This window comes from Ursus arctos, unplaced genomic scaffold (genome assembly GCF_023065955.2).
Source record: "Ursus arctos isolate Adak ecotype North America unplaced genomic scaffold, UrsArc2.0 scaffold_29, whole genome shotgun sequence".
Taxonomy (NCBI): Eukaryota; Metazoa; Chordata; class Mammalia; order Carnivora; family Ursidae; genus Ursus; species Ursus arctos.
Window position 1 is genome coordinate 24,540,660 of NW_026622974.1, and position 534,058 is coordinate 25,074,717.

The 534,058-nt window shown below is 37.4% G+C and overlaps 3 protein-coding genes across 14 annotated transcripts in view; 2 read left to right on the forward strand and 1 right to left on the reverse strand.

Moving 5' to 3' along the window:
• Positions 1–35,145: 35,145 nt before the first annotated feature.
• On the forward strand, positions 35,146–335,994 carry COL19A1 (collagen type XIX alpha 1 chain). The gene is made up of 51 exons (XM_057303991.1): positions 35,146–35,236; positions 48,253–48,379; positions 55,363–55,437; positions 56,268–56,367; positions 76,463–76,586; positions 77,845–78,120; positions 89,325–89,405; positions 94,018–94,143; positions 95,219–95,281; positions 121,106–121,150; positions 123,591–123,635; positions 166,965–167,018; positions 175,411–175,464; positions 177,057–177,092; positions 204,508–204,561; positions 239,597–239,650; positions 259,927–259,977; positions 266,794–266,838; positions 272,421–272,483; positions 274,291–274,326; positions 275,354–275,389; positions 275,481–275,534; positions 276,207–276,260; positions 277,705–277,758; positions 278,454–278,543; positions 279,537–279,581; positions 279,686–279,763; positions 281,416–281,451; positions 281,559–281,612; positions 281,711–281,764; positions 283,129–283,170; positions 287,020–287,124; positions 287,207–287,260; positions 287,539–287,592; positions 292,556–292,609; positions 294,033–294,086; positions 296,270–296,314; positions 298,323–298,373; positions 298,462–298,506; positions 298,949–298,975; positions 302,060–302,113; positions 306,817–306,861; positions 309,351–309,395; positions 309,488–309,550; positions 313,825–313,860; positions 313,995–314,039; positions 316,692–316,862; positions 318,603–318,669; positions 328,702–328,830; positions 335,401–335,478; positions 335,655–335,994. Exons 2-51 carry the CDS (start codon positions 48,289–48,291, stop codon positions 335,780–335,782), a joined length of 3,420 nt encoding a protein of 1,139 aa, XP_057159974.1. The 5' UTR covers positions 35,146–35,236; positions 48,253–48,288; the 3' UTR covers positions 335,783–335,994.
• Positions 335,995–345,114: 9,120 nt separating this feature from the next.
• COL9A1 (collagen type IX alpha 1 chain) lies at positions 345,115–427,730 on the reverse strand. The gene is made up of 38 exons (XM_026507133.4): positions 427,708–427,730; positions 427,083–427,156; positions 425,816–425,893; positions 425,549–425,681; positions 419,661–420,057; positions 408,117–408,200; positions 407,305–407,325; positions 405,791–405,865; positions 405,419–405,454; positions 405,233–405,295; positions 399,346–399,399; positions 399,050–399,085; positions 397,095–397,118; positions 396,202–396,255; positions 394,866–394,919; positions 393,969–394,001; positions 393,169–393,225; positions 391,660–391,713; positions 387,451–387,504; positions 384,826–384,879; positions 381,870–381,923; positions 380,424–380,477; positions 380,229–380,282; positions 380,040–380,093; positions 379,579–379,632; positions 378,526–378,570; positions 377,377–377,430; positions 377,217–377,270; positions 369,150–369,203; positions 368,457–368,528; positions 367,839–367,874; positions 367,111–367,155; positions 365,731–365,763; positions 362,484–362,630; positions 362,191–362,245; positions 360,150–360,338; positions 353,479–353,556; positions 345,115–345,299 (listed from the first exon to the last, which is right to left on the reverse strand). The coding sequence occupies exons 1-38, from the start codon at positions 427,719–427,721 to the stop codon at positions 345,115–345,117; spliced, it is 2,766 nt and encodes a 921-aa protein (XP_026362918.3). The 5' UTR covers positions 427,722–427,730.
• Positions 427,731–512,032: 84,302 nt separating this feature from the next.
• Positions 512,033–534,058, forward strand: part of FAM135A (family with sequence similarity 135 member A) — a 124,248-nt gene continuing 102,222 nt past the window's right edge. For 5 of the 12 annotated variants that reach the window (XM_026507123.4, XM_048219750.2, XM_048219749.2 and 2 more), the window contains exons 1-3: positions 512,076–512,505; positions 527,925–528,014; positions 529,871–529,986. In XM_026507123.4, coding sequence (XP_026362908.2) covers positions 529,910–529,986 — 77 coding nt within the window. In that variant the 5' untranslated portion in view covers positions 512,076–512,505; positions 527,925–528,014; positions 529,871–529,909. Of the gene's footprint in view, positions 512,506–514,094; positions 514,184–527,924; positions 528,015–529,870; positions 529,987–532,426; positions 532,572–534,058 lie in introns of those variants that run through there. The other 7 variants (XM_026507122.4, XM_048219752.2, XM_026507128.4 and 4 more) reach the window with 4 other exon arrangements.

A 534,058-nucleotide genomic window follows, 5' to 3' on the forward strand; every position in this document is an offset into this window, starting at 1 on the left:
TGACACACCACAGAAATAGTCTGCTGAAACACTATTGTGTACTTAGCTGGGAAACAAGAATATCTCATATTTTCAGCTTTTACAGTGGAAGAAGGATTCGGTCTCACATGGTGGGAATTTCTCAAACATGGAAAAGGAATTCATATGTTGGACAGCCAAAAAGAATAAAAATGTCCACTACACTATCTTCAGCTTACACTGTAATGAACAACAACAACAAAAAAAGTGTAATTAGACTACATTCTTTAATAGTGTATATTAGTACATATACTAATTTTGAATGATTCTTATCTAATAATTAACAGAAAACTCCATCTGATGTATAAATTTATAACAGAACAAAATGAGAAAAAGTGAACTCTAACATAGTTTTAAAAGGAAAGAGGAATAGATAAAAAAATATCACAAAGATAATACGGGAATTTAATCAATCTTTTCGTCACTATTCTGTCGGCCTAAATTCTGGGACCACATCACATTCCAACAGATACAAGGGGACCATAAATGAAAGGAGAATTAAATTTCACTTCATAGATTTGACTTTTTCCATGAACCTCAGTGTTTGGGTTTACTTTTCATGGTCCATTAAATTTATTTTCACGGGAAATATAAATATAATAGGGAAATGTTCGATCAAATACTACAGCTCTGTGCTGTGCTACGTATGCTAGGAGATGGGAGTAAATAGAAACCAATCAGAAGCTGATAGTACAACTATGGGCTGTTGGATTTCTCAAGAGAGGTGAGAAATGCCGCTATGCCAGCATTCCACCCACTCTCTCAGCAATGACTTGCTGGTCTGGCTAGCTGGCACACCTCATAGGGCTCTGTGCGCTAGTTAGTTATTCTTTCCTGTTTTTATCTCATCCGCTTCCCACTGTCTGGTCACGTTCTGATAGCAAATCAACCCTAAATGACAAGACTCCATATAATTCAAGACTTAAATGGTTATATTATTGTAAAATTCACACATTTATCATGGAACATCTTCAGTTTCAAGATACCATTGGCAATTAATTGGCATCTTTACTAATAGAAAGTTGCTGCCCTAGCAGGAATTTAGAATCAGATCAAAACTCCTTCCAGCAATAACCATGAACGTGATCCAGCTTATAAAATACAAGACAAAAGGAAGAAGTTCCATAACATAATGCTAGTTTTAGGATTCTACCTAGTCGGGAGTTATAAGCTTATTCATCATGATCTTAATAATTTCAGATACTTTTTAAAAAAAAGATTTTATTTGTTTATTTATTTATTTATTTGACGGAGAGTAAGAGAGCACGCACACAAGCAGGGGGAACAGGGGAACGGTAGGGGAAGAGGGAGAAGCAGGCTTCTGCTGAGCGGGGAGCCAGACGTGGAGCAAGATCCCAGGACTCTGGGATCATGACCTTAGTGGAAGGCAGACAGTCAGCTGAGCCGAAGGCAGACAATCAACTGATTGAACCACCCAGGTGCCCCAACAATTTTAGATACTTGATCAAAATTCCCTGTTAGTGAATTTTTTCCTTAAGATTTTATTTATTCATTTGTCAGAGAGAGCACGGCCAGGGGGAGCAGCAGACAGAGGGAGAAGTGGGATCCCCACTGAGCAAGGAGCCTGATTTGGGACTCGATTCCAGGACTCTGGGATCGTGACCTGAACCGAGGGCAGACACTTAACTGCTTAACTGACTGAGCCACCCAGGTGTCCCTCTGCATTTGGTTCTCTAATGATGCAGCCTTGTTATCTAATGCCAACTGCTACAGTCATTTCAGAAAGATCAGAGTTCTTTCCCAAATCTCTTATAGAAGATTTTTTTCTTTAACTTTTAAATATTTCTACTGAGGCTGAGAAATACACTCTTTCGGATCACTCATTACATAGGTGAACTATTGTATAGTTCACGTATTATTCTTGAATTTTCTATCTATATGAATAAAAATTTAAAATAATAATTTTTAGGCAGTTACATATTCAAAAACAGTTCCTGAATTATAGTAAAACATAAGATGAGAGCAATTCTGTTTTGGAGAAAAGAATATTTATAAATTAAATTATATTTTCAAAAATAATGGATAATTCTTTGCAAAGTAAGATATATGTTCATATTTACAAATTGGTCAGCAAATGGGTTTTAGTTCTTGACATTTCAAATATTTGCTCTAAGTACCAAAAATCAATTTGAAAATAAAAATATAACTATATCTGCCAATTTCATTCAAATATCCCAAACATTCTAACTTAATTTTGACACATACGGTCATTCCACATTTGTCTCTTACTAAAACTGACAGAGTTTTGTCTTATCCAGGAAGGCAGTGATCTGACCATTTTCCTCTTACTTGCCCCCCTGAATTTGCTTCCCTATTGTCTGATATGTATATTTTATTTTACTCAGAACTGACTCAATGGTACTTCCCTTGCATTAGAATCCTAAGCAACATTCGATAGAAAATTGGAAATATGGTTTCTATGGAAACTAACAATGTGATATGAGCTTGAAGGGTTAGCACCTGAATAAAGCTGATTTTCTTGAAGAGTAACTGCCCAGCATGTTGAATCCTCTTCCGAGCTGTGCATGGTCGGGTCAGGAGGCTTGGAACCAATGCATCAGAATGTTGTAGAAGTGACTACCCAGAAGAATGGTCTATTTTGCTTCTGATCAGGTTCAGTTTTACCTGTTTTCCTCTGCAAAGCTGCATAGCTCGAATACTAGTACTTCACTTCTCCCAGTAGTCACCCCAGAATCAGACGGTTAAATATTTTCCTAGAGTAACAAACACATTTTTAAGTACAATAACAAAAAACGATGTTCCAGAAGTTTAATTAATCATAGCGAGCACAACTGAAGAATAGAAAAGATAAAGGCTAAACTGGTCTCTCATATAAAGCATATCGTTCTGCCAGAGAAATTATCCTCCTTTGCAAATGAGGGATTTATCAAATGGTGTTTTGAGATACCACAATGCTATATAAATTCAAAGTGTCATGATTTTAAAGCACTGATGATTTGTCACAATTTTTTTTCTATGTGAACCTTTGGAAAAAAAATTTTTTTTTGTCAGACTATAGATGATTATCCTCATTGTAGCTAATGGATATTTTAAAACCTTATGTAGAAATATAACATGAGTATCATGGTGAGTTGCCAAGCACAAAGGATATCTTTTATAAATGAAATTCATATTAACTAAATCAATCTGTATTCTCATCCTTTAAAAAATCCTTCTTGTAAAAATTTTATTCTATTTCTTTCAGTTATTTCTAACTAGTTACATATGCACAAAAGCCCAACTGGTAGAGTATTTTAGTTGTGCTAAAGGGGTAGTCTATATTATTAGCTGAAATGTATAATGCAATCTCTAAGCCAAGGAAAAATGAAGACAAGAGCATTCTCTGTTTTAAAATATTTTCAGAGAACCAAATTTAATTTTTATTTTTTTAAAAAAGATTTTGTTTATTTATTTGACAGAGAGAGCACAAGCAAGAGGAGTGGCAGGCAGAGGGAGAAGTATGCTCCCTACTGAGCAAGGAGCCTGATGTGGGACTCAATCCCAGGGTCCTGGGATCATGACCTGAGCTGAAGGCAGGCATTCAACCAACTGAGCCACCCAGGAGTCCCCAAAACATAATTTTTCATTGAAGATTAAAACACACTTTTGAAATCAAAACTGTTGGATTAAGTGAAATCTTGTTCTTTTTATAAAATACTGATTTTGTGAAAGATTTGATTATTCCTAAAATACATTCGAGCTCATTATACACCAAGATTACACTTACTGTAAATTTATGCAGCTGATCCATGAACTCTCGGAAAAAAGTTCATAATGGAAGCGCTGACATTGTCTTAAATATACATTAGTCTTTGATATTATGATCTGTTTTATATCTCATATTTACCTATGGATCATTTATTTTTCATAAGAAACTAATGTATCAAGTGAACAGCAGCTGTTGAAAAAAAAGCATGATTAACCTTTCTGAGGGAAGAAAGAATCAATGGCTGCAATTTAGAATTTTAATAATTTAAAAATTCAAACTACTAAAGAGTAAGTGTCTGTTTCCAGCCCCCGGAGAATTTACATCACACGCCTTAGGGAACCGGAAGACTCAGTTGCAGTTCTAGTGGCCAAAGCTAGATGGTGCTCTACAGTCGCCAGTTCTTCAAGGCTCTTTCCAGCGTTTTGGTGTAGTTGGGATTAAGGGCTTAATTAAGGATGTATTTAATGATTTCATTAAGGATCCGTTTCAGATTTGACCTCCCTCCTTTTCTTCTTCCTTAGACCTTTCTAGGGAGTAGGAGGCATGCTTTCCCCTGTTTACTGCCTTAGTTATTCCTCTTATTCAGCACCTGTAAAATTATTGGAAATATTCAAGTTAGATAAAGAAGTGAAGTCCTGGAGTAATATTTAAGGGAAATATGCAGTGTTTTACAGCTAGACAAACCCTGGGCTGGAATTCACACTCTGGTCTTTGCCCTATCAAGATGAGTCACCTGACTCAACAAGATGAGAAAGGCCAGGCAGGAAGACTACATTCACTTACGGGAAGGAGTTGGAAGAGCCGGGGATTGTTGCTGTTCCTTCCATCACAGTCATTTTGGCTCCCTTTCCAAATAACCTCATTGTCCCATCCTCCACTCTGGAGATCTGCTGATAAAAGAGTAGAAGGAAGAATAGGAAGAGGACTAGAAAAAGCTCACAGAAAAGCATATTCTATGTGCCAGGCACTGCGTTACACACTTGACATGTGTTTCCTTGTTTATTTTTTGAAGCAATCAAAGGAGGTTGTGAATGAATGATCTCTCTTTTACACACGAGGAATCTGGCTATCAAGTGACTAACTCCCCAATGTCAGTAAGGGGCAGATTAAGGATTTGACCTGAACTCTGTCTAATTTCATTACCAATGGATTTTGCTACAACTGTGATTAAGGCATCCAAGAAAACTAGTCATTTTCTCTTTCCTAGTGTCTGTCTACAGTGAGCAACTTATAATTCCAAATTAATATTGTACAACATGCAAGTCTATTATCCCATTTAATATAACAGCCAACTTTACTGTACTATGAATAGAAAATGAAATTTCCATTCTCGAATAGTCAGTCAGCAGCAATAACAGATTAGAATATAAGTCTCTTGATAATAAATTTGTTTTACTGAATCACTTAAAATTATAAAGAAATGGCATTGGCCTTGGGATAAGAATTTCATTTCCCACCTTGTTTATAAGGGTTTATAAGAAACTCTTAAAATGGCCCACTCAGCAGATGCTCCTGCCCTCTTCAACCTTTGACCTGCTCCTGTCTGGGTTGTCACAATTGTCATGTATTTAGAGACATGAAGAAAGTGTTTTTCAACAAAGTGTAATCCATTGTTGATCATGCTGCATAGTTGAATGTCTTTAATTTCTCCACTGATTTCTGAATACTATTCACTCCTTCTTTTTAGAGAGAATGAGAGGGGCAGAGGGAGAGAGAGAATCTCACGACCCTGAGATCATGATCTGAGACGAAATCAAGAGTCTGGTGCTTAACTGACTGAGCCACCCAGGCCCCCCTGAATACTACTCACTTTCTGATTTATGATAATTTAGGGCCTTACTGGGACCTCTATGTGACTTTGGTTACGCTCAGTGAGACCTTTTCAGATGGCTAATTATTAGGATGGTCTTACTCCTAACTGAACTCTCTCTTTTTACTTCTCGAATTTGTCTCACTAAAATTAATTTTACAGTTGACATTTTGTAGTATTTCATTAGCTTTCCCAGCATTTAATTACAGTATTATCACGTAAGTGGGAATGATGCTCATACCGAAATGAAAGGTTATTGTAAATGGGCAACTTTTGTCAGAGACGTAATTATTGGTATTTTCATTCTCCACGGTGGGGGCAGCTTTGTTACCCTGATGGGTTAGGATCAATTTTACATTCATGTAGTACCAGACCAATCTGGAATGTACTCCCAGAGTCGGAGTCAGCAAGCATGGCGTCTAGGTAGGTTAGCGTCTCATACGCGCATTTGATTTCTGATCCCAAAACTTCTCAACCATCCTGACCAATTTTTAGCCCTTTTGGATTACCAAGACCCACGACATATTTTATCCCATTAAGTCTTCACAACACTGCTGTGACATTTGTTTTTGTTTTTGTTTTTAATCTTGAAATTATTCCTGAGGAAATCAAGAATCATTAAGTAAAGATTTTTCCAGAGCACACAGCAAGTAAGTCCCCATGGAACGAGGATGCAAAATTAGGTCCAACTGTAAAATGAGTACAAATAACTTATATTTAATTAGCACTTCTTATGATCCAGACACGGCTCTAAGCGCATTCCATATATTAATAACTTAAATCTCACAACAACCCTTTGAGGCAGGTTCTGTTTTTGTCCTCATTTTACGGATGTGTAAACTGAGGCACACAGAGGGTAAGTGAATACTCAGACTCCCACAGCTGTTAAATGGCAGAACCTGGCTACCAACTTGGGCTGTCACTCTGATCTGCTGACTCTCTGTAAGACATGACGGATGTGATAACCACTTTGTATCTCACAGAGGTATAGTTAGGATGTAATAGGATAATATGTACATGGCTCTTTGAAATCTGTAAGGAATCGAGTCCATCGGGATAGCTGAGGAGAAGTTTGAGGTCAGGAATAAAGTTCACGTATGTTTTACGGGTGAGGCACACTCCAGCAGGTAAAGACATGCATATGGGACTGTGTAATCAGCAGACAGAATCAGAGTATGGGCTGACAGCAGCTTTGCCTTCACTTATCTTCTTCCTCTTCGGAATTTCCTTGAGATGGTTAAGGAATCAAGATCAGAAAAATAAGGGCAGGAAATGCAAATAATTGTAGGTCATGGGGCTGTTCCATGTTAGTATTAATCTACTGTAATTCTGTAATTCTGCTTCTGTCTTTGTTTTTAAATTACCGCTTTCTCATCAAGACTGCCTTTACAAGTTTCCTACATGGAAATTCAAGAAGCTTATAGTGACATTTTTCAAAAACATTTTTTTCCAGAGTCCACAAATCCTAACATTTCACCAAGAGATTCAATTTTCTCTTTATGTTGGATGTTTTTGGCATCACCTCCACTCATGCATCCCCGCATCCCTAACAATACTTTTACATCAACTTTTTTTGATACTTAGTTCTGGTCAACTCCCATTCTGAATTCCTAGGTTTCAGTCCCTCAGTGGAAAACATTTGTTTTTGTAAATAGCTTATGTCCGTTTGTACTTCAAAGCTGTCAATGGAATTGGGTGATTATCCAGGGAATCTGATCAATATAAACCACCAAAGTAGATTATAAAGGCTGAAATACCTTTTAAAAAAATTGCACTTTTATTGCTTGGTCTATCCAGATCACTGTCTTTAGCACCTGTTTTCTCCATGGGTGGAGTTTAAGGCTTCTTAATAAATGGCCTCAGAGAAAGCTTCCCCTTTCCTCATTGTGTCTTGGAACACTGGTAGGCTATGCTCTGTCTCTATCTAACCTGCCTACACAGATGTTAGTTGGCTGTTGTGTTTTATGAACATGGTGTCTCTCAGCAGAGCCCACCAAATCTCACCAGGCTGATGAAACACCTCAATCCACATTCACAGCTAACTGCATTTTCTTCCACTTCCTGCTGCTAGTTGCTCTGAAATACTTAGGATTTGGACTCAAACTTTTTTTCACAAGAAGCTATATTTGGATAATATGTATTAATAAGGAACATTTGCTATTGAGCAATGAACATACATCATGCTCATTCCGCCTATTTCCACTACAGAATGTATCCTCCGAGTGCCAATAGAAAGGTTAGGCAAAGCGGGTATAAAGAGTGAAAAGAAAAGACCCTTAGAAATCTCAGAACTATTAAAAGGATAAATCATAAGTAGATTTTCTTTCTAATCCCAGCAGTATACCCTAAGGGATAAAGATTTATAGTCCCTGTAATTTTATCTTAAGTATGGTAACTGCTAGTTCTATTCTTAGCTAAATCAACGTGTTATCATTTTTTCCCTCTCGCAAAACTAGCCAGGGCATTCCACTTGTGTTTTAAGATTTAAGAGGTGAGAGATTTTTGAAGTTGTTTTTCCTGACTTTTAGGTGGCTTTTTTTTTTGTATCATGGTCATTTAATATTTGTTTTTGTTTATTTGCTTTTTTTTTTGTTTGTTTATTTTGCATTAAAAGTTTTTTCATCCCCACCACAATTCTCAAGTTGCCTTTGGTATTACAATAAACTTAGCTGAAAGCACGTGACCAAAATTGAAAAATTCACATTTGAAAAACTGCCCTTTCTCCTGCGGAAGGTGATTTATAAGTCTATTTGATGTAACTATCAGACTAGTATGATATCTCCTCATTGGAACATAAGGTGAGTTCTCAAGTGGCTCTCAAATCAAAACGTTCTGCCTACCCCGATTACATTGGGTTTCATAACCTTTTGCAGAGAAGGGGAAGAGATTCCTCTTCCTGCGTACTTATAGAGAGACCCCTTACAAGTTGGAGCAAAACTTTAATGCAGTGGCTTTCAGTGTTAGTATCAGAATCACCCAGAGAATTTATTAAACCACCTACTCCTAGACCCACCCTCTGAGTTTCTGATTCACTAAGTCTGGGGTGCAGGCAAGAGAATTTGCATTTCTAATAAGGCCCCTATGGTCTTGCTGCTATTGCTTTAGGGGCCGCACTTCAAGAACCACTGCACTCATGACTGTAAAGAGGGATATTTATTCACTTTCTTGTTCTTGATCAAAATTTATATATACAACTGAATAATATATATTTAATTTCCTGATTTTTTGCTGTTCTTTTCTTGGTAGGAAGTGGGTTTTAAAAAATCAAAATGTTAAACATTTTTTAAAAACTTAGTGAAGATCTCTCATTGTAGTTTTGATTTGCATTTCCCTGATTAGTGATCCTGACCATCTTTTCATGTGTCTGTTGTCCATTTGGATGTCTTCTTTGGAAAAATATCTGTTCAGTTCTTCTACCCAGTTTTTACTAGAATTTTGTTGTTGTTATTGTTCTTACTGAGTTGTATGAGTTCTCTCTATATTTTGGACATTACTTATCATATATATGATTTGCAAATATTTTCTTTCATTCTGTAGGTTGCCTTTTCATTTTGTTGACTATTATTATTATTTTTTTAATGCTGTGAAGAAGTTTTCTTTTTTTTTTTTTTTAAGATTTTATTTATTTATTTGACAGAGAGTGAGACAGCCAGCGAGAGAGGTAACACAAGCAGGGGGAGAGGAAGAGGCAGGCTCCCAGTAGAGCAGGGAGCCTGACGTGGGGCTCGATCCCAGGACTCCGGGATCACGCCCTGAGCTGAAGGCAGAGGCTTAACGACTGAGCCACCCAGGCACCCCGCTGTGAAGAAGTTTTCGCAATTTAATTTAGTCCTACTCGCTGATTTTTGCTTTTGTTGCTTGTGTTTTTGGTGTCATATCCAAAAAAATAATTGTCAAGATCAATGTCGAGGAACTTCTTCACATATTTTATTCTGGGAGTTTCACAGTATCAGGTGTTATGTTTAAGTCTTTACTCATTTAAGATTAATTTTTGTGAGTGGTGTACGTTAGGGCTACAATTCCATTTTTCTCCATGTAGCTGTCCAGTCTTCCCAACACTATTTGTTGAAGAGACTATTCTTTCCCCATTGAGTGTCCTTGGCTTCCTTGTCAACTACTAGCTGACCGTATATGTGGGGGTTTATTTTGGGGCTCTTTACTCTGTCCCATTGTTTTATGTGTCTGTATTTATGCCAGTACCATACAGTTATGATTACTATAGCTTTGTAATATAGTTTGAAATCAGGAAGTGATGCCTTCCGTTTTGTTCTTCTTTCTCAAGACTGCTTTTGGTATTCGGGATCTCTTGTGGTTCTGTATAAATTGTAGGCTTGATTTTTTTATTTCTGTGGAAAAAATGTCATTGGAATTTTAATAAGAATTGCATTGAACCTATAGATGACTCTGGGTAGATGGATGTTTTAGCAACATTAATTCTTCCAATTCATGAGCATAGATTAGCTTTCCATTTGTTTGTGTCTTCCTCAATTTCTTTCATCAAAGTCTTATAGTTTTCATTGTACCTATCTTTTGCTCCCTTGGTTAAATTTATTCCTAAATATTTTTTTAAGATCATTTTTGATGCTATTGTGAATGGGATAGTATCTTTTTTTTACAGATATTTTATGTACAGAAATGCAACTGATTTCTATATGTTGATTTTATATCCTGCAGTTTTACTAAATTCATTAATTAGTTCTAGCAGATTTTTTACTTCACAGGAGCTTCATTTTTCCTTCTGTCTTTCATAATCATTCTGATAGTCATTGCCTTTCCTTTTATATAGCGTACTCTTATGGAATAATTGTTATTGACCATGTGCATGTATTTTGAGAAAATTGAAGCACAGAAGGATCAAGTAACACACCCGAGTCATAGGGCTGGAAAGTGGCAGATACGGGATGTGAACTCAAGTCAGTCTAACTCTAGAGTTTGTACTCAGACAATGTGTTTTATTAACCTTTAGTTTTCAAATGGCATAACGATTATTTAAATGACCTTTGTGATAGCTAGAAATACACATTTGGCTGTTGAAATAGTCAATTTTGAAAAATGCTTTTGAGATTAATGGTTAGATCAGATTATATGTCGCAAAAATTTCTATAGTTGTAGTTTGATGCCAAAAAAAAACCACGTGACATTTCTCGTAAGGCCTGACTTCTAACAATTTTCCGAACTCATCTGCACCACTCGCTATAGTTCATTTCACATCATTTGCTCACTAGCCCCTGAAACAAATGTATACTTTGTTACTTCTCAGTCTTTTCTTATGCACTATTTTAAAACCAATTTGAAACATTTTTCTTCTGCTCCCCAAAGGGAAAACTGTTTCTCTATTCAAGATTCACAGTGTACTAGTTAACATCTGTATGTCTCTACTCTGAACCAGAAAGCTCTTGTCAAATTTGTCCTTCCTTTGAATCTAAGCTCCCTGAGGCAAAGTCAGACCTCACTCGCGCAGTGTCCCCTTTCTCATTCCTCCCACCCCTGATTGTGCCTGGCTCAGAACTGAGGAAATACAGTCTGACATATATATATATATATATATATATATATATATATATATATATATATACACACATACACATTTCTGTATGATTCTAGACAGTAAATAATTTGCCTGTGGTCACTCAGCTATTTTTGTTTTAGGCTGAGACTCTCAAAACCAGGTTTTCTAAAATCCCATCAGATCTGAGATCTTTCTATAGGACAGTTTTGGTGACACTTGTGCTCTAAAGCTCTTCGTTGTGTTGCCACCTATTTTCACTAGGATGAATTCTTTTTTATTTTTTTTAAGATTTTATTTATTTATTTGTCAGAGAGAGAGAGAGAGCAGGCAGAGAGAGAAGAAAGCTCCCCGCTGAGCAGAGAGTCTGATGCAGGACTCTATCCCAAGACTCTGGGATCATGACCTGAGCTGAAGGCAGATGCTTAACTGACTGAGCCACCCATGTGTCCCTCACTAGGATGAATTTTTTCGCATATCTTCTCTGTGTTTGTATCTATTTCCATAAATGTAAGCAGGCTGCTGCATTCAATCTGGTACTCATATGTGGGGTTTCTTCCACTCTCTCTTAACTTCTCTAGCACCAGCCAGGCTCTGGATTACTTATATCTTAACTTGTTATTTACAGAATTACCTCTTTTCCAATCTCAGTTTTTTAATATGTCCAAAGCATTACTGTCCTTCCACACCTTGGACTCTGAATTCATGTGCTTTAAACTTTTCCATAGCCCCTGAAAGTTCATATATCTCTCAGTCTTCTAGCTCACACTTTTCTCAGTCAATAGTTCCATTAAAGGGACATCCTAGTATGTTTTTCCCATTCTAACTAAGGACCAATGTATAAAGGCATTGCAAAATGATTGTCTACCAATGCTTCTAAAATATTTCATTTCCATTTATTGCTTTGATACATGAAAAGAAATATGGGAAAAAAATTGAGCCATAGCAGTCATTTCTTTTTTTTTTTTTAATTGATTTTTATATTATATTATGTTAGTCACCATACAGTACATCCCGGTTTCCGATGTAAGGCTCGATGATTCATTAGTTGTGTATAACACCCAGTGCACCATGCAATACGTGCCCTCCTTACTACCCATCACCGGTCTATCCCATTCCCCCACCCCCCCTCCCCTCTGAAGTTCTCAGTTTGTTTCTCATAGTCCATAGTCTCTTATGTTTCATTCCCCCTTCTGATTACCCCCCCCTTTCTTTATCCCTCTCTTCCCCTACCGATCATCCTAGTTCTTATGTTCCATAGATGAGAGAAATCATATGATAGTTGTCTTTCTCTGCTTGACTTATTTCACTTAGCATTATCTCCTCCAGTGCTGTCCATGTTGTAGCAAATGTTGAGAACTCGTTCTTTCTGATAGCTGAGTAATATTCCATCGTATATATGGACCACAACTTCTTAATCCAGTCATCTGTTGAAGGGCATCTCGGCTCCTTCCACAATTTAGCTATTGTGGACATTGCTGCTATGAACATTGGGGTGCATATGGCCCTTCTCTTCACTACGTCTGTATCTTTGGGGTAAATACCCAGTAGTCATAGCAGTCATTTCTAATAGAAATATTTGTTGAGGTTTCTAAGGTTGGACCAAGAGAGTTTTTGCTTTCATAATCTTTCTCAGAGAGTCAATTTTTTTCCACAGTACCTTTTTTCTCTTCCCTGTGTCTTTCATGCCTTTCAATCTTAAAAGAAAATTGCCAATGTTGTCCTAATTTTCTTGCTTGAATTTCTTCTTAGATTGGTTGTCTCCATTTCTTTACTCTTATTTTCAATCATTTTCTATATTTTCATCCGTGAGTAGCAGATGTGTGTAGGCTCAGTTATGCTAAAATGAGAATTAGGTACCAAAATATAATCATTCACCCTATGCTGGTATGCTTAATTTAGGGAAATAGATGATGATTACTTGCAGGGCTCATGATTCAATAATTATATGCATTTAAATTTTAAAATGTTATGTTACAAATGGAAATACGTATTCAGCATGCAGGACCCTTGTATAGCTGGAATTGACAATGTCAGTTGAAAAAAGGAAAATGGATAGAAGTTAAAACATTATAAAATAGGTAAGAAAAAGATTAAAGATCAACATTCTTTAACCACTTAATAAACAGGCAATGAATCCGTATTATCTATAATCACTAAAGGAGATATTAACAACATGGAAACCTGAGTGAAACCTGCCTTCCCAGAGCTCACAGTCATATTAAATTTATGAATTACTGTCATCACATGGATGTGGAAAAATATTATAGAAGATATTAATAGATTTTAAAAAGGATAGAAAAGAGATATTAAATTCAGGGTGTTATTTTCATACAGCTATGAAACATTAGCATAGGGTATATGTTTTAGAATTGTTTACCCCAAAGGTGTCTGTTTGGCTGTAGCTCTCTGGGGATCAATAGAACATTAGATCTGGAAAAGCTCAGATATTACCTATCACTTTACAGTTTAGGAAACTGGACCCAGAAAGCTTATGTGGTTTTTCCAATGTTGGTAATATATGAGTAAGTGACAGTCCTGAGTGTAAACCTGGACTCTTCATTATTTGTTCACCTTTCAAAGTACCTATGTATGCCTTTAACAAATATTCAAATAGACCTGGGAATACAAAATATTGGTAATGCAAAGTAAATAAATTAGCATTTGCTCTCAAAGTGGTTTTTGTGCAATAAGAATCCTAAAAAGGACAGAATAATATTACAAATGAGATCAAACACCATGTGAACAGAGTACAACAGCAAAGGGGTAATCATATTGGTATAAGGGGAACTCCCAGATCCATGCTCTTTATGCATTGCCAGATAGCTTCCTGTAAGTCAAGGAGGCTTGGGTTACATGAGAAAAATTTCAGTAGACTAAAATAAAATAAAATAAAACTAAAAATAAAATGCTGTCAATAACATTTTAGACAAGCAGATAAAGATTTTCACTTTACACTTAATGCTGAAAGTGTGGGCGAAGACACAAGTTTCACTTGAAATGTTTTGTTTCTCTTAACATTTTGGCTTGGATAAAAAAAAACAATAGGGTGGATTTATTTTTATTAGAAGTTTCAGGATGGTGTTTAACACACACACAGAATCCATAAAAACAAAATGCTGTATTTTCTTATGTTTTTCAATGTTTTTTTTTCTTCTAAAGAAAGTTTAAAATTGGAGGTAGTACTAATCTTGCTGCTTCAAAAGAGTATAACTTGTAAGTCACAAAGGGTTGTTTATATCAATTATTCACAAAAAGGAAGTTCCAACTCTGACAGTCAATTTTTACTAAAGAAAGATATGAAGCTATTGTTTATCATATATTGCCAACTAAATTACATGGAGTAAAAAGAAAGCAGTGTGTTGCTTTCTTAAGGAATTCAGACACTTAGTGTTTAGTCCATATATATATATATTTATATGTATATTTGTACAAGGATATTTATATGTGTGTGTGTATTTCTTGAAATAATAAAAGGCTCAGTTTCAGAGGTGCCTGGGTGGCACAGTTGGTTAAGCACCCGACTCTTGGTTTCAGCTCAGGTTGTGATCTCAGGGTTGTGAGATTAAGCCCTGAGCTCCCAGTTGCCCTCCATGCTCAGTGTGGAGTCTGCTCTCCCTGTCTCCTTCTCCTCTGTCCCTCTGCCTCCTGACCTGCATGCATGCTCTCTCTCTCTAAAATAAATAAATCTTTTTAAAAAGGCTCAATTTTAAACTGAACTGTATTTTTATAATGCTAGCTAGCTTCCACATATTAAAATTTTGGTGATAGCATACTCAGTCTCCATTTTATTAAAATCTTGATTCCTTTTGTTATGTCTTGAAAGCATAAATAGCAATAAGGATCTGTGAAAATTTTCTATTTTTGTTCCTAATGAGACTACTCAGAATTATTATGCACAAAGCAGACTTTGAAAGAGGTCTAGCATATCTGATTTGCAAAACCATGTAGATGGACACATAATGAACAGGTTACACTTACATGATGCATGCATTGAGCCTATCAAAAAATTTTTAGTAATGATATAACTATACTAATACTCACCCCCAAAAATCCCAAAGGTAGAAAACATATTTTTTTTGCCTCTCTCTTCAGAAGCATAGCATATTTTTAAGCTAAATGTAAGTATTTCTGAGACACTCCAGAACCCTAACATTTTGCTAATAGTTTTGTCTATGGTCTGGAAGCCCCACATGTCTTCATGGCTGTATTATTGAAAATAAAAATCTTCACTTTTGCAGAATTTATAGAAACCCCAATCTAGGTATTTTTTATAATGGTTAAAGGTTGATGTTGCTGCTAAAAGTTAGTAAGTGGGCCTGTAAATCTTCTAGGAATATATACAAATATAAATTAAATATATATAAATATAAATATATATTAATTATGTAATACATATAATTTATAAATATATATGTTAGGAATATATAAAAACACTATAGAATAAAATTTTTAGATAATTTTTAAGCAAATACTATTAAAGACTTCCAAGTCATTGATTAGCCTACCATCAAATATTTTAAATGTAATTTACATTTTCTTACCGTATTTAAAATATTACAAGTGACTATGCCTACTAATGTTGGGAATTTCTATTCCTAGACATGCATTTATATTTGAAGTAGCAAAAAATTATTGCCTTTGGCACTTGAAATGAGTTGGCTGGCAGAGGTTAATATGTAATTTCTGGTCAAATTGTTCCTGCTTGCTCTTTTTGGTTTGGTTTGTTTGTTTTTTTAATTGCTATATATGCACAATCTGCAAGCACTATTCTTTACCCAATTACAATAATATCTCTTGAGAGATAGTAAAAAGAAACTTTATTTCTCTTACATGCATCAATGGCATATAAAATATTTCTGAATAAATCTAACTTTAGTCTTCTGGAAAGAACTTAAATAATGTGTAAGGAGACAGATCAAGTCTTGGCAATGGCATGATATAAAGTAGAAATTTTACAGTCTATATTATCCAGCAGTCTTTTTGTTTACAAGTAACAAAAATTTAAATTCACATTAACAAAAACAAAAAGAGAATTCATTGACTAACATCATGGAAAACTCGAGGGTTAGCTCCTTCTCCAGGAATAGCTAAATTCAGATGCTCAAGAGATTTCTCTTTCATTTCCCAGCGCAATTTGCTTTGTGTTGAGTGTACTCATCAAGTAAATTATCTACCTAAGTTGACCTCCAGCAACTGTAGGTACTAGCTATTCCAGTGAAAAGGGGGTTCTCTTCTCAATTGTTCCAATAAAAACCCAACACTAATAAAGTATCATTGGATGACATGGATCACGCACACTTCCTTGGGGCAATGGAGGTGGAATATGTTCATTGTGCAAGGTTGGGTCACATGCTCACTCTTGGATCAGAGAGCTACCGTCCCCTCCAGCCGACCTACATGAACTGAGAGCAGTGAAGGAAAATCATATGATATTATCAAAAGAAAGAAGCTGAATAGGAAAAAGCAATAAATGTCCACCTTACCCTCAACTTCAGGTCATTTTAGTCTACTTACTGCTAGATGACTTCTATTAGTTTATTATCTTTTCCACAAATGATACTTGATTTGAGTTATAAATGACTAGAATTGAGAATGTAAGTTCATCTTGATTTTCATGGTATCAGAATGAAGGACAGATAGAGACTTTGAAAGCAAATTTACAAGGAATTATCTCTTGCCACAGACTGACATGAAACAAAGATTTTAAGAACGTTAATTCATTATTTTAAGGCATACTTTAAGTTCTACTATTCTAGTATTTCTATGATACTCCTTTCCTTATTTTGTCATTGCATGTGATATAAATATACCTTATTTTAAAATGAATTTCTGATTAACCCCCTTATTGGTAAGCTGGTTTTCTCTCCCAATATGAAGTTAACTATTGTAGTTTCAGGCAAAGAGATAGAGGAGGGGAGATGCCTTCTCTGGAAGGAAGAGGTTATGATGGAGTGAAAAGCCTGCCCCTTTGTCCAGACATTTGTGCAGAAAACTGTGGAGTCAAAGGCAGGGCAGGGATTTTCAGTACAAGATTAGAGAGACCTGGTCAGCTGGAAGAAGCCAATGGATCCTAACTAAGCCAAGATGGGCTAGACAAGGGATTTGTTAGCATCAGACATTAGCAGCAGGTGCAGAGCTGTGATTCATCCAACATGCATAGTATGACTGTACTGGTTGTTTATAGCCAGTATGTGTATTCTTAAGTGCCCATGTTGTACCGGTTTTTAAAAAGTTTTTGCTATCACAATCAATAAGTGACAAACAAACTTTAGTGTTTGGTCGATCAGTGCATATCCAAGGACCAGCATGAGGCCAAAGTCCGTCTCTTCCTCAATGCCATGAGGTGGTTTACACTTCTCTTCTTCACATCCAAATGCCATCTTGAAGAGAAACAGAGCAAAGAGAATGAGAAATTGTTGCAGGGTTACTTTAGGATTATGTTCAAAGTTTGTTTAGATAGTTGGATTGACTAATTTTGAGTCCGATTGGGCTAAATTTGGTATTTCAACCGTACTTCCTGGTAAGTGTGGCCATAAAAATTAGATGTGTTATAGAGAAATGAAGAAGTCACATTATATGCACATCCAAATTGTGGTTTATGTAAATGTAAATTTACAACTCTGATGCACTTATAAATGAATTGGTTTAACTACAAATTCATACTATTCATACTAGCAAAGGTCTAGTTAATTTACTCATAGACATTTGCCTGGGATTTCTGTGTGATGTTAAAACTATATAATCGTGAACTTGAACCTCATAAGCTCTACTATGACACAACTGAAGAATGATATCTTCATAATGAAAAGGAACACCCAAAAACACTTTCAGATCATCGTCTAAAATAAGAAAAAGAAGGAAAATCTATTAGTCATAATAGTGATTACTTGCCTTTTCTTCTAGGTAAACTTAGTAAAGATTGTAATTTCTTATAACTAGATTATTTTGTCATGGATGTAGTAGTAGAGACTAAAGCAGAAATAGACAAAAAGTTTACAAATATAACAGATACAGAAATTATATCCTCTTTATAGAAAATAGATCAATTGATCAATAGATAAAAAGAATACATAGGGCAAAAAATCCACTAAAATATATGCCTAGAAAAAGGATCTGAACAGAAAATTTACAAAAGAGTAAAAACAAGAATAAACATGGAAAATACATGCTTTATTTTCAGTAATTAAAGATAAATCACATAATGGATTTATATAAATAAAAATACCCTATGAATTCACACATACATGGAATTTAAGAAATAAAGCAAACAAACAGGAGAAAAGAAGAGAGATAAACCAAAACACAGACTCTGAACTATAGAGAACAAATGGATGGTTACCAGAGGGGAGGTGGGTGAGGATGGGTGAAATAGGTAATGGGGATTAAGAGTACACTTACTGGGGCACAGGTGGCTCAGTCCTTAAGCGGCTGCCTTTGGCTCAGGTCATGATCCCAGCGTTCTGGGATCGAGCCCCGCATCCGGCTCCCTAATCAGTGGGAAGCCTGCTTCTCCCTCTCCCACTCCCCCTGCTTGCGTCCCCTCTCCTGCTGTGTCTCTCTCTGTCAAATAAATAAAATCATAAAAAAAAAAAAGTATACACTTGCCTTCATGAGCACTGGGTAATGAATAGATTTGTTGAATCACTATATTGTACACCTGAAACTAATATGCTGTATGTTAACTTTACTGGAATTGAAAATTTTAAAAAGGACCCTTTCTCATTATTGAAATAGCATGTTTTATATTGTTGATGATATTATAAACTTTTTAGTAATTTAGCAGTATATATCAAGAGTCATAAGAAGGTGGAAATTTGGGGGACCATAACTTAAGCAAGTAATCTCAATTGTGGAAAACTCCAGTTTCACAAATATGTTCATCATGTTTCTAGTAGATGAAAAGAGGAAAAAATCTAAACAGTCTAAAGTAGGAAAATGATTAACTACACCTAATTTTTGGAATATTATGCAGGCATTATAAATATAGATTATTAGAACCAGGACAAAAATGTCTGTTTCTAAGCTTACAGGAAAAAAGTCAATTTAAAGTTTTATATACGCTATTGTTATATTTAATAACAAATTTATATTAAAAATAAGATTATGTCAGAATGAGGGGAGTATCAGGCATTATTATTTTGTTTTATTTATTATTATTTTTTGTTCATATCTACAATGTAGATATGAATTTTTATTAATGGTTGAAATATATAAAGAAAGAAAGCACTATTCTGGGTATAAAAAAATCCTGGCTTCTCTCTTGGCCACAACATTACCATGCTTGTAATTGTGGGGACAGAACTGAACATCTCTAGACTCTAGTTTTCTTCACTGCAGACACCATCCAGTGCAATCTGTTCAAGTCTTCCCAACTCTAAAATTCTGTGATCTATGGTTTATAAATAATGAACATAAAGAGAGATTTAGTTTTAGATTTCTTTCAAAATATTGTTGCAAGGATTATATGGAAATAAAACATTATTATCTAGCTGGTGAACTTATAAACAAGACTATAAATAATGCATTTAAAAATTTTGTTACTTGCTTAAAATATTTTATGAATTATGGAAAAGTTATAGAAAAAAGAAAGGGCCAATGAACAAAAACAAAAGATAAAATAGCCAACACTCAACAAATTTTTAGGATCATGACCTGAGCTGAAGGCAGATGCTTAACCAACTGAGCCATCCAGGCACCCCCCAAGAGATAAAATTTTTAATGAAAAGTTACATTAAATATAAAGCAAAGTTCACTCATTTTTGATTAGTGTATTTTTGTGTGCTCTATTTAATGGTATATAATCTACCTTCATCTATAACATATGTAAATTTAATTATACATATATTAAATTCAATAATACATTACATTTGGTTTTGTCAGTCAAAATCTATTTAGCTCTATTCACTTGTTTAATCTTTTTCATTATATACACAGACACACAGAAGGGGGAGGGAAGTAAATAAAGTGTTCAGAATTTATTGAATTGTGTGGGAGGACTAAATTTTATGAGACTCTAATAAGTATTCATGTTGTAATCTCCAGGATATCCAATAGAAAAACAGCAAAAGAATACATAACAAATGGAATAACAAAGGGGAAATGGGATTTAGGAATACTTGATTAAAGAAGGCAAGAAAGAAAGATTATAAGGAGTAGAGGGAAATAAATAGAACTCTCCTTTTTCATAGATAACATAATTGAATGGTAGAAAATTCAAAAGAATTTTTATATATTTTATATACTGCTGAAATTAATAAGTAAATTTAGCAATGTCACTGATCAGTATATAAACATTATTTACATTTCTCTACTGGCAACATGTAATTATCGAACAAAGTTTTCTTTTTAAAAAAATCATTTATAAATAGCAATAAAGACATGAAATACAAAGGAATAATTTTAATAAGGTTGTGTGACTTCTATACAGAAAATTACAAAACATAAATAGAGGTAATTTTAAATACTTAAATAAATGGAGGTATATACCATGCTTATGACTTATAAATTTGCTAATGTAAAGATACCAGTTTCCCACAAATTAATCCATTTCAATGTTATTTCAATCAAAATCTCAGAAGTTACTTTTTAAATGTGTATCAATCAACAAGCAGGTTCCAAAATGTGTAGAGAAATGAAAAGAACCAAAGCAATCTTAAAGAAGATGATGAAAGTTGGACTTACTTTCAAATATCAAGATTTATTGTAAACCTACAGTAATTAAGATTTATAAATTAAGACTGTGAGGTATGGGGGCAAAGATAGACAAATAGGGGGTGCCTGGGTGGCTCAATTGGTTAAGCGCCTGTCTTCAAGTCAGATCATGATCCTGGAGTTCCCGGATCTAATGGAGCCCATGTTGGGCTCCCAGCTCAGCTGCTCCCTCCCCTCTGCCCATACCCCCCTTCCCCCTTTGCCCCTCTTCCTGCTCATGTTCTCTCTCACTCACTCTCTCTCTCCAATAAATAAATAACATCTTTAAAAAAAAGATAGACAAATAGACCAGAATAGAGGACCTAGAGACAAACCCATGTATGTATGATTTATGTCAAAAATGGCATGCAGGGCAGTGGAGAAGAGAATATCAAAACATGGTTTCAACACATGATGAAGAGGTAGCTCCTACATGACACCATATTTTTTTTAATTCAATTCTGACTTGATTATAGATCTAAATATAAACATAAAAATAAAAATTTTAGAAGATAATGTAGCAAAATATACTCATCACTTGATGATAAGAAAACATTTTTAAAAAGAGCACACAAAAAATATACTAATTAAAAATGGGTGAACTTTGCTTTATATTTAATGTAACTTTTTATTTAAAAAGTTCTCTAATTATAGATTCTCCATTTTTTCACACAGAGTGCTTTTCACAAAATATATATTGTTAAAAATGTGTTGGGAGTTGGTTATTTAATTTACAGCTTTAGTATGATGTTCATAGATGTGGTTTTCTTTGCATTTATCCTTTGGGTTTTATAACACTTCTTGAACCTGTAAGCTTTGTAGCACTACTTGAAATTGTAGTTTTGTACCTTTCATCAGTCTTGGAAAAATATTGATCATTATCTCTACAAATACACTATTGACCTATTCTTTTCTTCAGAGACTCTAATTACATGTATGTTAGATATTTCATTTTGTCCTGATGACTTAATGGCTGTTTTCTATTCATTGGTCTTCATTCTTCCATCTGGTTCTTTCTATTGACTTTTCTTCCAGTTTCACCAATCTTCTCTTCCACTGTGTCTAATTTACTGTTAAACCCATTTATTGAACTAACTTCAATTATTGTGAGGTTTTTTTTCCTCTAGAATTTCCACTTGATTACTTTTCATATAATTAAGTTTCTATTTAAAATTCTCCATCTTTTCATCTATTTCTTGGACATGTATTTGTAATTATTTTAAAGTTCATGTCTGTTAACTACAATATCATCCAGTCCCACCCCTAATTCTAACAACTTTTCTAACACTGAACAATATAAAGTCTTATGTCACTGTTTCTCATCTAGCAAATAAAGGATCTGTTATTGTGATAAACAAAACTACTTTGTTCATACTACTTGAAGCATCACCTTACAATATTGAGCTATGCTTAGCCACAAACTTTTATTTAAAAGTAGGGGGTTTATACAGGATTATCTCTAGGTTCTTTCCTAATTCTACAAGACTAAGTCTATGGCTATTTTGGAATATTCTCAATGTTTGGCCCTGTGCTAGATACTGAGGGGATATCTTATCTAAATTTAGTATTCAAGGCAGTACCATTTAGATTGAAAGCTTAACGGCAATTCTCCATGCTTTTCACTGTTCTCTTTGTCTCCTAGCGTAGTCCCTGTATTGGATGAATGAATAAAAGGGTGATTTAGTTCATTGCATTAGAGACACAGATAAAAGGCAGAACTCATAAGCTTGCTGTCGAAGGGTTAATATAAAATGGTGAATGGCTGAACATAGGAAATGAGAGACTAGGGAGGAGTTAAGAAATCATATTAACTATGCTCCATTGAGCACTGACTACATATTAGATACTGTTCTGAATGTTCCCGTATACATTATATCAGATAACAGTTAATTTCTCTGTGAGGTAGGCATTTAGTTAGTTTCTCTGTGAGGTTATCTACTCCTGAAACCAATATTACACTATATGTTAACTAACTAGAATTTAAATAATAATTTAAAAAATGAGTGAGGTTAGTCTCCCTACCTGAAAGTGGCAAAGGTGGAATTCAAATTCAGGTCTGTCTGACCCCAAGCTTTTAACCATTACTCCATGATGCCTAAGATTTTAAGCTTAAGAACAGAAAAAAAAAAAAATGTCTTTTCAGGGACAATTGAAAATCTATAAGCTCAATTATACAACTATATATAGACAGATCTGGATATATATATATATATATATATATATATATATATATATATAATATATGAGTGAGAAATATTTTTTGCCTTTGGAGGTTTTATTTTTTCCTCTTCTTTGGCACTTTTCTTAATCCTGAAAGAAAATATGCAATATCTCCCCCATCAATCCATAGCCCACCTACCCAAAACTAGAGAATTTTTAAAAATTCTATACAATTTGAGACAGGGTTAGGTTCCTCATGAGCTAAGAATAGACTTTTTAAAAATACAGATATACATATTACATATACACAGTTACACACATATACAGGAGAGAAAGAGAGAATGTTTTTCCTTCACATAGCAGATTGGCCAGAAAATCTTTCACTTGTCTAGCAGCTAAACATATCATGATTTCCAGAAATGGAATAAATGTCCTTGCTTTTTTTTTTTCATAAATTCTCCACTGAAAGATACTTCAGTGAGTGGATGCTGTATTATTTGCCAAAAAGTAAATTAAAAAAAATCTCACCAAAGTGAAGTTATTTCGGAAATCTCATTTTACACACATAGCCTGAAGATGACACATTTTTATCACCAGCATGAGAAATAAAGAGTCTAGAAAGAATTTAATAGGATAAATAGACCAAAATAGAGTAGAGCAGCTTCTTTTAAAATGTCCAATATTCTTCAAATGAACACCTCTTTCTCCTGCCGGCATATCTTCCAGAGTAGACTGCCCTGCAGCAGTTACCCGAGGCAACCCAGCCTCTCCGATGTCGCCGCCTACTTCTCTCCCGCCGTTGCTCCATTTCAGCATCTCTGGCATTTGCGGTGTTTCTTGAATTTGCAAAGCCTATTCCCAACTCAGGACTTTTGTACCGACTTTTCCTTTTGTCTGAAAACTTCTCCCCTCCCCCTCCCCCGGTGTCTCCATCATTCATTCCCTTACTTCTTTCAGGTTTCTGCTCAAATGTTACTTTTCCAGAGAGGCCCCAGGCACTTTTTATAACATAGTAACTTATGCCCGGCCTTCCCCCACCATCCATCCTGGCGCTATCTCCTTCCCTGCTTCATTTTCACCATCTGACGTAGTATGTATTGTTCACTTATTTCTCTAGTTGCTATCCATCTCTTTCCTTGGGAGGGAAGACAATTCATTTTGTTCACCTTTGTATCTCAATGACTACAACAGTTGCCCGCATGTGGTAGCACTCAATATTTGTTGAATGAATGAATGTTGAATGTATCATAAGAAAGCATTTTGAGGAGGTTTTCAACTTTTCCAAGCCTTTAGGTGATAATTGTTTGCTGAATATTATTCACAAATTTTCTCTCACCTGGAATAATCCTTGTACATATCTGCAACTGGTTAAACCACAAGTGTTGGTGGAAATATTTGTAGCTGTTTTAATCTCAATTGACTTTTCCATCACAATTCATGTAAAGAACATAAAATCTTATCTGCCCTGTGAATGATTGTTTTCCAAGAAGTAAAAACAGTTCAAGGAACTCAATATATATTTATTGTATAGAATATATGTTTGTGTGTTTATATACATATATATTTTGTATATATCCTACTGTGTATAAAGTTCTATGTCATTAAACCTCTTGATTATTTGATGAATAAAGATTCTATTTTTTTCTTGCATCTCCAAATAAAACACAAAACCAAATGCTCCAACCTTGTAAATTACCAAGGTATTAACCAAAGCCAGCTGCAACTTATAAATGCTCCTTTTTTACAAGAAGACAATTTGGGCATGTGTTCTCCTTAGTATTATATAGCATTTGATCTCTCTTGTTCATGTCATCCAATTTTTTTATAGTACACAATCTATCTTTATGAGAATTCCTTCAGCCCAATCACACATTCAACATTCTCTGAAGAACACACACGCACACACACACACACACACACATTCATTTTAAAAGTCCATTATATTTACACAGCATGGGTTGACAATATATAGGATTGGGGTTTTAATTTTATTTATAAAAAGATACCTGTTATACTCATTAAGTTATTTTTATGGGTGCCAATATGAAACCATGAAGAAATTGTACAGCAGTACTAGGAACTGTAATCTTACCTTAAATACACAAGGAACAGATGTCAGTGTAGGATAATTCAGTTTTTCTTGAAGCACAAGTCATGCTCTGGTGAAAGGGGCCCGTTATTATTAGTGAGCTTCCAGAGAGTTACTTTAGAACCATAAGATACATAACATAGTAGCACAGATACTAAGGGTGTCTTAGGCCCTACAGGTAAGGTGACAAAGCAACAAAACTTGTACAGAAGCTTAAGATCCTGGAGCAAGTGATTGGGGGCTTTCATGGATCCATAGTTACTTAGGTCCCAATCTGATTTGTGAAAATAAATTCTAAATACAAAGATAACTATACTAGGCCCTTCCCCTCTGTTAACACTTTGTTGGTTTGTTGTGTGCTCTAAGTCGAGGGCTATCACACGGACATTTATACTTGTTGTCCTGTAATACTAGTCATAGAGCCTCCTTTCACTCTTGAAAGTGTGCCCATTTGGAAAGAAGTGATATGATCACTGTACTCAAACCCATCTGTGTACCATCAAGTGAAAAGTTTCTTTGTTTCAGAGGCAGGAGCTATTCCAAATCTTTCTGGGCCCACAGACCAACCCTCAGAGAGTTTCATTAAGAGGAAAGGCACAGAAAGGCTTCGGAATTCATTTTCTTGTCATTTGTTGTTTTTTTTTTTAATTTTTTGAAGATTTTACTAATGTATTTGAGAGAAAGAGAGTGCAGACGAGTGGGGTGAGGGGCAGAGGGAGAAGCAGACTCCTTGCAGAGCAGGGAGCCTGATGCAGCGCTCAATCTGGAGACGCTGGGACTCCGGGATCATGACTTGAGCTGAAGGCAGACACTTAACTGAGCCACCCAGGCACCCCACTTTTGATCATTTAAAGACTACATCTTGCCGTTCGTACATAATTTCAAAATTATGTTTTCATGTGTTTACATAAATTATTTAAAATACGAATAATTTTTACTTCAAATTCACTTTTGCTCATATGAACCTATTCTATGAATACCAGTTTTTCATAACAAGGTTATTATTTCCTCTCTTTTCCCAAAATAGACTCACAGTCTCCAAAATATTGAAGGGTCCTTACCTTTTTCACAGAGCTGATCCTCCTTATGAGGACTGAGGATACTGCCTTGACTAGTGGTACAGGCCTCAGCTAGTCACCTAAGTAACTTCCTTGCTTTTTCAGGGTGTACAAGGTGGGGATGTGCAGGGTCATTTATATCACCTGAAAAACAACAACAAAAACAAAAAAACCAGATTCAAGATTTAAATCTTTGAATTATTAAAATAGCATTTTGCCAAGTCTTAGGCAAGGAGCTTAAGTCTAAGAGAAACCTAAATCCTAGACCAACACAGATCTTTAGAGTTTGATTTATTTCACCAAGTCTATAAAATACTCAATAATATAGTATTTAATTTTCCCTTTCACTTCTGTACAACTGTAGATGTCTCTGTGTTCATAATTATAATTATGATTCGTGAAAAGCAAAGAAATCTGTTACTTAAATTCTCTCTCTGGAATCCCTTTCTCCTTTCCCCACTGTCTCCTTTTCTCAGTTTATCCAAGGTGGCTGGACAGCAGGCATCTAGGGCTATAGCAACTCCAGTTCGGTTTCAAGGACCAAAAAGAGCTGTTAATTATTATACCTTCTGTGGGGAAAAAAAAAGTCTATTTCATTTGCAGCCCTTGCCACTTTAGTCTTCTTGGAGAAGCTCGTGTGATTCTAGGTCACCCCTTCTTTCCCCTGTCCCTCTTGTGCCCACGATGTGATAGTCAATGCCTTGGGAGGGCTAATAGCTTTCCTTAGCACACCCTAATACAAACTGCAACACATGAGCCTGTCTGCAATTTATACAGGAATTTCTCCCCTTTCACTAAAGGATACACATTTGAAAACAAGCAACTTCTATTTCATTTTTATTGATTAAAATGAGCATAGAAACATGATTGGTCCAAGTATTTTTAAAGTCGCTTGTGTCCCTGAAATACAGGCTTGCTTTGTGCCTCTCTGTTTTCTGGGCCCCTACATCCAGCCCTTTAGCAAGTCTTATCAGGTTCACTTCTAAAACACCTCTTGAATTTGTTTACTTCTTCCCTTCTCCAACTACACCCTTAATGTAGCCACACCATCATCTCTTGGCTGGAATACAACAGCCTCAGAACTGGTCTCATTTTTCTACTGTTGCCCTGCTACAGTCCTATTCTCCACAGGGAAGCCAGAGCAATTCTTTAAAAACAAAAAATTGGTTCATTCCATTCCCTGCCTAAACCCTCCAATACTTTCCTGTTTTTTACAATGTAAAATACAAACTTTTTACAAGGGCTTAAAAGGCCCTGTAGTATCCGGCCCCAGACAGCGTCACCCCTTACATGCCCTCTTTTGTTCACCCCCTTCCTGGCCTTTCTATGTTCATTGCACAGTCCCTGCTCTGCCTACCCAGAGCCTCTGCACCAGCTGTCCTCTGATCTTTGCAGAGCTGGCTCCTTCTGGGCATTAAGGTCTCAGTTCTAATATCACTACCTTAGAGAGGTTTACTATGACCATCCCATCTAGAGTTGTCCCTTGCTCCCTTCCCAAGTAACTTCTTAATCATAACACCTATCCATTATTATAGAGACAGCAAACAGGGGGGAAGAAAGATGTTAAATTTCCAAAGGCCAGGTGCAAGAAAAGAAAGATTCTGGTAAGTTAGCTTCCCAGGCCTCTCATGGGTTGAAAAAAATATTCAACTGGCTTGGTTGTCTTTGTCATTAGCAAAGTAGTGGGAGCTACAAAAGAAAGAGTTCTTCTAGAAGAAAGAGAATGAAGAGTTGCTGAAGGGTCTCTTATTAGTCACCCCCAATCTATCTCTCATGAGGTGTGGTGAGACTTTCTAAAAAGACTGAAGACAAGTTTTTTCCTTTGAGATTTCTGAAGTTAGGAAGCTTGCTGGATTCCCTTGCACCAGCAGGACACGTGGAAACCTTCTCTCTAGGCTTTCTAAGAAGGAGAGGGTAGGCTTGCACACATTCCAGTTCTCTATACCTCTGGGGGAGAGTGAAGGGAAGAGTCTCTTCAGTTTCCATGATCCCAAGTGAGAGCAGCTGGAATTAGCTGAGGGATAAGACCTATCAAGCTGCACTGGCTGTTGCTTCTTGGCAGTTCTAGAGACTACAGGTATCTAGAGGAGAATATGGGGCTTAGCACTGGTGGGCTGAATGAAGATGCCCTTTGTGTATTCTCCAAACCAGAGAAAATCACCAGTGGCTCCAGTTCTTCACTCTCTTGTATCTGAGCTCATGACAGTATGATTTTGAAGCTTCTCCCTTCAAGGAATAGAAATTTTAACTCTGACCTGGCCTTGGGACTTCCTTTGGCCCATAGGATGTGGTAGAAGTGACCATGTGCCAGTTCTGAGCCCAGGCTCAAGAGACATTGTGGGCTTCCACTCTGTCTAGAATCCCTATCGTCTCCTGGATTAGGCTAGCCTTTTGGAGGATGAGAGATCATGTAGAGGCTAGGATGACTTGTCCCAGTTGAGCCAACTGATCACCAGCCAATCTTCTGACCTGCCAGCTGATGGCAGACACATAAGAGAACCCAACTGATATCAGCCAAACCCAGCCTAGACTAGAAGAACTTCAGTCAGTAGACTCATGAACAATAATATGTGGTTATTTTTTTTCAGCTATTGTTTTTGGGATAGGTTATTATACAGCAATAAGCTGATGATACATGGAGTAGAGAAGCCAAACTCTGCTTGAAAATACCACTCGTGTCATCTAGTGTGAGAATGTCATTCTAACAGAATCCGTTGACATAAGACTGACCTTGATGGAGAAAGCAGACCCTTCCTCTGCTTCGGATGGCACCTGGCTCCTGTTGTGGCCAGCATCCCCAGGGCTGGGGTCAAAACTGAGCAATGGCACCACCGCAGAACCAGCTGAGCACGGACCACGGTTAGGGATAGGATTAGCCAAAGAGTATCTCTATCTGGCAGCCAGTGCAAACAAGTCTTTAGATAAAAGATAGTGGATTTCAACATAGCTATCAAAAGACAAAAGGTTATTATGAAGTTTTTATTAAAAATAAAGAGCTGCTCTATATAAAAGAGAAGAAAAAAATATTCTGTAGTTTCTGGTTAACACCCAAAGTGCTTAAAAATAAGAGTAGATTTATGAACTATCATTGCTTCCTTCACTAGCTATGTTTTATGACTTCTCATAATTACTTGAAAGGGATTTTTATAAACATAGAAGTTTACATTTAAAATGGATAAAAATGGGTTTATGGCAAAATAATTTGACAGCAAGAATGTCCTTGAGTATTAGAAAACCAGGTAAATCTGTCCCCTTTGAGAGAGAACAGAGTCTAGTCAAATTTATCTTATGTTGCCTTAGTTGAGAAGTCAACTAAGCAAAGTGCTTTCCCTAGTTTTCTTTCTTGGAATTTTTTTTCCTTTTAATTTAGCACAGACTAAAGCATATTGCTGCACATTGTCTGAATAAATAAAATAATTTTAAGTCCAACTAATTCAGTTCATGGTTTTCTCTTACTTAAAATTGGTTCTTTTCTTAAAACAGAGACTTCAAGGTTTATTTCGTCTTTCTTGTATTATAAGGGAAATTGTTGCCACATAACTTTGAGCCCTCTCCTTTGCCCCGAGCACCCATTTAGCCAGTCTGTTGGGTGATGCAGAGTTGCAAAATATTTCTGCTGAAAAGTGATTAAAGACGGTGTGCCAGAATGTAGTGAGTAAAAGCCTAGGCATTGGAATGAGACAGACTTGGGTGCAAATCCTGGCTCCGTCGGATTGGTTCAGGGCCTTAGTCCTGAGCTGTGAAAATAGGACAACACAGTTGTTGAAGGATTTCAAAAAGATGAGATATGTAAAGCACTTAGCACCATGCCTAGCAAATGATTTTTTTAAAATGATTTCATGAGAATCATAGAATAAGCTAAATAAGTTTTAGGTTGAAAATAAATGCTCCAAAAGAGGTTACAATGAAAAGAATCACAATTTTGTAGACATAAACCTGATTCATATACTAGCTGACCAATCATTTATACTGTGCCAATGTTGAAATTTTTTTTAAATGTCTTGTAAAGGTTTTGTTATTTAAAAGCATTCAGGAGTTAGAACAAAGTTTAACTGGGGGTCTTTTTCATGTTCTAAGAATAACAAGAGATTAAATAGTTTTCTCTTTGTCAATAATGAAGATTATCCTTTAGTGTGGAAAAGGAGTGAAGGGGACAGATGATGGGGACATTTTCAACTAATAATGGTCTTGTTGTCTTGATACAATGCTGTCCACACACATACACACACACACTAGAAAAGTCCCTGTTCTGAGAACCCTTTATAGGTGAGAACAAATTATCCTGTGATCACTTTAGCAGTGTAATAATTTAATTCGCTAGACAGCATACAAAAATGAGCCTACTATTTTTCCATATTAACTCTGAGGTTCAGTCTATGCTTTGTAATTAGAAAATTGTATGTCCTTAGTTACTTAACCTCTACAGGCCTCATTTCAACAATATTTGAAGATTATACCAAGAAAAAGCAATTTATTGTACTAGGTGCTCTGGGTATTAGAAAAGTTGAAGACTCCATTCTAGTCCTCAAGGAGTTTACGATCATGTCAGAGGGCCAAATACAGAAATGCGTGTGAAACGAGGTAGCAGAAAGTAGATTGTCATTAAAAAGTGACTGCTCTGCTTTCTAGAGGTGGGGAGAGTTTGGTGACAGGAAGAAGCCGTGTTGTAGAGAACACCTGAAATAAGCCGCAGATGATTGGCAGAATTTCAATCGCCACCTTGAGGTTCGGCTGGAGGCAGCACGAGTAAGAGCACGGAGAAGGCGCTGGGCATGTTCATTCTGTGGTTACCGGCGATTAATCTGATCGTGGCTTCCTGTGCAGCTAAGGGGTCTGACGGGAGCCAACTGAGGTTACACTGTTTCAGGCCTGGAATTCCCAGCAAAGCATTTAGCTCAGTAGGAACGGAACTTCATTTTCCTCATCTGAATAGGGAGAGAAGTGGGTTTATTCTCTGCTGATTCTTAGTTTTTCTTCTCCCCTCTGTTGATTTTTTCAACAAATATTTATTATGGAACCAGTAAACTCATCATTTCACAAATAATTATTTAGTTACAGTGGCCCTTCTAGTACTATGATTCTACGATGACTTTTAAGTAGATTTATTTAGACTGATAAAGCAATAGATATATTTTTGTTCACCGGAAGTTTTTGACCCTCATGCTTCTACATACTAATAGTTTCCCTCTTCCTTTAAAGGTATTTTATATCTACTTTATCACACTTTGTATTTTCACTTCATATTATCATTGTGTACGTGTATACATGTCTTTTCTTTCTTGTTAAATATTAAACTCCAGGAGGTGGGGCCCACATGCAACCTATCTTTGTATACTCTACAGTGCTCAGCTTAAGAGGCATTTAAAACTGTGTTAAATGAATGGTTTAATTAATTTCTGCTTCCTAGAGAAATCACTAGAATAAGTTGAAATGTTTCAAGTTACATACTAATTTTTACCTGGAAGATTCCTGCTGGCAATGATTGAGAAGAGTACTTGAGAGGCAAATTTCTCAGCTCTCTTAACACCATTGCTTTATTAATTTGTTGGAGATATAAAAAATACCACACTAGTTTCTGTTTGTTATATTTTTATTACAACAGTAATACATATGCACTATAGAAACTTTATATTATCATAGATAATCAAGAGGAAGAAATAAAAATCTCCCATAATCATAACTCAGAAATAACCACAGTTAACGGTTTTAGAGTTTTTAGAGCTTTAAATAAATATGGCAAATCTGCCCTTCAGAAAGACAACTACTCTGTGCTCCTCTGTAAGTGTGAGAACGCCCCTCATTTATGCTGACACTGAATAGAATCACTAATATTAATCCTGGCAAAATGGATAGGGGACAAAATCATTCCTTTAGAAATTAATTCCCTTGAATACTAATTTAATTGAACATTTTTTCATGCATTTATTGACCATTTGTATTTCCTTTGTGAATGGCCTTTTCACATTTTTGCCTATTTTTCTATTGGGATATTTATCTGTCTCCATTTTTTTAAAAAAATATTTTTGAGAGCTGGATGTGTATTAATAAACATTTTCCCCAGTCAGGCATTTGTCTATTACCATATTTCCTTTCAGGGTCACCGATCCCTAGGAAGTAAGTCTAATAAACGAAGTGAATGTCAGATCTATGATCACCTCTTCCTCTCATTTCTAAGCTGAGTCAATGTGAGGAGCTAGAATGTCTTCCAGGAATGGAAGCAAACAGAACCACCACCAGCGGAACATTATTTTCTCTGTGAGAATTAGTTTCAGAAACGATGGTAAAAATAGCCTTTAAAAATTTTAAATGCCCTTACTTTTGATGATTCCTAAAAAATTAGAACTGATATGCTGACTTTCTGTTTACCCTTAAGAATATAATGTGTAGTACTGGTCTAAAAAGGAAAGAGTGGGAAGTGCATGCTAGCGATGACAAGTCAGATTTGGTAACTACAGTTAACAGTACCGTCTGTTCAGCCACTCTTGACGCACTGAAGTACTCCTATTGGATACGTATGGGAGTCATGTCTGGCTGTGCCCCCCATCAATTCACTAGAGAATGAACACTCTTATAGTTGGGTAACTAAGAAGTTAGCTGGGGGCAATGCTGAAATTCTTTCTTCTTGGAAAATGGAAACTATGGAGGAGGGGAAAAGTGAAAGAAATTACAAAAGAGAAAAGGCAAAGTAACATGGCTGGGAGTACAGAGGGACAGAAAAAAGAAAAAGAAATAGCCGTGTTACCCCAGATTGAGAAGTGAGGCTCAGGAAAAAAAATACATTCTTCAAATTTATATGGGGCAATTATCAAAATAGGGTGCAATGTTCCTTTTATATCATTTAAATTATATAAGTGGGGCTTCACAAATACGGAACAGTTTTTTAATGTACCAAAAGGAATTTATTCCTCGTATGGCATAAAAATAGTTAAACGTGTCTTCCATGGCACGTAATGTTGAAAGCAGTTTGCTTTTGAAATCTTTTTAATTTTTTAAAGTCACACATGCACACAGCTCAACTGGGCATTAGAAGCCCTGCAAGCTGTTTGCCAGAATTCAAAGTCCTGTCAGCTCTCCTATTATTTTCAGATGTGCATTCACCAGCAGTAGCTTCAGAAGCAAGTGGAAAAACTGATCATTTATAATTGTATTTGGGTTGTATAAATAAAAGGTTCTCAGTTAGGGGCTGTTTCTATTTGAAGTCACTTTAAAATTCAGTGAAAAGAATTGGCTTAAAGGGCCAAACCCTAGGGCTATCATAGTTTGTAATTATGAAACTGGCCCCAATTTGAACACTTTCCTGGAAGAAAAACCAGGAATATTTATTGACCTTGAATTGTTGGTGCAAAGTAAGCAACAGATAATAATAATCTTTACTTTTAATCATTTCTCACTTTCTTCCAAACTCCTGTTTAGTTCAATGCTGTGAGTAGGGAAAGAAGCAATTTGAGATTGAAGCAAAAATCTAACAGTGGTTATTTCAAAAAAAATCTTAAAGATTATAAAATTATTAAAATGTTTGCAAAAATAACACTAAAATAAATTTGATTTACTTGTATTAAAACACGAATTAGAGGCAAAATTTCAGGCTTTCTCTTAAATAGTTTTAAAAACCTTACTTTAAATAGTACCAATTAAATGTAAATAAGATGAATATAATAGTCTATCAGAGAAATAAAGCCTGGATACTCTTATTTCCATTCACTCGCAAGTGAAAGGTAAAGTACAATTGCTTAGAAAGAAAAAGAAAGGTTCAAATAGGGGTAACACTTTTTAAAAAATTAGAGAATGATCACCAAAAGTCTGATGAAGGTTTGTGAATCATGTTTTTCAAATGGCCATTTGAGCAGCGTGACTCATGTGATATCCTCCCTCCTTGGCCTCTTTCCACAGTCAGCCAAAAATTAGTGATGAAAATCACACGAGAAGGAAACACATCAAGAGGTTTTAAATTCTGACATATAAACATGGTTCACATCACTATGGATGCAAGACTAAAATTGTAGGTATTTTGATTACAATGAAAGACAGGTTTAAAAATCAGTAGTTGACTCTTTAATAGTTTCACTTAAATGAAGTGGAAAGGAGCTATCTCCTAAAATTTTTCTTAACATTTTTGGTTTTTGCCAGCCTAATTTTATTTATTACCTGATCTGTGAGCCCTGACACATGAAGCATATTTCTCTGGTTTAAGGTAACTTTTAAGCTTACTGATTTTCACCATTATGGATCCATAACATAATTTATAATATTTCCCCAACTATGGTAATACTGAACTAAAGAACATTAAACCAATTTATCCATTTTCTAATGCCTCATTATTTTTCTGAATTCTATAATGCTTTTTTTTCTTTCAAATATATGTATATATGCGTGGGTGTATATATATATATGTATATATATGCACACAGAATATGTATATATGTATATATGCCTACAAATATACATCTATACCCACTATGTGTGTGTGTGCGCGCACGGGTGTATCACACACACACACACACACAAATACCTGCACAGAGATCTGCAGAAAAATGTTACCTTCCTATGTTCAAAGGGATCCCAAAAAGTTCAAACCCCAGGATTTGTAGTACCAATCCATGGAAAGTCATAATACTTAAAACCACAAAATACTTTTAGGTACTCTGAGACAACTCATGCCACACAAACGTGTACCCATGAACACTGGAAGGCGGGAAGGCTCTCTTGATTAACTTTATATATACTCCTGACATAAAAGTGAAAAATGAAACATAAATGATATCTTTTTTTATTAGCTCAACTGTTAAAAAGCCAATTATCTACCTGTGAATGTATGCCACATGCAATACTTTGAAGACACTTCATAATCAAAGTGAGACGCTCTAGCACCTGCATCCAATAGTCATTCTATCTGTGAAACTGCTAATAAAACATAAACCTGAAAGGCATTATTCCTAGCTCCAAGGCGACATTGTTCTAATTAAGGAGAACCTGTGCACGAGTTGGCGGAGTCCTGTCTTGCGGAGTCCTCCGTCCTCGTCGAGTGGGAGGGTCACACTGGGAGAGACTAATAAGGGCAGAGATGCGTCCCCCTTCCCCACTCGCAGGGAGCTCACTCGGGCCACTCCTCGGCGGTGCGGCAGCCCGGCCCGGACTCCACTGCGCCTCTGAGGGGCTCAAACACACATTCAAGGTAAGCTGCGCAGCTTTGCCACCGGCCCTTTCACTTGATCTCTCGCACACATGCCGGGTCTCTGTCATCTGCTCATGTTTCTGGTCATTTGCGTGCATCTGCTTTTCAAGAAAATGTAAAAACGGTGCCGCACATGTACATGTGTTTGGGTAGATAAATAATGCACACCTGCAATTACGCATTCCCATAGGTAGCTTAATGACGGGACCAAGAACGTTTGGCACGATATGGCCACTTTAATATACTACATAGAACGTAGTTCGTGTTCAGATGTTCACGTAATGCAGGCTTTATAGCTTATACTTTAGTTCTAGGTGGTTTTTCTAGCTACGTGTGTTTGTAAAGGAGAGCTATGAGCACTGCTGATGCGGGTGAGAACAGACATCAAATACAGAAGGAAAAAAAACATCCGTGGGGTTAAATGCACAGAACAAATAAACTCAATATAAATGCATGCCGTTAGGTCCTCTTTTTGGTTTCCGTCTGGAGACGTTACCCACTGGAAGCGAGAAGACAGTTAAGGGGGATAAACTGGAAGACGCGAGGTTCCGGCGCCTGGCTCTCGGGTCGGGGGTTATTTATTCCGACATGCGGGTATTTGTCCCAAGCGCTGCTTCGCAGGACTGCGCGGCCGGGCACCCCAGCACTCCGGCCTCCCCCAGCCCCGGCCAGTCTCGCGGCGTCTGGTGTTGCTCCTTAATTACCCTGCAGCATGCGCAGCGCGGCCCGACCGAGCGCCGCCGCCGTCCCCGCCGTCCCTGCAGCCGCCGCCGCCGCCGCCGCGGGAACGTCCCGGTCCCGGCGCTCGGAGAACGCGGCCCCCGCCTCCGCCGCCTTGGCTGCGAGAGCCCGCCGCCACGGCCGTCAACGCGCCGGCGCCGACGCCACCGCGGCCGTGAGAAGGGAGGCGGCGCCGCGCAGCCCGCTAGGGCACTGCGGGGTCCCGAAGAAGTTTGTTGGCGCGGAACCAAGCGCGCCGCGGCCGCCGGGCACGCTAGCTCATTGTGAGCGGGCGGGCGTGTAAGCGAAACCTGCGCCGTGTAGGGGGAGGGAGGGAGGCAGCCGGCGAGTCGGTGGTGGGCAGGCCAGGTTGCAGGAGCCCCAGAGGCACGGGAGGCTGGGAAACGGAGAGGAACAGGGTACCAGAACTCATTGCCGGCCTCAGGGCGCAGTGGGCTGGGGATCAAAAAGAGGAGAACCCAGCACCCTGAAAATGCGGAGAGTTTTAATCGAACCATCCAGGAATTGCAGCAGTGTGATCATGAGCCCCAGCTTGAGGTTGGGAGGTGCGAGGGTGGAGGAGATACTTGTGCTGCCTCCTTCCAGTCACAATTCCAAGACTGCTTGGTCCCATCTTCCGCTTGGAGAAGTCTGAGAAGCAAGATGGGTGGGGGGAGGCAATGGTCGGGACGCTCGGGAGGTTATCTGCTTGTTAATGGAGGGGCCGAAGGAAAACCACTCCAACGTCTCTCCCTGTTCCCACCCGCAACAAAAAGCGAAAAGAGCAATGGCATTTCTTATTCTCAGTCCAAACCAAGCAGTACTTGTCATTTTTAAAGAGATTTTTAAAAAAGATTACCAAATGTGTGGTTTCCAGCCTCTCCTTGCTGGTGCATGAGGGGAGATCTGTAGGACTTGAGATTTTTGATATGCTCCTGCAAAGGAGCCACTGAGGTGTTCAGATGTTCTGATGGTGTAAAATGTACCTAAAGGGTGGACAGGATTCTTTGAATGGGTGGAAAAGAGAAAGGGGGTTTCCAGGGGTAGAACAATTCATTCTCTCCTTAGGGGATAGAAAATGGAGGAAGTAACTGGCACTTGCTTCCATGAGGTTTTGTCCAGTCTGATCTCTCAAACTGGCGAGGCATCTAAGTGGGGTTTCCTGGAAAAGAGGGAGAAGATATAGTGATAGAGCAGGGGAGTGAGCCTGAACCTGATATGAAAAAGTCAGGGGAAAAACAAAAAGGTGAAAGAAAACCAAATGTGATTATTATCACAGTTAGGACATTATCTCTGTATCTGAATCATTGCCATCCAAGGAAACCATCTAAAACAGATGGAAGCCCATCATATTCTCCAGAAATAGAAAATTTCCATCTACTTTATGGTCCTTCTGTTTAATCTCTCCTCCTGAAATTGTACTTCATTTTTTCCCCGGGAGGCAGTAATGCCCAGTGGGTACACAGAGTGGATGATTTTAGAGGCAAGAGAATATATGGAGATAGAAACCATAGTTGTACATTGACATGGATGGAACTGGAGGGGATTATGCTGAGGGAAATAAGTCAGAGAAAGACAATTATCATATGGTTTCACTCATATGTGGAACATAAGAAAGTGGAGAGGGTCATAGGGGAAGGGAGGAAAAACTGAAGGGGAAGTCATCAGAGAGGGAGAAAAACCCATGAGAGACTCTTAACTACAGGAAACAAACTGAGGGTTGCTGGAGGGGAGGTGGGTGGAGGAATGGGATAACTGGGTGATGGGCATTAAGGAAGGCACGTGATGTGATGAGCACTGGGTATTATATGCATATATATGTTATATGCAACTGATGAATTATTGAACTCTACATCTGAAACTAATGATGTACTATACGTTGGCTAATTGAATTTAAATGAAAACAAAACAAATAGAAACCATAGTTGTATGGCTAAGTGACATCATAAATACAAATTAAAGTGAAAAATGAAAAATTAGCAGGAATACAAACTAACAGGGCTGGAGAGATGCTAATATATAACCTGGAAAACATGCTGGAAAAAATAGAATGAATGGGGTTGGAGTTGGATTATTTGAGGCAGGCTGCATTAAGGTCATATATCTTAAAGAGGCAGAGAATAAAGAGGCTTAGCAGAAGACAGCAAGAGAGGGCATTCCAGCCAGAAGGAATGGCATGTGTGCAGGCTTAGAGGTGGGAGTGAGCAGTCACGTGCCTGGTAAGACAGAGAATCCAAGCTGGGATGAAACCAGAGATGAGGAGAGCAGATAGCACTTGCCAAAGGGAGATCGAAAAGGAGAAATTGAGAGGCAAGGGGCTTTTTACGGTGCTATTTTGTAGGCCTTTAGTGAGATAATCAGGTGAGGAAGTTGCATATTGAGTTTGGAAATTGATGGGTGGTGAATGCAAGAGTGGGAATAATAGGCCTGACCCATGATATCCCATGACATTTGTGAAGCCCACAGGGTCTTGATACCTCTCTTCGAGAGAAATAAAAAAATAATCATGAGATTGTAAGATTAGTAGGTCATAGAGTTAGTAGAGCCCTTCAAATGGGAAAATTAGGAAAACGTGATACATAAGGAAAACATGTCTATGTTAATTTAAAATTTTAAGTGGCATTGGATCACTGATAAAGATATATCTGTGGAAATGGAGCTAGAGAATTGAAATCCGAACAAACGTAGGTCACGCGTAATGATGGAAGTTGAGAATGGTACCCAAAAAAGTTGATGGAGACAACGATAGGTCAGAGAAGTGAATCAATAACACAAGTTGTCGAGGATGAAGAGAATCAGTTAAGCACGTTCAAAGGAAACCTGAGGTTGGAGACTCTCTGGGAAGTAGGCACTAGTTTTGAAGTGACAGGAGAAATAACACAGAAGTTTGGGAAAATGTGATAGAGTTAATCAGTTTTAGGGGACTGTAAACATTAAGAACCAGGGGATATATTTTCTGTGATGGAAGAAAAATTCAGTAGTAGTATCTTTTGTGCATCTCACTAAATAACTGAAATTATGTTCACTGAGCCTTCTTTTAGTAATAATTCTCCACCTATATCTTCTATAAAGGTTAAGTCCATATCTGGATATATGACTTAACAGTTTGAACCTTCATTTGTTTAATTTTGGAAATGTGTTGCCTTAGACTATATTCATCCTACAAATCGATCAAGTGAGCTCCTACTAAATGTCAGTGTTTAAACATTATTTAATGTTTGAACAAATGATAAGATACTTTTTTTCCTGTAAGATGTACAGTATAGAGTGGAGACAGAATGCACCAGGTTATTAAAATGCAGTGTAGACCACGCTGAAGCAGAGGTGGTTACTGAGCTCTGTTGGACTGCAGGGTAGTGAGGAAATGAACTCTGTGATGGTTCTTAAAGACTTCATAAAGGACATGGCATTTGAACTACACGTGGAAGGCATAGTAAATGATCACCAGTTGGAAAGAAAATTGGAAAGACATCCCAATAGCCAAAACCGCATGTGCAGAAGAAGCCTGGCACATCTGGGGAATTGTGAAGAGTTTGATGGTATAAAGTTTGTTTGGAAGGAGGTAGCAGACCATGAGACTGGCCAGATGAGTTGAGGACCCCACTGTGAAAGAGCCTTGAGAGCTTCCCTTAGAAACGGCCAATGAAAAACCACCAGGAGACTTTAATAAAGCAGAACACTAAAGTGATTAGATCTCTGTTATAGAATTCTTGAGCAGTAGGGAGATAGAATCAAGGGGAACCAGGCTGAAGGAAAAGAATGTAGTTGGGAGTCTGCTGTACTTTTACAGATCAGAAATGGTAAGGGGGTGAGGTAAATTAGGTTTTGTAAGGATGAAGAAGTTGGTATGGATTCAAAGGAAATTTTAAAAAGTAGATTTGATAGACTTGGTAGAGGTTTGATATGGGAGGGGTAAAGAATGAATTGAAGAGGATTTTGAAATTTCTAACTTGGATTCTTAAGTTAAATATGATGCCTATAATTAAAATATAAAGGTCAAGAGTTTTCTGTAGATTATAATGAGTGCAGAAACCTTGCCTAAGCTGCAACAGACTTCTGCAAACTTACTTCAATTTCATTGCTGTAGTCAATGATAAAATTATGAAATAATGCTAGATCTAGTCCTAAGCTCTTGGGAATTTTTGTCCTATTATTGGCTTGGAATTTAGCTCTCTAGGCATGGCTTTTCAGCTGGTTTTCTCCAATAGTTTATAGACTCTGCTGTAGCTTCACTAAAGATAGATTCCAAAGATCGGTGAAAGAACAGATGTGTAACACCTGTTGTTTTGCTTATTTACAAGATGTGTGACTTCATAACACTATGGCCACATTTTCTTGAAGTAATGTACAGGCATATTGGAGGGTAGTCAAGAGGTTTGATTTAAGACTTGATCCCCTACCCAGTCACAGCATTTCTCTTTATAATGAATACTCTGAACACATGGGTTTTTTCAGTCCCTTGACAAATGAAATTTACTTTTCTGAAAGTTGAAACATGGTGTTGCTCATTTAAGAGCCTACATAAAGCAAATTAGGACTCTTTTTCTATTTTCTCCCTTTGCCTCTTTCATTTTCTTTCCCATGTTATTTTCTATTTCTGTCTTAACTCTAACATGCTGACCCTTTACCTAATACCAGATTTCAAAGGTGTGGAGTGAGCATTATAAAATGTTAGATGGCATAACAGTAAAACGATTCACGTTCTGTGGGCAGATTTGGTTGGTTTGGTTTACTCAAAAGCTTGTGCTAAGAAGGCCCTGACCATCTTATTTAGCAAGCATGCTGTTCCATCATTCTACTTACCCTGCTTTCCTTTACTTCCTAGTGTCTATCTCGCAAAGATAATGTATGTGTTTGTCTGTTTTTGGTCTTCCTGACCAGAGTGACACCGGGGACTTCCTCTATTTAACTCTCTGCTGTATCCCCAGTGACTATTGTCTCCTGCCATGGTCCATTGTAGGAGTCTCATTGTATGTATGGAATGAAAGATTAAGTTTTCCACTGTTCCTTTCTGTCCTTTTTTGTGCTCTCTGTACATGAATCTAGATTAATAAGGAATTTTTAAAAATCCATGTCCTAGTTAAAATATTTTGATAGTTGCCTCATAGGTTTTCAAGAGCTGAATAAGGGAAACTTAAGAGATAGTGACTTTCCTTTTTAAATTACCTTATCTCAACCAGTATCCAAAACTATTCCAGTTGGCCAAGGATAGTGAGACTAATGGGTTAGAGGTAGAAGTCAATAGACAGACTTTTAGGCAGCCTTTATCTCTTTGTTGTTATGGCAATGAGAAATCAGTTACAGACAGGGGTATCTGGATGATTTTAGAGGGTTCATAGGCTCCAGCACTGTTTTCTGCTCTGGACTGCCAGTACTCACAGTTATGGCTTTGGCCCCTCGTTTTGCTGGGAAGGAACTGCCTGGGTCTGGCTAGCATCTTGATAGAGAATAGCTGAAAATTTAAAGGAAGTATATAGGGATATAATAGGTCTGTCCCACATGCTGATGGTGTAACAGCACTAGCTTCTTAGTCAAGAAGAACTGGACTTAGATCTCAGGCTCTGGGATCTTCTCTATGAGCTTTGCTCCTCCATATCTGTAGAATGGGGACCTGATATTTGTCTTCTGTACCACCCTTAGGCCCAGGAAGGGTTCCTGCTCTGGGCCTTACATTTTGGAAGGCCTTTTTATGGCTTCTCTCTGGATGTGCTCCTACTCTCAGGGTTAGAAAGGAGTCCACAGAGTTAGGGGGACCTGTCCACCCAAACCCAAGCTGCTAGATGAGGCTCTGGGAAGATCCTGAAATTCCCTGACCAAATGACCCTTAGTCTTCTTACAGGACCTGTCAACCTCCTCCTCAGGTGCATCTTCCCAGGGGCAGACCAAGTTACTGGTAGGAACACTCCTGGGCCCAGTGGGTATCAAGGAGTGACTGCTTACAGCTGTTGTGAGCAGAGCTTAGATTTACTGGTATGTTCCCATACATGTGGGTGAGGCTCCTCATGGTGCAGACCAAGCCAGGAATGGGAAAGAATGAGAGAAAAGCTTTGGTCCAGCATAGAAGCTAGTTCATCTTTTGAAGCCTGCTGTGTTCTGTTCTAAACTTGACTTGGGCTTTCAGGTCTTTGTGAAGGTATACTTGTCAAGATAAAAGGATAAAACGTATTTCTTCATAGTTTTATCCCCTTTATTTGTAACCTTCATATATTTAGACATGCGGTATATGGATCTCTTGCCCTATACCCTGCTCGTGTTAGGGGCAGACATGTTTGCCTCTCAATAAATGCCACATATAAAAGAAATTCTGCTTCAGAAAATCAGAACATGTGTAGCTAGTATTCCCCATGTTCTTCTTAAAATGTATCATGAGCCATCTCTGTCAAAAAAAAAAAAAATGATTTGAGGCCTTCAGTAACCTCAGCATCCACATATATTATTGTGAAGTTCTTCATTGGTCAATCCCTTGGGAAAGCGTTGAAGGTCTGTGTTAACAATTAAATCTTACCTGGGAAGAGCAACACATTAAATTGTGACAGTGTTGGCTTGAATTTATCAAACTATCTTGGTGGTCACCTAGCTGGGATCTGAGGGGACAAAATAGAAAATTGGCAAGTTTTGATGATGAAGGCAGTTGTGGACAAAGCCCCCAAATTGAGAATTCCTGGAGGGCATTGGAGGTGGGTCCAGAGCAGCAAGAAGAAGCCTGAAAATAGTGGGTTCTGGGGACAGTGAGAAGGATCTGGAGGAGAGGTCCAGGAAGACCCCAATGGAGGTTTTTCCCAACCCTGCAAATGCCTGAAGTAGAGGTTAAAGATCTGGAAAAGGTATTTTTTTTTTAAAAAGATTTTATTTATTTATTTGACAGAGATAGAGACAGCCAGCGAGAGAGAGAACACAAGCAGGGGGAGTGGGAGAGGAAGAAGCAGGCTCATAGCAGAGGAGCCTGATGTGGGGCTCGATCCCATAACACCAGGATCACGCCCTGAGCTGAACCTTAACCGCTGTGCCACCCAGGCGCCCCTGAAAAAGGTATTTTTAAAAAACATATACAAGGATTTATTTTGAAACCTTTACCAAGTTTACTTTTACCTTTACCAAATGTTCATAGTGGAAAAAAAACGTTCGGAGTGGTGTACATCTGTAGTTAATCAGGATCAAAACAATGGAAACCGCAACTAGTAAACACGTTTTAAAATGTGCAAAGAGATGTACACCTGGAACTAATAATACACTGTATGTTAACTATATTGGAATTAAAATAAAAAACTTAAAAAGAAAAAAAATAAATGTACAGAAAAATGTTCATGATGATTCTTGAAATGGTGTAAGATCTTGAAATGCCTTAAGCATTATAAAAGTCTAAATTATCATCACTGCAGATTCAAAGATAAGTTTATTTTACTGTATCTCAAGATCTGGAAATTGGCAATCTCTTACTTTTTTTAATTCAAAGAGTATTTATTGAGCCCCTGCTTTTCTAGATACTATGCTAGGCACCCAGGATAAGGTGATGGACAAGAAAGACATAGTCTCTGCCTTCAAGGAGTGTAGAGTTGATTGGAGGTAATAAACATATTCTGTGTTTATAAACATATGTCTAGACAAAATAGTCTGATCTGGAGAATAACAGGATGAGGATACTGCTTTGTCAGGTAAGGGCTCTTTCACATAGTAACATTAACATTGAGAGATGTAGGATGAACAGGACCCAGCATTATCCAGGTTGAGGTAATAGCATGCACAAAAGCCCTGAGTTTGGAAAGAGCATGGGAATTTGAAGAATAGGTCATCAGTGAAGAGAACAGTACCAAATGAGGCTGGAGAGCGGGTAGGGGCTAGTTGAGTCAGGGCATCTGGGCCATAGAAAGGCTTTTGGATTACATATGAAGTACAATGGGAAACCTTTACAGGGTTAAATCAGGGGAGTGCCCTGATTCAACTTTTATTTTAAGAAAAGCCCTCTAGGGCACCTGGGTGGCTCAGTTGCTTAAGCATCAGCCTTCAGCTTAGGTCATGATCTCAGAGTCCTGGGATTGAGTCCTGAGTCTGGGCTCCCTGCTCAGCAGGGAGTTTGCTTCTCCCTCTGCTCCTCTCTCCCACTTGTGGTCTCACTCTCTCTCTCTCAAAAATAAATAAATATATATATTTTTTTTTTTTTTAAAGAAAAGCTCTTTAATGCTGTATAGTGAGTGAATTTGGTCAGGAGCCCAGGAGCCCAGTTAGGAAGCTGTTGAGGAGTCTAGACCAGGTAACCTGAACTAAGATAATGGCAGAGGAATGGAGGACAGTGGATGGATTTGAGATGGGTTTGGGATAACACTGATAGGACTTGCTGACTGGATGCGGGAGATGGTGATAAGGAAGACCGAAACAACAGTGTGATGTTTGAGTCCTGGTTTGAGCATTCTGATGGGTGCTAAATGAGCCTGGGAAGAGCATGAGAGAAGTAAGTTATGGCTGGGAATCAAGCATTTAATTTGGACATAATATGTTACAGATGTTTGTGCAACATCTAAGAGGGGATATAGAATAGGCAGCTGGCTACACAGTCTAATGTTCAGAGAAGATTGGACTGGGGATACAAATTTCAGAATTACCTGACAGATACTGTTTAAAGTGAAGAGAATGGTGAGATCACCTAAGGAGATGTTATAGAGTTAGACAAGAAGGGCCCACAGATCCCAGGATTAAGAAATAAGGTAGAAACAAGATTTGAGAAGGGATTTAGAAAGAAATCCCAGAGAGTGTGAGGGTAGGGAGGCCAATGAGAGTGAGGATTTCAAGAAGGAGGAAGTGGTCAGCTATTCGAAATACCACCAAAAGTTGAATTAGATGGGGAGAGAAAAGAATTCTTTTTTTAAAGTTCTTGCTGAACTTGTTGAGAGACATTTCAATGGAGGGAGAAACAGTGATTCATCAGTAACTAGACATTTATTTAGTCAATTATCCATAACATCTTCTTCTTCAAACATTTTGCATAAATGAGATTGAAGGTAAGTGCTGTGTGGCTCAAGGAAACAGTTGGGAGACCTCAAGATTGAGTAAATATGCTTATGGCTGTATAGCTCTCTGGTTCTTTGTTGCTGTAACAGGGACCAAAGCTTCAATGAACATAAAATTCTGGGATGCTTCGGCACTTCCTCATTGTCCAAATATCAATGCCAACCTCAGGCTGAGGAGATAACTATAATTAAATTTTTACTAATTATTATTTGTGAATATGTAGGCAAAACAATTACAATAGCAGGTGATTTTTATAAATATTTAATATGTTTAAGGACCTTTACTATACTTTTCCCAGGTGTTAATTAATTTATTGCTAGTATTATTTTCAGTTTTCAAGTAAATAAATGAAGGTTTAGTGAAATTACATAACTTGTTCATAAGTGACAAAGTCCAGGCATGAAGCCATGATTTCAACCATTGTACTACACTGCTAACTTACCAACGAATGAAAGTCGCTTTGGAAATTGTCTATTCAGGTTCTCTGCCCATTTTTTATCTCTATTTTTTGTTTTCTTCGTTTTGAGCTGTGTGAGTTCTTTATATATTTTGGATATTAACCCTTATCAGCTATATCATTTCAAATATCTTCTCCCATTCTATAGGTTGCCTTTTGTTTTGTTGATGGTTTTCTTTAACGTGTGAAAATTTTGTTGACAGTTTTGCGTCTGTGTTCAAGAGATATTTGCCTGTAATTTTCTTTTCTTATAGTATCATTGTAAAAAAAAAAATCATTGTTGAGTATAGTGTAATAATTTTGTTGACTTAATGATTTACCCTCTTTGCCTATTCTCTGAAAAAAAATTTTAAGTGAAAGTTCAGTGAAAAGTACTGCTTAAATATTTGGTAAAATTTTCTGATTTAGTACATCTGTACCTTAAGATTATTTGCATGGTAATTTTTTATTGAATATTTAATGATGATAATAGTGTAAAACTCTTTTTTTCTTGTCTGTTTTAGTAATTGAAATCCCTTTAAGTAATAAAAATTTCTAGGAAATAAAAAAATCACTGCTTAAAACTGCAAACTATCAAAGGATCTCTTCAATAATTGGATTAATATTTGCAAGTTCATTTATTTGAAATAGAATTTATTGCTTTAATAGTTACTAACTGATTTGAAATAATAGGATAAGTTTGCAAAGTCATATGAGGATTAGGACTATATCTAGATGAAAGAGTTCAAAAGAAATAAAGCATAAAACCAGATGTTTGATATTTAGAACCACACATACAATTTTAGTATGGCAGTTGCTACTTCTAGCTATTCATCCAGAAATATCTAAAATCTTGAATTAATTTTAAAATGCTGATCTTAGGGTATTTGGCACATGCAGAATACCAAAGATGATGGCTTAATATTTTTTCTAGAGTGTGCTGACAACATTTAGACATTGGTATGATGGATTCTTTTATATTTGACTCTTGAGTAAACTTTGAATGATGGTGAATAAATGATTCAATATTATTTGCATATTTAGAAGTCTTAGAATAGCTATTCTAATAATACTGCAATTGTTAAATACACTTAAGGAGCCGTTATATGTTTACTTGCTATTTATTTCCATGTTAGTTATTTCACTATAAAAATTAAAGTAATATTTAAGTTTTTCATTATAGGGATTCTATTTACTAAATCTTTTATTATAATACTTATAAAGTAGTAGTCTATGTTTAGAAAGACAAATGATTATGGAGGGTAACACATTAATGTTAAATATGATGCCAGTGGTAGGCTCAGGTGAGGTAGGCATGGCATATACCCATTTTTCTCTTTGAACAGAAGGAAAGATTGCTTTCACAGGTCTAGTAATCCCTCCAGTAGCAAATGATTATTCAACCCAGTAACAACATAGTTAAATTTATAGAAAATGTAATATCAGTTAAGACAAAATATGTAACACTAATATTCAGAAGAGAAAATAGAATTGTGAATAATAAGATTATATTTAAAAAATATAAATCATTGTATATGCCACCAAAAGAATAGGTGAGAAGAAAAATAGGTAAATTGGATGACATAAAAATAATAATAAAAAAACCCCTGCTTTGCAGCAAAGGACACAATCAGGAGAGTGAAGAGGAAAACCACAACACAAAAGAAAATATTTGCAAATCATGTCTGAAAGGGGGCAAATATCCAGAATATATAAAGAACTCCTACAATTCAACAGCAGAAAACCAGATTAAAAAATGGGGAAAAGATTTAAATAGATATTTCTCCTAAGAAGATATGCACATGAATAATAAACATATGAAAAGATGTTTGACATCACTAATCCTTAGGGAAATGAGAAACAAAAACACAATGAGATACCATCTTGCACCCATTAGGATGGTTGCTATTAAAAATATTACTAATAATGTTGATAAGAATGTGGAGAATTTGGAACTGTTGTGCACTGTTGGTGGGAATATAAAATGATGTAGCTGCTATGGCAAACAGTATGTTGGTTCCTCAGAAAATTCAAAATAGAATTTTCATATGATCCAGCAATTCCATTTCTGGGTATGTGCCCAAAAGAATTAAAAGCAGGGACTTGAACAGTTATTTGTTCATTCATGTTCATAGCAGCATTATTCACAATAATCAAAAGGTGGGAGCAACCCAAGGGTCCATCAATGGATGAATGGATAAACAAAACATAGTATATACATACAGTGCAATATTATCCAGCTTTAAAAAGGAGGGAAATTCTGACACAGGTTACCACATGGATGAACCTTAAGAACATTATGCTAAGTGAAATAAAGTCACAAAAGGGTAAATCCTTTATGATTCCACTCATATGAGGTACCTAGAGTAGTCAAATTCATGGAGACAGAAAGTAAAGTGGTGGTTGCCAGGGGTTGGAGAAAGGAGAAGTGGGAAGTTAGTATTTAATAGTTATAGAGTCTCATTTTTGCAAGGGGAGAAGTTATGGATGGTAGTGATGATCACACAATAATATGAAGGTACTTAATGCCGCTTAAAAAAATCGTAAATTTTATGTGGCCCATTTTAAGGGATATAGCATTAAAAAACACATGTAAAGAAGAGAAAATTTAAGGTCTAAGAGGCTTTGTGGACATTGATGATTAGGAACTAATCAGAAAATATTTTTGGAGCTTTCTCATACACATTAAAGTATATATTGATATGTGCCGTTACATATATAGTCATATATCCAGTCACGTAATTATATATATTGTAAAAATCTGTTGTGTTCTCTTCGGTGATGAGGGTTTTCTAGAGATCATGATGTGAAGAACTGTATACAAGAAGCTCACTTCCAATATTTTGTTTTGTTGCAGATCTGTGGCCACTTGTTCCCATGGTTTCGAGGCACAATGAGGCACGCTGGCTCTTGGAAACTTTGGCTCTGGGTGGCAATACTTCCGCTTCCTGCTTCCATTTCCGTGACGGTCAGGGACAAGTCAGGTATCCAGGCCACCTCTTTTGTCCAGTCAGCGAATGTTATTTATAGTCTTTAAGTTATTTTTAAAAGCCATTAAAATAAATTGTTGGGGTTGTGGAGGCCACAGATTAAATCTACTAGTACAAAATAAACCATTCTATGTTTTTCCCCGTTGACTTTTCATGTTGCGCATTGAGAATTTCTAAAATTACCTCATTTTCCCATGTCTATTATATTATATTAGTCTAAATAGACTTTCTTTTCTCTCATTGATGTTTACAAATATAAATATATATGCATGCTTCTCTGTGTGTATTTTTCTCCTTTTTCCCTTTGTTACAAGTTATTCAATTAGAAGTACATAAGTCTATCACTAATTAGGTTTAACCAGGAGCATACCTAATCTTAATTAGGGAAAAGCGAAAAACAAAATAGGAGATATAAAAAGAAATGTAGTTTAATTATATGTAAGTTTTATAGTATCTCAGATGACATGAACAAAAGATTAACAGTTGTTAGAGCACTTTTTGCATTAAATAGATATTTATTTGCAATTGTTACATTATCAACTTCACAAATGCTTCCAAACGGCTTGAAGACAGTTTGAAACATTTATTCTCACCTCCGATTTTAAAAATGATTATGTGGCTAATTTGGAAAACTTTTCTTCAACTTTGAGTTGTAAACTTATCTAGATGTACTACTACGTCGAACTAGACACACTGGAGATGCCATTTGCTAACAAGCAAAGAGAGACTCCAACTCCCCTATGCAGAGGATCACATAAGAAGTATTCTGATGATGGTCACTTACGATGATGTATTCTGAAACTCTGAGTCTTATTGTGCTTATTCTTTTGAATATATCTTTAATAAGTTTTGCTAAACAGGTGTAAACACACCCTGGTAGAGACTTTTGAGTTTGATGCACACATAAAATTAAAACAGTCTCTTATAAAGATATAACAAGTCTTAGCCTCTCAGCGTTATGTGAGTCTTCATGACTTTTATATTTATTTGGCAGGGGGTGCATTTCCTAATAATGCACTTGAAAGTTTGAGTATTCTACCGCTGTATCAATGATATCCTGAGGCTGTCATATTTGGGGGGGGGGCACTTTCTTTCTTCAGTGAGAAATAAATCAGAAATGACTCATGACAAACGGAAGTCCCTAGGGCAAGGAGAGTTCCTTCTGATAATGTTGCTACTCTTAATTTCTTTGTCTCCTCCTTTTAAGAACACTAGCAAGTAATGCAATTTGCAGCTGAAACGGAGGGGATAGGACTTCTTTGGTTAGAAAGGAAAACGAATCTTTGGTTGAGCAGGACACAGTTTTTAGGGACATGCTAGTGCATAATAAATGTTCTTAGTAATGATTTGAAGGATCTACAATAAATGTATTTCCAATTTTATTTTGAGCAAAAATCATCTGGGGTATTGATTCCTAAATCCCACTCTGAGATTGCCATTATGCAGGATAGGCTGGGGTGAGATTCAGCAATTCATGTCTTTAACAGGCTCCTCAGGCGAATCTAATGCAATGTGTCTGATGAAGACACTGGGAGAAATACTTTTGGAATAATTAGTGGACATTTTTTTTCTTCTTTTTTTCCTTTTCTTTCTTAACTGGTTATCTTGCATCTTATGCTACCAGATTCCTTATTTTATTTTATTTTATTTTATTATTTATTTTGTGTTATTTTTGTCTCTAGTAACTCTTTTTTAAAAAATTGTGGTAGGAACACTTGACATGAGATCTACCCTCTTAAGAAATATCTAAGTGTGTGATTCAGTATTGTTGACTCTAGGCACCATGTTACACAGCAGATCTCTAGAACTTAATCATCTTGTGTGACTGAAACTTCCCCATTTTGGGATTCCCCAGAATGTTTTGCTTCTGCAACTCTGGTATCTCAGTTCTTTAATCAGGTTATATCATAGGTAGGACTCCTGAAATGCATATATTCTGGTCCAATTAACTGTACCAAATTGATCTTTCTGAAAGATTGTCCTAAGAAGTATGAATTCAAAATTAATCTGAACTCTAACAAGATTCACATAACATGAAGCGCTGAGGGAAATTAATACCGACGAAAATGAAGAGTTGATTTTTATCAGGCTGTTTGAGAGAAAGTGTTCCTGAAGCAACACATACTGAACGTGCCTTGGAAATTGCTTAAATTCGGGTATCGTTTGCATTAATTGAAAATGTCAGCACAGCACTGTCACAGGGATTATTGAAGAATATGACACGCTGGGCACGGCCTGACAGGGGCTCTTCTTGTGTCTTGTGTCTCTGATTCACAGTGCAAGGTTCCCTTTTTAGTTTCCTCATGTGCAGACCTGCGCGTGTGGTCACTAACCATTTACCGGAGGGAAGTGATTACATCTAAAAATAAGATATAACAAATCTGAGGGAGAGGCTAGGGTTTCAACTCTGGAGTCTGTGAAGTTGTCAGCAGTCTACTGTTAAACCTAAATGTCTGAAGGATAAATTGAGCCTTCTAATTGCTTCGTTTTAACTCTACGGTATGCTTAATGATACTTGCGATATTGCTCCAGTTGGGACAGAATTCAAGAGTAGTATCGAAAGATTCAGTACAACTTGAGTTTTAAAATCTTGAAGCTATTAATAATTCAGTTATTTCTTAGTCTTACCAGTTTTACTGTTACATTGAGATTATGAGTTAAGGCGTATGTATATATTTTTATATTGCAGATAAACAATTTGAACGTGGCAGTTTCAGCTCAGTTGTCAAAAGAGGGTGGTAAAGAGAATCATATTAAAAATATACATTATGTAGATCTTAAAACTTGTTTTAATCGGTCTCTTAAAACTTTCCGCTAGAAAAGAAGAGTGATGGGACCACCTGAGTGGCTCAGTTGGTTAAGCATCCGACTCTTGGTCTCCTCAGGTCTTGATCTCACAGTCCTGGGTTCGAGCCCCGAGTTGGGCTCCACACCCATAATCCACCCAAATCGGACCTCGCTGCCCTCCTTTCAGTAATCTTCCGACCCAGTGAGCTGCCCAGGTCCTTCAAGGCAGGTCAGGAGGAAAGTGGGTCTGACAATCACCGACAACATCTTAGCATGAATTTGTCAGAAACTTTTGCATTCGCATTTCAAAGCATCTGTCAATTAAGGTCCCCAAAGTAGTACATCATTTGTGGTGAAATTTTAGTAATTACTTTTGAAACAGTCCAGAGAACCTTGGAAGTGTCCCTGTGGCAGTGATTCTCCTCTTTCTACCTGATAGGATATTTGGATCTTATCAGTAGTTCTTCAAGGTACATGCACATTTACTCAAAAAGTGTACTTTATATTAAAATCTATGTGTCAGTAGTTATAGAACTTAACACATCCAGCTTGTGATAGTCGTATCCACTGCCTTGCCATTTGCGTGCAATGGATCCCCTAAGACTCATGCATTCAGATTATTATGGTACCTTAAATCTTACCCCCAAATAATTAACATTCAGTTTTCCTTTGTTTTATTCAGATTTTCACAATAAGCGCATTTTCTATATATATGAAGCTGTATTTGATTTTCATAAATGAAAGACTTTAGTGGAGAATTACTTTCATGAACATTGCTAGAAATTTTGAATTCTGTTCATTTCAAAGTGACAGGGTTATTACTTTGACATCATCATATATTCATTAAGTCTTTAGAAGAATTTAAAAATAAGACATATACTGTTTCCAAATTGGCGGTAAGACAACATACGTTCCCCTCACGATGAAAGCATCGTCATAGAAACTCCCTTTCCACTGTCTTGAGATTTGTTTTGTCAATCATCTGTTGGGCTTTCCCTACAGATGTTGTGGAGAATTTAATTTCATTCATTACCGTCATATAGTCGTTCGATGTCATTATAAAAATTTGATCAGAATTATAGTTGTTTCGTTTCATTTTGCAAAAATCATTTTTAGCTTATTTTCTTATAGATATGCTGTTTTCTTCATGTTGATGGGGTACCGCACACACTGTCAACAAATCTTAGATGCTCAGTGTAATGAATTTTTACATACACATTTATACATCTGTGTAACTACCACTCAGATCACGTTATAGAATATTTCCAGGAGCCCAGAAGGCTTTCCTGGATCTGCTTTCAGTTGACATCCCACCAAGGTAACCTGTACTCTGACGTAAATTAGTTGTACAGTCTTTTGAACTTTATATAAATGAGATTATGCAGTCCGTATTCTTTTGGGAGTGGTATTCTTGCTACTTAATGACGTATCTGTGATATTGAGGTTGTTGCATATGTCAGAAGTTTATCCTTTTCTATTGCTGTACAATTTCTCATTGTATATACCACAGTTTATTCACTTATTCTCTTGTCAGTGAGCATTTGGATTGCTTCCAGTTTTATACTATTATGAGTAATGATACAATGAATATTTTCTTCTAAAAGGGTTATTTACACTCATTTTTTGTGTTCATTTTTCTTGGGCTGTTGAATTTCCAAGCCATAGAGTTCGTGCATATTTAGCTTTAGTAAACACTGTCAGGTTTCTAAAGTCCTTGCGCTGATTTCCACTCCTACAAGCAATGTGGGAGAGTTTCTCTTGCTCCACATTCTCATCAAAACTTGGTGCTGTCAGTTTTTTAAGTTTTAGTCATTTAGCAGTATCTCATTGTGGTTCAACGTTGCATTTCCTTGATTACTACTGATGTTGAGCACCTTTTCACATGCAGGTTGGCAATTTGGATCTTCACTTTTGTGAACTGCTTAAATTTTTGTGCATTTTCAAAATAGAATTTTCAATATTTTTCTTACTAATTTGTGAGAGCTCTTTGTATATTCTGGATATGATACACGATCAGATATATGTATTACAACAGTCTATGGCTCCTTTTCACTCTTTTAATGTCCTTTGATTGATAAGTATTTTAATTTTAATGAAGTCCAGTTTATCAATCTTTTATAATTGGTGCTTTCTGTGTCCCTTTAAGAAATCTTTGCTTCCTCAAGTTCATGAAGATCTTTTGTTTTTCTGTAGTCCTTTATTGTTTTACCTCTCACGGTTAGGTCTGATACCATCTCTAATTTATTTCTCTTCATGGTGTGAGGTAAGAGTGAAGGTTGTGTTTTTCTGTGTAGAGATCCAGTTCACCCAGAAACATTTGCTGGGAAGATCATCCTTTTCCCACTGAATTACAGTGGCTCCTTTGTGGTAAATAAGAGGACCACATGTGCACAGGTCTGTTTTTGGACTCTCTACTCTGTTCCATTGACCTCTTCATATGCACAGCAATCCCACATTATAAAAATTTCTGGTATCTGATAATGTTTGTTCTTCATTTTTTCCTTAATTCTAGTTTTTTTGGAGTTCCATATAAATTTGAGAATCAGTTTGTCATTGTCTCTCTCTCTTTCACATACACACACACCCAATGCACCCCGTTGGGATTTTAATTGAAATTGTACTGAATCTAGAGATAAAATTGTGAATTGACGTCTTAACAATATTGAGTCTCCAGTGTAAATACTTGGTTTATCCCTTCAGTTATTTAGGGCTTTAATCTCCTTCAGCGATGTTCTCTAATTTTCAATACAGTGGTCTTGATGGGGTGCTTGGTTTTTATAAAAATGACTATGATTTTGGATTAAAACAATTGGTAATGTTTACAAAATATCCAAGTTTACTATCATTTCAGACCTGCAGTCCTGTTAAGATCTCTGAAATAGGAATTTCCAAAGTAGCTAAGTAATCTCTAAGATTATTCAGTGTTACAATTTCACATATGTGTATTGCAACTTTTAAATATGATTAAGTGACAGCACTATTTAGAATCTGATTTATTTTACTGGTTAAATATATTTAGATGATGCCCTGTCACCACCTCTGAAGTTCATGATACATTTGTTCTGGAGGCTGGGAAGCGTAGGGTTCCAGCATAGCCAGGTTCTGGTGAGGGCTCTCTTCCTGGTTTCCTTATATGGTGGGAGAGAAGAAGCTCCTGTTTCTGCATCCCCTTATAAGGACACCAGTCTCATCAGGAAGGCTCCACTTGTATGTTCTCATCCAAGCCTAATTATCTCCCAAAGGTCCCATCTCCAAATACCAACACATTGGGGATCAAAGCTTCAACATATGATTTTTGGGGGGACACATTCAGTCCATAGCAGTCCCCTACCAATCTAAAGTTTAGTATCACCAGGCAAGAAAAACTGAATCAAATCTCTGTTCAGGGGCGCCTGGGTGGCTCAGTCGTTAAGCGTCTGCCTTTGGCTCAGGGCGTGATCTCGGAGTTCTGGGATCGAGCCCCACGTCAGGCTCTTGCTGGGAGCCTGCTTCTTCCTCTCCCACTTCCCCTGCTTGTGTTCCCTCTCTCGATGGCTGTCTCTATCTCTGTCAAATAAATAAACAAAATCTTAAAAAAAAAAAAAAAACCTCTGTTCAAATATACTATTAGTTCATTTGTTTTAATATTAGAATATTTTTTTTAAAAGATTTTATTTATTTATTCGACAGAGATAGAGACAGCCAGCAAGAGAGGGAACACAAGCAGGGGGAGTGGGAGAGGAAGAAGCAGGCTCCTAGCAGAGGAGCCTGATGTGGGGCTCGATCCCATAATGCCGGGATCACGCCCTGAGCCGAAGGCAGACGCTTAACCACTGTGCCACCCAGGCGCCCCTAGAATATATTTTGAATATAAAAATTTAATGATGCTAAAGCTAGATGATTTCCTAATGTCAAAAATGTATGGCAACTATTAGAAAGTTAGAGTAATAGTAGTAATAGTAATAGTAATAATAATAATTATAATTATAGCTAACACAAATGTTGACTCTGTACCAGGTATATGTAATCCTCACAAACATACTCAGAGGTAGGTAATATTCTTATCCTCGATCTATAGAAATTTAGTAAAATGGTTTAATATTTTCATTTTATCTTAAGTTTCTAATTGTATCATCTGATTCAAACTTATTTAAATAAATGATTAAAAAAATGCCATGCACATCTTCAATTTTCAATTTTTTTTTTAATAGAAAAACAGTGTCCTTTACTGAGAACAGAAGGACATCAGTTTACCCAGGACAACAGAGATAAACTTGAGGTTTCAGGTAAGCATTATAATCCTTTGCAAAGAAGTGTTTTGTGTGAAATTCTCACCATATGTGTATTATATCACAAGTGATTCTTTGATATTGTAATTTAGGATGATAACATCAATAAGAGAAATTAAAAAGAAAGAAGATAAATGATGTATAAAAAAGTGTTAAGAGCAGAGTACTATATTAACTAAGAACAACTCAGCCTTTTGGAGAAAAAAAAAGTTATTTAAAATTATAGAAGTTGTATCCATTTTAGCAATTTTGAAAAAAGAAAAGGAAATTTATGAGAAAGACCTCACTGCCCAAAGACGGCCAGTGATTCGCATTTTGGTGTGCTGTTCCTCTTTCTTTCCCTGTCTTCCGTTCCCCTCCTCCCTCCCTCTCTCACACACACATATAATCATTAATACGTATATTGAATTTGAAATCAAAGCGTTTCCCCACATCAATATATATTCTTCTATGGTATGATTTTTTTTAAAAAAAACAAGACTGCTTAAATTTCAATTGAATTGCTGTAATATTTTTTACTTAATTTTCTGTCTTTAGACATCAGAAATGCTACAATGAGCTGCTCTGATTATTTTAAGATAATTTCTAGGTCAAAGAAAATTAATATTTGAGTCTTTTGAAATATATTTTATCCTCCTGTATACATAGTAAAAGGAGAAAAATTAAATCAAGAAATTTTGCCGATCCTAAACAACAGGATTTTATTTGAAATAAATCAGTCTATAGATAAGGACAACAAAGAAGTCCTATTTAAAGATAACAGTATCTCTGTGGGTTTCCTAAATTTAACAAAACCACGGGGTTAAATCATTTCTCACATTTTATAGGTTTTGACCTAGGAGAGCGCTTTTCCCTGAGACGAGCATTTTGTGAAGGTGATAAAACCTGTTTCAAATTGGGAGGTGCATTTCTTATTAGAGATACCATGTAAGTAAAGTAATAATTTTTCTTTATATTTTAATAATACTATACAAACTAGTTTCTAAGGAGATTCCAAATAATTTGTTTAAAAGATAAAATTTTTCTTAAGTATGACAATACTTACTTGAATGCTGTGGTAAGTGGGCTGTTTTTATATCTGTTTTTAATAATCTTTGCAATCTGATCTTATTCTACAGTATAAATGCCATTTACTAATACAGATACAGGCGTAATCTTTGCAGAATAGTAATTAAATCCATTTTGAAGAAGTATTATTTATGTTTAAAATAGATATAACCAAAGTAAGATTTTCAAATGTGAACTTTAAAACGTAAGACGCAACGTAGAGTTAGAGACAAAAGACTGATATTTATTGTAATCATTTCTGCATTTACTATGCTTCATGATAAATTAAAACAAAAGAACATAGCCCTTGGGTATTCCTCTTCTATATTGTGTGGAAAAGATAGTAACATAAGATGATAATGGTTTTGATACACATTGCAAAATGGAGTTACCAAAGTTTTCCTTTGTTACCTTTACTATTCATTTTCTACTGATAAGCCTGAGATTAAAAAAAAAAAAAAGTATTGTGTGTCATTAAATACCAACAATTGGTCAGCAACTATGCAGGGCGATAATAGTTGCCCCTCTGGTCCACATGTAATTGGAGGATGGATACACAGTATTTCAGGAAGCCTGAGTCATCCAGAAGGCAGATAGAACATATATGGTCATGATATTTAGTCTTTGAGTCTAAGATGAACATTCCAGTGTATGAATACACTGCAGTGAAAAAGCATTAAGACTCTGGTATAATACCCAACACAGATGTTTTTGTGTGAAAACATATACGGATGTTTTCACTTCTTGATGAGTAGCCTAATAGTTAAGTTACCAGACAGGGTTGTTGAGCATCTTTGCATTTGAATTCTCAAAGGAAAATTGCGTTCATCATCTTGTTGCCTATCCTCAGATGCTCTGTGTAAACAAGCTCCCTCGCTCACTTTTTCCTTGAGAAAACTTTCTTTTAAACCTTCTATCTTGTGATACTTTAGATGCATTTAGTTTAATGATGTGGTTCCTTAAAAGTGAACCACTCATTAATTGGTAAGAAATAAGAGTTACTTTCTCTTAAGGATGAGAGTGATCTGCTCTTGGGGGATGGAATGGGTGACCTTCAGGTGGGGCATGTCAGCAGATAGGACTGTACAGGTCTGTGCTACCGTGGGTAGCTTTTAAGGAGGCTTCATAGGTAGGGATTAAACCCTCAGGATACAGCAGGTCTGTATTTGGGTATTCATATCCAGTAAAGAAGAGTCAATATGTATCTCATATATTTCATGTAGAGAGAGATTTAGATGTTTTTTAAACTAGTAGTAGATAACTTTAATTAAAGTATTTAAGAGAGGCAATAAATTTTGTTCTAAATATTAAGGTGCATTATCTCTCCTGCCTTCTTCCTGACAATTTGAACTCCTGTAATTCTGTCCAGGTGGCTGAAGGATTGGAGGGAAAACTTTTTAAAATTCACTGGAACTAAATATAAGAAGATTTAGCCAATTTTATGGAAATCTTTGGAAACTGAAATCTTGCTGCCACATTTAGGCAATGCTATTCCCCTTTGAACATGCATGATAATAGATATTAGCCATGACCTGACACTTAGTTTCCGACCTTTAGCTCCAAATCATTGCGCGATCCCTGGGCTATCAATGTAAGTAAATTCCCTGGCTCTGCAGAGCAGAACCCTGGTACCTCTACTGCAGGAAACTGGAAGGTATCTGGTTAAGCTGACTAGCCAGTGTCAAGTAGCTTGGCTCATCTCCATTTACATTTCCCTCACGGAGCCAAGTATGCTAGGGTGCTCCTCTTGCATGATGCCATTTTGATTTTTCAATGAGACTGGAGTAAAGTTGCAGCTATTTATGTTTGTAAATAAGCTTCCTTACAGAATCAGTATGGGAAAAGGCACATGCTATTTTATATGGAAAATGAGGATTCTTTCTGTGTCTGAGGTGATTTTTATAGTTCTGTCATCTTCCAGGTGAGATTCATGAGGGGAGAGTTTTAATGCGCATGTTGGTCAGATACTTTTGGGCACCCTCAGTACCTTGAGCCTGGCTTAATGTGAGAATCCCAAGGGCGACTCTTGCAGGGGCCCTTCAGATAAACATTATTGTACACGTAAAGGTGACAGGCTCAGGGAACATCTGAGGGGCTTTATATGTTTGGTTTTATTTTAAATTTGTGTCCATTTCTTCAGTAGTCCTTGGGATAGCAAATGAAAGTATTTGTTAAAAGATTTTGGGTGGCATGCTACCTAGTTTTGTGGAATTATCTTTTAGAGGAGATTTCCTTGGCTTGTATCTCCACATATCCCTGGTTGTGCAAAAGAAATAATTCATTATTTCTATATATATATTGAGAGCTGTATCCCAGATGATCATATTCTGATTATCTTTAAATTGCGTTTTGGCAATTATCAGGGTAACGTGGTAAAGTTTTGAGAGAAAATATACACAAAACATGCCCATACTACAGAGCACCTTATTTTCTTTGTATAGTATGGTTCTTAGGTTTCTTTAGTGCTTCTATAGAAACATGTTTTAAGTAAAAAAATGTCTCAAATAACGAAATAAAAATGTCTTAGTAGTTGAATATTTTAGAAGAGCCGGTAAGTGTTGAATTCCTGTATACTGTTGATTCTGAAGGGGGCAACAGTCCCTTTTTTAACTGGCCAATGGGGAAATTATTTGATTTCAAATATAACAGGGAAGTGAATTTCCTGATTTATTATTGAATTCGAGGATAGTAAAGAGGCTTGTTTCTTGGGTTCTGTGACTGATAGCTAGTGGTTCTCTGAAACACTGTGTTCAGAAGGATTCTGAGGCCATAGTAGGTTCAGCAGATTAGAATACTGTGACCCATTAGCAAAAAAAGGGGAGACAAGAGAGCTTATATGTGTTTCCCATCTGTAGTCTCTCTGATTTAGGATGATTCCTATGAGCTGGTGTCTTTTGCAACTAAAACAGTTCCTAAGAATGAGGGGGAACAAGGCTATGTGTGAAAAGATAATCAACACAGATTAACTTTAATAAGATTTTATGAGCTTGGATAGTATGCTAGACGCAGTGGCATAATTGACAGCTATGGTCCCCTTAGCTTTTGTTACAAATAAATAAATCTCCAGAGAAGAGGAACCTTCTCTCTCTCGCTCTCTCTCTTTCATTAAATTGGTGGTTGCTTTCTGGAAGCAAGGGCTATTTAGTTTCACAGCTTTACACAGGAAAAAAAAGAGCTGGTAGGAGCTATTTTCATTTGCATTTTATGTTTTTTTAAAAAAAACATAATAACCCTCCACAAGTAGGAAATGCCAAATTATGTATTTGTAAGATAGGTAGTGTTTTTTAGGAGTTGCTCAAGTTCTCTGAACCTTAACAGTTCCCTTGGAAATAATCCTAAATATGGGGAAAGCTGCTTTGTATATTGTAGCCCGATCTATACCTTGTCTGTACTAGTGTTGAAAGATTTACCCCATGCTCATGTCTTGTCTACATGGACCTTTACATTACCTCCAGATTTTTATCATTATAAATAATGGCACAATGTCCAGGAAAGCTGTTTTTCTCTGTGTTTAGAATTATTTCCATAAGATTGATTTTTCACAGTGGAATTACTAGTTCATTTTTAGACATCTTGATATATACTTCTAATTATGTTTCATCATTGTTTTATCCTTCTATTCTGTGTAATACCCAATATCTTCAGTAGCGTTAGACATTATCATTTAAAGATTTTGTCATTAAGTTTTGTTTTTTAACTAAAGACTTGTAGAAATTACCAATAAAAGCTGTAGCTTACTATATAAGCATTAGGGGTTCCTGAAATGTTTCTGTTCTGCTAAAGGGTGAATAAGAGGTAACATTCAGGGACGCCTGGGTAGCGCAGTCGTTAAGCGTCTGCCTTCGGCTCAGGGCGTGATCCCGGCGTTCCGGGATCAAGTCCCACATCGGGCTCCTCTGCTGGGAGCCTGCTTCTTCCTCTCCTGCTCCCCCTGCTGTGTTCCCTCTCTCGCTGGCTGTCTCTCTGTCACATAAATAAATAAAATCTTTTAAAAAAAAAAAAGAGGTAACATTCAACAGTCACGGTAGTGAATGCAGGGTGGTATAGAGCTCCCTCTTCTCATTCAGTAAGCATTTAATGACTTCACTATGAACTGGGCACTTTACTAGGCTCTGGGATTACAATGGTGAAAGAATATGGGTCTAGTCTTGCCTTCTGGAACCTGCTGGAGAGACACATGATGTAAGGAAAAACTGCACTTCTCTCTTGGCTTGACCAAGAAGAAACTGAGATGTGTTGCCTTCTATCATCAAGCATCGGCCATGGGACTCAGTGCCACCCCTTCTCCCAGAAAGGCTAAACTTCCTTTAGCATCCACACAAGGCTGATTTTCAATCTTTCCCTCATAAGGGCTGGTTTTCTAACTCATCTTGCATTTTTATTGCTCTTCTTTGGGACCTCTCCAAGTTCTCCAAACCAGTTAGATTCTGTGGCTCAAAATGATGTTTAGAATTCTGATACTGAAGCTTCTGATTTCAGGAGGATTACTTCACAATTCCATTAAACTATAGAGAATGACTATTTATGCATCTCTTGGGTTTTCACAAGGGCCATCCTATCATTTTGTAGAGAAGAAGTTTCCCGTGTAAGGAAAAGTGACTTAATTAAAAAGTTGTCCAGCTGTTTATATGAGATTGAATGACTGTTCCACATAATTCTTATGTCATCACTGCATTTCCTTAATTATAGTTTGCCATACCAAAAATGTGAGGTGAATCATTAAGTCATACTTTCTTTTTATTTAAAATATGATTTAAGAATTTTATTTATTTATTTATTTATTTGAGAAAGAGAGCACACAAGGTTGAGCAATAGGCAGAGGGAGAAGCAGGCTCCCTACTGAACAAGGAGCCCGATGCAAGACTTAATCCCAGGGCCCTGGGATCATGACCTGAGCCGTAGGCAGATGCTTAACCAACTGAGCCATCCAGGCATCCCTAAGTCATACATTCTTAAGATGAAAAGAAAAGCCTGATAGGTTCACAATTACTGAATTCTTTAAATCATACAATATAGCCAAATTACATATATTAGATAGAATAGAATTTTAAGAGAATGATTATACAGATTTTAGGAATGTGGGAAATATTTACATCTCCATCACAAGAACCCATCACGAGAATCTGTTATTTTTTTCTAAAACATTTAGGGATGCAGATATATTCCAGTAACAAATTGCTTTGTATAGAAATGGCTTCTAAAATGTAATATAATATGAAATAATATTAGTTTAGTATTTCCATTTACCAGTTTTGAAAACATTTACTATTATCGTCAAATTTAAATAAATTGTGATTTTTCTCCTTCAGATTTCATATAATTCAATAGGGTTTGGGGAACGGTAAAGATTATCAGTAATTGATCATATATGTAGAGACTTAACAATATTCATATCTATATTATTTTTGTTTTGTTTTATTTCATTTCATTTGTTTTATTTCATGAAGAACATTTAACATGATATCTACCCTCTTAACATACCTTTAAGTGTACAATATGTTATTGTAATTGACTATGGTACAATGTTATACAGGATGTCTTTAGGTCTTATGTCTTATTTTATTATGGCTAATTGCATGAAATTATCTTATCTTAAAATGTCCTTATGCCAGTTACCTTGAGAGTAATGAGGTGCCAGTTATATATACTACTTGGGAGTCATAATAATGCAAATGCCATCATAAAGTAATAAAATTAAGGTGTTCTGTTTTGGTAATTACTTGGCCCAATTTGACAGGCATTGATTAATCTACTACTGTTAGATTATATATTTGATTTTTCTTCCCTCATCTTTTTCTTTTTTTTTCTTCACTCATCTTTTTATCCAATAAATTAAATTTTATGAGAGATAGCAGAGCTTTTGCTTGGGTGGGGGCTGTAAGTATGTATCTGTGGAGTGTGCGCTGCAGGTTTTCAAAGTATAGAAAAGAAAGAAGCATATAGGCCCATACTTCAAGTCATCATTAAGCTTATTTCACCCGTAAAAATGCTGTGAGGATTAATTAGCTATTAACCTTAGGTGGTTGCAAATGTATTGCTTTTATAATGGCTGCAAACCTAAATTTAAGCATGATCTTAAATTTATAAATTAGCCAGAGAATTGACTGTGGTAATGCATGATGTTTTGTTATACTAGTGCTGAAGAATAACTTTATAAGAAGTCGACAGGTTTTTTGTAGATTTATCAGAGTCTGTGTTTCGTAAAATAGCATTGAAGAGTCTAATCTCCATTCTCAGACACAGAATCAGGTAGTGAAATACAATTTTAGTTTCAATGGTAAACTTTGAAATGTATGTCAATCAAGGAAGAATAATTGTGTCAGCTAATATACTATTAATTTATTATCATTTCAATTCCTTCAACTTAACCATGAAGGGTAATCAGAAAATAAGCAGGGTAGCCGAAAGCTGCTTATGTTATTTTATGTGACTCACATAAGCTTGGTATACCTTGTCTGTTGCCTCATTTTAGTTAACACTAACATTCCCTAAAATACATGTGTTCCGGATTAGGTGAAATTTTTATAATTTTAAGTTAAAAGTAATATATTCAAATAATTGACTTTAATAATTCCTCTCACCATGGCTATATCCGTGTAATTTAGAAGCAATCACAAGTTCAGTGAAAATTTCAATTAATATGGACACGCGTCATAGCGCCGTGTAGAATTAACATCTGGTTGGTTGAATACGAGATTGAATTGGCCAGATGTTTTGCACCAAAGGTATTCCTCCTATTTGAACCATCTCAGCTTCTTCTCTCTACTTCAGAATTTCCCTGCTTCAGCTGTCCTCTCTAGAGGCGACCCTTCTGTTTTAACCCCTTCACTTGTGCTCTTAATCTTCTCCCTGCCAGCCTCCTCTAATACCTTGATCCAGCCATGATCCCCTTTGCTCTTCTGTTTTCAGTGTCCCTCTCCACAGTATCCTGGCCTCTTAGTCTACAAATATATACTTAATCCTTTTCTGTTCTAGAAACATTTTCCTTTGACATCCCTCTTACTCCCAAACTTCCCAAAGGAATAATGTTACCGACTACTTTTATTTCCCCATACGTCCCTTAACCCCCTTATATCTCACCAGGGCTTCTTGAACACTATGGAAATTTCTTTCAAAGTTGCTGGTGACCACTGTCCTGTCTCGAATACCCTGACCTAAGTATTTATCTACACTGCCTTTCTGTATTTGTTTCTCTCTACCTGTCATATTTCTGCCTGTCATATTTGCTGATTTGAATCTTATACTTCCTAGAAAGTTTAGTATATACCCTACTTTCTAAACACAGTCCTCACTGATGTCCTCAAGCAAAATTCCTTCCTTTTGTGTGGTTCAATATACTTCTCATGTGATGCTGATCTCATTCTGGCTCAGATAATCTAACTGTTCCCAGGTCTCATTAGTATTAGGTTCACATGATGTCATATTAACATCAGTGCCTAAATTGTGATGATTCCTACTTTCTACCTGCACAACTGTAGAACCTCAGCCCCCTCTTAAAAACAACTCTTGTTATTTGGGGAGCCCCAAGAGTGTTGCACATGTGCTCATTTGTCCCTGTATTCTAATCTCCTTTTTTAGGCGCATCACCCTTGCTTTTATTGGCAGTCCTCTCCATGAAAATGCTGCCTCATGGGCTCTAACCAACCCCTATTCATGACTGTTCATCCTCAGCCCTCAGGTGCCAGAGCTGCTCTGTGGCTTACAGCTGAGTGGGGTGTGTGTGTGTGTTTCGGAGGGTGAAGGCATGAGTTCAGTGATCCTCTCTCTAACTGTCCCCTGGACCTCAAGGCCATGCCCAAAGCACAGGGCCGCACAGTGTATTTCAATCAAATGTAGTTCAATCAACTCTTGGCATTCAAAACCTCATAAATTTGGACTAGGGATTCCTCTCTAGTACTTTTACATTTCTCTCTCTCTTCTAATTTACCCATGATAAGAATATAAAATTCCCTTTGGGAGCGCCTGGGTGGCTCAGTTGGTTAGGTGTCTGCCTGCGGCTCAGGTCATGATCCCAGAGTCCTGGGATGGAGCCCCACGTTGGGCTCCCTGCTCAGCAGGGAGCCTGCTTCTCCCTCTCCCTCTGCCTGCCGCTCCCCCTGCTTGTGCTCTCTCTCTCTCTGTCAGATAAATAAATAAATTTTTTTAAAAAAAATTCCCTTTGTTTGTGAGGTATACAGAATAAATATTTTATAATATACTGTCCCTATTATTTCTCAGTTCAGCTTTGATGGCAGTGAAAGAAGAAATTCTAACAACGTATTTCATTTGATTGCCAAATGATGCAGAAGACTCACCACGTGCCAGGCACTGAGGATTTAAAGATAAATAAAGACATGGTGACTAGCGTTGAGTTATTTCTGTCTGGGAAGATAGGTATGGTGACAATTAGCTGTTATGGAATATAGTAGCAATCTTTAGATGTATCTATACAGATGAAAATGACGAACAAATGAAGAGATGAACAGAGGAAGCCATTTTGAGGGAACTGGGAAAAGCTTCACAGAGGATGTGTAAGGTAGAGGCTTGAAGGATAAGTACAGATTTACCAGGTGAGCCAGGGGCCAATGTGCAGTACTTGGAGTATCATTTAAAGGTCAGGGCAGTTTGAAAAATGGTAAGAAATCCCATGTGGTAGTGAACACAGGTGGCGAGAGTGTCTGCGGGATGGAGGAGGCTGAAAATGGAGGCTGAGGGTTGTTCTGAGCAGACTTACATGCCAGGCTAAGGCATTTGAACTTTATATAAAAAATAAAGTGAAAGGTGAAAGGTTTCGACGATCTAAAGGAAACCACAGTATATCAAATATACCTCAATAAAGTTGTTTAAAATAAAGTGAAGGTGTGAGAGCAATAGCATTACATTCTAGGAAACAAACAAACAAAGGAAAAACAGCTGAATATATGCCCCTGGGAAAATCACAGCTTTCGGTTAGGTCCGAATGATCCTGAGGCAGAAGCCAAGCCCCCAGACTCAGGAAGGACACTTCAGTTCTCAGAGGACCACTTGGCGGTGAGTTTTTTTTTTTTTTTTTTTTTTTTTTAAGATTTTATTTATTTATTTGACAGACAGAGAGCCAGCGAGAGGGAGAACACAGGAAGGGGGAGCAGGAGAGGAAGAAGCAGGCTCCCAGTGGAAGAGCCTGATGTGGGGCTCGATGTGGGGCTCGATCCCAGGACTCTGGGATCACGCCCTGAGCCGAAGGCAGACGCTTAACGACTGAGCCACCCAGGCGCCCCATGGGGGTGGGGTTTGACCCAGGATTTAGGTTCTTTTTTTGGGTGGAGACACCTGAAAAAATTAGCCTTCCACGCGTTTCTGAAGGGTGGCTCCTCTGGTGCCTCCTTGATTTTTGTTATCTGAGTGTCATATAGTAGAAGGGCTTGTTTTCAATGGGAAGTTATTTACAATGTCATGATGAACAACTGCTAATCATAACAGACATATGATTATCAGAGAGTCATCCAAGCTTTGTTTTCCCATTAACAATCTATCTGTCTGAATCCCCTTAGCAAGCAAGCACAAAAGGCTAAGATTTCAGAGTCTGTGGCTGTGGAACTCAAACATCACCACCCAGCTTGGAGGAAAGGCATTTCAGACAAACCTTCCAGGCCCTGCTAGCCAAATTGCTTGTAACGTGACAGGTGATGGTGGGTGTCAGCTGGGAAAGAAATGACTTACTATAAACTCCAAGCATCTCTCACTTCACTCTCAGGAAATGTAACTTGTATCATATTTCTCTTCCTGGAAGATATTCAGCAAGTCAAAGGCCCCATTGATACTTGTAAATACGGAAGTTCTTCATAAACTCTGCCTCATGCTTATTTAGAATGGAAGAATTAATTTGGAAGCCAGTTCTTGATTTTTAAAAATAGATTTTTTTTCCATTTAGCCATTTCATTTTAAAAGTAAAAAAGTAAATAAAGGTTGGTCTTGCTAAATATGATCTGGAAAACTCACTTCATCCCTACGAAAATAGCACTTTTAAAAAAAGGGCTTTGCTTCAAGCCTTGTGCTATGAGCTAGTTGAAGAATTACCTCTGGAACTATTGTAATTAGTAACTAAATTTTTTAAACACTTTGCTATCCAAATATGTACCAAGCTTGATTTTGGGAACACCGTATACAAAATGAAATTTCTCTAGAATGATTATGTTCTCTTTCCAGTTTATGAGCTCTGAAATTATGAAAGCTTGTTACTCTTTGTACTTCCTTTTTTTTTTTTACCTCTCACTTCTTGCCTCACATTCCTTATTATTTAGTTCGGTAAAAGAACAAAAAAGAAACTGGCAGTCGTGATTTTTTCTTCCTAATTCCCTTTTATTCTGCATTTTGGTTTTTGTCCTTTATTTTTTCTATACATGAGACAGAGATGTCACTTGCCATAGTACAAACTATGGTCCTTCTAGGAATGCTGAACAAATACATCATCTTGAATTTGCTGTACAATGAAATTACCAATTACTTAATATACAAAGAAGTAAAGAAATTTATGAGCTTCATTATGGTCTTTATTTTTCTTGACAACAAACCACCAGGGCCCACTCATGGAAAATAAATGAGATCCCCTCCCTGATTCCATTTCCCCATAAAACAACGTTATCAATAAATATTTGCACGCACTTTGAAAGAGTGAATTATTTTTTGTTTTACGATTTTTCATGCTTGCAGTTCTCCCCATCTAGAAGGGAGGATGAAAAAACAAGCGTTTATCCATTTAAGGTAGTTCTTATTAGTTTCTCATTAACTGGACGGCCAAGAATGCCTGTGATTTGTTCGGCTGACATCCTTCTGTCCCTGAGAGACCAGACACTTCAACTTTATTGAGTTAACTTTGTGTATAGCTATGTTTGACATTGATTTCACACCTTAGGGGATGAATGGGATAGAAACTTATACTGATCTCCACGCCAGGAAAGCATTAATGTAGGATCAGTGCTAAGGGTTCTCCTTCCATAATCATTTGAAATAGTCACATTTATGATTATTAGTTTCACATTTTAAGGAATTACTCGTCTTTTTAGTCAGGTTACCATTCCATTGATGTTCTTCCTAATGCATTAAAATCCCAATATATTTTCTCACCAGTAGGATAAATACCAAGGCACTTTATATGAGAACATTTCATGCTTTTCTTCACATTGCATAATTATTTGTATATATGCTATTCTCAAATTTTTATTATTTCCCAAAAATTGTACTCATTTTTAAAGAAATGTTTGGTGATAAATCCCAATTTTTGTAAGAAATGATCTCTAAGGAATATAGAGAAAATACTCATGATTGGTTATCACCTTCAGTAGCACGGATGTCTTTCTTAAAACCCAACAGATCATAGCCCTCTTTTAAATATATTACTGTGTGGTTTCAATACTTCCTTATCTGTGCTCAAAATATGATTAAGGGAAAGAACTATAATAATCTTCCCCTCATGGCTACTGGTTACCTAAGCTATGCAAATGTCATCATGAATGCTTTGCTCTGAGCCCCATGTATGATTTATTGTTGTTTTTAATAGTATCATGATTATAAACATTTTAACATTCATTTCTTGATACTAATATTTGATGTTTATTTATATTCTGCCCATCTCACCTAGTACTCAGAAAAGTAGTTTTTTTCCCTTCCTTATAGTCGCATAACATTATTTTTAAGTCAGGTCAGTAATGATGAGGGAAATTTTATTCTTAACTCAGAGGATGCAAGAAACTTGATATACTGGAAAACACTGACCTTGGAATTAGAAGTCCCGAGTTCAAGTTCCATCCTGACCTCTGTCTGGCAGAGTGATGGGAACAGTTATTCAACTTCTGTGGCTTTAATTTCTCATTTTTGAAATGAGATGGTTGATCTAAATTACTCTAAAGTTTCCCTTCAGCTTTAGGACTGTAGAACTACAGGAAACTATTATGTGTAGCTTCTTACCATTGAAACATTTCCAAACACTGGAAGACTTCTGCCGAAGGACACTTTTGGTGAAATCTTCTTGGGGCAGCTCTTCTATTTTGCTGTAACCCATAGAGATTTAAAATTTCTTTTCGGAAGTAAGAACACTGGCTGTGTTTGTTCGTGAACTCATTTCGTGTCAAACTGTTTGATTAACCTGCTTTAAGTCATATAGAGCTTGATTTTTTTTCCTTCTGTTTTCTGGCTGAGTGTGATGTGGCATAGTTTTAAAGGCCTTAACTTTAAAGCGTTATGCAAATACAGGTGTTTGGCATGCCAGGACTGGTCTCAGGTATCATGATGGATTTTCCATGAGTGGAACAAATTTTTATTTGTGCTTCCTCTATCCCAGATCCTAGTCTAATGGTTGATTTAGAGCAACAAGTCTGGCAGAGCCCCTGTTTTCATGGAAATCGCGTTCTGGTGGTTGCAGACAGGCAATACATGTGTAAACCAATACATTTTTTTTTTTTAAGTTGGGTAGTTATAAGGTAATGTGTTAGGTAGTAACTGAAGTGAGAATAGCTGTCGACCTTCCAGAGAAGTGACATTAGAGCTAAGGCCTGAATAGTGAGGAGAAGCCATCTAAGTGATGACTTCTGGGAATGACCATGCTGTGTTTTGAGAAAACAGGAGGTACAAAGGCCTAACCCCTCAATAAGCTTCGTGTGCTCAAGGAACCAAATTCAGGTCATCGTGCCTGGAGTATGGGTACCACACAGAGACTGGAATAGGAGATGATGTGTCAGAAAAGGCAGGGGTCAGAACAGATAAAGCTTTGTGAGCGATGATCAAGGATGTGCACATTTTATTCTAGGAACCATAGGATATTGTAGGAAAGCTGTAAGTAAGGGAGGAATGATGTACATTTGAAAAGCTCCTCCGAGCTGCTGTGTGAGGGCGAACCTGTAATGGAGGGGAAAGAGGAAGGACAAACCATCACTGGAGTCCTGAGGAGAAATGGTGGCAGCTTAGACTAGTGAGCGACAGTGGAGCTGAAGCAAAGTAGAGTCAGGATCTATTTTGGTGGTAGAAACAGTAAGACTTGCTGATGTTGGGTGTGGTGGAGGAAAATAAAGGAAAGGTAAGATTCAAGAATGATTTTGGGGCTGAAAAATGTGGGTGAATGGCCACGCCTTTTATTGAGATGTGGAATTCTGGTAAAGGGCTGTGTTGAACAAAGTTCAATTTCAGTTATTTAATTAGAGATGCCTTTAATATCCAAGTGGAGATGCCCAGTAGCGATTTAGGCATGTGAGTTGAATGCACAGGCAAGGAAAATAGTCAAGGTTTATCTTGGTTCCATCTCCCCTTTGGCATGACCTTTCTTTTTGGAACTTTCCTCTTATATGCCCAGTGATGTTTGTGTTGCCCAGGGATCAGGACAATGACATTTCAGTCTTCTAACTCAGGGGCATTTCCTGCTCTGGATTTATTGCTACCTGTCTGTGTCTTCTCCATTAACTTCCTTGCTTTCTCACAATCTCATAGATCTCTGTTCTGTGCTTTCCAAGGTGAGAATTAATTATTAGACCATTTGTTAGTATTATGTGACCAGTTTCTAGGGACTATTTTAGTGGTAACAGAGCTTATGTTTTATAAACACGAGCATTTTCCAGGGAGGAAGAAAGCTCTAATAGTAGAGTATTGGGTGTTTTGGCTTGTCAGCAAAAGTACTTCATAGTTAGGGAGAATCTCTGCCGTCATACCATGTATACAAAAGACAGTGGATGTAGAATCCTCTTTAATAACAATTACACATGCACAGAATGATTAAATGTTTCCTCCATCTCATGCCAAGATCTTTCCTGTAATACAGATACGTTTTAGACCTCATCATTTTATTTATATTTCTTAAAAATTTTAAATAAATTCTGACCTGCAAAGGATTATTCATTAATCAAGTGAGAAGGAAGATCTAGAGAATGTGGGCAGTATGCTTTGTAGATAAATACAGCCCATTCTTAAAGTCCTATACAGGACTAATTCCTTCATGTTTAATAAAATGTTCATTTGTATCCAACTTCAGGAGTACAGGTACTAGTACTTTGTAATTAGATATTCTGTTTGAAGTATATGGAGAAAATATTGGGGAAAGTGTATTTTCATTTGAAGTTTCTTTCATCTTGTCCTACTGCTTCAGTGACTGAACCATTCTGAAGGCTTTAGATCGGGAGTTATAGACTTCTATTAATTCTTACCTCCCATAATAGAAAAAATCATATTGTTAATTCTCCCTCATCTCTGACCTTGAAGAATATCAGATTAATTTATATTTCACTTTAAAGAACAGAATTATTTTGTCCTAACCTGAAAATAGTAGTGTTGTTTTACGAATGATCATTAATACAATTTATGCTCATTGTAAAATTTGAAGAAGTAGCAAAAATATAAAGAAGAAAATTTAAAAATCTCTCTTAATTTTAACACTGAGAGGGAAGTACTGTAATGTTAAGATCTTTATGAAATCAGTTTTTTAGTGGGGTCAAATCTCACTAGTTCTCAGATCTGGACATTACCTTCTGCCATAACTGAACACTCTAAGGAGCCCTACTTTTTATTCTCTGCCACTTCCCCTTGAGTTTAATAGTGTTTCTTTCCATTTTATGATTGAACAGAGGGCTTCTATACATAGAGAACATCAGAGAGAAGGTGAAAACTACATTTTAGATTTTTTTCAGCATTGAAATAAATTACAAGTTCAAAGGAGTCTAAAATATGTGAATTATGAGGCTTCAGAGACACTCCAGATTATATCTAGAACTAGCTCTCTCAGGGGCTAGTGTAAAGAGGACTCCACAAGCAGCAAATTTCCTTTGGAACCTTTGGATAATTTGGAATGACTTTAGTTTGGCTCTCAGTGACTTTTACTTAGTCATATTTAAAAAATTGATTTTAGATCGAACACTTTGTTAATTTGGCATATGTCCATTCTCACCTGTCCATGAATTTGTAGGTGACTTTCATTAATGTGAAGAAAAGTAGACAATGGGAAATAAAAGATTAATTACACTTAAATTTTAATAAACTTTGAGCTCTTGAAATATAGGTTAGTATTAATTTATGTGGATGAATTTTCCATTTACAGCATTGAACTACATACAATGTATATGAAATGAAGGGAATGTAGAAAATAGTCCGATGGTAATTTCTATCCAAATATGTACATATATATATATATATATATATATATATATGTGCAGTTTAGCAAGTAAGGATCAACAATATTTTTCTTAATGGGAATATCACTGAATAAGCAATGGATCGAATTTCTTATAGGAAATTACACTCCATTCAAAAATATTCAAGCATGGATATCTTACACATAGCAAGCTGTCATTATATCTCTCTGGTAACAGACCAGTAATCCAATATGGCCTCTTTTATAATAGAAACCTTGGCAAGACCCAGAGAAATTATTCTGTGTCACATTAAGTGTGCTTGTGTGGTATAAACAAGAAACATAGTCTATAAGAACTGATATATTTTGTAATTTGTTGTTTTTAAAATGGAGAAATTTTTCTTCAAAATTTACAATTTTGGCAAGCAAAATCATTTTTGGCTTTGAACATAGAACAAATATTACTAAAAGGAAAATATAGTAACTATAAGGATTTTTATCCATTATAAACTTAGACTAAGAAGAAATCAGTTTTTCTGTAAACATAACTAAATTTATTTCAGTGTATTATTTTAATACTGTATTTATCGCATATTAACATTATTAATATTAATAATATTTTCATTTATTTTTGTCACAGAAGGAACCTTTCATGAGATATATTTTCAATTTTGAGTTAGATTATTGAAAAATTATTGGAAAATAATTATGCTTAGTTTTAGGAAATATTAAAGAATTCTATAAATTATAAGGGTGTCTTCATCTGTTTCATTTGCTAGGTCACTCGTTCATTTAACAAATAGTATGTAACATATAACATATAGCATGTAACAAACAGGTAGATCGTCCCTTGTGGCACTGCACTTGGGGTTTGTGGATGATACAAAGATAGATGAAATGCTTCCTTGCCTTCAAAAAGCTTGAAATCTCATGAAGAGATGTGACAGGAGCTTTTGTGTCTAAAATCCTAACCAATGAGAAAAAAGGTGTTTTCATGATTTTTTGCTTTGTCACACCATCAAGCATGCCAACATAAGTAGTCACTGTTTTCACTTTGTTTGCACAGTGTTGGTCTGGAAAATGTTTATGAAAAATCTGAGTTGATTGCCAAAGTGAAAACTCTAAACTTTCCAGATAAAAATCTAAGTAATTTAGCTTCTCTTGAAAAATGGGATCATCTGGCAACACTGGGCCCACTTCCCATAAGGTAACAATTGGCTGGAGCTAAACAGCAGCTGCCTCCTATAGATGGGTTGGGTTCTTAGTTTCCCCCAATCCATGCCTGTGACCTCTACATAAGGATGGGTGTCAGTTGCTGTTCCTTCCTCTGTTTTCTGTGTGTGTGTGTGTGTGTGTGTGTGTGTGTGTGTGTGTATGCGTGTTTTAAGATTTTATTTATTTATTTGACAGAGCAAGCACAAGCAGGGGGTAGTGGCAGAGGTAGAGGGAGAAGCAGGCTCCCCACTGAGCAGGGAGCCCAATAGGGGCTCAAACCCAGGACCTCAGGATCATGACCTGAGCAGAAGGCAGATGCTTAACTGACTGAGCCACCCAGGTGCACCTGTGGTTTTTGTTTTGTTGTCGTTATTGTTTTATAAAAGTCTTAAGAGGAAAGTGAAATTTTCTTATATGCATATTTCTATCCAAGATGGAAAAACCTAAGCCAAATGGAGAGGGCCATGTGGTTTTTGTTTTGTTTTGTTTAGGTAGCTTATATCTGAATTCAGTCCATTAATTGATTCATTTAATAATATTTATTGAGTACCCACCTTGTGCAGGCACTGCTCTAGATGCTGGGAACAAAAAGGTAAATAGGATACACGAAGAACCTCAGGACACTTACATTCCTGTTTCCTGGCCCCTATAGGGCCTGTGATTGTGACCCCTGGTTTATATTAATGAGGAAAGGATATCTTCAGTGTTAAAACCTTCAGAAGGATTGAGGGGAATGGAGATTGAGAAGAGGCCAGTGGATTAGCTAATTGGAAATGCTTTTAGAATGCAAGAGAGTTAAGGACTAAGTGGGTAGTAACAATGCAGATATTAAGATATTTGTGAAAGAAGGTTGGTGGATAGATGAGAGGATGATATGATGATGTAGCAAGGTTGGAGGACGTTTTGTTTATTTTGTAGCAGGGAGAAGATATGCATATGTTTGTAAACCAAGATTAAAGAGGCATTGGAGAGGGAGAGGTTGAAGATCTGAAAGGACTTTTAACCCTCTAAAATGCAAAATCGACTGTAGAAATGGAGTTGGAACAAAAGAGAAAGAAAGATTACAATATATTCCTTGAAGTCAAAAAGCAGTTAGAAGATGTTAGAACCTGTGTATTGTTGGGCTGGAGTTTCTAGTGAGATGTGGGCCAGTTGACCTCAGTGGACACCCAAGAGACTTATCACTTGGGGGAAACAGCCTCTGCAGAAAGTGGTGAGGGATGGGTGTGTGGGTGTAGTGTACCTCCTTTTTCATCATACAACCAGACAAAAGGTGAGAGGTTTGTTAAACTTATTATTGAGAGAAATTGAGCCAGAGAGCTCAGGATAGTGAAGGCAGGAAAGAGGCATGGCACCAAAAACAGAGGAATGAAGCAAAATTCTGTACCAAACTGTAGGACCCCCACATACCCACTCTGCTTTTAGAATGCCTGCATCCAGATGAATACTCTTTACCAAGTGGGACATAAAAAGATTCTTCTTTGGAGAAACTGAATGTCACTAGAGAACTAATCTTTCTACATTCACGTTTGAGGGACTTTCAGTGAAATCCGCCAGCTGATCAGGCTATGCAGTGAAGTTTTTCACTGACACACTGTGCCAGCATACTGAAGCTTGCAATCAAAGTTCAGTGCTTCATCCTTCATTATATATGGATTATAAAAAAAAATTAGAGTGTAGCTTCCAGCATGGAAGAGAGAGGCCAAACTATCAAAAAGGAAAAATGAACCTATATGAAAGGAAGATGTTCAAGGATGCAGAGAAAAAACATTTAAAAACCCACCTAATTGATTATGTCAGGGATTTAAAATATTGCATTCAGGATATTTTTAAAAAGAGAACAAAAGCGAATCCTGGTAATAAGAAAATAACAAAAATTGGTGTCGAATAGATGGATTGGAAAATAAATCAGGGCAATACCCCAGAAAGTAGAATAGCAGAATAGATCATTGGGATGGGTGTTAAATGGTTGTCTAAAGAACAAGTTCCTGAAAGAGAGGATAAGAGAAGATTGTATAGAAAGAATAATAAAAACTTACAAAACTTTTTTTTTCAGTAATGTGCAACTCATATTCAAAGATATGTTCAATACAATGAATGGGAGGAAAATCTTGAAATAGTATTGTCAAATTCCAGAACACTTGAAATAAAGATAGGATCCCGAAAACATGAAGGTGGAGAGTGGGGTAAAGGAGGCAGGAAATTAGAAGAAAGATGGAGACACAAGTTACCACATGTGGGGGTGGAGTGGGGACCTGCTGTTCTGTTGAGGTTTCCTTTTTAAAAGTTTTGATGCAACTAACTAGTTCAAAATGTTCATTTGGTAGTTTATGTTTTGGTGTCACTTCTCAACTATACCTGTGCTCACCTTCAGGTTTATATGTAGTCCCAAAGAGAAATGGCAGACATCAAAGCCACATTATTTTGTTATCTATCTATCTATCTATTTATCTATTTGGGTACACAGGAGGGTTTTTTGTTTGTTTGTTTATTTTTATTTTTATTTTTTTAATGATTTTTTATTATGTTAGTCACCATACAGTACATCCCCGGTTTCCGATGTAAGGCTCGATGATTCATTAGTTGCGTATAACACCCAGTGCACCATGCAATTGTTTGTTTATTTTTTTAAGTAAGCTCTACACACAATGTGTGACTCAAACTCACAATCCTGAGATCAAGACTCCCATGCTTCCACCAACTGAGCCAGCCAGGTGCCCCCACAGGAGTTTTTATTATACTATTTTTATGTAGTTCAAAGATTACATAAGAAAAATTTTTTGAAATTGTATAGATAATAAAGGGGAACATACAGATAAATTTTAGCACATACAGGGGCTTGAGGCTATTTTATATAGTCATTCACTAAATTGTCTGGTATGGAGAAGGTGGTCAGTTTAATAACAAAACAAAATGGAAAAAACCATCACTCTGAAGTCCCTCTTACTGGTCAAGTATTACTTCCACCCTGGCTTCTTGACTGCCCATCCAGCTCTTTTACACATACATAGTCTTATACTTTTCCAATGAGTATTTATTATTAGCTAAGCCATGATTCAGGATCCCAGTGTGGGGATCACCACGTACCCAGGTCCCCCTTCACCACCCTGGGAGAAGGATGGAAGAAAAAGGAGAGGTGGGTGGAGCCAGTTCCAATCTTTCTAGGAGATGTGCCTTCTGCTCCATGGTTGACATTCGGGCTATGGGACAGAAGACTTGTGCACATGCCAGTACCATTCACATGTGGAGACATCACCTCCTTTAGCAGTGGAAGTCCAGGTAGTTCTGCCAGCAGTTCTTGGTCTGGTTCTGGTTGGGGAAGGAGCCATTGAAAGAGACAGTCTGGTAGCTCTTGATTTTGGATCTGATGTCTTCTGCCATGCTACTGGCCCCTAAAGGCACCCCTGAAGCACTCGCAGCTCATGGTGACTCTCAGCAAAGATGCCAGAATCAGACCAGAAGTGGAATTAGCATTTTATTTGCTTTTTAATGAACAGTGTTACTTAAAGCAGTACAGTAACGGTCATTGTGAAACCTAGTTTAATAATGGTGACTTTACAGAGAAAATTCCATTTTGGAGACTTTGTTTTATTGTGATGGGAAAAAAATATTGTGTTACAAAGAACTTCATACCTAGATTTTCTTTCCTCACCATCCTTAGTGTTCTCACAATAATTCTTTGTTTTCCTTCCCCAGTAAGATATTTCCCAAAGGCCTTCCTGATGAGTATGCAATAGCAGCTATGTTTCGAGTACGAAGAAGCACCAAAAAGGAACGGTGGTTTCTGTGGCAGGTTTTAAACCAGCAGAATATACCACAGGTAAGGAACTGTAGAGTTGTGCTTATTTGTCCTATGTGGTATGCCAGGTGAATCTTGGCACAGTGTGCACAAATTTGGAAGCAGATCTAGTATCTAAATATTCTTTTAGAGTAATCATCAACAGGAAAATGCAAGTATTCTCATTGTTAGGATGAGCTTGCTGAGATCTGTACTATGATTCATATTTTGTCTAAAGACACTCAAATGACCCTCCTTTCACAACTGCTTCATTGACACTAAGTCTACCTTACTAATAACCTCTTTATCTCCTATCATTTCTGATATGTATTATTTTTAAATAATTCATTGATTGTTTCATTTGAAAGTCCATAGTGAGTGAAGAGGTGGGATATAAATATTGATTCCATCAATAGAAAGTTTTTGAACACATGCTAATGCTGGTTAGTAACAAAGAAATTTTTAAAAGTGTAATTCCTTTATCAGGGAGCATAATGTCTTAAGAGGATGGCATCTAAGAGAACAATATACTAGAGCATAATCACAGTATGACAGGTGCATCAGTAGAGGTAAGCTCAGTGCTGAATGGGGACTATGGGAGCATAGAAAGGGTAGCTTCCTAAAATGGAGCACAGGGAGAATGAACCCAAGAATACTTGTGCAAGAGATGACATTTGGGCAGAAGGATGAGTGTGCCAGGACTCCAGGTTGGGGGGGGGATGAACCTCAGTATTACTCATTGGCACCTTACATTTGTGTTTATTTCTATAAATATCCACTGAGTTTTTTTTATTTCACTGGTCTTTTAATCTGTTGATACAGTCATAATTTGATGATGGAAAGAGGAACTGAACTAAAAGAGTATATCCTTTATGAAAAGGTATTTTCTCTGCACCATGCAAATCATCAAAGTTTCAAGAAGTCGATCTCAGTTTTCATGCTAAAAGAAGTGATCCTATTCTTACTCTTTTTAAATTAAGTAACATTTAATTCTTGAATTACTCATACAGAATTATATATATATACTTAAATATACACATACATATAAATATATACTCTCAGATGTTCTGTCAAGAAAGGAACATATTACATTCACCAGAATGCCCATATTTAAAACATTTTTGTAGCTGGATATTTGCTATTCTTTTGTATTAAGAAATCTGGTGGACACAGGTGTCATCTAAAACATCTTACTAAGTGCCTCAATTATACCAACATGCATCTCTAATTTTTAATTTGTGTGCTTTAGTAATTTGAACCCTGGTTTTAAAACATTCAATGCTAATTTACATTTTTGCAGGTTTCTATAGTAGTTGATGGTGGAAAGAAGGTGGTGGAATTTATGTTCCGAGCTCCTGAGGGAGATGTGTTGAACTACATTTTTAAAAATCGAGAACTCCGTCCTTTGTTTGATCGTCAATGGCATAAACTTGGCATTGGTATACAATCCCAGGGCATTTCACTCTATATGGATTGTAATTTAATTGCAAGCCGGCATATAGATGAAAAGGACACTGTGGACCTTCGTGGAAGGACTGTTATTGCTGCACGAGCTTCCGACGGCAAGCCTGTGGATGTGAGTTGTGATGTTGGTTATGAAAGAGAACTAGTAAAGTTTCTAAATTAGATACCTTATTAAAACCTCTTTCTTTAATTACTATGTAATACATTCCCTTCTCAACACTGTTTAAATTAGCCATCAGATGTGTGAAGCATAGCTATGTATTTCCAACTGTATTTTCACATATATTATCTTCTATTTTCACCCATTTTCTTCAGCCTGTGAATTTAAAAGAACTAGGTCATGCCTTAAAAAATAAGATTATTACAATTAAATTCTAGTAAAAATACACCATATGATACAAAAAGTCAACTTGAATAAGCTTATGTTTTGAGTAGAAAAGACTAGAAAAGATGAACTTTAAATTAAATGGTCCCAGATTATCTGATGTTTCCACTCAAGAACAATACGCTGTTTGTTCATCCTCAGAATAGCAATAGTTTCGTATTGCAAACTGTTTCTCATAAGCTTATAATGGTTTTTCAAGGTTCTGCTGGACTGAAATGTAGCTACTAATTGTGTCAGTAGGTCATTTGGATGAGAACAAATGGCTAGCAACACCCTTTCAGATAAAAAGGTCCTTTAAAAATCATTTTGGGTGTTAAAGTGATAATAGATTTATTATTGATTTCCCTAGAGAAGAAGGCCTGTAATCCTAAAAAAATCCTTAAAAAGTGAGATATCTCTAAATTTCATGACTTCAGATTTTCCTATGGGTGGAATGATGAGAAAACCCATAAAAATAACCTGAATTCAGGTCACCAGTAGGAATTGCTAATGTATGTAACAGTTCATTTTTTTTTTCAAAACTATAATTCTGTACAAATACATATTTGGGCAGTGTTTTTTTCTAAATGCCTCTGTGGAAGGAATCATGATAGATGATTAATAGATGGATAAAGATAGTATATGTATAAACATATATTCAATAAAAATATTTTTAAACTGTTTTCTCTTAGAAACAGTGAACAAATCAGTGAGAATGCCATAACTAGAGCTCAGTGATGATCAGCAAAATAGGTCAGAGTAAGAAAAACCAATCATGGAGGCAAGACATCATGACACTGTGGAGAGTGAGCCGGTTTGGGGATCAGACAGATGTGGTTGTAAATCCTAGCTCATCTACTTAACTGTAATGATCTGCTAATTTATCTTGTTAGCTCTTAATTTATCTGAGTCTCAGTATTCTCAGTTAAAAAATAGTGTTGGTAGAGTTACTTAGTTACAATTGTACAGAGTGTGTACTGTAGTGCCTAATATGTGGTTAGTTCCCTTTATATTCACTTATTTATTCAGGGCCAGACACTTCACTCAAACCTGGCCTAAGAGAATGGAAAAAAAAAAACAAAAACAAAAAACAAAACACTGCTTCTCTTTTCTCAGAGATCTTGAAGGCTAATGGAAGGATAAGTCTATATCAGTAAATGGTAGCTGCCAATAATAATAACAGTATTGATTGTAACACAATACTAGACAGACCTTCCAGAAAGGTCTCTCCAAAGGCAAGGGAGGAAGAGGAGACCATCAGTTAGAACATCAGAGATGTAACTTTCAGCAGCATGTGGAGTGTCCGTAGATAGGGAGTTAATTCAGGGAATTCTAGCAACAGTATGAGAGAGTAGCACCTGCTGCAAGTACTAAAGTTTGGGACTGGAGTTTGGGATTGGAACATCTTTTAAGACTAGTGGGAGCAAAGTGGGCTCTGTTTCTAAGACTGAAAGAACTAAGCATATACTGAAATAAATTCAGAACCTTTGTGGGGAGATGGTAATAAGAGAGAAATAAGTTATTGCAAGAGCAGGTTCCAGGCTCAGAGCTCATCCTCTGAAGGTTGAGTGCTGTGTCCTGTGTCTCATTAACTTCTCACCCAAGAAAAGAATTGAGCCCAGAATCTGGAGCTGAAAAATATGAGGCATGTCCTCTAAAAAGACACAGTGTAAAAATTATAGTATTACAATGGTTTCATATTTATTGTGGCATCTTACTTCATTTGAAGATAAAATTAAAGCCATACCCCAAATGAGGAGACAGAGGAATATGTTCCAGATGAAAGAACAGCACAAAATGACAGCAAGAGACCTAAAAGAAATGGAGATAAGTAATATGCCTGATAAAGAATTTGAAGTAATGGTGATAAAGGTAAAATACTCACTAGACTTGAGAAAAGAGTGGAAAACTTCAGTGAGACCCTTAACAAAGAGATAGAAAACATTAAAAAGAGCCAATCAGAGATGAAGAGCTCACTAACTTAAATTAGAAATACATTAGATGAAATAAATTATAGACTAGAGGAAACACAAGAAAAGATCAGTGACCTAGAGGACGGAGTAAAGGAAAGCAATCAAACTGAGCAGGAGAGAGAAAAAATAATAATAATAAAAAATAAAAATAGACTTAGGGAATTCACCAACATCATCAAGCATAATGCTATTCACATTATAGGGAATCCAGAAGGGGGAGAGAGAGAAAAGGGGAAAAGAAATTTATTTGAAGAAATAATAGCTGAAAATTTCCTGAATCTGGGGAAGGAAACAGAAATCCAGATCAAGGAGAAACAGAGAGGTTCCAGCAAAATCAACCCAAGGAGGTCCACACCAAGACACATCATAATTAAAATGACAAAAAGTAGTGATAAAGAAAGAATCTTAAAAGCAGCAAGAGAAAACAGTTGCATACAAGGGAAACCCCACAAGGCTGTCAGCTGATATTTCAGCAGAAATTTTGCAGGCTAGAAGAGAGTGGCATTATATATATATATATATATTCATTCAAAATGTGGAAAGAAAGAAAAAAAACCTGCAGCCAAGAATATGCTATGCAGCAAGTTAACATTCAGAATAGAAGGAGAGATAGAGATTCCTACATGAACACAAGTTAAAGGAATTCATGACCGCAAAACCAGCCCTACAAGAAATGTTGAATGGAAAGGAAAGACCATAAGTAAGATTTGGAAAAGTAGGAAACACAAGAGCAGTAAAATCAATTATATCTATGAAAATCAGTCAAGGGATTCACAAAATAAAAGGATGTAAAGTATAACATCATTTACCTAAAATGTGACAACCATCAACTTAATATAGACTGTATATGCATAATATGTTATATACAAACCTAATAGTAACCACAAATCAAAAACCACTAATAGATATGCAAAAAATAAAAAGAAAGGAATCCATATGTATCACTAAAGAAAGCCAGCAAACTAAGAAAAATAAAGCAAGAGAAGAAAAGAACAGAGAAGAACTACAAAAAAAATCATAAAACAAATAATAAAATGGCAATAAGTACCTACCTATCAATAATTATTTTGAATTTAAGTGGACTAAATGCTCCAATAAAAAAAATAGGGTGATGGAATGGATAAAAAAACAAGATGAATCTATATACTGCCTATAAGAAACTCACTTCAAACCTAAAGACACGTGAAGAATGAAAGTGAGAAGGAATGGAAAAGCATTTACCATGCAAGCAGAAGTGAAAAGAAAGATAACAATATTTATATCAGACAAATTAGACTTTAAAACAAAGACTGTAACAAGAGACGAAGAAGGATACTATATAATTTTAGAAGGAATAATCCAACAAGAAGATATAACAACTGCAAATATTTATGCACCCAATATGGGAGATCCCAAATACATAAAGCAGCTCATCACAAACATAAAGGAAGTAATTGATAGTAATACAATAATAATAGAGAACATTAACACCCCACTTTCTGTTTGGATGAATAGATCATCCAAACAGAAAATTAGCAAGGAAATGGGTTTGAATGACACATTGGACCTGATAGATCTAACAGATATATTCAGAACATTCCATCCTAAAACAGGAGAATACACATTCTTTTCAAGTGCACATGCAACATTCTCCAAAATAGATCACATATTAGGCCACAAAATAAATCTCAACAAATTAAAAAAGATCAGAGTCATACCATACATCTTTTCTGACTACGGTGCTATGAAACTAGAAATCAACCACAAGAAAAAATGTGGAAAAACACGAATACATGACGGTTAAATAACATGCTACTGAAAAATGAATGGGTCAACCAAGAAATCAAAGAGGAAATAAAAAAATACATGGAGACAAATGAAAATGAAAACACAACAGTCCAAAATCTTTGCAATGTAGTAAAGCAGTTCTAAGAGGGAAGTTTATAGCAGTACAGGCCTATCTCAAAAAATGTCAAATAAACAACCTAACCTTACAACTAAAGGAGCTAGAAAAAGAACAAACAAAACCCAAAAGCAGCAGAAGGAAGAAAATAATAAATATTAGAGCAGAAATACATGAAATAGAAACTAAAAAAAAAAACAACAGAATAGATCAATGAAACCAGGAGCTGGTTCTTGGAAAAGATCAACAGAATTGATAACCTCTAGTCAGACTCATAAAGAGAGAGAGAGAGAGAATGGACTCAAACAAAATCAAATGAAAAAGGAGAAATAAAAACTGACACCACAGAAATACAAATGATTGTAAGAGAATATTATGAAGAATCATATGCCACATATTGGACAACTGGAAGAAATCAATAAATTCTTAGAAAATTATAACTCCCAAAACTGAAGTAGGAATAGAAAATTTGAATAGACCAATTACCAGCAATGAAATTGAATCAGTAATCAAGAAACCCACCCCCCAAAAAAGGTCCAGGCCCAGACTACCTCACAGGTGAATTCAGCATTTAAAGAGTTAATACTGTCTCTTCTCTAACTATTGCAAGAAACAGAAGAGGAAAGAAATCTTCCAAATTCATTCTATGAGAGCATTACTGTAAAAACAAAAGCAGATAAAGACACTACAAAAAAAGGGAACAAGGTAATGCTGTCCTCATAGAATGAGTTTGGAAGTTTTCCTTCCATCTCTATTTTTTGAAACAGCTTCAGTAGAATAGGTATTATTTCTTCCTTAAATGTTTGGTAGAATTCCCTGGGAAGTCATCTGGCCCTGGACTCTTGTTTTTTTTGGGAGGGTTTTGATTACTGCTTCAATTTCCTTGCTGATTATTGGTCTTTTCAGATTTTCTACCTCTTCCTGTTTCAGTCTTGGTAGTTTATAAGTTTCCAGAAATGGACCATCAACTCTATGGTCAACTAATCTTCGACAAAGCAGGAAAGAATATCCAATGGAAAAAAGGCAGTCTCTTCAATAAATGGTGCTGAGAAAATTGGACAGCCACATGCAGAAGAATGAAATTGGACCATTCTCTTAGACCATACACAAAGATAAACACTAAATGGATGAAAGACCTAAATCTGAGACAGGAATCCATCAAAATCCTAGAGGAGAACACAGGCAGTAACCTCTTGGACCTCAGCCAAAGCAACTTCTTGCAAGACACGTCTCTAAGGGCAAAGGAAACAAGAGCAAAAATGAAAGAAAAAAAATGGGACTTCATCAAAATAAATAGCTTCTGTACAGCAAAGGAAACAGTCAACAAAACTAAAAGGCAACCTATGAAATGGGAGAGGATATTTGCAAATGACATAGCAGATAAAGGGCCAGTTATCCAAGATCTGTAAAGAACTTCTCAAACTCAACACCCAAAAAACAAGTAATCCAATCAAGAAATGGGCAGGAGAATGAACAGACACTTCTCCAAAGAAGATATACAAATGGTCAACAGACACATGAAAAAAATGCTTCATATCACTTGCCATCAGGGGAATACAAATCACAACCACAATAAGATACCACCTTACACCAGCTAGAATGGCTAAAATTAACAAGACAGGGAACGACAAATATTGGCGAGGATGTGGAGAAAGGGGAACCCAATTACACTTGGTGGGAATGCAAGCTGATATAGCCACTCTGGAAAACAGTATGGAGGTTCCTGAAGAAGTTAAAAATAGAGCTACCCTACAACCCAGTAATTGCACTACTGCATATTTACCCCAAGATACAGATGTAGTGAGAAGAAGGGGCACACCCCAATGTTCATAGCAGCAATGTCCATAATAACCAAACTGTGGAAGGAGCCAAGATGTCCTTCAACAGATGAATGGATAAAGATGTGGTTCATATATACAATGGAATATTACTAAGCCATCAGAAAGGATGAATACCTACCATTTACATCGACATGGCTTGAACTGGAGCCATGTTAAGTGAAGTAAGTCAAACAGAGAAAGACAATTATCATATGGTTTCACTCATATGTGGAACATAAGGAATAGCACAGAGGATCATAGGGTAAGGGAGGGAAAACTGAATGGGAAGAAATCATAGAAGGAGACAAGCCATGAGGGACTCTTGACTCTGGTAAACAAACTGAGGGTTGTGGAAAGGGAGGTGGGTGGAAGGATGGGGTAACTGGGTGATAGGCATTAAGGAGGGCACGTGATGTGATGAGCACTGGGTGTTATATGCAACTAATGATCATTGAACACTACATCAAAAACTAATGATGTACATATGTTGGCTAATTGAATTTAAATTAGAAAAATTTTTTAAAAAGAGCTATAGGCCAATATCTCTGATGAACAAAGGTAGAAAAATCCTCAAAATCATTCACCACGATCAAGTAGGTTTTATTCCTGGGATGCAAGAGTGGTTCGATATTTGCAAGTCAATGAATATGATACATCACATCAACAATAGAAAGGATAAAAATCATAGGATCATTTTAATAGATGCAGAAAAAGTATTTGACAAAGTAAACATCTATTCATGATAAGAAACCCTCAACAAAGTAGGTTTAGAAGGAATAAACCTCAACACAATAAAGGCCACATATGACAAACCCACCTTGTGCATCATACTTAATTGGAAAAACTGAGAGCTGTTCTTCTCTCTCAGGAACAACACAAAGCTGTCTACTCTCACCGCTTTTATCAACATAGTTCTGGAAGTCCTAGTTACAGCAACCAGACAAGGAAAAAGAATAAAAGGCATCCAAATTGGTAAAGAAAAAGTAAAACTTTCACTATTTGCAGATGACATGATACTATATATAGAAAACCCCAAAGACTCCACCAAAAATCTATGAGAACTGATAAATGAATTCAGTATGGTTACAGGATACAAAATCAACATATAGAAATCCATTGCATTTTTGTATGTTAATAATGAAGTAGCTGACAGAGAAATTAAGAAAACATTCCCATTTACAATTGCACCAAAGTAATAAGATTCCTAGGAATCAACTTAAGCAAGGAGGTGAAACACTTGAACTCTGAAAACTATAAAACATTGACGAAAGAAATTGAAGATGTTCCAAACAAATAAAGATATCCATGCTCATGGACTGGAAGAAAACGTATTTTTACAATTTCTGTACTGCCAAAAGCAATCTGCAGATTTAATGCAATCCCTGTCAAAATACCAACAGCACTTTTCACAGAACTAGAACAAATAATCCTAAAATTTGTGCAAAAACAGAAAAGTCCCTGAATACCCAAAGCAATCTTGAAAAAGAACTTGGAGGTTATCAAAATCCCAGATTTCAAGATATACTACAAAGCTATCGTAATCAAAACGGTTTGGTATAGGCAAAAAAATAGACACATAGATCAATAGAATAGAATAAAAAGCCCAGAAATAAACCCACAACTATATGGTCAATTAATCTTCAACAAAGAGGCAAGAGGTTGTAATGGGGAAAAGACAACATCTTCAACAAATGGTGTTGGGAAAACTGGACAGCCACAGGCAAAAGAATGAAATTGAACCACTTTCTTTCTTTTTTTTTTTTTTTAAGATTTTATTTATTTATTCGACAGAGATAGAGACAGCCAGCGAGAGAGGGAACACAAGCAGGGCGAGTGGGAGAGAAAGAAGCAGGCTCACAGCGGAGGAGCCTGATGCGGGGCTCGATCCCATAACGCCGGGATCATGCCCTGAGCCGAAGGCAGACGCTTAACCGCTGTGCCACCCAGGCGCCCTGAAATTGAACCATTTTCTTAAACCATACATAAAAATAAACTGAAAATGGATTAGGACTGAAATGTGAGACCTGAAACAATAAAAATCCTAGAAGAGAGCACAGGCAGTAATTTCTTCTTCCATAACAACTTTTTTTCCAGATAGGTCTTCTGAGGCAAGGGAAACAGAAGCAAAAATAAACTATTGAGATTTCATTTAAAGAAAAGCTTCTGCGCAGCAAAGGAAATCATCAACAAAACTCAAGGACAACCTATTGAATGGGAGTAGATATTTGCAAATGACATATCTGATAAAGAGTTAGTATCCAAAATATGTAAAGAATTTATCAAACTCAACACCCAAAAAACAAATAATCCAATTTAAAAAATGGGCAGAAGACATGAACAGGCATTTCTCCAAAGAAGAAATACAGATGGCCAACAGACATATGAAAACATGCTCAACATCACTCATCATCAGGGAAAAGCAAATCAAAACCACAATGAGATATCACCTCACACCTGTCAGAATCACTAAAATAAAAAACACAAGAAACCACATGTGCTGGTGAGGATGCCAAAAAAAAGGAATCCTTGTACACTGGTGGAAATGCAAACTCATGCAGCCACTGAGGAAAATAGTATGGAAGTTCTTTAAAAAATTAAGACTAGAACTACTTTATATATATGAATATATGTATATATATATGAATATATTAGAATATATATGAATATATTAGCATGCATATATTAATATATTAGAATATATAAATATATATTAGAATACATATATGAATATATATTAGAATATATATATATTAGAATATCTATCCTATTCTCTCTCTCCATATATATATTCCATGAACATATATATTAGAACCATATATATATATATGTGCACACATAAAATGGAATATTAGTCACACAAAAAAATGAAATCTTGGCATTCACTACAACATGGATGGATCTAGAGGGTATAATGCTAAGTGAAATAAGTTAGAGGAAGGCAAATACCATATGATCTCACTCATGTAAAATTTAAGAAACAAAAACAAACAAAGAAAGAAAAAAAGAGGCAAACTAAGAAACAGACTCTTAACTGTAGAGAAGAAACTGATGGTTACCAGAGGGGAGGTGGATGGGTGATAGGTGAAATAGGTGAAGGGCATTAATAGTACATTTACCACGATGAACACTGAGTAATGTATAGAATTGTTGAATCACTATATTCTACATCTAAAACTAATACAACACTATATGTTAACTATACTAGAATTAAAATTTTAAAAAATAAATGAAAAAAAGACAAAAATTAAAAAAAATAAAGCCATATTATTATGCATGCAGCTTATTTATGAGATGGTGTTTGAGTTAAGCAAATAAAATACATATTTTATTCTATAAAGACTCTTAGTCTTACTGAAAGTTTCAGTGGACTAATTTTTCATCATATCCATGTAAGCTCTATGATTCATAAGATCTATTGTAATATGAAAATGTTTTATTTACTCTGGATGTGTGGTATTGAAAAAATTTCTAACAATTGGGTTTTATTTTATGTATACTACCTAGTTACTTTTGTGAGAAAGAAATAGGTGACAAAACTGATACACAGGATTTTTTTTTTTAACAAATTCTGTCTGACAAGAGCCAGTATAGACTTAACCCTAAATATTGTCCTCATAAAGCGCTGTGTCAGTGAAGGATTCCAGAGCAACTAATGAATAAGAAAGCATCATTAACTGGGATTGAAGTTTCAACGTCATGGTACTTGATTAGTTACTAATCTGTCAAAAATTGATCATCTATCTTCAGTTAACTAAAATAATTCATAAAAAGGGCCTAGTACAGTAGGTGGTACATAATCAAATTTTAATATTTATTGGCTATTTTGAAGACAATGATGTTAAATTAGTTTTAGTTAAGAAGAATATTCATTAATTGGAGTCCCCATTCTTAATTCTACATAATGAATATGTTACTAGGTGGTGTTTCATTTGACTATGCAAGACAATGCATTTAAATTTTATAAAAAAAAGTTAACTTCAATACCTTGCAAAAAGTTATAGAAAATAAATAAGTTTCATTTTATCTCAGAATTTTGCATTGGCTGCGAATCTTAGCCTACTCATGAATTCAGAAGATGTCTGGATTTTTTAACACTTTCTATGAGCTGAATTGATTTTGTTCATGTCAGTGCACTGTAGACTAATAGTTAACAGCCATTTTGTTTTGTTTTTTTTTTTTCCTTTTTTGCTTTTTTTTGGTATTGGGTAGAATTTCAGAACTCACTGAAGATATCTGCTTTCCATTATGGTAGGATTAATTATTGTAATGTAACAGTTGGATCTTTCTATAGAACATGTTTATTGACATCAAAGTAATACATAATCTAGCTCTGTAATACTGGGAAGCAGAGGAAGAGGTAGAGAGAGGCAGGGAGAGAAGGGCAGGCAGGAGGAGGAGAGGGGAGAGGAAAGAGGTTGTTCCTGACCTACATGATATGTGACATCATTGTACAATTAATTATTAGTTAAATGATTAAGTTTGCAACCGCAAAGTCACTTAAAATAGCCAATTTACACATCTATCCTATTGAAATTTTTTCAATAGTCTGTAGTATTTATTTCTCACATAGTTGCTTGACCTTGCATTCAAAGGCATGATTGTACTTTTTTGAACTACTTTTTATTTCACATCCAATGCCAAAAAATATGAATCTTCTAAGCAAATAGAAGGAACTGATTATTTTTGTAAATAATTATAAAATTATAAATAAATGTGAGTATTGCTCAGGGTTATCCCAATATAGTATAAAATCTGTAGATATCAGACAGAATCCATAAAATATAGATGAAAACGAAATACTTTTTAAATTTTTACTGAGAAGTGAGCATCTGTTTCAGTGCCTCAGATAAGAACTCTGGAACTACTGAGAAAGCCTTTTCCATTGTGTGTTCATACCTTTGACTTTACTTTTTCTCCAAAATTTTTTACTTTGAAAAATTTCTCATCTTGTAGGCATACATTCTTGTAATCTGTAATAATACCTCTCTTTAATTAAATACTTCTTTGTATGAAATTAGTAGCAAAGATTTGCAGTTGCTTTCATTACCTGATTTCCTTTATCTAGAGATCTATCTCAATAATTGAATCCATGTCTCTTTCTCAAATGGTCCATAAAATCATGAATCCTAAATTAAATAAAAGCATTAAAAGTATCTACCAATAATTTATTTGTATTAGCTTCTTTTATCTTTCCAGTTAAATTACCACAGTTCTTAAGTGCCTACATGTGACTTTCAAGAAAACTAATGATGTGTCTTATTATTACTTTTTTAATAGATTGAACTTCACCAATTTAAAATCTACTGTAACTCAAACTTCATAGCGCAAGAAACATGTTGCGAAATATCGGATACTAAGGTAAGTTAATTTTCTTGGCTTGTGAAGACTATAGAACGCCAGTTGCCTAGTCCATAGAGTGCAAATGTAGGGCAACACTGAATACCATCTGTTGAAGCCAGGTGAGTAATTTGTTCCAAGTAAGAGACCCCTCATTGTGCTCTCACATAATTTCTTTCTACAATTTGAATCCCAGTGTTTTGTGTTGAACTTTGGAAATGATATGTCCTCACTTTGGACTCAACATATATAAGAGAGAATTTATGACTTTCTCCCTAAACTATGTTCTGACAGTAGCATCATGATTTTCCAGTTGCAGAGAGTTTTACATCTGTGATCATACCTTATTCTTACTCATTTTCCTCTTCTAGCCTGTCATCCATCCTGGACAGTTTTCCTTTATGATAGATTTTTTTTTAAGACTTTATTTATTTGAGAGAGAGAGAGTGCATACACAGAGGGGAGGGGCAGAAGAGGGAGAGGGACAAGCAGGCTCCATGATGAACAGGGAGCCCAATGCGGGGCTTGATCCTAGGACCCCGAGATCATTACCTGAGCCAAAGTCAGACTTTAAACTGACTGAGCCACCCAGGCGCCCTGTGATAGATTTTTCATCTTCCTTTTCCTTGTTACTGTCCTAGTCCACCTTTATCTCATGCCTGGATAGTTGCATTATCATGTCAACTGCCTTCCCTGTCTCTAGACCTTTTTCTTTCCAGTGTAACCATAATAAGTCTCTGAATCATTGCTTTATATATGCATTTACTTTCTCTTGCTAAACATTAATTATTCAAAAACATTGATCTTCTAGACATTGTGCCAAAGAACAAGGCAATAACAGACATGAATAAGGCACATTCCCTTCCCTCTATTCATCTCTTTCTCAAAGCTTTTGGTCATTCCTTGTTGGCAACAAAACATAAACTCAGTTACTTAGCCTCCATTCTTTTTTTTTTTTTTAAAGATTTTATTTATTTATTTGACAGAGATAGAGACAGCCAGCGAGAGAGGGAACACAAGCAGGGGGAGTGGGAGAGGAAGAAGCAGGCTCATAGCGGAGGAGCCTGATGTGGGGCTCGATCCCATAACGCCGGGATCACGCCCTGAGCCGAAGGCAGACGCTTAACCGCTGTGCCACCCAGGCGCCCCACTTAGCCTCCATTCTTAATATTCCCAACCTAACTGTACAACTATTTCTTATACCAATCTTCCATTAAAAAAAAATTCAGTACTTTTTCTATCTCCCATTATAATGGTCATGTGTGCTATCTTATATTATTAGATATAGTTGTATTTTTAATTTATTCAATTGCATTTTAAACTCATTGAGGGTAGTTATACTTTCATGCTCTTCTTTTTTATTCCTAGTGCTTTGTGTGTAGAAGATAGTCAAAACATTATTTCTTGACTTGTTGACTTATCAACCATTAAGGGAGGTAGATGGGACAAACAGGTGTTTAAAAGGGACTAATTCAATAAGTCTTACAGAAAACATATGAAAAGTAAAAGAAAAAGGTAAAAATGTTTTTCTTTGTATTTTAGATTTCCCAGAAGTTCTATACTTACATGAAAATTTTATTGACAGTTTAGTAATTCAAAAATATTTTTAACTTCTGTCACTTACTGTGGGTAGTAAAATAATAAAGTGACTGATTCAAAGCATAGCTAAGTTTTTCAAAATTATTTGTTTTGCTTATGTAACTTGGTTTTAGAAAGCATATCTCCAACCCAGTTTATGGCTTTCATTCCAAGTAAAATGAAAGCCAGCCAAATATCTTTCTATAAATATCTAAAAAGATCATTTATGATGCCAGTCTACAGACTTGAAATACCTAGACTTCCTGGAACCACATATTTAAATTTTGAAGATGTTAATTCTCTGAAAGTTTATTTTTTAAATTAACTATTCCTTTAGGATATAAGAGCTCTTAAAATAATAATTTTTCCTGGCTGAAAAGTAACATAACAATGTTTTGATATATCTAAATGCTATATTTTTGACCAGTAGTTTTTACTCTGTATCATCACATAATAGATATTTTCAATTCAAATTATGAGAAAACTGTTTAAGGAAGTATAGGTGATAGATTTAATGGAGTGGTTTGATTATTAAAAGCAATAACATAACCTCACAAATTATGGAAAAAAATTAATCACATCTGAAATGATTATTTAGGAGTTAAAGTGTGGAAAATAAGGTAGGAATTCATCTCTGACTATAGGAAAAAAAAAAAAAAAGCCTGCTTTTTTCCTGCTGATAATTGTTTGAAGGGACATCACCATTCTGTTAATGAGTAGCAGAAAATAGAAACATGCTACATTTTACAAATGGGAGTATATAGTTTGGAAGATAAATAATTGTGTGAAAGCCCTTTAAGTGTATCTGTTATAATTCTGACACCAACTTTTTTTAAAAAATGTGTTGAATTCAGAAAATTTTAATATACTTGCTTAAACATTTAATTTTATCCTGAAATTTCAAATTAGACATTTTTTGTTATTAATATTTTATAACATGGTCAAGGGTGAAATTTATTTAAGATAATCTGTAAATATACTTCTTTTCTTCTATTAATTAGATTTTCTGTTTCTGTAAAGTTCCATGACTACAGACATAGACAGAAGGAGATAATCAGCAACATTTGTTGAAAATAAATGAGAAATGTGATTAAAATTTGTAAGGCCAATTAACTAAATATGCATCAAATCAAAACCAGAGGTTTTATGAAGGGAAGAGCCCTTACTTGTACAATTTTATGTTCCCTTTAGGCACTTTTTGGAGAGTGTGGAAAGTTTTATAGTGAATCCTGAGACATAGTTATAAAGTTATTTAAATCCCCAGTTTAATATAGTAAATTAGTTACCCAGACCAAAATTGTGAACTCAAATTTGGTCTTGGTCATCTAAGTGGTAACTGGTTGGTTAGAACAGGAAGTTGCTGAAAAATCATATCAAATCATAGGAGATAAATGGACTATTCTGGTGATAATCATGTTTCATTCTAATATGACCTTTAGACTTGTGGGCTCGGAAACTTATTAAGATAACAGAATAGCTAATTATTAAATCTGGAGAAAGTAAATGTGATAGATGTAAATGTGGTGGACCAAGGAAACTAGTCCCAGTGTTTCTGGGTGTTATTTTTCTTACAGTTTTTATTGTTTTCACGAGCATTAGAGTGCTACCCATTTTTTTCAAAAGAACTTTTTGTTTTAAAAATTATGTATGTTGGTGTGCCTGGGTGGCTCATTCAGTTGAGTGTCTGCCTTTGGCTCAGGTCATGATCCCAAGGTCCTAGGATTGAGTCCCACATGGGGCTCCTTGCTCAGTGGGGAGCCTGCTTCTCGCCCTCTCTCTGCTGCTCCCCCTACTTGTGCTCTCTCTCTCTCCGTCAAATAAATAAATAAAATCTTTTAAAAAAATTATGTTTGTTTATTATAGAAAATTTGGAAAATACAGCCAAATTCGAAGAAGGAAGTAATTATCAACTGTAGTCTTACCATAATAAATAACCACTGACAATCTTTTTGTTTTGTATCCTGATAATACTTTTCCAAGCATATATGATTCGTAGCATACAAAGTAATGTCTAAACCCTTTCCCCTAAATTGCAAATTCAGAGTTATGAAATTGCAGGTTTGTAAAATTACAAATTCAGAGTTACAAACCGTGGTGAGGAGCCTGTTAAATGATGTGGAGAGGAAGGGATGCATTTATTTATCCTCCCTGTCTGGATTTATTTTTGAGAGGAAAAAAAAGTTCATTGTTTTGTGACTAAGTTTTACTTCATGTTATCCCACATGTTCTGAATCCACTGCTTAAGTATAAAATTCACCACTTGTCTGTTATAGTGGAGACGTTTTAATAACTTTAAAGGACAATGGACTTTAAAGACCAAGACTAGTATATACTTTAAATATATACCATCCTGGAGTATTAAAAGAATATATTTGCTACTTTTACATGCCTTTACAATCGTCTTGTTGGAGTAAATGATGTTCTAAAAGTTCAAGTTGCTTGCTTTTATTTTTTTTTAAACCTCTCTAAGTATTTTATTTTATTTATTTATTTTTAAGATTTAAAAAAAAAATTGACAGAAAGAGAGAGAGAGAGAGCACACAATCAGGGGGAGAAGGAGAGGAGGAAGCAGGCTCCCTGCTGAGCAGGGAGCCTGATGCAGGACTTGATCCCATGAGCATGGGATCATGACCTGAGCCGAAGGCAGACGCTTAACTGACTGAGCCACCCAGGCATCCTGCTTTCTTTGATTTTAAATTTTGTTCCACAAACACATACACAGGTGTAACATGTATAACTATTTTATTGTAACAAAGCAGTTATTGTGAATGTTTGATGTTACTGTACTCATCATGAAGTCATTTATAAAAGCTTTAGAATTCCTCAACAAACCAATATTTTAGTGCATTTCTAGCATGTTGTCAGTGTAATAAAACGCATCGGGGGCCTAGTGAAAGAGCAAAGGCATTATAAACTTTCACATACCAGTGTCAACTTTGGGCTCCTTAGAAGGCAGTTCTTGCAGGCAAGTTGAGTCATCCCGAGTTTGGTGGGAGCCAGTATTTGGGATGTTAGCATGTTTGGAATGGACCCTAATCATTTCTCTGGATTTTAGTGTCCAGAGCAGGATGGCTATGGAAGTACTGCATCATCATTGCTACCCGCTCACACCAGTAAAATGTCTGCCTATCTGCCAGCAAAGCAGGAACTTCAAGACCAGTGCCAGTGCATTCCAAACAAGGTTTGCTTGTGTTAATCTATGCCCACTGAAAAGCCATGACACAGATTGAGCCAGGCCCCTTGGATGTGGCCCCGGTGCACAGACTGTGTCTTGACCTTTAGTGTTAGTTGAATCAAACACATAAGCCACTCTGTCACTGGGGTGGGTTAAGAGAAGGGAATTGGGGATAGGATTTCCTGGATTTTTTTTCTGGATAGTTCTGAAGCCATCAGACTTTCTTTCCAGGCTGTGAATTAGAATGGATAGAAAGGTAAAGGGGGGACCCTCCTGGACAACAGACAAATATTGAGTACTTAACATATGCCTGGAATAGGCTTCTGCTCTGGATGTTCACAGTTGAAGAAAACAGAGCCTGCTCTTTAACACACAGATACTCTGTATAGTATTTCTTTGATGTGTGCTGATACTCTAGGAAATAGGCAAAGAATATTACTTAAAGAATTTGCTTCATTTGTACCAGTATGGTCCCCTGGTCAGGAAGAGTGGTCCTGTGAACCTACATAAACTTCTTCTATGAATGTTAATGGCAGTCAAGAGGCTGTGCTACAAGGAGGCTAAGTGATTTCTTGATGGTGTTCCTCTATGCTCATACCTGAGGAAAGGAAAAGGAAAAGAAAAACTTGCCCTGGTTCCTAGAGCAGAATGTTTCCTAGCATTGTGACTTACTGCATGCCCTTAGAGACTTAACACATCCGGCCGCCACTTCACTCCTGGCTGGACGAATAGATATGGGGGTGAGGTAAAAGTTTAGAGGAACCTTACATTTCTTCTAGCGACCACTACTGTATCATAAGCTCCATGAGAAAGGCAAGTACAAGGTGCAGGGGCCATAGAGGAGCACCACGTGTCCCAGTCCGTGGAAAGTCTCATGGAGGAGATGATGCCAAATGGCATTTGGAAGAGGGAGGGTACTGAGCCTCCTGAGGAAGGGAAGGGCATTCTAGCAGAGGGACCAACATCAGCTCAGGGGAGAGCAAAGCTTTATCCTACTATTGTCACCTTTATATGTATAAACTATTAGTCTTTAGCTCAATGTGACAGACTGTTTGATAACACAGGATTCATTTTTGCTCAGGGAGAAGTGGGATTACCAGGAACTCCAGGCTCACCTGGTCAGAAAGGGGATAAAGGAGAACCGGTAAGATACCTCAAAACACTGTCAGGATGAAAGTGGATTTTTTTCAAAAGCGACTTAAAAATGTATCCATCTCATATCTCTATGTCCCATACAAATGCACATTTCCGTTAAAGGCTATTAAGGACTATATTTAAGTGCTGGTTGCTGAAATAAGGAAGACTACATCAGCATTCAAATCTGCTTTTGAGTTCCTATTAGAACTAAAATTTGAAAAGATGCGGAAACCCACATCTTTGTATTTATAAACTTTAAGCAAAATTGTAAAGTAAGAAAGTTTGTTTTTCTGTCGTGCCCTAGCCTTCTCTAGCATTCTGTTCTCCAAATACTTGAACTCTTGTTTCTCTTGTGTGCCAATGGATCCCCACTAAAGATTATTTTTTAGCTTCCTATCATTTGTTTGTTTATTTATCTATTTATTTTATTTTTTAAAAAATTTTACCCCCTTCACCCATTTCTCCAACCTCCAATCCCTACCTCTGGTAACCGGCAGTCTGTTCTCTGTATCTATGAGCTTGGTTTTCTTTTTTTCTTCTTTTCTTTTTTCTTTCTTCTTTCTTCTCTTCTCTTCTCTTCTCTTCTCTTCTCTTCTCTTCTCTTCTCTTCCTCTCTCCCTCTCCCTCTCCCTCTCCCTCTCCCTCTCCCTCTCCCTCTCCCTCTCCCTCCCTCTCTCTTTCTTTTATTTCCTCCATATATATGAGAGATCATATAGTATTGGTTTTTCACTGTCTGGCTTATTTCACATACTTAATATTAATGCCTTTGAGGTCCATCCATGTTGTCATAAATGGCAAGACTTTATCCTTTTTTATGGCTGAATAATATTCTAGTGTGTGTGTGTGTGTGTGTGTGTGTGTGTGTGTGTGTGTGCATGTATGTGTATCACATCTTCTTTATCCATTCATTCATTGATGGACACTTAAATTGTTCCCATATCTTGGCTACTGTAGATAATACTGCAATGAATGTGGAAGTGCATATATCTTTTCGAGTGAATGTTATTTTCTTCAGATAAATACCCAAAAGTGGAATTCCTGGATCATATTTTATTTTTAATTTTTTGAAGAATGTCCATACTGTTTTCCATAATGGCTGTATAATTTACCTTCCCACCAACAGTGCTGAAGTTTTCTCTCTCTCCACAACCTCACAAACACTTGTTATTGCTTGTATTTTTAATGATAGCTGTTCTAACAGATGTGAGGTGATATCTCATTGTGGTTTTGATTTGTTATTTCCTTGATAATTAATGATGTTGAGTATCTTTTCAGGTACCAGTTAGATATCTATATGTCTTCTTTGAAAAAATGTCTATTCAGGTCTTCTGCCCATTTTTAAATTGGATTTTCAAATTTTTTGCAATTGAATTGTATGAGCTCTTTATATATTTGGATATTAACCCCTTATCAGATATGTGATTTATATATATATTTTTCCATTCAGTATATTGTCTTTTCATTTTTTGATGGTTTCCTTTGCTGTGCAGAAACTTTTTAGTATGGTATAGTTCTACTTATTTATTTTTCCTTTTGGTGTCAGATTTAAAAATGATCACCAAGACCTATGTCAAGGAGTATGGTGCTTATGTTTTCTTCTAGGAGTTTTCTGGTTTCAGATGTTACATTCAGGTCTTTAATCTATTTTGAATTACTTGTGTAACATAGTGTAAGATAGTGGTTAAATTTTATTCTTTTGCATATAGCTGTCCAGTTTTCTCAACATTGTATATTGTTGGCTTCTTTGTCATAAATTAATTGACCATTTATGTGTGGGTTTAATTCTTGTTTTTCTATTCTATTCCATTGATCTATGTATCTGTTTTGTTGCCATTATTCTACTGTTTTAATTACTATAGCTTTGTGATATAGTTTGAAATCAGGAAGCATGATGTCTCCAGCTTTGTTCTTTTTTTTCTTTTTTTTTTTTAAAGATTTTATTTATTTGTTTGACAGAGACAGCCAGTGAGAGAGGGAACACAAGCAGGGGGAGTGGGAGAGGAAGAAGCAGGCTTCCAGCGGAGGAGCCTGATGTGGGGCTCGATCCCATAACGCCGGGATCACGCCCTGAGCCGAAGGCAGACGCTTAACAACTGCGCTACTCAGGCGCCCCTGTTCTTTTTTTTCAAGAACGCTTTGGCTACCTGATTTTTTTATGGTTCCATACAAATTTTAGAATGATTTCTTCTATTTCTTTGAAAAATGCCATTTTGATAGGGATTGTGCTGTATCTATAGATCACTTCGGGTAGTGTGGCTATTTGAACAATATTGATTCTTCTAATACATGACCATAGAATATCTTTCCATTTGTGTCTTCAATTTCTTTTGTTAATGTCTTATAGCTTTCAATATACATGTCTTTCACCTCCTTGGTTAAATTTATTTCTAGGAATTTTATTCTTTTTGATGCAATTATAGTTAAGATTTTTAAATTTCTCTTTCTGATAGTTCATGATTAGTGTATAGAAACACAACAGATTTTTGAGTCTTGATTTTGTACTCTGCAACCTTACTGAGTTTGTTAATTAGTTCTAACAGTTTTTTAATGCAGTCTTTACAGTTTTCTATATATAAAATCATGTCATCTGCAAATAGTGAGTGACAGTTTCACTTATCCCTTTCCAGTCTGGATGTCTTTTCTTTCTTTTTCGTGGCTATTGTTTTGGCTAGGACTTCCAATACTATGTTGAATAGTAGTGATGGGATTGGGAATCCTTGTCTTGTTCCTGATCTTCAAGGAAAGACTTTCAGCTTTTCACCATTGAGTATGGTGTTAGCTGTGGGCGTGTCATATACAGACATTATTATGTTGAGGTAGTTTCCCTCTGTACACACTGTTGAGAGTTTTTATCATATATGAATGTTGAATTTTGTCAAATACTTTTCTTGCATCTATTGAGAAAATCATATGATTTTTATCTTTCATTTCATTAATGTGATGTATCATATTGAACCATCCTTGCATGCCTGTAATAAATCCCACTTGATCATGGTGTATGATACTTTTAATAAATTGTTGAATTATGGGGCACCTGGGTGGCTCAGTCGTTAAGAATCTGCCTTCAGCCCAGGGCATGATCCTAGGGTCCTGGGATCGAGCCCCGCATCAAGCTCCCTGCTCTGCTGGGAGCCTGCTTCTTCCTCTCCCACTCCCCCTGCTTGTGTTCCCTTTCTCACTGGCTGTGTCTCTCTCTGTCAAATAAATAAATAAAATCTTTTTAAAAAATAATAATAAATTGTTGAATTCTTTTTGCTAATATTTTGTGAGAAATTTTTCATATATGTTCATCAGGATATTAGCCTGTAATGTTCTTTATTTGTGGCATGCTTGTCTAATTTTGATATGAGAGTAATGCTGGCCTCATAAAATGGGTTTGGAAGAGTTCTCTATTATTATATTTTTTGGAAGAGTTTGAGAAGGATTGATGTTAATTCTTCTTTGGATGTTTGGTAGAATTCACCAGTGAAGCTCTCTGGTCCTGTAGTTTTGTTTATTGGGATATTTTTGATTAATGATTCAATCTCATTATTATTAATTAGTCTGCTCAGATTTTCTGTTTATTATGATTCAGTCTTGGTAGGAGGTATTTTTCTAGGAATTAATCCATTGCTTCTAGGTTGTCCACTTTGTTGACATATCATTGTTCATAGTAGTCTAATGACCCCTTCTATTTCTGTGGTATCAGTTTAAATTCTTTTTCATTTTTGATTTTGAGTCCTCCCTTTTTTTTTTCTTAATGAGTCTACTTAAGAGTTGTCAAATTTGTTTCTCTTTCAAAGAACCACCTCTTAGTTTCATTGATCTCTATTATGTTTTTAGTCTCCATTTAATTTATTTCTGTGGTACGCTTCGTTATTTCTTTCCTTCTAACTTTGGGCTTTTTTTTTTTTTTTCCCTCTAGTTCCTTGAGGTGTAAAGTTAGGTTGTTTATTTGAGACTTTTCTTGTCAGTTGTGGTAGGCATTTATCATTATGAACTTCCCTTTTAGAATTCCTTTTGCCGTATCCCACAATTTGGTGTGCTATATTTACATTTTCATTTGTCTCAGGTATTTTTTTTATTTCTTTTTTGATTTTTCTTTAACCCATTGATTATTCAATAGCATGTTGTTTAATGTCCACTTATTTGTAAATTTTCCAGTTTTTTTTCATGTAATTGATTTCAAATTTCATACCATTGTGATTGGAAGAGATGTTTGATACAATGTCAGTTTCTTAAGTTTTTTTTCATTTCAAGTTTTTATTTAAATTATAGTTAATTAGCATATAGGGTAATATTGGTTTCAGGAGTAGAATTCAGTGATTCATCACTTATATATAACACCCAGTGTTCATCACAACAAGTGCCCTCTTTAGTACTCATCACCCATGTAGCCCATTTAGTCCATCTAAAGCCTCCCTCCCTCCATAACCCTAAGTTTGTTCTCTATAGTTAAGAGTGTCTTATGGTTTGCTTCTCTCTCTCTTTTTTTCCTTCCCCTATGTTCATCTGTTTCATTTCTTAAATTCTACATATGAATGAAATCATATAATCTTTGTCTTTCTCTGAGTGACTTATTTCACTTAGCATAATACACTCTAGCTCCATCCACATCATTGCAAATGGCAAGGGTTCATTCTTTCTGATGGCTGAGTAATATTCCAGTGTGTGTGTGTGTGTGTGTGTGTGTGCATGTGTGTGCACCACATCTTCTTTATCCATTCATCATTCAGTGGACCTTTGGGCTCTTTCCATAATTTGGCTATTGTTGATAATGCTGCTATAAACATGGGGGTGCATGAGCACCTTTGAATCAGTATTTTTGTATCCTTTTGGTAAATACTCATTATCAGGGAAATACGAAGAGTTTCTTAAATTTATTAAGATTGGTTTTGTAGCCTAACATTTGATCTATCTTTTTTTTTTAAAGATTTTATTTATTTATTTATTTGAGAGACAGAGACAGAGATAGCGACAGAGCTAGCAAGAGAGAGCAGGAACAGGGAGGAGAGGGAGAAGCAGGCTCCCTGCTTAGCAGGGAGCCTAATGCAGGGCTTGATCCCAGGACCCTGGTATCATGACCTGAGCTGAAGACCTAACTGACTGAGCCACCCAGGTGCCCCACATTTGATCTATCTTAAAAAATGTTCCATGTGTACCTGAGAAGAATATATATTTTGTTGCTTTTGAATGAAATGTTCTGATCCTGGTGGATAATGCTTTCACTTTATTCTTGAATTCATTTTACTAGTGTTTGGTTGAGGATTCTTGCATTTATGTTTATCAGGGATATTGGCTTATAATTAACTTTTCTTGTGACTTCTTTTGTCTGCTGATGGATCCCCACTGAAAATTCTTCCTTAGCTCCCAACCCTTTTCCTAAACAGCACACCTTTGTTGAACTAATTTTAGGCAATATCCTATGCTTAGAGATTTGCCTTTCCCTTCTCCCTACCATATCAAAATTTAAGTGTTCCATTTTCCACTTTTTAATGTTGTATCTTTTGTTAGCCAACTTGATAAATTAATTTGTGCTAAGTTTAGGAGTTGATTTTTCACCTTTCCAAGGTGAAACAGATTTGAATTCCATTCATGCCTTAACTTGGAAGTCCATGGTTCTAAATTAGCAACATAATCTAAATGGCCTCCTTATTTTAAAAGGTAGGAGACTGATGTTTGAGAAATGACTGATCCTTTTAAGTTGCAGAGCAAGCTTCAACAAAGGCTTCATAGGTATTTGACTCCCAAAGGAAGGTCTGCCTATTGTGGCTTTCATGGGAACTTTAGGCACTTTAGCAAGTGTTTGAGAGAATTTTGAGGTGTGATGGAGCATTTATTTTTGCCCTTTAAATCAAATTACTTGGGATAAGTTTGCTTAATGCCATTATATGAAAACTTAAAATAGTTCAACAATATCTAGTCCTAAGGACTACTTCAATCAAACTAAACATATAAATCATTACAGCAATAGCTGGTATTTATTGAGTACTTACCATGTGCCAGACTCACTCGGAAGAGTGATTTAGATAAATTATCTTTTTGATTCTTAAAACTTTTCATGTTAAGTATTGGTATTACTATTTCATAGAAGGCAAAACCGAAGTTTAGGGAGGTTAAATTATTGCCTAAGGCCACATGGGGAGTGGTCAAGCTGGGATCAGAACCTAGACAAGTCAAATCCAGTTTGCATTTTGAAGGTTGCTCTATATTTGAAAAGCTCTTCAGTATTATTTGTATTCTTTGATCATGGCACTTCCACTTGAAATATCTTGTTTTATCCTTATAACTTCATAAAGAATTTCAACCCAATATTTTTATCCTCATTTTGCAGCTGAGAGAACTATGCATGGGTAGAATGGTGTGCCCATGTTAACATAATTAAGAGGACTCATAAAATAGAAAAGATCTGGATTAATCCCAACTCTTCTCAGGTTAGCAGTGTGAGCTTGGCCAAGCCACCCAGTCTCTTTATGCTTCATTTCCCTCATCTGTAAATGAGGGCATATCATCTATCAGTTCTACCTATATCGTAAGGCTGACACAAAGTACTTTGAAAACACATTTCTGTCTTACTTGTTGGTGATTGTGAAGTGATACACATTACCATTTTTTAACGTGAATTTCCCATTCTTTCCCTTACCAGTTCTATCAGTTTAAGATTACTGGCAATGGAAGAAATTCCACATGTCACTTTTGGAAGGAGTAAAATACTTTAAAAATATCCCTGTCTCTTTTAAAAAACATTAAGTAAATATTAAGAAAATCATTAAATCGCCTTTAAATGATTTTTTTTTAAAAGATTAGGTATTAAGACTCTCTTGTTAAAGCATATGCCTTTTAAAGACTCATTCTTTCCTCCATACTCTTTAATCATATAGTAGATGCCTCTTTTAACATCTAAATATTTATTTTTCTTTTATTCATTAATACATCAGCAACAATTTATTGAGTTCCTGTTATAATAAAAAGTGTGCTAAGTTCTGGAGCTATAGCAGTAGTGAGAAAACTAGGCTTACTCTCACTGAGTTTATAATCTAGGGATTATTTGTTCAAGGAATCTTCCTTCCCTTTGTAGGAAGAAAACCAAGAGAAAAGGACTAGGAAGGAATTAGTAAAAATTATAATTATTGGCAAATTTATTGTATTCCAAATCTATAAAATATACAAAAATGTACCCTAGAGTTACAGTGTATTATATAACTTACCATTTAAGATATATTTTTAAAATATTAGCATTGGTTTTAATTTCCAGACTATACAAAACTCATAATTGCAAGTGATTTTAGTGGCAAGGTAAAAAGAGCTGGGATAAAATAAATTGATGATCTACAAAACAAGACAAATAATTAATTTGTATATCCTTTTATTTTTTCAATATAAGCACCAGCATTTGATTAAACCAGCATAGCCCTTGCTGTGTAATTATGACTTCAGATGACTGTGGCTATGAATGCGTTCAGCTTTCTGGCACTCTTAATAAACATAGATGTATTGTTTCATTTTAAGGAGTTGGTGATGAGTCTGTTCCTGTTCTTATTGTATTGTGTGATCTGCAACTTTAATGTGCAATAAATAAAGATGACTTTCCTCTGTGTTTAAGTCTGCTATATAATTTTCATTATTAGAGTAGGTGCACAAAATAATGCTTGCATAGCTTGAAGATTGAAAGTCATTTTGCTCTAAGGCATATTGAATAGTTAATTTTGTGAAATGATCAGAAGTGCAGTGTTACTAAGGGAACCAGATGTTCTCAAGGTTTTCCTTTTGGTCTATAAGACTGACAAGGGTTATTTAGGACAGTATATGCAGGGCAGTATATTAGAAGGCTTACCTCTTTGGAGCCTGAACCACTTGAGACTGAATCCCATCCACCTCTTACTTGCTTAGAAAGTGATCCTTAATAATACCTAGTCAATGGTTTATTGTGAAGAAGGAATGCGATAAAATGCATATAAGGTACAGAGTGTCAGAAACTAGCACATAATGGGTACTGAAAAAATATGTTTCCTCTGCTTTCCTATCCATAGTATACTTGTTCACATATTTAGGGAGAGGTGGAAATAATCCTTTTAGTTTGAGTTTAGTTTCTTACGTGACTTGGCCAAAAGCAAATTAATCTTCGTTTGTAAAATAATCCCTTAGAATTTGCAATTGATTAAATATATTAGTACATAAAATCTTGAAGTGTTGTTGTATGCTACTTGTAGTAAATATTAATAAGTTATTGATAGTTAATTTCTTGAAAAGGTCACTTACGGATTTAAGTATTTCATTCAAATCTATGTCTTCTGTTCCCAACATTATTTGACAATGAATAAGCATGTAAGTAAATCCTTTCCCACCTGGGTCAAAACCCATCCTTGGCTTCCTGTCTCTCTCAAGATACACACTGAAGCTCTCTCCATGGCTTCACATAATGTGCAGAGCTCTCCCTATCCCACTCTCCACTCCCTATATTGTGTCCTACCCTATCCCCTTGTTCACTCCTGCTCCAGGGTCTTAACACCGGGTTACATATACCTGGGATTCCTTAGATAGCCACTTGGCTCTCTTCTTCACACCATTTATGTTCTTTCTCAGATATCACTTTAAAAAGGAAAGGCCTATTCTGAAGTCTTTCTATAAAAAACATCCCTTCATTCCACTTCTGTGTTCTTTCTTAGCATTTTTAGTGTCACCTGACTTGTTAGCATTATGCATCTATTTATTTCCCCTACTAGAATAGGAATTTTGTGAGCAGCATACATAGAACAGCACGTAATAGGAACTGAATGAATGAATGAACACCACACTTGACAGAAAGTCTAAATCATCGACTCAGCTGTTTCTAGAACCTATACATTTGATGCCCCAATTGCCCAGGCAACTTTGCCAAGCAGGGCAGAGAGTCAATTTACAGAGAAAGAGCTAGATATGCTAAATCATTAAGGACGGTTACTTACTATTGTTCTGTATTACACTTTTTCTTTTAACAAACAAAGTGACATGATTAGTTTTAGCTTCATTACTATTTAGCAATGAAGAATCAGAAATATTTAGGAAAAAATTGGTTTGGGCTTAATTTAATTTTTATCTTTACTTGCCTATGTTCTCATCCACGCTTCATTAATCTGGTTTACTGCCTTGTTTTTTCTTCTCATAAAAATGATGACCCTCTTCATGGAGTAAGATGGCTTGAAATTCAACCACTGCATGAATTTGAACACCTAGATGTGATCAGTATTCTATAATAGGGCACCTAATCAAATCATCTCATTGTCCAAGAGTAAACTCTAGATGGCATTATTTGAAATAACAATTAATACTTTTCTTTCATTCAGACTTGATTATTGTAATTTTCTAAATCTTTTAATTCTCCCCCTTTTTTTAAGCAAATGTAGTTAGTAACCTAATTACTTAGCAACCACATTACTTTCTCAGTTCTTTAGGACCGTGGCTAATACCCTTACCCACTTCAAAGTTGAAATTCTGTCAGAGTTTTGTAAAATAGCAGCTCAATTTCAGTGTCCCTGAACCTAAGGTCTGAGCTCTGTTTCAGGAATAATTTTCCAGTTTATGTTTGAATTATTACCTTCCACATATGTAGTTAATTTCCCAAAAAGTATAGGCTTTACGAAATGATTGCTTTGCTGACATACTTCTAAAGAAAATCAAAACAATTTAAAATGGAATAAGTTAGCTTACCTGACTCTTTAGTCAGAAAATTTTGTATTGATTCCTTTCCAATACCCCCTCCTTCAGACCTCAGTACATGGAAGTTTCCGTTTTGAATATTCTAATGTGTTAACTCAGGGATTACTGGTGAGTTTCCTTTTATTTTCTTTTCAATCTGACATTACTCATATACTCATTCTGTAGCCACACCACACCAATAAAAAGTAATAGAATCAAAATATGTTCTCAATTTTTTTGAAAGAAGGAATATCTTCCCTTAGTAGTAAACTCTCAGAGGTAGAATTTAATATTGACTTTTGACTTTCTGTCTATGTCAAATAAGAAATAAATAATATTTCTTTATCCTTTCTAATCTAATATTGAATATTTTTTTATTTTGTTTTATATCCATTTTTGTATCAATTTTATTTTTATATCCATTTTACCCAACCTGATATAATCTCGTCTAATCTATAGGAGCTTGAAGTTGAAATTTACTTGTGTACCTTAAATCTGAAATGAACATACAATATCAGTGCAAAAAGGCATTATATATTCATAAAATTCTGATATATTTCTTAATCTCTACCACACATTAGTGATGGAGAAACTCTATTCAAAAAGTTGATATTATTTTCCACCATTTCAAGGATAAATTTATTAGACTGAATTTGTGGTAGAGCCATTAAGGTAGATATAGGTAACACATCAGCTTCATTGAGAATATTTTTTCCCATTTAGATGGAAAAGCAGGGAAGGTAACAATTGAATTCACCCAGCTGTGGGATTTTTCCTAGAGGATATAATGGAAGATCAGGCACACTAAGGAAACAAATATGGGTACCTTGGAGTCTAAAATTTCATGACTTATTTGAATGGAAAGCATCAGGTTAAGATAAAAGCAATGGAATCATTCCTTACCTTTGATAAATATAAAAGAAATGACAAAGCTAAATTACATACATCTGTATGGAGAATGCATAATTTTAGTTTTGATTAGCACTTTGATATTTATTACTTATTAACTTTTTGAATATTTGTTGTCAAAAGTATAGTTTAATGACTTGTTGACAGTATGAGGAAGGGACTCAGGGAACAAAATTTGGAGCAAGCGGAAGCACCTCATCTGTGAAATGGTAGATTCTCTTTGACATTAGCACTTAATACACCTTTGGAAAAAAAACCTCCTAATGAGCATTCCTATATTTTAGGGTTCAGGTGGTATTAAAGGTGAATTTGGTGCTCCTGGAATTCCTGGGGAAAAGTTATGTGGATTTGCTATGTGATTAAGCTTCATGGCTATTGTAAAAGATTGTACCAGGTAGGAAGACAAAATATATAGAACAAGTGTGATACTTCAGAGGTCAGCAAACTGTGACTCTGCAGCAGGGCTGCCAAAATCTCTAACTGGATGATTTTGTGAATAACATCGTGCTGGAGCACAGCCACACTCAATTGTTTCCATATTGTTTTAGGCTGCTTTTGTGCCACGTGGCAGGGTTAGGTAATTGTGGCAGAAATCATATGACCTGCAAAGTCTAAAATATTTACTGTCTGGTCCTCTGCAGAAAAAACTTGCTGACCCCTGTTCTAGAGCCATTATTCTGAGATCCCCAAGGCTTCTGAGTTTCACTATTTTATGTATGCTATAATAGCTTTTAATACATATTTCATTGTAGACAAAATTAAACATTTAAAAATACAGTACCACATGAGATATTATAAATAAATATACAAAATACAAGAGATATATTCAGTCCGTTGATCAAATGCTAAAAATATGGTATTTATCTCATAAAATGGTTAAATTTCACATTGTCTTTTCTAATGCTGTAAAGATAATCCTACGTGATGAATTTACTCACAAGACGTTAGGGTTGCAGTTCAGCATCTTATTTAAGTTGTTTTGTCTTAATTTTTTTTTATTTGAGTATAGTTGATATGCAATTTTTTTTAAAGATTTTATTTATTTATTTATTTGTCAGAAAGAGAGGGAGAGCACGAGCAGGAGGAGAGGCAAGCAGGGGGAAAAGCAGGCTCCCCACTGAGCAAGGAGCATAATACAGGATTCAGTCCCAGGACCGGGGATCATGACCTGAGCCAAATGCAGAGGCTTAACCAGCTGAGCCACCAAAGCTTCCCTAGTTGAGATGCAATGTTACATTTGTTTCAGGTGTACAACTTAGTAGTTCAATTTCTCTATACATTGTGCTGTGCTCACCACAAGTATAGCTACCATCCCTCATCACACAACACTATTACAATATCACTGACTATATTCCCTGTGCTGTGCCTTTTATTCCCATGACTTACTCATTCCTTATATTTAAGTTCAGTTTTTATAGAAACTTTAAAAATTGTTATATTTGTAAATATAAACTGCAATTAGCTTGTCCTGTTTTTCATGATACATGAATGTGTGTATACCTACACACACATAACTTCAACTGCTGAATTATTAAAGTTTCACTTGTTGATGCTAAGAAAATGCTCTTCTTCATTAAAAGAAGTTTAGTATTGGTTTCTGTAGCTGTTTTAGCTGCACTAATTATCAAGTGAATCCATTGTGCCTCATTATCCAGAAGGCCTTGACCCTGTGGTTATTAACCGGCAAGTGTCACAAGAGTAACTGAAGATGAAGTGGTAGGAGGTTCAGAAATTATCAGGCAGAAATTTTTTGAGTCCTTAAATGTGTCTGATTTCTGACTGCTACATTGCTGCTGCTTTTTTTTTTTTCCCTTTTAGGAATTATTCCCCCCTTTTTTTTCTTTTAGGAATTAGTCTGTTAGGAATAATTAAAGAATTATTTAGGAATTAGCAAATTCCTTACTCCTCCTGTAGTAGTGTAAATGTTAGATTCAGTAAAATCTTTGTTGAATGATGATGCTTGCTGCAAGTTAATATTTATTTGGGCTGCTATCCTCTTGCTTAATTAAGCTTGCTGATGACATTAATTGCAGACTCTTCATCATAAGTAAAAGTTCCTTCAAACACTTGTCCAAAGGTCTAATTTCTTCAAAATGCTTTTTCCCCTAGAGAATACTACTCAGTCATCTATCTCCAAGGCAGATTGCCCTATTCCAAATTTGTTTCAAACACTCATTCCACCAACCTCTTCCTAAAATACGTCATAATAATCTGATTGTTTGGATTTCGGATCATTGGGATTTGGGGAATTACTTTGAATATGGGAACTTTTTTTAAAGCCAAATACAGAATTACTGGAGTACTTGGACTATAAAATAGATTATAGATAATTGGACTTCTTTACTATAGGATAGAAAGTAAGATTCATATAATTTTACACAGTAAGTTATGGGAAAGCAGGACAATTAGAGAATTCATGCTGCTTCCAGTGGTGCTGAACATAGTAGTTTCAGGCTACATTGGGCTCTTGGATCCTGGTTTCATGCATCTTCACAGACCCTCCTTAGTGGCAAATACCCTTCCAGTACCTATAGAATCATGAGTCTTTGACCATAGCCTATTCTCAAGGTCACAGTCACTGGTGGTACCAGGTCTGCTTCTAACTGGTCACTTCATTTAGCTGTTAAAGGGATGTAACACTCGTGAGTGCAGAAATGTCACCTGAAGAGTGTTTTTCTCACTCCCATAATCCACAGGTTACCATTTATTTAAAATAACTCTAATGAATATATACAGAATGAAAATAACAAGAAAACTACTATGTTATCGGATGGCCTGGTTAGTAAGTTTTAAATATTTCATTCCAATAAGGATATATCAATTTTTCCTAATTTTTTAAACTTCAAAATTTTGAAATTATAATTGTAAAGATGAGCACTTATATTTGGAGTAAAATACTTAAGTTGTTTTAAGATGAAAATAACTTGATTGATTTTTCTGAATACATTTCCAAAGAAAATTATTAGTTCTTTAAGTATTCCGTATTCTCAGAGCTGGATCTCCCACAGTTGGCTTAATGTGACTTGCACGCATCTCACGAGTACTCAGACAACATCACCAGGCTTAACTTTGAATCTTCTTCTCAGGATTTATAATTCTTTGGGGTTCTTTTTCTTGGAATTACAAATGCTTAATGGCTCTGTTAAAAGATAAAATTAAAAAAGATGAATTGTCTCGCTTGGAACAAGACCATACGCAAAGTGTCATTGAACATAGAGCTCAGGTATAATCTCAAAGTGAAGCTTTCTTAATTTTTTAAGGTTTAATATTTAAAGTAGAAAGCTGATTTATGTTAATGGAGTGAAGTATATTCTGAGCACTGTAGAGTAGAATTTGTATATTAGCTATCTCTTATACTTACATCCAGTGTGATACTGTAATAAATTAAGTGATTTGCATGTTAATCCTATTATTCTAAGGTAAACCTACACGTTGAAGTTTGGCTAGGTGATAGCAGTTAATTTTTTAAGTCGAGGCACTGAACAAAGTATTAGTTTCTTCTGAGGCCCAGGAGAAAAATAGAACACTGAACAACACTCTATTATGAAATCAATTGGTGGGATATGTGAAGTCATGGAGGATGAAGAACTGGGGCATCTGATTATGTTCTTTTGTGATTCCAGTACTCATCACCATATACAGACTTGTACTGGGCATTCTAACCTTGTATGTGCAGCTCTACTGTCAACACACTGCACCCAATAACTTTCCCCTTTACATCTATTCAGCACAGCTAGGATTTTGCCTAAGAGACTTGGTAAATTTTCTGTTCTGAGTTCATGTAAGAAAAGCTATCTTATGTAGCAAGTGCAGCAGGTGTTATAAGTTATTAGTCACTGGTGACTTCTGGTAAGCTTGATTGGACAGAAACCACTGGCAGTCAAGATGAGTAAATTGGATGGTCTAATTTCCATGAGAACTAAATCACTTAATGCATAATATCACACACATGCTTGCACATATACGACATGCATTCACACACATATGCACACATATGCTCACAATATACTTGTGGTATGCAGTGAGAAAATGAGGTGAGGATTTGGACCCTGGGAGCAAATCCTGCCCACCTTGTTACCTTCAGACATAACACTCAAAGCATGCTTGTGTTCATTACTTGAGTATTTCAAACAAAAAAATTATTTCATTCTCTATTTCACTTATGTATGTCATGTATCATATGTTTTTTGAGAAGTGGGGATATTTTTAAAAAACAGGAATAATTATTTTCTAGTTATCTTAATCCTAATAATGTGATAGGGAAAGTTCAGTAAATATGAAGCCTAATTTATGCCAAAACCAAGTTTCTATCTGCTTAATTACCTACAGTTTGTCCCTAAAATGTTTATTTTACTAAGAAAACTTTCACACAAAAAAATTCTGTTTTTCACCAAGTAGGTATGCAGTAAATGATAACCACCATGACTATACCATTCAGATATTAACTACCCAGAGTTTGATTGCCTGTTTGAATCCCAGCTCAAATCCTCAGTCTATAATTTTAGGGCATGTCTCTTGGTTTCTTCCAAGCTTTTTCTTTTTTAAAATGGGCATTATATTGTATCTACTTCTAGTTTTGTCCTAAGGATTCAATGAGATTATTCATAAAAGTGGCAGCTCAGTGCCTGACCTATAAATACAGTAATATCTACTTATCAGCGGTCAACTGCAATCTGGAAGCAGATGGTCCTCCTTCTGACATATGGTCAGAAGGTCAGTAGTATCCTAATGCTACATCACAATGCCTACGTCATTCATCTCACTTCACTTCATCATGTAGGCATTTTATCATCTCACATCATTGCAAGAAGAAGGGTTAATACGTTACAGTAAGATATTTTGAGAGAGAGAGAGACCCCATTCACATAACTTTTGTTATAGGACATTGTTATAATTGTTCTATTTTATTATTAGTTATTCTTGTTAATCTCTTACTGTGGCTAAATTATAAATTAAGCTTTGTCATAGATATGTATGTATAGGAAAAAACACGGTGTATATAGGGTTTGGTACTATCTGTGGTTTTAGGTCTTGGAAGGTATTCCCTGTAGATAAGGGTCGGATTATTGTATTTGGTAAAAAGATATAATTTTAAAAGAAACCAGTTTGATGATTCAATTATTCTAAACTCAGGCTTACTATGAAACTAAATTAGAACTCATTTGAGGAAATTTATATTATTTATTCAAAATATATTTAGTGGAGGGGCGCCTGGGTGGCACAGCAGTTAAGCATCTGCCTTCGGCTCAGAGCGTGATCCCGGCGTTATGGGATCGAGCCCCACATCGGGCTCCTCCGCTGCGAGCCTGCTTCTTCCTCTCCCACTCCCCCTGCTTGTGTTCCCTCTCTCGCTGGCTGTCTCTATCTCTGTCAAATAAATAAATAAAATCTTTAAAAAAAAAAACAAAGTTATATTTGCATGTTAGCAAACCAATTAATTTTCTATTTAATTGAAATATATATGAATATAAACTCACAATATTAATAACCATTTACTCAATCATTATTATGTGTTAATACTGTCAGGAGACTTCTTTACATTATTTTATTTATTTCTCACAGTATCTCTGAGGTAAGATTTATTATCATTAGTATTTCACAGATTAAGAAACCAAGATAGAATAACAACTTCCACAAATTTTCATAGCTAGCAGATGGTAGGGCCAGGATTTGAATCTTACCCATATGAGTTCATAGCTCTTGCACCTTTACTGTATCATCTGGATATATTTCCTCAAGTATCCAAATTTCCTTTGCACAGATAGTTTATTAGATCTTAAATTCATTTGCCTACTGCCTAGAGAGAGAAGTGTACAGAGGGTTTCCTAAATTCTGCTTGGGGGGGGGGGCTGTGTTCCTTCTCTTTAAATCCATGGACCCCCTTTTAAAGTTTCCCCAACTGTAGGGATTCTGACTCTCCCACCCTCAGGAAATTGTGTCCACCAATTAAAAATCATCATATGTTTTTTTCACTGAATGAAAGTATTTTGTTTAGCTTTATCTTCTAAAATAAGTGTTATGAAAACAACATGATTTTGTTTGGTTTCCAAATTCAAAAGTATATTTGGTTTTGTTTTGTTTTTTAAAGATTTTATTTATTTATTTGACAGAGAGAGAGGGACAGTGAGAGAGGGAACACAAGCAGGGGGAGTGGGAGAGGGAGAAGCAGGCTCCCCGCCGACCAGAGAGCCCAATGTGGGGCTCGATCCCAGGGCCTTGGGATCGTGACCTGAGCTGAAGGCAGATGCTTAACGACTGCACTACCCAGGTGCCCCTCAAAAGTATATTTGACATAAGCTTTTAAAATTCCCATACCTGGACTGTCTGGAGATCCTTATCTGTCCACCTCTCAGCAGACCAATCATGGCCACACTCTCCAGATTACCCTATGTCAGCACCTAACAAAGAAAATTCTCTTTATGTTCTCTATGGAATATGCTTTCAATATATAAATATACAATTGTATATATAAGTATACTTATTACATATCTAATGTAAGTATATATATAACTATACATTCTTTTGGTCAAATCTATATATACATACATTTATTATATATTCATTTGGTCAAAAACAAAAATGTTTAACTTAGCGCCATGAGTTTATTAAAAAAATAATCGAACTTCTAGAGGTAAAAAGCCATATCCATTAAAGCATTTAAGAAGTATATCTGATAACGTGATGAGAGAGTTGCCAAGTTGTCTGACTTAAAACCAGCCGGTCTAACTATGCTCACGCCGAGGCGCTTTGTGTGACAGTCCTTTCACCACACACTCTGAAGCCCCCAGTCTCTGCAGCAGGGCAAGACTGAACTGGGCACATCCATTGTTCCCTGTCTGCCTTTGTATTTCTTTTCAGTTGGAAAATGAAATGACTGTGATCTCTGAATCTCGATTTTCCCCTTAAAAAGACATTTTACGAGAAGACTGCAGCTTCAGGAAATAAAGGCAGATGCTGTTACAGTTTCTGAAAGTGCAGACAAGGCCAGTAGCTGTTGTGAATTATAATGAACTCGGAGACAGCCCTGGTCCAGATGTAGCAGGAATGCCTTAGAGACTCAGAAACTTATAGGCGCTTATTGAAAAAGATAGAGAATATTTTAAAGTCATTTGGCTTTCCACCTATATTATCTAGTTTCATCTCATTTTCCATTGAGATTCAGAATTATATTAATTTCAGAGGTCTTCCCAAGTTTAAAAAAGAAAAGTTAAAATACCTATTGGTATGCGACAATTTATTGTAGGAATTGAAACCCTAAATGAGAAGAATAAAAGAAAGGGCAGCTCACCTTTATTCTAACAATGGGCTCTATCCTTCCTATGAACTTGTCAAGGTTTACAAAACAAGTATGAGCTTTATGTTAGAGAAAATATTCTTGAACAGAGAATCATCTGTATACTCCTGTATTCCAGACAATTCTGCAGTGAAAAAAGATAGAGTCAAACCTGGACATAGGATTGAACTTTTTATCATAACCAATGTTCATAGGAAAAATGACCACAAAGAACACAGTTTTGTCAACCTACTGTTGGCTTCACTTACTAAAGTTCCAAGAATGATACTTGAATTATCAGTGAAAAAATTACTGCCTTTACGTGGAGTAAGTCTCATTTAATTGTCTCATTTATGGGCATTATTTTAATACAATATCACTGTAAAATAAGCAGAAACATGAGAAGGACAGAGGCAACAGAAGGACAGGAAAAAGAAAAAGAAACTTGCTTACTCTGCAGTTGATTTTATTTCTTAATGGTTTCTTATTCCCTTCTAATGCCTTCCACGCACAGCCCGAGTAGAGCAGTTGGCAGAGAGCACGACAGATGGATGACAGGCTCAACACATGCAGTGGATCTGGCACCCAGGCACTTGACTTTTATTTGCTAAACAGTTAGCCAGATTTTGAGAACTTAGTCTGCTAATGTTCCTATTTGGTTTAATGCACTGTGAGAATCTAGCACATAAATATTAAAATATTGCCATAAAAAAGATCACACACTCTGTTTCTCTGCATAGTTTAGTGGCTAATTATTTTATTCTTGGTGTAGATTTCTGAGATACTCAGCAGTGAATTTAAAGGTGTAATTGGTATTTGATAAAGACATCTACAATTTCAGATAGAGTTTTCTAAAAGCAGCTCTGTCTAAAGGAGATTTTAGCTTCCAAGTGAGGGACAGACATAGCCAGTGTAGGGTACTGAATGAAGCTGTTAGGTACTGAGTAGAAGATTCGAGAACATGATCGTACATGATTGGTACCTTTCTTCCCTCTCACCATCACTGCATTTTCACAGATTACTAAATTCAAAGCTCAAGAAAAATCTCATCTTTTTCGTCAAGTCTCCTTGGCACCGGACAGATGAATAGCCCCTTCCCTCTGCTCATGTAGTACTTTATTTACATTATCAACATAGTTTGTGTCTTTGTCTCCGCTGTGAGCTCCAGGAGAACAAGGTCTTGTTCCTGTAACCCCAGAACCTGACCCAGCATACGGCACCCGATTGATTCTGGAAAAATGTTTGTCGAGTTATTCAGAGCTCGAGTGGACTTAGCCCCAGGCCAGTAGAGAAAAGAAATTGAAGATAATGGTTTAGAACCATGCTGCTGGGGAATTGGAGAAGGTAGTGGTACTTCAGAGCAAGTCTTCTGTACTTTCTGCAAAAGCGTGCTTCAGGGAAGTAGCAGGGCAGGAGAATCACTTATCTACCTAGCAAAGCTTACAGATACTGCTTCCTAGAGTGAAATCAAACAGAGAGAAGTGTGTGCGGCTCCAGAATTTGCTTCCCATTTTCTCTTGGAGAAACTATGCTCTTTCTTCTCTCTCAAGCATAAATCTTCAGGTTATCATGCTCTCTCTTTTTCCAAATTAGGTTTGAAAAACATCTCCTGACTTTCTTACAATGTTACTAAGGCATACTCTTTCTCCATATCTTCACAACTATTTACCTCAGGGCTAAAGATAAATAACCAATGACTTGAGTGCATTTAAGTTCCAGTAGAAGTAATTGATACGGAGTAGAACTATAAATTACTCATCATGAGGAACACTTTGGACAGGAAATAGTTTGCACTTACTGGTATCTCACTGTCCTTAATTAGGAGCTTACTGATGACACTGTCCTTCTCTTTGTATCTTACATCATCTTTCACTTGTTAGAATACTTGATTCAGATGTCAGTTACTATTCTTCGGATATTTCAGGAGATGATTCACATTAAATGTCTTCTGTTTCCCTAGTACTTTAATGAAGCTTCGAGTTTACTTAAAGACTATCTTAGAGCTAGTCTCACAATATAGTGAAAAGCCAAAACACTTGTTCTTGACAACTCCACTTAAAAAAAATATCCTCACAAGTACGTAGGAGCGCAGATTTTTAATGGGCTCTACAACATTGGCCAAGGCTCAGTCTCCAAACTTTGTTATATATGGAAAGAATTGTTTACCTGTCCAAATAATTTGAAAAGTATTTATTTTCTTGTTTTTAATTTGAATACCTCCATGTAATTTCCATTCAATTAATTTGTAAAAGGATTATAAGATATATTCCTTTGAAGGGAAAACTTAATGGTTGTAGCTGACTACAAGCTCAATGTATACATAAGCTATTTAACCTTAATAAAGCAAGTTGTATTAATAGGAGTACTGGATAGTATCCAGAACAGGGTGTGTGTGTGTGTGTGTGTGTGTGTGTGTGTGTGTGTGTGTCTTTGTGTGTATGACAATTCTGTTCTCTAGTCTGTGTGGTGAGACCATTTCTGGAGTGATGTGCTGAATTCTGAGTGCCACATTTTAAAAGATAGATTGTGTGACCAGTGTGTGCCCAGAAAACAGTGACTAACATATTAAGGGACTCCAAACTATCATTGAAAAATTATTGATTTGTTGAATAGGCTTGATACTGACACAGAGGGATGTCATATACAAGATCCATAAGATATTTTTCCTTTGTGAAATGAGACTAATGGGCAGAAATCTGGGGAAGGTTAATTTGAGTTAAGAAAGCATTGTTGCAGTATCCACATATAGAATTGTTTTGTTCTGCTCTCCACAATACAAATTAAACAGCAAAGTGCCTGACTTTAAGAAGCTTTCAGTAGAGTCAGTACCTCAACAAATTCTTTAATGGAGATGGTGGATATAAATGTATGAATTTATTCTTGTCCCTGTATTTAAGACTACCCATCCTCCTTGTTTTCTAGGTATGTGCACTTGCATATACTTGTGTACCCACACACACATGTATACTCAGGTTGATTGTTTTTGAGACAGTGGATGTTGGTTTCAGCTACTGCTAACTCCCCATATTTATATTATTATGATTAAGACATGTATCAACCACATATTACCTTTGGTGGGTTAGTTTTCCCTTTGAAATGACCCATAAGAATAAGTAATAATAAGTAACAAGCTCATTCATCTTATGGTTAAGAATATTACAAATTTGGGGGCACCTGGGTGGCTCAGTTGTTAAGCGTCTGCCTTCAGCTCAGGTCATGAACCCAGGGTCCTGGGATCGAGCCCCGCATCGGGCTCCCTGCTCAGTGGGAAGTCTGCTTCTCCCTCTCCTACTCTCCCTGCTTGTGTTCCCTCTCTCGCTGTGTCTCTCTCTGTCAAATAAACAAAATCTTTAAAAAAAAAAAAAGAATATTATAAATTTGCCTTATCCTGAACATTAATATGATAATGTATACCCATGTGTTTGCTACAGTAAGGACCCAACAAATACAAAGAATTTGAAAAGTTTGAAGTTTTAAACCCTATGTAGTATATACTTTTTAACATGACAGTTTATTTTGTGGGATGAAGTCCAAGAAAATAAGAGGAAAAAATACTCCTCCCTGAAACCAAAGGACATAGATTGGATGAAATTTCTGAAAAAAAAAAAAAAAAAGGAAGTATCTATTTTATTTCCTGAAATATTTGGTTGAGTGGCAACAATTTGAGAACCATAAAAATTCCATTCCTGAAGATTACATCCTGAGTAAAGCAGACCTGTAGGCAGAAATGTAGAGGTCAAGTTAGCGAGATACAAAATCAAAATCAGATTTACTTTCAGCTGCCTCTTTTGTTGGTTTTCATGCTAGAATTCTGGCATTCCATTTCAGATGTTTTTTTCCAGCTATTTTACACAACATTCGATTTAAGTAAATCTTCTCTTAATAAATATGAGTTAATTTGTGGGAAAACACTGATATATTTCCAAACGTATACTATGTTCGTACAGGAGATTAAGTTCCTGGAAAATGTGCTATAAAATGAAATGATAGGCCAAATTAAATTTTTAAATATGGAAGTAGTGTTATATAGTAGGATTTCAGACTTTTTAATCAGAGAGTGAATGCCTAATTTTTTAAACCAAAAAAAATCACCGTGACATGGTATATCAATTTCTATTATCTGGGCTTAGGTGTAGTGATTAGCAAATTTTCATTTACCTGTTTGATCTCCCTTTCTTTCCTCAATCTTTTTGGGACTAGGTTTGGAAACATAGCCGTGGGGAATGTGATTTCTTATCAAGTGTTCTTCAGACAACGTGTATTTCCTGCATAATAAGAAAAGACATAAATTCCATTGTCAAAGGAATCAGGAAAACTAATAATTTATCTTTTATGCCTAGCTGTGCTTACTTCAGGGAAATGTGCAGTGATAAAAAGGAGGTAAAGTGAAATCCTTTGATCAGTTTTTCTGAAAGCCACCAGCTGGCCCTAAAACACACCTAAGTTTTTTTTCCAAAAGCTTCTCAAAGAGGTTCCTTTGAATTCTGCAAAGGGTGCTTTAGATTGCTCTGTGAAGTCAGAGATGGGTTATGCATTATAGTAATAACATGGCAACAGTGCTATCAGCAGCGATGTTAGCTTTGGCTCCACTTGGTATTACACATATTCATTCACTTGTCCTTCTGTTGCTTGAATTTGTAACAGGAAAAGGACACAGGTCCTTTGATGGAAAAACCTATAATAGAAAGTATATGCCTCAGAAACAAGTTTAGAATGTTATGGTAGCTGTGGGAAACATTGATTGTAATTTTCTCTCAATGATGGGCTAAAATATTGATCAGAAGCCAGAGGAGAAGCTTCTTATTTCATTTTTTGTGCTAGGACTGAGGAAGGAGGAACAGCAAGAGTTCAGAAAAAGCAGCTAATGTCTGCCCATCCTGTAATTTTGGATAGGCCATTTATTTGCGAGGTAGAATTCCATTTGACTTCAAGCTGCATTAGGTTTTGGATAAAGTCCTGATGGGAAATGTCATTATCCATGAATCTTTTAAACGAAATTTGCTCTTTAAGGCTATTTTCTTCTTTGCTACTTAACAATTTTTTTTCTTTTGAGATAGGAACAAAAACAAATATGCTAATTTTTATCCCTTAGGATCTACAAAAATGACAAATTGTTTAAAATTATTAAAAGTTGCTAAGTAGGACATCTCTGATCACTTCAAGAAAATCAGTGGGAAAAAAATAAAAAGGTTTCTGAATACCAGTGTTGCAAACTTTAAGCTTCAGTAGTGTCCACTCAGAATCTTAAAATCTTCTACCTGCTGGGGTGTGAAGCTGACTTTTTCCTGTGAGAGTGATGAGTGGTGTTCATTGGGTTATCTGGGAGTTTAGGATTATGTTTACAAAACCAATTCCTAGTCAGGAAAGAATGGGGACCAATGAACACTGGCCATAGGAAAATATAACATTCTAATTGCAATAATCATGAAACCTGTGCCCATTAAAGAGAGAAAAACAGTCTTAATATCACAGCTTTAGAGATTTTTGGTACACAGTTAGCAGTGTTTCTGGGTGTAACCCTAACCTGACACATGCCAGAAGTGAGGCTTGAGGTGCCAGAACTTATAGCACATAGTACGTGGGAGTGGGCTGTCAGCAAAGAGAAAGAGAAAGAGATACCGTGACTACTTTTTTCCCCCAAAAGTATTTTTGGCAATGTATACTGTATCAGTGTACTTTACTGGATTACATGCCATATCTTGTTATCTTGTGTAACTTGTAATATGATATAAAACATTATATTAGACCAACCGATGAAAATAATTCTGCTCCTTATGGACAAGTGGACATACTTCTGTGATGAGTAACAGAAGCTCAATTTCCACAGAATGTTCCCGGGCATCAAATACTTAATGTGCTTTTACTATCACTTTATCAAATGAAATGGGAAGTTTCTTGTATTTTTGTGTAATACCTGGGGCCTAGAAATTATGATGATTTTTTAAATAATGGAAATATATTTATTATATAGATAAGCATACTGTACTTTATTGATGATTCAACACTTAATTCCACTTAGCAACAAAATTTTGCCTTTAGTGTTTATTATATTCTATGATGATAGCAGTTATATTGTGGAAAAACTTAAATAATTTAATCTAAGAACAAACTTTGTCTTTAAAATAATAAGTGTGTCTGTATATAATGGTATAACTTTAAAATGACTAAATCTTTCCAAAATGTATTAATTAATGAAATAATAATGATCTCTTTAGATTTAGACAGAATATATTATTGCTATTTTAAACTTTGAAGATGTGATTTTTTTCTTCATATATTTGAATTTTACTTAAAAATTCTAAGAATTGGTATCTAACTTCATTCTAGGTGATGCTTAAAAATTGTTCTCTTATAAATTACTTATGCTTTCTAGAAATAAAACAGATCAATGGAATTGTTGATTTATTTTGAGCTGTCTAAACCTAGAAACTCAGGAGCCAAAGTCAGTTCCTATAAGCAGCAAAATTCCTAAGTCTCTGTTGAGAATATGTACATCCTCCCAGGAATATCTAGCTGGTGTGCTGTTTACAAAGCACGCTTGTCAAAGAAATGACCCATGAATTCCAGTAATGGAAACTGATAAGCATCTGCTGAAACCTTTTTACCCAAGACAGGAACCAGATGAATGGAAAGAGCTAAAAATTCTTGTGAGCAGTTGTTTCAAGTAAAATGGCATTGGATATGTCTTCAATTTAAAGGCAATCAACAGATATGAGCAGATATATATATGAGCATGTCTACACACATATCTGTATGTTTATCACTATAATAGATATGATATATATCTCTAATAGATATATTGATATATTCAGTTGTTAGATGAGGTCACTTATGAGCGAGAATTCCATTTCTACGTCCTATTGGCTATGTAATCATCTCTTGTAAGATGATCATAACGGTATCTACCCAATAGGTTTGTTGTGAGAGTAGTGCCTGGCCCATAGAAAGCTTATGCCAGACTTTAATATCATGTCCAGAGATTTGAAAGAGAAAATGAAATAAGGGATACTAAATAGCATGTGGGAAAACATGGGCCGTGGAGTTAGAAAGACCTCAATTCAAATTTTAGGTCATGCCACAAAATGGGTGACCCTGAACATGACTCAGGGACTCTGTTTTCTTTTTCTTTCTTTCTTTCTTTCTTTCTTTCTTTCTTTCTTTCTTTCTTTCTTTCTTTCTTTCTTTCTTTTTCTTCCTTTCTTCCTTTCTTTCTCTTTCTTCCTTTCTTTCTCTTTCTTTCTTTCTTCCTTTCTTTCTCTTTCTTTCTTTCTTTCTTTCTTTCTTTCTTTCTTTCTTTCTTTCTCCCTTTCTTTATCCCTTTCTTTCTTTCCTTCCTTCCTTCCTTCCTTCCTTCCTTCCTTCCTCCTTCTTTCCTTCCTTCCTTTTTCTCTTTCTTTTTAAGATTTATTTATTTGAAAGAGAGAGAGAGAAAGTGTGCACATAAATTGGGGGGGAGGGGCAGACAAAGAGAATCTTCAGACTCCTTGTGGAGCACATTGAGGGGCTGGATCTCATGACCCATGAGGTCACAACCAAAGCTGAAACCAAGAGTCATGTTGACACTTAACCCACTAAGCCACCCGGCACCCCATAGACTCTGTTTTCTTAGTTTGTAAAACTCAAGTACCAATTCTACAATTATAAGATAAGGAAGGATAGATAGAAAACCCCTGAATGTGCTAGACATACCTTTCCCCACAACACTAGAACTAGGGCTTAAAGACTATAAAAATTTCTTTTTTAAAAAAGATTTTATTTATTTGAGAGAGAGAGAAAGAGAGCATGAGCTGGGGGAGGGGCAGAAGGAGAGGGAGAAGCAGACTCCCAATCGAGCAGGGAGCTCAGCCTGGGACTCAATCCCAGGACCCTAGGATCATGACCTGAGCCAAAGACAGCCGCTTAACCAACTGAGCCACCCAGGCGCCCGACTGCAAAAATTTCTTTATTCATTAGTTTTTTATGGTTAATAAAACGTATTCTCTGTACTTCTCTTAGGGTGAAAATGGTTTACATGGAGCTCCAGGCTTACCTGGTCAAAAGGTAAAGAGTTTTTGAATGTTTTATATAAGTTAAGAATTTAACATCTTAAAAAATCGAATTTGCACATAATATAGTAAAGATTCAGGAAATTACTTTGATGAAACTGAATTCCCTGGAAGGCTCTTAGAAAGCCACTAACTGGTCTTTCCAAAGAGAACCCATGGAAACAATCCCTTCTCAACGGCATCACAGTTGGAGAGAGCTTTATCAGAGAGCTTTAGCAACATGCTTCTCCAGAGAATTCAGTGATGCTTTCTGGGGGCCACGGGAGTGTCCAGAGTTGCTCTGGACATGTTTTCACTGTTATGAGAGGCTAAAATGAAGAGTGGAACAATTTTTACTGCCTTTGACTGTATTTGGTTCTTTCTTATTTATCTTCCTTTTTGTATATCCCAGATCGACTAAACATAGTAGTTGCAGTGACATAAAATATTAAATATTACAAAGATGCTACAACTAATCTCTTCAAAAATTCTTTGTCAGAATAACAAATTTGTGATAAATAAAAATGTTTGCATTGACTAGGCTACTTCTTTCTGTGCCTAGTATCTTTCTTTTTACCAAGGTGAACTTCATTTGTACCCGTTTGTTGTCCCAGGGCTGCTTTCTCCTTCTGGGAAGGAGTGTGACCAGCATTGCTGGAAGCACAGAGTCTGGTCTATTCCAGTTTCCTGGAGGGTTTGGGGAGTCACTTCAGGTGGGGCCAGCTGTCATGATACCACCCAGATAATCCCACCACAGGGGAGAGCATTACTGATGCAATATTAGAGGCCCACCCAGGCCAACCATATCATCTCTATGCTCTGGAAGTTTTACAGGTCTTAGCAACAAGATGTCAGAAGTTACTATTACGTCTAGGTTTTTCTCTGTAGCTAAAAATTACCATTAAAAAAGATATGCATTTATTTATAGTTACAGCTTTTGAAAAATCTTCCCTTACTTGGCTCGATAAAGAAAATAAGACTGAACTGGCAGTGATGAAATGGCAAGCTTCTGAATTTCTTCACAGCAGCTCTAGACAAAACCCATTGATACAGCATGTGCTGCATCTGTGAGTTGAGCTGCAAGCCAAGGGATGTGCAGATTTATCTGCTGGGAAATAGTTTTGGACTTTCCAGCAGCTGTTTGTGGTGGCTGTATCATGCTGACATTGTGGCTGATGTCCTGGGCGCATTTAGCAGCTTCGATGTCAGCTTGGATTAACAGATCAAGCTACAGTCCATATTTTAGGAAAAATGGTAGAATAAAGGTAGACCATGCATTCAGTGGCAAATATACCCAAATACTAACCAGTAACCTGTCTTTCCCGGTAACTTTTTTAAGGGCAGATGAAGCAGAAATAATAATTTAATCATGTGTGTATATGTGTGTGTGTACATATACATATATACATATATGTGATTGTATATTATTTCTAATATATACAGAGAGACTATATTTATAGTAAAAAGCTGGTATTCCTTTTCTAACACATGAATTGTAATTATATCAAGTGTCACCTTGTTGCAGCATTACAGAAAAAAATGTAGTTAAGAAACCCTTTCTCCTTTCAGGAAATGTTTACTGAGTTCATCTTATGCATGGAGGGGTGAGGCTGACCATCTCCAGCACTCATTTGCTGGCTATGTTGCCTCGAGTGCCTGACCTATATTTGGTATTCAGTGAATATTTGTTTGAATATATGAATCAAACATCAGTACTATAAATATCTGTGCAGAATTAAGTGGGAAAATAAGCTTGTCAGATCAGAGAGGGTTTTAGTTGAAGAACAGGGGACTTAGACCTTTTGGAATAATGATGGTGGTTGAAAGCCAGAGGTGCTGCAACCACCAATCCCCTTTCTGTGACGAGAGGCAGGAGAGCTAGGTGGTAAAGAGCATGCATGGCTCTGCATCAGAGCCCGAGCCAAGACTCGGGGTTCAAGCCTGAACTCATTTATCACACAGCTCTGACTGGAACGATACTCCACAGAAGTCAGCTTGAGACTGCTGTTTCTACAGGATCTAGTGAAATAAATAGTAACAGTAATAATAATAATAATAATAATAATAATAATAATAATAATAAAGTAATAAAAATATATAAAGAAGAAAAAGTAAGAGTAATAATGGCTAACTTATTTGGTGCCAGGCACAATGCTGATGCATTCAATTCTCAAAACATCTATGAGAAAGGTACTGTGTATGGAGAAATTCAGGTGTATGGAAATCATGTTGCATTGAAAGCACTGTGGTGAAGCTGTAGCTTGTACCCTTTAATATTTAGGAATATTTAAATATCATCTAAGTTAAAATTGGTTTTAAAGTTTAGATATTAGAAATGGGTTTTATTTATAATTGTTGATTTCTTGTTATTGGAAACATTATCATCATTATTGTAATAACTGTGTGCCTTAAAGTAGTGTTCCTATTATTATATATATCATATTCCTTTTCTACAGGGAGAGCAAGGTTTTGAAGGCACCAAAGGAGAAATTGGTGAAAAGGTAAATATCTCTCTTGACATATGCATCTGTAAAAATATATTGTGTTCATGAAAATATTTCGAAGTGGAATATCTAACTTCCCTTGTGCTTTCCATAGAAGCAATTCAGTAATTTTGTAGAAAAAGGCTTTAAATATTGACATCACCTAAGTTAGACTTAATATATTAATGATGGTCAGAAATCTTTCTAAACTTGTTTGGATAGGAGTTCTATCTAGATATTTCTCGCTAAATGCATTCCATCGATATATAAATGATTCAAACATTGACTGAGCATTCTGTTTGTGTGCTAGACCATCCCTGATGCACTAAGTGTCCAACTCTTTAAGTAAATGTTTTGTTTCCATGTATACCTGGTGTATCAGTGGAATTTTTCCTGAGGAAAATAATAAGAACTGTAATAGGGTCAAACAGAAAAGAGAAGTGAACATAGAATAGTTTGAAAGAGTTAAAATAAAGGGATGGCTTAAAAGGGAGTGCGGGCAAGGTGTAGCAAAAACCACAGGATTGTGCAATGTCCCAGATTGAGTTATAGTGAACTCCTTAGACTCCATAAGGTTACCAGACTCAGAGGCAAAGAAAACTGTGGATAGGGATCCGGATTGGTGCTGAGGGAAGCAGTGAACCCAATATTCAAGCAATCTTTGTTTTAAAAATTTATAGCCTTCTGGGGCGCCTGGGTGGCACAGCGGTTAAGCGTCTGCCTTCGGCTCAGGGCGTGATCCCAGCGTTATGGGATCGAGCCCCACATCAGGCTCCTCCGCTATGAGCCTGCTTCTTCCTCTCCCACTCCCCCTGCTTGTGTTCCCTCTCTCGCTGGCTGTCTCTATCTCTGTCGAATAAATAAATAAAATCTTTAAAAAAAAATTTATAGCCTTCTGCTGAAAGTACAGAGAATAGGAGTGCCTTAGTCATCCAGAATTTCCATTCAGACAATCATTTGAGTCCTTCCGCATTTCATAAGTCTATAGTTTTATTTTTAAATAGAACAAAAACAGCACCATTCCTTTGTTTCATAAAACGTCATGTAATTGGACAGCCACAAGAAGGGAAGGGGGAGAAATAATCTCAAATTAGACAGTCTTGCCCGTATTTAGTTTTCTGGGCCGTGATCAGTTATTTGCTTCTTCAATAAGTATTTTAGAGAGAATGAGCATCTATAATAATTATGACAAATTATACATGTTGTAAGCTACTTGCTAATTACTTTCCCTCACAGAACTGTGAGGAAGAAAAAAGGATAGTCATATAGTAATCATATAATTGAGGAGAATTCCATTAAATGATGACTGCATTTTAAAAGACGATCTCTCTTTTTAGGGATCTTTTGAATATTTTTGCTTTAGAATGACAGTCATTGCCTTTAAATAAATGCCTTATTTATACATGTTCCTGTTTTATTAATGGGACTTTACCTGTAGAAATAAGTGAGAATAAGCAGCAAGGAAACAGATAAATTCTCTGTAATTTAAAGTCTCCATCTCACTAAAATCTTAGTAGTTATTTTGATATTTTATATACATAGTTGGTATTGCTCAGTAATAGATTCTCAGAGGCTATGAAGTATAGGAAACATTCCATATATTTGGCTTCAAATATTTCCCTTCTAATTCCTCATACCTATTAATTGCTTTCAAATAGTCAATTTCACCATGAGGTGAAAATATTTATGGAGAATTATGGAGATAACAGGAAGAAATAAAGCATCAAATAGAAAAGACAATACCTTGAATGAGAATTATAGTTCAAATGGTTTATAGCCAAATGTAAAATTCACATAGTAATCCTTACAATAAAAATATATTCTGCTTTGATTCAAATACCAAATATTCGAGTTTTTTCAGTGTTACGTGCTACATATTCTGATCTATGACCACATGTATTTTCCCAAAAGATAAATAATTAATGCCATCTTTTTGTTTCTATTAGAAACTGTGTTTCTAGATTAACGAAATAAGAAAAGTATGTGAAGCACTCATTTCTATGTTTCTTGTACTGCTTACAGCATTATTTGTTTTCTGAACAAAGACTGTCTATTTTTAATTGTTTTATTAAAGTATATGTGGGGCATCCTGACTGGATGGGGGGCAGGCAATGAAAGAATTCACCCAAGACAGAGCAAAAGAGATAAAAGTTTATTGAATACACTGCAAGGGAACAGTGGGCAGACCAGCAAAGGAGAGACTATCTGCCATGGGGTGGTAGGGAGGAGCTACAGTTATAGGTCAGAATAAGGAAGTATAAAGATGTATGGAATTTTCCCTTTTTTGCTAATCTTAGGGACTGTGCCTGGTTGTAAGTAGCCCATTGGTCAGTTAGGGCCTATGGCTTAATGAGCTTGTTTGCATTCAGCCCCGTAATCCCTGTGGGCCCTTTTGCCTTGCTCAAGTTTCCATCACTCAAGCCTGTTGCCTAAAAGTGGCCTCAACAGTATAGTTGGTGCACAATGTTACGTTACCTTTAGGTGTACAACATAGAGGTTCAGCAAGCCTATACACTATGCTGTGCTCACCACAAGTGTAGCTACCATCTGTCGCCGTACAACACTGCTATGATACCACTGACCGTACTCCCCATGCTGTACCTTTCATCCCCATGACATACTCATTCCATAATTGGAAACCTGTACCTCCCACTCCCCTTCACCCATTTTGCCCAGTCCCCCACCCCCTAAAAGGTAATTTAATTTTAATTTCAATTCTTTGTGGAAGACTGAGTATATAATTACAATAAGACCTACCTTTCTTCTTTAATTGCCTTGTTGTGGCCTTTATTGTGTTTAAAATTTGACTGTTTTGAATGATACAATTCACTAGTTGCAAAACAAAAGAATTCAGGGAATTGTTGTTGTTCAGACATGTGGAACCTACCAAAGGCACATGGTTACCAGTCAAACAAGAAAACACATATCAACTGTCAAAGAGAAAACACTGTGGGATGGTCTTTGGATATCTTCATAGTGATGATACCACTGTGTGTGATGATACTACTGTTTTTCTTGATGGCCAGAAAACTACCCTGCAGGCCGTTTAACTCTTAAGCCAGACTGACCAAGTGGTTCCTCAGCATGTCTAATGTGGTGTCCTTAGTCCAGAGAAGAACTCGTGAAACTCAAACAAGTATAGCGGGTCTCATTTGCAAGTATATTCCTGAGTTTGTGGCAACTTATGACAGGGAAGAAACTCATGTATTACCTGGGCAAGCACAATTAAGCCAAATCAGTCCTGAAATGAACATTATTTGAAAGACTGGTTCTTTCTCAAATAACTTATCCTGGCAGGACTCTCCCTGAAGAGAGCCACTCTCAGGTTTGCCTTTTTTTTTTTTTTTTTTTTTTGGTTTATCATTTAGATGGATAGAAAGACCCCATCCCATTGCCCTGTTGTCCCATTGCCTGCTGCCAAAGTCAGGTGAGAATCGCTCAAGGGTCCTTTGACTCTAACAGCATACCTCTTGAAGCAGGAGGGAGGAGGTCTATATTCTGACTGAGGAATAGACCCACAGCTGGGCTCTGTGTTCTGGCTTTTCTGTTTCTATAGGAGTGATCTCAAACATCCCTTCTTTTGGGGACTTTCCTTAGGTCCTTCAGTATACTTGGAAGTGTTATAGGGGCTACTACTAGTGAACAAAATGGAGATTCCACCCTTGAGGTGACAGTTATCCCTATACTGCCAGCCTTCCCAGCAATGCTAGAGCCAAACTCTTTTTTTTTTTTTTAAGATTTTATTTATTTATTTGACAGAGAGAGAGACAGCCAGCGAGAGAGGGAACACAAGCAGGGGGAGTGGGAGAGGAAGAAGCAGGCTCATAGCGGAGGAGCCTGATATGGGGCTCGATCCCATAACGCCGGGATCACGCCCTGAGCCGAAGGCAGACGCTTAACGACTGAGCCACCCAGGCGCCCCTAGAGCCAAACTCTTACTATGTGACCAAATGTAAATGCATGAAGTAAGCTCCGACCATCACATTAGAAAAAGGAGATTTAGCAGGGGTTCATTAAAGTGATCTTCATTCCTAAACCCTGAGTCCAGGTTTTCACTTTAGGTCTTTGTCAAAATAGGAGGAATATTACTTGGTTACATTATGAAAAGAAGAAGCAAATAGAAAAGCAAATGTGGACATCCGCATCATTATAGCAGTCAATATCTTTAAGTAATTGGTTCATGTGATTGGGTTTGCTTTTAACCCAATTCTTTTATGTTGTCATTCAAGCCCTGACTTAGTTTAAAAACTGATTTTATGTTGTCATTCAAGCCCTGACTTAGTTTAAAAACTGATTTCTTACGTGTTAAGCTTGATTCTGCCCAACTTTATTGTTAAATATCATTTGATTGTGAGAGAGAAACATCCAGTGACAACTGCTGCTCATGGCACACTTTTCCTGACATTTTCTCTACATTTTCTAGCTAAAATGTAGTCAATTTTGTTCATTCAAGAGTGACATTTAAGTTAACGTGGGTACATAGGTAACAAATCTTTACTAGGACTAAGACGTTTTAGCTAGTGTGGAACTTTTCCATTTGATGAATTAGAATGATCTTATCCTTGAAGATTTCTTAAGTTCAGTGAAAAGAAAAAAGGACAATCAAAATGTCTTTTCTTCATGAACCATCTGGCTCGGGGAGATGTGGATAGTATCCAACCTTTGACATTCTGTAGCCAAGAGTGTTCATGGTTAAGCAGGTTCTGACTTACTCTTATTTAAACGTATGGCCATTGCCTACTTCAATCGTCTTGATTACTGGTCTTTTCTTCCACTGAGTTAAACTCGTAATAATAAATGTGACGGCAAAACTAACAAATGCATATGGCTCCTGCTTTCATTCATCTCTTAAAACTTTAGAAAACTGGTTGCTGTAAATTTTCAGTGACTTGTGATTTTTATTGTCTTGTTGTTACCAGAATGTTATCTCAGTCCTGAAATGCCATAGGACATAAAATAGTTATTTAAATTGGAAAATTATGTTTAAATATTTATTTCTCTGGTTTTATAGCTGTTGCAAATATTTTACCTGACAAAATCCACTGGAAAAACATCCGACAGATCCCTATTCTTTGTTGGTTTGTTTAGTGAGATATCATCGTAGAATTCTGTACAAAACATGATACTCAAATGAATAAAACTATTGAAATGTCTATTATAATGTAGGACAGAGTACAAGAGTACTTTATTACTCCAAAACTACCTGGGGTGATTTATAAATAAGCCATGTATCCAATCATTTGTATTTCTTCTATCAGCAATTAACATCAGGTAATTTTCAAAGGACATAACTCAAATTTTCATTGGCCAGCCTAAAATAAAATATATATATATATATATATATATATATATATATATATATATATATATATATTTACTTATTTGGGGGAGAGGCAGAAGGAGAGGGAGAGAGACTATTAAGCAGGCTTCACGCCCAGGGCGAAGCCCAACACAGGGCTCAATCTCACAACCCTGAGATCATGACCTGTGCAGAAATCAGGAGTCGGACACTTAACCGACTGAGCCCCTAAAATAAAATATATATTTAGACTTAGTATTGATGTTATGTATGATGTACAGTCTTTTGCTTTTGATGGACTCTTTTGAAGATGTGATAGGAGAAATAGAAAACGCTTACTAGAAAATGTCCTTACTTACCTATTTCATAACTTAATCTATTCATTTTGGTTTCTAGTCAAGTGAGTGTTAAAGAGTAGAGTGTTAAAGAGGAATAATAATTTCCTGTTATTCTGTCGATGTTTGTTTTATTTTTTTTTTAAAGATTTTATTTATTTATTCGACAGAGATAGAGACAGCCAGCGAGAGAGGGAACACAAGCAGGGGGAGTGGGAGAGGAAGAAGCAGGCTCATAGCGGAAGAGCCTGATGTGGGGCTCGATCCCATAACGCCAGGATCATGCCCTGAGCCGAAGGCAGGCGCTTAACCTGCTGTGCCACCCAGGCGCCCCTGTCGATGTTTGTTTTAGTATCAAAAATGTATTAACACCTGTGACATATAATATATAGGCCTGATATGTAAATGCTAGGCCAATGAGAATGATGGACAATCTATTCAGTAGCATTTTATTGATTTATTTCTCATAGATTGATTTAAACTTCATACTCGACTCATAACAACCAAGGTTAGAAGTTGACTATTTTTATATTAGTGCCACAAATAATTTTGCCTAACAGTAAGTAACTAAAATATTGACTTCTAGCATTAAATATCACGAGACCTATAGTCGGTCAGGCAAGTAATAGTCATCATTTGCTACTATATACAAGAATTATGACTTCAAATAAGCCAAGACCTTTAATACCGGAAGATATTTTCTCTTTATATAAGTTAATTTTTCATTCAGTTGTTGTTATGGTAATTGCATATTAAACTTGAATTGAGAATTCAGACGGGTAACTGTGATATTTTAGCCATTTAAAATTTATTGGAGAATGAGAAAAAGCCCAAGTGAGTAAGTCTATGCAATATGCATAAACTATTTTTCAGAACATTCAGGGAGCAGCATCTAGGTGATTCAACAGAAAACGCACATTCCTAGTTTCTGGAGTACCACTCCAAAGAGAGCTTAGACTTGACACTTCATTGTGGAACTGATGGTGACCCATCATAGAATAAATGGATTCACATTCCTTGTGTTCCATGTTTCAGTCCAGCTCTGCCATGACAGCTGTGTGAATCTGGACATGTCCCTTACTTTCTTTACAGTGGTCTCCTTTTCTATAAAATAAAAGTAATTTCTGCTTCATGAGATTGTTGTAGGAGTGAAATGAGTAATTAATAATTAAAAGGTGCTCAGTAAAGGTATCCTCAACAGCCAAAATATGAAAAAAATTAAAATATTGATATTTTGAGAAAAGTAGATTTGATATTATATCTACTTTTTATTTCCCTAATACTACTTTCCAATTTTCCTTCTAAATAATTAAACAAAGACAAGAGGGTATATTAGTTAGCTGGCTAGCAACAAATCACCTTAAAATTTAGTGGTTTAAAACAACATTCACATATTTAGCTCATGACTCTGGTTTAGCAGTTTAGACGGCTTAGCTCAGTGATTCTTTGATGTCAGCTGATCTTGTCTAGGTTTGCTTAAATATGTCTTTTCAGCTGGCTGATTGACTGAAGGTGGCCTGTCTAGGTTGGGCTCTGATAGACAACATGTCTATTCCAAACAGTCTCTCATCCTCCAACAATAATTCAATCTTGTTTTCAAGGTAAAAGCAGGGGTCCAAAGGGAGTGAGCAGAAGCATTTAAGGTTTCTTAAGACCCCCAGCTCAGAACTTGCGGGCCATCACCTCTGCCATATTATGTCGTTGGCCAAAGCAATTCCCAAAATCAGCCCAGATTTAAGGGCTGGGAAAATAGATGCCACTTCTTGATCATATAAGCTGCAAAACCATATCACAAGGGGTATGGATACATGGAGGGGTAAAACTGGCACCATTTTTGTAATAAGTTGAACACAAATGAGATAAGAATTTTCTTATTTTAATATAAGTTATTTACTTCAGAGTAAAAAGGTTGAATAGGTTTAGCAAGTTTACTTCATTCTTCTTCTCCCATGACCTGCAGTATAATCTTAAAGTTATGTTTACACAATGGGTCTTGGAGACTGTGTCAAAAGATAGTCTAATATTTGAAATGGTAGGGATGCTTTATGCATAATAGGAAAATATTATTGAAAAATAAGACTCTTAATTGGAATGGGACTAGAGAAATACAATATGTCAATTATTAAACCAAGGAATTACTTAGTACTTTTACGTAGTCTCAAGTGTTTATTAATTTTAGCTAAAATAAAATTGAGACCAGAACAACTGGAAAAAGCAGGTCAGAGTTGAAATGTATTTTTAGGATTTCACTATTAAAGCCTTCTTGGCAATTATGCTTAGTATTTAAAACTAATGCAAGAATGCTAAATACTGTTATTATAAATATAGCACTTTCCCATCATCACTAAAACAACTGTTGACATGACACCTTACTTCCTGTTAATTCTCTCTTGGTTCACCTTGTAGAATTCCACTGAATATCAGTGTTATGCAATTGTTCTATTTACTCTGGTAACGTGTAAAACTTCTACAACTTTTAGGAAGGACTTATGTGTTCGATTTGACAGCTGACTCAAAAAATGAAGAGAACAGATGGAGTAGAATAACTATAATTTAAAAAATCACAGCAATTTATCTGTGGCCAGTGCCAATTGGTATGGAAGCAACCATGCCAGCTTACAATTAGCCATGGTAGCAGGCAATTGGGAAGTGTAATGGTAATCCCACAGCCAAGCTAGAGGCTTAACGTTAGTCATTGCTGATTGTGTGTCATTTTCTTGTTCTTCACAGTGCTAGTGAAAAACTCTAGATTATCTGGAGTATGTTTAACCCTCTGTTGCTGCATCTTTTAATAGTGGTTATAGAGAAAGTGAAATGCCAAAAAAAAAAAAAAAAAGAGGGACATGAAAAAATGAGACTAACCATCAAAGGGTGCAATATTTCAAGAATATTAGTTTTTTAAAGTATTGTTCTTAATGATTGCATAATATTTCACTGTATGGAGATACAATATTTTATTTGACTACTCCCTTGTTGTTGAAAATTTAAGCCTTTTAATTTATTTGTGTTTCATTTTTTAAAATGTGTTTTAGCTAGTGCATATAATGCAGAATTAGCATACTTTGGCAAGCATCTTTAAACATATCTCTTGTTCTTTCTTTACTAGATTTCTGGAATTAGAATTATTGGGTTGATGTGTATGGACATTTTTAAGATTCTTTTTTTTAAGATTTTATTTATTCATTTGAGAGAGAGAAAGAGTGGGGTGTGCAGACAAAAGAGCATGAATGTGGAGGGGACGGGTAGAGGAGGGGGAAGGGAGGTGGGAGGAGGTTAGAGGCAGAGGTAGAAGCCGACTCCCCAGTAAGGAGGGAGCCCAACGTGGGGCTCAATCCCAAGACACTGGGATCATGACCTGAGCCCAAGGTAGAAGCTTAACTGACTGAGCCACCCAGGTGACCCTGAGATTCTTGATACATATACTCAAATTACTTTCCTGAAAGTTTTTTTTTTTTTTTTAAGATTTATTTATTTAGAGAGAGAGAGAGAGAGCATGCACATGTGCAGGGAGGAGGGGCAGAGGGAAAGGGAGCCTCCCCACTGAGTGCACAGAGCTCAATGCAGGGCCCAATCTCAGGACCCTGAGATCATGACCTGAGCTAAAATCATGAGTCAGATGCTTAACTGACTGAGCCACCCAGAGGTCCCAGAAAATTTGTTTTTTTTAAAGTTAGTTTACACATTCACATGTAGTGGTTGTATCCTCATTCTATCCTCACTAGCTTTAAGTATTACATTTTTTAAATGTTAAAAATTGTTATCATATTATTTCATTTTAACTTTTTATTCCTTGTATTTCTTTAACTATCACATTAAACGTTCACACACACATACACAAGATAACAATCCTATGTTATATATGTTATAAATATTCTCATTTTAAGGTTTGCTTTTAATGTTTATTGTACATTGAGATACAGAAGATGTAAATTTCTTGGGTAATGGTTGGTCTTTCTTTCCCAATTTCCTTAATTACTTCTGTGATTTGAAATCCTATGCTTTCAAGAAATCCATTAAATATACACTCATATTTTCTTCTAGTTTTGCCTTTATACATTGTAACCCTTTCTTCCACCTAAAATTTATATTGGCAACTATTGTTAAGATGAAGATTACACTTGATTAAACAAGTTACAGATGACAAAGTAAAGAGCATTCAGAAAAACTTCTTACACCTGGCTGTGAAGGGGACAACAGCAAGGACAGTAGCTGGAGGGGGTGTAGATTATTGAAGAAGAAAACCTTAATGCACCAATATCCAAAGCAAGCATGAGTTTTTTTTTTTTTTTTTTTTTTTTTTTTTTTAAGATTTTATTTATTTGAGAGAGAGAAAGAGAAATCACAAGTCGGGGGTGGGGGTGGGCAGGGGCAGAGGGAGAGCTAGAGGGAAGAGCGGGCTCCCTGCTGAGCAGGGAGCCCAACCCGGAGCTCAGTCCCAGGACCCTGGGATCATGACCTGAGCCTAAGGTAGATGCTTCACTGACTGAGCTACCCAGGTGCCCCAAGCATGCATTCTTGATAGGAAAATATTGTTGATCAAGGCAAGACCTGAAAGAAAAGTACAGACCCAGCTCACTTACACAGAGAGTTGCAAATGTCTTATACTTCCCAAGGGATATCAAATTTATGCCAATAATGATATAATATTTAAGGAATACTCATTAAAATTAAGAACAAGACAAAGGTACCACCATTATTATTTAATATCCTGAAATTTCTGGCCAATGCCAATTTTCCTTCCAAGTTATAGTTTAAAGCTACCCATTTCTATCTGTATCCCCCAATACTACCAAGCTGTAATCATTTATGAGTCACCTCTCGACTAATCTCCCTGTCTTGACCCTTGCTCTTCTCTCACCCATTCTTTAAGTTAAAGAGATGGAGCTTTACAAAACAAATCATGTGAGTCTAATGTTTAAAACATTTAGTTGTTTTCATTAAGTTAAAATCCAAAATCCCTAGTATGTCCTACAGAGTCCTGCATTGTGGCCTCAATTTGCCTCTTAGAACTCATCTTTCCCTACAACATCCTCCCCCTCCCTTCTCCTGCTCCAGCCAAGTCAGCTTTCATTCAGTTGCTTGAATTCACAAGCTCTTCTCTGCCTCAGAACAGTCCACTGGTGTGCTCACTGCTTGAACTGCTTTTCCCTTCACTTGGGTAGCCTCTATCATTTATCACCACTTGCAAGTCATTTTCTCAGAGGAGCCTTCCTTGATACTCCCATCAAAATCCGTTCCTTTTGTTATAATTTTCATTATACCTTCAACGCTCCACTCCACCTATATAACACTCATCACTATTTAGAATTATACTGACATGAGTGTTTTTTTTGTTTGTTTGTTTCTCCCAGTAGAGTAGAAACTTCAAGAAAGCAGGAACCATATACGATGTCTTTATTTCCAACACCCAGCATAATGCCTAGCACAGAGAATAATTCAGTTAGTTAATTTAATATTACAGGAGATTAGTGTAGACAAGTTTAAGTTGTGTTTCTTTTCAGCTTCCGGAAGTATTTCGTAATTAATATTTTAATTCACTTAATTCAATATCAACCCTTTTTCAAACTCCTGCTATTGAATTCGTGAGTTAGAGTTAAAGATCAAAATTCATTTTACATGTATGACCCTTGGAATTGTGTTTCAAAAAAGACAATATATAAAACATTAATATATTTAATAGTATACTAAAGTGTGCAGGGAAGAAATTGGGTCACATATTTCTATTTTTCAACATTTGTGAAACACATTGCCTTTGGCAAGTACTATTTAGTTCCTTATTCTATTAAATATCATCATACTGTTCTTTTAATACCACATATTACTCTGTCTTTTTAATTCAGTAGTAGTGTTAAAGGTTGTCTATTGATTCTTGTGTCATAATTTTTAGTTGCAATTACAGTGGAATTTTGGAACTATTGACCATAGTGACCTTAGGTTGGTTTTGTTAAGGAAATTTATTCAATAACTATTTTATGTAATTTAAGGACAAAGAAATATGGAAATTCTGGGGCACATAATGAGAGATAAGTAGAAAGGGCATGATCCTCATTTATATAATGATTAAGACAACTTGACTTTAGATAGTTTCTCATTAATCAGTGCTTGAGTATTCTAAAAGGGTGGTTTACAATTTGTCTCAATTTTGCTTTTTGTTTGGCCTTTATTCCAATTATCCTGTTTCTTCACTCCAGGGTCTGGTGTTGTCTCAGATTTCTACTCTTGCGTTTGAACCCCCTTTCCCAGAGACTTAACTTTACTTTCCCCTGTGCTCCCCTTTCCTCAGCATCTTGTGAACCTTGCAGTCCTTTCTTTCCCACCTGTTTCCTTTCATCCCATCTAAACGTGACTTCCTTTTTAGGTTACTCTCTTCCCATTTTTATTTCAGGAAGCTCTGGGAAAGGAAGAGAATTTTTAGTATAAATATATGAATTCATGAACAGGTGACTCTAGAGTATTTTTTGTACTCAAAACCAAGGAAGACATCTATTACCCGTTTTCCCCTCACACCTGAGCATTTCCTAATGAGATTGCATTTTAAATTAGGAGTAAAGGTAAAGGCAACCCTACATTTGGTGACAGAGTGTTTAGCGTATAAAAAATATGTGGTTTTTAAAAAATATTTTTCATGAAATGGATTTAAAAATTAATCTAGCTATTGCTTCTGCTTAACATAATCATCAAATATTCATCATCTCTAACTGTTTTCACTAAATTTCAGTTAATAAATGTACTTTATTAATCAAATCTCTTTGATGGAAATGATTCCAGATGGTGGGAGGATAATTAATTCAATGTCACCAAACATTAGATGACAGGTGCATTATTTTTATTTAGAAGCCACTGGCATGTGAACTTTCACATTCAGTGTAAAAGCAATTCACTGTATAGTAATTGCTGAACAAGTGTGTCCCATTGGACTTAAATAACAGAATTCCCCTGCACAGAAAACAGAGGTGTTAGTGCAGCTGCTGTTCTAAGTGGATGTTGTGCATTAACTGTGTGACACGTTATTGTCTGGGCTTATGAACATCTATTGCTTCTTAGTTTAATATCTTATAGAAATTATTCTTGGTTCTTATTTTTCCTTACTAATCTTCACAATCCCCTTTAAGCCATATAAGTAACTCCCTATCAATGATCTGTTCTAATAGCAGTTGAGGATAAATGAGAGAAGATACAGAAAGCAATTAACATTTGCTTTGTTTTTTCCACATTTTTCCTTGTTCTTCATGTATTGCTGATAAGCATACCATAAGATCAAAAATAAGGACAAAATGCTAACGCATTAATGCTTTGGGCAAGCATTTTGGGGAATGTTATTTTAAGTACCTGCACTTGTCCGGCCCTGGGAAGGAGTGTGGCAATGCAGATGGCTTCACCCTCTGGCTATATTCCAGGGGCTCACTGATAGTGACCCTGCCTGTCACTTAAGGTTTACTTGTATATACAGATGGTTTACAGAGCTGACGTCTTGGTAAAACTCACAGGGCTGAGTCAGCCAATATCACCCAGTAGATAGAGGTCAAATCAAGGGTTCTTCCTTTTGGAACTTCAGAGCTCATCTACATTGACGCTCATCTGTTATCCAGGCTTTGCTCATTAATGCTCATAAGATAATTCCACGTTCTTTATTTTAAGCCAAAATCTAGTCCCTGTTACTTTGACCAATTTATTCCAGTTCTAACCTCCTGGAAAAATGCATTCTCAGATTGTTCCTTCTTCCAAGTTACTGACAACTTTCTGGAGAGTTGAAGATAACTAATGTGTTCTCTTGAACCATGTTGGTATTTCAGGTTTTTCCACTGTGCTTTGTGGATCCTGGTTTCTGGGTCCCTCATGTTCCTCACAACCTTCATCTCATGATGCTGTGGCTTGTCAGTCAACTGTTAGTGTGATGTTCACAAGCAGAGAAGTTCTTCTATCGTGTTTTGAGCAGTGAAGACAGCAGGCAGTGTAGTAGAGTGAAGGAACCTGGGTTTAGTAGAGCTGAGCCCTAATCCTGGCTCTACCTTTAGCTGATTGCATGGCTGTTTCAGAGTCATCCTCTGGTAAAGGAGAGCACTAAGCTAGGTTACCTCTGGGATCACAAATGTTTAGAGGTAGAATGGATATCAAAATGTAACAGGTCTGAACTACTCTCAGGCAGTTTTTTTCTCGAATCAAAATGCAAGCACTTACATATATATGTGCTACCTTTTATTTTGGGGTTTTTAGCCTAGTGTTCTTACTTGTCAACTTTTAATTCTTGATTCTGACATCTATTACAGTAGTCACTTTTTTCAGCTTTGTAACAGCCATGAATTTTGTATACATAGATCATGAGTCTTTGAGTAACTCATATAAATACTGAATAAGACAAGGCCTGGAGTACATCTCTTTTGCACACTATTGGAGTGCTCTTTCTAGGTGACAACTAAACATAAATGAAGATAAAATTCATATATTTAACCACTTACTCGCTTACTTCATTACAATTTAACTCACATTTATCCAACACATCTCTAGAAATTTTGTTAAAATTCTCATTGAGCCAATCTCATAACATTTGCATGATTTTTGTTTTTTGACATGATATACCTTCTTGATCTTCATCTTACTCTTTACTAATAACATAAAACCAATTCATTTAATAATTAATTTTAGAATTTTGTCAGGAATCAATATCCCGCTTACTCATTACTCATGTATATTTTTTAAATGAGGAAACATTATTGAATCTTGACCTTTCTCTCTTCAAGATTCTCACAAATCCATATCAGTGACTAATTCTCATGAACTCTTAGTTATCTGTCCTTTATCTGCCCTCTCCTATCTTAATGTCTGTCTTGGTCTCAAGGGTAGTTAGCTAGAATCAGTGAATGAAAAGATCTTCAATTTGTTTTCAAAGTAGTTTGATGCCAACTATAACCTAATGTGATATTGAAATTTCCTTCAAAACACATGCTAGGTTTTAGAACACATTTGTTTGTTTAGTCATTCGTGTATGTGATCATTTACTAACTACTCTGTACCAGATACTGTGTTCAGTACTAGGATAACAGAGATGAAAGTGACAATACATTCTTTCAAAGAGTATTTATGAAGTGTCTGATGGATCATAAAGGACACTGTGGGAAGGAGGAGGAGGGAAAGCATAACTCTACCTGGCAGAGGGAAATGAGTTAGGTAAGAATTCATTAGTGATGCTTGAAGCATAGGTAGAAGTTCTCCAGAGCAAGGAAAAGGTAAATGGAAGAGTTGATTTAAAGGCACAGAGGGGATAAAGTACAAGATGTCTGGGGAACCACATGGAGTGTATTGTATAATGAAATGAAAAGCAGTGACCTCTAGAGGGATTAAAAAAAGAAAATAACTTTTTAAATACTAACTGAAGCACAGCTTGGGGCCAAGCATTCAATCAAAATGGCCAAAAAATAACATACAGGTTCCCTTCGAGCATTCAGTTGACAACATGTTTAGCTCACTCTCCCCTAGTAGGGGCACCATCTGACACCCAAGCAAGCAATCAGTATGGTAGGGAACCTTGATATTTCTGGAAAAATCTTCACACCAGAAGATCCATCTGAAGTCTCCAGACAAAAGATTAGAGAGGCTAAAATCCCTTTGAAAGACTCAGGCTGGCTTAAATAAGACTTCCGTTAAGCTTTTTGCTTGACATTTCCCAGGAAATTCTGAAGCTCTCTATTTTCTTTGTTCTCATAATTTATAAAAACTGAGACTTTTAGCTAATAGGGAAAATGGATTTGGCCTTTAGTGGATTTGGCCTTTAGTTTAGGTTTTTTTCTTCTAGGTAAAGTCCTAAGACAACTTAATCTAAGTATTTTTTCTTTCTTCAATTAAAGAAAGAAAAGAAAGAGCATGCGATGTAACCACTTCTTTTGAGTCAAGTAAGATTTAGCGTTTGACCTTAAAGTCTAAGGCGTGAATTCCTGGCTCTACCTGCTAATGAATAGTCATAAGCATATTTACAAAGAACCCAAAATTTTACTGATCTAAATTCCAATAATTCACTTAGCCAGATGTCCAGTCTTTTCTTGTGATCGCCCACCTCAAATTGTCACAAGAATCCTCAGGGATTCTATGTGTGTTACTTCTGATCAGCATGAGTGAAAAGTGGGCCTTGATGCTGTCATTCCTTCTTTTGGTTCTTGAGAAGAAGAAGAGATTTCAGGTATAATTTGAGCTGGCTCCTGCAGCTTTTTCTGTATCTCCTTTCATTTAGGTTGATTGCTGATTATCAACAAACAGAAAGAGATTGAGACAGAGATAGAGAAAGAAGGACAGAGAAAGAGAGGGACAGAGACAGAGAGAGAATCATTTATCCAATAGATAATTATTTTATACATTCCTGGAATATTTAGAAAATATTATGATTCCTCAGCAAAAAAAAAAAATCAACTTCAAAAAGCAAACATTTTGCAAGACATATTCCTGGGTATAAGCAATAGCGAAGAAACCTAGAAATTAAAAAAAACACTCCAAGAGGTTGGAGTTAAGATGGCAGAGGAGTAGGGGACCCCTTTTTCAGCCGGTCCCCTGAGTCGAGCTGGATAGGTACCAGACCAGCCTGAACATCCATGGAATCAGCCTGAGATGCAGGAAGACACATCTGGATCTCTACAAATGAACATCTCCAGCGCTGAGTATTGAGGTACTAAGCGGGGAGCTGTGAAACCGCGCACAGATATCGGAAGATAAATGGAAGGGGGAGGGAGCCGCCGCATTCGGGCGCTGGGAAGCGGTAGCCACCTGAAAGGGGGAGCGGGCAGACTCGCGGACCGGCACCTGCAAGAAAACAGACTGAGACCGTGAGCCGGGAGCACGCGTGACCAGACTGAGGGCCAGAGCTTCGGAGCGAATGGGGGAGGCTGGCGGCTGGCGGTATTAGAAACACAAAGGACGGATATAACCGAATTATCAGAAATGGAATTCAGAGTAACAATGGTCAAGATGATGTGTAGACTTGAAAAAAGTGTTAACAAAAATGTTAATGAGAATATAGAATCTCTAAGGGCGGAAATGAGAGCGAATCTGGCAGAAATTAAAAATTCTATGAGCCAAATGCAGTCAAAACTAGAGGCTCTGATGGCCAGGGTGAATGAGGCAGAAGAACGTATCAGCGAATTGGATGGCTTAGTAGAAGAAAAAGCGAAAATAGAATCTGGACTCAAAAAAATCCACGCTCAGGAATGTAGGTTACGGGGAGATTACTGACTCAATGAAACGTTCCAATGTCAGAATCATTGGCATCCCTGAGGGGGGGGAGAAAAACAGAGGTCTAGAAGAGATATTTGAACAAATTGTAGCTGAAAACTTCCCTAATCTAGCAAGGGAAACAAGCATTCGTGTCCAAGAGGCAGAGAGGACCCCTCCCAAGCTCAACCACGACAAACCTACACCACGTCACGTCATAGTGCAATTCGCAAATATTAGATCCAAGGATACAGTATTGAAAGCGGCCAGGGCAAAGAAATTTCTCACGTACCAAGGCAAAGGTATCAGAATTACGTCAGACCTGTCTACACAGACCTGGAATGAGAGAAAGGGTTGGGGGGGCATTTTATAACTCTTTCAGAGAAAAACATGCAGCCAAGGATCCTTTATCCAGCAAGGCTGTCATTCAGAATTGATGGAGAAATAAAGACATTTCAGAATCACCATTCATTGACCAATTTCATAACCATGAAACCAGCCCTACAGGAGATATTAAGGGGGGTTCTATAAAAGTAAAAAGGCCCCAAGAGTGATACAGACAGAAAGTAACAATTGATAGAAACAAAGAGTTTACTGGCAACATGGCATCATTAAAATCATATCTCTCAATAATCAGTCTCAATGTAAATGGCCTAAATGCTCCCATAAACACCACAGGGTTGCAGATTAGATAAAAAGACATGACCCATCCATTTGTTGTCTACAATAGACTCATTTTGAACCTAAAGATACATTCAGACTGAAAGTAAAGGGATGGTATACCATCTTTCACGCCAATGGACCTCAAAAGAAAGCTGGGGTAGCAATTCTCATATCAGATAGATTGGATTTTAAACTAAAGACTATAGTTAGAGACACAGAAGGGCACTATATTATTCTTAAAGGATGTATCCAACAAGTGAATATGACAATTGTAAATATCTATGCCCCCAACAGGGGAGCAGCAAGATACACAAGCCAACTCTTAACCACAATAAAGAGACATATAGATAAAAATACACTAATAGTAGGAGACCTCAACACTCCACTATCAGAAATAGACAGAGCACCCATGCAGAAAATTGACAAAGAAACAAGGGCTTTGAATGCCATACTCGACGAGTTGGACCTCATAGATATATATAGAACACTACACCCCAGAACCAAAGAATACTCATTCTATTCTAATGCCCATGGAACATTCTCAAGAATAGACCATGTTCTGGGTGATAAAACAGGTCTCAACCGATACCAAAAGACTGAAATTATTCCCTGCATATTCTCAGACCACAATGCTTTGAAATTGGAACTCAACCACAAGGAAAAATTTGGAAGAAACTCAAACACTTGGAGACTAAGAACCATCCTGCTCAGGAATGACTCGATAAACCAGGAAATCAAAAATCAATTTAAACAATTTATGGAGACCAACAAGAATGAAAACACAACGGTCCAAAACCTATGGGATACTGCAAAGGCAGTCCTAAGGGGGAAATACATAGCCATCTAAGCCTCACTCAAAAGAATAGAAAAATCTAAAATGCAGTTTTTATATTCTCACCTCAAGAAGCTGGAACAGCAACAGAGGGACAGACCTAATCCATGCATGAGGAAGCAGTTGACCAAAATTAGAGCAGAAATCAATGAATTAGAAACCAGGAGTACAGTAGAGCAGATCAACAAAGCTAGAAGCTGGTTCTTTGAGAGAATCAATAAAATTGACAAACCGCTGGCAAGACTTATCCAAAAGAATAGAGAAAGGACCCAAATTAATAAAATTAGGAATGAAAAAGGAGAGGTCACAACCAACACCAATGAAATTGGAAGGATTATTAGAAACTTTTATCAACAGCTATATGCTAATAAATTAAGCAATCTGGAAGAGATGGAGGCCTTCCTGGAAACCTATAAACTACCAAGACTGAAACAGGAAGAAATTGATTTTTTAAACAGGCCAATTAATTATGAAGAGATTGAGTCAGTGATAAACAACCTTCCAAAACACAAAACTCCAGGCCCGGACAGTTTTCCTGGGGAATTCTACCAAACATTCAAAGAAGAATAATACCTATTCTCCTAAAGCTATTTCAAAAATAGAAACAGAAGGAAAGCTACCAAACTCATTCTATGAGGCCAATATTACCTTGATCCCCAAACCAGGCAAAGACCCCATCAAAAAGGAGAATTACAGACCGATTTCCCTAATGAATATGGATGCCAAAATCCTCAACAAGATCCTGGCTAATAGAATCCAACAGTACATTAAAAGGATTATGCATCATGACCAAGTGGGATTCATCCCTGGGATGCAAGCGTGGTTCAACATTTGCAAGTCGATCAGCGTGATACATCATATCAACAAGAAAAGACTCAGGAACCATATGATCCTCTCAATTGATGCAGAAAAAGCATTTGACAAAATACAGCATCCTTTCCTGATTAAAACCCTTCAGAGTGTAGGGATAGAGGGTACATTCCTCAATCTCATATAAACCGTCTATGAAAAGCCTACAGCAAATATCATTCTCAATGGGGAAAAGCTGGAAGCCGTTCCCTTAAGATCAGGAACACGACAAGGATGCCGACTCTCGCCAGTGTTATTCAACATAGTACTAGAAGTCCTTGCAACAGCAATCAGACAACAAAAAGGGATAAGAGGTATCCAAATCGGCAAAGAAGTCAAAATGTCTCTCTTCGCAGATGACATGATACTCTATATGGAAAACCCAAAAGAATCCACGCCAAACTATTAGAAGTTATAGAGCAATTCAGTAATGTGGCGGGATACAAAATCAATGCTCAGAAATCAGTTCCATTTCTATACACGAATAATGAGACTGAAGAAAGAGAAGTTAGGGAATCCATCCCATTTACAATAGCACCAAAAACCATATGTTGCCTTGGAATTAACTTAACCAGAGATGTAAAGGATCTATATTCTAGAAACTATAAATCACTCTTGAAAGACATTGAGGAAGACACAAAATGATGGAAAAATATTCCATGCTCATGGATCGGAAGAATTAACATAGTTAAAATGTCCATGCTACCCAGAGCAATCTACACTTTCAATGTCATCCCGATCAAAATGCCGATGACGTTTTTCAAAGAACTGGAACAAATACTCCTTAAATTTGTATGGAACCAGAAAAGGCTCCGAATCGCCAAGGAACTGTTGAAAAGGAAAAACAAAGCTGGGGGCATCACAATGCCGGATTTCGAGCTGTACTACAAAGCTGTGATCACAAAGACAGCATGGTACTGGCACAAAAACAGACACATAGACCAATGGACCAGAATAGAGAACCCAGAAATGGACCCTCGGCTCTTTGGGCAACTAATCTTTGATAAAGCAGGAAAAAACATCCGGTGGAAAAAAGTCTCTTCAATAAATGGTGCTGGGAAAATTGGACAGCTGCATGTAAAAGAATGAAACTTGACCACTCTCTCACACCATACACAAAGATAAACTCTAAATGGATGAAAGACCTCAATGTGAGACAGGAATCCATCAAAATCCTGGAGGACAACATAGGCAACAACCTCTATGACATTGGCCAAAGCAACCCTTTTCATGACACATCTCCAAAGGTAAGAGAAACAAAAGATCAAATGAACTTGTGGGACTTCATCAAGATAAAAAGCTTCTGCACAGCCAAGGAAACAGTCAAAAAAACTAAGAGGCAGCCCACGGAATGGGAGAATATATTTGCAAATGATGCTACAGATAAAAGACTGGTATCCAAGATCTACAAAGAACTTCTCAAACTCAATATGCGAGAAACAAATAAACAAATCATAAAATGGGCAGAAGATATGAACAGACACTTTTCCAATGAAGACATACAAATGGCTAACAGACACATGAAAAAATGTTCAAAATCATTAGCCATCAGGGAAATTCAAATCAAAACCACGCTAAGATACCTCCTTACACCAGTTAGAATGGCAAAAATTGACAAGGCAAGAAATAACAATTGCTGGAGAGGATGCGGAGAAAGGGGATCCCTCCTACATTGTTGGTGGGAATGCAAGTTGGTACAGCCACTCTGGAAAACAGTGTGGAGGTCCCTTAAAAAGTTAAAAATTGAGCTACCCTATGACCCAGCCATTGCACTACTGGGTATTTACCCCAAAGAGACAGACGTAGTGAAGAGAAGGGCCATATGCACCCCAATGTTCATAGCAGCATTGTCCACAATAGCCAAATCGTGGAAGGAACCAAGATGCCCTTCAACAGATGACTGGATTAAGAATTTGTGGTCCATATATACAATGGAATATTACTCAGCTATCAGAAAGAATGAGTTCTCAACATTTGCTGCAACATGGACAGCACTGGAGGAGGTAATGTTAAGTGAAATAAGTCAAGCAGAGAAAGACAATTATCATATCGTTTCTCTCATCTATGGAACATAAGAACTAGGAAGATCGGTAGGGGAAGAAAGGCATAAAGAAAGGGGGGGGTAATCAGAAGGGGGAATGAAGCATGAGAGACTATGGACTATGAGAATCAAACTGAGGGCTTCAGAGGGGAGGGGGTGGGGGAATGGGATAGACTGGTGATGGGTAGTAAGGAGGGCACGTATTGCATGGTGCACTGGGTGTTATACGCAACTAATGAATCATCGAACTTTACATCAGATACCAGAGATGTACTGTACGGTAACTAACATAATATAACAAAAAAACATTAAAATAAAAAAAATCAAAAAAAAAAAAAGAAAAGAAAACACTCCTAAATATAACCTTTGAACAGAAGATAAATGAAAAGAGAAATTCACAGAAATGAATGAACAAGAAAACACTTTATATTAAAGCATGTAAAACATAATAAAGCAGTATTGAGGGTCAATATAGTATAAAACATATTTATTATAAAAGAGAAAATATAAAAGTAAAGGAAATGTTTTATCTTATATAATAATAAAAAGAACAATAAATACACCAAAGTAATATAATCACTAAAATTGATGAAACAGAAAATTTTTTAAAAAAGGATTTAAAAAACCCAAAAGCTAGTTTAATAAAATGGCCAAGTGGGACCACAGTAGTGTAAGGATTAGGAGAATTCTGGGATACTACTATGTATAATTCAAAAGAAGAAGCAAATTTTATAAACCAGAAATATGGATAATTTAATCCAAGGGAATATAAATAATTGACGAAGAATAACTGGAAAATATGACTATATTAACTATTGTCTAAGCAATTACTGTGGAGAGGTGATTCAGGATCTACCATTGAATAAAGGATCAGGACTAATTGGGCTTTTCAGCAGGATTTTATCTAGCGAATATTTGAAGATGGGTAATTTTCATGAAGTCAGCATAATTTTAATACCAAACCTAATAAAAAATAAAGCTACAATCAAGCATTACTTATGAATATAGATATATATATTAAAATATAAAATATTAGCTAACAGAAGTCAGTAATTCATCAAAAAATGGATCAAGTAGTCTAATACTAGAAAGTCAAAGGTCATTGAAGTTAAGGAATTATATTAACAGAATACATCACAACAATCAATTGAAATATGGAAGTTTATGGTTTTATCAGTAGATGCCAAACTTTTCATAATGTGCAATAATCATTTTTAATAAAATAGGAATAAATGAAACATTTTTACTAAAACCCAATAGTGGATATTATTTTTTTTAAAGGACAAAACTAGATTAGAAATTAAGGAATATTAGGATCCAATGAGGTAAAATTGCCATCACCTTTGCTTCACAAGAATACTAAGTTGTATGCATTGGAAGACAAGAGATAAATCTATCCCTTTTTCCTAAAGTCTGGATTATATAGATAGAAAACCTAAGAGACTTTGGTAGGAAAAGACATTTAGCTAATAAAAGAATTTGGGCAATTGGTTAGATATGAGATATATTTTGAAAACACAATAGAGTTCCTTTATTTTAGTCTTAAACACCTAGAAATATAAATGGGAAGTATATTAATATAAGTGATAAAAAGCAATAAGAGTTTTGGGAAAATTTGGATAAGAAAGGAACATGATATATACAAAGAAAATCAAAGCATATGAAGCAAGATCTAAATGAATATAAATACCATTTTCTTAAAAGTTACAATATTAAAAAGTTTAGTAATTCAAAGTTAGCATGTAAACTTAATGAAATACGACTGAGAGCGCTGACATGCTTTAAAAATTTGCTTTCAAGTTGGATAAAATTGCTTAAGGCTTATACAGACAAATAAATAACTGGAAATAGTAAAAAAAAAAAATTGAGAAAGAACAATAGTAAAGGTGGATGTGCTTTACCAGATATAACATTCTATAAAGTCACCATAATACCATAAATATTATATCATGTAGTATAATGATAGGTGGGGGAAAACTGAGAATCTAGAAATTGGTCCCTGAATTTATGAGAATTTAGTTTAATAATGTTGTATTTCAATTCAATAGGAAAGGGTGGATTGTTTCTTAGATGTGTTGGCACAACTGACTCTATTCATATGAAATATATCTAACACCCTATATGAAAATGAATTCCTGATAGATGAAGGATTTATGTAAAAATCCAAACAAAACAATAGATATTTTGCATTTGCAGTCTAGGGACAAGGGTATATCTAACCAAATGTATAAGTCCAGGGACTATAAAGCAAAAGACTGATGTATAAAAATTAAACATTTCAATTGTAAAAGACCATAATCAAAACCAATTAGAAAATGATAGTTCTGATAATATTATAATGTAATTAACAGACAAGTAACATTAATACTTTTCAGAGAGTTTTAACAATTGATGAGAAAAGATAAACAAGTGAACTTTTTAAAAGTAAATAAAATGTATGACTAGGTAGTTTTAGTAAAGAGCAAGCCCAAAATATTAACACAGATATAAAAGTCTTAGATGCGCTAGTAGTCGGTGATATGAAATTTAAAGCAATTACGAGCTATGACTTTACACTCATCACCCTGGCACCTGTTGCTGGATGTGATTCAAGGACAAAGGCATTCCCATACATTGCTGGTGGTATGTGTAAAACAACAGCCTCTTTTGGAAAGCAATTTGGCAACATCTATTCAAAAAATTTTTTAAATGCACCACCCTTTTACCTACAATCCCCTTCGTGAGACTCTGATCTATATAAAGTATATCATGTGCATATAATGGTGTTTATTGCAGCATTATCTGTAGTGGCAGAAACTGGAAAGAGTGAATAGTCATTAACAGGAGAGCACTTGAATAAATTATGGCACATCTATCATAGAGTATTAAGGAACTATTGAGAGAATAAATTAGGACCAGAGTGGATAATCTAAATTGATTTATAGAAGGTAATGTTGAGGGAGAAAATAGAAATGCAAAATATATATATAATATAACCTATTTTAAAAGCATAAAAAGCAAAATCCATAGTGCATGTGTGTGTGTGTGTGTGTGTCTTTCTGTCTGTCTCTTTGGCTCTAGTTATGATTATATGAGTTTGGAGAAAAAATTTGGAAGGATAGCTACAAGTTGATAATAAAGGTCTGGCATCTAGAGAAGGGGTGAGAACAAAAAAAGTAAGAGAAGAACAGTATGTTTTATTGTTACACTTCATAGCTTACATTATACATATTTTTATATTTAAATTAGTCATATCTGAAATACTTTATATTTATAAATTTCATGTTTATTTTTTTATTTATAAATTTTATATTCATAAAATATATATATTCATACATTTTGTATTACATACATTCAGAGATACATACATATATTCTGGAATGTGTATCAAATATTTCATAAGAAAACATTTTATTTTATTTATTTATTTATTTTTAAAGATTTTATTTATTTATTTGACAGAGATAGAGGCAGCCATCCAGAGAGGGAACACAAGCAGGGGGAGTGGGAGAGGAAGAAGCAGGCTCATAGCAGAGGAGCCCGATGTGGGGCTCGATCCCATAATTCCGGGATCATGCCCTGAGCCAAAGGCAGACGCTTAACAACTGTGCCACCCATAAGAAAACATTTTAACAACTGTACTAAAGTTTTTTATGTGATCACTTTTAGGAATTTATGTAAAACTGTGTTTTAGGTAATTATTTAATTTTAGAAAACAAGCTCATGATGAGAGATGGATTAAAGAAAAACAGCTAGATAACTTCTACAATAATACACAAATAAAATTTAGCTACGATCATGACAATGATAATGGCAGGATCATGCAGCACAGGAACAATTTAACAAGAATAAAAATAAAAATATACAAAGAAAGAAAGGGAGGAAAGTTTCTGTATTCTGATCCAGTGATTTGTCTATGCTTGCACCTATACAGCACTGCCTAAATTATATTTTCTAATAAGTGTTGTTCTGAGAACACTAGTATGGTAAGTCCTTCAATTTTGCTCATTAAGACTGTCTTGAGTATTCTAGGCCCTTATCATCTCCATATTACTTTTTAAATCACGTCAGTCTCCACACTCAGACACATAAAACCTGCTGAGATTTTGAATGAGTTTTCTTTTAATCTATAGATTGGGAGAAATTTACCTTGTGATATTATTGTCATACAGTCGATAGTATATTTGTTTTGGTCTTTTTTATTGCCTCTTACAAATACAATTTTCAATGTAGAATTCTTACATACTTTTTATTAGATTAATAGGTATTTGATGTTTTTAATGATATTTTGAATAATTTTAGACCTTAATTTCCAATTGTTTGCTGTAGAATATTGAAATACATTGAGTTTTGTTGATTAACCTTGGCTAATTAACTACTTAATTTTAATAGTTTGCAGATTGCCATATCATATGTGAATAAATAGTTCTACTTCTTCCTTTCTGATTCTTTTTCCTGGGTTTTCTTTTTCTTGTCATAATGCACTGGCTAGGATGTTTAGTACAATATTGAATAGAAATAGTATCATGCACATCTTTCTCTTTCTCCTGAATTCAAGGAGAAAGAATTCAATATCTTATTATTAAGTAGGCCCAAGGTTTTTTGTAGAAAACCTTTATCAGAATAAGGATACTAAGAATACAGTTGCCTGAGTTTTCCCTTAAATACCCATTCAGATATTTAATTTTAAAAATGCTTTTCCTAGAAGTGGTGGGATGATAATATGACTTTCCTTCATTTCTATTAATGTGGTGAATTACATTGATTGATTTTTAAATGTTAAACTAGACCTAGATTCCTAGAATAAAACTCATTTATTCATGATGTATTATTTCTTTTTGTATATCATTGTATCTACTTAGCTAATAACTTTTTTTAGGATTTTTTATCCATGTTTATGAAAAACTTGAAATATTCCTTTCTTGTAACTTCCTTGTCAGGTTTTGGCATTAGAGTTATGCTGGCCTCATGAAATGAGTTGAAAACTGTGATTTTTTTTCCCTGTTCTCTGAAGGTATATGAACAATATTTGAATTCTTCCTAAGTATTTCTAAGAATTCACGGAAAAGCAAACAGGATCCGGAGGTTTCTTTGTGGAAAAAAATTAAATTATGGGTTTAATTATTTTATCTTGTTTAATTGCTTTGTTTTTTGTTTCTTCTTAAAATCTGGAAAACTTTTTTCCAGTGCTTATGTTTATAAAATAAACTATATTCTCTGGTTTTCCACTTAATATCTATTGATTTTCTTTTCTGGAATAGCAGAATTAGTAGATTTACACTTTTATCCCTGCCACTATCTGACTTCAATGAATGATGTTATTTTTGTTAGTTTTTACCTTGGTATTACTGATATGCTATCTCTGTTACTTAATCTACTGGTTTTAAGGACAGTTTTATAACACCTCATCACAAAAGGTAAAGGAATTATTATACCCAAACTGCCACTCCTTTTTTCTTTCCCTTCTAATTTTTTTGACATAAATTTCAAAAATTTTCAGTGTGTGTATTTATGTTTTGTTCTTTAACCATAATCCCTATTTTTTTCTAATTTCTTTTCATCATACAGCTAAATGGAATCTGTGTTCATTGTCAGCCCTTTGCCTACAGTTTCTGTGTTCCCTTGGTTGGCTGATGTTTGTCTTCTGGTAGTTTCTTCTCAAAAGGGTCATGAAAAATATATATACATAGAGTGTGGAGATCCTCCCAAATTTTCTTTTACTTACTACTTTAATGACAATTTAGTTGGGTTTTTAGTTCTTGGGACATTCCTTGTTTCCTCAGGGACATTTTAGCCATTGGTCTATTATCATTGAATATTGAAAGTTGCTGTGGAGTTATCTGAGACCAACCTAAAACATTTTCCATAGGAGATTGACAATTTTGTTTTCTTTATAAAAGAAATTAATTAATGTAAATATAATAACCATATGTGCTTCATATAAGAGCTGGTAGCATTTGAGGGAAATTTTTGTTTAGATTCAATTTGGGTAAGTATAAAAAGTCTCCCTACCTAAGGAATGGGGTCAAAACAGAAAATATATCTCAAAACATGTCTTTTAGAAAAATAATTATTTCCTTGGGCATTATAATACTTGAAAATAATTCCTCACTTTAAAAATTGTGATAGTACAAGGTTAAAAGTTGTATTTAACCTCATTTTTGTTGTGTGGGATGGTTTTGGCATCTTTAGCTTATTGAGTCCATCAGTGAGTCTATCAGTGGAAGAGACTAAGTAAATCAATGGAGACTGACAAATGCCAACACAGAGGTATTTTATTCATTTCTTTACTCCTTCTTCTGAATAGGAACAGCCTTCCTGACATTCATGGTTCCATGGTCCAATGTGAGTTCAGCACCATTAGAAAAGGAGACAAAGGAAAAGAGAATACTCAGATTTTGCATTTAGGTCTATTGGAGAGATAGCTTAATCAGAATTGGAAGTGAGTATAGAGAGTGGAAAGTAGAGACATGAAATCTCAGTTCCCTTCATCATTACTGAACATCTCCAAAGTTTCCTTAAACGTTTATTCCTTTTTCTGCAAAATTGTAAAAATTTCCTTTATTTCAAAAACCTCCCCTAAAAAAAGTCTCTTCTGGGAGTCTTTGAAAGTTTAGGCCATTTTAAAATGCATATTATTAATTTTCTTGAGTTAATAGCCATTATGGTCTAGCAGTGTGTATAATATATATCAAGGGACATCTTAAAAAGCATATTATCATAAAATGCATATTTAAGGACTTTCTACCTTCATAAATTGAATTTAATAGAATGTAACAACTCCAGTGGGCCCATTAGGGTCTTTAGAAAACACAGTTCAGGGCCTTGTTAAAACATATATTCTCTTCATGTTGTATCCTACTTAGGGAGTTTGCTCTAGTAGCCTATAGCTTGAATATGTTTGTCTTGCTTAGTTAAGAAAAATAAAAATAGAAAAGTAAATTTTTTTCAGCAACATAGGAAGAAAGCAAATTTTACAATTAATTACATTGTTTTTGGTTTCAAATGACATACATAGAAGGGTGTCGATTAAGAGTAATAGGTGCCAGTAAAAGTTTTTAGTGACGTAGATTACTATGTCTATATATTTTTAAAAACCTCCTTTTATGTGTCAGAAAGAGTGTGTGAAGGTATATGTGTTTCAGTTTAAGATGAGGTTATTAGTTGTTATCAATGGATATACTTTAATGAAAAACATCCAGTGTAAAATATATCCAGTGTTTTTCATATTATCGTCTGCAGATCGCCTACATCAGAATCATCTGGGTGCTCAAAATGCCTGTTTCTGTGTCCCACCATAAATATACTGGATCGGACGTCTAGACATGTACCTTGGGATTTTTCGTGTTAATCAATTCCCTCAGAAATTCTTGCACAATAAGTAAAATTTGAGAGCAGTGGTTATTTTAATCTATAAACCTAGCCACATAAGGTAGTCAACACCTAGAGTCCTATCTAGACTGAATTCCGCATATACCATCTGACTGAAGAGTGGTTGTTAAAATCCCTTAAACATTCTTCAAGGAATACTTATTCTGAAACCAATCCTTATCTGTACTACCCACTTGGGACTTATTAAAAGCCACCAAGTTTTGTGGCTCTAACTCTGAGTCACTGAATTCTAACTTTTGTAGTAGCAGCTGGGAAATTAATAGAGAGGAGAGATTTGAATGCAATTGTCCATTAGAAGTCCTCTCCACTGCTAAGACTTTGGGCATTTTTAAAAAATCATTTTGACAGCTTGAGATCAAAAGGCACCACGCCAGAGGTGTCCACGCAAGGCCTGTGATGTTCAGCAGTCATAACCAACTTTTATCTACAGCACACCACTGGCTACACCAACACAAAGCACAACAAACCAAAACCCTCTATCGTGTTCTTTCATCCTGTATTCTTCCTCAAAACTGAAAGCATAAACAAACTGGAATTATAGTATTTACTAATAACTCTATCTCTTAAAGTAGTTTCCCCCATTTCCCCCCATTTTAGAAGTACAAACAATAGTCTTTGACCCAGGGAAAATTTGAACTTACCTGAGGCCCAGATACAAGGCTTCTATTGAAGGAAAATTCATTTGCCACTGAGAAGCATCAACTCTGATGGCTGAAATAAGTTTAAAACAAACGTCATGCTGATGGCTTAAAGTCCTTGAAAGAATTGCCTGGTTATTGGTTTCATGAACAGAAAAGTGGTCGTAACACAGAATCATCTAGAGGTGCTTTTACGTGCTTGTGGGGTTTTCTCAAAGAGACAGAAGCATCGCCATTTACATCACAGCCCCTCCATTCACTGGCTTTTAAGACTTGGATCTAACAAAACGCCTCCCAGCTGTGCTTAACTGCCTTGTGGGGTTGGTTCCTGATTGCTGATAAGGATCCCCAGCTGTGCTTTCTTAGGAGCCCTCTGGCTAATATTCCACCTTCTCCTGTAGAGAACCCCTACTGGAATAGAGTTGTTAATACCATAAAAGTGCCTATAAAATCTAGTCAAGTAGTGGGCTTTCTCAGCCCAAGGTTGCAGTAAATGGAAAATGTGAAAAGTCTGAAATGAAGTACGAACATCGAGTTCTGACAGGGGAGGAATAAACTGAGTAAGTAAAAAAGATAATTATTTGGATCCTTAAAGCTTTAAACTAAATAATCTGATTCATCTAGGTTCTGAGAAAGACTCGGAAATGGTTTGCTGTTGACCTTGCTGTAGGAGACAGATCTTTATTTTAGTTTTCAGAGTTTTTAAACTTAAATGAGAAATAATTTAAACGTGCAAAAGTGCAACATTCTTGCAGTTTTCTTTCCCCATTCCTGTAGTTTCATTCCCAATTAACTGCAGCCTTACTTATCAGTGGTTTATAACATTAGAGGCAGGTAAAAACCTCCATGTTATTTCCTCTATTTCTCATACCGGCTAGACCTAACAATTCAGTAGTGAATCCTGACCCTATCACTGTGTGAGTAATATAGGCCAGGAGATAAAGATAGCACAGTCTAAAGTAGGATTGTAGGTCTGAATTATCTGAGAAGGGTCTTCCATCCTCCACCCGTCCTCCACTCCGAGTTTGCTTTTGAGGTTTGGCCTTTCCCTGTTAGTTGGTTCCCAGATAAGACAGTAAGAAAACAAACCATTCTCACTGCTGATAAACAAACACTGTACTGGGATCAGTTGGGGAGATCAAAACACTTCTCATGAAAAGATTCCTAGCATTTCTTATATCTCTTCATGAATCAGACAAGAGAGTTTATTGAGTTCTGTGCTAAATGCCCTGGAGGAATTTTTAAAAAATAGGAAACAACATCCATGTATTAAAAGGTCCTAATACTGCTGGAGATTCAAACCAAACTGCTTGCCCCATTTCCCTTAGCAGTCTTGATTTGTCTTAGTGCTGCTATCACCTCTCAGGAGGATGATTCTCGAATCTGCATCCTGCACCTGAGTTCTTTCCTGGTCCACTTTACCCACTACCTCCTGGACCTATCCTCCCAGATGTCTTCTTTATTCCTCTAGTTCAGTATGTCTAAAGCAAAATCCTTCTTTCCCCTCACATCTGCTTCTCCTCCTGCATTTCATGTTTTCTATTTGTGCTGAGGACATCACTGTCCTCCCAAGCTTTGCCCAGACCCCAAACTTGTCATTTTTGTTAACTCATTTCTCTTGTCTCTTGCTTCTGTCCCATCTCATATCTCATAGCTGCCCTTCTTTTGTATTCCCAAGTTCAGCCTTCCTTGCTTTTGCCTAGATGGATGGAGTAGCTCCTAACTGAATTCCTGCCTGTAATCTCTCCTCTCCCAATAACGTGTCCTACATGTCCAGTTCCAGTAATCTCCAAATGTACAGTGCCAGTCTTCTGCTCAAAAATAATCGGTGGCTCCCCGATGGCTATAGGAGGATGTCCTGACACCCCTAACTTGCCCTTCACAGTCTTTCACAAGCTAATCTTGTCTGAGTTTCCAACTGCATTTCTCTTGTTCAGAGTCCTGTGTTTTACCCAAAACCAACTAACGTGCTGGTCCTTTTCATTGTGCCTTTACTTTAACCTTTATCTTGTTTTGAAATAACCTTTTCCATTTCTTTTTTTTTTTAAAGATTTTATTTTTATTTATTTGACAGAGATAGAGACAGCCAGCGAGAGAGGGTACACAAGCAGGGGGAGCGGGAGAGGAAGAAGCAGGCTCAAAGCAGAGGAGCCCGATGTGGGGCTCGATCCCATAACACCGGGATTACGCCCTGAGCCGAAGGCAGACGCTTAACCGCTGTGCCACCCAGGCGCCCCTCTTCCATTTCTTTTGATCTGGATCTTGCCTAAAACATGCCAATAATTAGCTTGCCAATAATTAAGTTCAGAATTAAATATGCACTAAATTTTAAGAACCTGAGCTCTAGAACGGGACCACCTGAGTTCAGACCCTGGCTGTGCCATGTATTAGCTGTGTTGAGGTACTTTACCTTGCTCTACATGAATTTCCTCATCTAGAATGTGGGGAATATAGTAGTACCTGACCCTTAGTGCCGTGGTGAGGTGAATGGGTTAAAGCTCCGAGAAACAGTATCTCATGCACAGAAGACCTTCTGTAAATGCTAGACATCAGTTGTGAATAAGTAACTTTTGTCTTCATTTCCAGGGTTTTACCTATGAAGAAATTCTTACATAGGTATCAAAAAGTTTAACTAGGAATATGTGTAAATGACATATCTCTGTATTTGTGGAGATGAAAAAATATACTTCACTTATCTTTATGTAAAATAAAGAACCTGTACTCAAGCATAATAAAGAAGTCATTAAGGACAATTTCAACAAACACAAAGTCTACAGAATAGGATAAAGAATCCCCATGTACGTACCAGCTGGCTTCAACTCCTGGCCATTCTCGTTTCAGCTAGACCCCTCCTGTGTTATTTTGAGGCAGTCCCAGACAGCAGATGCTTCATCAGTTCAGTGTGCATCTAAATGACAAGAGCTTTTCTTACATAATCATTATACCATTATCACACTTAAAGTTTGAACAGTAATTTCTTAATGTCATTAGTCACTTGGTATTCAGATTTCCAATAAGATCATGAAAGCCGCAACGTTTCTTTAACAGTTTGTGTTAGTCAGGGTCCAAATAAAGCCCACACATTCCAGTCGGTTGCTGTGCTTTTGAGTGTCTAATAATCTGTAATATTCCTCTCTATCTCCTTGTCATTTTGTTGTTTGTTTTCATTACATTATTTGTTATAGAAACCAAGTTGTTTGTCTTGAAGAATTTTCTAGTCTGGATTTGCTGATTATATTTCCATGGGGTAGTTTAATACATTTCTATCTCCTTTGTGTTTGCTTTCAGTGGTAGTTAGATCAGATTTAGGTATAATGTTTTAGGCAAGACTACTTTATAAGTTCTTCTGTCAGAAGCAATAAAATGTCTGGAAATTTCTGTGATATTTGCAGATATTGGTCATTAATAGCTACATCTATTAATTCATTGAGGGTTGTAAAATATTTTAATTTTATCATTTCCTCCACATTAATTAGCTAGAATATTTTTATAAGGAGGAACCTCCCCTCACCTACTCTCTGATTACCCAGTGGTATGGTTCACAAAGAAAGTCCTGATAAATGCTCGATTCTTTCCATTTTTCAAAATAATGAGTTGACTCTCTAGTATCTTACTATGCTTACAGATCATGTTTTATTTTATTTCTTTTTTAGTATTATGAACCTGTTTAAATCCATTGTAGTTTTCCTTATTGATCCTCAAATTGTCCCGTTGTTTGTCAGCCTCTTCCAATTAACCTCTGAGTCCCCTTGACATAAACCAGGAATCTTTGACTGCTCCCTCTATCTGCTAGAATAATACCTTCCAGGTTTCCTACACATTGTTTATGTCCTAACCATACTTCAAGGTCTAACTTAATTTTCACCTCCAACGTGAAGGCTTTCTAACCACACCTTTTCACCATATTTATCTCACCACCGAACCCCTCTGGGTCTCAATGTCGTGGACTCCTTTGGCAATTATCAGAGGCTGGTCTTCCCCAAATAACAATGCTGAGGCTTCATATGTGTTTGGCATAAGGCTTTACATAGAGTTGTCATGTGATTAATTTGTTTGATTACTTAATACCGCTTTAATTAAGTAGACTTATAATTACATGAATTTTCCTTAGTCAAAGTTCAATAAGTAAAATTAAACCACAAACTTTATAAAATATATCAGCAAAATTGTAAAAGCAAAAATAGTACAGAAAATACCCATATATCCCTTATCTCATAAAGTAGATTACTTGTTTCTTCCCGCCACCTCTCTCTCTCTGTCTTTCTCTCCCCACACAAATATATAAATATATATAATTTATGTATTTTTACATTATATATTTATACATAATATGCATATTCATGGGTTATTTATATAATCATATGCATATATATTTCCTATACGACTTGGGAATAAGTTACTTAAATCATAACACTTTAACCCCCATTCATTATGTATTTTCTAATAGGGATATTCTTATATAACCACAGTACAATTATAGGTTTCATAAGCTTACATCAATTCATTACATATTTTTATCTTAATAAAAATAAGTAACATTTATGGGCAGTTTATAAACATCTTTCACAGAGAGCAGCTCAAAATAATGCTGAGAGATAGGTGATATTATTAGGCCAAGTCGATTGATAAGAAAACTGAAGCTCAGAAAGGTTGTGATTTTACTGATGTTAAATTCTTTGCTCTTTATATCTTGCCAACTCTGAGTGAGACCTCCTAGAAAAGTTTATAGAAGATTAAATGCCAAAACAAGCAAAGAAGAAACCTCTCTGGTCCTTGCATCCTAGTCAGAGAAAGAACAAGTCACTGGACCTCGCAGTTGAGATTTGCCTGTGATAATTGTGGAGTTTCCTCCTAGATCTGTAATTCTCCCTGGATCCCAGGCAGCAGCTGCAACAGACTGAATTGTCTCTCCCAGATGAGAATAAAGTTTCATCTCCCCTCCTCATCAGCAAAATGAAATGAAATGGTGGATTTTGAAAGGGGCCTGAAATACCATTGCAAACATTGCTATAATTCGGAAAATTTTACATTAGTACACAGATGATTTGGCAGTTTTGAGAATTCATTCTAGATGTGGCACAGTTCCAAATCAGCCTGAGAAACTGTCATTTAAAATGCGATTATTTTACTCAAAATTCCTCCTGATGATATTTCACAAGACATTTGTGGGAGACCTAGTACTTGCCTCTGCCTGTATGTGTCTGAGAATGGGCAGACCAGTCAAATGATTTTGAGGAATGGGCCTGTATTAGCCTATCTCACATCCTGCCCATTCTTATGCCCTGCCCATGCTTTTTCCACCTCCTCAGATATCACCTTAGGCCTGGCTTCCCCAAAGAGACATCCTCTTGGTATATCACATTACCCGGGATTTATTTCTGCTATGTTGCCTCCTTCCTTTTTTAAAATCAAATGTTCTCTTTCTCTGACTGACTTATTTCACTTAGCATTATACTCTTGGTCCATCTAGCAGCACATGATTTTACTCATATGTGGAATTTAAGAAACCAGAGGAGCAAAGGGGAAAAAATAGAGAGAGAGAGAGAGAGAGAGAGAAAGAAACAGACTAATTATAGAGAACAAACTGATGGTAACCAGGGGAGGGGTATCTGGAGGAGTGATGGGTTGAAATAGGTGATGGGGATTAAGGAGGGCACTTGTAGTGATGTATGGAAGTGTTAAATCACTATATTATTCAATTGAAACTAGTATTACATTATATGTTAATGATACTGGAATTAAAATAAAAACTTAAATATAACAAAATTTAAAAGATGAGAGTGGGGAAGAAGCAAATCAGATATTCTCTTTCCACTTCTTTCTCTCCTCAGCTTATCTGAAAATAACTTATGTCTTATTATTTGTCATTCCTAATGTAGTGACCACAATTTTAAGCAAAGCGGGAATGGTGGGTTGTGTCATACCATCTTGCCAGCATGGTACATTAGAACCATTTCAGTGGATGCTTAGTTTGCTCTCACATGTTAGTATCTATAGTACTCATGAAAACAGTTCTTTGGATGTCTCCTTTGTCCCTGTACCACAAAATCAATTCCTGTGAGGCTTCGAAGTTCTGACACTACATTAGCAAACATGAAAGACTACTGCCTAATAGATTTCCCAAAGGTCTCCCTTTCTACAAAAGAGTCTTGAATTCTAGACTCTGTATGAATGTCAGTTGGGTGGCTTTCCAGCCAGCAATTATCCCAGTTAACTGAGTAGACAAGACTAGGGAAACTTAATAGTGGATGACTTGGACTTACGTATAACCATCTGTTTGTTTAACTAGAATTATGCCATAGGTTAGTTAACAAATCAAAGATAAGATCACTTGGTATTTTGAGCTCTGAAGATCTTCTAAATTCTTTCATTATACTAATGTTTTTATGCTTAAAATTATTCTAAGTAATGGACAGTAACATGATCTTGGAAATTGTTTGTGATACATCAGTGAGAGTATTTCTTAAAAGAGGATCTTCTCTTCATATATGAAATTTGAACCAAATTAAACTTATAATCTGTAATTATTAATCTGCCTGCATTTTTAGTTGCTAAAGGAAATTGATATAAGCTGATTCTGTAGAAGTTATTTTGTTAGATTAAGTTTTTCTCCCCCTTGGAGGGAGAACTTAATTAGGCTTATATCACAAATGCAATTAGGTGAGTATTCTTGACTTTAATCCATTTAGGTAAAAGAATTTTGAGCAATTTGTTACATAAATACATTTATCAAGACAGTCTCTTTGAGACTTTAAAAGCAGGGGCATTGATCTCAACACAAAGTTGTCTCAGCCTTTATCTCTGTTCGTCCTAATGGCCTTATGAAGTGTGACTTTAAAAGAATCTGGGTAAATGCACCTACATATAAATTCTTTTATCTCCAGCAGTGCAATGATACTAATTAGGTCGGTTTAGAAGTTATTTGCTTCTATCAGTTAAAAATTCAAGAGGTCAATATGGCAAAGATTCACACAGCTGTAGAGACAGATGTGTGATTAGACTCAAACCTCCTGTTTCCAAGCACCAGACTCTGTTCACTAGATCACAGTTAGAACCTTAAGCTCTGGCGTGGCAGTTTTTGAAAATCTATCATGTTTCTCAGTCTATATTTAGCTTCCAGAAACATAATCAGTTAGGCGCTTCTGTGTCATTATGGTCATCAATAACAACAACAAAACATTAAATTAATATGTATTATGAGATATATTAAGGTGATAAATCTTAATTACAGATATCCTTTAAGTTAGAAAAGGATTTTTTATTTAGAAATGTTCTGTTTTATAACTTCTTTTCATTAGTTAATCTATATATGTGATTAGTAGTATACTATATATGTATTTTTTTAAATTTTCAAATTTACAACATTTAGGCAAAGGGGATTAGCTTAAAATGTTATTCCTTAATTTATTGATTCTTAATAGTAAATAGAAAACAAGACATTTTAATGGTTTAAAGTACTGAAAAACTATATCATAAATGTATGTGAAACTTTTAAAACTTTATAATTTACAAAAGAAATGTGTTTCAGTTGTTTCTAATCTATATCAAGTAGATATACTTTCATACCAATAGCTCAGAGAATGACACAAATCAGATAGTCTCTAAACTTAAAGTTTGCACTGATTATATATATATATATATATATATATATATATATATATATCACATATATAACATAAAATACATATATCAGATAGAAGGATAACTGGTAAACTATATGCATATATAGGAGAAATCTAAATAATCCCAACAAAAGGAAAAATAAAGAACAAAGAAGATGAGAAAGGCTGTAACAATCAATGCATTCTCCACCCCACCTACTGATTGATCAGGAAAGGATAGAAGCCCTATGCATTTGAGGTGCTAGAATACTTCTATCCAAACCACTGGATGATGACAAGCTATTTAGACATGAGAGTGATCCTAAGGAATCCAGTTAATATCCAGTTTATGTCCACTTTATGTGAGTCCAGTAGGAGGGGAGAGAGATAAACAAGGCAGAAACAAGAGCCAAAAACTTCCCAAGTTTGAAGAAAAATATTAATGTAAGATCCAAAGAGTTCAATAGAACTCAGATAGGATAAACATAAAGAGAACCACATCTAGACACATTGTAGTCAAACTGCTGGAAACCAAAGACAAATAGTAAATTTTGAAACATCAGGAGAAAAACAATTCATCATTGTGCATGGAACCACAATGAGAACAATGGCTAATGTCTCTTCAGAAACAGTGAAGAACAGAAGGCAATTGAATGACATACTCAAAAAGAAATTGTCAAGAACTCTATATCCAGGGAAACTATCTTTCACATATGAAGGCAAAAATAAAGACATTTCCAGATAACAAAAAATGACGTGAGTTCTTTGCTAACAGACATGACCTACATGAGTTTCTAAAAGTGTTTCAGGCTGAAAATCCATAGGAAAGAATGAAAAGCACTGGAAATCGTAAATATATGCGTCAGTGTAAAAAACTCTGATAGATATTCATATATAGATGTATAATATACAGATTATTATTCTCTTAATTTCTTTAAAAGCCTATTTTTAAAGCAAAACTTTAACACTGTACTGTTATGTTTATAATATATGGCTATAATATACATCATATATAATGTGTATGTCAGCAGTAGTACACAGAAAGGGGAAAGAAATGGAGCTAAATTGGAGCAAAGTTGCCATAGTTTACTGAAATTAAGTTGATGTTAACTGGAATAGATTGTGATAAGTTAAAGATGCATATTGTAAATGCTAGGGCAATTACTTCTTAAAAATCTTTAAAAAAAAAAAAAACCCTAAATACTCATAAGAGAAAACTAAAATAGTATGGTAAAAATATCTTTTGAATAAAACAAAGGCAGTAAAGAAAGAATGAAGGAATGAAAAAGATATGAGACATATAGAAATCATATAACAAAGTAGAAACTTCTGTCTAACCTAATGTTACAAAGGATTTCTTCTTTGTTTTACAATTTTTTAGTTTTGCATTTTACATTTGAGTCTAAAATCCACCCAAGTTAATTTTCATGTAGAGTGATGTATGGACCAAAGTTCATTTTTACATCGATATCCATCATACCAAAAATTACGTGAAGTGTGATCTTAAAGTCATATGGAAATTCAAATGACCTGGTATAGCCAAAACAACTCTGAAAAACAAACAGCCAAACAAAACCTGAAGGCTAATATTGCCTGATTTCAACATTTATCACAAGCTATCAAGAAATTCTTAGTGTTCACATAAGGATAGACAGATAGATGCATGGAAAAGAATACAGTCCAGAAATAACTCCCCATATACATGACAACTTATTGTCAAGAGAGGTTCAAAAACAACTCAGCAGATAATGTATACTGTTTTTCAACAAAACTCCTGAAACAATTAGATATTCATGTAAAAAAATAATTTTGATCCATATCTCCCACATTATCCATAACATTTACATTTGTCTACTTATAACTAAATTTATTTGTAAACTCAGATATGACACTGAAAGGAGAATTCATAAAAGAAAAAGTTGATGAATGAGATTATCAAGTCCCTATGAGATCAAAGTAACTGAGCAAATAACTTCAGATAATAGAAAGGGTTCTTTGACCCTACGAAAGTCACCTATATCCTCTGAGTTGGTGATTTATCATCAATAAATGGGGATGAGAATACCCACCTTGTAAGGTTATTGCTAGAATTAAAATGAGCCCTTACTATTATAGCACTTGGCACAGAGTCTGGCATATAGTAAGGTGTATAGAACAGAAGCTAGTATATTACTGATAGTATCTATTGAAGTATTAGTAATGTTAATATCTACCTGCATTGTCGATAATAATGGACTAATTCAAACTCTGTAAAAGGGTTTCATTACTTACCTAATGTAGTATTTTGGATACCAAAGCACTACAGTTCTGTTTGGAAGAACATTAACTTTTAGCATAGTTTTGAAATTAGTTTCACCAAAGAATGGGTATTAGAAAAATCTTAAATGTAATCTAATTTCCATTTATCTTCTTTCCTTTGGTTGGGATTGTATTTAAGTTCGTATCAGACCAGAATGATTTATTGTATTTTTAAAGAAACCTCTAGAGATGTTCTATTGGCTTTGTTTTTTTAATCCTTTTTGCTTTTGAACTTACCCAAACACTGGGAAACAATCTGAATGCATTTACTTTCTAATGTCTCTGATGTCAAATCAATTTTCTTTAATTCTAGCTTAAATCTTTAATGTTGTAGTTTTGTTTTTACTCATATTCTTCTCAATGGAGAAAAAGAGAACAGCTGGTTGCTATTGTCAAATTTCTTTTGTTTGGGATTTATTAAGTATGCGTCTCTTGAATATCTTTCTTTTTCCTGTCTGCATACACAACTCCCAACTGGTTTTTTTGGAGGATGGTAGAATTTGTAATTGTGAGGCCTTAGAACTCACCTAGCACTAACATAAAACCTGATGAATTGATACCAGTTAAAATATTGTCATCTAGCATTTCTTATGCTCAGTTACCAGTTGCATATTATTCTTTTTCTTATAAATGATAAAAACTCTTTGCATAGTAATGATGTTAACTACTAAGCCACCATATGATACTTTTCCCCATCTTGTCATTTGCCTTTTAGGTTAGTTTATGATATTTTTGCCTTACAAGTTTATAATTAATATTTTGTCAAATATATTTTTCCTATTATCAGTTTCTTCTTTCGGTTCTGCACTTAGAGTCACCTTCCTCATCATGAGCTCTGAGCTATGTTCACTTACATTTCTTTCTGTTCCTTTAATATTTTTATTTTTAATTGTAACCCACCCAGAATTAGCTTCAGTGCAGGATTGCACATTTATTCCTAATGAGGTTCATGTTGCTTATTGTAGCATATTGTTTCAGTCTGTTGTAACATTCCATATCATGAATCTGTTGCATATATAATGATAGTGTGTAATATATCAGTTGTTCTCAACCCGAGGCAATTTTACCTTCTATGGATAATTTGACACTATCAAGAGACATTTTTATTTGTCAGGACTGAGGGTAGACAGGATAGGGCAGAGACTGACAACTGGCCCCTAGTGAGTAGAAGCCAGGGATGAGGTTAAGTATCCTACAGTGTACAGGATAGCTTTCATAACTAAGAATTGTCAATAATGTCAAGATGCAGAGACCTAAATAGGTGAGGGAGAGGGAGAAATCCATTGGGTACCATTCTTCTCCCAGTTATATACTCACCAGTAGTAGTGTTGCCTGGGCCGTATTTCTGTTTCCTACTCTGAGGGACACAGGAAGAGACTTTGCCTCCCCCTTTGCAGAAATCCAGATATGCACTGCATTTTTTATTGTCCCTGGACTGTTTCAAAAACAAATGAGCTGAGAAGTTTTAGAGCACAGATCCCGGAGCCGCGCTGCCCGGCTGAAGCAGGTTCTGCCGCTTACTTGTGTGACCTCGAGACTTAGGTAACCTCTCCGTCTTCAGTTTCCTCATCTGTAAAATGAGAGTAATAGTCCTATCCTTGTCCTGGATTGTCACAGAATTACAAGATGCTTAAAGCAATGCTTGCCATGTAGGAAACATTATAGGATTTGGTAACAATGATAGTAAAGTAAATGGCTTGGTTTTTGTGAACCTTGTTTGATCACTGTGACCTGTACTTGCTTTTTATATGATTCTACTTTTTTTTTTTTTAAAGATTTTATTTATTTAACAGAGAGAGAGACAGCCAGAGAGAGGGGGAACACAAGCAAGGGGAGTGGGAGAGGAAGAGGCAGGCTCCCAGCAGAGGAGCCTGATGTGGGGCTCGATCCCAGAATGCTGGAATCACGCCCTGAGCCGAAGGCAGACGCTTAACGACTGAGCCACCCAGGCGCCCCTATTCTACTTTTTAAAATCCGTTGCAGATTTTTGCCAGTGATCAAATTGAAGCAGCATGTTTCTTCTTTAGCCTTCTGCCACATCTCTTTTCCTCTTGCCATGCAGCATAAACTCCATCAGATTATCAACTCTGTTCTCTCTATAGGTATTATTTAACTTTTATAGGTATTATTTAACTTACCGTAGTTGGGCTTGCAGATTTCCTTATAGGCACATATTTCTTTGCTATAAAGTTGTTTACTTTTTCCTCCTGTGAGAACCGTTAATTTTGAATAAAGATTATAGTCATTTTTAGTTATGTTCTGAAAGTTAATGATGATATATCCATGGAATTAGATTTGTCTCCTTGTGCCCAAAATTTCAATTCATTCTGTTAACGTTGCTGAGCACATTTTGTGTCACCACGTAGACACCATGTTGTTTCTTATCCCCCCTACTAGATAGGTATTTTCATCTGTGTATTTCTGAGCCTCTTAATTCTTATTTTGTTTTCTGTCATATATGACATCTTCTGAAACAGCACTGTTCAGTGGAATTTTCTGTAATGATAGAAGTGTTCTAATCTGCACAGTCCAATAGTGTAGGCACCACTGAGCACTTGAAATGTGGCCAGGGCAACTGAAGAACTGAGTTTTATATTTTATTTAATCTTAATTAATTTAAATGTAAAGAGCCACATGTGGTTAGTGCCTACCACATTGAACGGCACAGGCCTAGGGTATTTCCTCATCCTTCCATTTTCAGTTTAAAATTTTCAGCTTTATTCTAACCTGACCCTATTTCACTGAGTGTGTTTATATATACTTTTCTTTATCCTACATATTGTATGTATTTATATTCCAGTAATCAAGTTATTTTTACTTCATATCCTGTGTTTTCAATAGTGTAATAATACACTATAATTACACAATAGTGTAATAATACGATTTCAGTATTGTAATAATACATAGTCTTGGATGAATACATAGTCTTAGATGTAATCATACATAGTCTTCCAGTGTATAATGTATTTTTCTCATAAAGTCAGATGCTTGCTTTTCTTTAAGTATTTTTTTTGCATATAAAAATAAGAGTGTTCATTGTTAGAAAAAAATGAAGGAAGAGGTACAACAGAATAAAGAAGAGGATAAAATCATCCTAGCAGTACAAAGCATAGATTACTATAAATACTACTACATACACACATACACACACACTGGGTTACATGATAGACCTGGCAACTTGGATGAGTTCTTTATATGCATAATATATTCTTTTATTTTTAGACATTTTTACTGATTTTACAGTTAATATATATTTATTGTTTTAAAAAATTGAAAAAGAAGAACATAGTGAAGGGGAAAAAAATCACCCATAATCACAGAACCCATAGATTAACCACTTCTACTGTTCTGGTTTGTTTTCTTCCAGTATTGTTTCTAAGACCCATAGTAGGTGGATACATAAGTTGGTAGGCAGTAGGTAGGTAGATGCATAGGTAAAAAGGTATTCAATTGTTTTTGAATTATGCTACACATGTGCAGCATTTGCCAATAAAAGTATAGATCTTTCAGATGATAATCAAACAAAAATATATGTCACTGTGGGAATGTATCATAAACAATTGGTATAAATGGTCATTTTGAACATTTGTAACTTTAAAGTAATAAAAATAGGTATTTGCTAACATTTATTCATTGAATTTGTCAATCCCTTAATTGTATCTTGCTTTTTACATTGTAAAAATTTTCCTGTAGTATAAAGTAAAATTCATAAACATGATTTTAATGGTTGTATTATATTCCATTGTATCTATATACCATAATTTAATCGGTTCCTGATTATTGGACATTTAGGATGTTTCTCTTTTTTATTGCTATAAATAACATTGTACTCTACAATTTAGTGCCTAAAACTTTTCATCTCTGATAATTTCCCTAGGATACATCCTTAGAAGCAGAATTACTGGGCCAAATTAAATGAACAGATTTAAGACTCTTGATATATATTGCCAAATTGCCCTCCAGAAAGTTCTTTGTTGCTTATAGAAGAAAATAAATAATCCTTGTTCTATTTCTACCCTTAAATCATTTTTATACAGCTTTTCTTTGAACCTTTAAACTTCTCTTTGGTTTTAGGACTCAGAATTGTTTTTAATAAATGTTTCTTTCAAAGGATTAGCAAAGTAATCACATTGTTACAAATGCCCTGACAATGTAACTCTCTTGTTTTTTCTTAGTAAAGGTTCTCAGGCTATAACATTTTTCATTGTATAAATTGTTTCTTTCTAGGGGGAACGAGGAGAAAAAGGAGATCCAGGTCTGGCTGGCATTAATGGACAAAATGTAAGCCTAACTTTTTTTTTCTAATATTCTGTTTATATTTTGCCAGGGAAATATTTTGACTGTCTGAGGGTATTAAGACTTTACTAACCATGATAGAACTAGTCACAATCAAGGCAAATTCAAGAATCAAGGCAGTTTTTTTCATGGCTCCATGTTTTTAATGTCATTATGGGTCATTCCTTGGGTTTACATATTTCATATTGTGTCATCCTTAACAGCACTTTCTTTTTTGTTGTTTCTGGTTTGCATTTTCTCTGGTCTTCCTCTATCTTTTTTCTTCTTACATACATTCTCATGTGGTCTGTTTTCTTACCCAGAGTCGCTCTTCCTCTTATACCAAAGTTCCATCTACTGAAGGGTCTGCATGGGTGGGATTGCAATGATGAGAAGAAGGGGAGAAGGGGAGGGCAGAGTTGTATTTCTGTGTTTGTATAGTCAACCTTTAGGAACTATGTTCCTATAGTTAAACCTATAGTCAACACTGGGTTGAGGTTCTGACCCCTCACAGCTTTACTTTCTTGTTACTTCTGGAGAAGCCCCATTTATATATTTAATATGACCCTCATTCTTATTCCTTTCCCCTTTGAAGTGATTTTTCTCTATGAGAGGACGGGAACTGGTACCTAGGGCTTGTAGCTGGAGGAATCTCTGCATCTTCTCTAGCTTTTCACAATGCATCAAGACATGGGATGTCACAACTGTTGGCACCTTCACTTAAACAGAGCATCTGATTCACCTCCCTTCCCCACCAGTGGAGGTACTTGGTATCATAGTAAAAGTTCTGGAGTGGAAAGCCAGAGGCCACCGTGTCCCAGTTCTGTCACTAGCTAAGAAAATCACTTCTACATATGTAAAGGATGGGCTTAGAGTAGAGTCTAAGGTCCCCATCACTATGATGTCCTGTAATTTTATATGAAGAGATTATTAAGATTACAAACTTAAAAGTATGATGGAAGTTGAAGCATCCATTTGGGTTTTTGGAATTCCTGCTGCATGTGAGAAGATGAAGGAATAACAAAGCAGAATACAGCTGTAGCCAGAGTGTGGAAGGTGCTGTACACACGGATGTTTGCCCTCCTTCCTCGGAACCGAGGGGAGACATCCTCCGAGCTGTGTTTCAATGAAAATTAGTTTGACCGTGTGTTCTATGAAATGGATAAAATTTGGGCCTTTGCCTATGTTTTGTTTTTTCTATTATGCTCTTCATGAGAGCAAAGACCATTTCTTGGAATCCCTAGTACTTAGTAAATATTTTCAGAGTAAGTTCCCAATAATTATTTGCCAAGTTTTAATTTCAAAAATGGAGAAAGTATTATAATAGTCTAAAATATAAATAATTGGAGCCCAAAGTAGGATAATAGAGATGGGAGGGAGTACGTAGACAGTGATATTACAGTGGCAAAATATGTGCAGTTTGGCACTTGATAGTATTAAAAACTCAAAAATAGCTCCAAGATTTTGACCATGCATTATGGGAAGGATGTTATTTCATGAAAAATGGAGGAGGGTTGAAGGAAATTAATGATAGTGTTACAAAAGAAAACCAAGCTGCATGTATGTGGGCTCCCTGAGATAGAGAAACAAAACAGATTTTTAGAAGTTGATTAGGATGACATTGGAGGGGCCCCTGCGTGGCTCAGTCATCTAAGCATCTGCCTTCGCTCAGGTCATAATCCCGGAGTCCTGGGATCGAGCCCTGCTTCATCGTCAGCTCCCTGCTCAGCAGGAGAATCTGCTCCTTCCTCTCTCTGCTCCTCTCCTCCACTCCTGCTCTCTCTCGCTTTCTCTCTCTCTCTCAAATAAATAAATAATCTAAAAAAAAAAAGATAACATTGGAATTGAAATAGAGAGGGGTTTATCCAAACACCTGAATAAAACTGGAAATGTGAGGGGTTGGACTCTGAAATCTATTTACATTAACTTAGAGATTTGGAAATTTTTCTTATGGTGTCCGCAAGTAAGATGGTTTGGCTTTTTAGAAGTAATCAATTGATGAACACATCTATGTGAGTTCCTACTACATGCCCAAATGCTCTGGCAGCCATTGTAGGAGTTCCAAACCTGAGTAAGACCCACCTGCTAAGAGAGCACATAGTGTCGTGGGCAGTGTGACCTTTCCTCTTGGAGAGGATCTTGGAAGAGCTCTTTGCATGCCCCCAGTCGCAGGGCTGTCGTTTCTTTAGCACCATCATTGTTTAATGTAGCTCATTAGGTACGTCGTAAAACAGGACAAAGCACATTAACTTTTCTCGCTTGCTTATTCAATTAATATGTAGATGATATTATTTTCCTTTCCCCAGTTTTGCCAAAGATATTCAGGAGTCATTGACTAAGGAGAAATAAGAAAAAGTAATGAGAATTCTCCTTTTCTCCCCTCTACGAACATTAGAAATAAAGAATCAAATGCTCTGCTATTACATCATTAGTGGTGGTATTGTTAATAATGTGTTATCATTCATAAACTATTTTCACACGGAATTTGAAATTTGATCCTTACTCTAGCTTTAGGGGCTAGCTAGGGCAGGGGGTTATAGCCTCTCTGTTTTCAGAGGCAAGAAATAAAGACTTGGGAAATTAAGCGACTTTTTTTTTTTAAGAAAATGGTAAAATCAGCTTTTAACCCTACATGTTTGACTGAACAGTCTCTTATTTTCCCACTAAATCATGCCACACTTGTCACTGCCTATTTTTCAGTGCTAAAATAAACTGACTGTGCAAATTAAAATCATTCAACATTTATGACAGTTCACTCTGACTTTCAATAAGCACAGGTACACATTCTTAAGGAATGAAGGGCATTATAATAGCGATTTCAATTTGAATTAAAGTCAAGCCATGATGGAGATTCTAACTTCAGAAACACTCTGTTAGAATGCAGGGTGAATAAACTCAATGGGCCAGCTCTCTCCAACTACTTTCCAAGTCAAAGAAAATTGGAAGAATTTAATATTCCTACTAAATGAATTCAAAAGCCCTTTTAAATGATCTTTATTCTTGCATATTACAAATATCTTGATGGAAATGTACCTTTTAATAATTTCTTCTGTGCCAGCCTTTTCAAGAAATGGGCAAGCTCACTTTGGAAAATGTAAACCTGATTTACAGAGAAATATTCAGCAGTTCAGTATTTCTCAGTGGGACACTATTGGCATTTTGGGTAAGACAGTTCTTTGTCATGTGGGACTGTCTTGCAAGAGCAGAATGTTTAGCATCCCTAAGACTCATCAACTAATGTAGCAGCTCTTACATTAGGACCAAAAAAAAAAAAAAAAAAAAAAAAAAAAAAAATTGCTGCTATCTTTCTAAATGCATCCTTGGTAGTGTATGTGTGTGTAAATTTGGATTGATCTCCAAAGTATTAGAGTATTGGACCAAAGTTATTGGTCATGTTCATATTTCCTTTATAGTTTAAATAATACATGCCAAACATATTAAAACTGTCAAAAATTTGAATTGCTAAATTTTAGCCTTTAAAATATAAGACTTCAATTTTACACACATTCAAGTTTATAATTAAATGATTTTGTTGTGACCTACTATGAGATATATTCAACAAATGCATCTTATAACAGACTTGAGAAGGAGTCTTATAAAGTTGTTAATGTAACCTTTAAAGCCAGACTTCCTGGGCTCAGATCCCAGCTCTGCCACTGCCTAACTTGCATACTACTTGGAACATGACTTACTCCCTCTGTGCCTCACTTTTTTCATTTGCACAATGGGATGATAATATTAATAACATTTCAGGGCTTTTTTGTCTGTTTGTGTTTGAGGGTGAACAGGGTTATCATGCATAAAGCATTTAGAACAGTGTCTTGCATACAGTAAGAGCCATATAAACATTTATTATTATTTGAAACTGGGTTACATAAAACACATTTATCTTTAATAAAAAAATTATTTCATTTGTTTGCTTTTTTTATGGGGTTATATAATCTTAGAAAAGTTGATTTCAATCACTGAGTTTGGACTTTTCCTCTGCATTTTTATTATTGTCTTTCAAACATCCCTTATCAGAATTACAGCATCTGATGTTTCTAAAATAATCATGTTAATCTCCTTATACCAATGTAATCTGTATTATTAAATACAAAAATATTGAAATCACAAAGCTGAGCTATCAGCTGACAACAGCTGGCATAATCGCTAGGGAACAAGATACAGTCAATGGGAAGATGAGGTGAAGAATTAATTGATGGGTTAAATTTTGTTAACAAATATTATTTTGTATCTTCTGATTTTTAAAGATGCTACATACCATGAGTAGTAGATCTTCCAGTAAATTGAATTTCATAGTCTGCCTGCTTTTATAGTTCTAGATATAATACTGTCCTTCAGCTTTCATCTTGCCTTTAGATAAGAGTTCCTGTCTCCACATAACATACAGAGTCAACTACTGTGCTTTTGAGAATCTTTATATACATGAATTTTATTGAGAACCTTGATAATAGATTCCCATCTTGTTCAATATTGAATTCATAGTCTGTTCTGTTTGATTCTTTATGCTTTATGGTGAATGCTGCATCTTTTTCTCCCCAGTACTCAATAACCATTGATAGCAGCACCAGTGTGACATGAGGAGAAAAATTGCACTTGAGAAAAGCATTACTGATCTGTTTCTCAGAGCCTATTATGATGCCATGGCCTTAAAAACATTGTACTTTGTCACAAGAGAACATGAGTTACATGGGCCCACTTCAATGGCCATAAAAGTAGAAGCTTGATGAATGCGGTACTTCTCAATTGCATTTTATCCTATGTGAGTTAAAGCACAGTGGTTCCATATCCATCAAACTAAGGACAAACCTGAACAGAATGAACTATTAATTATGCCTAAACTTGGACTTGAAAAGTAAAAGCAACATTTATTAAGTACCTACCATATACTAAGTGTTTTTATAACCTATGATTCTCAGAACAACCCTTCAAGATAACTATTATTTATACCTATTTTATGGGGAAGTTTGAACAACTTAGGATTTTGCATAAAATGCCACTCTTTTCCTGACTCTCCTGAACTCCACATCCCTGCATCTTGAGTACCGCCAGTAGAATTAGGCCACTTGCTATATACGTCCATAATAGTATTCAATATTCACATCAGCTTGTATTTGGTCGCATTATTCCCCCACGGCTTCCTGACCATGGTTGATTGAACCGGGGATGATTAGCTGATTCATTTGCCAGGAAATCCTTCCCAGAAGTTGCAGTTAGGGTTAGTTTGCCAGGCAGGAATATTGAAAAAAAAATTTAATGTATTATTTTGTGCCTAGAAATAATATTTTTATAACACGTAATGTGCGATGATTATGAATCATAGTAATAACTGGAATACCAGTGTACCCAGAACTCCATGTAACCCCATGCCCCACCCCAGAGTTAACCATTTTCCTGAATGTTGTGTTTAATGCTGCCTTTTTAAAAAATAACATTTTCATATGCATATGTTCATAGAATATAGCGTTTAGTCTTATATATTTTGTAGATATTCAATAATATTTGTTGAATAAATGGGTACTTGGTGTCTTTCTCAGCCATTTCTTCTTCATGTATTTTTCTCTGGAGAGTGTTATACCAGGAAGCACAAAGAAAACCTATTTTTTTAATAAACTCAGTCTAGTAAATGGTACAACATCCTATCACTTACTTAAGCCTTGGCACCTCCTTTCTTTTGCCTCCTCTTCCAACATATCTGCACGTCCTGCTTCCCAGTACGTGCAGCCTCTGACCACTGCTCTCCATCTCCAGTGTCACCCCCTACCCTGGCCACCCTGCGCTCTTGCCTGCAAAGCTGTGGTAGCCCCTTTTCTTCTTCCACTCTTGCTGCCTACAATCTATATTCACATCGTGGCCAAACTGATGTTTTTTGAAACAAAGTCACATCATGTCATTTCTGTGCTTGAAACATTTAAGTAGTTTACCATTGCACGTAGAACAAAACCCAACCTCCTTACCATGGTCTGCAGTTCTCTGTGTGTATTGACTTCTGTCTAAACTCGACTCGATCTCCTCTTCCTTGTCCACATGCTCGTGACATTCTGTTCACCCTAGGGGCTTTGATGCTTGCCGTGTCTTCTAACCTCAATACTTTCCCCTTGGATCATTGCATGGCTGGATCCTTTGAAACAACAAATGTCCCCTCCACGCAGAAGCGGTTTCTGATCACCCCAATTGAAATAACAGCTCTCTCCCTCTCCCTCTTATCACATTCAGCCAGTTGTCCTGTTTATCAGCAGTCACCCTCCTCTCATAACACGAGTTCCCTGAGGGCAGGAATCTTGACTCTGGTAGGGAAAAATTATTCTCACGCTTATTAAAATGGTAAGGAGGACTTTTTGTTCACACCTATTGGAATAGGGGTATTGCAGTAGGGGGGAGAAATTGAGCTCGACTCCAAATACAGCAAGGACAGGTGTGGATTTATAGCCAACAGAATGATGGCCTCAGTGAGTGGAAAATTACCAAAAGCAGACTCAAGGGTAGGAGGAGTCTTGATAAACTGACTTAATAGGATTCTTGCTAAAGGCAGGCGAAACACTTACACATCAAAAGTGGGGGATGAGCAACTTGATCTGCTATCAAGGGTGGGGATTTCTTTCTAAACTGACTTAGAAAGATTCTGGCTAAAACTGGGCTAAGCAGGCCAAAGACAGAACAGGACAGAGGCCAAGTTTGAGGCCTAGTTGAGAAGAGACTCAGAAGAGTGTGGCCGAAGTTAGGTCAAGGAGAGAGACTTTGTCAACTTCTTGTTTTTGTACTTCTGAGTAACACTATCCAATAGAAATAGAATCTATTTAATATAATACTTATATAGTATATTTCTAAATATGATATAATTTTAAGACAAATATAAATATATTTTCCAGTAGCTGTATTTAAAAAAGTAAAAAGAGACAGGTGAAACTAATTTTAATAATATATTAAATATATCCAAAATATTATCATTTTAACATAAAATCAGTATAATATTATTAATGAGCTATTTTATATTTTTTGTACTAAATATTGAAAATCTAATATGTTTTACACTCACAGCACATCTCAATTCAGACTAGTCTCATTTTGCTTATTCGGGAAGGAAAGGCTATTTCAAATAATAAGAGAATATCACATCTCAAATATGATTTTCTTTTTCACTCATCCTTTTTCTATAAATACTCTGAGGTAACAGTGAAAGACCCATAGCTATGAGTTTTATCCTGAAAGGTATTTCTACAATTGTGAAGTGTTTTTTTGCCAATCAGACGCTGTGTTCATCCGTTAAATCTTTTTTTCTTAAGGTGTAAGACTACAGTTTTCACATAATCTCTGCAACAAGATTATTTTAGTATCCAGTTTTCCTTCATTTCTTGAAATTCATCATGGCTTCTGTATTAAGTAGTTAAAGCTGATGGCATTTGACATTGTTTATTGACCACAAAATGTCAGTGCAGTGAGAGACGGGTCCCTCAGCCAGGAAAAGCAAGACATCTAGATATACTGTGCCTTGTGTGGCTTCAGAAAATTTCTTTTTTTCCATTATTGTTCCTCCCTCATCCAATGTCTTAAATCAAGGATGAAGGAAGATATTCTTTTCCTATTTACCACACAGTCGGGATGTGCCTATCTAACTTTCTTTCTGTTTACACTGTGAAAACCTTCAACTGTAGAACTGCTTTTTTCCCTCCAGTGAAATATATTGTGGTGTTCCTGCGAGCTGTCATTTCTGAGTCTGATCAACTAAATACCCACTGAAACACCCAAGAGTCCAGAGATCCTTGAACATATATATCTGATCCTCTGCCTATGTCTTATATAGTTTCATTTAATATAGTTATAAATCCAGGTTAAAAAAAAATAGGAATTAGAGAACCAAAACATACTTTAAAACAGGAAAGAGACTACAGTGTAGCTTCAGGCTGTGAGCGATAGGGAAAGAATATGTCCTTCATTTATTTTTTCCCCCACAATTAGATTACTTGATAGAGATATAAAAATGTCTTTTATTTAATTCTTGAATTTTTTTGGCAAGCTTTATAAAGGCCAAATCAATGCTAAATCAAAGGTATTTACAACATCCACAAATTCAATCCAAAGTGGATACTTAAAAGCTCATATAGATCTGAATGATGTTCTCCCAGATGGTGAATTAATGTAATTTTAGCAGGAAGCAAAGTTGCACAAATATGCAGTATTCAGGACTCACGCTGATTTAATGTATCTGTACTCACCACAACGCAGATGTTACTTATCATTTTAGTGCCAGTTGTCTCTCTTTCTCTCTATACTACAAACTGAAGAATGGGATTTGGGATTTCAGTAAATTATGATTTATTTTGTGACTAATGACTTAGAAATTCAAGCTTTCTGTGAATCGTGTACAGAAATCACAATGGTTGTGTTCTTCGTACAGGGTTTGAAAGGTGACTCGGGTCCCCGTGGTCCACCTGGCCCAAAAGGAGAAAAGGTATCGTATTCACCCAGAGAAGTGCCAGTTTTTCTAAAGAAAACTCTGAGAATGTATGGAGTGACTTTTCATTGATACTATTTAACTGCCAAAAGTTAATTTTGTTAAAATTAACCAAAGGCTGTTATGTTAAAAGCATCTGAAGAAAAGCCTTTTGGTTCATTTAATTAGTTTGAAGAGACTAAATGCACAACTGCTAGTTGACATTAATTTGTGTTTATAAGATTTCACTTTCTCTCCCTCACTTAACAGCATTAGCTATTCCATTGCCAAATTAGCAACTGCGCCTTGTATCAGGGAACTTTGCCAATAGCACTGAACTGCTACCATAATGGTGAAGCAGGTGGCCTTTGGGGGGGAAGGAGGTTAACTTTCTAACTCAGCCTTAGTCTGAATGCTTCATTTCCTGCCACTTCTTCTTGCATGCCATTTTATAATGATATATTGGCAGTGACCTTGAAAAGAGATTTAGAAATACTAAAAGCAAGAGTCATTCAGAATACGGTCATTGGATGATCCCAGTTTGATGAGAATTGTATGTGTGGGTGTTTTACACTGTATTTTGTTCTCTATTCTCAGCACATTTGGGAATCCTTGTCTGGCTTCAATATTAACCTCTGTGTTAAAACTGATCTTACAAATTGGTCCTCAGTGACAGAGTTAAGCTATGTCAATATTCCTTAACGAGTATTGGCTATTTTTATTCAGTTGTTCCAAAAAGTAATGATTACTCAATACGAAGTCTTAACTTTTGAGGTGACTATGTTAGATGAGGAAAGAAAAAGTTACAGAGATATTCTCAACATGAGAACATCTCTCAGAGCTTTGTGCCACAAAGTATAAGATCTCCATAGTGTCCACCTAAAAAGCATTATAGCAGTGATGCTTGATCTTAATGATTAAGGGTTCTTATTAAATAAATAGGGGTCCTGATACAATAAAGCATATAGGTGACATATAAATCAGAAAATAGTAAGCTCTTAGATGAGCCATTTTGTAAAGATTTTGAAAACTTTCTCAATATATACACCTGGTAATTTGTATTCATGTAAGTCAGCAAAGCAATTTTGGAATTTTAAAAATATGTAAATATAGGCGAAGCCTCCTGAAATTGATGGCAAGTGCAATGTCAGTTTAGCAGAGCTTTATAAGAGGCAATAGGACTGCTTCTTGCAGCTGGGAGGCATGAAGTGGGGAGATCCACTTATTATTTCTGCTGATCCTCCTACTAACTTTGTCAGAAAAATTATCTGTCGTTGTGACACTTACCAGCTGCTCCATTGGCAAGTAACCATATTTGAAGAGATATTCTTTCTAATTTTGGATTAGTAGACAAAAGAATAGAAAATTAGATTATTTTAGCTTTTCAAAACAAGTTCTGCAGAAAGCAGGGGGGTGCACAGGGTGATATTTATATCATGAGAGCTAAAAGCACGATATATTTTTCATTGTGCAGAGACTCCTATCAAGATGAAATTCTATTTTCCTTCAAAATTTATCTATATATTGCTTCTATCCATTCAGAAAACTTATAAATAAAATGTGTAAGAAAAGATTATTAATAAATGCAACTTCTTAAAAATCTATTTTAGGGAGATACAGGACCTCCAGGACCCCCAGCCTTAACTGTAAGTATTCCTGAAATCAGAATTCAAAATTGAAATACGTTATCCTGTTTATTATTCACACTACATCATGAATAAACCAAAATTTAAGCCATAGGATAGTTTGAGAACTGAAAGTGACTTTACAGTAGATCTACCCAAACCTCCAGATTTTAAAGATGGGGCATCCATATTTGTGAAGTACTTAACCTTAGGTCATACCAGTAGTTACTAGAAAAGTCTGGAGGCAGTACCAATCCTGAACAATTTTCTCTACCCTCCATATGGTTCATAATTGTGCCCCTTGAATGTTTGATTATATATTCTTAACATGACATTTAAAGTTAATGGAAGCAAAGACTGTTCTACTTATTCTAAAAACTGTAAAAGAACAAAATAAACTATAATTGCCTAAAGGGTAAAAACAGCTACCTATTTAAACTGATTGTTACATTCCCCAGAACCTGTCCAAGACCATTGTTTTTTCCTATGTGATTCACTTCTAAGATTTGCAAATGATAAAGTGATACTTCCGTAACAGATTTATGAGAAAAGTTTCTAATGTGCACATAATGGGGTTGTTCTCAATTAAATGGTTCATCATTTATTAAGCATTTAATCATAAATATATAATGACTTTATATTTGGATATAATTTACTGTTATGGATTTTCTTCATAGGCCATTAAGGACTCTCATTTAACTTAAAGATTTGGTCTAACAATGACTCTAAGCCTAATAGAAAAGAGGAAACTTTCTTAAATAAGATCATTTGTAGCCTGAGGTCTCTTGAATTTTATGTTGATATTACCTAATGACATAAATTAAGACTTTAAATCATCAGTTTTCAGACCTGTTCTGATCGTAGAAGGTCAGGTTTAAAAAGAAATCTTCTAGCATCTGTGTTGAGCTCTTCCCAACAAGGCAGCACGGTAATCTCAAAGACTGCAGCTTTGATAACATTTGTACTTATCTTTGTACTTGAAAATGTCATTCTGAACAATATGTTAATAATGTCTTATACAAATAATTTTTGCAATGCTTTCTTAAAGGACAAATATCTCTTCGTAAATGAAAAACGTAAGGAATCACACAGATGACTTAGGAATGACCAAATTCAATTTACAATGGAATTCTGTGCTTGAAGCTTTCAAGATGGAAATAAAAACTATTTGAGAGGTGGTTTTAACTGCATATTATTCAGCTTTTTTATACTTTGTGGAGTTTATTTTTTAAATTATTTGGCAGTGATTTAGACTTAAGCCTGCTTATTTTATTTAAGTCACATGCTTTCTTTTGTTCAACTAAGTTACATGTTCACCCACTCCACTTAGTTATCTGATTTCCTAGTCATTTCTAACTTGTATTTGAAGAGCAAAATGTAGTCTGTGTTTATCATTTCATCTGATAATGCAATTTTGGCCCCTTACCCAGAAAACTGTATTGGAATATATCTATCTTATGGATTTTTTTTTTTTTTGAGAGGGGGAGAGTGCATGGGCATGAGGGCGGGGGGAGGAGGGAAGGGGCAGAGGGAGAGGGAGAGAGAGAATCTTAAACAGGCTCCACATCCAGAGTGGAGCCCGACACCAGGCTTGATCTCATGACTTTGAGATCATGACCTGAGCCAAAAATCAAGAGTTGGACACTTAACCAACTGAGCCACCCTGGCACCCCTATTTTATGGATTTTTAATAACAGCTCTTGTCTTCCTGCCAAGTAGCACCCTGTAGATGTCTCTGTACTATTTAGCTGTCAGGCACTGAGGGAGTACAAGTGAATTTTTATACAAAAATATACAAGACAAAACCACTGTGGAATGAGAGGTTGTATTTCATGAAGTTAAATATTAGTATTATTTGGATGTTACTAATTATATGCTTGTCATTACTTTATTAACCTATTAACTTTATCAACTGTTAAAAAATGGGCAGAGGCATGAATAGACATTTTTCCAAGAAGACATACAGATGGCCAACAGGCACATGAAAAGATTCTCAACATCACTCATCATCAGGGAAATACAAATCAAAACTGTGATGAGATATCACCACACACCAGTCAGAATGGCTAAATTTAACAATATAAGAAAAAATTGTTGGTGAGGATATGGAGAAAGGGGAACACTTTTACACTGTTGGTGGGAATGCAAACTGGAGCAACCACTCTGGAAAACAGTATGGAGCTTCCTCAAAGAGTTAAAAATATAACTATCCTGTGATCCAGCAATTGCACTACTAGGGATTTATCCAAGGGATACAAAAATACTAATTCAAAGGGTACATGCACCCCAATGTTTACAGCAGCATTATCAACAATAATCAAATTATGGAAAGAGCCCAAATGTCCATCAACTGATGAATGGATAAAGAAGATGTGGTATGCACATGCATGTGCACACACACACACACACACACACACACACAGAATATTACTCAGCCATAAAAAAGAATGGAATCTTGCCATTTGCAATGACATGGATGAAGCTAAAGAATATTATACTAAGTGAAATAAATTAGTCCAAGAAAGACAAATACTATACGATTTCACTCATATGTGGAATTTAAGAAACAAAACAAATGAACATAGGGGTAAAAAAAAAGAAAGAGAGAGAGAGGCAAACCAAGAAACAGACTCTTCACTATAGAGAACAAATTGAGGGTTACTGGAGGAGAGGTGGATGGGGAGATGGGTTAAATAGGTGATGGGTATTAAGGAGGGCACTGTGATGAGCACTGGGTATTGTATTTAAGTGATGAATCACTAAATTCTACACCTGAAACTAATAGTACACTGGAATTTAAATAAAAAATCAGGGGGGCGCCTGGGTGGCTTAGTCAGTTAAGCATCCGACTCTTGATTTCAGCTCAGGTCATGATCTCAGGATCATGAGATCAAGTCCTGCGTCAGGCTCCACTCTGGGTGTGGAGCCTGCTTAAGACTCTCTCTCTCTCTCTGTCTGCTCCTCCCTGCCCCCTCCTCCTGTCCCCCAGATCATGCTCACACTCTCTCCGAAAGAAAGAAAGAAAGAAAGAAAGAAAGAAAGAAAGAAAGAAAGAAAGAAAGAAAGAAAGAACGAACGAGCAGGCTTGGAAAGAAAATAAATACTTTAAAAAATTTTTAAAAGACATAATTAACTATTAACTATGAGATAGGGATGAAGTGAAATGCATACTACCTTACCATATACTAAATATTTAATTGATTTTATAATGCAGATTAATACATTTTAATGAACTGATTGATAACAGTTTTCAAGGAAGATAAACTTGAAAGCTATACTGACTCCAGTATATTCAGATTAAAGGAGGCATTGTTATAGAAGAGTCAATAAACTGAGAGTTCATTCATAGTGGTTCTCAAAGCTAATTGCACACTAAATTCACAAGAGAGCTTCAAAACATACCAATCTGTGGCTTCACCCCCAGAAATCATATTTCAGTAGATCTGGTGTGGACCAGTGTATTTTAAAGCTCCCAGGGTCGTTCTAAATATGCAGCTGGAATTGAAAGCCATTGTATATGGGCACTGAAACTGAACAAGCTTTCTTCCTATTCAAAAAATTCTTTTAGACTTTTGAAGAAGTCTGGCTTTCATTTGAAATCCAACTTAATGCATCATAATAAAGAAATGTTTCTTTCCATTAGGGAGGCACACTAGTAAAACTGAATTAAGATTGAAGGCTACTTGGTTAAGTGGAGGAGATTAGGGCTAGGAAGATACCTTTAATTATAGCCTTAACCCAGCTATTCAAGGACTGCACTGAGTTCAGGTGTCTAAATGCTTCTCAGATTTTAATGTGCCCAAGAACATCCAAGGGTCTTGTTCAAATACATATTTATTTCATAAGTCCGAGGTAGGACATGAGAGTCCACATTTCTAACTGTATTTATTGCTTGTTGCTGCTGGTCCTCAGACCACACTTTGAGTCACAAGGCTTAGCATTTGACCCCCAGCTGCACCGCAGACTTGCTGCTTCATTCCATATATTCCCTACCCATACTGTACATTAGATGTACACAGATCACCTGATGTAGGTGTGTTTACCTTTAAATTTTTCCTGCTTTTCCTGAGCTTCTTTGATGTGTAAATGTATGTATTTCATCTAATTTGGGAAATTTTTGTCCATGATATATGATGGACATATGCTGGATTATTTATTTTTTTTACAATGCTGGATTATTTCTAATTTACTTAGAAATTTTACAGCTGTAAACATAAGTGAATTAGCCTTACAAATTATTTATTCTATTTGTCTCACCTTCACTATATATCTGAATCTGACTGATTCTCACATTTCTACTATTACTACCCATTCTAGACACCATCATACATCCCTGGATTATTTCAGTACCCAATTAATGGTGTCCCCACTTCTTCCCTTGATCTCCTTGAGTTTTACAAAACCACAGAAGCCAAGAAGTTTCCTCATCATCCTTCTGTTCAAAATCTCCAATGTTTCTCCATTTGATTCATAGTAAAAGCCAAATTCTATACAATGGCCTGGCCTACAATGTCTTACAGGATTCAACTCTCGTTGCATAGCTGACGTCATCTCTTATTCTTCTCTTCTTGCTAACTTTATTCCACAACAGTGACCTTCTTGCAGCTCTTCAAGCATGCCTGGTGCATATGCGCACCTGAGGAAGCTTGCGTTTGCTGTTTCTTCTGCCTGCTCTGGCAGGTAGCATAGCTACTTCCTTGAAGTTTTAACAATGACCACATTGAACTACCGTTTTTAAAATTACATCCACACACACACAGACACACACACACACACGCACACGCACAGAATTTCTAATCCCCATTAGTGCTTCATTTTTTTTCATTTTCTCCGTAGCACTTATCACTTTCTAACATATCATTTAAAATGCTATTGATTGCATTTATTGCTTGTTGTCAGTATTCCTCTATATTTGACTATTAATCCCATGAAGGGCAAAGGTTCTTCATGACTTTTGTTCATTGTTGAATTCCAAGCATACAGAGTTTAGCACACAGTGGGCTCCGAAGGAAAAAAAAAACGATGTTTAATGAATATTGTCTTTGTAAGTATCTGATCTTTGCTTTTTAGCCTCATTAATTCCACTTATTAACTTTCTTTCTCTAAGATAGTTTGTATAAAAGAAGAATCAGCTCTTATATAATGATTTTGGTGAAATCATTTGAACTGATGTTTTCTTTGTCACAAAATTTTTGTGCTGCTTATTTCATTTTTATTGTTCTAAGGTCATTTGTTTATTGAAGTTTTCTGAAGCCAGTTTTCTATAAAATTTTTTATTATTCGTTTAAAAAAAGAGTGCTAGCCAAATAGAATAAATTTGTGGTTCTTATAACTTGATTCTGACACAAAAGTATAGATTGAAATAAAAGTCTTTGATCTATAGTTTTAGGCTTTACTTTATCCTGCCTGGTTTATTACTCATCTCTCAGCACTTTGTTTAACTCCTAGAAGGTCAAACTTAGCATCTAATCCATAAAAATATTGAATCAATTGCTATCATATGGGACTTTTGCTTTCAATAGCACCAATAGAAGCCAAATAAAGTCAAATTGTACCATGATTCTAGCTGAAATTCCCTAAGCAACCACTTACTAACAAAAAAGAATAATTCCCTTATAAATACATTTTGCATGAACATGTACTTTTTAAAATTCTAGTTTTAAAAATGTCATCAAGTCACATTTTTCTGAAACTTATTTGGTTGCCACCATACCTGGAATGAATGTCACAAGGACACGGAACAAGTGAATTACTGGAAATCATCATCACAGGGGAATAAGAGTTTTCTACCATATTCCTCCTAAAGAACATCAATTTAGACCATCACCCATGGATAAGATAGTTTTGTGGAACTCCAGGAAGAAGTCTAGTAGAGTCTAGTGGAGAAGTTCCAGCATACCGCTGAAGCAAAGAAATCTGAAAAGTGTGAGAGGAATAGTTTCAACTTACATGTATCACCCCTCCCCCAAGGCTGCACAGCTCAGTGCCAAGAGATACCTTTTCAGCCCATGATTTCTCCTGCTGGGGAAAGTGAGAGCTTGTGAATGAGAATTCACCTGTCCCAGCTATGCAGGATACTGCCAAAGAAATCCACTTCCTTCTTGCCTCATCCAGAATACTGAGGTGTGCTGTGTGATAGTGTGGGTAATACTGGGAGAACAGCAGGTAGGGCTCTCAGAGGGTATGAAAAGGGTGTGAATCCTACGGAGTGCATGTACCTTAGACTCCTTAGGAAATTCACCCATAAGCCTCTGGGCATTCCTTACTTTTGATTCTCCCCCTAATGGCCCACAGGCACCTCCAAGGCTCCATGTACCTCATCTCCACACACACAACCCTTCATGGCCAGCTCCATGTGCATGCTCCCAATGGCAGCAAGAATGAGCTTTGCAGAGGACTAGTGAGTGCCTGCAGAAGCTGGCTGCACTCTGTGAGATTCCGAGAAACAATGCAAAATTGAACGTTCATCACTGCCGAAAGAAAAACAAAAGGGAGGCTGTCAACATGTGTCCTGACTATGCAGTATTGAGAGAAGGCATAAAACTTTAAGAATTCCCCACAAGAAGAAACAAGAAGTGTGGAGTAGGCATATTTGAGAAAAGGTCTGAGAAAGCCTTAGAATCCCTAACAGGGTGGATGGAAGGCATTTCTGTCCCTAAGCCAGTCAGTAAAGACTGAAACAGGTAACTGCTTTTTCAAATATGAAGGTAGTTGGGCACCTGGGTGGCTCAGTTGGTTAAGTGTCTGCCTTTGGCTCAGGTCATGATCCCAGGGTCCTGGAATCGAGCCCCACATTGGGCTTCTCCCTCTCCCCTGTGCTTGTGCTTTCTTTCTTGCTCTCTCTCTGACAAATAAATAAAATCTTAAAATAAAAAAAATCAAATATGAAGACAGCAACACAAGACTTCAAGGAACACTAAAAATCAAGGAAACATGACATCACCAAAGAACACAATTATTTTGTAATAACATACCCCAAAGAAATGGAGATATGCAATTTGCCTGATTAAGAATTCAAAATAGTTTTAAGAGGGGCGCCTGGGTGGCTCAGTCGTTAAGCGTCTGCCTTCGGCTCAGGGTGTGATCCTGGAGTTCTGGGATCGAGCCCCACATCAGGCTCCTCTGCTGGGAGCCTGCTTCTTCCTCTCCCACTCCCCCTGCTGTGTTCCCTCTCTCGCTGGCTGTCTCTCTCTGTCAAATAAATAAATAAAAATCTTTAAAAAAAATAGTTTTGAGAAAGCTCAGTGAGCTACAAGAAAGACAGTTCAATGAAGTCAGGAAAAACAATACATGGACAAAATGAGAAGTTTTAGAGAGAAATCATAAAAAAAGAACCAGATAAATTTTGGAGCTGAAGACTACAATAAGTGAGATGAAAAGAAAATGCAGTTGAGAGCATACAACAGACAAGCAGAAGAAAGAATCTGCCAAGTAGAAGGCAGGTCCAGGCAGAACAGAACAGAAAAAAGAATGAGAAAAAGAAAAGAAAGCCGACATGAAGTATGGGATATCATTAATAGAAATGATCTACGCATTATGGAGTACCAAAAAGAGAAGGGAGGAGAAATGGGTAGAAAGCTTATTTAAAGAAGTAATGGTTGAGAAATTCCCAAAGCTGGAGAGAGAGTTGGACGCTTGAATTCATGAAGCTCATAGATTCCCAACAGCCAGGACATGGAAACAACCTAAGTGTCCTTCAACAGATGAATGGATAAAGATCATGTAGCGTGTGCAGTATGCGTGTATAATTATTTAGCCATAAAAAGAAGGAAATCCTGCCATTAGCAACAGCATGGATGGAGCTTGAAGGCATTATGCAAAGTGAAATAAGTCAGACAGAGAAAGACAAATACTCTTTTGTTCTCACTTGTGTGTAGAATCTAACAAAACAGAACTCACAGAAACAGAGAGTAGACTGGTGGTTGCCAGGGGTGGGGGATAGGGGAAAATGGAGAGATGTTGGTCAAAAATTATAAACTTCCAATTATAAGATGGATAAGTTTTGGGCATCAAATGCACAGCATGACAATAGTTAACAAAACTCTGTGATATACTTGAAAGTTGCTAAGAAATTAGATCTTAAATGTTATCAACACGCATATGCAAAAGGTGTTTACGAGAGTTGATGGAGGTAGTTAACTAATCTTATTGTAATTGTTTCGTTACTTATATCAAATCATCAGGTTCTACACCTTAAACTTACACAATGTTATATGTCAATTATATTCCAATAAAACGGGAGTGAAAAAGTGAGTTACCGATAAATTTAACGTATCTCTTCTGTTTGATATTTGTAATTTACAAACAGATGTTTATTTGCATGAGCTAAAACCAACGCTGAATAAAATAAGCATAATACCATTCAAATTTCTTTGATCAAAGTACTGTTTATCTAAGATCATAATGCAAATTTATGTTAAAAGTAGCTTCTGATAAATTATTCTGAAATCGTAAGATTTTGATATTAAAAAATCCTCTATTACAGGTAAATATTTTATGGTTTATTTATGTTATTTTAATTGTGACATTTTACACAAATTTTTACTTTACTTTTTTTTTTTCAAGTTTTTACTTAAATTCCAGAAAACATACAGTGCAATATTGGGTTTCTGGAGCAGAATTCAGTGATTCATCACTTACATACAATACCCAGTGGTCATCACAAATACCCTCCTTAATACCCATCACCTATTTAACCCATCCCCCCATCCACCTCGCCTCCAGTAACCATCAGTTTGTTCTCTGTTGTTAAGAGTCTTTTCCAGCTTGCCTCTCTTTCTTTTTTCCCTCCTATGTTCATTTTTTTGTTTCTTAAATTCCACATGTGAGTGAAATCATATGGTATTTATCATTCTCGGACCAACTTATTTCACTTAGCATAATACTCTTTAGCTCCATCCATGTCATTGCAAATGGCAAGATTTCATTCTTTTGGATGGCTGAGTTAATATTCCAGTGTGTGTGTGTGTGTGTGTGTGTGTGTGTGTGACATTTTCTTTATCCATTCATCAGTTGAGGGACATTTGGGCTCTTTCCACAATTTGGCTATTGTTGATAGGGCTGCTATAAACATCAGGGTGCATGTAACCCTTCAAATAAGTATTTTTGTTTCCTTTGGATAAATACCTAATAGTGCAATTGCTGGGTCATAGGCAGCTCTATTTTTAACTTTTTGAGGAACCTCCATACTGTTTTCCAGAATGGCCGCACCCGTTTGCATTCCCACCAACAGTGCAAGAGGGTGTCCCATTCTCCACATGCTTGCCAGCACTACTTTACATTTAATGTTATAGATAAATCTTTACATTTAATGTGCAAGAAAAATAAGTGTAAATTCTTTGGTTCTTTGTCATTTGTTGTCAGTAACTTTAAATATAACTTATTTATATATAACTTTGTGTCTTTATAAATAACTTCTTAAAATTGTTGTATATGTTCTATGTTCTTACTATTATGTACTATTAACAGATATTCCTCATATAAAAAATATACTGCTATTTTTACAGTAAAGTTTTGCCAAAATCCCTGACTGAAACTTCAGAAGTGAGGCAGGGACTATGATTGAAATAAGGCAGTTGGCTAACACCTCTGCCTCCTGACCTCTTTTCTCTTTTGGCCCTTGCATGTCATGTTAGAAGAGACAGGTGAAGGAAGGTAGAACAGTGCTATTTCATGGAGTAGGTCCACTAATTTTTCTTCCCAGGAAAATGACTCTGTTACTCTGGCCCTGTCCCTTTGAGAAGTTATTAAATACTCATCCAGATGGCACCAAATGTTTATATAGAAGCCAAAGGTTAAGTCAGTCAACAGCAGAAGTGTCTTAGACATGCTTACTAAATGATACTTTAAATGCCAGTCCCTTGGGACCTGGATAAATCTAGCGTAAGTGAAAATTAGGCACAGAAAAGGAACACAGATTTCACCCTATGAAAACTACCTTAAATACCATAAGCAACTGAGAAAAAAATCTCGGCTGGTCATTTATAAATCAAGTGACACACAAATTAACAGTTTGCCTCCATAAACAAGAGATCATATAGTATTCATATAAGGGAAGGCTTGAGATAGGGTTTTGTTTTGTTTTGTTTCAAAATTAATGTGTTGAAAATACAAAAATGATCAGTTCAGTAGATGATATGGCCCATTCCCTCTGTTTCTCCTTTGACCTGCCCACTTACCTGAACGCTGATCAGGTGTTGGGTACTATGCTAGGTGTTGGGAAAACAAAAACAACCCTTGTATTGTTGCCTTCCCAGAACCTGTTTGGTTTATGAAAAAGCAAACAGTTGTTCAAAATTGATCATTTTCAAACTGGTCATTTGCAGTTAGTGTGTAAACAGTCTACAAGTATTTGTACAACTGTAGTTATGTTGGTGTTACACAAAAACATTTACTTATTTAAGAGAAAATCATTTTTTACTAGAATTCATATGCTATAATTTAAACAGTAGTTTAAATACATTTAAATCACAGACTCAACTACTAAATAATGTTTTCTTACTAAAATTTCTAAGAAACCATAACCATCTTCTGTTAGGTGAATGAAATGGAAAAGTTCTTGTTAAATACCCATAGAACATAATTATTTTTAGTTCTGACTTGAATAAATATATGGTCTATAGCATATATGTACTGTATGTATTGATATGTACACATAACTATATGTGCTGTTTCATAGTAATTAATAGGTAATTCAATTAAGATTATTTAAAATTCCTTACATAACAAAATCTGAATTATTTATATTGTCTTTCTATGAGTTGCCTGAATTTGAACAAAGTTTGTCTTAAAAAGTTGTATAATTCATATTTAATTCACCGTTAACTTTCTGAAACTGACGACCCAGCTCAATATTGAGATTTTTAGGATACTCGTGGGTCAGAAGAAAGAAGGGATTTCAAATATTCTTAAAAATCCATAATTTTTTAAATTTATGGGCAAAAGACTTATATAAATGATTTAGTTGATTAAAATAGAAGGAGTTTCTATACTACAAAACTATTTTTATTGACTCTGTGCAGAAATATAGGGGAGTGCAAGCTTAAGGCCCTAGAAAGATTTATGTTCGGCCTCAGAGAAGATTTATGTTTTGGAAAACATACCATCAGCTCATTTGACAGGAGGTGATTTATATATCGTTCATTAGATAAATGATTTGAGAATAGCTCCTTCTGTCCTGTTTATAGTTTGCTTCTGTTTCAAAAGGCATTTCAAATTGTTTTCATCACAATTCTAAGTTATGTATTTTAAAGCTCAACAATAAAACTTGCTTTCCTAAAAGTGCTATACACTAGCAGTTAGGGGATTTTATGAAGGAGCTGTTTTTTCATGATGAGATATTCAGCAATCTAGAAAAATACACTAAAATGTATCTTAAATGTCATTAAAAATTATAAAATGGATAAGCCTTTTGAAAAATTATATGGAGACAAATATGTATTTAAGTCAGATATACACAGAAATGAGTTAAATTCAATTTCACTCTAAGTATATAAAAATTTTTTTGGGTAAGAACCTTATATTGATCTATAAAGTGGAATTTTAGAATTAAAATTATATTTACTCCACTTAACTGTTCCACTGGTTTTAACAAACCAAAAATTCATGCATTAGAGCTTAGGAGTTTTCCAGTCCCTTCATCCAGGGTTTGAACGTGACCATGTTACTTGACTTCTTCCCTGTGCCCTATTTTCAGCGTCTATAAAATGGAATAATAATATTTCTTACTACATAGTGTTGAAGTGATGATTAAATGAATTAGCGTTTGTACAATTTTTTGAATAATGACTGGCTCCTAGTAGGTACTATGTAACTTTCAGCTGGTGTTCTCATTGTTGTTATGTTAATCTTCAATGGCAAAATATCAATAGGAATGACTATCAATAGGAATGAGGCCCCTTTATGAAGTAATTGCAGAGAAATGTTCAGAGAACTTTCGTATAATCACAGCGTCTTTATGGGTAGAATTTTTTCTTCTTTAGAAAATTATTAACTATAAACTGAATTGAAGTATTTTCTTTTTTACCTCTAGTGTAATCTCTATGAGGATAGCAACCTTTTCTGTCATATGCATTCCCAGGGACCAAAAGTAGTTGGTGCAGTGTAGGTACTCAACACAAATTTCTTCTTCATAGGCAGTAGATATTTTTCACCGACAAACATATTATCAATATCACCAAATCCTACAGTTAGAATATTTATAGAAAAATATTAAATCACTGACTTGAACATTATAATGAAGGGCAGATACCCTCCTTCCAACTAAAAGTAATTAATTTAGGGCAGGTAGTCACCTTATCCTATATTGGTTACTTTCAACAATGGCAAGCCTGATGTCACTTACTGTTCCTCATTTACTTTTTGTGTCAGTTTGAGAGACATGTCGTTTGTGGGCAACTGGAATTATCTCTTTACGTGAAGAATCCTACCTTCTGTTTAATATACTGCAGACATGAATAGAACCTTTATATGTTTTAATTCATTATTAAAGTTTCTTTTGATAAATCAAGAAACAATAGACATAAGGGCAAAAAACTCAAGTCTATCCCAAAATGTGCAACTATTTTTATTTATTTTATTTTGGGCATGTCACTGATATTTAGTGGTCAAAGCAGAAGGTTTTAAAGTCATTCAAATTGTGGAATTCTGTTATTTCACCTTTAAATTTCCTAAGGAATTCTAATTCATTTAGCTATGTATGATGCAATATCTATCCCTCTACGAACATTTTAATAAATCCTGTCTTTTGTCACACTGTTTTAAAAGGATAGAGATTAAATGTAAAAAATAGTTAAGTTAGATATATCCACAATATAGAGAAAGGGTTTGACTTACTGGGGTCAAGAACTGTGAAAGGTATGAAATTTTATCCCGCTTGCAAAGTAACAATTTAGCCTGCCACAATTTAATGGATCCTAGAAGTAGACACGAGATCCTGAGTCAGAGGCATAGGTATTACCACTCATGGCAGCAAGCAGCATGACCTTCATGTTTGCATTGGTTGCCCTTGCCACCAAGTCTCAGGGCAAGGTTGCCCTTGCCACCAACCCAGGTAGGTGCTGCACATGCAATGAATTGGTGTCACAGCTGAGGAACTCCAAGTTTTGGGAGCCCAAATCTTTTTTAATGAACTTTTTTAACAGCCCTTTTTCCCAGTGGGAGACATTATCTTTAAAATTCTGAACAGTAAGCAAATCTTCCCTTTGCTTTCCTATATAAGCAGTCTTAAAATGATAATACAGAAGTAGAAAAGAGCAATTAGTACCTCCCTCACAAGACATGCAGAAACATGAAAGACCCATGGAAAGACCCATTGTCTCCCAACAATATCCACCCCTCTTTTCTATAACTGTCTTGGCTCCTGGCCAATTTTCCTATGGGTACGCCACTACATCAACCACTCTTATTAACCTTACCAAAAGAGGCTGAGACCAAAACTGTTCAATTTGTCCCATCTAGCATTTAATGAGGACTACTATTAAGAGGACTACTATTAAAAGAACTCCAAGCAGGTAGATGAGGCCAACCTAGAATATTGATTTCAACCATGTTCCCCTGGATCCCAGACCCAACCAGCTGAACAAATCCCATAAATTACCCAGATCTACCTTAGAAAACCAGATGATTTGCTCCTTAAGTTTCTGAACTTCTCTTTCCCCTTGACTTGAAGCATTAATCCAGTAGATCAACAAGAACAGACACATTTTTAATAAAACTTACAGAAACCCTTTCTGGGCCCCACTTACCCTAGTGTGCGACCAAAAAGGTCCTGAGTGAGCAGTATTCAGTCGAGTAGTCATTATCTTTTTGATCTAGGACCACATCAAGCCAACAAGAACATCTACGTGGCTGAGCCAGAATTAAGTTTGAATTCTCTAGGTTCCCTTTTGGCTAGGCTGGTGGGTGAAAAGATGGTTTAGAACACAACGCAGTTAGTGCCTCACTCATAAGACAAGCAGAAATGCCAAAGATTCATGAAGAATTATCTCCAGCAATGTGCTTGCATCCCTTTTTAAATAAATCCTAGCAAATGGTTGCTCTTTTATTTACCACACCATTTGCTAACAAACCATTTGCTAACTCTTTCAGCCTCTAACCAATTCTAATCCTTGGACACCTTCTGAGACATTGCCATTCTTACTTACCTTTAGTCTATGCTGTTCTATTGATGTGCTTGTTATAGCTTTATATTAGTACACTGACTCTCAAATTATGTTGATTTGTTCACATGATACACTACTCTTTTTTAGAAGCTTAGCGATAACTTTCCGATTGCTCCATTTCATTGAAATATTAAGAAAACATTAATTGTAATTTACTCTCATGCCAACTTTCTAGTGTTTGATTGGTAGTTTCAAAGTTAAGGCATTTGTGTCTGGCTTTGATAACATCACAATCTGGTCCTTTGAAAAACACTTCATATTACCAACCCAGCTGATTGAAAAGTAACATGGGACTAATATCCTGGGGGAGGAGGGTCTATGTGATATATTGTGACTAATCTTATTAATGCTACTTGCACTGAATTGAAGTCACACTGACTCAGCCTTAATTTATTCAGTATATGATTATAGAGGGTAAATGTTTGACCCCATTTCTAAAAGATTGTGTTTAAGGAAATATTTGTATATAGATTGACTTGTCCATTGACCTGCAGTATAATTTCCACAAAAATTGAGTTAGTTCTTGGATGTATTAAACTAAGTCTCAGAATTTTAGTATTTTCAAGGATGTCTTTTTTGTCAATATAAAAACTGCCAGTACACATTATCACACTTAACATCCACAAAAAGCTGGTAAATAGACAATGCAGTTACTTTACCCATTGGTTAGTGTACAAATTACCAAAATGCACGATACAGTTAATTCTTTATTTATAGGGAGGTCTCACTGATTTTGTGAATTAGGAATTAACCATTCAATATTTAAGCAGCCACCTTGGCATTTTCCACGTGTTCTACAGGATTCACATGGCTTGTTCAGTCTTATAAAGGTCATCTCCTTAGTTCTACCACCAATAAGTACAAGTTGAATCTAAAGACAAAGTGATGATAAAAAAATATTTTACATGGGGGTACCTCAGTGGTGTGGTTGGTTATGGCGTCCAACTCTTGGTTTTGGCTCAGGTCATGATCTCAGGGTCCTGAGATCAAGCCCCACATTGGGCTCTGTCCTCTACATGGAGTCTGCATGGGATTTTCTCTTTCTTCCCTCTGCCAGCACCCACCCCCCATGCTCTCTCTCTCACACACACACTCCTCTCTCTCTAAAATAAATCTTAAAAGAAAATATTTTATGTGATAATAATTACCACTGTGTTAACCAAATTAGTGGCAAGTTATTGCAATTTGAGACCACTTACATTAAAAGTAATAATCTGTTGTTTACTTTAGGATAAATCACTGGTATAAAAATTAGAGCAATTCCTTGCAATTTCAAATGCTAACTTTGAAACTGCATGCAATTAGTGAACTTTGCAAATCATTTTATTTGCCTTAGTTTATTCAGTGTTGTAAGTAAAAAATTAATACTTTTCGGGGCGCCTGGGTAGCACAGTTGTTAAGCGTCTGCCTTCGGCTCAGGGCATGATCCCGGCATTCCGGGATCGAGCCCCACATCAGGCTCCTCCGCTGGGAGCCTGCTTCTTCCTCTCCCACTACCCCTACTTGTGTTCCCTCTCTCGCTGGCTGTCTCTCTGTCACATAAATAAAAAAAAAATCTTTAAAAAAAATTAATACTTTTCAAAATAGTATATTTACATAGTTAAAAACAAAACTGAAAGGGTCATAAAAATAAATATCATATTTGAGTAAATAGATTGGGAACAATTACTTAGCATTTGGAAAAACACAAAGTTGAATACATTTATCACTCCCATACCAATAAAAATATTAGATGGATTAAAATTTTAAAGGTGAAAACTAAACGAGAATGGTCCTATGGAAAATATAGAATTTTTTAAAAGATTTTATTTATTTATTTATTTATTTATTTATTTATTTATTTATTTATTTGAGAGAGAGAGAGAGAGTACACGCTTGATTGAGGGAAGGGGCAGAGGAACAAGCAGACTCCCTGCTGTGCATGGAGCCCAGACATGGGGCTCCCTCCTAGGACCCTGAGATCTTGAACCAGGCTGAAATCAGACACTTAACCAACTCAACCACCCAGGTGCCCTGGGAAATACAGAAACTTTAAAAATAATTAGTAAAGATCAACTTTTTAAATATAAAAAAGTCCAGAAAGTAAATATGAAAAAAAATTAGTAAATGTGGCCACATGAACAAATAATTCATGTATTGCAATTCATATATATATATATATATATATATATATATATATATATATATATGAACTGAACTTAGTTTTTAAAAACTGGATAAGGATGTGAACAGAGTTTATACAAAAGAAAGAACAAGATGACTCTTAAACATAAAAAATTCATCTAAATGTACTTATAATAAGAGAAATACAAATTAAAATGTCTCTGAGATACTAATTTTCACGTACAATATTGTCAGTGGTCTCAGTTCTTTTGGATATATACCTAGAAGTGGGACACCTGGATCATATGGTAGTTAATAGTTTTAATTTTTCTAGTAACCTCCATACTGGATTTTATAGCCACTGCACCATTTTACACTCCCACCAACAGTGTTCAGGTGTTCCAGTTTTTCCACATCCTTGCCAACACTTACTTTTTCTTTTAAAGTAGCCATCCTAACAGGTGTGAAGTGATCTTTCATTGTGGTTTTAACTTGCATTTTCCTGATGATTACTGATGTTGAACATCTTTTCATTTGCCTATGACAAAATAGCTAAGATACAGAAACACCCTAAATGTCAATTGACAGATAAATGAACAAAAATGTGATATATATACACAGTGAAATATCATTCAGCCTTTAAAATGGATTGGTGCCTCAGTCAGCATTTGACTCTTGGTTTTGGCTCAGGTCATGATCTCCAGGTGGGGAGATCCGAGCCCTGCATCAGGCTCCCACTCAGTGGGGAGTCTGCTTCCTTTCTCCCTCTCCCTTTGTCCCTCTCCCCTGCTCACTCTCCTTCTCTGAAATTAATGAATAAATCTTAAAAAAAAAGAAAGAAAGAAAGAAAGATATCCTGCCCTATGCAAGAACATGAAAGAACCTGAAGGATATTAGCTAAGTGAAATCAGCCAGTCACAGAAGGACAAATACCATATGATTCCACTAAAGTGAGGTATCTAGCATAGTCAAACTCAATGAAACAGAGTAGAATGATGGCAGTTGCCAGGAGCTAGGAGGAGAAATTACAGAGCTGTTGTTCAATGGGTATAAAGTTTCAGATATAAAAGATTAGTAAGTTCTAGAAATCTACTGTACAACATTGTGCCTGTAGTTAAGAATACTATATTGTGCACTTAAAAATTTGTTAAGAAGGTAGGCCTTATTTTAAATATTCTTACCACAATAAAGAAAGATTGGCAAAGGTCAAAAAGTTTGATAGTATAGCATGTGGGCAAAAATGCAGAGAAACATACTCATACATTCTGCAGAAAGTATATGTGGATATAGACTCTTCGAAAGATAGTTTGATACTGTTTATCGAAATTTCAAATTTTAGCTATGGGTGGTCTCACTTATTTATGAAATTAATGCATGTGCAAGACTATTTGTTTCAGTATTGTTTGAAATAGTAAAATAATAGAAACAATCTAGATGCCCAGCCACAAGTAAATGGTTAATATAGTTATAGTATTACTTTTATTTTAAAAATATAAAATTTTCACAGTTTTATGACTATGTAAATATTGGTATTTGTAAAGCCAGGTGGTATACTTTTATTGAATAGTTTTGTTGTTGTTTGTTTTGTTTTGTTCCCTGGTGTTTCTAATTGTGTGTTTGCCCTGTAATTATCCTCCATATTTTTCAAATTCTCTCAAGGAGTCTTTTATTTTGGGGAGTCCTATTCAGACCTTTTACTCCATTCTTGGCTACTAGCTTTTCAGGCAAACTACAAAATTCTCATTCTCTGACTCCTTTTACTTATTTATTTTTCTCGGTTGATTCCAAATCTTCTTTTACTTGTCATCTTCTTTCTTGGTTTCACTCTTTCGTTTATGTGAATTCATTTCAAGCAAATTATTAGGAGAATGTAAAAGGGAGGTAAATTTTCTAAGATTTTACATGTCTAAAAATATTTTTTTCTACTTGCACACTTGACTGCTCATTTGTCTTGGTACTGAATTCTAGGTTAGAAATTATGTCCATCAGAATTATAGAGGTTTTGCTAATTGTCTGATGAGAAATTATGAATTCTTTTTCTTATGAATTCTTTTTCTTCCTGGTTTCCTAAGTAGAAGGAAAGCAAAAACCGGTGTCTAATTCACCATTCTTCTCCTGAAACTCTTCATTCAAGCTAACACGGGAAGGACATGTTTTCAATTCCCTTTCTGATTGGATAGAAACAGCCTCTATCTGCTCCTTCCTCTGTGCCAGGTGGTTCATGTTCAAATTTATGATCCATGAGAATTATCTCTTGATGTGTGGTGATGAGGTATTTGGTATTTAGAAATACTCTTCTATTAATGGAGCCTAGCTTCCAGATTACTGTCCTATGTGAACTCTTAGACATCAAAAGTTGAACATTGACTCTTTTATTGTCTTTACACTTATGCTATTATGATATTAATCCTTCTGAGGGAAATGTATGCTCCTTGCAGAAAGGGGGAAGGCCAGTGGAAGGAAGATAAAAAGAGAAAAGTCTTTGGGGCACTTGAGTGGCTCAGTCCATTAAGAGTTGGATGCTTGATTTCGGCTCAGGTTACGATCTCAGGGTTGTGAGATCGAGCCCCATGTTGGGCTCCACACTAAGTGCGGTGTCTGCTTGAGATTCTCTCATCTCCCTCTGCCCCTCCCCCTGCTCATGTGTGCACACTCTGTCTAAATAAATAAATAAATAAAATCTTAAAAGAGAAAAGTCTTCAATATATGTTTTTAATATATTTTTAAAATTCCTTTATTACAGTATGCAGCATTTTCCCCTCTTAAAAGTTTGGTTTTTACCACCTAACTCAATGAGTTGCTACTTACTTAGTCTGATATTGTATTAACCATCTTCACAGTTATCTGCATTAAATTCATAGGTCTTTTATGTGGTGTGTGACTATCTCTGTACTGATTTATGTTTTAACCCCAAAATTACTAGATTAAAGTTTCCTTCAGTCTTGTCACTTATGTTGCATAGCCTAAATATAAAAGTTATTCATGATATTAAATTTGGAATTACATTTGTATCATGTTGTCGATTCTCAGAAGTTATCAGAAGACATTTTAAAGCAACCTATGTGTAGATTATTCCCTCTTTCTGCACTGGAACCATGTCTCCATGTGGTCAGTGACCTACGTCAAAACCAGTCGAAAAGCAGACTGTTGTTATGACCAGACTCATCATTAAAACATAAAAAAGGAATCAATCATATTCTTCCTCATATAAATCATTAAGACATATGATATAAATGGATTTGATAGACCATTGGCCTACCAATTTTTTACTTGTCAGCATGGTCTTGAGTTAACTGAAATCAAACCATTTCATTATTGGGTTAGGGCCAAAATAAAGCAAATTTACATAAAGTTTTTCATAGTCAAGAAAACTAAAAATATAAATTAACAAAATAAGAAAATATTTATGAGAAGTCAATTAAAGTGAGTCAAGAATAATTACCAAATATAAAACTGCATGATTTTAAATGATATAAGCATTTTAAATAACTTGATTGGTTCTATTTCTTATTAATTAATGTTGTATAGATACATTAACCTCTTCAGTTCATGTTGTTTTTTCAAAAAGTAAGTACTTAATCCTCATCAATATGAAATAAATTTAATGCAACTTACGTTTCTTTCTCTAATGAAGGGCAACTCCTCCAAATAGAAGTAGAGCATCTATTTTGCAATTTACCACATAAGAATTTAAAATAACTTGGATTATTTTGATATCAAGTGGGATTTGTGGAAGAATATAAATTTTTTAATAGGAATTTTGGTAGCTATGAAAATTAATGTTCTCACTATAGCAGATGTACCAAGAGAAGTGTAAAGAATCAGGATCTAGTGGTCATTCAGCCATTCAGTGCCTACTACATGCAATTCACAGTACTAGGTAATCAGAGTGGAAGATAACTGAGGATACATACAAATTACAAAGTAGAGTATCTCCTAACAGGGGCAAAAATTCTTGTTAGAGGAAAGTTTGTGGGGAGTACAGATGTCCTACAGTTTTCCAGATTCGCAGACTATATGTTCTATTATTTAATTTATATTTCTGGTGTTAATGGCTGAATCAATAGTGATTGAAAACATGCGATTTCAGAATCTATGTATAAAAAGAGATGTGATTTCTGAGTTCAGAAAACAGAAAAAAGATTATTCCTAAATTTATCTTTGTAACCACATGGAACAATCATAATTCATTATATCTCATGTCCAAAATTCTGGCCGGACTTTCAAATGAAACTATTAAATTTTGAAAGCACTATAGATGAACTCTATGTTTTAAATTGCTGAAGACAGGATAAAATTGTCCATCCAATTATGGAACCTGTTTGCTGTAACTGATAATGATTGAAACATTCCTGTGTACACAAATATTTCATAGAATTTTCTTTCTAATGATGCTTCTTCACATTCTTCTCTTGTCAGTGTTCCTGGAAAGATTTGTCAAGGGTTTTTTTGTTGTTGTTGTTATTTGTTTGTTTGTTTTAGTATATGAGAGAGATTCTGTTGTTTTTTTTAATTCCAAAGACGTCTGTTTTCTAGTGTGCAGTGACAACTACTTATGATAAAATGTTAGGCTTTTTATATATAACATAGAATTCCTTTTCTGAATACTTTCACACCCTAAGGGAAATTCTTTCTTGTGTCATGATAATTCTATGAAATGACATAAGACCAGTCACTCCTTTAGTTTATTAACATAAACATTCTTGATTCCACTTCTCAGAACCACTTCCCATGACTGAACTATGTGAGCCACATTTTTACTAATTCACTTTTGTTTTTTTCTGAGGTCTCCAACTTATCAAATTTGTTCCCATTGTTCTCATATTAAAGGCATGAAATTTTCTATAAAAACAGACAAACTCTGTTTTCCATTTTAATTTTGTACACTCTATTTGAAAGACAGAAAATGTCCTAGTGGTATTTTAAGAATCTGTGAAGATCCTGCTTAATCTTATGTTTCAAGTCTATGAAGCATATTCTAAGGCAATAATCGTAACAGTTAAAATACACTTACTTGCATAACATTTTTGTTGAAGTTGGTTTTGGCTATTATATATTCTGCAACATCCCTAGCAAGGGAGTGCAAATAATATTTCAAAATGAAACTTCCCTCTTTTACTTTAGCTTCTTTCTTTGATTAAGTAGTTATGAATCTATCTTGCCTCTTTTCACAAATGAAAATGTGTTTAAATGCAATTAATCTACCCTATTAACTCTACTAAACATCTGCTGTATTTGTTAAACACTTCAAAATTCTGTTCTGAACCAGTTAATTCTAAGTAATTTCTCAGTTAAATATTTACATGGACTTCCATAATGATAAGCTCTAGCCTGTTTTAAGTAATCAGCAGATTGTCCACAGAGAGCTATGTGTCGTGTAACACACTGTAATAGCTGTCCCCTGGAATTTAAAATGGTTTAGCTGCCTTGGACTATTTTTTACACAGTTTTATCCTAGCCAGAAGAGGTAATAGCCTTATGAATTCCTTTCCCTATCAACATTTTTAATGTCCAGAATTCCACTTAAAAAAAAGAAAAAAGAATGAATGCCTGTGTAGACATATGAAGATGTTTACATCACGAATCTCCAAAATACGTTCTTATACTTTGAGAAAAGCAATAAATCCTCATGTTTATGAAATTTTAGGAAAAATCCAGTTTACAGTTATTTTCATTGCACACTAAATACATGAAAAAAGTAGAAAAAATAAATCAGCATTACTCTTCAGCAAACGAAATCAAAGAGGAAAATAATGCACAGATTGTACATAAGATACAATTCTCTAACTTGAAAAGTGGTATACATCTATAAAACATCAAATAGTGGTCAAAGATTTAAATAAGTTTCATAATAGAGGTGATATCATAAGTGGTAAATAATTCTTAAGTGAACTGTAAGACAATTTTACTTTCGGGTATCAGATAATTAAATGAATACTTTAGATGAGAAATACAGACAAGACAGAAAGTTCTCCAATTTGGTATTTAAGTTAAAGTTTTGAAAAAAGTATGATTAGATGTTGACCAGAAATCTGTTTCCTACCACCATGACCCAGTATTATCCCATTCCAGTGTTTTCTTCCTTATGATCCAATTTACTAAGTATCTATTGAATCTCTTCTATAAATGTGGTAGAGATAAAAAAAAAATGATGATCTGTCCTCTAGGACTCCTAGTAAACTAAGAGAATAAATAAAGTACACACATAATGGCATTAAGGCCAGAGTAAGAAAGAATTGTGGGAAGGGTCTGAGACAAATGCTGAGCTCTACCCAAGTTTAGGTAGGCTGGAGCTTAGGTATATGTATAATTTTCAATAGTAAGTGATCAGCAAATTCACTATTTGACTTTGCTAGTTGGAAGTAGTAGTAAACTGGATAATTGTAAATAATGAATCAACCCCAAATTTTAATTTCTTATTTTGGGAAAAAATATGATTTTTCTGTAGTTGGTTGACCTATGTTTTACTAATGGCAATGCTGATACTATTTTTCTTTGTAAATGTTAACTAATATTCCATAAAGACACCTCTAAATATTCTGAACGTTAATGCAACATGGCTAGGATTAAAAATTGGTCATGGATAATTCAAATAATGAATAATCCATTTGAGATTAAAAATAATTCCTAAACTTTTGATTAAAAATCTCCCTGGTTTCTAGACTTAGCAAATATAAGGTAGGGGTGGGACATGGGTTTCAGAATCATGAACATTTAGGAAGCATATTAGTGGGCTTATGTGTGTGTGTACCATTTAGACTCTACACACAAAAGGTTCTCATAAATATTTTTAAGTCCATTGAATCTATTCCAAATCAAGTTTAATATTTTTGCATTTTTGTAGGCTTTTGTATATAATTTCTCCAACTAAGGGAGTGCAATTTTGATTATATGTGGCTCAGAATTAATTGTACTCCCGTCATGAATATTTGGTGTGTGTATATTTTAGTAGCTCATGTTTAAAAACACTGAAAGAGCTGTCAACATTTGGACAGATATCAAAAATGTTATATATAAGTTTGACTATTCATGAAATGATAATAGTTTCCTAAGGGTAAAAGGAAGGATTTTAATCTAGAGCCAAGATTGTGTCAGTCTTTTAAAAAATGACACAACTCCCTGTAATTATATTATAATTAATACTTGGTATATTTGGATTTTAAAAGTTGTTTTTCTTATGTGCATTATAAATGTACCATCCTAAAGTTGGCCTAATTAGCCAAATTTCCTCGGTTATATATCATTTGGCAGGTGTTTTTTGTAAAAAAAAATCAAACAAAACTGATCACTTTTTTCATTCCTTGTTTTTTATTCCTGCCTAAATCAATAAAACATAGGCTTTCTATGCCCCTATAACATTAAATTGTTCCAAGAACAGGGTGCCTGGGTGGCTTCGGTTAGTTAAGGCATCTGCCTTCAGCTCAGGTCATAATCCTGGGATCCTGGGATTGAGTCCTGAATCAGGCTCCCTGCTCAGCGGGGAGTCTACTTCTCCCTCTGCCCTTCCCCCTGCTCATGCTCTCTCTCTCTTGCAAAAATAAATAAATAAAATCTTTAAAAATTAACAAATAAAAATATATAGTTTCAAGAGTAGATAAAAGAATTAAAGTAATAAATACATATATTTTACTAGTGTTTTGTAGTGAAAGAATCAGAAAGATTTGAGGAAACACTGAGGATTTGTGATACATGCAGAATTTTTTGTATTAATGCTTTCTGAAAATGAGTTACAGTAATTTTTATTAAATACTGATAGCTTTAAACAAATGGAAGCTATCTGAATGAAAAATTATGTTTAGAGCTTTTTTCTATTCAAAATAAAATTAGATGTTGAAATTATGCATATTATGACATTTATTAAAGCATTTTCTTCTATAAAAAATGAATATATACATAATAAATAATTATAGGTCATCACAGCACATCTGATTTTTTAGTTTAAAGGTAACCACAACTTTTAAAGAAAAAGGTCAGAATGTATAAATGTATCCTAAATTTTTTAAAATTAGGTAACAAAAGAATGTTTCTTCTGGAATGGAGGTAAATTCAGATTTGTTTGAATCTTTATTGCTAGATTTCTCATTTATTCCAAACCATTTAAGCACTTAATATATGATAGGTTAATCATAAATATTTGTAAAACTCTTCGAAAATTATTGGCTTTACCCAAAAACTTAACTAAAGTGAATTGATTTTCCAGTATGTTTTTTTCACTCAGACATTAATAGGTCCATAGTGTGAATAAGACAGATTCTACCTGTTGTCCTTAGAGCTTGGTGAATCATTATCTGCACAATCATTTAAATGAACTTAAGATAAGTACTTTAAAGGTCAAGTACAAGGCACTTTAAAACTGATGAACTAAGACTCTCATCCCTTCCCGTGGAAAGTCAGGGAAGGTCAGGCTGGGTTTTCTTTTCTTTTTTCTTTTTTCTTTAAATTCAAGTTAGTTAGCATATAGTGTATTATTAGTTTCAGGGGTAAAATTTAGTGATTCATCAGTTGCGTATAATACCCGGTGCTCATTACGTCCTGTGCCCTACTTCATGCCTGTCACCCACCCACCTCCACTTCAGCAACCCTTACTTTGTTCTTTATAGTTAAGACTGTCTTATGGTTTGCCTCCCGCTGTTTTTATCTTATTTTATTTTCCCTTCCCTTCCCCTATGTTTATTTTTTTTCCTTAGATTCCACATATGAGTGAAATCATATGGTATTTGTCTTTCAAGGACTGACTTATTTCCCTTAGCAAAATACACTCTAGTTCCATTTAATCATTACAAATGGCAAGATTTCATTCTTTTTGATGGCTGAGTAATATTCCATTGTATATATATACCACATCTTCTTTATCCATTCATCAGTCAATGGAGATCTGGGCTCTTTCCATATTTTGGCAATTTTGGACATTGCTGCTATAAACATTGGGGTGCATGTGCCCCTTTGAATCACTATGTTTGTATTTTCTGGATAAATACCTTGTAGTGCAATTGCTGGGTCATAGGGTAGTTCTATTTTTAACTTTTTGAGGAACTTCCATACTGTTTTCCAGAGTGGCTGCACCAGCTTGCATTCCCACCAATAGCGTAAGAGAGTTCCCCTTTCTCCACATCCTTGCCAACATCTATTGTTTCCTGAGTTGTTAATTTTAGCCATTCTGACTGGCATGAAGTGGTATCCCGTTGTGGTTTTGATTTGTATTTCCCTGAGGATAAGTGATATTTAGCATTTTCTCATATGTCTCAGCCATTTGTATGTCTTCTTTAGAGAAATGTCCATTCATGTCTTCTGCCCATTTCTTGACTGGATTTTTTGTTTTCTGGGTATTGAGTTTGATAAGCTCCTTATAGATTTTGGATACTAGCCTTTTATCTGATATGTCATTTGCAAATACCTTCTCCCATTCTGTAGGCTTCTTTTTAGTTTTGTTGATTGTTTCCTTTGCTGTGCAGAAGCTTTTTATCTTGATGAAGTCCCAATAGTCCATTTTTGCTTTTGTTTCCCTTGCCTCTGAAGACATGTCTAGTAGGAAGTTGCTATGGCCGAGTTCAAAGAGGTTTCTTCCTGTGTTCTCCTGTAGGATTTTGATGGATTCTTGTCTCACATTGAGGTCTTTCATCAATTTTGAATTTATTTTTGTGTCTGGTATAATAAAGTGGTCTAGTTTCATTCTTCTACATGGCTATCCAATTTTCCCAACATCATTTGTTGAAGAGACTCTTTTTTCCATTGGATATTCTTTCCTGCTTTGTCAAAGATTAGTTGACCAAGTAGTTGTGGGTCCATTTTTGGGGTCTCTATTCTGTTTCATTGACCTAAGTGTCTGTTTTTGTGCCAGTACCATACTGTCTTGATGATTACAGCTTTGTAATACAGCTTGAAGTCCAGAATTGTGACCAGGCTGGGTTTTCTTAAGATCAGTTTGGCATGATGTGGAGAATGGAGGGGTTGGTGTCTGGTTCAAGTAGGAAGCAGAGGAGCAAGCAATAAGTGATGATTAGAGCTATAGGAATGAAAAGAAATAGATGGTTCCAAATATACTTTGGAGATGCACCAACCGAACTTGGTAACTGGATGTGAAAGAGAGATTTGAGAGGGGAAAGTACAGAAGATGAGTTCTAGATTTCTGGCATGAGCACTAACAGGATGTTGTGTGAATTAACTGAGTTGGAGAATGCCAAAAGAGAATCCAGTTAGGGAGAAGACGGTCCTAAGTTCAGTGTTTGATGTGCTAAGTTTCAGATGCCCAAAAGAAGTATCTCAAGCAGGTGGTTGGATACCTACATTGTAAATCTTAGAATCACTGGCTTAAAATATTCAAAGCCCATGGTATATTAGATCATGGCAAGAGAATGCAGACTGAGAAGAAAATGAGCCTAAATTTCCACATTTAAAACATTGAATAGGGAAAGAGGAAGCATCAGGAGAGCTAAGAAGAAACTTTCAGAGAGGCAATAACTACTGACAATTTAAAAAAATATATAGCATCATTTTGAGTTTCATGTTGAGTAAGAATTCCTGTGTAAAAGTAACTGTGACAGTAAGGAGACTTGACTTATAGATTAGCAGCACCTGGGATTTCCTGGGCCTTTTTTATAATCTGAAAAAAAATGCTTTTTTTTTCCTGTCTCCTGATAATGTTGTTGTGAGAAAGTATTAAATAATGTCTATGATATTAAAAATTAAATGTTACGAAAAGACATATATTGAAGCCAACATCATAATCATGTGTTTTCTTAGTGGGTACTTAGAAGAGCTACTCTCAACCAAAAATGTGGCTATATTTATAGAGTTCATATATAGAAAGAACCTTTTTTTTTTCCTGCTTGCAAATATTGTTACTACTTATTTATGTTAGTTTGGTGAAACATAGTTCTGACCACTTGGGAGTCAGAAAGGAAGGAAGTCTGGAGTCTTGAAGTGAACCCTGGCCTCACACCTGGTTTGGAATCGCCTTTTTTTCTTTTCTAGAGTTAGCTCCAAAGACAAACCAGTCACAGAAGGACAATTTACTATTATTACTATATTACAGAGTCTAACTTTGGAAGAGCTCAAATCACTTTAAAAGTTTTGTTTAATGAATAAAATAGGTATTACTTTTCACATCATTCTTTGTGATGCAAGTGTACTTCGAACAGTCTATTAACATGTGTTCTTTCCACCCCCCACAGGGTTCCCTGGGGATACAAGGCCCACAGGGTCCACCTGGAAAAGAAGGTCAGAGGGTAAGTAAACTTGGAACAACTGGCAGGCATTACTATCTCACGGCTTACTTATTTCTGAACATTAATAAAAATAAACCCAAAATACGGCAAGCAGATGGGCATAAGGAGAGTATTAACTATCCAAAGGCTGAAATTTGAGATTTGAGATTTTGACAGAGCTTTTACAATCCAGAAAGTTCTATATACTTTCAAGATTGGCAGCACAAATGTAGAGATATAGTTTAGGTGAAATGAATTAACTGTAATTTGATCTAGGACACATTGGTCATATTTTAGGTTTTGAGTTAAGCTGATCTTTGCAGAGTTAAGTTGATGAGTATCTTTGTGGAGTTCCTGCTTGTTCATGAATTCTGTAAGGATTGTGGATATTAACTACAGTCTTTAGTTGAATTAAATTATTGACATTAGTGATGCTTTGTAATTCTTCTTTCATTATAGTTTACTGCCTTTGAGATAAAATATGTAGTAAGTGAATAAATTATAGTTGCATTAGTTAGTCTTAGCTTCCCCCAGGAAAGGGAACCCCTGCAGTGATAATGGGTAAGCTTCACTTCAACACTTCAGCAGTGGGTCACCCCATTCTTATGGCTTATTGTTATTACTATTTTCAAATCATTTTAAAATCTTGAAACATTTTATGTGCTTACTCATATGATTATTGTTATTAACTTTTGTTACCTTATAGATGAGGATTTATGACTCAGAGTTTAGGTGATTTGCCTAAAGTCAAAGAGCTAATAAAAAGTAGAGTCAGAACTTGAATATGGAGCTTCTGATTCTAAATCCCACATTCTCTTTTACTGTCCTAGGATATTAACCCCAAATCTCTTTTTTAGTCATTTTTGTTTATCATTCCCAGTTTTGTCCTCTGGCAAATAAGTCTTTTGCCTCAAGTATATCAGAATCCTTCAAGTACTGGGGAACCAGTGATATATTTTACCAAGGTTTACCTTTTATCGGGTTAATAAAATCCCATTTCTCTTAACTCCCTCTTATATGGACTTCTGACTCCCAACATGCTGATAGTATTTCTCAGAAAATACTTATGGACTTTCTGGAGGTATCAAGAATGAAACTGAACATGTGTGGTGTTATTTAGTGCAGAGCAAAATGTGGCGAGTATGCCTTACTATAGACAATGTACCTCTACTGGAGCTTAAGATTGAGCTGATACACTTCTGTGTATTTTTTTTAAACTAATTCCTTCTTCTAAAGCAGCTTTGTTTCTTTGTTTTTATTTATTTATTATTTTTTGGTAGTACAATTAAGATTTGATTTGGACAAAAATCAAAATTAGAAACTAAAAAATTTTATGTTTACTTTTTATTACAAATGGCTAATTCAGTGAACACGAAAGGGCTTAATAAATTTTGATGGTTAAGAGAATAAAAGGAAAAGTTTTGTGAATAATGGCTAAGATTTATGAATCACCTATAATGTGCTAAATGTTTCACATTATTATTTCATTTATTTATTTCTCAAAATAGCTCTATGAGATATGTAATATTATCATCCACATAGAGGAACTGAGGTTTTTAAGCAACTTGGAAAGGACACATTACCAATAAGTGGAACTATGCTGATATTTTAAAATTATTTATAAAGCAGTCCTATCTGTGTTCTGCTCCCAATACCTGTATATACAACTGTAGTTTCCCCATTGGTTCTCCAGCCCCTCTCTATTCAAGAGTTCATTAATCCGCTTGATCAAAGTTTAAGTAATGTCAGGGAGAAAAATAGAAAATAACTTATCTAGATTTAGGTTTTTGACTCTGCCTTAAGCAATTAACTCACTGGGGGAGAGGACAAGATGAAATGACCTTATGTAGTTAATTTCCAAGCTGCTGATTCTTTTTTTCTCCAATGATAGCCAAGATGTCTAATTGCATCTAGGACCATATTTCCAAGTTAATTTCTATGTTCTGCATCCAGAGGACATTTTCCTTCTAATAACTCTCCTTTCCTGGAAACTGAGTGATAAATTATACCTCCTAGTTAATACCAAATATATAAGGAACTCATGCAACTCAACAGCAACCCTAGTTACCCATTTAAAAATTGGCAAAAAAGCTGAATAGTTTCTTAAAAGAAGACATACAAATGGCCAACAGGTACATAAAAAGGTGCTAAATATCACTAATCATCAGGAAATGCAAATCAAAACCATGAGGAGATGTCACCTCATACCTGTTAGAATTGCTGTTATCAGAAAGATGGGAGATAACAAGTGCTGGTGAGGACAGGAGGAAAAGGGAACCCTGGTGCACTCTTGGTGAGAATGTAAATTGGTACAACCACTGTGGAAAAGAGTATGGAGGTTTCTCAAAAAATTAAAAATAGAACTTACTTACAACCCAGCAATTTCACTTCTGGGTGTATGTCCAAAGGAAATGAAATGAGCATTTCATGGAATTATCTGCACTCTCATGATATGCAAACAACTTAAATGTGTATTGACAGATGAATGAATAAAAAAAATGTGATTAGACAAACTCACACGCAGATGTACACAGTGAAATATTATTCAGTCTTAAAAAAGAAAATCCTGCATGGAGGACATTGTGCTAAATGAAATAAACCAGACACAGAAAGACAAATACTGTGTGATCTTATTTATATGTCTAAATCCAAAAATGTCAAATTCATAGAAACAGAGAGTAGAATGGTGGTTACCAGGGACTGGGATGAGGAGGATGGGGGAAATATTGGTCAAGGTGTACAAAGTTTTAGTTATGCAAGATAAATAAGTTCTGGAGATGTAATGTACGACAATGAGACTATAATTAATATTGTATTGTATACTTGAAATTTGCTAGAAGGGTAGATCTTAAGTGTTTTCACCATAAAAAAAGAAAAAGGTAATTATGTGTGAGGTGATGGATATGTTGATTAGCTTGATCATGGCAAATAGTTCACATACCAGATCATCAAGTTGTGTACCTTAAATATACACAATTTTAGTCAACTGTATTCTCAAAATAGAAATACGTAATAATAAACAGATTTTTAGTTCCAATTCCCAAAAACTTATACTCTGTTGGTGGTTTGAGATGGAAATTATAGAGCTAGGTGCATGAGGCTAGGTTGAGGTTATTATGTCTGAATTATGCCTCCTATGGCAGAGTTGTTTGTGTGTGCGTGGTAAGAATATTTGACATGAAATCTACCCTCTTAACGAATTTTTAAGTGCATGACGATATCGCACTTTTGACTTGTACATGTGGTCAATTTGATGTTCCCTTCTTTTATTTTAATGAAAACTTCTGCCAAGTCAGATGTTCATCCATCCCATTGTACAGTTGCCTTTTTGAATCACAGAGAAGGAACCGATCCTTGTCATTGTTAAATTTCATCTTCTGGATTTTAATCCCTAATATCATTCTGTTAGTTTTCTTTTCTAGTGAAATAGCACCCAGCTTTATGTCACCTTAAAATTTGATAAGCCTATCCTCTAAGTCTTCATGCAAATCTTTAATAAATTCTGAACAGAATAGAACCTGACAGTTTCACCTAACACCAGCAAAGGCTGCCATCTTGATTACCACTGATGTTCTTGTGGCATGATAATTAAATCATGTACAAATACATTAAACTCTACCTCCTTCCCACCCACATTTCTTAATTTGGCTTGTAAGATAATTATGAGAGTCCTTGTCAGAGACTAGCTGAAATGAAAAAAATATTCAAATGAGGCTTTTTAAAAATAATAATGCTTCAGATTGAAATTGTACCCTCTCGAAGCTTGCATTTCAGAGGAAGGTGGGTTAAAGAATAAATTAAACTTATGTATTCTTCATGATAATTATGGAGGAACGTATTCAAATTATAAAGTTCAACCACTACTTTATGCAAATGTACTCCATTTATAAATATGTATAGTCTCAATAGTTTCATGTTACTTTTATTTTATCCTCTATCAAGAGTAACAGTGTTAGAAACTAAAGAATGTAAAGGAATTTTATAGATGCTGTTAGGCCTGGCTTGTGATTATTACTACCACCTTTCACAAGTGCTGTATTTATTGAGGAAGGAAGCTGGAACAGGTATTATTGACATTATCCACATTTACAAATATTATTTCCAAATACAATCCATGATTTATTCTGCTCTATAAGCTACTTAAAAGGGAAGCAAATTAATTTAAGAAGTGAGCCTTCTTACATATTTACAGTTAGGTCCATCTTTAGTGCCACCATGTCTCCTCCACTCAAGAGTTAGGGAGCACTCAGCTCTTTTAGATATATTAATGTACTTGTATGTATATGTGTGTGTATGTATGCACACACACTGCAAGCTAAGACCAGTAATTTTTCCATTTCACTGAAGCTTGCAATAGAAAACAAAAGAAAAATCTATGAACTAAAAAAAATTTTTTTATTAACACATTGTCAACAAAACTCTTATATTTTGATTACAGGTGTTTGACCAGGAAGGAATTAACTATCATTAAGTTAATTGAAATGACATATAAAATATGTGGCAAGTCTTATACACCTTATTCCTGGGTATAAATGTCTTTAATGAAATAAGAACATTTAATTTTATATAAATCATTGATTTCTTCATTTTCCTCAATGGTTAAATAGACAATAGATTCTGCTCTACCAATATCTCACAGTTATGGTTAGTTTCAAACATAGGTGTCACAAAAACCAAAAAACAAATATAGGTATAACATGTAAAGGTACTTTGAACAATATCAAACATCGTAGAAACATGTTAATATTACTATTGTTATTGTTATTAAGGCATACAGATTTTGATTGATAAATACCTTTTCTTTTTCTCTTTGACCCTTTGTGTACAGTTTTCTATAAGCACAATAAGAAGGGAATAATGAAGGGGGAGTAAACAGAAGTGGAAATGAACCACGAGAGACTATGGACTCTGGGAAACAAACTGAGGGCTTCAGAGGGGAGTGGGGTGGGGGAGTGGGCTAGCCCAGTAATGGGTATTAAGGAGGGCACATATTGCATGGATCACTGGGTGTTATACGCAAACAATGAATCACGGAACACTACATCAAAAACTAATGATGTACTGGGTGGTGACTAACATAACGTAATAAAAATTTTAAATTAAAAAAAAAAGAACACTATTTTTCTCCAAGAACCACACCAAATTTCTGTTTCAAAGTTGTATTAGTTGATTTTATTCTTTTCATTGGCTTTTAAGTAGCTAAATCTTAGATTATAAAGTGTTCATTTAATAAAATATATGGCAGTATTCTTCTCATACTTAGAAGTTTCTCTTAACCTCAGCAATGTTTCATGGCAATATATATCTGAGATTTATAGTTTTTTTTTCTTTACCTCCTGATTTTCTTCTTTGATTCTGTCATATATATAATATATATACATATATATATATACATTTTTTTTTACTTTGTTATCTTTTTAAAGTCCTACAGGTAAAACATTTGGCCGGCATATTTTTAAGTCTCACATCCTTTATAGATTAACACAATTCTTAAAATTCAGCTTATGTTTAGCACTGACCCTAAGACTCAGATGAAAGCATATCAGAGAGAAGTAAGGGAGAAAAACATGGGGGCCAAGAGAATGTTCAGCCCATAATGAGGTCAGAGAAGGGCCAGAATAGGGACCAAGACATTGCAGAACCAAGAAGCCAACAGAAGAGTATTTCAGAATGTACAGAGGTTGAACAGGATTAAAATTTGGAACAAAGTCAGGGGAAAGATATTGGATAAAAGAAGAGGTGTCTGGAATTGATGCCAGCTGAAAGAAGAGTTTTAGTTGAATAATTGAGAGAGCATTAGAAATGAAAATTGCAAGAAAGGTGTAAATTCGGGGGTGAATTGTGAGGAAGCAGAGACAGCAATGGGGAATCCATTGGAGGCATAAGGACAGGAACTGGATGGGAGCCCAGAAAGTATCTTAGTGAAAAGTGGAGTATTTCAGACAGCTGAGTATGTTCATAGAAGTTTATATGAAATATCTCAAAAAAAACCCCGGTATTTATAAAAATTCCCTCTAAGATTTAGATTCCTTGAAGGGTTTCCTAGTATTCTTAATAGAATTTCCCAAAATATAAAAAAAATATATTGTTTTAATGTGACCTCGGATTTTTCCTTTTTTGTCACATTAAGTGCATGTCTGTATAGTCTTGAGATTGGCATAAAACTATCATGGACTTTTTAAAGAAGTCACTCTAGGTCTCTGAAAAGAAAAGCATTTTGCTGGTGAGTCAGCCAGTTACTGCCCCAAATGCAAGTTTGATTGGACCAAGATGACACCTCACTCTTGCATTTTTTTGTTGCTTGATTGTAATTTTGATCTTGAACAGAAATTTTATGGTAAAAAAAAAAATCTTTTTTTTTAGGGTAGCTTATTCCATAGTGCTAATTTCAGAGCCATAGAATGACCTCATCATTTCAACAAAGTGAGTTCAGGGCCTGGTAGAAACCACTAACAATTGTCTCTAGTTGGGATTAAATTATGTTACATTGGCTTGAATTTTAAGGTGGAGCCTTATAGAGAAAAGAAGGAATAATGATAAATTTTTAGCTTCAGGAAGTAATTTGGTTAGTTGCATATGAAGATGAGGGTAATATAAGACTTTTCTTAACTTTATGTATTGAAACTAACACTGACCTTTAAAATGCACAGTGAGTGTATCCATAATTCTGCTCACTCATTAATGCTGTTACTTTTATCCTTGTACCAAGAATCTGTATTGCTAAAAGGAAAAAGTCAACAAATTTTTTTAAATAATAGTTTTAACTCTGGTCCCGGGTAGGACATAAATGTAGGGGAAAAAAGCATCCTCTTTTTTTTTTTTTTTTTTTTTGCTTGAATCCATATATAAATACGTAAATATACATGTTGTAAATAAGATTGTAGAGGTTCTGCATTCTGCAAATAATGGTTCATATTTATTGCATGTTTCTATATAGGTGACACAATTTTTAGTTGTGTAGCAAGGACAAGAATCCTGTACTTTTGCCTCACACTCTAACTCATAGGAAAGGAAAAAGAACAAGAAGACACTGGAGACAAGTTCTAGCTCAGTGTAATTAGGATCAGGTGAAAAAACCCACAGTATGAGATGTAGCCCAGACTTTATGAGCACAGGCTACGGCTCAGATAAATATCACAGCTAGTTAATGACAGTGTGCCTGTGGTCCACTGTGGTAAACTGCACTCTAATTAGTGAGTCTCTGCAGTGCACTTGAAGTAGAAGACACAAAGTGCCCTGGGAAGGCTGTAACGAGAAAAAGAGATTGTAACCAATGGTTTTATTCCAGGAATACTTACATAGATCCTTAAACCACAAGGAGCTCTGAGGTCCTTATGCATTTAAATAAAGGGTCAAATGACACCATTTGTATTGTAACGGAATAGCTTTATCAGCTATCTGTTATTTGGATTAATAAAGAGAAAGGTTTCATATTTTTCAAATAGAATGCTGACTTGGATGGCTTATTTATTTACGTGAATAGACCCAAGATATGGTCTCTGCTGTGGAAGAAGCACACCTTCTTATGCAGCCTCCTTTGGACCAGGGACACACAGTCCCTGAGGCCCAGACAGGCAGGTTGCTGCTTCAGAGGATGGGCCTGGGGGCCCATTTCAGGGACATCTGGTTTAAAGCTGAGAGGGAACAGTAGTGTCCTTCCAGTCCACCAAATAATGCAAGTGAGGTGCAGAAACATTCAACAGTTCTTTCAAGGCTTCAGGCTTTTAATCTCCTTAACTATTGTGTATAGTAAGAAGCCCTTACTGTCTGTTTTGTGGTTCCATTCCCAAACCCAGATTTTTATGTCTTTAAAACGGAGAATATTGAGAATTTGACCAAAGCCCCTCATTTTTCTCACATTATAAGGGACAAATGTTGATTGGTACAGTTGGTCCCTTTGGGGTCTCCACACATTGTGAAGAGTGCACATTCCATGCCCACACTCTGCTTACCCTGCATGTGGGCACCATTGGGAACAAGCATTGGCCGATTGGTGGGGAACAGGGATGGGAGTCAGAGCTGTTCTTTTTCCAGCTGTGTGATTGTATTAATTTGTGACTTCAGGCAAACCATTCAAGATTGTAATCTAAATTTATCTGTTTCATCACAGCTTAGCCCTCAGGTATGTTATGATATTAAGCCAGGATCACTTTGAATGCAGTCTGGTGACAGGTGTTCTATGAAAGACTCTTATAAATATTAACTACTTAGTCATAGAAACACTTAAAGAGAATGGAAAAGGAGAAGGTACTTTCCACCAAAGTGACAGTATGCTAATATTCCTGCCTTAGTATCGTTATTCAGAACATCACACTGAACATGTTAGTAGCTATTTGGTACATTTACCACTGGGAATGTCAAAGACAAAGTTATTTATCCGTTTGGCACACAATGAGTATATATGTAGGTAGCTGCCAAAACCAAGAATGAATTACAAGTTATTAATCAGTTTGGGAAATATAAACACATAAGTTTTCAGAAATGCAAAACATTTGAAACATGAAACATTTTTATGGCCTACTGACTTTGAAAGCCAACATTATGTTCCTAATAAACAATACAAGACCTCAACTTTGTAAAACTCCATAGTATTTTGAGTTACGTTGAGTGGTAGCACCAAATTCTGAAAGCAAGTTTAATTTTATAGCACTTCAGCTTTTCAATATGTTATATTTCAATTTTCAGGGAGAGTAGAGCCATTGCAAAATAAATGTGATGCAACAATTCCAAGAAAAGTTGGAAATTTCTCTTTTATGGAATATAAGTAGATGTTACAGTACTCTTATTTCTAAATTCTCGGAATAATAGTATTCAGAGTAGTTCTTGAATTTTCTAGAAATAGCTTACTTTTCCTAATTTTCTTTAAAAACCAGTGAACTTTTACTTGGATTTTTTTCATGAACAGTTATAGATACCTTTGACATCTATTTGACATTTTTAATATGTTCAGCAAATCATATATGTATGTGTATATATCTGTGTTTTTATTGTACTTTTAAAATTCTTAACAGCATACAACATATGCTGTGACCACAATGCTGTTATTATTTGTAGTTCCAAAATCACTAACTGTGAACACCTGAACACTAGCAAGGATTGTTGTTTGTATTTGCATTGTTGGGGATATTAACAGTGCGTCTATGGGACCGTGAAAAAAGAATATCTAAAAATATATGTAATGCCTCAAATGCACATAAAATTCAATAATATAAGCACATGTCCTTTATATACATTCAATAATTGTATTTTATTCAACAATAATAATGCCACCTTAAGAATATTAACCCCAGAAAATATAATGAAAAGAGCCAAATACCACTGAAGGAGCTAGCACTGCACATTCTGCCATACTGAGGGCTGTCACTATACTCTCCACTGGCCATGTGTTTTCTACAATATTCCATATCTCTTGCAAAGAACATTTTAATAGCATGCATTTAAATCATGTTTAAATTTAAACATTTCAGTTATGCTCTTATTCAATCATGTTTATAGTTTATATTTAGAAGAATTTGAAAATCTTATAATCAAACATCTCTACACTGAGAGGAAAGACAAGAGCTAATCAATAAAAAGTTGGACAAAGAAGAAAATAAGTGAGAACGCCTATTTTGAGAGAAGCAACTACGTCTGAATGAAACCTTCTTTCTGAGAGATCTGAAAGCCTATTTTATTTACTTAAGAAATATTCGAGTGCCTGATTTGTGTGCAGTACCATGGAAGTTGACTTAGGTCAGGTTTTCCTAAAAGAATCTAAGATGGAGTTCTTGTGTACCTGGTTTTCAGAAGAAAACTGTAAGAAAGTGAAGGAAGCAGAAAAAGGAAGAGGAAGACTGCAGTCAAAAATGTGCTTTCAGGAGTCTAGTTTTAGCCAGACCCCACCAGGTAGCCAGAGCACCAGAGAATTTATCCTTACATTGGAGAATGGGGCGAGGCTTTGATACGCAGCAAACACACTGGGTGGGGAGAAGGGTGTCAACTTCTCGGTATCTCCAGGCAAGGCAGTTCCTGCAGACTAAGGCAAACCTCTGGAGGGAAGCACAGGTGGAAACCATTGGCAGCCAGCACCCATGGCAGCTGGTCCCCAAGTCTGGCACCAACAACATCTGCACCCAGAGGTGGAACAAACACCGTCCTTAACATCACCAGTGCAGAGCCCTCAATGGTTTTTGAGGAGAAGAGAAGACACGATGAAAATATTGATTAATATTAACCTCACCATGAAACAGAGACAGAAATAGGGAGACAGAGAGACAGAGTATGAGTGCGTGTGTTTTATATTGAAACAAATGAGAGAACTATTTTTTAGTCTAATCAATAAGTAATAGAGGGCTAAACGCAGCTCAGGCTTATAAAAATAATGTGAAATGACCAGATGGGACAGACGCTAAGGAGAGAGAATGAGCAGAGACGAGACAATGGACTTAAGTATCAGAATGGTGACTAAAGTATCAAATCTGAAATGGTGATAGTGCCTTTAACCAAAGTAAAAAATAATAGAGGAAAACATTCTTTTGAAGATGAGTCAGTTTCCAGCCTATAGCATTAGAGCCGCCAAAAGAGTCTGCAAATGGAAATGCACCAGTCCCTGAAAACCTGCATTGAGATCATTAGGAAAAAGACACAGTTTTCTGTTAGAAAGTCATCAGTTTATGGCTGACAAAGCCCCCAGAGTAGATAGGGTGGCCAAGGGAGAGACTGTGGAAAGAAAAGAACTGAGGACAGAACTTTGGAATTAGGGTAAACTTATATATAGGGGTAGGTGGAAGGTGAATGAGAAAGTTAAAAGTACAACTGACCCTTGAACAACATGGGTTTGAACTGTGCAGGTCCAGTTTTAATTACATGGATTTCTTTGATAAATACAGTCTTATAAATGTATTTTCTCTTCCTTTTGATTTTCTTAATGATATTTTCTTTTCTCTAGTTTTACTGTAAGAATACAGTATATAATACATATGTAAAACATATGTTAATTGACTGTTATTGTTATCAGGAGGCCTTTTGGTCAATAGTAGGCTATTAGTAGTCAAGTTTTGGGGGGAGTCAAACGTTAGACACAAATTTTCGACTGTGTGGTGGTCAGTGCCCCAAACACTTGAGTTGTTCAAGGGTCAACTGTATAGAGAAATGGAATAAGAGAAAAGTTTTGAAAAGAAGAGGATGGTCAATTGATTGGAAATCCTTCAGAGACATCAGGGAGGATGGGGGTCTGAGGAAAATTCTTTTGTGATCTGGAACAAGCCTGGTTTTAAGAGTGGCTGTGCTGGGCAGAGGCAGATGTGACATTTTATGGGTCTTGGGAATATAGTGGTTATTGAGAAAGGGTATTATGGCCTATTCTTTTCAGAAGCTGGGGTATAAGGAGAAATGGTATAAGATCACATTTGGAGAGGTCAAGGAAAAGTTTTTTATTGTCATTTTGTTTTGTAATTAAGCACATTTACAAATTGAGACAAGGAAGTCAGCAAATGGGGAGAAACTGCAGTTGCAAGCAACATGAAATAATAATAAATAAAAGACACGGCACGAGTGTAAATATGAGTCAGCACCTCAACCTTGAGGACACGTTGGAAGAGAGGAGGGGCATGAGTGCTCCCTTCCAGGACAGACTAGGAGTCAAGGCACTATGCATATTTATCTCAGACAGAAAGAATTTTTCAGCATAGATATGACTTAATAAAACTTTTGATGTTTATAAATGGCATTGGTCTCAAGATTGTTCGTGGTTTCCAGGTAAGTAAAATTTAGAGCTACTACTTTTTTCCTTCATGAACAAGCCCAATTCATTCAAGTAAAAGCTGTGAGAGATACAGAAACAGAGGAAGCCAAACTGAAAGAAAAAAAAAAAGGTAGAAGGGGCAGGACATTGGGAGAAGAAAACATCTGTTATTGTAATTTCAGAATTTTACTAGATTCGTAAGCAGCTGGTGAAGATGTAGGCATTTCCTTTACCCGATCTGTGCCTCTTTTCCTTCATAAATTACCAATGGTATCTGACAAGAGCTTCTGTAATCAGCCATTTGTCTGAATTAATTTACTTTGTTTTAGAAAGCCATTTTGCTAGAATACAATTCTAACTTCTTAGAAAACTTTCTTTTATTGGTATAATGTAAATGATGTCAGAGTAAAATATTGCCAAAATTAAATTGTTCTTATCTTTATTTCTTTGGGCAATTTTTCACTTTTTATATCTCTATATACATTCTGTAAACTGTCATTTATTTTTTTCTCAAATGATATAAAATTTCTGAAACATGCTAATCAAGTATAATTCCCAAGCTAGGAAACGTCAAGGGACTGATTTACTATATAAGTAGTCCTGCCTGTGTCTTTTTATCAATAAATCCTTGGGGTTATAGTTATAAATTTTTGTAGACTATACTGCGAACTTACTATGGGCTTAAAATCATTTTCATTGGGAGCTGATGGAAATGAATATGGTGTATTTCTTTGCAGTTGTTGCCATAGAGATAAAAACCTTTTCAAAGTAAAACGGGGATGGCATAAAAATGACTAATTCAAAAGAAGTTATGCTTCTAATTTAATATTGAAAATGGTGCACTATTCCCTTTCTTTTTTATTTTGTCAGAATTGCATGACTTGAGTGTGTCTAATGTACTTTCATTCGATAATTTCTAGTATAAGAAAAACTGAAGCAAAGAATGAAATAGGTAAATTCCCCACAGCGTTTAGTGGGATGACACTTCCATTTTTAATCTTTTATTCTTAAACTTTAGCAGCATTCCTAATTATCTCCTCTCATGCTCCACCTCCATACTCCTCCTTTATATCTTGCTCTTTAATTTCAAATCTAATTACCTAAAATGGGTTTTTCTTAAAAACAAACAATTTGCTTTCTTTTTCTGCCGCATTATTTCCAACAATTAGACACATTTTCTAACAATAACATGATAACAAAGATAAACCTATGAAACTTTCTCAAATCTTATTACTGTTCATGTTTGGATTTTGAAAGTCTTATAGACTTCCCTTGAAAAGTCAAATTACAGCACTCTCGGAAAATATTCTGTGACTTAGAATTGTTTTGCTTAATCAACCTCTTTTTGATTCTGTTACAAAAAATGTCAGCAGCATCACTTTCTAGAGACATTGGAATGAGCTAAACCAACACTAAGACAGATGATTAATTAGGTGGGGAAGTGTCAGCCAATGAAACAAGACTGCAGTGGGCGATGTGCCTACAACATGTCCGCATGGGAGAGCTATGTGATGGAGAAAGAGGAAAAAGGGACAAGGGCAGAGAAAACAGACTCTACCTTATCTGCATTTTCCTCCTAACTAACTCCGTTTGCTTTCTTTTAAAGCCTAGAACACTGTTCACCTAACCAAAAACATTTAAAAGGAAGTAGAAGAATTGAAAGAATTATCCCCATAAAAGTGATAGGAGTTAATAAACTGGGTGCTTTGTAATACAATGCTGTTCAAGTATGGCGCTCAGAGAAAGTGATAATGGCACCATGATAAGTAGAGAAATTGAAAATACATGTTTAGAAACGTTTATAACAATTTAATATTGCTGTATATTCTAAACATGTGATTATTGGACTCATCCAGTAGGCCATAAATGAGTTGTGTGTAGTTGAACCACATGGAGAGTAGCTGCATACAAGTCACCAGCAATAGGGCAAAACATGTGACATTTTGAGGTTAGCTCGTCAACTGTAATCCACAAAAAAAATCTGAGAAAATATAATCATTTATTTTTATAAATTATTTTTAATTATTTTAAGTTTTAATTGTTAGGGAAGTAGAATTTATATTATTTTCAACCCCAACTAGCTAATGGCAAAACAAGCTTCACAAGGGTTTTTGAACATGTATTTTCATCAGAAATAAACTAAATGCTGACTATGAAAGTGATTTCAAAGAAATAAAGATGAAAAGAATTGGTATTAGTTTTATTAGGAAGTATGACTGCTCATTTATTGAGTTCAGTTCATTGATGGTGAAGTATGAAAGCATAGCATGTCATTTGCAGAAATGGACTGGCTCATGTAGCAATGAATCCATCAAAACGTAAGCAACATTTATACACAAAACAGAAGTAAGTTCAAATGCAAAAGAATTTTCAAAGAATTGATGTAAGAAGCCAATCGAAGCAAATGTTCACTACTTCATATTTAATCATTAATGCCTCGGAGATGTCTTAGAAAATGATACTTTAGATTGCTGAGGCAAAAATAAATGTACAATTGCTGAGGCATTAGTGAAAGATGACATCAAAGATATTCGCTTGGAAATATTGAGTGAATGTGTCAAAGATTACATGGCTTGACATATTTTTTAAAAACTAGCTAATATCAACTCAAAGAACAAACAAAACTAGCAAAATATTTTTACCACGTCTTGACAAACGCACAAGTAATGCTCCTGTGACAGTTCTTTTGTTATATGTACAATTGTAGATGATGGTGATATAAGAAGAATCTTTTTCTTCAGCTCCTTTGCCGACAAATACGACTAGCTCTGAGCTTTAGGAAACTATGAAGGATTACATTGTCTACAAATGTGGTTTGGAGTTCAGTATTTGTACAGGAGTATGTACAGAACGGTTACCCAGATTAGGGAGCTTGTGCCAGAACGTCAACCAACACATTGCTTCCTACATCGGGAAATTTGTGCTAGCAAAGACATATCAGCTAAATGAAACAATAGGCTTAATGACATGGTAAAAATTGTTAATTTCTAAAGATTAATATGTTAAAAATGAGATTTTTTAAAAATCTTGAGATAGTATGGAAAATGGTCAAAACTACTCTTCTTGCAAACTGAGTTATGGTTATTGAGGAAAAAAAGTTTGTCAAGTATGTTAGAATTATAGAATCAACTCTTTGTTTCTGCAAATTAAGAAACCAGTGGCTCAACATCACTCATCATCAGGAAATACAAGTCAAAATCACAATGAGGTATCACCTCACCCCTGTTAAGAGTGACTCTCATAAAAAAAAAAAAAGAGAGAGAGAGAGAGAGAGAAAGAGAGAGATTACAAGTGTTGGTGAGCAAACTGAGAAAAGGGAACACTTATGCACTATTTGTGGGAATGTATACTGATGCAGCCACCATAGGTTCCTCAAAAAATTAAAAATAGAACTTCCATATGAGCCAGCAATCCCACTTCTGTGCATATATATCCAAAGGAAATGAAAACAGTATATTGAAAAGGTATCTACACTCCCATGTTTATTGCAGCATTATTCACAAAAGCCAAGATATGGAAACAATCTAAGGATCCATCAACCAATGAATGGATAAGAAGACATAGTATGTATATACATATATATATATTTGCCGTGAGAAAGGAGGAAATCTTCTATTTAGGACAACATGGATGGACCTTGAGTGCATTACGCTAAGTGAAATAAGTCAGAGAAAGGCAAATACTGTCTGATATGACTTATATGTGGTATCTAAAAAAGCTGAACACATAGAAACAGACTAGAATGGTGGTTACCAGGGACTGCGGGGTAGGGTGAGAGAAAGAGAAGAAACCAGTTTCTTCTCACCTTTTAAAAAATATAATTTGGACAATTTGATAGACTTGCTTATTTGCCTAACTTCAGTATTTTTAATAATATCCACACTTTCATGCAAAGGAAGAATGCAATGTATTTTTTCAACAGCAGAAGAAAACTGAAGAGGGAAAATTGAAGTTTCTACAGATTGTTGCAGTATATTCCCATAGTTTTATAATCATTATTAAAGAAATAAGTGACAATATCCTATGTCAGTGAAAATGTCACCAAATATTTTTAACATTTGACAGAATGCTTTGAATTTTACTTTCCATCAGAAGATTCATACATAAACAAAGAAGATTCATATATAAGAATTCCAGGATGCTGGGGCACCTGGGTGGCTCCGTCAGTTGAGCATCAGGCTCTTGATTTCAGCTCAGGTCAGGATCTCATGGGTCATGGGATGGAGCCCAAGTCAGGCTCTGCGCTCAGCAGGGAGTCTGCTTGACGATTCTCTTCCCCTGTCCCTCCCCACCCGCTCACACGCTCTCTCTCTCTCAAATAAATAAAAAGATAAAAATAAAGATAAAAGAATTCTAGGATGCCAAAATCATTTCTTTCATTGAAAAATAATTTAAATTAAAATTTATAGGGTAGATTGCTGGAACTGGTTACTGATGAAAGATTAAAGATGAATTTTAAAAAAGCAGCATCAATTCATTTTTTTATAGAAGTTATAAAGAACATTCTCCTGAGTTTGCTGAGGCCAGTTCGGAATCTCCTATTTCCTTCTTATCAACATACCTCTGAAACCGATTTCTATGCTGAATATCAGTAAAACCAAACAATGAAGCACTGCAGATAAGTTATGCCCTACAAGTAGCATTGTCAATTCAACTTAGGTTAAATGTTAACAAACAAGAAGCAAGCTTTAATACAAAGGTTTTTGGTTTTTTGTTTTTGGGGGGGAGGGGCAGAGGGAGAGGAAGAGAATCTCAAGCCAACTCCATGCCCAGCGCAGAGCCCAATGCCAGACTCCATTTCACGACCCTGATACCATAACCTGAGCCGAAATTAAGAGTGAGATGCTCAACTGACCGAGCCACCCAGGTGCCCCTAGGATAAAGTTTCTGTACTAGAACTTTCAATACTGATATGATAGTTTCATTTGTCTGAAAGAGTGTTAATAGGCACTTAGTATCAGGGATCACTATCTCATTCAGAACTTTTGTTTCACTATAATTGCAAAGGACTAAAAGTTCCAAGTATAATAGTGAATCCTTGTTATCAGCATATATACATTCTCAACAATATGTACAGTTGTATAAATTATTTTCTTTTTCCCTGTTAATTTGTTGGATTTGGATTATATTTACTAAAATTTTATTTTATGTCTATTGAATCCAATGGTAAACATGTCCTTATTTCACTTTTTTCTAGTAATTTGGTATTATTATATTTTATAAAAGTACCAGTCCATAACAACCTGGCAATTTTAAAAACCAGTCCTCCGGGGGCACCTGGGTGGCACAGCGGTTAAGCGTCTGCCTTCGGCTCAGGGCGTGATCCCGGCGTTATGGGATCGAGCCCCACATCAGGCTCCTCCGCTATGAGCCTGCTTCTTCCTCTCCCACTTCCCCTGCTTGTGTTCCCTCTCTCGCTGGCTGTCTCTATCTCTGTCAAATAAATAAATAAAATCTTTAAGAAAAAATAAATAAATAAATAAATAAATAAATAAATAAATAAATAAATAAAAACCAGTCTTCCACCACAGTTAGAGAAGTACTGACTTAGTGAGTTACATTGACTTTAGGCCAAAAATGTAACAAAAATTTTATCACCAGCAAAAAAATTCCTTTTATTTTAAGTATTGCTAATTAAACATTTAAAGTAGTTCAACCTTGTAATAATTAAGAGAAATGTGCAGTTGGCCAGGTTGATGTATTTTACTATCTGCTCTGCTTTATTCCTGGCTACCCATGTTAGTTCTTTTGGAATCTAACTACAGGTCAAGACAAGCAGAGGAGCTAAAAGTCATTTTGTAAATGGATTTTCTAAAACAGTATTTGAAGAGTAAAGAGGACTCTCCTTTCTTGCTCTTGGTTGATTCGCTCCTTGGGAAGAAGAAGATAAAAGGGAATGAATGGGTAAAATGTGAACAACAGTCTGACTTACCTTTGTAAGATCTGAGGATCCATTTTACACAAAGGAGTTAAACACCCTAAAGCCCAACAAAAAGGCAATTATGTATTGGATTTAGGTGCATAGAGAGGCAAACAAGATATAGTTACATGTGTCCAGGTAAGGATCTGTAAGGATAACTAACTTGGTAGCTGAGCTTAGGCTCATGCTGACTGGTTTTCTTTAGGTAAGATGAACATGCCTAATTTTAGCCTGGCTAAAGCTGACTTGGTCACAAAACTGAAAATTTTGGACAATCTCATCAGTTGGTGCTATATTACACCAATAATATAATCTTTATATATGCAATATTACACCAATATAAATAATATATATGGTAATTCTATATTATTATCCTGGTTACAACATCCTTTTCTGTTAGGGATTATTATCTCCATTATTCAGAAAAGGACTCTGAGCCTTAAAGAACTTAAAGAGCAAGTTGAAGAGTCACAGAGCAAGAAATTGGTAGAGTTGGGTTCTAACACAAATCCATTACTAAGCTCTAGTTCCGTAGTAGCTCTAGTTCGTGTTTTTCAAACGGTGTGCAATGATCCATTAGCAGGTCAGAAATCAACTTAATAGGTCCTAATAAGACTTTTTTAAAAAGAAATAGAATACAACAGAATATTCAGAAGAGTTTAACAAATGTAGTGGAAAATGCATGACATCAGATGATACTGATTTTGTACCGGATACTGGTACAAAAGCTTCTCTGCCTCTTTGTCTCTGCCCAGCCCCCTCTCTGTCTGAGGCTGTCTTGATTTATTTCCCTACTAACACCTTCAACTTTCCTTCTCTCCCCTGACCTACAACTTGTGCGCGTGAATGCTAGCTGGTAGGTGGAAGTGCTCCTTCTGCCATAGAATGGCCTTGGTAGCCAAAGCAACCGACACACCTTGCCAATGGAAAGAGGGCCATTCATCACTTGATGGGTTCCTACCTTATGTGGAAACCTGGTTGCTTGAGTTTTTATTAATAAAATGCTAACCTCTGCATCATTTCAGCAATGCGAACCCTCAAAGATCATGAGTTCTGGAGTCATGCAGACTTCTGGAGGAGCCCGGGTTCTGTGACCCAGGGAATGCTATCCTTCCTCTCTGAGCCTCAGGTTTTCCAGCTCTGCAGTAGAAATGACACTAACAATGCCTAAACTGAAGTGATGATTAGAAAAACATATATGGAATGTAGCCAGGACAGGGCCTGTCACTGGCAGGTGCTCGTTAACTGCTAAATGTGATATCATACTTACAACAGTAATTTCCAAGTATTTGAGCACAGTGTAATCTGTTAGTATTAAAAGCATGGAAAAGATTTAGTGGTTCTTTTAGCATCCCAGAGACGTTTGTGGCTTTGTCACCTAACACATTTGCCCTGAAGAAGTACAACCAGTCAACAGGTGCTTGGCTGCTGAAATCCAGCCTGTGTCACTAACCAATTGTGTGCCCCCTTGTTTGACTCCAGCCACCAGGACGAAGGGTGTCTTTTTCTCATTAGCACAAAAGTACTGTATCAGCTAACTGGTGGCCCTGTCTCCTGGGTCATCAAAGTCAGTTAGCGCTATCCTATGGGAGCTCAGAAGTGCCATCTGGTGGACTTTTCCATTTAATAAAAGTGCTAGATGAATGAACTTTTACTATAATTGGCTCTCCCCAAACGTATTTCTAGAGGTATTATAGAACAGTCTGGGAGGTTCTTCTCTTTGTCATCATATAGACACATGTTAAGTCCAGCAGCACATCACGACTAAACTATTTATAGCATAGGTTGACAAAGTACTTTCTGAAATGTTTTATGGACTGCAAATGTTTCATAAGGAGTCTTCATTCTTTCTCTTTTCATTCCTTGATGGTGATGAAATATGACAAAAGGCTTTTTCAAGGTCACTATATATCTAGCTTATTGAACACGGATACTCTATTTCAAAGCTCTAAGAAACTGATACTTTGGATGAGTAGACCCAGATTTAATTTCAGCTGGCTCAGTTTACATTTTAGACTCCATTTCAAAATATTTGCCATTATTGTGTTATTACAGATACTACTAATGTTTTATGTAACTGGAAATCCTTATGATCCCCAATTAGGCGTTTTAAAATTTAGCTGCATGAATTGAAATATTGCAAGTGAGTTATGCTATTCTAGCACTTACCATATGTTACTAATTGAATTGACATTTTACAGGATGAAGTTTTTCTAACAGAGAAAAATAAAATGGTGCTAAATTCCTGAATTCCTTGGGCCATTAGATCTTTTCTTGGATGAAAGACTTCAGCAACATTAGACCCCAATATACAAAACCTGAAAAAAACAATTAAGCCTTTGCCTCATAATATAATAAATAGTCTTGTGCTTGTTGTACTTCTGTATTTTGCTAATTTGGAAATATTATCCACACAGACACATACACACACACACACACACTCCCAACAAGGCTAGAGTACAAAATTATTGAGTACAAAAATATTGTTAAATGATACATACAAAAAATAATTTATACAAATTTCAAAATATGTTATTTATTAATATTTATATGTATACATGTATGTGTGCATTTTTTAAAAGAATACATGGAGCACAAGGATAACATCAAACTCATGAGGGTAGTTACACCTGGAGAGTAGTGAGGGAAACAGGACTAGAGGTGGTCCAAAAGTACTTCCATTTAATCTGTAACATTTTGTTTATTTTTAAAAAGATTTGAAGAAAATATTACAAATATTACCAGTTGTTAATTCTATATTGTGGAGAAAGTAATCATTTGCTACATTACTCTTTTTATATATCTGCATTTTTAAAATTATCAACAAAATAATTTCAGAGTACTTAAGAGGGTTTTATCTTGTGTTCCCTACAATAACAATATTAACAGAAATAAAAATAAAAACATCACTAGATCCTAAAGAATTTTCGAGACATAATTAATCCCACAGTTTGGGTATTGATCCTTGTCTAAATGTATAGTAATGAATGAGACCCCATTCTTTTTCCATTAGCGCAAACTCCTCATTTGTCCAGTATCTTTTCAACGAATTACACTTAATTCTATTTTAATTATTAGCTCAGTCCAAAAATAAGAACAAATAGTTATTGAGCACCTACTGTTTGCCAGGTACTATTGTAGACATTGAAGGTAGAACAATGAAAACAATCCAACTGGGAGTCAGGAGCCAAGCTTGGTCCAAATCTGACCCACCTTCTGTTTTTGTAAATGAAGTTTATTGGGACATATCCATGCTCTCCTTACATAGTTTCTGTGGCCGCTCTACAACAACAGAGTTATCCATAAACGCCTATCCGTTCTTTGGTACAGAAGCTTCCAGACCTTTCCAGAGAGGTTAAACTGCATGGGGGCATGGAGAAGGCAGTGGAACACATTCCAAAGCTTAGCTTGTGGATCAATTACATTCTTGGCAAATACGAAGGAAAACTATATCCCAAATGCTCTTTTTAAAACTTAGAATTGTGGTTTTCAAATGTAAACAACATTTTGCCTAAGGAGGTGGTGTTCATAGCTTTGGCCTTCACCTCTAAATGAAATGAGTATTCTATCTTGAGTTTTTTTATTGGAGCATAGTTGACACACAGTGTGACATTAGTTCAGGTGTACAACATAGTGATTCCACATCTCTGTAGGTTATGCTGTACTCACCACACGTGTAGCTACCATCTGTTACAATACCATTGACTCTATTCCTGTGCTGCTCTTTTTATTCCTGCGGCTTATTCATCCATGAATATTCAGATTTTACAAAGGACAAACTAGGGCCCTTTCTCAGAGTAAAAGCTGAACTCCCTACAATGGTCTACAGGGTTCTGCCCCACAGGCCCCATAGTCTCTACCTCCTGTCTCCTCTCACACCATAGTAGCTTCACTGGCTTTCTGCAGTTCCTTGAAATTTCCACTTTGGGCCCTTGTGCTTGTCACTGCCTCCAGATTTCCACAGAGCTGCTCCCTCACCTCTTTGAGATCTTTGCTCACAGGTCATCTTTGCAATACAGCCTGCTCTGATTTCTTCACAATACTCCCTATCCCCTTCTCCTCTTTTCTATTTGGTTGCATCTGTCACCATTGACCACACTAAAACTTACTAATTTTGTTACTCTCTGTCTCTGTACTAGACTTCATGCTCCATGAGGGCAGATATCTTTTTATTCTTGTAAGGTGGATGTAGCTAGGGCTGAGAGATTGTGTGACTTGTCAGGTTTGCTTAGCTCATGAGTGAAAGGGAAGGTACTAGTGGTCAGGTCTGTGGTTTCTCCAACAATGCAGACTGTTTTCCATCCTATCATTGTTGTTAAGCCACTGATCAATTATTTTTGTCATAAACATATAAGTTAGAATCTATATCCACCTTAAGTGAATATATATACTTTTCTATATAATATAAAATATGACCATGGACAGCCAAGTATACTACATAATTAAAGTACGCCAAAACAGAAATATTGCTACTCTAATAATCCAAAGCCATTTATATCCAAGTTTCACATAACTTCCAAATCTTGAAAATAATGGTGAATTAAACTCTTTTCTTGGATCTCTTAAGCAACTTTAATTTTGTGTGTGTGTGTGGGGGGGGAAAGACCCTTATACAGAGGGAAGAAGAGAAATATTCTAATACTAGATTATAATCCCATCAAGGGTAGAATCTGTGTCTAATTTTCTCCTTAATTTCCAATAACCAACATATAGTAAACACTGTAGGTAATAAGTAATAAATGTACAAACACTTGTTATTGATCTAAGATTATGTGTTTACTTTGTTTTCTGAATCATTTGTGTTTTTCACTGGCAGTTCATTTCTCATTAAGGTAGTAAACAAATCTATAGTTTTGATCATTTGCAACATTAGTTCTTTTGTAGTTTTAGTTATTGATGTTTCTGAAGGATTTAAATTAAGGTTCTGTCTTCAGGAGCCCAAATGTTCAAATGAATCTATGAACATTACCACATGATTTTATGTTTAGAATCACAAATAAAAGCAATTGGGTTTTTCTTTTTACCTCTGGAGATCTCGGTATCAAATAGACTCCTTTGAATGGACTTAACTCCTATTACGTCGATGTGATTTTACTTAAATAATCAGATAAAAATACTACATATAAGGAAAAGATAAAGACATAACTACTTTTATTTACACTTTTTTCCCCAGCTGTTGGTTTCTCCACCATAATACAACAATAAGGACTTTTTGTCTTTTATCAGCCTCTCTGGATTCATTTGCTAAGTCATTGGGACCTTTGGTCGTCTATTATTTTAGGGCATCTTTGTAGCTTTGATCCTATATTTTAAAAGCCATCCAAGCTATGACATTATTTCCCAATAAGGACTCTAAGTTATTGGTTGATCATAATATAAAAGAGATTATAAACTATATTTACATATTTCTATATATTAGTTTAAATATCTTTTTTTTCCCCTGCAAGGTCTTTCACTTGAGTTAGGCCAGCTAACTGACATATTGCTCATTAATCATACATATTAACTAGAGTAGTTAAAGCTTTAAAATCCAACGTACCATTCTGTCCACAGGGACTAGTTCTTGTTTTCTAAATGTGATGACATATGCTTCAGACACTGCTAATTAGGTCTTTCCCTTGAAAATTCATCCTGACATGTTTCGAGAACATTTTTCCCCCTTGAGTACGAGTTCATTAAATTATTAATATTCTTGTATAAGTCTTCCAGGATTACTTACACAATGCAGCTTTCTGTATTTTAAAGCCATAGTGCACAATGAACGATAAAATAGATCTCGCATATCTTCTTTTCTAGTCAAAAACAATGGGTTGGGTAAATATCAGAGAATAATAGATATTATATTCAGTAACATGTTAATGGAAAGTAAAAAATATTTTGTACAAGTAAATGGAAATGTGTATTAGGGTTTTCTAAAGAAACAAAACCAACAAGATATGTATACAAAGAGTAACAAAACCAACAAGATCTGTATACATAGAGTTATTTTAAGGAATTGGCTCACACAGTTATGGAGGCTTAGTAAATCCCAAATCTGTGGAGTAAGCAGGCAGACTGGAGACCCAGTAAAGAGTTGCAGTTTGGGGCCACAGGCAGTCTGCTGGCAGAATTCCTTCTTGCCAGTCTTTGAGACGTTCTTTCAGACATTCAACTGATTGGACAAGTCTCATATTATTGAGGACAGTCTGCTTATTCAAAGTCCACTGATTTAAATGTTAATCTCACCCTTTTCAAAAACACCCAGAATAATGTTTGACCAAATACGTGGGTACCATGGCCCAGTCAAGTAGACACATATAATTAACCATCATAAGATGCTATTTCGATAATCAACACCTGATTATCTGCACCAATGGAAGGAAGTGTTGCCATAAACAGTCTAACTCAGATAACCTAAAGTCAGTTCTGTTGAGCCCCTATATTAAATGATGACTTTATAGTAGTTTTGCCTTCCTGCCTATTATCTTAGATCAACCTCTGTTATATGACTTTTTTAAGATAGGACTTCTAGTAGAAGAGCTTAATGGAACTTAGAACCCTCATCATAATCTATGAGGCCCAGCATAATTTGGCCTGCCTGCTACCCCCTCAGGGGCTTGCTCCTCTCTAGCCACCTGTGTTTCTTGCTGTTCCTTGAACAAGCTGTATTCAGGGCTTCCTTTTTGCTGTTCCCTCTGATGGATGCCCTTTCTCAGACCTGTGTGGCTCACAGACTCACTTGGTTCAGGTGTCTAATTTTTCTATCTAAAACTGCACGCATCCCTATATAACTTTATATCCTTCACCCTGCTTTTTTTAATTATAATTCTTGTTGCTATCCAAAATTCATATCTTTATCTATTTAGTTATCAGATATGCAGTAAGTATAACATAGTGGTAATGATCAGAGATGATACAGCCAAGTTGCCTGGATTCCCAACTTTGCTACTTACTAACCAGGTGATTGTAGGTAAGTTGCTTGTCATTCAGTTGCCTCATCTGTAGGGCAGAGATACCTCAAAGATATTTTGAAGATTTAATGAATAAATAGATGTAATTTGCTTAGGATGGTGTTTGGCATAGAGTAAGGACCATAGTATCTATTACTATTATTGTTCCCAATAAAAGGAAAAGATTGAAGATATTTCCAGAACATAGGAAAGGGTCTGGCTATATTAAGGGCTCAGTAAATGTTTATTGAATGAATGAATGAATGAATGAATGAATGAATGAATCTGGGCGTGTGCTGCCTGAGAGTGGGAAAAATGTCCTACAAAGACACAGTGAAGAGGTGGCAGATGAACAAATGAAGAGTTTAAAAGTTGTGATGGAAGTTTTACGTGGTCCAGAAAGCTGAATTGGGTAGGTTTTATGTACGAATCCGTATGTATACAGGCATGTATACATGTCTGTACTACAGGTAGGCAGGATGCTGGAACAAGATGGAGCTGGGATTTCTGCTTATAGGATAGTGCGAAAGGGGATGGAAAAATCAAAGGAGAATATAAAAAGAACCCACCAAATGACCCACCACCAGAGCCACAAGGACCAGGTGGGACATTGGCTTTCCCAGGAAATCCTACCTTATGCTGGGGAAAGGTTGGAGCTGAAGGAGAAAGAGACTGTCTGATTGTCTGTCAGGTTGATGAGGCTTGACTCTGAATTATTTCTACCCATAGTTTCAAGTGACATTGGATGTGAAGTTTAAAGAAATGTTAAGTAGTATTCAACTCAAGAAAAAATATACCCAGTTTTGCATAATGGCATGTCCTCAAGTGTTCAGTGTTTGAAGGTCATCAGTACATTTCCCAATACTTGGATCAATCAATAATCGAGGGAAAAAAAGAAAAGAAAAGAAAAAGGAGTAATGAGCTAGGAAATGCCCTCTGAGTACACTTGATTGAAAGGCTGTGATAAGTATCAGAGGACAAAAGGACCAAAGAGGATACACGCATCTGTGTCAGTGCGGAAGCATCCAGGAAAAGCTCTCCCTAGTTGAGAAGGCATTTTAGGGTTTGGTGCCCCATCTTGTTGCCGAGGGTGTACAGATGGCTTCCTCCCTAAATTTCACTCCAATGCTGGTGACCCTCCCTCCCCCTCTCCCTAAAGAGAAGATTGACAAGAGTTATTCCAGGATAGCACACGATTAGTACAGGAAGGAACTTAATTCTCACTCCCCCACCCCGCCCCAAACTCCTAAGCTTACTCATAACCAGATGAACAAGTCTATCCAAATAGTTTTTATGAATAACTGTCCCTCCTCTTGTACTTTGAAGGCAAGATCCAGGTCTTAGTCATCTTAATGTATTTTCCCCTTGCACAGTATGAAAAGCACAGTACATTTTTCTTAAACAAATTCACCCATCTTTTTGTTAGGGTTTGATTCTGAAGTCAGCATTTAAATATCCAAATGCAATTTGACCTAGCAAATTCAAATTGATGAATTGAGAATTATGCCCTGAAAATTCTCTTTCAAAATCAGGTGACCTGTATAGTTCATCTTATGGATCCTCTGGAATTCTCTTCCATTACCAGGCAATTATTGGATAGCTGCAAAATGTATTCCTATGAATTTATTTGATGTTGGTTAATCAATTCTGCACATTGAAAATGCAGTTCTAAAAGTCCACCCTTGAGGGTACATCCCATCTTTTAAAGTAAGCAACTCAAAAATGCTGAAATTATACCCTCTATTACTTTATGTTAATTGAAATCAAGATATAAAATGTCATTAATGATTTCTTTGTCCCAGTGCTGGCTGGTGAGGCTAAGTGTGTTCAGACTCTGACCTCTCTAACTACGTTGTTTTCATTTTCACATTTCTGTGAATGTAGACATGACAATTTATGTGCATTATTTTTCCATCTACATGTTGATTTTATCTACCTACATCAGAAATATAACAGTTACCCTAACAAAGGTGAAAGATAAATTTCAGCCTTCACGAGGCATTCTGAAAGTGCTTAGAGATGTGGAAGACCAATGGCATCACCCTCAGACAAAGAAGGCAGTGTACAAAGCCTGATTCCCCTTTTCTAGTCCATGAGCATGCCTGCTGTGAATTTCTAGTCATGGAGGAAAAGAACATTTCACAGTGCACTTCCAGCATCCACCCTCTTAATGTGGCGCAAAGATGTGAAAATATATTCACAGCATGTTCAGGAAATTGTTTAGCCACACCCTTCTGTTGCCCCACCCATGATACCAAGATAAATCAAGTGCCTTGACAGAGATTGACAATGGCAGGCATAGAAAACAAAGCCAGAAATTGGGACTGAGGGAGTTGGTGGTTTGGCAAGACAAACAGGAGTCCAGACAAATCCTAATGGAAGGTTCCAACGTGGTTGGCACGTTGGAAGGTCTGCCTAAGTCAGGGTAGGTTCTGAGGTGAGGGCAAAGAGAAATCAGGAGAGCAGGTGAGACCTCAGAAGACCCAAATTCCAAAGGACAATGTGATAAGGAACTGGGACATTTAAAAATCTGCCTTGGTTGTGAGAAAATAAGAGAACCTCAACAATTACAGCAGCAAAGTAACCTAAATTGTGAATGATTAGGATACTCACCAAGGAAACCTTAATCCTGAGGATTATGGGTTTTAAGATCTCAGATACACTTGAGTTTAAATTTTGGCCCCACCAATTAAGAGGAAAGAGATTTGGAGCTAGATGTTTAACCCTTCTTTCTCTGGAAAAGGGGATCAGTACCACCCACCCACAGTAGTTTTGAAAAGACTAAGCAAAATAATGTTAAGTCCTTGCTTGCCACTCTATGCCTGGACCATGGCAAGCACCTGATGAATGGTAACCATTTTAATAATTGATAGTCATAGACTTTTCTTATGATTTTGTGGTACACCACGGGTAGCTCAGGGCACAGAGGGAAAAGTTGATTGTTGGTACATCCAATAAGAAGGACGTTAAGAGGTCAGACCTTGATGTTACTTATCTTCATGACCAAATTAGTAACAACATAATAACTTAATAGGAATACTAAACAGTGACTATAGACATTACTGACCACAGACCAGACCATTTGGCTCAGTCCAATGCTTTGATGAAGTGGTATCATTTATTCAGATTACCACTTGTTCAGTTGTGGAGGAGGAGGTTTTTGGAGAATATTGTCCTCCTTCCAACTTGTTTTGAAAAGCTACTATAGTTACTCAAAGTCTGTACAAGGAAAAGAAGGGAAAGGGACAGAAAGATGGGGAAATTGCACGATGATTTAGAAATTTGAGATCCCACCCTAACTGAGGAAGGCAATATTGAGAATGGCATCACATTATGGATTCCTCTTTCCTTATCTCTAAACCTATTTCAAATCACTTGTCCATGCTGAATTACGTCTTCTTCCCATGTCCTTACAAGAGCCACTTGTCTGATCCCTGAAATAATGAGAACGTTATAACTAGAGTTGTTGCTGTCGGCGATGCATTTTTAAATATCTGTGAAGAAGTAAAATGCATTTAGAGTATAATGCATTGCTTACATAAGTATTCCTTTCCCATTTTTTTCACATATCATTGATTTCAAAATGTGGTAACTTTTTACATCAGTCATAAATCTTATTTCCGCTCACAATGTAAAAAGAGACAATGAAACTTCCCAAATAGTCTGTAATATTTTCCTGTGTAATTAACACCTCATTCACAGTTGTGGGTGCCAGTCAAGGCTCTGTCTCCTCTTCCTTGACATTTCCTTGATACCTTGTTCAGGCTGAGCTGATGCCTAAGAGTGTGCTAAATACACACACGGGAACAGGGAAATATTTGAGAGGAGCCAGCTGTATTAGCAAGATCTGGCAATTCAGAGAGACTGCTTTCACATGTGTCTCCTCTGTGGGCTCACAGTCTGCATACCATCCTTTATTTAAGTCCAATTACTGCTATAACCTTGTCTTCATCATCATCATCCTCAACAGCAGCAAAAACCATCTGTCAGATAAGTACCCGTAGACCATTATTTGCATTCTTTCTCTTCTTAATGCTCCTGCAGGGCCAAGTGTTTATAAATCAAGTGACTAATTTAAGATACATGTGCTCTCATACTGCAAGTCATCCTGGAAGGATGGTTATTTTTAACTGTTGAAAATTTGTAGATGTCATTTATTTAAGTAGACTTGTTGGGGGGTTATTTGGTGTTGTTTTTTTTTTTTTTTTTTTTTTTTTTTGTCTTCCTGACAATAGTGACCCTCTGTGGCCTTGCACCCAGCAAATGCAGATGACTGAAGTCATTAGATAATTCAAATAAAATCATTCTATTGTTGAAATTTCCTCATTTCATTTTTTTAAAATTTATTGTAGCATTCATTCAGAAAAATGTATGTATTATAAGGATATACAGCTTGATGATTTTTCAAATATTGAGCACATCCATGTCACTGGCACATAAGTTCAACACACCCACAAGTTCAGCATCACCCACACCGTAAAACCCCCCTGCTGCTCTCTGTCACTCCCCACTGCTACAGCGGTAACCTGTCATAACTTCTAACAGCATGGATTAAATTTGCCCGAGTTTATTTCTTTTATAAATTGATGAACACTATGTTTGCAAGAGTCACTCATATTGTTGTATGTAGTTGTATTCCATTCACTTTTGTTGTATAGTATTCCATTGTATGAATACCCCACAATTTATTTCTTATATTTCTGTGCTTTGTGGGCACCTTTTTATTTTAGATGAAAAAAATTCCATAGACATAGTTAAGAGTAGGTTACACTTTTTAATTCATGCACAATCCATAATTTAGGTTTTCTTGATATATTATCAAACATTTTTAAATGAAAAAAATGTAGAAAATTTGGCAGAGGATGGTAGAAAAGCAGGAGGAGAAGGAACTAACGTTATTATCACCATGTATTGGGATGTCATGTCATGAGTATTGTTGTTGTTTTTAAGTGAGGAAAAATACATATTATATAAAATTTCCCATCTTAACCATTTTCAAGTGTACAGTTCAGTAGTGTTAAATACATTCACATTGTTCTGAAAAAGATCTCCAGAACTTTTTAATCTTGCAAAACTAAAACTCTATCCCATTAAACAACTCCCCTCTTACTCTTCCCCCAGCCCCTAGTAACTACCATTCTACTTTCTATTTCTATAAATTTGACTACTCTATATACTTCATATAAGTGATACATACAGTAATCATACAGTATTTTCATTTAGTGACTTATTTCACTATGCTTGTTTCAATTAGCATAATATCATCAAGGTTCATCCATGTTGTAGCCTGTATCAGAATTTCCTTCCTTTTTAAGACTAACTAATATTCCATTGTATGTATATACCACGTTTTGTTTACCTATTCATCTGTTAGTGGACATTTGAATTGGTTCCACCTCGTGGCTATTCTGGGTAGTGCCACTATGAACATAGATGGACAAATTCAAGAGCCTGCTTTCAGTTCTTTTAGATATATGTCCAGACGTGGGATTTCTAGATCATATGGTAGTTCTACTTACAGGTTTTTTTTTAAAGAATCTGCCTAGTGTTTTCCATAGCAGTTGCAATATTTTACAATCTCACCAAGAGTGAATAAGTGTTCCAATTTTTCCACATCCTTGCCAACACTTATTTTCTGTTTTTTGAAAGAAAGCCATTCTAATGGGTGTATATGGTAGGAATTTACATATGATCTTTTTTTTTTTTTTAGTGCTTAGAAGACGTGTTGCAAGGTATAAATATCAACTTTACAGCAATGAAACCTTGACACAAAAAATTTCCATAAAAGAAAAAGCCAGGACTCTAGTCCAGGTGCTCTTGAACTTGACAATGGGCTTTTTATTCACATAAATTCACATAATCACAAAACCAATTGGGCGTTTTTGTTCTAAGCTACAAGATTTACAAGATATTAGCAGCTCTACATGATTGCCTGACTTTAAATATGAATAAGAGCTTGAGACTTATAGGAGGGGTTCTCAAAGTACGGTCTTTAGGCCAGCAGCATCAGCATTACTGGGAACTTGTCAAAAATGCAAATTCTCAGGCCCTGCCCCAAGACCTAGTGAATCAGAAACTCTGGAAGTGGGGACACAAATCTGTTGGTTTTTTTTTAAAGTACAGTTGATAAACAATATTCTAGTAGTTTGAAGTATGCAACATGGTGATTCAACATTCATATCCATTACAAAATAATCATCACAGTAAGTCTAGTTACCATGTGTTACCAAAGAAAATTATTACACTATTATCAACTTTCTTCTCTTTGCTGTACTTTACATCCCTATGATTTATTTATTTTATAACTGGAAGTTTGTACCTCTTAATCCCCCTCACCCATTTCAGCCATTCTCCCACCCTCTCCCCTCTGACAACCACCAGTTTGTTCTCTGTATTTGGGAGCAGGTTTTCTTTTGTTTGTTCATTTGTTTTGTTTTTTTAGATTCCACCTATGAGTGAAATCATATGGTATCTACCTTTCTCTGTCTGACCTGACTTACGTCACTTAGCCTAATACCCTCTAGGTCTATCCATGTTATGGCAAATGGCAAGATTTCATTCTTTTTTTATGGGGGAGTAATATCTCAGTGTGTGCATGTGTGTGTGTGTGTGTAATATCTTATTTGTTCATCTACTGATGGACACTTAGTTTGCTTCCACATCTTGGCTGTTGTGAAGAATGCTCAATAAACATAGGGGTGCATATATCTCTCCAAATTAGTGTTTTCTTTTTCTTTAGCAAATGTGGTAAAGTGGAATAAGTATGGTAGTTCTATTTTTACTTTTTTGAGGACCATCCAACCTCCAAACTGGCTGCACGAATTTGCATTTTCACCAACAGTGCACGAGGGTTCCCTTTTCCTCACATACTGATCTGTTTTAACTAGCCCTTCTGATGATGCTGATGCACAATCAGGTCTGAGCACCCCTGGGCTTACATCATTAGACAAGCATCTAAACTGCTGTCTAATAACCTTTACACTATTTCCAAACAGGAAACTTACATGTTGAGCACTTTGAGGTTTCCAGGGCAACCTGATAGGGTAAATCTGTTTTGTGCTTTATACTCCCGTTTTCAGAAAAGTGTTAGATTAGCCCAATTGTGATTATGCTGGAACAGTAGGTCCCCATCCACTTGGAGATTCAGCCAGACTCCAATTTATTAGAATTGCCTATGAACAAATGGCCACCTGGGAGCAGGCATCCTAACCAGGAAGGCCACCCCAGTCCAGCATTTGTCTTTGTCTGCCAAGATTTTCATCCCCACCCTCATCCAAGTCCCTAATTTTTGTCTCACTTTACAGTGGGTCTTGAGCAAGACTTGCAGTGAAGGCACTGAAATAGGAGGCAGAAGTAGGGACAAACATGAGACAACCATTCCTCCCATCGCATTGCCCCCACCAGCAAGAGCCCTTGCCCCTAGCCCCAAGCATCCTCACACAGTAAGGAAAAGAACAGAGATTCATAGATTACACTTTCCTCAGAAAAGCTGGAGGAATCTGATTTTAGTCCTAAGATGAGAGTTGTGGTTTATGCCTGCTGTCTTGGCATATGTTATTAATAATAGATATATAAATAATAATTAACATTAATTAATATAAAATATTCCCTGAATTATCCTGGCTTAAATAATAAAATTCACCCTACCAAAAATCTACATTATTTCTTAGGGAGGCTTTTGCCTTTCCCGAATGCTTTTAAGTGAAAAAACAAAAGATGTTTTGGAGGAATAGGAAAATGGAAGACTGTTCAGTGCAGCTGGGAGGAAAGAAGACAAAGGAAGGAACTTGTGGGGTTCCTTGGAATTGCCTGGGAGTAAGCCCACAATTTCTATCACTACAGTAGTTCAAGACCACTCCCAGACATCATCTTCTGAAGCTTCCACCATGTTTCTCATCTATTTACCCTGTCCTGTCAGAACCCTCTTCATAAATCACTAAAACTTAAGACTTAAGCTAAAGTCCTAAGTCCAAATATATTTAAGGCATATTTGGCTGTATGGCTAAAAAAATGGGGACTGTGTTGCTTTGCAAGGAAAATCCCTTAGAAGTATTCAAATCAGTATTAGGGTATAACTACGAACTCAAGCCTATGAACCGAACCATGTTTAAACTGAAAAGACAAGCCATCTGAAGTTATCTGCTGCACACAATATGTTCCAGTAACTTAACAGCCCTAAGAAATATTTTTCCTGCACATGCACCCTTAGCAAGGATGTGTAAACAAAAGCAGTGTTCCCCGGTGCTCCTCCAGCGTCCGCAGCAGTGCACTCTGACAGTTGCGAGGCTGGCTTAAATGATCGTGTAAATCAGCAGTGATACCCAAGAATTTGGATGCTTGCCCACACCGTACTGAATCATGAACGTTTGTACTCCTCATCCTAAGACGTGCCAGTGGTATGTTACGGCATCTGACATTTGGTTTGCCTTAACCATTCACTCTGTGATAAAAGTTGATCAATAGTCAGCCTCATTTTCCCCAGTTCCTGCCCAGATCAATATACATGTCTCCTTTAAAGAAAGGAGAATGCACACAGAAGTTGATCCCAAGGTTTTAACTTACCTCAACCTAAAAGAAAGAACCAATCACCCACTTCGATGCCATTGATTTTGTTTCTTTGTGCTCTTGTGAATAAATAAATTACAGTGCTTCCATTTTCTAAGTAAACTTTTTATCATTGATTAGTCCTCAGGGTCTAATTGACTTACGTTTACTAAAAGACCCAATATATTGATTTTCAGAATGTGTAAACTACAAGACCAGAAAATGATGTACATGGGTATAACTTCTATTAAGTATACAGACTATTAAATTATATATTCATTCCAGTGTTACAGTTCCCCAAAGGAACTCCCAGGTTCAGATCTCTGAAACAGGAAATACATGAAAAGACCACTAATTATAGTGCTGTTTTTAATAAAGTCTTTAAAAATGTGTTCTGTAGGTGTTCGCTAGGATTGTTGGTAAAAACAGCTGCTGTTTTTATATGAACTCTTGATGGGGTGCATTTAACTTCCCATCAACAGTGCAAGCATTTCCCACGCAATCATAGTGTGGTATGTGCTTACTTCTCTCCCAAAGTTTACTCCGCTGGTTTAACTGGCCTTGGACTTCCTACCCCACTCCCAGCCTAGACAAAAACCGGAGAGAGGAAGCTACTTTGTCTGACACTTTCAGAGCAAGAAAATTAGCGAATGAAATGGGCCTTTCTGTGTTTATGTTTACAGTTCTTACCCCCAAAAACGTTGAAAGATTAACCCAATACTTTTACTTTGTCAGTAGCAACAAGTCTTAATGTGTATTAATATACTGCCAATATGATAATAAAATAATTATTAACAATGAAGTAGAGTGACTGTATTTATAAATCATGCTCAGAGGGGCACCTGGGTGGCTCAGTTGGTTAAGTGTCTGACTCTTGATTTCGGCTCAGATCACGATCTCAAGGTCCTGAGATGGAGCCCTGCATCAGGCTCCAGGCCCCACCTTCAGGTTCTATCTCTCTCTGCCCTCCCTCTGCCCTTCCCCCCCCCCCCCCCGTTCCCATGCTCTTTCTAAAAAATAAAAAATTAAAATAAAACATGCTCAGAAAATGCTTCTCATTCAAAATGTATGCTTTCAATACTTAGGCTTACATCCTTCTATTAGAAAAGGAAAAATTTTTAAAGTAAGTTTATAAAAAAACCTAAGTGCCCTTAAATGATATTAGATACACAGTCACCTAGAGATGTTAGCACAATCTTATTTTTCTAACTCTTGCAATAATTTAGCTAGTGGTGAACTTGGGAAAGTTAACATTCAATGCAATGGTGAAGATTAATAAGCAAGGGGTATTTATTTTAGTTTACTTAAAAAATAGCTTAACCATCCAAAGGGATGAAAAGAGCTAGTTGATGTGCTTTATACAATACATAAAATTATGGTATAGCTTAGGGTAGTGCTTTTCACACTTTAGTGAGCATAAGAGTGACCTGAAATGGTTTTAAAATGCAGATGCGTGACTTCCTTCCCCAGAGATTCTAAACCAGTAAGTCTAGGACGAAGTTCCAGATTATGCATTTGTAACACCCAATCTCACCCTCGGGTTACCCCGATGAAATTACAGTTCAGACCATTCTTTGAGAAATACCAATTTAAGATGACAAATGCAGGTTTTATTGCATCCAAAACCATAGAATTGTCAGATGAAATGCCAATCTTAGATCATCTTTCACATACTTTATATTATTTGACTACAGTATCAAGGCAGACAGCATTTAAAGGACTGCTCATACGTTCAGGTTTATTCATTCCAGGCACTATTTTTCTCCTGTTGGTCATTAAAATTTGGCCTGTAGCTTTTAGATTTCATTGATGTTTAAAGGTCGGGTAGGCTTGGAATTAATTTTTAATTTTTACTGTCTTTAAAATGGCCATTTAATATTGTCTCATCTAAAAGCAAAAAGGCATCAGAGTATTTATTGTCTGTTTCTCTTTGGTTTCCAGGGAAGACGAGGAAAAACAGGTCCTCCAGGAAAACCAGGCCCCCCAGGACCGCCTGTGAGTAAACAGTAGGATGACTGTTCTTTAGGAGAGCCCCTCTTTCTTTCTGTGTATTTATCTATGGATTATTTTACTCCCCTGTAGCTAATTTCCATCTTTCTACTGTTTAAAATGGTTATACTCCTGGGACACCTGGGCAGCTCAGTCGGTTAAGCGTTGAACTCTTGGTTTCAATTCAGGTCATGATCTCAGGGTTGTGAGATCGAACCCCTGTTGGGCTTCATGCTGGGCATGGAGTCAGCTTGAGATTCTCTTTCTCTCCCTCCCCTGTTGTCCCTCCCCCCACTCACTTGATCTCTTTCTCTCTCACTCTCTGTCAAATAAATAAATCTTTAAAAATAAAAATAAAATAAAATGATTATACTCCCTACACCTCCCACCACCACACAAACCACGAGGTAAGGGAGGCAAGTAGCTGTCTGCACACCTCACCCACGTCTTTCTTACATGGACAGGAACCACTGTACTGTCTGCACGAGCACCCTAAGCCAAGTCTCCAAGCAGATGAATCCTCATCTGAGCCTACCTGGCTCCATTTCCTCGGTTTCTTAATGTCCAGCGTGGTAGTAAGTTAGATATCTGGAGAAGCATGTCTACTTTTCTTGATATAACTGTTTTGTTAGTAGAATTTCGTAGAATGCTGTTGCTGAACAGAGCTATAAAGATCTTCTAACCAATTAGCTCATATTTTTCTTTACCCCAAGCCTCGAGAAAATGTATTCCTTTTCTTGTGGCTCTGCCAACCCTTCAACCCGTCAGAGTCTGATTTGTGTCCAGGCTACTCTAATGGCGCTGTTCTCTCTATGGTCACCAGTAATCTCAGAGGCATGCAATTCCCTGGGCGCTGATCCGGCTTCATCTGATTTCACTGCTCTATAGGAATTTACAGGGGTGCCTGCTCTCTCCTTGAAACTCCCAATTCTCTCAGTGCAGAGATATTGATATTTTTTTCTCCTACCTCTGGGGCCAACCTTTTTCGTCTCCATTACCAGTGTTCCCTCTTCTCCTATCTATATGTTGCACCCATTAAACATTTCCAGTTTTTTTCATTTCAACCCAGACATTCCTCCTGCGTTCCAGGCTCATACACTCCCACTGCCTGCTCACTGTCTCCACTTATAGGTCTCCTACACATTACAAAAGTAGCATGTTCCCAAACTAAACTCTAGAAATAATTCTAGATTTTCTTTCTCTCCCTCACTGTCCATATCCAAACAGTTCCTAAATCATGTCCATCCTACCTCCGGATAGATCACGAATCCATCTCCTCTCTTTCCTCATTGCCACTGCCTTCGTTTGGCCCTTGTCACTCTGTATCCGTATTTTAGTAGCCGTCTCAGAGAGGGGCTCATTGCCTCTACCGTCTACGAGCGGAGTAATATTTCTCAGTGATAACTCAGACTGTGTGACCCTTTGGCTTGAAATTCTAATAGCTTCCCTCTCCTTCAAGATGGATTCTGCATCTTCTACATGTCATTCTGGGCCCTTCTTAGACAGCCCTTGACTTCTCTTTTCCCATCCTCCTCTATGCCCTTTTTTCGTTTGTAACCTGTAGTGTCATCTTCCCTTACTATCTCAAAAATGCCATCTTTGTGCATCTAGAGGCCTAAGTAAGCTCTCCTCTGTCCAGGACTCATCTTGACCTCAGCTTTCCTGCATAGCCTTTGTCAGCACTCTCAGCGTGTGAGGTGTCATCGTCTGTGACCCTTTGCAATCAATACCTCCCGCACTGAAGTGGCACAGGGCGCCGTGCTTGTTCTGTTATTTTCTTTATAGGCCTGCCTGCTGCCCTGCAATTTTTTTGAACTTACTTAATGAACGAGTAAACAAATGAATATATTTTGTAGATAAGAAAATGAAAACCAGAAAGTAAGTGGCTTTTTAAAGACCAGAACCACCGTCCACCACCGCTAGAGGGCTCCAGACCTAGCACCCTAGGAATTTCTTAGGATGTGGTCAGGGGTGGGTGTGCCAGAAATGAACAAGGTTGCCTGCCATCCTGTCATTGATTTCATTTCATCCACTTTCGCCATTCCAGTGAATCGTTCTGTTAGCAATGTACTGGTGTCAATGGATAGTGATTATAAAAGCAGGTGGGGAAAAAAGAGGCATAAATTGGGGACCTGGAAGCCATTCTTTAAAGGAATTAGCTTTGTTGATTTTTATTCCAAATTTTCTGGCAAAACAGAGAACGCGTTGTAAGATTTGCAATAATTGTCTTGTGCTATAAAGAAGAAAAGCTGGTGAATGCGGACAGGCAAGATTAGACCTTCATGTAGCTTTCTAAACATCCGATACTGCTTTTAAAACTGGATAATTGTCTCAAAGGAGGAATTTGAATGATGAAGGCTTTTGTGACAAGCCTGCCAAATATCTAGGAAAGAAGATTACTCCAAGTCCTGGAATGAGTTCTCAACTATAGATCAACTGAGTTTACTGAAGAATTTAGAAGATTAAGAAGTATGCGATTCTATGAAAGAATTTATAATGCTCAATTCCACCAGTTTTAGTTTATTGCCAGAGCGTTTGGGGAAGAGAGGTACTTATTTTATTTCAAGTATTGGATTTAGAATTTCAACTCAGCTATGAGTCTGATACAGTGTTTGTTAAATCCTGAGTCACAGTATTTAAAAGAAAGGTGGTTTATTATCTTTTGTGATATAACAAAACACCGATTATGATAAAATATTGTAAAATAACCTACTACAAAAATAAGGGGGAAAATCCATGAAAAAAGAAAAGGTTTTTATTCATAGGTCAGCTTTTGTTTTAAAAGAAAAGGTCTCAAATAGCTCATTTTCTGTTTAGGAATTGTGGTTTATGGAAATTCTTTGTCTTTTTGATTCTGGGATAACTCCTCCAGTTGACTAAAATATCTTTTCTCTAATACAAGTATTATCAAAACTTTATGTTGGGGTACGGTTTTCATCCCGTTTTGGATCTTTGAAGTTGTTCAGATGATAGGTTGAAGGGATGACCATACCAGCATGTTGCAAAAAAATCTTGGGAGGCACCTACTCATGCTTATAGGACTTAGCCAAGGGCAGCATTGCAAGGGAAGGCAATCGTCATGTTTAATTTTTCTGAACATAGTGTATTTTAGCAAGAGGACTGTTGTTTCTCTAATGGGTAGAAATAAACAGAGTTCTTCGAAAGCAGTCCTTTTAAGATCATATTAATTCATATCTTAAGAAAATGAGCTTATAAAAACATCGACCTGTTCCTAATTTACATTGTTAAGCAATTTCACAAACATTTATTTAAGACCTACCATGTACGTAATACTCTGTTAGGAGCAGGGCTTACAAAAATGAATAAGATATTGTCCTTGTCCTCTGGGGATTCAAGTTTAGTTTACAGAAAAGTGAACAAAGGAAGAGAATTAGAAAAGATAGTGATCGAGATGGTTTCCTTCAGGAATTGACAACTGACGCGTAAAAATTGCGCTCTAAAAAAAGAAGGAATTCCTGCCAGTTACAACAACATGAATGAACCTGGAGGGCATTTTGCTAAGTGAACTAAGCCAGTCACGGAAGGGCAAAGACTGCATGATTCCACTCAGATAAGATCTCTAAAATGGTCACACTTAGAGAAGCAGAGAACACAATAGTGGTTGCCGGGGCTAGGGGAAATGGGAGTTGTTATTCAATAGGTATAAAGTTTCGGTTTTGCAGATGAAGACATTCTAGAGATCTGCTGCACCACATCCTGCCTGTGGAGTATCCTGCACAGTATCGCACGTTTTGAAGTTTGTTAAGAGTATAGATCTCATATTAGGTGTTCTTACCACAAAACAAAACAAAACAAACACCTAAGGGAGGCAAGGAAACTCTGGGCAGTGTTGGATATGACAATTACCTTGATTGTGATGAGAGTATCACAGATGTTTTCAGGTGTCCAAAGTCATCAAATTGTACACATTACATATGTTCAGTTGTTTGTATATCAATTATACCTCCATAAAACTTTTGAAAAAAAGAGTTGGAAAGGAACCGTCCAGTAAAACACATAGAGGGAAAGGAGAGAGCACACTGAGATTGGCTGGCGGAGGAAAGCAGCCTGAGCAAACAGAGTACTGCCGCCGGGGGAAGTGGGGACGGGCGGGCAGCCCACGCAGTTCTGAGACGAAGAGCGCGAGGCCAGCACTGACATGTGGAGCCCTGCCAGGGTCCTGGTGAACCTCACATGAAGCCCCATGAGTCGGGTGAAGCTACGAAAATTTGTGGAGAGTTCTTAATGGGGCGTCCCATGGCCAGAGTTCATTGATGACGTCCCTCTAGTGGCAGGCATGGTGGAGTTGGAGTGTTGAGCATAGGCAAGATTCACTGTGGCTATCATAGTATTTACTGTTTTTTAAGGTATGGGCAGAGCTTTTTTTTTTTTTTTTTTTAAATCTCTTTTGGATGTCCCATGGAGCCATTTGTATTTTATGACAATCTATATATAGCTTAGGCAATATCCCAGTATTTATGGACATACTTAGTTCAAAATGTTGTTGTTTTTCATTTATTTGTCTTTTTCAACATTGTACCCTATGTGAAAGGAGCCCTACTTCACAGGAGGAAGGAGGGTAACGGGAGAAAGAAGGAAAGGTTGGTCAAGGTGGAAATCTTTCTGAGATTTAGAGATGGTGTACGACTCACCCTAGTGGCTTGCATGTGAGATTCCTAAAGCACATGTTCGAATTTCTTGGCAAAATGAAATAATTTTAAAATATTAATTTTGTCTCTCTTATCAAACAGTAATCGAATAATATGTAATATCCCCGAAGTGAGTGAACGGTACGTAATTTCAGCATGTATGTTTGAGCCATTAGCCTTTAGAAAAGTTAGGGAGAAACAACTTTATTCTGATCAGTGTGATTGTCTAAAAAGCACCACGATGGCATGGATCCTTTGATGACAAGCATACTTAGCTCAATTTCTTCAAGAAAATGTTTTTCCCTTTGGGGTTTTAGAGATGTTCCCTAAATCAAAGGTAGTGTTGTTATTTAAAGGAATAACAATGAAGATTTTAAAAAATAGAACTGAGAGAAATTTTTAATGGCCTGAAGCAACTCAAATAATTGAAACATTTTAACCAGTCCTTCTAGTTAACAATTTTTTGTTCTGAAGTCAAATTTGTATTTTCTTACTTTCTTAAGAAACATTTGTACCAAAAAGGTACATTTTTTACAAAGAACAATTTCCTACAACTTTCCATTTAGCATGTAAAGGAGAACCATTTTCCCCCTTAGAAAGTATATTTCCTAGGGGAAAAAAATTCCAATAATTGACTATTTACTAAAAGTAGACCTATCGAACTACTGTTATTAAATTGTCTTTATGAATTAGTGTTTCATCAAAGTCATATATATTTCTCCAATTTAGTTCCCATATTTACTTTTTTTTAACATTTTATCTATTTGGAGAGAGAGAGAGAGAGAGGACGGGCAGAAGGAAAAGGAGAAAGAGAATCTCAAGCAGACTCCGCATTAAGAGTAGAGCCCAACGTGGGGCTTGATCTTACAACTCTGAGATCACGACCTGAGCCAAAATCAAAAGTCAGACACTTAGCCAACTGAGCCACCCAGGCACCCCTACTTCCCTATATTTAATAGCAATTTTTACTCTGAGGAAGATGTAGTTGAAATTCACATACGTATATTCTGCATAAAATAAGATTATTCCGAATCAAAATACTTGTAATTGAGGAGCAGCTAAACTGGCTAACAGAGCTAGCCACAACCCTTTATGATGAACATATTTTTTTATAAAATATTAGTCCTGGGGCACCTGCGTGGCTCAGTTGGTTAAGCGACTGCCTTCGGCTCAAGTCATGATCCTCGGGCCCTGGGATCGAGCCCCACATCAGGCTCCCCCTGCTCTGCAGGGAGCCTGCTTCTCCCTCTCCCTCTGCCTGCCACTCCACCTGCTTGTGCGCTCCCTCTCTCTCTATCAAATAAATAAATAAAATCTTTAAAAATAAAACAAAATATTAGTCCAATTTCCTGTTAACAGGCAGAGCCGATCTTACCTATGCAAAGGGAAAAGTTCTCAAGTTCTCCCAAGTAACTTCTGCCATCTTGTTTTGAATGACTAACTCTTCGTTGGCGGGAAACCATCAAGCAGAGATGTTTTAGGTTGATAATACCTGCAAATACACTATGCTGGAGAGCAGCTTTTCAGAGAAGAAGCATGAGAGCATTAAGTATCTTCCCAGGGAAAGAAATAATACTAACTCCTGAGGAAGCAGGTTCAAAAGAAAGGAATGATCACGAGAGTTTGTTGTAATACTTGCTCTGCAGGAGGCACTCCACTGCCAGTGCCTTGTGTGATCCCCACAACGGTGCTGAGATGTAGAAACGGTCCCATTTTATAGTAGGATAAGGGGTGCTTAGAAACATCCAGTGACGTGCCCAAGTTCACACAAGCGTAAGTGGGGGAACCACAAGTGAAACCCAGGAGCTGATCTCTAAACCCACCTTTATTTCACTGGATCACAGATGTGAGAGACAAGCTTCTGATTTACAATTTGACTAGGATCAGCCTTATTTAGACATTATACACAGAACACGGTTTGATTTTCTCATGTACTCCATAGCACTACAGTGCCTCGGGACAGCGGGATAGTGAAGAAGATTGCGAGGTACCCAGTCCTCCTCACTAGTGTGTCCTCAGGCAATTCACTTGACGTTTCCATGGCTCAGTCTCCTTTTCTGTAAGTTTGAAATGGTAGTACCTACCTCATCAGCTTCTCACAGTTGGTGGGAGAAATCAATGCCACATATGAGAAGATCTTTCTTGCAAATGAAAAGCTCTATCTAAGTATAACTGAGATCCATTACTATTATTCTGAACATCCAGGCCCACATATAGTATTGTAGATAGAAGAGATTGTCTTGCATCTGCAATTGAACCACTACATTTTTTCCCCTTTTTATAAATTTCCCAAAATCCAGTTTGCAAAAATGTGAATGTCTTTCAATGACTTGCTAAAATGAAAGATCACGAGCTCTACATAAATGTGTAAAGCTTATTTTACATACATAAATCTACTCATGAAGAGAGATGAAGGTTACTTATAGTCAGGTAATAATAATGGGGTCTAAGTATTCAGTGGTGGTTTTTTTTCTCTTCTGATTTACAGCCTCTTCCTTGCTTGTGGGACTTGTTCATCCAGGATCTGAGCTGTTGCATTTTATTAGTTGTGATGTTCTCTAAGTCTCAATTACTATCCCTCACACTCTAATAAAAATTTCTCTTTTTCTTTAAAGCCTTCCAGTTATCTGCATAGCATAAGCAATGGAAAATCGTGGCCTTGTGTTATGATAATGAGACTTGGAAAGTCTCAAGACTTGAAATGCCTTAGTTTATTTCAAAGTGTTCTGGTTTTTAGTTCCTTTAGAAAAGAGAGGAAAGCAGCTGGAAATGAGGCGGAGCAGGAGGGAAAGCAGGAGAATTTAACTAATGAGCCATTAAGGGAAGTATGTATTAGCCCACCCATTTGACATTAACTTTACTTCTCATTCATCATCACTGTAAAAGTGTTTATTAAAAACCACATTAATTTTAAAATGTGTTATTATTTCTTTCTGTTACAGGCAGCGCTCTTGACTCCCTTTCATTTTTTCCCCCTGGCATTGTTTTTGTGCATTGTTTCATTATTGCAGTATGAGAATTGAGCAGTGGGCTCAAATGTGTCACATTTCAGTGCATGGCAATTTATGTTGAAAACAGAAATTGCAAGGAATTTGTAACGTGGGGCAGCAGCTCCCTCTACTGTTTCCACTGGAAAAGCTCTAAGCAAAGAATGAGACTTCATAGCCTTTGGAGGGTTCAAGCTATGGAAATTTTCAGTGTTTGAGGATTAATTTTAAATCTACGTGATTTTCAAAATTATTTTCAGGGGTGTTTTTTGCATTTTATGCTTATCCTATACTTTAAATACAAATGTTATTTCATCCGCAGTCACTTTCTATATGAATTTGATATACTCTTGAAGTGAAAACCCTTAGCTCATGGATATCTAAAATGTCCATCTACTGTACAATGCTGATAAAACTCTACAGTGATCATTTTGCGGGAGCTGACTCCAATGAAATTTATGCTTCTTTTCTAAAACCACAATATGATTTAAAACAAATACAACCGTGTTATTTCTGTTTTAGTTTTAACCTCAGTATGAAAGAACTTCTTTTACCTTGAAAGCATGAGTCATTGCACAGTTTGAAAGTTAGGTTTGTACTGCCTTATTCACAGTTAAAAGAGTAATCTAGGGTGTAATATTGAATTCATTTATTCAACAAATACTGATCGTGTATGAGTCACTATTACAAATATTGAGCATACAGAAATTTCAAAAGAAAATGGGTAGCAACAAAAACAAGCTACAGACAAGGTCTTTCCCTTTAGTAACTTACACTTGATTGTGTAAGATTGGGGGTAGCCGTGGTTAGTAAGAAATTCAACAGATAGCAGAACAATTTCAGTTTAATAGGAGGTGATACAGGGGAACAAACTGGGCAATGTAAAAGTGATTTGGAAGAGTTGTTACTCTAGTTAAAATGGTCCAGGTGGCATCTTTGAGCATTTAGATGACATTACTTGAGAAGGAGCTAGCCCATGAGGGTCAGAGCAAGATCTTTCCAACCAGAAAGACCAGGATGTGCAAAGGGCCTGAGGTGGGAATGAGCTTGATGTATCTAATGAACATAAAGGAGCTAGGAGAAAAACAGTGCCAGAAAAGAAAAAGATGCTTCCTTTCTGGTACTTTATGGGTTGGGTCAGATGAATAATCATAACAATGACGATATATGCCCTCAAACACCATAGACCTGACGGCTTTCTGCACTGTGTCCTGTTATCCGTCCATTTGGATCTTCTATCCCCAACTTTATTGGCTATGAACTGAGAACTCAAGGTGCAAAGTTATTGTTTTCAGCATACAGCAAGACCCACCTCTAAAACAAGTTAGTACCCCAAATTCATTTTGGACTACTTCATAAAGTGGATGACAAGAAATGTCTGATTTTCAACATTTAATTTCTGGCTAAAGCACCCTGTATGTGACTATATACATTTTGAGGCTCATCGTGTCTAAATGGGAATCCAGTTCGTATTCTCAACACCCCTTTTAGAAACCTTGAACTGATCAGAGTTTTAGCATGTTTCTCAGTTTTCCTTTCAGCAAAAAACCTCAGTCTCTTTGGTGTATGAAATGGCTAAAGGCCATGTACTATAATGATAATCTCTTCAGAGAAAATGAACCTAACCATTTATTTGAGTCAACGGGAATGGTAATTTCACTTCTTAATAAAAATAAGATGACTTCCTCAGATTTAAAAATAAAGACACATAAGACTTATAGAGTGGAGACCGATAGGACCAGTTAATCATTTTTATTACCCTTGTCCCTCCACTGGGGTCATGGTCCCAGACAAAACAGCTGTTGCCACATTGCTAAAATTCCAGTGTCACCTTGTGTGGCCACAGAATGCATGGACTTTCGTGTGAGGCAGCTGGGGTTTCAGGTTGAGAATTTGAAAACTTGCACTTGGGTTCAATTCCCCAATTACTTCTCTTTTTCTGTCCCTCTGACCAGCAGCGGGAGGACATTATTAGCTACTTTCTGACTTCCTCAGTTTTTTGCTAATAACAGCTACAATCTGGAGGAAAAGGATTTTATCTTCTTAGAGCCACTGACTCTTTTCATCTTGGATCATGTTATTGAAACCAACTATTAGGACTTCTGAACTGACAGGCATTGTGTATTGCAATGATAGGATAAGATATTTGATATCCTTCATATATGATCATTAAATTTGCTGTTCGTTGGGCCAGTGCATGGATAAGTGCTATTTCTTTGTGGTGGATAAACATTACCGTTTTAATAAATCTGATTGGCTTTTGAGCGGTATTCAGAAAGGGAGGCTGGTTTCCTAAATAATCTTACAGTTTGTATTTGATGATATCGTTTCCAAAAAGTATCTCCATACTGTATTTAATTTTACCACGGTATGACTCTGTGAGGTGGGCAAGACAAGATTATCACCATTTTAATAAGAACAAAGCTCTAGGTCTTGGGAAGTAGGGGCTCACCTAACTCCATGCAGTCCATTTTCTCTGCACAGCTACTACCCTATTGGAAAACAGTTTGGGCCAAAGGTGGCTAGAGAAGCAACAAGTTTGCAGCATCACTTGGGCGGACCTGAAACATGGAAGGAAATATGGTAGAAAATAAGACTTGAGGGGGCTTCAGCTATATCTGTAATTTCATGAAAAAGTAAAGAGATCTGAAGCAAATATGGCAAATGGTTAGAATCTGACAACGTTGGATTGTGGCTTCATAAGAATTTATCATTTTCTGTTCTATCCTTTTCAGGATGCTTGAAATATTCCAAATTTATTTTAAGAAAAAGGAAAACCATCCTCTGGGTGAGGTTAATATTAGGGTAATATCACCAGTAACTTCCCTGGCCTAGAGTGTCAGCATCTTCTCTTTTGCCTAAAATCCTTTGTAGGAGACTAAATATTTTAAAAATAAAATCATTATTTTTTTTCTAGAACTTCACTGAATGTACCCTTTGTGACCATGGGGTTCAGTTGAGTCAAAAATCATCATCTGTCGATTTATCATTCCTACCACCTATAGATCAGAGAGAAACCTTGATGTCACACATTTGAGTTGAAGTGGAGACTATAATCGTGCTGAAGTAAAACTTACAGATTGTTCGTTTTGCTTTTGCCAGAGCTCTCCAGAATGTCCCCAACTATTGGGATTTTGCACCAGCTCTTGGCCTCTGTGTAACTTGGCAGTGCATAAGCCAGTGCCATCAGCCTGGTTATCTTAAGTCCCAGCAGTTTGCCTTTGAAATCGCATTTTCTCTGCATAGGCAGCGTTGTCATCCTACCAACGCTTTTAAAGAGAGGGAATGTTATCACTTAATTACATAAAGGAAAATGCAAAGCATTGATAGGTACAGGCTGTGTAAGCCAACTTTCCTCCTGCTTTGATTCCCAGGGTCACACGAGGGGGTGGAGGCACACTCTTCTCCAGGTACAGTTTTTGTTGGTGGTAAGCTTTGGGGGACGCCACTAGATACAAATAATATGTTTCACACACCTCCATTCTTACTAGTTTTCATACCCCTGTGGTTTTTATCACCTTGTGCTGGGTCAATGATGTTGTTTCTGTGGGGTGGCAAGCCGCTCTCAATATTCCTGCTGCTGCTTATATTGGAGGGAGCTGACAAATGATATTTTCCCTTTTGCAGGACATACTGGGGAGAGATGAGTATGAAACATTTTATGGATGGATAAGCAGAATAGCAGTGTTGGGGAGGAATCATTATTTTTCTAACCATTGTGCCATGGAAATCAGTCAGAAATGTCCCACACCATCAATAATGCAGTGGGCTTTATACCAATTAGGTTGATTTGTTTCATGGTGTCAGGCAAAAAGAAGCTCCTTTGCAAATGATTTTTGTCTCCCTTGGAAAATAAAGTGTTAAAAACTTATGAGCTTCATAGCATAGTTTAGAAAATCTGCTTTTATGAAATGGGTTAATTATACCCATTGAATGCATTCACTGTCACAGTCTCATCCTCCCACTCCTGTTCCAAAATGACAAGTAAAACCAGGGACTGTGCAATTTTGGAAAACAATCAGGTCACATATTGAGTATTTTGCTTATTCATACAACCATAAACTGCCTATGCTTGAGTTCCCTCAATTACACAGCTCAGTATGCAGGCCAGAAGAGACAAGCCCAGCTCAAGTGGGCACTTCCTGGAATACACAGAGGAATGAGTTTGAAAAATGTCCAAAGTGGCAGATGTGAAAAATTCTCATTCAAGATCCAGAAGCTGCTTTTGCTGCAATTCCTCACCTGTTAATCGCACTGCTTCTGAACTTCTGAACCAGGGATGCTGGCAATATCTTAGACTGAGACACTTAGGAGCTATTGATCTTTCAGAGTATGGTGAGGGTATATGCCACTGCAGTGGGGGAAACTGGCTCAGACAAGAGAAGATGGATCGTATGGAGCACAGGGTTGCTCAGAATTTCCAGACATTCACCAAGAATGAACGTGTGGCTGCTGGCTTCTGACAAAAGTATTACTTTCATTTGAGGATGTCCCCAAAAGATGTCCTTGATGAATGCTTAAACCAGTGTATTGTTGTATCACTTAAATGCTTCAGATTTCGAGAATGCTAATACACAGATCTCTCTTCCACAACAAATACAATGGCACTATTGTAGTCTTATTTGAAGGGTATTTCATTTTCTCTGCTAAGTGTGACAACTTTCCCATGACTGTTCTTCACCGCAATTTCACGCTCATAGAATTTCAGCCTATCAAAATCATCTCCAAGCAATATAACTCTCTTGGTTAGTTCATCTTTTCCCACCAACTATGACCATTTTTACTTCTCCTTTTCTTCTATCATCCCATAAATACTAGGACTCATTTGGTGTCATTTGAATTTCAAAAGTTACTTAAGATTCTGATTACCATTGCTTGCTTGCTTTCTTCCTTCAGAAATCTCCCTCTCTTGATCTCTCACTAATCTAAGCCCTCCATGATTTTAACATTTCTTGTGTCTGTATGTGGTTCCTCTCTCTTCTCCTTACCCTTCTTCCATTCTGGTCACTTTCCTCTTGATCTCGTCTTGTCATCCAAGTCTTTGAAGATGTGTATCTACACTGTGTCTCAGAGCTCTCTCTGCTTGGCCCTTACTGATTCTGTATCTCATTAAGGCATTCTGTGATCTTTTATCATTGAATTCCCTACTTGATCCTTACAACCAGCTTTAATATAATTGACATTTTATTTTCCTATCTGGCCTCCCTCTCACTGTGAAACAGATAAAGGAAAGTGTTAAAATATCAAAGCTATGAGGTCAGTGTGACTTGGGTTGGAATCTGACTCTTATCCACTAGGTGTGTGACCTTGTGGATAGGTAAGATAACTTTTTGTTATATGTAAAATAAGGATAATGCCTACCTCACTGGATTGTTGTAAGAGTGAAATGCAATAATATATGTCCCTGCCACACAATTACTAGTTTCAAAGCCTAACTATTTTTATTTATTAATATTATTATCATTATCTTATTTTATCATTCTCTGCCATCTGCTTATTATTTTCATCTTTCTTTCCCTGGATTTCATCCAGGGCCTGCCATTTCTGAAGCAAAAGTGTTGAGACTTTGCCCACTTCGTACATTATCATTCTCATGTAACTTTTTCTTCTATCTGCTTCGCTCCTACCCTGTTTTTCCCTGTTCAAGTCTTTACAGAGTAAACTTCATCTAAGAATGTTAACCTAAGTATATTCATTGACATATTAGTCATCCAAAAAAACACAGTAGATCAATTTTCAGTGTGGATGGAAACATCTATTTAAGGATGAGGACACTTTTGGTTTCATGATTGCATCTTTGTGTGTTGGCCAAATAAATGAAATATGTCCCGATTTACTTGAAACCTGAGTTTTCCCTGAGCTTATTCTCACTGAGTCCTCACCTCTCACAACCAAAGTTAATCTTAAGACTTAGCACAAAAGAAGTAACTCCATTCCCCAGAAACTGGTTCCAGAAAGCAAGCCCTGGGTTGATGGTGGTGTAAGCAAAGAACCAGCCTCCAGGGTCTTCATCCTCCTTTTTCTGTACCCCTTCCTCTTTTGATGCTGTCTTCGCCTGTCCCTACTCCCCAAGTACCATCCCCTTCCCTCTTCCCCTTCTCTGTCCCATTCAGTTTGCTCTCAGGAAATATAATAAATGATTCATAAGAATATATTAGAATGGAACAACTCTTAGACATGGTTCTACCATTTGCTTATTGTGTGATTTAGGGGGAAAATCTCTCCACTTTTGCATGTTAGATGAAGAATATAATAATATCCTATACCCTCTTCAGTTATTATAAGAATCACATAAGATAACATGTTTTGTAATCACATCACCCTGCCATCCAAGAAAAATATGAAAACAAATTTAGAATTACCCAGAGTTGTATAAATATGAAACGTTAGTATTACATCTCCCAGGAACATTTGCATTTGAGCTGGTGATAAAACCCAAACAAATAAATCACACTTTCTCTATGAAGTTTTAGGAATAAACCAGAAAGTGGGTGAGATATTCTCAGAAATAAGAGCTCCTTTCCAGGAACCTTAAATTTTACCCACTACATACAATCTGGCCACATTCCCCTTGTAATCCCAAAAAGGAGAGCTTGAGGAACCTATGTTGAAATGTAAACATAGTAGAAACACTCAGTGAATCTTCTCCTGGCTTCAGAAATCATTATTGTGCAGTTTGAAAGTTTTCAGACATTTCAAGGAGTGGGGGTGTAGGAGTGTTGATATCTTATTAGTCACTAAAAATTTATAGCAGACGCATTCTCAGAAAAATAATCCACTATAAAATTATAACTGTGTAACTTACATAATTAAATCCCAAGAGACAATGAAAAAAACTTTCATTTAGAGCAAATATTTAAGATAAATAAGAGCTCCTGTGTTTAAAAGAAAGAGGAATTTATTTCTCAAATATTTTCTATCTAAAGAATATTATTGATCTTTCTCTCAGAGTTAGGATACAACTTTCTATGTTGTAATTCTGTTCAAAAATCCATCCATAAGCTCTTTTCTACTTAACTGGAGCTCACTGCAGCTTTGTTTTTAATTATTTGGCCAGATTCTTAGATTAATCTAAATCTGTTGGCCCTATCTTCTATGAGTTTGGAAGCAGCAAGACTTCTGCTAGGTTCGCTACCATTGCTAACTGAAACCAAAACCAACAAGCAAGAAGTTGGCTTTCCCCTCACATCTATTCTTGGAGAAATAATAATTCTATTGAATTCAGCAAACCTTGGTGAAGACAGGAGGGCTACTATGTACCACATCCTGAGTTATGATGAGATACAAAGACTGAAACTCTTGTTTCATTCCAACAGGGAAGCAGATGTACACAGCCCCCATAATCAGTGTAAATGTGCTTGATATATACTAAGTTTTACATAATATTATAGATGTAAATATATAAGAGAAAACATTCGCTTTTCCAGCAATTACTATATATTGAAATATGCTTTGTCTTACCATTCCTATGAATGAGTTTAGGCTTCCTGATGATATTTTTTTTTAATACCAAGGGAAAAATAATTACAGTTCTCTGTCTTTTCCACCAGCTATTAGAAACTGAAAATATTTCTTGAAAATTAGTCCAAATGACTTTCCAATAACGGGCTTTCTATCTGTCCTTATTGCAAAGCTATTTTTTAACATGTTTTTGAAGATCGTTGATTAGAACAGCTTTCCTCACAGAGGCTTTGGTATTTCGAAGGTTGTAACTGAAAGTAATTGGAAACCCACAGGGCCAGAAGGCAGTTGTTATAAAACCTGAAAATATGTATTTGTGAATCCTGAAAGGAGCCCCTAATAAGAGATTGAACAGCTATGGGGCATGGAGATAAGGGGCACCCAGATGGCTCAAGAAGGATTAGTCAGCAGTGATGAAGAACTAAAGGATGCTTTTAGAGAAAAGGAAAAAACGGGAAGTGGTTCAGGAGGGAGGATGGGAGAGGAGGCAGAGTAACTGCGGAGCCATGGAGATTTTGATTCAGAATATGAGGGGGTGATAAAGCTGAATCAAAAGGTCTTAGCCCTGACTTGCATAGAGAGCTTACACCAAAGACCAGGGAAAGGAAAAAAAAAAAAAAAGGGGGCATAATTAGGGTTCTTTGAGCTCTGTGTACTGCATGAGCTGAAAAAAAAAAAAAAAAAAAAAAAAACTAGAGCCAAGACCAGGTCTGAAGAGTGTGGTTTTTAACACAGAACTCTGGCCATCTTTTAAACTTGGGGAATCTGTAGCCGAAATGGAAATCTACTCAGGTGGTGATAATGCAAACAGCTCATTATTTTCACACTATGCCTTTGATGACGCTGGTGTCAGACATCACGATACTTCTGTGTTTCCCACCTCTAGCAAGATTTTAGTAAAAACAAACAAACCAGAAAAACTTTAAGTGCTATAAACTATTGCCGAGAGAATATGCTCCTAAATTGAACGTAGCATTAATTCACTTCATCACACCAGGTATGGTTCTTTGCAGTAGGAAACACCACCAGGATCTCTACCCGTACCAGGTTTATAGACCTCCCAGGTAATCACATAGGAGCCCAGTTGGGATCTGAACAAGTGTGTCTCCCTGGAGTTCATGAGCATTTTAAAGCTGCTCTGTAATTGTGACTCATCACATTAACCAAAATGTCCTATGTCTCCCAACCCAATACAGGTAGAATGGAGAAGAGATGCATTAAAGATAGACATTGTATAGCCATAATTTCTGTGTAGCTATGTATAGGTCACTATCATGAGAAAGATATTGGGACATTTTTTTCTTTCCATAATCCTTCAACTGCTTTCCTAGTGGCATTAGCATTAGCCGAAGCTGACATGGTCTCCATGGCTAGCCTTCATTCTCCACTGGGCCTTGGTCATCTAAGCAACTCCTTGACGAGTCTTCATAAATGCAGACCTTAGAGAAAGTGACCTCTCAAGTGTCCTAGAGCATCTACTAACAGCATGTGGCGCCAGGAGACCTGTCACTTAGCACAAGTCTTTAACTTCTCCTTCCTCAGAGTTGATTGATAGCCCGTAAGACTGACAGCTCTTACTAAACTTGGAAACAAATGACTCATTGGATCTTTTCCAGCCATGCATTGTACCAGAATAGAAAAGAGGAAAATAGCACATCTCTTGGGGATGGGGCTCTAGGACAGCCAATTCTAAGACCCCAGGGTTTGTGTTGGTCTTCTAACAGTCAAGAGAGAGTTGCTCTGGACATTTATATGCATAGTGTTTCTCTTACCCTCACTCTTCCCACCTTGATTGAGGTGGTTTATTTTGCCAGTTTCAGAACAACCCGGGGAGCCGTCGCCAGGTAGGCTGCAGTCAGGGCAGAGGTAAACTGCCCGAGGACTCTCCACTGGCGTCTTCTTTCAGTCACTGCACGGTTTCTTTAGCCCTCGGGGAGAATTTGTGTAAAGGACTGCCTTCAGGGTAGACAGTTAGCTGTAAATCTCTGTTACATTAAACCTAGGATCTGTGATACCCAGAGTATCCTACTGACTAAAAGAACAAGAAAGAAAATGTCATCATAAATGCTCATCGGTAGATTAGGTAGTAGAGCCTAAAACTTCAGATCGACCCCATTTGGAGCAATATTTTGTGGATACGACAATTTATGGCAAGAATAGAACATATAAAAATGGGGAAGTAACTTTTATAGGCTATTAATCTGAATCATACTGTTCAAACTTTCTATTGGCCAGGACTCTGTTCATTGAGCTGTGCTTCTGCTATTGATTTTAGAAGGAGAAGCAGCACTGAGCCCTCCTGCCCTACCCCCAGGGGTACGCTCAACAGCAAGATCAGGATCCTGAATGAGGAATGTGTTCTGGGTTTATGTAATACAGCTATACACTGGGAGCAGATAACCAGTCTGTAGAAGATCAGGCCTAATTCTCACCCAATTTTTCCCTCCCATTATTTTTACTATTCTCATCCATCCACGTGCTACCTGTTCTGTGCCATGTAACCCCTACCACACTGTTTGCTCTCCTGTTTATTTTTCCATACTGCCTTCCAGAGTTCCCTCAAAGGCTCCCACCTTTTATGTTCTCTGACCACCTGCTCTCCCAACCTCTGCAAACAAAGATAAGATGCATTTTGAGTGTAGCTGTGGGTGGAATTTGGGGGAATATTTAGGCATAATATCCCTATCATGGGTTGTAAGAATGTATGAAGATAGATGGGAGATGAAAAGAATAGTTCAAGGGGCCTCCTTCATCCATGTAGTGAGACTACATCTAAAGACAAAGAGCTCACATCTTCCCTCCTGCACCAGTCACAGTGCTGGCTCATAAGAAGTGCTAAGAAAAGTTCTGTTGATTTTTTTTTCAATTTCAGTATGTTAAGTAGAACATGGAAGAGTAATCACCCAATATTCTCTAGGGCACAGTCAACATAAAAAAAAAATGATTACAAAATTACTTTAGACTGTGAGTGTGCTTTTAAGTTAAGATAGGAGAGTAGATGAGAACTGAGTTTGGGTCCAGGCTGCCTATGTTAAATGTTAGCCCTGCCACTTACCAATGGTGTGACCTTGGGCCAGTTAACAATTTCTTCTTTTTTTTTTTTTAAAGATTTTATTTATTTATTTGACAGAGATAGAGACAGCCAGCGAGAGAGGGAACACAAGCAGGGGGAGTGGGAGAGGAAGAAGCAGGCTCCTAGCAGAGGACCCTGATGTGGGGCTCGATCCCATAACTCCGGGATCACGCCCTGAGCCGAAGGCAGACGCTTAACCACTGTGCCACCCAGGCGCCCCCAGTTAACAATTTCTAACCCTCATTTCCTATATCTTTGAATAGGAAATAATGATGGTATTTACTGCTCAATGTCACTTAGGGATTAAATGAGTTAATCCACACAAAATCTCTGGTAGAATGCCTGGCACACAGTAAGTACGCTATAAATGTTTTCTATTCTTATTTAATTGATTCTTCTGGCTCTGTTTGAGAGACTGTATTATCCTGCTATATTTGGGAGCCCTAATTATTAATACTTTCAATGAGGATGAATGTGTATGAAGCTAAATTTATCCACCACATCACTATTCTTTGATCTCATTGGCCTTATTATCAACACACGTTCACCATTCACCAAATGCCTACTATGCATATATTCATAAGCCACCTGTTGATGCTACTACAATATGATACCGAAAATTTCTCCTTGCCACATTGTATAGCTGCAGAAAGATCAATGTGTGAGGAATCTCGTGCTTCCTGATTTTCAAGAATGAGTTTTTAATTTGCATCTTCTTGGCTAGAAACTTTTCGTGACAACTCCCAACCCAATGATTGCTTTCCTCATTACTTCATCTCACTGACCTAGAATACACAATGCTGGCTGATAGAAAAAGAACGGGGAAAAAATATAGTGCCATGAGAATTCTTTTCTGACATTAGCTCTGTTTTTATTTCAGCAAGGTAACAGCATCGTTTGTCTTTCCAATCATACTCAGCTCCGTTACTCGTGAGGCCTATTATTTTCTCAAGAGTTATATCAAACTGCTTCCAGACATCCATCATTGCATCATTGTGTCCTCTGCATTTAGTGGCACAATGCAAAGGTTTCACATTAGAAAAGACCTTCAGACACAAGCTGTTCATAAGAAACACCAGTCATAAATGTTAACCGACACTAATTTTTTCAGTATACTTAAGGTGTTTCTCATATCAGTGAGGACAGCTAGTAATTGTTCCTTAAATTTTCCTCTTTTCAAAATTTTTATTCCCTTGTAAAGAAAATAATTTTTGTATAACAGTGAAGTTTGATTTGCTCAATCATATAGTCTTTCTTCGTGTTATCTTCTGAGGTAAAATGTAAAGAACTTTGCCTGTGTAAAATTTTCTCTCCTCTGAGGGGTTTTCGAGGTCTAGATGAAATATGCGGTCTCTTTTCTGACATTGCTGACTCTCTCTTGGCTTGAACTACTTGATTTAAAATAATGCTAAGCTTTGTATTTTCTTACGGCCCTCTCCCCAAAATGTAATCCCTGAAAACTCAGAAACTCCTCTCTTCTTCTCTATCTGGAAGTTTTAGGAACAGACAAACGTCTTCTTCGCTGTCTACCCTAAGCTCAGCATAGTGCTTAGTGAACACTCCATGTCAACTGAAGACTGCGAACATCTGAATGTCTTAATATGAAGTTTTTGAACAGACATCTTTTTCTGGCCTGAAATTCCATGTGCAGCCATTTTCACTCAACCAATTCAAAAGAATAAAGGAACAGAAAAAATATTTTTCCCATATTTTCTCAGTTAATAATACATGGGCACACATTTCTATAACATATTGATCAAAGTCCTGTGAGAAGTGTCGAAAATAAACTGAACCTACAACCTCTTCCCTGGAGGAGTTGTACAGGTACAATATTTTTTAATAAAGAATATGCTGATGGCTGACCTTCTGGTAAAATGTTACACGTTCCCACTTAGGACCTCTCTTTGGATTCATGCAGGATTTAACCTAGAAATACCTTTAGCAACCTGATAAGTTATTGCTCCTGTAATTCTCTATTAATTAGAATATTTGGCTAAACATATGCTTCCTTTTTCCTAACTGTAAGATTTCAAGAATTCTTAGATACATTATTAAATTCATGTTGTTTTGGTAAATGTTTATATCTTTCTCTTTGATTTATTTCTAATACAGGGGCCTCCTGGAATACAAGGAGTACAACAGACTCTTGGATATTATAACAAGGTATGGCTTCTCTTTTTCATGTCTTATATACACAGACATTTTATGTAATCATATTTTTGGGAAAAAAAACTTATTAATTCCTAACTGCTCAGGCTCTGAAACATGGTCGCATATACTTAATATCTTTCCTCACTGAAAGTATGTTTCAAAAAAACATATTTTGCTCAGCATCTTTTCACAAAACCAGCATTTTATTTTTATAAATTAAAAAAAATTACTTCAAAGTTTACAAAACTTCATGCAGAAAATTAATGCAAACCATCGTGCTTCACTGTTGATGCTGTCATAAATCCAGTTTCTCGGAGGGCAGACATAGATTATTTGCTGCCTTGAAGCTCGAGTAGCACAGTAGGTGATAGATTTCTTACCAGAACCAATGCTAGACCTCAAGCAAACCTTCACAAACCCTAGGTCAAGACTGGGGGTCCCCCACCTTTCAGGGAGGGGCCACTTCCCCAAGGTTTTAAACTTGTAATTGGGATAGATGGAATACTGACATAGAAGTGCCTCAACGGCAAAAAGGCAAGAGTAAAGTTTTGCTCTGCTTTTCAAGGAAATACAACAGAGGAAAAGAAAATGGGTGTTGGCAGTGAAGTAAGACCCAAAGACTAAGTGAGACCATTGATTGACCCATCATTTAATGACAAGTATTTGAGGTCTGATCCCTTAGCATGAGGCATTGTGTCCACCGACTAGGATCCTTTCTATACACGATAGCTTGTTGTTGATACATTGCTGGTAAATAACTGTGCTCCTACACAAAAGAAGTTCAGAGACACTCCTCTTTACATGTTTCCTCTATGTTCTTGCTTTTCCTTTTAATAAAGTCCTCTGACTACTGTCATTCCTCTCTGTTTAGAAATCCCAAAGAGATGCTATGTGCCAGCAAAGGCACTGAAGATAGCAGGTGTTCAGAAAAGTGTTTACTAAATGATGAGCTAATTAGTTTGAAAAATCCCAGTTCTTCTTTGATCAGATTAAATTCAATATAAAGACTATGGAAAGTGTGTAGAGCTTGTAGCACTTCCTAAGTGATCCTGTCTTAAATTTTCTCATTTACTTAGATTTTCTAGGGAGTATTCTATTAGAAAGAATGTTTGGGGTGCATTTTATGATTCTCTATTAAACATTTTTCTGAATAGATCTATACCAGCTTTTTCAAAACATTAGGGCTTGGCACAAGTGAAAAAAAAAAGTGAAGCATATCTAAAATTAATCAGTTAAAGTACAATGCTTTTTCTGCAATGGCATCCACTGTCACAAAATAGGATTTATCATAAATGCTTCAAAATAATGAGAATGAGTTGGCTCTGATGTCACAGTGTCAGCTAGAAAACTTAAAGAGAACACTCTATTACGCTATTACGATCACCTTTGGTTTAAAATTTACCAAGTTGCTACTCAGCTACTTAAATAGTTGCTATCCCTTGCAAAACTTTTAAAGCTTGTGTCTTTACAGGTCTCCCAACACTACTTCTATATATAGTTTATCTTGCCAATGAGTCAGTTTTCCCTTAAATGAAGACATATGAAGCATTTGTATTTTAGTCTAAAGTTGAGAATGTAAATTTTTTAACTTTAAGTTTATATTTAAAAAAAAAAAAAATGGGGGCCAAACAGAGCAGGCAAGTGGAGAGTCTTGCTAGTAGTAAACCAGGACTTTGAGCTTAGCTATTGTCTTGCCCAAAATAACTCCAGCACTGTATCCTTACTGCCATTAGAGGACCGAAGCTCCCAGGGACTTAGTCCACCTGTGCTCAAAATGTGGCTTTGGAGCTGGAGCTTAACTGGTTAGAGAGGAGAGACCATAGATTTTGTTCCTCAAACAATGCATTACAACCACTTGACATGAAAAGATTTTAGACCCATCTGGGAATTAATGGAAGGTAACTTCCCAAAGACTTATTTGTTTCACTCTGAGAGTAGTTAGAGCTGTTTAATGAACCCCCACCAGAATAGATGGAAGAGGTAGGGCCCACCTCCTCAGTACCTAAACTGACTAGTGTTTCTGGATAATAACCACTTTATCTTCATCCTCAACTTCACAAAAGAAAGGGGCAAATGTGCCGTGATGAGAGAGATGCGTGTTTTCACTTGGCAGGGACTTTACCCACCCACCCCCATCTGTTTTTGGATACTGAGGTGGTTTCATTTTGCAATTCATTGCATGCCTGACTGTCTGGCTATAGCATATAAGGAGAGAGAGAGAGAGAGAGGAACATGAGTGAAGCTTTCTTGGAGATTAAATGATGGACCATGTATTGAGACATATAAAGGGATGCTCCAAGGTTAAAATAATCTTCCCTTTTAAATTGGCATTGACTTATGTAATGTCTGCACTTGAGTCCTGGACCTCAGCAAGTCAGCTCCCAGCTGTGCAGCCTGGATTCTGCTGAAGCGGCCACTGGTGGGAAGATGGGAGCAGCAAGCAATTCAAACACTCCTCCTCCGCATTCTAAACTAGAAGAGTCCACAGTTCACTCCCTCATCCCAGGAATCCTCAAAGGCCAAGGAATCGTCCTGTGGTCCCTGTACTGGACTTGGTCTTTTCCCCTAGAGTTGTCTTTTTTTTTTTTTTTTTTAAGATTTTATTTATTTATTTAACAGAGATAGAGACAGCCAGCGAGAGAGGGAACACAAGCAGGGGGAGTGGGAGAGGAAGAAGCAGGCTCCCAGCGGAGGAGCCTGATGTGGGGCTCGAACCCAGAACGCCGGGGTCACGCCCCAAGCCGAAGGCAGACGCTTAACCGCTGTGCCACCCAGGCGCCCTCCCCTAGAGTTGTCTTGATGTCATCTGGAGGCAGAAGCTCAGGCATTAAAAACCTTCTCCCCTCTTGTCACAAATCAAAAAGGGAATTGGAAGGGAGGGAAGGAAGGAAGGAATAGAGACTAAGGAGTAAGGTTGGGAAGATTATGGAAGTGTGTATGTATTTTTGCACGCCCACTTGAGGCTGCAAAGAATAAAAGGTAGAAGATTTCCCTCTCCATCACAAAAATAATTTACAAACAGCTGCTCCCACTCTGTAAGACTGTTTGCAAAACGAAGCAACAATGCTGGGAATATTCTTCCCCTTAAGGAAAATCTGCTCACAATCCAACAAACTGCTCTTCATTGTCTCCAGCTCTGGGGATTTTAATAAAAATTTGATAGGCTCTGTCATCTGCTAAAGCCATCAGATCCAGAGCCTCTCGAAACAGTCTAGGTGGGGGAAAAAGTGTTATCTGTGGAGGCCCAGAACGGGAGGATTTTACATTTGATATTGTTTTTAAAGATCCACATTGAAAATGCATCGTTGTGTTATCTTACATCGCCACACTCGGTGCAATTTGCAGAAAATCAGTCTCAGCGGTTGGAGATTGATGCTGTGCCTCCCAGCAACCAATTCTCGTGTTCCCTTCTCCAAACTGTTGATCCAAGAAAACCAATTTGCTAGCAAAATAATCTATTTTTCTTTCAAGTATCAAATCATAACTTCATTTTAATATCCACGGACTAGAAAGGACAGAAGGTCTTTCCAAAAATTAAACATTCAAAGTCTTTCCAAATAGTGAGTTAAACCCAACCTTGGCTTAGAAAGTGAAGACTTCCTTAGAGACACTAAAGGCAACCCTTCTAAGCCCAGAAGATTCAGAAATAAAATTTAAATGCTAACTTCCAGTCTCTTCCTCCTTATGAACCATCCCCTGTGGTTCAATCTATCCATGTCCAGGTACATCCCCTTTCTTCAGAGAATACCTTCTCCAAGTCAAATGGAATAGCTTGAGTCTTCCCACTTGTCTGACTATAGGTTTCAAAGTTCCGTTCATCATTTCCCACAAGAGAAAAAGGACATGTTCTGACATCCCCAAATTCTTGAAATGACCAGGCAGATTGGCATCCCCATTCCACAACCCTCATCACTTCACCAGAGGACATTTTAAATAAATACATATTAAACCATGTAACTATTACATTTATTCAAAAGGCACATAAAAACCCATTCAAATAACATGGTACCAATGTACAAGTGACCTAGTAAAATTAGAATAATATCTATGGCAGAATGCCAGATTCCAGAAACACAAGGACTATGTCTCTTATTATTTCTGTAGAGCCAGGTAACTGTCTGGTACAGTTAGCTTGGAGGAAGTAGAGAGCAAAATCTTACATGTCAATGCTACTGAAGTTCAAGGCCAAATCTGCCTTGAGTGTTGTTAGCCTGAGAGTGGAGAACAACTCCAGAGGCCACTGAGGATCTTTGATTAGATGGATTCCCTGGCCTAGGTATTGAATGAAACAAACATATGGGGCTCTGGTAGGCAGTAAATAATCCTGTTTTTTCTCTGGGTGTGAAAGCTACCAGAAAAATCAAGAATTTAGAACAATAGAGCATATGGATAGAATAATATGAGCTGGTGCTATAGAGGCAATTTTTCGTCCCAATTACAGCATCTCTAATATCCTGTAGGTTGTGGGGAGGTGTGATGGGAGGGGGATCTAAACCAAGATGTTATATTGTAATATGCTCTCACCCAAATGCACTTTGGGTGCTCTTCTTCTCTGCAATTCAAGAGCATGGGGCCTCCCAATCCAAGACCATCTCTGGATAAGTCATGTCGTAGACCAAATCATGTTCCTGCTTCCCCTAAAATTTTCTACCTTCAACACAGCCAGGGAGAGATGCTGATGGGTTGTATACACTGATGGGCATCATGTCCAAATGGCTAGTATTTTTAGGAAATGCCTCAGATTTATGTTTTATGCAGGTTGCATGTAAGCAACCTACCATTTTGTAACTGCTGATTCTTTATGTATGTGTGTATGTGTCTTAGAGTTTCATATCTCATTTTCAAATATGTCCTTGTAATAATTTACAGCTCAGGATTTTGAGAATACAATTTTTATTTTCAATTCAGACATCTCAGATCAAAGTTAAACAGGAAAAATGAGAAATGTCTGTCACAAGATCAACAATAACAGCAGTTATAAACTACTTATTTTTGATTGGAGTAGTATGAATGACATGGAAGGCATATTTAAAATGTCAAATTATAGCAACAGTGATCTGAATGCGTGCCTCTGTATATTTTTGTTGTTTAAATCTTCCTCTACTTTTTTCTACCAACACATATATTTTAATAAAAAAAATTTAATGGGAAAAACACATAAATTAGAATTATAGACTTATTTATTCAACAAATATTTATTGAATGCTTCCTGTATGTTAGGCACTGTGCTAGGAATGGGGCATTCAATTCCAGGTCATCATGGAGCTTACACTCTAGTGCAAAAGGTGCAAGATTCTTTAAACAAACATGAAAATAAAAATATTAGTAAGTATTATGAAGGAAAAATACAATATCCAATGAGAAGATATGAGAGGGGACCCTGTCTGGGAGACTTCCATGAATTGCATTTTATCATAGTTGAGACCTGAGGGATGAATAGTTGCGAACTGGACAGAGGGGTGAGGACAGAGTGATGACCTAGAAGGTGAAATGGGAAGTATCTTGCTCCATTTGAGAAGCTAAGAGAAGGCTGTTACAGCTGGAAATTCTGAGGGCGAACAGGGGCCACCATGATCCTAGAGAGGTAAATGAGTTTAGCTCATGTGGGATTTTGATGGCTTTGTCAAGGTTTAGAAAGAAGGTGCTCGGAATGTCTTAAAGATATCTTTCCAACCTGAAGTAGAAAATGTAGGTGTGTGGGGAGCAAGAGTGGATTATAGAATGCCAGTTAGGGAGCTACTACAGTAGTCCTGGCAAGCCATGATGAGTGACGGTAGGTAGTGTGAAGAGAAGAGATTTGGGGAACAGAGGCAGCCGGGCTAGATGACTGATTGGACTTGAGGAAAAGGAGAAGGGTAGTCTTAACAATGATACCCAGATGGAAGAAGAAAGACTTCTATGGAAGGGAGAGGATGAATTCAGTTTTTCTTTCTTTCCTTGATTTTTTTTCAATTGTAAAATGAAATTACCAAGCATTTTAATAAGTAACCATAGAGATAGATTAAGAAGAAGCCAACTGTTATTATCCCACTTCTGGACTGATGCATGCTAACAGCATAAGGTAATTCTCTCATTGTTCTCTCTCATATATGTGTGTATTGTTGTATTTTTTAAATTCAGTTTTGAACTTGTTGAATATGAATTTTTCTAGAATTTACAAGTGAATACAGCAAGTAGAAAATTAAGTACATGGGTCAAAACTCAGAAGGACATGTATGCTGGGTTTATAAATGTGTCTTTGTGTAGTTGATGCCTAAGCCATGAGAGCAAAGAAGAGTGCCCAGGAGCAAATGTTGAGTCACAAGAGAAAAGGATCTGGACAGAGTCCTAAGAAAATCCAGTATTTACCCGTTACATGAGGGAGGAAGTGGAGAGGTCAGAGAGAGAGGAAGATACTAGGAAAGTAAGGTATTATACAAGTCAAGAGAGTGGCAAGTGTGGCTACAAAGTTAATTAATGGAACGTCCATTATAGTGAGCAACAAAGATATCATTAATAATGTTACAAAGTCATATCAGTGGACTTGTTGGGGACCAAGAGAAGTTACCAGGCATTAATTTGGAGTAGTTACAATTTGCCCTTGGAGGTGTGATATTTCTCCTGAATCACCTCCTGGAGGGAAGTCACAGAGAAGATAGATAGGGTCTACAAAGTTGGAGTTTTTCAGGAATATTTCACAGAAGGTGAGAGAGGTAAAGTGATTAACCTGGTATTCATAAAAAGCTATTACAGCGTTGTTGCCTGACTATGTTTTGATGCGGGGGCTGAATGTATTAAAAATAAATGGACTTTTTTTGTATTTATATATATACATTTTTTTTCACCTAGGGAAACCTTGGTGAATATGGAGCTCGGGGCCCTAAAGGAGAGAAGGTAATCAGATTTGTCCAAGGGAATAAAAACATCCAGGACTTCACACCAACGTACATTCCCGTATCAGAGGCAGTCCTGCTGCCATGTGGGCTTGCGTCCCTGGGGAGGCCAGTCTTCAGTGGGCAAGAGCCTCCCTGCCTTCTGACCAGACAGCAGGATGAAGCACTAAGGCTCTGCTCCCCAGTGAAGACGGCTGAATAGCAGCTGGCTGCAAGGAGGGGAACACATCTAGGGGAAACAGCTGTAACAAGGTAAATGAAATTAGGACACAAGCTTCAATTCATAAAGCGATGTTTCATGAGTCAGTGTAGGTGGCAAAAAGCATCTGAAAACCCCTTTAACAAAATGCCTCAGACTCACCTCCCTGTTTTTGTGTCTTCTTAAGTACCCAAACATAAGCTGTCGTGGGGGCATTTTTTTTTTGGTAGGGTTTTATAGTGTACAATCATAGTTTAACCAATTATTTCAAAAACAGTTTTAAAATGAAAGTGCTGATGAATTTCCATTGCGTCCTCGTCATCATCTCTCACCAGTTTAATTATACGAGGTGTGAAGATGACAGATTCACTTGCCCACTCAGAAAGATGTTTCACTCTGGTTTGATTCTGAAATTGTGATGACCTTGGATTCAGTGTGAATGTGCCATTGTCAGGAAAAAACAATGCACATTAAATCTACAGACAGAGATGAGTAGGTCTGAAAATCCTCTGAGGGAATGTGGCCCGAGTGCTACTTTCATTCATTCACCCAGTAAAAATTCTCCTGATTGAGGGCAGGGTATTTCGACATGAATCCAAGAAAATATGACTTCTGTGCCTCATAAATCAGTGCAGCCAATCTATTCAGAAGATCATCCATCCATCACCAGCAAATACTGCTAAAAGATAGTCTCAACGGGAACTAGGAACTTCTTTTAGATTGACCATTGAAAATGAAATTTTCTGCAAAAAAATAAATAAAACCTTGACATTCTTAAAAAGACCTCCAAAAAATATTGATTATACAGCAATAATAAGGCATTTATGTGTCTGGGATTTTACTGCTCGTACATTACCATTATTTTCTGTAACCAGATCACTTGCCGGATTTCTACACCACCGTAACGAACCCATTACATTGTAAGCAATTACTACTGCACACGTGCAGCTTAACGGGGGAGAAAAAGCCACAAAGCTTGTCACATAGGACAGCTGAGCAAAGAAGAGTGTTGTGGCACTTTTAAAGTATTTAAATGATGATTCATTTATTGAAACAAAACAGCTGGCTTCTGTTTTGCTATGTTCATTAGGAAGCATATGTTCCTTAGGAATTCTTAAGACCTCAATGATGAGAAATTTGATTCTGTAAAACAGGTGTATTTCAAACTCTAAGGACCTTTTCTATTGCTCAAAATCTTTTCTAATTGCTTCAGAATCTTAAGTGGAATTAGAAAAAGCCAATGGCATAACTGTTCCCTCCTCCCACCCAGAGAAATATGCTAGAAGAGTCTACAGGGAACTTGATGCAATACCTGATATAAATGTACATATGAAATGACTTGTAAGAATTCTAATTAACGGGAGAAGGACTCTGCCAATAAATAATGCATAAAATAAACTGAAAGACAAGCATAGCCCTTGCTGGAAGAATGAAGTCACCTTTACCTATAAATAGGTACTAAGTGGTTAGTATCTGTTCTGAATCAATACATTTGTTTTTTAAATTACTATGCTGTTCATGGGTCACCATAATAAGAATTTAAACCTCCTTCAAGCTTGCACCTGTGATGGGCCCTGGTGGTTCCGAACCCTGGCTACACACTGAAATCACTTGGAGAGCTCTTAGAAAAAGCCAATGCTCAGGCCTCACGCCAGAGACTCTGATTTGGTGTGGAGCCCATACCTCTGGTTGATCTGGGGTCAAGTCCATTTTGCTATTATTTAAAAGTGCTTCAGATGATTCTAACAGGCAGCCAGGATTGGGAACCCCTGAGTGGCGGAAAGAACACGGGCTCTGGGCTCAAAATTGATTGTACCATTAACGGCTGTGTCTCCTTGGGAAAATCATTTCATTTCTCTGAGCATCGGTTTCCTTGTCTGTAAAATGGGCATAATTTTGTCTACACAGAATTGATGGCAAGACTGAAATCAAATGAGATGAGATAAACTTAAAGTATTAAAGTATTTAAATGATGATTCATTTATTAAAACAAAACAGCTGACTTCTGTTTTGCTATGTTCATCAGGAAGAATATGTTCCTTAGGAATTCTTCAGACCTCAATGATGAGAAATTTGATTCTGTAAAACAGGTGTATTTCAAACTCTAAGGACCTTTTCTATTGCCCAAAAGCACAATACCTGACACATATTAAGCCCACAATAAGGATTTGTTCCTTACTACTCATCTGCTCCAAACTTTCTTTCTTCTCATGAAGAGTCACTTCTCTCTCTTTGGTATTAATGACTGTTGCCATCCTTAACACCTGATATTGTTCATCTCTGTGCCTCCCACCATAATTTTGACAGAGAGGGACTCAATTTATGTGGTTGAACAAAAAATTTAATCAGAAGTACAATTTCAACACATAAGTGACTTGTCATTGCTGTATAACGTATCACTTCCGCATGCACAATAGAATCACAAAACCAGCCTACCCTTTGGATCCCAAAATTACAGTGAAGCACCAGAACAAACACAAACAGCAATAGAATCCACACACAAATCACTCCTGGCTTAGCAGCCACATCCTCTTTCAAGAGCACTTAACAGAAGGAGAAACACCAATGAACACTAGTGGCTATTAACGGTAAATGGCCCTAAAGAGCATGGCGGCCATGGGACCAGTCTACCAGTGTTGAAATGATGAAACTGCTCTGTAGTTTTCCTGAGACTGACAGCATGTGGTGAAGGAATAATGTATTTGCACATTGGTTAAGGAGAACTGCTCCTTTATAGAGACAGTGGAATAAGGTGGCAGAATAACTAAGGAGTCCTAAGAAGTTAGCAGGTATCTTTTGGGGCCGACTGTCAGAAGGAAAAGATTTAGCTTCAACAGCACAGGCCTTTCAAATAGCATTGAAAGTGTCAAATTAAAGGACAGCCTTTCCTGAAGCTGAGTAAATTCATCACTTGTCTTTCCGCTCATACCCACAGTGATAAATCACTGAACATTCATTTTAAATATGAAAAACAACTCCTCATGTGTCTAAAATTCAGGTATAAAATGCTCTTGTTTTGCAGAATTTTATCTGAGGAAATAGGTGCCTAAGATTTCCTCTAAGTCCACCCGTACCCAAGTACCACTTAGAGAGATGGACCAATGCCTCTCTTGGGTCCTTTTTCTATATTTCAAAGGAGACTTATTTACGTGGGTTCAAACACAGAGCAGCCATGAATGTAATTACTGTTCCTCCTTGTACAATCCCCTCCCCTTCCCCTTTGGTATCAGGCAGTTGTGATTTTTATAGTAATTTCTAGATCCCTTTCCCTGATTTCTATTTTTATATTTTGCAGATCAGTCTAACTAGTAGGTATATTTTTCCTTCGCACCTATACACTGGGGATTTTTTTTAAGATTTTGTTTATTTATTAGAGAGAGAAAGAGCACGAGTAGGGGTGGAGGGTCAGAGGGAGAGAGAGAAGCAGGCTCCCCGCTAAGCAGTTTTGGGAGCCAGATGTATGGCTCCATCCCAAGATCATGACCTGAGGTAGACGCTTAACCAGTAGAGACACCCAGGCGCCCCTGCATTGCGGATTTTAACACCTACCAGATGAGTAACAGGAAGGTCACTGTGTGCACCCTAATGCTCAGACAAGGCCAGTTGTTTATTTTCTTTTTAAAACCAACAGCAATTGGCTTTTTAAATACATCCACAATTTCTCCCTTTTCTTATTTTGGATAGAATTTATCATATCTAGAAAAAAAAATGGCTTCTGCTACAGTGTGGTTAAGTATAAGACTGATGATGGTACACTAGATGTTTAGATGGTAGAAGGAAAAGTGCTTATATTAATAAAATCAAGATTAATTTAACAAAATATATTCCACAAATCCAGAAGAATCCTTTGAAAACTACGATCTTATTTATCAATTGCATATGACAAGTTCCACCTTCCTCTAGTGTAAAGTCACAAGATATTGATTTCGATAGCAATGTGGACATAAGCCAACATTTTTAGGACTGTAATAAATTTTTACTTGAAGTACTTTGGGCAGACTGTTGTTTGAGGCTTCAAAACAAACAGATAAACACATGCATAGAAGGGGACAGAAATGGAGATGTGCACTGCAGCCTTGTTTATAATCAAGAAAAGCTAGAGACAACCCAAATGCCCATCAATGGGACTTGGATAAACCCTGGTATGTTAACATAGGATGCTATCCGGTGCTTACAATGAGTGAACTAGATCTATATGTATCAATAGAAAGGGATATTAAAAACCACCTTGAGTGGAAAAAGTAAGTTATAGAATATAATATATAAAATAAAGCTATTTATGGAATTTGTTTTAAATATCCCAAATAATATATTCTTTATGGTTACGTATAGGCAGTAAAAGTGAAAAGCTATGGACTAAAAATATAAATACTACATTTAAGAGAGTAGCTGCCTCTGGGACAGACGTAGAAGGGAAAATACAGGGAATTTCTTCTTTGTAAATTTTTGTATTTCTTTCATTTTGGGTGCCTGGTACACAGAGGTTTGCCATATTCCACTTTATGTTTTCTGTAGTTTTTTTTTTTTTCAAAATAAAAAATATACAAGACATTGTGTGAGAAAGGTATATGCCCAGAAATGCAATGGTGAACATCATTTTGCCAAAATGCTTTTGAGGTTGGAATCAACCCAACATACGTAACTTCTAGTGGCTATGTTATATTCAAGGATCTTGGTAGATGCTAAAAGAAAGCACAATGCTGGGATTCCTCCAAAGTCTGTTAGTGATCTACTTTCTTGCCACAGTAATATTTCTAAATTGTATTTTCTCAAAATACTTTTTATATGTCCATACAAACCCCACTTCAAGATCTCTGACCAGAACATCTTAGACATTCCTAAGCTGCTGTTACCACATCAGCAAGAATGCCCTCTTTGTCCACAGGCAGTCATTTCAGTGATCAGATAAATGCTTGGAACAGCTGAGAGACTCGCTTTTCTTCCTATGGCTCCCCCACTCTTTCACCTCCCCCCACCTAAAAAAAGAAAGAAGTGTTTGAGATAAAATGAGCTCGGATTATTGTGACGGTTCAATGATCTCATGTCTTTAAGATCACACACACACACACAATTCTTTTTGGTAAAACAAGACAAAATTATAATTTTTTCTTCTCTGGGCATCTTTCCTTGAAAAATAATTTTTGTCTCACATTAATTTTAAATATCATAACAAATACTATGGATTTCTGAAAGAGCTGAAGGCATCGTGAAGTACTGACAAGTACATTATTACGCAAGCAGTCTAACTAGTTTCACGTTGTCTCTTGGATGATAGTAGATAAATTCCATAGTTGGTAGGAGCACAAGCATTGCTCTGAACATGACAGTCACAACAGTACTCATCTGACCTCAGGCAAAATCTCTCCTTTGCTTTTTCTCAAAAGGGTGAAACTGGACAACCAGGATTCCCAGGGTCCATCGGCCCTAAAGGTCAAAAAGGAGAGTCAGTAAGTATGAAAGCTTTTAGGACAAGAGAAGGATATTTTTTTAAAAATAGAGTTAAAAGTATTTTTCCTAATCAGCCCTAATTCCATGAGCCTCGTTTGCCCCTGTCTTGGCAAATAACAGATCATATATTTGAGCATCATCTTGTCTCTTAAAAGTCAAGTAGAATTTTTTTAACTAAGGCTGAAAGACAAGAGTATAAATAAGGCCCTGATCTAATGTATAACAGTTAACCAATAATAAGAGATTTAATCACATTGGCTAGATATGGGGCACAACAGAGTAGGCTAGGTTGTGCTAGGTAAAAAATTATCCCTGAAATTTCTGGGGCTTAATGCAAGAAAGGTTTTCTCTTGCTCATGCTGCATGCCCAGCATGGTTGGGTCGGGAGGAGTGGGTGCTGACACCCACTGCACTCAGGTACCAGGCTGATTACCACCAGGTAACTAAGCCATCTGGAATACACAACTTTCTCAGTCACCATGGAGGGAAAGTGGGATAGAGAAGCATGAATGGACTCCTTGCCTCCACCTGCAAGGAACACATGTCACTTCTGCTCACGTGTTATTGCCAAAACTAGCCGCATGGCCCAAGGAAACAGCTAGGGGACGGGGAAATATGGGGGAGAAGAGCTGAGCCCTGTAATCCCTAGCACACAGGACATGAGGTGAAAACCACAGGGCTTCACTTACTAACCACTTATCTCCCATTAGTGATTTGTTGAAGGAACTCGCATCCCTAAAGGGACCTTCAAGAGGAGTATTACCTACCATATAGTTCTCATACTTTCTCTTAGCTTTCATATGCAAAAGAAAAAAATTTTTAAGTGAATGGTTTCCATCTTATTGTCAATTCACTCAATTCAAATCATAAGTAAACTACAAATCAAATCAGCCTGAGTACCCAAAGCCCGGGATGAAAGTCAGGCTGCCAGGTTTAAATCCTGAATGACCTCTCACTGACTATATGACGTTGGGGAAATTACTTACCTTCTCTGTGCCTCAGTTTCCTTGTCCAGAAATGGGTATACTAATTAGACCTACCCCAGTGACACGTAAGAATTAACTGGGACAGTGATTAGATCAGTGCTTGACATATTATAAAGATTTAATGAATATTAGCTCTTATTGTTATAGCTGCATAACTTGGAATTCTCTAATTTGACAAACTTTTACTGGGCACCAACAGAGTACACCAGAAATGCTGTGATAGTTGAGGTGAATTATATCCCTACACTCACAGAGTTTATAAGCAAGATAAACAAGGCAGCATAAAGTGGGTGAGTGCTATGTTAGGGGAAATAACTCAGTTACTCAGAACCTGTCTGAGTCTTTCCTCATGCTTGAAATGGTACCGCATCTTCCTCACAACATTGTTGTGAAGAGTAAATGAAATCATGTCCATGTAACTTCAAGAAGGAAAGCTAGTAAAAGGGAGCTCGTGTGGGTGTGGTGTGTGTGTGTGTGTGTGTGTGTGTGTGTGTGTGTGTGTGTTTGTCTGTGTGTGTCATCATCTCTGTGAACCACGCAAGACAAGGCTTTGGCCTTGGGCAGCATTCCAATTTGTTCCGCTCAGGATTCTCGAAATAGTATTAGAATGATTAACTTACTGTTCACTAGGGGATATGAAAGAGTTTTTTAATTAATTCTCATATGCTTCCTTTAAACTGTGTGACATTCTGAGTCGTTTTAGAGGCTTGTTTGTGACAGAGGTCTGAGTCTGGCCTGTGGGATTTATCCATGTCCAGTTTGGGAGAGTTTCTTTCTCAAAGTATTCATAATTGATTCTGTTTTCTACCCATTTTCCTAGGGAGAAGCTCTTACTAAAGGTGAAAAGGGAGATAGAGTAAGTAGATGTTTTATCACTATCTTGGGTTTTCCACTTCATTGATTTCTATCTATCAGATTTCTCAAATGTTTACTTTGGAGTCTAATAGATTTGATAAAATAAGCTCTCTGAGCATTTTACTTTTTCCTCTGTGAATTTTGACTCTTATTTTGATAAATGAGAAATTTTAAACCTTGTTAAGGTTTGTCATGTGATGACACTTTACCGTTTGGCTTGGGTAGTGTGTATTTTCTTTAACTGTTACTATTTGTTATTGCATGTGACTGTTTTAAAAGATGTGCACTTAAGATACCTAAAATACAAAATTAAAATGCAAGATACCGTTTTTTCAAAAATTCTGCTAGTGATACAAATTGAATTTGTCAAACAGGATGATTTTTATCAAAAGGATCAATAATAAGTCATGGAAATAAGAAAAGCAAACCCATAATAGCCAATACTGTCCTCCTCTTTTGTGGAACCTTAATTTTTTTTTTTCATTAAGTACATATACCCAGTGGTAGAATCACCATAACATCAACTTAAATTTTACTCTTTCTTTTCCCCCTTCATCTGAGGTTTTAATCCTCTGAGATACAAGATTAGCTGGAGGCAAGTCATGACAATGTCAGCTACGTGGAGAATGCAGTGATTGCTAATGAACTGATGATTACAGAGTCAAAGTGATACTGGGGGGAAAAACGCTAGAAAGAAGAAAGAAATCCTGAAACCAACACTATATTATATGCTAACTAACTTGAAATTAAATGAGAGAAAGAAAGAAAGAAAGAAAGAAAGAAAGAAAGAAAGAAAGAAAGAAAGAAAAGAAAGAAAGGGAGAGAGATAAAATAAGGAGTTATTGTTTACTTATTAGCAATAAGTATTTTAAATCATGTTTTAAAATGACCCCTCCTTGACTTCATCGTGTCACCCATAATTCTCCCTTTATTATGTGTTAAGTAGTAGAAAAGCAGGTGAATTCAAGTATTAGAGATGCTCCTCCCCGTTGAGTTTCAGCATTACACACATGGTAATTTTTTTACAGGGAGAACCTGGGCTAACGGGACCACAGGGAATAAAGGTAATCTCCTGATCTTCATCGCCTCTCCAACCCGATGAGAGTATAAAGATTAAAGTCACCATTTCACTTTCCTTTCCATTCGTGTGTTCAGGGTGAACCTGGAGATCCTGGTCCCCCCGGTTTAATAGGAAGCCCAGGACTAAAGGTATATAAAAAATAACTGAGATAAAAGAAGAAATAATTTCAGAGTTTAGCCATTTCGGAGTAAAACAAAGTGCTCTGAAGTGCCACTCATTTTCTTCACAAATGTTCTCAGAGACTTTATCATGTTTCCACGGTGATTTTCCCCCATTGGCTGCATTTATTACACACATAGTAATTGTGCCTTTTGGTTCACAGTATTGAACTGTTTTTAAACTCGTTTTCAGAGCGCATTCACAATAGCATCCCTAAAAGCTTTAGAGTGAACAATGCGAGCAAAACCTATGACCCTGAGCTATATCCTTAAAGTGAATGGGATTCAAGATTTAATCTCTTGGCCAAATTTATGCAGATGCTTGAGTTCCCCCTGTGGGATTCTGCAGGAGTGTCCCAAGAAAGAGCAGCCACTGGGAGGTGAGGGAAATACTTCCGCGATGCACTCACCAATGCGTAAGGCGGTTATCTTGGCCTGGCTTGTGGGTGGGGAAAGACCCATTTAAATGAGAACATCTCCAAACTATTTTTGTAAGCCCAAAGCACATTTCAGAATTATTCAGAAGGCAGGATGATAAAAAGCCTGTCTTTCTACAGATAAAGGTCATACCATGTTTTATGTATATTCAGGTACAATCTATTTTTTTAACAGAGTTGAAGGACGTATCACCTTCTCTTTTAGGGTCAACAAGGACCTACAGGCTCTATGGGACCCAGAGGACCACCAGGAGATATTGTATGTATAGCAAATACAGGTGTCTTTGATATGTGGAAATGGAATCAATGTCTTAAAGAATGTCCACATCTTTTCATGTCACTGAGTTATACAATCTTTTCCAAAGACATGGGTCATCTCTACTATCAAAACCAATCACACCTGATGTCAGGGGTTATTAGGAAGGCTAGTACCTTCCGATATTCATATGAGGTCCTTTTGAATATCATTAGCCTAATAAATCAGTCTTTAGAAGTCAAGTTAACTTTGGACATGCCTGTCAGTGGTGTACCACCAGTAACGGAGATTGGAAACATCAAAAGACATAAGGAAAACTAAGACATAAAGCAAGCATTTTCATTATGCATGGCTTTGGTTCAATTCTCCATCCAAAAAAGACACTTCTTAAGCTCCTGTTGTTGTTTTCTGGCAAGAGCCTCTAAGAAGAGCAAGTCTTTTGGCTGCAAATACTTCTCTGATGCCATTGGAGAAAAGTCCTCAGGTTGCATTATAACCTAATTCTAGTGGTCTCATTATTCTCTCTGTCTCTATCTCTGTCTCTCTCTTTCTCTCTCTTTCTCTTTCTCTCTCTCTCATGTCCTTTAAATGCACTTTTCTATCTGTTCCTCAGCTAAGCCTCTTGTCCCTAGCCTGGCCTTCTGATAACTTGGGAGTTAAGACTCACTATCATCCTCACTCAAGCAAAATAAGAAAAATGATTAGCCATAAATTCTTGGAAGTTGATCTCTATCTGGCCACAATTCCAGCATTTTCTATGCAACTCTTAGACTCCCTCGTTTTCTCATCATCTTGAGAACAGCCCCGTGACCTGCTGCTGTATACTCCAAGCTTCCTGACTGAACCTCCAGAGGTCTCTTTCTCAGTGCATTTGTTCTGGCTGGTACTTTGAGCACTCCGCTTGTGAGCAAAGTTTTTTGTTGCTCCCCCAAGCCATTTAATGAGCCAGTAGAGGAGTACCTAGTGGAGGGATCTTAGGAAAAGAGAGAAAATGCTGGTGGCACGGGTGGAGCCAGAAGTTGCCCAAGAAGTGAGATTAGGTGATAGTGGCTGGAGCTGAGAACGAGAATAAAATCAAAAGGGAAAGAGCCACTGTTGCCAAACATAGTAAAAGTGTATTTTCCTATTTAGCCCGTCGTCCTTCTAAATCATGATGTGATGCTACCAACCACCATCCTTCCACCCTTTCTTGGCAATAATATGGATAGGGCATTTGGTTCAGTTCTCCCTTATTTGGTTTCTTTTCCGTGACATCCAAGTCACTTCACTTGAAACAACAAGCCACATATTTTCACTAATATGTTTTCCTCTTTAACAGGCCAAAATCAACATATCCTCTTATAGTTTGAGTGTTACAGTTCTGTTCTCCTGACAAAGACTCACAGATAGGAATGTTCTTATAATAGATATTCTAATTGTTCTTTCCCATTAATTCTGAATTTTCTAGGGATTGCCAGGAGAACATGGTATCCCGGGAAAGCAAGGCATTAAAGGAGAAAAGGTATAGCTTCCATTTTACCCATTTTGTAAATTAGGCAGCTCGGTAGGAGGAAGAGACAGAGGGTCATAAGGGTTTTGGGAAAGTGAAGGGATAAGACAAGGCTGCCAGGACTATACAGGGGAGAGACAGACATAGAAATGATGACATGAATGGTGCCCCCTGGAGTTGTGCATTGTGACAGCCCTCATTCTGACACAGAAACACAATGTGACAAAATGAACTGACTTAGAGGTGAAGACCTCAGGACTCAGAAAGTCTGTTTCAAGCTCAGTGGCCGACTCTGGAGTAGATCTAAGAAGTCTCCATCTTTCAGAACCTGTGTCTTGTTGTCTACATGAAAATAATATATTAATGTTTAACCTTTACTTGGAAGTAACTTAAAGAAAACATAAAGATCATTTAAAGAACTTCTGAATAGATGCCCTTTTATGCATATATTTATATACATGCATATTTCATGATACTGCTAAACTTATTGTCACATAACTCACCACAAAATGTAAATGCATTTAAGATAACTAGAACAATGCCTGGCATGAATGAGGCCCTCAGTACATATTGTTGAACGAGTGAATGAATGAGAAAATGAAGTTTGGTTGTGATGACAACTCAAAGCAATGGAAACTACTGTGTCCACACCTCCCACCACAACAAACCTGAGCAATGAAGTAAGAATCTTACCTTGTTTTCCTCAGGGAGATCCAGGTGGGATTATAGGCCCTCCTGGGCTTCCAGGTCCAAAAGGTGAGGCCGGTCCTCCAGGGAAAAGCCTGCCAGGGGAACCAGTAAGTACCAGCCCTTTTAGTAATATCTCCCTTGAAAGTTCATTAATTACCACTTGTGTGTTCCCAGTTTCAGATCACAAGTATAGGCATAAGTTGAGGTCTGCAGAAAAAGAAATATTCATCTTATTCTTTAGGTCAGAGCTCTAACCTCTTTAGAATTTTGATTCAAGTGAAGGGCTCCCTTCTGAAAAAGAAAATGCACATACCCATTTTACATACAGTTTTGAAAGATTCATAGGCCCCCCTGAATCTTCTGCATGAATTCTTTAGGGATCCAAGGAGCTAGTAAGATACATTAGTTTAAATCATAAACCTTCCTAGGACGCTGTGTTAAAACAGAAGAACTGCCTGAAATTTTCTTTCCAGAGGCTCTGCAGGGATGGCCATTCACGGTCATTTGCAGAAAATGTCCTTGTAGCCCAGGCAATTTCCAGCACATAGAAAAACTGGATAGCTGGAAAATCTAAATAACCAATATGCCTATTTCACATACTTTTTTTTCTCATCATCTTTGACTTTTTATATTAATTGTTGATAATAAATAGTTCTCAGTCACAGATGCCTCATTTTAAAGATAAAAACATCTTTTTTTTATTATTAAGGTTTTTTTTAATTCCAGCACATACAGTGTTATATTAGTTTCAAGTGCACAATATAGTGATTCAACAATTCTATATATCACTCAGTGCTCATCAAAGTAAGTGTACTCTTAATCCCCTTCTCCTATTTAGCCCATCCCCCCACCTCCCCTAAAAATGAAAGTATCTTATATTTTATATCTTATATCTATATATTCTTATATCTTATATTTTAGTAACTATATGAAATCCATAATCTAGCGAAATATGTAATCTTTGTTTCTTATTCTTTTATAGAAAAGGGTTTATTCAAGACGGATGAAGCACAATGAATTATTTTTGAGTTATAACTTCTAAGATGCTTGTAAACTTTTTAGAAAAAAACAATGTATTTACCTCCTGTATTTTCTTTTAGGGATTAGATGGAAATCCTGGAGCACCCGGTCCTCGTGGGCCAAAGGTATGAAAATATCACAGATAATTTCTAAAGAATTAATAAGAAAATATAGCCTGAAAATTTGTGTCCCCTGAGCCTGGCACTAACGGAAGCCTCTGGTTGCACAGGGCGAGAGAGGACTGCCAGGAGTCCACGGTTCCCCAGGTGACAGAGGCCCACCAGGGGTGGGAGTACCTGGTCGCACAGTAAGTGAAATTCGGTCAAGCTTTCAAAACCTTTTCAATTCCAATAATCAGATAAAATCCAGTGACAAACTTGAATCAGGAGAAAGGAATGAAATGGTCAGAGGAGGAAATATAAATAAACACTAGTCAGAGGGAGAGAATTGATGAGCATTGAGGTTACATCCCTGAGCAGAGGGACGGTGTGGTTTACAGATACTGGTCTCGCATACACTGATTTGGGGTTAGAAGCAGTTGTTTAACCCTTTATTCCTCCATTCTATATATTAAAAATATATATAGCATATTATTTTTGCTATAATATGCTATAATATAGCAAACATTCATATGTTTTTACAATATTTTACAACACTTTACAACGTTTTACAACATTACAAATGAATGTTTGTAAGATGATACAAGTGACTAAGATTAGGTTTTATATATTACTGTTTTAATGAGAATAAAATAAAGAGTTTATATTTAAAGTGAAAGGAGTACGTATAAACGAGACGATGTCAAAAATCTCCTAAGTAATATCTTTAGGAAGAGAGAATAGAAGTCGTTTATAATAGGGAAGACAGAATGGGCAGTTTTTTCATGCGTTTTAACTACAAGGACAGTGCCTGATATAATGGCCTCTGTATGCGTACTTGTTGACTACTTAGTAATAAGAGAACTTTTTATTTACGATGAAAAAAACATAAAAGATTCAGGAACAAGAAAAGTGGAAATAAACACTAATTCTAATGGCATTAATTTGGGAAATTGACCTTGTAATGAAGTTATCATGAGAGCTAAAATAAGGCATAGTGAATGGTTACATTGTTGTGATTGATTCTCTGGGGCGAGAATATAAAAGACCCCTGGGGATGGGAGATTAAACACAGTAACAAAACAGATCGGGAAATTATTAGAGTGAAGGAGGCTGAAGCAAAAAATAAAAAAAAATTACCAATAACTAGGGACACGGTAGAAATAGAAAGGGTGCAAAAAGTAGCTTTGATAGTAACAGCGATATGAATATTTATTTCAAAAAATAAGAAAGGACATGTGGGTGAGCCGTTCCTGAATCAGCTGCTGAGAACCCAGCCCTTTACTCACCTAGGTGGTCGGCCCCTCCTTCCATGGTCTGTGCTTATGTAGCAGGGAGGGGGCTCTTGCCATTGGTTTCCCTGATCATTTCCCACCCTCATGATGCTTCCCCTAAATTCCAATTCGCTAAAGTAGGAAAGAATGGCGATTGATGTTTTACTGCCTACTCCTGTCCCTGAACACTGGTTCTGGCAATTTCTTCAAATGGAGAAATGACTTGAAGTAGAAAGCAGAAAGGAAAGAAGTCCCGAGCCAGTTACCCTATCAGCAGCCAGTTTCTGAACAAATAGAATTTGGGTGCACAGTGTGGTCGTGAAGGTACAGAGACAGATGATGGTAACAAGAGAGAGAGCCTAGGCACCTGAGCAAAATCTTTCTGATGTTTCCAGCAACAGGCATCTGCTTAAGTGTTTACCTGCCATCCAAAAGTCTTGGCCGACTTCACAGAGTTTTCAGGGGGTGCAAGGTGGCAAGCCCTGTTGTTCCACTAAGTAAATAACAATACATAGCTCTTTCTCCCACTTGGATAATTTATGGACCTTCCTGGAAGAATTCTGATAATTGGATCTCATTCTACTCAGGGCTCCCAAGGACCAGCTGGAGAGCCGGGTATTCAGGTAAGCTACTTCACCAAGTTATTTGGCACAGCAAATCCAGCTTGCTTACTTGGGAGAAATTACTGAAAAACTATCCTCATAAATAACTATTTGCCCCACTTTTCCAGGGTCCTCGAGGTCTCCCTGGATTGCCAGGAACTCCAGGGACCCCAGGGAATGATGTAAGGACCATCTTTACCTCCTCTTCCCCCCACCACCCCATTTTAATCTACACCTGTGCCACTGTGCAAAGATTTGAACACAATGATTCTGTTTTCAGGGAGCTCCAGGGAGGGATGGAAAGCCGGGTCTGCCAGGCCCCCCAGGTGACCCGGTAAGTCAACAGACTATGCCTGGTTTATGTATCTTTAATGCACCCAGAAGCCAAACAGCCTACCAAGCAACTTTTACTGTCCGAACTAATTAGAATGCTCAGTGACTGCTTGGTGATTTTGTTTATCCCCATTATTTTGTAAAGGGGAAAAAATTCAAGCTGCATCAGCATTTTTGTGTGTGCCGAATACTTATTTCCTAAGGGTATAATTCAGCTATACGATTTTGCCCCAGGCTGAGCCTTGGCACATAATGTCTCAATCCCATGGAAAATTGAGTTAAAATATATAGCCACAATTTCTGTTCTTTCTAACACTACTGACTAAATGAATTTCATTTTTCTAAATAAAAGTTTGCAGGTAAGTTACCTACAATATGGTACATATCCATTGATTCTGTGGCTTTAAAACGCTGAGATGATTAAATTATAAAAACCGGCTTGAGTAGGCTCTTAAAAAATAGGTTTAGGCACTAAATGTCTGTTCCAAACTTTTATTTCAGGATGAACCTGGCTTTGAGCGACAGTGAAATCCCTTTAAATAGCCCCAGAATCAGCAGTTATAATTTGAGAGGCCATATGGTACATGACATTGTATTAAGAGTTTTGTACGATAAAATCCAAATCTGGTCTCTCGGTTCTAAGTCTCACAAATCCTTCTCCCTCCCACACTGGTTGGGCCTTATGTGCCTTTATAAGCTACGTGCAGAGGCATTTTTTGGCCTGACTTTAACTCCACTGCTGAGTGAATCATGTGCGTGCATCATCTAGGATTCTTATAAAGTGTTGCTTGGGTTTCCAGCATCTCTCCGAAAGGACATTTTAACACTGCCTGAGTTCCCTCAGTGTCTCTCTTGCAAATCACAGAAGCCACCTGTTGGCTCTTTTGAACTTCAGTGACAAAGAACTTTAAGGCAAACTTGTTCTAGACTTTTCGTGTTTCTCAACAGCCTGATAATTTGCTTGGCAGAGTGGTGACTTCCTTTTAATAAATGATTTAGCTTTATGTATTATTTAAAGCCAAGAATATATGAGGGTTGGCATAAAAGTTGTCATGTCATGAAAATATAAAATAGAGATGCAGAATCCAAACAACAATATGGGTGTGTTTACCTGTTCATCCTAGAGGAATAGTGAATACTTCTCAAATAAAGTTATGAGTCCTGTCAGTGTCATATGCCTATTTTGTGATCCGAAACGTAAAGCCAGCCATCCTGACAGTGAGGCTCTTAGAAGCCCCATGATGAATCTCAACTACTGTGACACTTGGAGGAAAAACATCTACATTATAGTGTATGTTTGTATTGTATTATGTGCACATATGTGTATAAATGCATGTATTTGGGTTTTTTTCTCCTTAAATGCAGATTGCACTTCCTCTCTTGGGAGACATCGGCGTCTTGCTCAAGGTACTCTGTTGCTATGTAAGAAATTATGTGTTCATTTTTAGGAAAAATTACAAAGGAAATCTTTTTCACAAATTGAGTTAATTGCTTAGCCTGAGCTAAAATTCAATTTTTTAAAAGGCAGAACATCTTTAAGATAGAAAAAGGAACACATATTTTTGTGGATCTTCTGCCTCTGGTACTAATCCCTCCACTCTCTTCTTTACCCCCCTGTCAGTTTGGGTGTAAGGCGTGGTGGGTGGAGGTGGTAGTTCTGAGATGAGCTACACAGAAGGAGCAGTGTCATCAACACCCTCGAGTAGACCATTCTCTTCTCTGGAGGGACAGCTTTCACTTCAGGGTGTTTAGTCGCCCTGACTCAGTACTGTGAAACTAATCCTTCTCACTTGGACCTTCCCTCACCAGGCCCAGGATGCAAACGGGTGCTGCTCAATTAGCAGCTAGCTTGCAGGGCTGAACTTTGAGGGCATGGGATCTTCCAAAGAGAGTTATAAAATTCCAAAGCCAACAATTGCCCTAACACCTGTTACTCTGTTAACTAAAAGCTATCTCTACCTATTATTCATCTGATAAGGAATAAATCTTGCTACCATTTCTGTCTCTAATATTACCCGGTGTTGTATTTGTAACACAGATGGGGGAGAATGATAATGGGATACCTGTAAGGTTATGTATTCATAATATTTTTTCATGGCACGCTAAGATCGCGTGAACCCAGAGGAAAATCTGTCCCTTCACATTATACTCAAACCTTCAGTGTCCTATCTATATATGAATGAACACTGTGTATGAGTATACGCACACACACACACACACACACACACACACACACACACACTTAGGCTCTTTGTGTCTATATGTGATATATTTTTATATTCCTAGCATTTAGCCCATAATAGTAGGCAGGCAGGAATATTTGTTGATTTAAATTCAAAGATTCAAGGATTCTGGTATAAGTATTTGCTAGATGATTAAAAATTTGAGAATATATATATATATAAATATAAATGTAAATATGAATATCAGTATAAAAATAAATTACAGGAGGTTTTTAAGACCTTCAAAAGTCAACATTTTCTTATAAGTCAAAAGAGAATATTTATGGGGATTTTAGGAATATCTTATATTCGTTGAGTTACAGTTACATGGCAGGCAATACACTGCTTTACTTACACCATCTCACATAATCTTCAAAGAAATCCTATCCCCATTTTATACATTAGGAACTGAAGTTCTGAGCAGCCAAGTCACTTTCTCAGAGTCACACAGCTAGCTAGTAAGCGCAACATTAACAGGAACACAGGTCCTCACACGTTGTCTTAGGTTCTTCACAAGGGCGGTAATGCTGGATATGGCAAGACCCTAAGAGTTAGACTTCACCATTCCAGAATAGTTAGGAACAAAACTTGTACACTTCTGCAGAAATGAATATCCCGCTAGAATACAGGGTGGCTCGCAGAATAGACAAGAAGACTGAATAGGCTCTGATGAGAACCAGGACTCCATAGGCCTCAGACGTGGACATAAGTGATGGTTTCACCAGGGAAGCAGCCCTTCAATGAGCGTGCTCTGCCTCTGTTCCAGCCCTGACATCACCTCACTGAGGTTCCGAGTCCCAGGAGAGCTGATTGGTGAGAGGCAGGACACCTCAACTGAGAGTCCCATCAGACTGCATTCCATAGAAGGGGGAAATGTGCAGTTCCCCAAAGTGGAGTCCAAATACAGGAACTTAGGTTGGAGATTGGATCTGTTAGTCCAGCCTAATGTAATTTTAAATCCTGATCCTATTACCCAATGCATTAAGTCTCCCTCTCTGTCTAGAGGCTTTAGCAAACTTGGTCATCTGCTTTCTGTTTTCAAAAATATCTTTGATTACAATGTAGTAAAGACGTCCCTTCAAAGACTTCAGGTAGGTTAATCTGTGTATCAGTCCCTCTTTGCGTGAGATTGTACATTGGCTAATAATTGATGCATCTTTATTCTCTCTTTAAGAAAATCTAAGACTTTTTTCAAGACCCTCGATGAAATCATTTCCCTTGATTTACCATTGTGGCAACCCTAACCTAAAGAAAATGGGGTCCGTTTGAAGGGACTCTGAGAAAATTTTATGGACTCATAATGATTACTGTTCTTTTATGTTTTATTAAAACAATCAATTGAATAACCCATTCTAAAATATTGCTGAGTGTCAGTATGCCAGGTCTTGCTGCACACGGCTATGCCACATTTATTTGTCTACAGATAATAATTCATCTTCTTCATGCCTTTTGAAATATAGAAAACTTCTTGGTTCTCATAAGTTCTCTGGCATCTCTCTGTCTTCATAGTTTTTCAGATATTATAAGTAGTGAATCTACAATTACATATGTATTTTTTACTTCCTCTACCAACACATTAGCTCTGGGAAAAGATCTTGATGGCAAAATTAGTTCTGGGAAATGTTGCACACTCTGGCTCCCTTTTATATATACCAGCTCTAAGAATGGACCACCATGAAGAGAGAGCTCTTTAATCCAGCATTTTTTAGAGAAATTGCCTCGGAACCTTTTCAATAGTGCACGGAATTAGTCTTCCAAGGAGCGTATTCTTGGAAATCAGACTTATTCTGATATTCACTGAGCAAAAATGTTGAACTTGAATAACCATGAGCTTTCTTGCCAACTTCTCATTAATGGTAAGCTTCAGTTCCCTTTTCTACATTTCAAGATTCTTCCCTTTGGTGAAAAGAATGGAAGAAGAGAGGCTGATATTGTCCTACCTTCTGTCAACTGTTAAAATTAAAATATCTCCTCCACCCAGAGGGCCCTATTCTGTGCCTTTCCTGATCGTATTCTTATTCTAACAATTTAAAAAATAAGACTTTTCACAAGCACTTTTTCTTTGGCTATGTGATAAGAAGTTTATCTTGTGAGCTCAGACACTTAAATTCAAGCCTTTCCAGATCAGCTAAAGGTTACAGAGAAGGCAATGGCAAGGTAATTCCACTTAGATTTCCTGTCTGCGCTTGGATTTGACATAGAGTCAAGTCCAAGTCACTCCGGTCATTATGTCTCTTGTGAGTGCTTCCACTGACAATGTTGGTAAACTATGTGTAGTGTCCTCCAACTAATTTTGTTCTCAAAAGGAGAAATCCTTTCTTCACAACCCTTCCTTCCTTCCTTCCTTCCTTCCTTCCTTCCTTCCTTCCTTCCTTCCTTCCTCTCTTTCTTTCCTTTTTAATGATTTATACTATTGGTTCTATGAGGGCTCTAATCCTGTTGGTTATTCTGAACTTTATTATTCCCTCCCTTTTTAAACATGCTGCTAAACAATTGAAACAGTCCGTGTTCTTGACTTATGTGTCTTTTCCTTATGTATTTGGAATTTCCCATTTACATATCATTGTAAACATGCTTTTTTTAAAAGAAGATTTACTTATTTGTTTTAGAGAGAGAGAGAGAAAGAGAGCCCACGCATGAGCAGGCAGCTGTGGGGAGGGAGAGGGAGAAGCAGACTCCCCACTGAGCAGGGAGTCCACATGGGGCTCCATCCCAGGACCCCAAGATCGTCACCTGGGCCGAAATCAGGAGCCAGACGCTCAACAGACTGAGCCACCCAGGTGCCCCAACATGCTTTAAAAAAAAAAAAAAGAAGGTCACCAATATCATAAACAGATACAATTGACTAGCTTCATACGTAGGTTTTACCTTACAAGAAGTAGTCTTTTCAAATTGGATGAACTAAGTCTCTGAAAGTGGTAATATATCAATTGCTGTATCATTGGTCTCTGACAAAGGTTCAAATCTGACCAGACCTCACTTTTATAGATTGCTTTGATGAATCTCTCAGTAACCTTATGTCTTTGCTCATTAGAACTTCTGTGGCAACTGCCAAGCCAGTGTCCCAGGGCTGAAAAGCAACAAAGGAGAAGAAACTGGCGCTGGTGAGCCTGGAAAGTATGATTCTATAGCCCAGAAGGTGAGGAGGCAGGCTGGATGTTGATGGCCCTGTAGCTGACAGAGAGTGCCTTCTCTCACCTCTGTGCTGCTCCATCCTCTAGGGTGATACAGGTTCACGGGGTCCTCCAGGAATCCCAGGCAGAGAGGGACCAAAGGTAAGGCAGTTTGTCCTCTACTCTCTGTGCTTCCTCCAATTCAGTGTGAAAAAACAAAACCAATTTTAAAACACACTACTTTTTCTACTTTTATATTTTTATATTACACTTTTATAATATTTTAGAAGAGTGGTATAAAAGCCATTTGCAAATGTCATTTTTTGTGCCCTGACTCTGTCCAAATTACATGCCCCAAGTATACTAAAAAGAGATATTTTCCTTGTTCTAAAAGATGACAAAATGATTCAGTACACTAGCTGAATTTCTTGTCTTTTTAGGGAAGCAAAGGAGAGCGGGGCTACCCTGGGATACCTGGAGAGAAAGGCGACGAGGTAAGACTCTTCTCTGATAATATATCCTGCTATTGACGCTCCTTAGAGGACTCAGAGGGACGACATCAACTTGTCTATAGCTCATGATTAATGCTAAATCAAATAAAAACAAAGATTTCGATTTTTTCAAATGTCAACACAATTTAAATAATAATACATTGATGTTTCTTATCAGTGGTTCAATTTTTGAGAGACGGAAATTTAAGCACAGAGTTGACCCATCAGTTGCTATGTTTTTGTTTTCATGTAGTAGATAGCAATTCCAGCTCTCTCGAGATAAAAATAAGGATTCACTGAATAGAATCCCAAGGTAGAGAGTGGAATCAAAGGAATAGTTGAACAACCAGCCTAGGAACAAGAGACAACTCCAAAACTCAGCAGAACTTCCCTGGGGTACTGCTGTAACATGACTCAGCTTCGGTGACCTTGGTCTGTCTGTGTCTCTGCTCAGACTTGGGAGAAAAAAAAAAACTATCAAAAGGATCTGATTCAACTAGTTTAGATCAGCTGCCCACCCCCAGACTAAGATTCAAAGTCGAATGTACTTTTGAGATGATGGTATAATTTTCTGACACTAAGCCATGGTGATGCTCAGGATATCATTCTTTTCCTGCATAATTTACCTTAGCTCTTAGAAAAACCAATTAGGATGATGAATTGTTGTTAGTTTAAACAGTTTTGATGCTAATAATTCTTAATGAAAGTAAGTAAGCCATCTGGCATATATTAACCTTGATGTTAGTACTGAAAATCATAACAGTATAAAGTAGATCTATTTTTTGAGTCAGAGTTATGTTTCACGTTACAAATTATCACCATGTGTTATTGTTTTTAATATTGATTATATTCTAGAAAACTGTGAGAATTAGTTTGCTTTCTTCCAAATTAAAAATTGAAGAAAAAAGAAATACATTTATTTTCATCCATAAATAAAGCAGTAAAGGCATTTTATTTTCAAAATAAGAATTATTGAGCTTTTGCTTCTTCATGCTCCACAGGAAGTTTCACGAATGTGCCAGCCCTATATCTGATTTTAATAGTCTAACAGCTTTTAACTGCCTAGATTCAAGGAGTAGGCTTTAGAGGCAATTGAGAAGGTAATAACAAAAAGATCGAGAAATAATTGGAATTCAGGATTTTTATAAGTGACTCTAAGTTAAATTTATTAGAAGTTAATTTTGACTGATTCTACCGGATACCTTGCTCTCTTGGTAAACTGAAATGCATCATTGTGATAACTCCACTATTTTAGTATGTTCTTTCTTAAGTGTAGTAGACCCCTGTTACCTTTGGGGAATATATTTTAAGACCCTCCCCCCATGGATACCCAAAACTGCAGAGAGTATCAAAACCTATACATGCTGGTTTTTTTCCTATACATACATACATATGATAAAGTTTAACTTATAAATTAGGCACAGTGAGAGATTAACAATAATAACTAATAGTAAATCAGAATAATATAGCAACATCCTATAATTAAAGTTTTGTGAATGTGGTCTTTCCCTCCCTCTGTAAATGTCTTTTTGTACTGTACTCATCCTTCTTGTGATGATGTGAAATGATAAAATGCCTATACGATGTGGTGAAGTAAGGTGAATGACGTAGGCACTTTGACATGGTGTTAGGCTGCTCCTGACCTTCTGGAGGTAAGTCAGAAGGAGGTTCATGTGCTTCCAAACAGGAACTGACCACAGGTAACTGAAACCACGGAAAGGGAAACTACTGTATACCTTTTGGATTCTTTAATGGAGCATATATAAAATTTTGCCCAAGTCCCTTATTATATGGGGAATTATTATCATTATATTAATTAGTATATGTAGCAATTTCAGAAGGAGATTCTTTTCAGTTGTTCCTTCACATCACATGAATAATAGGAATAAGCCTGAAATAGCATACTAACTCACTTGGGCCTTTTGGAGGGGATCGGGTGATGCAGGCTTTTCCTCTCCAACAGGGAGTGGTGAATATCATCTACTTGGATAGATTCAATGAATAGTATCTACCTGGACTCAGATACTACCTGAAATTATAATTTATTGACTTGTTTAGGTGAATGAAACTTTGACCAAGGACGTGTGTATTTCCAACTGGCCAGTAAACTGTGCTGTTTTAATCTGTATATAATATGTAGTCATACAAAAGATGCAGGGGGACACCTCATCTCTTTGAGGACTTCTAATTATTATGTATTCATTTTAATCTGTTTGGGAACTTAGAGGAGCCGCCTGTTTGTTCATTGCTCCAAGAAAATGACATTATCCTTTACATTTTTTGCAGGTGTTTCACAAATCAAAGTAGCAACTTATAAGACACTAAATAGAACACACTCAACTCTCATACAGTGAATTCTTGCTTGGAATGCAGATTTTCCTATAATATTTCAGGATAATAATTGATAAACAGGCCATGAAAAATATTGTCAACTGTAAATTACAGCAATGGAAAAATATTCTTGGTAGCAACTGAGCTAGGACTTGCAAAATCAAAATATCAGTTCAGAGAAAGAACTTAGCTCTAATGATACTTAAATATCTATGCAATAAATTCTATTATGTATTTTAGTTTGGCACTATATGCTAAATTGACTGTCCTACTCTTTAATATGTATTTGTCTTCTTTAATGACCATCTTGTCTTCTAAAATTATCTTATTGCCCTTTATGCATCCATAGTAACTTTTACCCTTACTACAAAATTTCAGCTTGTTCAGAGAAAGACTGCTGAGAATGATTTTTTTTTATTTATGGACTAAGGTTTATTTTAAAGTTTAATGTGGTCATCAAAGGTTAATGAGTCCCAAGCTTATAAATTAAACTACCTAAAGACTCACTCAGCATCTCTAGACTGATTTAGGAATGAGACTAAAAGTAGCAAAAAAAAAAAAAAAAAAGAATACGTATGTACACCCATATCTTATACATGTACATATAGAGAGAATTTTATGGAAATGTGGGTATTTTGAGATAAAGCAATTTGCGGTATGGCATTTATAATCTCCAGACATTTAGAGGTACCATTTCCAAAGGAAATTTGTTTCCTTTCAATTTATAAACCTAAAAATAAGTTAAGGGTGGGGGAGTAAAAAGAGATAATGCAACATGCCAGTATGTTCCATGCACACATGTCTGCGCCGTGTGCACACACACACACATACACACACACGCACAGCATTGCCAGTGAGGATGATATCATCTTGAAGAAAGAACATGTCCACATTCTTTCACACAAGCATACATAAGATTTTTACCCAAAACTCTTATTTCATGAGGAATTTCAGCATGTTCGAGGAGATTCTTTTCAGTGTTTCTTCACATCATATCACATGAAAAAACCTGAAGTAACATATGGCCCCATTTGGCTTTAGATGGACAGGTCTGGCAAAGTTTAGTCCTTGATCACATTGATGCAAAGAACCTTGATTCGAGAGAACCTCGGGCCTATAGAATTCTCATAAATAAATATGCAGTATTTTTATCATGGTCACTCCACCTAATATCTATAATGTGTCTAAAAAGGCATATTTAATCACAGTAAAAGGCAAAGGAACTTTGTTATAACAATTAATGGTTTGGTAATATAAAACATTACTCAGTAAAGAAAATTAAATCCTAAAAGAGTGGAATCATTCAATCTAGACCTTGACACATCATATGGTTATCTGAAATAGCAAAAGAGTATTTAAAAGTATATATTCCTAATTATAGAAGTCATCTGAGTTTATTATAGAAAATTTGGGAAACACACAAAAGCACTAAAGAGGTGTAAGAGTTACTATTGGACTGTGGGTAATAGTCATATTATGATCCACACCCCTCGTGTATAATTCCAAAGCTCAGAAGCCTTTGAAAACCCTGGATATTTTTCCCAAATTTGTAGGAAATTCTTTTTACAGCAGAATCTGACCTGAAATCATATAGAGACAGTCTATTTACCCCACTTGACCAGAACATCATGTTTCGCTACAGAAACATTTGTATGTTTATTAGAGGGTGCTGCCCCAGGCACCACTGGAAATATGACATAGTATCTAGTGTGAGCACTGTGTTATTTTTATTTAAAAAAATCAGAAAATTCAGATTTCTGAAACACATCTGACACCAAGGTTTCCACATTAGGTACTTTGAACCTCTATCATTCTTATCTTTTATGAAGTGCATTGATAGTTTTTAGTAATTTAAACATTATGTAACATTTTGTAACTGTCATTTTTCCGTGTTAGCCATTAGTTTGTTGAAACATGATTTTAATAGTTGCAGAATATTTTATATTATCTTCTGTAACTTATTTAACTAATATTCTGTTGTTGACACACTTGGTAAAAAAAAAAAAAACAAACAGAATTAATTACACAAGCCCTCAGTTAATCTTGCCAATTCTTCGTTGAATTTGTGAATGTATCAGTATCTTAAACCCTATCCAGTATAATTAGCATTATTCTACAAATCCAAGAAGAAGGAGGAGGGGATATTCATTCACTTTTATGCTTAAACCATTAAAGGATTCTAAATTTAAATTCACTGATGAGCCAAATTTCTTCTTAAAATGAACTGTTCAGCTAAACTAAATATTATATCATAAAACATATTCCATTTTTTCACTAGCTGAAGCATTAGTGTAATCATGTATTTCTTCGATGGCGTTCTGCCAATTTGAAATTTGTATGTCCATGCTTTAGCAATGCCAGATTCTCAGTGATGCTATTGTTGATGGGGTGGCTCTGTGAGCTCAGAATCCCTCTGTGAATCACCAAACACATTAAATTATGTTTGTTGCAGATTCCGTGCCACGGCATTTTAGCTCGTCATCCTAACTCTTTGAAAATGGGCATTTGTAGAGCATACATATCATGTTTTCCAGCCAACATAGAAGTTTAATTTCAATAGTCAAAATATTTGATCAACGAAAATGCCTTGTTTCTAACTATGTAATAGACTTATGGTAGGAAATGTTTCTTCTAGGGTCTTCAAGGAATTCCAGGCCTTCCAGGTACCCCAGGTCCCACTGGCCCCCCTGTGAGTATTTGCTAAAGCTATTCCACTCACACTTCATCTCTGCTGGGATGATGCAGGGCGAACTAAATTCTGCATTGCCTTTTGTTCTCTGTGCCTCTCTGTAGATTATCCCGCTGCTGCCTAGGAAAGTAGCACCCTATTTCTCAGATTTTCATTTAGTATTACATTGAGGCTCCTCAGGGTCATGGAGACTTATCATCAAAATTCTGCCAGACCAGAAAGCAGTCTGTGATTAAGCCGGTCTATTTCAATAGAAGTTAGGTGTAAAGTAGCATTCTGTTTTTTAGTTACACTTTTTTTGGCATTAACCTTTGGAAAAGATATTCAGATGGTTACACGCTTACATTCTTAAGCACCATAAACTAAGAATATATATTTTTAAAGGGGAAAAATGGGTTAAGGAATATCATATTTGATTTATTTTTATTCCTATTTATCCATTAAAATACCCTCTACTTTAATTAGCACTCTTTTTTCACTGTCCCTCAAACACAACTTTGTGGTCTTTGTGTCTTTGGTTATACTGTTTTCCTAAAACAATCTCTTTTCCTTTCTTAGCTGCTAAACCCAACCTGTCACTAATGTGAGGCTGTCAAGTCTAGGGTGGCCAGTTAAAATACAGGACATGCAGTTAAATTTGAATTTCATATAAATAAATGGTTTTAGCATAAGTTTGTCCCAAATATCATATTTTTATCTGCTGAATCTAGCAGCCCCACTCAAGACTCATCTTCTCCAGCAATTCCTATGAGTTCCTATGCAAATGGTATTTTACCTCACAAGTAGGCATGTGATCGTGTTCCTTTGTGTTTTAAAGCATGCATTCGCCATAATTAAAATTTAATCATTTATGCTTTCACCACAGTTATGTAGAGCAAACCTGGCTTTAAATTGTACATTAAAATTAAAAGTGAAGAGAAGAGTTGTGGAAGGAACCATGGAAATGATAGCTAACTCCATTCTCAAAGAAGAATTAAAATCAAATTGTATTTTCCATTGGTAAAATGCAGATCGTGTAACTTAATATTCACATTGTTAATTCTGCCGTGTCTTGAAGTATTTAAAATGTTGATCGCTACCAAAATTATAGCTCATTTAGGAAGGCATAATGTTATGTAAATTGCCATTTAAGCAGCAAGGCTAAGTTCTTAAATGTATCAAAAGGTTCCAATTAAGGTCATTAAATGTGGTTGGCCAAGGTGAAAAAGCAACCACAAATACAAATTTTACCCTTGCAAGGGCTTATCAGCAGGATACAGCTGCTGTATCAGCCTGAAGAAATATAAGCTTGTAGGACTGATTTAATTAGGATCAAATGACCTTCAAAATGTATCAGTTTTAGCAACCAACTTCCAATGCCTTTGGCCATGGAGTAGGGTTTTTTCTTTCTCTTTTGTAACACACTTAGTTTTGTGTTTTACAGGGCTTGTTGGGAAGAACTGGACATCCTGGTCCCGCAGGAGTAAAGGGTGACAAGGTACAGAGGAAATGCCTCATTTACTCTCTGAATTGGGGCTTGGGGGATGGCAAAGTAAGACACTTAACAGATCTGTAAAAACAAGCAAAGCCTGAAAGTAGGAATAATGTCAGGGAATAGCTATTCTGCTAGTGGGCTTGGAAAGATACAGGCACAAAAATTGGTCTGAATACAGATTCCTAGGGAAAGGATGAATAGAACACTGGGGTCATATAGCAGAAGTCCAAGCTGGGTTCAAGGTCCCAACATCTAGTTATGTGGATGGATGGAGTGGAGGAAGTTTCCTGAAGAGGTACAGGTAAGATCGGGGAGTTCCAGCCACAGGTGCCAAGGCTTCAGACAGCTTGCTGAGAAAATCTGGAAGTTCTGTCCTTGAGGGTCATAGGGGAAATTCACTAAGGAATTAAGACACTTGTTTCGTGTGGAGGCCAGTTGATTGGACAAATGGATTGCTGTGGTCTGAAGGGAAGACCAGCAATAGAGGAGTCTCAGGCAGGAAGACCCTGGGGCTTCATATGTTTACCCAATTTAGGCCTAAATTGGCCCCACCGTGTGAGCCCAGACACAACCAGCCAATGAGTGAAATAAGACTAGGTATTCAGATTTGGGGAGTAAGAATCAAGAATCCACATAAGCGACTCAAGTAGCTTCTACCCTGAAATGACCAAAATGGGGCATAATGGCATCCAGAAGCAAAGGAATTCCAAAAAAAAAAATAGAAAGGAGCCATGTGCTTATTTTAGATAGTCTCTGCACATTTTTTTTTCTGATTATTGTGCCCAACCCCACCAGCCTTTTTTCTCTGTTCTCTATGGAAATTATTCTGTCAGAGATTTGCCTTTTGAAGTTAATGGGAATTCCACACTGAGATGAGCTTTGGGGCACAATCAAGGATGAAAATATGACTTTTAATTGTGCCGGGAAAAAGAGTCTTTTCAATAGGCACATATTTTTCCTTGTTTGTTGTCCTCTCATAGTTCATGAGAACTATGACATAATTCTCTGAAGGACACTGCCAGCAGTCAGGAGAACATGACATGTCTTAGAGAGATGGCCACCATCACAGCAGTTTGGGAAAAGATACAATATCCTTGTTGTCACTCATTCTCAGGCAGATACATTGTAATAAAAACTTTACAGTTTATTTTCATTGATAAAGACACAAACATAGAGTTTTATGATACTTTCTTTTGTTATGGGGAGATTAGAATGAAATCCTTCATCAAATTCATGGAAATGGACTTAAATCCCTCAAAATTTGGGAGCCTTGTAAGTAGGAATCTTATCGTCTCTGGATTCTTTTTTAATTAACCATTTCTTGCCCCTCCCCTGACATTAAGGGACTTAAAGATTTTATGAAGCTATTATCCTAAAAGAAAAGCACAGTTCCAGGAAACACTGGTTAAAGGCACCAAAGGGGCTATAATAGCTTTGCTTAGTATGGATCGATAAGCATTGTGTGTTTTATAAAAATAAAAGTGAAATCCATTTTTCAAGTTTCAACTTGAATTCATTTTTCACAATTCCATTTTCAGTCTGCTTTTCCTGCAAGCACAATGTCTGAGGCTGTTTAAACTGTATAGAACATTTCCCTTAAACCGTGCTGTACCACAGTCACTTCTGTTCAACGGGATGTACCTGACTTGGTTGCAAAGTCGAATATAACCTTAGCAAGGGAAAAAAGTTTCTCCTCCTGCAGACACAACACAGGGTGTGCTTTTCTACTTTGGTCGAATTATGCGGATGGCCCTCTGGTTCCCAAAAGAGGAAGATGGTGGAGATGAGGCTAAAAATGAAGGGCTGACCCAGAAAGCCAAGTCCCGGAGGCTGCCTCTGCTTGCAGGAATGCGCTCTGCAGCCCCACATGGGCAGTTTCCTCCACTGCCCTGGAAGTCGAGAACAGGATCGGCCGGGTTGCCAGGCTCCATCTAAAAATAAACTTCATCCCTGGGGCTCACCCAGTGGGAATTCGAACGGGTATGAAAAAGGCATTTACCTTTCCTATGGTCTAGGAACGTATTTTCCCAGGTGAAATAGAAAGCCAAGCTAAGTAAGACTTTGCAAGGCTGAAACAAAACCATATTGATTTCAGAATACGGCTCTCTGAGCAAGCACAATCTGGTTCATAAACTTGGTGTCAAAATGTGCAAACCATTGATTTTTGGTCTCTATATCCTGTGCAGGGCAGTGAGGGACCCCCTGGGAGACCCGGACCACCTGGACCACCTGTGAGTTACTTCAGGTTTAAAACTTAAATTCATGTGTGTCTGCTTGAGACTTCTATAACTCAGAGGTCAGACTACATTTAGATGTTCTCCAGGATAAAAGTTGTCTGCTTTTTATGGATACTTATAAATGATAGCCACTGCAGCTTTGGGGAGACCTGATTTTTCCCCTTTAGTGTGGCCCCAATATGCAGTGCTCAGATTTGCATACCATGGGCCTCCCTCCTCTGGACTCAGGAGACCTGAGTGTGTGCCCCAACTCTCCACATCCTGCCTGGGGGACCCCGGGAAAGCCATTTAACCTCAGGGAGACTCACTCACAGAAAAGAGGGGCTTTAAAAAGAGCTCCCTTCCAGCAATGTGAGTTGGTACGGAATTTGGTGTTAGGCTATATGTGTTCATTACCATCCATGATGTCTGAGATGCAGAGAAATTCTATTTATATAGCACCTAGTGAATAAAATGTACAAGAGCCATCAATGTTTTTATGCCTGCGATTGAGACAGATGTTCTCTTCGTCAGGGAGGCTGCAGAGAGGAGAGGTACCTCTCTCTGTAGCAAGTCTGCCCTCATGTGGGGCCACGCTCAAATCGCAGCAGAGCTTTGGTCCAGGCCGAATGTTCTTTTCCACCCTACCTCATAGGAATACTTTAAGAAACCAAACTCGCCTGAGAAAGGGCAGAATTAGTCTGTGACTTTCTGAAGACGACAAAGATAGATAATTAGTCTGCATGCAGTCGCACACTTTACACAATAAACAAAGAGATTTGCACTCTGTTTTCCTAAACCTGTTCATTTTGTTTACTTGCCTTTCCCTTAACAAAGAAGCCAGGCAGAAAGCATTTGGGGCTCAAATCCGAAAATACACTCCCTGTCCAGTGGACACAACAAGCAACATATAGCATGAGTTCACAAAAGGAGCTTGTATTTTACACTGGGTTAGGAAATCTTCCTCTTCCCCCTGAATTCTTCAAAACTATTCATTCTTCAAAATAGATTACATATTGTCTTTTTATGGGACACCTCCTCTAGAAATCTCAGACAAAAATATTCTTCAACTCTCTAGGACTCAGCACACTAAAATACAGTAGACATTCGCCAGTTGCCAAATGAGTGAGTGAAATAATAAAGGAATAAATGAATGGAGCATTTTTGCTCCCATCACTAGTGTTTGGAAGACGTACACAAGTCCCGTTCACTGAGCACCATTGGGCCACCATCACCCAAAAGCAGGGAAATGAGGGCTTCCTCAGTTTTGCAACTGAAGTGTGGAAATCTCAAAAAAGGAAAAGTGCAGAGTATTGATTCTATGGGAATTTCTTAAAAGAAGGATAAAAGATCCCAGCTAAAATTTTTATCTGCAAATTTTTCCTGAATGCCAAAACGTATGATTCTTTTAAGACTGTTGAATTAGTTCTCTTTAAGTGTTAGTTACTCTGGGACTTTCCATTCATAGGTCAGTTTTATTAGGAAGTTTTATTCTCTGTTGTTCTAAAGAATATGTTTGTGTAGAAACATCCACACAGGGTTGTGAGTAATATAATTTTCCCCATTTACTTTATTTTTCTATTTAGTATGAAGGGACTGTAGTAAAACATTACTTTTCAGTAGCCCAATTGCTCCCTATTCACATCTTTACCAGCACTACGCTGTTATAGCCTGCAGGTCAGCGGGCTGTAAATAGTTAGCATAAATTGGCAATTCAGAAACTGAATTTTAATGAGCAAATAGTATTTTCCTCTGAATGCATTAGTGTCTCATCTGTCAAACCTGAACATTCATCACACCCCCACTGAAAGTCTCTCTGGGCTCCAGGTGTAACTCACGCTCCTGGTCCTTTGTCCCCCTACATTTGCTTTTGAAAAGCCCAGAACGGAAACATTGTTTTATTTTACTTGTAGCATTAAACTCATATTCTAAATAGAATAGGAGAAATATCATTTGGTAAAAGGATAAAAGGTAGAGAGACTATTAACTTAAAAAAGAGTAATTATCTCCTCTCTTTCTGAAGGGTGTACCATTCAATGAAGGAAATGGAATGAGCAGTTTATATAAAATCCAGGTATTTACTTTTGGAATTATGTGAGATTATTGTCCAGTGATGGGTTGCTGTAAATGCTTCTCACCTTTTTCTTCTTTTTCTTTTGAAGGGAGGTGTGAATGTTCCCAGTTTTCCAGGTCCCCCTGGCCCCCCTGTGAGTACAGTTTTTTATTACCAAGCATTCTTTAGCCGAACAACCACAATAAATAAATAAATAAATAAATAACTCAAGTTCACTGAAAAAATACATGGTACAAAATATAATCGAAATCTTATGCAGTAGAATATAAATGATAGCAAATTATAGTAAAATGGAGAAGAGGTACCCTGCCAAAATCATGAAAAATAGCATTCTGCATGGTGGTATCGCTGTCTGCATTGCAAATCTAAGAATTAAATCAATGTCCAAGCAGTCACCGTCATGGGGTTCCATCAAGTTATGTTTCATCATCATACTGTTCAAATCCAAACTATAGCAAAATAAAACTTGCAAATATTTTGTATGTGTCTTAAAGCAAATTGAATTCAAATGCTTTAGATTCTATAATTTGCTTCCATCGTTCTTTTAAAAATGACTTCCCATGCTTTTCTTGTAGGGCCCAAAAGGAGACCCTGGCCCTGTGGTATGTATATTCCCATGCTTTGTGTCATTTAGAAAATGAGCCTTTATTGAAGTTTGAAAGAAGGACATCAGGCAAAGATGGCCTATTTTCTTAGATGTTCATCAATTATCTAATATTGGAGGCAGGAGGCAAACCACCAAATACCAGCAATGTGTTCATTTTCAAGATGCTTTGATCTTGATGTCCCTGCCCTTGGCTTTAGTCTCTTTTATCAGTGTATTTTCAAATTCGCCCTGTGATGGAGGAGGGCACACATGAAGTTCCTGATAAACGGCACTTTCTTCTGATAGCACTATTTTGATAGTTAACTCAGTATTAAGTAGATTGTGGAAGAGAAATACTTACTGGAAAGAAATTCCTTAATATGTCTCCAGTCTCTCCCTACCCCCCCAAAATGAAGGGACTTTTTGTTTGCTTTGAATGTCTTAGGCAGTTCTTGGGTAGGAAATGCAGTGTGCTGTCATAAATCTGCTTCATAGGTGTAATGTATCAGGAGGTTAGCACCCAGCATGGAAAGAGATCATGTCCTGCAGCCCCCCAGAGAGTGACAATTGTTCTCAGACATCCTTCTCAACCATGGGGCGTCCGTCTGAAGCTTCTGCCAAAATCATTAGATTCCCTTTATTCCTTGGCAATTCTTCCTGTCATGTCCTTGTCAAGCAAATGTTCATATTTCACTTGTATTAACCTTTTAACCTTGATTTATACAGGGTGCTTGAAACTCAGATATGCCTGAAACTGAAATAAAGTTTCAAACCATCTTCCACTGTCACGTGAAAAAAAAAAAATTAAGGCCGTTTCATTACAATACCGTTTGGTAAAACTAGAGGAATAAATTTTAAAAGAGTGACAGAAGAAGCCATAGAAAGTAATCTTTTCACATCTAAATATATTTTCAAAGGACATGCGTTAAAGCACATATTTTTTGTTATTGGTTGGTATATATTAAGGGCCAATTTTTTCCCCTGAAAGCATGATTTCAACTAGTTAGTATCATTTTCTGAGCCCCAATTATGTAACTTAGAAGTTTCCTTTGTTTTCTTATTCATGTTGCCCCCCTTTTATCTGTAACATTTTTATGCTTTCACCAATCATATCCTTCATTCTAATTTTAATTTTCTTTCATCTTGTTGATAAAAATTTCCTCCTGGTCTTTCCCTCTCCTACTGACTCACAGCCCCTCTGAATCATGTAGAGGTCCCTAGACTTCTCACTGACTTTTCTGGAACATTCTTTGAAGTTTTTCATTAATAACTGCATATCAAGGTGATAACATTTTTTAAGTATTCTAATAAAGGATAAATCCTAATTCACTTGGATTGGAAAATAGGTAGCAGACAGATTTGAGTAGACTTGAAGAAATTAGGCTTCAAATTCCTTAGCTACAACAAAAGATAAAGAATAAAAACTGATTAAAGGATATTCATTTTTTTGGAGATGTGATTTAAGTGGGTGAAGCACAAAAACAGAAATCCGAAATAATGAAATTAAATACTGTGTAAACCCTCAGGTCTATCCTACATAAACCTTTGAAATTATCCTTTGAGCCTATGTCAGCACCACCTTGCAGCTCCCTTCATTACACACCGGTTGCTCAGCACAGACAAATACTACTTCCTACCAGAGAAATAAGCCAGGAATGGTAGAATGATAGGTCACAGAGCAGAAAATGGAAAAGTCAATTTGAGGAGGTGGTGGGCGGGGGGAGAGATTTACTCTTCGCATCCTTCATCTCCCATGACGCTAGGTCTGCACCACTGTTTCTAATCTTCTCAGTAAACGTTTGTAGACAAAAATTACCCTAATTGAATTTATCTTCTGAGGTGCTCCATTTAATTCCTTTGATACTTAATTTATAAGTGGCTTCAATGAAATATTTAATTACTAACTACTTTCAAATAAATATTGATTGATGGGGTGACCACCTTCCTTGGTCCTAAAGATTGTTGAGCATGTAAACAAAGAGAATCAAAGAGTTCATTTCCTTTGTCAACAATCCAGGACCTCTTTCACAGAGCTTCATGCAGAATAGAGTGTGAACATCCTTTTGTTTTTGTTTTTGTCTGATTGACAGGTTATATATTAGTGGACATTTAAAAAGATTTTTAAGGCATGAAAAGTATCAAGTCATCTGCTTGTTCATTAAGTGTTCTGTAATAAGGACAATATCATAAGTAATAATGGAAGTTGGAGACTTGGTAATATTTTGAAGCAGATTAGAGTTATGCATGCAAAAATATATTTATAGAGAATGAAAGCTCCCTTTTTTACGTGATTATATTGAAAGCATCCAGTGTCTTAAGAAAATATTTGCAGTGAACGTCAATTCATTAACAAGGAGGTATCAGACAACTACCTCTCTCTCTCTTGATTTAAGTTTATTTGCTCAAAAGTAGCAGCTTCCTTCACCCTAACTTCTCTAAATACATTTCTTGAGAGCCTACAGGCTCCAGCCGGCCATGGGACCATACACTAGAATATGTAAAAGATTTTTTTTTAATGGAAATGCTTCCTTATCTTCTGCCAGTGACCTATGAGCTTAAGCAATAACTTAGAATCATTAGAGATGCTGCTTCCAGACTCATCCTCTGAAGCATTTCACAATTCACGGCCAGCTACGAAGCACACTGCAGGATGGGAAACCTTGCTATCAGACCTTCATCTTCATTTGTGTTTAAGGAGCTTAGTCCTATTCTCTGGTCATCTAGCAGCCCTGGGTACCTCACAAATTGGCAAACTTCATTAAAGCCCATCTTTCCTTCTGATTTTTATTGAAATTGGAGTTATCACTGACTAGAGGGATTCATTCTAATTAGATCCTTAATCAGAATAAAAACAATCAGAAAATATATTCATACTTCTCCAGGGAATAGATTTATTCTCAAACTATTTTCAAATATCAAATGCAAGAATACAGATGCTTGAAAATAGAGCATACCAATTACTTGCTAAATCGCCGAATAGTGTTTTGGGGGTACTTTTTTGGCAAAAAAAAAAAAAAAAAAAAAATCTTTGTTTTTGAAACCAAGGCTTAAAAAACCTTTTGGTCATTGCTCCTGCATTTCTTATGTTCATATTTAACAGGGAGAACCTGGTGCGATGGGGTTGCCAGGACTAGAAGGATTTCCAGGTATAAAGGTAAGTACAGGGATTAAAAATGTGGTCACTGATTTAAAATTCAAAAATGTTTACTGAGCTCCCCCTATTGGACCAGGAACTGTTTTAGGTTTAAAGATAGCTAAGAGTACAAAACAGACAAAAATCTCTGCCTTCAAGGAACTTATTTTCCAGGAAGAGGATACAGAAACTACAAGAATAAACATAAGTAAAAATGTTGGTAAAACGCTATGAAAGAAAGAAAAAATAGAGCAGGTTAAGAGGGCTTGGGAGTGCTAAAGGAGAGGTTTGTAATTTTAAATATGGGTCTGAGAAAGCAAGATCTGAGCAAAGAGTTGAAAGAGTAAGACAGAGTAGGCCAAGTCCCTTCAACCCTAAAGGAAGAATGTCCCGGGCAATACAAGTAAGTTCTAGAGATCTAATGTGTAGCGTGGCAATGATAGGTAACAATACTTCACTGTATACTTGAAAATTGCTAAGTGTTCTCACCACTACATTAATTAGCTCGATTGTGGTGATCATTTCACAGTATATGCATATATCAAATGTTCAAGCTGTACACCACTATATACAGTTTTTTGAAAGAGTAAATATTAGGTCTAAATGCACTGAGACATGAGCATTACTGCTACACCAAAGGAGACCAGGGGAATGAGGTGAAGGAAGGGTCGTAGATGAGGTTAGAGACGTAGGGGTAGAAGTGAGGTGTAGCCCTGTCATGGCACTCTTGTAAAGCAATACTACTCAAAATGTGGCCGATAGAGGATGGGTGCCAGTCTGCAAATTCTCTGATGGGTTCTATGGCAAGGCAAGGGTAGACTGAGAGTAAGTATTTAAAACTTGTCTAGCAATTTAACTTTGCCATGATATTCAAACATGTGATCAGTTGACTCACCTTGGTTTAGGATGTATTAGAACATAAATGATAAACTGCTCCCAAAGGAGCACAAGTAGTTTGAGAGGCACTAATAATAAAGAGGCTTATAAGCCATTGTGAAGACTTTATCTTTCACTCTGAGTAAAATCGGGAGCCAGCAGCTCATTTCTGAGTAGAAGGGTGATGGGGCCTGCAGCTGGGGGGCAGGGGTGAAGCAGGGAAGCCTGTTAGAAGACTACTCCCATAATACAGCCAGGGTGATGTTGGCTCAGATCGAAGTAGAAATGGTGGAGATAGCATGGAGTGGCTAGATTCTGGATATATTGGGAAGGTAGAACCAAGGGACTTTCTAATTGATTGGACGTGGGTATGAGAGAGTAAAGAGGAGTCAAGGAGGACTCCCAGTTTTTTGACCTGGGCAACTGCCATGACGGGATAGTCATCAACTGAAATGAGGAAAGCTATAGGCAGAGCCTGTGTGGAGAGGGTGAGGATGATCAGTTTAACTTTGGACATGAGGTCAAACTTGGCAGCATCTATTAGATAGCAAAGTGGAAGTGTTGAGTAGGCAGAACAATCTAAAGGCATGGAGTTTGAAAAGAGTCTTATTGGAGATTTAAACTTGGTTGTCCCAAGAGTATAGATGCTGTCTTAAAGCCAGGAGACTTGATAAAATCACCAAGGGAATGACAGTAGATTTTATAAAAGAGAAGACCGAGGACTGAGCGCTGAGGCCTCCAACATAAAGGGATCAGGAAGAAAAGGAGGAATAAGCAGGGGAGACTGAGATGAAGTGACCAAGGAGGTAGGAGGGAAATTTGGTGTCCTGAAAGCCAAGTTAATATAATATATCAAGGTGAAGGGAGTGATCACCTGTCTCAAATACTGAAAATAGGGCTAGTATGATGGGGATGGGATGGTCAAGTACTAACCATTAGATTTAGCAATACAGAGGTTTAGCAATAAATGATTATTACCATTTCATGATTTTGGTAGGAGCAACTGTTGGATTTAAATGGATTTAATAGAGAATACGAAAAAAAGAATTAGAGATAGCAAATACAGTGTAACAGTGCTCAAGAAGTTTTGCTACAAAGGAAAGCAAAGAAATGGGTCAGTGGCTTCTAGAGGAAGTAGGGTAGGGTTTTATAAAATGGATTTTAGAAATGGACCATAGAAATATCAGAATAGTTGTATGCTAAAGGAATGATCCATTAGAATAGGGTAGGGGAGTGATGATATAGGAAGAAAGGGGAGAATTGCTGGAATGACATCCTTGAATACCTAGGAGAAAATGGGAACTAGTATATAAATGGAGGGTTTGGCTTCAGAGAGGAGTCTGGATAGTTCATCTCTAGTAACAGGTAGAAAAACAGAGTATAGACACTGATACACAGGAAGAATAATTGGTTGGGGTCTATAGAAGTTCTTTTCTGATTGCTGAAATTTTCTCAGAGATGGAAGAAGAAGATCATCATCTGAGAGTGAGTTAGGGAGAAGAGGTTGGAGATTTAAGGTGAAGGTCTTCTAAGAGAGAGGGAGTGTCCAGGGACAACAAAGTGTGGTGACTAGGCAGCCCCATTGCCCCCCTGAGGTTCATGGACATGAACTGAAGTGAGACCACTCAGGGAGATCTTCTCCAGCATGTACACTCAGGTAAAAACATAGATTTAAACAAGGTTCCAGTTTTGACAAATGAGTACTAGAAGCAAGACTGGGCCAAGAGAGTCAATGGTGTACACAAAGGAGTGATTATAACAAGTGTCTATGGAATTGAAACTAAATAAATAAGGGAGAGAGGCCATCGAGAGAGTGGAAGGATGATGAAAGATTTGTTCAATAGATTAGAGGTCTTGGTGGCATCAAAAGTGTGAGAATCCAAGGTACTCGAGGGAGTGAGTCAAAACTATGGTGGCCCAATATCAGAATGCATGAAACTGAGATTATGGGTGGGATGGAGTTATTGTTACTGACAAGGTCTCAGGTATAACAATGGAAATAAGAGACCAGATCATTAGAGGAGAATGGTTCAAAGAACTCCAGGGCTTGAACTTTGGAAGGACCATACTGTCCAAGAGAAGTCTTCTTTTTTTTTTTTTTAAAGATTTTATTTTATTATTTATTCGACAGAGATAGAGACAGCCAGCAAGAGAGGGAACACAAGCAGGGGGAGTGGGAGAGGAAGAAGCGGGCTCATAGCGGAGGAGCCTGATGTGGGGCTCGATCCCATAACGCCGGGATCACGCCCTGAGCCGAAGGCAGACGCTTAACTGCTGTGCCACCCAGGTGCCCCCAAGAGAAGTCTTCTTAATATTAACCTTTATCAGATATACAAGAGTTTCCACTGAATAAAAAGTTCCAATATATGCATTTCAGGGGCAAAAATCCCATAATTTAAAAGGAGCAGAGTGAGACTGACAAGAATTACTTGTTTATACTGTTTCTCCACTATTCTATTAGCTCTTTTTCTATTTGTCTATAACTATGCTTTATAGAGATATTACTTGTATTTATATGTTAGAGTTTATATCCTGTTGGTCTGGCCTTTCATTTTCATACTTAATCTCATTGTACATGTAAATATAACGTCTATGTAGTCAAATAGCAAACTATTTTTCTTTGTGGTTTCTTGTTTTGCTTTTATGCATTAAGTTCCTTTTACTCTTATTCTCAACCAAAATTAGGTAGTCACTTAATATTTTCTTCTAGTTCGTTTATACTTCATATTATTTTACTTTTTACATAATCTATATGGGATTTACATGGAGTGTAACATAAAAAGAGGAATTAAACTTTTTTCAGGGAAATTACTCAATTATTAGCACTATTTGTTGAATAATAGATCCCTTTCTTTACTAAAATCCTATTATAGATGTTGGTGTATTTCTGAGTTTATATAGTGTTTTTATATTGCATCGACATATTGCTTAATCTTATGCCAATATTCCATTATTTTAATTGTTAGAGCTTTGTGATATATTCAGATATTGGTATTGCTAATCTCCTTATTGTTCTTCTTTTAATTTTTTTCTTTTATCTTCTCATTTTTTCATTATCTTGAGTGGACTTTAATATCATCTGACCAAGCTGCAATTTCATAAGAATTGCATTAAATTTATAAATTAGTTTGGGTAGCAATGACACCTTTACAACATTGTCTTGCCCTCCAAGAACAAAACATATCTCTCCATTTAATCAAGTCTTCTTTTATGTTCCTGAGTGAAGTTATGAGGTTTTTTAATGTAGGTTCTGCTCAACAAAAATTGCCCTTTTATTACCCCATATATAATCATCAGTACTTTTAGCATCATCAGCTTTATCTAAAATACCCCATTGCCTTTGGAAAAAGAGTTGTGTCACTCTGCTGTTCCGAGCAATTCAAGGGATCTTCTGATGGCCTAATAAGAAGAACTACAAAATCCCTTGTTCTAAATATCTTTATTCTAACCCTACTTCCAGTAAGACAAGCATAGGAAAAGCTTCTAAGAAGATGTTCAATATGCTTTCTATTTTACGTATTGGTAATGGATTACTTCTGGAATAAAAATACTGTATTGACTAATTTTAGCTGTAAGGATGTGTGGCGTGCTATTAAAAATAGGTCACAGAAATGATAACCTAAATGCTTGTTTTCATTAAGATTATAATTTGCTTTCATTTTGGGGGGGGGAGCTTTAACAAATTTAGTTAGCTACTCATTTTATTTTCCCATCTGATGATATTGATAATGCTTATCAATACCAAAGAAAGCTTTACCAAATCAAATAATCATTTGAGCATTAATTTTATAGGTAAAGAAATTATAGGTATCATTATAAGTAGCATTTTTTTTTTTTAATCTCGACAGGGGGATCGAGGCCCAGCAGGTCCCCCAGGAATAGCTGGAGTATCGGTGAGTCCAGAGTATCTCACATTATTTTCACAAGGAAGCAATTCTATCTCCACAGTAAATCTATGGCTAGGGATCAAGAAGGGCTGGGGAGCACACAGTAGCTCCTATGATACTAGGTTCTAGAAACATCCAGTTAAAAAAAATAAAACCACCTTGTCTCTATCCATCCTCCAGAATTCTTTCTTTTTTATTTTTAAAAATATTTTTATTTATTTATTTTAGAGAGGGAGGGAGAGAAGAGATAGGGGCAGAGAGAGATGGAGAGAGAGAATCTCAAGCAGACTCCCCACTGAGTGCAGAGCCAAGCATGGAGCCCAGTGTGGGGCTTGATCCCATGACCCTAGGATCATGACCTGAGCTGAAATAAAGAGTCCAACACTTCACTGACTGCACCACCCAGGGACCCCAAGACTGCTCCTTTCTTTATTTTCACCTTTTTCTTATTTTTTGTCTTTTTCTTTCTTTCTCCCAACTCTCTTAAGGAGGGGAGGAGATGCCCAGTTAGTCACCTGTGCCAGTATGTCAGTACACAAGCTCAACTTTGAGAAGCTTGTTTTGTTTCTCTGTTCTTGTCCTATTTAAGGTTTCTTGGCCCCCAAAAGACGAAGTTCTTATCCTTAGACATGTACTTCAAGTTCTTGGTATTAAGCTGCAATCTGCCTGAGTTTTCCCTCGGCCTGGTGTTATTAACAGATCTTTACTGCTGCTAATGTTTCCTCGTAAACTAGCCCTTCCAGCCTCTCAATCATTTTTGTTGCTCTCTGATGTCAAATGTTTTAATCTCATCAAGGTCTTTTCAAATGAATAGGAAGTGCTCCAGGAAAGGTTGAAATCATTTCTCTGAGCCCTAGGGATCATTCTGATCTTCATTCATGATGCTCTAATTAAAATGTTGTGGCCATGCTTTATGAATGAGAGCCCACTTATTCTTTTGTTCAGTGCCCCTGCAGGGTAGGCCCAGGGTAGGCAAGTCAGTGGAAACTATGTGCTTGAATCATAAGAATACAAGATAAGAAAGGGCCCTACCATCTCACTCACCACCACCCATTGACATCTATTGACACCCAGCACAACCCAGAGTGTCCATCACCACCCACCGCCACCCACTGCCATTCACCACCACCCATCACTCCCATTCTTTAAAAGGTTAATAGCCACTCCATTTTACTCTATGTAGTTGTTAAGCCTAATAACAAAAATTTAAAACCCATGCATAATCTGTAGAAAACCATCCTTTATAGAGGATGAATCCCCTTATTTAGCTGTTCCATCTCTTTCTAGTATATTCAAGCCCATGCAGAGATTTCTCGAGGGCTTCTTTCTCCTAATTCTCCCCAGACTGACACATGGGTATAGAAGAGGGGGTGTCTGTGAATGCTGGCAGTGAGGTGAGGCCTCCAGTCAGCATGCTCTACCCCAGGTTCGCCAAGCTCCCCCTGACCTTCGAGATCGCTGCTGCCTGCTATGGATGTCCCTGATCCCTTTGTCTCAGATCTCAAAGCTTGAGCACTCTCCCCCTTGTGTCCTATGCCAAGACGATGTTGGACATTAGTCTTCCAGGTCTAACACATCCCCCCAACTTCGGCCCACAAGAGCTTCAGCAGTTCCTGCTTGTAGTCACAGGTCTGGGGAACCAGGGCTGCCCTGTCGGGCCCTGTGTCTGCCTAGCTTCACCACTCAGCCGTGTCCAAACTTGTGAGGGGGGCTCCTCCCAAAGTTCTAGACAACAAGAGGAGCAAAGGGTCCTTCCTTTTCAGACTCTCTCCTGGGGAACCTACTAGGGTTTCTGCAGCCTCAGGCCCAGGCCTACATCCCTGCACTATTTGGTTTTCTGTCCACATTAGGTCTAAGTGGTGGGACGTGGCTCCTTCTTTAAGCTTGGTCTGGACACTTTGGCACTTCTCACTTCTGCTCTCTGATGGACCATCTTCCTCTCTTGTCCCTCCCAGTGGTCTCTACTCAACATTTCTCTGTCATCAGTCCTCCAAGCCACAGTGTGTTGGAGCAAATTAATCTTGCCTTCTTCCTTTCAACCAAACATGGCTTTTCAAGTCGACAATAGTTTCTCTTCAGGCTATTCTACTATGAACCTAGAAAGCGTCTTATGAAACACACAGTCTAGGAAAGATTTCTTTGGGGGTGTGCCCTCCCACTCCCAAAGTCAAGAAGAGCTGCCAATCAAATAAGGCACTAGATACATTTCCAGTAATGAGGATACATTGGTTTCATGTTTTCAAAAATATTATCGTCCCCTCCCATCCCTCTGCTTTAGACATATATGTACATTCAGAGAACTGCATTCTAGTCCGTATCTCGGAACTTCCATAGTCAAGTGTATATCCCCACAGACTCAGTCCCATTAGGAATGCCATTTTAGCATAGAGAGCCACAAGCCTGGAAGCACATTAAATTCACGGGCGGGGAGGGGAAGCACATGGCATCATGCCCTAATTTGGCTCTTAACATTTCTCTTTGATTTGATTTTCCAGGGAAAACCTGGAGCCCCAGGGCCTCCAGGAGTTCCAGGGGAACCGGTGAGTGCCAGCCACTTACTTCACAGTTGTACTTGCATGCTATTTCAAAGCTTTTCATAGCAATTAATATTTGTCTGTGAACATGCCTATAGGGTGACAGAGGGCCTGTTGGAGATATAGGTTTCCCTGGACCAGAAGGACCCTCCGGAAGGCCAGTAAGTACTTTTTACTATTTAAAATTTGCCAGTTTGAGAAATATTCCAAGCAGTGCCTCTTTCCATATCTCCTTGGAAAATCTGACATTTGTAGTTTCTAAGGAAGTAAGAGCAAGTTCCACAAATGGATCTTTGGGGGTGTGCTTCTCGCTGAGTGTCCCAGCTCTGTATGAGGTATCTTCATGTCTTAAACAGTGATGAAAAAAGTGATATTTCTTTGTTTGTTTGTTTGTTTGTTTGTTTGTTTGTTTGTTTTAAGAGTCAGGAGATGAGACTCATTATTTCTTAAGTCTTATATTCTCTGAGTTAAAAAACAAAATGGCCTGTCACATCCTAAAATATAAAGAAGCTGAAGACTCACAGATATAACTCCTGGGTGCTAAGCTAAAAACTAAAGTAGAAGCTGTTTTCTCAGATTCCCTTCTTTATCTATGGACTTTGTTCTTATACTTTCATAAATCATGCTTCTAAACATAGCATCGCCTTGATTCCTCAAAGAGCTCTTGGATACTGACATATCTTGCTGTAACGTGGTAATAATTATTCTTACTAATTCAGTTCAGTTCAACAAATACTCATCTAGTCTCTGCTGTTTGCTAAGGATGTGCTGGGCCATGGCGGAGGGGGTGTAAAGATGAATGACAGATAGCCCCCTCTCGGGTTTACTCTTTATAGAAGGTCTCTGCTCCCTCTGCTTGTTTATTTGTGTGGGGGGAGGGAGTGCTATTAGAAGGAGGATACTGAAGGTGAACAAGCAACAGAGTTCACGAGCCTGGTGGTTCAGCACCTCTGGGAAACCTTCTGGGTCTGAGTGCTCCCTGGCCACCAGCTCCTCAGGGAAGGCAACATAAACATATAGGCAGCATATACAATTTAGAGTCAGAAAGATACAGGTTTGAATTGTGACTCAAAGCGTGTTGTGAGTCACTGAAGTAATATGGCATATGGTAAGCATTTCCAGTGCCTGGCCCTGAGAGGGGCTCAATAAATAGCTTCGATCCCTGCCTCCCCCTTCACCTCCTTTCGCAACTCCCTATCCCGGGCCCCTGACCATTTCCTAAATGCTTGCCCAGGAGATGATGCAAAAAGCAATTTGTTTATTCAACAACTATTTCTTGAGCACCTACGAAAATGCTAAGCACGCTTCTGGGTGCCAGCACCTCGTGGCTTTACGTTCTAGTACAGGGACACAGACAACAAACAAATACACATACACACACAATTTCAGGTAGAAAAAGCTCTAAATAGGGTGACGCACTGGAGTAGCATTTAAATAGAGCAGTTAAGAAAGGCATGCCGTTTAAGCAGAAACCTGCATGAAGTGCGAGATCAAACCTGGAGTGGTTGTCAAAGGCATTGCTTCAAGGAAGAGAAATGACCATAGAGGAGTGAGCCTGGTGTGTTGAAGGAACAACAAAAGGCATGAGGTCAAGAATGCACTAAGCTAACCAAGAGTGGGAAAGATACCAAGAGAGAAGTTGGCAGTGGCCCGGCCGTAAGGAATTCTAAGCCATGAGTGGAGTTTGGATTTCATTTGAAGTATGATGGAGACCCGTTGAAACATTTGTAGTGGAGAAGGAAAATGACTGGAGTAGATTTTAAAGTATCAATCTGACTATTATGTGGAGAGCAGACTGTAGGAAGCAGAATGGAAGCAGACAGAGCACTGAGGAAACATTGCCATAATCCCCATGAGAAATAATGACGGGGAGAACAGGGAGATCATGAGGAGTAAGTACATCGAAGGGGGAGTCAGCAAACTCACTGATGGACCAGATGTGGAGTGTGAGGGAGAGATAAGGCACAGCTGTGGTGTGGGGTCTGAGCAGCCATGTCACAGTGATGCTTTTGGTGAGATGGGAAAGATTGGAGATGGGTTGGTTTGGGAGGGAAAACCAAGAATTCTCTGTGTTGGACACATTCAACTTCAAGCACTATTAGACATCCAAGTGGAAATGTCAAGTAAGCAGTAGATATACACATCTTAAATTAATGGAGAGATCAGGACTGGAGAGGCTGATTTGGGTATTTAAATCCGAGCCTGGATGAAATGGAGTCATTGTGGATTGGAAGGGAAGAGAGCACTTCAAGTATTAGGAAAAAGAGCCTTCAAAAAGACTGGGAAGGTACAGCTGATGAGATAGGAAGAAAAGCAGTTGAATGAGGTTTCCTGGATGTCAAGGGAACTAAGTGTTTTAAGACAGAGAAATGATGAACATCTAGATAAGTCATGTGAGAGCTGACAGTTCTCCACTGGGTTTAGAAATGTGGTGGTCCTTGGTGGGAGAGGTTACAGCACGCTTGTATTTTGATAAGAATGATCCAGTTGAGAGGGGAAGTTTTGATGATACCATGCGAGTAGAGAGAACTTTGAGTAGGGGGAGAAGACTGCTATTCCACTCAGAAGTGGAAATCGGTCTTCACAAGAAACAGGGGCAGCTCATCTTTCTTACCGGGAGGAAAGAGGCAGGCAGAAGTTGGTGTACAAATGCGTGTAGGTTGGTGGATCCCGTGGAGGGAAGGAAGGTGAGATGGTTCTCTCCTATTTATTTTCTCAGTGGAAGAAGAATCGAGGTCATCAGTTGGGTGTAAGGAATCAGGTGGTGATGCTGGAGATCTGGAGACACAGGAAAATCTGCGCAAGAGTACTTTGGGAGAGAAGGAAAGGGAGTTGAATCAGGAAATCCAGGATAGCCTGGTAATACAGAGGGGCTACTTGCCATCTGCTTTCGTACGTTTAGATGGGAACAAGTGAGCAAGGAGATGTGTTTCTCTTCCAGTGCACTCAGGTGCTCACTCAGAGGCAGACATGCGGTAGACAGAAAGTTGTTACACCCAGGGATGGAGTTCTTCCAGATAAGTGAGATGAGGGAGGGAAACACAAATCCATACAGGCTATTCTAAAAATCTCTAAAAAGCAGTACTTGTCTAGGGAAAGCAAGTTAATAACACCTTTATATACAAAGGAGAACACACATGATAGTCTTTGATGAACTACAAAAGACAAAAAAAAAAAAGACTGTAGGGTATTTCTTTTCTTACATTGTTACCAAAAGCATGAATTACATTTTAATACTAGATTTATCTTCTTTTATCCAAGTGATACAGTTGGGTTGTTTTTGGGTTTTTTTTTTTACCCACATCCTCTCCTTAATCAGATTTATCTTTGTTGCTTGTGTTTCTGGATGTAATAAATTCTTTGAACCATGCACCGCAGGTAGCATGTTCTTAGTTAAAGCACTCTAGATAATTCCCAGGATGTTCAGAGACGTTGGGGGACTTTGGTTGGGTTATCAACTGTGACGGATTTTAGTGTAATTTATAGCAGTGAAACATGCGCTCGTCTGCAGTTCCATCCTCATAGAATCCATTCCAGCAAAATAAAACTCCCCTCGGCTTTTCGGAGGAGCGTGTCCGTGCAGTTGCCTGCTGGCTAAGAAATCATTTTCCTCACCTTGATCTCTCTCTTCAAACCAAATCTCAAAAACACATCTGCTATTGGACTCTAGGTGTTTGATTTGACCCCAAGTGCTTTCCCTTCTCACATCTCCCGGCCAAAAGTTCTCTCCGTCTTACAAATCTCTGAGCAGGGGGCTCTATTTCCACCTCCAGAACTGCCTTGTAAAGTTTGGGAAACTTCCAGTTTACTAATAAAAAATCACTATTTAGTGCTCTCAAAAACCGTGATTACAGATCTCCTACTTTTCTTTCATATTCTCCCACTGATAAATAACAAATTGTTCTCTGGCTGACAGTTCATTTCATGCTCTGGCCATGTTATGAAATTTCCCGAGCAGCGACGAGACCATTTACAGAGAATGACTCTCCGTGCTGGAAAATTGTTGGAGGGTAACAATAAATGCCACACACCAGCCACCCAGCACCGCGGGGCACCTTATTTTTCAGAATGTACCTAACGGAATAAGTAAGGAAAAATAATCCCATTGACTATTTACAGTGAGCTAGGCATTTTCTGTTACTTCACCAAATCCTTAGTTTTAAAGTCACGATGTTATCCTCACTTTGTAAGGAAAGAAGCTGATGCTATTAAGGGTCAGTAAATTGCCTGAAGTAAATGGAACTTGTCGGAGACAGAGTCAAAATTTGAACTCAGGGCCATCTCTTCTATCAACTTTGTTTTCTGTTTTGCCATATTGCCTTACCAAAATAGCAGAAATATGGTGACTAAGACCTCCAAACTTCAGCTTTCTGTTGTGTTTAACTATGTCTACTGATGCAGAATTAGAAATATTAATCAACTTTTGTCTTTATAGGGAATAAATGGAAAAGATGGATTGCCAGGTGCTCAGGTATGGAAAATACCACTTCGAGTAAATGTTCTGATGTAAAACGTCATCCACAGTACCTGTCAGAATACTTGACAGCAGGCTGGGGAGGAACCTTGGCAAGCAGTGATCTTTTAGCGTTGACATTTGTTTTTCAGGGTATCACGGGTAAACCTGGAGACAGAGGCCCCAAAGGAGAACGTGTATGTATAATACTCTTGTGATCGTGATTTAAGCCTGTTGGCTGCAATTGCCTTATGCTTTGAGTTATGCAATATGTGTGTGGATCCCTGCAAATCCCCCAGTATGACACATCTAGGGCGTATGTGATCCAAGATCTCTCCTAGGCATAAACTAGGCCAAGTAAAGGACCCAGAAGCAGGCCGTATGGCAGGTACACCTACAGCGATGCCCTTTATTCAGAACTAAGTCTGGTGTGCTATTCCAGTTTGGAAAGCTTTGATCCTCCTGTCTCAGACCCATAGTCCTACTAGAACGATCACCCATTTCTTGTTCCTTGGAGAAGGGTTTCTCAACCTCAGCACTGTTGATGTTTGGAGGCAGACAGGTCTTTGCTGTAAGTGTCCGTCCCGTGCACTTAGGACATTTCGCAGCACCCCTGGCCTCTAGCCACCAGATGCAGTACCACCACCTTCCCTCCAGTTGCGACAACCAAAAATGTCTCCAGACATCACCAGATGCCTTCTGAGGATGAGAGTGGCCCTTGTTGAGAACCCCTGACCTTGTGGAATATGAAGTTGAGTCAAGGCAGTGGTGGGAGGAGGTAGAGCGGTGAGAGTGGAACGGAACACAAAGAGTGACGAGTCATGCCAATTCTGTTATATGCTTTTATTGGAATTGTTTTGGTTGTTATTGTTCCAACGTCCCGTTATTTTCTTTAGTGAATCCTAATGTTTTCTAGGAGAGTTGGAGTCATTCCACTGCAAAGATTATTCACGCATTGTTATTCAGTGGAATTCTCATGAGGGCTGCTAGCGTGTTGCGTGTGTGTGTTATGTACTGGTGTCTAGTTTACTTGTTTTTATTTTTTACACAAATAATTCGTGATAACTGAAGGACATGTGAAAACAGAGATAATATAAATTTTAAAAAAAGAAAAAGGTCTACATTATCCCACTGCATATAGATAAGGATTCTTGATTTTGGACAATCACTATTTTGGACATATTTCTATTTCTCTCTTACACATGATATACATATATACTTAATGTATCAATACAAATGAATAGATGCTCTTCCAAAAATGTGTTCAGACTGTTTTGTAAATGGCTTTTTTCACCTAACAATATATAATGACCATCTTCCCACGCCAGTAAATATAGATCTACATGTGACTTTTAGTGGCTATGTGTTATTCCTCTGTTTGGATACACCTTACTTCACTTTCCTAGTCCCCTTTTTCTGGATATGTAGGTTCTTCCCAGTTTTCATAATAATAAACATCACTGTAATGAACATCCTTGTGCCTAAATTATAAAACAATTTTAATATGCTAAAGACTGATGATTTTGCACTCGATCACGGTATTGATCAGCATGTGTTAGTACTTCTTTTCTTTGTTTTTTGTTTTTTAATTTGGCTCATCTCAGCTATTTCCCCAAATGTGAGTTGATATGTTCCTATGCAGTTACATTTGTATAACTAAGACAGTAGCATTGGAATTAGGTCCATCTGCTTTTTCTTCTTTCTACATGGCTTCTTTCTACATCTCTTCCTTCCATGATCGAAGAGATCCCTGTAATTGTTCATTTGTTTTCATTACTTTTTTTAAATCCAGAGAAATGGAGTTTGGCCTTTTGCACAGTAGTCACAAATAAAAGAATAGCACAGTGAAATACAGGGCAGCCTCAGTGCACCATTCCATCATATTTGGTGTGATCACCAGCTCTTGCCTTTGTGGAACTGAGTATTTGGAATATCTGTAACTGAAACTCACACTGTGCTACATGTATACACCTCTCTCCTGAAACCCTGCCATCCTCTAATGCACAAACACATGCAGTAGTAGACACCTTGCTGGATAAAGGTCAGCATTAAATAAACTTCATATCACAGTCAAGCCACCTAATACTATCTTACACCTAATTTACTGAGGCACTTTACTCAGTGAATTCTCTCATAGGTCATTTATGTTATGGAGTATATGATCTCAGTGATGACCCTCCACCCCAGGCACCTGCTCTGAACTTTTCCAAAGGCTCTCCTTTCTCATATTCCTGAGTTGTATGTCTTTGGGACACAGAATGTGTGCACGTGTACACACACACACACACACACACACACTCACACAGTCACATCTGTAAAACATGACTAAAGAAACCAACCCACAGAATCTAGCAAAGATTCTGATAAAGGTAAAAGAAGAAGAAAAGCGCATGATTTGGGAAGGATTTTGAGGGTCCTGAAGTTTTTACTTAGTGTAAAATCTCAGTGACCATTCAAGTGCAAAATCCTCTTGGCCATCTTCCTTTATTATTGCCAAGGAGACCCAGGCCTGAAGTGAGAGCTGCTGTTGACTTTCAAAAGTGTCATCATTCTAGACTGGCAATCAAGTACAACTAACATTGTCACTAACTTTTTACTGAGTACCTTCGACATGCCAGGCATTGTTCTAAGCACTTGACTTGACTCATTCATTTCTCAGCATCACCCTCCTTAGAGGCTACTATTAATATCTCCACTTTATGGGACAGGGAAGTAGGGCACAGAGGGCTTAATTCCCTTATCTGAGGTCCCACAGCTAGTAGGTGCCAGTATGAATCCAGAACCTTTTCTCTTAACCACAGCTTATGTGTTCTAGAAGAAGTCATTATTATTAAGTTTTTCCTTCACAGGGTGACCAGGGAATTCCAGGAGACAGAGGCCCACAAGGTGAACAGGGAAAACCAGGACTTCCAGGCATGAAGGGAGCCATAGGTCCTGTGGGGCCACCTGGAAACAAGGGTTCCACGGGATCCCCCGGGCACCAAGGCCCTCCAGGCAATCCAGGCATCCCAGGCACTGCGGTGAGTGGTGCCAAGATCTCCAGCAGCTCCTGGCTAGGATTGACCGCATATCCCTTTACAGTGAAAGCAATCATAATCCTTTTAAAAGAAATACAGTGAACCTAAACTGGTCTCTACAAGGATAGCAATAGCTGCCATTTATTTCAAGGTATTATTTCAAGATCCTTCACTAAGTCCTTACTATACGTCACCTCAGTAGGTCCTCACAACAGGGAGGATCGGTGTCCTATCAGCCCCACTTTACAAATGCAAAAACTGAGAGTTGACTTGTTCAGGGTCACAGTTATTTAGTGGGTTAGACCCAGGTCTGACTGACTCCAAAGCCATGCTCTTAAATACCATCTACAATGTCTCCTTATACTACACAGACAACATATGTCTGTTTCATATTAAAACACTATGTGTTGAGTAGGAGAACAACAAACCCGCCCTGAGGGGTACTTTGAGGTGGAAAACAGGCCAAGAAGGAGCGTTTGGTTAAGGAAGCCCATATTAATATTAATATGCTCCAGGAGGTGTGGTGGATGGCCATTCACAGAGGAACTTAACCAGAAAATATCCTTGTCGGGGAGAAGGGAGGGTCCTGGAGTGGGGAGGGTGGGGCGGGGAGTTAAGGACACACTGTCCTCAGATAATCAGCCAATACCAGATGGAGGGCCAAATTAGGCATTCCCACAATATTGAGATTCTTTATTTTTACCCACTGTCCCTAAGCTCTATTTGAATAAAGCCTGTATAATGAGCTCTCAGTGCTGTGTCAATAATTGGTATTAGATGCATTAACTCAAGTTCATATGTCCCATATTCCATGAAAATAAAATATTGAAAGAGAGCATTTTTGGAACTATTTTGTCCTACAGAAATCATCATTTTATGAGCCCATCACATTGTCTTTAATGTCACACATATACCCCTGGATAATAACCACTAAAAAAAAAAAAAAAAAAAAAAAAGAGAGAGAGAGTAATAAAATACTTCGAAATCCTAACAGTCATGAAAAATAATAGCTCTCTTTTAAAAATGCCAAAGTACCACAGTAAAATATTACTATTATAAATGTTAGATTCTTTGCCAAATTCATGTAGCTTCATTTGTCAAGGGGTTAAAAATTCAACTGACATCATTTACCTACTTTCCTTTCTCATGGCCCATAGCATTTTCTATTAAAAAAAATTGCTTAATACAAATATGCTTACAAAGTGTAAATTACAGAATAAACTATACTGTAAAAATGACTAAAACTTGGCAAGTTTGATCCCATGAATAAAACATTTTAAAGAATAATCCAGCTTACCTGGAGTTCTCTTCCTTTGAAGATGCACAGTATCAGTGAGATGTTGACTTTACCAGTGCCCGGGGATTGGTTAGAAGTTAAATTGTGCCTGGGATATTAATGTCATGATAACACTGTTCAAGTCCTGTAACTTCAGAAAATGAAGTAATAGGAAACATCTTTCCTAATCATATGAAGCCATGTCTCTCCATTTAATAAGAAATATGTTTGAATCACTGGTTATGATTCCAGCCCACAGCTTTTAAAGCAATTATGCACTTCAAGTTCTTCCCAGCATTTGATCAAAACAAAGATATTTATTTCCTAATGTAGTCAGTTGCCAAAAGCATTTTGCTTGCAATGTATCTCCACAAAAGTTTTGAGTATGCACACCAACCCAGGATTCCTATTCTTTCTTCATTTGTGCTATGCTCTACTTTAACAGACCTTTTTCTCCCCTTCTTTAGGCTGATGCAGTTTCATTTGAAGAGATAAAGAAGTATATTAATCAAGAGGTTCTAAGGATTTTTGAAGGTTAGATTTACCTAATAAACATTTCTGAAATTTTCGCCAATTACTACCTCCCATCCACTGTGGAGGACCCCTTCAGCGCTCTCTCAACAGATGGCCATGCAACAACAATGTGCAGAGGCAACCTATTTTATGAGGGGGATGGGGCATCTCTGTTTGATAGAAAATTCTTCCTTACACTCAGTTAAATTTGCCTCTTTCTAACTTCCTCTCATCATTCCTGGTCTGTGAAATAGCACAGGTAAAGTATCTTCCTCTATTCCCATGACAGCCCTTATGATATTTTTCCATATCCATGGTGCTCCTCCTTACTTTTCTCTTTTATGGTGCAAGTGTATCCAGCCCCTCCACTGTCACCACCCTTGAGAAACACTTCATTTTTAAATGGCCCTCATTCACCCAGGAGTATTTTGACCAACAGAGTATAGGGTGTTTTGATCTAGACCCAGGTCGGCAAACTGTGGCCCACCAGTCAAGTTCACCTGCCCCCTGTTTTTGTGCGGCCCACAAGCTGACTTGGTTTTTACTTTTTTTGGGGGGGGGGATAGTGAAGGGGAGCACGTAGGAAGTACACATTTTAATGTTTTTTTTTAAATCAAAAGACTATTTCATGATATGATAATGATCTGAAATGCAAATTTATTTCCATAAATAAATTTAATTGGAGCACAGTCAGATTCATTCTTTTATGAAATTTCTCTCTCTGTTTTCATGCTAGGGCTGATGAATTGACTAGTTGTCAGACTTAACTGTTTATTATCTGCCCCTTTGCAGAGAAAGTTTTCTAACCCTTGATACAGGCACTTCAATATTGCTGCCTAAGAGAGCATCCCTTAAAAAAGAAAAAAGCCTTCCTTGATTTTGATTTTTCAATTACCTAACAACCCTGGATCGTGTTTACACAAACTTTTAAAAATCAGGTGTTTCTCATTGTGCGCTGTGTCCATTTTTAAAATCTAAGTGTGTGATTTTATGTTTCTCCGTATTAAATTTCAAAAGGTTTGCATTCACACATTGTCCCAAACTGAAGATATCCTGCGGAATGTTGTCTTCCTGTAGGGCAGGTGGGCTGACCCCCATCACTTTGTGCCATCTCTGAATTTTATAACCATGTCATCATTCTAACTGTAGGTAGAAAATGTTGAAGGAAAGAGTCAAGAGTCAAGGATTAGGCCTTTCTTAATGCCTTAATTGCATTCCTGCTGTTCGCTTATAAATTCTGTTAATCCATTGTTTCAGTGACCTCTGAATCCATATAGTTTTCTAAAATCCACTCTACATTTTTTTAACCTGTACCTAAGATACCACATGATTTTGTCAAATGACTCGCTAAAATCAGGATCACTCCCCAGTGTGAGCTTGATAAAGCGGGTAATTTTTGACTTTATTTTTTTTTAAGATTTTATTTATTTATTTGACAGAGAGAGAGACATCCAACAAGAGAGGGAACACAAGCAGGGGGAGTGGGAGAGGAAGAAGCAGGCTCCCAGCGGAGCAGGAAGCCCGATGCGGGGCTCGATTCAAGGACCCTGGGCCTGAGCCAAAGGCAGATGCTTAATGACCGAGCCACAGTGGCGCCCCCAAATTTTTGTCTTTAAAAAATGAATCCACATTGGCTCTCCTGGTTCCTGCTTCTTTTGCACAGCATCCTTTCTTTGCTAAGCTAAACATATATTATTGAATTTTTCAAGGAATAAGATTACAAAATGCCCCAAGTTCACCGGAAGTCTTCCTACTGCAAACATGGAATCAGCTACTTTAAGACGCTCTGATTATTTTAAGCAGTAATTAGTATTAGAGACCAAAATCTCCATGCTTGAGTGCACGTTATCTTATTTCACATGAGCCCTAGAGATGGAGCAGAGTTAGCGCAGGAACTTTGGCTGCTTCCATGACAAAATAAAAAAAAAAAAAATTTTTTTAAGATAATGAATTCATGCTGTTGATTTCAATTTACATTGATTTCTACTAAGTATCTTTACCATGCTCTGGCATGATAGGTCATTAATACAGTTGTCTACTGTTTTTATTTCAAGCTACCAGTTTTCTCTTTATAATTCTAATGTTGCCCTTCAATCTAGAAATCCTTTTTTACTGTCTTTTTTTTTTTATCTTTGAATCAAGCATCATGAAAGAGCCTCCAAACTTTGCAATCCAAACATTCCCTCTCAACAAGCATTCCTCAAGCATCAACTGCCTGAAAAAGAAAAAGGCATCTCAAGTGTTTCAAGAGAAACACTGAAAAATATAGAGGCATAGACAGGTACAGCTAATTTGCAGGACTCGATGCAGAATAAAAATGTAGGTGCCCTGATTCAAAAATGATTAAGACAGCCATAGTTAAACACTATACCAAGCATAGGACCCTTTTGAGCAAGGGACTCTGTATGACTGCACTGGTGGCTTGTCCTTGAAGCCAGCCCTGGGCACAGGACCTCCAGGACCTCAGAAAGCATCCACACATTTACTAGACACAATCATGGAAGGGAAAATGCCAGTGAATATGTTTTTGAATTGTGATCTAAAATTCTCCTTTAACTCTTAACATCCATGGGCTCTAGTGTCAATCATCTTTTATCTCAGGCAGCTTTAATGTGGAACTTCAATGCCTTTAACGACTTTAGATTTAGTCTGAGATGTGGGAAGTGTTCATTCTGCCCAGTGGACACTGGATGAAGGCATGGCCCCTGGTGGCCTGCCCCCCGCATTCAGCAGAGGAGACGTGCCACTTCCACCCACAGAAAGCTTCCTGCTACCCACTCGCAGGCCACTGTGGAGTTGTTCCTGTGAAGGACTATGCTTCTGAGGAGAGAGATCAGGGGAAATGGACCATTCTCCATCTGTCTTGGGGCAGGCTCTTGCGGCTGGCACTTCCCCCTCAGTCTGTGAGTTCCCCCTCTGCTGTCCTGCCCCAGCTTCCTCTCCCAGTCACTCCCTGCCTGCCAGGAAACAAAGGGTGGGTTCTCCCCCATTTCCCCTACCACCTTCCCCAGTCTTTCCAGCCTGGCAAGGTCCTTCAGAAGCCACATGTCTTGTCTCAAAACCACATTTTAAGGTGGCCCACAAGGGAGCTCTTTTGGGAGACTTGCAGACTCTGAGATTCTGAAATGATACCCCCTCTCCTTTCATCTCTGTTGGTACGAGTCCGGCAACACTTTCTCTCAAACAAAATTCTATCTCAAACCCAGGATTTGGTTATTTAGCACTTCTGTTAATGTGTCCCAAGATTATTCGAATTCAGTCCATTTAACTTTCCACTTAGAAGTCACTTTTCCAAGACTTCTGAACATCATTTACAGAAAGGAATAAAGAAAAACTCCATTTTCACAAATCCTAGAGCTCCCAGGCCACATTTCTCCCTTTTGGAAAGCTTTCTCTGTAAAAGCAAATGCTAATCTTCACACGTTACAGTTGTTACCTAACGTTAAACAGTGTGCCTCCGCCTCCCTCTTTGCCCTTTCACAGGACAGTGGTCTCTGTGGCAGCTAATAGTTGTCTCTGCCCCATTCACCCCTGCACAACTACAGCCTCAGGGGCAACTCTCTTTGCCCAGCAAGTCGTGGACTGTCTATGGGGGCTCAAGGGAGTGCTTGAGGGATCCCACTCCCCACTTTATCATCCTTTCACTGGAGGTCCACACTGGAGCCTAGAGTGAAGCCCAGACCAAAACCCCAAACTTGGGCTCTCCAGCTCCCTTCAGGGATTCCCAGGTCGCTGCTTTCTACAGATCTCACACTTTGGGCTCTGCCCCAAGCCAGCAAGCCTCCTTCAGCATCCTGATGCCCCCATCTCAAACCTACCCATGGTGCAAGAAGGTGATTTCCTACCAACTCCAACTCTGGGCTTCTACTGGGTCACAATGGACAAATATGAGCCCAATCCAAAGTTAAATTAAATTCCCTATTTGATTAGCCAATAGGTCAAATCCTTTTGCAAATAAGGTGACTGTACCATACAGAGTGGGGCAAGATGCTACATGTCTCGCCTTAGCCTCTTTTGGCTTTATGAGGGCTTTGCAGCTACCCACACAAATTAGGATCTTGCTAGATCTGAGCAGCTTAATTCTTGCTGTGACGCCACCCTATTATACTTGGAGGTTTTCATCAACATGCTGGAAGAATTTGCCAACCTGTGCAGGAATGTGGACACATATCCTGCTCTCTTGGTTCTTGAGACAAACTTGGAACCAACTGCAACTGTGGGAAGACAGGAAGGTTAGGGCTCTGTGTCCCTGAGTATTTCTGCCTCCAGAGCCAATGTCCCAGAAAGCCCTTTTATCCATGTTTTCCATACGTATATTTCATATATATGTGAATATGTATGAATACGTGTTATCCTGTTCTCTTGTTTCAAGTATAACACCCCTCTTGCATCTCAACAACTAAGACAGTAAATTACATATGTGTACGTACATGCATCATATATGCATACACATCTCATCTGATAGATACACATCTTGAAGATGTACGTAGACCTTTTAAATACTTCCCACAGCATAGCCTCTATTTCTTTCAATGGCCTCTTTCCATTTCTTTGTTTGGGTCTGTCATTCAGCTTATAGGCTTTCCTTAGTGCCAGGAATCCTTGGATGTCTGTTCATACAAAAGAGTAAGTTCTAAAAACCTAATCAAACGTTACGAGGGAATGGTGGGACTCACCAACCATGAGCTTCACTGAAGGGTCGTCTAACCGGGCGTTTTAAATGAGACGACTTCAATTTCAGTGCCTTTAAGTCTTTCCTCCTATTCTGGCTGGATTTCCCAGAGGAAGTGCTTCCATTTCCTACCTGGCTGCCAGCATTTGGAGAGCAAAGTAGGGGAATAAATGAGCGCTCATTTATTCGTCTTGTTTTCAGATAGGGAAGCCCAAGACTCAGTGGGATCTTGAGCCCCCCCCCCCCCCCAGGGCACACATGATCTATTTACCCTTTTCAGATAATAAACCTTCAGTTTTTTTGCTAGGTTTGGGGAGAAAAAACTACCTACCTGTATAGAGAAAGAAATTGCTAAGACTACTTCTTAAAAAGGCATTCAACTAATTCTTTCGGTTTTAGTTCCCCTTCTTTACCACGCTTCCAGAAGTAATGTGCATTGCCAATTCCTGAGCCTTTTAAGGATTTCGCGGTTTAGAACAGGTTGTTTGTCAGTTTCTAGTATGAAGATTTGGTTTTCTTGAGTCTGCTAAGTCATCTGTCACTCAGCCATCTGGGTCTCAGCTTCCAAAATTTTATCGTGTTATCTTCTTCCGTAGTCTCCCCATTCTTATGCTTTTATGCCTTTTTAAAAAATGTTACTATTGCTTTACAGGGATTCTGGTGCATGTGTTTAATCCCCGTCTTTACTGCAGTAACATTTCAAAGCAGCTTGTTTACAGAGGTGGCAAAAGATTAGGTCAGAAATAAAATGTAGCCGTTACAACCACAAAATGCATATGACTCCACCAAATGATACTGTGGAACTCACAGTTAAAATGAAACTAGAGAGTAACTACTTAAGTATATGAAAGGAAATTACTCTCCTGGTATTTTCTACCCCTTAGGAGAGAACCATATCTAATTTTGGTTTCCACATTTAAGAGATGTTATGGAAAAGCCCTGGAATAGTGAAGCCAAAAAGTGATTTACAAAACAGATTACCAAATCTATAGTTAAAGTTATTTAACCTGAAGGCTAAGAGGTAACAATAGTATCAAACAGATGACTGATTTCCCAAGGGAAATACACGTTAACTACTTTCTGTTTCCATCATAGAGTAACAAAAGAAAGTAAGTTGAAGCTGTACCAAGAAAATGGGCAATTAAACATTGGAATGGGGGGCGCCTGGGTTGCTCAGTCGTTAAGCGTCTGCCTTCGGCTCAGGGCATGGTCCTGGGGTTCTGGAATCGAGCCCCACGTCGGGCTTTTCCGCTGGGAGCCTGCTTCTTCCTCTCCCACTCCCCCTGCTTATGTTCCCTCTCTCGCTGGCTGTCTCTCTCTCTGTCAAATGAATAAATAAAATCTTAAAAAAAAAAAATAAACATTGGAATGGGCGTTGGGAGAAAACGATGAATTTCTTTGTTTGAAAATATTTACAAATTCTGTCTGTGAAATAGAAGGTAGACATGAGCCGAATGACGTTCAAATGCCCCTTCATTCTCCATGTAACATAGTTTATCAACACATTAATATTAATGTCTGCATTATGTTGATGAGCCCATTCTCTAAGGAAGGCAAGCCATGGTCTTATTTCTGCATTGGCAGATGGCATATGTGTGTTTGGTTTACATAAGCTCCTATCTGAACTCTTCAATTTCCTGCCTCATTAGCAAGCATAGCCAAAAATGGTTTAATTGACCAAAGATCCCTGAAAACAGAGGAAAGGCAATTAAGAATACAGGTCTTTACAATTTATTTAGAGGCTCAAAAATGTATTATTTTAAATTATAGAGCTTTAGAGTAAGGTTCCGAAGAAGTAATTATCCTTTTGCTAAATGACTATTTCTGAGTGTATCTTAAAGCTAGATAATTTATAGCTAGAAGTAATTATCTAAAAGAATTCTGTTTTACTAAAAATATTAAAAACCGCCTAAAGCAAATTGCTTATAAATTCAATTCATGCATTAAAGAGGAAAAACTTAGTACCGTGAATATTTGTGTTGAGACACTGAAGGTATTCAAAGAGATATATCTCAAATTAATAAAAATTATACTCAGGCCCCTGCATGGCTCAGTCAGTTGAGCATCCAACTCTTTTTTTTTTAAGATTTTATTTATTTATTTGACAGAGAGAGACAGCCAGAGAGAGAGGGAACACAAGCAGGGGGAGTGGGAGAGGAAGAAGCAGGCTCATAGTGGAGGAGCCTGATGTGGGGCTCAAACCCAGAACGCTGGGATCATGCCCTGAGCCGAAGGCAGATGCTTAACCGCTGCACTACCCAGGCACCCTGAGCATCCAACTCTTGATTTTAGCTCAGGTCATGATCTCATGTGTCGTGAGATCGAGCCCTGCCTCGGGCTCTGCGCTCAGCGGGGAGTCTGCTTGGAGATTCTCTCTCTCCCTCTCCCTCTGCCCCTACCCCACTTGCACAGGCGTGCTCACATGTGCTCTCTCTCTCTCAAATAAATAAATTAATTTAAAAAAAAAGAAAAATTGTACTGAAATATATATCTCTTTTTAGTGCAAAACAGCAAATAATATGCAGAGTTTTAAACTGAATTTCATATTTGTTTGTAAAACACCCAGTTTACAATTTCCTATAATAAAGAGATATCTACATTCAATATAATGATTTGCAAAACTATAACTATATACTAATTACAAACTTGTTTTATCCATTTAGTTATTGGGAACAAATGTATGAACACCAGCCAAACATATCCCAGGTGGATAGTGAGGTAATAAGTTTTGCCCAAAGGACTGTATTTTAATACCACTCAGGGATGATTCGTCAGATCCTTACTGGTCTTCTACCATCCCTGTCAATCAATCTGCATCCAGAGATTCTCATTCGTGGGTGTTGTGATGCTTCCATTCTGCTTGCTTTATAATGTGAGAAAAGCAGTGCAGAGTGATTGCTCCTTTGATAATTATACCTAATAGTCCATGTTTTTTAGGGCTTTTCCCTTAATAATTTCATTTAAAAATAAGTTTGTTTTACTTTCTCAAGCAGCACAGGGCCTACATTTTTTAAGTAAATTTTTTATTGAAAGCCTTTTGAAAAATAGGTTTTCCTAGGGAATAATTTGCTCTTTATCAGAAGTTTGTAAAACACACATATCTGCTTAAGTGAAATGTGCCTTTAGAGTTCAGCTGAATGAACTAAACTGAGTGAAGAGGCTAGAGAAAATTGAAGTAACTCTTTACAAGGTCTTCATGATTTGGCCTTTGTTTTTCTAATTGGCAGCTATAGTTTCCAGAATGTTGCTGTCCTTTGGTCTTATCTACAAAGTAAATACTAATTTAATCAGTAAGAAAATTTTCTGGAAGGTTTGTCTATACCAAACCCATGCTGAATTCTTTACATTAAAGATTCATTTTTTTCTTACACACTAGGTGTATCCTTGGAAAATTGGGTGTAAGTTAGTTTTACAAATGAAATCATTTGAATTTGCTTTTTGAAGAAAATATATGAAAAGAAAAAAAAAGAAAGAATGCGGTGAATATCTTTTGTCATGCTAAGGACATGCCCTGCTCCAGTTTCTGTTTTAAATCTAGTTATGCATGTATTCTATTTGTTAAATGTGAGGTATATAAAATATAAACAAACCAAGCAAGTTTAAATAAAGAATCCAATGATAGATTGTATTTATAATGAGCTTTGGATTAATTTGCAGTAATGATTTCACTAAAATTAATTCCTATGGTAGTAAAGTATTGAAGATGGTTTTGAGGAAAAATTGAACTGGACAATGGCCTATGTAGAATTTTATAACAGAGAAGTCAATAGTAATAAGTACAATCTTAGAATGATTATTCAAAAAAGCAATTCCAAGAAGGAATGTCTTATATAATGGGACGAGATTTTAGTCATAAAATAAAGTTTATCAGCAGATAATCTTTATAGCATATGGGGCTTATAAAACGTGGATAATAGCATAGGATGATAATCTCTTTCAGGCCTTATCTAGGATTCCTGAACAAGAGCACTTAATGCAGAAAGTATAAAATGCCCAATACAGAGCCCTGCTTACAGAGACTGTTTAATGTAATTAATGATATGTCTTATTTAGGAATTTATTTTAGAGTGAAAATTCTCATTTATATTTTCATTTTTCATATTTCCATTTTCTTTGAACTTCCTAAGTTTCCAGATCCTTTCAATTTCATGAGTTACTAATGCACTGACGTTCTGTAATGTACTCACTTTTATCCAAAGGCATTATTGGTCTATTAATAAATCTCTAAATAAAGTACTAATAGTTGCATGACACTAATGCCGCCTATAACGATACGTTCATGGTCTGATGACTGAGCTCACCCCTTGGAAACCCTTTTAATCCATCCTCGCTTCCCTCCCTGGAGTCTTTCTTTAGGACCCAGATAAACAGTGTCAGGCTCCAGGCAGTTTGGTGAATGAACAAAAGGGCAAATGGCAATGATGTGTTCCTTGGGAAGGCAGCATTACCTCCAGGGGAAGTATTCAATTCATAAAGGTCACATCACTCAACACCTGCAAAAGATTTTGCTATTTTTATTGACATTTCTAAATGTTCTGGGTAATTTGTCAACTTCTCATAACTCCTGTGTTCTTTGTTTCAATGTTTTCTTCAGGTTCACGGGAAAGCATAGAAGCTTTTTATTGTTTTACTCTGGCTATGATGGGAATTCAGTGAGAGCATGTTCATAGGGACCAATGCTGAATTTTCTTCTTTGGCCAAATTAGATGTAGTCCCTACTAAAACCATGCCTGAATAATGAGACTAACTGGAAATCAAACCAGAAAAAGTGAATAACATTGAGGGTGTATAATAAGACATTTTTTTTAAAAAAAGCAGAATTTGGGACGCCTGGGCGGCTCAGTTGGTTAAGCATCTGCCTTCGGCTCAGGTCATGATCCTGGGGTCCTGGGATCGAGCCCCACATTGGGCTCCCTGCTCCACGGAGAGCCTGCTTCTCCCTCTCCTCCCTGCTTGTGCTCTCTCTCATTATCTCTGTCTCTTTCTCTCTCTCTCAAATAAATAAATAAAATCTTTAGGGGGAAAAAACCCATCTTTTAATAGAAACCTAAAATTCTCTCTGTAACTCATTACCAGGAGTTAATTAGATTCCAGCAGTAGACTTGCTGCATCTCTGAAACACGGAAAATTCTCAGGCCCTCTGATCAGCACAGGTGGTCTGCATTTATATTCAGACAACTTTATACAATCCATTTTGTTCGACCAATCAATAAAACAACTCTCTCAGCAGTCAGGCCAGTTAGTAAATTAGATGTGCTTAAATTGAAAACCAAGTAGGGTTTTGTTGTTGTTGTTGAATTTCATGTAAAAAAATTGGAAAAATGTTGATGTAAAAAATATTTCTATTACATGATATACTATTTTTTCTTTCATAAATAAAGAAAGGATGGCCGTGTTCCTATCACAGCTGAAGCTGCCTGCTGCAATGTTGGCTGCTCAAACTCACGGGAGGCCTGGTCCACCAGGAAAGGATGGATTACCTGGGCCACCAGGAGACCCTGGACCGCAAGGTAAGTCTTCAAGTATAGTACTTGTTTAGAACATGCTAATCACAGTGAAAGCAAATATCTATGCATATACATATGTATGTGTATATATGTACATACACATAGTGATTTATCCTAGTGACATTCTAGCAGTTGATATTTAACTATTACGACGTCAAGGTTAAAACTGACTAATAATTACATGCTACTATAAGTGTATTTTAATAATATTTGTTATAAGAATAGCTGCAACAATGATTGCTTATATGCCATTATTTGGTGGGCATCAAGAGTTGTTTATGCCTCCCTATTGATGTAATTCGACAACAACAAGAATCATCTTAGTAGCCCAAAGAAACTGAGGAAAGAGTCATAAGAGATGCCACTGCAGTAGTGATTTAGGTCCAAGTAAAATTTTAAGAAATGTTAGAATCCTTCCCCATATGGTTTCTAAAATTTTTAAAACAACACTTTACTTAAATTGGCAAAAAATTAAGGTTCCACTGGTAACAAATTGACAGAAGACATGATTTTGAGCACAGCTTGACTAAATTAAGCCGGCAAGACCATTTTCTGGAAATCTGGTTAGCAATCAGCAGAGAACCCAAATAGACCCTGATTTAGAAGAGTCACAGCTCTGACAAGGAAATATTAAATCTAGTAAGTGCATAGCATGAAAGAGAAAAAAAGGGAAACTCCGTTTCCTGTGTTACCACTGAGGAGCTCAAGGGTCCTCCTTGAAATAATCAAAAGTTTGTATAAAGGAGAAAACAGAGAGTGAACATCGAAAGTGCGAGAGAATACAGTCCAGAATACTATCTATGCAGAGAATTACTTTTCTTTCACTAGTTCACTGTCCTCCCTACTGCTTCTCTGTAGCATGAGCCTGGTTTTCCATAGGAAGTGCCCAAGTGACTGACAGGCCCTTCCTCATCGGAAAAAACAACTATCTCCAATCACTGGGTCTGTTGGAGTCTTACCTTCCGTCACAGCTGACAAGGCTTTCAATTTAGTTAGCACGATGTGAAGCAACAGAGACACCGCTCTAGTTCACCCAAACTAAACAGTATATTCTACGTGTCCGTGAGATCATAGAGAAGTTTGGCTGATGGTTGGAAGACAATGTATGGAGACAGGTAGAGCCTTCTGTGTGTAGACTGTTGTCTAGAAGGTAGTTAATTATTATCTTTTGCTAGTTGGGTCTGTTCTGAAGTCAGAGTCTATGAATCTAGAACCAAGAGCTTGAAGGCTCACCTAAAGATGGATGATGGCTCAAAGCACCTGAAGCATAAGATCTGTTAACACCAATAGCAGAAAAAATACGGACTGATGCTACAAATAGCTGTGGTCAAAGAGGACAAGAATAGTAGGAAAATCAGGATTATCAAGGGAAATAGTTGTGGAACTGAAGTCACCTGTCCGCACAAACTCCTGTCTCCAGGCTCCCTCCCCATGTAGGGAAGGCCCATCTGGAAGGCCTTCAGTCAGAGGCAATGCCAAGACAGCCATGTTAGTGAAGCTTTTGGAAAAAGACTGTTCACCACTCAAATTATCTTCCATTTTGTGCAAGATTTCTGTGGAATTTATCTATTTACTTAAGAAATCTTCTAGACGACTTCTACTCTTGATAAGACTTTTGGGCTCAATTCTTGATTTGGAAAGACTTCCCTATATGATTTCCAACTTTTTAAAAACCAACGTTTAGTGAAATTGACAAAGCTTGTGCTCGCTCCAGCAGCACATATGCTAAAACTGACAAAACTTTTGTCCTGCCATGGAGTTTCTAACAGACATACTTTGACTCCAATTCAGTTAGCTGTCTTTTCAACTTTCATATGATAGCTCCTTTCCAGTATTTGTTAAATTTGCCAGAAAAGCAGCAGAAAAATTAAAACCTACATGAAATGGGGTCCATTTTTAAGGAGTACTTGCCTGTAGTCACACTATACTGATAAAGCCACCAAGAAATCTTGCTGTAAAAGAGAAAACAAGAGGCTGCTGTTTGATTTTTGGTGCCTCTCCAAGAGTTCACAAGTAATTGAAGGGTTTGTCTGTGGTAGAGAAATAGGAAGTGTTCAGAGGATAAAGTTATGCATATAGGCTCCAAGTTTTGCTCTGCCTGACTTAAAAGTTTTCTCCAAAAGGAAGGAAACAAAATGCATATAAAACTGTTACCCTAGTGTCCATTGCAGACGTCAGACGCTGTTGGCTGAATTAGTCCTCTTCGTGACACAGCATGATTGAGTTTGAGAAAAGATTGAAGTGAGAAAAGCAGCACAGAAAGGGAAAGAAAGTGTGGGCGCCGAGCCTGGCACAGCATGTCCTGCCCACTCATGGATTCTGTTTGATGGTGGCTCTTCTGAAATTTTTAAGAGACTTTTCTTCCCAGTATTTTTTAGGAAAGAAATCCACTTTCATTTAAAAGGTGGTTTGAATTGAAATGTGTCCTTTAGGAGGAGTCCTTTATTATCTGATTATCTTAAGAGCAGGACAGAAATTTTAGGGGTCTCGTAAGTTTCCTGTGCAATCCTGAGAAGCAGGCGACACGCAGAAAGCAATGAGGACATTGACGGGACCCTAGGACCGACACTCAATCCTAGCTGAGAAAGGGAGGTACTGCTCCTACCCAGATTCTGACAATAGAAACTCAGATCCTCTTTCAGTGCCCTGTCTTCTTGCGGTGAAAATAGAAACCACTGTGTTCTGGGTTGACACGCTTCATTTGCATTTTCCCTGAAGTTCCAAAGGGGGTGATCATTGACGTCTTTTTTAGATTTAAAAGCACTTCTAGACAACTTTATATTTTAACCATGCCGTGGGATTCTGACTATTGCCTTCCCTCTGTGCAGTGGGAGAACTTTCCTTAGTGTTTGTTCCCACCCCGGATCTGCAGCGTAGGTTCCGATGGCTTGTGCAGCGGGGGTGAGCAGGAAGGTGCCACCCTAGGATCAAAGAAGCCCAGCGGCAGGATGCAGCTGGGTTTCCATATACACACGAGCGAGGCGGGTCCTCCCGACAGCACTGAACCTCTTGGAGTTTCATGAGAAAGAACTTTATTTAAACTTTTTCCAAACACAACTGATTCTCCACTTCTGAAAATTCTGAAGAGCAGATGCTACCCTTGAAAGTCCTGTTTCAGAAAGAGCCCCACCCACAGAGTAGATGTGGAATCAGGAGTGTCCTCCATCCATTTTGAAAGGACATTATTGGGAATGGTTGTTCTTACTTTGGAATTTTTAAAGTTTTGCTGTTTGGGGTTTATAATGAAGAAAGCCTTCTGTTCTATGTCAGCCGCTGCCCCATAGAGGAGTTCACGTGACTGATACAGATCAGACCTGTTGCGTCTGTTAGTGTAAGGGCCTCTGGAAACGGGAGGCGAGTGTGTCACAAGGCCTGAGGCGCTTGGCAGCCCGTCGGTGGGCTGGGACACAGGAGGCTGAGTGACTACTCAGGTGTGCCGCAGGCCCCCACAGAAGAACTGTCCCTCCCCAAATGCTGGAGACACTCCTTTCATGGCCATTTTGTCCAGTATCCAGATAGACGCACTGATTTACAGATTTGGTAGTAAATCCCCGGGGTCGAAACAGAAATCTGTCTACGGAAAGTGCCTCAAGTCTGCCATCTAAAACACGCCAACAAGCACCAAGTTTCTTTAATGACTAGGACATCGCTAGTCAGACGCTGTAGATTAGGACATCACTGTGGTTTTCTTTCCCCACCTAAGCTACGGTGATATCGAACTGTCACCCTGAATACTTACAGGCCATGGAGATACGTGTCCATTGACGGGTAGACCTGCCTTTTATTCTTTTCTAAATTTCAAGAGAGGCCTACCCTAAAGGGGTGAAAAAGCTTAATTCTAGAAAATGGGAAAGCTCTTTTTGACTTTATTAGCATTCTTATCTGAAGTTTTGTTGTGAAGCAATTATAAGATAAGACCCTATGGCTTTAGGACAGCCTTCATAAGGAACTAGCTTGAGACCTTATTAGGAAAATTGAGAGTAAAAGGTCTCATGTGCTTGTACAATTCAACAGCAATAGTAGGTAGTTATTAACCTAATGAACTGAGAGCTTTGTACAAATAAATCATTACATTTGACAGGAGAAATGTACATGTTACCCTCGTCTGCAAATATGCAAACTGCTGTTTCTTGTTTTGTGATCCCATATGCACTGAAATCCACGTGGAACGATAAATTATTGCATTGTATTAAAATCTGAGAACTGAATTTGAATATGTAAGTTTTAGCAGATACGGTCTCAGTTTGGAATTGTGTCACAGGCTTGTTAATCCACTTGATAATCGAAAGTTCATACACCTTTTGCTTTTCTTCTTTCTTCCTCATTTTTTAGCCTATGATCTAAAGCACTTACTGAGATAGCTTGAGGGTCAACTTTATAATTTTTCATAATAGTCGGACCTGCGTTGAACTATCAAATACACCTCATGTAACAAATGTTATTTTACTGCAGAAATGTTCAAATAATGGAATTGGATGGGTGTTTTCAAATGACCCTAAAGATAAGCCTTTTTCCTTGCTTTTCACACAAGTTAAATGAAAGTTACTTATATAAAAGAAATTCTGGTAATATTTTAAATTTGAATATGTATCAACTTCAGATATCATGCCACATGTTCAAACCACTATTGTCTCTATAATCCACGATTTTATTGAATGTCCGTAACAGTTTTCAGGTATAAATGTATGAAAATTTCTCCCTGGTTATATTTCCAATATGTGCCTCAAAATATTTCCTGAATATGTATGCTTTTTTCCCCACTATTTTCACATATATGCTCAGGTGACACCTCTAAAGTAAAAAAAAAATACTGGTGTGACCCCATTGCTTATCATTTCAATTATAATGTGTGTACTGTATGGTCAAGTAAAAATGAAGATGCCAGCCCCAAAACTGATGTCTAATTTTCAACAGTAACGGGAAATCATTTGTCTTACATTGTGCTCATAGAAAACATTAAAATTTGTCCTCTTGTCATGTTCTGCTGTAATAACACCCCTTTACAGAAAGGCACAGCTAAGTCAGGACCTACTTCTCCGACTGAGAGGCTCTCCTGATTGTCTCTGTTGTGCGTTTGCAAGTTTCAGCGTGACTGCTTTGTTAATTTCAAACTAGGTGTAGTCTGTAAGCTGCTGTTTAAGTATGAGAAATTAGAAATTAAACTCCATTTACCATCATCATGAAACTTCAGAGCCACAAAACCTTTTCATCTAACAGAGTCTTACATGGATGCCAATATATAAAACACAGGTAAAAAGTGTTTTATACTTTATATTTTTTATTTGCAAATTTATCTTTTTTTTAAGTATCATTGACACACAATGGTACATTAGTTTCAGGTGTACAACACAGTGCTTAACAAGTCTGTGCATTACACGGTGCTCACCACAGGTGTAGCTACCATCTGTCACCATACAACACTATTACAATATCATTGACTATGTTCACTATGCTGGACCTCTTATTTCCGTGACTTATTCATTCCATAGCAGGAAGCCTGTGTCTCCCACCCCCCTTCACCCATTTTCCCCATCCCACCACTCCCCTCCCCTCTAGCAACCATCAGTTTGTTCCCTGTATTTATAGGTCTGTTTTGCTTTTGTTTATTTATTCACTTGTTTCGTTTTTTAGATTCTACATATAAGTGAAATCATATGGTATTTGTCTTTTTGCTTTCTAAAAGCAGAGATAAGTGTTCCCAGAGGCAAAAATTACTCTGCACTAGTCTAACTCAGGTGACACTAGTCTGACTCAGGTAACTCAGGATAAGAATGATTTTATCTTAAAATGTATACAGATCTTAGACCTAATTCACTTTGGCTAAGGGATCTTAAATTGATGAAGTGAGCTTGGATGAATCTCAACCTCCTTGCTTTCTGGCATTGTTGAAGCACCTAGTCCTTTGGAGTTATGAACTGCCATGTGAAAACATGGGCTTTCTGGTTTAACACTCCTTGGAAGGGATGTAATGTTGATATAGGTGGTGATTTGAACAAAGATCTGATTTGTCCTCTCCTGACCTCTGGAATGGATGTCCATATACTCACACTGTTACTGTCATTTATTAAAATCATGAATTTTTGTTCCTTTCATTGCCTTTAATTCTTGGACTAAGGTCCAGATTCTTGTTGTCATATCATCTTGTCCTCATACTAAGCAGAACTCTGTCAGTAAGCTTCTTATATTTAACCTATATCTAGCCTCCTGTCAGAATTCTAACTGAAGAGGGTTCACGCACCTTGTCATAGCTATTTATAGGTGATATGAATGATTGATTTGAGTTATTTAGGTATCATTTTTCAGGGTCAAAAAATCTCACTATCAGTAGTTTGACTAGTTGGAACTTTTATGGTAGCTGCATATTTCAAAGCTCCTCATTGTGTATTGCACCTAATCTGTTTCATGTGTAAGCCTAAGGAGATGATCGTGCAAAACAGATAGCTAATGTATTGTTTAGGTTAAGTGAAGGAATAACGTAAATTTTGTGGATTAAGAACATGATTCTCGTATGTGCTCTGTTGCCACAGAACACTCTTACTTCTTGTGTCTCTCTTTTATGTATCTCTCATTTAGGCTACCGAGGACAGAAGGGAGAAAGAGGGGAGCCTGGAATTGGGCTTCCAGGGAGTCCGGGTCTTCCTGGGACTTCAGGTAATAGTGATATTGTCTTCACAACCCGAGCAAGCCTCTAAAAACAGGACCTGCACCTTCTTGCCTGTGGCGCTTGTGTGTTGCTGCACATGAAGTTGAATGACCATGTTGGTTGGAGTGAGGGAGGACGAGCCATGTGTGATCTGCATTCTGATGGGGGTCTTTTATTTCATTAGCTCCGGGTTTGCCAGGCTCACCGGGTGCCCCAGGGCCCCAGGGCCCCCCAGGACCTAGTGGAAGATGTAATCCAGAAGATTGCCTCTATCCTGTGTCTCATGCCCGTCAGCGGACAGGTGGGAAATAAACACACCTGAGGAAGACTTGACACTGAGCTATCTTAATACTCTCAACCCTCATGATATGTGGGTGACTTTTTTTTTCTTGGTTTTTGTTTTTGGTAGGCCAGACATTAAAGGCAACAATTGGAATCCTATTCCTATAGTAATTGGGATATCAGCATTTTCAGCTTTTCCCAATTCATTCCATATGTTTTGCTTTACCATTACTATGATTTTTATTCAGGATCTTCTATGAACTAAGCAAGCAAATCTTGTCATTAGTTCTTCTTCAAGATGAAATTATATCTTATGATTTACTAGGCTGATGGTGATATACATTTTCTAGTCTTATCAACTTGTTTTTGGCCTTTGAGTTCTGCATTTTAAAGTTTTCTTGGAGTTTAAATTTGCCATCATTGCTAAAAATTTCAACTTTTTTGACATTGTGCATTGCTCCTGCTCAGTGTTTTTTGAATACTTTTATAGCTGAAGAATTCTTATACCATCCTATGTCCATCCTGCTTACACAGAGAAATAGATAGGCAATAAGAGCTTCACTTCATAACTCATTTTGGAAAAAAAAAAAAACCAAAACCCAGGAGGCTATTTTATCAGGGAGCCCCAAACCCACCATAGCCAATGACTGAAATGATTTTGTTAATTCTGTATAATGAGCTCAGTTCAAAGCAATCACCACTGGCATGAATCTGTGCTGCATGAAAAGAGGGGAACAGAGTCTAATTGTACAAGAGCTCCACAAGAAAAGCCCAACACTGCAGTCTCTTCACTGAGAGACAGAAGGCAGTTTTCCCTAAGAGGTGTTTGATGGTGGAGTCATCAAGCTGCCTTTGGTACCTTTGAAACTTAAATGGCCTAGCAAAGTCTTGGGGTCCTGGTATCCATTATCCTTCTGGCTGGATCACTCTCCGATTTTAAGACAAGAACTGGCCATCAGAGTAAAGGATGGGATTTGTAGCAACTGGGAAAGAATGCCCTTGATCTAGAAGATGAATGTGCGATGTGTATTGAGGAGGTGAAGCCCAAGAGCTCTTACGGAGAAACAGAATTCTGGAGAAACAGGGCAGCCAAGGAAAGCCATGGGACCGGATATGCAAGTAGCACTCACCAAAGAGTTAGCACTAACCTCGGGGGAAACAACAGGCACTGTGAAGACTGCGGCCTCTGACAGGGAACCAAAGTACAGTGACCACCGACCCAACTGCTTACTGAAGTATTTTTATTGCCTAGCTATACATTATTTTGAGAGGTTGAAAACTGATTTTCTAGAACCTTGGGCATGAGGATGTCGCTGAAGTCTAAACAGTGGGTCCCACAGATGCGGTGAGTGTGCCGCGCAGAGCCCTCCTGTTGAGGAAATGGGGAGGCCCTGCCTCTTCAAAGGGCAGCGCAGATTCCAGTTTGGCTACAACAGGCCAGAATGGTTGCTTTTATTTGTTAATTGGAAAATGAATTTAGAAAGACAAGCCCACTGAGACTGGAACAAGCTATGAACCGAGTTGTGTAGGGAGGCTTTTGTTCAAAGGCACCCATGATTTGAACTGGTTTTCATTATAGACGAACGAACTGCGGGTCAGGTACTGTCTACATGGCTGTGCGCACACACAACCATTTCGTTATTTCGTATTGAATTATGTTGTGTATTTCAATTCCAGGTTTGTTTATTTTATTCGCTAAGGTTATTTTATTTATTTCCAATGTTTTCAACTTTAAATGGATTTTCTTCTTCATTTTCTTTCCTGTGCAATACCTACAATGGTGCTGTGTTGTAGATTACACAATTGGAATATACATATGCACTTTCTTAGTAAAATGATAAATTATCCCTCCCAAAAATGTACAGAGATCCAAAATCTGGTGCTATGTGTATATCTTGAGCTTTTAATTCATTGAACTTTAGTTTTATGGATTTTCTGAAAGCTTCCAACTCATCTGCCACTCCTTTATTTACTTGAACTTGTCACGAAGCTACACATTTTATATGTTTTCAGAGATTATTTTTTCATATTAATTAGTAGGTTGTTTATCCTTTGCCTCTTTGCTGATCCAGAAGTACTCACATTAGCATGTTCATGCTCTCATGAACTTTTTTGCTGCTGGTGATCAGTGTATTTTTCCTTGTTTTCTTTGAGTCTTAGATATCCAGAAAAAGACTCCATTCATTTTCTTGTTTTATAACTTCTGTTCATTTTAATTCCACAGAATACGTCATGCATCCTTTCTTACAAATTGTATGTTTAGGAACCTTTCTTTTTCTAAATTCCATTAATTGCTGGGCTGGTTTATTCCTGTTCCAAGAATTTGGATTTATTCAAGTGGATTAAGGGGGACGGGAAATGTCATGTTCTACGATGCATACAACAAAATAGAGCTCATTGATTCAAGCTCATTTGTTATAACTGACACATATGACAATCTACCTTTGGCATAAGTAGAAAAATGGGACTGTGTCCACATGGAGCGAGCTCCTCTCACCCTATTGAACATTTACCTTCCAACGCTTGTTCTTGTCTCACATGATCGGCAACCAAGAGCGAGGACAAAACCTGGGCCCAGCTAACACAACACCAAATAAAGTGGACATTTGGCAATTGTCTAATGCCCTTAATATTAAGGAAGTGGATAATTAAGACCCCTAATTTGGTGGTTGCAAACTCTGTTGTATCATTTTATGCCATTCCAAAGCATTTGTTTACTTTCAGATAGATGTCAGTAGTGTCCACAGCAGGGAAGAATTACCAAATTTCCTGAATTATCTCTTATTTGAACTCCAGAATAATTATAGGCCATGATGAAAATTAGTAAAAAAACTGGGTTTGTCCTATGTAAGTATGTTTGGAGTCCAGTCTAACATTTTGTACCAAGATCAGTTAACACTTTCAGATAGAAGTCTTTCTATGCAAAGAACAAGATAGACTTCAATTAATATTCATAGCCTTTGGAATCTAAAGAAGGAAGAATAATTCATGAGTTTGTTCATTGTTCTTTCCTGTTGAAGACATTAACCACTTCTTCCTAACCATAAGAGAAACACAACCAGTCTTAACCTTTGAAATTTTTCACTATGTGATCGCAGTAATTTAGTTATGACTTTAAAGTAATCCCATACTCTATTTCTGTATTTCATGACATTGTTGAAACTGCAAATTTTGTCACTTACGGAGCTTAAGTAATTACCTTAAGATATGTTGTAAAAATGTCATTTGATGTTTGGATTATAAAATATTTTTTTATGAATATGTTTTAGGAGTTAAATAAGACTTAGCTTTTCTGCAGTCTTTCTCATCTATTGAGAACCTGTGATATACCTCCTTTTGTCCACAAGATGGTGTCTAAAGCAATTTGAATCAGAAGAACTGAACAGACTTGCAGAAATACAAGGCTAGAAGCAGTTTAGTGGACAACTAAATCAGACCCTTGCCTTTGCACTTATTTTATTTTTTTTTTACTTTTGTAAATAATTTCTTATTAATTTGTGTTTTGTTAATTTATGTTCTTCCTCATTTTAAATATCTTTATGAAGAAGGCACAATAACCTGTGATTCCTTGGCTGTTTCCATTTTATTTCTTAAGTGGATTTATATAACTAGTTAACTTGCAACTTTACTATTGGTAACTTTAGTTTGTATACTACCCTCATATTTTGGTGATTAACATGAAAACACCTAAGTATTCATCCTACTTTTTAGACAGGATACTCTCTTTTGATGGACAAGTAAAAAGCAATTAGCTTATCTCAAGAAGTAGACCATTTATTAAGTTACACAATGTCTAAATCTCCATAATGTTCAAGGTACCTAAAATTTTTAAATTTAAAAATTAGATTTGTATAATGTTTCTATTTTTCTAGAAATATATCACTATTTACAAAAGTAAGATAAGGAACACTATTTTTCAAATTACCATTTTAATTTTCCTAACAGAGGTAATAATACCCTGATATTGAGAATTCCTAGGTTAAATTATATTCTTCAGTTTTTTCAGTGAATTCTCAGTATCATTTTGCAGATTGGTTCATTGCTTTTGTTCATTTTTTTCCCCCACATTTGCCTGTGTTCACTTTCTTAAGACACATAAGTGTTTATCGTTCTTTCTTCCCCATGTTCTTTCTTAGAACTCGAGTGTTGAGGGACATACCTTCTCCCCCCGCTCTCTTTCTTCTCACAGAGACTATACAGGCTTCTAAAAGGAGGAAATGAAGAAAGAATGAATTTCTGTCTTTCATGCCTCAGTGCTTCTAAGTGACTTGCTCATTGAATTCATTTACTAGTTGGCTGGCAGTGGTAGCATTATTTCCATTAATTTTTTTAATTACCAGGAGACTCAGGAACTCAGACAAATGGATGTCTTCGGTTTTACTGTGTTGGTAGCTGGAGCTATAATCCGAACATTTTCCTCAACAAAATCGTGCCAGACTAACCGGTCAGGTTAACCTGACTGAAGAACCAGTTGAGCGCAGAGAAAACTCACTCAGAAGCAAACCCAGACGAGCAAAACTTACCTCAAAGATAAGGCAGGTTTATAAAACCAAAGCTAAGCCTAAGAAAATCTAAATGGAAAACATTTCATGCTCAGACAATACAGTAATGAGTGATACATGGTACAACTCAAGGAGTTAGCTACTTGCTTCATGAATTCGTCAAAAGTGAATACTAATAAAGTAGGAGATTTCATTAAACTTACGGGGTAGTTCAGTAAGAATTAAGTTTATTAGAAGGGTGTGTGTCATTTGACCATAATAAGCTTATGGGTGTAAAGATGCTAATTAATTTACAGTTTTTTATTTTGCTGTATTATTTAAAGTATATTTTAGGGATAAATACTTTTCAATGTATTGATGTATTTAAATTCAGATTGTTTTATGGCATATTTTATAACTATTTATTTTTTAAAATAACATCTAGGGTGTATTTTTCCCCATTTTGTTTGTTCTCTCTCTTACCTCATCCAACTATTTAAGATTTCATTCTACATACTCAAGTTAAGTGGAATGGCACTCGTCTTATTCCAAATCCCAATTGGATATAATGCTTTGAGGCCTTGATTCCTATCTGTCCATGACACATAATGAGCTTTTCGCTTATCTTAGCAATAACGGATTTGACCCTAAATCAGGGAATTCTAAGGTGCAGTTATTAACACCATTTCTACTCTTCACCACTTCACCATTTCTCATGGCTGAAGCTCCACACTTCAGCTCCATTCTGGTAGATCTCAGCCACAAAGGTGCCCCCAAAGCACTCACATACCAAGCGTGAGCCACACAGATGTCCAGGAAACCTGTAACTTGGACTGTTGTAGGGTTTGTGTCTATACCATGCTGGAGATTATGTTTTTGCTTGTGACAGGAATCAGTGCTTAGCTTATAATAATTAAGTGTATTACCCAACTCCCTGGCAGCTCATAAAAAGCCTGGTCTAATGACTGCGGATAAGAATTACAAGCAGAAAAAAAAAGCCAGAGAGCAATCCGTCCTTCGCCCCTTTTGTCCCACAAAAGTGATCTCCTCACTCATTGGTATAGAGGGGCCTGAGAAAGACAAGAAATGTCACAGTTCACTTTTCTCATAAATGTAAGCTCTTACATCATTAATGGTAAGGCAATAGGCAATAAGAAGTTCAATACATGACATGTTTCCTTAGCAGAAATTAATCACATCAAAACATGCCAGTGCATTTATATGTCTGTTTAGACTGGGGAATGATTTAAATGGGTATTAACTATTCTCATCGTCAGGTCTTCTTATGATATAGTCAATTAGCCAGGTGCTCTCTGAAGAATATTCTTAAGTCTTTTCACACACAGACCTTCGACATGGAGGCCAAAGACAAATTCAAATAAATCTTAAAAGAAAGGTAGTTTCTTGGAGCCAGTTTCCCTCATTTGTTCTCTCTCTAGTTAGTCTTAGAAAACTTGTTGGAGTCAAGAGTAAGATGTGGAAGCATGTTAAGGAGAAAGTCAGCATGGATTGCCATTTATGAAGACTAAAAATAATCAGCGTCCTCTTCCTGGTAACTGGATCTAACAAATAGATTATACTTTCCCTAATTAGTCATTGAAAGAGCATTTGAGCATGTGTATTTAGAGTGCTACATTGTCATGGCCAACGGATTGTGATTTCATATTTACTGAGCCCTTATGCACTCAATACCACTATCCCGGATCACAAGCTCACCGAAAAGGGGTAAATACACAATTGGAAAGGATTTGCTTTACTCAATGAAGAAAAGGACTTGACCTATATTTATTGAGCACAAGTATTCTTTATTAAAGATATTTAAAACCATTTATGTCCATTGCAAAATTTGTAAATGGCAGAATCACTAGTTTGCCAGTATTTTTTTATTCTCATTAGTACTTTCTCACTCCTTTTACCGGGGCAAACAGAAAACAAATTTCTTGATATTTGGTATGATTTTATGTATTTTTAGTGATCTTCTCCCTATATTGGTTTATTTTTAAATGCATGGATATTTTATGTCAGAAACACTGTCGTAGCCAAAAAATCAAATAATAGTCAGAGGTGATCTTCTAAAGCAGGGATTCACCTTAGCTTATTTCAGGTGGCAAATCAGATTTTACTAATGATGTTTAAGAATAGCTATATTTGTTTAGACAGCTTGACATATAAAGTGTCTGTAATCAAATCAATCACATAACTGATATGACTACTGGTTCACACTCTTCTGCTAGACAGAAGTCGATTATCCCAAACCATGCCAGTGAATTTATGTGCTCAGTCAACCTGGGAAGTGATTTCCATAGTTCTTAGCCAACCTGTCAGATATTTGGGATGAAAATCATATTGTAATGCGTTAGAAGCACTGCCTAAAAATAAGTCAGCAATCATTTGCCCTTGAGTAATATGCCAGTTTCTAACCAACCTTAATTATTCACACACTCTTCTCTCTAGGTGAGTGCTCTAGGTGACACTTCACCCAACTCTCAAAAATATCTCAAAGAGGTTTGGAACTTTCCGTTTTGCTAGAGAGAGAGAGAGAGAGAGATTTGGCTTAATTAAATATTTATCAACTCTCTTTCATTGGAGAGGATTTGCTGGATGCTTTTCTTTGCAATTTCTCAGTCAAGTATTTACTGCTTCTGTAAACTATTTCACTTAACTGAATTTACAATGGATTGTTCCCACCATTTGGAATGTGCTAGTTTTGCGTAATCTATTTGTAAGTGGTTGTTTCCGATATTGCTTATGGTATCCGTGAGCTTGTGTACAGCCTTTTATATATCAAGTTTGTAAAACAGTTGAATGAACTCGTCTTTGAAATTTTATTTTTTAAAAATTTTCTTATGAATACAATATTCTAGAGCTGGGAAACATATTTATTTGGTTATCTAATTTTTCTTTTGTTGTATTTGATTATGTCACTCCTGTTAAAATAAAACCATCTTTGTGGGAAGACAAGGCAATTTCTTTGCATTTATTTGGTTAGATGTTGCAGTACCTCAAAAGGTTTGCCATTTATGTAAAGGTCTTGTTTAGTAGTTATAACAGATATCTCTATTTCCAAAAATTACCTATTCCACATGAAGGAAAAACATCCTTCTCAGTGTGTGTAAATGGCACTCATTATGCAGCCAAGTTGGAATCATTCTCCTTAAGCACAATCCATGCTCAAATCACAGAACTAGATGCTATAAGCAGTTTTAAAGAAATCCAAATTGGGGGGGGCGGGTAGAAGGAGTACCTGGATGGCTCATTCAGTAGAGTATGCAACTCTTGATCTCGGGGTCATAAGTTCAAGCCCCATGTTGGGTGTGGAGATTACTTAAATAAATAAATAAATCTTTTTTTAGAAATTAAAGAAATCCAAATACAAATTAAATAATGATTGATTTGGCCAAAAGAATGGGGCTAAAATTTTTAAATGTATAGCAAGTATACAGAAGAAAAAAATTGGTATCAAAGATCCTATTAGGGCTCATTTCCCCTTGACTTGAGATAACTGAATTCCATAAACCAACTGGAGATATTGACTGTTTCAAGCATTGTGCTACGCCCCTGGGAGAAGTTACTGTGACATAAAATTAATATAAGTCTGATCAATAGTTTATAGAAATGTCGATAAAACAGCCACTCAATGTGACTATGTAAATAGTAATAAAGTGCTTGAGTGGTCAGGCGTTCTTATCTTATTGATAAGAATACAGTGCTTTAGCTGAGCTGCCATTACAAAATGTCTAAGAAAAATGGTGAGACATAATTTATCTTTGCAGCAGTGAAGTTCTGAATAGGAAGGAGCTAACAAACCATTGAAACAAAAGCAGTGGTTCCTAACCTTGAAACCAAGCACGGAAGTGGTCTATGAAGTCGAAATAGTCTGCAAACATGTTTGTACATATGCACTCGTGTGTTTTTCTGGGATGATGACCCCATAGCTTTCAATAAATTTCCAAAAGGTCCTTGAAGCTCTCCCCCACGCTGCACACATACACACAAAGAACTTCTATCCCCAGGGTAACACCCCCTAGGGAACAGGAAGGGCTTTTTAATTTCTCCATAGAGAAAAAGCGCTGATATTCTAAAAATGCCTATAGAAATACCAGTAACTAAAAATTTTTCAATGTATCTAAATAAGTTCAGTCACTTCATTGAACATGATTATTTATAAGAAAACATGCACGAGATTAAGAAACCATATTTATTTCTTCTTTGGTACAACCAGGGATGTTACCTCAAACCTTGAAAATAAATAACCTCGTTAAAACTGATGAATGGCAGGATATTAAAGTTCCTTCTTTGCTTCACACAGAAGCGCTCAGAACATGGATGGGTTTGGGATACGGTGCAGTTCACCCGACATCCAGGCTGACTACCAAACACGGGCCTAAGGAAACCCCTGCGGGCGGCTCCCGAGAGGACGCGCGGCAGGGCTTTTTGAGCGTGGGTTCTAGTGGCTGCAGTGAGCTTTCTCCCTAACTAGCCTGATAGTCCTCGGTGTACCGGAAGCAGTCATCTGAGAACAACATCTACATAAAAAAGGGAAAGCACTCCGGCCCCTTATTGGCATGGCGCCCCCATGCGTGGCATTTGCACGGCGCGCTCAAGTTCAACATCCCGGGGGTAGGATTATAAATTTATTTAAAGGGAGGGTTTGGGGTTTCTGTTTTTGGTTTTTGTTTTTCATCTGATGACTCTCCTGTCTCCCCTCCACGGGAAAAGAAAGAGGATTTATTGAATAGCACCATTGTTTTAAATCTGTCAAATAAGACTTATGTAATAATATTGAAGGTAATGTCTCTTGCCTCAGCTTCGGTGGTGTTTCTCCTCCACGCTCCTTTGCCAGGCACGGTTTATGCAGACAGCCACGTGGCGCTAAGCTTTTCACTGATCCGGCCCTTTGCTAAAGGCCCGTTGCCCAGCCTGCAGGGTGCAGGAGGCTGGCTCACAAAACCCAGGAGGGCCAGGAGGGCCCGGGGGGCCAGGTACCCCGGGAATTCCTGCCACCCCTGGGGGGCCTCGCTCGCCATCCCGGCCATTCCTCCCGTAGCTGGCAGGACCTGGTTCACCTGAAACAAACAATCGCACATGTGAACAGGAGAACCCCCGATGGCTGCACACTCCCTCCCCCAGCCCAGCGGGGGGTGCACATAGGGCCTTGGTAACTGCTTTTGGAAAGGATGGATGAGGACCGATGCTGCTGCTGCTGCTGCTGATGATAAAATTTCTTCACTGGACTCGGATTTCTTAGGAATGAAAAATGGAAGGGGGCCTCGGCATCTCCCGTATGGTAGCCTCCGGCCACATATGTCTATTGAGCACTGAAATGTGGCTAAGTCAAATTGGGATGAACTGTAAGAGTGTAAAACACACCTGGACTTTGAAAACTTAGTGTAAAATTTTAAAAATATATTTCATTAATAATTTTTGTTATTACTACATGATAAAATAATACTTTGGACACTATGGGTTAAACAAACTATATTATTAAAATTAATTTCACCTGATTCTTTTGACGTTGATAATGTGGCTACTAGCAGATTTAAAATCACGCACACAACTCTCCTTGTGGCTCACATTGTATTTCTCCAGTGGCATCATCGCTCACAGGTGACCAATCTCCAGACAGGGAGTATAAGTATAGCTCAGCAGTTAGGAGCACAGGACTTAGAGACAAATAGCTCTAAGTTCTTACTCTGCCATTTGTGAATAGGGTGACATTAGCAAGCCACTAACCTTTCAGTTTTTTCATCTCCAAGATGGGATGATACTTTCCTTAAAACTAAACTCCATGCCTGAAAGCATCTAATAAACAGGGGCTATTATGACTACGAGGATATCACCGATGGATGTCCTAGAAGCCTGTGCAACGCACCTACAAACTTCCCAGATGTGTTCCCATCAAGGGCTCACCCCTGTGTGAACTTCCTCATGGCCTGAGTTCCTTGGGAGCTTTTTTCCCTTTGTCAGGTTCCAAGGTTGTTTGGTCACCCAGTGGGGCACATTCTCTGAGGCAGGGCACCCCATAACAGAGAGGAGTCTCTGCTGAGTGTTTACCCACCCCATCATACCAGCAGGGTTTCCATACTATTAACGTAAAGATGGCGGGGAGAAACTGTAAGACAAGCTGTACATGCCATGATGATTCCATCTCAGCCATCCCACCTCGGCCATTCAGCCAAAACGGTGAACATGCTCAATTACATACTTGCTTAGGTTTAGTTACTTTCTTTCTCAGTGGTTTTAGTTTTCTTTTTCTATTTTCGTGGTCTTTTATTGGTCTTATTATAGTGGTCTGGTCTTATTAAGTGGTCTTACTACATATATCTCACATACTTTCATTTATTTATTTATTTTAGGTTTTATTCATTTATTTGACAGAGAGAGAGAGAGCACAAGTAGGCAAAGCAGCAGAGAGAGGGAGAAGCAGGCTCCCCACTGAGCAGGGAGCCCGAGACGGGGCTGGATCCTAGGACCCTGGGATCATGACCTCAGCCAAAGGCAGATGCTTAACAGACTGAGCCACCCAGGCGCCCTCTCACATACTTTTAGAAGGAAGCTAGATTAGAGGTCTTATTTTACATATAAGATCTCATTTTTCCTGTTATGCTTACAATTAGATCCACACAAAGCAAGACTATAGAACAACACATTAAGTTTTAAGAGAATAATTATCTTTGATTCTATCCATCTCAAGGCTGTAGGTAAGCAGAGATGTAAGTAATTCCCCCTAATTTATCCCATAAGCTTCCATTTAGCTGTATTAAGTTGTAGTGAAGCAGATGATTGTGTTTTCCTCTAAAGACAAGGCCCCTGAGAAAGTTCTTCCCTAATCGAGAGCACCTATAAATAAGCCTCTAGCGGAGCCTCTTCAGGTCTCTTGACACAAGTGGTTGTTCAAAGTTGCTCTTTTAAGGTTTAAAAGATAGGCCAGATAAAGGTGCGTGTAAAGGGTAGCTTTCATACGCCTTAGGAGCAGCAATGTTCCCATGGAGACATACCAGGTCTGCCTTAACAAAATCAGATCAAGATTAAGAGGAGAAAAATGCCCAAAGGAGAGGTCACAGACCAAATGACCACAGAGGCAAAGCGGGTAAGGCAGGTCAGGGCGGGTGAACATGGGGGAGCCCATGAGCCAACCCCTATTTTTGCAAATAGTTTTAGAACAGAGCCATGGCCATTTGTGTATGTATTGCCTGCGGCTGCTTTTTCACTACAAGGGCAGAGCTATGTAACTGCCACAGAGACCGCAGGGCCCACCGAACCAAAAACTCCGGTCCTTCACAGAAAAAGTCGGCTGACCCTTCAGGTAGTAAAGAAATAGCCCTGGATTAAGAAATGTCCTGCTGTCTTTACAAGAAGATAACTGGTAACACAGGTACAATGAAAACTGATATAATGAGCAGCCCCCTCAGTGGTGGGGAGGCAGCAGGGAGGACGGAGGCCTGTGGCAGCTCTACTCCAGCCACCAGCGGCCACCAGAGAAGACGGCCAGTGCCTGCAGAACCTCGGATAACTGTCAAGGAAAGCTAGAAGCTGCGTTCTTGAATAGGCCTCTCAGTTCCTAAATGTTAGAATTCAAATTTTTACTGAGCATTTGTAGAGCCAGCTTCCTGCCTCAAACCTTAAACTCCTTCTCTACTACACAGTATTAGAAAGCAGAAGGAAAGCTTTTTAGGTTTTCCTATTTAGCTCCCCATCACTACACATTCCAGGAGAGGTTTTTCACTTGCTGCATTTATTCCAGATTCCTGCTCGTCCTTTGAGGAAAGAGTTGATGAAGCCATCCTGTGTACCACCGGTTTATTTTATGCAAAGCACACCTAGTCCAATTCTCCCCTGGGCAAATACAGCGACTGACCCCCTGGAGCTTTGGATAATGTCATCGTCGTCATCCTCACCAACACTTACAAAATATTTCCACTCTGCTGTGGCAGTGAACTGTGCTCGTTATTGAGCCTAGCTTCCTCCTGTGTGAACTGAGCGTTAAGAAGGCTAAATAATCGTCCATCGTCGCACAGCTAGAGGGTGTTGCAGCGAGAAACAAGGCCCCTACCACGCTTCTCTAACCCCAGCGGATCCCCACACCCACTGATGAGCTAATTCCGCCCGGTGTGCGCGTGCGTGCGCCTGTCCCGCGTGCGTGGGGGGGAGGGTGTTTTTCTGTTTAATTCTTTGCACCTGAATTGACTAGGAAGTAAAAAGAGGCACAGTAACCAAGAGCGGTCCTGATTCTTCTGCAGCTCTAACTATCAGAAGAAACGAAAGATATTTTTTCTGAGGTTTTGTCCCGTAGAAATGACCAGAGAAAAAAAACCGGCCGTCACATAACAGATCATCAGTTTCTGGTGAGTCCAGACCCTGGGCATTTACTCTCAAATGTTCTGCTTACTGTTTAGGAGTGTCATTTTGGGGTGACACTGTGTCACAGTCCAAATCATTCGAGAAGTCCGGCAGCTGCATTAGTGAGTATCTATAAACTACCCTCCAACTCCTCCGGAGAAAACAGCTCTGAAGTGTCCTCATTCTGCTTCGTCTGCCTCATGGGTGTGTTAGCGGCACTAACTAGCTCATCATTGCACAGCTTTCTGAAATTTCAAGGACCTATTCAAACGTTATGGCCAAACAGTTCGTTATTTTAAAAAAGAAATGTCTGTCATTCTCTGTGCGGACACTAGAGGGTAGTCATGTTACACTGATGGAGACCAGTCCCCGCGGCCGGAATGTTCTGAAGGCTCTAATACACGCTGCAGAGTGAAAGGGACTGTGTATAAAGGCCTTTAAAAAAAAACAACCTGAAAGTAATTTTCAGCATTAATTTGGTGATTTATCCACGGGTTATGTAAAATGTTTGTATGTGGCAGGGACTTCCTTATGCTGAGCTTACTTTTGTGTTTGACAAAGCATTTGTTTAAGGAAGTGGCAAAAAGCGGTTTGTTTATATAAGATCCCCATAGCCAAATAAAATAGCTGCAGTGATGGAAATAGGATAAATGGCTACCGCTAAACCAGCCTAAACGGAGTGTGCCCTTGGTTTGGGGCTTGTTGGAGTTTTTTTCCCCACTCAATATTCACAAGCAAAGCTCACTTCCGCGCAAACTTTGCGTCAGAAACCTAAATAGCCCAGTTGCCTAGTGTGACCCCACACAAAGCCAGCTCTACCCTTCTCTCCTCGTCCAAGAAGGGAAGAAAGCATGTCGGCTCACAAGCCACATTTCTGGTGGTCACAAACATATGAGTCCTTATTTAACTGGCTTCTTCCCCTCATGAATTTGAATGCACAGTGAAGATCAGGACCTATTATTAAATACGTTTCTTTAAAATCCTCAGAGCATCAAGGAATTGGTCCTAAGTAGGCAAGCTTAGTGGCAGCAGGCATAGAGAGTTACTCTTAATGAGACAACCCAATCAAGAGATACCACCAGAGGCCTGTGGTAAGAAACTGAAGGTGGGGATGGGGGGTTGAGGACATCTGAAGTCCCAGGGATCGCTAATGTGATCCACTCTGCTCTGTGAAAGAGGCAAAAAGGAATCAAGACACTAACTAAGTGGTTATGGGACATGCCGAAGTCATATGGTTAGAGTGGCAAAGACAAACTGATCACATGACTAGACAGCCAACCCAACATTCTGTCTACTGTATGAACCTGGACCTAGAAAGCAGGAATATCTGCATCTGTCACTTATTACCTGAGAGACCTGTGTCAGAACAGGTGACCTTTGTAAGTCTGTATTTACTCAGACATAAACAGAGGAATACAAAATAATAATAGCTAAGTTTGCAACATGCTGGCCAGATGCCAGGCACTGTTCTAAGTGTTTCACGTGTATTAACATGTACACAGATCCTCCTAGGTAACTCAAGAGGGTAGATGTGGTTTTTAACCTTGTGATACGGAGGAGAAACCGAAGCGCTAAGAGGTAGAGTGGCTGCAAGAAAGTGACAGAGCTTTGTGCTCACCCTGGAAGCCTGGCTCCAGAGCCCATCCTTCCTAAATACCCAGTCCGCCTCCCTCCGGCTGCGGGAAACAGACTGGAGGATTCATGGGTACTTTTTATTTATTTATTTATTTATTTATTTATTTATTTAATTTTTTTTTTTTAAAGATTTTTTTATTTATTTATTCGACAGAGATAGAGACAGTCAGCGAGAGAGGGAACACAAGCAGGGGGAGTGGGAGAGGAAGAAGCAGGCTCATAGCAGAAGAGCCTGATGTGGGGCTCGATCCCATATCGCCGGGATCACGCCCTGAGCCGAAGGCAGACGCTTAACCGCTGTGCCACCCAGGCGCCCCCATGGGTACTTTTTAGACAACAGAGCACCACAGCCAAAATGATGTCAGCGTGGCGGTTATAACGAAGCAATGTCCCATTACAGCCCCACAGGGCCACATAACACTTAGCACTGAACAGAGAGATACAAGATAGAGAGGAGACAAAGAACTAAAACCATCCACAAAGAGCAAAGGAATTCTGATAACTGATAGATAATGTATTAGTTACATTTTTTCAAATATGTCAGGTATGTTTGCATCCAGAAGAATGATCAAATGAACTTTTTTCATCCAGGAGGATTTAAGTCCCGAATCCAAGTCCCAGTAGGGACAACAAGGAAGGTTGCAGGATATCCTGTTCTGCAGGCTGTTTCTTTTAGGTACCAGACAAGTGCCTGCACGGAGTGCTGTTAGAAGGTCCTCCAGGCCCTGATGTCCTATTACTATTACATTTGTGAGAGACCAGAAACCACAGTCCTAATCACATCCCAAGCTCTGCCAGGGACATTAAAAGGCCCAGCCTCTCAGTGGACAGTGAACTTGGTTCAATAATTTACTGTGGACCAGTACTTTGCATTTATGATTTGGAGCCGGAAGTCACTTGATGTCATAGAGCTAGTAAGTGACACAGGCAAGATTTGAACCCAGGATGTCTGAACTGTGGTGCTCCCAGTAGCCCACTTTCACAGTACCAGCTTAAGCGGAGGAATGACCCACAAAGCTCTTGTCTGGATTTGAGAAATTGTTAGCTAAGCGTATTCATAGTGTGGAATGTGAGCTGACCTAAAAACCAAAGCACCAGCTGGCACTTCCGGCGTTGGGGGAAACATGAACCCTTTGTGCCTGTGCGTTACAGCACTTGCAAAACTGCATGCTTTTGAAAGGTAGCAGAAACTTTTAAAATATAATCTGAAACTCAGATTTCCCACTAAATAATGTCAATATCCTTTCAAGGGAAATACAACAAAAGCATAGACAAAGAAAGACCAGGTTTCAGAGTGGTGCCAGGAAGCAAGGGGCAAGGACTGGCAAAAGGCAGAAAGGAAAAGGCAAAGGGCAGGTGCAGCAGTCCTGAAATAGACCATAAAAGTTTTTTAACAAATCATATTTAAGTATTAAATCCAAGACCAGCTATAACAAATTAATTTTTTCCTAAGGGGGACAAGATGAGGACCAGGCAGAGCTCGTCCGGCCTTAACTGTTGTGCCCACACACGAATGTCTGATGTATTCAAAAGCAAATCAGGGAAGCCCCTTCCTGGGAGAGCAGTGGCCCAAGAGCACAGGTAAACCCCTCCCAGTCCGATTCAGCAACTCTGAGTGGGTTACTGCACGTGGGGAATAATGAGCCCCTTGCGACAGCCTGGGACACTGTGTAGAGCTGGGTCTGCCTCAGTGTTCCCATTTGAAACTTAAAACAGGGTTTATCAACAGAGTTTTTGAAACTAAGAGTCACCAGAAATAATAATATATTTTTGATAAAGGAAAATCTTGCCAAGAATGCAAGTTGCTGGTCTGAGAACTGTTACATGATTTGTCAATAAAATGGGAGAAGGAGAAATTGTAAGGCAATCTTGTAATACATAGATAATTAAGTAAACTGTAATGCTTTTATCAGCTTTAAACCACCTATTGCTACCACTGATAAAGGAGGAAAGCACTCAGTAAATTCTATTTCCTTTTCCTCTTCTAAACGTCCATCAGTGAATACAGATTTTATCGTACACTGAAATCTTCTCTTGGTCTCATGTAGCTTCAACCAGATTTTCTTCCCTTTCCCAATCATAAAAACTTCCTTTCCCAATCACGAAAATTTATCAATTTGTGAAAGCATCTTGACAGACCCATGAATCACAGTTTTAGCAAAGCAGTGTTTGAGCCATCTCCAAAATGTATTCATATTTTTTAAAAAAATTTCTTAATGAGAAAGCAATTCTCAGGAGCAATGAAATGGCTAATGAGAAAGCAGGGATGTTTTTGGCTGCAATTAGAGTCATGATTGAATAGGTGAGCGTCTGTCAGAATTAGAAAATGAGCATTTTTTTTTTTATAAATTTCCCTACACCAAGTTTTCCAAATCCACTGTAGAAGCGTGGACCACCTTTTTTCTGCAGAACGTCTCACCCTGACTCTCCTCAGCTCCAGGGTTTGGGAGCCTTGCTTAGCCTCTGCCTCAGCAGCTGTGAGAGTTCGCTGGGAGGCTGCGTGTCATTCACGCCCTCAAACCGAACTGACTTTCCACCCCACAGTGCTGCGTCTGTGGTTGGGCTGCCAGGTCACTTCCCAGCGGAGGAGTGTGCGGCAGCCTGGACTGTGGAGACAGAGTAGCCAGTGTGTAAAGAGCAAACAGACGCCCAGTGAGTGAACCCAGGCTCTTCACACAGAAGCAACTTTGTCGCCTCAGCCAACGCAGCTGCGATACGTGGCTTGTGCATGGCTCTTTGTGGTTATATGAATAGGAATGTTCAGGTCTATTTATTTTATTATTTTTATTTTTGGGATGTGGGTTTCTGGAGGGTCTGGGTATTTGAAACAGGAGCTTTTAAAATAAGATTTCAGTTACTCCCTATGCAACATGAGTAGTTTAAAAACTTGAATTAATTTTCTTGTTGCTCTGACTTTTTGGTTAAAAAATAAACAGAACTATCAACGAGGCTGAAAATGGATAGGACCTCATTCATTCAGAATTTTCTAACAAGTGCATTGTGGCTGGACCTTGACTTTTTAGAAGTCATCTATTCAAGAAATTAATATTTTAAGCCCTGACACTTGTTTTCTCACAAGGAACACAAGCATGATTTTCAAATCATTTAACTCGTCGTTAAAGTTGGTCTTGGAAAATCTGTGCCAGCCGTTATTGAGAATCACATGACAGGCTTAAGTAATCAAAGAGCAATTCTTTAAAATGGTATCCAATTCACACTGCCTACTTGCTACCAATTTCTCAACCCCGTGCGGCCATATAACACACTTACCTGGGAGACCTGTAGCTCCGGGCAAGCCCTTAGGACCTCTTCCTGGAGGGCCTCGTTCCCCCCTTTCTCCCAAGTCACCTGCATTTCATTAGAGAAATGTTATTTTTCTATATGTTTATAAAAAGAAACTGTCATGTTTTTAAACTGTAAGCACACCCAGCACTGAGAAAGCCAAAGGTCATGAAGTTGCCACAAACTAGGTTGTAGTAAATATGAAGGAAGGCAAAAGTTAAGTCAATTATATGAAGAGATCTAAGGGGGAAAAAAACCAAATAACCATATTCATCAAATGATAAACTAAATCAAATATCAAATGATCAACATTCAGCAAAATAACAATCAAATGTTACCTCCTTCACATGAGAAAATAGACCTACCTCAACCCAAGAGTTAGTTAGCATAATGCTTCATGAGAAACAGGAGAAGCAAGTCCACTACACACAACATTACAGAGATGCCCAGTTTATCACTAGTACTTGTCATTTGGTTTGAGAGTCAAAAACATCCCTGCTTTCAAGTGGTATCAGTAGCTATCTTAAATCCTTGAAAATCAACTCAAAACCTACAAGCAATGAGAGAATTCAGTAAAGGAGCAACATACAAAATTAGTATATGAAAATCAATAATTTTCATATATACAAACAACCACCAGAACTAAGATGTAGTGAAAAAATATCCCATTTATAATAGCAATTAAATTAATAATAAGGAATAAGTTTAATTAGAAATATGCAAATCTAACATTAAAAAATTACATTTCTAAAGGATGCAAAAGGACTTGACAACTGTTCTTAGGTGAAATGATATCATCACAAAAAGGTGTGAGTTCTCTCTAAGCTGAAGTTTCATCATGATACCAATAAAAATATTTTTTTGACCGAAAAAGGGGATTCTGAAGTTTGTACAGAAAACCACGTAAGCCAGAGTAGCCACAAAAAAAGATAGCCTCCAAAAAAGAAAAGCTACATAAGGGATTAATCATACCACATACTAAACCAATTAAAATGGTGTGGTACTGGTAAGCGAATAGGTTGACCACTGAACCAGCCCAAAAAACAGGCTCCTGTACGTACAGGATTTTGTTTTGTAATAAATGTGCCATCTTAAAGTGGGAAGCAGTCGAACAAGTCAATAAATGGTATTGAAAAAAGTGGGTAGCCAGCTGGAAAGAAAAAATAAAGTTGAATCCGTTCCTCACAACATAATCTAGGATAAATTACAAGTGGATGAAATATTTAAATGTAATTTAAGAACCAGAAGAAAACAAGGGAGAATTATTTTATAACTTCAGATTTGAGTTGGCCTTTCTGTTATGATTCAAATATGAAGCGTTGCTAAAATCAATACAAAAAGGTCAACAACAATAAAAAAAGAGAGAATATATAAGCAAGGAAGTCACTAAAAGGAAACAAAAATAGCTCTGAAATAGATGAAAAATTCCTTGACTTCACTCTCACGTCAAAATAAATGGAAATTAAAAATAACACGAAAGCTACTTTGAACTATACAATCGGCAAAAATTCCAAAGTTGAATTAAACATACGCTAGCAAGTCTGTGGAAAAACACATTATTACATATTGCGAATAAGACTGCAAATTGGGACAGTCTCCTGGAGGATAATTTAACAGTTATCATTCAAAATTACAAATGGTAGTACCATTTTACCTGGCAATTCCACTTCTAGGAATTTATCGTGGACACATAGAGGTTATGTTGATAGTTAGACAAAAATGAAATAGCGTTGTCTATGGCAGCTTTGCCGTGGTGGCAGAAGACTGGAAACTAAGTGTCCGTGAGAGGATGAAACGCACTATGCTACTTCTGCAGAATGGCGTACTATGCAGCAATGCAGGAGAACTGGGAAGTCTTCGAAAGATCTCAAGTCCTGATCAGTGAAAAAACTCAAGGTCCAGATCACTACTAAAGGGCAATGTGACTTGCTTCTAAAAGGCTGCAGGGAACGTATGTAATCATATGTTGTACATCATCACTGGTAAGGATACGTAGGAAACTAATAAAAAGGATTACCTAATGGGAAGGATAAAGGAACCTAGGCAGATGGGAGACTGGGGTGGGAAAAAAAAACTCTTCGCTAAATATCTTTTCAGACATTTTTAAATTCTCAAACACTGTAAATTTAGTGTCACTGAAAATAAATTGATGAATTTTCAAAATTTAAAACGTGCTGTCACAAGTGCCTACATTTCACTTATGAGTCATTATTTATAGAGAATGTGCTTTGGATTACAACCAACCATGTGTATTTGCAAGACAGCTGATTGAATTTAGGGATCCAGCAGCCACAGAACCAAGTTCCATTAATTATCCGGGCCCCTGCAGAGAAACCCAGAAACTTGGCCTCATTAACAAAATGCCCTAATACCTAGTCAACTGGCCCTGAATGACGTTTACAGCTCCTAGTAGAAGACATTCTTCTACTATCCCATTGGTGTGGCATTATATTATCCTACTACTCTTTTAGAAGATGCAGTGGCATTTTGCAACAGATTCCATACATAGTCATTTTTTCCAAACATTTGTATCAGCCCAACTTTATTCAATATTGAGTCAAGTTTGTTATAATTTAAAAAACAAAAGCATGCATGCCAAAATAGTAAAAAAAAACAAAAAACAAAAAACTCTAATTATGAAGTGAATGTTTAGTCACCATACTTTGATTTTAGCTGTGAATGTCCTTGTATGAATATTTTTATCAAGAATCAACTATATTTTAAAAACAATTTTAAATGTATATAAATACTGTGTAAGGATACAGAGCTCAAGTTGAACTCATATTCACATAAGCTGTTTTTTTACATTCATCATCAGTATGGCCTTACTATATTAGGAAGATATGATAATTAGCATTTTAAAAACTAACAACTTAAGCGCTCTTGTTAACTTAGCAATTTAAATGTCATATCACTGTAATTCTGGAGGCTAGCAACGAGAGGAGAACCAATAAATGTGCCACATTTTCCAAAGCTAGGAGATGAAGATTATAAATTAAAATGTAACTTTCACGCAGACAGCGAAAGTTAAACATTCTAGCATGAAGCCACATCCCCTTCACAATGTCACTTGCAAGGAAGAAGACTACCGTCTTCGTGGTGGTGCTGCCGTCTGGTTATCAGTCGTAGAAACGTGATTTTTAGATGGGCTCCAGGACAGAGCCACAGGGCAGGCTGCTGCCCCTTCACTGCAGACGGAGCTGCTCTGTGATCCCCGGGGTTAACCCGCTTCTCCAAACCCTGAGCATGTCTTCTTTTGACAGGTCTGAAAAATGGCTCAGGGAGCTAAAAGTCCACCTTTACTAGCTAGCCTAGTGTGTGGAAAAATAGAGCGAGCGAGCTTGTAAAATGAGCTTTAGATAAGGTAAAAGAGGGAAATGTGCAGTGTGAGCAGCAAAACAGCTCCATCTGACCAGAGAGGCTAAAATGAAAGAAATTCTCATTGCTCCATAGCTGCTGTTTATTTCATTTATTTGAAAGCTATAACTGATACTCCGACCCATGCAAGTTTAGATTAATACCAAAAAAAAGTGTTAATAATGACATGTGTATTTTCTCAAGCTGTCATTTACATATCGACACATCTGTTTGACTCACACTAAAGTATCTAAAAATATATATATAGCCTTACTCAAAGGGGCTTAAAATTAATCCAAACCATGAACATTTAAAAATAGTACTTATGACACGGAAGACTAATACTAAACAAAGTGAACATAAAGCCAATTAGGTATCTCTCATGCTCCTGTTTGAGTGTACATAAAAAATGCACATGCGGCAGGGGTCTTGGCCCTGTTTGTGTGATATTGCACAGAACATGTCAATGAAAACAAAAAAAATTATAAATACGATTTAAGATTTGGGTATGATTTCTGGCATATTTCTACTAGTTCCTACTGAAAACGTTGCACTGTGTTTTGCAGACTAATTTTTTAGGAAAAAATGATTTTACTAAAGACATAGCTTGAACTGCTAAAAGCCTTAGTAAAATTTATTTGTTCATTATTTATGTAGTAATTTTCTTGGAAAAAAACTCTCAAAGTAATATGGCGAGCAAGACTCAGACTATGCCTTTGTGAGGCATGGGAGAAAGGCCGCAGGTGACACTGAAATACATCTCTTCTCTAATTGGCTGAACATTGAAGTTTCAAATGCCGGAGTATTTGTTCTCCGGGGAAAATTGATCTATAACCTTTGGCTAGTGGGACATTATGTTTTCAATCAAATATTAGTGTTATAATGTATGTGGTAGGACAAGAAAGGCCAAGTCGGGTTACCCGGAATCATACATTTCCAAATTTGTGACAGCACTGGTTGATAAAATCCCGAGGATAGTACTCTTTTCTTCCCACACCCCAAATTTCAAGAAGTAAAACAGAGAAGATGCTGCTTTAAAGGAACCCGGTGATAATAAAGTGATGGAGGAGGGTGGGGAGAAAAAGTTCTTTAGAAAAAACAAAAAGGCTATATCTCTTCTAGACTATAGACTATGTCATAAATACTGAAGAAACATTAGGGGGAAGTCCCTTACACCATCAAACTATGCTTGATGAATAAACTCTGTGCCAGGGGCACTTTCCAGGTTCCAAAAATAGAAATAGATTTTTCTTCCCTTCAAAATACTGTTCATCTGCTAGAGCCAGGTCAGCCCAACCCAGCCACAATTCAATGCTGCCAGGAGCTTCCCAGGAAGCTTCCTGAACATTTCACCTTTGTTTCCTGTGGTTCCCAATCCTGGTTGTATATTAAAACCACATGGGGAGTGTTTTTAAATCCTGCTGCTCAGGCCTATTAAGTCGGAATCTCTGGGAATGGGATCCAGCCGTGGACAGTTTTTAAAGCACCCAAGATGACCCCACGGTGCACCCCAGGCTGAGAAACGCAGCTTCAGGCAGACCCTGCTAGCATAGCAAGTAGACACAGACCTTCTTACTTCTTAGGAAGTAAAATGCGACTTGAGGCGAGTTCTCTCCCTAACTCAAAGTAACGTTCTACCGCACGTGTGGAGACTTCCTGTAGGCCACAGGGAATAGGCTGGGATTTCTCTAGGCCCTACAAGGTGTTTCTCTTCAGCCGGAAGGCGGGTGACTATTCTAATGCTGATGCGTTCAGCGGCATGAGATCCACCTGCGGGCTTGCTGGGTCACAGACTGCTGCCCCCCCCCCCCCCCCCCCCGCAGAGTCTCCGGTCAGTGGGACTGCGGTGGGCTGGAGAATCTGTGTCCCAAACAGGGTCCCTGGTGGTGCAGACGCTCCAGGGAGCCCCCTCGCAGAACCGCTGCCCTAAAAGGGACTTACGAGAAAGGCTGAGGAGTCACAGCGGGCTGTGGTTCTACAGAACCAGCCAAGTCAACAATCCACTCGAAGCAGCAGACTTTCTCGGAAATTGTGAACAGAATGAACGGGGACTAACCACAGAGAGTAGCTACTCAGGAGCTCCTGAACCAGTAGCTACAAGCAGGACGAAGGTGAGTGGCGATGTGATTCTTTCAAAGAAAATACTCGGTTCTCTTGAAGATGAGCTCTGAGCTCTCTCCATGTTTGATTTTGTCCAGCCTCTGAAAGCTTGGAAATTGTGCCAGCCTTACAAGGGGCTCCAATTAGGGCTCATTTTTTCACATACGGCAATGCACATGCCAAAAAAAAAAATCAAATATAATTAACAAAATTGTTCCAGCTGAAAGTGTAGTTAGCCAAATACCTCAGCAACTCATTTATAGATCCAAAGAGGCAGCTTGCTTGCCCTCTGACCCTTCACACCATAATATTTATCCCTAATTGGAGCACCACCATTAAAAAAAAAGCCCGTCTCTTGTTTCTGATGCCACATCTTTCTGAAGCTCCCTAGAGAACTGTCACTCACCAAGGTATAGAAATGCTTCATTTTATTTAGCCCTCTCTGTAAATTATCCAGGGCACACACCCACCCCACGCTAACGTACTCACCTCAACTAGTAAACACCATCTGAGGCAACCAGTCCTTCTGCGGGTCCTGCTGAATACCTAACACACTCACAGTACTATTTTTTTATTTTTATTTTTATTTTTTGCAAAACACTGATTTTAAGGGCTTAATTTCAATAGAAGGGGAAGAAGCAAATGTTCTCACATTCCCTCATATGTTAACGAAAAATTTCAATTGTACTTCTGAGCCGAAAAAAATCCATCAAAACTAAATATCCCCAATGTCACTTTTTAAAAGAAGGAGGCAGCCTCAATTGATGATGAAATTTATGTCTTATGACCTGCTAACAAATGTTGTTAGTTTAAGTAACGGATACATTCTAAGGCTGGTTGCTGCCATCTTAGAAGAGCTCCACAATGATTTTTGAGTCTCAAAAAAAAAAAAAAAAGTCTGAATGATCCTTTACAAGATCCTATAAAGTTTATTTTGAACCATGATGGAGGCAGAGGGTAACTGCAAATGACCAGTACTAAGAATCAAGGGACCTTAGTTGTAGGTTTCAGTCTCCTGTTGTCATACTGCAGGGTCAAGAAGTTGTCGTATAATGGTTTTCTGATCTTTACTATCACCACTGTGCAAGAGAACAATACGTCTCCTTGTCTCACAGGATATCTGGAGCTTGGAAGGGTGTGTGGAAATATCTGAAAAAGGACAGTGTGTGTTCTTTTGTTCCCCCCAGGGCAAACTGGCTTACCTTTAGGCCCCCTTAAACCAAGAGCACCAGGGGGGCCTTTAATGCCTGGGAGGCCACGCAGTCCCATCTGGCCTGGGAAACCATTCTCTCCAGGTGGTCCTGGGGGGCCAGGGGGGCCAGGCCGACCAGGGAGGCCAGAGGCTCCTGAGTCCGGTCGCTTGAGACTAGCAGCCATCTCAGCAAGATGCTCTAGAAAAGAGAATAAACAAAACAGCCCGGAAGAGTCAGAAACATGAAAGTGACTCAAATGAAAAAAAAGGGGTATTTCAAGTGTCTTTTTTTTCTAGACGTGTCACCAGAGCTTCAAAATTGGTGGTGGGAAGTGAATAAAGTTGGATCATTTTTCCATGGATTTTCTGCCAAGAAGCTTCACTGGTGCTGTTTGATTCGGCTCTTTTTGGATATATGTGGTCCTGCTGTTCTAAGACAAGGGGAGGGGGATTAAAAAAAAAAAAAATACACAGCAAGGCTTTCAGGTGAGTAGTGTCCTAAAAGGATGAGTCTGTCACCTGAGTCCCAGCTGGTTATCTGAAAACCCAGAATGGCAAGAAAATGAGTTTCTTCACAGAGGGAGAAGTGGATGTCTAGAAGCTTTTTAAAAGTCAAGGACATTGTCCAGAATTAGTATTGAGAGGGCATTTGAGACCTGGCCCCACATTTTCAGTTTGAAGATATTACGTGACCTAAAATATCCTGAGCATTCACGACTGCTTATAAATTCCCCTCTCAAAAGTTTTCTCAGGCTTGGAATAGACAACAGACATTAAAAATAGCCTGCTTCTTGGGAATGTTCACAGTCTGTCTTAAAAATTAATAACTGTGTGGGCTTTTTCAGGAACCATTAAATAGATTAAGAATCATCCACTGAAACCAAGAAGAGCAAGAAAACTTTCCTATGAAAATACTCTCAGGGAAATATGCCAGTGTAATATTTTCTAAAGGTGTGAAGGAGATTATGAATCGGAAACAAATTTCTAACGAACATTTTAAAATTGCTTAAATGTGAGCATTCTAGTTTGCCTTATGTAAGTAAGAGTTAGCATAAAATTATAATTTCCTAGGGATGTAATGTTTAAAATTGAAATATCCTTTCAAGATTAAATGTCTGCCATGAAGAGACTTATATTGGTTTTCAAATATAGAAGTGACAATTTCATTCTGGAAAACTCTATAAGACAAATTAGACTATCTCATGAGCTTGCAAGAGAAGAGTATTTATCATGACAGAATTGGTTCCAGCTAAAATAAGGTAATTATTTGTTAGAAGGCCCCAATGTTTCAGGATCTTCCCAGTTCCTGTCTCCCCAATTTCTTCCTTTTCTATGTGATTTTAGAACTAGACCAATTCTAAAACAGCTATGACAAATAGCAATTGCTATACTATAGATGAATTTAGATAAAGGTGAACAAATGTAAAAACATATCACCATTTTGGTAAAATACTATTCACTTTCTACATACATGATACAGGAGTAGAGAGAATGTTCTTATGCTTCTTATGGACATGAAGACGGTCAGTTACTTCACATATAAGCTACAGAGAGAGCCAGGGGTCAGCACCAGCACGTGTGTGCGTGCCCACGCGTGCGCATGCTTTCTTGCAAATTAACCTCCTTGGCAAAAAACAAGAGCAAAAATAGGCTAACCCAGGGGTGCCTGGGTGGCTCAGTTGATTAAGCGTCGGACTCTTGGTTTCGGCTCAGGTCGTGATCTCAGGGTCGTGATCTCAGGGTCATGATCTCAGGGTGGTGAAATCGAGCCCTGTGAGCCCTGAGCCCTGCGTTGGGCTCCATGCTCAGTGGGGAGTCTGCTTAAGACTTTCTCTCTCTTTCCCCCTGCTCCTTCCCCCACTTGTGTGCCCACTCTTTCTCTCTCTCTCAAATAAATATTTTTTTAAAAAATGGGGTAACCTAGAAAGATAAAATTTTTCTTTGAGGCTATAAGCTATTCTGTGGCAACAAATTAGATAAAACAATTAATATTATTCAAAATCTCCCACCTTTAAAACACACCAAAATTCAAGACATTATGATTTATTTACCTTGCATGACTCTCATGCAAACCTGCTTAATGTGCTGATCTGTCGGTGCTCTACCCTGAGACAGGAAAATTAAAAAAAAAGATGGTTAGATGGTTTATACACAGAACCATAAAGAAGACATTGTTAAATGGTAACCTGACAGACTCAGCAAGTGGCCAGGTGCCTGGATTTACAAGAGAACTCGCCCACACTGCTGAGGAGCTGATGTCTGGGCTAGCCTGCCTCCCCACCCCCTTCTGGTGCTATGAGATGGAGTCTCCAAAGGGAAACCCCGGGGACGGCCCACCACTCACTGGAGGGCCCTCGATGCCAGGCAGGCCGGTGGCACCCTGCTCTCCCTGCACGCCTCGTGGTCCAGGCGGTCCTCTTGGTCCTTCCACTCCAGGAAGCCCCCGACTTCCTTCAGGCCCTCTCAAGCCGGGCTCCCCAGGGTTACCCACCTAGGACAAGATGGCACATTACAAAACCAGGGCTATCCACAAGTAATATGTCTGCTTAATATTAATACAAGACTTACATGAAATTTTGGGTTTGCTTACGTTCTTGTCTCCCAAGAGTTGTTTGTTCGAAGGTTACAAGTTCTCAAGGTAAAGACACAGAATGCCACAGTGTCTGAGAATTCCAGTTCAAGTAAAGTTTTTCAAAATCTTTCTTTTTGGTATAGTTAGTATTTCAAAATGTTAATTGAAATAATGCATTTTTAAACTACATTCTTTATACTTTAAGCCACTTCCTAAGAACAAGTTAGTTTTTAATAAGAGTTGTGAACTTATTCTGGCCACAAAAAGGCCACTGAGTTCATACAAGACTTGTTACTTTGTATATCACCAATACAGAAAGCACAAAATAAAGATATTTCCAAGGGCATAAGTTATTTAGCTTTATAACACTTTGGAGAATTTGAAGAAGCACATGTACCCAGGAATTATAAAATACTAACATTAACTGAATACATTTAAAATGCCACATTTAAAATATTGCACTTAGAATGAATGCATTTAAAATACTGGAACAAAAAGATTGAGTCCATAATTTACGTCTTGAGGAAGTTAAAAATCTAAATAGTAAAGAAGTTAAAAAATAAACCGTTTCCTTAGCTCAAAAGCATATACCAGGTAGATTTTTTTTCCTGAAAGCAGACCCCTAAAAGCATTTTTAAAAGTCCCCATCTACAATAACTGCTTTAAAACGAGACTAAATTAATTCACTTTCTGCTAAACTACCTCTGTTAGAACTGATGGCATTAGTAGTTACAATGTGCCATTGTTTATAGAATAAGAATGAGAAGATAAAAGGACAGGGGGCCTTAGGGGAGTGCTGGGGCTCAAGATAAAGTTCATAAAGCAACTTAATCCTGCTTCTTTTTCGTATGCAACATTTATCTAGAAAGAGTTAACTCTGTCAGTCAGATGTTTTCAGCTGAAGGGAGAAGGTGATGAGGCAGGGCTTCCACTAGACGCATCTGAATAAAGCTCAGCACAAATGCTTTTCCAATCTTTCTTTATGCAAAAAAATTGATAGCTAAGTCAACTTGTCAGAATTGCTTCTATAAAGAAATTATGGCCTAAAAGACTTCCCGAAAGACTGTCAACAGAGAGACCTAAGGATGTGCTGTGGAGGGTTCCGGGCTGACAGATGACTACAGTATGAAACTGTTAACAACTTCTCCAACAGCCCTGAGCAGAAGCCAAAATGAATTTGGAAGAGCCTAAAGAACTGGGAGAAAACAGAGGAGGCCAAACCAGAGTCTGTCATCTTGTTGACACTATCTGAAATACTGCTACAACAAGAGGAAAGCCTTTTCCAATGAAGAGATCAAGGGCCCCGGGGTCTTTGGAAAGAATTCCTCAATTGAGTGGTATACTGAAGTAGAAACTGGGGTACAGACTTCACCCACTTATCAGGTTTGTCTCCGCTGAGATCACTGAGCAAAGTGGAAGTGTGTCTCCCTGACTCTGGGACAACACACTTCAGCTGCATCAGAATTACGTGGGTAGTGTCAGAGAAGAAAGGGGTAGGAAGAGAGGTGATAAATCAGGAGTTAAGTCCTAGTAATATACCCAGATTTAAATGAAACTAACTCCTTTTGACCGCTGCATTGTTCATTCACTTTTTCCTTTTATAACAAATTCTTACCATTGAACATTACCGATTATTTCTAGATAGTGAAGCAGGATTTCTATTATCAAATCCTATCAAGGTTTACTCTTCACATTTTTTCTCAATCCTAAACCATTTCTGTCAAGGATTCTTAGGTGTAAAGATGTTACTTGAAGCCTGAGACTGTCAATGGTGTTTAGACGTGGTGTGTAAACAGGTGAGTTAATACAACATAATAGTTTCCATCTCAGGGGTATGTAAAGAGCCCAGGGCTGGCACTGCAACCAAGTCTGGGGGCAGGTGGTCCTCCAGGGGAAAGTTGAGCTAAGGATCGGGCTACAATGCCTAGGTAGGAGGTAGCTATACTAAGGAAAGAGGAAGAGTGTTCCAGACTAGGAGAACAGCACAAGGCATTCAATAGCATGCCAAGTAAAAACAACTGCAAACAGATGAAGTTCCAGATAGATAGAGAGGAGGTTGGCAAGGCAGAGACCACTTCACCAAAGACTTTGTATGTTTTGCTAAGAGTCTGATTTTATTCTATCAAATGTTATTCCTGAAGGGTTTATGGAAAGGAGGGATAAATAGTGGGCTTTATATTTCTCTCTAGATGACACTGGCTTCTATGAGGATAATGTGTTGTACAGGGACCGAGAAGAGTGGAGAAGATTCCAGAAATAGGAGGGAATAAAAGATTAACTGGAAGCTGGTGGCGGTGGCATTTGAGGTTAAGGTATGCTTCATCTTTTCCCTTATACTCTCTTAAATTTCTTACTGTATCGAATGTGCATTCCTTTCAAATTAGTGAATCATCCCAGGTTTGCTGGTTCTCTAATTGGGTCTATACTTGATTCTATTTATTTCATTCTCATAATTGGTTCTATTATTGGTTCTATAATTCTGAATACATCTAATCTCTAAGGACTTCAGTTTAGTTTCTGTAAAATGATGAACTGAATGATATGATCACTTTCTAGCTTTAATCATTATTAAATTTTCTTATGCATTACGACTTTACATTACTTCCCCAACTAGAACAAACAGGAGATTAATAAAATTACTGAAATATTTGCAATGGTATGAGTGCCCATGAAATTCATTTTTACTCTTGTCACCACAAAGGACAAGTCAGTTCTTTTAAAATGACCCATTTGTGAAAGAAATTACCATGTATACTCACTGACCTACTTATGAAAAAACTTCCTTTAAAGTGGATTAGTTCAAAAGGCAGATCCATTTACAATGTTGTGAGGTGGTCCCCCCTCCCCCACACCTTGGATGAATCCATTACTTAAAGAATAAATTTAGACATTAATTTCCTTGAAGGTAAGTCTTTTAAGAATTGAATTTTATAGTGATTTCATAAAGCAGAGCATTGCATTTTCTATAGCTTTATTGATATTTTTACTTTTTTATACTATTATTGTTCATTGTACTTACAGATCCCTTTGGCCCAGGTAATCCTATTTCTCCCTAAATCAATAAAACAAAATTATGTTAGAACAATGCATTCACGTTTGATAGTTTACTAAAAACATTTAAAAGGTTATTGCGCTGCTGAAATCTATAAAAAACCATGAAGAGATCAACTCTGGCACTGCAGAAAATCATGAGATTCAAAATTTGGATTCTAGTCCCAGTTCTGCTACTTAGCTTTGTGAGCTTTGCAACCTGCTAGCCTTTGACTAAGTTATCTGTTAAATCACAGGGTTGAATAGGAGCTCTACAAGACTCCAACCAGGTCTAAAATGCTAGGTGTTGAGACTTAGAATGTGTAAGTCAAGAGACATTAAACTAGCATGCTGTTTTAAAACACAGTAGACATTTAAACCTGACGGTTTCATTTTTGAAACTCGAATAGCATTGTGAAACTCATCTGCAAAAGTCTATCAAACCAAACATGCCTGATTTTATGCTTAAAAAAGAAAACTTGGAAATCTCCCGCCCCTGATTCTAGATATGAATTCTGTTCAAGTTCAAGCACATCAGTTCATCTCTACCACAGAACAACGACCTAAAACATCCTCTTAGCCCATCAAATTTTAACTGAAAATAAAATTAAAATAATCCTTTTTCAAATTTACTTAATAGAGAGCTTTGCCTAGTTCAGATGTTACATTTATATTAGCTCTAAATCCTGAAAATCTGAATAAAACAACATTACGAGATTTTTTTCCCCTGCACTAAGTGCTCTCTGGCACTATTTTGTGAGAAATCTATCCCCACTCCAAAGGACCAAACATAAGTTTCCACATTAGGTCGTGTTAGATTGTGTCAAAGCCATAAAGAGGAGCCAGCAGATGTAGGAGTTCTGGCAGTAAAGATAACTTCTTCTCATTCTTGCTGCCTTCCTGGGGATTTACCTGCAGCGTCCTCTGGAGATGGAGGTCACTTCTTTGGAAGGTTTTAGACTACGGAAAATACCCATGGGCAAACTTGTGAGCCACAGCTTTCTAGCTGTAATAAAATTAATTTTGTTTCCACAATAGGCACTATTCATAGACTTTCTATAGTCATCTAAGAATCACTTCGAATGTCTAGGTGTAAACCCACAAGAAAGTCACCACCTATAAGAGAAAAATTTGTTCTCCAAAGGCTTAAGCCAGGCCTATCAGTTTTGGGATGTTTACCCTCTGCTTTACTTGAACTTGGCTGCAGTCTTGGGGAGTCTTTCATCAGTTTAAAAAAAACAACAACAACAACCACCATTGCAGCTGCTGAAGAAGTCAGCAAGGGTAGCAGTATCAGAGAGAAGAAAAATCATGTACCTAGTACAGTTAACCAAAGTAACCAAACATTAACCAAAACAAAATGTCTTACAAGTTCGCCCCTTTCTCCTGCTTCACCTTCTTCACCGGAGGAACCCTAAAAATTAAGATTAAAAGTCACAGTTTTGAATTCTTAGTCCCTTGCCTCAGTTGTAAGCAGTCAACATTGATAAGCATTCCTCAGTGGCCACAGGGCCCCCCGGATCATGCCGAAGTACAACATGCTCTTGACGGCTTTTCAATCTAGCTGTCAGTGTCTAGCTAGTCCAAATCAGAGAAGCGCCTAGAGAAAAGATAGCAGGTGAGGTTGAGTTTCTTCTAAAGGTAAGGGTTAATGAGTGTTTCCAGCAATTTTATAATTAGGTAATCCTTGAAAAAAGGCTTTCACTGTACAAAAAGGAACGCAGAAAAAGGACCAGCTCTAATTGACGTTCACACTTGATTTGTTAAGGCCTCGATACAGAAAAACTCAAAATGTGATGATGGGGCTAGAGAAGGCTCCATCGGTCACAAGTAAACCAACCCGGTGACTGGGAGGGAGGGACGCTCTTTTCAATGTGTGGCCTTGGAAGCAGAGCCATCAGCAGCTCCAGCTTGTTAAAGTAGTAGATAAGGTTATAGACCAGACTAAGCTCTAGCTTTCACTCACTATGAAGCGCACTGAGAAACACTAGCGCCTCCATCCTTTTACTCACACCCATAACCCAGCCAGTGCCCCCTGCTGGTGAGGCACCTCCGTGCACATCACTGACTGCACTGCAGACTCCGGACAGGACCTACCTGTTCACCCTTTGGCCCAGGTTCACCGACTACTCCCTGTAATGAATAAAATATAATACTTTTTCAGTATTTTGAGATGTTCAACGCTATAATTTCAAGTGAACCAACTTCCCTTCTCAGGTTGGTAGATGAGGGCAAGTATGAATAATGTGACAGATGAGGACTTGCTCCTCTCCCCACAACCTAACAACAGAGCTCCAGGCTGGGCGCGGAGCCTACTTAAAAAAATAAGTAAATAAATCAGGATGACAACCTAACAACAGCCAGGTAAGGCCTGGAGAAACAGACAGCTATCCAAAAGCTGGCCACTCAGGGTGCTCCCTGATCACATCCACATAAAATTTAACTGGTAGGAATGTAAATTTAAAACTAAACAGGAAATATGATTACAACTGGAATTATTCCTTTTCTCAACTTTTATATATTCCTTCTGATAAATTATTATATTGATACTTTTTGCTTCTTAATCTTAACTCTCAGTAATTTAGGATACCTTTCTTGATAGCTGTCTATGAAATCTCCACTGTGCCAAAAGCAAGCTTGTTTCTCAATATAGTAAAACTCATCCTTCCAAATAAGGAAATTTCGGGGGGCGGGGGGGAGGGCTAGATAGCTTACCCTGTCACCTTTCATTCCAGGAAGGCCAGGGGGGCCAGGCAAGCCAGGGAGGCCAGGACTACCAGGAGAACCCTGAAAAACAAACACAGTGTCTCCAGAATCAGTTAGTACCGCACTGTAATCACACGAGGCAGACACAGCCTTGGTTGGGTGTGTGGACTCCTGTCTAAAATAAATGCGCCGTGGTTGGCTTAACACTGCTCCTCAATTCTGCCTCTCTCCCACACTCTCCGGAAAAAATAGGCCAGTCCCTCCACCACCTCGGTCCCACCTCGGCGGTCCTCAGTTCCTGGGTTTGCACCCTTCTCCACAGTGGGCTCTTTCAGTGGAGTCCCTGCAACGGGGCTGCCTCTCACTGGGTAAACAAGCACTGCTCAAGAAGTAAAAGGCAGCATTCACGCCCACCTCTCTTAGATTCCAAGAACAACCAGGGGCCCAGTGTAGCACTTCACAGCTCTCCCGGTTTCAAAATGTATGCTACAAACCACACTGATTAAAATACCCTCGGCGGGTATCCTAGACATAATTTGAAATTTCGCATTTACATTTTCACGCATTCGCATAACAACAGAAATCAAGTAAAGATGATTAAATCACCCTCCGTCCATTGTTTTTCTCTTCTTGTTTATTTTTAAAAACGAATGGTGTTTTGTAGAAAGCAAATAAACTTCTAGAGACTGAACTTTTACTTACCAGTTTACCTGGTGGTCCTGGAGGTCCCACTGGTCCTATTTCTCCTCTGCTGCCCTGGAAAAACACGAACACGAGTGTCAACTGGCTGGTCTTCCAAAACTCAAAGCCTTACCTACTATGTCAGTAAAATAACACTCTACTTAGGTTTTTGTTTAAATATAAAAGTCATCAAAGTCCTCTCCCCATCTTCGACTGAAGGCAGAGACCTTTACAGAAAATGCCTATAGCCTCCCCAGGGTTTAACCTTCAGCGAATGTGTTCCTGCTGTTCTTTGTCATTACCACCCAGGAGATAAAAACGATGTCCGCTACATCTCTGTGGAATGACAATTAGTAATTTTCAGCATCTGAATTACAATATAACTTATATTATGGCTGTCTGTGTATATGTCCTATCCTCTCATTTAGATGATAGGTTCTTGAGGTATGGGTTTATCAATGTTGAATTCCACCTAACGCCTAAAACACAGTAAATTTCGGGTCTACAGTACATTTTAAAGCAGGATCTGGCAAATGATCTTGAACTGCAAAAGGATGAAAAAGAGAAACAGGACAGGGATGTTCGCCTTTAAATTACTAATGCAACTTCAAAAAGACAGAGATAATAGAAATTTACAAAGTTTTTGACATACAAAATTCTTCGTTCTATTCATTCTTGTTCTAAACATGTCTTAAAAGATTAAACAAACTTTGGAAAGTACAATTTATAATGAAAATACACCAAAAGCAACGTTTCATTTTGTGAGCCAATTTCAATTCTTTATTTGAAACGCTAAGCCCTTTGAGAAAAGGAGACACATGAATTCTTCAATTTCTTTCCCCAAGAACCTCATACAGTCTTATACAGTCTGATGAAAGCTTGTTTTATTTCTAACACATATTCAACTAAACCGAACATGAGATTATTGGATAAATAATCACATTTCCTGGACGGTGTATATGAAAATGAAAGTAGTCTTTTGAGTCCATTTTATTTTAAAATGACATGACAACTTCATCTTCACTCTTGAGATTTATAAATGCTCCTGCTAAGGTTGTGCTGATCTGGCCCATATGCTATTCACTTATCTCTAAGTTGAACCAAGTGTCAAGGTCCATAATCCTTCTGAATTTTCAGTTTCTTTAAAGGATTAAGAAATGTTTGCCAAGTTACAAGTCTCTCACTTTGAACTATACTTAAGTGGCAGTTGTCTCAAGTGACTTATTGGTGATTTAAATGAAATGCTCTTAAATACTTTTCAAAAAATTTTATATAGGCAACCTGTCTAGTATATAAGTTTGGGTGATACACTGGCCCTTAACCCTTGTGAGCAGCTTAGAAGCCTGAGGCAGTCTTATGAGAATGGGCACTGGAAAGATGTAAGACTAGATGAAAACCAGCCACTGTGATAGATTCTCCTATCCATCTATAAAGACAAAGATTGGGTTCTATCCCATTAATTTAGCCCAGCACTTCAAAGTTCAAGACAGATTTTCTTCAGTATATCTGCTCTCTTGGCATTTTCAAATAATTTCTGAACTGCATCATGATTAAGATCCTAAATGTCATCGGGCTAACATGACTTTAATTCCAGAATAATTGTCACTGGTGGGAAAACTAATTAATGGTGTCAGAAGGGGAAAGCAGTTCTTGACACAATCTCAAGTATTCACTTCTAAATAAATGAACCATTATGCCAAATTAAGATGATTGATGTACTTTTTTTCTCTTTCACAAACCAAAGGGCTAAGTTAAAACAAAGGATTGTCTAACTTTTCATTTCTTTTTGGTGGGATTATTTTGTCAACCAAAGACAAAGATTTTCTTTGCGGGTATCTTATTTTCTCTGTCTTTCATGAGCTCCTATTAGTCAATTCATAAGTGTTTTCCAACCACTGGCAGGCCCTTGGTAACACATATGAATGGCTCAGAACCCCAGCGTAGACAGCCTGTTCTGCTGACCTTCTGTACCCATGAGAGCCCAGCATGCACAGCACTAGAGGGTGAGTAAAATTACAAGCATTTGATCCTTTGTTACTGTACAAACAGCACGTGCTTCTCATTTTTTTCTTCTTCCATCCTTTAAATTCTTGGCCTTTTTAAACATAGGTATTTCTATAGAAATCATCTCAAGGTTGAAAAAGGTAGTGTTTATTTTCACAACAATGACCAAGCAGTTATGAATAAAGTGTTAGGACAGGATTTTCTGATGGCCATTCCTATGATTTCTATGTATTCTAACAACATGTAAGATGAACGTGAATAATCAAGATATAAATAGTAACCTCTAAAAACACAGGTTAAACTAAACACATGTTGTAGGGAGCAATTAACCATGACCTTGTAACCACAGGTGTGCTAAACTTAGAAATGGCAAATCTCCTATGTTTCAACAGCTGTGATGTTAACCATCTTCTCAGATGTGGGCAAGGGAGACTGATAGGGCTATGGCTTTTGTGCCCAGTAGCTCATATTTACGAACCCCGTGACAATAAGAGTTAGGATTTGTAACAAAAGAATTGTAAGAAACCAGAAAAAAAGGCAAAATCCTACCATTAAAAACATGAGGACCATAATAAAAGGCTTTTTTCCCCCTCTTGGATGCTCTGTGCCGCCATATACGTCTCCAACATGTTCAGACACATCTGCCAACCGCTCCGTACTTAGGAAGTCAATCGAGACTTTAAAAAAAGTTGCAGACCCTCTACCAGTGATTCCCAACTCTGGCTGTGCATCAGAATCCCGGAAAGAGTGCTTTAGAAATATATTTCACGAGATGTCTTCCACCACTCCATCTCCCTATTCTTCCTCCTGTCTTCCCCCATCTCCCCTAGATTCTTCCTCTGTGATTTTGAGGTCAGACCCAGGAATCTATTTGGGTTTATGTTGTGTTTGTTTGTCTTCACCAGCTTTATTTTAGACCTTTGTTAAATGCTCACTACGAAAATTCCATACACACCAAAATTTAAAGCTAAATATGTCTTGTACCATTAGAATTGGGTAAGCTAACTTCAAATAAAAACCATCCTGCAGAGCCTTGACTCGAGCTGTCGAGGCACTGGAGGGTGGAGAGGAGGCCGCGGGCACTGAGCCCCACTGCCAGGTCTGAAGCCTGGCTCCACCAACTCCAGCCCTGCAACTTCACCTCTCTGTGCCTCTGTTTCCTCACCTGGAGAGTGGGGATGAAAACAGTACTGATCTCATAGGGTTTTTGAAAGGATTGAATAGATACATAAAGCACTTAGAACAGTATCTGGCTCCCAGTAAGCACTATGAAAGCCTTAGTTATTTTTATTCAAGGTTTTACCCAAGAACTATAGAAATCAATCAAAATTAAGTATTTTAATCTATTTAATTAAATGTTCTTTGCCTTTCAAATCTCCCAACTTTCTTTAAAAATACAAGTTGCTCTTGAAAAATAAAATAAGTCTCTAGTCATCATTTCTCCAGTTTCTGTCAAGACCACTAATCACCAAGAAGAAATCTTTTTTTTTTTTTTTTTTTTTTGAGAGGGAGGGTGGAGCGGCAGGGGGAGAAGGAGAGAGAGATTCGCAAGCAGGTTCCACACCCAGTGCGGAGCCTGATGTGGGGCTCAGTCTCACAGCCCTGAGATCATGACTTGACCCAAAATCTAGAGTCAGACCCTTAACCGACTGAGCCACCCAGGCACCCCAAAAGGCACCTTCTTTATAAACAAGTACTGAGAGCTATTTTGTAAAACTCATTTCAATAAATACAGACAAAATAATTCCACCTGGAGGTCTTCCTTTTAAAATGGAACTACTAGACTTTTAAAATATCACAGAAAAAAAATCTATTTCGTTATACTTGTGTTGTCTTAAGTATTTTGCAAAAAAATAATTTTTTTTAGATTTTATCCCATTGTGCTCTAGATTGTGATAGTGGTTGTATTTGCCTGATTACCCAAAATGCTAACTAGCTGAAGAATGAACATTATTCTTAGTACCATGCTAATTTTAGAAATGAGAAATTATAAATCATTATACTTAGTCTGAATTATATACTTAAGTGCCTCTCTCTGGGAAGAAGGATGCTGATTAACCCAGAAGATCAATTATGATTTCTACAGATTGTTGCTTTTACAAACCCATCTTCATATTAACATTGGAAGATCATATTAGTCCTACTACAATGATAATTTTTAGGTTTGCCACAGATATTTTAAAAATCTATTCAATTTCACAGCATTGTATTTTTATCTGGTGTAGGCTTAAATATTCCCTCACACACAGAAGCAGATCACAGTCTATAACCATCAGAGCTGCTTCACGAATTATTGACAGGGATAACATTCCGTGGCTTGGGTGGCACAGGGATGCAGTTTCAATCATTCAACAATGCGCCGTATGGGGACCTCTGTGCTCAGAGCTGTTGGTGATAGGGTGAGGGGGGACTTCAAGAGACAATGAGAGAGGCTTCTGTGCTCCAGGAGCGTATAATCTTCAGAAAACTGGAAGTAGATCAGCATGGTACTCATCCCAGTCAGAATCACAAGAGTAGAGCAAACACAAGTCACTCAGCAAAAGCCCTGGCAAGTTCTGGGAAGCCTGAAAGAGGGAAATGGACCAGGAGCCATGGCATCCAAGGCGCCCACCATTCTCCTGCTGGAAACCAGGAGTCACCCAGATCCAGGTATAAGCCAGTAGAGTGTGAGCGAGAAAGCCAGAAGCACGATCCAAGTGGTAAAGATACGTGCTCATATGTAAGCACTGGAGGTGACCAAAAAAACTCCAACATATTTTGCTGTGGCACCAGCTAAAACTGTTATAACAATGGCTTGAAAGGAGAATACCACTCAATTTCAAAGACGTGCTCCAATTAGCCCTGGTCCATTAGTAGAACACATTAGAAATAGGTTTTCATTCCTTCTACTCAGCTTTTCGACTTGACATTTGCAAGAAAAACTGATAGAACTTGTGAGGAATCGTTGAAAATGTGTTAACTTATCTATGAAACTAAAGGTAATGATGTAAGATGAAAGAACAAATGTATCTTTCAGTAAGTAGATTTGGTGTTAAAACTCTGCTCCAGAACTATAATACTTCCAACCTCTCATGACACTTTCCTATAGAATTTATAGTAGGTGAAAAGTCAATTATTACCAACATAAGCAGCATAGCAAGATTTATTATACCTCCAATTCAATTCATTCTTAGAAATATTTATTGAGCACCACCCTGCGACAGGCCCTGAGGGAAGGGATGTAGGGAATGCAAAGGCGGGTCAGAGGTGCCCCTGCTTCCCTGCAGTTTCCACAGCATGTGGCGGAGGGGCCCCGGGTTACAGGGTCCGGAATAAGGAGACAGCACTTCTGTCTGGGGGATAGAGCATGATCAGAGATGGTTTCACTGTCGAATTAACATTTCAATTCCATCTAAGAAGGTACAGGGGATGTTGAGTCAGAGAAACAGAGAAGAAAGCCATCTGAGGGCAGAGTGTAACAAAAGAACACAGGTGGGCTGAGAAGTGCAGAGACTATTTGGAAATGAGCATGGAGTCCAGCTTGACTTGAACACAGGCTCTGAGCAAGGCAGAAGTGAGACATAAAACTACAGGATAAACAGTTTAAGATTTGGTACTTCCTTTTCTTGCCTGTTGAAATCCATTGAAGATCTTTAAATGGAGAAGAAGTGATGATGGAAGCTGTACTTCGAAAAGACCAATATGGCAGTGTGCGCAGACTGGGATCACTGCCATTCCCCAGGCCTTTGACATTGTGTCTGACACTCTTATTTGTCACCATGATTGGCGGAACCCTACTGGAGTTCTAGGGTGGAATCCCGGGGAACGAAGAACTATCCCAGCCAACATACCAGGAGTACCTTGTTGGGGAACACCAGTTGAGGGAAGGAAAGACACGCTGGAAAGGCAAATCGGGAGACACCTGATAATCTAAGCAGCAGCTAATGATCTGAGCTGGGTTGGTGGAGGTGGGCTTAGAAAAGAAGAGTCAAATACAAGAGACCTTAAAAAGGAGGAGGTAGAAAGCCCTTGGGTGGCTCAGTCAGTTGGGTGTCTGCTTTCAGCTTGAGTCATGATGCCGGACTCCCAGAATTGAGTCCCAAGTCAGGCTCCTGCTCAGTGGAGAGTTTGCTTCTCCCTCTGCCCTTCACCCTGCTTGTGCTCTCCCCCCCACCTCAAATAAATAAATAAAATCTTTAAAAAAAAAAAAAAAAGGAGGTGGTAGATCAACAGGTCCTATTGGAGATAGGAAACATGATGGAAGAAGAACACCAAGGCTTTGAGCTGCAGTGATCGGAGCAATAAGAATCTGGAAATTTACAGAAACTCAAAAATCAAAACCTAAATCAGGCTCAAAGTTTGCATAGGCATAACAGATCTGCCTCCCCTCACATGAGAGAACTGAACACCCCCCACCCCATCTCCTTCTACAGTTCTTGCCTCTAGTTCTCCATACATCCCATGGCACGTAATCGATGATGGGCCAAGCCCTCTCTGCTGTGTCACTTCAGTGCATGGACCTGACATACAGCAGGTGCCCCTTCAACTTTACTGTTCTCTGCTCTATAAAATGAATATTAGACTTAATAGCCAACATTCCCAAAGTTCCAGTGCCCTCTCCCACACTGTTATGGTGTGGACCAGTCATGTAGCATCTTCATTGTTTTAGGAATATGATCTAGCTATAAACTCATTGCTTTGGCAGTCAATTTCTAAATATTTTAGAAGTTCACAGGCTTCAAGCAAGAGAAAAGAAAAGGATAACTGAGCAGTGAATGAGCAAGGACCATGATGAGGAGCAGTAGCTAGTTTCTCTGGCTGCAGAGAAACTTCTGGAAACCGTGTGATAGAGGTCAGTTGACAAACACCTGTGAGAAGTGGGAAAACTCCCCTCTCATGTCAAGACAGCTGGAATATTTCACTTCCTTGAAACATGAAAATTGTCATTCAACATGCTCATGAAAATACTTTTAAAAAAATAACAATATTTGGAAATGTTTCTGGGTTCTCACTTCGAGTTCTTTTTGTTACCCAGCAGATTTTTAAAACAAGAACTTAAACTGAAGGCCAGAGAAAATTTTTTAGAGTTAACATTAAGTGTATAGTGTTTAATTTCCTAATCAGTTTCTCTCTAAGGGTTAAAGTGTATCTAGTGAAACAATACACGTTGCTGTATTGGCTGCAAAATAGACACATTTATAAACTCACCCTAAAAGATGTCTAGCAATCTCTCAAAAGATTAAATATAGTTACCACATGACCCAGAAATTCCACTCCTAGGTGTTCTACTCAAGAGAAATAAAAACATGTGTCCACATGAAAACTTGTAGAAAAAATGTTCACAGCAGCATTATTCATAATGGCCCAAAACTGGAAATAACCCAAATGTCCATTAGTGGATGAAAGAATGAAGGGAAGGTGGTATACCCATATAATAGTGTTCATATTACTGAACATTAGTCAGCACTAAGAAGAAAGGAGTACTGATAGATGCTACAGCATAGGTAAGCCTTGAAACATGCTGAAGGGAGCCATTCACTGAAAACCCCCGTATTGTGTATTCCATGTATATGAAATTCTCAGAACAGGTAGATCTACCTGAAAGTGGATTAGTGGTTGCCTAGGGCGGAGAGGATTGGGGGCGGGGCAATGCTGAGTGACTGCAAGTGGACACAGAGTTTCTTTGCTGGGTGATTAAAAGGTTTTAAAATTAACCATGGCAATGGTTGCACAATTCTATAAATATGCTAAAAATCAATGACTCATATGCTTTAAATGGTTGAATTATATAGTATATGAATTATATCTCAGTAAAGTTTTTTTAGCCACACTAAAATATTTCCTTCAACATGAGATGAGAGTAAAAAAGGGTCCTCGTGCTTTTAAAAATACTTTAAAAAATTTTTTGAGTTTTATTTCCACTTTCTGAATTTAAACAAGCAGATTGTATTCATGAATAGCATTCCCGTTTCACAGTCTTTCTCGACTAGCCCGCGCTCACACTGGAGAAGGCATTCACAGATAAATGAATAAATGATTGGAAGGTCACCCAGCAAAAACCCTGGGAAGGTACTTCAGAAGGTTCTACAGAAAAGGAGTACTCACAGGAAGCCCCCGGGGTCCTCGGGGTCCCACCTCTCCTGGCGGCCCCTGTTGGCCCTGTGATGAGGAAGGCAGGGAAAGAAAAAAGTTAACACTCCCTAACTCTTTGCTGAGTGATTGCAACTGGTAATAACATAAGGAAAGGTAACTCATGTCGTCTTACCGGTTTGCCTGAATTCCCCAGCTGACCAGGCTTCCCTGGAGCACCTGTGTTACCCTAAAGGTAAAAGGCGACATTCTAAGTAATTCAGACAGCAAGAAAGCAAAATCATCAACCTGTCCTACCCTGGCAGGGCCTTTCTTACACCTGAGTAGCATTAACTTCCCAATTTCACATGGAGAATTTGGGACGATATAGGATCTCTTTCTTGGCGGATACATTAAAGTTCTTTCGATTCAGGATACTATTCTGTTATTCCCAGAAGTATAGTAAAGGTATCAAAAAATGTTGCAAAATGAAGGTCAAATGTGAAAAAATGAAGGTCTTTACCCAGACAGGAATAGAAGATTTTTCTTTCTTCACAATATTAATTATATGTGTCTTTCCTTTACCATTTCTATCTCCCGTAAACTTCTTGGAGCCCTTTTACCTGACACTGACACTATTAAAATTAAAAAGAATCCTGTGAACATGAGGAATAGGAGGATGTGCTGTTGAGAGGACCCTGGCAGCAAGGTCCAGGGAACGCACACGTCTGGGGATCCATCGTCACCATCAATCTCTCGGTCAGCTCAGGAAGCGAGCATCTCTGCTGAAGATGCCGTGGCCCCCAGTAACTGGAGAGCTGTAGCCGTACAACCTAGTAGTGATCAAATTCTACGTTACTCACATTTTATCTATTTTATTTAAAGTAAAGCTATATCTTATCCCTTCAAGTTTTCCTTCACCTATTGTTTTTACTTGCTGCAATGTCAGCCCTGGTTGATCAGTCTGAGAACAAAATGTCTAATATCTTTTTAGTTTAAACGATATCATGTTAGTAATATTCACTGCCATAATTTCTATAGCTTCACCATAATTTCCTTATTTTCAGTGGTAAAAAGCAATAACACTTTCTCTGTTTTATACTGGCAAAGGATGACACATCTAGGAAGAAAGTCTAATCAGCAACACTTTGTCAAAGTATTCTTTCTGTAGCTAAGAAAGAGATTAGCATTTGACGCTTCAAAAAAGACTTTTTAAAAATTTTTCCTTAGGGTCACATATAAAATAAAAGGCAGGTTGGAAATACTAAAAATGATAAATAAAACATGTTAATGAAAAAACAAAGACATAGGGAAAAGTACCAATTAAAAAGTTTTCATCTTTTACCTTTTCACCAGCAATACCCTTTGCACCAGGAACCCCAGGTACACCCTGAAAGAGGGCACACAGAACATCGGTTGAATCACCTCAGCGGAGAATCTGTGAGGTGCCGAGCCCACTGCACATCGCCGAGGGGCTCAGGGGATCATGGCAACACCAAAGCTTTAGTGTGAGGGAGCGTCTTCCTGGTTCCCAAGTTCTGAACAACTCCAGAACTACCCACAGTTTAGAAGGAATTACTTTACTCTATCTGGCTTGTTAAGTCTGCACATCCTGAGGCAAATCCTACCTCTAAACTACAGTTATTTTTCAAGCATGAATTTCCAAATTATAGTCCAGTCAAGGGGAGCTCCTACCAGCATGACTCCATGTATAGAATATAGAAACAAAGACCGATTGAAACGCTAACCCTTAAGGAGACAAACGGAATGGCGGGAGAATGCTGGCTCGAACTAAAATTTGGTTCTATTGGGAGTCCTCATGTTCTCGGATTACTTTAAAATGTCAGATATCATAATAAATTGAGGCCAGTCCTCAAATTACCAAGTATCCCTTTATTACCTTGAAACATTTGTCTCCAAGAATACGTCTGTATAACCCACATTAATCTCTAGCCACATCGATGCAGGGAAACACCAATTTGACTAATTCAAAATAGCATACAATCAAAAAAATGGTATCGGGTACCTCACATCATTCCGTGAGCATACTCTCAAGCCTCTTATGACTCACTTCTGCTAACAAGAACTTCAGAACTGGTGAAAAGGAGGAGGGAGTATGCGCTCCAGGCCCACAGCTCAGAGTTAGTAAAAAGAGAAGACAGATTGAGTGAACTAAAGAGAGAAGAAGAATGCAAAATACAAATTAAAGCTTACATAGTTATTAGAGAAATAGTTCCTTCCTCAGGAAAAAAAGTTTAAAACATCAAACTGTAAAAATGTAAAATTAAAGCATCATATATCTTCCCCGGAACTTATCAAATTATTTGTTTCTCCCTAAAATTCATATTTTCCAAATATGTAGCTAAACCAGTAAACATTTAAAGACCCAAATACTCACAGGTAAGCCCTGCAATCCTGCATCACCAGGAGGCCCAGGCTTCCCCGGTTCACCCTGAGAAAAGAAGTTTTTCTTGCATCATTGAACCTGTGTTAACTGCTGTATGTCTTTCAAGAAAAGAAAGGACACAGGGCTTCTGCGTAGAAGGAGTCTCCCTACAGTTGACCTTACATGCACTTTTATAATATGATCCAGTTCAGGGGGGGGAGGGAACGGGGAGGATGGACTTAGGACATAAATTTAATCAAAATACACAATCTCTTTCAGCTGCTTTCACTGACACAGCAATTCTACTGAGTTCCTAAAACCAAGTAAACAAACATACTATTCTAATAGTATTTTTGAGTTGACACTTGATTAAAAAACTAAACGGAGGAAAAAAGCCCAAACCAGCTGAGTAAATCTCCCAGTAGTGTAGTAATGGAAATGCTGGGCTTCGTTGGCCAGGGCTACACAGCTACCTTTGTTCCTGGCATTCCAGGTATCCCGTCACGGCCATCCACACCTGGCAAGCCCTAAAGACACACAAAGAAACACACTGTGTCTTAGAAGCAGTCACATTGTTCTTCCCTTCATTATTTTCTAAAGTTCTATTACAAGTTAATAATCATTTGGAAAAACGTGGTGGGTGACTATGGCTCAGGACATACCGTGTCTCCTTTGGTCCCAGGGAGGCCAGGAATTCCTCTAGAACCTTGAGGCCCCTTGCAGGGCAGAAGGGAAGGGATAGACAAGACATGCTCATTTATCATGACACTTCGAACACATCAAAGAGATAAGCATAATCAGCAGAGGACACCAAAAAAGCAAAATGTTTGTAGTGATTAACACTAATTTGAACTCACTCTATCTCCCTTGGGACCTATTTCTCCTGGAGGTCCTCTCTGTCCTTGATCACCCTGTATGAAAATAGAATGTTGTTAATATAAGCAAAAGTTACTTCTTGATAGACTTTTGAAACTATAAAACACCATCCATATTACTTTATTACTGCTCTTTCACCCCATACTTTGCTCTGTCATGGATGCCTAGCTCAAGAAATCTTTTTATAAAAATTACATTGTCTTAAAATTTATATTGCCATAGGGATCATAGAGACTTGCTTGGAATATTTTGATTCCATTTTAAATGTGTAAAGCTTCTGTGCTCTTTGGATGTATAAGTATAATAAAATTAAGATCCATACTGCAGGTAACCTTAACATCAGTAACTAGGTCTACATATCAGCTAAACTCATTGAGTACCATGGTGGATTGAGGTTTGGGTCAGTTGCCAATCTTTTCTCCATATTATTTCATTCTCCAGGCAATAATAATGGTTTCCGTCAAAATTATCTGGCTAATGTTGACTTATAGTACAGATAGTTATAGATGAGAGGATGTGTCTTCCTAAAATATAGCTTTTGTTGAATTGCATAAGTACTCTAAAACCTCAAATGGTTTCCTATTGCTACTAGATCAGTTCAAATTGCTCACATTGGCATTAAATACCCTCCACAACGTGATCCGACCTTATCCACTCAATTTCATCTTCTCAACAGAAACTTTCCAAGCCAAGCAGTAACAATCCCTATGAGACAACACACCCCATCACCACCACCAATGCTCCTTCTCACCTGTGCTCTGCTGCCCTTCCCACCCAGAATGGCTTTCCAGATCAACCTGCCTCTAGGATCCTCTTCTTGCATGCATTACCTCTACCACATACTCCAATGCTGGATCTTGTAATGCATAATGTAGTTACATTCTGTCTTTCCCACTGGGCCATGAAAATTCTATTTTCCTCATACCTTTTCTTTTTCTGTGATAAAGATGGTTATTAATGGGTGACTTTTTAATTTATTTCTAGAAAAGCTGTGAGGCAGCCTATAATAATGACACATGTACATATAGCAGTCAAAACATAGAATAATGAGATCGGAAATCATAGAAAAGGAAACGGAGAGAATTACCCAAGAACCTGACATGAGACAGTTACTGTGGCTCTAAGCATCCTGTCAGCCAAAACGAAAGGGAAACACAGCGAACATAAGAATTTAACAATTTGACTTCACCTTCACCTAACAAAAAACCCATATTGAGTCAAAAGAACTTTTCTCTTTATTCAAGGAAGTGATGCTTATCTTCATTAAAATTTGTTTAAATAAATATAAAAACTGCCCATTTTACCACTTGCATTATTCACATGTAAGAGACACTTGCACACACACACGTGCGTGCACATCAAATAATCTATCACTGATCATTGCTAAATAATCTATCACTGGGTCTTGTAAAAGGAAAACTACTTACAGGTGCACCAGGAAGACCCTGAGGCCCAGGTTCTCCATCTAAGCCCCGAGCACCCTGCAAAAAAAACAAGACAAAGAAATGAAATTGAGATCCGTCATTAAAGGGCACATCGGTCTTCCCATAGAATGTTAATAGCCAGATAAAAAGAAGGTTTTGTGTCTGTAATATATACTGTATTCATCAGTGAACCATTGGACACCTCAGATATGAAAACAGTAGTTTACATCTCCTCATCCCACCAAGAGTACTGACAGCCAATCTTCGATACCACCCTGGATATTTTAAGTTAACACAGCAGCCATTCTTGATTGATGACATGAACTAAAAACACTGGTACCTATTTGGAGAAGTTGGCAAACCTATCGGAAGAGGTTTGGTAGTCACCTCCCAGGGCTCTCAGGATTCCTATGGCTATTCATTAATGGTGAAGACCAAGGAGCCACCCAAAGAATAGGATAGTTTCCATGGACCCTGCTGTTGCCACAGCTGTGGCTGGGATTTTGTGACACTGGATTTCCACCAAGATCCAGAATCAGAAGTCCAGTCATGTGATTTAGAAGAATGAATTGTAATAAGGATTTGAGTATCCCCTGTTCCATCCTACATAGACGTTCGGTTAGGTTTATATAAAATAATCCACCTATCTTCTAAACAACAGAGTCATCCTACCAAGGGATGGAAACTACAGAGCTTTATAAATACAATTATCTTGAAATCAATTGTGACTTGGTTATATTGTACATATCACCTCCTTATTTAATGGTAAGAATCAAAATGTGATTTTAAAACAAAATATGGGGGTTTTTCTTAGTGCTTTCTATGTACGCTGCATGATAAAATACAACCCTCTTCTTTAAGTCTTTTTCTCATCTGCTAAGTGGATGAGAAGGCAGAAGGGCAACTGAAGTCAACAGGCCATCTCCTAATGAATAGGGTTGAGATAAGGAGATGATAAAATAAATGGAAAACAGTCAAAAGAGTGCTGGATGGATGTCAGGCCAAGAAATCCAGGTGGACAGCATCTGTAGTAAGAATTAAGAATTAGAAAACCTTTAATAGGAGGTTCAGAAAAGGTAGAATCAAAGAAAGAACACAACTGAAGCAGAGGCACCACGGAGCCTTGAAATTCTTTGATCCCTAAAAACTAGAACAGAGCAGAAAGCATTTTACATTCACCAGGGAAGAAGAGGTTTGGAAGACCCAAAAAGGACCTTGACTTCATCCTTCACCCTGCGTTGTGAGCGCGGAGCCTGGCGCTCGCATTATAGAAATGGCTGTGATGCACTCCCTCTCTCTCTTACTGCTGTTCAGCAAGAGCTCAGACCCAAAATGCTGTTACTAGGCAACCACTTCAGGGGTCTGAGTTCATGAGAAGAGCTTGCTTTTTTTTTTTTCCTTTTTTTTTTTTTTTGTTATTGAAAGCAATTTGACAGAACTCAAAGGAAATGAGAAATTTTGAAAAATGCCAAGTAAAAAAAATACCTCAAATAAAGAGCATATCAAAAACAGTAATTGGTTTCAAAGTGTGGGGTCACATATTTTAGATAATTTAAACTCAGAAAAAGCAAAGGCCCAGGTATCAGCAACTTCAAAATAAATGGGATTTATTATTTAATAACAGAAGAGATACATACAGAATGTTACTTAAGGTAACATGAATGTACAAATATGAAATATGTTTCTTTTCAAATACAGTGTTTTTAGAAAAGAAATATTCTAGAGGAAATGGCAGAGTACAACAGGCAGAATGAGGGACAAAGAGGCTGAAAAAAAATGAAGGAATTAGTCACAAAATAATTCCTTCAATTTCCAAAAATGTGCTTTTCTTTTAGAAAAATTTTATTTATTGAGCACCTACAATGTGCAAGTTATTCTGGCTTAGCTGTTAAGAAAAGTCTCTGTGCTTTGTGAAATGACACAAATTAGCCATAGAGGTTCTAAAGAGAAAGAGGCAAGGGTCAGAAGTGGTGGTAGGCAAAGTGGTTTTTTTGTTTTTCCTGGAATCTACAAATTGGCTTTCCTAATATACTAAGTGGTAATCATTTTCTTAAAACCTGATAGAGAAGCTAAAACAACCCTACACGCATGCACACACACACACACACAGAGTGAGAAAAACATTTCTGAGCACATCAGGAATGTTCAGGTTTCCACTATTTTTGTTTATGATATTCACTCAGCCAAGCATTCCCCATCCTCCACCCTCCACCAGTGGGAACACGTCATCCTTCTAGGCCTGGCATCCTCCTAATGCCACCTCCTCCGTGAGACCTTCCAGTCCCCTGATCAAGAGTAGCCACTCCTTCGTCTTCACTCCCTTATGCCACTTGCCCTCAAATTTATGTGTCTCTCATTTACCTTGTAGTTAGCTATCTACTCATTGGTTTCTCCCAATAAATAACAAATTTGAAGTCCTTATTCCTCTTTGAATCTCCCCATCATCTCACAGTGCCTTGCTATGGAAATGGTAGGAGAATCTGGTTTTTGAGACTGGGCTAAGGACAGGTTGGTAAACTCTAGCCACAGGTGTATGATCCTTGTTGACGACAGAGCTCAGGGATCAGCCTGGAGGGAGAGCCACGCATGGCCCTAGTGTCCTTGGGGATATCCTGCCTTCTCTTACCTCTCTCTTTCCATTCTCCCCTGTCTTTGCTTTGATTTCCAGGTATTGTGTCAGTACTATCAGTATTAACTACTGATAATGATAAAGAGAAAAAAATGTAACATCCCTGCTTATTTCTATCTACCTAAGATAATTTAAAATATATAATACACAAGTATCATACATACTACTCATTTCTGTCATCTATGTTTATAACAAATGTAAAAACCTTGCCAAACATCTACAAAGCAAATAAGTTTTAAAAAATGATGTTGCTGAAAATAACAAGATACTTTTAAATGGCCAAAATTTTAAATATTTATACATTTTGGTATCATATCATCATCATCTTACTTTTTCCCCTTTGGCCCCAACTATGCCAGTGATGCCTCGTAATCCTTGAGCTCCCTGGAAATATAAAAAAGAACAGTGAATTGTTTTAGTTGAAGCACACACTTGTTTATCTCATCACAAAAGTTGCTCCAGAAAGATGTTAACATAACGAAAGGTAACATTAAGAAATAGTGACATTATGTAAACAAATGTTTCTAGTTTAGAAAGAAAAATCCAAGGAGAATTCTTCTGATGGTAAACATTCTTCTAAAACTCTGAAGATGTACATAAACCTGGAGCTGGAGCAATTACTGATGACAAAAAAGTAAACATCATTAGCATAAGAGAACTACAATCATGTATCTTGACGTACTTTTTACTAGGGTACAGAATACACTGCCATTTCTACTGCCTTCATGATTCGTAACTTGGTTACATGTAAGATGGTTGGGATTTTAAACTTTGGAATGAGTTTTCCCCACCAATGTATGCCTTCAGAGGCCATTCGGTTTCCAGGCTAGTCCACAAAAGCTTATGTAAATGGAGCTGAAGTCTCGACTAACCACCAGGAGTCACTATTCATTACACCATCTCTGACAGAGGCATTCTGAGTTCCCTCCTGGGGCAGCAGGAATCCATCTCACCCCACCTCAGGCATCGGAGTGGGTAAGCCTAAAAATAAGGATGTGAGTGTGATTTCTAGACTCTTCTTCAATACTGAAATGTCACCATTCTCAATTCTCTGGCCCCACAGCAGCAGGGCTCCAGGGGTGGATCCTGTAAGGGGTGAGCCTGGGTGCTCTCGTGGGAGCAGCGGCAGGGGGATGCTCCTTCAGGAAGGTGGAGCAGCCGCTTCTGAGCAATTTGCTAACTGTCCACTGTGACTGGCTTAGGATACAGTAGCTCTAGGCCAACCATTCTCTTGTGTTCTCACTTGGAGAAAATGGGGCAATTCTCTGGCCAACCCTGCCTGCCTCCAGATAAGTCCAAATTCTGAGTAGATCAGTTAGGAATGACCTAAATGTGTAAGATGATCCAGCTTAGGTTAACCACTTGGGATATAAAATGAGATGTGGCCATATCAGACTGAAACTGCTCTTCCTGAAGATAATTCTACAAAAGGAATTCCAAAAATATTTGAGCCAATGGCAGTGACGTGAGAATGCCATGTATTATCTCTTAAGGTGCCTACTTTGAAGGACAGAGCTTGTGTATAAATGTTCCCAAAAGCATATTTTTTTAAAAAAAAATCTGTGCATTACTTTATAGATGCACGTTTAAAAAGTGAACATTTGGGAAGTTTATAGAAACATTCTGGCAAGCCTACAGCCAAACACCAGAAGGTCAGCAAGCACTAACAACAGCCCCCAATGGACCACTTGAGCCCTGCCGAACCCAACAGATATCCTTAATCCATGAAAACATTTTTAAATACTGCTTGCAAAATTCTGTTCTGAGGATGTGGGGGGGGGGTGGCTTTAAAAATAACTTTAAATCCCCACTAAATTTTCATCAGGAAAGAAAGAAAGAAAGAAAGAAAGAAAGAAAGAAAGAAAGAAAGAAAGAAGAAAGAAAAAAAGAAAAGAAAGAAAGAAAGAAAGAGAAAGAAAAGAAAGAAACCATCCATATGTCTCTTATGCTATTTTTACCTCCCTCCTATGAAATAGAGTCCATCTCCTTATTGTCTCCTTTCAAGGGCTCAGGGAAGACAAGCTTCTGAAATTTCTTTTAAGTTCTCATGTGGCTTAAAAGCAGAAGCCATTTCTGACAAATGCTCAGACTCATTTCCTTTAGCTGGAATTTCCTTAAGCTCTGGGGTAAGTACTAATCTACACAGCTCCCTGAACTCTTTCATAAAAGGCCAGTTGTTTGGGGGAAGAACAGAGCAGGGCAAGGAAGGGTGGCCTCATGTTTGTCCTCCCTAAGCTGAGAATAGGACCTGAACGTGTCCTTTACATGGTAAAGACCTTGGCTAGCTGCAATGTTCAGTGAATATTCAGAAATTATTATTTCCATAATTGTTAACTACTCATCTTGATAAGAAAAAAAGTGTGACAATTCTACTTTCGTATACAAAAGTAATGTAAATTTTGATGTAGCAAACACTTTAAAGTGAAGTATGCCAATGCCCCAAATTACCTCATGGTGCATATAATTGCAGCAATCTGCCAAAGCACAGGGGACAAACTTTTTATTAAAAGGCATGATTACAAGCAATTAAGAATGGTCTACTTATAAAGATTACATGCTGGCATAAGGTGTATTCAATCCAGTGGATGATGCACGTGCTGCATATTCAGGGTACGTGAAATTTTCTATGTCGTGTGAAAGTGCCATAGAATATAAAAGATATGTATCAACCTCTTGTGTTCAGTATTTGCTTTCAGATTGCCTAGCCCTGAAATCTAGTAAATGAATGTATGTAATTACAGGTCAAAATTTTTCTGTTAAAATGGTGCTTGAATATACAACGGGGATCCCTTCCTATTTTGAAAAAATGGTAATCTCCCAATGCTGGCTTGGTGGGAAAATATGTTAATGTAATACTGTTAATCCAAATGCTAAACAGGAAATATTCCAAAAGTCATGAAAAAAAGAATATTTGCATAGCCTAGTTAAATTTTTTTTTTTTTTTAAATACCTTACCGGAGGTCCTTGAGCTCCAACTTCTCCCAGTTCCCCCTGGTCACCTTCTTCACCCTAATAAACAACAGAAAAGCACACCAAATGTTATCCCAGCAAATGAGCATAGATAGATAACTCAGCACATTTGAAATTCACTTGGCATCCCCTGAGTTGTGTTACTATACTTTCTTAAATTAGTTTATATGAGTAATCCATATTATTTGTAGGACATTCAGAAAATACAGAGAAATATGCAAAAAAAGTCACCCAAAGCCCATATTTCAACTATAAATATCAGTAACATCTTAGATGCTTCTCTATAGAGGGGTCATGGGGGAGGAAAGGACAAAGAGAGAACATATATACATTCACAACCCCAGTGTGTGTGTGTGTGTGTGTGTGTGTGTGTGTGTGTGTCGGGGGGTATTATTAGGAAAATATGATCATGCTATGCAAACTTTTCCATCCACTACAATATTATTTATTTGTGATTTTCACTTTTAACTTTTCTTATTATAATTTTTCCACCATATACAATTTTTAAAAAGTATTTAAATCAGTCTTTCTTTTCGTGGCTTATTCCTTTGACGTCACCCACAGAAAAGCTTCCTCCACCCCCAAAATACATAAATCTTCATCTGTATTTTTCTTCTATAATTTTATAGTTTAATTTTTTACATAAAAATCTTTAATTGATTTTAATGTAAGATATAAAGTAGAAATCTATCATTTTTGGATGTGGTTGGGGGGATGGGGTAACTGGATGATGGGCATAAAGGAGGGCATGTGATGTGAGGGGCACTGGGTGTTATATGCAACTGATGATTTATTAAACTCTACATCTGAAACAAATGATGTACTACCTGTTGGCTAATTGAATTTAAATTCAAGGAAAGAAATCTATCATTTCTTTTTTCCTGGTAATTGGTCACCTTCTCTAATATCATTTGTTGAATACTAGATTCTCTCCACACAGGCTGGAAAATTCTTCTTTAACATATAGCAAATTGTGAAGTATACTTGTTTCTAGGTTTCTGACTCTGCTCTTCTCATCTGTTGTATGAATTTGCCAATACCACATTTTTATTATTGAAATGTTATAATACATTTTCATCTCAGATAGAGAGAATTCCTTTACCTTTGTTTTTCCTTTATGGTTACTCTTATCTTTCTGTTTTTCGTAAATGTTTACTCTTCCAGATGAACTTTAGAATTATTTGGAAGATCTTCATAAAAATACTACTTGCTTTATATTAGGACTGCACTAAATTAAAAGATTAATATGGAGAGAATTAGAATCTTTACAATACTGAGTCTATCTGGGAACTCAGTGTATCTCCCTATTTAATCAAATCTTTTTCTTTCTTTCAATAAAGCTTTGTTCTTTTCCTCATATTAGTCTTGAATATTTAAGTTTGTTCTGAAGTATCTTGACTATTTGGTAGAGATTGCCAATAGAATCTTCTTCCATTTTGTTTTCTAACTAATTATTATTTGACTTTTTGATATTAATTTTATAACCTCCGATATACTTTAAAGTGTTAGTATATTCTGAAAAGAAATCCAACTGCTGTTTCTTACAGAAAGATTACTTGACTGACTCCGAAAAAAAGTTATTATTCCCTCTGATGAGGTTTTTTTTATATATATAAAAATATAGTGCCCTACATTTCCTGTGGTAATGGATATCTTAAATTGTAAAATTAATCATGAGAAAAATTCTTCATTTTTAATATTATGTGCATAATATTAGATAAAAATCTATTTCTGTTGTTTCTTTATTACATATTTCAATTCACCCATGTTCTTGCTCTACAGACTATAATGTATAGATACTGTCTCACAGACACAGACACACACACACACACACACACACACACAGAAATACAGAAAATTGAATAGCAATATTAATATAGAACCTTTGCGCATATATGTAAAGAACTAGGTTATGCCTAAATCATTTATACTTGATTTTTGAATCAATTGTGAGAGTATTACATAGTGGTTTCAGTCTCATAATTTTATTCAGATTATATTCCATAAGAATACCTGATTGACAGTGAGGAAAGGCAGTCCCAACTGGAAAGCCAGTGAATTAGCTATTATTTCAAGGAATGGATAATCAACACATGTGTGTAACTAAATGCTACCTGTATGTACCTGCCCAAATATCAAAACAACAGTGATTGATACGTGCACAGTAAGTTTTCATTAGCAAGGTTTGGGGTATTTTCCTACAGAGTCTAGGATAAACCCTAGAGTAATATAGTTGATGCAGATATTTCACCAGCAGATGAATAGCGCACAACTAATCAATAACTACAACATAATGACAAATTTAGGAACAGCAATTCATTATCATTTTACTGAAAGATTTTTGACTATTCATTCCTATATCCATCGACAAATTTTAAAATTTTCATTAACTAATTTGTAGAGTAAATTCAAGGCAGAATTATGAATCCACTTTCAGGTTACAGTTCAGTGCATCTATTACCCTTTTAAGGTTCATTCTTCAATGAGCTATTGTCATCTTATCTTCCCACGTAAATTTTCAAAGACACCACTGAAAGGTGTAAGTGACACAACATGTGAAATAAATTAAAGGAGTTTTCAGCAATGACCAATAAAATTTTGGTCAATTACCTCACACACCAAAACAATTTTCAGGTTCTTCACTGAAAATGAAACCAAATTTGAGAGTCTGGATAACTAACGTATGTATAGGTATCAATAGTACTGATTTCTTGGGGAGAGGGGTAAATACTCTAATTGATAGTTCCATCCCCAAATGGGCTTGTAAAAGTTCCCCCAAAGAAAAAGTTCACTAAAAGAAGGAGGAAGGGAGCATGGCATCAAAAATAACAGAAGTCTACCATATCTACTTGACTACATGCATTACCTCATGAATATCTTTTGATGTAATGTAATATTCTCACACACCTTTTTCTGTGGTTAGATAATATTCTATTATATGGCTATGTCATACTTAATTTAGCCAGTCTCCTGTGGTTGGACATATTTTTTTTTCACTTCTGTGCCCCTTGCACTTAGAATAAACACTGGCACACAGCAGGTACTCAATAAATATTTGTTGAATTTTTTTCAATTGTGAATTTCAAGATTTAATGGAGGAATGAGCATGCAGAAAAATTTCTGAAGTACTCAACTTTTTTCTACTTTCTCCAATTCGACATTAAGAACCCCGCTGTTATATTCCAGATAAATAAAATGCCTTAATTACTCAGGGCCCAAGTAATAAAAGACTAGAAATAAATGTCCAAACTGTAATAGGGTAGAGAAAATTGGCTTACTTACCCTGATTATCTGAGATTGTTCAACAGACTGATTTTAGCTAGAGTTCAAGGATATTAATGCCTGACAATACAATAAATTGCCTCTCACCGATTTTTAACTTCCAAAGAAAAACTCTAATTTTCTGCCTCCACCCAGTAACGGTATACAAAGACATAGTCAATGACGTCTAGGAAACCCACATTAATAAGAACAGTTTGACTTTGTAAAATACCACAGAATTCATGGGGACAAAACTTCTGTTATGCAGGAAGTAAAATTCTTAGACACTTAAAGGCAATTTACACTAGTGGATTTAAAAAAAAAGCAAGTAAGTCATCTTACTTTAAATTTCTGCCTTGGTTTTTCTGCAAGGCATGCCAGTCCCAATGCAAGTTGTGCTGTGGATTTCATGTTTCTATCTAGACAATAACGTAAGTCTATCACTCACTTCCAGATTACTCAAAATCTAAATTCTATTGAAATGGAGTCAGAAACAGACAAATTATTTCAGAACTTAAGATGAAAAGCTATCAGCTATCAACCTCCTGTTTGCTAGTGTCAGCAACACTTGTCATAAAATTTTACATGTGTCATAAAATTTTGTTTAGCAGAGTGGAAAAACTAGCTGAATAGTGTTTGACTATCAAAAGCATCAAGAAAAAAAAGCTGAGTGTGATTGATTTCAAAAGAAAAGCAAGGGGTAGCAACACAGGAAAGAATGAAATGTATGGTGTATTATTGTTTTTTGTAATTGAACAACATGAGAATATTATGCGTAGTCAGAATATTGATGCATCTACTGAAAACCTGTCAATCACCATTTGAAAAGGAAGGATAAAATATCATGCTTTCTTATTCCTTATAATTCCTTGTAATAAAAGTAATCACTACCTCCTAATCACAATTTACCCACTCTATACTCATTTTCCTTACCTTGTGACCTTGTCTTCCGGGTTCACCAATTTCTCCTTTAGCCCCTTTATGACCCTAAAAATGCAAAATGTATAATTAACAAATACATAAACAAATTAAAAAATAATTCTATTTGGTTTGTCACAGAAAGTGGTCAGAAGGTTCATAAAGTGATCTTGCTTCCCTAAATCTGTCAGTGTGCTACACAGGAAAAGGTTATGTCACAAGGAAAATGACTGCCTTCAACGACCTTAATACCGCCATATGTATTACATGACTAGTGTATATGATAAATATTAGCTCTAGGTAATAGAAAAACACTGTTCTAGAATAACAAGGGGTGATTACCTGGTTCAGCAACATGATTTATTACCAGCTGATCCCTAGATCCCTCTATCCCAAACTTCCTCTCACAGTTGGGTTCAGAGCAGTAAGTCTTCTCCAGCATCAGTAACTTTTTTCTCAAAGGTGACAGTCCCGACCGAGCTCAGCTGGCTATCCCCTGCTCTCTTGACGCTGCTCTGAAAACCCTTCTGCCTCCTCTATACCTACTTCCTTCCTGGAGGTGGAAGAAGGGCTGATATAAGAAGGGGAGCTCCCAAGACGCACAACTCCCACCTCTTCTTGTACACAATTGTAAATGCAAAGGGAAAGCCATAAAGGGCAGTCCGGGAAAGCTGCACAGCATGAGAAGAAAATCCCTATCTCTTCTTGTCAGGCCACCTGTCCTAAGCATATGTGTGCTTTGGGTGGTAACATGAGGCAAATGGGAAATGAACATTCCAAAATTAAGTCTATCAGAGCTTTCACCCTCGGAGACTCTTGTTCTGAGTGTAAGTCTTGGTGAAAAATAAGGCACCAATCCAGGACCAGATCTTCTGCAGTTGTGCGAATCCACCAAAACTAACCTTAGAGAAAACCATAATTGGAAAACCAGTGCCCTGGGGCCTTTCAGATCATAGCATAACTCCTCTGGTCTGGAATTTTCAAAATCACTCCAGACTCATAGACTAGAGAGAAAAAGCCACTTAACCCCAACGATTGGTATTTTTTTATGGGAAATTTTAAAGTAATTATGATATAGAGTGAGAGAAAAACATTTTGGGGAAGTCTCTTTTCCTGCCTATTTTGCACTGTTTTCCCAATTTCTTAACTACAATAGTTTCAGATACATTATGTGTGCAATTACTCCCCAGTCTTCCTCCATAGGAAACAAACTTCGGAACCTTAATTTGGTGTTATAGCATCTCTCAAGCCAGTACAGATTATTGGTATTTCCTCCCTGAACAATGGAAGCACTGTGTAATCAAACATCCATGTCTCCATGTACCTGCCAGGGGAAGCAGCTGTTGTTTCTAGGACTGAAGAAGGACCACAGACTAAGCCAAAGAATAAGCAAACACAGACTTGCCTAATCCATCAAAATGGGGTCTTGCACACCAGAAAGGCCAATGCTTACAGGAAAGGATCTATTTTATTTTTCCGAAGGATAATACTCTTGAATATAAAATCCCCAAATTATTCTCTTACCCTCATGCCTGGTAAGCCTGGATATCCTGAGCGGCCTGGTGGACAGGAATTGGGACACTGCCAGAGACAGAGAGAGAGAGAGAGAGAGGTAGAGAGAGCATAAATTAGAGCCTCCCTTTATGACAAAATGGTATATTTTAGGGATTGCAGCTTCAGAATCCCAGTATAATTATATATTCATTAAATAAGTCTGAATACCCCTTTTTTCAATATTTCATTTTTAAACTCAGAAATATTCCTAGCTTACAGGAAAGTACAGAGAATAGAACATGCTTCCCCCACGTGTTCACCATCCAGATTTAATAAATGTTAATATTTTCCATACTTATTTCAGATTTATTAAAGAAATAAAATGTTTCCAGACCTAGTGTACTACAACCTGATCCTTTTCCCCTCCTCCTCCACCAGAATAGCTCTATCCTGAGGTCCACAAACCCTTGTCAAATTGGCCAAAATTGCATTTAGCACAGTTTACGAACATCATTTGAATATTAGTCTGTAAGTAAAACAAGTCTCAGAGGGAGTTGTTTGACTTCTAGCTTCTGAAATGGGGGTGCTCTGGTGAAAATGATGCGTTACTCATAAAGTAACAAGGCTATGGAAAAACAGAAGCATTTCCATAATGAAAACCACTTACAGTCTGAGTGTATACAAACTAGCGCTATGGATTGCTCTGCTATCCGTGTAAAGTAAAACACAGAAATACAACATAGTCCAGCAAGACATTTTAAAGAGACCTCATCTGAAGATTACATGGTCTTTAACTTAAACTGTATTTCATTCAAAGGTAAACACCTTACCAATGGATCGCCTTCATGAAAGCCAATTGCTCCCTAAAGTAAACAAAATATTAAAGTTAAGAATATAGTTAAATACCCTATTCAAACCTACTAATAATAGGAAGTCCATTGGATAAGAATATAATAAGTATATTTGTTCAATAGAATATAAGGAAGAAATAGCAACCTATAATATGCTAATATTCTAAAAACTTTGACTCATGGGCATATTCCTTCTAGAGACCCCTCTTTCAGGGAACTGAAATGAGAGACAGAATAGATAATGTGGGGAACTCTGGATCATACATTTAAAATATGAATTATCAGGGCACCTAGGTGGCTCAGTCAGTTGAGCATCTGACTCTTGATTTCAGCTTAGGTTGGGATCTCAGGATCATGAGATGAGCCCCACCTTGGGCCACGCTCAGCAAGTAGTCTCCTTGAGGATTCCTCTCCCCCCCCTTCCCCCAACTCACATGCTTTCTCTTTCTCTCTCTCTCTCTCTCAAATAAATACATCTTTTAAAAAACTGAAAAGAAATAAAATATGAACTCTCTCCTACTTAAACTCCTATTTTTTAAATTGCTTACTATGTAAATCCTTTGTAAAAATTAGTTCACTTGAAAATGTCCGTTTTATACATCCAAGTTTTAAGCATTTGAGAAATCACAAATGTCAAAGGAATTCAAATATAAGAGTAAGCCATTCTTTGAGAAAACCACCTTTTAAATTATTGTTATTCTTCTACTTTTCTGGCCTAAAAAGACCCATGCTCTGAATGAGTGAAAAAATTGATAGCCATTTTGGAATTTTAGAATGACTAGATTAACAAGTACTTCCATTTTTGGTTTTTAGGTTTCTTTAATCCTAAAGAATCTGTTTCTTAGATACAGAAAAATTGAAGCGCAAATAACTTACACTCGGTCCTGGAGGGCCAGGGGGGCCAGGTGGTCCTCTTCTCCCAGGGTCACCCTAAGTTATTTGAAAATTGTGACACGGTGGTTATACACATGTCAAAACACAGTGCATAAAACTGGTGAGGCATGAGAGAATATTACTAGAAACCCCCACAGAGCTCAGCCATGCATAGACCTGCCACGAAAATCGATGGGTGTCCCATAATCCAATTAGCGCCACAAAACTAGAAGAATAAAGGAGCTCCGGTCTCACCAAAGTAATAAAACAAGGCAGATGGGATTTGGGGGAAAAAAACAAAGCCAGTGCTTCTCTATAGAATGATCACTTTTTTCTGGAAACACTACATATTTTTTTAGTTGATTTACACAGGAACTAGAACAGCCAATACTGCTAGTGCCATCCAGATAATGGTAGCCAAAGACAGCTTGCACCTGGCCTGCAGCTACGGAATGGAAGGTTAATCTCTGCAATGCCAGACTCTCCCTGGTACTGTTGACCCACAAGCTATTACTTGGCCTGTCACCGTACTCTCTTGCAAATGAGACAGAAGATCAAAGATGGCTAAATTCAAATGAAAATGGGTTTCAATTTGTCTTAACATCCAGAGTTCACTCCTTGCATACCTTTTCCTTCTTAATATACTAGCATAAGAAGTCAAAAGCATCTTACAATTAATTTAACCTCACAACCATTTCATATTTATTCATCTCTCCAGTGAATAATTTAATCAAATAGTAAGACATATAGAGAAGCAAGAATAAGTATATAACACATGGCTTCTATTCTCAATGCGTTTACAATTATCTATCCTCCACATAATGTCACTACTTCTCAACCTTTTTGAAATATTTATTGGATAGTAACATCAAGAACTTATTACCAGCAATTTCTCCTATGGAGTTCAGCTCTTTATTGCCTAATGTTAAGTTCTGTTGGTTCAATTATAATTTAATGATCCTAACATAAATATACTTGGCAATAATTCTCGGCTATTCACTTTTCATTTCATGCAGTGTGCCTAATACAAAAAGACATTGGACCTTAATTCTGGCTGAGAGTCTGTTAGATGGACGTGACACCCTTTTGACTGATCACTAATTCTGGAAGTTGGGAAGAAAAGTTTAGCTGATAACTTTGGGAAAAAAATTAAAATCACTCTACAAAAATGAGGTAGCATTATTATCCCTGGTTCCCATCAATGTTATGAACTGGAATGAAATTCACCTGCCATTTTTTGAATTTCCAGGGGAAAGCATACATTAGCGCAATTTGTCTTCCTGAGTAATGTCTTCTACTAAATCAGCAAATGTCTATCAAAACGCACTGCGGTACTCACAATTGGTCCAACACGGCCAAGCTCTCCAGGGAGTCCTGCTGCCCCAGGGGGACCCTGTATGTATATATGCAATGGAATATTACTCAGCCATAAAAAAGAATGGGATCTTGCCATTTGCAACAATACAGATGGACCTAGAGGGTATTACGCTAAGTGAAATAAGCCAGACAGAAAAAAACAAATACCATATGATTTCATTTATTTGTGGAATCTAAAAAACAAAGCAAGCAAGCAAACAAACAACAAAGAACCAAATTCTTAAATACAGAGAACAAACTGGTGGTTGTCAGGGGGGTTGGGTGGGGGTAAAAGGTACAAACTTCTAGTGATAAAATAAATGAATCACAGAGATGAAAAGTATAGCATAGAGAACATAGTCAATAAGATGGTAATAACACTGTTTGGTGACAAATGATGACCACACTTATTGTGGTGAGTACTGAGTAATGTATAGAATTGTTGAATCACTATATTGGACACCTGAAATTAATATAACACTGTATGCTAATTATACTTCCGTTTTAAAAAGACATGTAATTCTAAATAAATAAAGGGACATGGTGACTTATGGATGTTTTTACAATCTATCATAAATGATATCAAATATGATAAGTAACTGATTTACAATTATCTATCTGTGCTAGCTTTGGTTTCCAATGACACAACAACTCATTCAACCGAATTTTAATTACTTAAAATGGAACAGAAATTTCTAAAATTAATAAAATTTTTTGTTTAGCAGAACAGAGGTATGTCATAGTAGCTACCTAATGTCATGTATATAGGACACTGTAAACACTACTGGGTAGTGTCCGTTAGAGAGTAAGCTTGGGAGCTGAGAAATAGACCCTTGTTATAGACTAGGTAGAAATAAACCAAGAGATGATACTTACAGGGGGCCCAGGAATACCACGGCCCTAAAAGATTAAAATAAAAATTGTTATGGTATGTGATTTACACTTAGTATAAATACAGACAAACATAACTCAGTTCAAAAAAAAAAAGTACAAACTTTGTCACTAAATAAATATATGATGCTCATTCTAAAGAAAGGCCTGGATAAAGAAAAGCAAACAGGGCTCTGCTTCTAAAGGAAAAAGCTTGTTTCTTCCTCAAATATAGTGTGGATATCTAAGCTGACCCATAATACTTTTTCCAAACTTGTTTTTAAGAAAATCAAAGTAAAGAAGTCGTTCATGCCTGCCGTCAGAACTTAGCATCACTCACAGAGAAGCACATCACAACCTGAAAGTTTAAAGATTTTTTTTTTGCCGTGTTTTATAAGAAATCTACATTAAACTCAATGCAGTATACTGCTTTATAATTTATAATGCGGTGTTTGGAAATTCCCCCAAACAAACATTCAGCACAGAAAGGCAGGGGGGAAAAAAAAGACCAGAAGCCACCCCCTTTTGGCAGGTGGGACTATGTTTCCCGACACCAAATCCATTACGTGAAAATAAAATGGTGTCACTCCAGAAATGACTTACTATGGGATCCTAATTTAATATCCTGAATTTGATCTTAAAGCTAGTTATTTCATTTCCCTCTCCTCTATACTTTATATCTCTTTAGCAACACCGAACTGCATATAATCGAGGATTGACACCACATCTTACTTATCCTCCTAGCCTCAATTCCTACCACAGGACCTAGTATATGCTAAACCCTAACTGTATGCTTCTTGAACTTCATAGAACTGAACATCAGCTGCCTACAATCCCATTTTATCTATCTTTGCTTTCCAGATTCAATACTCCCCCATTGGGAATCCTCATTATTCCTTTCTCTCCTGCATTGGCTTGGATAACTTTTATTCACAACTATCTCTGATATTCATGTAAGCTTTTCATTCCAGACTTCCTTTTCTAAAATATCCATTCATGAAGCACTTAGTGGAATCAGTGTACACCCTGTGATAATGATATTCTTATTTCTAATTATTTAGGCAGCCAAAACAATCACAAATTTCACATGAGCAATATGTTTTAATACTAAGTGGGGCTTTTTCAAGGCATTTCAAGGCATTTGAAAAACTACTCCTATTTGATCATTTTAATATGTAAATCAATTTGGGAAATAAGTGTTATGCTTGAAAATACCAAAGTAATCAATAAGTTATTTCATTACCATAGCTCTAGATGTTTGACAAATTTCAAATTTCACTTGTTTTTTTTTAAAAAGCCATCTCTATAAGATGTTGAGCTCTGAGTGGAAAAATATGGGAGAAAGGCCAGCAAGCTATTCACTTCTGAAAATAGCCTTATAATGGAAAAGTTGACAGACAGTGAAATATGGCCATGAAAACAGTGCAAATAGAAAACAAAGACAAAAAAATACAGATTAATGACAAGAACAAAAGAGGAATAAAGAGCGAAATGGAAAGCAAAAGCAGTCTGAGAACCTAGCCCTCTTATAAATAGAAGTAACACAAATCAGCCAGATCGGACATTGCAGGAAAGGACTAACTGGGGAATCAGGCTGGTAATTATATCTGATGGTTGACATTCCATTAGAGATAAAACCAGTTGTGAAGAAAGTGGTGTGATATTATGGTCTAAACATCAAATATTTAGATTTGCTGTTATTATGCAAGAAATGTTTTCCATCAAGGGGAGTGAAGGAAGGGTTGTCTATTGGGAGATACTATCTGTAAGCAGACATATATATTTTATACTGTGCATTCAAATTTCTCTAAAAGTTCTCTACTCATACTCAGAACGCTTACCATAGCAGATAAGTCATGAACTCCTTTGTGATGCATATTATGTCAAAAGCTGCATTTAAACATTTCACAATGACAGGAAATGATAGGAGATTTTCAATTCTGTCACTTTACAATACTTACTGGAAATCCACGAGATCCAGGAACACCGGGTTCTCCCTAAAAATAAAAATAGCTTCATTGTACTTAGCTTTTTGTAGCATGAATATGTAAATATGTAAATTGCATAAATTTTGAAATAATTAAAACACTCCATCTTGATGTTTTTCAATTTAATTTAACTAAAACACGATTTTAGTTGAACAAGTGCATTTTCTCTGTTTCATAACTAATTTTTCAGTTGATTTGCAAACACTATAATAAAATAATACTTCAGCATCTAACTAATACCAGCAATTAATACCAGGTAGCTGACTTACTTTTTGTCCTCTTGGTCCAACAGAACCAGGGGATCCATCAGGTCCTGTTAATCCCTAACAAAGCAAGATGATGTTAGAACTATTATAGCACCCTTAAGCAAACCCCTAAGTGAATAATTGCATTTTATTTATTAATTATGTACGGATGGTTATCTTTGTATGATGTTAATATTTACAAAGAAATACCTTCCTATATTCTTACTCAAAGGTAATGTTTAACGTGAAATCTGCCTGTTACTTTCTGTTGATAAATTTTATCATATTCCTAATTTCCTGCTAACAGGGTCCAATAATTTTAGTATTTTTTGTCTCCACTTTGGAAAAATACATATAACAATTGTAGCGTTCTAATAGCTGTGTCTAATGGGACAACAGATCTTGGCTCTGTCAATTACCCATGTTTATGCACCTCCTTTACTTCATTTATATAAAAAAAAACATACCATATGTCTCTATATCTCTCTAATAGTGTTCCAAGAGTTAATAAAATGTTTCTTCAATAGGAATTAAAAATACTCAATCTCATTATTGCCTTATAGCCATCTAAAGCCCTCTAGCCATCTTCCAGCAATAATGATCGCTCCTTGAAGAACATTAACTTTTAAAATGAAATGTTTGAGACCATGCATGTTTCTATACTATCTGCCTTAATAAAAATAGCTATAATTAATATAATATATATTTTCATGTGTGTCACTTAGTATGTAGAATTAAAGCCAATTACTATAAACACATTTTATAACTATCATATTTAATAGTAAATATGTTATTTAAAGCATATCCTCTAAACATTCTTATTTTCCCTACCAGTACTTTTTACCATCATCCTCAATATAAAATAGATTTTAAAGCATTAATAACACTACATTGTACACCTGAATTTTCATATTTGATGAAGATGCATTTTTATTTTTTAATTTTTCTTTACTCTTTGACATTTTTAGATATCATTTATAATGTAATCTTGAAATTATACCTTCCCAAAGATAAATATGTGTGTTTCTGTGTGTGTATATATATATATATATATATGTGCATGCATACATAAACATCTTATGAAACTATTTATTATCAAGACTTTGAAAAACACTCAAATGGTATTAATCAAGGGATTCCTTGCAAATATGAACTCTACTTAAAAATGGATCACCAAAATCCATATTTAATCTGTCATAGTCTACATATCACTAAAATGCTTCCATGTAATTTATAGAGAAAACCAGTTCACTGGCTACCATTTTTACATTTTTCTACATCAATCCCTTATGATTCCAAAGGGTGAATCAAAGAAAGTAGAAAAAAATAAGTTGAAAATGCTAATTACTGGAAATTTACCAAAGAAAATTATTAAACACACATAAAACAATTATTCACAGACTGTCTTTGATTTTCAATCACCCTAGTCTAAATAGAACATTGTAATTTGGGAACAAGCCCCAGCATCTGAGGTGCTGAGCACCTGCAGTAATGAAACGTTGGCTTTTGATTTGGGTCAACAAACCGTACATCTGGAGCATTCTCCGAAGGCACAGACAGCACGCAGATTTTACAAACCTGAGAACACGTTTGACTAATGGAACCCCTAACTCCCACTTCATGTATATACCCTCCAAAATCAATCCTGGTCAATTGCCACACAGGCAACCAACTAACAATCTTCAGTCTGTGACTGGAATAACTGACGAGATTGGTGAGCAATAGCTACTATATGTGCTAGAATTTCAGCTGCATTATAATAATAAAGCAGAACCAAGTAAGTGGTTGGACAACACGGAGGCTCACTTCTTATTTAAAGGTCACTTCTTATTTAAAGTACCTTCTATAACACGTGATAAATTATGTCTATCACTAGGACGTTCTTCGAATTAAACTGATAATACATTTTGGTGTCAGATGTTACAGTGAACTCTGTTAGGAAATAGCTATGTAGAAAAGCATAAGCTTCATAAGGACAAGGACAGCATGTCCACCATAATCCTGACACGTTGCCCCTGGTATCTAACACACACTCAATACATGAGTACTGAATATTTAATTTAGGTTAGTCTGTTAGGGGGAAGGATATTACACTTATCCCTGTATATCATCTTTATTTGGGGTTCAAATCCCAACTTTGCCACTTATTAGCTGTGCAACCATAACAAGCTGCTTAACTGTATAGTGCCTTCATTTCCTAATCTGTAAAATATTATATATAATATATATATTAATATTTATATATAATATTAATATCTAACTGATATGGCATATATTAATATCTAACTGATATGGTATATATTAATATCTAACTGATATGGTAATTTTGAAAATTAAATGGGATATTACACACAAAATGCTTACAACAGTGCTTGGCAGAGTGGGCCCTGACACATGTTAGCTATTCTTATTATTCATTATTATATGGTCAGCGCTGCTATAGATATTGTGAAGAGTTCACCTGAAACATAAGACATGTTTCCTGCTCTCTCGGAGCTTAAAACCTCATTCAGAAGGGGTTCTGCAAACAAACAAATGAACAAACAAACAAAAATCTAGATATTAATACATGGGTATTTCATGGCCTCCTCACATTTCTTTGATGTCTGACTATTTCCACTTAACACTGATCTTTCAGAATAATTTCTTAATAACTCACTATTCTAATCATATAAACATCTGCCAGGGACAGTAGTTGTACATATCCTGAGGATGTTCTAACTTCTTTCCTGTAACACGTGGTATGGTTTAACTGTAATGCCTATATTTCATTCTAATTCTTCTTCACAGCAAATAGCACCGGTAAGAATATCTCTATAGATTATTGATAATAACGCAGTTGTCCTTTGGGTGCAAAGTTATAACCAAGCTCTGACATCTCTAATCTTATATATATAATCTTCCACACTTACACACACAAATTCCATTTTGCAATAATTCTTATTTGTCAAAGAACTGACAGAGAAAAATATTACCAGTGGCAGAAAGAATTGCTTTCATATGAATGTTTATGAAGATAAAGTTCTGTATGGGATGATATTGAAGCTGTGTTTTGAACTTTCATGCTGCTGCTTGGCAGCGAACGCCAGGCCTCAACAGTAATTTCCTTCTAGCATTCCGACTACTCAGCTCATGAGACTCAAGGCATAATTCCACAAGCATAGCTGCCATGAAGCTTTTACATTTTCTGTCAAAATATCTACTTCACTTAGGATAATTACCCTTTAAATCATATTCCTTCCATATTCTTCCAAACATCATCTGATTAACCATTTGTTAACATTACCAAAAAGTATGGCTTTGCAATGAACCAAAGATCAGAAGGCAAAGAGGTTGGAGGCTTAAGGTCCCACCACTACACTCAGGCTTACCTAATAAGAAAAGATCATTGCAGCTCTCCTGCTTACTTAGGTCCCCTATGGCCAGGGACAAACAAACAGCAAACTCTGATCCAGTTACTCATTTTTCATTATTCTCAATGTCTAGCCACAATTTAAGGTAAAAGATTTGTTTAGAATGTCAAATGAGCCAAAGGGTACAGTAAGTCAGAATCTTGTAAGCCTCATGTGGCTCTATTTCAAAATCTGGTGGAACCATACCGATATTTACAAATAATTAGAACATATCAATTATAAATTATTTTTATGATCCATTTAATTACCCATATCATTTTTCTTGGCTGGGAATTTAGATAACTAAAAATTCACTATCTTTTTCTATTTTCTCTGATTATTCATCTATTTAAGATACTCATTTGTATCCACATGAGGCAAAACTACAAGGAAAGAGAGTGAGTCTAAAAATGAAGAAATCTAGTTTCTTTCACTATCTTAGCCGCTAAATAATTCTGGGTCCCTGAGGAAACGGCATGTCCTCAAAATTATTCTGTGTTCTTATCTGTGGAGAATAATATTAGCCAAACTTGCCTTCCAGGTTATTGTAAGGTTAAAAGAAATAATGTCTGTGACTGCACTTGAGGAAAAAATTTCTACGCAAATGCATATTAGTACAGTTAACTTTTTGCTTAGTATGGTTAACTTTCTGTTCTAGGAAATGCCTAAAAGACTAGCACATACACGGATGTCTTACTAGGGAACTGCAACTATAGACCAAGACAAAAACTCCTGGTTATGACATTGTTAACTATATTGTACTTCTAAAGATTTTTAAGCACTTTCATTTGTTTATCCAAAATTTCTATTTAAATGGGGGAATTAGATTATAAAACAAAACCAGGCATTGTCTTTATGACCTTATGGTAAAAGGTAAAGAAGAATGTGTAGCATGTTGAACATGCTACAAAAGCACCATTGAACTGACTGCACAGATAACTCTAGCCCTCTCTGTCTGAAAGTATTTCAACTCAGTACCAAGGGAAGACTTCAGGTGATTAGTTTATGCTTCAACCACCACAAAATTAATAATAATAACAATAACATAATCATATTTTTTTTCACACAAAAGCCAGGTTCAAGTTTCATAGGAATGCAGAAATCAACCCATACTGGCTACTGTTTTATAGAGTATCAGACTTTTTTATTATGATGTGACAGTTTCAAGTAATTCAGTGTTGCAGAAAGAACTTGAAAACCAACAAGTTATATAATTTCAGTTCATATTATACAAATATTAGTTTGATATTCAGTTTGTATTATCCAAATATCAGTTCTTGGGGGATTCTTCCACACTCACTTTGCATCACAGAGAAAGTTCAAACTTGGGGCTTCGAACCGTAAAACAAAATCTTTCCTAAAGTACTAAATAGCATAGACAAATCCCCCCATAATGGTAATCTTTATAAAGAAAGCATATCTTAATAAACATTAAAATCTAGCAGTTTTTTCTTCAATATGTATAAAGACTAGTCAAAAATTCTTGGGAATTACAATCACAGGTTTTCAGGTGCTTTCTTTGACTTAGAAAAGTCCTTAGGTTTTGGAAACCACATAAAGTAGTAACTTGACAGATAACTTGATGAATGCACCACTGTATGTTTTCTGAGAACAGATAACTTTATTTTACTTCACTTTGTATCCCAGGTTTAAAGTCAAGGGCTGGCCTGCAGTAGGACTTCAGTATCTACTAGTCCAGCACATGGAGACCAGAGAAGCAGAGTCCTGAAGTCATTATGCTCTGAGGAAATATTATTTACTGCTGGTTTATCCTACAATTTAGCTTGAGCTTTCTTCAGTCGAGCGAAGGGACAGGTGTAGAGGTGGATAAACTGGAGAAAAGATGCTGATTCCCAATTTTCAAGCCACCCTACTCAGCTTATTTCTGTCAGTGATGCCAGTCAAGAAAACATGGGAAGAGGAAAACTAGTTTTGAAGTTCCCATTCTTTGTGTGCTGACCATTTCCCTGCCCCACCCCCACACATCCCCCACTCACTCCGGGCCCTCCCCTCAAAAGTATCTTTCTTACTTCTCTTCTTCATGATTTAGGAGTACTCTGCCCCTGCCTGCAGGTCCTTTTCTAAATTACACTAGGAAGTGCCTGTGAAAGGGCAGGATTAAAGGCGACTGGCTGCGAAGCCTCACCAGAGCCCCAGCAGAGCCCAGTAAGGTTCGTCTTCCTCCAGCACCCCTGTGCCGGAAGTGGGGCTGAGAGTTCAGGCGGCGAGCAAGGAGTGGAGGGTTAGGGGCAGGCGCCGGGAACCCGTGGGGGTTTTCTGAGCGCAGTGTGCTCTCCCCAGGGGGCCGCGAGCTCTCTCCACCCTCGCAGGACCCTTTGCAGAAACGGCTGCCTCCACGCCACGCGGGGACTACAAGGCCCAGTTCGGGGCCACAGCCCTGCCTGAGCGTGGATTCCCGCAGCCCGCATCCCCACCAACCAACACATCGCCACGTCTCTCCCTCTCCTCGCCCCCCCCCCCCACCTCGTAGCCCCGTGCGTGCGCGTGCGCCTACTCACGTCGGCGCCCGGCGTGCCCGGCTTGCCCGGAGCTCCTGGCTTGCCCGGTTCTCCAGCAGGACCCTGAGCAGGGAGGGGGCGAGGCCGGGAGAGAGAAAGATGCAAAGTTGAGACTCTTGGGACTCACGTGGCTGCAAACCACGTCTAAAGGAAAGAAGTGAAGAGCGAATGCACTGATGAACTTACCGGAGGGCCCGGGGGACCCTTTGGACCTCGGTCACCCTGGAGCGGTAGTAGAAAAGGCAAGAACAGTCCATGAGTGGGAGGCGCTGAGGACCCAGCTGGGAGACTCCCACGCGTGTTCACCATACAGCTCGGGGACGGGGACAGGATAAAGCTACATGGCGGAGATTCTTGACCAAGGGAAGCAACTGAACATGTCTACCTCATCTCTCCGAAAATCCCCAGGCTTCTATAGACGTTCCAACCCAGCTCTCATCCATGTCCTAGCCCCCCTTTGGGTGGCGGGCATCTGGCCCAGTCAAAAAACCCATCCCGCTGGAGAAAGGGTAGGAAACGGCAGGACTGGAGGAACAGAGAACTAGAGTAGAAACTTACGTCGATACCATCGATGCCTGGAACTCCAGGGGGGCCCGGGGGCCCCGGGGGCCCCTGCTCGCCCGGGGGACCTCTCTGACAAAAACAGCACAGACGGGTTAATGGAGCACGTTGGGCGACAAAGAGAAACTGGCGCGGTGTCCTGAGGCCCCCACCTCCACCCGGTAAGGACACTTCCCTTTGGAGGACTGAGCCTTGAAACTCGATAAATGAGTATGAAACTCCCAAGGGACCCCAGGTTTCTTTGGTTCCGCCATATTCTGAATGAGGCTTAATAGTGTGGTTCGAGCAGAATCTAGGCCCCACGGTGGGCACTGGGGTCTCATGGCCTCACTCCTACAGAGACCATTAAACCAAAGGGGGTCTTGAAGAAGGGAGAGGCTGATGCGTCTTTTTTTAAAGGGACTCAGTGATGAAAATGGTGGTCATTCACTACCTCCATTGGATTAGTAATTGAAAGTCAGTGTTTTGGCTAAAATGAACTGCTCAGAATGGAGGCGCTCCACCTCGGATCGTTTTGTAAATCTTTGTACGTCCAGTGGAAATCAGGGGAAAATGCTAGAGGAAAACTGGGGAGGATTGGGGCAAAAGAGCCTTGAAACCCAGAGAGGGCCTGGCCTCATTTCGAATTTACCTGCATTGACACTCTCTTGCATAAGGTCTTTGCACCTCGCTTTAAAATTTCAGACTGACCCTAGGGTATTACCGCTTTTATCGCTTGCAAAGAGCTAAGCTTTGATGGTGCTAGAGGGAATACTGGCGTCTGAAAATAGTGTGAGCATGTGGCTTAGGGAATGTGGGATTTTTTTTCTCTACTAATTTAAAAAAAGAAAAAGAGGGTAAAAAAGCTTCTTTCATCAAGGAAACTTTGTTTTTCTAAACTCCAATGACCAGACAGGTTACAATGGGGTCTTTGTAAGTGAAACCTCAAACCACGGCTGGGCTCACCCGCCCCCGCCGGGTCCTCTCCCGCGCGGGAGGGAGGAGACGCCGGAGCCTTCGGGAAATTGCTGAAATTTTGACTGATGCCAGCCAAGGCCGCCTGGTTCCAATCCTAGAGCGGCGGGCACCGCTAGCAGGGCTCGAGGTTTAATGCTGCCACCGCGGGCTGCTGGAGCTGAGAGGGAGCTTTAGCGCCTCTAGTCTGAATTCCCGCCTTCTCCAGAAAGGCCTGCTCTTGAATGCAACCAGGAGGGGCGAGGTGGGGGAGTTAAGAAGCAACCCGGTAAACCGCCCAAGTTTAGTGACGGGTCCCAAGTCACTAATGGCCATCAGAGCCTCTGCCTGCAGCGTTGGGGCCCAGCTGGGGGAGGAGACGCCTTTCTCGACCTAAGGGTCATCTAGGGTCCCCGACTCCGACGGTACTCGCAGCAGGTGCTCAAGGCTGGAGGAAGAACGCGGCTGCAGAGCCCAGGGAAAGCACTGCGCCTTCCCCACAGCTCCCGCGATGGCCGCTCCTCCACTTTTCCCTGCGTGCACTTGAAAAATGCAAGCACTTCTCGCCCTCAGCTTACCTGGTCGGTGGTCTCACTGGGCTGGAGAAGAAAAGACGGGGAGAAAGTGAGAAGGCTCTCCCCACCCCACCCTCATCCCCACACTCGCGCACAACTTACTTGAGCCATGCACAAGCAGAGCCCAGACAGCAGCAGTCGCAGCCCTAGGGCCCCTCGATCCCGCGCCGTCCAGGCCATGCCCCCGCCACCCTCTGCTAATCCCCTGGACGGACTCTGCCTCCTGCCGCCCCGCTAGCCTTCCGGACCCGTCACACGCATAAAGTGGCACTTCTCCCCCACAAAAAACGCCCCCGGGAGTAGTCTTTGCAAAGGTGCCCAGCCAGGGGAGGCGTACGTGCCTCCTGTTTATGAATGGCCCTGGAGAGGGTCCTGGGGATTGGAGGAGAGCTTGCGGGCTGGAGGACGGATAGAATGACAACAGTCCCCCTTAACCCTTTCCCCGCCGCGACACAGGCAAGGCCTGAAAGCGCACTTCTGCCTCTGCTTCCGCCTCTTCCCATCCGCCCAAGTGTAGTCTCTCGCTGTCCACTGCAGGGAGGGGAGGGGGGGAGGCGAATGGACAGCCAGTGTTCTCGGATAGGTGTTTGGAGGAGGAGGAGTGAGGGTCATAAGCCACCAAAGGTAGACCCAGACACCCCAAGGTGGTTTCTACCGGCCAGGCTGTGGGTGGGACCTGTGTTTCCTTAATATCTATCTGATAATACAGTAAAGCCTGAAGTCTTTAGAAAAAGAGTGAGGAGGTGGGGAGTTTAAGGAGGTGGTGGGAGGTAGGCTAGGTGGAAGTGTCCTTTGCAGGTGGTCAGTGGACTCACAGTTATTCGGACTGGCAGCTCATGGCAAGTTTCTCTCCTGGGGCGTAGTGGGTCACAATGGATCAGCATCCACTGAAGTTCAAACTGGAGAAAGACAGTGGACAGTCGATTCAGATTCTTCTGAAGGACAGAAGCAGGTCATTTAAGAGAGAGAGAAGTTTGTAAGTGTGGCCCAATTGTTAAGTGACTGGAAACCAATTTGAACTGGTTGACCTCAGTGGACCAATACTCTTGTTCCTTGAATGCAGATTTTCCAATGGATATGGGCTGGAAGCCTTTCCCAAGTTTCTCTGATGATTGAATGTCGATGTCTGTAGCTCTGTAGTATTCCAGTGTAGCCCTAGGCAGGAACAGACCACAGGCACTGACTTTCCATTTCTGTCCTTCCACACCCTCAAGATGCAGATTCTGTTAAAATGAGGCCCTGAGAGAGCAAGGAACTGTCCATGTCACAAGCCAGTGTGAGGGTCTGGATTGGAACCCAGGGCTGCTGAACTTCAAGGAGAACACATGAGCCAAGAGTTTACACGGGAGAAGATTACAGACAGAGACAGCCAAAGTGGTAGCATCTAGGAGGAAAGGAGAGGAGAGAAAATCCAGTCCTAGAAATTTGCGTGCTAGAGAAGACATTCTCCATGGAGTATTCATAGCTTAAAATGGAAATAGGAAGGACTGGAAATGAAGGGAATGAGAGGGAAATCTGGAACTCAGGGGAAAAAAAACAAGAGAATAGAACGTTTAAATTTGGTGTTATCTCATTCATTGGTTGAAGAGATACAAAATTTTCAGACACTTGAAATTCAAATATGCCCTGACAAGTTCTTACATTTTAGCAGGTGTTAAGAGAGAAAGAAGGAAACAGGAGAGAAACAGTACAACGAAAGAGTGACCAGTTTTGAAGCAGAAGGCCTCAGATGACAAGGTAAAAAAAAAAAAAAAAAAAAAGATGTGCAACATCCAGCACTTCCATTCTGGCCTATCTTCTTAAATTGAGGAAGTTCTTTGCTAGTCATCTCATTTCAGATCCGTATTTCTTGGTCAGTTGATTCTTCTGGCATTATGCAAATGTCTAATTAACTATCAAGGTCCCAAATCTAAAACATTATGTCTTTTCTTTCATCCAGTAGTGATTTACACTCCATCCCACCTGCCAAAATGTCCCTAGATCTCCTGGATCTAGCATTGAGTTAGATACATTTTTTCCATTATTATGGAAACATCCAGAGTTGAGGTTACTGAATGAAAGATCAGACTTGGAGAGGATGAAGGATGAAGTCCTTCCCTTCTACTCATTATGAAGGGAAGTTAAACAAAAGGAAGTTTTCCCTTCTATAAAGGGGTGAAAATAAGACATTAAGCTTTCAGATTCCTGCATTTGCACCTCTTCTTAGATGATTCTAACTGTCCTGGTTGCTCCCAACCCTACCATGGCTCTTCTCCAGAAAATATGGGTATCTGGAAAAATGAAGTAAGTGGGATGAAAAGAAAGTGAACAGCTAAACCAAGATATATTTTAAGATGGAAAGTTCTCTATAAATTTTATGAAAATTGTGTATTCATGGTATGAATTATTTAACAATAGTATACTGACATCCTACAAAAGAACTGCTTTTCAAGCCACACAATTATCTTACAGTTAAGCACATCACTTTGTCAGATACTTTATCTTTATTAGAGTAGTCTCATTTGCTTGGGAAGGATTTTATTTTGGTTTTGTTCTAAACTGCAGGGGAAATTTTAATAGGAAGCTAAAAGAAAAGAGAAACAACCTTCTCTTAATGACTACTAAATACCTAGCTGTGGCTCAAACAACTCTCTAAAGCCATTCACACATGAGTAAAGTGGGGCAGAGAGGTTAAATCATTTGCCACAGTCACACAGCTAGTAAAAGACAGAGCTAGCATTCCAAATGTGCCTGATTGTAAACTAAGGGCCTTCTCTACTCCTCTACTTAGCCTCCCCCAAGAATACATCCCATCTCCAGAAGCGGCCATCATTTTCTAAGCCAGTAACCAAGGGATTTGGTGATTGAACTTTCACATTAAAGATGAATAGAAAAGAAGAGTGCTCTAGAAATTAAAACTTTGTAAGCTTACATCCAACATCTGCTAGAAAACTTCAGAACAAGACTAAGGAGTGTCCCTAAGAAGTCAGACCTCTCCCTGTTTGCATGATTGTTACGCAAATACATCCAGAAGCAAATTTCTAATGCTTCTCCAAAAACTGACAACTATTTCTATATGCAGTTACATATTCATGTGTATAATAAAATATCATATAGGAAAGAGGGTTATAATTCTTTTGCTTCAATGATTAGATAAAAATATTACCGGAATAAGTAAAGGTGTCTCCACCCTCCCTAACTCTCAAAATAAGAAAGACCATTCATATATTTTATTAACTAAGTCCTTTGTGAACTGGTAACTAACACTAGGCATGCATTGTATATGTTTGATATTTTGATTCTCAAATTCATAGCCTAATCACCTTGAGAAACTAGTTATATGGCTAACCGGGAAACCTATAGCCTTTGTTTAGATACTTCATTAAAGTTACTTATTGTAAATGCAAAGTAATTCATTAAGCTGTTTTCTGAAAAATGTAATTCTCTCTGGATAAATTGGTGCACCTGCTTAAATATGCAAGATGCAATTGTGGCACAGGATAATGGGGGAATGAAATGTAATTCATCTGTGAATACAGGCTGGGTTGTTTGGAGTGCCACATAGATCAAAGGTTTCTGCACACATCTGTGCATCCACATAAACACCACCTACGCACTAATAATCATCTATACAACAACCATTTTTTGGCATGCAATATGAATTCCAATTTGCATGTTAATTATTTTGAAGGAAGATTGGCTGAGTTCCTTACTAAAAGTCACTTTCATTACACATCAAAAATGCTGATTTCCACACGTTTCTCATTTTCATACCTGGAATCACACTGTTCTCTTTGAATACCCACTGACAAAATATATGTGACGAATATTTTAATTTAGTCCTTCAGTCAACATTTTTGAAGTCCTAATATATGCCATGCAATATAGCATAGGGAAAATTCTAGGGAAACTGAAGATATTCTCCTCCCCATAATGAGTTTACAGTTTGTAAGACTTGAGAAAAATACAATAGAGAAATAAGAAGCTTTTTTTTTTAATCAATTAAACAGAATGCCCTAGCACAATTCATCCTTCTCAACATGAAGTACTTCGTCATTGTCTCAGGGAGAACTGAGCTGTCTGATTGTAAGGTGCCTTACATCACCCAGACTTGGCATTATCCAGTTCTTTTCCATGGAACATTAAAGTATAATTCCATCCCCTAAGCCAGAGTAGTGTCCAGCAGACAACACACTGAAACAAGGAATTTTGGCACCAACTCTGTACTCTTGTAACAGTGCTAGTGATTTCTACTTATTTCGCTAGGTTGTTGAGAAAAATTAGTAAGGTATTTAAGCTTTTCATAAAAATTAAGGAAAATCTAATAGCAGACAACTATCTTTTCCTCCTGAGAGAATTCTAATGGCAAACTATAGAACTTCGTTCAGTATTAATGAGAATAGAACAAGGCTTGATTTTTTTGCATACTGAATTACGATTAAATTTTACAAGTATATAATACCTAAAAACTAGCTCTTCAAAGATAAATTCTTTTAACAGGAGAAATGTTTCATTAAGCTTTTGTCTACTCAATGGCAACAAAGATTTAAAGAAATACTTGAACTCTGAGATCTCATTTTTCTTTTCAGTTTATGACAAAGTGTTGGTCTCTACCATCATGAGAGACCTCCTTCAAGTGAAGCTTCCTAGTTGCTAAGCAGAAGGCCCTAAACCGCCCTGAAATCAGGCATTTCCCCAACTCTCTGTAGACTAGGCCCTGCAGTTCGAGACATAGTGCTAAGAGTGGTCATTAAATATGAGTAGGTGACAGTCAACCGAATCATACCAAGGGCAGAGGCAGAACAGTTAAAGGTAAGAACAGTAGACTTAGAGTTAGCAGACCTGGCATGTAGTACTTTATTCATCTTTTTATCCAGCATATCCTTATATAACACTCTTATGCGTTTTGAGATAGAAGCTATGGAAGATACAAAAATGTTTAGTACATAGGGCAGCATCTAGGCCAAAAACTGCTTTTGATGTTATATATAGTATCTCAGTTGATGTACAACATGGCTAAGGTCATCAGCAAGAGATCATATAACCTGTAACATGCGAGTGAGGCCCTGAAGAGCGATTGAGATTCTCATAGGCAGAGATGGGGAGGGTAAAGATTAGAGTTCTAAAGGCAAGAGGTCACAGTAACACAGCACAAGAGGAGAAGTGATGTATCAGAAGGGATTAGATTCACTGTGGCAAACAGTAGACATTCGATTTTTTTTCTCTGTTGAATTCTAAGCTAAGGAATTTGAGTAGTATTGGATAGCTAATTATGGACCATCATCAAAGATTTTCCTGCACCAGGGATATGGATGGGGAAAGGTGGCCTAATTTAAAAGGCACTTCAAGGGGATTCATGTGGTAATAAATGTTCAATCCTTGGAGTCAGAAAGAGGTGACTTTAGTAGAGCATAAAGGAATGTTACACTCTGAGCTATGGTGAGGCATCCTCAGTTATCTGCCCGTTTAAAAAAAAAAAAATCATCCCCTCATACCACATCCCTCTTCACCTGCCATCCTGTTTTCTGCTCTTCTCCATTTAAAACCCAGAAGAGTTGTCTGTATTTGTTGCCTGCAGTTCTTATCCCTTCTATTCTCTCTTGAAGACTTTCCAACTGGGCTTTCACTCCCAATACTCCAATAGGTCTTTTCTCAAAGTCACTCTCATGGGTTTCTGAATCTATCAAATCTCAGTCCTCATCGAATTTTATCTGTCTATGGCGTTTGAGTGAGTTGACCATTCTACCCTCCTTAAAATTTTATTTCCCCTGTAAGTCAGTACCACAATCTCCTGATTCTCTCCGATATCACAGGCTGCCCTTTCTGGTCTCTTTGGCTGAATCTCCCTCATCTCAGCAACCTTTAAATGTTGGTTGTTTCAAGTTCAGTTTTGGAACTTCTCTACTGCATTCGTCTCTCAGTGATTCATTTCACTGCATGGCTTTAAACACCATATGTACGCTGACAACTCCTAGAGTTCTATCCCCTGCTGGGCCTGCTTGTTGAACACCAGAAAACACACCTAACTGTCTGCTCAGCATCTTCTCTTAGATGTCTAATAGTGATCAAAATCCTGATCCAACTTAGAGGTTCCAAACCAACTCTTGATATTCTCCCTGATACCTGCTCTTCCCATAGTCTTTCCCATCTCAATAAATGGCAACTATATAATTCTGATTAATCACTCCAAAAATACTGGTGTCACTCTTGATTTTGTTCTCTTACACTTCAAATCCGTTTACTTTATCCTCAAAATGGGTCAGGATCTGACCACCTTGTACCACTTCCACCTCTACTGCCCTGTTCCAAACCAAGACCAGCCCTGCCTGAGTTATTGCAGTAGTCTCTAAGTGTCTCCTTATATTGTACCCCTAAGTGTCCTGTCCTTCTCTTCCCCTACATTTTATTGAGAAAACAGCAGCCAAGGAGATACTTTCAAAAAATGAGAGCATATTACTTTATCTTTCTAGAACCATTGGATAGCTTCCCATCCCACACAGCATGAAAGCCAAAATGCTAACACAATTTCCCCACCCTCACTCCATCATGTTACCCCTCCAGGCTCATTGGCTACTTCTCTCAGTCTCACTTCAGCCTCACTGGTCTCCGTGCCCTCCTCAAACATAACAGATAACACCAACATAAGTCCCTTTTCACTCTATATTCTCCCTTTTTAGAACCCTCCTCCCTCAGAGAGCCACATGCTAATATCCCCAACCCCTTCAGGTTAAAATGTTCTTTTCTCAATGAGGCCTTCTCTCCAAGCATCCAGTTTCCTGCTTCATTTTTCTCCATAGTATTCCTGAGCACCAGGCATTCTATACATTTACTCATTTATTCATTTGTGTCCATATCCTCTCCCCAGAATGAATGTAAACACCATTGGAGCTTTAATTTCTGTCTATAACTTAACAGATGTTTAATAAATAGTTACCAAATGTTAATTAATGAATATATAAAGGTGAACTATCATGAACTAAGAATTGATAGGATTTATCTTCTGGTTTGATTATCACTTGGGGCAAACCCCTTCCTGTGTCTGGCTTTCAGTTTCTTCACATGTAAACTTAGAGGTTTGGAGTAGATACAATCAAAGTTTCCTCCAGCTTTAAGAGTTCATGATTCTCTTGACACCACATTGTAACCAAAGAAACCAAACACACAGAGATTAACACAAAGAGGAGGAACAAAAACACTGAATTAATCTCTTGATTTACAACCACCCAGTCTACATAACAAAGATTTTTTTATGACCTTAGCCCATATACATTTTAGTAGAAATAGGAAAACTAATAGCACTTTTTTTTTTTTATTATTGCAACAGTATGGGCACAGCTGAGGCCAATAAAAAATTTCAGTGTTTTCAATTTTCCATTAAAAGCAAGTTTGACCCTCATTTAGTTTATATTCTAGTTATCATAGTCCCTTCCTTTGATTATGGCCCCTCCTATGTTAGCAGATTTTTTTCTGTGTGCTTGTCATTTCATTGCTACCTTGTTGAAAATCCAGCTGATATTGTTAATATGGTTTACAATGCAGCAAGCTAGATTTTATCTCCAAAAAATTGTCTTCACAGTCAGTATTAAAAAATATTCCATCAAATCACACCAAAGTGTTGTAAAGAGAATTTCCTGTGGTTATGTATACATAACATAACTATTTCTTTTGTATTTATTTCATACTTACAAGTGAAAGAATATTTGTAAAAGGAGTATTTGTCAAAAAACAACTTAATAAGCAAACCTAATAGTTTAGATATTATGCATAGTAGAGAGTATGCATTTCTTATATCACTGAAAAATAACTTTCCTACAATATTTCTTAAATACCAAAAAGAATATTAACCACAACCTCATAGATGATTTTCCCGTGTTATCATTTATGAAACTTTCAGTGTTTCTGTGTGTGGAGATTAGTATGATTTAATTCTATGGAGTAGAAGAAAGGACTGATAGCTTCTCTATCACTAGTTTTGATAGTTCTTTCTATTTGCTCTCACATTTTCTCTGAATTTAACAAAAATAACATAGAGTAGGACTCTTGAAATATACTTTTAAAGGCACTATATCTTCTGATTATTTTCCACATTGGTTTATTTTGAATAAGCATAGGTAAAAAGAAAAAGGTTTTAAATCATGTATTTGTAAAACCACATAAACTCGTGCCCTTCTTTAAGCCCAAACCCCTAGTGTACATCCCTGAAAAAGGAGAAAGGCTAACTTTGTTTTCTAATAGAGCTGTACCAAATAACTCTCCTAGGCAATCATGCTGACAACAAACAATAAAGAAGCTGTCATAAAATAACACGTTTTTATGGTATGCTGCCAGAAAACTGAGCTTTGCAGTGGGATAAATGCCACCATCCTAAAATATGGGCACAAAGGAGAATAGGAAATATGGGATTTATTGCTATAAAATCAAACTAACAATGTATTACAGCAGTACATTGGGAAAAAATATAAAATGCTCTGAGCCCACTAAATAACCATGAATGATGAGAAGGTGTTTGAGTTGTAGATCACGTGAGCCCCTGTACTGCAAGCTTTATGAAAAACCTCTTGAAATTGGTTTCCTTTTCCAATTTAGAAAAGGGAAAGAGACACAAGATAGGATAGATATGGGGAAAATCACAAACAAGTACAATATAAATGAGTCTTTTAGCATTAGTGCTCCATCAAATGTTGTTTTCAATTGCATTTTTTATTATGCAGTTCCTAGGGCTACCTTTTGACATTTGTTAATACCTTTAGGAGGGATGTTTGCTTTTGATTTATTTACTAAAGAGAAGCCAGTGTTGATCCTGAGAAAAGTATTCAATTAATCTGGAATGTCAAAGATTAGAATGAATCCAATTTCATGAAGAAAAATAGAAAAATATACTCTTCTTTATTGGTTTTTTTTTTTGTTATTAGCACATTTCACTCTAATTTAAAATTTCTCACACATAAATATTGACAATTTGCTCTCTCCAGATGGAGAGAAGGGTGCCCTATCAGTATACTTCTACCTCCCAGAATGTAAGGATATTATTACTCATCCCTCTCTAAGTCTTCTAAGGGATATATGGTCAATGTTAAGCTTCAGTAATAGCCAGCAACTTCAGATTTCAGCCAAATTGGTGAGAAACCAAAACATAAAACAAGAGTAAAAACAAGGGCTTGGGATCAACTCATGGACACTTGAACTTGGACTTTGGGAACTTGTATGAGTATTTAACTATTCTTGGTCTAGAAAAGTAAGGAGCAGTGTGGGAAGACTAATAAAACTTGGAAAGGGAAGAATTGATATATTTAGGAATTCCCTAATGAGAGCCCCTCTTCCTAGAACACTGGACCCTGTCTTCTCCTGGATAATGCTCATTCAGCCCCCAGGGTTCTCTAAACATCAGTAGACATGATTGTACCTGATTCTACAGTAGACGTAATTGACCTCCACTCTCATGCCTCCCTGGCCTGATCTGAGTGGGGAGCTTCTTCCACGTGCTTCCAATCACTATCATGATCCTTATCATGTTGTATGGTCATTGTTTACTTATCTCAACCCCTCACCCTCAAGGGACTGAACTGAAGACAAGATCTGTGATTTATTTAACTTTGTATACTGAGTATATAGGCACATGATGCAAATTTACTAAGTTAATAAACAAGTAGGATTATTGTCTGAGAACATGTTTTATACCGTACAATCCTCCTTCTTTAAAAAAGAAAGCATTTATTTTGCTTGTCCTGCAAAATAAATTCTGAAAATTCTATGCACAAATGCCTTCCAAAATGAAAGAGAGGAAGTGCTTTAAAAGGAATGATATATGGTTATACAGATTTTTACTTTCCTCAAAGGAAAGGTAGTTGGTACAGCAGAAAATAGGTAAATTAGAAATTTTATGCCTAACATGGCTTCTTACAAGCCAAGAAGCCCTCTTGAAGTCACATCTTCAACTGAGAAATGGAGATAATCCTATCTGCGCTTGCTATCTTATAAAATTGTTGCAAGGATAAAATAAATTAATGGGAATGAAAGCATTTTTGAAACTAAAAATGGCATATTAAGGGTATTAAGATGCTTAAAAAGCATAAATGCGTTTTCCTTACATAGAATTTTCAATTTCTTTGTCTAATATAGGGTAAAAATTGAGGAATACATTTTGGTGACAAGTTTGAATTTGACATTGTCACTGTCAGTCCTTGGATGTAAATAGGATTTTTTTTGGCCTATAACTTTGACCCGTTTTAGTTATTATTACTACCACCACCACTATGTCATCAAATATGAAATTTTAATGAAGCTTTAGGTTCAAGTCCCTTTTGTCTTTCCTTGTGGGAGAGTGAAAATTCAGTATAAAGGAAAAAAAATTGTTCATGCCTGTTTCAATTACTTCTAACATTGGCTATTGTGTACTGACTTTGAAAAGCTCCTTGGTGGACCAGAGGCAAAATATAGTATCAGCTGCCAGGTTCTTTGTTGCATGCCTACACATGACAGAATAAAATAGAGGATAACTGGTCGTAACTGGTCTCCACTCTGATATGAGACTAGACTTGGCAGAAAACCTACAATCAGCTATAACATTATTAACTAGACTATAATATATTGAAGTAATATTGAGACTTTACCATTCTGGCAATCAAAGAGTTTAATAATGTCCTCGCATCCAGAATTATAATGATTTGAAATGTTTTACAAGGGATGGGTTAAATGGGTGATGGGTATTAAGGAGGGCGCTGGTTGAGATAAGCACCAGGTGTTGTATGTAAGGGATGAATCACTAAATTCTACACCTGAAACTAATATTATGCTGTATATTAACTGGAATTTAAATAAAAACTTGAAACTACAAAAAAAATTGAAATGTTTTTCAGGCCAGTGAATCAATAAATCAATTCGCAAGTACTTGATTGATGTTCATTATATTAAAGAGGTGCCTTAAGGTCTCCCTGCCCTTACCACATGGTCCAGAAATGACACAGATACTGCAGAAGTTTGGTGTTGTCTGCAAACCAATCCCATGCCATTGCAACAATCTTGCTGCACAAAATTTCAAGATGGCACAATAGTGGTCCCATTGGCTTTTTAACCCAGCCACTTGAGGTGTGATAACTCATTAGTTGAAGAAATACTTTCTCAAGTGTCTACAAGCCAGAGCAGTAAAGTGGCAGTTACAAATTGCTTCCTGTCCTTCACAGATATAGAAATTTCACACTACCCTTCACACTAATCACAATTCTTCCCTTGAAAATACGTTATTTGAACAATTCCATTACTGAGAGCCTGATAACCTTTTTCCTTTGGAGAAGTACACAGAAACAATTCAAAATCATTGTATCACCCCTGCTACATGCCACGATATGAGTTTTGTGACTAGAATTTAACAGTTCTGTATGAGAGAGAGAGAGAAAGAGAATATGTTGGCATCAATAGTTTATTGAGCTCTAAATTCTTTAAGTTCCCCGAAAGAACATTTATCCTATAAGATATATTTTTTAAATTCCTGTAATAGCATTATAAAATATCCTTTTAAAGGATTGTTCAATGAAAGTTTAACAATTCAAAATGATAGAACTGTATGGTTCTAGTTGGCACAATTATTCTGTTATTATATAATTCCTAACATTTATATCCATGGAACTCAACAGCAAAATCCTGAACAGAGTTCTAAAATCCTTTACTTTTTACTTTTATATGTCACGCAAGACCTACTTCTAAATACATATTATACCATCTATATACTTTTCATTCTTGTTAATCAGATACCATATGGCTTCCTAACCTTCTCTCTCATGCCCTGCAGTTAGTATCACCTACCCTTCTTCCCCTCATCACATACACACACACACATTTTCACATATACATTTCATCCAAACCAGCTGGTCTCCAGACCTTTGACTGGGCCCCTTATTCTCTACTTCCTTTTTATTTAATGCTCTTTCCCTCAGCTAGTTCAGATCCTTCTATTTCAAGGTTCATTGCCTTCAATAAGCACAGAATTCTGGACTTACCGAATTCACCATTCATCTTAACCTTACTTTGACTATTCTTATTAGCTATTTATGCACAATGTGTACCACATCAGTATTGACTTCTTTTACATTGCCTCTGAAGGATTCTGGGAGCTCCAGGTCGGCATGTAGCATCTTCCAAGTAGACTTGAAATTCCTCAAGATCAGGAGCCATTTATTTGACTTTCTCTGATTGCCCATTCCGTTTGATACTTGCTATGCTCAAAACGGGCACTGAATGCTTTTTAAGTGCTTGAATGAATTTTGAAAATGAATAACTGTTCATTGGCTAAGATGTTCAGATGATTATCTAAGATACCTGAAGTATTAGTTTTTAAGCAATCCGGTTTTGTTTTAATCAACCATAGTGTATGGTTTTATACTTACCGGAACAGAAACTTGAGGATTATCTGCAAGTTTTCCCAGCACAGCAAAGCCATCAACATCGATTTGGCCTCTTGGCTTTATAGGTAAGGATTGAATCCTGTTGCAATCAACAAAAAGAGTAGCACTACTCCTTTCCACACCAATCATGATCTTATGCCACTGGGAATCAAATAAGGAAGGCAGATTTGGAAAGGTTACAGTCTGGAGATTTCCATCCAGTCCCTTGTATGAAAATGCAACAGATTTTGTTTGGCCATTAATCTTCACGCCAACTTGCTCCTTCCCTGAGGAATCCTGAATCTGCCAAATGCTCCAGTTCTTTTCAAGTGTGCCTCCAGTCATCCGAAAAGTAGTTAAAAAGGAGTATTCTTCAGGCAGACCACTGGGATATAAATTCCTGAGTAAAATTTGAAAACGGTAAATAAAAGTCTTGTTTTCTGTACCCATGCATATTACCATATTCCCTTATTATGCTTTCGTAGATTCTAGACCTACAGAAAGGCTACAGTGTGAAAAACTGTGCCCTGTTTGTTCTTTCATGACTGTCCGTAAAAACCTTCAGAGAAGTTCAATCATTCATGTATGTTAATGCTCCATCCTAAAATACACATTAAAAAAAAACCCATTCCTCATAGCTAAAGAGGGTTCCCAATGCCACATAACCCCAACAATATTACTATTTATGCTACCTAAAGAGCTCCTGTTCAGCAATTCCATCTGAGCCAAGAAACACATTCTTGCAAGGTTCTTGGCAATATTTCTTCTACAAATTAAAGAAGAGATCTTTTGGAATCCAGATCAGCTCTACTAGTTAATAAAGCCATTTAATTAAAGCAGCTTTTCATTTTTTTTATTTTAATATAGTACATTGTTAGGAGTACTTGTTATTTCCATAATTGCTTGGATTGTTCCCTCCACAATTATATCCTAGACCCACATATGCATTTTGAGTATCAGTAACTGTATAGACTTGAGAAGCTCCTTCACACTGAGCATGTTAGAGCACACTGAGCATTAATTTTGTTTGGCAAATAATCATATTTGACATTTCTGAAAATAGTTACAGACCAGGACTCAAAGCTCCAAATAACCTTCCTTCAGGTCAGACTCCTGTTAAATAGCCCCCTCTTGTGAAAGTAAAAAAAGAGAAAGGCAAGAAGAAATATCTGAGTGGATGCTGATTTGATTTGTTATAAAATGAATAACATATAAATTTATTGTATTGGCATGTGTTACTGCCAGTTGCATTAAAATATATTTTGGGGGGTCAGGAATTTCTAAACCAAAAAATTATTCAGTTCCAAGAATGTTTAGCAATAAGTGAAATTACTCAACTTACTAAGATTTTCTATCTTTAACTATCAAACTTTATCATCCCTCACAATAGCACGGTTATATGTTTAATATAACTTACTTTATTGCAAATACTTTTGTACACCTTCAATAAAATGGGTCAATTATGTCAACAAATTTCATTGCTTTGCTGATGTTATAAAAATAACAAAAATATGAAGCTTTTCATCTGAACACCCTTTTAGCATCCACGTACTTCTTTAACCTTTGTTCTCAAACAACTTTGTTTTTATTTATAATACTGGGTGAATTCCTTTGTTAATACACATTCTTAAATGATCACTGGTGATGTGTATTATACTTATTGCAAAGCTTTTGATTCATTAAGTATTTGCCAAGTATACAGAGGTTTTGGGGCACCTGGGTGGCTCAGTCGGTTAAGCATCTGCCTTTGGCTCCAGTTGTGATCTCAGGGTCCTGGGATCAAGCCCCACATTGGGCCCCTTGCTCAGTGGGGGCTGCTTCTCCCTCTCCCTCTGCCCCTCCCCCCTCATGCTTGCTCTCTCTGTCTCTCAAATAAATAAAATCTATTTTTTAAAAAAAAGTATACAGGAGGTTTTAACATGTACATTTAAAAAGATTCTGTTTGGAGCTAAAGAAGAAAAAAATGTGTGCAAGAACTGTTTCCCCAGAATAAAGAGGTCTACATCTATTTTGATATTTACTTTTAATATAGATTTTGTTTGAGGGGCCACCTGGGTGGCACAGCGGTTAATATAGATTTTGTTTGACATATTTCCTTTGACTTTAAACTTTTCAGGAGATGCATATTCCAGAATAACCTCTAGAGAAGAAGCTAAGCTTCACTTAAGGCAGTGTAATATGTTGCCTAGTGTATAATTATATAACCTTGTAGAAGTTTATACATTTCATTTAACTGACCTCAATTAGCTTGGAGCTGGGAGATAAATTTTAAAAGTTTTATTCAATGGTGAAATTTGACAAGTATCCATTTAAATTATGAATATGTTATTTTAATATTCTTCTCACTTAATGATCTGGATTTAACCAGATGCTTAAAGAATTTTTCTTTTTTGTCTAAATATAGTTATTGTTGAGGCATGAGCCTTTCACAGAAGAAAGATAAATCTTAATGTTTTGTTCTCTTCCTTAAAGCATTATTTTTCTAGGTTTTTTTTTTTTAAGATTTTATTTATTCATTTGAGAAACAGAACACAAGCAGGGGGAGAGGCAGAAGGAGATGCCTCACTGAGCCAGGAGCCCGATATGGGGCTCGATCCCAGGACCCTGAGATCATGACCAGAGCCAAAGACAGATACTCGACCATCTGAGCCACCCGGGTGCCCCTCTTTTTCTAGGTTTTTGTAAACCTATGCTACCAATGTATTTGTTTACAGATGCACTGAGCAAGGCTGTAGAATTTTATCAGTCCCTAAATAAAACAAATCTATTTTGCTTTGATTCCACAAGTCCAAGTAACTTGTCTAAGCAACTCTTTTGCAAAGAGATCATGAGGTTGACTGAGGATCTCGCCCAGTTTATACTTCACCTCATCTTTCCTGCTAAATGAGCAAAGAGATTATGTTGAAGGTAGGATAGAACATAACGTCCCCATTTACCTCTGACTTGGTTTTGTAATGCCAAAAACTTTTTTTAAAAAATGAGGTTGCTAGAAGAACAGTTCATTTATAGACATATTGTTAAATCAAAGGTATCCATCTGCTCTCTTTCTTCATATACATGAAAATAATATGTATGTGTATGTTTGTGTATATATACAAGTATAATCAAGATTATCATGTTGTTAATCTTTTAAGCTAGGTAATACAATTTGTCTATATAAGAGAAGAAAATTCCTTTCAGTGTTCAAATTAATAAAATATATATATGTATTTATATATACTTAAAACCTTTTAGAAGTCCTCACAAGTCTAATTTATATACCAGTCAGCAGCATTGTCTTTTTTGAACGCCTGAGATTCTGTTGCAAATATGCTGTGCACATCGATAAGTAAACTTGACAGCATACATAATATAAAAGAAGCTGGATCTATAAATGATTTATTTCATTATGTTACAATCTGCACAGAATACCTTAAAGGAAGAACTATAAGGGTTTGAATAAAAGATAAGAAGACTTTAGACCTTGAAACGTTTGTTTATGACCTTAACCCAAAAAAGAGCTAAGAATTGTATTTGTTAAGGTAAACAAACATGAAATGTTTATAAATTTGAGTTGAGAATATGATACTATTATGTCTAAATAAAGAATAAAAAGCAGCAAAAAATTATGTCTCATAATCTTTCCAAGAAATTGAAAATATGAAAGTAAATTGTGATTCTATCACATCAGCTTTATATACCATTCTCTCATTTCCTTCCCACAAAAATCCTGTTAAGGTTTTGTTTTGTTTTGTTTTCATTTCCTCAGAACCTATATTCTTCAGTATAGAAATTTCCTTTAAACCAAGACTATTCTCTGCATGGTCTGAGAGCAACTCCAGTCCCTACTTTTCTTGCCACCTGGTTTTTGAATGAGTAGGACTGGGAGGACAGCTTGAAAAGAAAGAATCCACTAAGGAGAAAAGGTTCCCATCTGCACACACTCTCTCCTTGTAGTGCTCTCCACTACTTGAATGAATACTTAACTAATACCACTGTGTGCCAGGCTCTATCCAAACCCTCTCCAACTTATTAACGTTTGCTCCTCGTGGCAAATCTATGACACAGTTATTATCATTCCTAATTTATGCTGAAGGGACTGAAACAAAGATAGTGTAAGTGCTTGCCCAAAAGTAAGCTTATTACCTATTTGAGACTCCATTTATTTCAGCATTCTGGCTCTCCCCTCCTCTTTTTATTTCTTTCTCCTACTTTTTTCTACTTCCTACCTAATTATTTTTTCATCTTTTAATAAGCTTTGCCAGTAAAACAGAGTTTTTAGTCTTTGGGGGACAGGGGGGGAAGGAGATAGAGAATATGGACATTGGTTATATACTGTGAAAAATATTTAGTGACAGCTCTGGCACTTAGAGAAGAGCAACAGCAAAGATAAGCAGGAGGTACGGGTTTATGTGGCCTCAAGTTGGTCAATATCTGAACTTAGAGTTAGTTCATTACCGTCCAGATTGTACCTCAAATTATAGAAGAGGGAATTAGGTCAGCATTGGGGGGTCTTGCATCATGTTTATTTTATTAAAGAAAGAAAAAAATGTTTTTAAAAGCTTATTTAAGAACACAACTAGGGGTAGGCATGGAGCCTATTTTAAAAAAAAAGAATACAACTAGCACTTCTGTGCATGAAAAGAAAATATAAGCAAAAAAAAAGTCTGTATGATAACAATCATGCCTATAATCTTTCCAAATGTGAATAATTTTCCAGGGTCAGTATTGAATAGTGGTTGGAGCACCTTTCTGCCTGAATTTCAATCCTTCTAGGACCTCCCAACCCTGGGACCTCATGTAAGTAACTTAAATTTTCTGGCCTCACTTTCCTGTTTCATAAAATATGGATAGTAATGTCTCTACCACAGGGCTATGATGAGGATGAGATTTAATTTTAATTAGTAAATTTATTTTAAAAAGCTTATGCAGTGCACTATTGTCATTTTATAAAATATAGTTCATATTTAGAAAAAGTGTAGTTCATATGTTCAAAATATGAATTTCTATCTGCAATCTGGGACTACATCGGAATATTCTAATTTGACCAAAATTTTCATTATTGTAAACATTTAGAGCTTTTATAATACCCTTTTACTGTTATAAGTAATCATTTTTGACTTTTACACCTTAATTTTATCAAATCCCTAATTTTCTTGTTCACCTATCGAAGGAATCTTAATTCAATTATTTTGCAGTGCACTAAAACGTACAATAATTATGGTAATTACATATAAGGTATTTTAGTGATATAAAACTGAAAATCCTGAAGCTCCTTCATAACAATGGCATGACGCAACACTTACATACACTAAAGCACCACAGTTATAAATAATTTAAAGGATAAAAAACATAGTTCTAGAGAAGGAGGTAAATGAAGTGGAGGATTTTTAAATTATCATCACTACCGTTGCTTCGGTTATCATTATTCTAGTTTTGCTTTTGTTTGATCCCTGCGAGGAGCCAAGCAGTAGATGTGTGGTTCAGTTTCAGCACCAGGACGCTTGAACAGCACCATTGTGAGTCTTCTAACCACTCCGCGGTTCCTAGTTAAATTTATGCTTAACCTCTGGCACTTTTCACAGAGGGTCCTTTCAGCTAAAACCAGACAAATTATACAAAAACAGAGAGCAAAGTAATAAGAACATGTACTGAATCAATGTATAATGGTTTCAGTGATTTTTTTTTTCCTCCCTGGAATGAAAAGTAAATTACATACTGAAAACATAAAGAGTATTCACATATTTAGACACTGAACACTGAAGATAGATAGGTAAATATATTTCTTCATCTTCAAATCAAATCATGATCTAAGAAGCAATGAGCATGAGAAGATTTTCTAACATTGCGTAGCTTTTCATTTTTTAAAAATGCATTTGAGGCAGATAATTAGATAAAATATTTTTATATACCTTGTTGGAATCCTGAAGTCTACATTATTTCCCAATTTGTAAGCCACTTGTAATGCAGTTGATCCCACTACCCTCTGAATAGCTCTTCTAGATGCTGCTTTATCTATCTGGAACTGAGAAATCAAGTCAAAGCCTACAGAAAGCGAACACAAAATAAGAAGTCTAAAATGAGATTGGTTATATTCCTTTCCACAACCTTCCCAAATAAAAGAATATAGGTAGGTTTATAGAAAGTATGCATTTTCAATATGATACAAGGCTACTTGCCTGGTAAATCATCTTGGCCAATCCTGACCTTTGGACAGAGTTCATTTTCACCATTCGAATTTGAATTAACAGGGAACCCTGCAAAAGAGATAGCATGTCATCCTACCCCAACCCCTACAAGGACCATAAAGATATATCAGTAATAATAAGAGCTGAACAACTATTTAAAGGAGAATAATATGCCAACTAGCTTGCTTAGTGTATTTGGCTTTAACTCTATGACTCTGTGATTATAATTAATTCATTTTCAACTCATCCTGGAAGAGAAACAAGGTGCAAAGTTTTAATAATTTGTACTGGGAAAATATTCCTTTGGGAGAAGTTAGGAATTTGTTCCTTTTGGAACCAGAGCTGTACAATGTTGTGAATGACACAGCGTCAGACACCGTTTGGAAAACTTCTGGTGGCTTGGACTAGAAAATATTCCTTAAACACCACAAATTTTAGAATTCCTAAGAGAATCCAGAGCCAGCCTTGAGCCAGTTAATGGGACTTCTGGAGAGTGGAGTTCTTAGGAATCTTTGTTAAATAGAGGAGTTTGGGGGGAGACTAGGGATTTGTTAATCCAAAATAAAATATATAGGGTGCTTTTAATTTTACAAATTCATTCCAAGAGATCAAAAAAGGGTCCCAACTAGACTATTGCTAGCATCCTAGAATGGGGAAAAGTAATGAGAAAAAGAAAAGAATCATGAAGATGATTAAACATGTACTTCAATGAGAAATCCTAGAATTAAATTGGCTGCTCCTTACACAGGTAGAAAGTTGCAGGGAGAAAGCTTTTTAAGAAGGCTTCTTGTAACTGTCCAACCCCAGCACCCTGCTGAGACTCACCTGACAACAGAGACTTCCTAGACTTCAGAAAAAACATTTTCCAGCTACAAGTTTTGGCTCAGCCATCCCAGTATATCAAAATACCTTTTACACCTCCACTGACCCCAGGTCATTCATCCATCCATTCACCCATCCATCGGTCCACCCACCCAACATTACCAATCACCATATGAACCAAGCAGGCACTGTGCAAGGCACCGAAGTACACAGCTTGTCTTTCCTGCCAATTGTGATCACAGCCAGGACTTCTCTTCTATACCCAACACTGACCACGTAAAACTAGCCATGGAGTAAACCCATGGCTAAAGCAGTATTGAAGAGTGAGACTGTGGAGGACCGTGGATGCATCACTCAGTCCTCACTCAGCCACAACCCTGCTTGATCCTTTCTGGGAACAAGTGGTATTTCAAAATCCAGAAACTGTGGCTCTTACTTGGGCGACGCTTGACAGCTGCAGATGCCCAAGATCCCAGGAAACTGCACACAAGGAAGAAAACTGGAATTTTCCTGAAGAGGAGAAAAGAAAATGACTCAAATAAGAATCCCTCCAGGTGGGGACTACTTAATTGTTTTGAAATAGGGTAAACACAGTTAATGTAGGTGATCAAATCTCAGTATAGTTTATTTTTTCCATTTGACTTTGAAATCTTGAGAGATTTAATTAATTCTCACATTTCTAGCTCCTACACTAAAACAAACATGAGACTGCTGTTGGCTTTATCTCACTTTCTCCATATCTACCTATTTCACCATTTCTACATCTATTTCCTTGTCTATGTTTTCTTTCACCTTAGTATTTCTCCTTCTTCAGTTTAATAGCTCTCTCTCCTTTCTCTGTCTCTCTCCTGTCTCTTATGCTTGTTCTCTTGTCTCACTCTCATTTGTCTCCCTTTCTTTCTCTGTCTATTTCTCTGTCTGGGTCTCTCTCTTTCTCCTTTCCCTTCTCCCATCTTCCCTCACCTTCTCTCATCCTACCACCACTGCAGGAACACAGACCCTTGGTTCTGAGGACCCCCAACCTGTTCTCCCCACCCGTCTTTCCAATGTCAAGGTCTTACCAAAAGTTCTTCATTTTCCCAACCGGTTTTCTTTGGTCCCAACAGTCCTAGTGATGAAGGGGTTGTGGGGGTGGGGGGTCAGTGCTCCCCCCAAGACCCCTTCACTGTCACCCCAGCACTAATGGGTTCTGGGCCCAGCCTTGGTTCCTCCTGCCCTTGTAAGGGCTTAAAGCAAAGGGAGTGAACCTGGGGCATCTGGTGACACTTTAAACCACAGCAGAGGGAAGGGGTGGGGAGAGGCGGCCCTGTGAGCCCAGGCCTAGCCAGGGGTGTGTCCTCAAAGCTAACAAGGTTACACTGAAGGAGGAATTAGCAAGGGAAAGTTTGCTGAAAAGAAAAAAAGTCAGGATGTGGAGAAATTCACCAGAAAAACTCAAGCAAGCTGCTATAGGAATACAGTGGAAGCTTTTAGAACTGCTATAGGAATACAGTGAATGCTTTTAGAGGACTGAGGTAAAGAGGGGCTCACTGGAAAGCAGAGATGTGGGAACTCATGGGTGCCTTGGTGCACAGCCAACCTAGATTTGAATCTCCATTTGTTCTGAAGCTTACTAGTTTTATGTTTTGGGGCAAGTTAATCTGTCTGTAACTCAGTTGCCTTAAATGAAAAGTGGGTTGAAAATAGTTACCTAAAACAACTGTTTTGAGAATTAAACAAAATAGCAGCGTCTAATGCCTGGCTCAGGGGAACAGTCATTATTCTCCATCATCATCATCATCATCATCATCATCATCATCATCATCATCATAGCTAGTATAGCCTCACTCTTTGCCCCCCTCTGTTGAAAATGCTTGAAGCCTGATAATGCTTGATTCTCAAAACACTATTAAGTAAAACTAAAATTATTCCTATTCTACAGGTGAGACAACTGAGGCACAGAAAATCAAGTAATTTGTAACTTGCTCAATGTTGCGCAGCTAATTAATTACTCAATACATGCTAGGTCTCTGTACTTCATGGGTAGAAATCTTGGTAAAATGTAACATCAAGCGCCCTAGTTTTTATTTCTTCTTAAACTCTATAATTACCAGAGCTAAGCAGAATATCCTGGGAAATAAGCAACATATTTTCCTCTATGAACAAGTTGAGAGCATATTACAATGAGCACAGACCTGAAGAGAAAGGTTTTTATTAGCACCAAGTCATACAAACCCATCCTCTCTCTAGAACCTGAGTATTTCAAGAGAGAGCCTCCACCCCATACACTTGGGATGGTCTGCTTCTTGTCCCAATTTGGGGGACATCAGTATCCACTCCAAAATCAAAGACTTTCAGGCTCAGATGATCCAATGATCTTAATAAGTTTTGGACTCTAGTGTGAAGTAGTTTTGTTTTCTTGAAATTTCTTTAATTTTTAAATCAATTTAATTTTTCAATTGCAAAATAAATGGTATTATTTCTTATTTTTTGTTTGTTTCTTCTAAAAAAAAAAATCCTTTCCTCTTCTGCTTTCCTCAGCTCGATGAAAAATTTGTTTCCCATGATGAGCTGAGAACCAAGTAAACCTGAACATCACACCATTTGTTCCCCTTTCCTTTTCTACTCATGACCTACCTGTCTCCCCACTGGCATCAGGACATCCATTTCCTCACGTTGTTTGGGCTCTCCACAGTGTCCTGTCATTCTCCTTCCATCTATCAAAATTATGATTCCCAAGGGTAGCCATTTTGGCTGAGTCACAGAATTATAAATGGTCCTACCCTAGTTTTTTCTTGAAAGTTGACCAGGGCTTATGTAAATGGAGCAGTTTGCTAACCCGAGAAAACCCCTGAACTTCTAATGGTAGGACTTCAGAAGAGAAACTGTGCGGCTGGCGACCTCCCTGAAATCACACAAGGTAAGCCAGCCCTAGATCCACAGGGGAAGGGACATTTTCCAAAGCGACCCTCTCCACTTAAGTTCTTTATTTGTAGTCCAGATCCTCTACTACTATTTACTGTGGGAAACAAGAGAGGCAGATTTTCCTATATAATTAAGTGTTTGAGAAATCCTTTTGTTAAGTGTTTTAAATATCTCACTTCTGCTTTTGTCCCCTCCTCCACCCACTTTGTAGAATCCTCTACAGCTAGAATGAGAAGGCAAATGAAGGGGGACTTTTATAAAAGATTTTTTAAATGAGAAGAAAATAGGTTTTCTTATAAGTGGTTTGGCTTTATTCCAGCTTGGCAGTTTTATGTAAAATGATGAAGAGCAAGCAACAGCTCTATTAAGAAAGAATATAAGTCCAGAGAAAACAAGATCTCTCTCTCTCTCTCTCTCTCTCTCTCTCTCACACACACACACACACACACACACACACACACACGCTCATTTAAGGGCACTTTTTTCTCCTTTTTCCACCCCTGTCTTATTTTTTTTTAATTTATTTATTTTTATTAACATATAATGTATTATCTGTTTCAGGGCTACAGGTCTGTGATTCATCAGTCTTACACAACTCACAGCGCCCACCGTAGCACATACCTTCCCCAGTGTCCACCGTCCCTGTTTTCTATTAACCATATTTCATAACTTGACATGACAGTCTCACAGGGAGCAGTGCAAACCCCACACTCTCTGGTCTGGGTCAGATTGCACCCTAAAATTAGACACATAAGCTTTTTTATCACTAACACTGCTCCCTCACTTTACCTAACAGGTTTGTTCCTGAAAAACTATGTGGAAATGAAATCTGATCAATTATATAAGATTGTAAATGCACTAAGACAGTGTGATATTTGAAAATTATCCATTTTGTAAATAGAAGTATTTTATACAGAATAGTTGTGCTTTTATCCCTCTTTACTCCCTCCCTCATCTAACACACACTGCTCTATCACACACACACACACACACACACACACCTTTCCCTTTCTGGAAATCCAGAATTTTACTTACTTACAGTTTATAACAGGGAACATCATCACAAATCATCTTTCTTGATCATCTACTCTTTTTCATTTGTGTACCCAATCATTCAGCAAACACTTATTGAATGACTATATGTACCAAAAATATAACCACCTTGCCCTGAGGAAGCTCACAGCCCAGTTGGGAAGTCCAATATGAAAATGACTGCAAAATAGTGAGGGAATGAGGTTGCAGCATCACTGAGAACAAGTATGAACTCAGTCCAGAAGCATCAGGAAACTTTTCATAAAGGAAGTGAAATCTTAAAGGGTGAATAGAAGCCTACCAAGAAAACAAGTGGGAATAGTACATTCTGGGCAGAAGAAATAGCAGGTACCACGACAAAAAGGTAGAAGAGAGTATTTTAGGAACCCCAAGTTTAATTCAGGAGCTCTTTCATTTGGTAAATATTTATTGGTGACTCTCCTACCATGAGCCTTGAGCTGGTCTCAGTACAGAGGTGCAGCAGAGAAAGACCAGGTCCCTGCCCCCATGGACCTTACAGCTTGTAGGCAGACAGATACTAAATACATTTACAAGAATAGACATGATAATTTGAATTGGAACTGTTATAAAATATATATATATATATACAGGGGCACCTGGGTGGCTCAATTGGTTAAGCATCTGCCTTCAGCTCAGGTCATGATCCCAGGGTCCTGGGATCCAGCCCCACATCAGGCTCGCTGCTCCTCGGGGAGCTCACTTCTCCCTCTTCCTCTGCCTGCCGCAACCCCTGCTTGTGCTCTCTCTCTCTGTCAAATAAATGAAATCTTTAAAAATACATACAAAAGTGGGCAATGTGTTTTAGAGAAAGGCAGGGGTAGGTTTAGAGGCTGATCATGATTGAGGGGTAAGGGAAGGCTCCTCTGAGATGATAAGTTTTGACTCAGACTTTATGAGAATCCAGAGACAAGACTGATAGGGTGGACTGGAAAAGGAGAGGAGGGCAGGTGGAACTACTTGGTTTTTAAGCTTGAGTAACTGAATATATGGTGATTTTTTTTTTTTCGAAATGACAAGTTGAAGGACCATGGGGGAGACTTTGAGTAAGGGGATATTGAAAGAGTTTGGACTTTATTCTGGCTATTAAGGGAGCTGGATGGAGAGTTTGAAACCAAAAATGACTTTTTAGATATGTCTTCAGAAAAATGGTTCTGGCATTGCTGAAGGATGGACTGAATGGATTTGATAAGTATATGTGCATATTCACAACTGAAACAAGTTTCAGAAGACAGTATTTATCCATGTAAATGTAGTGCAGTCTATTTTCTGTTTTATTCTATTTCATTTTTTAGTGATGGTGACCAACTCAATAAATTGATTTCAGGACCAGCTAATGGGTTGCAACCCATGGTTTTAAAAACATTGTGTTAGAATACAGTAGGCACAAGGTGTGTCAAAATATATATTTCCCCTTATTTCCTGGCATAGGGCACAATAGTTGGGACATCCCATAAAGCTCATAGAATAGTAGAGAATGCTCCTTAGTTTTAACACAATGATATTTTTTTAAGTATACTTTTGAAGTGAAGTTACCATAAACACAATTTTTTTAAAGATATCGTGTGTCCCACATTTACTTTATAGATTAAAACTAAGAAGACACCCTTTTAAAATTAGCTTCCTAATAGTATCTCGTTGTAAGCTCTCTTCTGTATATCTTGGCTTTAAAAATAAAAGACTCGAATGTCTAGTGACACATAGCAGTTGTGCAAGGATGCTGCAAATTAGCCACAGCTAGAGCTTGAAATTTATCAAAGAAATCTCGCTGAGAGGCTGATTAATAATCAGAGAGTTGCTAAAACTAGGACTCCCACAGTTTTGCATTGAGTTAAGTTTTACTGTAAAGAAATCTCACCACAATCAAAGCTCTATTTTAATCTGCTTATTTTGGTTCTATACTTGTAATTGTAGCCTAATCATATGTAGCAAGCAAATAGGGCCTCATGACGATAGCCATTTCTCTCTGAATCTCTCACAAATGAATATGTTCTTGCCATGGACCATTAATACAAGAATGTGTTATTTAACATAAACACCACCACCACCTCCAAGCTTCTGGTGTATTACTTTTGCTTGCTCTAAAATATGAGCATTTGCATTACCCCAAGGAAAGGAGAAATCAAATCCCCTCCACCACACATGTGCTTCCAACACTTGTTGCTACATTTGCTGCCATGTGGATCTTCAATTTGTAGCGGCTGATTCATGTCCTAAGCCTCTTTTGCATCTTCAAACCTCACATACTGATCATTCAACATATTTTTCTACATGCTGTCAACCCTCCTTTTCTAACAGTGGTTCCCAAAGATATACCAAAATCACCCGAGGATAAAAATGTATCTCTGGGCTTCACCCCCAGAGTTTCTGATTCAGGAGATTTAAGGTGGGTCTGAGAATTTATATTTCTAACAAGATCCCAGGTTGATGCTGGTGCTACTGGTCCAGTGAGAAGTGCTGCTTGTAGAAGTAATGTTTTCAACTCCATTGAGCTACCCCTTTCTTTTTATAACTGATATGGACTTGCAGACTGAATTTTTTGAATAGTTACTTGCAGAATAACTTTTTAAAATAAATATCAGTTGCACCCATAAGAAAGATATACTGGGAACTTTCACACTTATGAAAACAAATTGTACTAATTTCTTTACATTACATGTATTAAGGAAATTTACTTGGCAGAATGAGGTACAGAATCCAAGGCTTCCCTTCTGCACTACTCTCATTTATCAAGCAAAATATATAAAATGTGTTCCTGGATCCATGTTACCTTTTATCAATAAAATATAGAAAAATCCTTCATTCTGAAATCACTCTTTCTCTTTTACCAAAGAACCCTTAAGTGAACATTGTTTTATGTTGCATCCTATGAAATTTTATATGCATTCACTAGCTTTCACACTCTGGGAAAATATTTGTCTACACTAGGTGGCAGTGTAATCCTGCAATTTGAAACCTGAACTAACGCATCAGGCTAGAATTTGATTTCTAGTCTTTAGGTAGATAACTTTGATTTTATGCAAATCTTCCATTCTTGGTTGATTTCCATATGTATATATCGAAGTATTATAATTGATTCCATTTTAGGGCTATTCTCAGAATAAATGTGCAAATAAAATGCAATCTGATTGTTCAGAAAGCCTATTGAGGGAGAAAGACACTAAATGAACACTTAAATTTTTTTAAAAAATTTTTGTTTGGTTAACATACAGTGTTATATTAATTTCAGGTGTACAATATAGTGATTTGTCAGTTCTATATATTACCCAATGCTTGTTAGATAACTATACTCTTAATTCCCTTCATCTATTTCACCCATCCCCCTACCCACCTCTCCTGTGTAACCACCTGTTTGTTCTCTATAGATAAGAGTGTTTTTTGGCTTGTCTCTTTTTTTTTCCCTTTGTTCATCTGTGTTGTTTCTTAAATTCCACATATGAGAGAAATCATATGGTGTTTTAATTATTTTTTTAAATATATTGTTAGATTCAGTTTGCTAATATTTTGTTGAGGATTTTTGCATCTGTATTCGTCAGGGATATTGGCCTGTAGTTCTCTTTTTTTGTGTTGTCTATATGGCTTTGGTATGAGGGTAATGCTGGCCTTAAAGAATGAATTTGGAAGTTTTCCTTCCTCTTCTAATTTTTGGAAAAGTTTGAGAAGATTCAGTGTTAACTCTTCTTTAAATGTTCAGTAGACTTCACCTGGCCAGCTGTCTGGCCCTGGACTTTGTTTGTCAGGAGTATTTTGATTACTGAGTCAATTTTATTGCTAGTAATTGCCCTGTTTAAATTTTCTATTTCTTCCTGCTTCAGTCTTGGGAGGTTATATGCTTTTAAGAATTTATCTGTTTCTTCTAGGTTGTCCAATTTTTTGGCCAATAACTTTTCATAATAGTTTCTTATAATCATTTGTAATTCTGTGGTGTCAGTTGTTACTTCTTTTTCATTTGTGATTTTGTTTGAATTCTCTTCTTTTTTTCTCAAATGAGTCTGGCTAGAGGTTTATCAATTTTGTTGATCTTTTCAAGGAACCAGCTTCTGGATTCATTGATCTATTCTACTCTTTTGGTTTTCATGTCATTTATTTCTGTTCTGATCTTTATTATTTCCTTCCTTTTGCTGGTTTGGGATTTTATTTGTTCTTTTTCTAGCTCCTTTAGGTGTGTAAATTTATGTTGTTTGAGATTTTTCTTGCTTCTTGAGGTAGGCCTGTATGGCTACACACTTTCCTCTTAGAACCACTTTTGCTGCATACCAGAGATTTCGGACCATTGTGTTTTCATTTTCATTTCTCTCCATGTAATTTTTGATTTCTTCTTTGATTTCCTGGTTGACCCATTCATTGTTAGTAGCATGTTATTTAACCTCCATGTATTTGTGCTCCTTCCAGATTTTTTCTTGTGGTTGATCTCTAGTTTCATAGCATTGTGGTCAGAAAAGATTCATGGTATGACTTCAATCTTCTTGAATTTGTTGAGACTAGTTTTATAGCCTAATATGTGATCGATTCAGGAGAATGCTCTATATGCACTTGAAAAGAATGAGTATTCCGCTGTTTTAGGATGGAAAGCATGTTCTAAATGTATCTGTTAAATCCATTTGGTCCAGCAAGTCATTCAAAGCCACTGTTTGCTTGTTGATTTTCTGTTTGGATGATGTGTCCATTGATATAAGTGAGCTGTTAAAGTCCCCTGTTATTATTGCCTTACTATTGATTAGTTCCTTTATGTTTGTCATTAACTGTTTTATGTTGGGTGCTCCCATGTTGGTTGCATGAATATTTATAGTTGTTATATCTTCTTGTTGGATTGTCCCCTTTATTATTATATAGTGTCCTTTATGTCTCTGTTTTAGGGTCTATATCATCTGATATAAATATTGCTACCTTGGCTTAGTTTTGACATCCCTTTGCAAGATAAATGTTTCTCCATCCCCTCACTTTTAAACTGCATGTGTCTTTGTTTGAAATGAGAATCTTACAGGCAGCGTATAGATGGGTTTTGTTTCTTTATCCATTCTGTCATTTTGTATTTTTTGATTGAACATTTAGTTGATTTGCATTCAAAGTAATTATTAATAGGTATGTATTTATTGCCATATTGTTACTTGTTTTGTAGTTGTTTTGTGGTTCTTCTCTGATCCTTTCTTTCCTGCTCTCCTTCATAGTTTGCTGGCCTTCTTTGGTGATATACTTGGATTCCTTTCTCTTTATTTTTTGCATATCTATTAGTTGTTTTTGATTTATGGTTACTATTAGATTTGTATACAACTCCTTCTGCATATAACAGTCTATAGTAAGTTGATGGTCACTTGAGTTTGAACCCATTCTTTACTCAACCCCCCCCACCATGTTCTAAGTATAAGATGTCATATTTTACATCCTTTAATTTTGTGAATCCCTTAACTGATTTTTACAGTATACCTATTTTTTTTTTTTTTTTTTTTTTTTTACTGCTTTTGTGTTTCCTACTTTCCTTACCCTTATGACGTCTTTCCTTTAACATTTCTTTTAGAGCTGATTTATTGGTCAGGAACTTCTTTAACTTTTGTTTGTCTGAGAAACTCTTTATCACTCTTTTATTCTGAAATGATTGCCTTGCAGGGTAAAGTATTCTTGGCTGCAGATTTTTTCCATTCAGCACTTGAGTATATCATGCCCCACCCTTCTGGCCTGCAAAGTTTCTGCTGAAAAAGCAACTGATAGCTTTATGGGGTTTCCTTCGTATATAACTGTCTTTTCTCTTGCTGCTTTTAAAATTCTCTCTTTTTCATTACTATTTGCCATTTTAATTACTACGTGTCTTGGTGTGGACCTCCTTGGGTTGATTTTGTTAGGGGATCTCTGTGCCTCCTGGATCTGGATTTCTTTTTCCTTCCCCAGATTAGGGAAGTTTACAGCTATTATTTCTTCAAATAAATTTTGTGCCCCCCTTTCTCTCTCTTCTTCTAGGGCCCTATAATATGAATGTAATTGTGCTTGATGGAGTTGCTGAGTTCCCTAAGAATATTCTCATTTTGCGTATTTTTTTTTCTCTTAGCTGCGCAGCTTGATTACTTTACATTACTCTGTCTTCCAGGCAGCTAATCCATTCCTCCACTTCCTCTAGCCTGCTATTTATTCCATCTAGTGTATTTTAAATTTCACTTATTGTGCTCTTCATCTCCAATTGGGTCTTCTTTATAGCTTTGTGAAGGGTCTCACTGATGTCCTCCACTCTTTTATCGAGGCCAGTTAGTATTTTTATGATCATTACTTTAAATTCGCTGTGAGGTTTATTACTTGTATCCATTTTGTTTGGGTCTCTTGCTGTGGTTTTGTCCTGTTCTTGCATGTGGGACAAATTCCTCTGTCTCTTAATTTTGTCTAATTCTCTGTGTCTGTTTCTGTGTGTTAGGTAAGTTAGCTATGTCTCCTACTCTTGAAAGTAATAGCCTTATGAAGAAGAGGTCCTGTAGTGCCCTGCAGAACAGTGTTCCCTGTTCATCAGAACTTGATGTTTCAGGGAGTGTCTCCTATGTGTGTTGTGTGTGCCCTGCTATTTTGTCCTGGCTGCTTTTTTCTTCAGTCCAGTCATCTGCAGAGGCTCTCTTTGTCTATTGTGGGCATTGTTTGGTCCCCAGCCTGGTGGGGCATGTGGTTTTAAAAAGACACATACCAGTCTGCTTATGAAATGAGAACTGACGCCACCACTTCCAGGACCAGGGATGGTCTGGGCAGATCCACAAAGTATGCATGTACAGGGCATGTGATTTTAACAAGGTGTGCCTCAGGCTTCTGCATGGCCCGCCACTGGCACTGCCACTACCACCACCACCACTGGGACCGAGACCCCACAAAACACACAGGTTTGGAGACACAGTGTTGGCAAGGTTTGCCCCAGTTTTCTGGGAGGGGGACCTGCAGCACTGGGACTGAGGCAGACATGACTGGGAAGGGCCAATCTACCAAAGCACAGGAGGCGGCGTTTGCTGTAAGCAAGTTAGGTAATGAATGTTGGCACCTCACTGGTTCTCGCAGGTGGCCATGTGTTTATGCAGGGCCAGGGAGAGGAATGGTGCCTGCCAGCTACTTTGTTCCTGGAGAAGTTCCTCAATGAAGCCTGCCCCTTTAAGACATGCTCTGAGATTAGTAAATAATTCTCCTGTATAGCTCGGGAGTTTTTGAAACTGCTGCTTCTACACTATATCTCTGCAGGCTGTTTGTTATTATAACTGTTATAACTAAACAGGGCCATCTCCAAGGTTACGAGTGTGAATACTTAGGTTCAAATCAGCACCACCACTTTCTAGCTAGGAGACCCCGGAGAAGTAACTAATCTCCCTGTGACTTGGTTTGGTCATCTGTAAATATGAATAATTAAAGTACCCACTTTTTGGTATATTTTATAAAGACTAAACTAGAGCTTAAAATAGTGCCCGTTACTCAATAAATTTTAGCTTCAATTTTTTTTTTGTTATTATAACTTACTCTCCTCTGCTTAATTTTCCCCCTCAACTCCACTCTGCTACAGTAAATGGTGGCTTATTTAGATCTCCTTGGGAGAGAAGGATGTGACTATACTTGAGGTTAAAAACTCCTAGACAATATTTAACTACTGGAAAAACCTACCTATAGATATCAAAGTAAATCAGTCAAAAGCCCTCTCCTCCCTTCCATACTCACATCTTTTGTTCTCTGCTACACTTTTATGATTCTTCTTCTTACAAAGCTTCCCTTAATAAGCCCTTTAAGCTCACCTCAGTATCAATAATGCCTTCTCTTTCATTATATATAACTGAGCATTACATATACATATGACTTCTAAAATGAAAAAACAATTATATGTAACATTCTATAATATATATTTGGGTTTTTTTTGTTTTTTGTTTTTTGTTTTTTTTTGCTTTAGAAGTAATATGTAAACATTATAGAGAAGCAGAAAGCATGTAAATAGAAAAAAGAAGAAAAAACACTCAATGAGACAATCTACTATTAATATTTCAGGATGTTTCTTTTCTCTTCTTTTTTAATTTAAATTCAGTTAGCCAACATATAGTACACCGTTAGTTTTTGATATAATGTTCAACGATTCATTAGGATGTTTCTTTTCTATGCACAAGTTGTAGTCATACACAGATTTACAACTTTCATAAATGCACATCGCTTGAAGTACTTACACATTTTCTTTCACAAAATTTAATGGAATCATATAACATATACAAAATAAATAGCAAAGCCCAGGTGTGAGAACTTTGGCTTGAAGCCAGTATTACAACTTTTAATTCTAACTGCTGTAACCTCGAAAGAGAAAACAACTATAGAGAAAGAAACATTTGAGTAACTGGGAGAGATTCTTCCAGCAGCTCATGGTTTTTGAAAGACATTCTTTTTCTCACCCAAAGCCACTTGGAACTGTAAACTCACAACCAACTGACTAACCACAAAGCAGCACAGGCATGCACAGACATTCCAGAGGCACCAAAGGGCAACCACAGAGAAGTCCTGCCTCCTGCCTTTCCTGCATTTCAAATATCCCTGAAACCATGATTAATGCCTGGAATAGCAATAGCCACTGACATGGGGACAGGTGATAAAGAGGCTTTGTTCTTGAGGACTGAACTTAGAGCCCTTACAAGCTGAAGGGCTCTAGCATTAGCACAATCAGTTTCTAGGCAGTGGTCAGTCCAGGGTGGACCAGCAGGGATGAAGAAGTGGGCAGGGGGTATCAGATGGTGACAGAGGCTCAGGATTAGAACTGCTGATGTTATCCCAGTCTGTCTTGGCCAAGGGTTTCCCCAGGGCTTCCAGGATTTTTCTAGAACTACAGTGTAGAAGAAAGTAGGAGAAGGAATACCTCTACTATGCCAGGAACTGTGCTTCATACTTTAAAAAGAAGTTATCCCATTTAATCTACACAACTCATTATAATTGCCCTTTTACAGGTAAGATAAGTGAGGCTCAAAAATGTTAGGTAACTTGCTAAGGGAAGCTCCAGATGGCAGGCCAAAACTAACCTTGGGTTTATCTGCCACCAAAGCCAATGTTCTTCCTATAATTTGTTTCCCAGTACACACACATGCACACACACAACACAATGTGCTTAAGTTCATTTTCCATTTCACTGTGCATCTAGTCCTTCACAATTATTTTCTTTTCTTCATAAACTTCCAAGGTGAAGTACTTCTTCAAAAATTGATAAAAATTTGCCCATTGTGCTGGTCACCAACTTGGTGCCCTAATTGACTGAGCTGCATGCAAATGTTTTCCTTACTGGTGCTTTGCTAAAAGTTACAAAAAGTAGTAGTAAAGTTCTCTTCTATATTTTTCTGTGGTTCTATACATACCAAAACTTGTCCCAAATTTTCAATTCTCCCAGGTTAGGGACCTTAACTATTTATAATCTCACCCACACTTTCTTTATTACCACTAGTCATCATTTTGTATAGTCCTTAGCAGTCAAAACTTCAACCAACACCATATAAAAGCACAATTCTGGGGCACCTGGGTGGCTCAGTCATTAAGTGTCTGCCTTCGGCTCAGGTCATGATCCCAGGGTCCTGGGATCAAGCCCCACATTGGCTCCCTGCTCAGCGGGAAGCCTGCTTCTCCCTCTCCCTCTGCCCCTGCTTGTGTTCCCTCTCTCGCTGTCTCTTTCTCTGTGTCAAATAAATAAAATCTTAAAAAAACATAAAAGTGCGATGCTGGATACTAAGGAAACTCTCAGAGCCAAATAATACCCGTCTGCCTCTAAGGAAGAAGGACTCACACACACCCCAAAACTGTGAAGCACTTTGACCTAAAAGGACCCCCAAAAGAAAATAAGTAGAATCATAAAGTGTTTTGGAGACAGAAAGGCAAAAGTAACTGATTCTGTTCAGAAGGATTCAAAAGCATTTCACAGAGGAAGTGACATTTTACCTTGACCTTGAGAAATGAATCATATTTTACAGTCAGAGAAATGCAGAACAGGTTACAAGGCAGTTGGAATAATGAGAGCAAAACCTCAGAGACATGATAATGCATGGAGTGTATTTAATTATGTTAAAGGCGCAACTTAACTTTTTGAAAATATTATTTGTGTGCCATTGTTAACCCAGAGGTTGAAAAAATTAGTATCATTAAACTGCCTTTGGTAAATAAAGAAATGAGTCTAACAATGTTTATAACTATCTTCTGTTAAGCTGCCTATCACAATAATAAAGTTTCCATTTCCAGAGGTATTCCTTCTTCCACTGAAAAACAAATCAGCAATCCATTTTTATGGGAAACATAGAAATAAGAGTTTCAGTTGGAGAGTGGCACAGTTCTAGGAGAACCTTTTTGTTGTCTGCAAAGGATTCTCAGTTTAGGGTTACTGTCAAAACATAAGGAACACCAGGTACCCTGATGCGAGCCGCAAGAGTAAAAGAGGCAAGATGTCTATATTAAAACACAGGTTATTTTCTACCACAAAAATTACAATTCTTTTTTTTTTCATTAATACTAGTAATAGGCTATTAAACGCTTGAAGTCGGGTGCTAGGGTCGCCTGGGTGACTCAGTCATTAAGTGTCTGCCTTCAAAGAAACAACAATTGTTGGAGAGGATGTGGAGAAAGGGGATCCCTCCTACATTGTTGGTGGGAATGCAAGTTGGTACAGCCACTCTGGAAAACAGTGTGGAGGTCCCTTAAAAAGTTAAAAATTGAGCTACCCTGTGATCCAGCCATTGCACTACTGGGTATTTACCCCAAAGATACAGACGTAGTGAAGAGAAGGGCCATATGCACCCCAATGTTCATAGCAGCAATGTCCACAATAGCTAAATTGTGGAAGGAGCCGAGATGCCCTTCAACAGATGACTGGATTAAGAAGTTGTGGTCCAGGGGCGCCTGGGTGGCACAGCGGTTAAGCGTCTGCCTTCAGCTCAGGGCGTGATCCCGGTGTTATGGGATCGAGCCCCACATCAGGCTCCTCGGCTATGAGCCTGCTTCTTCCTCTCCCACTCCCCCTGCTTGTGTTCCCTCTCTCGCTGGCTGTCTCTATCTCTGTCAAATAAATAAATAAAATCTTTAAAAAAAAAAAAAGAAGTTGTGGTCCATATATACAATGGAATATTACTCAGCTATCAGGAAGAACGAGTTCTCAACATTTGCTACAACATGGACGGCACTGGAGGAGATAATGCTAAGTGAAATAAGTCAAGCAGAGAAAGACAACTATCATATGATTTCTCTCATCTATGGAACATAAGAACTAGGATGATCGGTAGGGGAAGAAAGGGATAAAGAAAGGGGGGGTAATCAGAAGGGGGAATGAAACATGAGAGACTATGGACTATGAGAAACAAACTGAGGGCCTCAGAGGGGAGGGGGGTGGGGGAATGGGATAGACCGGTGATGGGTAGTAAGGAGGGCACGTATTGCATGGTGCACTGGGTGTTATACACAACTAATGAATCATCGAGCCTTACATCGGAAACCGGGGATGTACTGTATGGTGACTAACATAATATAATAAAAAATCATTAAAAAAAAAAAATAAGTGTCTGCCTTCAGCTCAGGTCATGATCCCAGGGTCCTGGGATTGAGCCCCACATCGGGCTCCCTGCTTGGCGGGAAACCTGCTTCTCCCTCTCACACTCCCCTTGCTTGTGTTCCCTCTCTCGCTGTCTCTCTCTGTCAAATAAATAAATAAAATCTTTAAAAAAATAAAAATAAAGTCGGGTGCTAGGAAGGGTCAATGCCATAAGCAGTTAGCAATACTTTCCTTTCCTTAGGGGAAACTTGATCAGTAAATAAAATGTATATTACTTTAAAAAAACAAAGGTCCAAGAGAATCCCGGGTACATACTAAGTGACAACTTCAGGCTGCAAGAATGAAGGCACAGAGCCAAGAACGGGAGATGTGTTGTGTGCAGGGAAAAGATTTGAAATTGAAGTTGCTCTGAATGGTGAAATGAGCTCTCAAGTGGCACTCAAAAGGGAGAGAAGGAAAAATGTGGAGTGTAGCTAGAGCAACTCGAATGGAAATCAGCATGCCCATGGTGTATTTCCTAAAACCTATTCAGTCAAGTAGAACAAAATAGTAAAGAAGCAATAAAAGAATAAATGACCTAGAATTATTGGCCTCACCGAGCATAACTTGCTACATAGGGTTGGTTTCGGAAGCAGACGTAGAAAAATTGCAACCCCACAAGGCTTTCATCGCTGTAGATGTTCTTTTAAGCTTTGTTATCTGACAGGACACTCTTGAAAGCCAGAAGAACGTGTAAAATGTTATTACTAGAATCACCGGAGTAACCAGTAGAAATCTGTCTCTTGGTGCAATATTGGGAAATGTCATTTGGCTACAGATTTGTACCATAATAAAGTTGTTCATACATACACACTATAAACACAGAAGGAAAGAAATAAATAACTTCAATGTTATATCCAAAGGCTAAATGATAGACCCTTGGTGTGTTACTGTAAGCAGTTATTTAAGAAGAAAAAAACCCCACCGAGTTAGTTGACCTACGTTAGACTGTAAATAACCATAAAAAGACTTTTTTAAGAAATCGAAAGATTATAAAAAGCCTCAGGGTTTTGCTGTGCTGCCTACAGAGCCCACCACAGTCATTCCTATTGCTGGGTCCAGAGTTACAAATTCAACTGTAATTTTAGCTGCAATTCATGCGTTTCCTTTAACAATAAATGCTTTCTGCAGCCTAAGTTTTTTCAAATACGAAACATTGAAACTAGTTTTAATACAAAACTTTTCATGTACTGTATCTTCCAAAACATTATTCACCTTCTCTCTGCCTATTATACTGCATGTTCTTCCAAGGCACACTTCCAAGCCCTTCTCAAGCAAGCCCCACCTCTTCCACAGAGCTCCCCTGTATCTCCAGCCAGATGTTCTCCATTCTGATCACTCAGGAAAAGCTATTTGCATGAAATGATGTTACATTCAGTTTCACAGACAGGAGAGTATAGCAGAGAAAGCAGAGACATCTAAAATCAGAAGACTTTAACTTGAGCCCTTGCTTGTTCCACCAATGTGTGTCCTTTCATTCATCTTCTGCCAAATGGGGACTTCCCTTGGAGGCTCACCAGGGTACTCAATGAGCTGATCCATGTGGAAGAGCTTCGTAAAGTATAAAGTATTCTGCGAAGGTAATTATTGTTTCAGAAATATTTAGGGAGTTCCTCTTATATGCAGGACACAATTTTGAACACCGTAGAGTAAATACAACTGAAGAAGCCAGATTCCCACCTCACAAGGACTTTAAAATATAGCAAAGAAGTAAAGAGATATACCTTAATAATTAAAACACAGGTTAGTAAATAGTAAACGCCTTAGGAAGTACCCCCCAGGACCTCAACACAATTTGGCAAACGTCCATGAAACAGACTCTTAAGATACAAAGGTAAACACGGTGGTCACTGTCACCTGTCCAGCCCGAAGGACAGACATGCAACAACATCAATACAAGGCAGGTGATGATAAACATGCTTACTGGGAATAAATTAGGTCTGGGTGGGTAGATAGACTGAAAGGCTTAGGGCTAGATGCTCAAGGATGAGGTTTGATAGATGTCAGAGCTTAAAATCTGTTTTCAAAGACTGGGTTTTCGTTTCCAGAAGGAGTGAAAAGGATCAGATCTGGCATCAGATTGACCAGCGCTGTAAGGCAGATGGACACTGGGAAGAAGTGGAGGTGACCATGGAGAGTCAGCTGAGCTGGAAAAACACTCTGGTAAGAAACCGAGGGCAGGTTAACATTTCTGCGAGGCCTTGGCAGAAACCTAATCATAATGAGGAGAGAAGAGAGTAATGTCAGCAGAGGTGAGGGAGCCAAAGGATGGGAAAAGCTAAGACAGTGGTGAGAGGAGAACAGGGTCTAGCAAAAAGTTTTCTTGTTTGTTTTAAAATAATTGAAAGATAACAATTGTATGGTGTTTACTACATGGTGCGTACTGTTCCAAGCATTTACCTGGATTGCCTCCTTTAATCACATGGCAACCATCCGTGGCAGGTGCAATTATCCCCACCGTAGTGATGAGGACGCTGAGATGGGGGAGAGCTGACCACATTGGTGGGCTGAGAGAAAGGAGCCAGTGCAGAGAGAGAGAGGGAGAAGCTGAAGACAAGAAGGAAGAAAAGATGCTATCAAAACTCAGAACAGGAAGAGCTCAGAACTTAGGGGGATCATTATTTTCCCTTCTACACTTTTCTTTAACTCCTAACTTCTCTACAATAGACATTATCACTTTTATTATCAGAAAACTAAACAATATAAAAATATGCAATCACTTTGGTGATTTATTTTGTCTAAATTATTCTTTATTTCTTCTATGTAAAAATAAACTTTCCAATAAGAGAGTTAGCTTCCTGAGAGTAAGAACAATGCCTTATTTTCCTTTTCTCCCTATCCCAGCCAAACCCAGACACTTGTTAATATTGCCCCCAAATTTAGCTTTGCCTATACTAGCGACCCTATATTACTGCCTTAAGTACTTTTAGGACCTGCCTTTAATTCTTTTTCCTTCCCTCTGTCCCCTTCCATTATTCCACTTCCTACCATCACTATTTACAGACCTTAGAAAACAGGGAAACTTCTGGGGCCAGCCAGGTGACAGATTTATTCTGTTGTTGGCTCTCGATTGTCCTGTGTTGGGAATTCACAGCCGTTCCCCTATTGTAAGACCTGGATATCCAAGTAATAATTTGAGCATACTATCATTTTTTTCCTTGTTATTTTCATAAGATGAGTTTTATAAATTAAAGTGCAGTCTTTTCCACTTAAAGTAATGTGGCTTTCCTTTAAATTATTGGTTTTTAGAGTTGTTGTCACTGTTGTTGTTTATTTAGGTGAGGAGAAAGCACAAATGGCTGTTTTCTCTAAATTTTGATATGCATTTCTCCCCCCTTTCCTCTTAGCAAACCCGACACCGACGTTCATGTTTCTCTTTATTCCTGCAAAGAACCATTAGCATTAGTTTCCTCACTACAATAAAAATTCAAGGATGGAAGCCTAAATTCCCAGCTTCCATTCATGAGAAGCACTTCTTCCCAAGTTTCAATGCAGGTCCAACAGGGCTTTGTCCAGGGGAAAGAAGACTGTGATTTGGGAGGAAGAAGGATAAGCATCTTTCTTATCTCTGTACATAGGCCCTTGTGTGGACCTACATTTAGCATGCTCACAAAAGAGGTAGGTGTTATAAGTGTGCACCTACTTTACACTTCTCCCTAGATGTGCAGGTGAGAGGAGTCTCAGGAGGGGAGTGAAAAGAGAACCCCTTAAAATAGAATGTAGGTTCTACTCTCAATATGATTACATTAAAACTGTCATATAGCGCCTGATATTCTGTAACTATTTGTCCCCTGAAGTTTTTTTTCCATAAGAGATGTTACAGTTGTTAGAGCATTTAGAATTGCTTGGAGATCTTTTTAAAAATTCAAAAGTTTAGGGACGCCTGGGTGGCTCAGTTGGTTAAGCGTCTGCCTTCGGCTCAGGTCATGATCTCAGGGTCCTCGGATCAAGCTCTGTGTCGGGCTCCCTGATTAGCCAGGAGTCTGCTTCTCCCTGTCCCGCTGCCCATCTCCCCCCTCCCTACTTGTGCTCTCTGCTCTCTCTCATGCTCTCTCTCTCAAATAAATAAAATATTTAAAAATAAATAAATAATAAATAAATAAATAATTTAAAAAATAAAAATTCAAATGTTTGGACCTACCCACAGAGATTTAGATTTAATTGATCTGGGATGGATGCCCACCTAAGCATTGGTATTTCTTAAATTCCTCCCTGCAGCCCACCCACCCTCTACCCCAAACCCCAGTGATTCTAAAGTGTAGCCAGGTTGAGAATCACTGGTAGAGAGCCAGTCCAAAACCTAAAAATTTAAAAATTTGAACACATATATATCCTCATTGGATCTTGCAATGCAGTCTAGATCTAGTTTCTTTTTAATTAAAATTAAGATTGTGTCTGAGGTTAAAATAGAGTTAAAGCTATTCACCAAATTATCTCTTCTTTTCCTACAAAATGCACACAAATATTAAACAAAATAGCACTTAAGGGATGCTCAAGGGACTAATCAAGAAACCTGACCTAGTTATCTTTATACCAGCTGCATGTGACATCGTTAAACTTGTTAATGAGAGAAAAGTTGTTTGGGAAGAAAAATTATCTTTAGGTGTTAAAAAGACTCTGAGCCAAGAAAGCAAAAGAAGCATATTCTGTCAAAAGTCTCTAGGATAAGATATAGTACTTAAAAAAAAAAATCACAGAGAGATTGTATAATTCTGGCCTTGAACACCAAGATAAATGGGGAGCTTTGGGATACAGAAAGTCATTCTTTGCTTCAGTTCCTAGTTTCCAATTATGCAACAGATAAACGTTCAGGTGTCCAAGTGTCATATGTTCATACTTAAAATAACAAAACCATTTTTTTCTTGCAAAAAGCTTTATTGTTTCTATTTGGTCCACAGCTTGGAAGAGGGCTCCAGGGTGGTTAAAAAGATGCCTAGTGGATGTGGGGGGAGGTTCAGGCAGGAGCCCTGGCACCAGGGGGATGCCAGAGGGGTCCCTCAAAGGCCGCTGGGCTCCAGAGGTTCCTAGTCATGCTTGAGGGTGAGCCTTTTAGAGAGAGACACGCCCAGCCCAGCCTGGGGGCCAGGCAGCCTGTGAAGGTGAGTCAGGTGGTCACCATTTCTTGATAAGTTTCACCTCCTCATCCAGGAAGTGGTTCTCCAGGAATCCACAGACAGTCGTCTGTGGGGGCAGAACCCAGGGCATGCAGATCCAAAAGGGCCTGGTTCATGTTCTTCTCCGGAGCCATGGCAGTTCTACAGCGTCCAGGATTTTACCCCACCCATTTTGGCATGGTTTCTGCCCAGGCTGGAAAAGGGAGCGGTGACTGGGCTGGTTTTGCATCTTCAAGATACACTCAGCACCCTCACGCTTCTCCGCCCACTCCAGGAAGAAGTGGCCCACACCCTCCAGAGCCACAGGGTTGGTGTGGAAATAGAAGCCCAGAGAGAGGTAGGTGTAGGAGGTATGCTGGCATGCTGACCAGGTGGTTGACGGTAGCCTTCACCTCAGTGGAATAATTCTGACAAATACAGTCAATTATACTGTAATAATGCTGTGTGGTGACTACACTTATCATGGTGAGCACTGAATAATGTGTAGAATTGTTGAATCAATATACCGTACACCTGAAACTAATATAATATCGTATGTTATAATATTGTATGTTAATTATACTTCAATAAAAATTATATGTCAAAATATATGTCAAAAAATAAAATAACAAAGCATTTCATTCTTCAGTAACTAGTGAAAACTGAAGAATTGTACCCCAAAGTTAGAGGGCATTGAGAATAGATTTGTGCTTCAAAGTTTAAATTATGAGCTAACTGCACCGGTGGTTGTCACTCAATTGCTTGGCCTTGTTTGCAGCTACATTTCATTCCTAGTTGGTTTTGTCCTAAGGTTAGGCTGCTAGATGGAGAGCCTTTCCTCAAGGTGCATGGACTTCTTTCCTTCAATAGACAGGGGGCAGTGAAACACAATCTTCATGACACTCAGTTTGAGTGGCTCTTTGTCTTATTTATAAAGCCTCTAGGCTTAGGTTCATGTCACACACACACACACACACACACACACACACGAAGTCGTCTTTGCAAAGAATTCACATGGCATCTTCACTTATACCTAAACAAATATTTATGTTGGGTGACCAACAGTTCCCAGTTGCCCAGGACTTTCCCAGTTTTCGCACTAAAAGTCTGGTGTCCTGGGAACCACCCAACTACCCCAGTACCAAGCAAACTGGGACGGATGGTTACTCTAAAAACAACCAAAATCAGAATCCAGTCTGGGGTAGTCTTTGAGCTATTGGACACATCCTTCAAACCAGGTCTTCTTTCCTGATAATGCTAATCAGCACGTGCCAAAGAGAACCAGATTGATACCATGAGCCACCGCATAAGAGCTACCACCATGCTTTACACATGTTATCTGGAATCCTCCCAACAATTGTGGAAGGTAATTGTCATTGTCCTAATATCATCATATAAAGATTGAGGCTCTGATAAATTAAGTGCCCTTCCCAAGCCCACACTGGCAGTAAGTGGTAGAGCTGAGATTCAGGCCTACTTCTGTCTGACTTCAAAGCTTATGCTCAGTCTGTTTCATTGTCTGCTTCTTGCATTCTGAAATCCATCACCCATAATAAATTTTAAGAAGACCTACAGAGAGGAGATTTTATAAGAGCTAAAGGAAAACCAAGTAATAAAATATAGAGGGAGAATGGAAATAAGTATCAGAATCTATATGAATGCAATAAAATATAGGGCATAAATAAGACAACCAGAAGCTAATTGATGGATTACAAATTGCCCGAAGTCAAATTCATAAGATTCTTTATAACATCCTCCCAAGTATTCAAATAAAATACTTATTGCCTTAGGCAAAAAGAATTTTCTATTCATATGTATGAAATATTTTATTCCTAATTATTTATCCTCAGAGTGAGAAATAATATGTAGTGTAAATATGATTTGTTGCTTAAATTTTTATATTTTGATTTATCCTATATGCTTACAAAGAAAAATAAGATTATGAACCTACTATTTAAGAACTGTCTAAAACAGGCAAGAAATTGTTGATTTATAATTCAATTCTTAACTATGCAGATTTGTTCTCAGCATATATTTAAATCTGAGTTAAATCAGCACATATTCTTGGACGAACATAATTGCAAGAATATTCTTCAAGAAATTCATGTCTGCTGCTTTTTTACTTGACACTCTTGTATACTTGTAATTTCTCCCTATGTGTCAGTCCTGTTAACTGCCCCCTTACACTGGATCTTAGGAAAAGTGCATACCAAAGGAGATTTCCTACTAGTAACTACACATAGAAGAAAAGGAGTTGATGTCCATCAGTGTTAATGAGAGTGAGTCTTGACAATGTGTGACAGTTAATGGCAGGGTCCCCATGTGAATTCTCAGCAGAATAGCAGAGAAGCAGCTTTTTGATGTTGACTTTTAACTGATTTTTTTAAATGTGTGCTCTTACTTCACATCATCTTAAAGTTGTTCAATAACTTAAAAAAATGTTTAATACTCTTAGATGTGGTAAAACAACCAGATTTACAAGTGGCAGAATCAATAACCAGTCCTAAAATTGTCAGGATCTCAATTATATCCAAAGTCTCTAATATTGTGGCTTACCAAACAGTATGGAAATCTTCTGGAAAAGTTGACTAAAATGTCTTTAGGGTATCATTTCCTACCATCTTTAAGATTTTTTCTCAGGAATGCCTGGGTGGCTCAGTTCGCTAAGCGTCTGCCTTCGGCTCAGGTCATGATCTCAGTGTCCTGATATCGAGTGCCAAATAGGGCTCCTTGCTCAGTGGGGAGCCTGCTTCTCCCTCTGCCTGCTCTGCCTGCTGCTCCCCCTGCTTGTGCGCATGCTCTCTCTCTCTGATAAATAAATAAATAAATAAATAAATAAATAAATAAATAAAATCTTTGAAAAAAAAAAGGATGTCTTTTTCTCAGAGAAGATCTAGTCATGGAACATTTCAGAGCTTTCTGTAAAGGTCTTTTTCTGAGGAAAACCTGTATAGTCTTTATGTTGGCATGGAAATGAGAGACCACCAAAATGTTATATTCTATCAAAAATGGACTCAAGTATTTCTGGCAGCTTTTACCTACTGGCCATTATAAAGCAAAATGGGTGTCATTTAGTCTCTCTGGATTAGATATTTTCTAAGAGATGTACAATATTCCCTGGTAGCAAAAATCACTTCCTTTGAACTTTATGTGTAAATTAGTTGGACTCTGCTATGGACTGAACGTTTGTGTCCCTCCCAAAATTCATATGTTGAAATCCTAATCCCCAGTGTGATGATATTAGGAGGTTGGGCCTTTCGGGGGTGATTAAATCATGAGGCCACATGGAGCCTATAGCTAGGATTAATATCCTTATAAAAAAGGACCCTGGGAGCTATCTTGTCTCGCCCACCATGTGAGGACAGAGCAAACAAAAGATCTTCTGTGAACCAGGAATCTCGTCCTCACCAGACACTGAATCTGCCCACTGCTTGATCTTGGACTTACCAGAGAAAGATTTCTGTTGTTTATAAGGCACCCAGTCCATGGTAATTTGTTACAGCAGTCCAAGCTGACTAAGACACACTCTTGTGGCGTCTTAAACTCATATTTGAGGGCATGAAGAATCAGGGTTGGGAACTCTTCCACCAGCTGATGAGAAACATAAGAGAATCAAGAATAAGAGCAAAAGTTCCTTTTATTTTAAATTAGGTACTATATGGATTTAGTATAATCTCATAGTGTTGCCAGACTTTTAGAAATTGTTGTAACTGCTTAATCTGTACTTTCAGAAGGAAAAAGTGGAGAAGAATAACCTGAAATAAAAGCAAACCAAATCTTATGATTGTAATACCTGTGAGCTGAAATCTTAGTGGTTATATTGTATTTTTTATTTGGCTAATAAGTATGTAGATGTCTTCTTTCTTTGGTTATATTCTGCTTCATTACCAATGGGGAAAAAATAACATGGAAGCTTCACTATATTCCCAGAACTTATGAAGAACAGATGGACACTCTGAAATGTGATACAAATTGACCATGAAAAGAGAAAAACCTCTAAACTAATTAAATACTTCTTTTGCACAAAGATTCAACTCAAAGTGTTAAGAGCTAGGCACTGTTTCTAAATACAAATTCAGTACAAGCCAACACATATGTGTAATTATAAATTATCGGTCATGTTTCCTATTTACCTATGCTCTTTTCTACACCAATCATATACATTAGCAAGCCAAAATTGGGCACAAATGGACAACTTAATTACCAATGCCTTTAGAATTCCCATATTTCTGTAGTGTGAATGAAATTGCAAATTAAAACTACTAATTTGTGTATTTTTAAAAAGGTCACATTGTTACACAGGAGCTTGAATGTGAAGAGAACAGAAAATAAAACTTAAGGTAGCTGTTGAGTGGGGAAGTTGGCTTTTACAGTTTCCATTTTGTTGAAACTTTTACACATATCTTGTTGGTTGTTTTTTTTTTTTCCAGAAACTTAGACATTGTGTGAAGCTATAACAGAGTGAGGTAGAGAAGGCGATGATCTGGAAGAATCCTGGATCAAGTGTTTCGGAATTCCTACCAATGGCAAAACAAGTCAAAACCAAGGTTGAAAGATTCTCAAAAGCATCTTGTATCTGCTAGCAGCAAACTGTGAGTCACATTAATTTTTGATCCTCTACAAGAGTACAAAACAGGAAATAATTTTAGAATCTAATAATGTTTCTTTCCTGTTACTTAGAGAGTTTTGACCTTAAAATTAAAATTCTAATCTTTCTCAGTGGTCACACAAATATCTTATCCATATCCTGAATGTTAGTTGTGTCATGACAACCTTCCGGGAGGAACTCATCAAACACAAGGTCACACTAAGGCAAGCCATATACTATGTATTGAATAGCAGTTCACAGTAGCCAAATCTAATGAAGAGTGGAAAAACCCAAACCCAATTCAAAGTAGGTGTTGGTATCCATGTGAGATAATAGAGGTCAATGATGATCAAAATTAATACATCTTAACAAAATGACAAAATAATTATATAGTGCTTCTGCATAATTAGACGAACATGATTAAAAAATCTTAACCTAGGCACTATTACTGAATTCTAAACCCAGTGCAAGCCAACACATATGTATAATTACAGATTATATCTCTCCAGCCTTTATGCCAAAGACATTGGGAAACAGGCAGCAAGAGATACCAGAAACCTAGTACAATTTTCAACAGCTCTATTTACCCCACTACTTTCCCCACAGTTAAGAGGACATGGGGAAGCTGTAGCCTATGTTTGTTGGCACTTTAGGTGACAATATTATCTTGTATACTACTTCAGGGTTCAGCTAAGAGAGATGAAAATCATTTCCAAACCATACTAAGTGTTGAGAACTGTGAAGGTCTAAAATTTTACCCTAATTGCAAGCTACCAAGATAGGCTATCATAGATTCATAGATGCTAACAAAAGACACAAGATTCCTGGGTCAGAAACAAAGGATAGTTTACTATTCATAGCTATACCGACACTATCAACATTTGTGCTGGTTCCCTGAGCCCCAATTACCACAGGGTGACATGAAGAAGGCTGGGTGATTATACACATGTAGTGGGGCATGATGCCAGAAAGCTTTGGAAACCCAAATCTTTTATAATGGGCAGTAAGCCTAGTCAGATTATACCCTGGAGGGAGACATATTTATTATACTGAAGAAAAAACAAACTTGACCTTGCTCCAGATAGAGACATTATCTCAGTCATCCAAGGCTGTTCACTATACCAACGTCCTTGAAAAGGTAATCTGGAATAAAGTGAATCAGTGTCCTCCACTTATAAGATGTACAGAAACTTAAGAGACCCATGGAGAATTCTCTCTCAACACTGACCAGGCCGGAAAATTCCATACTGAGACCTAGCTTGTGGTTCGTTCTTTGAAATCTCCAATTGCAGCTTAGGACAGCACAGCACCATCTTCCTCAGAAATTCTATACGCATCACCCCAGTCCCAAATTGTCCCATTTTTTTCTCTTTTGCTCCCCAGTGGTTTTTCCATATTGAGTCTACTCCTCCTCAGTCTGTTTTTGCTCCCCTGCCTGAGCTATTCACTCCCAGCCCTAGATCTTAGGTTCACCTCTCACACATGTGTTTAGCTCATGCTTTCTGGCAAGATGCTCCCACAGATAACCTACCAGTATACTTCCTTACCTGGCTTTTACTGGAACTCTGGTACTGGCCTAATAAGGAACCGCCTCCCCTTGGAGAGCACATTTTAGCTATGAAATTGACTATTTCTAAGACTGGTGACTGGTGGTGACTAGATAATCATTACAGGCAACTGGGATTAGGTTTGCCTGCTCTAGCCTTTAATGAATTTTCTAGAGAAGGAGTGGAGTCATCCTGTGCATATGCAATTTTGGTTAATGCTGTTTACAATAGTCTTTCAGTCTGTAAACCCAATATGTTGCCATAGAAACAGATCTCCATCTGAAATGCATCCAATCAATTCTGAAAATATTATTCAGAACACCTTCATAAATTGGAATGAATCCAACAGGTACCCTGAATGTCAGTATGTAGGCAGTAAGTTGCATTTCTCCTTTTCTTTAATAATTTTAAAGACAAGAAATGCAGAGAAGAACCCATCTTAGATACACATAAAAATACAAAGATAGTCATTCTAAATAAGAATATTTCTTCTTGATTATTTTATTCTTGAAATGGCATTAAACTAGAGCAACATATGCCATTCAGAAAAGGCAAGATATGTTTCAAATGACTAAACAAAATGTGATGGTTCATTTAAACAGCATTATTCCTCTTGGCCAAAAACAAAACAAACAAACAAACAAAAAACCTGTAAATTTATTTGTTGGAAGAATATCAATTTTTAGAGTGGATTTTTTAAAATACTGTCTTGTACCTCTTATCTCCTTGAAATTATTTTTGCCAACTTAATATTCCCAAATGGAAAATGATTAGGAGTTATGCAATCCATGATAGGGGAGTCACATTTCTAAAATAAGGATCCAAAATTTCCAACTTTTAGGGACAAGATCAGAAAATTTTCTCCCATGGAATTTATAACAAGAAGAATAAAAATAAAATTAATTAGTAACCATTAGTAAAATTAGTCCACCCCAAATGAGGATTAGTTTATCACTGGTAATAAAATTTAAGTGTTTCCCAAATCTCTTCCTGGAGTCTGTATTATTTTATTAAAACTTCACCAGGAAAACATTAGTACAGAGTCTGTCAGCAGCACTGTTCAATAGAAATTTCTGCAGTGATGGAAGTATACTATAATCCGTGCTGTCCAATATGGTAGTCACTAGCTAGTGAGCACTTTAATGTAGCTAATGTGACTAAAAAACCAAACTTTTAAAAAAAAGTTTAAATTTGAATTATGACATGTGGCTAGTGGCTACTGACAGCATACCTTTGTAACTTACACTCATAGTTATACTCAGAGTTGGAGTCAAACTGACAAGTTTCAAACTCTGGCTTCCCTACTTTTTCTCTGTCACTCTTCTCTTCTGCATTGTTGGGTTGATTAAATAAGATTAAATATGTTATACCACTAGCTATATAAATTTTAGCAATTATTATTATACCTCATTTCCATAACTGATGAGCCTTATAGGCAAGTTACTTAACCTCACAGAACCTGAATAATTTCATCTGCAAAATAGGGTTAATACTACTACTGCATAGGATTGTTTTGAGGATTAAAAGAAATGATGTAATGGGGCGCCTGGGTGGCTCAGTCAATTAAGTATGCAACTCTTGATCTCAGCTCAGGTCATGATCTCAGGGTTGTGTGATTGATGAGCCCAGGCCAGCCTCCATGCTGGCCATGGAACCTATTTAAGATTCTCTCTCTCTCTCCCTCTCCCCCTCCCCCGCTTCCACCCCTGCTCACACATGCTCTCTCTCTCTCAAAAAAATGATGCATTAAAGGGTTTAGTACACGCCTATCATGTGGGAGCACTCAATACATATTAGATGCTTTGTTAAATTATCATTGAAGTAATATTTTAACATGACAAATTTTTGTAACTCATGGGAAATAGGTTACAATGATTTATACTGGGTGGGCCAATTCAAATTTGTTCACCAGCGAAATTTAAGACTATAAACCCAGTGATTCCACAAAGATTCAAAAAATATGTGAGATTCATCAACAGATTCTGTCAACTTTTCCTTTCTCTCAGTTGTAGCCTCATTAAGTAAAAAAAAAAAAATGTTTTTTTCTTTTTCATATGTATTCACCGTGTCTTTCTTAGTATGTATTACTCTTTCCTTATTTTCAGTACCTGGTAGCACAGGAAAGTTAGGTAGAATAAATATACCACTGCAGGAAATCCTGTTTCAAATTATTCTAAGATATGCAGACCCCATCAATGACATATCAAGCTCTAAAAACAACATATTTACAGCCACAACTTTACACATCTCAAAAGATTTCTTAAAGCGGTATTCAAATAAGCCAATAACTCCCACATATGTATTAACTCCCTCTCTATTTATATCTTAAATACAGTACCAAATGATAAAACATCTAAAACTTAAGAGTTTGAGAAATTTTTACCCCATTATAAAAATGTTTCTTCAAATATTACAGAAAGACATGAAGTCTGGAAAAATCTGAATTGGAATTCTGCTAGTTGTGGCTTAAACAGTTTTATTTTATAAATGGACCTGGTGTGCTCGTCTCATCATTTTTCTGGCATCTCAACAGCAGACAAGGAAAGCAATGTCTCTTTGGTGGAGTTTAAGTAGGTCAGGACAAGAAGCAAAAAGCTTTCCTTTCAGTGAGAAATTAAACTCAGAACCCCCTTTATATTTAAAACTACTTTCACTGCACAGTTGCCCAAAAACAAACATGTAGCAGACCCTTTGCTCTCAGATTGTGTGCTTACAGATTCTGAAGAGACAACACACCTTCAGTGTTGGCATTGCAGATTTCCTGAAATATTTGGACTATGTTGACCGCAGCTGGGGAAATTGCCCGTGTGATTTCAAAGACATGGCAACGTGTACTTGTACTCCACCATGGCTGTCCAACCGGCAGCCTCCCCTTAATGAGTAGTCCACCTCTGTCAGAGAAGGTCATTTGGCTTCGTGTAATTTCAAACTACAAATTGGAGTAAGAGTAGGAAAGAAAGAAATGGCCAGAATTAGATTTAGAGAAGATGACCCAAATGTAATTTTCCTAAGTCCTCCATACTGGATGTATAGTATCTGGACCTGTCTATCAGGAGGGCAAAGATCAAACTTGGAATAATGCTTCTATTGATCTGAACTTTCAATTAACACCAACATCCATGATAAAGGTTTTGATAATAATATTTGAATACATGGGGTGCCTCTCTCTCTCGTAAGTAAGTAAATAAATAAATAAATAAAATCTTTTTTAAAAATAAAAATAAATAATTTTAAACACCTTATTGTGTTAATTAACATGCATAATGTAGATAGTAACTGGGGGTCTCCCTATTCCTTGAGTTCTAGATAAAATTGCCCTGGTCTGTGCAGTTCTAAAGCCCTTCCTAGGACTTTGCTGATTTGAGGGTGACTACATTCTTGAAGTCTCCTCTACTCTTGGATTCTTGCACTCACTAGGCATCAATTTAGACAGAAAATACAAACCACTCATTGATTTCCGCTATTCATGTGTTTAGTAGAATCATTGGAGATTTGGGTGTTGTGATCGGGGACTGGGGGCATGTATGAAAAAAGGTCATCTCTCACATCATTTCACAAATAACTTGAAAACTCTATCATCACCTTCTCATTCTCTCAAGTTGTCTCTGGATCCTACCATCAGACAGTGTGAGCTGTGAACCTGAGGCAGCTAAGGGACAGCTGGAGAGGCGCGCCTGCTACAGGCACATGACACCAGGGGGGAGACTGTTCGACACCAACAAAATTCTAAACAGTGGTCATGATTCTTTTTTTTTTTTTTAATTTATTTATTCGACAGAGATAGAGACAGCCAGCGAGAGAGGGAACACAAGCAGGGGGAGTGGGAGAGGAAGAAGCAGGCTCCCAGCGGAGGAGCCCGATGTGGGGCTCGATCCCATAACGCCGGGATGATGCCCTGAGCCGAAGGCAGACGCTTAACTGCTGTGCCACCCAGGCGCCCCCCAGTGGTCATGATTCTTAAACCTCTGTGAATCCTGAGCCTAAATTTCCTTCACTGTGGAGTAGAACTGGATGTGCAACCCAGACTATTTGTGACATAGACTAGGAAATCTAAGTACACCGCCCTATGGGAATGATAAGGAGTACTTATTAAATAGCCATAAATCTAGGTAAGCCAAAAGACAAACCCTTCATTCCACACTGCTCCAAGTAATCATGGCATAATTAAGAAAAGTCACTTCAACATAGGACTGAGTAGTTTTCTTGGGTGGAGTTCAAATGAAATCCTCCAAGAAGTACCAGCATATCCAAGCATCAAGTACTACATCTTTAAGGAAGACATAAATGAGAAAAATGGCCAATACACACAGTGGGGGTGGGTACTTCACTACCAGACCACGGTCTTTATTTCACCACCAAAAACAAAGATGAAAAGAAAAAAAATAGAAACCTTTTAGTTATTACTGTGGCTTAAGTCCAAATTCTTGATAATTGGAATAAAATTTTAGTTTAAGATTTAGCTTCCTGATGAAACATGTCGTGTGAACTACTTGATACTGGCTTGTTTCAAATTCTAAGTTTTATTTCCCCCTATAGAGGGGATTTGGAAAGAATCCCATTTAGAAAGCAAGCCATTAGGACAGGGAAAGGTGTGTTAACACACTGAAGTCACTACATATACTTAAGAGGGCCTTGTAACCTTGATTAAAGTGCTAAGCTAAATATGGTTTCTCATCATATTTCTGTACTGGTGAGCCAACACCGCAGAAAAGCAAACTGAAATGAATGAGTTTCTTTGATTAATTTTCTAGTACAAGACAGTTTAAACATCACGTTGGTGATGTAATTTAAATTACAGCAGATGGAAATGGCAGAGTCCTTAAATAGATTCCTGCACACTTCTTCCAGGATTCAGAAGTCTCTTATTTAAGTACCATTGCCTATCTTAATGCACTTTACTTGTTGTCATCTGTTATTCTTAACGAGCTGTCAGGTTAGAGGGAGTGTGACTCAGTGTAATCCAAATTAATAATTCCAAAGAAAAAAATAAATGTACTATTCCCATGCTGTTATATATTATGATGGCTCTGTGTTCTAACCAGGTAAAGGTCTACCAGACACCCTGACAGGAGTTCTCCAACTAAATAGTTGCTGGGATTTGATATTATTATTTGATGTTTGATCTTTACTCTGACACTCATAATAATACCTGCAATCTGAGGCAAGCATGCTAGGACTCTTACCACTGCAGAACTAAATTAAAACACTTACTTAACACAAGCTATAGTTCTGTGTTGGTCTATGAAACCACCGTATCTCTCTACTCTAACTCTGTCAAACTCATTCGTGATGATTAAAGATCAAGGCAATTCTTTTCCTCCTTGAGCTTCCTTGCCTACATTTACCTCCCTGGTTCAAGCCAGAGAAGTCCTTCTGGGTCTGTCAGGCTGCTGAGCAGTTGCTCAGTACTCCCAGTCACCAGCTATGTACTTATTCCAAAACCTGAAGGCCGTAAACCACGGAATGCTTTTCAATTTCCTTTAGCTCCCAGGAGCTATTTTCTCTTCGGTTTACACCCCCTTCTTGTTCTTACCCATGCACTGATAAATTTTTGAGATTATTTTCTATGATAGGCAGAATAATGGTTCTCCAAGGATTTTCACATGCTAATCCCCAGAACCTATGAATGTGTTATAGTTACATGGCAAAAGAGACTGAAAATGTGATTCAGGTTATGAATCTTAAAAATGGGGAGATTATCCTGAATTTTGAAGGTACACCCAGTCCAATCAGTGGAGCAACTAAAAGTAGAGATATTTCTCCAGCTGGAGTCAGTCAGAGAGATGCAGCAGAAGACAAAAGAAGAGAGATGAAGCAGAAGGGAAGATCAGAGAGATTCAACACCTGAGAAGGTTTTGACCCACATTGTTGGCTTTGAAGAGATCTGCTTGGCAGGAAGACATTATAGAGAAAAGGCCAGGTGTGTCTGTAAAACATTTTCTTTTCTTTTTTTTTTTTTTAAGATTTTATTTATTTATTAGAGACAGCCAGCGAGAGAGGGAACACAAGCAGGGGGAGTGGGAGAGGAAGAAGCAGGCTCCCATCGGAGGAGCCTGATGTGGGGCTTGATCCCGCGTTCTGGGATCACGCCCTGAGCAGAAGGCAGACGCTTAACGACTGAGCCACCCAGGCGCCCCTGTAAAACCTTTTTCTAATACCTTAGAAAATTCAAAAGGTCAGACTATTCAGTTGCAGAAAGTGCTATTTGAAGAGACTAAAGGTGTGATAGGTCCCTTCAGCCATATCATCAGAAGCCCTAGAGATGAGATTATCTTAGAAAGACCTATATAGGGGTGCCTGGGTAGCTCAGTTGGGTAAGCACTGCCTTTGATGCAGGTCATGATCCCAGGGTCCTAGGATCGAGCCCTGAGTGAGGCTCCCTGCTCAGTGGGGAGTCTGTTTCTCCCTCTCTCACTGTCCCTCCCTTGTTTCTTTAGTTTCACAAGGCCAAAGATGGAGAGGAATTGTGCTCCAAGAAGAATTATACCCAGGGTTTCACTCATATCTGATTTAGATGGATTGGGTGATTAAATCTGGAATTTCAGAGTTGATGAAATTTTGAAATTAAATTAATACTGTAATGGGATGAGATCTTTGTGCATCTTGGAATGAGCTGAATGTATTTTGTTACGTGAAATGGACAGGAATCTTTGAGAGCCAAAAGGTGGACTATGGTAAGCAGAATAATGAACTCCCAAAGATTTTCATGCCCTAGTTTCCAGAACTGTGTTACTTTATAGCAAAAAGGAAGGCATAATCACTGCATCAATATGATAATGGTAATGGACATTAAAATAATGATATTGTCCTAGATTATTCAAGTGGACCTAATATAATTGAGTGCTTAAAAGTAGAAGAAAGCAGAAGAGTTAATCAGAGAGATATAACAGGAAAGAAGCAAGAAAGATGAGACAAGAAGAGAAGTCAGAGAGACAAGTATGAGAGGACTGAACCCACTGTTGTTGGCTTTAAAGATGGAGAAAGGAGACCACAGGCCAGGGAATGCAGCCAGCCTCTAGAAGCAGAGAACAATCCTAGTTAACAAACAGCAAGGAAATAAAGACCTCAGTTCTATAACCACATGGAACTGAATTTTGCCAACAACCTGAATGAAACTGGAGGTGGATTCTGCCTCAGAGCCTCCAGGTAAAAATCCTACATTGGCCAACACCTTGATTTCAGTCTTGCGGGACCCATAGCAAAGAAACCAGTGGAGCCTACTGAACTTCTGACTAACTTAACTGAGAAATAATATATTTATGCCACTTTAAGCTGTTGAGTGATGGTTTATTGGTAACCATAGGCAACTAATATATATTCCCTTACATGGTTAGGTTGTTATAAGAATTTGATCCTCTCTGCTTTTCTAGTAGTATACTAATAATGCCTCCAAGCCCTCATGTTACTTATAATCAAAAGATTATCTTAAATAATCTTGTCTTTCACAGAAGTAATTTCAAAAATTTGTTTTGTGCCTTGTGATGAAAGTTAGAACGCTCTCTTTTATTTTGGTGCTGCTTTTTGGAAGAGTCAGTTTACAGATTTAAGATCTAAAATGTACCTGCCCCAAATTAGCCAAATCACAAGACTGTAGTACTCCTGTGAATTTCTCCCTTGAGTTGTAAATGGTGAGTTTGAGTTCCAGAAAATTAAAGTGGTGTGCTGAAAGAGAGGGATCAGCTAAATCGGGAAGTAGGAATTCTAGTCCTAGTCTGAAACCAAATAGCTAGGCAGCCTCTCACAAGTCAGTTTACCCCTTTGGGTCCATTTTCTTCCTTGTTAGAATAAAAGGGGTAAGAAATCAGGGAGGCTTCCATGATTAGGGACCACTTCAATGAAAGTGGTAGACATTAACAAGGCAAGTGGGGATGGGGGTGGGTGCAGGGAGACGAACAGTGCGAAAGCTTTAGCATATCCTATTCTTTATACCACATGTTATAACAACTCTCTCCTAATGAATTCAAGGGAAAAAACAGAGCCCAAATGGCCTGTAAATTGGTTTAGAAGAATTCACACCACTTGCTGGCAGTGTTATCTCTGAGGAGGGGTTCAATGGAAAAAGTGAGGGCTTAGAGAAGCTTTTATAGAGTACTATTTACGGGTATGGACTTTGTGTTCAAACTCCCTGATTCAAGTCGTGGCTCTGCCATTTATTAGCTATGTGTTTTCTTGGATCCTTCAGTTTCCTTATGTGTAAAAAGTAAATATGCGTGCAAGCATTGCTTAGGAGACATCTTGGCACATAATGTGCATTATTTAAATTAGCAAGCACTACACTGACGTTCATCAGTATCACTGCTGTGAACTGAATTGTGTCCTCTCAAAATTCATATGCTGAAGCCCTGAATCCCAGTGTGGTAGTATGTGGAGATGGGGCATTTGGGGGTAGATTTAGGTGAGTTTATGATGGTGGTGACCTCATGATGGGATTAGTGCTTTCATAAGAAGAGACACCAGGAAACTGGCTCTCTCTGTCTACCGTGTAAGCACACAGTGAAAGGTTGCCATCTGCAAGCCAGGAAGATAGTTGTCATCTAAACTGGCCATGCCAGCGCCCTGATCTCAGACTTCCAGCTTCTAGAACTGTGAGAAAATAAATTTATCCTTGTGGAAGCCACCCAGTCTGTGGAATTTTGTTATGGCAGCCTGAGCAGACTGACACAATTATTAAGGAGGAATTTCAGTTTTTGTTCCATAACTGCTATTTTATTGAAATTTTATATAATACATTAACGTATTATTTTATAATTTAAAATGAGTAAAACCAAGGCAAGGAAAAAAGGCCCATAATTCCTTTGAATGATAGATACCCTCAGATATCTCTTAAACTTCAGAATTGAACAAACTGTAGGTTGAATGAGCCATCAGTGAAAGATATCAATGGACAGATTAATTAATATCCACTCTCAATTTGTAAGATGTCTCATTGATCACTTGTCAACTTTAAAGTGATACAATTAACAAGTACTTCAGTGAAAAGATCCTTTAAGACAATATCAAAAACTCAAGAGAGTACTAAAATGTGGCTCTTCTGATGACATTTAGAAATATATATAGGGGCGCCTGGGTGGCACAGCGGTTAAGCGTCTGCCTTTGGCTCAGGGCGTGATCCCAGCGTTATGGGATCGAGCCCCACATCAGGCTCTTCCACTATGAGACTGCTTCTTCCTCTCCCACTCCCCCTGCTTGTGTTCCCTCTCTCGCTGGCTGTCTCTATTTCTGTCGAATAAATAAATAAAATCTTTAAAAAATATATATATATATTTATATATATAAATATATATAAATATATATAAATATATATATTTATATAAAATTCAGCAATTACTTCAAAGGATGACTTTCTGAAAAAGAAGTGTTCAAAAACTTAACAAAATTCAGAGCTTGGAAGTCATCTGTGAAACTGCTACTATAGTACTGGGTAAAATACTTAAAAGAGGGGCACCTGGATGGCTCAGTCGTTAAGCGTCTGCCTTCGGCTCAGTGCGTGATCCCGGCGTTCTGGGATCGAGCCCCACATCAGGCTCCTTCAATGGGAGCCTGCTTCTTCCTCCTCACTCCCCCTGCTTGTCTCTCTCTCACTGGCTGTCTCTGTGTCAAATAAATAAATAAAATCTTTTAAAAAAATACTTAAAAGAGAAATTATAAGTTGCCAAATTAAATCTCTTTTAAAAGGACAATTAAATCTCTTTAAAAAGGACGTATGCCTATTACCAGAATGTAACTTGAAATATCATTCCTGCTGTTTTAGAACTTATAATTTAGTGGGTCAGACAGATATTAATTAAACAATCAAATAAATTAGTGTATAATTGCAAACAATAATTTGGATTTTTTTAAGTTTTAATTCAGTCAGTTAACATACAGCGTAATATTAGTTTTCAGTGTACAATTTAGTGACTCAACACTTACATACAATACCTTGTGCTCCTCACAAGTGCACTCCTTAATCCCCATCACCTATTTTACCCATTCCCCCATCCATGTCCCCTCTGGTCACCCTCAGTATTGTTCTCTATAGTTAAAGTTCTCTTTTTTGGTTTGCTTTCCTCTCTCTCTCTCTTTTTTTCCCTTTGCTCATTCATTTTGTTTCTTAAATTCCACATATGAGTGAAATCATATGGTATTTGTCTTTCTCTGACTGACTTATTTTGCTTAAAATAAAATACTCTAGCTCCATCCACGTCATTGCAAATGGCAAGATTTCATTCTTTTTATGGCTGAGTAATATTCCATTGTATATATATATATACTACCTCTTCTTTATCCATTCATCAGTCTATGGACACTTGGGCTGTTCCCCTAGTTTTGTTATGGTAGATAATGCTGCATAAACAGTGGGGTGCATGTGAATTCGTATTTTTGTATTCTTTGAATTAGTATTTCTGTGTTCTTTGGGTAAATACCTAGTAGTGCAATTGCTGAATTGTAGGGTAGTTCTATCTTTAACTTTTTGAGGAACTTCCATACTGTTTTGCAGAGTGGCTGTACTAGTTTGCATTCCTACCAACAGTGCAAGAGGGTTCCCCTTTCTCCACATCCTTGAGAACATCTATTGTTTCTTGTGTTGTTAGTTTTAGCCATTCTGACAGGTGGGAAGTGATATCTCATTGTAGTTTTGATTTATATTTCTCTGATGATAAGTATGTTGAACATCTTTTCATTTGTCTGTTGGCCATTTGTATGTCTTCTTTGGAAAATGCCTATTCATGTCTTTTGCCCTTTTTTAATCAGATTATTCATTTTTTGGATGTTGAGTTTTATAAATTCTTTATATATTTTGGATACTAACCCTTTATCAGATATGTCATTTGCAAATATCTTCTCCCATTCTATAGATTGCCTTTTAGTTTGTTGATTGTTTCCTTCACTGTTCCGAAGCTTTTTATCTTGATGAAGTTCCAATACTTTATGTTTGCTTTTGTTTCCCTAAGGCATATCTAGAAAGAAGTTGCTATGCCAATGTCAAAGAGGTTGCTGCCTGTGTTCTCCTCTAGGACTTTTATGTTTCAGGTCCCACATTTAGGTCTTTAATCCATTTTGAATTTATTTTTGTGTATGGTGTAAGAAAGTGGTCCAGCTTCATTCTTCTGCATGTTGCTCTCCAGTTTTCCCAACACCATTTGTTGAAAAGACCATCTTTGGTCTTTTTCCTGCTTTGTCAAAGATTAATTGACCATATAATGATGGGTTCATTTATGAGTTTTCTATTCTGTTCCATTGATTTCTGTGTCTATTTTTGTTCCAATACTATACTGTTTTGATCACTACAACTTTATAATATAACTTGACGTCTGGAGTTGTGATGCTGCCAAATTTGCTTTTCTTTTTCAAGGTTGCTTTGGCTATTTGGGATTTTTTTTGTGTGGTTCCATACAAATTTTAGGATTGTTTGTTTTAGCTCTGTGAAAAATGCTGTTAGTATTTTGATAAGGATGGCATAATATGTGTAGATTGCTTTGGGTAGTATAGACATTTTAACAGTATTGGTTTTTCCAATCCATGAGCATGAACTGTCCTTCCATTTCTTTGTGTCATTTTCTTTTCTTTTCTTTTCTTTCTTTTCTTTTCTTTTTTTTTTTTTAGTTTTCAGAGTACAGGTCTTTCACTTCTTGGGTTAGGTTTATTCCTAGGTATCTTATTATTTTTGGTGCAATTTTAAATGAGATTGATTCCTTACTATCTCTTTCTGTTGCTTCATTATTGATGTATAGAAACGCAGCAGATTTCTGTACATTGACTTTGTTATCCTGCAACTTTGCTGAATTTGTTTATCAGTTCTAGCTGTTTTCTGGTGGAGTCTTCTGGGTTTTCTATATAGAGTATCATGTCATCTGCAAATGGTGATAGTTTGACTTCTTTCTTGCTGATTTAGATGCCTTTTATTTCTTTGTGTTCTCTGATTGCTACGACTAGAACTGCCAGTACTGTGTTAAATAACAGTGGTGAGAGTGGACATCCCTGTCTTATTCCTGACCATAGAGGAAAAGCTCTCAGTTTTTCCCCAATAAGGATAATATTAGCTGTGGGTTTTTCATATATGGTCTTTATTATGTTATGAAATGTTCCATCTAAACCAACTTTGTTGAGGGTTTTTATCATGAATGGAGGTTGTATTTTGTCCAGTGATTTTTCTGCATCTACTGAAATGATCATATGTTTCTTATCCTTTCCTTTAATAATGTGAGGTATCATGTTGATTGATTTGCAGATATTGAACTATCCTGGCAACCCAGGAATAAATCTCACTTGATCATAGTGAATGATTCTTTTAATGTATTGTTGGATTTGGTTTGCTAGTATTTTATTGAGAATTTGTGCATCCATGTTCATCAGGAATATTGGCCTGTAGTTCTCTTTTTTAGTGGAGTCTATCTAGTTTTGGTATCAGGGTAATGTTGGCCTCATAGAATGAATCTGGAAGTTTTCTTCCTTTTCTATCTTTTGGAATAGTTTGAGAAGAATAGGTATTAACTCTTCTCTAAATGTTTGGTAGAATTTGCCTATGAAGCCATCTGGCCTTGGATTTCTATTTGTTGGGAGTTTTTTGATTACTAAATCAATTTCCTTGCAGATTATCAGTCTGTTCAAGTTTTTTATCTCTTCCTGTTTTGGTTTTGATAGTTTATGTTTCTAGGACTGTTTCCATTTCTTGCAGGTTGTCTAATTTGTTGGCATATAGTATTTCATAATATTCTCTTATAATTGTTTGTATTTCTCTGGTGCTGGTTGTTATTTCTCCTCCCTCATTTGTTATTTTATTTTGGGGTGGGTCCTTTCTCTTTTCTTTTTGATAAGTCTGGCTAGAGGTTTATCAATTTTATTAATTTTTTCAAAGAACCAGATTCTGGTTTCACTGATCTGTTCTATTGGTTTTTTTTAGTTTCTATATATCATTTATTTCTGTTCTAATCTTTATTATTTCCTTCCCTCTGTCTTTAGGATTCTTTTGTTCTTTTTGTATCTCCTTTAGGTATAAGTTTAGGTTGTTTATTTGAGATTTTTCTTGCTTCTTGAGGTAGACCTGTATTGCTATATACTTCCCTTTAGAATGCCTTTTGCTGCATCCCAAAGGTTCTGGACCATTGTATTTTCATCTTCATTTATTTCCATGTATTTTTTGGTTTCTTCTTTGATTTCCTGGTTGAGCCATTCATTGTTTAGTAGCATGTTGTTTAACCTCAAAGTACTTGTCGTCTTTCCAATTTTTTTCTTGCAGTTGACTTCTAGTTTCATAGCAGTCAGAAAATGTGCATGGTATGATTTCAATCTTTTGTTGAAGGTTTTTGTTGAGGTCTGTTTTGTGATCTAATATGTGATCTATTCTGGAGAATGTTCCATGTACACTTGAAAATAATGTGCATTCTGTTTTATGATGGAATATTTCAAATATATCTGTTAAGTCCATCTGGCCCAGTGTGTTATTCAAAGCTGTTGTTTCCTTGTTTATTTTCTATTTAGATGTCCATTGATGTGGACTACTATTATTATGTTATTATCAGTTAGTTCCTTTATGTTTGTTATTAATTGTTTTGTGTATTTGGGTGCTCGAACTTGGATTTTATATTGTCTATCTCCTCTAAGCAATTTGTCCATAGTGCTTTTTACTTATTGCTATTAATCTTGCTTGCTGAGATCCTAAATCAATCTTTCTATCCACTCTATGTAAAGAGTTATACACAATGAAGAAATTGTTACATAAAGCACAAAGCACTAACTTGAAAATCAGTTCAGTCCAGCTCTGTCACTAATCAAGTGAATTTACAAAGGTCTTTGGACTCTGTAAAATTAAGTGGTACTATAGATGTCCCAGTAGGGCCCTCCAATTTTAAAATCATATGATAGGGGCTCTTAGGTGGTTCAGTTGGTTAAGCATCTGTCTTCAGCTCGGGTCATGGGTCCTGGGATTGAGCCCCAAATTGAAGCCCGAACTGGGCTCCCTGATCATCGGGGAGCTAGCTTCTCCCTCTCCTGCTCCCCCTGCTTGTGCTCTCTCTCTCTGTCAAATAAATAAATCGAATCTTAAAAAAATAAAAATAAAAAATGAAATCATATGATAAATACCTTTTCAATCCCAACATTATTTTGGATCCCAACAATTTGCTATTTCTTCTTTTTTTTTTAAGATTTTATTTATTTATGCGACAGAGAGACAGCCAGAGAGAGAGGAAACACAGCAGGGGAGTGGGAGAGGAAGAAGCAGGCTCCCGGCGGAGGAGCTCGATGTGGGATTCAATCCCAGAACGCCGGGATCACGCCCTGAGCCGAAGGCAGACACTTAACGACTGCGCTACCCAGGCACCCCAAACAATTTGCTATTTCATAACAAATAAAGACTGTGTCTCCTGTCAGGGAAAATGGACTTAAAATTATTGATGTATAAACAATTCATACAAATAAGTAATAAGAAAAAATGTAAGAATGCAATAGACTTGGCTTTAAGAAATATATAATAAAGAATGTTCAGTAAAATCAATAATACACACGTTCAGTTGTGACTAGAAGGATGATTTACACAGTGCAATGCTGGAATCTTTTTCCCTACCCGTCTTTAAAAACAAAGCAGATTTCAAATTACAGTGGGATGGCTTAAGAAATAGAAAAGTTGAGATGACATATCAACTATGTTCCAACCCTCTGAACATTTCTGAGACATTTTCTTCATACCTAAAGTATTTTTTCCATAAAGGAAGAATTCTTTTTAATTATCCATGGACATACATTATTAATTAAATTCTTTCTTTGAATCATAATTCACACTAAAGTCCCCAGAAGTTAAAAACGTGTATGAGAATTTGAAAACTCCACTCAAGAGGTCACTGCAAGGACATTAAAGGGCATTTTCTTTGTTTAGATGTGATATACTTATTATTAGGGCTGATTCACACTTACTGCAATACTCTAGAGGAATTAAGCACATTAATCTAATTATGAGAGTTTCACAGCACTCTTACAAGAAAGGCATTCACCAAAATTCAATTATTTTTAGAAGATCTATCTTTTAATTTAATTTAAAATGTGATTAAGTTCCCTTTTCTGTTATCTAAACTGAGCTAAAGGCATTGTTTAAGTTTATTCAAAGACAAAAGAATAGCATTATTGGTGTTTGGTTTCTTCATGTAGCTTACATTTAACAACAAATTGTCACATAATTTTCTTTATATCTAATGATATTATTTTCTCACCTAAATACAGATTTAATATTGGACAGTCTTGAACCCAATAAGTTGCAAACATTACACATTTAATTTTTTCCCAATCACTTCTTTCAAATATACTTGGTCAAATCTCCTTTTCCTGACCCTTAACAGCATCTCAGGCAGACCCTATAAGCTTTCAAATCACTCTGAATATTTAAAAAATCTAGTCCAGTCTAGGCCACTTTAAATTCTCGAATTTTATATTCAATTTAGTGTTTATAACCTTGCCTTCCAAAGCACTGGCCAGTACAGCCTAAAGGACATGCAGTATGTCAAGGTCAAAATCTGCTCTTACACTCCTTCGGAGAGGTGAGAACAGAAACATGATACTGAGGAGATGGGGATGGGGCCAAGACCATTAGTGGTCATTGAATATCTGTGTGCTCCTAAACATTTCCTGCCCCTCATGCATCAAGTTGGGGTAATACCACCCATCTCAAAGTGGAACATACAAGGAAACGCGGTGTCTCTTCTGGTCTGGGCAATCAAGGGTATCTTCTATATGTATATTCTCTTCCTTGGCTGTGTGGCTGAAAACAAAGGATTCAACTCTTAACATGGCACTGTTGAGCTAGTTGTTGCCTGGATCTCTGTGTTGCAGTGAAGGGAAAAGTGGCCTTCCCAGCCTACATCAGATTGTGATGTAAAGGGATATATATCTCTGTTTTACTAAGCCACTGAGAGTCCAGGATTTTTTTTTTTTTTTACCACATCATAATCTATCATGCATCCTATTTAATGCAAAGATAGACTGGAAGGTAAGGCAAAAAGAGTAGGCTGCACTGGCTCTGACCAAAGAGTGAAGGAGAAAGAGAGAATAAGTGCATGAAATGACAGCAAACCCACTTGAGCTTGTTTGTACACTGGTGAGAAGGAGGCAATAAAGGAAGAAACTGTCAATGTAAAGAAGAGAGAATATCATAGGTGGGCCAGTTTTCATGAAGAGAAATGAAAGACCACGATTAAAAACACACGTGAAGAAATAAATCTGGAAAGGAGTGTTTGCTCAAAGAAAAGAGAAAAGGAGAAAACAAAGAAATTAGACGAAAAAATTATTAAAAGTTGCAGAAAATCTAATAAGAGCAAAATGGACCACTTTTGCCTATCTTCTGATAGAGATATAATCAAGGGAATTTCCAAATGACATGAGCTTGTATTAACTTCTTTCACATACTAAAATTTTTCAGCTTTATCCCCACAGACCACACTTAATACCTATTCTTAAGGTATACTAAGCCTGATATCCTCTAAATCTTATGTGCTTTAAATGCATTTCTGGGCAGAGTTACTCATGCTCCTTGCACACTAGCAATATCCTAAATTAGAATTGGGAATTACTGACGTATGAGTTTACCAACCTGAACTGGATGGAAGCCCAACAGAATTAAGCACAGGTTTTATAGGAAGGTATTTTGTTTGACTTGAGTACCAAACAGAAGGAAAAGGTATATTTCACTTGAAAAAAAGTTGGAAAAACATAATTTACAGAAAAGTGTGATATGCTTCATATTAAAGAGACTGGAAGGGGCGCCTGGGTGGCTCAGTCATTAAGTGTGTGCCTTAGGCTCAGGGCGTGATCCTGGAGTCCTGGGATCAAGCCCCACATCAGGTTCCTCCCCTAGGAGCCTGCTTCTTCCTCTCCCACTCCCCCTGCTTGTGTTCCCTCTCTCACTGGCTTTCTCTCTCTCTGTCAAATAAATAAATAAAATCTTTAAAGAAAGAGAGAGAGACTGGAAGGGTGGAATAGAGGGAGGGAGGGAAAGGTGCCAGTTCTAAACTTTTGGTAAGTTGTAAAATACCCCTCCCTCCTCTTTCTGCTCTCTCCCACTAAATTCCTGAACCAATAATGACCGGATCAGTAGATAATTTGACACGCAAATTTACTGTTCCCAAGAAATGAGTCAGTAGATTTGGAAATATTAATTTATTTCGCATGTGCTGGTATCACTCTCTAAACTAAAGTGATGATTATCATGTCTTGCCTTCAAGAGATCAGTCTTTAACTTCTTCAAGGATCCTATTTTAAAAGCACAGAATAATTATCTGTTGGTTCCTTCATACAACTGGTAATCAAACCCTCTATCTTCCTTTCCAATATCTCTTGTATCAGCCCACAGTGTATCATACTCTCTTTCAGCCCTTCATCGCCTTATGTCCAGATCCTCTAGGTCTTCAGATTTCCCAGCCTTCCAGTCTATCCCAGATGCCTTCTAAAAGCACTATTTTTATCATGTCATTCTCAGAATTGAAACTTGCAGTACCTCCCCCTGGTGTATAGTAGAGAGATTATTTGCCTGGAATTCAGGGATGGGCTTCAAGGGGATTTTTGAGAGCATTGAAATTCTGTGCAAGCATTTTTTATGCTATGTATTATTTTGCTAGTAAAAAATATCCAGTTTTCTCATATCCTATGGGAAACCCTAAAAATAGGTTGAGAATCACCAATCTATAGAGCAAAATCCAAACCAAATGACCAGCATACAAGAAGTGAGATCAAGCCTGCATTTCACTAGTGGCCCCTAACTCAGATCTTCTGTTGGGTTAGTTCTCCTCATCCTATTCATTCATTTATTCATTCACTCAATGAACATTCCTCGAGCACTTTTATGATCCAAACATGATTATGGACACAGAGGACTCATAAGTGAAAGAACAGTTTCACCCTTAAAGTATTTCTTTTTTTTTTTTTTAAGATTTTATTTATTTATTTGACAGAGACAGCCAGCGAGAGAGGGAACACAATCAGGGGGAGTGGGAGAGGAAGAAGCAGGCTCCCAGCGGAGGAGCCTGATGTGGGGCTCGATCCCAGAACGCTGGGATCACGCCCTGAGCCGAAGGCAGATGCTTAATGACTGCTCCACTCAGGCGCCCCATCATCCTTAAAGTATTTCTAAGCTCTCATCAGAACACATCTCTTATGCAGGTGGGGAATTGGGTCTTGAGCAGGCCTAGTACTTCAGGAACTGAAACAAGGTATGAGAGTGGGGTAAGAGAAATGGCCCTTCGGCATCAAGAACAAGAGGAGAATGAAAGTAATGTTCAAAGAGACCCTCTAACACATCAAGTTCAGAGGGGAATGGTGGGTAAAGATGTAAAAATCAAGCAGTAGCAGATTGCAAAGCTCAGCCAAGCTATATGAACAAATGAATTCAAGAAGATAAACAGAAGATGGAACCAGTAAAAAGAGACTCTGGAGTGCCCATACTTATAGCCAGATTCCTTACCCTGTAGCCTCCAGATGTGCCAGTGAGAGAGGACACTAAAGGGTGCTGAGAGAGTCCTAGAGGCTTTACAGTGGTGGTCACACATAAGCTGACCCTTCAAAGAGGGGCAGGATTTTGTCAGGTGGACAGAGGGGAAGGCAAGATAATCCATAAAAGGGAGCATTAAATGCAAAGGCCCAGAAACTTGACACAGCTTGTTTTAAGGAACAAAAAGTGGTTTAGTACAAATAGAGGTGTGGGGTAATTTATTTAGAGATGATGCCTAATTACCTTTGTATATAGATACATGACATTCCAAAAGAAAATTAGATTTGTAATCCAGAATGTTAGAACAATCAGAGTTTGCTAGACCAAGCCCCTTTATTTTACAAACCAAGGAACTCAGGTTTGGGGAGGATATTTGTCTCACCCAAGTTAACTGACGGTAAAGTCAACACTGCGTTTCTCATCTGCTAGTGTAAGTTTTGTTTGATGTCTGCCACACAGCCAGCTCTATAACCTGATCCAAACCATTTGGACTCATACCAGAATTAGAAATTCAGAAGAAAAGCCATTCATGACTATAAACTCAGAGGGTAGGTGGAAAAACGGTAATCTTTTACTTTAGTAGTTTATAATACTGAACACCTTTGGAGATTCTAACAATAAAGAAAGTAGTGAAGGCAGGTAATCCTACCATCTCTGTGCATACCAGAATTAGGTCCTAGCATTGTGTCTGGCTAGTCAGGGGTGTGCTGGTAAATGTTTAACAGCCAGCGTTCAGAGCAGGAAGGGTGGAGACTCATTTACAGGATTTTCCAGTTTCAGGGATGTAAATATTTCCTTCATGGCCAATTTTAAGCTACCAATGTGATGTAATGGAGATGCTAACAATTGACTCTTAGGAGTCAGTACAAGCTGTCTCAAACACACCACTACAGTAGACAATAATAAACACCGAATCCATCACAAGCAACCACCATGTATAGGACCTCCAGCGGCCTTCTGGTTACAGTCAACAGGACCTCCAGCCAGGCCTGCCCATTTGTGACAAACAAAATGAAATAGTTAATCTATCTAGCTAACAAGTGGTACACTTAATAAAAAAAATATATAAAGAGATGAAACGCTGTCTTTCTAGGACAATAGTACTAACCTGCTCTTCCCTACCTCAGCTCACTACCTTGAACTTGACCTTGCTCCCAGTGGTGGTCTTGCCCACCACACTTCCCAGGAACAAGTGTGACAAAAGCATTGGCCAGAACCAATGGAGAGATTGTTTTTAAAGTACTTAAATTGACTTGATTCTGAAATTATGTTAAGGTTAGGGAGATGGAAGTCATGCATAAATCAATGTCAAGTGTGACACTCAGGGCTAATACCAAGTGATGAGAGGAGGCTATATGGAAACTTGGTGACATTCACAAAGCGACTGATAGAGAAGCAGAGGCTCATTCATTACTATTAACATCACTACTAGTATTGCACCTTTAATGTGGCTAAATGTGAGTATTGACCTGAGCTCTGAATAAAGTACTATAGTTTGGTGTCTCTCCTAGGAGCTGAGCCATTCATTGCCCAGCCATGCTAAAGTGGGTATTTGAAGGGTCGTTTAAGGAAAGGCATTCCAGGGCTAGAGAATCATGCTGGGATTTCCTCTGCAGGTTTTCACCACTTAATCAACCTACCTGGCACTTCCGTAACACTCACTGAGGGGCTTTCTTATCCTCCTAGTTTTTCCCTTGTACTCTCATCTCCCAAATTGATGTTGGGCTAACCAGGCCACACTGGCAGCTCTCTGCTGCCCTCTTCTGTCACCAAGTGACAATGACTCTAATGGCCCCATCCTTTGGATAAGAATCCAAGGTCACTAGGAATCTTCTCCCTCACATCCGGTTATTCTGTTCTTTACTTTCCAGCTTCAGAATGTTTCTATGAACTTCCTGCTTTTTACTCTGGCTTTGGAGACAACTATCTCTCCTGGATTCTTTCATAATTTCTCTGTTGATACTTGTGGGTCCTTTCCTAAATTTCCACTTCTTTCTTATTTTTCTTTTAAGATTTTATTTATTTATTTGACACAGATAGAGGGAGGGAGTGAGAGAGTACAAGCAGGGGGAGCAGCAGGCAGAGGGAGAGGGAGAAGCAGACTCCCCGCTGAGCAGGGAGCCCAATGTGGGGCTCGATCCCAGGACCCTGAGATCATGACCTGAGCCGAAGGTAGATGCTTAACCAACTGGGACACCCAGGCACCCCTCCACGTCTTTCTTATTAATAATGGATATCTTCAAAGAAATAATTCAAGATATCTTCTCCTTTTCCCATTATTGACTCCTAAAAGAAAATCATCCCCTTAAGCATTTTCAAACAGCCTCATCTGAAGTCATAGTTTTTTATTACAAGACCTAACATTTCTACATTTCTATTATAAGACCTAACACTCCTATATTGTTCACTCTTTTTCTTTTCACAATCCTTATTTATACAGATTTCTAGGATAGAGTTAATAGTTTAGCTAGTTGATCTGGCCCTGGCATTCAAATGACTAGAGTATAAGATCCAGGCCTCTCAAGGGCAAATTGTGTAGATCTTTCCGAAAAAATTAAAACATTACTTACCATGTGGATTTCCAGCAAACTTCTGAAAATTCATCAAAACTAGAAAAATAATGGGTAATCACAACCAAAAATCAGGCAAATATGCACACAAACCAAGATGATAGGGAAAGTCGGATTATTTACTGGTGTGGGTTTTGGCAAAGGGTTTGCTATGGCAACTCCTCCCCTAGTTCATGTAGCTATGAATTGAGGTTTGCCAACAAGAGAAGATGGCTCTTACCTCCTGGAATGCTGCTGAGCCCAGAAAATGAGGACAGACTTGATGACTTCTTTAAGTTCCATCTCAGTCCTAAAAAGCTAGTGGTCTACAATTACAAGATTGCGAAAAATATTAGTAATAGTAGAACATGGCAGCACTTAATCAATGGCATTTGGGCAGAAAGAGGATGCACAAACCATGTTATCTTCACTGGCCTCTGCACCCCTTCCCCTGTGCAAACCTCATGGACAACTTTACAGTTTACAAACACAGACACATGCTAATTATTCTATTTTCAAAAGTGATGGAAAGATTCAGTCTGCCTGTATCAGTTCCAAAATGGATGATTTATTCAGGATTAAGTTCTAAGCTTATCCTCTCTAAATTCATCCATAATAATAAGATTTTGGTTCATTTGAACATAAACACTGCAGCTGAGTATCTGAAAGCAGGATTTATTAAAATCCCTACCCAAGTTATTACCGAATATGTTGCCCACATGTCTGACATGACTTTTCTAAAAGTAAATTAACATTTACTCAGAAGTGAGCTAAAATGAGTCCACAATGTAAATGAATCACGTCATTTTTATTTTAAGTAATTATACTTTATATTACCTTTTAAACTAACCTCGGGCATTTTCCATTTTTAATAAAGAAGTATCTTTCAAATCAGCTGATCCAAATCAAATTTTATACTGCCAAATTTTATGAAAGTAGACCACTCTGAGGTAAGCATAACTTATTATGAGCAATGTAATATACTTACTATAAAACTGCTTTAAAATTGCTCTATCATAATGTTGCCAGTAGATAAAGACATTACCAACACTGGATTTTACGTTCTAAAGAATGTGACTTCCCTATTCTTGATTTTTAACGTGACAAACATAATTTCACCCATCATATAAATAACCCACGAGATAGAGATTCATCACTCTGCACATGTGGGAAAGTATATTCAACCAATTAAATCTTAATTTAAAAGAATGAACATAACCAATATTTAACATGTAGTATGTATCAGAACTTAAGACTGAATGTAGGTAATATGACTGACAGAAATTAACAGATTCTTCATTTATCTTCTGTTTATACTGCAAACAGGTAAGTATTTGTAAAATCTAGTTTGCCTCAATTATAAGTGGCTAGTAACTAGTAATAAATTTGTATGTCTTGAATTTTTAGTTTTTATATTTCAGGCAGTCAACACCAAGACTATAAAAGAATGATATAGTCATAAAAATTTCATGTAAATACATAGTTCAGTACTTTGAGTTCAGTACTTTTGAGTTCAAAAGTAAACATAAGATTAGTTATTAATTCGCTGATGGTTCTTAACATTTCTTGGCTATCTACCAACATCTGTACATTTAAAGCTGTGTAGAAAACCAGTATTTCTTCAATATGGCCACTAGATGGCAGAGCCTTGGAGACTTGGTCTTGGCCTAAAAGTAGTTTAAACAAAACAAAACATGAAACAAAATCTTTGTGGGAATGGTGGGCATAGAGAAATATAGTTTATAATACTTTGGATGAAAGAAGAAAAAAAAGAATTAATCATGAGTCTTTCCTTATACCAGATTTAGGTTTCCCATATAAAGATTTAGGGAACTAGAATTTTGCAATTTGGCATACATGGCAATAGGGAAGAAAATTGATGGTGAAAGACAAAAATGTTTTCACTGAAATTCATCTATTTTTCACTAAAATAAATATTACAATAGAAGAGCAATAGGGGAAATCTATAGAGGTTAAACCATGGTTCTCCTCTCCTCTCACTTCAGAATGAACACAGATAAATATATGTATGTAACTATTAGGAATGTACTCTTACAGGTTAATAAATTAGTCGAATTTAAATTGAAGCCATCTGGTGGCATATTGAGCTATTTAGATACCTTTAAATGCAACTTCTTATTTATAAATCCCAACAGTAATTTTTACTTCAAACAACATTTTTAACAGCTTTATTGAAATAACACTCACATGCCATACAGTTGGACCACTTAAAGTGTACAGTTCAGTATTTTTCAGTATCATCACAAAGTTCTACAGCCATCTCCACAGTATAATTTTGTAACATTCTGTCCCCTTTAAAAGAAACCCTGTAGCAATTGGCTGTCAGTACTCATCTTCTTTACTACCCACTTCAGTAACTATTAATTTACTTTGGGTGTCTATGGACTTGCTCATTCTGGGTTTTTCATGTAGATGGAATCACATATGTAGTCCACTGTGGCTGGCTTCATGCCCTTAGCATAATGTTTTCAAGGTTTATTCATGTTTTCTCATAGATCAGAACTTCATTCCTTCTTATGGCTGAAAATACTCTATCGTATGGATATATCACATTTTCTGTATCCATTCATCAGTTGATCCACATTGAGGTTGTTTCCATCTTTTGGCTATTATGAATAATGCTGCTATGAACATTGGCATACAAGTATCTATTTGAATCTTGGTTTTCAAATTTTGGGTTACATATGTAGGAGTGGAATTAATGGGTCATGTAATTCTATGTTTAGCTTTTTGAGCAACTGTCAAACTGTTTTCCAGAGTGACTGCACCATTTTACATTCCCACTAGCGATGCACAAGTGTTCCAAGTGCTATTTTCTGGAGATTGTTTGTTTTATGAAGTGGTATTTCATTGTAGCTTTCATTCGTTTTATTTTTTGTTTTCAAAAACCAATTTATCTATGTCCGACTTCATTTTGACTTTGAACATGTTACTTACGAATTCTAAAATTCTCAAATTTTATAAGACATGACACGGTTAAATTCACTAACTTCTTATATCTATTCATTCTGGCTCTTGATAAAAATTACTATAAAGAAACTTGTTTAGAAGACTACCCATATTAAAACACCATGTGACTAACCGGTCAAATTTTCTCACAAGTGCTGTTTTTCAAACTTGACCCCAGTCCGCTAGTGGCAGTGGCAGATGACACACAAAATGCTTCATTAATTTATTTAATAAAAGTGATATACAAGGGAGTCTGGATGACTCAGTCGGTTAAGCGTCTGCCTTCAGCTTAGGTCATGATTCCAGGGTCCTGGGATCGAGTCCTGCATCGGGCTCCCTGCTCAGTGGGGAGCCTGCTTCTCCCTCTCCCTCTGTCCCTCCCCCAGCTCGTGCATTCTCTCTCTCTCAAATAAATAAATAAATAAAATCTTTTTTAAAAAAGTGATATACAGTGTGGTGAGGACACCTACTACCACTCGTTATTGAGGATTGTACAGTCACTTACATATGATAAGCCACTGGTCTAAGGCAGCAAATTTAGTAAAATACTGAACTTGGATTCAAACCAAGATGTCTGACTTCCAAGGGCAGTTTTGCTGGCCTCTTTACTGTGTCCTGTGGAGATGGTAGGATTGTATTAAATTTCCCAGATTTAATATATGTGTTTGTAGACCTACAGACAGGATTTAGATTTGTAATGATAACACTGGAGAGGCCCAGGGACAATAAGACCTCCTATTTCAAAATGTGTACCCACCCAATATCTTAATACAAATATACATATAACTATAAGAAACATAACAGAATGTGAAGCATGACAGTATTCATTCATTTGTCCTTTATTCATTCATTCAGCAAGTATTTAAAAGTGATGGTCCTGTGTTACACAACACCCTGGGCACTGAAGATACATCGATGAACAACAAAAACTCCTGTACTTGGGGACCTTCCTTGTAGTGGATAGACACAGAGAAGAATTGCAGGTACCTAAAAATAAAATAAGCTCATTTTTCACGGTGAATGAAAGCTAGAAGAGAATTCAAAAGAGTGATGAAATAAGGAGTTGCGGCAGGGAGGGGCCACGTTGGCTCAGAGAATCGGACAAGGTCTCTCTGCGAAGGTGACATTTGCACTTAGGCCAAAAAGATGAGAAGGAGCCAACTATGTCACGATCTGAGAAAAGAGAGTGCCAGGCGGAGGGAACAAAGCAAACAAGTGAAAACACGTGGAGATGAGAACTAGCAGCTGTTGCAGAAGGAGGCAGATGGCTACAGAGGTTGGGACATGGTGGATGGCAGTGAGCGTGGTGGTGATGATTCTGCGGAGCAGATGAGGCCAGGTCGTGCAGGCTTGTTGGCCACAATAAGGAGTTTGGGCATTTGTCTAACTGCAGGGAGTAGACTTTAGAGGATTTTAAGCAAAAAAATAGATAATGTGGGGGTGCCTGTGTGGCGCAGTCATTAAGCGCCTGCCTTCGGCTCAGGGCGTGATCCCGGTGCTCTGGGAACGAGCCCCACATCAGGATCCTCTACTGGGAGCCTGCTTCTTCCTCTCCCACTCCCCCTGCTTGTGTTCACTCTCTCGCTGGCTGTCTCTCTCTGTCAAATAAATAAATAAAATCTTAAAAAAAAAAATAGATAACGTGATCAGTGGATATGGTAGAAGTGATTAGATTCAGGATATATTTTAGAATTAGAACCAGAATATCTTGCTAAAAAGTGTCAAATAGTACAGGTAACAAAAAGAAAGGAGTTATATTTATGAAATGGTCTTAAATTGTAAAATACTTGTTTTTTTGTAAAACAGAAAAGAAAATGTAAATTTCTTAACAGGATTGAAATTTAAATAAGAGGAAAAACTCTGTTTCTCACTTTTCTCCTCTGGAGAAAAAATTTAAATTTTCCATCACTACCTCAGCCTGTGCATTCCAACAATTTTAATCACACCATGCCTCTGCCAGGAATGACACATAGTTTATTATATTTATTGTGCTATGTACAGAACATTGTTCTAAGAAAAAAAAAAGAATAAACTAAACTTTGCCATAATCACCAAAGGGCTTTTCATTTAAATATTTGCGTGTGCTCCTGGCGGCAGACATATCTGGGGGTAGCTGCCCCACAATCACAGCCTCTGTCTCTGCAAACTATCTTGACCTATAATCCCCCCGCCCCCAGAGGAACCAGCCAGACATCCATGTTTGTATCGTGTAATTTCATTCCCTAACCCCAAGACACATGCGATTGGACCGAGATTACCCATGGCTGGCTAATTTATTGGCACAGGATTGATAGGACAAAGACAGAAAGAGCCCACTTGAGGTAGAGATTCTAGAACTGAAAGGCCATAGAGAAAGAGCTTGAAGCCAAACCACAGCAAAACAAAGCCAAGTACAGGCTGTCGTTGTAGGAGAGCAAAAGTTGTGGATTAGCAGGCTGGGGTAAGAGAGAGGGAAGGTGAGGCCAGTGTGGGGCAGTAGAAAGCGGCAGACCAAACAGCAGAAACAAGCGCACATGCAGACTCAGAATTCAAGAATCCTCGGGTTTGGGTGGGTATCGTACAACTAGAATTCCTGGCTGAGACACTCCCTTACTGCATTTAAAATATGATGCTATTTACAAATACTTGGCTTTCACTTAACTTTTTTTTTTTTAAGATTTATTTATTTATTTGAGAGAGACAGAGAGCAACAGAGTGGGGTGGGGGGCAGAGAGAGAGGAGGGTCAGAGGGAGAGGAAGAGAAAATCTCAAGCAGAGTGCAGAGCCCAACGCAGGGCTTAATCTTACAACCTGAGGTCATGACCTGAGCCAAAACCAAGAGTTGGACGCTTAGCCAACTGCACCGCCCAGGTGCCCCTCACTTAACTTTTCTTTGAGAACAAATCTGCTGCAAGGCCTGGCTGTAGGATGGCCACTGGTGGCTATTGTTCACCGACTGCTCTGTCTTTTCCATTTCAAAGACACAATGGTTCTTTCTCACAGTATGAGTCTTTCAAGAGAGCATCAGACTACTAAGGTCAGGAAACCCTCCGTGATTCCAGGAAAGGGAAGAAAGTTAAAAATTAGAGCTCCTTTTTCCAAAAGCCCTTAACTGATGTTACTCCATGCTACTCAACACTTTCTTGATGGCCACAAACTAAGAGTGAAAACAATAGGAAAAGGCATTTTTTTCTGGCCAATTTTATTTGATCCAGCCCTAGTTTGCTCGCTGAGATTAGAATATGTTTGGTGATAAGGTGCAGTATATGAGAGTTACAGGTGTATTATCACATTGTGCTATATATCATGGGGCCAAAATAAAAAGAAAATGTGAAGGGCTATCACTAGAAATATGTGGGAACCTGATAAGGAAAAGGAAGTCTGGAATGGGACAAAGTCCACAGATAAATTTAATCAAGTGTAGCAAAACTCAAATGAATATTCTAGGCACCAAAAGATCTGAAATAGAAACAAGGACAATGCGATGTATTTTAAGTGTATATTCTCATCCCTACTGTATTCCTATGTATATCCTATAAACTACTTTGCCATAATTACCAACTGGTAATAGCTGTGATTGCGTCCAGAGAAGCCATCAGGGACCAGGAGTGGTCAGAGGGAACTTGGGCTTTATCCAAAATGTCCAATTTTGCTTGTTTGTTTTTTTTACAAGAGAGTATGTTCATGAATTGCTTCTATAATTAAATATGTTTTCTAATTATATAAGAAAAATATGAAGAAAGGCTTTAAATGAAAAAAGTTCTTAAAATCATAAGAACTATGCTAATGTGAAAACAGTTGCAAAAGTCAAGGATGCGATGTTGCCCAATTTGCCAACATGCACATCTATGGAAATCATGGCCAAAGGCTTACAAATTCATACTACTAAATCCGGACACAAAACATTTTTACAAGTCCCTCTAGCCAATTGTTTCATTGAAATGGGGAGGGATAAGATCTACTGCTAAATGAGTAAGCTGCATTAATTAGGAAATGCTAGATTCCATTGGAGTTTCATGCTCAACAAAAGATGAACTGTTCTGAGCTCTTTCTCACCCAACTTTGATAAAATCTGAAAAGACGTCCCTGTGCAAAAGCTGGTAAGAGATAAACTAAAGAGGCAGTGCTGATAAAGGACCCTCACCTCAAAGCCTTAATGCCTTACGCTTCTGTTGCATTAAGTTAGCAGCAGACAATCAAGAAACAATGAATGACAGGTAAGCTGTTTTAAGAATTACTGTTAAGAGCACAACCTAAAGTTGAAATACCAACCTTGTCATTTTTTAAACACCCTGTTCAAGCCACCTTGTTATTCAACACATAACTGAATTTCTAACATCAAACTAAAAATTTCCCCAACCCTTTATCAGAATACTACTCACACTTTCAAAACATGATTTTAAAAAAAGAAAAAAAAAGAAGATAAGAAAAAAGAATAGTGAGAAATTTACTTGCTTGGGTGCCAGATATCTCAAAGCTTTCCAAAAGCATGACCTAATCTGAAATGTTCTAGAAGCAAAAGATAAAGTCGTATTTATTTCCATTAACCTTACAGACATCTTACCTACCTCACCGAAGGTGTTTGGAAGGAAAATCTGGGAGATGAGATCATGGTTTTCAGGCTAAAATAAAACACCATCTGAAAAACAACATGAAATGTTAGAAAAATTTTCAGAATGTCTAGGAGAAGGAATATAAAAGGAAATTTCCTTTGGAATTCTTTCCTTCTGCTTTTGAGGGGGGAAACACAAAGACAATTTTTAAAAGGACTCTTTTTTTTTTTTTCAGTGTGCTTTTGTGTACACCACCAAATCACAATTAATAGGATGATGGACTTCCAATGGACTTCCCATTGATCACTGCAGTTTTGTGCACATCCGGGCATCCTCTTAGTGCCCCTGGGCACTAATCTTGCATTTGCATGGTGGCTGGAGACAGCCTAGGAGCGGTGCTACAGGCACCAAAGCCCGTAGATCTCACTGGACTCTGACAGAATTAAACTCATGATCCTGGCATCTGCTAGGCTGCAATCAAAGGAGTTTATAACCAGTAACTGCTCAGGTAAAAGCAGTTTTTAAGAATAATGATGGTATGAACAGTATTTCAGAAAATAAAAGTACATTATTGAAGACTTGGATAGTAAATAGTATAGAATACATTTCTGTTTTCAAATCACACCCAAAATAACTCCTTGTTGTTGTTTTTAAACCTCGGGTAGCTTTTGGTGAAATAATTTTGCATGTATTTTTTAAACCTGAAGTTTTGGTTTTGTGTATTTTAAAAACAATCTATCTTTTCAAAAAATAATCTGTATCAAAAATCAGTTTATAAGACTCTGAGTTAAGAATTCATTGCTGTGGGAACCATAATAAGCTGAATGCAGTGGCCAGAAAAACCAGGAGTGAGGAGCTGTGATGGTTAATTTTATGTGCTAATTTGTGTATGCTGTGGCACCCAGTTATTTGGTCAAGTGCCAGACTGAATGTTGCTGTAAGCGTATTTTTTAGATGATATTAACATTTACAGCAGTAGACTTAGAGTAAAGCAGAGTATCCTCTATAATGTGGGTGGGCCTCATCCAATCACTTGAAGTCTTTAGGAGAAAACAGACTGAGGTTCCTCAGAGGAAGAGGTAAATATGTCTGCAGTCTGCCTTTGAACTCTAGTTGCAACATCAACTCCTATGTGGGTTTCCAGCCTGCTGGTCTACCCTGCAGATTTGGACTTGCCAACCTCTATAATCATGTAAGCCAATTCCTTCAGATCCCTCTGTCTCTCTGTCCATTTCTGTCTCTTTGTTTCTGTCTCTGTCTCTACACACACACACTTACATACACACACACACACACACACACACACATGCACCCTATTGGTTCTGTTCTTCTGGAGAACTCTAATACAGGAACCAAAAACAAACACTTCCTCTCTTGTCTTAGTGGGTTTTTCCTCCTAGAAAAAAAAAAAAAAAGGTGGGGGACAAAAAGACAAATATCTGTCCTATGATTACTTTTAAATATCTGCATCTCCATGAAAAAAGTGAAGGCAAAGATTTTGGATTCATTTACTCCACAAAAGCTTGTGGGACACCCACTCCACAGCAGGCCCTGCACTGCCCCAATCTCCTAGGGAATGCAGTAGAGAATGAAAGGGACAAAACCTCAGCCCTTGTGGAGTCTACCATCTAGTAGCAAGATGCAAATGATAGACGAATAAATACACAATGGATTAAATGGTGTAAGTGCTAGGAATAAAAGTAAAGCAGAAAAGGGAAACAGAGAAGAGGGTTCCTATTTTAAAATTAGTGTGCAGGGATGGCCAAAAGGATATCAGCAGAAGAGAGCACCAGGCTCAGGAAAGAGCAAGTAAAAAGGTGCAAGGAGGGCATGTGGCTAGTGTATTCACAGAACAGCAGGAAGGCCAGTGTGGCTGGAACAGAGTTATCCAGGGAGAGAATAGTAGAAGACAAAATCTTCCTCTGAGTGAGGTGAGTAGCTATTAGAAGGTTGTAGCCAAAGAGTGACATAATCTGACATGATTTTGAACAATACTCTGGCTGCTATATGGAGGATAGATTATAGGAGGGCAAGAGTGGACTAAGGGAGACCTTTAAGATGTTATTCTACAGGCAAGAAAAGATGGTGACTATAGTTATTAGGTGGTAGATATGCAATCCCATCAATACATGGACAGCAGAATTCCAAATTGAAGACAGCCCTTTTGGAAATACCAAGGTTTGAAGGCTACAGTTGATTATGGCATGGAGGGATGATCAAGGCTTATGCATACACCCAAGTAAGCATTCTTGGAAGTTCCTTGGCAGGGGACAACCAGGAGAATCCATCAGAGACATTGCAATCACAAGGACTACATTTATAATCACGTTAAAAATGCTTGAGTTGTGCAAGATTCACAGCTATAAAGAAAGGGTGTGGGACCAAAAGGGACATAGTGTGCTCTGCAGTCTAAAAAAAGGGAGCAATGGCTTTCCTACTCTGTCTCCAGAATTATCCCAGATAGGCAAAGTGTTGGCCATGTTTTCACATTCAGTCTGGCTTCTTGGCACATATATCCTTATAACACAGACAGATGCACCAGACTGTCTTGGCAACAGCCATTATGATCACCCACCTTAGTCTTCTTGCACTGATTCAATGCTCAATAACAACCTGATTATAATGTAGCTTCCCATGGAGATTTTCCTATGAGACGTGTTCCTACACTAGTGATTATGAACTTTAAATTGAGTAATAGCTTGATATTTATGCTTTTCAGTGTAAGTTAATAAACAGGTTCAGTGTTATATTTATGTGAACATCATGAGTCTAACTGACATGAATCAATATTCTTAGATCTGAATGCTCAGAAAATTCCAGGTTTCTGTCTTGCTAAACTGAGGAGCAGACTCTAAATTCATGACAATGCTGCCCTGAGAAGTCCAGCATTAACAGGCCAGTCTCTCAGGTGATTTGAGTTGTCTTTTGACAAGAGAATAAGAGTTTATTAGGTGAAGAATTCAGGAGGAATGCTGAAGGAATGCAATGTGCAAAACCAGAGACAGGAAATGGAGGATTGTGTTCCCATCATCATTTAACATAAATGAAGCAGAATCTGAGTGTTTGAGCAATGTTGGGAGAGAAGTTTGGAAAAGTTGTTTGGGGTCAGAATATTCCCTGAATGACATAATGAGAAGTTAAGATTCTTTCCTAAGTCTGGGGAGAATAGGGGCTATTTGTAAGCAGAAGAGAGATACAGAGGAGGGGTGCCTGGGTGGCTCAGTGGGTTAAGTGTCTGCCCTTGGCTCAGGTCATGATCCCCAGGTCCTGGTATCAAACCCTGCATTGGGCTCCGTGCTCAGTGGGGAGCCTGCTTCCCCTCCCCCTCTCCCCCTCCCCCACAGTTTGTGCTCTCTCTCTGGCGCTCTATCGCACATAAATAAATAAAATCTTTTAAAAAAAGAAATATAGAGGCATAGAGATATGTTTCAGGAAAATATGTCTGGTGATGGTGTGGAGGATTAGACTAGAGTAGAGAGAGACTGAATGAACTGTGATGAGTTAGGAAGAGTTTCAGTGGAAAACTACATGGACCTTAATAAAGGCAGGGGCAATGGGTATAGAGAGGATGGAGAACGAACAAGACAACACAAAATAAGCCATATGTGAATATTAATGGAGAAGCATGGATAGATTTAGCTTAGCCAAATAGTTGGAAAGCAAGCTCATTCACTGAGCTAGGCAATGGAAATGGAGATGTAGGTTTTGGAAGGGGTATATTGAGTTCAGTTTTAAACATGTTGATTTTGAAATGTCTATGAGTCATTCAAGTGGAGATGTCCAGAAAGCAATGGAACACAAGTCTGTTGTTCAGGAAAGCCATATAGACATAAGCTGTAACTTTGGGATTTGTTATTATTGCAAACTTATAGATGCCGATGAGTTAGATTTCAACAGTGGTGTGGTTGGTTCAGGGACTGAGGTGTATGAAGATTAAGAGTGAAATTCCAGACACTGACAATATCTAAGGTGTTGACAGAGTAAAAGGAGTCATGCAAAGATTCTGAAAAGTAATCAAAAGTATGAGGAGAGAGTAAAATGAACAATGTTATAAAATCCAACAGAAAGAAATATTTTAGGCTGAAGAGAGAAGTTAGCATTCCTACATGCTCCAGAGTGGGCAGAAGAAAATGAAGACGGAGAAGAGGCTATTCCATGTAGCAGTCAAGTCATCGGTGATCTTTGCCAGAACCATTTCAATGGGGTGATGAGGGCAGAAATAAAATTACGAAGACAGTAGGTGAGCACAACTCTTCTGAGAAGTTTGGAAGACAAGAAATCAAATGGCAACTTGTGAGAGAGACAGGATCAAAGAAAGCATCCCGGACTGAAGACCTTGAGTCTATTTCTCCTTCCTAATTCCCTCAATCCAGTCAGCAAATATATCCTGTTGACATTTCATGAAAATTCTTTTCAAGACTGACCCTTCCTCTCTTTTGGTTGTTTGTCAAGCCTTCTTGGTTTGTCTCTGATCTGCTTCCAATGCTCTGAACTATTCTCCCTGCTTCTTCTTGTTCTTCTCTCCGGCCGTATACTGTACACCAGCTGCCAGATGAATATTCTAGAATGGCGGTAACTAAATGTGATTCTCCACCTAAAAAACTTCAGTGGCTCCTCATTCTCTCTTATTTGCACTTCAGCCGGACGTTTGACATTTGTTGAGGATTGGTTCTCCCTATACATCCTATATCCACCTCCTACCCTGCTTCAGCCAAGATGGACTTCTCAGTTATTCTCATGTTCCAAGCACTGAGCATAGTCTTCCTTCTAACTGGTATACCATCTGGGTTTCTCGGATAATCAATCTCACCTGTCCTTCAGGTATCAAGTTAATTTCCAAGTCTCTATGAAAAAGAAGGAGGAAAAGGAGGTGAGAATAATTACTAAGCAATTTTATCTGTTTTACCTTACTAGTGGGCTAGAAAGAAGGGAGGGGTGAAAAGAAAAGGGGAAACAGCTTAGGAAAATAAATAACAGTGTCTATATTAATGTAGAGATCAATAACCATACAATTTTGAAAATAGTATCATTCTTGACCATGCATTTATATACTTTTGGTATTTAAGTTACCTATTTACTCCAAATTATAATGTCTTGCTCTTATAGTACCATAACAATTGCTGTATTTAGAGATTTCTAGCCTCTTTCTGAATACATATATGAATAATTGCTATTTGACAGGTTTTGGACCCAGCTTTGCAACTCAACCACTAGAGAAAAATACGCTGGGAACTTTTCAAAAATATGCACATTCCTAAAGATTCTGTTCTCACCTCACTTGGGGGCTATGCACCCCCAACTACAAAGCTCTGCGTTGCGAGTCTTCTCGCTGATGAGTGAGCTGCTTGCCTCAGGTAGGGGTTTGAGAACCGCTGCAGAATATGTTGAGTGGGAAAAGTCAGAACTGTTATGAAATATCAGGTTGGTTATTCCTAGTGAAAAAGGAAACACTAAAAAATGGAAGCAATTAGTTGGGTGACTTCAATTCTTCAGAATATAAAGAATATCCCCCAGGAAAGTATTAAATGGTATAAGGAGATTTTTCCTCCTGAATAGTCATGTAAGAATTTGAAAAATATGGAAGGAATGCAACATCAAAGTAAAAATAAATCAGCCAACAGACTGTCTCCAATCTGTCGGATGACATATTTAGCATATTTTATAATTAAATAAGCTGACTTTTAAAGTTGTTTTGAGAGTCTAAACAACTACTTTGTTTTCCAAATACAACTGCATGGCACTCTATATTCCTTGTCAATCATATTGACGCTTCTGTGTCCTGTAGACAGATGCTGCTGCTTTTTCCTGCAGCACTGTATTAATAGCTCTTAACGATATGGATACAATTCCATAGGCTGTCATCTTTTTATTCGGTTTATGAACATCAAATAGTCCTAAGCTGTTTTGATGACTCGTACCTTAGACCTGTGTAATTGCTTTACTCCTAGCAATGATAGTTGGCATCTCAAATTTTCATGACTTTGTGTTTATTTTTATTAACAAAAGAAAAGAGAACTCTTTGAAATAAGTGGGCACTCAGCGCTGATGAAAGATACTAAGGTAGCAAAAATTCAAATTCTATCCCAGGTCTTTTAAAGTCAGAGACACGTCCCGTCACTTTCTTCATTAGCCTTCAGTCACGGTGGGCATCAAAATCACTTGGGGCGCTTATTAAACATACGGATTTCCACATTGGGAAATTTTCATGAGGTCCAAAATGTGCATTAAAAATAAGAACTCAGGATGGTCCTTGAACTCTAGTGTGAAATTACTAACCAACCCCCTCATTTACACATAATGAAACTGAACCCAAGAGGTTAAATAACTTACCTGGGGTCCCATTGCTAGATAATGACAATCAAGTGTGGAACTGAGGTAACCTAACTCCCAGCTCTGTGCTCTTCCCACCCTGACACCCGTCCTGACTCCCCTGCCCCTGAATTCCTTCAACAGGAGCATTCAGCTCTCTGGCCCTCCACCGAAGAGAAGTTCACACGCAGTGTTTTGTAGGTGCCATAGACCAGAAGGAAGTTACCAATGTGTGAATAGTAGAAGAAAGGCTGCTCTCATAAGGGGAGTACAAACTATGCAAACACCAATGGAACATTACAGCAAAATGTCAAGAGCTTGGTGAGATAGGCAAAGACTACCATGATATAGCAAGTTTATTTACTCACTTAATGTGACTAAAATCATAAAAATAATAAAAACAAGATTTGATAACTGATAACTAAGTATAGCTAAATCTGATAACTAAATCTCAGAAAGACTACACACTGAATTTACTATATCTTTCTGAATTTCAGCTTATTCTATGTGAAAATACATACTATGCTAAACCTACATACTATGCAGGATTATCCTGAGTACAGCAACGTTATACGAACAGTGTTTCATGCAGTCCTAGCACATGGTAGACACTCAGTAAATGTTATAATTTTTAAAAATATTATGTGGTGGGAGGACCAGGGAGATGACAATTACATACATACCAAAGTAAATTGTTCGTGCTTCCCATTACTAGAGTGCCGTAGGAATAAAAAACATAACAGGGTGAAGATAGAAGATTTAGGAGATTTAAAGGAACACATGTATAATAACAGGGATGGAGCTAATGGAATACAATGTTGAATGAAAGAAACAAGACACAGTAACATAAACACTATGATTGTAAATATTAAAAATAGGCATGACTAAACTATATTTTGGGGAATAAATAGTTAGGAGGAAAAACTACAAAGCAAAGCAGGGAATTAATGAAAACACCAGAATAGTGGTTCCCTCTAAAGAGTACAGAAGGAGTTGCCACGAGGAAAGACACATGAGGGACTTCTGCGGTGATAGCCATGTTGTAATTTTTGACATGGGTGGTGGTTACATTAGTATTCCCTTTAGCATAATTGTCTATTTTTGTGTTTCATGTATTTATATGTATGTATGTTATATTTTAACAGTAAAAACTCTTAAAGGTTCTTAAAGACAACTTTGATAGATAGAGCTGAAAGGAGGCACTAGACATTCTTATTATAGACATTTGAGTTGTCTCTCCACATGAACTACTAAGATAATAGAGTACAGCTGTGCAGCAGGTTTATGTAAATATTTATCTGTGTACTGGCTCAGACGACTCACCCTGGAGGTGTTGTGAAGTTTAATTGGGAGGCATTTGATCAGAGGTTGCCAGGATCCACTCAACACAAATACATAGCCAATCTAATTCCATATGACTTACTAGTTGAATGCTGATTATATTCATAATCATCATAGTCTTAAAAATAGTCATGTTTGCTTGTTCCAACAATGCTTTCAGTCATAGTTTCTATGGTTCCCAACTCCATATGGAGAAATAATATATGTCCTAAAGGGGAAGATGACTAATTTTCTGAACTTTACAAAGGCAAAGTTGTTGTTTTGCTTCTTTGGCTAAACACGTCAACAGCAAAATAAATGCAGAATATTTTCAGAGACTAAACTAAAACTTTAACTGAGACATAAGAAGATGAAAATATAGTCAATGGCAGTGGTTTATTTGAATTGACTAGTACTATCTTGACACCTAGACTGTTTTGGATGAGGTGCCCATGGGTGTCGTATCATTTGTTTTAAGTTACAGAATAGCTAGAAACTTAAAATAAAAACAATTTGCTCACAGTGTTAGTGACAACTGCTTCCACACAACTGAATTTAAATGTTTCTAATTTCCTGTGGTTTATTATCTGAAGCCAGAAAATGGACCTAACTTAATAATATGCTACTTCAAAATTAATTAATCATATTTACTTAATGAGATCTGTTACACGAACAAAACAGTACAATTTATATGCACAATTTAAAGAATAATAATGATGCAAACACCCATGTGCCCACCACAAAATTTAAGAATATAACAAAATCTTTGTTTCCTTTTCTCACCCATAAGAGATAAAAACTATCCCTAATTTTATGAACATCGCTCCATGTTCTCTGCAGTCTTGCCACATGTATGCAGTATATACAACTATGCATATTGTTCAGTTTTACATGTTTTTAGATGTATTTATTTATTTTAGAGTGAAAGGGAGAGCTTGAGAGGGGGTGGAGTGGGAGAGGAACAGAGAGAGAGGGAGAGAGAGAATCTCAAGCAGACTCTCTGCCGAACGCAGAGCCTGACGTGGGGCTCAACCTCAAGGCCCTGAGATCATGACTTGAGCCAAAACCAAGAGTCATATGCTCAACTGACTGAGCCACCCAGGTGCCCCTAGTTTATATAAATGAAATCATATTGTAGCATTCTTCAATAAATTTTCTTTATTCAGCAGTATATCTTTTAGATTTTTTAGATTTACCATGTCGATAAATGTATCTGTACTTCATTTATATTCAATGTTGTATATTCAATTGTATAAACATGTACCATAAAGTACTCCTTCTTATATTCATGCAAAAGGCATTTGGGTTGTTTCCAGTTTGAGTTTTTCTTTTGTTTTTCCTATTACAAAAAACAATGCTATAAACATTTTTAGACATGTCTCTTGGTACCTATGTGCAAAAGTGTCATATGAGTCAATATCTAGGAGTGGAATTCCTAGATCGTAAGTATGCATATCTTTAACTTCGGCAAATAATGCCAAGTTATTTTTCCAAAGTGGTTGTACAATTTTACATTCTTGAGTGTTTGAGTTTACTTTTCAATCCCATTATTCTGTTACAAATAAAGCAACAGTATGAGCTTTCTTTTGTAGATTCTCTTGCTTACAAGAATGAGAAGCAAACTCTAAAAGGAGAAACTGATTGGCTCACATAACCACACTGTAAAAAGGGTAAAGGTAGAGCTGGCTTTGGGTGTGATTGAAAGCAGAAATTTGAATTTCATCAGGACTTCTCTAGCTCTCATTTCTGCTTCTCAGTGAATGTGCTGGTCTCTTTCTCTCAGAACATCTCTCCACCAAGGAAAGGACATTGTTTCTGTGGATCCAGATTCACTTCCTTCCAATTTCTTCTCAGCTCCAGGTTGAAAAATCCTGACAAGGTCTCTGATGGGGTCAGCCTGGGTTACAAGACCATACCTTAAATTAATTATCACTGTGGCAAATGGGTGATGCACTCTGATTAGGTCACAAAACCATTTATGTGGCCAGAGGATTACAGGCTTTGTTGCCAGATAAGAGGGAAGAGAAAATGAGCCGGTAACAAATATGCCCCAGTGTGGGCAAAACCAGTAAAGAATTATTATAACTGTGATTGTGGCTAAATGCAATAAATCTCTTCTCTAAACCTCACATGGATAAAAATTATCCTTTTTACCCCCTAGAAACCAAAGGACACAGAGGTTATCACATTGGAAGACCTTGACTCTTCTACCGTCAGGAGGTCAAGTAAGGCACACTTCTCTCTCCATCGACCTGAGCACCACCTGTGGAGGAGTCACAGGTAAGAGATGTGAGAATGAAAGGTACCTGAGAACTTGAGCCTATCCTCCTTGGCACTGAACTTTACCCAGAAGGACTGTTCAGGCTATAGGGCTAGAGTAGGCTTTAAATGTCATAGGCTGAACAATGTTTTCTACTTATCAGAAGCTGAAAGCTTCAAAAAAGATCAGAATTGGTATAGACAGAAACAGATAACATATGTTCAGCATAACTGAGCTGTAGGGAAGAACACTACATGGCTTTTAAACTTCTGCTTCATTCTTCTGGCTTAGGCAGTGCTGACCCAAACTCTTCCCAGCCCATCCTGGCTCCAGTCTCCCTTGTCTCCACTTGATCCCCTCTCTGCCTCAGCTTTGGCATCACAGAGTCTTGCCACCAGGATGCCTTGTGGAGTCAGCATCCGTGCTACCTGGGAACACGAAGAACAGTGTATCTGATGCTGTGAGGACCCAGCCCTTATTCCCCTACGCTTATTTTTCCACAGACACTGGGCTGACTTTCTTCTCCCAATGCCTCTCTGAAGGCTTTCTGTAGCCAGCAGTGGCCACGCAATTTGAACACACTGCAGGCTAGAAATTCCAAGGAGTTAATGCCCTTTGGAAGCAGTCCTCAACTAATGACCATCTGTGAGACAGTAGATACTTCAGCTCCTTCACCTTTGGTGTGGGATAACCTGAGGTATGCACTCTAAATTATTCCCCAGAGTCCCTCAGCAGGATTAGACTCCAACTGTCCACAGTGGTAACTTGTTTGAGAGCACAACTGTGAGATAATAGAAAAATACATATATTGGTTTCTGCCCCCAGTTCCTAACACAGAGTTCCCAAAACCCATGTAATTTCCCAAGTGATAGGAGCACTCGGAGCATCTTGTGTTCTACCATTTGGTCTTTGATTCCAGTTCCTGACAGAGAGCTCCTAAAACCCTTGTAACTTCCTGGGTGATAGGAGTGCCTCCTAAATGAGGGCTGGTCACTGGAAAGAACAAGCCATGACTAGAAGCTTGGAATTTTCAGTCCCACCCCCTCTTCTCTTCAGGAGGCAGACGGGCTAGAAATGGAGGTAATGATTGGTGATGCCTATGTGAGGAGGCCTACACAAAATCCCGATAGTAAGAGGTTCAGGGAGCTTCCGGGTGAGTGAACATCCTCACTGGGAGTGTACAGCACGACATCTCTGCAAAACAGAAGCTCCAGTCTTCAGGATCCTCCCAGGCCTCATCCTATGTATCTCTTTCTTTGGCTCTTCATCTGTAGCTGTTATTGTATCCTTTAATAAACTGGCAAAAGTAAGTAAATGTTTCCCTGAATTCTGTGAGCCACTCAGGCAAATTCAGTGAACCTGAGAAGGGGGTCGTGGGAATCCCCAACTTGTATCCAAATTGGACAGAAGTTCTGGGTCACCTGGGTGTCATGGAGAATTGCTTGGTGCCTGGGGAAACCTCCACACAGTTGGTGACCAGAAGCGTCAGAAGTGAAGTGTTTTGTGTGAGTAGTAATGGGGATACATAGGAGAGGGGAGAACTGGGGTTTTCCCTATGAAGGAGGAATACTACTGGGTTCTTCTAGCACAACACTTTTACTGGCTTTCTTCTCTTTCATTTAATTTCTCCAATAACCTGGTGTTTCCTGGAAACACATCCCAAATAAATCGTCCTATACCCAAATCCTTTCCTTGTGTCGGCCTCTGGAGGGCCGCAAATTAAGTCAACAGGGAAACTAAACTAAGAGCTTCTAAATATGCGATCCTGTTGTACCTACATTGGTGGCCCAGATTTCTGCAGGGGATTCTGGGAGGTAAGTTTCTCCCAGAATCCTAAATAGGAAACAGAAGCAAGAGCCCTCTACCCCTCCCCCTTGCTGTTACCCTCATTTAATTAATGCGTGCAAAATTAGGACACATGTTTCACTAATCTCTTCCCTCCCTCTCTTCTCTCCATTCCATGCTGGAAAACAGGCCATATATTTCTTCTGTACCATAGATTGATTCCTTCTACTGCCAGGAAGCAAGCCTCCTGCTTATAGATCATAAACATTTTCACTATCATTGGCTGAGAGGTATCTTTTCTATATCTCTATATCGCCAGATCATTCAGATTCAGCCCTCGGCATGTTAAAGGGGAAGAATAACGAATTTATAAAATTTTCCCTCAGGGGCGCCTGGGTGGCTCAGTCGTTAAGTGTCTGCCTTCGGCTCAGGGCATGATCCCAGGGTCCTGGGATCGAGCCCCACATCGGGCTCCTCTGCTATGAGCCTGGTTCTTCCTCTCCCACTCCCCCTGCTTGTGTTCCCTCTCTCGCTGGCTATCTCTGTCTCTGTCAAATAAATAAATAAAATCTTTAAAAAAAAATTTTTCCCCTCAAAACTTGTTATATACATTTATGTTTTAATTTCAGAAACCATCACTGATCTTCATCTTTTATTCTTTCTGAGATATCCATTTCCCTGGTAGAAACATAGATACTGAAGAAAAAAATACAGAGAAAAAGAAACTAAAGTCAAACAAAGAACACAGAATTTCAGGACCTTGCCTAAAAAAATAGGTTGATGTCAAACAAATAATTCTCCCAAGATTCAAGAAACCTAAATTATTTACTTTCTATTGTTCTAAGTTCTTAGATTTTTCCACATCACAATTCTTCAGTTTCCAGTATGCTATTTCCTGTTATGAGATTATTCAAAGTAGTTTATTTTTTATTGTTGGTTTTCAAAGAGAGGCAGCCTGACCAGCGGTGTCTTTCTAAAACTTGCGCTTCCTTAAAAAAAGAAAAAAAAAGAGCCTGAAAGACTAACAAAATATCGAAAAAGAGATGAAGAGAGAGCAGAACAGAGATGAAAAGTGAGTTTATGGAGCTAGGTCAGGAATGAATAGAAGAATAAAATGAAACTATTACAGGGGTGAACTCATTAGAATCAACAAAAAAATAGATATGGATAAAAATATGGTCAGGGACAAAGAGGACAGGCTTAAGGAAATATCAAAATGAAATAGAAAAGAACAAAGACATAAACTTATAAGAAAGAAGATGGCAAATAATCACTCTTCTGAAAGAAAAGAATATGTGAAGTGTGAAAAATTCAAATATATATGGTCATACCTTCTTTTATTGAGCTTTGCCTTATTGTGCTTTGCAGATAGTGTCTTTTTTATGAAGTAAACTTTTCTGGCAACCCTGCCAACATTGAACAAGTCTATTGGCACCATTTTTCCAACAGTATTGCTCTCCTCCTGTCTCTGTGTCACATTTTGGTGGTTCTCTCAATAATTCAAATAATATTTCATTATTATATTTGTTATAATGATCAGTGATTGCTACTTGCTGAGAGCTTCCAATGGTTGGCACTTTTTAGCAATAAAAAGGCAGCTTGGCCTTTGTCAAGAGGAGGATGGTCTTTCTACGGCAAGAGAAAGAAAGCCATGAGGATGTTGTATGCGGAAGCAGGTCAGTTTGTAGATGGCACTTGGCAAACCTGAAGGGCTCCCCACTGCTGCTTCGGTTTTGTCTATGAAGTAAGAACAAGGCCCTCTATGGCCAAATATGGGGAGTTGGTAGAGTGAGGGTTAGCATTAGATGATGATAGGACAGTGGCCAGAGATGTCCCTGCCGCCCCCAAAAAAAGACCACATTGAGGACACAGAAGACATTGAATGAGAAGCATAAACTAGAGTATTGCAAATATAAAAATATTTCACAGAATTTTTTTTCCCCAGCAGGTCTTCCAGTGTTCTGAACATAGAAACAAGATGGTTAGATAGATCCAGGATGGAGAATTTGAGGTAAGATGGAGCTTGCAAAATTTTAACATGGCTACTTTTGCCATAAAACAAAGTAGAAAATAATTAAATTTGTTCCATTTCAAGATTTACCTGGCAGAGTAGTGTTGGCTTATGGTACAGAATACTGGTACCCTGCCTTGTGTCCCTATTGTCTACAGAAAGGATTTTAATCCTATAATAAAATCTCTCCTAGCATACAATGAACAGTATTTCCTAGAATTTTTAAAAACTAATAAGAAGGAAGTTTGAATATGCTGATTAACGTGCAAGCCAGTTATTGGAAAAGGAAAACCTAGTTGAAAGATTATTGTTTTAATATTCTTTTAGCTATCTAAAAGATTACATAACTGATTATATAATAAGCTATATAAAGTACAAGCCTTAGTCAGAGAAACATGTCTCATACCTGACTTTTCACACTTAGTGTAAAAGTCTGGAGAATTTTTTTATCCTCTGTCCGATTATGGTTTGAAAGTTGTACCTCCAGCAAAACAGACATGTTAGAATCAATTATTTCAACTAGTTCATGTAGATAAATGCATTTTAGTTCAATTTTAGCTTTCAGTAGTTTATAGCAAATTGTCTTGTGTGTAAATAGGCAATCCCCTCATTGATGTTTTCAAGATATAATTTATTAACTACCCCAGACATCATTCACGAAACAACATTATGGCCGGGATTGACAGTAAAGCTGGCCAACAGGTAGAATCAGTACTTGCCTTCTTTCCAAGGTGTCAGTTGTCAATATAAAAAGTACATCGCAGAAGTGGTCCAGAAAGAGGGACAATTTATTAAATGGTAATGAACGAAACTGAAGAAAATAAAAAAAGAGAGTGAAGAATAGTGATAAGGAAAGAATTAATATAATAGTCAGGTACATGTTATAAATTAATTTAGAAGGCAAATTCTTCACAATAATCAAACTCTAAACAATGAGGCTATGAGGAGCTTCCACTGGGCTTCAGTTTCTCATACACTTCCACTATCCCTGGAAGGGTAACACAGATGATAATTAGTACCCCCTTCTTTGACTTTCTCTCAAAAAACAAAGCAAATCAATGAAAAAATGTCAAAGGCCACAGGAGAAAGAGTTCATGATAAGACAACAGAGGTGTTCTGTGTCTAAAGGAAGAAGAGGGAAATACAGGTCTTGAAATCACATAGACGGTAAAAATAATAAAATAATTAGAATTGATAGGGAAGGAACCTTATTCCTTAACACTTTTCATTATGGTATTGTTTGTGTGGTATATATATTATCACTTCCAGTGTCCTCTTCCCATAATCATCTAGGTCAAATGTGGGTAGGAATGATTTTCAGAATTGTATTCTTAGCAGATATCGTATCACAAAAAAACCGATGGCTCTCTGATAATGAGTGCATACATGACATTTCTACTCATGATAGTACAATAAACTTTCTAATTTGACTAATGTGAACTATGACACCAATGCCTTACATATTCTACAATAACCCATTCATGTTTATTAGTTACATTTTTCTAATCACCAACACTTTTGTTTTTCTGAAAGCTAGGCAAACAATTCTTTTTCAGTTCTTTACTACTATTATTTGAATTTTAAAAAGTTGTCGTGCAAAAAAGAATGTGGTTTACAATTATATTTGAGGATGAGAGTACTAAAAGTCTATTGATACTTATGGAAACCTGGCAAGTGGTTGACTGCTATTTGCTTGCATGACCTTACTTGATGCCTAGCAAACTACACTGGATTCCTAAAACTCCCTCTCTACTTATTCTCAACTCCAGTTATACATGCCATTTTAATAAACTACTTAGTTTCTATTGTTCTAAGTTCTTAGAGTTTTCCACATCACAATTGTCTGGCTTCCCCTGTGTTATTTCCTGTTATGAGATTATTTAAAGTAGTTTGTTTTTATTGTTATTTTTCAAAGAGAGGCAGTCTGACCAGGGGTGCTTAGGGATATTTCACAATGCTAGTTCTTTCCTGTATACGCACACCCTCACCCACCCACCCATATACACACACATACGCACACATACACAGGCCCTAGGTATGAAGAAGTTGCCAAATCTTAAAAGTCTTCAAATCACCTATTCTGGCTTTTTTTTCTTCCTTTTGGCAGCACCTCATGCCCTTCAATTATCCTGCATCCTGCACGCTCCCCTCTTTCTTATGAAGAGCTGGATCTCAGTCACAATTCCTCATATTGTTGAGTTACTGTGGCCCTACTTCTGCATATACTGGGTAGAAAAGCAAAGAGAAGAGGTAGGCTTGCCCTTCAGCTGGGTAGCCTCAATCCTCCTGGCACACCAGTCCTCCTTCTTACAAGTTACATCCTGTCTGTAGACAGACTGGCCCAACAACAAAGCTGTATCCATAGAAGTGAAACTTGCCCAAAAGGGTGTGTGTTGGAGCAGAAGGGTGTGGGGGAAGGGAAGGAGTTGAAATAAGAAAGCGGATTCTCGAAAGAGATAAAATCCAACCTATCAAAATTCTATGTATCAGTCAAGCAAAGCCTTGTGATTATTTTTACTGATAGCAATATTAGCATATTCTAGAAAAGATAAACTTAGATAAAACATCATTAAGTGATTAACAATAATTAAATGTTATTGAGAAAAAATTATCTTGAGGTTATTTCATACATTTAAGTTTAATGAAGTCCTAAATATATAGAACCACTACCTGCACACATTAAGTGAACATGAACTAGGTGACTGGGTGGAGTTGAAAAAGAGGTACTCAAATATTTTAAATTGTTCGTTCCTTGTATACATTTGGTTTTATGTGTGAGAGTATTTGTCACCCTGATTCAGAATGCAATGACTTTTAATGGTACTTGAGGAATCATTTTTTTCTAAGCTTGCGGAATAATTTATTGTGGAAGAACTGAAATTTGCTAATATTTCAAAGCATTATTTATTTTCTCGGGGAAAGAACTAGAAAGATTGGTTCCAAATTTAAAATGTCAAATCTGGTAGTTTAGCATTCAAAAATGAGTAACTATACAGAGTTACCAGTGATATTTTAAAATTCATGTTCTGGCTGATGTACCAGGATTTTTTTAGGCAAAATCATAGTAAGTATACCAAAGTGAGCTAACAGTCTTCATTCCAAAATGTTCCCCCATATGGGTTCTGAACCATATGGCGGAAATTTGATACAGATGACTAAATTTGCTGTCATTTTTAATTATTGTTAATAGTAAAACGAACAGAGAGCTAAACTTTAAACACTAATACCTTGGAAATATGAACTAACTTAAAACTATATAGAAGTACCCTCTCAAAGTACTCTCTTAAAAAAAATTAAAATAAAAAGCAAAGGTCAGAGATGATGGAAAGAAACAAATATTGAGTGACACTAAATGCCAGCCAGATTACTGGGCTAGATTCTTTACATACCTTGGATCACATAACAATATAGTTAGATAGGAAATGTTCTACAGCAGAGGTGTTTAGCTTTTCTTTTTCTAAAACTGCATAAATCTTGACTCACATGTTCATAATGTTCATAATACAAGGATTATTTGCTCTGCCCTATGTTTCTCTTGCACAAGATTTTCTCTCTTTTATAAATTCTATTTCTCGATGCATCATCTGCCTCACGGTTGTTGTGGTACAGTCTCCAAAAGACTGGCTTAGTACTAATGAGTCATGTTCCTCTTCCCAGTCAACTGAGCAGGATATCAAAGCCTCTTTATCTTTCTGGGTGGATACAGAGTTATTAAGCATAAGTATGTCCTTTGCCAATAGACTCGTGGGTTGGGTTTAGTTATTAACTTGGTGAGCCTCCACCCAGTTAACTATTCTAGGAAGTCATTTGATGAGTCAGGTGTTTTATATTCATATTTCAGCAAACCAGTAATCTCCATAAGTACTGCTGCTGAAGGCTGAATGCCCCGGAGAGTTTACCGTCATGGCTTCCTTAGTGCACAGCCACCGAGGCTAACAGACCAAAAGATGCATTGTCAACAGGATCATTTTTTGTTTTCTTGTAAACAACATTGCCTGTTTGTTATACAAGGTAAATAAATCTTAGTTCATTTCAACTTTGATGAGGCTGTGAGCTGTTGCAAAGCATAGAGCAGTGTCCAAACTTAGGGAGTGGGAAATTGGAAGTGTGGGTCTATGATGATTAAAGGTGACCCCAACTGAGAAGTTCCTCCTCCACCTGGAAGAAAAACAGCACTGGGAGCATATACGCTTCTTTCCACTCAAAGAAAAGACTAGACCCACAGGTATGTTTTCTGTATAGCAGCCTGTGGTGTGACAGTGACAAGTGATACAACTTCTGTGCCATTCCTCCCTCCAGCCAGGGATACACCTGATTCAAAGGAGAGCCTGGAGCATGGAGGGTGGGTGAGGCTTTAAGGAGACACAGCAGCAAGTTGGGCACCTCCTTTCTCATAGGCAGAAATATAATCAGTTCTTGTCTACTTGGGAGCTGACGACACTCTTAATTCATAAAATACCATAAGAAGTGTTTCATTTCCTAAATTCAAGGACATAAAGGAGTGTAATCTTCTTTAGGAAAAAACTCCCCTGAAATCAAATGAGTTAATTTTGTATTGAATACTTACCATGCATTTGGTGCTGAGCCAACCAAGCACCTTACATGCTTTTGCTCATAATAAAGCTCACCATAAGTCCATTAAACAGTCATTATTTCACCATTTCAAAGAGAAAGAAACTTAGGACAGTAACTTGCCCAGAGGTCCACAGCTGAGCCAAAAGTTAAGCCAAAGTTTAGTTTGTTTTTAAGAGTCAGAATTATTTTAAATTATTTTAAGTATATTATATTGTCTATACAAATAATAACTAATTAAATAAAACTAATATAACTAGCATGCAGCCTGCATAATCGTATAATCAGTTTGTATTATATATATAATAACTTGTTTTGATAAAAAAAGTAAACATTCCATGACAATGAGAAATGACTTTATTGAAACATGGCTAAAATTCCTAACATAAGCAGCATCAAGAATCAGTTTCAAAAGCAGTGAACCCACTGCTTTTGAAAGTCACAAAGGGAAAAACAAAAGACAAGGTGAATAGATCTGACAAAGATGGGTGTAAGGGCTTAGGTGTTCTTTATACTTCTCTCTCTATTTTTATATATGTTTGATATGTTTTACATAGAAATGTTTATTAAAAATGCAGACCATTATTTAAGCAGAATTTCTGACCATTTCCTTTTTGTTGTCTGATTACTGAAGCTAGGACTTCTTAGTACTATGTTGAACAATAATGGTGAAAGTGGGCATCCCTGTCATGTTCCTGACCTTAAGGGAAAAGCTCTGCTTTTCCCCATTGAGAATGATATTTGCTGTAGACTTTTCGTAGATGGCTTTTATGATATTGAGGTATGTTCCCTCTATCCCTACACTGTGGAGAGTTTTAATCAAGAAAGGATGCTGTATTTTGTCAGTTTGCTTCAATTGAGAGGATCATATGGTTCTTTTCCTTTCTTTTATTAATGTTATATATCACGTATGGTATAAGAAAATGGTCCAGTTTCATTCTTCTACATGTGACTGTTCTTTCAAAGCCCTTGTTTCCTTGTTGATCTTCTGCTTAGATGATCTGTTCATTGCAGTGAGGGGGCTGTTAAAGTCCCCTACTATTATTGTATTATTATCAATGTGTTTCTTTAATTTTGTTATTAACTGGTTTATATACTTGGCTGCTCCCAAGTTAGGAGAATAAATATTTATAACTGTTAGATCTTCTTGTTGGATAGACCCTTTAAGTATGATATAGTGTCCCTCTTCATCCCTTATTACAGTCTTTGGTTTAAAATCTAATTTGTTGGGGCACCTGGGTGGCTCAGTCAAGTTAAGCAGCTGCCTTCAGCTCAGGTCATGATCCCCAAGTCCTGGGATTGAGCCTCACCTCAAGCTCTCTGCTCAGCAGGGAGCCTGCTTCTCCTTCTCCCTCTGCCTGCTTTCACTCTTTGTGTGTGTGTGTGTGTGTGTGTGTGTGTGTGTGTCAAATAAATAAATCTTTAAAATTTGTTTAAAAAAATAAAATCTAATTTATATGATATGAGCATTGCTACCCCAGCTTTCTTTCGATGACCATTAGCATGATAAATGGTTCTCCACCCCTCGCTGTCAATCTGGAGGTGTCTTTAGATCTAATATGAATCTCTTGTAGATAGCATATCAATGGGTCTTGCTTTTTTATCCAATGTGATACCCTGTATCGTTTGATTGGAGCATTTAGCCCATTTACATTCAGAATAACTTTTGAAAGATATGAATTTAGTGCTATTGTATTACCTGTAAAGTCCTTGTTTCTGTAGATTGTCTCTGTTTCTTTCTGGTCTGTTTTACTTTTGGACTCTGTCTTCACTTACAGGATCCCCTTTAATATTTCTTGCAAGGCTGGTTTAGTGATCACAAATTCTTTTAGTTTCTGTTTGTCCTGGAAGCTCTGTATCTTTCCTTCCATTCTGAATGACAGCCTTACTGGATAAAGTATTCTTGACTGCATGTTTTCCTCATTTAGTTCCCTGAATATATCATGCCAGCCCTTTCTGGCCTGCCTGGTCTCTAGATAGGTCTGCTGCCAGCCTAATGTTTTTACCCCTATAGGTTAAGAACCTCTTGTCTTGAGCTGCTTTCAGAATTTTCTCTTTATCTCTGAAATTTGTAAGCTTCACTATTGATCTATTTTTATTGATTTTGAGGGGGGTTCTCTCAACCTCTTGGAGTTGAATGCCTGTTTCCTTCCCCAGAGTGGGAAGTTCTCAGCTATGATTTTCTCAGATACACCTTCTGGCCCTCTCTCTCTTTTTTCTTCCTCTGGAACCCCAATAATTCTAATATTATATCGCTTTATGGTATTACTGATTTCTTAAAGCCCCCCTTTGGTCCATTAGTTGTTTTTCTCTCTTTTCCTCAGCTTTCTTCCTTCCCATCAACTTGTCTTCTATGCCACTGACTGTCTTCTGCCTCATTTACCCTAACTGTTAGGGTATCCAACTTAGACTGTATCTCATTAAAGCATTTTTTATTTTTACCTGATTATATTTTATTTCTGCACTAAGAGATTCTCTAGGGTCTTTTATGCTTTTTTCAAGCCCAGCTAGTAACTTTATAATCATTATCCTGAATTCCAGCTCTGACATTTTACTTATATCCATATCAGTTAGATGTGTGGCAAAGAATATTACCTCTTGTTCTTTCTTTTGTTGTGAATTCCTCCTTCTAGTCATTTTGCCCAGAGAAAAATGGATGATCAAGAGGACAAAATAAAAAATATCAACCACAACCCAAGCAAAGTACACACTAGATAAATCCAAAGAGATCAGAAACCAAAAAAGAAAAGAAAAAGAAGAAAAAAAAATGGGGAGGGATATAATCTCCCAGGTGGACAAAACAGGGTAATCCACTTGGTCCTGGGTGTATTTTGGTCTGTTTGTTAGAAGACACTAAATCCCAAAAGTGTGAAGAAAGCAAAACTTTTATATATGCACAAAAATAAAATTGAACACAGTGAAAGGAAGCCAAAAATGAAAAATATATCTATAAAATGTAAATGTTAAAGTGAAAGTTAAAAAAAAGTCTTAAAAGCAAAGAGTTGATAAAATAAGAAGCTAGTTGAAAAGGAAAAAATGAAAAGGAAAATTTTAAACTGAAGGATAAATGAATCATGAGAAAAAACCTCAAATTCTATATACTATTTTCCTCTAGTGCTGGAGTTTTGCAGTCCTGTGTGCTTCATAAACTTGGTGTTTGCCTGTTTTTCCAGCTGGTCTTCTGGGGGAGGGGCCTGCTGTGCTGATTCTCCGGTGTCTTTGCCTGGGTGGAGTTGCACCACCCCTTGCCAGGGGGCTGGGTTCAGTGTAAGCTGCTTCTGGTTGCTTTATGTGGCCTTTGTTCCCTGAAGCCTTTCTGCACTTCTTTAGAGGATGAAAATAAAAATGGCCTTGCCCTGATCTCCAGCCCCAGAGCTGGAGCTGAATGATCACAACCACTGCCCCCTCTCTTCAGTAAACCCTCAGGATAAGCAGTCTTCAGTTTTGTGTGTCAAACTCTGCAGACTCCTGTGGTGTGCACCCTCACCAGTCCTCCTGGGGGAAGCAGAGGATCACTGCATTTCTGCCCTTCATAGGCCACCTGCACAGAGAGTGGTCACCTGATTGTGCCACAGTTTGCATTTTATGGAGAACCAAGCTGAGAGACCCCTCCTGGGCTTGCTAACCATAACCAGTATCTCTGCTCCAGTGCTTAGGAAGTCTGCCATCTCAGGCACCCCATTTTTTTCTGTGACCCTGGGGTTCCTAAGACTACACTGTCCCACCTAAGATTCTGCCCTGTTTTGCCACCTGAGCACCTTTCAGGCAGGGACATTTCTCACTGGAGCAGACTTCCAAAGGTTCCAATTTTGCGCGCTGGGCCTATACCACTTTCTGGTAGCTGGCTTACAGAGACTCCCTCCCCCCACCATTTATCTTCTGATATATCTCCTCTGATTCACTTCTCTGCACCTCTTACCTTGCAAAAAGTGGTTGCTTTTCTATTTGTAGAATACCAGCAATTTTTTTCTTACATCTCAGGTTGAAATCATAGGTGTTCAAAAGGATTTGATAGTTATCTAGCTAAATTCAAGGGACCAGATGAAATGAGGTCCCCTACTCTTCTGCCATCTTGCTTCCCCTCTAGTGAAATACAGTTTTGTAGAAATTACTGTGTTCAAGAGACTTGAATGTATCAGCTTGGGAACATTAAAGCTCTGTTATTTGTCTTGTAGAAAAAGAGAAAATGAGCTAAATAATATCTTCGTTTAAAATTAAAAATCAGGGGCACCTGGGGTGTTCAATCAGTTAAGCATCTGCTTTAAGCAGACCCACCAGAGTCCCAGGATCAAGCCCTTATTCTGACTCCCCTGTCAGTGGGGAGTCTGCTTCTCCCTCTTCCCCTCCCCCTGCTCTGCTGTCTTTCTCACTCTGTCTCTCAAATAAATAAAATCTTTAGAGAAATATAAATTAAATTAAATAAAAAATTGTCAAACATTGAATTTTATACCTTCTCTATATGTAAGAAAGATAGTCTATTAATTTGTTTACAAAGGACTCGTTAGCTGATTTCAACCAAGACTAATTTTATTACCCTATTATTGTACTGTGTCTAGCAAATCTAAGAATAATAGATTAACTCTTTAAAGATTAAAAAAATATAAGTGAGTTCTATTTGAATTTTTTTTTTGCAGAGGCCCATAATTCTAAATTAAATACTATCTTACCATTCATTCTTAATTGTTTCATTAAATTAAAGTATGTGAAAGCATAAAGTATATTTATTGAAGTCTGCTTTGTACAAGGCAATATGCACAGATAGAAAGAACAAAATATGTAGTCTAAATTAAAGGAACTCTTATACTAACATATATGCCAAAAAAACTCAATGTAACATGAATACCTTCCTATGCCAGAACAGTACATAGGAAGCATTTGTGATTGCTCCATAAATTCAGTCACTATAGCCAGAAAAAATAAATCACATTTCACACTGAAGATTTATAAATAACTGAGCAGAGCAGGGTGCCTGGGTGGCTCAGTCAGTTAAACATCTAACTTGATTTCAGCTCAGGTCATGATCTCAGGGTTGTGTGATCAAGCCCCAAGCCTAGCATGGAGCCTGCTTAAGTCTCTTTCTCCCTTTTCCTCTGCCTATCCCCATCCCTAAAAACAAAAACAAAAATTAAAAAACAAAAACAAAAAAACCTGAGCAGACCAAAATAGTCCCCAAATCTACTCTACTCATCCCCTTCCTGCTTAATGAAATATCCTGAGAAAACATCAAAGTATAATGAAAGGAATGAAAACAATAAGTTCACTAAAACTGACAAGATTATTTACACAGGTGAATCACAGACTAATGGAGTCTATGACATTAGCATCCTGCTAACAATACAGACATAGAAACTGAGGGCTAAGATGGTTACATGGGTAGCCCAGATTCACACTGTTTTTCAAATCTGAAAATGAAACAGTAGCCTTTCATTTTACCAAATTGATAAGTAGAAGAATAGTCCTCCCTGGACAAAATTAAATATTTATTCAGTAATTATTTTCTGCATTTAGATGTAATTCAGCTCAAACCTTTTCTACTTTATGAAAGTATCTTTGAGAGAAAGAAGAGTTTCAGAAAGGATATCTTCAATTTTTAATCCCTTCTAATTTCTTATCCTGATGCTGTGGTAAGGACAATCTAAAGCAAAAATTTTCTAGGAAACTGGAAGACCCCCTTATTTTTTGCTAAGACACTAAAAAGCCCTATGGCATCTACATTCCTGTCTTAGTCTATTTGAGCTGTTATAAAAAAAAATACTATAGACTGGAAGACTTATAAACAACATAAACTTATTTCTCATGGTTCTAGAGGCTGGAAGTCCAAGAATAAGTTGCCAGCACAGTCAGTGCCTGGTGAAGACCTACTTCTTTATTCACAGATGGTATTTTTTCACTGTATCTGTACAAAGCAGAAGGAGAAAAGAAGCTTTATTGGGTTGCTTCTATAAGGGCACTAACACTATTCATGAGGGCAGAGCCATCTATGATGAAACTGCAGAGAGTACTCATAATGGTTATGCTTCATATTAGGGAAAAATTAGTCCTAGACTAAGTTCTGCTATTATTCTGCCTAACAAACCATAAAAGCAAAACTTGAAAGGATCAAAGTGTTTCCAAGTAACTTAGTTGCACTCCAGGAGAAGCTCAAGAACATTTACAGGAATACAAAAATATTTGAAACCCAACAAAATAAAATTTACAATGTTGGCAATCAAATAAAAAATTATCAGGCATTCAGTCAGAAAAATACAACCTATCATACAGAAAAAAATCAAACCATTGAAATTGACCCAGAAATGGCACAGATAACAAGACACAGATTAGTAGACAGAACATTAGAAGACATAACTGTATTCACATACCAAGAAACTAGAGGAAATATTGAACATGTTAAAGAGAGATATGAGCAATATAAAAATTTTTATCAAATGATTTTCCCTATTCTACATGGCAAAACCACAATGTGTGAAATAAAAAATATGCTGGAAATTATTAACAGTGGAGTAGACATATAGAAGGAAATATTACCGAACTTGAAGACATTGCAATAGGAACCATCCAAAATGAAACATAGAGGGGAAAAAAACCTGAGGAAAAAATAAAATAGGGCACAAAAATGCTGTAGGACTACTGTAAACCATCTAAAATATGTGTAATGGTAGTTCCCCCTAAAAAGGAAAGAAAGGTAGAGAGGAATATTTCAATAAATAATGGCCAAAAGTATTCAAAGACTTTATGAAAAATGTAAATTCATGGATGCATGAACACAACAAAACTCAAGCACAAGTATCATGAAGACAATTACACCAGGACACATCATGATCAAATTACTTAAAACAAGTATTGAAGAAAAGATGGGGGCAGGGGGAGCATATTACACAACCAGGAACAAAGACAAGGATAACTGCAGATTTCTTGTTGGAAACAATGCAAGTGAGAAGACAGTAGAGCAGCACCTTAAAACAGTAAAAGGAAAAAATGTCAATCTAGAATTCCATACCCTGTACAAAAACAAAGCAAAGACATTTTCACACATACAAAAGCAGAAAGTATTTATGACCAGCATACCTGCACTAAAAGAAATGTTGGAAGGAGAACCAGGAAAGATACCAAATGAAAATCTAGATCAACACAAAAACATGAAGAGCACTAGAAATGACAACTATGTGGGTAAATACAAAAGAATTTATCTAATTATTTAAATTAAAAAAATAATTGGCTGTTTAAAACAAAAATAATATATTGTGAAGTTTATAACACATGTAGAAATACATGTAAAATGTATGACAATGACTCAAAGCCTCGGAGTGGGAATGGAGTTATGCTGTTGCAAAGGTTTTATACTACGTGCAATGGAGCTGTGTGATTGGGGAAAGGGGAACAGGATGAGTCTAGTTTGAGATATGTTGAGTAAGAGGAGTCAGTAGTATGTGATAAGGTCTGATATGTGAGGAGGTCTGATATGAAGCAGAAGCTATCTGAGTGGAGTTGGCTTAAAGATCAGTATTCAGGATAAGAAAGCCTGAGTCATCAGAAGAATGGGATTTTTGCCCTAATACGTTTGCTATCACGGATCAAATGGTAACTAGTATAAATATAATTTTTTTAAGAAGTTAAGCTTCAAGCATATAAGGAAGAGAATAATGCAGAAATCATTTCATTACTATTACTTGATATTAGATAATTATACTTTACAGGAATGATTCAGTGGGATGGTGGTGGGAGGAATGTCTGCTGTCTGATAGATTCTCTCTGAATGATCCAAGCAGACATTCTGTCTGGGAAATCCAGATGATCTGAGTTGCAACTCAAAAGCCACTGTTTGACTGCTCCTTTCACATTGTATAAAGAAACTTTCTGTGGTTTAATAAGTTATGTAGCTATCAGGGTTTTTTCCCATAATATCATTATTAAAGACTATTGTATAAGCATTTTAAGAACTATTTATTTCACATAGACTGAACATTTTTTTTCCTTGAATACATTCACCAGGTTCAAACCCAGAAGAATACGCAATAAAAAGTCTTCTTCCCTCCCTTCACCAAGCGCTCCAGGCTCCAAGTTTCCCTTTCAGAAGCAACCAACGTTATAAGTTTAAAAAAAAAAAGAAGAAAAAAAATTTTTTTTGATGGTTTGCTGTTACATTACAGGAAGAAAAAATTGGTAACTGAGTTTTATATGGTGGTTCCTCCAGAAAGACCATAGTTATTAACTCATGAAATAATGTTACAACATTAAGTTATGAAGTAATACATTTGCCTTTCTGGTTTGTAGCTGTTAACAACCCATGAAGGAAGCTCTGTAATGAAACTTTGTTTTGCCCCATCTCATATTTGTTGTTAAATTATATAACTTTTAAAAAACTTATCCTTGAGTTCTATGGGCACTCACTCAAGCTACAAATGATTAAATCTATACACAGAAACAAGAGTGACTGTCCCAGAAGGGGTGTTATTATTTTATTAATATTGTAATACTCTAATTAGAGAATACTCCAATTCTTATCAAACATAAAAATAATTTTTAAGGGAATTCAGAATTCCTTGTATAAAATCCCCAAAAGAATCATATTTCTGGAAAAAAGTGAAATAATTTTGACTATACTTTTTTTAATTTAAAATTTGAAGTTGATAGTAACCTATTGAAAGCAGTAAGAATATTTTAAAGATCATAAATCCAGGAAGGAAAATTTTAAGCCAATTCATTATTTGCTTAATGAATTAGTATCTAGGAACAGACAAATATAGACATATTTCCATGAGGCTATTTCCAAACTTACAATATTCATTTCTTCTCATGTCTCAATCTTTAGCTGAGCCAATATTGTGCAACTTTGTAGGGGAGAGATAACCTGATCTTCAGTTTAAGAGAATACTCCAGTTAGAAGAGTTTAGTAAAGATACAAAAGCATTCTGTGCCAAAGTTAAATTATGTAAACTCACTACAGGATAGAAAGTATCCCAAACCTTGCATCCTTTCAGTATTCATGACTTGTAAAGAAAATAACATATATAACTTAAGACTTAGCTTAATGGACATTAAATGTGACACAAAAATGTAACGAAGCATGAAGTCTGATTCAAAACCTGAGGAGATAAATGGGAAGTAAATTTAGAATCATAAAGTTTCTAAAGGCCCTTAGACACTATAATCTGATTCTCTTTTTATCGAGAGAAAACAAGGACCTAGAGAAGTTAAGAGACTCTCAGGATTACACAATATACTGCAGAATCTAGAACTTGAACCCAGATAATCTGACAATTAGATCAACACATTCTCTAATAGCCTGAATGTCAGGAGATATCATAATTTTTCTAGTTTTCTTTAAGAGATTATTTTATATTCTTCTATTAATGAATAATTTCCAGGAAGTGTTGTCTAAATTTCCAGGTAGTTCAATGCTCCTCTTCTGGGCCCCCAAACAACAGGTGCCTACCCCAATTTTAGTTCTTTAGTACAATTTATTGGCATTTGAGTTGCCTGTCTCCCCCTACCAATTTGTAAATTCCCTGAGCATTGGGAATGACTCTTAATCCTCATTGTACCCTAGTAACTAGTACATTGCTTGACACACTCTGAATAGTAATCAAAAATACTAGTTGAATTGATCCTTCCTTGAAATCCTTCAAAGGCTCACCATGGTCTGACCTTTGCCTACTTCTCTAACCTCACATCCTCAAATTGTGCATCAAATTGCTCTTTGTTTAATTCAGTTCTGTGCAAAGATAGTTTCTTATTGCACAGTTTTGTTCAAGCAATTCCTTTCCCTTTTTATCTCCCCCCTACATACGCACACACACATCTCCCATATTAACTCTCTGGAATCATTTTCTCCTGGAAGTCTTTCCTGACTCATGACCTCTCCCAGCCTAAGTTGGGTTAATGATCCTCCTCTGAGCTCCAGCAGTTCCCTGTGCACCTAGCTTTGCACTACACACATTACATCATAAAGGAATTATGCAAACACTCCATCCAAGTTCTGTTTTATTCATGTTGGTATCCTCCAAAATTAGTACACTGTCTGGCGCATAGATGATTTAAAAATGTGATTTGAATAAAAAGAACACGTAACAGAGAAGAAATCTTGGCACAGGGTGTATTTTAGGAAAGGCATAGATGTGGAAATGCAAATAATGGGATATTTCATATATTTTTCTAAGAGACAGAACTAAAAGAATAAAAAAAGGCTTTCAGTTTTGAGGCTATGAATTCAAATCACAAAACAAACAATAAAGGTCCTTATGAGAAAGATATTAAAATGGTATTTGGCTATTTAAGAAAAGACAGAGATTAGGAACCAGGAAAGATCATTCATGCAAATGCTAATACACTGGTTATCATAGGATAATAGGGCACTCACAATCATGTTAAAGATGCATACTAAGATGAAGAAAAGCCAGAGGTTGGGGCGCCTGGGTGGCACAGCGGTTAAGCGGCTGCCTTTGTCTCAGGGCGTGATCTCGGTGTTATGGGATCGAGCCCCACATCAGGCTCCTCTGCTGTGAGCCTGCTTCTTCCTCTCCCACTCCCCCTGCTTGTGTTCCCTCTCTCGCTGGCTGTCTCTATCTCTGTCAAATAAATAAATAAAATCTTAAAAAAAAAAAAAAAAGAAAAGCCAGAGGTTATATTATATTCAAAACTTGACCCTCAGATGACCTAGGCTGCCTGCAAGGCATCATCATTACAGATGGTCCCTTACTTAAGACGGTTTGACTTAAGACTTCTGTCTTTACCATGGAGGGAAAGTGATAAGCATTCAGTAGAAACCAAACTTCAAATTTTGAATTTTGATCTTTTTTCAGGTTAGCAAAATGCAATATGATATTCTGTCATGATACTGGGCAAAGGGAGCAAACTACAGCTCCCAGTCAACCATGCAATCCTGAGAGTAAACAACCAATAGACTTACAACCATTATCTTTTTCAATTTCAGCACAGTATTCAAGAAATTACATGACATACTTAACACTTTATTATAAAATAGGCTTTGTGTTAGATGATTTTGCCCAACTGCAGGCTAATGTAGTATTCTGAGCACATTTAAGGGAGCCTAGGCTAGGCTATGATGCTCTGTAGTTTAGATGTATTTCAAGCATTTTCGACTACAGTATTTTCAATTTATGATCGGTTTATAAGGTCATAACCGTCGTAAGTCATGGAAGAGCTGTATTCCCAAATAAGTACAGAAACTCTTTTCTTTTGAATTCATTCTTGTTGTGGTAAAATATACATACAAAATGAACCATTTTAAACATTTTCAAAAGTACAGTTCAGTATCATTAAGTATACTAATAGTTGCACAACCATCGACACTATACATTTTCCTACATCACTTTTAACACACATTACAGCCACAATTTCCTTTTTTCCATTAACTTCGCTTTAGTAATACACTGAACTTCATGCACTACAAAAGGTTCTGCTGGACTAGATTCAGAAGCTGGTTAAGAAGTAAGTCACTGAAGGATTATCCTTCACGGGCTATCCAAATCATAGGCTTCTTTTAGTGGAATTTCAAAGCTAAAGACCACTTCATCGCCTTCCTCCCGCCTTTGTGGGCATCAGTAACCTAGCAGTAACCACAGCAGCATCCAAATCTCTTAAAAAATGCAACTAGTCCCTAAAAGCAGCAGTCTCGAGCCGGCGCGGAACTCCCGCAGCTTCCTTTCCTACTGCGCAAGGTGAGTAGCGCAAGGACTGGGTTCTTTATCCGGGACCGCAGCCAAGAGGTCAAGAAGACAGAAGAATAAAGAACAAGAGCTGAAGTCTTAGCACTCTCTCTTGCCCTCCTCCAGTACCCTCCTCTTCAGCAGAAAACACAGGTAGCCTCTTAGCTTGTTTCTTTAAACTCCTAGCCCGACCCTTCTACGGGGGACTCGCGCATTTTATTGACGCAAAACTCCCGTTCTCGCGAGAACTTGGGAACGAGAGGCAAATAGAGTGGACAAATCTCTTGAAATCTCAGTTGGCGCTGGAGCTAGAGCGGCGGTTGCGAGGCTTGGAACGAGGGGGAGGGGCGGGGCGCAGTGCTTGGAAGGGGCGGGGCCTAGCCCTAGAGAGAGGAGGGACCAGTTTGGAGTGGGGAGGCAAGAGAAGGCCGGGGGCGGGGCCGCAGGGCAGGAGACCTGTTGATCGCAGGTAGCGCAGGCTGGCCGGGGTTCCCTCGGGACCGGGGCGACTGCGCATGCTCGGTGGCGGTTTCGGGCCAGTAGCCGAGCGGCGGTGACGAACCGGCTTCTCTGCTGCGGTGGTTGCGGTTGCTGCGATGGCGATGTGAGGGGGCCCGGGGCGGGATGGTGCTGACCCGGGTAGGGCCGTCTTTTTCCAGCAGGACAACGAGCTCCTCCGTCCAACAGGCGGTGGCGGAGGACAAGCCGGGCGAAAGGTAAGCCCCTAACTGTCCTCTCCGTCTCCCCCGGCTCCCTACACCCAAGACCCCTCCCTCTTTCCCACGGGCCCGGCAGGAAGCGGCCTCCTTCTCCTTGTCCCCGCTCGCCTCCTTCAGCCCTTCACCCGGCCGCTCCCGGTCGGAGCCCGGCCCCGGGCCCGCTGAAGGTCGGTGGGGACGGCTGTGCAGAGTGCCCTCCGGGTGGCGAAGAGCCACGGCGTCCCGCCCGCTGTGTGCTCCCTGCTGTCTCTGCCCCTGCAGCGTGTCCCTCGGCCGGCTCTTCCTGAACCTCACTCCTCCAGTACCCAGACGTCGCCTGCCCTTCGCGGTCGGCTCGGTCCTCAGGGCTCTGTCCTCCCTTTACCCCCATTTCGTGGTTATGCTCTTTCATCCCCCTCCTCCCACGTGCCCTTTCGCTCCGCTGGTCTCCCGGTTGAGGCAGTGTATCCTTTTGCTCGCCTTAATTTCTTCAATCTCACTGTGCATCCCTAGTTTGGCTCTTCCCGACTCTCCTTACCGACCAAGTTTGCCTCTATAATTTCTTCCTTGGCTCTCTTCTTTCCTCGTTTCAGCACTTCGTCTTCGTTCTCTTGTGAGTTTCTGATCGTGTGTTTGCTTTAACATCGGTTTGCGCTGGAGTTCATTCTATGCCCCACCTTACCTTCGCAGGCCCTCACACCCTTAATCTTTAGCTGTCTTTTGGTACCCTGTTTCGTCGCTTTGCGTTTATTGCCCCCATGTCCCCCACCCCCGTCCTTTTCCATTATGATCCTATTTACAGTATCTAATCTTGGGCGCTTTTTTTTTTCTAAAACTGTTTATTGTTTTATGAGGTTTTTTTTTTTTTTGCTTTTGCATAGATCGAGACTCTTTAATCTGTTTAACTTTTCATTAAATCTCTGAAGAGTTCAGTCTCTCTGCTTTCTATGTAAGCTAGGTATCCACTCAGTATTCTTAGTTCATCTTCCAATTTAATAAAATCTCTTCATCTTTTTTCTTCCTTGACTGGGAATATTATCAAAAGAGTGACAGTAGCAATAAACCTCTTACATTTACTGATTGAACCTTTAATTTTTAAGAATTATGTTTACCTTAAGTGTCAGAAGAAGCAGGTTGAGTATAGACTTGATGGAAATATAAAGTGTTAAAATTTGTTAAAGGCTGATTTACAAACATAAGGTTAAAATTTGGAAATTTGATTGCCCTTCAGTAAAAAACGGTAGTCCAAGAGCTAACCTTAAATGAAATTTAATAAATTTTATTTTATGAAATTCATTAATAATTTGATGTTTTATATATTTATTATTGCAAATTATTGCATCATTTTTCCTGAGGGTCTCTGTTCTCTTTAATAAATGCATATAATTTCTACTAATTTAAGAATAGATTTAGTGTGCCTACTGAATGAAAAATATGTGAGAACAGAAGTATTAAATTTTTGAATTGGGGAAAAGAACTTTCTAACCATTGTTGGGCCCCCCCTTTTCATTTACATAAAACCTCCCTATATAAATAATGGTATAGTATTTTATTTTGAAGGCATCTGCTGAAGCAGATACTTTAAGTGAAGTTTGCCTTTATTCTAGGGTTGAAGATCAACCGGATTATGTATTTCGTTCTGGAATCTCAAAGCAGTCCACAAACAGTAAATTCTTCCTTATGTTGTCTGTGTCAGGTAGGAATTAAAATTTTCTGTTTCTGTTATACAGAAGGGAAATACCAAGGAAAAAAGGGTAGTTTCTTATTCAAATTGATATTAGAGATAAATGTGAAGGGAAATACAATTTAGGATCCGATGTTTTTAAGCCACACCTCTTTTGGAAGAACCAGCAGTTGTGTGTGGTAGAAGGTGATGAACTCCTCAACTTTTAAGATTTTTTAAAAATGATTTTTCCGATGCAAATAGAGATAACTGCTGCTTCTGAAGGAAGCTTTCCCACCTTTCAAAGGCAGGTCTTTTTATTTTTAGGTAACAATTCATTAAAAAAAGTAAATGCCTACAAATTCTACTTAGCATTTTTTTTTTTAAGTGTGTTGATTCTGTGCTCTGAGCAATTAAGAATTTGTGGTGGACAGCAGGCATAGAATTTGATGTCAGAAGATCCAAACTCTTATGATGACTCATGACATTAATTTGTAGAAGCCTCTTAACCTCTATAAGCTAGTTGTCTTTACCTGTAATAAGTGGGTGAAAGAGGTGGTCACCCAGTGATCTTTCAATAGCAAAGTAAGCCTTATTTGAATACGTGTAGGGCCACCACAGACAAAAATTGCTATATAAATACTTTATTTCTATCTGTTTTAGGCTCTGTAAGCGTATCATTGGTTAAATTCCGGATCAAACTGGAATTTAGATTTTTAAAATTTTAGACTTCTGTGAAAAATCTGGTAAAATGCTGGTGAACTGTGTACTAGTTTATATTAATGTTCATATACAATGAAGCAGATGCTGTAGCATTCAGTATATAGAATGAAAATGCCCTTTGCCAGGATTTGACACTGAAAAGAGATGTAAGAGTTATTCATACATCTTTGGTTACCTCCATAATTTTCTGTTGTCCTATATTTTAGCTTTGTTTATTGTAGATATAGACCCATGACAGTGGGCACTGTTAAGGGATTAGAAAGGGCAAGGATTTCCTTTGCTTTGATTCTATGTATTGAGGAAAAACTGCTTAAAAGTGAGTTTTGTGATACATACATGTATGTATTTAAATGAATGGATGGAGATGGGAGGATATAGGTTTAAAATGAGTAATGTGTTCTTTGTTTTTCTTTTCCTCAAGTTGTTTGTCAGGAAGAAAGTTTAGAAATGAATAAGTAAGAAGCAGAATGGTGATACCAAAAAAAAAAAAAATGCTTAACGAACCCAGTGAGTTTTTAGAAAAGTTACAAAGCACAAGTTGTTAGGCCGGTCTAGATTTTTCAGAAGGAATAGAGTGAAACAACTCCACAGTGGGTTTCACCATTTTAACAAGTACATACTTAGTTATCAATAATGTGCTAAATTTAATAAAAATTAGCCTCTTTTTTCTTAACAGGAATATACAGGGTATTAGGCATATTATACCAGATTATACCAGATCTCTCCTTCTTATTTTGATGAAACAATCTTTATGAACTATCTCTCAACCAAAACAACATTCTGAGAAAATTATAGTATATTCCTTTCATGGGATTAGGTCTCTTTAGACCATCCGTAATGTAGCAAGTATTTCTAAATTATATTGTCAATCTATAATCTGTAATTGATAGTATTATGGAAAATTTCTGTTAAGTTTTATGAAATGTCCTTTTGCTACAGTTCTTAATATAATCAGACCTAGAAGTATTCCTTCATTGAAATTCCCTTGACGTTGTCTTATGGGATGCAGCTGTTTCATTCATGATTTTTTTTTAGAGCAGTGTTATCTCTGACATCCGCTCTTTGATGTCTCAAGTTGCCAGTAAGTCATGGTCTTCAGTTGGAAATACTGCTAACTGTAAATGTCTAAACAGCAGGCTCAGGGCTTACTGACAGTCACAGTTCCAGGCCTTGGAAGCCTGTATTACCTTTGCTATCACTTTTGCCTTTTGGAATTAAGGACCCAGATTTTAAAACCACCCTCATTCTACCTCAGGCTTACTGAAAATTATTTTCCTCAGGTAAGATAAGATTAGAATGTAGGCTGTCACCAGTCCTGTTCTGTAAAATTAATAAGTTTCATATCAAAGTATAATAATTATATAATAAAATGCTTGCCAAAGGCCTCATTTTTATAGAAGAGTTCTGAAATAGACCTTCAGGCAGGGGGAACCAAAGAAATGTCTTTAAGGAAATCAGTAGAAAAAATTTTTAAATAGAAAGTTGAAATACAGTCTCCTTTTCCCCTAGTTTTTCTCCGCACCAAGAGCTAAGATGATCTTAATTGGAAGCAAACAGTTTTCCCTTTAAGGTCTAATGGCCTATAAATAACAATATTTTTAAGCCACACAATTGAAACTGATAATAAAAACCTATTTAGTTGAGTTACATCATTTTGAATAGACATTTCTCTAAATGAAAGCATATTTAAAAATTGAGATACAATATTGAGATGTAGGGAATTGTTGAATCACTATATTGTACACCTGAAGCTAATAAAACACTTTATGTTAACTATACTGGAATTAAAATAAAAACCTAATACATTAAAAAAAAAGAAAAAATGAGATAAAATAAAATCATAATATCAACTATTTATAGAGCACCATGCACGAAGTGCCATGCTTAGTGCTTTGTGTATATTCGTATATATTATCTTCATAAGCCTTACCTTTTGACCTAGGAGTTACAAATATTATTTCCATTTGAGAAAAGTAAGATTTTGTGAGTCTGGATTAGAATCCAGATCTCCTGACATCAAAATTACTGGTATACCTAAGAAAGCAAGAAAGCATAGACTTTTAAGAAAGCATTGTTTGTTAGGATATTTTTCAGAGAGAGGATTGTAATTCTTTGTTCTGGTTCTGAGCTTTGTTGAGATAACCGATAAGGTGAAATATTTTAAGGGATGCTGGGCAGATCCCTGCACTAGGTAGTAGATAATGACTGTGGTTCTTTCCAAATTTCTCTTCATATTAAAAGAAGTAACTGATTTTTGCTCATTTGGGCTATTTTTGTTTTGTTTTTTAATATTTATTTATTTATTTTAGAGAGAGCACACAGCAGGGAGGAGCAGAGGGGGAGAGAGTCTTAAGCAGACTCCTCACTCAGTGCAAAACCCAATGTGGGGCTCAGTCTCACAACCCTGAGACCATGACCTGCTGAAACCAAGGGTTGGACACTTAACTGACTGTGCCACCCAGGCACCCCCATTCTTGTTTTTTTAAAGTATATAATAACAGGATATATTCAGAGGCATTCTGTATTCTATTACTGTCAGGTTTGATTTATGGCATGGATGTGTCCCTGAAAAGTTTATATGAGCTGGTTTCAATAAATTAAATATTATTTTCCCATTGTAAATACAATGTGAGAGGTAGCTTTCATTAAGTGTTTCATAATGAACAATAAAAGTTCTTTCTCTGTCTCTTTACTTCATTCTCATGTAATAAGTTAACCATGGGAGTACTCTCAGAAGGTACCAACATTCTGTCTATGTTTAAAAAAATATTTTTTCTATGGATTTTCTGTCATATTAACACAGTTACCCAAAGTGAACAATGTTTTGTTTTGAGAATGCTTACTTCTTAAGTGCCAGTTCTAAGATTAGTAATAATATATTTCTCTTTTATTAGATAACAACTGTTCAAAATCAAACTTTAAAGAAATTAGAAGAGAACAGTGCCTTTAAAACTTCAGATTTTGTGTTTGTGGGTGTGGAATGTGAGAAATTTGAAGATTTCATAATTAGAGAGTAATACTAATTACATGGAAAATTAAATGTGGTTAATTTGTCAAGGGTAATTTTTTTCATTAATGCTGTATTCTGATTTCAGTTGTAGGGGCATATTTATCTCATAACTTGAAGATCTTTTAGTCTATTTCCTATAACAATTCAGGTGTAGACTTTATAATTACTCAAGTTTAAATTTAGGCCATGTAGTTTGGCACATTTGAGGATTTTGTCCTTTTTCCGTTATTTCCTAACTATGATCTTGTGTAAGTTATGTAAACTTTTTGCTCTTTAGTTTCCTCACCTGTAAAGTGGAGTAATGATAGCTCTTTGAGATTTTTGTGAGAATTAAATGCAACAGTATAGTTAAAACTACTGGGGTAGTAGTAGGTACTCCAAAAAGTTCTGAATGCTTATATTTGGTTTCAATTTAATATTGCTATTTGATCTATATTTTGATATCAGTAGAGAAATATACAGCTTTTTAAAATACAGTTTGCCTATCAAGTTGTTCTCATTATCTTCCCTTTTGAAGGTCTCCTCTCCTCCTCTCCCTAAAAGAAGAATTTAGTACTTTATTCTCTTCTTAAATATTTCTGTAATTTGGGCAGTATAGCATATGGCTGGCCATCAAGAATTGATTTTGATGAGTAAGCAGTGGCAGCAAAAGTTTCTAGACCAGTGTTCTTCCTTAATTTACATGTCCTTTCTACTGTAATTATTCTGATAAGCTTGTCTTCGCCGTGAATCACTTTTTAAAATGAGAGATGTCACTGATGAAAGTGTGTTGTGCATGTGAATAATTGTGAAGGCAAAAAAGAAAGTTAAAAGCTAAAAATGGTGTGATCTTCAGAGTTAGGCAAGTGACAGGTGGCTTGGCCATTTTAGAGCAGGTTATAATACAGTGACTTAGCATGTTTAGCCCCTGCAAGAGGGAGCTTACGAAGCTGGACAGGGTGTCAGGGCCTTAGCCAAATAAGAAAGGAAATGAATGTAAATAAAAAAATAAAAATATAGGGGCGCCTGGGTGGTTCAGTTGGTTAAGCGTCTGTCTTCGGTTCAGGTCATGATCCCAGGGTCCTGTGATCTAACCTCTCGTCAAGCTCCCTGCTCAGCCGGGAGCCTGCTTCTCCCTCTCCTCCTCGTGTTGTGCTGTCTGTCACTATCTCTGTCTTTTTCTTTCAAATAAATAAATAAAATCTTTAAAGAAAAGAAATAAAAACATAGCTCAGATATTTAGACTGAACCACCCAATGCAGACTTAACCATGGCCAGAATTATACCAGATGGCAAGTTGAGAGATACAAGGCTAATCCAGATTATCACTGGTTGATTGTTCTCAGTTTACTGCTGTGTGGTCTGATTTGGTCAGGATTAGCTCTAAAACTTGAAGGTCCTGAGACTGTATAGATTAGAGTTCAACTACGCCCTAAGTGAGTGGGACTTAGAAAAGGTGGCACCTGAGCTCACCCTCCCCCAAGAGACCCATCTACTCTTCTCAGTTTGCTATAGAACTTGACCGTTATAAGAATATTTTATTCACAAGGTTGTAAGAGTGGCATTTTGAAGGCTTCTGGGGGTGCCCCTATTTTTAGTTTCCTACTTATTCATTAGGAGAAGGCTCAAGAAAATGGATACAAAACCGACCAGCTAGTATTAAATGGATTGAGGTAACCTCCTTCTTTGTTTCCATCATATTCCTATTTAACATACTTGAATTTAACTGTACGTATAAGATGCTCTTTCCTCCATTGGTCCCAGATTCTAAATGTCAGTCTCTGTCCCCACATGTCTGTTGTAGTGTGAAGTTGGGCTTGAATGTAATGTTCCTTCATTTGGTATCAGTTCCTGTAAGTCTGCCATAATTTGAGTTTCTCAGCATCGAATATGAACATTTTAAAGATGTGTACAATATGGCCCCTAAATGCAAGTTTACTCTGTTATATAGGGTTCCACTGAAGAAACTGAATTTTTTCCTAAAGTTGAAAGACAAAGTGAATGTGTTTTACTCGTTGAGAAATGGTATATTGATTGCCAACATGGAACCTTTCTGAGGGATTTTTGAGGCTGAGTTGGCCCATAGGTGATTTTTGCCTTATGTAGTATCTTTAGTAGCTACTGCATAAGATTAGGCATCATTATTTAGACTGTCAGTATTATAACCTCTGAACCCATTTGTGTCATGATTGCTAAATTGGGCATAGAATTTAGAAGCTGGAGCTGTTGGCTCCATAATTGGTAGAAGTAATCCTTTTATTCCTTAGGTTAGCAAAGGGAGTGTCTTAGAGTTCCAATTCGTTCAGCTCCTTTACTATCTTCCTTAGGAGAAAGAACATCCTCAGGGCATATATTTTGGGTCCACAGTTTGAGTGTAGGCTGTTTTTTTAGTATCTGAGAGGATCTGATCATCCCCTGTGGTCTCCAGTTCATCTTAAGGAACCTCTAAGCTGTGCCTCTTAGTTTCAGATGTTTCCACATCCTTTTAGATTTCTGGTAACACTCATGAATTCAGACCGAGTTCAGAATGGTTTGTGGTTAGGAGCGCCTGGGTGGCTGAGTTGTTAAGCGTCTGCCTTTGTCTCAGGGCATGATCCTACGGTCTTTGGATCGAGCTCCGCATCAGGCTCCTCCGCTGGGAGCCTGCTTCTTCCTCTCCCACTCCCCCTGCTTGTGTTCCCTCTCTTGCTGGCTGTCTCTCTCTGTCAAATAAATGAATAAATCTTTAAAAAAAAAAGGTTTGTGGTTAGCTGTTGTTTTAGGATTAGTGTAGATGATGTAGGAGCATCTCCCACATTTTTCCAGATGTCCATACCTGGAATCCCCTTTGTAGATATTGGAAGTCTCTCAACCGATCTGATTGGAGTGAACGTCTCTATAATCTTAGAAACTGTGCGTGGTTTTTTATGGACCTCGTGCTATTTCTGGCGCAGTAACTATACCTTCCAGCAGTTAAAGAGATGGCTTGGTATTCCTAGACTAACGTACATGTTCAATAGATATATATGTATGTGTAATTTAAAACTTTCCAGTAGCTGCATTTTAAAAAGTAAAAATATATGGTAAAATTAATTTTATAGTGTTTTCATTTAACCCAACATATCTAAAATATTATTTCAAGATGTGATCAATATAAAAAAACATATTAATGAGATATTTATGTTCTTTTTCTGTACTGCCTTTGAAATCTACTGTGTATTTTATGCTTAGAGCATATCTCAAGGTACTACATTTTTAACAGTTAAAGTAAAATATAGTCCTATCAAACAATAAAGTTATGTTAAGTGAAAAATATTTTATACTGCATTAATGTTTGGATTTAAATTTAAATTACTTTAAAATTAAAAATTCAGTTCCTCAGTCACACAAGTCACATTTTAATTGTTCAGTAGCCACATGTGCCTAGTGGCCACTGTGTTAGAGCAGCTCTAGAGGGCCAAGAACGTCTGTCAGAATAATAGGTAACTTGTTTCTTTGGAAGTAAGCTGACTTTTCCTGAGGTATAACAAGGTAATTGTCAGATTGTTCTCCCTGTCAGTATAAGAGCCTTCCAGTATAAATTTCCCATTTAGTATAGAATCAGTTTCTGTTTGAGGTTCCCGTGTGTCTTCTTTGAACTGGAGTTTGTAGTTTACTCAGCTAAATTCTCTCTTAGGGACCTAGGAAATGGCCCAAGAAGGAGCCTACTCAAATTATTCCATTTAGGCTACTTCACCAGGTCCAGAAGAGCAGAAAGAACAATTTAGTCTCAGGTAAATCAGCTTATTCCTGTAGTTCAAATGCTCAGATTAAAGTGACAGATTTTAAGCCAGCAAGCAGACTCTGCAGGAGGGCCATGAAATTCATGGCTTCTGGTAGAGCAGAGGGTTCCTTACAGTGGAGTGTCTCCCAGGCATCCTCTGGGTAAAAGGAAAGAAGCCCTTTCTTCACCTTCTTTCATTCTTGAGAGAAGGCAGACAAGGATTTTTCTGTTCCATGAAAGGTCCTATGCCTGAGGATCTGAATAGCATAAGAATGTGTGTGAATGACTGCAAACACTGAATGCATTTGCCCTGTAGATGAATTTGATTTGAACTACACAGGTTTTGTTTGCTTGTTTTGTTTTTGTTTATTTTTGAACTAGTTGGCAACATCTAAAGTTTAGGAGATTTCACCTTTAGGAAAAAAGTTTCCAATTTCTTGTTGAAAATTGAGAAGCGTCCGCCAGTGCTGGGCCAGCAAGAATTGGCTGTACCTGAGTGGCAGTTGCTCCCCGTGATGGGAAGAGGGCAGTTTATGAAAAGAGACTCAGATCCCCTTTGACCCTGAGAGTCCTTTGGTTTTTCGTGCCTTTCTCTTTTTGCCTACTCCTCTTTTCCTTTAGTCCTACTTTGAAATTTTTCTACCTATACATAAACATAAAAATCATTGTTTTCTGTTTTTTGAGGGGGAATGAAAACCAGATTTATCAGCATCTGTACATGTATATATCTGTACCGGTATTGTGTATTTCTGTTTAGAGAATAATCAATAAAAAGAGACAGTTTTGAGGAAAATTAGCAGTAGAACAAAAAAGACACTAGAATAGGAGAAGAAGAGTGAAGAAAGTTGCTAACAGACCTAGAACATATGCTGGTAAAGGTATTTTATTATAAATAAAAGTTTATTTTATTATAGAAGTTTATTCATACATGTCTTTGTTCTCCATATATCAGTGTTGTTATTCCTTTCTTCAGGTTGGTTGGGTTAGATAGAAAAATAATAACAGTTAATATTTATGGAAGATTCGATGTTAATTTATTAAATCTTTGTTAAATATTAAATTGAGTGCATACTGTGTGTCAGGCAGTGGGGATACAGCTACGAACAGTAGTCAGGATTCCTACCTTTATAAAGCTTACATGTTAGTGGGGAAACGTAATAAAAACTAAAAAAAAGAAAATCTTTAGTTTGTTAGATGGAGATAAGTGCTGAGGGAAAATATAAGGGAGGAAAGAGGGCGTGCCAGGAAAGGAGAGTTACTATTTTATTTTATTTATTTAATTTTTTTTTTGAGAGTTGTTATTTTAGATAGTGTGGCTAGGAAAGAGCTATTTGAGAAGTTAATATCTGAGTTAAGACTAGAAGGAGGTGAAAAGTGATTCATTTGGGTATTGGGGAGGGAAGAGTGTTCCAGGGAACAAATGTAAAGACCCTGGGACAGGAATATATTTGGTATGTTTGAGAAATAGCAAGGAACCAAGTGAACAGACTGGTAGGAGATGAGGTCAGAGAAATTATGGAAGATTAGATTATATAAGGTCATCATAGAGGCCATTGTGAGGCAATTTTACTGAGTATCATGGGAAGCCACTGAGGGTTTGGAATGGAGGAAAGAAATACAATTTGAATTATTTTCAAATAATATTATATAACATAAAGGATCATCTGGCTGCTTTTTTGAAAATAGGCTGCAGAGGGATATATTAGAGTATAGGGATATATTAGGGTATAGGTTAGATACAGTTGCTGTAACAAAGAGTTATAAGACATAAAAGTCCAAGCAGTCTAGATAGGTGGGACATCTGTGCTCTGTGAAACCATTCAGGAATCGAGAATCTTTCCATCTTTTGTTTTACCATTCTTTGGGGTCTTGTCCTAATTTATGTCATCAAAACTAGATCACTATCAAGACAATACTACATCTGCGAAAAAGGGAAACAGATGGAATCCAAAGCAGGCAAGCTTAGCTATACTTCGTGCCTATTGCATTTCCCAGTGTATTGTAAGTGTTTAATAAATGTTTGAATGAATGAATACCTATTTTATATCTCAGTAAACTAAGAGATAGAGAACTAACCATACTTGACTAAGAGTCTATACTGGAACATGATCTTTAAACCCTGAACACTAAGAATATCTGTATAGAGGAAACTATCATAAAGGGGTTATATCCATGAAATGGGGAATGTCTTATATAAAGGTTACATTGATTTGTTCTCCTTAAAAATCATTACTGTACAGTCTTTATTTTTTTTTAAATTTTTTTAAAAGATTTTATTTATTTATTTGACAGAGACAGAGACAGCCAGCGAGAGAGGGAACACAAGCAGGGGGAGTGGGAGAGGAAGAAGCAGGCTCATAGCAGAGGAGCCTGATGTGGGGCTCGATCCCATAACGCCAGGATCACGCCCTGAGCCGAAGGCAGACGCTCAACCGCTGTGCTACCCAGGTGCCCCTACTGTACAGTCTTTAGATGTGATTATTAAGGTTTAAAATGGTGGCTATTAGAAGGGGGATTCAAGATGGTGGCATAAGAAGACTCTGGATTCGGGGCGCCTGGGTGGCACAGCGGTTAAGCGTCTGCCTTCGGCTCAGGGCGTGATCCCGGCGTTCTGGGATCGAGCCCCGCATCAGGCTCCTCCGCTATGAGCCTGCTTCTCCCTCTCCCACTCCCCCTGCTTGTGTTCCCTCTCTCGCTGGCTGTCTCTATCTCTGTCGAATAAATAAATAAAATCTTTAAAAAAAAAAAAAAAAAGACGACTCTGGATTCACTTCCTCCCATAGACTCAACAAACATATCTTTATATGGAATGATGCCCTCTGAAAAGGAACGGAGAACTAGATGAACAGTGCTTCTATAACAAAAGATAAAAGAGAAACGTGGAGATGGCACAGCCTCACCCTGGACCCTACCCCAGATATGGTAACGCCACAATTGGGAGGGATGCCCAAAATATGGAACTCTCTCTCAACATACTTTCATGATAAAAACTTCAATAAATTATTTATAAAAGAAGTGTACCTCCACATAATAAAGGCCGTATATGACAAACCCACAGCTAACATTGTACTCAGTGGTGAGAAGTTAAAAGCTTTTCCTCTAAAACGGTCATCACTTTTATTCAGCATAGTACTTGTAGTATTAGCCGCAGCAATTAGGCAAGAAAAAGAAGTGAAAGGCATCCCAATTGGAAAGGAAGACATAAAACTGTCACTATTTGCAAATGACATGATACTATATATAGAAAACTCTTAAGATTCTGGTAAAAAATTATTAAAACTAATAAATGAATTCTGTAAAGTTGCCAGATACAAAATTAATATACAGAAATCTGTTGTGTTTATTGTATATAGTACCAATGAACTATCAGAAAGATAAATGAAGAAAACGATCCCATTTATAGTTGCATCAAAAAAGAATAAAATACCAGGCACCTGGGTGGTGCAGCTGGTTGAATGTCCAACTCTTGGTTTCGGCTCGAGTCATGGTCTTAGGGTCACAGGATTGAGCCTCACGTCGGGCTCTGTGCTCAGCACTTGTGCTCCCACTTGTGCTCACTCTCTCTCAATAAATAAATCTTAAAAAATAAAGGGGGGGGGCACCTGGGTGGCTCAGTCGGTTAAGCATCTGCCTTTGGCTCAAGTCATGATCCTGGGGTCCTGAGATCAAGCCCTGTGTTGGACTTCCTACTCAGCAGGGAGTCTGCTTCTCCCTTTCCCTCTGACCCTACCCCCCAACTCGTGCTCAGTCCCTCTCTCTCTCTCTCTCTCAAATAAAATCTTAAAAATAAATAAACATTTAAAGAATAAAATACCTAGGAGTAAATTTAACTGAGGAGGTGAAAGACCTATACTCTGAAAATTATAAGACATTGAAGAAAGAAATTGAAGAGGACACAAGTGGAAAGATAGATCGTGCTCATGGATTAGAAAACTTAATATTGTTAAAATGTCCATAGCACCCAAAGCAACCTACAGATTCAGTGCAATCCCTGTCAAAATACCAGTGACATTTTTTACAGAACTGGAACAAATAACCCTAAAATTTGTATGGAACAACCAAAGACCTCAAATATCAAAGCAGTCATGAGAAAGAACAACAAAGCTGGAGGTATCATGCTTCCTGATTTCAAACTATACTACAAAATGATAGTAATCAAAACATTATAGTCCTAGCACAAAAACAGACATGTAGATCAATGTAACAGGATAGAGAGCCCAGAAATAAACCCATTTTATAGGGTCAGTTAATCTGTGTCAAAGGACGAAAAAACATACAGTGGGGAAAAGACAGTCTATTCAGTAAATGGTGCTGAGAAAACTGGACAGATACATACAAAGTAATGAAGCGTTTTCTTATACCACATACAAAAATAAACCTAAATGGATTGAAGACTTAAATGTAAGACCTACATCCAAAAAAACTTCTAGAAGAAAACATAGGCAGTAAGCTTTTTGACATAGGGCTTAGCAGTACTTTTTGGATATGTCTCCTCAGGCAGTGGCAACAATAGCAAAAATAAACAAATGGGACTACATCAAACTAAAATGCTTTTACACAGTGAAGGAAACTATCAACCAAACAAAAAGACAGCCTACTGAATGGGAGACGACACTTGCAAATGAAGTATCTGATAAGGGGTTGATATCCAAAACATATACGAACTCATACAACTGGACAGCAAAACAAAAAACAAAAGTAGAAAAACACAGAACCCTGTTTAAAAAATGGACAGAGCAGCTTAATAGACACTTTTCCAAAGAAGACATCCAGATGGCCAACAGACACATAAAAAGATGCTCAACATCACTAGTCATCAGGGAAATACAAATCAAAACCACAATGAGATGCCACCTCACAACGGTCAGAATGACTAATATCAAAAAGACAAGAAATAACAGGTATTGGAGAGGAAGTGGAGAAAAGGGAACCCTTGTTCACTGTTGGTCAGAGTGTAAATTGGTGCAACCACTATGGAGAACAGGATGGATGTTCCTCAAAACATTAAAAATAGAAATACCATATGATCCAGTAATCCCACTTCTGGGTATTTATCCAAAGAAAATGAAGACACTAATTCCAAAAGATAAACGCATCGCTATGTTCATTGCAGCATTATTTATAATAGCCAAGACATGGAAGGAATCTATGTATCAGTAGATGAATGAATAAATAAGATGTGCTGTATAAGTACAATGGAATATTACTCAACCATTAAAAAAAAGAATGAAATCTTGCCATTTGCAGCAACATGAATGGACCTAGAGGGTATTTTGCTAAGTGAAATAGACAGAAAAAGACAAATACCACATTATTTTGTTATATGTGATATCTAAAAGACAAAACAAATGAACAAAACAGAAACAGACTCATAGATGCAGAGAGAAAACTGGTGGTTGTCAGAAGGGATGGGGGGGGGAATAGGCAAAATAGAAGGGAATTAAGAGGTATAAACTCCCAGTGATAAAACAAATAAGTCACAGGGTTGTAATGTTCAGCATAGGGAATATAGTCAATAACATTGTAATAACTTTATATAGTAACAAATAGTAACCAGAACTACTGAAGTGATCATTTTGTAATGTATAAAAATAGCGAATCACTCTGTTGTACACCTGAAACTAATATATTAATGTATGTCCGTTATAAATCAGTAAAAAATGAAATAGCAATTATTGAAGGTGGTAAAGTCTACGTATTTATGATGGAGAGAAGAAAAAGAACCTATGAAGAAGAGTGAATGTGGTCTTTATTCTAACATTTTTAGTATCAAAGGTACTTTTACCAAGGGGAAGAGATTTTTTTTGTTCAGGCAATACATATTTGGAGTGCGAACAAAACTATCCATAGCATATCCAGGCATTCTTTTTTGTCAGTGTATTTAAAATAGTTCAAGTGTGTGTGTGTGTGTGTGTGTGCACGCATAATGCACACATGCACATTTCATATATACGTAACTTCAGAAATCACTTACTCTACCCAAGGAGTTGTTTTAAAATGGTAAGTTTTGCATCTTAAAAAGTAATAAGCTTACAATATTTTGAAAATTCATGAAAATTGTTTCTGAAGCACTGAACTAAGAAAATACTCTTACTTATTATTGTCCTATGAAGTATACATTAATGATTCCTTAACAAAGTTATAATAATATTGATATCAGTGAAACTGAATGAAAAATCTCAACAACTTATTTCTAGGAAGGCTTATCTAGATCTTTTAGATAATTGAGAATGTTAAGTAACTAATGAAGCCTAGGTTTCTTTAAAATGGACTTCTTAATATCTATTTTGTTTGATATGTTATTTTTTTCTTTCTCATAGGGGGAACAATATATTTTCAATAAGAATCAGTAACTGGAAGTACAAGTTTGGCTATTTCATAATGTTAAAATGAAGTTTTAACCAGCAGAGGTAAGAATCTCTTCTTTTGTATTTAAGTCAATGGATCAGAATATTTGTTGAATTTCTATGAAGAACTATTTCAAAAACTATGAAGGGTCTGAGATTTTATCCCCCTTGCAGGCTAACAAGTTAGCCTGCCGCAGTGCCATGGATGTGGGCAGAAGACCTGAGACTCCTAGATTTAAGAAAAGGCCGCTTTGCACTCATAGTAGTAGCAGTAGCTACAGTACTAGGCAGCACCTGCGTATCAGTAGGTTGTATTATAGGAGAGGAACCTTCAGCTAAGGGGACCCGGATTTTTAAAATGGATAATAAGTCTGCCTGACTTATGCCTATTAAAGGGAAAATAAACAAGTTTGCCCATTGTTCCAGTATGAGACACTATCTCTGACTTCTAAGACTGTTCGCTGATCATACATCCTTGAAAAATAGTCTGGAACAGGGGCAGTCAGGGTCTTCTTGCAAAATATGCAGAAACATGAGACTCTGGAGAATTGTCTTTCAACACTTTCTTACTCTGAATTGTGTTTTAAAGCACGTATTATTGATAAAGATGATTGTTACAGTACTTTTTTGAAGTAGTGAAAAGATGGAAACTACCGAAATACCCAACAATAGGAGATGGTTTAAATTATAATATTCACAGTGTAATAGTGAACAATTGAAAATAATGTTGTAAAACTACATTTATTGACATAGGTGCTCATCAAAAAATTAGATGAGGTAAACACTATAAAATGTACATGTGGTTTGGATCCTATTTTTATAGAAATTTTACAAAAGCACACACAGGTAAAGAATATATACCAAAGCATATATTTCGATGGACAGAATCATGACTGTTTTTATTTTTGCTGGTCTGTTTTTTTTTTTTTTTTAAGATTTTATTTATTTATTTGACAGAGATAGAAACAGCCAGCGAGAGAGGGAACACAAGCAGGAGGAGTGGGAGAAGAAGAAGCAGGCTCATAGCGGAGGAGCCTGTTGTGGGGCTCGATCCCATAACGCCGGGATCATGCCCTGAGCCGAAGGCAGATGCTTAACTGCTGTGCCACCCAGGCGCCCCTGTATTTTTTTTTTTTTTTTTTTAGTCCTTTAAATGAATACTTTAAGCTTTTGTAATGAGGGGAAATTTTTTTTTTTGAAATTTAAAAACAAATAGTAACTTAAGAACTTCACCTAACAGAAAAAAACCTTCATGAATTTAAATGGAGATCAAAGAATGCTAATTCTCTTCATGACTTTGGAGTTGCCTGGATGTGCAATGTAGAACCAGAAGAGAATAATTAGGTCACTTAATTTTTTTCTTTACTATTTTATCTGTGATAAAGTCAAGGGTTTCTTTTAGCAGTTTGCTGTATTATTTATTTATTTATTTTTTAAGATTTTATTTATTTATTTGACAGAGATAGAGACAGCCAGCGAGAGAGGGAACACAAGCAGGGGGAGTGGGAGAGGAAGAAGCAGGCTCATAGCGGAGGAGCCTGATGTGGGGCTCGTTCCCAGATCGCCGGGATCACGCCCTAAGCCGAAGGCAGACGCTTAACTGCTGTGCCACCCAGGTGCCCCAGCAGTTTGCTGTATTATTATCACATAGATGTCACAAAGGGAAACAAGTCTTAGAAAATGCATTCTGTTAGAACATATCTTAAATTATATATTATAGTTATTTAGTAAGTATATCATTAGTAAGTATATTTAGTTGATTCTGGTGCTGTTTAGTTGGGATAGGCTAAGTTAGGTACACTGAATTAATTTGCTTCATTTTTATTTTCTGCCTGTCGTACTCTGAAATATGTTTAAATATTAGTGTTTTTGTAAGTTGGCATTTTTGTCATTCTGCTTCTCATGATTTTTTTACCAAGGTGCTGTTACCAGATTTGTCTTCTCAGTATAAATTGAAAATGACTGAAGTTCAAGCAATGGTAGAATTCTCTGTGGAGCTAAACAAGTTCTACAATGTGGATTTATTTCAGAGAGGGTATGTATTTTAATGTGAAGATTATATATTTTGCATAAGAAAAGATGTACAGATTTTCATTTAAAGTTAATTGCATACTTATATTCCAGCCTATATAAGGCAAACAATGAGGTGTATTCAAGTAATTATTTTCTTAGGAAATTTTAGTTTTAAGTAAATGTTTGAGAATTATTCACGTGGATTTAATGATAATGCTGGATATATGTAATGTGCATTTATGAATTTGTACTGAGCATTGAGAGGACTTCTGTGAAAATGTATAAGATCTCTTTTGCTTGTAAAAGCTTATAGTGAATGGGGAAAATAAAGAATATGCACAAAACAGCTAAGTGGAAATGCAAAATGATGAATTTTCAAGAAGTGTATATAGAAAGTGCTCTAGGAATCAGAACAGAAAGACATCTTTCTGGGTTAGTATTTTAGGAAAGGCATTATGGAGAAATAGGATCAAAGTGTGATTAAGACTTGTATAGGCATAAGGATGTACTGTATGGTGACTAACATAACATAATAAAAATTATTATTAAAAAAAAAAAGACTTGTATAGGCAAAGGATAAAGTGAAAGACCCTTTTGGTAGGAGAGAGCAGCGTGAATCAAATCTTGGAAATAAGAATGAACATGTATTTTTTTTTTTTTAGATTTTATTTATTTATTTGACAGAGAGAGAGTGAGCACAAGCAGGGGGAGCAGCAGGAAGAGGGAGAGGGAGAAGCAGGTTCCCCACTGAGCAGGGGGCCTGGGGCTTGATCCTAGGACCCTGGGATCATGACCTGAGCCGAAGGCAGATGTTTAATGACTGAGGTGCCTCTGAACATGTCTTTTAAAGAATATTTAGGAGATTGGAATTCTCCAGAATTGCAAAAGAAAAGATAGTGAAGAAAGGAGAGGTTAAGTTTGTGAAGGGCTCCTAATGTCTGAAGAAGAGTTGACAGTAGGGATTTGGGCAGCCATTAATGGTTTCTAAGTAAGAAAGAAATTATCACTATTATTACAAGAAGCATTTACTAACATGACGAAGATTGTGATATATTAGATTGATGGTTGTGTAGAAGAAATAGAAGCATAGGGGACAGTTTAGAGGTGCTTGCAGTAACTCAGGTACAAACCTGAAGGTCTGCACTAGGTGATAGTAATGGAGCTCTGACTATCAGAAGTAGGGTGAGAGAGATTTTCTATTGAGTTTTTTGTGGTTGTTGTTGTTTTGTTTTATTTTTAGCTTGTTTTGGCTTTACCATCTTGTTGAAAAAATAAAAATGGCTGTGCTCTGCTTTACTCCTCGTGGTCTCTCTTCAGCAGGACAGGCTGGGCTTGTTTTCATGGCAGGGACAGAAGTCAAAGAAAGACAGCAGAGGATGCAGGGCCTCTTGAATTGGCACGCTTGTTATTTCCACTCCATTCTGTTGGCTAAGCAACTTATAAGGCCAGCCCAGGAGTCTCAGCTGGCACTTCTTAGGCCAGTAAAGCTTACTTAAAAATTTTGTGAGGTTTCTGTATGTCTGATATAGTTCATTCCAAGCTCTGAAACCTACATCCACAATTGTCTTTTGAGACATGATTATTCTGTAGATGTAATCACTAATATTTGGGGATCAGAATTCTGTGGGATCATGCCCCTCAACTTCCTCAAAGCCCTTTTGTCAAACTGAGAATGTCTACTTAGACACTGCTTTAAGTTCTTTAGAGATCTTACGAAAGGGGTTTGTAGCCACTCCCGTGATAATGATCTTTGTCCGTAGCAGCATTTTATTTTTAAAATCTTTAGGGAGACTGAAGATGAAAGCCAGTTTTGTTTTCCAATCTAGCAAGTCCTGGTCCATCTATATTCCCTCTAGATTCTGTTTGTAAAGTGACCACTTCTTTCTTCAGCTCATCTCTTTCTGACAGAACCTTATTATGCTTAGCAAGGAGTAACCAGTTGACATTTTCAGTATTCTCCCTGGAAATTAGCTTGCTCAAGTCCCAAAGTTTCTTAGATACATTGTCCAACTTCTTCTAAGTTATTGTTGACAGTGTGTTTACCAAAAGTTTCATCACTGTATAACATGGGTTACCATTTTTTAAATCTCTATAATTTACTCATTTTTCTTGCCTCTGTAACTATAAGTGTTACTTTGGTACCGAAGTCAGTGCCACATATTTTAAATTTTTGTTATGGTGCACACTACTTCTAAGTTAGCAATTTTCTGTATTATGTATCTCCACAGTAATGCAGCTAATAACAAACACAGAGCTTCAGTGGCATCACAACAATAAACATTTATTTTTGCTCACAAGTCCAGATCAGATGAATGGTTCTGTTGTTCTTGGCTGACTTGGCTGATTTTGCTGGGTTCACTTATGAATTCACACTCAGCTGGCAGGTTGGCTGGGTGCTAGCTGTTACAGAATGGCCTTACCTTGGCGGACTCAGCTCTGTTTTATGATCTCTCATCCTCCAGCTTATTCTCACAGAGGAGGCAGGCTCCAAAGAGAAAGAAACGATGCAAGAAGACCTTTTACGACCTAGGCTTGGAACTAGCACATTGTCATCTCTGCCACATTGTATTGCCCAAATCAAGTTATAAGGCCAGCCCAGATTTAAGGGTAGGGAACTAAACTCCACTTTTTATTGAAAGTCACATTGCAAAATGTATGGGACACCAGGATGGGTGAAAAAATCAGAGACATTTTAAAAATCATTCTCCTACCCACTTTAACATTTTTTATTTTTTTGTTATTAATTTCTGGGAGGCATTTGGGGGAAGAATAGTTGGGTTTAATGACTGATTCCATATGGAGGATGAGACTGAAAAAACATTAAAAATATGTATGTAGAAGTGTAAATATATGTGATATCTAAGATTACTTTGAAATGGCTCAGCAAAGAAAAAGTACAGATGAGTCAAATATGGCAAAAATCTTTTTAATTGTTGAAAATGGGTAGTGGGCATATGGTTTCATTGTTCCACTTGTTGCAAATTGGGTATTTTTAATAAATATTTAAAAGATAATGTTGAAGTTTTTAATCTTATTAACTTGTACAATATTAGTAATGTTGAAATTAATAAGGAAGTTGAAGATTTGTTCATTTTGGTATGCTGAGTTTGAGGTAAGATATCCAAGTGGAGTTAGTTCATAATTAATTGGAGGTTTGGAACTGGAGATAAAGATTAAGTGAATTATTATTCCATTTTATTGCCAACCATCATAAATGTAGCATGTGTAATTGCTGCTTTTATTGGTTTTCTCTTCATCTACAATCTGGTTTCCCCATCCATTGAGGACTTTTGAAGAATATTATTATGTTTCTGATCTTTCAAATCTAATGGTTAGAGGATCATTGTTTTTAGATACATCGCTTGACTTGTTTATTTAAGAATATTTTTGCTTTTTATTGAGTTATAATTGACATAGAATATTATATTAGTTTCAGGTGTACAACATAGTGATGTGACATTTGTCTACATTGCAAAATGATCACAATAAGTCTATTTACCATGTGTCACCATACAAAGTTAATACCCTATTATTGACTTTATTCCCCATCTTGTATGTTACATCCCCATGACTGACTTATTTTTTAACTGGAAGTTTGTACTCCTTGATACCCTTCACCCATTTGCTTCCCCCAGCCTTCCCTCCTCTGGCAACCATCAGTCTGTTCTCTCTATACGTAAGTCTAGGTTTGGTTTTGTTTGTTTTGTTTTTTAGATTCCATGTGTAAGTGAAATCATGTATTTTTCTGACTTAATTCAATTAGCATAGTACCCTCAAGGTTCATCCATGTTGTCACAAATGGCAAAATCTCATTCTTTTTATGGCTGTGTGGTATTCCATTGTGTGTGTATATATATATATATCACCTCTTCTTTATTCATTCATTGATGAATGGACACTTAGATGTTTCCATATCTTAGCTATTGTAAATAATGCTAAAATGAACATAGGGGTGCATACTACCTTTTTGAATTATTTTTTTCATGTTCTTCACGCAGATACTCTGTAGTGGAATTGCTGGATCATATAGTAGTTCTATTTTTAATTTTTCCCAGAACCTCCATATAATTTTCCATAGTGACTACACCAACTTA

Bases quoted from the DNA above. Each gene is read 5' to 3' on its own strand.
- COL9A1 (XM_026507133.4), bottom strand. The intron at 405,455-405,790 runs GTAAGTTTCTAC...CTACCGCTCCAG, and splicing joins CAGGCATCGATGGTATCGAC to GGTGACCGAGGTCCAAAGGG. The intron at 381,924-384,825 runs GTAAGATGATGA...TTTTTTTTGCAG, and splicing joins TTGGGGCCAAAGGGGAAAAA to GGTGCTCGGGGCTTAGATGG.
- COL19A1 (XM_057303991.1), top strand. From the start codon at position 48,289: ATGAGGCACGCTGGCTCTTGGAAACTTTGGCTCTGGGTGGCAATACTT. The intron at 123,636-166,964 runs GTAAATATCTCT...GTTTCTTTCTAG, and splicing joins AAGGAGAAATTGGTGAAAAG to GGGGAACGAGGAGAAAAAGG. The intron at 306,862-309,350 runs GTGAGTCCAGAG...TTGATTTTCCAG, and splicing joins CAGGAATAGCTGGAGTATCG to GGAAAACCTGGAGCCCCAGG.